This window comes from Podarcis erhardii (genome assembly GCF_964252035.2).
Source record: "Podarcis erhardii genome assembly, chromosome: 7".
NCBI lineage: Eukaryota > Metazoa > Chordata > Lepidosauria > Squamata > Lacertidae > Podarcis > Podarcis erhardii.
The window spans coordinates 86904697-87407787 of record NC_138511.1 but is presented as its reverse complement, the minus strand read 5'-3'; the positions used below and the strand labels follow the sequence as shown (position 1 = coordinate 87407787).

At 48.1% G+C, this 503091-nt stretch overlaps 7 protein-coding genes and 1 long non-coding RNA gene across 26 annotated transcripts; 5 read left to right on the top strand and 3 right to left on the bottom strand.

Moving 5' to 3' along the window:
- The first annotated feature begins 4078 nt into the window (after positions 1-4078).
- SPRED3 (sprouty related EVH1 domain containing 3) lies at positions 4079-45361 on the top strand. 4 transcript variants are annotated; one of them, XM_081869271.1, is made up of 6 exons: positions 4079-4134; positions 34203-34374; positions 36177-36345; positions 37091-37158; positions 41276-41437; positions 44300-45361. In XM_081869271.1, the coding sequence occupies exons 2-6, from the start codon at positions 34207-34209 to the stop codon at positions 45011-45013; spliced, it is 1281 nt and encodes a 426-aa protein (XP_081725397.1). In that variant the 5' UTR covers positions 4079-4134; positions 34203-34206; the 3' UTR covers positions 45014-45361. The 4 variants fall into 4 exon arrangements, with proteins under 4 accessions (XP_081725397.1, XP_081725398.1, XP_081725400.1 ...); XM_081869272.1 differs by lacking the exon at positions 4079-4134 and adding an exon at positions 4142-4493; XM_081869274.1 differs by lacking the exon at positions 4079-4134 and adding an exon at positions 5598-5744.
- Positions 45362-59526: 14165 nt separating this feature from the next.
- On the top strand, positions 59527-74928 carry FAM98C (family with sequence similarity 98 member C). 2 transcript variants are annotated; one of them, XM_081869409.1, is made up of 9 exons: positions 59527-59617; positions 64425-64561; positions 66659-66793; positions 67865-68052; positions 68324-68407; positions 68606-68722; positions 70662-70829; positions 73764-74650; positions 74778-74928. In XM_081869409.1, the coding sequence occupies exons 1-8, from the start codon at positions 59595-59597 to the stop codon at positions 73902-73904; spliced, it is 993 nt and encodes a 330-aa protein (XP_081725535.1). In that variant the 5' UTR covers positions 59527-59594; the 3' UTR covers positions 73905-74650; positions 74778-74928. The 2 variants fall into 2 exon arrangements, with proteins under 2 accessions (XP_081725535.1, XP_081725536.1); XM_081869410.1 differs by having other exon boundaries at positions 74756-74928.
- A 1321-nt stretch (positions 74929-76249) lies between these two features.
- RASGRP4 (RAS guanyl releasing protein 4) lies at positions 76250-128280 on the bottom strand. 2 transcript variants are annotated; one of them, XM_081868908.1, is made up of 17 exons: positions 128227-128280; positions 110659-110861; positions 108072-108176; positions 104917-104980; positions 104677-104808; positions 103021-103174; positions 95880-96053; positions 95065-95181; positions 92497-92772; positions 89694-89774; positions 88801-88905; positions 82180-82289; positions 80257-80401; positions 78206-78242; positions 77727-77861; positions 77150-77346; positions 76250-76649 (listed from the first exon to the last, which is right to left on the bottom strand). In XM_081868908.1, the coding sequence occupies exons 1-17, from the start codon at positions 128247-128249 to the stop codon at positions 76482-76484; spliced, it is 2226 nt and encodes a 741-aa protein (XP_081725034.1). In that variant the 5' UTR covers positions 128250-128280; the 3' UTR covers positions 76250-76481. The 2 variants fall into 2 exon arrangements, with proteins under 2 accessions (XP_081725034.1, XP_081725035.1); XM_081868909.1 differs by lacking the exon at positions 128227-128280 and adding an exon at positions 128026-128068.
- Positions 128281-130635: 2355 nt separating this feature from the next.
- Positions 130636-168095, top strand: LOC309345633 (uncharacterized protein). 5 transcript variants are annotated; one of them, XM_081868861.1, is made up of 14 exons: positions 130636-131155; positions 137819-137895; positions 138128-138219; positions 139653-139749; positions 141831-142084; positions 144064-144224; positions 150478-150627; positions 153236-153313; positions 156134-156230; positions 157604-157692; positions 159378-159516; positions 162022-162127; positions 163481-163625; positions 166104-168095. In XM_081868861.1, the coding sequence occupies exons 2-14, from the start codon at positions 137848-137850 to the stop codon at positions 166985-166987; spliced, it is 2340 nt and encodes a 779-aa protein (XP_081724987.1). In that variant the 5' UTR covers positions 130636-131155; positions 137819-137847; the 3' UTR covers positions 166988-168095. The 5 variants fall into 5 exon arrangements, with proteins under 5 accessions (XP_081724987.1, XP_081724986.1, XP_081724985.1 ...); XM_081868859.1 differs by having other exon boundaries at positions 131069-131155; positions 137468-137895; positions 163481-163616; XM_081868858.1 differs by having other exon boundaries at positions 131069-131155; positions 137468-137895.
- A 10334-nt stretch (positions 168096-178429) lies between these two features.
- On the top strand, positions 178430-401917 carry RYR1 (ryanodine receptor 1). 9 transcript variants are annotated; one of them, XM_081868598.1, is made up of 105 exons: positions 178430-178626; positions 218326-218445; positions 220117-220209; positions 227465-227539; positions 229790-229868; positions 232284-232396; positions 237715-237808; positions 239276-239372; positions 241495-241569; positions 245065-245221; positions 247971-248135; positions 248527-248648; positions 249946-250132; positions 251241-251376; positions 252783-252878; positions 253501-253619; positions 254441-254574; positions 256002-256243; positions 259234-259426; positions 261075-261291; positions 262296-262400; positions 262600-262703; positions 264203-264286; positions 266174-266333; positions 267802-267949; positions 268831-269033; positions 270906-271080; positions 272145-272353; positions 278185-278567; positions 281400-281532; positions 281851-282011; positions 283001-283166; positions 285175-285261; positions 285932-286158; positions 287713-288637; positions 289994-290194; positions 292302-292413; positions 293147-293296; positions 294005-294278; positions 295541-295655; positions 297889-298021; positions 298631-298725; positions 302278-302413; positions 303578-303764; positions 305263-305374; positions 305614-305734; positions 305907-306076; positions 307184-307404; positions 308938-309028; positions 309699-309839; positions 310733-310896; positions 312141-312219; positions 312345-312434; positions 313722-313862; positions 316736-316810; positions 316931-317006; positions 317127-317250; positions 319033-319148; positions 320135-320202; positions 322023-322144; positions 323843-323892; positions 324176-324236; positions 327324-327562; positions 329055-329136; positions 329893-330023; positions 330856-331170; positions 331642-331882; positions 333637-333724; positions 333836-333928; positions 335134-335148; positions 337139-337309; positions 338886-338945; positions 339365-339502; positions 340484-340596; positions 343146-343242; positions 344206-344312; positions 346350-346401; positions 347834-347908; positions 349170-349269; positions 351563-351642; positions 353441-353517; positions 356990-357063; positions 357966-357983; positions 368479-368559; positions 370000-370088; positions 371828-371956; positions 372509-372613; positions 374239-374268; positions 376728-376757; positions 377300-377381; positions 377702-378999; positions 380803-380873; positions 383251-383455; positions 384201-384287; positions 385741-386141; positions 387423-387465; positions 387776-387906; positions 388096-388156; positions 390100-390246; positions 390905-391039; positions 392727-392883; positions 392994-393058; positions 395371-395471; positions 397763-397814; positions 400751-401917. In XM_081868598.1, exons 1-105 carry the CDS (start codon positions 178576-178578, stop codon positions 400844-400846), a joined length of 15222 nt encoding a protein of 5073 aa, XP_081724724.1. In that variant the 5' UTR covers positions 178430-178575; the 3' UTR covers positions 400847-401917. The 9 variants fall into 9 exon arrangements, with proteins under 9 accessions (XP_081724724.1, XP_081724723.1, XP_081724725.1 ...); XM_081868597.1 differs by having other exon boundaries at positions 220117-220221; XM_081868599.1 differs by lacking the exon at positions 335134-335148 and having other exon boundaries at positions 220117-220221.
- LOC309346233 lies at positions 361030-368466 on the bottom strand. The gene is made up of 3 exons (XR_014158505.1): positions 367361-368466; positions 364232-366775; positions 361030-364087 (listed from the first exon to the last, which is right to left on the bottom strand). It is a non-coding gene; the product is annotated as an uncharacterized lncRNA (long non-coding RNA).
- A 1399-nt stretch (positions 401918-403316) lies between the features above and the next one.
- MAP4K1 (mitogen-activated protein kinase kinase kinase kinase 1) lies at positions 403317-471162 on the bottom strand. 2 transcript variants are annotated; one of them, XM_081868837.1, is made up of 32 exons: positions 470824-471160; positions 461027-461084; positions 453807-453897; positions 451850-451914; positions 445304-445359; positions 442431-442478; positions 439987-440029; positions 439448-439520; positions 438211-438342; positions 436753-436815; positions 434291-434372; positions 432690-432809; positions 431950-432031; positions 431691-431749; positions 430493-430557; positions 428938-428982; positions 427909-427932; positions 426855-426897; positions 423747-423915; positions 418632-418708; positions 418209-418293; positions 417027-417103; positions 414315-414375; positions 411642-411747; positions 411366-411424; positions 409709-409812; positions 408263-408437; positions 407711-407779; positions 406992-407075; positions 405695-405765; positions 404343-404398; positions 403318-403519 (listed from the first exon to the last, which is right to left on the bottom strand). In XM_081868837.1, exons 1-32 carry the CDS (start codon positions 470929-470931, stop codon positions 403450-403452), a joined length of 2520 nt encoding a protein of 839 aa, XP_081724963.1. In that variant the 5' UTR covers positions 470932-471160; the 3' UTR covers positions 403318-403449. The 2 variants fall into 2 exon arrangements, with proteins under 2 accessions (XP_081724964.1, XP_081724963.1); XM_081868838.1 differs by lacking the exon at positions 427909-427932 and having other exon boundaries at positions 403317-403519; positions 470824-471162.
- Positions 471163-475615: 4453 nt separating this feature from the next.
- Positions 475616-492582, top strand: EIF3K (eukaryotic translation initiation factor 3 subunit K). Its single transcript, XM_081869896.1, has 8 exons — positions 475616-475766; positions 479829-479927; positions 480427-480547; positions 483701-483775; positions 485405-485471; positions 487488-487565; positions 490600-490725; positions 492453-492582. Exons 1-8 carry the CDS (start codon positions 475708-475710, stop codon positions 492482-492484), a joined length of 657 nt encoding a protein of 218 aa, XP_081726022.1. The 5' UTR covers positions 475616-475707; the 3' UTR covers positions 492485-492582.
- The last annotated feature ends 10509 nt before the right edge of the window (positions 492583-503091 follow it).

Here is a 503091-nt window from a genome sequence, read left to right as displayed (position 1 = left end):
GGATGTAAAATGGGTCTTGTTACTGCATGGGATTGTTGCTGTCTTGAGTCACAAGGTTAACCCCCAACATGCGCCCCGCCAAAAAGCATGCATTGGGCACAATTTAAACAAATGGTCAATTAAAACCACCTTGCTGTACGACCAAACAAATAGCTTAAGTGAATGGGGTAAGTTGGCTACATTGCAATGCATTTTCCAAGCGACCCAAAGCTGGCTGAGACAGGGAACCCGTGGCAACCCAAAAGCTCCAGCTCCCATCAGCCCCAGCCCAGCATCAGTATTGATCGAGCAGTCACGAAATTAAAAGGTGCCTGCTTCTTGGGAGAAAAGTAATGAGAAACCTAGACAGCATCTTAAAAAGCAGAGACATCACCTTGCCAACAAAGGCCTGTATAGTTAAAGCTGTGGTTTTCCCAGTAGTAATGTATGGAAGTGAGAGCTGGACCCTAAAGAAGGCTGATTGCCGAAGAATGGATGCTTTTGAATTCTGGTGCTGGAGGAGACTCATGAGAGTCCCATAGACTGCAAGAAGATCAAACCTCTCCATTCTGAAGGAAATCAGCCCTGCGTGCTCACTGGAAGGACAGATCCTAAAGCTGAGGCTACTTTGGCCACCGCACGAGAAGAGAAGACTCCCTGGAAAAGACCCTGATGTTGGGAAAGATGGAGGGCACAAGGAGAAGGGGACGACAGAGGACGAGATGGTGGGATAGTGTTCTCGAAGCTGCCAGCATGAGTTTGACTAAACTGCGAGAGGCAGTGGAGGACAGGAGTGCCTGGCGTGCTTTGGTCCAGGGGGTCACAAAGAGTCGGACACGACTAAATGACTAAACAACAAGAAGTTCACAGCTGCTGGAGTGCAGTGTTTTCTTGAAATCAGCTAATCAGAGGAAGGAGTCGATTATATTTGCAATCGTGGCTAAGGAGTAAAGTACCATTTTTGTTCTGGAAAAAAATTCCAAAGCCCTTGAATTCCAAAGCCCGGTCAAGAGTCACCAAAATAAAAGCAGCAGGTTTCTGAGTCCACCAGAGTTCTTCACTGAGCAAGATGTTCAGTCAAGGAAAAAGCTGGCTTGGTATTGAAGCCACAACATCTGCATAGAATCGCAGAATTGTAGAGTCCAACCCTCTGCAATGCAGGAATCTCAGCTAAAGTTGGTGGCCATATCGCTACCTCCTGCAGGAGTTGGAGTTCCATAGCTGAACCATGTGCTGCACTGAAGAAGCCAAGCAGCACCAGTAGGAATTGGAGTTCAAACGTCGCAGAAGATAGGATAGGAGCTGTAGTGGATTGCTCAGTGAAGACGCTGAAATAGGCAACTTTCATGCTAGGGATCATTGGGGAAGGAATTGAACAGAAATCTGCCAATAATATAATGTCATTCTTCTGAGAAGGGCAGCCAAAATGGTCAAGGTGGTGGAGCTACTCCGTATGAGGAACATTTGCAGGGTTTGGGACCCTTCAAATAACAGGTGAGGGATGCAGGTGGCGCTGTGAGTTAAACCACAGAGCCTAGGACTTGCTGATCAGAAGGTCGGCGGTTCGAATCCCCACAACAGGGTGAGCTCCTGTTGCTCAGTCCCAGCTCCTGCCAACCTAGCAGTTCAAAAGCACGTCAAAGTGCAAGTAGATTAATAGGTACCGCTCTGGCGGGAAGGTAAACAGCGTTTCCGTGTGCTGCTCTGGTTCACCAGAAGCGGCTTAGTCCTGCTGGCCACATGACCCTGAAGCTGTACGCTGGCTCCCTCGGCCAGTAAAGCGAGATGGGCGCCGCAACCCCAGAGTCAGCCACGACTGGACCTAATGGTCAGGGGTCCCTTTACCTTTACCTAAAACACCTGTTTGTACAAAAAAAACCAGGTAGACACTGGTAACGCTGCAAGTTATGAATATCCGATGGAGCCAAATGTCGGAAGATTCAGGGCAGCAGGGGTGCCAACTAATAAAATATTGAGGGGGGGAGGTACACCCTGCCCCACATAGTCTGTCACAAGACACACCATTTGAATGGCAATGCCCATCAATTTTAGGGCCCTCCTGGCTCAAATATTTTAGGGAGGGGGGAGTCTTGGCCCCTAGGAGTTGGCTCCTATGCAGGGCAGATAAAATAGAGGATTTCTCCATGCAGCACAGAGTTAAACTATGGAACTCCCTCCTCCCACAGGAAGCAGTGATGGCCAGATTCATGGAGGAGAGGGCTATTTATGGCTACTGGCCAAGGTGGCTGAATCCCAGGTTCTGGAAACCAATGGAGGAGAGAGGGCTCTTGGGTTCGAATCTTGCTCGCGGGTTTCCTGCATCTGGTTGGCCACTGCGAGAACAGTGCTAGGTGAGCCATTGGCGTCTTCCAACAGGGCTTTTCTTTCTTTCTTTCTTTCTTTCTTTCTTTCTTTCTTTCTTTCTTTCTTTGCCAACTCTCACACTGTGTTGGCTGAGGCTGATGGAAGTTGTAGCCTCAAACATCTGGAGGGCACCAGGTTGGCGAATGCTTTTACACACACACACACACACACCCCTCATTCATACAGCTCTAGAAATCTACACACAACATTGCATGTCTAAAGCATGTCTAAAGCTGAGAGCCAGTGTGGTGTAGTGGTTCAGAGCAGTGGACTCGTAATCTGGGGAACCGGGTTCGCGTCTCCGCTCCTCCACATGCAGCTGCTGGGTGGCCTTGGGCCAGTCACACTTCTCTGAAGTCTCTCAGCCCCACTCACCTCACAGAGTGTTTGTTGTGGGGGAGGAAGGGAAAGGAGAATGTTAGCCGCTTTGAGACTCCTTAAAGGGAGTGAAAGGCGGGATATCAAATCCAAACTCCTCCTCCTCCTCTTCTTCTTCTTCTTCTTCTTCTTCTTCTTCTTCTTCTTCTGCAGCGAGCCTTCTGTCCTGTGTTACCCCAGAAGCAGATGGGCTGTGCTTGCCGGTCAGCAAGCACAGATAGACCATCACCTTGCCAACAAAGGCCCGTATAGTTAAAGCTCTGGTTTTCCCAGTAGTGATGTATGGAAGTGAGAGCTGGACCATAAAGAAGGCTGATGGCCGAAGAATTGATGCTTTTGAATTCTGGTGCTGGAGGAGACTCTTGAGAGTCCCATGGACTGCTAGAAGATCAAACCTCTCCATTCTGAAGGAAATCAGCCCTGAGTGCTCACTGGAAGGACAGATTCTGAAGCTGAGGCTCCAAGACTTTGGCCACCTCATGAGAAGAGAAGACTCCCTGGAAAAGACCCTGATGTTGGGAAAGATGGAGGGCACATGGAGAAGGGGACGACAGAGGACGAGATGGTGGGACAGTGTTCTCGAAGCTACCAGCATGAGTTTGACCAAACTGCGGGAGGCAGTGGAAGACAGGAGTGCCTGGCGTGCTCTGGTTCATGGGGTCACGAAGAGTCGGACACGACTAAATGACTAAACAACAACAACAAGGCAAACTAAGGCCTGTCTCAATCACCTTCTAAATCCGGCCTGCAGACGGTCCGGGAATCAGCATTTTTTTGTATGAGTAGAATGTGTCCTTTTATTTAAAATGCACCTCTGGGTTATTTGTGGGGCATAGGAATTCGTTCATTATTTTTTTTCAAAATATAGTCTGGCCCCCCACAAGGTCTGCTGAAAAAAAGTTTGCTGACCCCTGAGATTGTTGTTGTCGTTTAGTCGTGTCCGACTCTTTGTGACCCCCTGGACCAGAGCACGCCAGGCACTCCTGTCTCCCACTGCCTCCCACAGTTTGCTCAAACCCATGAGATAGACCAATATATCAGAAACGAACAACAGCAAAGTTTTCTCTTTGTGCATAGGTGTGCTTTGACATCCATCCAGCCACAAACCTTTCTCTTGCACATCTCCCATTGAGGGCAAAGTGAAGCCCTTCCTTACCCCCTCCCCCCCCCCCACAGATGATCGGACGAATAACATTTCTTTCACATTTTCCCTTCTCTCTCTCTCTTCCTCCCCCCCCCCGCCTTTTGATCTCTTCTCAGATTATTCCAGGGCATTAGGACCAGGTGGAAACCGCTGTCTACTTCTTCCTTTCTCATCTTTGGATTCTGTCCCCCCCCCTTCCCGCCCCCACCCCCAGCTCCTGGCCTTCACCATCGGTGTAAGAGACACACAGTCCTTGCACCCAGGTTTTGGTTAGTATCAGCCTTGGACCAGGCAATTCTTAACAGCTGCAGGGAGGAAGGAGGCGAGATGGATTGGGGGGGGGGGAAGGGGGGACAGTAGGCAGAGGTGGGTAGGGGGGGAATGGAGGGGGGGCCGAAATTGTTAGAGACGATGCTAATTTGTCCTAGCTGGGTGGAAGATGGCTGCTAATTTGTCATCCTCTTTATGATGATGAATTGCAACCTATGCATATATATGCATATATCTGGGCATGCATATGAAATTCTAATTGATGGGGGAGGGCGTGGGGGGGGGGAGGAGGAAAGAGAGTCAGTCCCATCAACGTGAATATGCGAAGCTAACGTGCTGTAACGGCCATCGATTCACAGTGAGTCATTCTTCTGCTATATATATATATATTTATATATCTTTTCCCTCTCTCTTTAAATATTTCGCTTTTTTCAAATATACGATTATATGAATATGTGTATTTAGAAATCACAAGGGGGGGCATGTCGTGGGTTGCTTTAACAGCCGCCCACCTTTGCTAAGCAATGGAAGAGGTGGATGGAAAAGATAAGAAAACATCACCCCCATTCATAAAAAAAATCTGTATATTCTTAAAACCTTTTTGCTAGGGTAGCGGGGGGGGGGTTGATTTTATTAATCTTTTTTATCTCTGCTTTTTTATTAAAAAAACAACAACGGGTGCTTGGTAGCTTTAGCTGTGTTTTCCTTCTTTTAAAAAAGGATATTCCTCCATCCATATACGTGGTGGGTTTTGGGTTGTTGTTTTTTCAATGAGTCTTTCGTTTTCTTCAGACGACGAAGGTGGGTCTCTCTCTCTCTTTTTTTATGAATGGGATTCAATCCCACCGGAAAAAAAGAGGGTGGGGGGTCTATTTGTTTGTGAATCGAAGCCATTTGCATCTGGATTCATTCATAAAAAGGCAGGGTGCGGATCTGGAAGATTCATGGCGGTGGGCTTGTCATCTTTTGCCTGTCAGTTTTGGATGCGTGGGGAGGGGGGCTACAAGGGAGGGGGGCTTTTTAGCCGGCTGTGTCATAGTGGAAGGATCTGGGATCGCTTCTGGGTGTTGTTGGGGTTTTTTTTGGCGTTTTTTTACAGCCCTGGAGGTGTTGTTATAGGAGTGGCGTGGGGGGGGGTAGAAATGAGATTTTCCTTGTCTCTCTGTTATTTTTCCTCCTTACAGTTTGATACAAAAAAACCTATATGTCTGTTATACATGTATTAATTTCCCTCTGTTCACCTGTTGTTTATTCAAGAAACAGGGACAAAGAACCGAGTCTAGGTCATGTGACCCTCCATTCACAAAAATCCAGCCCAGGGTTTCCATTGAGATGGGTTGAAGGAATAGGCGGCTGGCCCATAGAGACGCGTACCTTTTTCCTAAGCCCTCCCGTTCCTAGCGCTGTCAGATAGGGGTAGGGGGCTGAGAAACAGGAGAGGTGGTCGGGTGGTCGGGTCTGCAGCTCTCCAGAAAAAAATTGTTGACAGCCCAGAACATACATCTGGCTTGGGAGGGGTGGGGGTGGGGAGGGCACAATTTTATTTTATTTTATTTATTATTATTCCTTCAATATATGCACCAACAACAGACTGCAGCTCTGCAATAAGGTTTGAAACTGGAAGTATGTATTTGAAATGTGAACTGTACTGTATAACCTTCCTTGCCTGGTGGAGGGAGGGGGGTGGAAATCTCTGTATATTTGTCGTAAAAGGGAATTAGCCGTTTGCATACATTTTCTTTCAAATATGTGATTATAAATGGGGGGGGATTTGATTCATACAGAGGGGGCTGCAGGATGTGCTTGTTAATTCGTGGCTGCAGGGGAGGGGGAGAATAGATTAGGATTTATTTTCTACCCCCCACTAGAATAATTTTTTTGCTTACGCCAAGGCCAAAGAGGGATGTGTTTGCATCAAATTTATTTCATGGCATGCTGTGTGTATTTGTGTGTTGGGGCGAGAGGAGAGCATATAATTTTTTTCCTCACCGTCCCCCCCTTTTCATAATAATGGTGTTGTTTTTTTCTCTGAATTTGTCCTTATTACAACTGGACGTGTTTAGGATTTGTTTTTTTTAAAAAAAAACCACAAAACTTTGTATGGAATATATTCATATTTCCCCCCCACCTTCCTTTTGGAAAACAAAAAAAGGGGGGCTATTAGAACATTGTGGGAAAGAAGGGGGGATGTGTTGCGCTGGAAAATGGGGAATTTGCACTGGTTTTGTGCATTTTTCGTGAAAGGGGGATTGTGTATGCTTCAGTTTGGTTTTTTTTAAAAGTCAGTTAAGAAAAACGCACAAATAAATAGACAATTCCTCTGTTTTTCTTCATTTCTTCCCCTTGCCACATAAAAAAACCCGAGGAATACATCTCTCTACTTTGCCTCAACATCTTTGATCTTGTAATACTTAATGTCGTTTTCCATGGCAACGCATTGTGATGTCACCTGTATGTTGAAAACACTGTGTGTGTATGTGTGTGTGTGAGTGTGTGTGAGAGAGAGGTATATATACATTATATTATATGCAGTGAGGATCTGATATTCCTGTCTTTGACTTTCGTTGCAATGACACCCCCCAAAAAATTTTTTTTGGATAGAAAATATACCTTTTGCCTTATCCTGGACAGCTCTGCTACAGATTCTTAGTGATAGAAGTGGGGGAATTGGAGGGGGGGGTTCCTATATGACACAGTGTGGATCCTGGGTTATTTATTCCCTTCACCTTTCTTATCTCTCCCCCCCCCCCTTTTCAACCTACAATGCAAATCCCTCTTTTGTGCCATTTAAGGCAGAAACAGGGTATGGAGTGTAGAAGGGAAGAATCGAGCTGTTGCTTTCTCACCCATCTATTTTCTGTGCCCAAATTTCCATCATTTTGGTCCCCCGCAATAAAAAGTTGGTAGGTTTTGCTCTGGCAAAGGATGAGAAGGGGCTTTCTCTTGCAGTGAAGCATTTTGCAAAAGAAAACAGGTTTTGTGTTTCTTTCTCCCTGCAAGAAATGTTTAGAGCGATCAGGTTACCAGGATGGAAGGTTTCTCGAGTCGGTTTTGAACGCAGGTTTGGAATATGGCTTAATGGTCGGAGTCAGGTCGGGAACTGGAGGCAAATTCAGTCTTGACTCCTGGTGTTGTTGTCTAGTTTTGGGAAGAGCTTGTGTTGGGTATCAGGATTCTTGGAGGAAATCTACACAACTGACTTTAAACTGGATTCCGAGTCGGATCTTTTGCCGCAAGGGACGTTCTGCCATTCTGTGTGATTGGGCCTAAGGGTGTCTTAGAATTCCTGGTCTCTTTGCCGACCGATCGTTCCCAGATTCCCAAGATTCTTAGCAGGGGAGCCATGATGGTTAAAATGGTACAGAACTGGCCCTGTGTTTGCCATGTAGACATGACCTTAGCTTTTGCAATGCTGACTCATTGCGTAACCTTGGCTGGTCCTCCCTTCGCATTTCCTTGGACTGTTCAACATTTGGTCGATCCATTGGTTGGAGGGGGGAAAACCGATTAAAATTATTTGGTTCGTTTTTTAAAAAAATGTTCCTGGTTTAATTGGGCCTTATAATAGTTTTTTAAAAAAACAAAAACAAAAAACTGAATACATGCAGCTCGATACAACATGGATGGCATAGGAAAAACATGGAGGGAACATAAAGCCCGTTTTCTCTGACTCACGCGAGAGGGATTGCCTGTTCTAAGATGGTGTCTGCACAGACATGGAAAGAACATGACTTATCTAAAAGCAGCACATGCCTTAAAAACAAAACAAAAACCTGATCTGTTTTATTTGCATGCAGGTTCATGCAGCTTCCATTCATTGATTGCACAAGTTTAATCCATTAATCAGTAAAGGCTTGCTTCCATCAGGCAGCAACCCTGCCTTTTCCCCACCTGTGAAATGGGTACGATGGTGACGCAGGATAAAATGAGTTCTAATTTGCAGGGCACATAAACCCTCCTTTTAAAAGCCTCTCCTCCAGTGGGGAGAAAGGTGCTTTGAAACCCGGAGTTGTCTTTTCTAAAATGATGCCCTCCTCCCCCCCCCCTTTTCCTTTTTAACAAGAGGTGCAGTTTGAGATTTGCATCCGTGAACTTCCTTGCGGGCCTAGTTCTTCGACGACTGAAGCCCACTGGGGTCTCGTCTTGTATGTGGTCAAGAAAACACCCCGTAAGCCAGCGAATGCTGTAGGGGAGCCATGGAATAAGCTAGAGATTGCTGCATGGACAGAGAGCCTTCCAGTATGGCTTGACTTTTAATTTCCATCGTCTCTGACAATGGACCGTGTTGCCTGGGGCCGAGGGCAACTGCAATCCGAGTCTTCATGACCCCCTGGACCAGAGCACGCCAGGCACTCCTGTCTTCCACTGCCTCCCGCAGTTTGGTCAGACTCATGCTGGTAGCTTCAAGAACACCATCCAACCATCTCGTCCTCTGTCATCCCCTTCTCCTTGTGCCCTCCATCTTTCCCAACACCAGGGTCTTTTCCAGGGAGTCTTCTCTTCTCATGAGGTGGCCAAAGTAGTGGAGCCTCAGCTTCAGGATCTGTCCTTTCAGTGAGCACTCAGGGCTGATTTCCTTCAGAATGGAGAGGTTTGATCTTCTTGCAGTCCATGGGACTCTCAAGAGTCTCCTCCAGCACCATAATTCAAAAGCATCAATTCTTCGGCGATCAGCAATAGACTTGTAGGGTAGTCCAGTCCCCTGTGATGCGGCCCCAACGTGGGGCTCGAACCCATGATCCTAAGGTTCAGAGTCTCCTGCTACTTGCCACAGTCGCTGTGTCCTCCTTCCAACGTCAGAGGCAGTATGTCTCTGAATCCCAGTTGCTGGGAATCATCAAATTATGGGGTTTGAAGGGACCCCACGAGTCATCTAGTCAATCCCTCTGCAATGTAGGAATCTCAGGTAAGGCATCCCTGACAGATGGCCACCGAACCTCTGCTTAGAAACCTCCAAGGAAGGAGAATCCACAGCCTCTTGTGGGAGTCTGTTCCACCGTCTTCACAGCTCTTACTGTCAGAAAATTCTTCCTGGTATTTAGTCGGAATCTCCTTTCTTGCAAGTTGAAGCCGTTGTTTTGGTTCCTACCATAGCTGTCAACCTTCCCTTTTTTTGCGGGAAATTCCCTTATTCCAGCGCCGTTTCCCGCTGCTTCCCACTGCTATCTCGGATTGTTAGATATCCCGTAGACTGTCCCCGGGACAGGTGAGGCTGCTGATCCCTTATTTTCAAATCTGAAAGTTGACAGCTATGTTTCCTACCCACCAGAGCAGGAGAATACAAGCTTGCTCCCTCTTCCATGTTGACAGCCTTTGAGATATTTGAAGGCAGCTATCCTGTCTCCTGTGGGACGCGGGTGGCACTGTGGGTTAAACCACAGAGCCTAGGACTTGCCGATCAGAAGGTCGGCGGTTCGAATCCCCGCGACGGGGTGAGCTCCCGTTGCTCGGTCCCTGCTCCTATCAACCTGGCGGTTCGAAAGCACGTCAAAGTGCAAGTAGATAAATAGGTACCACTCCAGCGGGAAGGTAAATGGCATTTTCATGTGCTGCTCTGGTTCGCCAGAAGTGGCTTAGTCCTGTTGGCCACGACCCGGAAGCTGTACGCCGGCTCCCTCGGCCAATAAAGCGAGATGAGTGCCGCAACCCCAGAGTTGGCCACGACTGGACCTAATGGTAAGGGGTCCCTTTACCTTTAGCTATCCTGTCTCCTCTCAGTCTCCTCTTTTCCAGGCTCAGCATACCCAGCTCCTTCAACCATTCCTCATCAGGCTTGGCTTCTAGACCCTTGATCACCTTGGTTGCCTTCCTCAGCACACGTTCACAAGTGGGAAGGATGCTCTCGCACTGAGGCCTTCCTTCCAGGCTTCCCATTGGGGCATCTGGTTGCCCGCTGTGAGAACAGGACACTGGGCTATAGGGACCTCTGGCCTCATCCAGCAGGGCTCATCTTAGGTTCTTAATAATAATAACAACAAAAACAATAACAAATTTTATTTATACCCCGCCCTCCCCAGCCAAGACCAGGCTCAGGGCGGCTAACAACCAATAATAAAAACAAGTTGGTTGAAAGACAACTTAAAAAAACAAGATTAAAATACAACATTAAAACATTAAGATGCAGCCTCTTCACAGGAGGAGAAAGGAAAAAAGAAAGAGGGGGAGGGAATCAAGTTGATTCCAAGCCAAAGGCCAGGGTGAACAACTCTGTCTGACAGGCCCTGCGGAAAGAAATCAGATCCCGCTGGACCATGGTCTCATGAGACAGAGCATTCCACCAGGCCGGGGCCAGTGTTGAAAAGGCCCTGGCTCTGGTTGAGGCTAATCTGACTTCCTTAGGGCCCGGGACCTCGAGGGTGTTGCTATTTATGGACCTTAAGGTCCTCCGTGGGGCATACCGGGAGAGGTGGTCCCATAGGTACGAGGTACTTAAGAGTCTAATCCAATGGTAGCCAACCTGGTGCCTTTCAGATGTTGCGGGACTACAACTCCCACCATCCATCTCTGCTTTCTACGCTGCCTGGGGCCAATGGGGAATTGTCGCGGGACAATATCCGGAGGCTAGTTACCCCTGGCCTGGGAGCAGAGGCAACCCTACTCTGGAGCAGGCCCTTAAAAAGAGACCCTGCGGGATCCAGACCACAGGTCCATCTGCTGCAATCCTCCATCGGCGTTCTGTCTCCAGCATCAGGTCTTAAGAGCTACACTGGCTCAAAGCACAAGGAGTCCCAGGTGGGCACTTCCGGTGTCATCAAAAACATGTGGAGCCAGAGCCAATGGCAGGGCAGCGGGGTAGCTCAGTCGGTAAGAGACTCTTAATCTCAGGGTCCTGGGTTTGAGCCCCACGTTGGGCAAAGGGTTCCTGCATGACTTTTCTGAATGCCCCCCAAATGCGACATGAGGACTAGAACCCTGTGGAAGCCATTGTGGCAAGGACATCCCACCCGCTTCTCAGCTCTGAGGTCAGGAGAACCTAAGGCAGTGGATGTCATGTGTGAGTGTCTAGAGGCGGTTGGAGGATGGATGGTGGCTAACAGATTGAGGTTGAATCCTGACAAGAGAGAAGTACTGTTTTGGGGGGGGGCAGGGTGGGTGTGGGGGACTCCCTGGTCCTGAATGAGATAACTGTGCCCCTGAAGGACCAGGTGTGCAGCCTGGGAGTCATTTTGGACTCGTGGAGGCCATGGAGGTCAATTCTGTGTCCAGGGCAGCTGTTTACCAGCTCCACCTGGTACGCAGGATGAGACCCTACCTGCCCGCGGACTGTCTCGCCAGAGTGGTGCATGCTCTGGTTATCTCCCGCTTGGACTACTGCAATGCGCTCTACGTGGGGCTACCTTTGAAGGTGACCCAGAAACTGCAATTAATCCAGAATGTGGCAGCTAGACTGGTGACTGGGAGCGGCCACCGAGACCATATAACACTGGTCCTAAAAGACCTACATTGGCTCCCAGCATGTTTTCGAGCACAATTCAAACTGTTGGCACTGACCTTTAAAGCCCTAAATGGCCCTGGTCCAATATATCTGAAGGAGCGTCTCCAGCCCCATCGTTCAGCCCGGACACTGAGATCCAGCGCCGAGGGCCTTCTGGCGGTTTCCTCCCTACGAGAAGTGAGGTTACAGGGAACTAGACAGAGGGCCTTCTCGGTAGTGGCGCCCGCCCTGTGGAACACCCTCCCATCAGATGTCAAGGAAATAAGCAGCTATCCTATTTTTTAAAGACATCTGAAGGCAGCCCTGTTTAGGGAAGTTTTTAATATTTATTGCTGTCTTGTTTTTAACACTCAATTGGGAGCCGCCCAGAGTGGCTGGGGAAACTCAGCCAGATGGGCGGGATAGAAATAATAAGATATTATTATTATTATTAAGAACGTAGGAAGGGGCCAGCAGGATCAGGCCAGTGGCCTCACCAGGCCTCACCAGGCGGGTGTCCTGTTCTCACAGTGGCCAACCTATTGCCTGTGGGGAAACCCACAAGTGGGTTTAGAGCGCAAAAACACTCTTCCCCCACCTGCGCTTTCCAGACACTGGTATTCTGAAGCATCTCTGCCTCCGACTCAGTCGGTGGTACTTGGGGTCGTGGGTTTGAGTCCCCACGTTGGGCAAAAGATTCCCGCATTGCGTGGGGTTGGACTAGATTACACTTGTGCCCCCTTCCAACTCTACAATTCTGCTGTTCTTAAGCCATTGTGGCTAGTAGCCTTTGATAGCCCTGTCCTCCCCAAATTTGCCTAATTCTCTTTTAATGGGCGGCTGAGCCACAGAGATGTACCGTATTTTTTGCTCTATAAGACGCACCTTTTCCCTCCTAAAAAGTAAGGGGAAATGTGTGTGCTTCTTATGGAGCGAATGCAGGCTGCGCAGCTATCCCAGAAGCCAGAACAGCAAGAGGGATTGCTGCTTTCCCTGCGCAGCGATCTCTCTTGCTGTTCTGGCTTCTGAGATTCAGAATATTTTGTTTCTTGTTTTTTTCCTCCAAAAACTAGGTACGTCTTGGGGTCTGGTGCGTCTTATAGAGTGAAAAATACAGTAATTTCCAGAGGGGGTGTGGGTGAGGTGCTTGATGTGGCAACAGTTTGTGGACTCCCCAAGAAAGGGGCAGGTGACGACGGCCTGTCACAGAGTCTGCCGGACCGCAGTTCAACTGGGTAAGCATTGTACACAGCACCAAGGAAAAGAACAGCTTATGAATCCAATCCTGGGTTTCAGTGCGGTGTATATACACCCCTTGCTGGTTTCATAGAGTCCTCTCTAGGACTGTAATTGTGTGCAAGAGAGAGAGATTTGTTTTATTTTATCTTAGCACAAGGGATCCTTGCTAAGCTACGGTTGTTGGCCTTCTTTAGAGGCAGCCATGATACTCAAAACTGTGTGGTGTTGCGTAGGTACAACCCAGCCTCTGCACCTCGAGGCGGCTAAATCAGAAGGCTGTTGGGTATTTTTAAATCGCAAAACTTTCTCTGGTGTCTCGTGTACCTTTGCTCCCTAAAATTGACTCCGGCACAGAAACCGCTTCCTGGAACGTCCTGTGACGCTTCAGAAATATATAAAGGTTTGAGAATGAAGGATGGATCTGGTTGAAATTGCCTGCCCAAAAAAACCTACACATCTGCCTTGGCTGCTCAGGTTTCGGGGGAGTTCCAGTTTGGATTTCCTGAACCACAGACCATGGAGCCAATCCCCCCAAAAAACCCTCCGCAGAAAATATATTGGAGTCAGTGTGCAGTGACACCCCTAATCTTGCAGCTGGAATAAATTGGTTATATTATTATCTGGAACTGGAAGGTCGACAGATTTGGGGGGGGGTGTGGAGAAATTACAAATATCTGTTGCGGTGGGTCAAATGCGATGAGTGGTTTAGGTCGTGTGTTTGTGGAAGGTGCATCATCTCCCCCCCCCCAAAAAAAAAGCTCTCAAAAGCCTCAGTACACCTCCCTGTTTACCTTGTGCCCGTAAAAATATGCATACTATATATGCATTTTTTTTGCATTTTATAATATAACAATAATAATAATTTATTATTTATACCCCGCCCATCTGGCTCGGCCTCCCCAGCCACTCTGGGCGGCTTCCATAAAAACCAAAAATACAGTAAAATATCACACGTTAAAAACTTCCCTAAACAGGGCTGCCTTAAGATGTCTTCTGAATGTCAGGTAGTTGTTTATGTCATTCTTTGACAGAAACTAGCCTCGCTTCCTTTCCTTTCCTTTCCGATGTCTTTGTCAAGCGCTCATAAGGACTAGCGCCTTGTTTCTTAATTTAAAAAACAACAATCCCTAGCTCTGAGAACTAAGATGCTCAGCATCCAGCAAAAGCTGCTACTCTTTTGCTATTGAGGCCGCAGCGTCCTGTTCGTCCCAGGGACAACTTGCGAGCCAGGCGATTCAGCTTGCTACCCCCTTAAGCCTTCCTGCCAGGCCTCTTAACAGAAGTCTGCTCCTTGCTGCCGTTACACTGAAGCAGAAGGAAGTTGCCTCCTCATCCCTCCTTTGCGTTCTGCCTCTTAATGCATTGTTCCTTGGTATCGCTGCATGCAGCAGGCTTCGTGATCTGTGCAGGGGTGTATTTTACCATACATGCAAGCTTCCTCTTCCCAATGGCGTAGCGTGGGTTGTCAGCACCCGGGGCAAGGCAAGTAATTTGCGCCCCCTAACCCGTGGATTTGCGCCCCCTAACCCGTGGATTTGCCCTAACCCCAGATGTTGTGCCCGGTGCGGCCGGCCCCCCCTGCACCCCCCCACGCTACGCCACTGCCTCTTCCAGTAAGCTGGGCTGTTCTTTTCATCAGAGAGAGAGTGTGAGAATGAATATGTGGCACCCCTTTAAAAATGTGGCTAAATATACTTTGGTGCACAGAAATTAGTGGGGGGGGGGAGGAGAGGAGAGGGAGAATTTCAAATCTGTGCAAGAAAATTGTTTCACAGGTTGTGATGAGCGGGGGGGGGGAGGTATCAAAAAGAGGAAAGTGCGAGGGGAGACAACTGGGTGTGCAGAAGGGCACCTTGCCTTTAAAAATAAATAAAAATAAATAAGTGAAATCAAAAATTAATTTAAAAGAGGGCTTGGGGGTGGAGAAGCCTTTGCAAGGCACCTGGCCAGACGGACTTGGCTAGAGCGAAGGAGCCTACACTGCTTTGGTAACTACCGTATTTTTTGCTCCATAACTCACTTTTTCCCTCCTAAAAAGTAAGGGGAAATGTGTGTGCGTCTTATGGAGCGAATGCAGGCTGCGCAGCTATCCCAAAAGCCAGAACAGCAAGAGGGATTGCTGCTTTCACCGCACAGCGATCCCTCTTGCTGTTCTGGCTGCTGGGATTCAGAATATTTTTTCCCTTGTTTTCCTCCTCCAAAAACTAGGTGCGTCTTGTGGCCTGGTGCGTCTTATAGAGCGAAAAATACAGTACTTTGTGTAGTGAACATGGAGTGTGTGTTTGTGTTAAAAAGGGGCAACTTCGGCTGATTATATGAGGAAAGGGAACCTGTAAATTGAAATCCACGCATATATGGTTACTGAGGCTGTATGTCCATTCGAAAGCGTTGCTGTAATGGAAAATGTCGTCCCCTCGCCCCTTAAGCTGGCCTTTCCTTCTAACGGCGTGCAGTTTTCTTCTGTTTATCAAACTGTACATTTTCTCTCTCTCTCTCTCCCGTTTCCTTCAGTATTTCGAAAAGGGCATTTCTCTCGAGGTTCGGGTGGTACGTGGCTGTCTTTGATCGACTAAAATTTGGGTGATTCATCCATGGGCGGCTCCAGGTTTTGATTCGCGTGATAGTGGCAGGTTAGGGCTTTTCAGGGGGGGGCGGTGGAACCTGCCAGCCCCCCCCCTTTGGAACCGATTCGTCAGCTGGTGCAGAATTACTCCAGAACTGCTCTTGAGTCAGGCACATGGCAGTAGCACCAGGAATTTGCCACGCTTGCTGTCTAGGGTCTGCAGATGATGCTTTTCAGTGAAATATTTATTCTCGGCCTCCCAAGCAGGTGAGGGCCACTTCTGCAGGGCGGCTGACTTTTCCGACGTGGAATAAATCTGAACGCAGCCGTTTCCCGACTGCACATTTTGCTGTCTGCAAGTGGCACATGCTTTAAGCCCTGATTTAGGAGCACTGATGTGCAGAGCCAGCCCGCGACCTTCTTGAGGACTAGCCTCTTAGGACTGGATCTCGCCTGGATTAAAGATCTTCTCGGTGTTGCTTTTTGATCCACGGACATCCCGTTGTGGAAGCCGTACACCAGGCCTAAAATTGGTTGAAAGGTTGTTAGAAATGGCCTTGCGCTGCCGGACCAAAACACCATCAAACCCAGTGTTCTGCTCCTGGCAGTGGTCAGCCAGATATTCCTGGGGCCATTATTTTCTAGAAGTCCCTGATACTCTTCTGTCTGAGAATGCAATTTCTCCAGTCTTAGGTTTTTGGAGAAATTGCATTCTCAGATAGATGTTCCTGGAGAGCTGAGGCAAGCCGTAGATGTTTCAACCCAGTGCGCTGTCTCCGGTGTTTTGTTGTTGTCGTCGTCCATGAGCCAAGGAGGATGTCAAAATGGCTCTTCCTGGAAAAGCAGGTTTTCTCTGGGCTCTGATCCGCATCAGTAGCAGAAGCAGGTAGAACGTTTTGAAGGTGGCCCAAGGGTGTTAACAAGCAGAGGACCAGGTATTGGGGCTGACAGAGACCCACTTTAGTCCTCTTGCTAAGGGACCAGGCCAGAGGCAGCAGCTTTTTAAAGGGTACACTGGTGGCTGATTGTGTTACTGTTCACTGCAGGCCTGGAAGCTGCAGTGACCCTGTTCGGCCACCTGCAGGGGTGGCGCTGCAGAGCAGCCGAGGTAAAGCCACGGAGAAATCAAGTACAGTGGTACCTCGGGTTACATACGCTTCAGGTTACATACGCTTCAGGTTACAGACTAACCCAGAAATAGTACCTCGGGTTAAGAACTTTGCTTCAGGATGAGAACAGAAATTGCGCGGCGGCAGCGGGAGGCCCCATTAGCTAAAGTGGTGCTTCAGGTTAAGAACAGTTTCAGGTTAAGAACGGACCTCTGGAACGGATTAAGTACTTAACCCGAGGTACCACTGAACCAGAGTCCTTGGGCGCCGTGCCATTGCGTTGCCGGCAGGTAGATGCTTTGCAAAAGGACGCCCGCTTCGCCAGCCCTAGATACAAACCGAGCGGCATCCTAATCAAGGGCCTGATCCACCACCAGGTAGCCCTTCCAAGCAGGATCCTTTGAGACGAATGGGAGCTGCACAAGAGCACCGCCATGCCAGAAGTTGGCAACCTGTGCTCCGGCTGGGCTGGACGGGCCTTGGCACGTGTTCATGTTTGTGTATCTATTTTTAGTGCACACACTTTGGAACTCCCCGCCGATGGACACCTTGCACGCTTCTTCACTGCAGTCTTTCTTCCTGCCTGCTAAAAACATTTCTGTTTACGCAAGCCTACCCAGACGCGGGTGGCGCTGTAGGTTAAACCACAGAGCCTAGGGCTTGCCTATCAGAAGGTTGGCAGTTCGAATCCCCACGACAGGGTGAGCTCCCATGCTCAGTCCCTGCTCCTGCCAACCTAGCAGTTCGAAAGCACGTCAAAGTGCAAGTAGATGAATAGGTACCGCTCCAGCGGGAAGGTAAACGGCGTTTCCGTGCGCTGCTCTGGTTCTCCAGAAGCGGCTTAGTCCTGCTGGCCACATGACCCGGAAGCTGTACGCCGGCTCCCTTGGCCAATAAAGCGAGATGAGCGCCGCAAACCCAGAGTCGGTCACAACTGGACCTAATGGTCAGGGGTCCCTTTACCTTTACCCAGTCACGTAGGTTTTTTCACCTGGTCTTTAACTCACTGCTGAATTTAATTCTTTTCTGGGATGTTTTAAATAATAATGTTTTAACTGTTTCAATGAGTAATGCGGATGTTCATCATGCATATAGTCATCATCCCTGGCTATTGGTTCTGCTGTCTGGGGGTTGGGATTCCAGCAAGATCTGGCGGGGGGGGGGCACATGTCTCCTTTTCTGGATTTGCAGAATAAAGTCACATGCTAAAAAGTTGCAACGTGACTTGGGAATTCAAAAGATCGTTTGGTGAAATGAATACGATTTGCCTTTGCCTGGCAAGTCAAAAATGTGTGCAAAGTTGCACAGAAATCGTTAAAACGGGATTGCCAAGTGCTTGCAATTCTGTTATATCTTGTCGTTATTTAGCATTACCTGGCATTTTGCAGAAGCTAAAATTAAAACGCTTTCCTTTTCCTGAAGCAGCTTATATGCTTCTTCGCCAGATGCAGACTTTCCAAGCGAAATGTTGTCCAGTCACAAAATAGAAGGGGGATTTGAATTCCTCACACCCCAAAGCATATTTTGAAGACCCTTAAAAAATTTAAGACCCCCCCCCGAAAGGACACACCCTACTGTAGGAAGGCCAATACAGTACCTCAACAGTGACTAGATTATTTCCGGGTTTTGCCGCTTGCAGATGCGTAGACGCTCCAGATGACGTCATGCGCAGTAGCGGCGAATTGCAACACGCACACACGCAGATGCAGGTTGCATTCTGCTCATGCTGCGAACAGGGCTCCGGAATGGAATATTTTAAATTGGTTTTTCCCCCCTATTATGTTTTTACTGTAATTTTACTGGTGTTTACTGTCCTGAGCCTGGCTCTGGCCGGGGAGTGCGGGGTATAAAAATTGTATTATTATTATTATTATTATTATTATTATTATTATTATTATTATTATTAGATGATGCTTTTACAAAACTCTGTGCCGTACTCCACATAGGCTGGGGGTAGGAAAACAAGATATGAATGGAACTCATGGTTGGATTACTGCAATGAGCTCTCTGTGGGGCTGCCCTTGGGGTCTGTCCGGAGGCTTCAGCTGGTGCTGAATGCAGTGTTTAGGTTGCTTGTGGAGGGGAGGGGGATCTGCCTCCGGCATATACCATATTTTTTGCTCTATAAGACTTATTTTTTCCCTCCTAAAAAGTAAGGGGAAATGTGTGTGCATCTTATGGAGCGAATGCAGGCTGCACAGCTATCACAGAAGCCAGAACAGCAAGAGGGATTCCTGCTTTCACTGCGCAGCGATCCCTCTTGCTGTTCTGGCTTCTGAGATTCAGAATATGTTTTTTCTTGTTTTCCTCCTTCAAAAACTAGGTGCGTCTTATGGTCTGGTGCGTCTTATAGAGCGAAAAATACGGTAACACTGTGCACATGTTGTTACTAACATGTGAGTCCCTGTGGAGCCCGAGACCAAATTACTTGCGTGACAACCTTACCCTGTATCAACCATAGAATCATAGAATCCTAGAGTTGGAAGAGACCACAAGGGCCATCGAGTCCAACCCCCTGCCAAGCAGGAAACACCATCAGAGCACTCCTGACATATGGTTGTCAAGCCTCTGCTTAAAGACCTCCAAAGAAGGAGACTCCACCACACTCCTTGGCAGCAAATTCCACTGTCGAACAGCTCTTACTGTCAGGAAGTTCTTCCTAATGTTTAGGCGGAATCTTTTTTCTTGTAGTTTGGAACCATTGCTCCGTGTCCGCTTCTCTGGAGCAGCAGAAAACAACCTTTCTCCCTCCTCTATGTGACATCCTTTTATATATTTGAACATGGCTATCATATCACCCCTTAACCTCCTCTTCTCCAGGCTAAACATGCCCAGCTCCCTTAGCCGTTCCTCATAAGGCATCGTTTCCAGGCCTTTGACCATTTTGGTTGCCCTCCTCTGGACCCGTTCCAGTTTGTCAGTGTCCTTCTTGAACTGTGGTGCCCAGAACTGGACACAGTACTCCAGGTGAGGTCTGACCAGAGCAGAATACAGTGGCACTATTACTTCCCTTGATCTAGATGCTATACTCCTATTGATGCAGCCCAGAATTGCATTGGCTTTTTTAGCTGCCGCGTCACACTGTTGGCTCATGTCAAGTTTGTGGTCAACCAAGACTCCTAGATCCTTTTCACATGTACTGCTCTCAAGCCAGGTGTCACCCATCTTGTATTTGTGCAGATATCTATGGTCTGCAGCACAGTCTCTGCGGCAAGTCCCAAAGAACTCAGTTACTCGGTGCAGGGCTTTTAGTGTGGCAGCCCCTGCCCTGTGGAATACCATCCCTGTTGAGGAGAAACCGCCGACGTCCGTTGCCTGCTCTTCCTGGAAGCAGCCAAAGACGTTTGCTTCCCCACAGCTGGATAAACAGTTCTTGACCCCGTGTCCGCTTCTAAGGCTTCAGTCCCGTCGTCAATGTTATTTGTTTGTCTCTGTGTTTCGAACTGTTTTTAATTATTTTGCCGTGAGACGGTGGTTCAGAAAGCGATCAATAAGTCAGTGTTAAAAATAATAATTACGTATCTTTAGGTGCCGGGAAAAAGCTTTTTCTTTTTTCCCATCAGGACTTTTGCTTTTAATTATCTGTGGCCTTTTGCTGGAAGTGGGGTGTTTCAATCTACTTTTTAATAAACAGAATTCTCTTTTAGATTAGGTTTTTTAAAAAAATGCTGGGTTTAACGTATGTTGGTGTTCGTTTAAAATATTGTAAGTCGCTTTGAGTTGCCATGGCAAAAAAAAATGCGACAATTAAATTTCGTAAATCATAATGATGCCACATTTTTAAAGACCCTTGCAAAAACCCCTCACGCACATCTTCACCTGGGTTCCAAGTGTTGAATGCCACATCTTCTGGGCATAAACAGGTGTACATTTCAACCACTGTGCAAGCCTTGTGCAAGTAGATGAGGACAAACGCTGAATAAACAGTCGTCTGACGGTTTGCCTGCCTATAGGAGCTGTCACTGCTCTGCTTCTGCCTGCCTCCTTTATTTATGCTATTGCACATGTTCAGCTAGTTTTCCACCCTCGTATCTCTCCCTTTTTTATTTATTTTTTTGCTTACACTCTCTTATCAAAGATGTCTCTGGATCTGCTGCGCAGCGACTGCACCCAGAGGCTTCCTTGCACAAGATCGAAACCAGCGTCCTCCGCCTCCTTTTCCTCCCAGTCAAGGCGACATCTCCCCACCCCACCCCCAACCTGCCCCACCCCCAAGCAATTTAATGATTAACTTTGCGAACAAGGTACCGAAAAAACATCTGCTTGCTATAAGAATCAGATTAGATCAGAGTTTGCATGACACTCGGCAGCTGAGGCTGCTGTTCCAGTGACTAGGATAGAGCACACCTAAAGCCAGCTGCCTTTTGCTAACATTTGGCCAAGACACAAGCACGGCACATGCTTAGCATGCAGAACGTCCCAGGTTCAAGCCCTGCCTTCTCCAGATACGTTTTTTAAAAAAAGAGGTCTTAAAAGATGGGTTAGACCAGGGGTCAACAACCTTTTTCAGCCGTGGGCCAGTCCACCGTCCCTCAAAACATGGGGTGGGCCGAACTGTATTTTTTTTTTGGGGGGGGTGAATGAATTCCTATGCCCCACAAATAACCCAGAGATGCATTTTAAATAAAAGCACACATTCTTCTTGTTGTTGTTGTTTAGTCGTTTAGTCGTGTCCGACTCTTTGTGACCCCCTGGACCAGAGCACGCCAGGCACTCCTGTCTTCCACTGTCTCCCGCAGTTTGGGCAAACTCATGATTGTAGCTTCGAGAACACCATCCAGTGGCGTAGCGTGGGGGGTGCAGGGGGGGCCGGCCGCACCGGGCGCAACATCTGGGGGTTAGGGAAATCCACAGGTTAGGGGGTGCAAATCCACGGGTTAGGGGGCGCAAATCCATGGGTTAGGGGGCGCAAATTACTTGCCTTGCCCCGGGTGCTGATAACCCACGCTACGCCACTGACACCATCCAACCATCTCATCCTCTGCCGCCCCCTTCTCCTTGTGCCCTCCATCTTTCCCAACATCAGGGTCTTTTACAGGGAGTCTTCTCTTCTCATGAGGTGGCCAAAGTCTTGGAGCCTCAGCTTCAGGATCTGTCCTTCCAGTGAGCACTCAGGGCTGATTTCCTTCAGAAAGGAGAGGTCTGATCTTGCAGTCCATGGGACTCTCAAGAGTCTCCTCCAGCACCAGAATTCAAAAGCATCCATTCTTTGGCGATCAGCCTTCTTCATGGTCCAGCTCTCACTTCCATACATCACGACTGGGAAAACCAGAGCTTTAACTATACGGACCTTTGTTGGCAAGGTGATGTCTCTGCTTTTTAAGATGTAAAATTGAGAGTGCCATAAGAAAGCTGCAGAGATAGCGCAGGATAGTGCGCACCCCAGAAATTATCTCTTTCAGCTTCTGCCTTCTGGAAGAAGGTACAGGGTTATAAAGACTAGGACTAGCTGCCTGAGAAAGAGTTTCTACCCAAATGCGATTTTGGTTTTAAATGCAGTGTAAAGAGTCTCTATGGGAGTATATTGTACAATGGTACCTCGGGTTAAGTACTTAATTCGTTCTGGAGGTCCATTCTAAACCTGAAACTGTTCTTAACCTGAAGCACATCACTTTAGCTAATGGGGCCTCCTGTTGCTGCCGTGCCGCCGGAGCCTGATTTCTGTTCTTATCCTGAAGCACTATTTTTGGGTTAGTGGAGTCTGTAACCTGAAGCGTATGTAACCTGAGGTACCACTGTATTTAAAAATGGGGAATCAGAGTTTTTAGGAGCTAACCAGGTTGGGATAGCTGGCTTGTTGGGTTTTGAATGTCTTATGTAGATTTTTCAATTCCATTGTTCTGTGTGGGACAATGACAATAAAGATTATCGTATCGTATCGTATCGTATCGTATCGTATCGTATCGTATCGTATCGTATCGTAAAAACACCAGGCAGGCCCCACAAATAACCCAGAGATGCATTTTAAATAAAAGAACACATTCTACTCATGTAAAAACATGCTGATTCCCGGACTGTCCGCAGGCTGGATTGAGAAGGCGATTGGGCTGGATCCGGAGCCCCCGGGCCTTAGGTTGCCTACCCCTGGCTTAGACCCCAGAAAGTTATTAGGCCAGCCTTTGCCAACCTGGTGCCCTCTGAATGTTTTGAACGACAACTCCCATCAGCCCACAGCTGATGTTTTGTAGTGCAATCCTGATGAGGAACGGTTGAAGCAGCTGGGCATGTTTAGCCTGGGAAAGAGGAGACTGAGAGGAGATAAAAGAGCCATCTTCAAATATCTGAAGGGCTGTCTATACTATATCTATACTAGCTATCTATACTATCTATACTATCTATACTATCTATACTATCTATCTATCTATACTATCTATCTATACTATCTATCTATACTATCTATACTATCTATACTAGCATTTGATTGACGTTGGAGTGAGACTGAGTTGAGAAATAAGACTAAGAGCACATATTGATATAGGAATGTATTAGGGAAAATGTAAAGAAATATACAATAATAAGAGTACATTCATTTGTAAGAAAGGAATATACAAGGGGATAGACAGGAAGTCTAGCGTGTTGGTATGTATATGATTTTGGGGGGAAATTTTGTTTTTGTTTTGTTTTTGTTTTTTTCTTTTTTTATTTCTTTTTTGTTCTAGGTATATAAAATTTGTATAGAATTTTTGTACAGTGGTACCTCGGGTTAAGTACTTAATTCGTTCCGGAGGTTCGTTTTTAACCTGAAACTGTTCTTAACCTGAAGCACCACTTTAGCTAATGGGGCCTCCTGCTGCCGCCAGAGCACGATTTCTGTTCTCATCCTGAAGCAAAGTTCTTAATCTGAGGTAATATTTCTGGCTTAGTGGAGTCTGTAACCTGAAGTGTATGTAATCCAAGGTACCACTGTATACATGTTGGAAATTATATTACAGTGGTACCTCAGGTTACATACACTTCAGGTTACATACGCTTCAGGTAACAGACTCTGCTAACCCAGAAATAGTGCTTCAGGTTAAGAACTTTGCTCCAGGTTGAGAACAGAAATTGTGCTCCGGCGGTGCAGCGGCAGCAGGAGGCCCCATTAGCTAAAGTGGTGCTTCAGGTTAAGAACAGCTTCAGGTTAAGTACGGACCTCCAGAACGAATTAAGTACTTAACCCGAGGTACCACTGTATAGTAAGTCCTGTAATGTAATATGATAATGTTTACCGATGTAATATAAGAATGTTAACAAATCAATAAAATGCAAATTCAAACCAAAAAAAAAACCGAAGAGGGAGCAAGCTTGTTTTCTCCTGCTCTGGTGGGTAGGACTCGAACCCAAGGCTTGAAGGAGATTAGGACTAAATATCAGGGAGAGCTTTCTGACAGTAATAGCTGTTCCGACGGTGGAAGGTGGGAGGTTGTGGCAGGGGGTTGGACTAGATGACCACAGAGGTCCCTCCCAACTCTACAATCCTATCATTCTACGATCAGGCTGGCACATCCACTGCACTCTTTTCGGTGCCAGCTCAAAAAGATTTTAGCCTATCCAGACAAGGTAGAAAGTTGACGTGTGTTTTCATCGGGTTGCAGTTTATCGTCCATTTTAATGATTGTTTTTAAATGTTGGAAATGGTTGTTTTTACTGGCAATGTCCTTGTTTCGCTCCTTTGGGTAAACCGCTTTGTATATATATAATTTTTAATTATTTTTTTTAACATATCATTTTCAACAGTAATTAAACATATTTTACATCTTAGTCAATTTTTTGACTTCAATCAATCCTGTCTGAAAATTTTCCAATCTAATCTCTCAGTGTGCATTTCTTATCTTCCCTATTACATTTCAAACTCATAACCAATATCTCTATCTCTTTCTACTTTGTAACACATTGTATATCTCTCCTTACAAAACTTCTTGTAGTCCTACTAGCGTAGTTTGTTGATTACAGTTGCTCTTCAAATAATTCATATACTTCTTCCAATCTTCTGTGAATATCTGGTCCCGCAGGTTTCAAATCCTTCCTGTCATTTTGTCCAATTCTGCATAGTCCATTAATTTCATCTGCCAGTCTTCTTTCGTCAGAATTTCTTCTTGTTTCCATTTCTGGGCTAACAATACTCTTGCTGCTGTTGTTGCATATAAGAAGAATTTAACATTTTGCCTATTATACCAAGTAAAATATACCAAGTATATTTACTTGGTATAATACCAAGTAAAAATGCTTCTTTTTTTTTAAATTTATATTTCAACATCTTTTTCATCTCATTGTATATCATTTCCCTTTACTTTTTTTTAAAAAAATAATTTTTATTAATTTTACAACATAAACAAAATACAAACAAACATAACACGACTTCCCCATACCTCCCCTTCACTGCATCCTTGTTTTAAAATTTTTTAGCAATCCTTCATCCATTTTTATATTTAATTCTCTTTAAAATTTTCTTAAGCTTAAATTTTTACAGCTGTAATTCTTTATATCAAATCCCTTGACATCTTAACATTCCGAAATTTTACAACAATTTTTAAGATAAATTTTAAATTTGTTCCAGTCCTCTTCCACTGTCTCTCTCCTCTGGTCACGAATTCTGCCGGTCATCTCTGCCAGTCCCATAAATTCAGTCACCTTGGTCTGCCATTCTTCCAGAGTAGGTAGTTCTTTAGTCTTCCAATACTTCGCCAAAAGAATTCTTGCTGCTGTTGTTGCGTACATAAAAAATGTTCTATCTTTCTTTGGAATCATTTGGCCTACCATGCCGAAGAGAAAAGCCTCCGGCTTCTTTGCAAATGTCCACTTAAGGATTTTCTTAATTTCATTATAGATCATTTCCCAGTAGGCCTTAATCTTCGGGCAGGTCCACCAAAGATGATAAAAAGTTCCTTCGCATTCATTACACTTCCAACAGTTGTTATTGGGCAAATGATATATCTTTGCAAGCTTGACTGGGGTCATGTACCACCTATAAATCATTTTCATTATATTCTCTTTTAAGGCACTACATGCCGTGAATTTAATACCTGTGGTCCATAACTGCTCCCAGTCAGCAAACATAATATCATGACCAATATCTTGTGCCCACTTAATCATAGCTGATTTGACCGTTTCATCCTGTGTGTTCCATTTTAGCAGCAGATTATACATTCTAGACAAATTCTTAGTATTGGGTTCTAACAATTCTGTTTCTAACTTTGACCTCTCCTTCTGGAATCCTAGTTTCCTGTCCTGCTTAAAGGTCTCATTAATCTGGTAATAATGTAACCAGTCTCGGACTTTAGGTTTTAATTTCTCAAAACTCTGTAGTTTCAACTTTTCACCATCATATTCTATAATTTCACAATATTTTGGCCAGTCTGAATCCATGTTCAGTCTTTTTACCGCCTTAGCTTCCATTGGTGACAACCACCTGGGGGTTTTACTCTCCAACAAATCTTTATATCGATTCCATACATTATACAGTGCTTTCCTGACAATATGGTTTTTAAAGTTTCTATGAACCTTTACCTTGTCGTACCATAAGTATGCATGCCAACCAAAGTTATTGTCGTAGCCTTCCAGATCCAAGATATCTGTATTCTCAAGAAGTAGCCATTATTTCAGCCAGCAAAAAGCTGCTGCTTCATAATAAAGTCTTAAGTCCGGCAGGGCGAAACCCCCTCTATCCTTTGCATCAGTCAAAATCTTAAATTTTATTCTGGGCTTTTTGCCCTGCCAGACAAATTTAGATATATCTTTCTGCCACTTCTTGAAACAGTCCATCTTATCTAAAATTTGCAATGTCTGGAACAAAAATAACAATCTCGGCAATACATTCATCTTGATAACAGCAATTCGGCCTAACAAGGAAAGTCTCAGCCTGGACCATATATCAAGATCTTTCTTCACTTCCAACCAACATTTCTCATAATTATCTTTAAATAGGTTCACATTCTTAGATGTTAAATTCACCCCCAGATATTTCACTCTTTTTGCAATTTCCAAACCGGTTTCCCTTTGGAAACTATCTTTTTCCCCCATCGTTAGATTTTTTTCCAACACCTTTGTCTTATGTTTATTTAATTTAAAACCTGCTACTTGACCAAATATTTCCATTTCCCTTTACTTTTTTACATTCCCACCACATGTAATAAAATGTTCCTTCTTTTTCTTTACATTTCCAACATTTATTATTTGTCTTATACATTTTAGCTAATTTCACTGGTGTAATATACCAGCTATATATCCTTTTCATCATACAGTGGTGCACCGCAAGACGAATGCCTCGCAAGACGAAAAACTCGCTAGACGAAAGGGTTTTCCGTTTTTCAAGGCGCTTCGCAAGACGAATTTCCCTATGGGCTTGCTTCGCAAGACGAAAACGTCTTGCGAGTCTTTCCCCCCCCCTTTTTCTAAGCCGCTAATAGCGCTAAGCCGCTAATAGGGGTGCTTTGCAAGACAAAAAAACCACAAGATGAAGAGACTCGCGGAACGAATTAATTTCGTCTTGCGAGGCACCACTGTATTCTCTTTCAAAAAATTACAGGCTTATCGTCCATTTTAATGATTATTTTTAAACGTTTGAAATCGTTTTTACTGGTAATGTCCTTGTTTCGCTCCTTTGGGTAAACCGCTTTGTGGAATGAATAAATGCTCCTTCCAGGGAGTTTGTTGTGGTGATGAGACCCACAATACAGGTGAAAGGTAGAGTAGCAGAAAGTCTGGAAGGATGCGCAAGAATATATGTGAACTTAGTTGATATATGTTGATTAACTGCCTGATGATAAGATCATTTTGGTGCAAGGTGAGGATATTTAGAGCAAGAGCAAATAAAAAGAAATTGTTATTTAGGGGAACTGAATTTAATTCTAAATTATATTCCGGAAACGTGGGAGATTTCAAGGGGTCAAAATGGATGTACCATGCTACACTAGAAGCAAAAAAACTTGTCTTAATGAATTGGAAGAGCCGCAAAAAGATTCCATAGAGCACATGGATTGATAATATGGACAGATTAGCTACATACGAACAAATTGCATGTCGACGCAAAATAAGAATGAATAAATATGAAGAAATCTGGAACAAATATTTAAGCGATAAGGTGGATAGTGGTGGGAAGTAAGGGGAGGAGAGAGAGGTGGGAAGATATTGTTAAAAAAGGTGTAGTCATAGGTACCGTATTTTTCGCCCTATAGGACGCACTTTTTCCCCTCCAAAAATGAAGGGGAAATGTGTGTGCCTCCTATGGGGTGAATGCAGGCTTTCGCTGAAGCCTGGAGAGCGAGAGGCGTCGGTGCACACCGACACCTCTCGCTCTCCAGGCTCCAGGAAGCTATCCGCAAGCCTTGCGTGCCCGAGGGAAACCCCCCCCACCGGGCGCGCACGGCTTGCGGGTGGCAGCCTGCAGCGCGGAGCAAGGGGCGCCCTTTGGAGGACACCCCGTGCTTCACGCAGCTGTCCGCAAGCCATGCGCGCCCGGGGGGAACTCCCCCCGGGCGCGCACGGCTTGCGGGCGGCAGCCGGCAGCGTGGAGCAAGGGGCGCCCTTTGGAGGACGCCCCGTGCTTCGCGCAGATGTCCGCAGCCTGCCATCCGGCAGGCGGGGCACCCTGAAGCAGAGCGCCCCGCGCGCCGGACAGACATCCGCAGCGTGGGGAGCCCTGCAGGAGTTCCCCGCAGGGCTCCCCACGCTGCGGATAGCAGCTTGCCACCCGGCGCGCATGGCGCCCTGAAGCAGAGCGCCCCGCGCACCGGACAGACATCAGCCAGCCCCACAAGCTCGGGGGACAGCAGGGAGGCGCAGCGCCGCCATCCCACTGTTCCCCGACCTGGTTTTGGGGGGGAAATAAAGGGGGGGGAAATTCCTTTAATTCCCCCCCCAAAAAAGTAGGTGCGTCCCATGGGACGGAGCATCCTATGGGACGAAAAATACCAGTGTATATCAGTGTATTCAAATCTGAATTGTCAGATTGTGTTATTGCTATTATAGTTTTTGTTGTATGTGTCTTTTGCGGTTGATGTTTGTATCGAAAAAATGATTAAACAATTTTTTTTAAAAAAAGAATATATACCTGGGGTGAGGTTTTGAGCCAGGCCGTAGAATTTCCCCATCCCTGATCTCTGGCTGTGGGGACCAGCTGTCAACCAGAGCGGATGACCTGAGAGGTGCACAATGGCCGAACAGAAGCTGAGCTTTGTTGTTGTTTAGTCGTTTAGTTGTGTCCGCCTCTTCGTGACCCCCTGGACCAGAGCATGCCAGGCACTTCTGTCTTCCACTGCCTCCCGCAGTTTGGTCAGACTCATGCTGGTAGCTTCGACAACACTGTCCAACCATCTCGTCCTCTGTCGTCCCCTTCTCCTTGTGCCCTCCATCTTTCCCAACATCAGGGTCTTTTCCAGGGAGTCTTCTCTTCTCATGAGGTGGCCAAAGTATTGGAGCCTCAGCTTCACGATCTGTCCTTCCAGTGAGCACTCGGGGCTGATTTCCTTCAGAAAGGAGAGGTCTGATCTTGCAGTCCATGGGACTCTCAAGAGTCTCCTCCAGCACCATAATTCAAAAGCATCAATTCTTCGGCCATCAGCCTTCTTTATGGTCCAGCTTTCACTTTCATACATCAATAATGGGAAAACCATAGCTTTAACTATACGGACCTTTGTTGGCAAGGTGATGTCTCTGCTTTTTAAGATGCTGTCTAGGTTTGTCATTGCTTTTCTCAGAAGCTGAGCTACGAAGTGCCTAATGCAAATTCTGCCTTTGCCTTCAGCACACTTCGTGGCCTGAGATTGTGCATCAACGCGAGCCAAACTCTCATCCTCAGGGTTCCTCCTCACGACATGCAGCATGGAGGGGAATGATTCTGACCTACATTACAGGGCCGTTCTCACGGTTGCAACCGTTTACTTCAGGCATTTTGAATCATCTAAAACAGGGGCAGCCAACTTTTTCAGCAGGGGGCCGGTACACTGTCCCTCAGGCCTTACGGGGGACCGGACTATATTTTTTTGGGGGGGAGGAATGAACAAACTCCTATGCCCCACAAATAACCCAGAGATGCATTTTAAATAAAAGAACACATTCTGCTCATGTAAAAACACCAGGCAGGCCCCACAAATAACCCACAGGTGTGTTTTAAATAAAAGGACACATTCTACTTGTGTAAAAACATGCTGATTCCCGGACTGTCCGCAGGCCGGATTGAGAAGGCGATTGGGCCGGATCCGGCCCCTGGACCTTAGTTTGCCTACCCCTGATCTAAAAACACGACACTGTCTTTTTATTATTATTAAAGATTTTATTGATTTACAAAAGTGTGTGCAATGTCTCTCTCTCGTATTTTTTTTCCCATGTAACATTTTTATAAATCAGTTTCATTTGTTGAAGGGAAGATAATTCAGGGTGAGAGACAGGAAGAAGAAAGGTTTATCTCACTGGAGAGAGCAGAGTGGATCCACCTATTTCAGTGTGGGAAAAGCTATACATTTAAAGCGGACTCTGCGTTCCCCTTTCTTTTGCTGTTTCTGTTTGTATTTAGATTAGTTTCTTTCGTTATGCTTATTGCATTCCATTGCATTATGAAAAAGCTTTAATGCAGTCTTATGAAATCATCAGCATCATCACACCTCTTTGCCCTGGTTTTTGGCACTTGGAAGGGTATATTTTTCAGACTCAGGTTTCAACCTTCCAACATTTTGTCTTCACCCCCTCCCCCCCCCCATGGGACCCTCTTCCCGAGACAGATGGATGCCAACCAACTATCCTTACAGGGCAGATTTGATTTAAATCAAATCGATTTTAATCACAATTTAAATCACTAGTCGGTAAGACTTGATTTAATTTTTTTTTTTTTTTTTACAGAAAGACTCATTCTTGCTGGTATACTCTTAATATTTACAACCAGATGAAGGTTTCATTTTTAGAATAACAAATTTTTCAGAGTAGTTTTTACAGTTATCTCAAAAATTACTGATTTGGCTATACGATTAGAAATACATAGACAAATAATTATGAAATTATGGTGAGGTTAATAATAAGTTAACTGTTTATATTTGGACAACTTTTCTGCTGTACTTTATTGGAAGGAGAAAAGTAATCATTCCCTTAATAACAATTTAAACAGTTTATTTAACTAAAACAGTAACATTATAGCATATGTATCCATGGTTGTTAACTGAGGTGGTTAAACAATTTTTATTTTTTAAAAAAACTTGGACTGAGTTTTAGCACACATGAAAAACATAAAACAAATCCTTATTTCCTGATGAATAGCTGTTGGACTATAATGTAACTTAAATAGAAAAGTATCTTTAGATTTTTTCCTCCAAAAGCATTTTACATATTTTAAGAATCCAATGTAAATTTTAAAAATCCTATTTTTTTAAAAAAATAATCTGATTTTTTAATTAAAAAAAAACTTTTATTTTTATCCACCCTGCCTTATTTCTGGAGTTGCTCATTTTAAAATATTGCATTGCAAGGTTGTGTTGCGTGCAATGTTGTGTTGCAATGTTGCCACGTACCCTGGAACCTTAGAGTGAAGGGCAGGTAATAGATAAAATCCATCTTTCTCGGGAGACAGTGGAAGTGTGCACCTTTGGTGGTGAAGTCAAACCGTTGGAGAATCACAGCGCCTGCTGTGGCTGTAGAGACCGATACAGGAGAGACATGTTTTGTGTCAGCTGGGGCAGAGGAAGGCGTCCGGTTGCGCTGCTGCAGATACACCTGGGCGTTCCTTCTCTCTGCCCTCCTCCTAGGAGCATAGCTGTCAACTGTCCCTTATTTGGCGGGACAGTCCCTTATCCCAGCGCCATGCCCCTTATTGATGATGTCCCTTAAATTTCCCGGGTTTCAAAGGAAGCAGCTCCTCTCCTCTGCCGGCCAGGGAGGCTCCAACTGTGTTGCTTGGCTGCGTTGCTCACCCAATAAGGAGTCTAAGAACGACTGGGGGGTGGAGCTTGCATGCCTTGTGCCGATCAAATCGGCCGCGTTGCCTGGGGACCCGCCTTTGCTCAGCGCTTCCCAGCGGAGAGGTGAGGGTGGTTTTCCTTGCTGCATCCCCATTGGTGCGTTGCTGCGCTGTGGGAACCACCGCTTGAGGCTTCGCTTGGCTGCTGGCTGGGCTTTCTGCCTTTGGCTCGGAGGGGCTCAGAAGTCGAACATACCTGTGCTGGGAAAATCCCTTATTTTGGCTGATGATCCCTTATTTTCAAGGCTGCGGGTCCCTTATTTTCAAATCTGTAAGTTGACAGCTATGCCTAGGAGTCCTTAAACAACAACAACAAATCATAATAAATTGGTTTGTGTGTGTGAGAGAGAGCGGAGGACCGTTTTCTCCCATGGCACACGATGCTTCTGGGGCCACTTGGGGGGGTTCAAGGCAGCTCCTCCCTGATTGCTCTTCCTCTTTGCCCTCTTCCTCCCCCCCCCTTTTTTCTTTTTAAAAATGCTTTAGATAATTAGAAGTTACTTGGAAGTATCAAATAGGCTTAGGATTAGAATAAGAATGAATTGTAAAGCATTAAGGATTAGAATACTAATAAAAGAGAAGAGGATAGTAAATTGAAGGAGTTAATTTTATTGGAAATATGATTTTGGAGAAGAATTACAAGGTGATTCAATGAAATTCAGTTAGGGGGGATTTGAGGAAGTCAACTAACGATGAAAGTTAAACTAGGTGTTAGAAGTAATAAGTGTTTTTAATTTTTTTCCTCTTTTTTTCCTTTAGTATTGTAATGTGTTTTCTTCTGTGTGTTTTGTATGTTATTTCTGTTATAAATGTGAAAAATTAATAAAAATTTTGAAAAAATAAATAAATATGCTTTATTAATTTACCAGTAAAAAACAATCAACAGTAACAATCCATAATCAAAACAGGTAAAAAAAAGAAAAATAAAAACACAGCAAAAAAGATGAAAAAGAAAAAACACAAAAGCCAAATATTTTTCCAACATACAAACTCATTTCAAGACTACAAACTGTATTTTAAAGAATCTGTACATAACATTCCTGGGAAGAATTTACCTTCGTATTTATAGTTTTCTACTTTTCACATTCTTTCTGTTCCTCTACCTCTTTTCCCAGTTCGTATGCTTCTCTTACTATTACGTAATCTGTATTGAATTATTGAACTGAACGAGCTTTCCCTTATATCTGTGAATTTAATCAAGGAGCAGCCAAGGGTGTTGTTGCTGGAACCATGTTTTGTTTTTGTTTTTTTTATGTAAAATTGTAATTTATTTCCCTCCCAAGTACAGTGGTACCTTGGGTTACATACGCTTCAGGTTACATACGCTTCAGGTTACAGACTCCGCTAACCCAGAAATAGTACCTCGGGTTAAGAACTTTGCTTCAGGATAAAAACAGAAATTGTGCTCCGGTGGCGCGGCGGCGGCAGGAGGCCCCGTTAGCTAAAGTGGTGCGTCAGGTTAAGAACAGTTTCAGGTTAAGAACGGACCTCCGGAACGAATTAAGTACTTAACCCGAGTTACCACTGTATCCAGAATAACCCATCAATAAACAAATTAACAAAATGATGTTCATGTGGAAGTAAAGGATAAGAAGTCCTGTTCATGGGATAGTGTTAACAGCATGTTGCTGGCCTTGTCAACTCCTACATTTGGATTTTTAAAAAAAGTTTTACTTAACCATTTGACGAAGTAAGAACTTTGGAATGATGCTGTCCAAAATGACACTCACGTTTTTACAAACCGCAGGGACCAAAGGGAAAAAAAGATTACAAATTAAAGACACAGAGAATTTATGAAAATATAGGTTTCCTATTTCCACCCCACAGGAGGGAACCATGTTTTGTCAGATACTGTATTTTTCGCTCTATTAGACTCACCAGAAGATTGGATGCACCTAGTTTTTAGGGGAGGAAAACAAGAAATAAGAAGCCTCCTGAGCGAAGAGGGAGCGCTCCTCCCTCTTCGCTCAGGAGGCTTTGCAGGGCTACCCCTGAAGCCAGGAGAGCAAGCGGGATCGGTGCGCACTGAACCCTCTTGCCCTCCTGGCTTCAGCGAAAGCAAGCCTACTGGCTTTCCTCCCGCAAGAGCGCGGCTCTTGGGGGCTTTTCTGGGAGGTGGCTCTGTCCCTTCTCCTACAAAAGCCAGGGATAGCTGCGCGAAGCCTCCGCAGGGCAGCGGGATGAAGGCTCCCCACTCCTCTGCGGAGACTTCATCCCGTGGCTAAGCCAAAAGCTAGAACAGCCAGTGGGATCCTTGATCACTGTCCTGGCTTCTTTAGTCGCTGGCAGCCTCTCCCAGGCAAGGGGAGCCTTCATTCCCTGCCTGGGAGAGACTGCACATGGCTAAGGCTCCCCCAAGAGCCGCGCTCCCTTTAAAGAGCGCACGGAGTGTGTGTGCGGTTCTTGGGGGCTTTTCCCGAGGAGTTAGAAGGGCAGCCCTCTAACACTCCACGCGGCTCTTTAAAGGGAGCACTGAGCAGAGCCTCCCGCCTGCATTCGCTCCATAAGACGCACACACATTTCCCCTTAACAGTGGCGTAGCGTGGGGGGTGCAGGGGGGGGCCGCCCGCACCGGGCGCAACATCTGGGGGTTAGGTTAGGGGGCGCAAATCCACGGGTTAGGGGGCGCAAATTACTTGCCTTGCCCCGAGTGCTGACAACCCACGCTACGCCACTGCCCCTTAATTTTTAGGAGGGGGAAAGTGCGTCTTATAGAGTGGAAAATATGGTAGTTTTCAAAACGGCCCCGTTCTTGTTTAACCTCGTCTCCAGAGTGGTTCCTTCTGAATTCTTCTCTCTCTTTGCCCTCCTTCCTTCCCCAGTTACATGGTTCGGGTGCGGGCTGTGGTGATGACCCGAGACGACTCAAGCGGGGGTTGGGTGCCCATGGGCGGCGGCGGCCTGAGCCACGTCACCATCTGCAAAGTCCGGCGCCCAGAGGAAGGGCGGCGTCGCCAGTACCTGATCAGTGGGGAGCGCCTGCGGGACCAAACGGTGAGATCGACGGGGGTTTTATTCGGGGAGAAGAGGGGGTTCGCGACGTGCAGCTGGCGGGAAGGAAAAGAGGAGCCTGCAAACGGAAGAGCCCACCATTGAAATAAATTCAGCAAAAGGGCTTGGGTGTAACCTTCGATGCCTCCCTTTCCATGGAGGCATAGGTTGCAGACACAGTGTTATGTACTGAGTTCAATAGGATCCAAAAAGCAGCAGTCTGATTGGTCCTAGAACAATAGGATCCAGAATGCAGCAGTCTGATTGGTCCTAGAATAATAGGATCCAGAATGCAGCAGTCTGATTGGTCCTAGAACAATAGGATCCAAAATGCAGCAGCAGTCTGATTGGTCCTAGAACAATAGGATCCAGAATGCAGCAGTCTGATTGGTCCTAGAACAATAGGATTCAGAATGCAGCAGTCTGATTGGTCCTAGAACAATGCAGCAGTCTGATTGGTCCGCAGGAGCCACCCAATCCAGCTCCAGGTGGAAGTGAATCCACAACCTGATTGGCCTACAGGAGAATCCCGGAATTAGCCAATCACGTGCAGCTCATTGTGTAAATAATGTATATAAAGCAGATATTTTGGGGGAGCTTCCATTCCTCCTCACCACTATGAGCTGAATAAAGAGCATGAAATCCACTCTTGACTCAGAGTATATTTCACACAGCAAAGGTGGCATTTTTCCACCTCCGCCGTATTAAGCAGTTGGTTCCTTACCTTTCTCGCCCTGATCCGGCCACAGTGATCCATGCAACAGTCATCCCCAAGCTTGATTACTGTAACTCGCTCTATGCGGGGCTGCCCTTGAAGCTGACCCAGAAACTTCAGCAGGTGCAGAATGTAGCCCATGGACCTCAGCTTGCTGACCCCTGCTCTACAGCATATACAGAAACCTCCTTTTTGACTGTTGAGCCCACTGTTGGTCTCGTCTACCTTTGGATCGCCCTCCCATCAGATGTCAAGGAAATAAACAACTATTGGACTTTTAGAAGACATCTGAAGGCAGCCCATTTTAGGGAAGTTTTTAATGTTTGATGTTTTGTCGTGTTTTTAATATTCTGTTGGGAGTTGCCCAACAGAATAATAATAAATAAATAATAATAAATTAATAAATAATAATAAATTTATTATTATTATTATTATTAATCTGCCAGAGTCTGTCTGCGCATGCAGGGAAGTCCCTAACTCACTGAGGCTTTGAGACCCATTGGCTACCCTCACGTGGTTTAGCCTCCCTGTTGAAGATGTTCCCAGGGTGTGACCGCTGTCGCATGTTGACAGCTTCTAGGAGCCACAGGTGAGACCTGAGTGCAGGGTGGGGACCAAAGTACCCCAGAATGAGCACGACGTGTCCCCCCCCCCTCAGAGGTATTATTCCTCTAACACCCCATACACCCCTCTAGGAACAGTAGCTCTGTGAAACCATCCCACCCACTGAAAGGGGCAAAGCCAAAGGGCTGGCAAAAACCAAATGCTTTTTTGTCCCGTCAAGATCTGGCACCAGGTGAGCCTTCCCAGGGAGATCATTCCACAAGCGAGGTGCCACCACTAAAAAGGCCTGCTGTCGTGTCGCCGCCCTCAGAACCTCCAGCAGAAGTGGCACACAGAATAGGGCCTTCGGTGGCAATTGCGGGTTGCGAGGTGCTGCTATCTTTTGCTTACAGGGTCACAGCCTCCCACTTCAAGGGGCAGGGCAGAGGCAGATTTGGGGTGAATCCAGCCCTTTCTCCCCTCTCTCCCAGCCTTTGACCTCGGGTGGCGGCTGTTTCCCCTTAACCTCCTTCTTTCCCTACGGCAGACCATCTTGGAGTGTGCTCTGAAGAGGGACCTCGTCTACAACAAGGTGAACCCCATTTTCCACCACTGGAAAGTCGGAGACAACAAGTTTGGCCTCACTTTCCAGAGCCCTGCCGACGCCGTGGCCTTCGAGAGAGGGGTGCAAGCTGCCCTGGAGGAGATTGCTGAAGGTGAGGGGACAGTATGGTGGGTGGGCAAGTGACTTGCAGAGTCAGGGGCATCAGTGCTGCTTGCCAGGTTTCTCACACTATGCACTCACCCCGTGCTTTTCAACATCTACATGCAGCCGCTGGGAGAGATTATCAGGGGGTTTGGGCTGGGTGTTCATCAATATGCGGATGATACCCAGCTCTACCTCTCAGAAGTGCTGTTTTGGGGGGACAGGGGGCGGGCGGGTGTGGAGGACTCCCTGGTCCTGAATTGGGTAACAGTGTCCCTGAAGGACCAGGTGCGCAGCCTGGGAGTCATTCTGGACTCACAGCTGTCCATGGAGGCGCAGGTCAATTTTGTATCCAGGGCAGCTATCTACCAGCTCCATCTGATGCGCAAGCTGAGACCCTGCCTGCCTGCGGACTGTCTCGCCAGAGTGGTGCATGCTCTGGTTATCACCCGCTTGGACTACTGCAATGAGCTCTACATGGGGCTACCTTTGAAGGTGACCCGGAAACTACAACTAATCCAGAATGCGGCAGCTAGACTGGTGACTGGGGGCAGCCGTCGAGACCACAAATTTATTTATTTTTTTTAAAAAATTGATTTTTTAAAAATGATTTTTTAAAAATCATTGATTTTTATCCATCCTGCTCTAGAGTGCATAGTACTATTTCCAGCCTAGCTGAAGCTTTGCTGTTTAAAATGGGGGGGGGGTGTTTTTTTGGTGGCGTGACCTTTACCCCTCTGTTTTCATTCTCTCAGGTTCCCTCTCGCCTTCCTCTACCTCCTCCTCTCAGGACGCCGCCGACGGGACAGACGAAGCTCTTGCCGTAAGCAGTTTCCTGACATTTCACGTGCAGCGCCTCTGAGTGTGTGCAGAGCGCCTTACTCCCTTGGCAGGAATTATACAATCACAGAATTGTCAAGTTGCAAGGGACCCTGAGGGTCATCTAGCCCAACCCTGGGCAATGCAGGGATCTTTTGCCCAACGTGGGGCTCGAACCCACAACCCTGAGATTAAGAGCCTCGTGCTCTACCAACCGAACTTATCCCAGCAGCTCTTCCACCAAAAACACCAAAGGGTTGCGTCCCAACGTTCGTCAGGCCCTTTGAAATTAACGGGCAGGGCTAGCTTAGCTCCATTAGTTTCACTGGGTCTACTCTGTATCTAATTTAGTTGGGTGAAACCCAAAATCTGCACAAGGGAGTGCTTGCTGCACAAGATGGACCTGATCCTGCACAGCTCTTCTTATGATCTCATGAACATCCCAGGAAATCCCAGAATGCATGTTTTGGTTTGGCTTTCCAAAATAATAATAATAATAATAATAAATATTTTAATAATAATAATAATAATAATAATAATAATAATAATAATAATAATAATAATAATATTTTTATATCCCGCCCTCCCCAGCCAAGACCGGGCTCAGGGCGGCTAACACCAAATATAAAAGCAATTGATTGAAATACAGCTTAAAAAACAAGTTTAAAATACAACATTAAAGCATTAAAATGCAGCCTCATTTCAGTGGAAACTCAATCAAAAACTTTTTGGGGGATAAAAACGTCTGGCTAACTATCCAGACTGGTCCTACATGGGCCAGAAAAAAGCCAGGGAAGTCCCCAAATAGGAGTTCCAACACAGAAGGAGAAAGGAAAAAAGAGGGGGAGGGAATCAAACTGAATCAAGATTCTTTCCCTCATGATTACCAACAAAGGGTTTGCAGGGCATGTCCGTTGCTTGCTGAAAATTTGGAAAGCCGGGTTTTTTGGGGGGGAGGGTGGGGAAGGGGGCTGACTCTAATGCCCGCTAGGCCAGATGGACAGAAAGCCATGAAACACATTGGGTGCGCTTGGACCACTCACTCACTCTCTCTCAGCCCAACCTTACCTCACAGGGTTGTCAAGACGATAAAATGGGGAACAAGAGAACCCACATCCCCCACCTTGAGTGTCCCAAAGTTGCAGTGTGTGCTGGTCCCAAGGGTTAACCATGGGGCGAGTTCTGAGTCCAGTCCGAGGGTCTGGTATGGAGGCTGTCCGTCAAAGGTGAAGCGGGGTCCAAGGCAGGGAGTCGGGTGAGGTCAGGAACTCTGGCAGAAGAGCAGGACAGGGTTCAGACAGGAACTAGCAACCAACAATGTTGCTCCCACAACCTGGGACTGGGGCTGGCTGGCTTTTATCTGCCCTGAGGCATAGGGCGGCCCCGGTCCACAGGTGATTCGCGTCTCCTGGCCTGGAGGCGAGCACTCCTCCTGCGGGAACTTAGTTCCCTCCACATCTCTTTCCTGAGCCTCTACAGCTCAGGAGAGGCTGGAGGGTTACCAGACCCAGAGGCAACCTCAGCTTCCTCTGACGGGGCTGAGAGTGGAGCACCTGCAGGCAATGGGTCCTCCATCACCTCAGGAGCCAGAGCAGACTCAGCTGGAGCCTGCACCTGAGGATCCAGCACAGGTGAGGACCCTTCAGGATCAGGCCCCAGCCCCGGCTCAGCTGGTTCTGGAGGCGGGGAATCCTGTGCAGGCTGGGATCCCTCAGGTTCAGCCTCCGAGTCCGAATCCCAGGCCATCACACAGTGTAATGCAACGGATTAAAATAAATAACTGAAGTTTTGCACATCCTGCGTGCCTCTTGACGGGGACTGAGCTTTTGGGCTTCAGAAACGGGTGTCTAACCTGAGCCGCAGTTTGGCTGCAAGGCACCTCCATGCCAGTAGGGGCACTGTGGGCCAGGCAGCCGGAAGGAGAAGCCAATGCCTGGACCAGGGGTCAGCAAACTTTTTCAGCAGGGGGCCGGTCCACTGTCCCTCAGACCTTGTGGGGGGCCAGACTATATTTTGAAAGAAAAGAAAAAAACGAATTCCTATGCCCCACAATCAATCAATCAATCAGTCAATCTTTATTACGGTCCAGAGACCCAACAAATCATTGCAAAGCAATACACAATTCATACAGCCTACCTCCAGGTTAAACAAGCATTTTGTTCAGAATATAGGGATCATTGGTTCTTGCAACCACCGATAAAAACTTTGCCACTGCTAACGTTCTAGCATTTGTCCGGTCTTCCAATAGGAACCTGATATAGTGAGCATCTGATTTTCCCGGGAAAGGTACCAGCAAGGGTAATATCAGTTCAGCCCTGGCTTGCTCATATTTTGCACAGTGCAACAAAATATGTTTTAAGGAATCGAAGTCTTGAGCACACGAGTAAAGTCTGTCCTGGTAGGGAACTCCTCTCAACCTGCCATCCAACACTGCAGAAGGAAAGACGTTTAGTCTGGCTTTGGTGAAAAGCCTTTGATAGTTTGGTACTGTCAGGTTTTTAATGTAAGATGTTAACTTAAAAACATGCCCATATTGTACTCCTACTGCCAGCGGACTACAGACTGCGTGTGATCGAGATCGCAAGTCACTGTGTGCATTATCCCATAATCTTTGCTTTAACATCTTTTGGGCGCCTTCATAACCCAAGGTAATATTGGTGAGAGACCAATAGAGGTGGCTTTTTTAGCCATGGTTTTCTGCCATTTGCTGACAAATTCCTCATTGGTCAGGTGTTGGTACAAAACCTTCCCTTGATCAAACACTGAAATCCTGAGCCAATGTTTTAGGGCAGTCCACCACGCTTTAGTTGAAATTGGGCATTCACCAGCTTCTAACAAAAGTATGGAGTTGGGGACACAGTTGGGTACCTGCAGCAGAGATCGTAGAAATTTTGCCTGAAAGCCATCTAGCTTTGGCAGGTCCCCATTATGCCAGACATTTGCAGCATACAGGAGATGGGAAACGGGTTTTGCGTTGAAAACCCTTAAGGGGTTGCCCCACAAATAACCCAGAGATGCATTTTAAATAAAAGGGCAGATTCTGTTGAAATGCGTCCAAGAATATGGGGGCAATTGGCAGGCCCCCAGCTGGTTCCAGCCCACTGGCCGGCAGCCGGGCGATCTCCGGTCCTTGGTTCAGCATGTAACTGCAACTCGAGCTTCAGAAACCTTCAGAAGCTGAGCATGCAAGCCAACAGAGAATCAAACTCTTCGCAACAGAAGGGCAGATAGAGGCTGTGTAAAGCGTATTTACAGGCATTTTATTCAGCATCAGGACAAAGGGCAAAACATGTCTTCTCCCCTTCGTGTCCAAGCAAAAAGCATAAGCAAAAGCTATACACAAACGGAAGTTCCCAGAAAGCTGTGCCGGAATGTAAACAGGCACATGACACACAACAGCCTGTTCCTCTTAAGGTGGAACGGAATATCTTAACACATTCTTCTTCTTGTTGTTGTTGTTGTTGTTTAGTCGTTTAGTTGTGTCTGACTTTTCATGACCCCATGGACCAGAGCACGGCAGGCACTTCTGTCTTCCACTGCCTCCCGCAGTTTGGTCAAACTCATGCTGGTAGCTTCAAGAACACTGTCCAACCATCTCGTCCTCTGTCGTCCCCTTCTCCTTGTGCCCTCCATCTTTCCCAACATCAGGGTCTTTTCCAGGGAGTCTTCTCTTCTCATGAGGTGGCCAAAGTATTGGAGCCTCAGCTTCAGGATCTGTCCTTCCAGTGAGCACTCAGGGCTGATTTCCTTCAGAATGGAGAGGTTTGATCTTCTAGCAGTCCATGGGACTCTCAAGAGTCTCCTCCAGCACCAGAATTCAAAAGCATCCATTCTTTGGCAATCAGCAACTCTCCACTATGATCTGTTCATCTTGGGTGCCCTGCTTGGCATAGTTCATAGCTTCTCTGAGTTATTCAAGCCCCTTCACCATGGCAAGGCAGTGACCCATGAAGGGGTAATACATTCTACTCATGTAAAAACATGCTGATTCCCGGACCGTTCACGGGCCGGATTGAGAAGGTGATTGGGCCGGATCCAGACCCCGGGCCTTAGTTTGCCTATCCATGGCCTGGACCAAGGAGTAGTGTGGGACTCTGCCAACTCTCTTTGTCTCTTTCTAGGTCCACACGGACAGCGAGTCCTCGTCAAACAGCCGCAAGGAAATGCTGCCCAAACCCATCACCATCGTCACCAGTGAGTCCTCCTCCAGCTGCTACTTGCGGTCCCCGGTCTCTGAAGAGTTCTCCTTCAGCACGGCGCAGGGAGCAACGTCGAGCGGACCGGTATGTGTCTGGGGCCGGGGTTGTCTCTGGGGCTTCTGGGTTATCGGATGTGGTTATTTTGAGAAGCCCTTGCTGCTGTGGGGAGTACTCTTCAAACTATTTATTTATGTAATTACAGTGGTACCTCGGGTTAAGATCTTAATTCGCTCTGGAGGTCTGTTCTTAACCTGAAGTACCACTTTATTTATTTTTTTTATAAAATATTTATTTGTTTTTCCAGATACATAAAAAGACATACACCAAAAACAATATGCCAAATAGAAACAAAAAATCCAGTTTTCAAACACGTTTTTACAGAACCTTCTTTCTTGACCTCCTCACGCCTCCCTTTTTTGTGTTCCTCTTTGTCCAATCAGATACAGCAAATCCTTACCCTTCTTCAAAACTCATTTCTAATTATTATAATCACTTCTATTATGTCTCCAATCTTTTCTCCTTATAATTAAACACCTTTAACATATTATTTACTTTGACATAATATAACCTTATTTTTCCACCCTTTTTCTGTTACATTTTTTGCATATTTTTTAACACTGTACCACTGATGCCATATTATTTCATATCCACTTTAAGTACCACTTTAACTAATGGGGCATCCCACTGCCACTGCATGATTTCTGTCCTCATCCTGAAGCAAAGTTCTTAACCCGAGGTACTATTTCTGGGTTAGCGGAGTCTGTAACCTGAAGCGTATGTAACCTGAAGCGTCTGTTAACCCGAGGTACCCCTGTATTCATTCATTCTTATACCCTGCCCATCTAACTGGGCTGGCGTCTTCCAATAAAATTACAGGGAAAACAACCACCACCACCATTAAAACCTTTCTGATTCAAGTGCAGTGCAGTATACAGTGGTACCTTGGGTTACAGATGCTTCAGGTTACATACGCTTCAGGTTACTGTTATGTACTGAAGTTCTCACCCTGGGCCAGCAGGGGGATACTGTAGATAGTTATGCAAATGAAGGATCGAAAGTGACGTTCAGTGATTGGATAGTTTTAGAAAGTTGTTACAGTAACGTTGTACTGGAGCTCTATATAAGCAGGCTGACTGAGCCCTTCAGTTCAGTTCTGTTCTGGCCTCTGAATAAAGAAGAGCTGTTTGAAGAATCGCTGTGTCGTCTGATATGTTCACCCACAACTTAACAGTTACAGACTCCGCTAACCCAGAAATAGTACCTCAGGTTAAGAACTTTGCTTCCGCAGCAGGAGGCCCCATTAGCTAAAGTGGTACCTCAGGTTAAAAACAGTTTCAGGTTAAGAACGGACCTCCGGAACGAATTAAGTACTTTACCCAAGATACCACTGTAGAATAGTATCAAAACGATTTTTTAAATTGCAGAATACGCTTAGATATTCCCAGAGCATTCCACAGTTCTGCACGGCATATTGTCGTGAGCAGAGCTTTTCAACTCTGACAGATATGAAAGATCAGAGAAGAGAAAGGCTTCTCTGTGCTGACGGGGAGATGAGTCTGTCTGCCTCGTTAGAACTAAAATAAATGAGATTGCAAGCAAGCTCGCACTTCTCATTGAGTTTGTATACATACCTAAGGTACGTATGCAAGAGGCTTGTTTATAATTATGTTTGGGTATGATTCCTGTTCTTAGGTGCCTGCACTGTTTTATACTTTCTGTATGTCCCGTTACCATATTATAAAGCAGTTGTGTTCTCTGTTACAAATCAAGCACTCCTGGGAGTGGCTTTCTTTTTTAATTTTTTTTTTAAATCAACCATTATTATACAGAAATATTAAAATACATAAAATATAAAACATTACATTTCAGACAATATACAAAAGAATATAGAAGGAAAAGAAAAAAGAGAAAAGAAATAGAAAAAGAAATAGAAGATGGTTTTATTTACAATTAAAAAAGAACCTTCCAACGATACCCGTTGTATTATTTTGAGATTAGTTTTTTTAGTTTCCTGAAAATATTTTTCTCCGTTTTGATTCTAGTTTCCTCCGATAATACCTTATGTTACAAAACTCATTCAATATCTGCCATAAAGCTTTTGTTATCACAGTAACCTTTGAGATATTCTTTGATTACTATCCATTCTTTATTAACATCTTGTATCAAGTTTCCTTCCACTAACCCAGTTATCCTTGCTAACTGTAGGTATTCTACCAAGTCGGTCTGCCATTTGATTTTGGAGGGGATGGTTTCACTTTTCCAATTTTTCGCAGTTAGAATCCTGGCATCAGTTGTGGCATGCATGAATAGTGGTCTAACCTTCTTCTTGATTTCCGTTGTCATGATTCCTAATAAGAAAGCCTCTGGTCTTTTAATGAATGGGAGCATGAACATTTTTTTTAAAAAAAAACTCATTATAAATGACATCCCAGAATTCTTTAATCTTTTCGCACTCCCACCACATATGCAAGTATGTTCCAATTCCTTTTTTGGGCTTATTTTATGTTTTCCAGTTCTTAATACAGTGGTACCTCGAGTTAAATACTTAATTCGTTCCAGAGGTCCGTACTTAACCTGAAACTGTTCTTAACCTGAAGCACCACTTTAGCTAATGGGGCCTCCCGCTGCCGGAGCACAATTTCTGTTCTCATCCTGAAGCAAAGTTCTTAACCTGAACCACTATTTCTGGGTTAGCGAAGTCTGTAACCTGAAGCGTATGTAACCTGAAGCGTATGTAACCCGAGGTACCACTGTAAAACAAATTTGGTGGGGCACTCACAAATTTTGATCCTGAAAGTGTGGCCCAGGGGGAAACAGTTTGAGAGCCACCTGCTTTTTGGGATTTTGCATTTTAAGTGCTATTGGCGGTACCGCTTTGCTGGCTTTCTCCACCCTGCTTCAGCTGTGCGATGACCACACCTGTGTCCTTTTTGCCCCCTTCTGCAGGTGCAGCCCCAGACCTTGCAGCAGCTGATGCTCCCTGACGAAGAGGAGCTGGAGAGCATCACCCCTTGCAAAGAGCTCTGGGTAACCAAAGGCTACGAGGACTATCGCCGGGCGGTGGTTCAGAAGCGGCAGATGGACCCGGACAAAATCGACATGTGCGTCCACTTCGAGAAGGGAGGCGGCGGCGGCAAGTCTCCGCGGGAGAAAGAGTACTGCTTGCCCCCCGGGGCCGAAGGGCGGCTCAAGGACCCCAAGGCCTCTCCGTCCTGCCACATCCACGGCGCCCCCTCGCCGCCGCGGCACAAGCCCCTGAAGGAGCAGCAGCAGCAGCAGGCGCCCCCCGGCGCTCCAGGCGTGGAGGAGGACACAGTGCCCTCCCGCTGTGTCTACTGCCGGGACGTCTTTAACCACGAGGAGAACGGGCGCGGGCAGTGCCAGGACGCCCCCGACCCCATCGGCCGCTGCGTCTACCAGTTCACCTGCATGTGGTGTGCGGAGAGCATGCTGTACCACTGCATGTCGGACTCCGAAGGAGAGTACTCGGACCCCTGCTCCTGCGACACCGGGCACCCGCACTTCTGCATCCGCTGGATGGCCCTCGTCACCCTCTCCCTCGTCGTCCCCTGCATGTGCTGCTACCTGCCCCTCCACGCCTGCCACACGTGCGGCGAGCACTGCGGCTGCTGCGGCGGCAGGCACAAGGCGGTGCGGTGAGGAAGCCCCCGGAGGGGTTCGGCGCAGGGCGCAAGGGTTTTGGCCGCCGAGGCGGCAGGCAGCTTGCCGATAAATCCGGAGGTTTGCTTAACAGGGGCCTGCTCCTCCCCGATTCCCTCTCCTTTCCCCTGCTCTTCTTAGGACATTTTAGGGGGGAAAGGGGGGGTGTGCGTTGTGTCCCCAGGCTAGCTGGCGGAATCCCGTTTCGTTTGTGCCCTCTCTCTTTTTGGAAACCCTTTTTTTCCCCGCAGCGTGTGGCGTGGTAAAGTAGGGGAAATGGATGGCGACATCTCGCCCGTTCGGTGGTTGGGTACTGTTCTGCAGAAGGTAGCTGATTTGGTGGGACCTCTTTCGGCTGTTAAAACAACAACACATGGGGACTTAAGGAAAGAAAAGGAACTGCTTTAATATGGAAGAGAGAAGTGAATGAAGACCCTGTAAGAAAAGGGACTGCCCCCCATTCTCAGACTGCCCCCCATTTTCGTAGGTGAGTGGTACCTGCAGCTTCCTTGAAATCGGCCCCGTGTTTGCAGAACTGCTACGGATTTTGAGGTGGGAAGAGGCAGGCCTAGGCAGTTTTGATTCCACCAAGCCAGAGGCAGACCACCCCCTGCATATTTGGAGGGGGGGTACTCCCAGCCGCTCAACAACAACACTTCCTTTACCCATTTTCATGTAGGGTTCCATAAACGGCCGGCGAGGCTGGATTCAGCTTGGAGAGGGATGTGGTTTGAGGGCAGCTGAACTTTCGTCTTCTTCTTCGCCACTGTCACCCCCAGAACCCACTCCCAATCACTTAGTATGAGCTAAACACACACACACACACACACACACACACACACAAAATCTATGTCCTTATAGGTTGTTTTGACCTATGATGGTTGAGCTGGTTGAGGCTGATGGAAGCTGTCGTCCAAAACATCTGAAAGGCTCTTCAGGTTAGCAAAGGCTGGCCTATGGCATCAATATTCATAACAACAACAATTTATTATTTACAGTATATGCTGCCCATCTGACTGGATTACCCCAGCCACTCTGGGCAGATTCCAACAAAATATTAAAAACGTAATAAAGCACCAGACATTAAAAACTTCCCGTTACAGGGCTGCCTTCAGGTGTCTTCTAAAAGCCAGGTGTTTATTTCCTTGACATCTGATGGGAGGGTGTTCCACAGGGAGGGCGCCACTACCGAGAAGGCCCTCTGTCTGGTTCCCTGCAACCTCACTTCTCACAGTGAGGGAACTGCCAGAAAACCCTCGGCGCTAGATCTCAGTGTCCGGGCTGAGTGATGGGGTTGGAGACGCTCCTTCAGGTATACAAGGTCGAGGCCGTTTAGGGCTTTAAAGGTCAGCACCAACACTTTGAATTGTGCTCGGAAATGTCCTGGGAGATTTCTCTCCTGTGGGAGAGGTTTGCTTTGCTGGGCCCCAGCTTGCAGTGAAACTCTTTTTTTTCAGGGAGCAGATTTCAGAGGCAGCCCGACTTTCCTGCCTCAGATCTCTTGTTTCTAAAGGAGGAGATGGAAAACCAGGACCCCATTTCCCTTCAGGCTCAGCCAGTGTGGCCAGGAATGATGGGAGTTGTTGTCCAGTAACATCTGGAGGGCTCTGGCCTTTGCCCTTGCTCTAGGCAACATTGGCCAAACTTGCTGCCATTTGACTACAACTCCCATCATCCATGACCTCTGGTACTTCTAGCTAGGGATGATGGGAGTTGTAGTCTAGCAACAGCTGGGGCACCCACATTTGAGAAACACGGCTAGTGCGATTCCTCAAAACAACAGCTCACAACTGAGCCCCAGCCCGGAGTTTGGTCTGACACCCTGGCTTCTCACTTCAGGCTCTGTTTGGCTTGGTGGGTCACGCCGGACGCCGCAAAAGCAGTGCAGAGGGCCGAGGTCAGTGGGAGAGCACCTGTTTGGCAGGCAAAAGATCCCAGGTTCAGTCCCTGGCACCTCCCAAGTATAAAGCCGTTCCCAAAACCCCGGGCAGCCACTGGCAGTCAATGTAAGTGCTAGAGAGATTGATGGTCTGGTGATATAAGATAGCTTCCCTGGAGCCTGTGGAAACTGGTAGGGCAGAAAGCAGGGAGCTCAACAGTAGGGGGCGACAGAGCCAAAGACAGGCAGAGGCAGCTAACTCTAGTTTTGACCTCCCTGCTGTGTTCTACAAGGGCAACCCTGAGGCTGAGGAAATGGTTTTAAGTGATAATTGTAGGAAGCTGGAGGGCAGGCCGAAGTTTGGGGCAGTGCCCATCGCTGCCCTAATTGGCCAGCCTCCAACAGGCAGCTTCCTAGGGTCCCCCTAAGCTGTACCACTCAAGCCAGGGGACAAATGTAAAAGGTAAAGAGACCCCTGACCATTAGGTCCAGTCGCAAACGACTCTGGGGTTGCGGCGCTTATCTCGCTTTATTGGCCGAGGGAGCCGGCGTACAGCTTCCAGGTCATGTGGCCAGCATGACTAAGCTGCTTCTGGTGAACCAGAGTAGCGACGGAAACGCCGTTTACCTTCCCGCCGGAGTGGTACCTATTTATCTACTTGCACTTTGACGTGCTTTCGAACTGCTAGGTGGGCAGGAGCAGGGACTGAGCAACGGGAGCTCACCCCGTTGCAGGGATTCGAACCGCCAACCTCCTGATCGGCAAGCCCTAGGCTCTGTGGTTTAACCCACGGCGCCACCCGCGTCCCAAATAAGCTATAGGCAAAACCCCATTTGCTGAAAGAGTGACTGGGGCAACCAGATGGGCAATGTATAAAAATTAAATTATGATTATCCTAAGCATGGGCGGAGGTGGTAGCCCTGCCTTATGTTTATCCTTGGCTGCCTTGGTTGCTGAGTGTTGACCCAGCCAAGCTGTCCTGGAGCTGCCAGCCTCAGTGTACGTAGTCTGGTTGGCACTTCCGGTATCCATACCAGATAGTAGCTAATGCCTAGCAGAGGGCTGGTACGGTTTGAAGGCAGGAGTAAAAAATAGAGAGAAAAAGGACTCCTGTACCTCCATCACTGCCTTGGTTCTGAAAATTAGGGGTGTTTTCTCAGTGCTTTATCCATTCTCTCCCTTTCCCCAAAGTCACCAGTTTTTCACTGTGCTCTCTGGGCCTTCAGTTCCAGTTTTACAAAGTTTCAGGGGGGGAAACATGGAGTCATATGGACTAGATGTGTGGAACGCCAGCTGCCAGGACAGAACTGATCAGGGCTTTTCAGATGTCCAAAGATATCTCTCTGGCATTTCTCCATCTTTCTCCCTCCATCGCTCGCCTTTTCAGCGTCTCTGCCAAGCCACACCAGTGCCGCCTCCTCCCAATCCTTGCAAAAAGAAAAATGGATTGGCCCAAATTTTAAAACGGATGGGATTATGCAAAATAACCTGGGGTATGCAAATGTCAACCATCTGCGTCATTTCTTTCAAGGGCGAAATTTGGATTTCCTTTGTGCAGAACTTGAGTGTGGGTGGTTGCTTCGAGATTTCAGCCCAGAAACTACATTGCTGTGTTAGAAGCCCAGGCAAAACAAGGATCTGCACTCAGATCTTTTTTAGCTTCTCAACAATCAGATCTAGACCTGGTTGTTGTTGTTTTTTTAAAAAAGAAAATATTTGGGAAAATTCCCCAAATCTGTTAATTGCTGGTTTTCTTCAACTGGAAATTAAAGGGGAGGAATACTGCCATTTTGAAAGCATTGTTAGTTCTCCCGTTTTTACATTTCCACTGCAGAAACTGATGAGGGGAGTCAAAAGAAAGACTTGACCCGAGTAATCTGCATTTCAGGGCTGGACAAGATGAACTTTCTGGGTCCCTTCCAAGCAAGCCCGTCTTACCCATTGAGGCTAGTGGCGCAGGGCGCCAGGGCGCCAAGTTCTGGAGGGCGCCAGGCGAGAGTCCGGGGAACACTGAATGAGCGCGCTGAGTGAGCGAGGCTGCGTGCGCTGCTCCCGCCGAATGTCAGCTCGGTTTTTTCCCTTTTAGCCTGTGTTGTAAACAAAAATCTGCCCTTTTCCCTTATGGGGTATCCAAGAGCCCATTTAGAGTCCTTACATGGGTTCCCTATTGGAAGGAGAGAATAACAGAGGCAAACCAGAGAATATTGAGAAGCAAAGCAGCTAGTAAGCTTGATCTTTATTCATCTGTTGCAACAGGGTGCTCCCCTCACCTGCAGGAGAGAGGAGGGACCCAGAAAAATGGTGTGCAAGGCCTTATAAAGACTTTTGAAATTGCCACCCTGTAGATCAAGACCACCCCCAGGAACATCATACAGACATCACAGAAGGGGTGTAACCTAAGACCACACCCCAGAACCTACGTCACAGAAAAGGTGGTCTAAAACAGAAATTTGAGCGTTGTTTTTCTCCTGTCATTGTTTATCTCCTGTCTGGCAGGTTACTTGATTGGATTGCCTTGGGAGCCTGGCCATTCTTTTGTAGTGGTAAAATACTTATTTCCTGGGCCAGGTCACAGGCTCACACCCTATTCATAGCTTAAATGTGCCCTTAAGACAGGGTTTGTGAGGAAAGAGACAATGGGGAGGTTTCCCACTTTGACCTTGCAGAGAAAACTTTTGCTCAGTTTAGGAATCAAAATGGCTTCAGGTCGGTCTTCCTGTGCTGATCTATGTACGTACGGTTATGAACATTACCATATATCTAAGACCTCAAAATTCCTATCACACCTGCAGGCGCCGAATTCTGCGGGGCACCAGAAGGCTAAAAGGGAAAAAACCGCTTTGCCGGAGCGGCGCACATGCCCTCGCTCACTCAGCGCATGCCCGCTCTCTCGGAGTGCTGCCTGCCGTGGCACGAAGCAGCCAGCTGTGCCAGAAGGCATTGCGTCCAGTCTCCGCCTCTTCCCCACCGGAGGAGCTGCCCTCCAGCCGCTGCCTGCCTCCTCCATCCCTAAAAAAAAGGTCAATTCTGGGAAAGGGGGTGGCGCCGAAAGGATCTTTGCACCACGGCGCTAGATATGCGTAAGACGGCCCTGTTTCTAAGTCTACCATTTGGTAATTCTATGAACCAGATGTTTTTGGAGGGCCAAGGTTAGCTTGAGAGTTTAGGTGGTTTTCTCGGTCACTGCAGAAAAGTACAGAAAGCAAATCAAAGCCAGAGAAGAGACAATTTGAAGCATTTATCCCTTTTCCTTTCGTTCTCGCACACAGAATAAAAACCAATCACCGGTTTAGAGATTCCTTAGGACGCAGGGCTTTCTCTGTAACCCATTAGAAGCTTTAAGGAATGTAAAACGGAAACGCGAATCTATATACTTGCTGGTTTGCTTTTGAGTGGTAACTGTTGGGGGCGTTATGGGATGTGCAATCCATTTTAGGAGTGAATGGGACCGGAACTACATTTCCCAGGATGCACTTGTGTTGGCAGACCACACTACCCTTGATATATAAAGAGTGGCAAAGCTCTCGTTTTTCTTAACGCTGGAAAAGTAACTATGGTTTGGTGCAAGATATAGTAATGCTCTTTTAATAGGGATGCTTACGCAGACAGGGTTCGGTTTACAGGGTACACGGCTGCCTTGCTCCCCATATTTTAAGTTATTTTCCTTTAGTCTGTATGTGTGCGAGTTTGTGTGTGCAAACTTTTTCTAAGGCTTTAATTCTGAGACTGAGCTGGACAAAAGGGAATGACAGCTTATACAAAAAGAAAAAAAAAGGTGCTATGCCAAACTGGGAGGGGGAAAACAGGCATCAGGATTTTCCAATTTAACTGAATTTATAGATCCTTCCCTAGATGTAATGGTGAATAAGTGTATGAGGTTTCTAGATGAGACATATCCCACTTCTAGCACCAATTATGAGAGGTCAGCATGGTTTCATTTCAAATACATTTTATCAGCTACTGCAATTTTCTTGGGGAAATAATTAATTTTGACAGATGCCAAACAAACTTTATTAAACAAGCAAACACGTTCCTGTTTCATCCTGACGATAGCATCAATATTTATTTCTGGACAGGAAATTTATTGCTACAGTCCCATATTTTCATCTCAGTCATTTTGCTATAGGTTCCCATTTTACTGACTGAGAAACTGAGGCAGAGCCACAGAGCAGAAAATTAAAGAGTTGCTAAGAAAACAGGTACTGTGTAATACTAAATAGATACAGATGGGAGGGAGGCAGTTAAATCACTTGGCAGGCCACCTTAGCAGAGGTTTCCTGTTAAAAATAAGAAATAAAAACCCTCTTTGAGCCTCTCGCCCAACCACCAAGGAAGGAAATGCCACCGTCACACCCAAAAATAACACCGTCACTCAAAGAGGAGCCTTAAACCAGAAATCTTGCAGAGGGACCTGTGTGAAGGGAATGCTACCGAATTTCTCAAAATGCGTGAATCGCTTATCAAATTCATGAATGTTGATGCCACATGTATGCATTACAGAAGGTAGAAATCCAAAAGGGTGTTTTGAATTGTGTGAAAAACACCCTAAAAGCACACAACGTGGGCATATAAACCTACAGAGGCACTGTGCATTGCCATAGGGTCAGTTTCACTCCCCGTCAAATACGGAAGACAGACTTCTAAGCATTTTTAATGCTAAATTTTTAAAAATTGCTGCTGCTTCCGGTGTGCTCATGAAAGCGTTGCTAAGCAGTTGCCTGTAAGCAACCCTCACCAAGACAATAGGACAGGGGTCGGCAAAGTTTTTGAAGCTTGGGCCATTTCACGGTCCCGCAGACGCCACGGTAGGCCAGAGTGTGTACGCATGCATGCGCAAATGCTATTTCTTGCACAGTGGAGGCATATATAGCTTCCCATTGGCTGCAGGAATTTCCTGCAGCCAATGGGAAGCCGGCCAGCGTCATTGAAGGCGGTCCCTGCTCCGCTCTGCGCCGGTTTAGCACAGTGCACAGGAGCCAACCTAATAATAATAATAATAATAATAATAATAATAATAATAATAATAATAAATTTATTTATACCCCACGCTCCCCAGCCAAGACCGGGCTCAGGGCGGCTAACAACCAATAATAAAAACAAGTTGATTAAAATACAATTTTTTTAAAAAACAAGATTAAATTACAACAGTAAAACATTAAGATGCAGCCTCTTCACAGGAGGAGAAAGGAAAAAGAAAGAGGGGGAGGGAATCAAATTGAATCCAAGCCCAAGGCCAGGTGGAACAACTCTGTCTTACAGGCCCTGCAGAAAGAAATCAGATCCCACAGGGCCCTGGTCTCATGAGACAGAGCGTTTTGCCAGGCCGGGGCCAGTGTTGAAAAGGCCCCGGCTCTAGTTGAGGCTAATCTGACTTCCTTAGGGCCCGGGACCTCTAGGGTATTGCTATTTATGGACTTTAAGGTCCTCCGCGGGGCATACCAGGAGAGGCAGTCCCGTAGGTACAAGGGTCCTAGGCCGTGAAGGGCATTAAAGGTCAAAACCAGCACCTTAAATCTGGGAGCCAGTGCAGCTGGAAAAGCACTGGGTGAATATGCTCCCGTGGCAGAGACCCCGTGAGGAGCCTCGCCGCAGCATTCTGCACCCGCTAGAGTTTCTGGGACAGCTTCAAGGGCAGCCCCACGTAGAGCGAATTACAGAAGTCAAGCCTGGAGGTGACCATCGCATGGATCGCTGTGGCCAGGTCGGGGCGGGAAAGGTCAGGGACCAACTGCTTGATGCGGCAAAGGTGGAAAAATGTCGCCTAGCAGGTGGCGGGGGTCCTTGGGCCGGTTAAACGACCCCCCCCCCGGGGCCGCTTGTGGCCCATGGGCCTTCGGTTGCCGACCCCTGCAATAGGGTGTGCTTTAAGGCTTGTTGCAGATGAGGAATCCTAAACAGCTGCCTCTGGCCCTGGAGGGTGGAAATATTTGCTGGGGCTCAAATTGCCAGAGCACCACCACCCTCCGTTGGCACAAAGCACCCGGAGGCAGCTGGAGAGAATTCTCTGCTCGCAATCTCTGTAGCGGGTGGTCCTTTGCAGAGAAACCACAAAGGCCCCCTGCCCCAAAGAGCATACAGTCCAAACATTAGGACAGGTTTAAGGGGCCCTCACAGGAAAGGACCCGTCTTCCCAAATCCCAGAATTGGGGCTGCCAGTCCCTCCCATTAATGAACCGTCATTTCAACGACGTTTGCATGGGATGAATTGTGCCCTGTGGATTAGACCTCTCTCTTCTCTTCTCCTCCATCTGCCATCCCAGGGTGTCAAAAGCAACTCATCCCATCCCTTCTCTCAGCTCTGCCTCTTGTTTCATTTTCAAATTTCACACCCGAGTCCGGGGCCAAATGGCTAGTGGCTGGAGTCCTTGCATGTGTGCGTGTGGGTTTTGAAAGTTTGCACTTAGGATTGGGCTTCACAGCTGCGAACGCAAAACCATGGGCAGAGGGAGAATTTGCAAAAAGGAGTATTATATCGTGTTGCCTGGGGTTCTTTTCATTCTGTTTTATATACTTAAAAGGAGGGGTTAATGGAAACCAAAACAGATGAACGTGGGGTGCGGGGCGGGGATTACTATTACAACCATAATCCTAATTACAAGGAATTTTTTGCGGTTGCCAATTCGATTCCCCACCCCCACCCCACCGTTTTAAGTATTTTATCACATTTGTATATTCAATATTGTAATTTCTGTGTATTTAAAAAAAAGATTTTAAAAAAGAGCGGTACTGAGGACACTGGAAGAGAATGCTTTTTATTATTAAAAATATGTATGTTGTAAATTAAAAAAAACACACACAGAGAGACAGAGAGAAACAAAGACTGAAAAACAACCTGGTGTTCGGTTCTTTTCTTGTTCTCATTGGGTAAGGAGGGTGTGGCTGGTTTGTCTAATTCCTTTAAAAAATAAATAACTGGTGGTCATTGTGGGGTATTTACAATGCAGTCACACCAACAATGCGTGTTTGCTAGATAGACACATGATCGGAGCTGAAGCTCAGAGTTTTCCTCTAAGTTTGCTAGAGAGAATACTGTGATAGACTCCCACTGTGTATATCTAACAAATATATCCTCTCATAGCATCTATAAAAAGGTAAAGGTAAAGGGACCCCTGACCATTAGGTCCAGTTGTGGCCGACTCTGGGGTTGCGGCGCACATCTCGCTTTACTGGCCGAGGGAGCCGGGGTACAGCTTCCGGGTCATGTGGCCAGCATGATTGAGCCGCTTCTGGCGAACCAGAGCAGCGCACGGAAACGCCGTTTACCTTCCCGCCGGAGTGGTACCTATTTATCTACTTGCACTTTGACGTGCTTTCGAACTGCTAGGTTGGTAGGAGCAGGGACCGTGCAACGGGAGCTCACCCTGTCGCAGGGATTCGAACCGCCGACCTTCTGATCGGCAAGTCCTAGGCTCTGTGGTTTAACCCACAGCGCCACCCGCATCCTCCATAGCATCTATACACATCCCTATAATAGAGTGCACAAGGAAGAGGAAATGTAATCTCATCCACTGTGTCATATGTATTGGGTTGCAGGTTCCTATCTGTCAAGAGTAGACCCACTGGAATTAATAGCCCTATGTCATGTCCATTAATATCAATGAGTATACAGTGGTACCTTGGTTCTGACTTCCGGGTCAGTGCCATCAGCTAATGGCGGATTCCCTTTGATCTGGAGAGGATCGGCTCCGTGGGAACCGGGTCTTTTCCGCTGCGGCGAAGTGGGGACCCTGTCAAGAGTAGACCCACTGGAATTAATGGCCCTATGTCATGTCCATTAATATCAATGAGTATACAATGGTACCTTGGTTCTCAAACTTAATCCGTTTGACTCCCGAAACAGTTCAAAAACCTGGATGCGGCTTCCGATTGGCTGCAGGAGCTTCCTGCACTCAATCGGAGGCCGTGTCGGACGTTCGGCTTCTGAAAAATGTTCTCAAACTAGAACACTTCCAGGTTTGCGGTGTTTGGGAGCCGATTTGTTCAGGAGCCAAGCCTTTTGAGTACCAAAGTACCACTGTACTCTGTGATTAATGTTGGATACAGCCCAGTTTCACATACAGTGGTACCTCGGGTTAAGTACTTAATTCGTTCTGGAGGTCCGTTCTTAACCTGAAACTGTTCTTAACCTGAAGCACCACTTTAGCTAATGGGGCCTCCCGCTGCCGCCGCGCCGCCAGAGCACAATTTCTGTTCTCATCCTGAAGCAAAGTTCTTAACCCGAGGTACTATTTCTGGGTTAGCGGAGTCTGTAACCTGAAGCGTATGTAACCTGAAGCGTATGTAACCCGAGGTACCACTGTATTTGGCACTTTTAGAGAGTGAGGCTACACCCGGACATTTAACTCTGGAAACTTTTACTTGACCCCTCACATGGCTACAATTCCCATCGCCCGTAACAAACTCCAGTTCCCAGGTTTCTGTTGGGGGTGGAGCAAATGTGCTTTAAAAATATGGTACGTGCACAGACTGTGGCTGCAGTCCTAACTCCACTCACCTGGGATTCAGACCTATGGAATCCGCTAAGTCTTTGCCTCAGAAAGAAGGCAAAGACTGGCTTATCTTTTCTTCTTCTTGTAACATTTAAAACTCTTAAACCTTCCTCCTTCGCCACCCCCCAAACCTGGGTAGAGGGAGTGCAGCTGACATTCCCTTGGTGCAGAGTAGCACAGTGCCACGAAAGACTGTTTAGTGTCAGCCAGCCTTGCAAATAAATCCGTACATGGTACTAGTCCACAAGAAAATGGTGTTTACAGCACTTAGAAGACTAAGAAAGTTTACTGTGGCATAAGCTTCCCCTTTATTGGATGAATGGCAGGCAAAACAGCGGGGGATTGTAAGCAGTGCTGTCAGAAACAACAACTAACCACTCAATTACAGCAGCCTTACGTCAGTTGTGGTTTTTTTTTTGGGGGGGGGGGTTACTACAACTCCCATCAGCCCCAGGTAGCATGGGATCTGTAAAGGTAAAAGGTAAAGGTACCGCTGCCCGTACGGGCCAGTCTTGCCAGACTAGGGTTGTGCGCTCATCTCACGCTATAGGCCAGGAGCCAGCGCTGTCCGCAGACACTTCCGGGTCACGTGGCCAGCGTGACAAGCTGCATCTGGCGAGCCAGCGCAGCACACGGAACGCTGTTTACCTTCCCGCTGGTAAGCGGTCCCTATTTATCTACTTGCACCCGAAGGTGCTTTCGAACTGCTAGGTTGGCAGGCGCTGGGACCAAACGACGGGAGCTCACCCCGCCACGGGGATTCGAACCGCCGACCTGATGATCAGCAAGTCCTAGGCGCTGAGGCTTTAACCCATAGTGCCACCCGCATCCCATACAAAAGCTGGAGAGCACCATGTTGGTCAAGGCTGAACTGTTTATTATTTAATCTGTATACTGCCCTTCATCCAAAGAGCACAACATAAAATATAGCAAGAACGAATGCAGCAACAACAGGTGATTTGGTAATTCTTAGCTAATTAACCTCCATAGTGGGTCGAGGAACACTAGCTGCCCCCCCCCCCGAGTAGACCCATTGAATGGACATTATTAACTTAGGGCAGTGGTTCTCAAATGGTTTTCTCGGGGCCACACATTCAGAATAAATATTTGCGTGCACCGATTTGCCACACTGATTTTTTAATAACATCAAACACAACTACTTTATAATATGATCGTGGGATACGCAGAAACCATGAAACGTTGCAGCTATGTAAGATCAGGAAGCATTCTCAAAATATATAAACAAGCCTTTTAAGTATGTATACAAGCTCAGTGAGAGGTGCGAGCTAGTTTTTGCCAGGTAATCTAATTTATATTAGGTCTAATTTGAGATAAACAAACACTCATCTCCTCATTAACACAAATAAGCCTTTCTCTTTTCTGATCTTTCATATTTGTCAGAGTTGAAAAGCCCTCTTCGCAAAAGTATGCCGTGGAGAACTGTGGAAGAATCTTGAACAGAGGCATGGATACTGTTTCTGGTTGTATAGCCAAAAATAAAAATAAAAATTATTTTGATACTCTGCTATACTAGGTAAAGGTAAGGCACTGAAATGTTTAAATGTAACCTTGATTGTCTTTGGATCTTCCTACCACACCCTCTGAGAACCACTGACTGAGGCTCATGAATTTCAGTGGATCTACTCATGAGTAGTACCTAGTTAGGTACAGCCCATTGTCTCCATGCAGACCCAGATGAATAGAACTTCTCAATGCAGCTTCTCATCATCATCCAGCAGTTTCAGCTTGGGAAGGAAGCCCATTGCCCTATAAATCTTCCCTTTCCTCATGTGTAACCACCTTCATACCCTCCAACATTTCTCTGGCAGAAATAGGGACGTCCCATTCCATAAGGATAATTTTACTATTTATACCCCACCCACCCCGCATCTCATTGGGTTGCCTCAGCTACTCTGGGCAGCTTCCAACATACAGTGGTGCCTCGCAAGACGAAATTAATCCGTTCCGCGAGTCTCTTCGTCTTGCGGTTTTTTCGTCTTGCGAAGCACGGCTATTAGCGGCTTAGCGGCTATTAGCGGCTATTAACGGCTTAGCGGCTTTAAGAAAAAGGAAATAAACTCGCAAGACGTTTCGTCTTGCAAAGCAAGCCCATAGGGAAATTCGTCTTGCGAAGCACCTCAAAAAACGGAAAACTCTTTCGTCTAGCTAGTTTTTCGTCTTGCGAGGCATTCGTCTTGCGGGGCACCACTGTATATAAAAACATAATAAAACATGGAACATTAAAAAACCTTCCCCATACAGGATTGCCTTCAGACAGCTCAGGGGTTAGATAACTCCATACCCTCCCAACATTTCTCCAATGAAAATAGGGACGTCCTAAGGAAAAGTGGGACATTCTGGGATCAAATCAGAAACCAGGACAGCTTCACTACATCAGGGACGTCCCTGGAAAATAGGGACACTTGGAGAGTCTGAACTTCAGATGAGGAGAGGAGCATCCTGGTACAAAATGGGACACAACAGGATTTTGCTGCTGCTTGAAATTATACCCACTAATGCACCGAATCCAACCTAAGCACACTTACACTTGAGGAGTACATATTACTTTTTATGTATGGAATTTGCTTACCGCCCTTCACCCGAAGATTGCAGGGCGGTTCACAACATAAAAATGCAAAATGGAAGCACAAAATACATCATAAAGCAAAACTAACCAGTAATACAGGCTCCCCTCCCCCCGCGCTTGGACTACTGCAATGCGCTCTATGTGGGGCTCCCTTTGAAGGTAACCCGCAAACTACAACTAATCCAGAATGCGGCAGCTAGACTGGTGACTGGGGGCGGCCGCTGAGACCACATAACACCGGTCTTGAAAGACCTGCATTCGCTCCCAGTACGTTTCTGAGAACAATTCAAAGTGTTGGTGCTGACCTTGAAAGCCCTAAACGGCCTCGGTCCTGTATACCTGAAGGAGCGTCTCCACCCCCATCATTCTGCCCGGACACTGAGGTCCAGCGCCGAGGGCCTTCTGGCGGTTCCCTCCCTGCGAGAAGCCAAGTTACAGGGAACCAGGCAGAGGGCCTTCTCGGTGGTGGCGCCCTCCCTGTGGAACGCCCTCCCATCAGATGTCAAAGAGAAAAAAACAACTACCAGACTTTTAGAAGACATCTGAAGGCAGCCCCGTTTAGGGAAGCTTTTAATGTTTGATGTACAGTGGTACCTTGGGTTTAGTACTTAATTTGTTCCGGAGGTCCGTTCCTAACTTGAAACTGCTCTTAACCTGAAGCACCACTTTAGCTAATGGGGCCTCCTGCTGCTGCCGTGCCGCCGGAAGCACAATTTCTGTTCTCATCCTGAAGCAAAGTTCTTAACCCGAGGTACTATTTCTGGGTTAGCGGAGTCTGTAACCTGAAGCGTGTGTAACCTGAAGTGTATGTAACCTGAGGTACCACTGTATTACAATATTTTAATATTTAGTTGGAAGCCGCCCAGAGTGGCTGGGGAAGCCTAGACAGATGGGCGGGATATATATATATATATAAATAAATAAAAATAAATAAAAATAAATAAAAATAAATTAATCCTATGGAATTCAGCAGCAAGGCCTTATAACCGAGGCAAATCCATCTGCACATGTTCAGGGGCATTCTGACCTTGGAGTGTGGGTGTGAGTGCGAGATCTCTGCACGTGCTCAGAGGCAACCAGCCCAGGCTTGCTGGTTGGCTTGCATTGAAAAAGAACCCGCACAGAGAGAGCAGGTGGGCAGCCTTGGCCACGCCCCCTGCTTCTTCGAAAGCAAATCAGATCGGGCGGTGCCGACGCGCCAGGCTCTGATTGGTCGGCGAGTAGGACTTTGATCTCCCCGCGAGTCTGGCGAGTTGCCATAGAGACGGAACGTAACGAGGAGCTTTAACAGGCTGGATACACAGGCGGCCTCCTGATTGGCCGTGCGCGGGACAGGAGGAGGAGGAGGAGGAGGAGGAGGAGGAGGAAAGGGAATGGGCGGGCGCTCGGTGGCTATGAGAGCTGTCAGCCAATGTGGTGAGGCGAGCCTTCGGCGTGGTGGGCGTGTCCGAGTCGCAATAGAGGTGGGGATAAAAGTCTCCTGCTCCAATGGTGGGGCGGAGCTCACCGGCTGGGCGGCTCAGCCAATGAAAAGCGCCGCCTCTGGTTCTGGGCAAGAAGAGGAAGAGCTGGCCGGGCTTCGGATCTGCGCGTGCGCGAGGTGGCAGGTTGGTTCCCGCGGAGGCATGGAGGGAGACGCGGCGCGAGGGTAAGAGGTGGGGGGAGGGGGGAAGAGGGAAGAGGGAGAGCTCCGTCGATAGAGCAGCAGTTTCTTAATTTTCAGGGTCATGGGTTCGAGTCCCAAGTGGGGCAAAAGAATCTTGTATTGCAGGGTTCTAGATTCAGGTAGGTAGCCGCGTTGGTCTGACGCAGTCGAGATATATATATGTATATATACGTATATATATGTATATATATAGGTATATATGTATATATACGTATATATAGGTATATATATAGGTATATATGTATATATGTGTATATATATGTGTATATATATGTGTATATATATGTATATATATATGTGTGTGTGTGTATATATATGTATATATATGCAGGTTTTGGTGTCCTCGGGTGTCTTCCCGTGTAAAAGTTGAGGTGTCCTGGGAACTTCCTCTCTGCCCAGAACATTGGAGGCTATACACCACACCCCCTCTACAGTATTTATAGGAACTCAAACACTGAGATCCTGCTCTGTTCCAGTAACAAGAAGCCGAAAGCACCAGCCTGAAGATGACGAGTGAGACCTCGTCGAAACGTCGCCTAGACACCCCAACTTTTACACGGGAAGACACCCGAGGACACCAAAACCTGCATTCCTGTACCCGTGAAAATCTACGAAAGCAAATGTATATATATGTATATATATTATAATAATAATAATATAATTTATTATTTGTACCCCACCCATCTGGCTGGGCCTCCCCAGCCACTCTGGGCGGCTTCCATAGAAACCAAAAATACAGTAAAATATCACACGTTAAAAACTTCCCTGAACAGGGCTGCCTTAAGATGTCTTCTGAATGTCAGGTAGTTGTTTATCTCTTTGACATCTGCTGGAAGGGTGTTCCACAGGGCGGGCGCCACCACTGAGAAGGCCCTCTGCCTGGTTCCCTGTAGCTTTGCTTCTCGCAGTGAGGGAGAAGGCCCTCGGCGCTGGACCTCAGCGTCCGGGCAGAATGATGGGGGTGGAGACGCTCCTTCAGGTATACTGGGCCTTTGAGGCCGTTTAGGGCTTTCAAGGTCAGCACCAACACTTTGAATTGTGCTCGGAAACGTACTGGGAGCCAATGTAGGTCTTTCAAGACCGGCGTTATATGGTCTCGGCGGCCGCTCCCAGTCACCAGTCTAGCTGCCGCATTCTGGATTAGTTGTAGTTTCCGGGTCACCTTCAAAGGTAGCCCCACGTAGAGCGCATTGCAGTAGTCCAAGCGGGAGATAACCAGAGCATGTACCACTCTGGCAAGGCAGTACGCAGGCAGATAGGGTCTCATCCTGCGTACCAGATGGAGCTGGTAAACAGCTGCCCTGGACACAGATTTGACCTGCACCTCCATGGACAGCTGTGAGTCCAAAATGACTCCCAGGCTGCACACCTGGTCCTTCAGGGACACTGTTACCCCATTCAGGACCAGGGAGTCCCCCACACCTGCCCGCCTCCTGTCCCCCCAAAACAGTACTTCTGTCTTGTCAGGATTCAACCTCATATATGTGTGTGTATATATATATATATATATTTGCTTTCGTAGATTTTCACGGGTACAGGAATGCAGGTTTTGGTGTCCTCGGGTGTCTTCCCGTGTAAAAGTTGGGGTGTCTAGGCGACGTTTAGGCGACCCACCTAAGTGGTACTCAGGATATCACTCAAGAAATCACTCAAGATATCTCTCAAGTAATTAAGGAACAAAAGAAGAAAAGGCACACTAGCCTGGGAACTTCCTCTCTGCCCAGAACATTGGAGGCTATACACCACACCCCCTCTACAGTATTTATAGGAACTCAAACACTGAGATCCTGCTCTGTTCCAGTAACAAGAAGCCGAAAGCACCAGCCTGAAGATGACGAGTGAGACCTCGTCGAAACGTCGCCTAGACACCCCAACTTTTACACGGGAAGACACCCGAGGACACCAAAACCTGCATATATATATATATATATATATATATATATATATAATAAATTGTACAGTAGCACCTTAGAGACCAACTAAGTTTGTTCTTGGTATATCTGAAGAAGTGTGCATGCACGCGAAAGCTTGTACAGTAGTACCTCTGGTTAAGAACTTAATTCGTTCTGGAGGTCCATTCTTAACCTGAAGCACCACTTTAGCTAATGGGGGCCTCCCGCTGCTGCCGTTCTTCCTATTCTCATCCTGAAGCAAAGTACCTGAGGTACTATTTCTGGGTTAGCGGAGTCTGTAACCTGAAGCACCTGTAAAGTGAAGCGTTTGTAACCTGAGGTACCACTGTACCTAGAACAAACTTAGCTGGTCTCTAAGGTGCTACTGGGCAATTTAATTTATGTGATTTTTATATTTCGCATTGCAGGGGTTGGACTAGATGACCCCGGGGTCCCTATCTCAACCCTACAATTCTGTGCTTCTAGTTTTGAGGGCACACCTAGAGAGAGAGGTCCTGGGGCTCTCCCCTCCTCAGCCACACCCCCTCACCAGCTTTGCCCCACTTCCCGCCTCTGATATTTGCATGGCTGGAATGGAGGAAAGAGTCCCAACTCTTTGCCTCCAGGCCCACCAATCACTGGCCAGGCCGGTGCTTGGGGTGGCAGCTAAAGGGAAGGGGGCGAGGGAGGGGTGAACAGTGACTGCTTTACAGCAAAAGAAGAAAGGTCCCTGCCGCAAGGAGCTTGCAGCCAGAATTTGGCACTGGGAGAGATCAGAGAGAGGGAAAATGTCATTCTCTGCGTGTCAGCCAGTGAAGCTCTGTATACAGTGGTGCCTCGCAAGACGAAATTAATCCGTTCCGTGAGGCTCTTCGTATAGCGTTTTTTTCGTCATGCGAAGCAAGCCCATTGACAGCTTAGCGGATTAGCGCTATTAGCGGTTTAGCGGCTTTTAGCGGCTTATCAGCTTAGCGGATCAGCTGATAAGCGGCTTAGCGGCTTAGAAAAAGGGGGGGAAGGGGAAAAAACCCGCAGGAACTCGCAATACATTTTCGTCTTGCGAAGCAAGCCCATAGGGAAATTCGTTTTGCGAAGCGCCTCCAAAATGGAAAACCCTTTCGTCTAGCGGGCTTTCCGTCTTGCGAGGCGTTCGTCTTGTGGGGCACCACTGTAGTTGGTGAACCCGGTTTGCCTGTTTTCTGTGTCATCAGCTGCTAAAGCCATTCAGGAATACAAGGAGCAAGGCTCCCTGTGAGCCTGTTTTCTGGAACCTGAAGCTGGTTTTAGTGTCTACGCACCAAATGTAAGAAGCCAAAACAGTGTCATCTTCCTTCCTTCCTTCCTTCCTTTTCTCCATCTCCATCTCCCCCCCCCCCCACCCATTTCTGTTATTGGTTAAGGACAGTAGTTGTGTTACGGGTGTGTTGACCTGAGGGCTGCCTTCTTTGATGGGCAGCCTTCCACGGACTGTGTGCCAGTCTTGGGCAGGGCAGGAGGCAAAGGCTGTACAGGTGGATGAGTGCGGCTCTCACCTTTACCCAGGTGGCTACATTCCAGACACACCCAAACTGTTTGCTATCCAGGCAAGTTATCGTAATTCAGAGACCCATTCCAACCAGGAAAAAGCAGTCAAGGAGGATATGGAGCAGGTCTTGTGGGGGGGGGCAGCCTGAGGGCCGGTTAGAGAGCCCTGGAGGGCCACATTGCACCTGCAAGCCACTGGGTCCCTATCCTAGCACCAAGGAGTTGCAACATTAGCATATTGCCATGTTCACATACTGCTCAAATCGGCAGTAGATGGTTAGCAGCCAGACACACTGACGTGTCCTCCAACGCAATCGCTCCCCACGTAATGTGTCCATTATTTAATTTCCAAAGTGGGAAGATTTGGGGGCTCAGCCCTGCTGGGATTTGCATTCTCTGTTCCGGAAAACCTGTGTTTGACCCCTTCCGATGTGGGGAAACGGTGTATTACTCGGGTGCAGCTGTGAGAGGATCAGGGAGAGGAACGTGGTGGTTTTGGTTGTTCGGTCTCTTCGAATTAAGAGGCCTTTTAGGAACATATAAAGATTTGAGTCACTTGTGTACAGCCTTTCTGCCAATGCAGAAATTGCAGTTTGACGTAGCAGCTTGCAGCAACCTTCCCTGACCTGGCGCCAATTATCGTGCAAAACACTTGGAGGGCACACCAGGTTGGTTTAGTGGAAGGGTGGGTTCAGTACTAGGGGCTGCTGCCCCTGTGGACATTGCCTGCCAATCCTGCCAATCCCCGCCCCCTGACAGCACCCTCAAGCCCCGCCCCATATCCTCACAGCTCCTCTGTGTGCTTCTATCTCTGCTTTCTTCAACTCTATGCTGTTGTTTAAAACCACCCTTTTACAACCTGCCTTCTCTCTTTTCCCCGTCCCCTCCCATGGCTTCGTGCAAATCCCAGGGTTGTGATGTGGCGCTACCAATTCTCCAATGGGAGCTGCGTGATGACAGCCTTACATTTTATTTATACAGTATAGGAAGAAAGGGGGGGGGGACCAAACGTGTAAATAAAATCTCCTTTCCTCTTTCCTTTTCCCTTTCTCCTTCTGTGATGGAACCCCTATTTGGGGACTTCCCTGGCTTTTTTTCTGGCCCACGTGGTACCAGTCTGGATGGTTGGCCTTGGTGAAGCCTTGACGTTTTCATCCCCCAAAAAGTTTTTGATTTGAGTTCCTACTGAAATGAGGCTTCATTTTAATGTTGTATTTTAATCTTGTTTTTAAGTTGTATTCCAATCTATTGTTTTTATACCTGGTGTTAGCCGTCCTGAGCCCGGTCTTGGCTGGGGAGGGCGGGTTATAAATAAAATTAAATTATAAATTATAAATTATTATTATTATTATTAATTTCTCTCTTGCACCCAGGTGCCTGTCGATGGATGGCTTTGCTCGGGTAGCTGAAGCCGGCGTCTCCAGCCCCGAGTTCACAGCTCTTTGCTCTTGGCTGGTTTCTGAGCTCCGCAGCCTTTGCCCGCTCGAAGAGGATGTGAATCCCACCCGTGGTAGGTAACCTGGCTTTGTGGGGAGAGATGAATGCAGCAAATATTTTCTTTGGCAAGAGCTAAAGGAATCAAGGGGGTGAGGGGTGTGTGAGTCAGCCTAGGGCCCCACAAGGAATCCCCCACTGGGCTGATAACATCTGAGAAGCAAATGTAACATAGCCCAGCGTCTGCGGGGTTTCATTAGCTGGCTTCTGGGTGGTTAACCCATGGAACTGCTTGCTGCAAAGTCCTGTTGCTCCAGCCCATCACTTCAATGAAAAGCGTTAAGATCATCAAGGGAGCTTCTAGCATACCTGAACTGGAGAGGGAGGTTGGGGGGAGGGCAGAGAATGCCTGTAGGGATGGTCGTATTGGCTAGTACCGAGGGCAACCCTTTCATCTGGCTGGGTCGGGATGGTATGGGGATGAGGGACCAACTCCCTTCTCTTGCGGGGGCCCAATTAGTGTCATTGCCTTCCATTACGAGTTTGGGTGTAATCCTTGATGCCTCCCTTTCCATGGAGGCGCAGGTTACAGCAACAGCCAAGGCAACATTTTCCCACCTTCGCCGCATCAAGCAGTTGGTCCCTTACCTTTCCCGCCCCGACCTGGCCACAGTGATACATGTGACGGTCACCTCCAGGCTTGACTACTGTAATTCGCTCTACACGGGGCTGCCCTTGAAGCTGTCCCAGAAACTCTAGCGGGTGCAGAATGCTGCAGCGAGGCTCCTCACGGGGTCTCTGCCATGGGAGCATATTCACCCAGTGCTTTTCCAGCTGCACTGGCTCCCGGTGGAGTACAGGGTCAGGTTCAAGGTGCTGGTTTTGACCTTTAAAGCCCTTCATGGCCTAGGACCCTCATACCTACAGGACCGCCTCTCCTGGTATAATAATAATAATAATAAATTTTATTTATATCCCGCCCTCCCCAGCCGAAGCCGGGCTCAGGGCGGCTAACAATAATCAAATAATCAAACAATCATATAATCACACATTCTAAAAATATCTCATTGTAAAAATTAATTAAAATCAAATTAATGGCAACCGATTAAGCAAAATTCTGTGCAGGTTGCCAGAGGAGGGAGTCAGGCTGTGCCCTGACCAAAGGCCTGGTGGAACAACTCTGTCTTGCAGGCCCTGCGGAAAGATGTCAGGTCCCGCAGGGCCCTAGTCTCTTGTGACAGAGCGTTCCACCAGATTGGAGCCGCAGCCGAGAAGGCCCTGGCTCTAGTTGAGGCCAGCCTAACCTCTCTGAGGCCTGGGACCTTGAGGATGTTATTATTTGCAGACCGTAGGTTTCTCTGTGGGGCATACCAGGAGAGGCGGTCCCGTAGGTACGAGGGTCCTAGGCCGTATAGGGCTTTAAAGGTTAAAACCAGCACCTTAAACGTGATCCTGTACCAGTGCAGCTGGTATAGTACCGGATGAATGTGATCTCGCAGCGAAGACCCCATAAGGAGTCTCGCCGCGGCATTCTGCACCCGCTGGAGTTTCTGGGTCAGTCTCAAGGGCAGCCCCACGTAGAGCGAGTTACAATAATCCAGTCTGGAGGTGACCGTCGCATGGATCACAGTGGCTAGGTCAGGGCGAGAGAGATAAGGGGCCAACTGCTTAGCTTGGTGGAGATGAAGAAATGCCGCCTTTGTTATAGCTGTATGCCCCACGGAGGACCTCAAGGTCCATAAATAGCAGCACCCTAGTGGTCCTGGGCCCTAAGGAAGTCAGATTAGCCTCAACCAGAGCCAGGACCTTTTCAACACTGGCCCCGGCCTGGTGGAATGCTCTGTCTCATGAGACCAGGGCCCTGTGGGATCTGATTTCTTTCCGCAGGGCCTGTAAGACAGAGTTGTTCCGCCTGGCCTTTGGCTTGGAATCAATTTGATTCCCTCTCCCTCTTTCTTTTTTCCTTTCTCCTCCTGTAATGAGACTGCATCTTAATGTTTTAATGTTGTATTTTAATCAACTTGTTTTTATTATTGGTTGTTAGCCGCCCTGAGCCTGGTCTTGGCTGAGGAGGGCAGGGTATAAATAAAATTTATTATTATTATTTATTATCCACTTCTCATTGAGCTGATGTTTTAGATTTCTATCCCCAAGCGGCATTGTGTCCTTTCAGGTCCTGAGGATGCCGAGACTTTCCAGATCGAAGTGAGCGGCCTCCTTGGGGAGCTGCATTGTCCCTACTCCTCACTGACTGCGGGGGACGTCACAGCCAGGCTTAGCACCCCGGATAGGTGCCTCCAGCTCCTGTGTAAGTCCAGGCAGGAAGGGGCTTATTCCTCGGCTCATTCTGTGCAGGTGGGCTCAGAAAACACTTGGCTAAGAACGTCTGCTCCTAGAAAGGGTCTGGGAATCAGTGAGTCGTACGGGTGTGTATTAGCTCATTTTAATTTTTTAAAAAAATCAGTGGGAGGTCCAAAGACGGGAACACAAGAATGAGCCTTTTCAGTGGTGGCTTGCGAGGCGCTTCTGACACCATTGTTGCACATCTTCAGGCGTCGGAAAACATTCATTTTTAAACAGGCCTTTGGCAATGGCCTTTTAGAGTGGGTGGGATGTTTCCATTTGGGTGTTTTTATGTGTGGGGGTTTTTTTGCAAGTTGCTTTTGAGTTGCCATGGCAAAAAAGGGACTAATAAATTTAATAAGAATAATATTTTACTTAATTATATTATAGTATGTCCTGTAATGTAATGTCAGGGAACTGCCATCAGAGCCAAGGGTGAAGGTAAGGCTCCCCAATGACGCTGGAGAGGAAACCAGCAAGGAGAGAGGGGGAGCTTCCGCTGGGGAAGGAAATAGGCATGACGCTAGGAAGAAAGGGGAGGCTGAGGGAGCTTCGGAGGGAGGGCTCCGAGACTGTTCCAGCGAGACCAGTGGGGAGAGCACAGAACCTCCGCTTGGGACCCCCAATCTGCGCAGAAAGCTTCCGCGCAGGGAGGCTAGGCGGAGACTTGGTGTCAAAGAACTTTTATGTTGGAAAAAGTTCAGGAAACGCCCACTGACGGATTCTGCCAGTGATTGAGACAGCCACGGAGGAAGGGCTGTCCAGCCGGGGGAAAGTTTTAACCAAACAACTCAGCTTGGAGCAGTTTGGGGCTTACGCACAAGCAACCCCAACCCCCATTACATGTAATATTACATTTACCGATGTAATATAAGAATGTTAACAAATAAATAAAAAGCAAATTTTTAAAAATTACTTAATTCCCAACCCCCATGTTTTTTCTAAATCACCCTAGAAGCGCTTAGGTCCCCAAGGTTTATGGGATATAAATTTAGGAAGGGGAACTGAATCCAGCTCTTTCTCCTTCCCCCGCAAGATTTTTTGAGCTCAGAACTCCTGGCCGCCCGGCTGCTGGCTCGGAAGACGCCCCGTTCGCCACCGGAAAAAGAAGACCGATCTGGCGAAGCGTTGAACGAGCTCCAACTCATCTGCCAAGCCCTGGGAATGGCAGACCTGGATTTAGGCTGCCCAGTCCATCAAGCCATGGCTGACATAGAAGCCAAGGTGGGGACGCATTTGGGGCAGGACGGGGCGGCTGTTTGACTTGCGCATGCACCAAAGGTGTCGGAGGTGCTAAAGCTGCTGGTCTCTAATGCTCCCTGCAGCTTAATTCTAGCTGTCTTGCTGAATGTTGGAAGCGGAGCGGGCTGTTCAGGGCACTAAAGGAATAGAAGCTTTCCCCCCCCCCCCCCGCCGCTGCTTTGGCTGCACCCCAATATGCAAATAGTCTGTTTCTCTCCCACCTCGACAGCTAAACTTGTGGTCTCCTCCTTAGATTTCGGAGGTGCTTTCTTCACTACCCCCTGAGCACCAGAAGATGGCGCCACTCCTAAAGGCCACGCTGACCTCCGAGGAATGGGTAGGGACAGGCCAGTGGCATTGGGCAACAAACTCCCCATCGCATGGATACTTGCCCCTTCGGTCGGGTCGGGTTGTCCTCCAGACATGTCCCTGGCCAATGCAGGGTTGTTGAGGGTGGTTCCGTGGTGGCTGGAAGGATAGCAAACGGCTTATGTCTCCCGCTTCCTCTTGCCCCTCTCCCAAATGAAAACACTAGGGGGTGCTGGAGGGCATACGGGATTTGCTGTGCACGGAGTATCAGTGCCGCCGACGCATGATGGCTACTCGTCTTGACGTCACCGTCGAGTCCTTTCATTGGTCCGAGAGGGCAAAGGTGAGTGAGCTGGACAAGAGGGGGGGCATGTGATTTTAAAGGGTTGAACGTGTTGGTGTGTGGTGGTTTTCAAGAATAGGGTAGACTTGCTGGTGTTACGATTAAAGGTAAAGGGACCCCTGACCATTAGGTCCACTCGTGGCCAACTCTGGGGTTGCGGCGCTCATCTCACTTTATTGGCCAAGGGAGCCAGCGTACAGCTTCCGGGTCAGGTGGCCAGCATGACTAAGCCGCTTCTGGCGAACCAGAGCAGCGCACGGAAACGCCATTTACCTTCCCGCCAGAGTGGTATCTATTTATCTACTTGCACTTTGACGTGCTTTCGAACTGCTAGGTTGGCAGGAGCAGGGACCGAGCGACGGGAGCTAACCCCGTCGCGGGGATTCAAACTGCCGACCTTCTGATCGGCAAGTCCTAGGCTCTGTGGTTTAACCCACAGCGCCACCCATGTCCCTGGTATTACGATTAGTACATAATAGTCATAATAATAGTAATATTTTATTTATATCCCGCCCTCCCCAGCCAAAGCCGGGCTCAGTGCGGCTAACAACAGTAAAAATAGCAGAGTTTACATAAAATCACAGTCAATTAATTGAAATACATTCTAAAATCAGTTCAGAATCAAATTAATTTAAGTCATGGCAACCATTGGGCTAGATTTCTCTGAAGATTACAGAAGGAGAGAGCGGGTCAGACTGTGCCTTGGCCAAAGGCCTGGTGGAACAGCTCTGTCTTGCAGGCCCTGCGGAAAGATGTCAAGTCCCGCAGGCCCCTAGTCTCTTGCGACAGAGCGTTCCACCAGATTGGGGCCACAACCGAAAAAGCCCTGGCCAGCCTAACCTCCCTGTGGCCCGGGATCTCCAAGATGCTTTTATTTGAAGACCATAAAGTCCTCCGTGGGACATACCAGGAGAGGCGGTCCTGTAGGTACGAGGGTCCTAGGCCGTATAGAGCTTTAAAGGTTAAAACCAGCACCTTGAACCTGATCCTGTACTCCACCGGGAGCCAGTGCAGCTGGTATAGCACCAAGTGAATGTGATCCCTAGAATCGTAGGGTTCAGAGGGACAACCAAGAGTCTTCTAGTCTAACCCCCTGCAATGCAGGAATCTCAACTCAGACACCCATGATGTATGGCCGTTCAATCCTGAGGAAGTCTGTTCCGCTGCTGGATAGCTTTCGCCTCCAGAAAGTCCTTCCCAATGTTTGGGATTCCCAAGAGTTTGGAATCTTCTTCCTTGTTGCTTGCAAGCCATTGGTTCGAGAGCTGGAGGGAGCTTGCTCCAACCTAGCAACTTGGGACCAGTTTATCTGTGAGGCTTCCTTACTCCATTTACGCCCACTTGACAGCTTCAATTGATGGAACTGGCCCTGATACAGGAGCCACATAATACCCCTTGATGTTTTAGTGTGGCAACATGTGCCCTTTGGAACTCTCTGCCAATTGACACCAGGCAGACACTTTCACTGTACTCTTTTTTCCAGCGCCTGCTTTTTGTTTGGATGAGCCTACCCAGACATTTAGAAAGCTGATAAGAGTTTTAATCTGTGCTTAGTGTCTGTGATTATTTCAACTTTCTGAAAGCCTTAAATGATGCTGATGTTTCCTATTGACAATTCTAGTTTTATCTTTTCGCCAACCGCTTTGAGCTGGTTGTTTCTTTGCAACCAAGCAGTGTGTAAATTTTAATAAATGATATTTTTTTAAAAAATAATGATTATATTTTGCGCTTTTTTAGTCGTATTTGTTTTAATTTATGCTGTGGGCCAACCTGGGTCCTGCATGGTGGGGGAAGGCAGGATATAAATAAAAGAAATAACATATAAATAATAGTTTTAATAATAGTTCAGCATCATTGACCCACCCTGAATAGACTTTGGGGAGCAGGGATTGAATGAAAAATGGGCTTCTTCCCTCAAATTTTGCCCCCCGCAACTTAGGACCGCAGCGGAGCTATGTCAGAGGCCTTTAAACCTTTGCGGCAATCTTTGGTGGAGGAGTCCCAGGTCTCCGTTCCTCACCTCCTGGCAGCGCGGGAGGACTTCTCCCGCATCATGAAGACCAGCAGCGGAGCTTCGCGGAACAAGACAAGCTGCGCTGTCAACAAGGTACAGGGCTGGAGAGGGGTGCTGTTCCCCAGATGTTGGGACGGGGTACAGGAAAACCCTATAGCAGGCCTGTGCAGTTGTGCACGGGTGCTCAGCAAGGCTGATACCTGATGACTTGAATAAATGAATCAAACTGACCTGAGCTGTACCTGCGCAGCCTCCCTGTTTTTTATCTCTTATGTTTGCTGGTTGGCAATTTCTCCACCCCAGAAATAAAATGCCAGAGCACCAGTCATTGATAGAGGGAGGGAGGGAGCGAACAGGAAGTTCTATGTCACTTCCTGTCGAGATACAACAGGTGCCCGCCCTCCTCACTTGCTGGAAACAATTGAAGGCATTCTTCTTATTTTTTGAAGTTTTATTCGAGTTCAGGATTTTTGCATACATTATATTAAAAGGTAAAGGGACCCCTGACCATTAGGTCCAGTCGTGGCTGACTCTGGGGTTGCAGCACTCATCTCGCTTTATTGGCCGAGGGAGCCGGCGTACAGCTGCCGGGTCATGTGGCCAGCATGACTAAGCCGCTTCTGGCAAACCAGAACAGCACATGGAAACGCCATTTACCTTCCCGTCAGAGTGGTACCTATTTATCTACTTGCATTTGATGTGCTTTCGAACTGCTAGGTTGACAGGAGCAGGGACCAAGCAACGGGAGCTCACCCCGTCGTGGGGATTTGAACCGCCGACCTTCTGATCGGCAAGTCCTAGGCTCTGTGGTTTAACCCACAGCGTCACTCGCGTCCCAGCATACATTATTGTCAGGGGCTCAGGAGCAGAGGCACAGGAGGGGGAGGAAATGGAGAGCGAGGGGGAGGAATCCGAGGGGAGCGTAGGAGATGACAGTGGTCCGAGGGATTCCATGAGCCTCTCCAGCGAATCGGAAGATTCACAGAAGGGGGTGCCAGTGGCCAGGGGCAGGGGGGTCCCAAGGGGAACGCCCCAGGAGCAAGGGGGCAGCAGGGACTCCCAGAGCAGTAGTTGGAAATCAGGACCAGCTTCCCCACCAGAGCAGAGTGGGGGGGAAGAGTCCCAAGCATCGGGGCCAGTGCATTCCCCACCAGGGAGAGAAGACGAGGCAGAGCTGACCACGCCTCCCTCGGAGAGTCGGACAACGGAGGGGAGGTCAGATCCGGCCAGTGTCACGGAAGAGGGAAGCAGTGATAGAAGTAGTGTAACGGTTAGGAGAAAGGTCACTGGGTTGGCGCGAGAGGCAAGTTCAAATGTACAGGAGCGCGGGACAGCAGAGAGTGAGGATTGGGAACCGGGTCCTAAAGCCCGCCGGAGGCAGGGGGAGGAGCTAAGCGACTCAGCCTCGGAAGAGTCCAGAAAGGGCAATGCCCCAGCGGGCAGGAGGACCCAGAGGAGGAGAGAGCAGCGCAGAAGGTGGAGCAGGGCTAGGATCTTAAACTGGTGTCAGAGGGGAGGAGACTCAGACAGGACTTCGCCGATCTAGAGTTTAAGACGTAGGGCTGCACGCTGCGGCTTTGAAATGGAAACTGGACTTCAATAAAGACTTTTGTACATTACGACAGCCTAGCGTTGGTCCTCTGTGAGCTGGGACCTAGAGGCAGCTCTGACAATTATATTATCTCCTTCCAATTTTAAATTTCCCGTACAATTTTTTTCTTCCCCTCCCTCCCCCCCCCCAATCCATTGGAAGGGTTCAAACAATTATCCTCAGCCATGGGCATAGCCTCTTTAGTTTCCACCGAATGTCTTTTGTGCCAGTAGTTTTTATCCATTGAAGATAGGGGTTCCATCTGTTCCTTATCGTGGTGGACTTGACCTTCCGCGTTGTTTCCTGTGACAATGTCCGACTGAATAAGTTCAGACAAATAACTATCCCATGCCTCTGCTGTCCATTTTTCTCTGTCTTTCCAACCTAAAGCTATTGTTGCCTTTCCCACTAATATCATAGCTTTGAAGGTAAACTGGTCACCTTTCTCTATAGCCGTGTTCCCAAGTATACCCATTGTCATGAAATCAAAGCCTATTGAAAGCTTCACTTTAAAAATTTCATTAATAACCTTTAGGATTTTATTCCAGAATTCCTTTACCTCTGGGCATTCCCAGTACATATGGGAAAACCATCCCTTGGCTTGTTTACTGTGCCAACCATTATAATTCAATCCTGCTACCTATTAGCTAGCTGGGCCAGAGTTCTGTACCATTTTAGAAAGAATTTTAATTCCAGCTCTCTAAATTTGCTTACTTTAATCTCATCTATTCCTTTCATTATCCTTTCAGCCGTTGATTCGCTAACTTGTTCTTCACATCTTTTGAATAAGTTGGGTTGTCTGTTTCTTATTCTCTTACAGATTTTACCTATCATTCCTTGTTTCTTTTTTCCATTTGTTTGTATAGTTCCTCTATTGGCTCTTCTAAAATCATGTTTCCAATCTCTTGGACTTTAGAGATTTTGTTGTATAGTCCTCCAATTTTTATCCAATATTGGTTACCCATGTTCTCTATTACTTCCTGCAATGAATGTAAGGACCTCGGGTTACATACGCTTCAGGTTACATACGCTTCAGGTTACAGACTCCGCTAACCCAGAAATAGTGCTTCAGCTTAAGAACTTTGCTTCAGGATGAGAACAGAAATCGTGCTCTGGCGAGGCCCCATTAGCTAAAGTGATGCTTCAGGTTAAGAACAGTTTCAGGTTAAGAATGGACCTCCGGAACAAATTAAGTACTTAACCCGAGGTACCACTGTACATATCTTTAACTATATGATATCCCTTAGTGTTTAGAAACATCAGCTTCTTATTCTCCCCCCCGCCCCTTGTTTAAAATGTACTTCTAGCCTCTGTTTATCTTATGCATAAATTGCCTTGCACCGGTAGTTTAGAAGGCGTTGAATAAATGGATGATGGCGATCATTAGTAACAGCACTTCCTGTTCCCTCTCACGTCCATTTCTTCCTCCCTCTCAGGTGCTGATGGTTGGTGACGTCCCGGATCGCGGTGGGCGTCCGAATGAGATCGAACCCCCTATGCCCACGTGGGAGAAGAGGCGAGAAGGAGGAGGCGGCCACCAGCGAGGGGGCAAGCGGAGCAGGAAGAAGAAAAAATAGCAAGGAGCTGGATCCTGACCTCCTCCGGCGTGGGGTATAGTCAAAACTACCCTTAACTTTAGGGCAGGGAAGAGGCTTCAGGAAGTTAACCGCAGCAAGGATGAGCGGTGGATACAGACCCAAAGCCCAGTGGTTTCAGTTTTGCTTTTCCCTAGAATGCGAGGAAATGCAGTTTACAAGAAAGGTGCCCATTACGTTGAACCTGAGACAGTGGGCAGGGGCATGTGTGCTAACATCAGACATCTCTCCCCCCTTCTCCCCCCCCCTTTCACTTGCTTTAAAGTTGTTGGACACAGACTTTGTGTTGTCTGCGTTATAGCTCAGTGCCGGATGAATTGCGCCTTTCGAGCAGAGACGGCGAGTCTGTGGTTCCTCCAGATGTCATTGGACTTCATCTCCCAGCACCCCCAGTTAGTGGGGCCAGTGATCAGGTGTGAAGGGACTTGGGGGCCAATGTTCCCCATCCCTGCTCTAGTTAATACCCAACTTGCAAGGATGAAGGAACAAGAGGTGCTGGCGAACGTCTGGATTTCTCAAGGTTTCTTTTTGGGCTTTAGATGCCGAATGTGGGTAGGAAGCAACCTTCCCTTTTGGGCTGGGTGGGCAGCATTTATGAGAAATCCAGCTTTAGAAATGTCCCGTTAGATTTAATCGGACAATGTAGGAAGAGGGAAGATATTATTTTGGGATTTTTAAGCACAAACCCAAACTACTTTGTACTTTTTCCTCCTCTGGATTATGCAGCGGTTCTCAACCTGTTGTTGGACTACAACTCCCATCATCCCTGAGCTCTGGCCTTGCTAGCTAGGGGTGATGGGAGTTGTAGTCCAACGACATCTGGGGACCCACAGGTTGAGAAAGGCTGATCTGCAGGGTGGCTCAATTGCAGCAGCCATTGAGTATGGGGTTTTGTTTGAATGGTGCAAGTTAATTTTTGTCCCTGTTCTGAAGGGACAGGATTGAAAATGGCCAGGGTGGGTTCAGTGTAACACTAAGAGATTAAACATTTTCCTTGTCATTCAAACTCACTGTGCAAGGGAGTATGTGTGTGTTTTAAAAACTCTAGTCGTCGTCTTCTACCTCTCTATTGTGCCAGGAGGGTTAAGAGAGCAGAATACTTTAAAAGTCAGGGACAGTTTGCCATTTGAAGGACATTTTTAAATCTTTTTCTTTTAAGGGGAAATCACATTCCTTCCCCCTGCCCAAAAAGGGGGAGCGGTTACACAAAGCTTGTGGGCGGGGTATAGCTGAAAGTGATCTTTATGGGGAGAGAGTTAGATTTAAACAATATAATTCCTGTATTCAGTATGACGCATTGCATCTACTCTCAGCAACAAATGTCTTCCACCCCACATTCCCCAAACGAACAGAGGGTTAAAGGTAAAGGGACCCCTGACCATTAGGTCCAGTCGTGATCGACTCTGGGGTTGCGGCGCTCATTTCACTTTATTGGCCGAAGGAGCCGGCATACAGCTTCCGGGTCATGTGGCCAGCATGACTAAGCCACTTCTGGCGAGCCAGAGCAGCGCACGGAAACACCGTTTACCTTCTCGCTGGAGCGGTACCTATTTATCTACTTGCACTTTGCCGTGCTTTTGAACTGCTAGGTGGGCAGGAGCAGGGACCGAACAACGGGAGCTCACCCCATCACGGGGATTTGAACCACCGACCTTCTGATCGGCAAGTCCTAGGCTCTGTGGTTTAACCCACAGCGCCACCCGCGTCCCTGGAACAGAGGGTTAGGGAAGTGAATAAAAGATTCAGGGGGGTTTTTGAAAGCAAGGCCGAAGGGGGTCAGTGGAAGAGGTCGCAGTCAGTAGGCGCTTCTGCCTCGCCTCTCGTCCCCCTTTACCTGCCGCCGAACCCCCAGTTTCCACCTTCTAAGGGTTCCTTTCTCCCAGTCTCTACTCTTGACCAGAAGGTCACCCACTTCTCCCCAGCTAGCAAGGCAGGGTCCCTGTTTACGCACTCGCTCAAAAGTTAAATATAGCTTGTTGCAGAGAGCTATTGGCAAGCCACCACATGCACACAAGCCAAAGAGCTGCTTAGGTTCTTGAGCCATCCGGGACTCTTCAGCTAAGAAGAGCTCTGCTGCTAGCAGTCCAGTGGCCCTCTTCGTCCAGCACCCTGCTCTCACGGAGGCCAACCAAATGCGCCAATGGAAAGCCCCCGCAGCGGGACCTGAGCGCAGCAGCACTCTCCCCATTTCCGATGCCCCAGCAGCTGGCCTTCTGCTGCCTCGGACAGCGGAGGTGGAACAGGGCCATTGTGGCTAATAGCAGCAGAACCCAAAACCTGCACCTGCAGCAGCACCAAAAAAACGGAGTAAGCTATCTGGTGGAGCCTCCGTTCAAGAAATAGTCCTTTTATTAGGAACAAAGGAAGCCCCTTAGCTTGAGTCCAGCTGCTTGTTCAGCCATCTCTGTATTATTGGCAAGGAATGGCAGTGGCTTCAGGGCAGCAGCTTCCATTTCCAGCCATATTCTCTACCGTTGAGCGCCTTGTCCCTTCTCTCTGTTCCTTTCCTTGAGAGGTTCCACTTTCCTGCCTGCTGCTCACCGTTCCTGTGCCCTTGGCTCAGTTGGGCTTGGGAGGCAGGTGCGAGTTGTAGGCGGCCAAGGCCTTCCAGCAGGAGAAGGGGGGCAGGCTCGACGAATCTGCCTTCAGCAGCCAGCTATTCTCAGCCTCCAGCTGGGAGTTGCAGCTCTGAAGGCTCTGGTTGACCAGCAGCAGCCTGTCCCGTTCCTGCAAAGGGGAGCAAGATGCATCCAGCTTAAAGTGGGGGTTGCCTGTTCCCCCAGCAACTTTGGGCCTGTCCAGACCAAAGTAAAGGTAAAGGGACCCCTGACCGTTAGGTCCAGTCGTGGACGACTCTGGGGTTGCGGCGCTCATCTCGCTTTACTGGCCAAGGGAACCGGCGTACAGCTTCCGGGTCATGTGGCCAGCATGACTAAGCCGCTTCTGGCGAACCAGAGCAGTGCACGGAAACGCCGTTTACCTTCCCGCCAGAGCGGTGCCTATTTATCTACTTGCACTGGTGTGCTTTTGAACTGCTAGGTTAGCAGGAGCAGGGACCGAGCAACGGGAGCTCACCCTGTCGCGGGGATTTGAACTGCCGACCTTCTGATCGGCAAGTCCTAGGCTCTGTGGTTTAACCCACAGCGCCACCCGCGTCATAAGTAGCTTCCCATTATTGTTCCACAGAAGTCCCAGATGTAGAATCCTGCCCTCCCGAAAACCCTCACCTTCTCCACCTCCTTCAGCTCTTCCAGAAGCTGCTTTAGACTCTTGCTGTGTCCCCGTGGCTCCTGTGGACTGTCTGCGTCTGTCTGGGTGCTGGCATGTTTCATTCGCCGCCTGCCCGCTGGGCTCGACTGCATCAGGTTGGGGCTTTTGCTGTGCTCTCGTCTCGGCGGGAAGAGGAAAGCTTCTTCCTCCGAGCCTGCCGTGTGGAGTAAGGGAAGTGTGGTTAGAAACGTGGCCATCGTATCTAAGAGACTTGTTCCTGCAAGCAGTGTGGTGCAGTAGTTCTACAGTGCTGGGCTAGGACCTGGGAGACTTGGGTTCAAATCCCCACGCAGCCATGAAACGGATGACCTTTGTGAGCAAAACCTGTACTTTCTTGTGCTGGTTTTGAACTGGTGCTTCAAACCACAGTTTATGGTGTCAAGTGGAATTTGCTCTGCGTTCCTACTCTTCTATAGAAGTCGTACCACGGATCGCAAGGCTGGGAAGCGAATAGCCTCCTTGCCACTGTGCATCACTGGAGCTGGTCCAGTTGGCCAGCCCACACCAGGAACCCCAGTCTGGGCACCCCCTTACCCGAGCTAGGGTGATAGGTGGCAGCCGGTGTGGCAGTCCGAGAAAGGGTGCTTTCGGAGCTGCAGGAATGGAAACGCCGCTGGCACTCCACCTCCACTTGGTCCTTGCATTGCTTGTGACAGATCATCCCACAGTCTGCAGGAGAAAAGAGACCATCATCAGCGATGGGAATGTTAATAGCATGGGTAGGCAACCTAAGACCCGGGGGTCAGATCCAGCCCAATCGCCTTCTCAATCCAGCCCACGGACGGTCCGGGAATCAGCATGTTTTTACATGAGTAGAATGTGTCCTTTTATTTAAAATGCATCTCTGGGTTATTTGTGGGGCATAGGAATTCGTTCATTTCCCCCCCAAAAAATATAGTCCGGCCCCCCACAAGGTCTGAGGGACAGTGGACCGGTCCCCTGCTGAAAAAGTTTGCTGACCCCTGGTTAATAGGATCCCCTCTCCTTTAGTGCCCACTAGGGGGCGTGCTTACCCCGACATCTGTATCCTTGCTTCGAGACTCCCCAGAGCTAGAACAGGAGAAGAACAAAACAACAACAAGAGACGTGTTAAGTTGAACTAGACGCCACTTCTTTGCAAAGGCAACATAGGTGGATGAGAGGTGGGGGACTTGCTCTAATCTGTTCCAGGGGTCCCAGCTTTATTGCCCGCTTCAAAAGTGGTGGCAGAGTTCTGGGAATTTCAATTTTTGGGTTTTGAAACTTAGCAAGCTTCTAGACCTCATGGCTGCAGGAGAGAGGCTGCAAAACAAGCTGGTTCGTCTGCAGCAGCCTTCTCCAACTTGGCATAGTCAAGAGCTAGTGTTGGGTAGCATGTCAGACTAGAGCCTGGGGTTCAAATCCACACCTGGCCATGAAGCTCCCTGAGTTGACAGGGTTGTTGTGGGGATTAAACGAGGAGGAGGGGGAGAACCATGCATGGCACTTTGAGCTCCTTGGAGAAAAAGGTGAGATAAATAAAAATAGCCCAAAATATCTGGAAGGCTGTTCTGAAGGGAGCTTGTCTACAGTCTCTCCTACTTCTCTAGCCGTTTCAGTCCCCATCCCACCTGTTGCTGATAGCTGCAACCACTAGGCATGCCAACCCATCATTTGCACTACTACTAACTATAAAAGAAAAGCAGATTCTCCAGTTTGGCAGCTCAGCTCAGCAGCTACTATTTCTGCCAGTAATAGGGACTATTTGGGTGGCTGGCGGGTTTTCTTTTTTTTTTTTTGAGGGGGTGGGGATGAGTGACGTGTATTGGTGCTGCCACCACCAGGGGCTGGCCAAGGGGCGCAGACCCGTGGCAGGGCCTTTTCAGTGGTGGCTGTGGCGATCACACAGGGTCCCTGGACGTTTCACCGTCTATTGATCCCTGTGCCACCACTTTATTTCTCGCTGCCGCCACCCAGGCCCTACCTGGTACAATGCTGAGTCCAGTCAGGGTTAAATTGGAACATAAACTTCTGTTTATTTATTGCAGTTTAACAAGCGTGTGGTTTCCTAAACGGTATCGGTCAATTACAATCATGGGGTGCCTTTCCAGACCTATAACTTCCGCTACCTGCTCTCACTCACTAAACCACTTCTCAGATATTTACTTGTCTTCCTAGCCCCTAACTGTTCCTGACTCAGCTTATTTGGCTACACTAACTCAACCTGGGACATGGGTGGCGCTGTGGGTTAAACCACGGAGCCTAGGACTTGCCGATCAGAAGGCTGGCAGTTTGAATCCCTGCGACGGGGTGAGCTCCTGTTGCTCGGTCCCTGCTTCTGCCAACCTAGCAGTTCGAAAGCATGTCAAAGTGCAAGTAGATAAATAGGTACCGCTCCGGCGGGAAAGTAAACGGCGTTTCCGTGCGCTGCTCTGGTTCGCCAGAAGCGGCTTAGTCATGCTGGCCACCTGACCTGGAAACTGTACGCTGGCTCCCTCAGCCAATAAAGCGAGATGAGCGCCGCAACCCCAGAGTCATTCGCGACTGGACCTAATGGTCAGGGGTCCCTTTACCTTTACTCACTCAACCTACCCACAGACTCTATCCCAATTCACTCCCACCCCAACCAACCACCCAACTCCCAACAAACTCCCCTTTCGCCCCTCCCAGAGCTGGTTTTATAGTCCCTCTGACTCCACCCCCTTGGTTCTTATTGGGTAACCTGTTTAACTATTTCACCTCCAGCACTCTCATATGTCAATGTCACATAGCCGCCCCCCCCCCCCCAGTTGCGGAACGCCTTCCCTAATGAGCTATGCCTGCTTCCACCGTTATTAACCTGCAGGAGAAATTTGATTACATGGCATTTGTTGGCCAAAGGATACTGACAACCCCAAGAACCTTGGATGGAGGAATGTTCTCAGCTGTTGACTGCTTTTAGGGTGTTTTCGGTGGCAGCTACTGTTAGATATTATTCATTGCAATTGGCTTTAGAATACTTTGCTTGAAGGTTTTTGGGATTTTTTGCTTTTAGCATGTCTGCTGCCCTGGGCTACGTGGGGAAGGAAGGGTGGGGTATAAATCCATTGTAATAAATCAAGCTCACAAAGCCATTGCAGCTGTCACAAAAGGAGGGCTTCTTAAAGGTAGCCTCTTGGAAGTTGTGCAGGAACCCAAGGCCTAGTTTGGAGAAAATGGCACAGGCCCTCATTAAATACTCGGACAGCTCTTCCCGGCTCCAGGCGCCTTCCCTGCAGTTGAGGAGAAGAAGAGAAAAACAATCACACAGTGTGAGGCTTCGGCCCTCCTCGCTTGGGTCATTGGCACCTAGTGAATTCCTGCCCCACCTGACACTTAAATAAACCTTAAGTTGGGGGTATGTATTCTGATGGGGCGCTTTTGGTCAGTTCACACACCCCTGAGCCTCGGCTGCCCTTTACCAGGGACTGAGACTTCAATGCGGCAGCCCTTGCCCTGTGGAACTCCTAATAATAATAATAATTTATTATTTATACCCCACCCATCTGGCTGGGTTTCCCCAGCCACTCTGGGCGGCTTCCAACAGAATATTAAAATACAATAATCTATTAAACATTAAAAGCTTCCCTAAACAGGGCTGCTTTTAGATGTCTTCTAAAAGTTTGGTAGTTGTTCTTCTCTCTGACATCTGATGGGAGGGCATTCCACAGGGCGGGTGCCACTACCGAGAAGGCCCTCTGCCTGGTTCCCTATAACTTGGCTTCTCACAGTGAGGGAACCGCCAGAAGGCCCTCGGAGATGGACCTCAGTGTCTGGGCAGAACGATGGGGGTGGAGACGCTCCTTGCCGATTGAGGTCACCCTTACTCACTTTCAGATGCCTCCTGGAAATTCTGTTGTTCAGGCCTTTCGGACCTGAATTTCTCTGTCAACCAGAGAGGATGGGCCTGATGTTCCTACTGCTTCTATTGTTGCGTTTCCAAGTTGCCAACCACCTTGTGATATTTTCTATGAGCATGTGGTTTACAAATGTTTTTTATTTGGCTTTACAAGTAAAAAATTATAGCAATCCAAATATATATCCATATATAGAGATTATTCTGAATCTCGAGACTTCCCCCCCTCCATCTCCTCCGTGGGTCCTATTGTGAACATTTACAACAACATATAATTCCATAATCAATATTTTATATCCATCCATATTTTCCATAGTCTTTGTTACATTGCAAGTGAAATTAGAATCCGGCTAATGTTTTCATCTCCTTCAGTGGTCTCTTAAATAAATTATATTTTTTTCTTGTTTCTGTATATGGATATATATTTGGTTTTTTTAAATAACTTTGTATTGGTAAAATCAAATAAACTTTGTATTGGTAAAATCAAATAAAACGATTTCAAAAAAATGAATAAAGCTTTTGTCTTCTTTGTTCCTGAGCTTTCAAATCAGCATAGTCCATGGGTAGGCAAACTAAGGTCTGGGGGCCGGATCCGGCCCAATCGCCTTCTAAATCCGGCCTGCGGACGGTCTGGGAATCAGCATGTTTTTACAAGAGTAGAATGTGTCCTTTTATTTAAAATGCATCTCAGGGTTATTTGTCGGGCTTGGGAATTTGTTCATTTCACCCCAAAAAATATAGTCCGGCCCCCCACAAGGTCTGAGGGACAGTGGACCGGCCCCCTGCTGAAAAAGTTTGCTGACCCCTGGTTTAGATGTTTCTTTGATTGTCCTTGAATTTTACCATCACACTTGCCATCTTCTCCTGCCACACCAGGGTGGCATGACAAACCCTTTGAGAACCACGGCTTTACAGGGGCGTGGCTTGGGGGGGGCTGCCAAGGCGATGGCCCCAGGCACATTTTTTAAGGGGGCGCTGCCTCACACCACCCTGCCAGCCCTGCACTGCTTTGCGAGATTGGGATCTGATCTGAATGATCCGCTGGGCTTTTCATTTACCATTTCTTTATTTCATTTATCTCTGGGCTAACAGCATTCGGGCAGCTGTTGTCACATCCATAAAGAGTCTTCTCCCCCTAAAATCCTGTTCACTTACCGCTCTCTTTCCAGCCCATAGAAGGAGAAGGGGAAACTTGTGGAGATGATCTCAAAATCCTCCTCCGAGATGTAACCCCGCTGCTCAGGATCGTAATTCTTGAACACCGTCTGTTGGGAAAGGAGTCTGTCAGAACCCATTGGAAGATGAGAAGGCAGCGAACGTGGGCACTGAATCATAGAATCATAGAATCATAGAGTTGGAAGAGACCACAAGGGTCATTGAGTCCAACCCCCTGCCAAGCAGGAAACACCATCAGAGCACTCCTGACATATGGTTGTCAAGCCTCTGCTTAAAGACCTCCAAAGAAGGAGACTCCACCACACTCCTTGGCAGCAAATTCCACTGTCAAACAGCTCTTACTGTCAGGAAGTTCTTCCTAATGTTTAGGTGGAATCTTCTTTCTTGTAGTTTGGAACCATTGCTCCGTGTCCGCTTCTCTGGAGCAGCAGAAAACAACCTTTCTCCCTCCTCTATGTGACATCCTTTTATATATTTGAACATGGCTATCATATCACCCCTTAACCTCCTCTTCTCCAGGCTAAACATGCCCAGCTCCCTTAGCCGTTTCTCATAAGGCATCGTTTCCAGGCCTTTGACCATTTTGGTTGCCCTCTTCTGGACCCGTTCCAGTTTGTCAGTGTCCTTCTTGAACTGTGGTACCCAGAACTGGACACAGTACTCCAGGTGAGGTCTGACCAGAGCAGAATACAGTGGCACTATTACTTCCCTTGATCTAGATGCTATACTCCTATTGATGCAGCCCAGAATTGCCCTCTAAACATACACCTGCTGTATATTTAACACCTCTTCCCAAAGGATGAGATGGCAGGTCCCTGCCCCGAGGGGGTTGAAATCCAGATACACAGACAAGGGAGACAAGGCAGTGGGGTGGGGAGGAGGAGGAGGAGGCTGGGGTAAGCAAGAAGAACGAGTGATTATACAGAGGTACCTCGGCTTAAGAACTTAATTTGTTCCGGAGGTCCATTCTTAACCTGAAACTGTTCTTAACCTGAGGTACCACTTTACCTAATGGGGCCTCCCGCTGTTGTACCACTGCCGTGAGATTTCTGTTCTCATCCTGAAGCAAAGTTCTTAACCCGAGGTACTATTTCTGGGTTAGCGGAGTCTGTAACCTGAAGCGTGTGTAACCTGAAGTGTATGTAACCTGAGGTTCTTAACCCCTATTACCTCTGACTAACCGTTTTGTTTCACTCCAGTGTGTAAAAAGCGTTACTTTTCTACTGTTTCCCCCCGTTTTTTGTTTTTGTTTGTGGGGGGCATAATTTAAAGAAACACATTTTTATTTCTACAGAGTTAAGACTTTATTCCTCAAATGGCATATCTTTGTACTATTCAAAAGGAGCTATGGACACTGTGGCACACTTTTCAGTATTTTTTCATTAAAAATAAACATTTGTGGATCACACAAAAAATAAAATAAAAAATAACCCCAGGTACTATTTCTGGGTTAGGGGAGTCTGTAACCTGAAGCATATGTAACCTGAAGCGCCTGTAACCCGAGGTACCACTGTAAAAGTTGAACGTCCTTCGCTCCCAGCTGCACTACACATTCAAAGCGCTATCATACCACTTTACATAGTCATAGCGTCCTCCAGAGGATCCTGGGAACTGTAGTTTGTTCAGGCTGTTGACAGCTGTTAGGGAACCCCTATTCTCCCCTCAGAAGAACTATAATTCCCAGAGTTTCTCAGGTACAGGGGGTTGTTCGACCACTCTGCGAATCATGGCTCTGGAAGGGGCATGTGTGTGACATTACTGTTGGCATCTGTCTGTCTTGGGGAGACAGTGGAGAAATGCACCTTTGGGAGTGGAGTCAAACTGTTGGAAAGCTCCAGCGCCTGCTGCAGCTGCAGAGACCAATATAGGAGAGACATGTTTTATTGCAGCTGGGGCAGAGGAAGGCATCCGTTTGTGCTGTTGCAAATGTAAAGGTAAAGGGACCCCTGACCATTAGGTCTAGTCGTGACCGACACTGGGGTTGCGGCGCTCATCTCGCTTTACTGGCCGAGGGAGCCGGCGTACAGCTTCCGGGTCATGTGGCCAGCATGACTAAGCCGCTTCTGGCGAACCAGAGCAGCGCACGGAAACGCTGTTTACCGTCCTACCAGAGTGGTACCTATTTATCTACTTGCACCTTGACGTGCTTTCGAACTGCTAGGTTGGCAGGAGCTGGGACCGAGCAACGGGAGCTCACCCCATCGCGGGGATTCGAACCGCCGTCCTTCTGATTGGCAAGTCCTAGGCTCTGTGGTTTAACCCACAGCGCCACCCACGTCCCACATGTACTATGGTGTTTATTCTCTCTGCACTCCTCCCAGCGGTCCTTCCTCTTCTGATCACCGCTACGGATGCACAAACTGCCTGTCTCCGGGCACGGTAGTTGTTACAGTCGTGGCGGCCACCTTTGTTGTAGTAGTAGTACCTTTTTCTTTTTTCCTTTCCCCTCCTGTGATGGAACTCCTTTTTGGGGACTTCCCTGGCTTTTTTCTGACCCATGTAGGACCAGTCTGGATAGTTAGCCTTGGTGAAGACTTGACGTTTTTATCCCCCCAAAAGTTTTTGATTGAGTTTCCGCTGAAATGAGGCTGCATTTTAATGTTTTCATGTTGTCTTTTAATCTTGTTTTTTAAGCTGTATTTCAATCAATGGTTTTTATATTTGGGATTAGCCGCCCTGAGCCCGGTCTTGGCCGGGGAGGGCGGGGTATAAATAAAATTTATTAGTAGTAGTATTAGAGGGTCACAACGCTGGAGTCGCGCATGTCCTGTTTCCTGCACCAAACTACAGTGGTACCTCAGGTTACAGACGCTTCAGGTTACATACGCTTCAGGTTACACACTCCACTAAGCCAGAAATAGTGCTTCAGGTTAAGAACTTCACCGCATGTAATGCTGTGAAGGAAAATGTAATGAAAATGATATATAGATGGTACATGAGCCCAGTTAAACTTGCCAAAATATACCATTCGTCTGATAATAAATGCTGGAAATGTAAAGAAAATGAAGGAACATTCTTTCACCTCTGGTGGACATGCCCTAAGGTGAAGGCCTTCTGGGAAATGATATATAATGAGCTGAAAAAGGTATTTAAATATACCTTCACTAAGAAACCAGAGGCCTTCCTTCTGGGTATTGTCGGCCAGAAGGTGCTAAAGAAGGATCGAACATTTTTTATGTATGCAACAACGGCAGCAAGGATACTCATTGCTAAAAACTGGAAAACTCAAGATCTACCCACACTGGAAGAGTGGCAGATGCAGCTGATGGACTATATGCAACTGGCCGAGATGACTGGCAGAATCCGAGACCTGGGAGAAGAGAGGATTGAGGAAGACTGGAAGAAATTTAAGATGTATTTACAAAAATATTGTAATTTGGTTGAATGTTAAGAAGGATGCTAGATTATAAAAAAAATTGGCCACCACTAAATTAGATTTGAATTTGATGATAAGTGAGACTAAAGAAAACATAAATTTTTTTTTGGAGAATTATATTTAAATGAGTGGATATAAGATCGTAAACAAGTTGATAATTTGCTTGGAAAAACCTTTTAATGATGTAAATGGGAGCGGGAGACGTGAGGGAGTCCAAAGAAATGATGAAACTATGTTGTGTTAGAAGTAAGATTGTTGATTATTTGTGTATTTGTATTCAAAAATCTTAATAAATATTTATAAAAAAAAAAAGAACTTTGCTTCAGGATAAGAACAGAAATCGGGCTCTGGTGGCGCGGCAGCAGCAGGAGGCCCCATTAGCTAAAGTGGTGCTTCAGATTAAGAACAGTTTCAGGTTAAGAACGGACCTCCAGAACGAATTAAGTACTTAACCCGAGGTATCACTGTACACTTTGTTAATGTGAACGTCGCCCTCATTCTAATTTTTCATCCTATCTTCTTCCTGCTGAGTTCTGCAAGGGCAGCGCCGAGACTTAAGGAAGCTGGGAGGCTTTGCAACCTGAACTGGTTGTAAGAAAGAAGTCAGGTGTGCCAGGGGGGTGGCGTGGGGGTGGTGAGAGGGCAGCAGAGCTGGCTATGGAAGCAGAATGAGGTTGGTGGGGCAACCCATGAACCAGCCTCCCCACTGCCTGGCACAGGGCAACGTTGAGCAGTCCACAGTTAAAAGGAAAAGGATCTAGGAGTCTTGGTTGACCACAAACTTGACATGAGCCAACAGTGTGACGCGGCAGCTAAAAAAGCCAATGCAATTCTGGGCTGCATCAATAGGAGTATAGCATCTACATCAAGGGAAGTAATAGTGCCACTGTATACTGCTCTGGTCAGACCTCACCTGGAGTACTGTGTCCAGTTCTGGGCACCACAGTTCAAGAAGGACACTGACAAACTGGAACGTGTCCAGAGGAGGGCAACCAAAATGGTCAAAGGCCTGGAAACAATGCCTTATGAGGAACGGCTAAGGGAGCTGGGCATGTTTAGCCTGGAGAAGAGGAGGTTAAGGGGTGATATGATAGCCATGTTCAAATATATAAAAGGATGTCACATAGAGGAGGGAGAAAGGTTGTTTTCTGCTGCTCCAGAGAAGCGGACACGGAGCAATGGATCCAAACTACAAGAAAGAAGATTCCACCTAAACATTAGGAAGAACTTCCTGACAGTAAGAGCTGTTTGACAGTGGAATTTGCTGCCAAGGAGTGTGGTGGAGTCTCCTTCTATGGAGGTCTTTAAGCAGAGGCTTGACAACCATATGTCAGGAGTGCTCTGATGGTGTTTCCTGCTTGGCAGGGGGTTGGACTCGATGGCCCTTGTGGTCTCTTCCAATTCTATGATTCTACAGTTAGGGGCTTTAGACAGAAATCTTAGACATTATCAGCCTCTTGATGCTTTCCTCTGTCAAATGGGGGAGAGGAGGGTGTCTCTTCCCCCCTCCTCCCCCCACCAAGGCATGCACAGCCTGTTTCTGCAGCAAACTTTAATTTGCAGAAAAGGAAGTGGTTGGAGTGGCCGGATTTGAGCCTCTTCCTTCACTCTGCGTGGAAGGGGGTGGAGTAAAGCGGGAACAGGCACCTCTGAGGGGGCCCTCCTGCACCCATCAGGGTCGCAGAGCAGCAAAACACAACTCCAGGTCATAACAGCACCCGCCCAATGTGTCACAAAGGACAGAACAGACAAGAGGTGGTGATAGGCAGGCAGGCGGCTTAATTTCAACCCAACGCCGGCCGACAACACGGCGCAGAAGAAATTGTGGGGCAGGGACCAAAAATGTCAAGAATGTCAGTGCTTGGCACAAACGCATGCAATGCAATCTCGGAATTGTTCGGTGACAAATGCACCCGTGAAATGCACGTAGATAATTCTGCAATACCCTCTCTCTCTCCAATTAGGTCACCCAAAATGTTCCTGCCATATTCAAGCTAAGCAACCCAAGACGTCAACAAACTTTACCCAGTGCTGCAGAGCTACAGCGGAGAGCTGTGGCAATGTCACACACAAAACCCAGCCTGGAACTCCCGTGGAAATATAATGTGCAGGTCAAACTGCAACGCCTCAGAACACAACACAGCCTGCAAAACGCGACATGCCCCTTTAAAAAGCACACACCATCTGCCTTATTTGCAATTTTGATTTGCTGTTTTATAGCCAGTCGGCATTCTTCTAAGCAACTTTTTGATCCACGCCTATGGGCGGAAAGGGTCGAGTCTGTGGCCACATCGTACATTTAAAGCACTTCTGACGCACATTAACAGCACATGGCTTTCTCCAAGGAATTCTGGGAACTGTAGTTTGTTACAGGTTATAGCAGGCCTAGGCAAACTCGGCCCTCCAGATGTTTTTGGCCTGCAACTCCCATAATCCCTAGCTAACAGGACCAGTGGTCAGGGATGATGGGAATTGTAGTCCCAAAACACCTGGAGGGCCAAGTTTGCCTATGCCTGGGTTATAGGAACTATAGCTCTGTGAGGGGGGAACTACAGTTCCCAGGATTCTTTGAGGCAGGGCAATCATTTCTTTTAAATATGCATTTGATGTGCTCTTTAAAATTCACGGTGCAGAGCTGTCCTTAGAAAGGACACTGGCTGAAAGGAAAGCGTTCAGGTCCATTTGGCTGCATGAGTTTTACTGCCATTCCCCCCCCCCATATTTTTATTAGTTTTCACAGAGAAAAATCAGTCTTTTAACAGAAAAAAACTTAACATATTAAATCTATATACTGAATCACAAAAAAATCCAAAAAATGGGATTTCTTAGATCCTGAGGACTTTCCTCTACTCCCACCCCTGGTTCCTTTACAATATTTTATTTTATGTATGTCCATATTACTTCTTAACTCTCTTAACTTCCCATTTTATACTTTCTTCATAAAATCACAAGTGTTCCCTGAAATCCTGCCAATGTATGTACAGTAGTACCTCGGGTTAAGAACTTAATTCATTCTGGAGGTCCGTTCTTAACCCGAAACTGTTCCTAACCTGAAGCACCATCCTAATTTCTTTTTAAACTTGTTATCTTCTTAGTTTCTAAGGTTTCCAATTAGTTGAACATTTCAGCATAGTCCGTTAACTCATATTTTCAATCTTCTTTGGTGGGAGCATTGGAAAAAGAAGCCAGCTGCCTGTTTGGCCCTGCCATTGGGTTGTTTTTACCTCAATCATTTGTTGGACATGCCTCTTGACGGTGATCCGGTCAGGCTTGGGAGTGACCCCCGGTGCCCACTCCACCACCATGGGGGGCTTGAACTGTGTAGGAGGCTGTGAAGAGGGGGGGGGGCAAACAAAGTGTGAGAGATAGGACTGAGCCGTACCGACAAAAGAAGAACGGCCGACAAAATTAATGGACTACGCAGAATTGGATTAAATGACCGGAAGGATTCGAAACCTGCGGGACCAGAGATTTACAGAAGATTGGAAGAAACGTATGAACTATTTGAAGAGCAACTGTAATCAACAAATTACCGGTACGCAAGAAGTTTTGTAAGGAGAAATATATGAAATATTGCAAAGAAGAGAGACATTAGTTATGATATTTAAATGTAACAGTGAAAGTAAGAAATGTAAATTAAGTGAAAAGGTTGGAAAATTTTCAGGTTCGATTGATGGAAGTAAAAAAAAATTGTATAAGGTATAAAAGTATGTTGAATAATTGTTGAAAATGATAAAACACACACACACACACATTTTTCGCTCTATAAGACGCACCAGACCATAAGATGCACCTAGTTTTTGGAGGAGGAAAACAAGAAAAAAAAACATTCTGAATCCCAGAAGCCAGAACAGCAAGAGGGATCGCTGCGCAGTGAAAGCAGCAATCCCTCTTGCTGTTCTGGCTTCTGGGATAGCTACACAGCCTGCATTCGCTCCATAAGACGCACACACATTTGCCCTTACTTTTTAGGAGGGAAAAAGTGAGTCTTATAGAGCAAAAAATACGGTGGAGAGAGAGAGAGAGAGAGAGAGAGAGAGAGAGAGAGAGAGAGATGGGACTGAGCCAAGGCTCCCCAAAATCTCCTTGGCTCCCTGGTCCTTCTCTGCCCTCTTACCAGTGATTTGGAACCTCTTGGCTCACGGGCGTACGAGAGTGCGTAGATCTCCTCATCCGTGTAGTAGAGGTCTAGGGAGAGCTGGGAGAGGAAAGGAAAGTTATACAAGGGAATTGTCCCATTAAGTCACACCCTTAGTGCCAGGGAATGGCTGTCCTCCAGAAACGGCTGCAATCAAGAGTCCCAAGTCAAGTGTTGAATGGCAAGCACATTCAATCTGTAGGGCTCATCTGTAGGACTAATTTAGCCAGCTAGCCCTGGTGATCATCTAATGTTTATTGGATGCATTTCCCCCCTAAATTGATTTTTGAATTCTGAATTTATTGTTATTCATGTTTTATACTGTATTTTATGCTGTTTTTTGTTGCATCAATTTTTCAAATCTGTTGTTAGCCGCCCTGAGCCCTGTTTTCTGAACTGGGAAGGGCAGTGTATAAATAAAAATTTATTATTATTATTAATAATAATAATAATATCCTCGCTGTTTCTTGTGGATAGACAGCTTCCTGTGCCCTCCACTCATTCTCTGGTGTCTGTACGAGGTTCTCGGAAGAATCGCCGCACCACCGTTCTGACACAACTCCCCATTACATCCCCACGCACAACTGCTTAGGGTTGCCATGTTTCAAAAAGGGAAAATCCGGACACAAAAGTTGTCGAGCTTTTTCTTTGGCTGAGTTGCTGAGCTGCTTGAAGGAAATATGCAAGCGAAACAACACTTCCGATATGGGCATTTTAAAGTGAAATATCTACCCAGATGCCGTTTTTGACAGATGGATCTCAGCTATGCCTGGGAAATCCCAGACATATGGCAGCCCTACAGTTCCCAAATAAACTAGTTCCCAAATAAACTATTATCCCATCTGGGCCTAGGCAACTAGCTAGTTCATCCCTGTTGTCTTTCCAGCGCTGATTGAAATGTCATTTTGTATATTGTAATTTTAGGCTGTGACCTGCCCTAAGATCTATCAGTGAAGGGTGGTCTAACAACAATAACAACAACAGCAATAAAAAATAACAATAACAGTAACAATTAGTAATACTGAAGCACTCCCTCTTCCAACAAGCCTTTTAAACTAGGTATTTTTCCCAGTCTGCATCCATTTTGGATGCTTTCACAGATCCATCGCTTGCTGGCCGGGTCTCCCTTGGAAGGAAGGGCAGAATATAAAATGTAAACAATTTATGGTGCTAATTGTCACGGCTAAAATGGCTGCTGTTTCTTTAATGCTTAAAAAAGCTGGGTCAGCATGAGTCAGCGGCCTGCACCGGGTTATATATACAGAGTGAGAAATGTTAGTTGGGTTGGTTGCTTGGTTAGTGAAAGCTGGTAGTGTTGATGTGTGTACAGTTGGTCAGTCGCTTTTGCAGAAAGACTTTTAAGAATAAAAGCAGAAAATACTCTGCAAGGATAATTTTCTCGTGGACTCTTTTATGCCGACAAGGGTCCGAGGACCAGGCTGAAGGCAACAAAGGGAGGTCAGAACCCTTTCTTTTTTTTACAAACACTGACGCTAATCCCCCCCCCCCCCGTGCTCCCTGGTCCGGTTGCTAAGCAGCACAGAAGTCGGTGGTTGCTAGGCGACGCATTGCATGCAGAGCCAGAGGAGACTACGTGAGGGCAGCTTGTTTACTAGGCCGCAGGGAGGCCTGCTGCTAGGTCCCACATCTGCAACCGGCGTGGCTCAATTTCCCCACAGTCATGGCTGCTAGGCAACCCAGAGGTTGTGGTTACTGAGTCACACGTGAACGTACTCCGAGGGCCACGCACGGCACAGCGCTGGTGGCAGCCAGGCCGCTAGGCAACCACACCACTTCCTGCCTCCGGCTGCGGTTGCTAGGCAACGGTTGCCGTCGTGGCATTCTGCCTTCTCGTCCTAACTGATGCAACATGGTGGCCCATTGATCCTACCACAACAGGATCAAACCCTTAACCTTGGCATTATCAGAACGATGCTCTAACCAATTGAGCTAATGGACTCCCCCCAAAAGAATTTTGGGAGACGTAGTTTAAGGGTGCCGAGCTATCTATCCTGCCTCACAGAGTTCCCTGGAAATAGGGATTGATTGGAAAAATGGAAACAAGAAGAACTACCGATGAAAGAAGAATGGAAGATGAAACTGATGGACTATGCAGAGCTAGATAAACCAACAGGAAGGATTCGAAACCTGCGGGACCAAATATTCTCAGAAGACTGGAGTAAATGTACGAACTATTTGAAAAGTAATTGTAATGAACAGATTGTGCTAGTAGAAGAAGTTTTGTAAGGAGGATTATGTGAAATATTGCAAAAAAGACTATGAAGAGAAATATTAGTTATTGATAAATAAGAGTGATAGGAAAATTAGGAAATGTGGAATAAGTGATAAAAATGGAAAATCACCAGAGGAGCTGACGGAAGTCAAAAACATTGTATAAGATAATAAATTATGTTATATGAATGTTGGAAATGATATGTTAAAAAAACTAATAAAAATATGTATTAAAAACAGAAATAGGGATTGATTGTGGAACCACTTTGGGAATTATAGCGCAGGGTGGGGGGAATTAGCAGCATCTTCTAACAACTCTCGGCACCCTTAAACTACAGCTCCCAGGATTATCGGGGGGAATCCACAACTGTTAAAGAGGCACAAGAGTGCTTTAAATGCATAGGGTGGCTGCATTAGCTATGGCGGGGGGCATTTTGTCCCTTCCTAGCGGGGGCTTCACGAGCATCCCTGGACGTCTGGCACACACGTACATATGTGCCCAACCCCAAAGTTTCTACTTCCTCCTCCTCACGACTTATCCGTTTCTTACTGTGAGTAGGTGCACCAGATCTTTGTTGGCTTCGAACGGAGGGCTGGCTTGTTGCAGAACCCGGAGTTCCCTGGCCGGCTCGTACAAACTCTGCAGCTTGCTTAAGTTAAGCCGCCCACCATCCACGTGGTCGGGCATGGCCTCGTGCAAAGTCACCAGGTCCTTGAGGTGGACGCCGACGATGGGAATCTTGAAGCCATCGCAATCGGCATAAACCCGTCGGTACTTTCTGTAGTTGCCACACGAGGAGAGCAACACCGTCATCTCGGACAGCGTCTGGGGGCAAGAAGGAAGCAATGTCAAAGAGGATGTTGTGGTCAGAGGGTAAGGGCAGGGTCATCCCAAAAGGGTTTTCCACCCATAGCTGTTAACTGTCCCTTATTTGGCGGGAAAGTCCCTTATCCCAGCGCCGTGTCCCGCTGCTGTCCCTTATTGATGATGTCCCTTAAATTTCCCGGGTTTTGAAGGAAGCAGCTCCTCTCCCTCCCTCCCTGCCGGCCAGGGAGGAGGGAGGCTCCAACTGTGTTGCTTGGCTGCGTTGCTCACCCAACAAGGAGTCTAAGAACGACTGGGGGGTGGAGCTTGCATGCCTTGTGCCGATCAAATCGGCCGCGTTGCCTGGGGACTCGCCTTTGCTCAGCGCTTCCCAGCGGAGAGGTGACGGTGGTTTTCCTTGCTGCATCCCCTTTGCCGGGTTGCTGCACTGTGGGAACCACTGCTTGAGGCTTCGTTTGGTTGCTGGCTGGGCTTTCTGCCTTTGGCTCGGAGGGGCTCAGAAGTTGAACATACCTGTGCTCGCAAAATCCCTTATTTTGGCTGCTGATCTCTTATTTTCATGGCTGCGGGTCCCTTATTTTCAAATCTGTAAGTTGACAGCTATGTTTTCCACCCGAGGCGGATTGCAAAATGGTGCCTTCACCATTCGGTGTACAAAAACGAACCAGACCGGCAGGTGAATCTTACTTCAGCACTGGCGATGTGCCTGCCACCACGCCTGAGGTCAACCAGCTATCTTAGCAGGTGCAGGGCAGATCTCATGGCACACACCTCTGTCTGCTCTCTCGGGCCCAGCCCTACCATTGGGCAGTGTGATGGCCTGGGAATCTGATTCAGAAGCTGAACCTGAGGAGTCCCAGCCTGCATAGGAGTCCCCACCTCCAGGGCCGGCTGAGCCGGGGCAGGGGCTTGAATCTGAAGGGTCTGCATCTGTGCCAGATCCTCAAGAGCAGACACCAGATGTATCCACTCTGGCTCCGGAGGTGATGGAGGACCCATTGCCTGCATGTGCGCCTCTCCCAGCCCTGTCAGGGGAAGGTGAGGTTGCCTCTGGGTCCAGTAACCCTCCAGCCTCTCCTGAGCTGCAGAGGCTCAGGGCAGAGAGGCGGAGGGAACTGGGTTCTCTCAGAAGGAGTGCTCGCCTTAAGGCCAGGAGAGGCGGGTCACCTGTGGGCCAGGACCGCCCCTGGCCTCAGAGAAGATAAAGGTCAGTCAGCCCAGTCCCAGGTTGCGGGAGCAATGTCGTTGGAAACCTGTTTCTGCCAGCACCCAGACCTGTTCTTCCGGAGTTCCTGACCACGCGCGGCTTCTTGCTTTGGACCCCGCTTCCCCCTTGGTGGACAGTCTCCAGACCCTCGACCCAGGACCGGACTCCGACCACACCTCATGGTAACCCCCCCCCCCCCCCGGGCCAGCACAGGCTGCCACGCCAGGCAGAAGATTTCAGTTAACACGAAAGGAAAGCAAATAAGCCACAACCACGCCATACCTTTAAAGAGCTTTGATACCACTTTACCTGTTGTGGCTTCACCCAAAAGAGTCCTGGGAGCACTCAACGACTCTCAGCACCCTAAACAAACTATAGTTCCCAGGACTGTTTCTGGAGAAGCCATGTGGTTTCAGGGTGCTTAAAATGTTTGGTGAGAACATTTTTCAATTATCTAGTGGACAATTAGTTTGCAATTATTTTATTTCACTGTCAGAGAAGGGAAGAAGTGTTTTCGGAATTTCCTGCCACGTGTTACAAGATGACTGGGCTGGGGCGGGGAGGATAACGCACCATTCGCTGCTTTGCCTCGGGCAGCAAAACACCTTGGGCCAGTGCTGCACTCTTCTTCCCTTGCACTGCCAGAGGTGGACACTTTGCTCTGCCTAATGGTAGGGCCGGCCCTTGATGAGAGAACTGCTCCCATTTCCTCCTGCCTCTTCTGGTAGATTTTGAAAGTGCCATTCCGGTTGCCGAACCCGAGGGCTTCAGGCAGTTCCAGGCTTGGAAGGAAACAGCACCTGACTCCCTCTCTAGAATACTTCCCAACTCCTGTTCCCAGATGTCAAAGAGACTTTTAGAAGACATCCGAAGGCAGCCCTGTTTAGGGAAGCTTTTAATGTTTGATGTATTACGGTATTTTAATATTTTGTTGGAAGCCGCCCAGAGTGGCTGGGGAAGCCCAGCCAGATGGGTGGGTTATAAATAATAAATTATTATTATTATTATTATTATTATTATTATTATTATTATTATTATTAACTTTTCCCTCTTTCCTCCCCCCCCCCCCGCAACCAAGTTCCTACCTTAGTGATCTCAGAAGGCAGAAGCGCGTGGGTGTCCTTGAGGCGGGCAATGGCGCTGTGACAGAGCCCCCCCACAATGGCCATGAGGGTGCTGAAGTTCTGCAGTTGTCTTAACTTCTGCAAGTAGCGGAGGAAAAAACAGAGGGGTGAGAGAAGGGGCAGGAAGAATCACCAGCATGTCATGGGAGCCATCTTTTAAAAATACAAATGCACATTTCCTCATCCCCCAACCTTAATTTGTCAGGTTTTAAAACTCTCCCAGGGTGGCGCTGTGGGTTAAACCACAGAACCTAGGACTTGCCGATCAGAAGGTCGGCGGTTCGAATCCCCACAATGGGGTGAGCTCCTGTTGCTCGGTCCCTGCTCCTGCCAACCTAGCAGTTCGAAAGCACATCAAAGTAGATAAATAGGTACCGCTCCGGCGGGAAGGTAAACGGCATTTCCGTGTGCTGCTCTGGTTCGCCAGAAGTGGCTTAGTCATGCTGGCCACATGACCCGGAAGCTGTACGCCGGCTCCCTCGGCCAGTAAAGCGAGATGAACGCCGCAACCCCAGAGTCGGTCACGACTGGACCTAATGGTCAGGTGTCCCTTTACCTTTAAAACTCTCCCACTAAGTCACGTTGGATCACTCGGTGCGATGATCGCAGAGGGAGGCTGTGCTCTGAACATGCTCAGAGGAACTCTCTCCTCTAGCCAGCAAGTACATGGGTAGGGATGGTCTCCTCCGATAGGAACGTGAGCTCTGCACCCCTTCAGTTCCCCTTTCTGCTGTCACCCTCCTTCTTGCAGCAAAGCAGGCAGCGAACTTGCTTACCAGAGTCACACGGATGAATTTGGTGAATACTTCCGCCCTCTGCTGGGGCGTGGGTCGGTTGAGGACCATCACCTGCACCCACTGGGAGATGCTGTTGCACAAGGCGATGGCCCGCTCCAGGGCTGGACTGCCCCGCACTGACCCCCGCAGCACGTAATTCTGGAAATCCAAGTACTGCCCAACATATAACAGGGAGAAAGATTTTAAAAAAATAATAATTAAAAAATCTTACTAGAAGAAAAATTGTCTATCTAAATTAGGAATGGCCAAATCTGTTCTGTCCCCTGATTTTCCAGTCTACAGTTCTCTGCATTTTCACATCAGTTTGACATTTTTTTTACCGTATTTTTTGCTCTATAAGACTCACTTTTTCCCTCCTAAAAAGTAAGGGAAAATGTGTGTGCGTCTTATGGAGCGAATGCAGGCTGCGCAGCTATCCCAGAAGCCAGAACAGCAAGAGGGATTGCTGCTTTTGCTGTGCAGCGACCCCTCTTGCTGTTCTGGCTTCCAGGATTCAGAATATTTTTTTCTTGTTTTCCTCCTCCAAAAACTAGGTGCGTCTTGTGGTCTGGTGTGTCTTATAGAGTGAAAAATACTGTAAATGCCGAAAACTCACCAGCATTTTAGCGTCAAGATCTAATGTGCAAATGTTTGCATGCAATAGCTCCTAATGTGTGCATTTTTCCAATGTGATTTTCCTAAAACAATTCATTATTTCAGAGCATTTTTAGGGACGCTTAACCCTAAACGCAGTCTATGCATTGCTGTACGCGTTACTTGACTGAGGACTGCACTAGAAAATTCAGAGAAGCGTGAATTGCAAAAGGAAGGTACTCCCCAAGGTCATCTAGTCTAACCTCTTGCAATGCAGGAATCTTCCCCCCAAAGGATCCATGGAGGGTGGCCATCCAGTGTCCAAGGAAGGAGAGTCCACCCCCCCCCCCCCGAGGGAATCTGGTCCACCTTCAGACCGCTCTTACTGCCAGAAATTTCTTCCTATGTTTGGTTTGCCTTTGAATGAGAACTCAGGCAAATTCTCCCCATCTCTCATCTAAATGCAGGGATCCCTTTTCATCAGTGGCGCATCGGAGAATTAGGCAAAAAGGGGTGCAAAGGGGATACCCACAGCACCCTGTGTGATAGACCGTCTCAGAGGCTTCTGCGAATTTGTCTAAGAAGCCATCGCTACATCTTGTGGGTAGAGAATTCTCTTAGCTACTGATACATGATGTACTTCCTTTGGTTTTCCCCGGTAAGCGAAATCAAGTAGGGGAAAGAGGTGTCTTCTGAGAAGCACGTTGTTAGCGATCTGTCACAGGGCAGACCCTCTTAGGGGTTTCAAGGGGGGCTTACAAGCTCCTGCAGCTTCTCTTCCTAACGCACCTGTATTGGTGCTGCTCTGTAAGAGACCCTCAACCAGGCAGCTTTCCTAACTGCAGGGACCTGAGAGCTGTACCCTCAAATCCCACTTCGGGGAACAGATTAGATGTAGAGACCACAATCCCCTCCTTAGAGATATCAATGAGATCATCTGGGGAAATTATATATGTGGTATTATTATTATTATTATTATTATTATTATTATTATTATTTATGCTGCCCATCTGACTGGATTGCCCCAGCCACTCTGGGCAGCTTTCAACAAATTATAAAACCACAGGAAAACATCAAACATTAAAAACCTCCCTGCCTTCTTATGCCTTCTAAAAGTCAGATACAGTGGTGCCTCGGGTTAAGAACTTAATTCGTTCCAGAGGTCCGTACTTAACCTGAAACTGTTCTTAACCTGAGGTACCACTTTAGCTAAGGGGGCCTCCCACTGCCGCTGCATGATTTCTGTTCTCATCCTGAAGCAAAGTTCTTAACCTGAGGTACTATTTCTGGGTTAGCAGAGTCTGTAACCTGAAGAATCTGTAACCCCAGGTACCACTGTAGTTGTTTATTTCCTTGACATCTGACGGGAGGGTGTTCCACAGGGCGGGCGCCACCACCAAGAAGGCCCTCTGCCTGGTTCCCTGTAACCTCACTTCTCTTAGGGAGGGAACCACCAGAAGGCCCTCGGTGCTGGACCTCAGTGTCCGGGCAGAAGGATGGGGGTGGAGCCGCTCCTTCAGGTATACTGGGCTGAGGCTGCTTAGGGCTTTAAAGGTCAGCACCAACACTTTAAAATTGTGCTAGAAACATGCTGGAAGCCAGTGTAGATCTTTTACACAAGCAAGACCTGCTGCCTTAACAGTTGAGGTTGAGCATAGCCATCAAGGAAAGTCACCTGGTGGCATGGAAGAAGTCCCTGCCTCCTTTGTGGGTAGGACTGAAATTCTAAATGCACCAGGAGACCACCTGGTTCTGCAACTGCAACCTTAAAATAACTGTTTAAGAAAATGTTTTAGAATGCTTTTTAAAATGTGGGTGGTTTTTTTCATGCTAGGGATACGTCTGCCACCCTGGGTTCCATTTGGGAGGAGGGATGGGGGGGCAGAAATGGAACAAATAAATATGTCTGTCAGGGGCTCAGGAGCAGAGGCACAGGGAAGATGGGAGATGGAGAACGAAGGGGAGGAATACGAGGGCAGTGTAGGAGGAGACAGTGGTCCGAGGGATTCCATGAGCCTCTCCAGCGAATCGGAAGATTCACAGAAGGGAGCGCCAGTGGCCAGGGGTAGGGGGGTCCCAAGGGGAACGCCCCAGGAGCAAGGGGGGAGCAGGGACTCCCAGAGTAGTAGTTGGAAATCAGGACCAGCTTCCCCCACCAGGGAGAGAAGACGAGGCAGAGCTGACCACGCCTTCCTCGGAGAGTCGTACAACGGAGGGGAGGTCAGATCCGGCCAGTGTCACGGAAGAGGGAAGCAGTGATAGAAGCAGTGTAACGGTTAGGAGAAAGGTCACTGGGTTGGCGCGAGAAGCAAGTTCAAATGTACAGGAGCGCGGGACAGCAGAGAGTGAGGATTGGGAACCGGGTCCTAAAGCACGCCGGAGGCAAGGGGAGGAGCTAAGCGACTCAGCGTCGGAAGAGTCCAGGAAGGGCAATGCCCCAGCGGGCAGGAGGACCCAGAGGAGGAGAGAACAGCGGAAAAGGTGGAGCAGGGCTAGGATCTTAAACTGGTGCGGAAGGGGAAGTGATTCAGATAGGACTTCGCCGATCTAGAGTCTAGACGTAGGGTTGCACGCTCTGGCTTTAAAATGGAAATTATACTTCAATAAAGACTTTTGTACATAATATCAGCCTGGCGTTGGTCCTCTGTGAGCTGGGACCTAGAGGCAGCCCTGACAATGTCATTATTTTATCTTCCCCCAGACCAGTGGCGGAATTCAACCCCAAGCACCCAAAGAGGTAGAAAGATTAGAGTAAGGCAAGCCCAACTTCTGGTCTGATAGAGAATCTCGCACAATCTCTTGCTGGAGATCTCTATGTGTCTGTCTGCATGAGCCCATCATGAGTTCAATGCCTTTGCAGACAAGCCTGGGACAGAGGGGAGTGACAGGGACGACCATTTCACGAGGTTTGACTTCGCTGCAATCGGAGATGTGCAATTTGGTGTGGGATCTCTGTTGCAGAAACCCAAAAAGGCCACTAACAGAAAGATGGCCAAGCAAGGATGGACAGGGGTGGGCGGAGGAAGCGAACTTCACTGAAACACCCACTATAGCATTTTAATTTCTGTTTTAACAGCCCTGGCTGCCTGCAGTTGCCAATACAGTGGACGCTCGGGTTGCGTGCAGGATGCACATTCGCAATCCATGTCTCTTTTTTTTGCCAATAATATTTATTAATTTTCATCAACAGACATAATAAAACAAAAGAAAAAAATATGACAACACAATAGAAAGGTGAAAAAGAAGGAAAAAAAGGATAACTTAAAATACATAAGCAGGAAAAAAGAAACTCAGTTAATTAATTAAAATCCATTTTCGTAAACATTTTGCTTGACTTCCTCTAATCTCCTCCATCTGAATTTCCTCTTAATTTGAATGTAGCAGCTTCCAATATCATTATTTCGTAAAACAATATTACAGTCGTGTTCCAATTTCTTTACCTTTCTTATAGTACATTTACTTATTTATATATTTAAGTCTAATTTAATCCTAGGCCTGATTGGTTCTTTCAAGTGGTTACATATCTTTAATATTAGAATATTTGTTCAAATAGTCTTTGAATTTCTTCCAGTCTTCTTGGTAGTCCTCTTCTTTCTGGTCGCGACATTCGCAACCCATGTCTGCACATGCACAGGTTGCAATTCAGTGCTTCTGCACATGTGCGACCGCCGAAACTAACCCATTCCGGGACTTCCGGGTTTCGGACCCACAACCCGAAAAAACACAACCTGAAGGGTCTGTAACCTGAGGTATGACTGTATAAAGACAGCCGTAAAACCACATTCACACATTGCATTTAAAGCACTGTGATACCACTTTAAAGAGTCGTGGCTGCTGCCAAAGGATTCTGGGAGCTGTAGTTTCTTAAGGGCACTTAACACATGGTGATCTGCACTGATCATTGTAATAATAATAATAATAATAATAATAATAATTTATTATTTATACCCCTCCCATCTGGCTGGGTTTCCCCAGCCACTCTGGGAAGCTTCCAACAGAACACTAAAATACAATAACCTATTAAACATTAAAAGCTTCCCTAAACAGGGCTGCCTACAGATGTCTTCTAAAAGTTTGGTAGTTGTTTTTCTCTTTGACATCTGGTAGGAGGGCGTTCCACAGGGAGGGCGCCACCACCGAGAAGGCCCTCTGCCTGGTTCCCTGTAACTTGGCTTCTCGCAGCAAGGGAACCGCCAGAAGGCCCTCGGAGCTGGACCTCAGTGTCCGGGTAGAACGATGTAATGCATCCCTAATTGCCCCGAGGGCCTTTGGCGGTTCCCTCCCTGCGAGAAGTGAAATTAGTGTTTCATCTTAGGAGGAGGTGTGGCTGTGTGACTATTTTGAAGGGGGACCCTGCACTTCTGCAACTGCTACTACCCTACTGGTTCCAGGGTTGGGGGCGACGGGAGTCCACAATATCTGGAGGGCAGCTGCTTGGGGAAGGCGAAGGCTCTTTTTAAAGGTCTATGCAGCTGCCTGTCAGGCATCAGGGAATCTGATCCCTCCCCCAGTGGCAGCCAGTAAACAGAAAAACAAGAGGAGTTCTTACCAGGTAATTTATTCCATAGATCACAGAGAGAGACAAAAGAAGGCAGCCTCCCTAAAATAACGGCTTTCGCTCTGAATAAAGTCCAACCCCCTCCGTCTCGCCTGTTGTACCGGCTGATCTGAGCTTTCTGCCTCTGAGCCTTCTGTTCTCCTACTCTCAATGCTTGCCAACAAAGGCCCGCATAGTAAAAGCTCTGGTTTTCCCAGTAGTGATGTATGGAAGTGAGAGCTGGACCATGAAGAAGGCTGATCGCCGAAGAATGGATGCTTTTGAATTATAGTACTGGAGGAGACTCTTGAGAGTCCCATGGACTGCAAGAAGATCAAACCTCTCCATTCTGAAGGAAATCAGCCCTGAGTGCTCACTGGAAGGACAGATCCTGAAGCTGAGGCTCCAGTACTTTGGCCACCTCATGAGAAGAGAAGCCTCCCTGTAAAAGCCCCTGATGTTGGGAAAGATGGAGGGCACAAGGAGAAGGGGACGACAGAGGAGGAGGTGGTTGGACAGTGTTCTCGAAGCTACCAGCATGAGTTTCACCAAACTGCGGGAGGCAGTGGAAGACAGAAGTGCCTGGCGTGCTCTGGTCCTGGGGTCATGAAGAGTCGGACACGACTAAACGACTAAACAACAACAACAACAACTCTCAATGCCCACCTGGTCCTGGGAGGGGGGGTAAGGAATGCTTTCCAAAGACACTGAATCTGTCAGCTGTCTCTCCCCTGGTGTTTCTTCTTCTCCGTCTCCCAATATTTCCCAGCTTCTCCCCTCTGCAGCCTCTGAACTATGACCTTCTGCAAACCACTGTTCTAAGTCTATACTGTCCCTTCTGTTCTCAGGAAGGTTCAGGAGAAGGGGGGAGGGCACCATTCCTCCTCCAGCCGCTGACACGACCCATCTCTGCAACAATTTCTAATCTGGGAATATAAGGGAAGTTCTTTGATCTTGGTCACTGAGAGGTCATATTTGCCCATCGGTTGAGCAGCGTGATGTACCCAGTTTTTTAGGGGTAATCCATTCGAGAGCTCAATCAGGCATTTTTTTGGTAGCCTAGTGTTGTCCATCTGTTGAACTCTAAACCAGATTTTTAGCACCTATAATGACAAGGTTCCCTGCCCAGAACCCCTCTGACATGATTTTACATCTCCTCGCAGACACAGCTAAGTATGTGACCTGGCGTGTAGCACTCTTTGCAACTGCTGCTAGGAACATTAGAGCAAATTATATAGCCAAGGTAGCCACCAACTGTGGAGATGAATTTATTTGACCCTATCTACATCAAGCTATATTCTATCTTTATCATCAAACTCTGAATATAATTGCACACTGTATTAATTAACATTTTTTAATATATCAGTGGTCATGTGATAATTTTAGCTTATAAATTTTATTGTTTCATGTCTTAACTTGTATATTAAGGTACTTTTATGGCTCTGTTTAGAGAAGGTAATGTCTTGATAATATAAATGTTTTATATAAATATAAAAGTTTTTTGTATTAATCCAGTATAAGGTAAAGTTAAAGGGACCCCTGGCCACTAGGTCCAGTCGTGACCGACTCTGGGGTTGCGGCGCTCATCTCGCTTTATTGGCCGAGGGAGCTGGCGTATAGCTTCCGAGTCATGTGACCAGCATGACTAAGCCGCTTCTGGCAAACCAGAGCAGCACACGGAAACGCTGTTTAGCTTCCCGCCAGAGCGGTACCTATTAATCTACTTGCACTTTGACGTGCTTTCGAACTGCTAGGTTGGCAGGAGCTGGGACCGAGCAACGGGAGCTCACCCCGTTGCAGGGATTCGAACCGCCAAACTTCTGATCAGCAAGTCCTAGGCTCTGTGGTTTAACCCACAGCGCCACCCGCATCCCTATTAATCCAGTATACTTTCTTTTAATTGTTGAATGATTCTGTGTACTTTGCGGCAGCCTTTGGCTATATGCAGTAAAACTGACTGAATTTCTAATCTTCCACTATTGCAGAACCTGAGTGTCAGCTGATCCCTACCGAGAGACGGCAGAATGCCTTGAACTCCAGGTAACTGAGGTGGTTGGCCAACTCTCCTGCGTCGAGGTGATCAAACAGCAGGGACACTTTCCTCTTCTTGCCGCAGCCGGGGCTGCTTTGGCAGCTGAGGGATCGGGTCCACGTCCGGGTCATCCTGGAGAAGGAAGCAAGGCCAGAACGCCAAGTTAGATGCTGAATACTTCGCATGCTTAGAGGCAGTAAAGGTAAAAGTAAAGGACCCCTGGACAGTTAAATCTAGTCGAATTTGATTACGGGGTGCAGAACTCATCTCCACTTTCAGGCTGAAGGAGCCGGCGTTTGTCCACAGGTAGCTTTTCCGGGTCATGACTAAACCATTTCTGGCACAATGGAACACCGTGACGGAAACCAGAGCTCACGGAAACGCCGTTTACCTTCCCGCTGCAGTGGTACCTATTCATCTACTTGCCCTGGTGTGCTTTCGAACCGCCAGGTTTGCAGGAGCTGGGACAGAATGACGGGAGCTCATCCTGTCACACGGATTCGAACCGCCAACCTTGCAACTGGCAAGCCCAAGAGGCTCGGTGGTTTGGACCACAGCGCCACCCGCTTCCATGCTTAGCGGAACCCTTGACTGGAAACGCAGGTTGGTCTGAGGAGCATGGTAAATTACCCACAGTGGAGATGTGGAAGACAGGAGAGAGCGGGAGACTGGGAAAATAGACTCCATTTGGAGTCCATTTGCTGTTCTGGGAATTTAAAAATGGGGGTCGGGCGGGCGGGATGGGAGATGCACTTTCTGTCTTTTATTATTGACTTAAGAAAATTATACAGACAGCAAAATGAAGAAGCCTAAATTAACTGCCTTCTACCGATAAGAAATAATAATAACTATTACAATAATGAAAATACTAAAAATACATTTACTTCCCCTTTTGAACTTCTATTCTGGTTACAATATATTACTATTCTATAAGAATCTATTATATCTTTTGCTGTCCCATATATTATTTTATTTCCCAAATTCAACCTAACCCTCCCCTCCTCCCCACTGCTCCTCTTCACCTGTGTGAGATCTTCCCATTACAATATTTTTTTCTAGTTGCTTTAACAAAATAAAACTGTTAAATTATAATTACTTATTTTGTCCTTACACGCTTAACAATTGTTAACTGCTTTAACACCATATTTTATGTATTCCTGCATCAAACAGGGGCTGCTCTAATCAAAAATTCTATACAGAATGGGAATGCATAGGGGAATATAAATGTAAAGGGTAAAGGGACCCCTGACCATTAGGTCCAGTCGCGGACGACTCTGGGGTTGTGGCGCTCATTTCGCTTTTTTGGCCGAGGGAGCCGGCGTACAGCTTCCAGGTCATGTGGTCAGCATGACTAAGCCGCTTCTGGCAAACCAGAGCAGCGCACGGAAACGCCGTTTACCTTCCCGTCGGAGTGGTACCTATTTATCTACTTGCACTTTGACGTGCTTTCGAACTGCTAAGTGGGCAGGAGCAGGGACCGAGCAACGGGAGCTCACCCTGTCGCGGGGATTCGAACCACCGACCTTCTGATTGGCATGTCCTGGGCTCGGTGGTTTAGCCCACAGCGCCACCTGCGTCCATAGGGGAATATAGGGAGAGGCACTTTCATGGCTTTGAGAATCTCTCGAACTCACGTGCCAGAGGTGTTCAGCAGGTCACTGTGTTCCCCCTGGCCCTCTTTCCTCACCACCTCCAAGATCTCCGCGATAGCCTCCTCCAGGTGTGGGTCCAGGTGAAAGGCCTCGGGGTAGTTGAGGAGCCAGTACCTGAAGCCAGAGGGGAGAGGTTCAGTCTGGAGCTACAAGAGACTCAGGGAGACGGGTACCCAGGCAGGATCTGGGGGCGAAGGGGAGGAACTGGGTGGGAATTTATACCGGATGAAGTGGCAGATCCTCAGCTGGCGCTCTGGCTGTTTCTTCTGAGATGCTTCTTGGTAGGTGGCAAACTGAGTTAAGGTTTCACCCCTCTCAGATTGGTGGGCAGTGGCGCCGAGCACAATTCAAAGTGTTGGTGTTGACTTTTAAAGCCCTAAACGGCCTCGGACCTGTATACCTGAAGGAGCGTCTCCATCCCCATCGTTCTGCCCGGACGCTGAGGTCCAGCACCGAGGGCCTTCTGGCGGTTCCCTCATTGCGAGAAGCAAAGCTACAGAGAACCAGGCAGAGGGCCTTCTCGGTGGTGGTGCCCGCCCTGTGGAACGCCCTCCCACCAGATGTCAAAGAGATAAACAACTACCTGACATTCAGAAGACATCTGAAGGCAGCCCTGTTCAGGGGAAACCCAGCAAGATGGGCGGAGTACATAATTTATTATTATTATTATTATTATTATTATTATTATTATTATTATTATTTCCTGCCTCTAAGCCCAGGATTTCCAGCTGTTTTGGGACGACAGTTTCCTTCATCCCTGACCATTAGTCCTGCTAGCTAGGGATGATGGGAGTTGTAGTCCAACAGAAGCTGGAGACAGAAAGTTTGAGAAACCCTGCTCTAGCCTGAGATAGAATCTACTACCTTCTTCCAGAGTTGCTAACCAAAGCCAGTCCAGTTTTGGGCGACCCTCAAGGGACGAACCACTTAAGCTGGCAGAGGTGGAGAGCAGAGAGTAAGAATTCTCTCCTGCAGTCCCAGAACCTCTTGGGGGTTCTGCAAGAGGTTAAGGCAGGCATGGCCAAATTTGGCCCTCCAGATGTTTTGGGACTACAATTCCCATCATCCCTGACCACTGGTCCTGTTAGCTAGGGATGATGGGAGTTGTAGTCCCAAAACATCTGGAGGGCAAAGTTTGACCATGCCTGGACGAAGGCTATGGATAAATTACTCTGGCTCCTGTGTGTTCCCACCGCTGATGCATGAAGCAATGTACACATGACATAATTCATACCAAGCTATATGTATATCCTTTAGCTTCTGGAGAAATACTCCTGTTTGGGTTATTTCCCCTTACATCAGCTTCCATCTGATTAGAAAACAGAAGCTGTAGTTAAACTGAGGTGTGTACATGTCGGGCAGCCATGGCACATGCCCAGATGTTGGAATGATGAGCTATTGAAGAGTCCCCAAACCCCTCTCTGGTGTGAACAGCAACATTAAAAAGTGACTTGAAATTCAACAGGGGCAAAGACTCCACCGTGTTTTGAGCCATTAATGGGTGCCTAGATTTATGAAGTGCACGCACCGTACATTTAAAGCACATTTAAATATACGGCCTAGGACCCTCGTACCTACGGGACCACCTCTCCTGGTATGTCCCAAGGAGGACCTTACGGTCTTCAAACAAAAACATCTTGGAGGTCCCAGGCCACAGAGAGTTTAGGCTGGCCTCAACCAGAGCCAGGGCTTTTTCGGCTGTGGCCCCGATCTGGTGGAACACTCTGTCGCAAGAGACTAGGGCCCTGCGGGACTTGACATCTTTCCACAGGGACTGCAAGACAGAGCTGTTCCACCAGGCCTTTGGCCAAGGCGTAGTCTGACCCCCTCTCTCCTTCTGTAATCCTCATAGCACTCTAGCCCAAAGGTTGCCATTAATCTGATTTGAATTAATTTTATAATGAAATGATTTTAGAATGTTGTATTATTTTACTGTCGTTAGCCGCTCTGAGCCCGGCTTCAGCTGGGGAGGGCAGGATATAAATAAAATTTTATGATTATTTTATTGTTTCCCTCTTCCTCAAGAATCCTGGGAATTATAGTTTGCCCCTCACAGAGCTATACTTCCCAGCACCCTTTAACAAAGGACAGTTCCCATGATTCTGCTGGGGGTGTGCTTCAAATTTGTTTTAATGTGCATGCAGCCTAAGGAACTCTTAACATTCACCGTCTGAATGGAAATAAAAACGGGGGGGAGGGGGAAGCCAGGCTTCTTAGAACAGCATTAAACCCCAGTTCTGGATTGCAGCACAGTTGGACTAGTAAACTAATCCAGAATGCGGCAGCTAGACTGGTGACTGGGAGCGGCCGCCGAGACCATACAACACCAGTCCTGAAAGACCTACCTTGGCTCCCAGCACGTTTCCAAGCACAATTCAAAGTGTTGGTGCTGACCTTGAAAGCCCTAAACGGCCTCAAAGGCCCAGTATACCTGAAGGAGCGTCTCTACCCCCATCCTTCTGCCCGGACACAGAGGTCCAGCTCCGAGGGCCTTCTGGCGTTTCCCTCCCTGCGATAAATGAGGTTACAGGGAACCAGGCAGAGAGCCTTCTTGGTGGTGGCGCCCGTCCTGTTGAACGCCCTCCTGTCAGACGTCAAAGAAATAAACAACTATCTGACTTTTAGAAGACATCTGAAGGCAGCCCTTTATTTTTATTATTATTATTAGTAGTAGTAGTGGTGGTGGTGGTGGTAGCCGGCGTACAGCTTCCGGGTCATGTGGCCAGCATGACTAAGCCGCTTCTGGCGAATCAGAGCAGCGCACGGAAATACTGTTTACCTTCCCGCCGGAGCGGTACCTATTGATCTACTTGCACTGGTGTGCTTTCAAACTGCTAGGTTGGCAGGAGCAGGGACCGAGCAACGGGAGCTCACCCCGTCGCAGGGATTCGAATCACTGACCTTCTGATCGGCAAGCCCTAGGCTCTGTGGTTTACCCCACAGTAGTAGTAGTAGCAGTAGTAGCAGTAATATTAATATTTTGTTGGGAGCCGCCCAGAGTGGCTGGGGAAACCCAGCTAGATGGATGGGGTATAAATAAATTATTATTATTATTATTATTATTATTATTATTATTATTATTATTATTATTGGCTATCTCTTCAATGTAAATCAGAGGGTTTTGTAGGGAACTATCATGGGTTAAGAAGTAAATGCACTGCCTTTGTTCTTGCCAGAGGTTGTTGACTCTGGCAGAGGCTAGCAGGAAGCAGGGGGATACATAGAGCAGTCTAGAGTGTCCCACTCCTGAAACCTTCTCCCTCATTGCAAGAGATGCTCCCGTTCCTTTGAGCATGAGGAGGACCTGGAAGCACAGACAAGGGCACATTTTCTGCGTTGCGGCCGAAGCAGCTCAGCGCTACCTCCGAAAGGATATGAAGCGAGGAGGAGGCGGGCCAACTCTCCAGACGATACCACCCAGCTGTGAGCCGTCAGTGTCATGTTCACCATGAAGTCGCTGGTGCAGAGGTTTCCATCCAAATCTAGAAGGGGAGAGAAAAGGGTGAGGCTGACGTGTTTGAGGGCAGGAGGGGAGAAGAAAAGGACTGGAATTGAAGGGGGTTTGTCAATCTGGAGGATGGTTGATATCGCCCCAAAATACAGTGACCTCACCCCACTGAGTGGTCTGCCTGGATAATACAGTGGTGCCTCGCAAGACAAAATTAATCCGTTCCACGAGTCTCTTCGTCTAGCGGGTTTTTTTGTCTTGCGAAGCACAGCTATTAGCGGCTTAGCGGCTATTAGCGGCTTAGCGGCTATTAACGGCTTAGCGGCTTAGCGGCTATTAACGGCTTAGCGGCTGTAAGAAAAAGGGAAAAAACTCGCAAGAACTCGCAAGACGTTTCGTCTTGCAAAGCAAGCCCATAGGGAAATTCGTCTTGCGGAACGACTCAAAAACCGGAAAACTCTTTCGTCTAGTGAGCTTTTCGTCTTGCGAGGCATTCGTCTTGCGGGGCACCACTGTACTCCTGTTATACAAAAATCTCCGAATGGGTCCGAACTTCAACGTCTAAAACTCCTGGAAAAGGATCTAGAGATCACGCTAAGGGTGGCCAAATTCTGTGCGTCTGCCATAAAACTTAGGAAACAAGCTATACTACCAAAATGATTAAGGTTTTAGGTTATATTTTAGTAATCAAGATTTAATCTATATTTTTAACGGCCGCTATATCTGAATTGTCTCGTGTTATACCCAATTGCAATTCCATGTATTCCCGTTGTGTTTTATGGTTTTCCTGATATTGTAAGTGAGCCAGAACTGGTCTGTGACTGTAATAATAAAATTCATTCATTCACCTGTGGGTATTATCCAAACCTGTGACCCTATGACTACAAGGCTAGCATCTATAACAAGAAACCCACTCAACCAGTCCTATTAGTTCCTTTGCAAGATAATGGCCTTTGCTGGCCAGCTAAGTACTGCCATTTACATGTCCAAAGAGGCTGGCCTGTTGCCGTAGAGACAGGTGAGTAGGCTTTTCCCCACCTCAACTGGCTAGATGCCACACCATCCTAGACTCTAGAGGAAGGCCAAACAGGTGGGAGGGGAGGGGGAGCTGTGTGAAAGTGAGTTTTGGCTGGTGCTGGAGAAACAGAAGCATGTCTTGTTGCAGGAATTTATGTATAGGTTGGGGGGGGGGCTGCCCCTCCAGCAGATATCATGCACATGCAGCCCACTACCAAAAATCAGCACAATCACTTTTGTGACTTTTGTCCCCACAAAACACTTCATCACAGTTTCTTCCTGCCTATTCAAAGGGCCTTTGCTGCACGATACCAAATGTAAGAATTCACTGATCAATGTCTCTGTGTACTGGCTCACTGGGAAAACTTCAGAAATTCATATAGACATGTGAGCTCAGCTGCTCAGCAGCCCCTCTGCCTGAGTGATAATCCCTGGCATCTGGATACCTGAGTGCCAGACAGGTAGCCATTCCAGAAATAACAAACTCAGATGAAGACAAAAGGGTGTGATTAACATGGCTGGGAAACAGGGAAATGTAAATATCTCTTTTGCTTCACTTGATGGGTGTTTGGTGGAGGGCAAGGAGAACCATGGGGCAGGGTCCAGGATGCTCAGATTACTGCCACCAGACCTCCCCTTTCATGATGTAACAGTGATGTAGTTGGGTGTAACATGGGGATTAGCAGCTAATAAAAAATTGGGTTCTCTTTTGTTCTGGGCTTCCATCTTGTTCCACCTGGTGGCAGGTGGGAGTCCTGTCATGACAGTCTTCAATCAAGTCCAAGCCTACTGGCTGCTGTTTTGCTCTGGTATTCCTGGCTGGTGTCCTTGTTTTTTGTCCAAGGGAGCCCTCAGATTTCTCCGCTAACAGTCTTGACCCAAAACTTTTGATGGGGAGGCAAGTCCTGTTGGAGTGTTAATGCCGCGAGGCCCTCCATCCTATGATCAGGTTGCATATATGTGTGTGTGTGTGTGTGTGTGTGTGTGTGTAAATAAAATCATGTATGCTACAAATATCACAGTATATTTGCAAGGAAACCAAACCCTGGGTAAACACTGGCACCCTGGAGTCTTTGGCTGTTGGGGTTCATGCAAAACTATCACAAATGTGTTGTGCGTTAGGTTGTTACTGAAAGTGCAGTACAGTCAATTAAACAACATTAAAGTACCGGTACCCTCTTGTTTGCTTGCTTGCTTAAAAGCAACATTTTTGAAATTTACTCGACTCTGACAGAGGGAATATTCTGGTTAATGGAACCAAGGAAACTGGCTTAGAGGCGGGGGGGGGGGGAGGGAGAGAGAGGTTGCCCAGATATTCTTTTGGTGGTCAGACTGGGAATTAAGCCCAAAGCCTTTTCCCTCTTGGTGGCTGGAACACTACCAGGTTCCTTCGCATCAGGAGACTCCAGAAAAAGCCACAGCAGGCCCACCAAACGCCTGGTCCGGGGGAAAGGCCCCAATTCCTCAACCGCCCCTGCCTTTGCCTCTCTCCGGTTTACCAAAGGAGCGAAGGCATTTTTCGATCAGCTCATCCAGGGTGCAGGATCGGTTCAGATCCCCCAAGGTGATGGAGGCCAAGGCCTGGTTGATCTCCCGAGGGTTCGGACAGGTCATCCGCCGCCGACTCTTCCGTCGGGAAATCCTGCCGGCACCTGGGAGGCTGCCGCCTTCTGTGATGCTGGGGGCTTCGGCTCGGGATTTCCTGCAAAAGAATACTGTTAAGTTGTGGGTGAACATATCAGACGACACAGCGATTCTTCAAACAGCTCTTGTTTATTCACAGGCCCAAAACAGAACTGAACTGAAGGGTTCAGCCAGCCTGCTTATATAGAGCTTCACTAGAACGCAACAGTAACCATTTTCTGTAACTATCCAATCACTGAACGTCACTTTCGATCCCTTATTTGCATATGTGGACCTGAGTGAAAACTATCTACAGTATCCCCCTGCTGGCCCAGGGTGAGAACTTCAGTACAGTGGTGCCTCGCAAGACGAAATTAATCCGTTCCGCGAGTCTCTTCGTCTTGCGGTTTCTTCGTCTTGCGAAGCACAGCTATTAGCGACTTAGTGGATTAGTGCTATTAGCGGCTTAGTGGCTATTAGCGGCTTAGAAAAAGGGGGGGAAAGGGGAAAAAACTCGCAGGAACTTGCAAGATGTTTCGTCTTGCAAAGCAAGCCCATAGGGAAATTCGTCTTGCGAAGCACCTCAAAAGATGGAAAACTCTTTTGTCTAGCGAGTTTTTCGTCTTGCGAGGCATTCGTCTTGCGGGGCACCACTGTACATAACAAATACAATTCCCAAACTGACCAAAGGCACGAGCTTTGGGGACATCAACGGCAGTTGTTTTTCGCTTCCAAGACAGACAACAGCAGGTGCTTTGCGGTGTAAGAGGACTCACACGTCTGAGGTCCACCGCAGCTGGTAAAACGGACAAGCTACCTACTACCCCACTCTCAAAGGAGCCTCTCTGTAATAATAATAATAATAATAATAATAATAATAATAATAATAATAATAATAATAAATTTTTATTTATATCCCGCCCTCCCCAGCCAAAGCCGGGCTCAGAGCGGCTAACATCAAATCTATAATACATTAACATAAAATCAGACAATCAATTAAAATACATCCTTAAATCAGATCAGGATCAGAATAAAATCCAATCGGATGGCAACCCGCAGATTAGGGTTGGGGACCTCCAATGCTCACCAGGCCCAACTGTTTGTGCTGAACTTATATGGGCCTGTGAGGAAAAATTGGGAGGCCACTTTCATGCAAGTTCTTCTGAAAGGGGAGAGGCAGTCAGACTGAACCTTGACCCAGTGGCCTAGCGTGGGTTGTCAGCACCCGGGGCAAGGCAAGTAATTAGTGCCCCTAACCCCTAACCTGCCGCTGCTGCCAGCTTCTTCTTGCTGCTGCCTGGGCTGGGGTATTTACGGTAAGGTAGCCACGGCGGTGGCGGCGGGGGGTCCGTGTCAGGTGATCTGAGGCGAGTTGCCGCTGGCGCTGCCGCCCAAACGACGCCGCTTGCCCGGAGGAGGAGGAGGGCAGAGAGGCGAGGAAAATGCAACATGACCCAGCAGCTGCAGCAGCAGCGGCGGTGGCGGGGCTGTGAGGAGGGGCTGCCTGGCGCGCCCTCCGTGGTCCTGACGTGCGGGGACCGCGGCGAGCGCTGAGAGCCGCTGCCTGCCGGACGCCTTCAGCCCGGACGCGCGCACAGCTCGTCGGTTCTGCGAGACATGGGCTCTGCTGCAGCCTGCGCCCGAGGCTCTTCGGCGACTCTGGAGGCGGCGAGCGCGCCCCCCAGATGTTGCGGCCGGTGCGGCCGGCCCCCCCTGCACCCCCCACGCTACGCCACTGCCTTGACCAAAGGCCTGGCAGAACAGCTCCGTCTTGCAGGCCCTGCGGAAAGATGTCAAGTCCCGCAGGGCCCTAGTCTCTTGGGACAGAGCGTTCCACCAGATCGGGGCCACAGCCGAAAAAGCCCTGGCTCTAGTTTTTTTTTTTTCTATTTATTTATTTATTAAGGATTTTCTTGTTTTACAGAAGGGTAGTGCCTCGTATTTTTTTTTTCCTTCTTCTTCTTCCATGTAACGTTTTTACAAATCCGTTTCATTTGTTGAGGCATTAGGGGGAGAAGAAAACAGAAATAAAAAAGAAAGGGGGGTGGGGAGAGGGGGGGATGGATGGGGGTGGGGTCGGGTGGCGGTGTTTCTATTATGTTTAATGTATGTAGAGTTTGGTGTCAGCGTTGCTTGTGTTGTTCACTTGTGTTCCTTTGGTGGTGAGAGAGGTTGGGGTTGGCTTAGGGTGTGATTGTTTGCTTGTGATTGGCTGTGGTGATCTTTGTTTTCGTGTGTGAGTGAGGTGGGTGGGTGTTTTGGATCAGGTTAGCCATATTGATTTGTATGCTGTTGGTGGATTATTGTCATTGTCCTGTTGGGCTGTGTATGTGATAAAGGGGAGCCATACCGGGGTGAAGGCGTCTTCTTCTGTTTGTCCCCGTGTCAGTTTCAGTTTATTAGTTAATTTTTCTAGTAGGGCTGTTTCCCATACTATTTGGTACCATTGGTCCATGCTTACTCCTGACAGGTCTCTCCAGTGTCTGGTTATGATGCTTCTGGCTGCTGAGAGCAGGTGGGTTATGAGTTCTTTGTGGTGTAAATGGGCATTGTTGTCTTGGAAGATGTTTAGTAGGGCCAATTCTGGGGTGATGTCTATTACTTGCTTAGTTATTTTACATATTTCTCGTATGGCTGTTGTCCAGAATAGTTGAATTTTGGGACACTCCCACCACATGTGGAGGTATGTGCCTGAGGAGGTGCACCCTCTCCAGCATTTTGGTGAGGTTCCTGGGTGTATTAGCGCTAGTTTCCTTGGTGTTAGGTACCACCTGTAGGTGAGTTTCAGTGTGAGTTCTTTTCTTTTTGTTGATATGGATTTAAAGGGGGGTTTAGACCACATTCTGGTCCATTGAGTGGGGTTAATCTCATAGCCTATGTCATTCTCCCATTGTTTTTTGATTGTGTCTAGGGGATTTGCGGGATTTTGGAGTAGTATTTTGTATATTGCGGATACCGTCCCTTTACCGTTTCCCTTTGTTGTTAGGAGGAGGTTTTCGAAGGCTGTCAGGGGCCTAGTTGCTGCTGATTTTACTGTTGGGTTGTTTAAGAAGGCATGTAGTTGGTGTTGTGTTAACCAGGTCATTTGGGTGTCTTCTAGTTTGTCTTGTATTTCTTGTGTTGACAAGGGTTTGTTATTTTTATAAAAGTCTATTAGGCGATATAAGCCTTTGGTTCGCCAGGTTTTTATCTGGAGGTTTTGTGCTGCATGGTGGAATAATGGGTGGTACGCCAGGGGGATTAGTGGGGATGGGGTTGGGGAGAGTTTGCCTATTTGTGTTTTCCATGCTTTGAGCATGGTCTGTGTGTACCTGTTAAGTGTTGTGGGAATTTTCTTTAGTTTGTTTGGGAGGAGTGGGTATGTTGTGGTGCAGGTGTTTTCAATTGTGTCCCTCTCTAGGTGTACCCATTGTTTTGTCTCATCTTCTAGTATATATGGGATTATATGGCGTATTTGGTTGGCATTGTAATATGCTTCTATGTTGGGGATTCCCCATCCTCCTTCTGAGGTGGGGAGGTGCAGGTATTTGGGGCTTATTCTTGGTTTTTTATGTGAGAAGATGAAGGAGTGTAGTTTTCTCTGCCAACTGCGAAGTTGTGTTGAGGGGATCCAGATTGGGAGGGTTTGGAATAGGTAAGTTAGTTTTGGGAGTGTGATCATTTTGATCATGGCTATTTTGTCTGAGAGAGTGAAATTCGTGTTATTCCATCTCTTTAGGTCTTTGTTAATTTGTCGCCACAGGGGCTTGTAGTTGTGGAGGTACAGTTTATTGAGGTTTCTGGTTATTTGTACCCCTAGGTATCTGAACTTGGTGTGGCAAAGTTTTATTTTGGTGACCTTCGTGAGTTCTTTTTGTGTGTGAGGAGGGGTGTTGAAGCACATAGCTTCTGACTTTGTAAAATTTACCTGTAGGCCCGACACCATTGCAAATGTGTTGAGTTCTCTGATTAGGGAGGTTGCTGTGCTTATGGGGTCTGGTGTTGTGACCATTAGGTCATCTGCAAAGAGCCCTAATTTATAGGTTCTGCCTTTTATTTCCACTCCCTTGATGTCTGTGGCTGCTCGGATGCGGATTGCTAAGGGTTCCAGAGCCAGGATAAATAAGAAGGGAGACAGTGGGCATCCTTGTTTTGTGCCTCTTTGGATAGCTATAGTATTAGAATCCATATTGTTAGTTCTGCATTTTGCTGAGGCTTGGGAGTATATTTGTTTGAGGATTTGTAGGAAGTTGGGGCCAAATTTCATGTTAGTTAGTACTGCTAATATGTATTTCCACTCCAAGCAATCAAAGGCTTTGAGGATGTCTAGGGACATGATTGTCAATGGGAGTTTCGTTGCCTTGCTGTGTTCGATCAGGTTCAGTAGTTTCCTGATGGGGTCTGTTATATTGCGGCCAGGGACAAAGCCAGTCTGGTCTGGGGCTATTAACTTGTGTAGGAAGATTTTTAGGCGGTTGGCCAAGATTGATGTGAATATCTTGTAGTCTTGGTTTATTAATGAGATTGGGCGGTATGATTCTACTTTGAGGCTGTCTTTTAGTGGTTTTGGGATGGAGACTATTTTGGAGTGGGTCCAGGTTTTGGGGATGGGGGCCCCTTTTATGATGTCGTTGAATAGGCGGGTCATGTAGGGCATCAAGGGTTCTTTGAATTTCCTATAGAATTCTGCTGTGAAGCCATCTGGGCCTGGGGCTTTGTGTGGTTTCAGGTTTTTGAGGACCGCATCTATTTCCTCTGGGGTGATAGGGCTGTCCATGAATTCCTGTTCCTCATCAGTTAGGGTAGGCATGGTCAGTCCTGCTAGAAATGTTCTGATTTCCTTCTCTGGTGGGTTATGGGAGGTGTATAGGTTGGCGTAGAATTCTGCAAATTCTGAGGTTATTTCTTCGGGGGAGAATGTTATGTTGCCGTCTTTTTTGGTGATGCAGTGTATTCTTGTTTTGAGTGCTTTTTTCCTACATCTATTTGCTAGTAATCTGGAGTTTTTCCCTCCATATTCGTAGAAACGTTGTTTAGAGTATAGAATGTTGATCATTGTTTTGTTAATTTCTAGGGAGTCTAGTTCTCTCCTTTTTTGTTCTATAAGTTTGAGGAGTTTTTTAGATCCTGTTTGTTTGTAGCGTGATGAGAGGGCTGTGATGTCTTGTTCTATTTTGCTAATTTTTGAGGAGGTTTGTTTTTTAAGGAATGTTTTCTCTTTTATGCAAGCTCCTCTGGTGACCGCTTTCATTGCGTCCCATAGGAGGGGGGTTGTTATATTGTCTACATCGTTTTCCTTGAAGTAGTTTTGGAGGGTTTTTGTGAGACTCTCTCTAATTTGTTTGTTTGTAGTTAGGATGGGACTGAAGGACCATGATGGGGTGGTTTGTGTTCCTTCTCCTATTTTAACGATGACTTCTACTGGGGCGTGATCTGTGATTTTAATGTTACCTATGTTTGTTGATTCCACTGAGGGGATCAGACCCTGTGTGAGTAAAATGCTGTCCAGTCTGGACACTGTATCATGGCGTCCTGATTGGAATGTATGGCTGATGTCTCCCGGGTTTTGCTCACCCCAAATGTCGTAGAGACCCCTGTTTTTTAGCATTTTTAGTAACTTGTAAGAGTTCCTAGTTGTTGGGGGTTTCCTTCGGAGGAAGGTTGCCCATGGGGTTGTGGGGTGGATATCTTTCAGGGATAAACCTTTCATATTTAGATTGAGGTCCCCTCCTAGGATTGCTTCCCCTTCAGAGAAGGAGAGGAATTTGTTTAGTGTCTTCTGGAAGAATTCTAATTGTTTGGTGTTTGGGGCATATATGGAGCCGATTGTCAGTTTGATTTTGCCATCTAGTGTCCCTTTAGCGAAAATGAATCTGCCTTTTTTGTCCTTGAGGACTGTTGTGGCAGTGAAGTTCAGGTCTCTACTGAGTATTATGGCTACACCACGAGCTTTCCCTGAGCCTTGTGCGACCCACTGTTGACTGAAGCGGGGGTCGCTCAGGAGTTTGCTGCCTTTGGGTGGGTTGTGTATTTCTTGTAGGAAGGTGATGTGTGGTTTCATGGTGTTTATGTATGAGGTGATGCGTTTTCTTTTGATGGGGTTTCCCAGCCCCCTCACATTTAATGTAATTGCTTTTAGGTTAGCCATCTTGCTTATCTTTTATGTGGGGCGATTCCCTGCCAACCCGTTCGGGTTGTCTTGTGTCTCTCTCTTCGTGTTGTTTAAAGAACCAGTGGGGTTGCGCTGACCTAGGGTGTGGTGGGTGGGGGGCTAGTGGGAGTAGAGTGAGATTTGGGTTAAAGAGTAGGGGGTAAGTTGTAGGGAGTTTCCTATATATAGTCATATAGGTGTTTGTTTGGGGTATTTTGGGCCATCTGGCATTTAGCCGGTTGGTCCTAGGTCTCAGCTGGTGTGGAAGGCCATGTTCAAGGACAGGCCATCTCCCCTGTTGTCTGCGATAGGGGGTGATCAGCGAGACAGTGTGAAGTGACTTTGTAACGTCGCTGTCAGGTATAAGGTTCGTAAGCAATGTTGCCAATGTTATAAGCAACATTGTTGGTGTGTTGGGGTGGGGATGTGGGTGCTGGTACGCTCTGGTGCCACCATATTGCTGGTTGGGTATCAGATTTTAGCCTGATTGTGGGTTGTGTTATTAAGGTTGGAGTTGTTTTTCCTTAGTATGGAGTATGAGGATGTTGAAGGTGTGGGTGATGGGGAATGTGGTTGAGGTCGTCTGGACTGGTGTTGGGGTGGGGGTTTCTGTGGGGGTGCGGGGCTGGGGGGAATGTTGATGGTGTTAACTAAATCTATGTTTTGGGGGGGGAGAGGGGGAAAAGGGGGGGGGAGAAATCACCAGTCCTTCGGTTTGTGGGGTTTTTTCCTGGTTGCTTCATTGAGCTGCAGTTGTTGTTGTTGTTGTTGTTGTTGTAGGGTTGTCCATCTGCGATGAATTGGTTTGGTTAGTCTTGGTCTGGTTTCTTGTGTCGTATGGCCGGCGGGACGGTTCTGAGCGTTGTGCTTGTCTGTATTGGTTTGCGTTGTTCTGCCGCTTCTGTTGTTTCTTTTTGCTCTGTACCGTCGTCCAGTTGCTTGCTGTTGTTTCCTCGTGGTTGGGGCTGTCACTTGGTGGATTTGTCGGTTGCCATTCCGGTGGGAGGTCGAGTTCAAGGTTCTTTAGTAGTTGCAGGGCCTCAGGTATGCTGGTAACCATGTGTTGTGTTGTATTGGTTGTTACAATGAGACGGAAGGGGAAGCCCCATCGGTATTTGATCCCTGCTTGTTGGAGATGCTGGGTGCATGGGCGCAGGCTTTTCCTCCGGTTTAGAGTATCCTGAGATAGGTCCTGTAGGGCCAGAATGGGGGTTTCTCCATATCGAAGGTTGGTTGAGTTTCTGAGGTTGTTCCATACCTCTTCCTTCTTTTTGTAGCGCGTGAAGCATACAATGATGTCTCTTGGGGGGCCGCTGGGTTTTGGCATAGGTTTTAGGGCTCTGTGAGCCCTCTCCAAGTCATCTGCCTCAAGTTTCAGGCCTGGGATTGTGTTTTTCAGCCAGCGTATAATTAGGTCTGTTGGGCTTTTCTCCTCTGCTTTTTCAGGAAAGTTGCGGAAGCGGATGTTACAGCGTCTATTGCGATCTTCAAGGTCGGCTTGCTTAATTTTCATCTCTCTGTGTTCTGTTTCCATTTGGTTTACCAGTTCGTCCAGTTTCTTGTTCACACGTGCGTTCTCCTCCCGGTATTGCTCTATTATTTTTTCTTGCATTTGGTTTTTGTTCTCTAGAGCTTCCACTTTGGAGGTTAGATTGTTGATTAGTACCTGCATGGGAGCCATTGTGGCCTTCAGTGTTTCTTCTAATCTTGCTTCCATTTCCCTCAGATCTCGTTTCGTTATTGGGTGGTCATCATCTTGAAGGGGAGTTACCATCTTAGCATTGTTTGCCATCTCCCTGGTTGGTGTCATCTCAGTCTCCCTGATAGTTTTGGTTTGAGGTTGGCTTGGCGTCCACTTGGGGTAGGGCGTGTGGTGGTTAGGAGTTGTGCCAGTGGTGATTCCTGGGTATTGTTGGGTTGTTGAGCTGATCAGGCTTTGTTGGCTGGTGGCTTTTACAGAGCGTTTGGATTAGGCGGTCATTTGTGTCACTTCTAGCCTGTGTTTTAAGAACTTCTCTTGGGTTTTCTGTAGTTGCCTCAGCGCTGCCGCCGAGGCTGGGGGGGGGAGGGCAGGTAAGCAGAGGTGGGTAGACTAACGGACAGACAGTTCATATAAAGGGAGGGGGGTTAGCAGGTAGAGATGCAAGAGATTAGAGGGGTGGGGCCAGGGGAAATATGTCTTTAGGAGGGGGTTGTATATACCCAAAGGGGTACTGGGGTCCAGTTAAGGTGGAAATTGGGGTTGGGAGTGCGCTTAGAAACAGAGACAGACAAATAGGCTATATGTAAAGGGTGGAGGGAGAAAAGGGAAGAAGAAGAAGAAGAAAGAGAGAAGAAGGGGGAGGCGGGGGGGAGAGGGGAGATTGGAGTAAGAGAGAAGAGAGAGAGAGAGACAAAAAGAGTTGAGAGGAGAGATAGTACAGTAATATCAGAGGTATTAGATTGCAGCAGTAGTTTTAGCTATAGTATGAGGGGGCAAATTATGATAGGGTTATATGAATGTGTGTATGTGTTTCCTTTAGGGGAAGGGGGGGGGATGGAGAGGGAGGAGGGAGAGAGAATGAGGGGAGGAGGGGGAAGGGTGGGGGAGGGAAGGAGAAGAAAAGAGAGGGGGAGAGGGGAGGAGGGAGGGAGGGGGAGCTGCTGCAATGGTATGGGGGAAAGTCTTATTTCAAAAGAGGGGGTGGGGGGGAAAGGGCTCCCCTCTCAAAAACAAACTGACGGACAGGCTAAAAAAGGGGGGGTTGATTTTAAAAAATAAAAGGGATAGAAAAAAAAAATTGGGGGTGGAAAATGAAAGGTGGGATAAGGGGAAAAAATGAGGAGGGGTGAAGAGAGAGAGGGGAGAGCAAAAAGGGAGAGAAAAATAAAAGGGGGGAGTTGAGGGAGAGAGTATCAGTAACAATAGCAGTGATATAGAGGAAATTTTTGTTTTAAAAGAGAGTGGTGGTCGTAGCTGGGGGCGAAAGATTCCCCCCTCAAGAACAAGCCAACAAATAGACAAGAACGGGCTTTAAAAAGAGAGAGGGGAAAAAATGTGTGGTGTTTTTTTTTAAAAAAAAAAATAAAATAAAATAATAATAATAATAATAATATTTTCCCCTAATTATTGTTGTTATTTTTTATTTGTAAAAAAGTAATTAAAAATGTACAGGTAAAAGATAAAAATGAGAATTAAAGGTAAAAAAAAAAGGGGGGGGGTTGTCTTTAGATAGATAGATAGAGCTTTTTATTTAAAAATGAAAATAAAAATGAGTAAAGTATAGGTAAAAGAGGATAGGTAAAAGAGAGTGGAAAGTCTGGGGCGAAGTGGCAGTCCCAGGAAATGGCCTGTGATGGTTCAGGGCTGTTTTCTGGGTACTGCCATTTTAATTCTTAAGAGGGGAGTTTGAGGTGAAAATAAAATGAGGTTTAAATTGAGGGTGTGTGTGTGTGGAAAAGTGTGTCTTTAAATAGTGTGTAGGAAAGATAGAAATAAAAATAGAGATTCAAATAAAGGGTGGCTGCAGCAGCAGTGGCCCCTCTCTTAAAAAGAAAAATGATAAAAGTAGGTATATGGGGGGGGGGGAATAAAAAAGAATTTCTTTTTTAAGAAGGGGGGGAGAGGGGTAGGAAGGAGTTAAAAAAAGGGATTTTGTTTGTTGGCTGTTGTTTTTTATAGAAAAAAGGAGAAAAGAAGGGGGTAGTTTCTTCCTTTCTGTGATCTCCTTTGTCATGCGGCTTTGCATGGAGGGGTAGGCTCCGGTCGGCTCAGCCACGTGTTTTTTTTTTTTCGCAGCGTCCTTTGCCTTCCCGTGTTCACCTACCTCCCCTCTTCCTTGTCGGCAAAGCTAGGGCTCCTCTTTCTTTCTTTCTTTCTTTCTTTCTTTCTTTCTTTCTTTCTTTCTTTCTTTCTTTTTCCCTTCTTCCTTCCTCCTTCTCTTTTTCTCCCTCTCTGCGTTAGCTCCACTGTCTTCCTGGATTTGGAGCTCCTCTCGGCTGTTGGGGGGGGGTCGGGTGCCTTTCCGGCTCAATCAAGGTCGCGGGGGGGGGTGTTTTGGCTCCCTTGAAAGACGCCCCGGGCACCCCCGATTCCTCTCCGTTGGCAGTGCTGGCAGCAGCAGATCTGGGAGCCCGGGAATCGGCCAGACAGAGCCTTTCACTCTGGCTGGCTTCAGGAGCTCTTTTCTGCTGCTGCAGCCGCCATGCTGCCTCCGGAAGTTCAGCCCTGGCTCTAGTTGAGGCCAGCCTAACCTCTCTGTGGCCCAGGACCTTCAAGATGTTTTTATTTGAAGACCGTAAGTTCCTCTGTGGGACATACCAGGAGAGGCGGTCCCGTAGGTACGAGGGTCCTAGGCCTCTGCATGAGTCCCTGTTCTGGGCCTGTATTTTGCAAGCTGCCGTGTGATCGCTTTTGCAAGGAAATGTGGGGTGGAGATGCATATGTGAAGGGCCCATGGCTTTGCGCTGTATGAACTTTGAAAACAACAACACCACCAAACCTTTGCAGGGTGTCAAAACCTAGTTAGACTGGTTTTAAAATTGGCCAGGGGGAACCTTTCCCCAGGTGTGGCAGCATCTGCCTGCAAAATTGGCAGGGAAAAGATCAGTAGCATTATAAGAAAAAAAAAATATCCTTTTTCCTTATGGGTTACCAAAGAGCCCATATAGAGTCCTTATGTAGGTTCTCTATCAGTAGGAGAAAATAACAGAGGCCACCCAGAGAATATTGAGAAGCAAAGCAGCTAGTAAGCCTGATCTTTATTAAAGCTGTTGCAACAGGGCGCTCTCCCCACACACAGGAGCATAGCTGGCAACTTTTTCCTTTTCTTGCGAGGAATCCTATTCGGAATAAGGGAATTTCCCTTTTTAAAAAAGGGAAACATTGACAGCTATGCACAGGAGGGTGGAGGAGACCCAGAACACTGGCGTGCAAACTCTTATATAGACATTTGAAATTGCCTCCCCTGTAGCTCAAGACCACTCCCAATACATCATACATACATCACAGAAGGGGCGGTATACAACAGAAATATGTGTGTATTGTTCTACCAGCAAAAGCTTGCATTGCATTGGGTAAAAGGCAACAAACTTGGTTCGCCAGAGGCACACCAAAGTACCGTATTTTTTGCTCTATAAGACTCACTTTTTCCCTCCTAAAAAGTAAGGGGAATTGTGTGTGCGTCTTATGGAGCGAATGCAGGCTGCACAGCTATCTCTGAAGCCAGAATAGCGAGAGGGATTGCTGCTTTCACTGCGCAGCGATCCCTCTTGCTCTTCTGGCTTCTGAGATTCAGAATATTTTTTTTCTTGTTTTCCTCCTCCAAAAACTAGGTGCGTCTTGTGGTCTGGTGCGTCTTATAGAGCGAAAAATACGGTAAGCGATCTGTATACTTTATTATTTTTAGGGGTCTGGCTTTGCAGCTGACTCAGCTCCTCTCAAAATCAACATTTGACAATTGCTTTTGAATTCTAAAGAAAGCGGGTTCCTGCCGCAGAACGTTGCCGCTTGGGTAACCTCAGCCAGCCATGTTCTTGTCAACATGTGTGAGAAGTCCTCTTATTCCGACTTTAACAGCTGCAGATAAACTGGCCAGCTAAGAACTACCATCTTCATGTCCAAAGAGGTGGGTTCTTTTGCCTCCTCACCTGGATGGAGGACATGAAATCCTAGGATGGAGACGAAAGGGGCCACAGGGTTGTGCGCTCTGTGCGTGAGAGAGTTTGGCTGATGCTGGAAACAGGAGGCACAGATGCGTGTCTTCTTCTGTGCAGGACCCAAAGCTTGCAGCTTCCTTGGGAACCTCTAAGATCTGTTGGGCTAAGATCTGTTGGAGTGTTAACGCTGTGAGCCCTTCCTATGCTCAGGTTGCATATACGTGTAAACAAAACCGTGCATTCTAAAGACATCAGCCAGTGTGGTGTAGTGGTTAAGAGCGGTAGTCACGTAATCTGGGGAACCGGGTTCGCGTCTCCGCTCCCCCACCTGCAGCTGCTGGGTGACCTTGGGCCAGTCACACTTCTCTGAAGTCTCTCAGCCCCACTCACCTCACAGAGTGTTTGTTGTGGGGCAGGAAGGGAAAGGAGAATGTTAGCCGCTTTGAGACTCCTGAAGGGGAGTGAAAGGTGGGATATCAAATCCAAACTCTTCTTCTTCATCACAGTATCTTTCTAAGGAAGGCCACCGACCTTGATGGCTTTAAAAGAGGATTAGACAAATTCTCTGGGGAGAAGCTTAAAAAGGTAAAGCTAAAGGGACCCCTGACCGTTAAGTCCAGTCGCGGACGACTCTGGGGCTGCGGCGCTCATCTCGCTCTATAGGCCGAGGGAGCCAATGTTTGTCCGCAGACAGCTTCTGGGTCATGCGGCCAGCATAACAAAGCCACTTCTGGCTAACCAGAGCAGCGCACGGAAACGCCGTTTACCTTCCCGCCACAGTGGTACCTATTTATCTACTTGCACTGGTGTGCTTTCGAACTGCTAGGTTGGCAGGAGCAGGGACAGAGCAATGGAGCTCACCCCGTCGCGGGGATTCGAACCGCTGACCTTCTGATCGAAGGGAGAAGCTTATCGATGGCTCACTCTAGCCATATAGGCTATGTTCTGCCTCCACAGTAGGAGGCAGCAACGAATGCCAGTTGTCAGAAACCACAGGAGGAGAGAATTGCTCTTGTGCTCAAATCCTGCTTGCTGGTTTCCCACAGGCATCTGATCGGCCACTGTGAGAATCAGGATCCAGCAGGGGTCTTCTTAAACCAAAGCCCAAGTAAGCGCTGGCATCCCTCAAGTCTCTCACTGGTGCATGCAACAATATTCAAACAAATGCAGTACAGTCGTACATTGGGTTGCAGACACTTCAGGTTGCGATTTTTTGGGTTACGAACCCACCGAAACCCGGAAGTACCAGAATGGGTTACTTCCGGGTTTCGGCGGTCTCACATGCACAGAAGTGCTAAATTGCGCTTTGCGCATGCGCAGAAGCACCAAATCGCAACCCGCGCATGCGCAGCGCTGCGGGTTGCGAACGTGCCTCCCGGACGGATCATGAGCATCCACTGTACGATACAAAAGGGGGGAAAGGTATTGCTGCTTCCCGGAACGGGGGTTCAACCTTAACAGTTTTCACTCCACCCTCCTGTATGGTCCTCCTGCCACAGTGGTCCGATCAACTGCTTGCTAAGAATTTCTCATCCTCCTCCCCACCTCGTTCTTGCAATCCTCACTTCCTCAATGAGCAAATGCCTGGACTTCCGCATTTCCCACCTCAGAGCATGCTTTCTCCACCCTGGTCTCTTGCATTTGAAAGTTGACCAGCGACTGTACTTGGAAACCCAAATCTATACCAAGGAACTTCCTCCTCTTGCCCAACTTCCTTGTACGCACAGAGCGTGTGGGTCCCCCACCCGCAAGACCGTTCAGCGCTCCTCTCTGACTTTGTCTGCAATATCTCTCGAGTGGGGAAAGGTCTCTCGCTCTCTCCTGCTTTGCAATCATTCCAAACTCCCCTTTTGTTTTCACCTGCCATGTGTGATCACAGCTCTTCGTTTTCCAATAGCTGAGCGTGCTGGATCAAAGCACCCACACGCCTACTCGGCATGTGGAACTGAAACGACACCATGCAACCCACCGGCTTCCGGATTGCTAGATTCACACAGCACAGGTCTTTTACGAAAGCTAAGCTTCCCCACCCGCTGGTGGCAAACTGAGACACTGCTAAACCTGAGCTGCGAAAGCAGAGCTATGCAAGACCTCGCAGCTTCTGCAAGTCAGGCAAACGTTCAAACATCAGGAGCGGAATAAATATGAGCTGGATGAAAACAAATATTAAAATGCATGTCCTGGTTTTCCCGCAAGTCAAATGGCAGCAACCACAGGGCAGGCAGTGCAAGATTTTTACACACAAATTGCTGTCAACAGTCAGAGGAGCACAGTTGTGGAACCCTCAAACGATCACAGAGGATCAGGGGCCGTCAGTTTCTACAGCCGTTAATAGAGTTTCTGCAATGCTCATAGCAGATTGAACACCATTGGCACCCCAGGAAACATTGGGGTCCAAGCAGGTGGGCTGGTGTACTTTGTAGTTCCAAATCAACTACAGTGGTACCTCGGGTTAAGAACTTAATTCGTTCTGGAGGTCCGTTCTTAACCTGAAACTGTTCTTAACCTGAAGTACCACTGTAGCTAAGGGGGCCTCCCGCTGCCGCTGCGCGATTTCTGTTCTCATCCTGAAGCAAAGTTCTTAACCCGAGGTACTATTTCTGGGTTAGCGGAGTCTGTAACCTGAAGTGTCTGTAACCTGAAGCATATGTAACCCAAGGTACCACTGTACTCTATTCCAAACTTAAAAATGGAGAGCGTAATGCTGGTGGCCAACAAAAGAGGTTTAAAGACTCTCTCAAGGCAAATCTTAAAAAAATGTAGTATTAACACGGACAACTGGGAAATACTGGCCTGTGAGCGCTCCAGTTGGAGAACAGCCTTTACTAAAGGTGTCATGGGCTTTGAAGACACTCAAACTCAGGACGAAAGGGAGAAATGCGCTAAGAGGAAGGCACGCTTGGCAAACCCTCACCGTGATCAACTCCCGCCCGGAAATCTATGTCCTCACTGTGGAAGGACGGGTGGATCCAGAATTGGCCTCCACAATCACTTACGGACTCACTGTTAAGACTGTGTTCATGGAAGACAATATTACTCAGCTATGAATGTTTGCTGAAGAAGAAGAACTTTGTAACACCCCTATTCTCTGTCTCCTAAAGGTAAAGGGGACCCCTGACCATTAGGTCCAGTCGCGGCCGACTCTGGGGTTGCGGTGCTCATCTCGCTTTATTGGCCGGCATACAGCTTCTGGGTCACGCGGCCAGCATGACTAAGCCGCTTCTGGCAAACCAGAGCAGCGCACGGAAACGCCGTTTACCTTCCTGCCAGAGCAGTACCTATTTATCTACTTGCAGTTTGACGTGCTTTGGAACTGCCAAGTTGGCAGGAGCAGGGACCAAGCAACAGGAGCTCACCCCGTCGCGGGGATTCAAACCGCTGACCTTTTGATCGGCAAGTCCTAGGCTCTGTGGTTTAACCCACAGCGCCATCCGCGTCCCCTCTGTCTCCTATCAGGCCCTAATTAATCAGGTTAACTGTCTACAAGGATGCTCAATCTGGTACCTATTGAAGAAGATGCACATGAAGCCTGCAATCCATTCCCCCACACAGTTATTCGTTCCTGAATCTCACCTGAAACTGAATGCCGTTAGGGAGGTATTTTTTATATGCAACGGCTGCAGCTCGGACTTTGGTGGCAAAGGGGCAAAGGGGTGGAAGAAAGAAGAAGTCCTGACAATAACAGATTGGCATAACAAGCTACAAGAATTGGCTGAATTGGCACAGTTGACAAATAGCCTGGGAGACAATTAAAAACCAAAATTTATGGAAAAGTGGGATATAACATATACGGTATGTTCAAAAATACAGTAAAGGTTCGCTATCTATGCTAGCATTCGATTGACGTTGGAGAGAGACTGAGTTGAGAAATAAGACCAAGGGTACATATTGATATAGGAATGTATTAGATAAAATGTAAAGAAATATACAATAAAAAGAGTACATTCATTTGTAAAAAAGGAATATACAACGGGATAGACAGGAAGTTCAAAATGTTGGTATATATATGATTTTGGAATAGTTTTTTGCCCTTGTTTTTTCCTTTTAGTATATACCATATTTTTTGCTCTATAAGACTCACTTTTTCCCTCCTAAAAAGTAAGGGGAAATGTGTGTGCGTCTTATGGAGCGAATGCAGGCTGTGCAGCTATCCCAGAAGCCAGAACAGCAAGAGGGATCGCTGCTTTCGCTGTGCAGCGATCCCTCTTGTTGTTCTGGCTTCTGAGATTCAGAATTTTCCCCCCTTGTTTTCCTCCTCCAGAAACTAGGTGCGTCTTATGGTCCGGTGCATCTTATAGAGCGAAAAATACAGTAGACATTGTATACATGTTGAAAATTATAGTATAATAAGCCTTGTGATGTGATATGATAATGTTTACCGATGTAACATAAGAACTTTAATAAATAAATGCAAATCCTCCTTTTTGGATTTTAAAACTGGACAGCTACATGTGTCCCTGTCCATTTTTTTAAATTTTGCAGATGTGATGGAATACTGCCCCTTCCCGGAATGGAAGATGACAGGGTCCCCAAGGACTTGGTCTGCGGGCAAGACCATGGGCAGCCCAACTCCGTGTTACAAAGGTGTCTGCAAACGTGATCTGAAAGCTGGCAACGTCAACACACCAGATGGGAATCCCTTGCAGATGACCACAGTGCCTAGAGACAGTAAGGCTGTGCATCCGCAGCAATGACCAGAGTAGGAATGACCGCTGGGAGGAGGGCAGAGAGAAGAAAAGGCATGGTACGTTTGCAGTAGCATAACTGGATGCCTTTTGACTTCTGGTGCTGGAGGAGACTCTGGAGAGTCCCATGGACTGCAAGAAGATCAAACCTCTCCATTCTGAAGGAAATCAGCCCTGAGTGCTCACTGGAAGGGCAGATCCTGAAGCTGAGGCTCCAAGACTTTGGCCACCTCATGAGAAGAGAAGACTCCCTGGAAAAGACCCTGATGTTGGGAAAGATGGAGGGCACAAGGAGAAGGGGACGACAGAGGACGAGATGGTGGGACAGTGTTCTCGAAGCTACCAGCATGAGTCTGACCAAACTGCGGGAGGCAGTGGAAGACAGAAGTGCCTGGCATGCCCTGGTCCATGGGGTCAAAAAGAGTCGGACACGACTAAACAACTAAACAACAACAACTGGATGCCTTCCTCTGCCCCAGCTGCAACAAAACATGTCTCTCCTGCATCGGTGTCTTACAGCCACGGCAGGCACTGTAACTCTCCAACAGTTTGGCTTCACCAAAGCACGCTCTTTAGTTGTCTCCCGAGACAGACAGATGCCAATCAATCAATCAATCAATCAATCAATCAAGGAAGGGATGGATGGATGAAAAGTCCCCATAAACCCAGGGCCGCATGCACAGGGACGACTCACCTCCTGCCTCTTTAGCAGCTGCAAGACAGGCAAGAAGTTCAACAGAGATAGCACAGCAGCAGCCCCCCCCCCCCAAAAGTTGGCAACTTGACAATACCTTGGGAACGGCAGCATTTCACCTGACGGCCAGGCGCTTGTGTGGAGTTTCCAGCAGCGGAGATCAAAATTAGAACGAAACACGCCCTCCCCAGGAAATATCAAACTGGCTTAAATTTCCCCAGGTCACCATGACACAAAACAGGAAAATCCCAGTGAGTAAGATGAAGAAGGAGCGGCAGCTCAGTTAAGTTTGACTTACCTCTTGCTCTCTCGTCGGATCATCTTCTTCCAGCCAAGCCACCCTTTTGGGTGGGGGGGGCTGAGGGCCTGGGAATGGGGTCCTTCTTGCTTTCCTAGCTGAAACCTCTCAGCTAGGTGCTTCTGGGCTCAGCCCCAATTGGGGCAAATGCAAGCAATACGGCAGAATGTCTCTTCCAGACCGCAGCACAGCTGAGTCAAACAGAACTGGTTGATTTTATGCTGATGTGCGGTTAAAAGGAACTGAGTTGCACATGTGATTGTGTGTGTGTGCGTGTGTCTGTCTGAGCATGCATGCGAGCAACAGATAGTACAAACAGGACTGAACGGTGTCAATGTTTGCACTGCCACTCAAAATCTTCCTTTTTAAAAAAATTTTTTAAAGCACCTTTGACAGCTCCACAGCAGGCAGGCATTCAACGGGGCTTAGTTTGGCAGGCAAAAGAAGAAGTTGCCCCATGGCTGCTCTTTCATGTTGAGGAAAGCTCCACCTGATGAATTTCTGCCTGCCATGCAGCAAATGAAATCAGCAAATTGGGGAGCGGGCAGGGGAGAATGGCAATTCCCAGTGCTATTCAGAGGTGGGAAGGGGAGATTGGGGGAGTGCAAAGTGTCCCCCCTTATTATCCCAGGAATAGTTGCCAAGAATTCTGTCTTCCATACACAAACACACACTTGTTCCAGATCTGGTTAATGCTTCTGGAAATGTACCTGCTACAGAGGTGGCTACTTGCTTTTTCAGGCCGAGGGCCACATTGGCTGGTGGTCAGCCTTTCAGGGGCCGCATGCGAAAGTGGAACTGGCATTAATGTCAACACGGACTGGCAGCAGCTGTCCAGGTTTCAGGCAGGTGTCTCCTGCAGCCTTGTCATATGGGCAGAGTACAAATAATAGTTGTTGTTGTTGTTGTTGTTGTTATTATTATTATTATTATTATTATTATTATCTGGAGATGCTGGGGGAATAAACCTGGGACCATCTGCAGATGCTCTAAGCACTGAGCTACCATATTTTTTGCTCTATAAGACTCACTTTTTCCCTCCTAAAAAGTAAGGGGAAATGTGTGTGTGTCTTATGGAGCAAATGCAGGCTGCGCACCTATCCCAGAAGCCAGAACAGCAAGAGGAATTGCTGCTTTCACTGCGCAGCGATCCCTCTTGTTGTTCTGGCTTCTGAGATTCAGGATATTTTTCCCCTTGTTTTCCTCCTCCAAAAACTAGGTGCGTCTTATAGGGAGAAAAATACGGTATATCCCTTTGCACTGCGCCAGCGCATTCAGAGACTCAGAAGTGCAAATGGGCCTCTTCCCCTTTTATTTTTTTACATTTTTCAGCCATTAAAAAAAATACAACGCTATGCACCCAACAGAAAATCCAAGCATGCTCCTCCATCAAAATATCTGGTTATTCCAACTCAAAACATAATCAAATCCAGGCAACGTTACGGTTTATTATGAACAGTCAAGAATTATAATTAAAATTATTTAGCAGCAAAGCTTGCCATGTTTCCAGCTGGCCCCTGGGCTTTCTGCAGCAGCCTGATTTGCAGCCCAGAGCAGGTGAGAATGTTTTTCTCAACTCGCCAGGAGAGGTTTCAGCTGGCGATCTTCTGCAGGTTCGAGCTGCTGAGAAAGGGACACGGGGTAGTGTTGGAGCCCCCATGGAATTTAAAATATGAATTTCAGTGGTGGGGGCAGCGAAGAGGGTAGCGCCTCATGAAAAACACTCTGGTTTCTATCCAAGATGTAATCATCTGCTCTTGTTTCTTTCATTTATTACCCACCTTTGCAGTAAAGGGCCCAGGGCTGATCTAAAAAGATAACACAACACACCTTTGCCCCCCAAAGCACACATTACCCCATTCATTCCCCCCCCCCGAACTCCTGATTCCTGTACCCCATTTCCATCACTGTAACACTCTTGCCCAGGATTTGGGACGGGGGAAATCCTCTGTTATTCCAGTTGTGCTTGAACTCCAGTTCCCATCAGCACCATTCAACCTGAGCAATGATCAGGGATGATGGGAGTTGTAGTCCATCAACATCGGGAGGCGTAATTGCAGAAATTCACTTTCACCGATCCACCTTTCCCCTTAAGGATTCATTCAGCTCTGTCTTTGGGAGATGTCTATGTCCCTTTAAATATTGCCTGGCTTCCCAGAGGGAATTAATAAATGGGACAATTTGGTTCCCAAGCCCCTTCTTAACTTTTTCTCTTTCACCAAAGACAGGTTGTTGTTTCCTCCCCACTTAGAGGTGGGGAAAGAGCGTTATTCAGAAGTAAAAGTTTCCATTTGATAATGGAGAGATTTGTTGTGGCTTGGAGAGCAGCGTAGATCAGATCTTGTGACGTGAGTTCAGGCAACGCGTAGATGGAGATTTTAAACTGGGCCTGGAGAGAGAAAAAGGGTGGTTTCTTTTAAAAGGGTTGCGGAGTAAAGATTAGATATCTGGAGGTCTCCGTTGACAAATTTACAAGCAGAAGAATGAGCTCAATATGCAGAGGGGAAACTTGAAAGCAAAAGACATTCAATTTTGGCTTTCCAAAAGCCTGACCCCTATTGGGATTCCCAGACACAATTTGGATGGTCAGTGAACCAGGAAAACAACAGGAAATAATATTTGTAGTGTTGAAGCATTTTGCTAAGGAGTCCGGCCGCTGGGTGTGGCTCTTGCAAATTTGACCTGGCTTAATTTGGGTGGGTTGTTCCGCACCTTTTACCCAGAAAACTGCTTCTGTTCACACACTTTTGCCCCCAAACCTCCCTGCCCCAGAGGTCCCGCAGACTCTTTAGGCCTGAACATGTGAAATTTCGCAATCTGTGTGCGCACCATGCCCAGCCCGGCGAAAGGTGTGCCGTCGCATGCCATCGTTCAGTACCTCACAAGTATCGGCATTCACGTCCGACCTTGGAAGACCAGCCCTAGCCAGGTGAGTGGGGTGAGGGTCTTGTGTGTTAACAGTGGGTGGGGCATTTAAAAATAGATATTCTGTGTCTTGTGCAACCCCTGTTTGCCTTTTGGTGTGCCTTAAATGTTGTTGTTGTGATTAAAATATACTGCCCTTCATCTGAGGATCACAGGCCGGTTTACAAAATAAAAACACAAAAATACACAACACAGGAACATGCAAGCAAAAGCAGTCCTGAGAGATCTGCATTGGCTCCTAGTACGTTTCCGAGCACAATTCGAAGTGTTGGTGCTGACCCTTAAAGTTCTAAACGGTTTCGGTCCAGTATACCTGAAGGAGCGTCTCCACCCCCATCGTCCAGCCCGGACACTGAGATCCAGCGCCGAGGGCCTTCTGGCGGTTCACTCCCTGCAAGAAGTGAGGTTACAGGGAACCAAGCAGAGGGCCTTCTTGGTGGTGGCGCCCGCCCTGCTGAACGCCCTCCAATCAGATGTCAAGGAAATAAGCAGCTATCCTATTTTTAAAAGACATCTGAAGGCAGCCCTGTTTAGGGAAGTTTTTTATATTTAATGCTGTATTGCTTTTAAAACTTGATTGGGAGCCTCCCAGAATCTCTGGGGAAACTCAGCCAGATGGGCGGGGTATAAATAAATTATTATTATTATTATTATTATTATTATTATTATTATTAACCCCCCAGCATTATCAGCTGTGCAAATCAAAGATTCTCATGATTAAATTGTGCAGCGGGTATATTCTTTGCATGGGGGGGGGGGTTTGAATAGGTTTTGGTTTTTTTGTAATAAGAAGCACACACCAAAAACTACCATAATCTCATAGCTAACAAAGAGAAGTCCACAAAAGAGCTGCAAAATATATGTATAATAAACCTGAAAGTATTATTATTTTTATATAAATACATAAACTTTTCGTTCTGGTGGTGTGAGGGACTTTTCTGGAAAGAACCAAGAAGCAAATTGAATTGGCCGCTGAGTCTCTCTTTGTCCACATCCATACATTTAAAGCACACAGCTTCCCGCAAAGAACCATGGGAACTGTAGTTTACCCTTCCCGGCGCCCTGAACAAACTACAGTTCCCAGGATTCTTTTCAGGGGAAGCTGTATTCTCAGCAACCTTTTAACGCTTTCTTGGAATTATATCTCCGAACAAAGAATAAAAGTGTTGCGTCTTGGCCCTCGGGCAGGGCTGGTGTCAACGCCTGCCATTCCCAGGCAAATGGCAGGGCCCTTGCTAATACTTGCCCAGGAGCCCTTTGGAAAACAGTTTCCTGGCTCGGTGCTCGGAGTAGCGTGGGATCCAGACATGTTTTGATCTCCTGCAACACACTGGAACAAAGCTGTATCGAGGGCATTGGAGGTCCATTGAAATGGCTTGCTATGCCTGGCAGTGGGGCTGATGGGAGTTGTAGTCCAAAACGTCTGGAGGGCGCCGGGTTGGGGATTGTCAAACAGGAGGCGTTAAGGCCCACAGCCAGCCAGAATGGCGGGTAGTAAACTGTAGATTGGAGGAACGCCTAGGCCTACCTCGCAAGGTTGTGGAGAAGGCAACATGGGAAGATGATTATCTCAGTTCCCTTCCTTGAAGTGAAATATTTATTATTTTTAGTGGTGGTTTTAATCACTAAGAAGATTGAAATCCTGTACGCTGGAGTACAGCTGCTACTTTATCTTGAACATAACGTGCATTTATTTTATTTCATATATTCACGTACCAAAACAGTGTAATACCAAAGTGATTTACAACAAAGAACACATTCTAAACCCGAAACCGAAGAATCTGTAAGCCTGCTCTTTATTGTTGAATTGGAGCAAACTCTGCAACCGAGAGCAGATTTTTGAGGGGGAAATTGCTCGGACCCAGAGCTCAGAAAGATTCGCCTTCTGAAAGAGCTGCTTCTGGTTTGCATAGACTTATTCCGAGCTGTAACTTATTCCGGCCTGTGATCCTGTGTGACAGCGGTACGTGGCAGGCCGAAATCCAACAGGTGTAACAGGCTCCCGTGTGCAGTGATGATGGAGCAATGCTCTGCTTTCTCTGGTAGCCTGAGTCAGAAATGCCAGGCAGCTGCAGGGCTTACCGGTAACTTCTGCTGAAGCGAAGCCCCAGGACAACTCGTTTTTGTTGCTGGGACTTGCTTGGAGCCTGCCAAGTCCTAATCAAGGTGGCCTCCAGCCCCACGTGGGAAAGAGCGCCTTAGTTTCCGGGTGAGGAGTGAGGAGTAGCTTGTTAGCGGAGAAATCTGAGGGCTCCCTTGGACAAAAAACAAGGACACCAGCCAGGAATACCAGAGCAAAACAGCAGCCAGTAGGCTTGGACTTGATTGAAGACTGTCGCGACAGGACTCCCACCTGCCACCAGGTGGAACAAGATGGAAGCCCCGAACAAAAGAGCCCCCAAACTTTTATTAGCTGCTCATCCCCATGTTACACCCCCCCCCCAAACTACATCATGGTTGCATCATGAAAGGGGAGGTCTGGTGGCCATAATCTGAGCATCCTGGACCGTGCCCCATGGTTCTCCTTGCCTTCCACCAAACACCCATCAAGTGAAGCAATAGAGATATTTACATTTCCCTGTTTCCCAGCCAAGTTAATCCCACCCTTTTGTCTTCATCTGGGTTTGTTATTTCTGGAATGGCTACCTGTCTGGCATTCAGGTATCCAGATGCCAGGGATTATCACTCAGGCAGAGGGGCTGCTGAGCAGCTGAGCTCACAGGTCTATATGAATTTCTGAAGTTTTCCCAGTGAGCCAGTACATAGGTACATTTATCAGTGAATTCTTACATTTGGTATCGTGCAGCAAAGGCCCTTTGAATAGGCAGGAAGAAACTGCGATGAAGTGTTTTGTGGGGACAAATCACAAAAGTCACAAAAGCAATTGTGCTGGTTTTGGTAGTGGGCTGCATGTGCATGATATCTGCTGGAGGGGCAACACCCCCCCCCAACCTATACATAAATTCCTGCAACAAGCTTCATCCTCTCATGGAAGCGGGGAGTCTTTCCTGACTTCTAAGGAGAACCCTGCTGGTCCAGCCCAAAGGCCTACGAGTCTAGCATCTCAGAGTAGCCAGCCAGATGCCCCTGGCAAGCCCCAAAGCAGCCTATGAGTGCAATAGTGTGGTGCAATGGTTAGAGTACCAGACTAGGACCTGGGAGACCAGGGTTCGAATCCTCACTCAGGCGTGAAGCTCACTGGGTGACCTTGGAGTCAGTTGCCATCTCTTAGACTAACCTACCTCACAGGGTTGTTGTGAAATGAGGGACTGAGATCCTTAGAAGATAAAGGTGCTGTATAAATGTAATAAATAAATAAAAGGTAAAGGGATCCCTGACCCTTAGGTCCAGTCGTGGCTGACTCTGGGGTTGCGGCGCTCATCTCGCTTTACTGGCCAAGCGAGCCGACGTACAGCTTCCAGGTCATGTGGCCAGCATGACAAAGCCACTTCTGGCGAACCAGAGCAGTGCACGGAAGCGCCGTTTACCTTCCCGCCAGAGCAGTACCTATTTATCTACTTGCGCTTTGACGTGCTTTCGAACTGCTAGGGTTGGCAAGAGCAGGGACTGAGCAACGGAACCTCACCCCGTCGCGGGGATTCGAACCGCCAACCTTCTGATCGGCAAGTCCTAGGCTCTGTGGTTTAACCCACAGCGCCACCCACGTCCCTAATAAATAAATAGTAATTAAATTAATAATATAGCACTCTCCCACTGCTGCACCTCAGGATCTGGTATTGAGGTTGAATTCACACTGCCAGTTCCTCTGCACTCTCCAAGTTTCCATTGCTGGGATTTTAATCTGTGTCTCCATGACATAAAAAAGCAGTTGATAAGTTTAGATGGTGAGGATGACGACAACAACAACTCAAAATACATCTGCATCTTGTAGCTTATTAGAAAATACCGCGGTTCGATGCGTCGCTTCTCAAACCAGCTTCATGCCAATCAGAGCCTAGAAGCCGGTCCCAATTCCTCTCTAGCCAGTGTGCGGAAACCTCTGCCAGTGCAGCATAGTGGTTAAGAGTGCCGGACAATGACCTGGGAGACAAGGGTTCAAATCCCCGCTGCACAGGCTGTGAGAGATTTCTTTCAGCCTGCTCTACCTCGCAAGGTTGTTGTGAGGATAAAATGGGAAGCAGGAAAAGAACCATGGATGCCACTTTGAACTCATCGGGAGACAGAAAAAGACATGTCCCACCCCCTGTCCACACACAGACACACCCAGTGTGGACACAGACAGAAGTGAATTTCCAGGAAAGTGCACACGCCCTCAGAGTCATGCCAGCTCTGTTCCTGGAAGCAACGTACAGCCAACTTGGCTATGCCTGCTTTCGGCAGGGTTGGGCCTTAAAAATTAAATTCTAGCGAAATGGATTTTGCAAGCAGGTTATTGGAACAAAACCAGACTATCCTTTTGGGGAGTTGCAAGCAGGAAGTTTTTTTTTGTACCCTGGGGTGTGTGTGTGTATGTGTGTCTACAAATTCACACACCCTTTACGGTCGAGTCTCGGATTAAACTGAAACCCCAAAACATGGCTGGACAGGGGAGCAGGGAACTGCCCTTCTTGAACCCACCACCAATTTGGAGATCGAGGCAGAAGTGGGGAAAGGAAGGAAGTGTTTTCCTTTTTGTGGGCAGGCTGCTATGTGTTGTCTCCAAGGGGGAAGCGCCCTTGATTTCCTACCCCTTAAATATAGCACGTGAAATAAGGAAACGCCTCTCTCTCTAAGACTTTTGCTTAGCTCAACAGCGAACGGCTTTTCCTTGATACATGCGCTGACAGTTCGATCTCCAGGAATTCAGAGCACGTCCACTGCAGATCAGAGGCAGAGACTGCCGACTGCACACACTATGCATTTAAAGCACACACACCCCTCTGCAAAAAATAATCCTGGGAGTTGTAGTTTGAGGGTGCTAGGAACTGTAGCTCTGTGAGGGGGTAAGCTGCAGTTCCCAGGATCTTGGGCTGTGGTGGAAGGGATGTGCTGTAAATGCATGCATTTTGCCTGGGTATGTGGTGCACAGTGCCTACAGTCCGTCCCCCCCCCCCCAATTTTTTTTTATTAGTTTTCACAATATTATAAACAAACACACACACACACACACACACAAGACAAACAAACATAAACCATAGCCTTATTGAAAATTACAGTTCTTAACTTTGTTAAGTGACTTCCTCGCTTCACCTTGGTTGAATTTCATTGCATGTCTTTTTAACGGTTTTCCAAATCCTAATTTTTATGAAATTTAACTTAAACATTAACATCCTTAGATCTTCATCTTATGGAATTAAACATATTAATTCATCACTTAACATAAATAAAATCCTAAGCCCATTAAGTATCTGCAAGCTATTTTCAGTTAGTTTAACTTAACAAATTTAACTAAATAATCATTAAATTTATTCCACTCTTCCTGATACTCCTCCTCCTTCTGGTCATGGACTCTTCCGGTCAGGTCGGCTAGCTCCGAAAAATCCATCATCTTCATCTGCCATTCTTCTGTTGTTGGTAATTCTTGGGTTTTCTACTTTTTAGCTAACAAAATACGGGCAGCAGTTGTGGCATACAAAAATAATTTAACATCTTTCTTGGGCAGTTCCAAACCTGTTATTCCAAGAAGACACAGCGCCTACAGTTTTGGATACATCTGGCAGCAGAGAAAACCTGTCTTAACTTTTTGCAGCTTGCTAGCAAGCAGAAGCAGCTCTTGATTCGGAGAGCTGGTGCTGTTTTTGGCTTTCCAGAGCCCAGGAACTCTGCTTTCCTGAGGGAAGATTTAGAACCCAATCTGTTTGGCCAACCTCCAGTGTATTTCTAAAATGGAAAGGTCTGTCCTGAGCCCTTTCCAGATGACTTCAGATCTGTAGTGGAATAGTTGTACTTACTCAGTGGTGAGGAAATTATGATCTGCACAAGCTCAGAGGCACATTTCCCACCCTCCACCCACCATGTGTTTGGCATGGAGGACTGATTTCTTTTTTTAAAATTAATTTTTATTAAATTTTCCATTTTAGCAATCCAGTCAAATCACATTAAGTATTCCAAATTATACAAATACATATCATATAGTCCAAATATTCTGCCAAATTATAAATTTTTGTTGGGGCTTCCCATGCTTCAAGTTCAGCGGGGTTCCAATCATCTTACGTTTCTACTGCCTCGAGTTTCCAATAGTTCCTTCTTTAAATCTCCCTGTTGTTATCCTTCCTTCTTTCGTGGCCTCTGAGCTGTTTCCACAGGCGAGTTGAAATAAACAATAATGTGCTTATGTGTGAAATTTGTATGACTCTCCTTCTTTGTGTGTGTGCAGCTGTCAAGTCTGTTATTTGCAGAATGTCCTCACATGCTGGTGTTTATGCCGAATCAATCCAAAAGTCCTTCTCTGGTGGCAGACGCCATCTTCACTCAGTTCCAATGAAATAAAATCTGGGCGTTTGATCATTAATTTTCTCAGACAGGTTGCATCAAACATTAGTCTTTCTAGGGAAGATTTGCCAAATCCGACTTGAAGTACAGATATAATAACAAATTAAGAGCTCACCTCCCCCAAGACTATTTATCTCTGCAGCACGTCCTTCTCCCATAATGGCGGATCCCAATTAAAAAATGCGTCACCACATCCTTCTCAGAATACATCCAAAGTTTTTGGGTGTCTCGCCAGCGGCTAAGGGGCATGGAAGACTGATTTCAATGTGGCTTTTCCTCCTGCAACGCCATCCGTATGTGACACTTGACAAGGTCAGCTGGTTTCTTAAGAGCTGTGCAACTGAGTTTGCTTCATTCCTCCTCCCTACAAATCCATTTTCCTTTTGTGCTGCGTCTTTTTGATGGGAAGCTTGAGGGTCAGGAAGGCTGTTGTATTAGTAAGCCAATTGGGGAGACTTCTCTTTGGCTGAAGGAGGGACGTTCAAATGCTTCAGATGAATAAACCTTTTTCCGAAAAGCTTGATTCATGTTTGCTTTCTTTCAGGAGAACAGCACTCTGCCTCCTCCGTCCGGTGGTTTGTTCGGCGTTCCATTGCACTTGCTGCCCCTTTCGGAGCATGTAGAAGGGGTGCCACAGTGAGTAATGTGTGACACGCACACCCCAGATCACCAGCTCCCTGTTGCAATGAGTGACAACCTTGTTTGAATCGTGTGAGTCTTAGCCCAAGAGGAGCCCAAACCATCCTCTCCCACAATGCCATGGAGAAAATGCGGCACTCCTGCCTTATGTCAGAGGAGAGAACCCTGGGTAATTTTCCCATACAGTGGTACCTTGGTTTATGAACTTAATACCTTGTTGTTACGAACACAGGAGCCAGTGTGGTGTAGTGGTTAAGAGCGGTGGACTCGTAATCTGGTGAACTGGGTTCGCTTCCCCGCTCCTCCACATGCAGCTGCTGGGTGACCTTGAGATAGGCTTTGGGAAAAACTAAGCACCTCAAAAGGGACGCGGGTGGCGCTGTGGGTTAAACCACAGAGCCTAGGACTTGCCGATCAGAAGGTCGGCAGCAAGAGACTCCAGGGGCACCAGTGCTTACCCAGGGTTCAGTTTTCTTTGGAATGAAGGTCGCTGGAGATGCTGGTATCTTTAGGATGCATGGATTTATTTACACATCAGTACAACCTGGGCATAGGACAGAGGGGCTCAGAGAATTAGCACCCGCCTACAGATCTTTCTTCCCTGTTAGGTTCCATGGCATTATCCCCAAACCATAGATTTGGATCCCACACAGAGCAAACCTCTGTGTCTCCAGCTTCCAGCACCAGACAAAACTCTCACACACAGCCCCCCTCCCAAAATGATGTGGTGGGGAAAGTCCCACCCGTTTGTCTCCATGGCAACAGAGAAGCCTCTTTGGACAGGTAAATGGCTGTACTTAACTGGCTTGCTGGCGAACGCGGGTAGCGCTGTAGGTTAAACCACAGAGCCTAGGACTTGGCGATCAAAAGGTCGGTGGTTTGAATCCCCGCGATGGAGTGAGCTCCCGTTGCTCAGTCCCTGCTCCTGTCAACCTAGCAGTTCGAAAGCACGTCAAAGTGCAAGTAGATAAATAGGTACCGCTCCAGTGGAAAGGTAAACAGCGTTTCCGTGCGCTGCTCTGGTTCGCCAGAAGCGGCTTAGTCATGCTGGCCACATGACCCAGAAGCTGTCTGCGGACAAATGCCGGCTCCCTCAGCCTATAGAGCGAGATGAGCGCTGCAACCCCAGAGTCGGCTACGACTGGACCTAACGATCAAGGGTCCCTTTACCTTTACCTGGCTTGCTAAGGATTTGGTATGGCTGATTCACAAGCTTTCCTCTTGCGCGGTCTAACCTCACAGGTACAGGATCACAGGGACCCACGGATATAATCCAGACTGACCTCACACCAAACCTGTAACAAAATTCCAGCCCCCACTTTTATCTGTTGACTCCCTCTCGTTCCATAAGTAGTTGTGCCCCCTTATAATAACCCATCTCCAAAGATTCCATGCAGCTTCACTGCGGCCTCTTTGCATTTCAACCCAAGGTTCCTAGTGGACGCCTGCGAGCTGCTCCGACCCCATCTTCATGTGGAAGGGCTCTTCCGGAAATGTGGATCCGTGACTCGTATCAAAGCCTTGAAGGTAAAACACAGAGCTGGAGATGTGCAGGACATAGAGCATGGGTAGGCAACCTAAGGCCCGGCCCAATCGCCTTCTAAATCCAGCCTACTCATGTTTTTACATGAGTAATAATAATAATAATAATAATTTATTTATACCCCGCCCATCTGGCTGGGCTTCCCCAGTAGAATGTGTCCTTTGATTTCAAATGCATCTATCGGTTGTTTGTGGGGCCTGCCTGGTGTTTTTACACGAGTAGAATGTGTCCTTTTATTTAAAATGCATCTCTGGGTTACAGCGGTACCTCTGGTTGCGAACGGGATCCGTTCCAGAGGCCCGTTCGCAACATGAAAAGAGCGCAGCCTGAAGTGCCGTATCTGCGCAGATGTGCAGCACGATTTGGCGCATGTGCGCATGCGCGAGCGGCGAAACCCAGAAGTAAACCTTTCTGGTACTTCCTTTGTGGCCGCAGGGCAGAACCTGAAAGAACGTAACATGAAGCAAACATAACATGAGGTATGACTGTATTTGGGGGGGGGCATAGGAATTCGTTCTTTTTTCCCCCTTTCAAAATATAGTCCGCCCCCCCCCCAAGGTCTGAGGGACAGTGGGCCGGCCCCCTGCTGAAAAAGTTTGCTGACCCCTTAGCTAGAGGTTGTGTGTTCCCCCAAATTTACCATTCATCATATTCCCAGCTCCTGGCACCTCCAGAATGCCAGTCTTGCCAGGCCTCTCCTGACGACACTGGCGGTGGGCTGCAGATGTTTTGACATCCCTATCAGGAGAGATTTGCTCAAGGAGAGGGGAACTTGAGAAATCGCCTTGCCAGTAAAACATTTTCGTTTTATTTTTTTGCTCTTGTGAACTTGCTCGCTCTCCTACGTGGGAGGAAAAGGGGAGAGTTTAATCTTAGATGGAGTGGATAGGATCTATTATGCGGTTCTTAACAACAAACCATTTTGGGGTGAGGTGGGGGGTGCAAGGTCAAATAGGTTTGGGGCCAATGTCAGTAAAAGGAAGTAACGATTTCCTTTTACTGTGTTGTGTGCAACGCTAGTCCTGCTCAGAGTAGAACCATTGGAATAAGGGAACATGAGTAAGCCAGGTCCATTAGTTGCAGTAGGTCTGCTACTCTATCCACAAACCCACCGATACCTACAGGGAGGGCCTTTTTAGTTGCCTTTCCTCCTTTTAAAACTCTGGGTTGCTCGGCAAAGCTGGTCGGCAGCTGGATTAGGAGAGGCATTTAAAAAATGCAAACTTTTGGCTAATAGGCAATTTGAAAAAGGACTTTTAGCAGAGGTTGGCACGGGCAAATAATTTGGAGTGCTCAGATATTGTATTTGGGAGCGACTTAAGATGTGCTTTCCATGAAATTATTATTATTTATTAAATTTGAATACCACCCTTCACCCGCAGATCTCAGGGCAGTTCGCAACATTATACATAACAGAACATGCACGCTGTTCCCTTGAAACTGAAGCACCTTGTATTTTCAGGGTACCTAAACGCAGCTAAGGGACGCGGGTGGTGCTGTGGGTTAAACCACAGAGCCTAGGGCTTGCCGATCAGAAGGTCAGCGGTTCGAATCCCTGCGACGGGGTGAGCTCCCGTTGCTTGGTCCCTGCTCCTGCCAACCTAGCAGTTTGAAAGCACGTCAAAGTGCAAGTAGATAAATAGGTACCACTCCGGCGGGAAGGTAAACGGCGTTTTCGTGTGCTGCTCTGGCTCGCCAGAAGTGGCTTAGTCATGCTGGCCACATGACCCAGAAGCTGTACGCTGGCTCCCTCGGCCAGTAAAGCGAGATGAGCGCCGCAACCCCAGAGTCGTCTGCAACTGGACGTAATGGCCAGGGGTCCCTTTACCTTTAAACGCAGCTAAAAGCTCCGCTTTCCTGCTGACTAGGTGGTTGTTGGACGCTGGAGAGAGGGACCCAGCTGCAGAAATAATAGTGGACCTTTGACCCCTTTTGACCCCAGACCATTGTCCACCAGCTACGGAGTGTTTGTTCTTCCAGATCCTCTTGCTGATATTTAGACCAAGGAAGCTGCTTCCCTGAAGGTTCGCCTCCTCCCCTTCTTCACATTTTGCATCCTTTCCAGGCCCGGCTGGAGGCTGGCGAGCGCTGCTTGGCGATGGCTCTCCCGTGTGACGTGGCCACCTTGGTGAAGCAGTTCCTGAGGGACCTGCCTGAGCCCCTGATCCCAGCTGGAATCCAGGGGCCTTTGTGCCAGGTCCAGCAGCAAGAGGACAGCCACCAGGGCCCGCTGATTCTCCTGCTCACCTCCCTGCTGCCCCAAAGAAGCACCGATCTCCTCCGCTATTTCTTCAGGTTCCTGCAGGACGTGGCTTCCAGGTGGGTCAATGGGGAAGGAACAGTTTGTGCCCTTAATTCCTGCCCAGGGTTTGTCCTCATTCTCAGCCGACAACCAGACCACCTAGCCACTCCAAGCTGTACCCTTATCCTGCTCCCCCATTGTTCTGGCTCCTGAGATTTCAGCGCACTTTGATGCATACCTTTTGCAACAAAACAACCCCACCACAAACTGGCTTATAAGGATAAAACCAAGTTTACTAGAATAATAGCTAGAATAGAGACAGACTTATAACCATTTAAACATACTAAGGTGCCATGTGCAAGACAAAGCCTGGAGATACTGTAAACATGGGGTGGATAAATGTACAACTCTATCTTGGCAAGTTACATCTGCAGTAAACGTTATACAGTGGTGCCTCGCAAGACGAAATTAATCCGTTCCGTGAGACTCTTCGTATAGGAGTTTTTTCGTCTTGAGAAGCAAGCCCATTGACAGTTTAGCAGATTAGCGCTATTAGCGGTTTAGCGGCTTTTAGCGGATCAGCTGATAAGCGGCTTAGCGGGGGGGAAAGGGGGGGAGGGGAAAAACCCCCGCAGGAACTTGCAAGACATTTTCATCTTGCGAAGCAAGCCCATAGGGAAATTCGTATTGCGAAGCACCTCCAAAACGGAAAACCCTTTCGTCTACCGGGTTTTCCGTCTTGCGAGGCGTTCGTCTTGGGGGGCACCACTATACAGACTGGATAAATGAACTGTTCAATAAGCAGTGTAAGTCCAGTCACAGAATGGCAACCCCGTGCCGCCACAGCAGCAAGGGTAGCACACTGGAGAATATGAAAAAGTTTTTAAAGCTGTTTTTCAAAGATTAGACTGGATGAGATGTTCTTCAATGGGTCTTGAGTTGGAAACACAAAGCCATGTGCATGGATCAGTCACAGGAAGGCAAATCAAAACCACCACCTTGGTGAGAATAACGCAAGTGGGCAAAAGGAGAGCCAGTGTGGTGTAGTGGTTAAGAGCGGTAGTCTCGTAATCCTGGGGAACCGGGTTCGCGTCTCCACTCCTCCATATGCAGCTGCTGGGTGACCTTGGGCTAGTCACACTTCTCTGAAGTCTCTCAGCCCCACTCACCTCAAGGAGTGTTTGTTGTGGGGGAGGAAGGGAAAGGAGAATGTTAGCCGCTTTGAGACTCCTTCGGGTAGTGATAAAGCGGGATATCAAATCCAAACTCTTCTTCTTCTTCTGTTCTCCAGATATATTACAGGTTTTGCTACACGCTTCATCAGTTCGGAAAGCTGCATGATACAAAATAGCACTCCAATTACAATGTGTGGTAAACCATAAAATTTAGAAAATATCAGTCTCATACTATACCTTGGGACGCGGGTGGTGCTGTGGGTTAAACCACAGAGCCTAGGGCTTGCTGATCTGAAGGTCGGTGGTTCGAATCCCTGCGACGGGGTGAGCTCCCGTTGCTTGGTCCCTGCTCCTGCCCACCTAGCAGTTCGAAAACATGTCAAAGTGCTAGTAGATAAATATGTACCACTCCGGCAGGAAGGTAAACGGCGTTTCCGTGTGCTGCTCTGGTTCGCCAGAGGTGCCTATGTGCCAAAATAGAAACAGAATATTGATTTACTCATAGCTATGTCCTATTTGTTCAATTTTTAAAAATTTTTTGTTGTTATATTCTGGCCACATGACCACATGAAGTTGGCTCCCTTGGCCAATAAAGCGAGATGAGCGCCGCAACCCCAGAGTCGGCCACGACTGGACCTAATGGTCAGGTAGTCCCTTTACCTTTACCTCTGTCCACATACCAGCAAGGCTGCGTATAACACCCACGCACATGCTAATGAAAGATCAAAATATAACCCGGCACGGAGAATCCCAGCTTTAGCGCAAGTTACTAGACCTCAAGGCTAGTAGGTACAGGACAGAGGTACCACCCCCAAATTCCTGGTTGAGGAGACTGCCCTTCTCCCTTGCTAATCTCTTTGTCTCCTCCCTCGCAATCCCAGGTGCGCCCAGAACAAAATGGACTTGGCCAACCTGGCAGTCATCTTCGCCCCCACCCTCTTCCCCAACGAGGTTTGCAGCCAGCTGGACAGCAGAGCTGAGGAGCAGCTGCAGAGGCAGGCAGCTGTGGTCCATGCTTTGATCAGCCACGCGGCGGAGATTGGTAAGTCCGACGGGCTCATCTGCACAGTCCTTTCCCCCCTGTTTTTAAAGGAACCGCATGATGTTTCTGTTAGAATTCCTGCTCCACGATTGCAGTCATGGGATTGTCTTTCACATGACGGTGTATGTTTTGATTCCACAGAGTGGGAAGTGACGAAGACAGGATGTTTCTGTTACTGTATTCCGTGAAGTGGGACTATTGTCCTATGTTCTTTTTCTCTTTGCTGTCTGATGCTAGAGAGAGAGGGAGCCATGTTGCCATGTTCTGTGTGTGTTTATATGCAAATAAAGTAGATTAGCCAAGATGCTGAGTTGCTGAGTTCTGTTACGCAAGCTGCAAAGACTCTGCGGATCCCTAAGTGTGCCAGTGTCAGTTGGCATTGGTCACTGTGATGTTTGGGCTGAAGAAAGCTTTTGAAGCTGCTGAACATTCGACCAGGAGGGAGAGAACATGCCAGTCGGGCATGTGTCTCTGCCAGGGTCCTACTCGAGTGTAGGCTGAGCTCCTAACAGTTTCTACTGATTGTGCAATAGGTTGATGCAATGCTAAAAACCAGCTTAACTGATAGTAACATGGAAAGGTTTTCTAAATACTGTGCCGTGTGACACGTTGTCTGCCGTATGACAGTTTATGGGCTATTCCTTGTCTCTTAACTCCTCGCCTGTGCAGCTGCCCATCTCTCTCCCTCTCTCTCTCTCTCTCTCTCTCCTTATGAGGAACGGCTAAGGGAGCTGGGCATGTTTAGCCTGGAGAAGAGGAGGTTAAGGGGTGATATGATAGCCATGTTCAAATATATAAAAGGATGTCACATAGAGGAGGGAGAAAGGTTGTTTTCTGCTGCTCCAGAGAAGCGGACACGGAGCAATGGTTCCAAACTACAAGAAAGAAGATTCCACCTAAACATTAGGAAGAACTTCCTGACAGTAAGAGCTGTTTGACAGTGGAATTTGCTGCCAAGGAGTGTGGTGGAGTCTCCTTCTTTGGAGGTCTTTAAGCAGAGGCTTGACAACCATATGTCAGGAGTGCTCTGATGGTGTTTCCTGCTTGGCAGGGGGTTGGACTCGATGGCCCTTGTGGCCTCTTCCAACTCTAGGATTCTATGATTCTATGATTCTCTCTCTCTCTCTCTCTCTCTCTCTCTCTCTCTCTCTCTCCCCCTCCCTCCCTCCCTCCCTCCCTCCCCCCATCCTTAACCTTCCTTGCCTCACCTCCTTTTTCCTCCTGTCCATTTCCAGGTGTAGCTTCCTCTTCTTTCTGGGCGAATTTACCTGGGAGGAAGTGCAGACCAGCCCTGATTCTCAGGGATGCAAAGCAAAAGGTGGTGGTAAATCCAGGGGCGCGGAGTCATCTGGAAAAGATGTGGTTGTCATCTTGTGGTCCAAAGGAAGGCAGAGAAAAGGTGTTTGGCACCAGCTGGGCTGCAGAAGTTGCCGGAAGGAGGTGTATAAGGCGCTACCCAACCACCTTAAGGATTCCACTCCAGATTTGTGTAGGGTTTACTCCTAAGCCTTTACCTCTCCTGAAGATATCCCACAAGGCAGCAGAGGTTTGGGAGTTTTTCTCCTCCTAGATGGAGGAGGTTTATGAGCCCCCCTTGCCTCCCCCCTCACTTCCCTCTAAATGGAGCATTAAACTAACCCTATCCTTAATGCTCTTTTTGACTTCTGGGAGAGGAGACACTGATGGGAACCAAACCAATTTTCTCCCCATCCCTAGTATTGTCTACACCAGGGGTCAGCAACCTTTTTAAGCAGGGGGCCAGTCCACCGTCCCTCAGACCTTGTGGGGGGCCGGACTATATTTTGAAGGGGGGGAATGAACGAATTCCTATGCCCCACAAATAACCCAGAGATGCATTTTAAATAAAAGGAAACATTCTACTCATGTAAAAACACGCTGATTCCCAGATAGTCTGTAGGCCGGATTGAGAAGGCGATTGGGCCGGATCTGGCCCCTGGGCCTTAGGTTGCCTACCCCAGGTCTACACTGACTGGCAGCAGTCTTATATGAAAAACAACTACCAGACTTTTAGAAGACATCTGTAAACAGGCCTGTTTAGGGAAGCTTTTAATGTTTAATAGGTTATTGTATTTTAATATTCTGTTAGAAGCCGCCCAGAGTGGCTGGGGAAACCCAGCCAGATGGGCGGGGAATAAATAATAAATTATTATTATTATTATTACTACTACTATACTAATATACAGTGGAGCCTTGGGTGCTAAATCGCATGCGTGGCCGCAGATGCGATGCCTCCGGAAAGGATCCCCGCCGTAACCTGAGGTTCCACTGTAATAATAATAATTTATTATTTATAATAAATTATTATTTATTTATTATTTATACCCACTCTGGGCGGCTCCCAACAGAATATTAAAAACACAACAAAACATCAAACATGAAAACTTCCCTAAATGCCACAGACTGAACTTGGGACCTTCGGAAGCCAAAGTGTGAATCCCAGGGTTGCCATATTTCAAAAACTGAAAATCCAGACACAAAGCTTTTTTTGGCAAAGTTCTTGAGATTATTATTATTATTATTTTGCAATATCTCAAAAAAAAAAAAAAAATGACGTTTTTGAGCTGTTTTAAAAGGGAATTCACCCAAAAAATCAACACTTCTGGCATGGCTTCATACATCCAGATTTTCCTGGCTTTAAAGCAATATCCGCCCGTATACTGTTTCCAACAGTCGAATCCCGGCTATGTCCAGGAAATCCCAGATGTTTGGCAGCCCTAGACGATCAATTTCAGTTTGCCAACAAAATGACTACCCCCTTCCTAATTGTGTGTCCGTGTGTGTATGTAGCTCAAAGTGAATGTTTTGCGTGACCCCTACTGTACAGCATCTAAAATACAGATAGGTAGCCGTGTTGGTCTGCCATAGTCAAAACAAAAAAATTCCTTCCAGTAGCACCTTAAAGACCAACTAAGTCAGTTCTTGGTATGAGCTTTCGTGTGCATGCACACTTCTTCAGATACACTGAAACAGAAGTTTCCAGACCTTTCTATATAGTGAGAAGGTGGGGAGGGGTATTACTCAGAAGGGTGGTAGGAATGGGTGATTGGTTATCACCAAACTTAAAACAATGGAAAAACCTGGCCTGAACAAAGACCTTGGATTCTTATCTCATTATACATGACAAAGCCATTTTTCACCTTTTCACCCCTTGCTTCCTCCTGTAAGACCTATTGCAGTCGTTAAGAGTCGTCAACAGGCTCATCACAGCTATCTGCCAATCACCCATTCCTACCACCCTTCTGAGTAATACCCCTCCCCACCTTCTCACTATATAGAAAGGTCTGGAAACTTCTGTTTCAGTGTATCTGAAGAAGTGTGCATGCACACGAAAGCTCATACCAAGAACTGACTTAGTTGGTCTTTAAGGTGCTACTGGAAGGAATTTTTTTGTTTTAGCATCTAAAATGACAGGCTTGTTGAAAAACAAGCAGTGCTGAGCTTGTGTACTAACTAAAACAGCGATGGCCAAACTTGGGACTAGAAATCTTTTGGGACTACAACTCCCATCATCCCTAGCTAACAGGACCAGTGGTCAGGGATGATGGGAACTGTAGTCCCAAAAACAGCTGGAGGGCCAAGTTTGGCTGCTACTGAACTAAAGTATGCATGCTGCCCTCTGCTGGATGGAGGTGGGACAGCAGAGCCAAGCTGACAACTCCACTAGTGTGAAACGTGCGAGCAGGGAAGTGAATTGCAGTGGCGGGGAACTGATAGCCTTGGCCACTGGGCAGGGCAAGCAAATGGAAACCCAGGGGAGAAAAGAAGCAGGTTCCCTCTGGAACTGCTGCTACGTCCTCACATGGAGAACAGGCGGCATGCCTGTTTCCAGCTCCAGTTGGTCCGCCAGTTGTGACCCCTCTTGTATAGTGTGGGAAAGTTGTGGCTAGTAGGAGAGGATATATGGATTAGATAATATCCTTCCTCACTCACACTAGTGAGCTGGTAGCAGAGTGCAGGAAGCTAGTCGGTAGATTCATTTGAATCTCTTGAGTTAAGCTGTGCTGGTCCCAAGGGTCAACCATGCGGCAAGGTCCGAGTCCAGTCCGAGGTCGAGGGTCCGGTATGGAGGCTGTCCGTCAAAGGTGAAGCGGGGTCCAAGGCAGGGAGTCGGATGAGGTCAGGAACTCTGGCAGGACAGGGTTCAGGCAAGAACAGGCTACCAACAATGTTGCTCCTGCAACCTGGGACTGGGGCTGGCCGGCTTTTATCTGCCCCGAGGCATAGGGCATCCCCAATCCTCTGGTGACTCACCTCTCCTGGCCTGGAGGCAAGCACTCCTCCTGCGGGAACTTAGTTCCCTCCGCCTCTCTGCCCTGAGCCTCTGCAGCTCAGGAGAGGCTGGAGGGTTACCAGACCCAGAGGCAACCTCGGCTTCCTCTGACGGGGCTGAGAGTGGAGCACCTGCAGGCAATGGGTCCTCCATCACCTCCGGAGCCAGAGCAGATTCAGCTGGAGCCTGCACCTGAGGATCCAGCACAGGTGAGGACCCTTCAGGCTTAGGCCCCAGCTGGTTCTGGAGGTGGGGAATCCTCTGCAGGTTGGGATCCCTCAGGTTCAGCATCCACGTCCGAATCCCAGGCCTTCACATAAGCAATCCAGTCTGGCTTGTCCAGATTGGATTAGTTCCCGGAAAATCCCCTTTGTCCCCTCTTAACAAGAATAAAGACACAATAGTCTTCTCTTAAAAGTAATAAGAAGTTTACTCACATTCAGTCCACAGTGTGATCCTGAAGGCAGGCTTTAGCTTGTAGTTACAGAAGAGAGTGTGGGTTTATCCCTTATGGGGACGGAGCCCATGTGCTGCTGGCTGAGAGCCGGCAGACAGCAAAAACATCAAGATGGTATAAAACAAAGAAGTGAGAGAAGGGGGTGGGATGACTGCGTGACTAGTCCCTTTATGGCCAGCAAACTTTTTCAGCAGGGGGCCAGTCCACTGTCCCCCAGATCTTGTGGGGGACCGGACTATCTATCTATCTATCTATCTATCTATCTATCTATCTATCTATCTATCTATCTATCTATATTTAAATGTTTTTATTCAAATTTTAAAGATTACAAAGAGAAAAAACAAAACAAAACAAAATAAAAATAAAGAAAAAAAGACATAAGAAATACATACAATTAAAGAAAGAAAAAGAAAAAAAAACAAATCAAACCTTTACATAGCTTTCTTTCCTTTGCTTATTTCCTTGACCTCACACCTCCCTTTTTTGTATTCTAGTTCAGTTAAATGTTTCAGCAAATCCTTTCCAGCTTTGTTTTTATCCTAATAATTTATCTTAATATACTGTAATTCTCGTCTTTCACCAATTAAAAAATCAATTTTAACCTAATCCTTTATATCATTTCTGCTAAAACCACATTACTTCATTCCAACAACCTTCTAACATTCCTTAAGTTTGCACTGTTTCTGTAAATAAACTTTAAATTTTTTTCAATCTTCTTCCACCAACTCTTCACCTTGGTCTTGGATTCTGCCAGTCATTTCCGTCAGTTCCATATAGTCCATCATTTTCATTTGCCATTCTTCCCGGGTGGGTAAATCTTGTGTCTTCCAATACTTCGCGATGAGTATTCTTGCTGCTGTTGTTGCATAGGGCCGGACTATATTTTGAAGGGGGGGGGATGATTGAATTCCTATGCCTCACAAATAACCCAGAGATGCATTTTAAATAAAAGGACACATTCTACTCATGTAAAAACACGCAGATTCCCAGACCGTCCGCGGGCCGGATTGAGAAGGCAATTGGGCCGGATCTGGACCCCGGGCCTTAGGTTGCCTACCCATGCTTTATGGGGTCTGTCAGGGTCACGCTCATCTACCTGGTCACACGCAGAGGGCAGGATGCTCCAGACCAGGTGTGGCAGGAAGTCCTCCTGGCTGGACCTACATTCCCGTGCTGTTCACTCTGGGGAAACAGGAAATGTTGTATTTGACTGCTTATGTTCCAATTTGATTTGAACTGATTGTAGAATGAATTGATTTTAGAGTGCTTTATTATTTTACTGTTGTTAGCCGCTCTGAGCCCGGCTTTGGCTGGGGAGGGCGGGATATAAATAAATTATTATTATTATTATTATTATTATTATTATTATTATTATTATTATCTCACAGATAAAGATGGCTTGGCCCACATGCTACATGCTCTGGTACTCCATGCTCTGGTAACTTCTGGATTTGATTATTGTAATTCACTCTTGATTTTCCCTCTCCACCTCCCCTTGTGTCCAGGCACAATTCCCGAGCTTCTCCTGGAAAAAGTCCAAGCCGCCTGCTCAGATGCAGAAACCAAGAGACTGTCCCCACCAGGCCCAGAAGACGCTGGAGAAAAGCACGTTGAAGGGAGGAGGAGGAGGAGGAGGCCGCAACGGAGCATGGGCAGTGAGTATGCAAGACCAAACCCAGATCTTCTTGGACAATCGTTTAGCGCTTCCAAATTTCTCTCTGGTTGGTGAAATGCAGACTTACCTGCTTTCGAAGCATTAAGCATTCTCCATGGTTTCTTCTTTTAGTTCAGAATTCTGTTGGGTGATGTCATGGGCACTAGCCAGTAGGCTCCCTCCACAGCCGGACCTTTTATCAGAACTTCACCTGTATTGGAATTGTTTATAAGATGTTTTTATTGTTCTGTCACTTGTTTTGAGTCACAGATAGGTAGCCGTGTTGGTCTGCCATAGTCAAAACAAAATTAAAAAAATCCTTCCAGTAGCTCCTTAAAGACCAACTAAGTTAGTTCTAGGTATTAGCTTTCGTGTGCATGCACACTTCTTCAGATACACTGAAACAGAAGTCACCAGACCCTTCTATATAGTGAGAAGGTGGGGAGGGGTATTACTCAGAAGGGTGGTGGGAATGGGTGATTGGCAGATAGCTGTGATGAGCCTGTTGACGACTCTTAACGACTGCAATAGGTCTTACAGAAAAAAGCAAGGGGTGAGAAGGTGAAAAATGGCTTTGTCATGTATAACGAGATAAGAATCCAATGTCTTTGTTCAGACCAGGTTTCTCCATGGTTTTAAGTTTGGTGATAAGTTGCAATTCAGCAGCTTCTCTTTCCAGTCTATTTCTGAAATTCCTTTGTAATAGAACAGCTACTTTGAGATCTTGTATAGAATGTCCTGGGAGATTGAAGTGTTCTCCTACTGGTTTCTCTGTCTTGTGATTCCTGATGTCCGATTTATGTCCGTTTATTCTTTGGCGTAAGGTTTGGCCTGTTTGTCCAATATAGAGAGCTGAAGGACACTGTTGGCATTTGATGGCATACACAATGTTAGACAATGAGCAATTAAATAGTCCCGAGATGGTATGTGTGATGTTGTTGGGGCCAGTAATGGTGTTGTCCGGGTGTATGTGGCAGCAAAGTTGGCATCTGGGTTTATTGCAGGCTCTGGTGCCAGTGTCCGTGTTAAGTCTGGTTATAGTATTATTGTGGGTTAGGAGTTGTTTAAGACTGGGTGGCTGTCTGTAGGCAATGAAAGGTCTTCCTCCCAGAGCTTGAGAAAGAGAACTGTCATTGTCCAGGAGAGGTTGTAGATCTCTGATGATGCGTTGTACTGTTTTAACTTGGGAGCTGTATGTGATGACTAGAGGTGTTCTGTTATTTTCTTTTTTGGGTCTGTCTTGCAGCAAGTTCTCTCCGGGTATCAGTCTGGCTCTGTTGATTTGTTGTCTAACTTCATCTGCTGGGTATTTTAGTTCTAAAACGGTTTGCTGTAGATCTCTTAGGTGAGAGTCTCTGTCTGTAGAATTGGAACAGATGCGGCTGTAACGTAGTGCCTGGCTATATACAATGGACTGTTTGGTATGTTTGGGATGGTAGCTAGAGGCATGTAGATATGTTTGTCGGTCAGTTGGTTTACGGTATAAGGTGGTGTCTATGTGCCCATCCTGTATTTTTATAGTAGTGTCCAAAAAATGTATTTCTTGCATAGATTGATTCATTGTTAGGTTGATGGTGGGGTGAAAATCATTGAATTTCTGGTGGAAGGTGTCCAGGGTCTGTTGACCATGTGTCCAGATGATAAAAATATCATCAATGTATCGCAGGTACAAGAGAGGTTTGAGTGGGTAGGAGTTTAGGAAACGTTGTTCTAAATCCGCCATGAAGATGTTGGCATACTGTGGGGCCATGCGGGTGCCCATTGCTGTGCCGCTGATCTGAAGGAACAGGTCATCACCGAATTTGAAGTTGTTGTGGGTAAGGACAAATTGGCAGAGTTTGGTAGCAAAGTCCGCTGTGGTTTTATCTGAAATGGTGTTCCTTATAGCTTGTAAACCATCATTGTGTGGGATGTTGGTATACAGAGATTCCACATCCATAGTAGCTAGTATAGTATTGTTGGGAAGATTATTTAAAGATTGTATTTTCCTCAGAAAATCTGTGGTGTCACGTACATAGCTGGGAGCACTGATGGCATATGGTTTCAGAACAGAGTCCATATAACCGGAGACACCCAATGTAATAGTGCCAGTACCTGAAATGATGGGGCGTCCTGGTTTGTGTATTTTAGGTAGAAGATAGAAAGTTCCTGGTCGAGGTTCTGTTGGTGTCTTTGTGAGGATCTGTTCTTGGATGTGTTGGGGTAGCTCCTTAACAATCTTGTTCAGTTCTTTTTTGTATTCTTGTGTGGGGTCTGAGTCCAATTTTATGTAAAAGGCAGTGTTGGAAAGTTGTCTGTGAGCCTCCTGAATGTAGTCAGTTTTGTTCATGATGACGACAGCTCCACCTTTGTCCGCTTCTTTAATTATAATGTCTGGGTTGTTTCTGAGATTATCTATGGCTCTCCTTTCAGCATGGTTTAGATTTTGTTGTAGCTAATAGGGCCTCCTGCTGCTGCCGTGCCGCCGGAGCAAGATTTCTTAAGTTCTTAACCTGAAGCACTATTTCTGGGTTAGCGGAGTCTGTAACCTGAAGCGTATGTAACCTGAGGTACCAATGTATATATAAATAAACTCTTAACTCTTCTCTGCCTCTCTTTCTTCCCGTCAGACATTGTCACCGAAGCCCTGAGCAAGTTCAAGACCGGCCGAGCCCTTTGCGCTGCCCCTTCCCAGGAAATCCGTGAGGGTGAGTGGACAGCCTCTTTAATTTCAGTTTCTTGGGTTTTTTTCTTCTTCTTCTAATCTTGAGCTCAGTTCTCCACATTTCCAACTTAAGAACGCAAGAAGAGGCTGCTGCAGATCAGGCCAAAGACCCATTGAGTCCAGCATGCTGTTTAGTCCAGTGGCCAACCAGATGTTTGTGGAAAGCCAGCAAACTCAACCCAAGCACAAGAGCTCTTTCCCCGCCTGTGGCTTCCAGCAACTTCAGAAGCATTTATTCCTCTCAGTTGTGGAGGCAGAAAAGAAGCCATTTTGGCTACTAGCCATCAATAGCCTTCCCAACCAGTTTGCAATTTTCTGAAGTCCTCGTGAAAATTCATCAGGATTCGATATCATCCAATAGACACATTTCCCCTGAAATAACGCATTCACATGTGTTTTATGTTTGCTCACCTGGACATTTTTATACAGACGCTTTAGTACTGGTTTTTGTACGCATTACTCCACGGGAAACTGTAGTGCAAAATTCAGAGAAGTGCAAATTTCGAAGTGTTTTGGAACCGGTGCGGTGAGCAAGAAGTTGAAAGGCCTTGCAGGCCAGGCATTTATGCTTGCCCTGGGCATGATGCCAAGTGCAGCTACTGGGCACCATGCCCAGGGGAAAGCTCCCTAAATTCCTGTCGCCATTGGTCAATTCGGTGGCAGGAGAACGATCCGGCCTGCAATAGGCCAGTTCACAGATCCGCCTGAGGGAAAACAGTCCTCCAGAAAGTGCAAATTAAGTCAATTCGCCTTTAAATTTCAAATTTATTCCCTATCTGTAGTAGGGGTTAGGATTGGGGAGAAGGGAGTTTCGGCATGAGCCAAATTGAAGGAATAATTTTTCCAGAGCTGAGGGAGAGAACTTTCGAGTCTGCTTCTGGTTGTGGGCACCCAGTTGGTAACAGAATTATTCTTGAAGTTGGGTCACTGTGAAGAAGGCACCTGCTTCTCATAGCTGTCAACTTACAGATTTGAAAATAAGGGACCGGCAGCCAAAATAAGGGACCTGCAGCCTCACCTGTTCCAGGCACTCCAGTCTTCCTGCAGTCTGGTCAAACTCATGCTGGTAGCTTCGAGAACACTGTCCAACCAACTTTGTAACCAGAGGTTCAACTGAATAGAATCTGAATCACATGCACCACAAGGCCTATGCAGCCTCAACTTAAGATGGCTCCCCGGCCTGGCTTTGCATTGCAAAGTTTGCAGCAGCACGTGCAACAAAATGGCGTCCAGCATTCAAAAACCCCCTCAGCTTGCATTAACTAGCCACACACAAGGCATGCAAGCTCCACCCCCCAGTCGTTCTTAGACTTCTTATTGGGTGAGCAACACAGCCAAGCAACACAGTTGGAGCCTCCCTCCTCCCAGGTCGACAGGGAGGGAGGGAGGGAGGGAGAGGAGCTGCTTCCTTTGAAATTTAAGGGGCATCATTTAAGGGACATTTAAGGGACATCCATCAATAAGGGACAGCAGCGGGACATGGCGCTGGAATAAGGGACTGTCCCTTCAAATAAGGGACACTTGACAGCTATGCCTGCTTCTGGAGTGGAGCATTTCTTTTTAACCAACAGCTGCATTTGCTTTCTCACCCCCTGGGAAGATTTAGATCAGCCTTTCTCAAGCTTGGGTCCCCAGATGCTGTTGGACTACAACTCCCATCTCTGCCTTCCTGCAGGGCAGATTCGAGGGTAAACCATACATGGAACGAGTCTGCCCCTGCAGCTTGATGGAGGTAGAAACTGTCTCTCATGCCTTGTTACACCGCCATTTCTATGGGGATATACGCTCGGTATTTACTACCCCTGCTATGCAAAAATCTCCAAATGAATCTGAACTTCAATGTCTAAAATCCCTGGTAGAGGACAAGGATCCTGAGATCACGTTAAGTGTAGCCAAATTCTGTGCGATTGCCATAAAACCTAGGGAACAAGCTGTGCTATCATAATGATTAAAGCCTTAAATGATAATTTTAGGTTATATGTTAGTGACTAAGTTTTAATTTATAATTTTTTTAACTGTTGCTATATCTGTATCGTCCCTAACTGCAAATTCAAATGTATCCCTATCGTGTTTTATGACTTCCTTGATATGTGGGCTGGAGCTGGTCTGTGACCGAAATAATAAAATTCATTCAGTCACAACTCCCATCATCCTTAGCTAACAGGACCGGTGGCCCGAGATGATGGGATTTGTAGTCTAACAACATCTGGGCGACCCAAGTTTAAAAAAGGCTGATTTAGATTCTTGTTAGAGCTGAGTGGGTCTCATGGGAGATTTGGGGAGGCTACTGCGGTGCTGGATAAATAACTTCGTTGATACCGATTTTGAATCAGCTGCTGATTGATTCTCACTTGACTTGCAGAGCATTTGGTAGCCTTGAGATTACTTTTTGTGGCTTGTAAAGAAGGCTAGTTGCACACACACACACACACACACACACACACACACACAAACACACCTGGGTGTGTCTTCCGTGTCCCCATTTTGAACAACAAAAATAAACCGAATTGTCCAAATGCTTGTCCTCTTGAAAAGATTCTCCTTTAAGAGCCAGCGTGGTGTAGTGGTTAAGAGCGGTGGTCTCGTAATCTGGTGAACCGGGTTCGTTTCTCCGCTCCTCCACATGCAGCTGCTGGGTGACCTTGGGCAAGTCACACTTCTCTGAAGTCTCTCAGCCCCACTCACCTCACAGAGTGTTTGTTGTGGGGGAGGAAGGGAAAGGAGAATGTTGGCCGCTTTGAGACTCCTTCGGGTAGTGATAAAGCTGGATATCAAATCCAAACTCTTCTTCTTTAACCCACAGGCTCCCCTGGTGACAGAACTCTGAAAGCATCTTTCAACTCCAAGAGGAAGGCCTCTGATGATGTGGCCGGGGCTGCTGAACTTTCAGCCAAGAAGAGGTACGTAGGAAACTGCCATACGCAAAGCAGGACCACTGGTCCATCTAGTTCAGTGGTGTCAACACTGACTGGTAGCTGCTTTCCAAGTGTTTCAGGCACCTGGAGATCACCTGGAGATGCCAGGATTGAAACATCTGCACCCACAGCGGAAGTCTTTCCCCATATTGGGATTCCCATAACCTCTGGAACCAGCTGGGCTTGTCTAGCCTAGGTAGGGGGTGCCCTCCAGCCTCCCTTGGAGCACCGCCCATTTGGATTGGGACCCAGGGCCAGCTCAAAAGGTTGCAGGAACTTATTGGGGATGACCCCCTCCCTTGGTGTATCCTCACTGCTCTTGTTACATCAGGCAACCCCTTTGCGTGGCGAGTTCCCGCCTCCCCCTTCAGAAATAAAGACACGAGACACAAGAATTCAAGTTAATGGGTCAAATTAGGCCACAACTTTATTGATTACAGGAATTGAGCGGTATTGGCTTAGGCATTGGTCCTATCAACTAACCGGCTTCAGCCTGCTTGCTTGAAGACCAGTAAGGGTTAACCACCAGTAGGGGGAGTCCTGCTGATGCACGTCAACTAGGAGCTCCCCCGGGGTCACCGCTCGGGGGCATGCCATGGGCCCACACCTCCATAGGCTTAGGACAAGGCCACAGACCCCGGAATCCTTTACCGGACTACCCTTTGATTTGGGGGAAGTTGATGGAGCTTCTTTCCCCCCCTTCATCTGCATAACAATAACAGTACCCCTACCAATGCCTAACCGCCAATACCGGGGAGTTGTGACGGTTTGCTACGAGGTAGGCGAAAACCAAGTGGCTGGTGCCAATCTGCCAGTTGGGAAAATTCCTACCAGGCCCCTTGCCGGCGACCAACCGAAGTCCATAGCAACGCCAGAGAGCCTAGCCTAACAGGTGGAAGGGGAGGGAAAACCTGGTCAGCTGCGGCACGGGAAAGAGGGAGACCCTCGGCCGCGCCAGACCTAAGTAAGGCGAGGCCACCCAACCCCACCCCTGATTGGCTGGCCCGGGGAATGATGCGTCCGAGGATTCCCTGGTATCGCGGGGGCTGGAGCCCGCAACCCCACCTCCTCCCTAGCTCGGAAGTGGCTTTTCCATAGCTCAGAGCCCGTTTCTGTGCAGGTTCTGGTGAGCAGCTGCCCCGGGTGTATTGTGTACGGCGGGGGGGGGGGACTGGTCAAATGGAAAGGCCAGCAGGTTTCCCCCACCGCTGCTCCTCTCCCTCCTCATTTCTACCCCCTGCTTGCTTGCCAGGCGAATAGTTTCCCCTGCCTCTTGAAAAGCGGTTTATAAATAAATTAAATCTGAAAACCTGGTAAATCGCTCATCCCATCCTTTTCCTCCCGTTCCCCACTGCCAGGAGGTCATCCTTGGATCCAGCAAACGCTGATCCCTTTGGGGATTCTGCGCCCCTGTTTGATCGACCAGCGGATGTGGGTCCCTCGCAAGGTAATGATATCGTGACCCCCCCCCCCACAAAACACACCTTGCTCAAAGAGGTGCTTGTTGCATGTATTTCACAGCAGGGCTCAGTTACCTGAAATTCTATGGCTCTATGCAAATGTAAACTGGTAGTCGGTGCTGTGTGTTTTTACTACAGCTAGCACGTTGTTGTTTAGTCGTGTCTGACTCTTCGTGACCCCTTGGACCAGAGCACGCCAGGCACTACTGTCTTCCACTGCCTCCCGCAGTTTGGTCAAACTCATGCTGGCAGCTTCGAGAACAGTGTCCCACCATCTCGTCCTCTGTCGTCCCCTTCTCCTTGTGCCCTCCATCTTTCCCAACATCAGGGTCTTTTCCAGGGAGTCTTCTCTTCTCGTGAGGTGGCCAAAGTCTTGGAGCCTCAGCTTCAGGATCTGTCCTTCCAGGGAGCACTCAGGGCTGATTTCCTTCAGAATGGATAGGTTTGATCTTCTTGCAGTCCATGGGACTCTCAAGAGTCTCCTCCAGCACCAGAATTCAAAAGCATCCATTCTTCGGCAATCAGCCTTCTTTGTGGTCCAGCTCTCACTTCCATACATCACGACTGGGAAAACCATAGCTTGAACTATACAGACCTTTGTTGGTAAGGTGATGTCTCTGCTTTTTAAGATGCTGTCACAGCTGCCTGCATTTTTTGATTCCTGGTGTTGCAGCATCCGAGCTTCAAAATTCACTGCTATGCCGCAGCTGGCTGCATGCAGACCTAATCTGTGGATTAATTGTTTAAAAGGCTGGCGACGATGGATCAGCTACAGATTCCTGAATCAGCTCTTTCATTAAATTGTTACATTGGTGTTTGTTTTAAGAAGGAAGGCAATAGGCTTGCCTTTAAGAAGCTGAAGCTCTGTTGTCTCGCCTGTCTTCCTTTGTCAAGTTGTCATCCATCTGTCTTGAGAGGCAATGGAGTGCACCTCCAGGGGTGAACTCAAACTGCTGTGTTAGCATTACACTGAAGTGACTTCCCTGGGGCGCAAAACTGGGCAGTGTGTATTGAGGTCTTGGGGTGCCTAGATGACACTGCTGTGGCCCAAAGGAATTCAGTAAACACAAAAGACGTAACCGGCTGTACGTTTGAAAAATTGATATATCCTATTCATTGTATTGAGTTGTAGATTTCAACAGAAGTAGCTCATAAAGTTCAGCAAAAAAAGCAGAAGACCCGGTATATCAGTTCATTCTCTGATCCGTTTATGCATAAGGTCCATAGCTACTACTATGCTATAAGATCCACTGTCCTGTGATATCATATATGAGTTTATACTACTGATGAAGCCCAAGACGGCGAAACAAGGCTAATATTCTGGAAATCCTTGTCTTAGACTCTGTGAAAGGATTCTGTGGAACTGCAACAACCTTTCGTGTGGATTGTTGGACTTTATGAACAGACAGGTGGAATAGACACTTTCACATATATGGACCTTATGCATAAGTTTGGACTCACCTTGTCCCCAAAAAACCCCACACAAAATCACTCCGAAGTGATATTTTGGTTCACCATCTTGATTCAAAATGGCGCCCAAATGGTCACGAAGACCGTTGCCCTCAATTTGGGGACCTAACACGCTTAATCTGCCTGTTGAGTTGCCCAGAACAGTGTTCATGGGAAGCAACCCATAAATGGAACAAAATACACTTGTGTTCTCCCTACGCAGATCCTACAAGCCCTGCTCCTGTTTCTCCCAAAGGACCTTCCAGTCCGTTCTCCGATCTAGGGCGCCTCCCCGGAGACCCATGGACCCTGGCTGTGAAAACTCAGAGGAGAAGGAGCAGCGGCAGAAAACGCCCCCAAAGGTGGGGTTGCGAGTGGGTCCTTCCGTGGAGGGCGGGAGGGGGGAGCTATGGTGGGGGCGATGTGGATGATAGGAAGACTTTGTTGTATGCAAAGATGAGGAAGTTTCCCTCCCCGCAAGCCCTGAGAAGAGGGGGAGGTGAGAATTTTCCCACCCCATGTTTTGCTATTCTTGTAGTCTGTTGTATTTTTGTAATGTTTTGCTAGTTTTCATGGGTTCTCTTTGGGAGGGCAAGGTACAGAAGTGGACCAATAAATATCAGCTTCAGATAGGAGGTGGGTCACATTTCACACGGGCTAAATGTGCCCCACCAGACCTCCTCATTTTGCCCAGGGGGCCATTTCCCCTAGACCAGTGTTTCCCAACCTTGGGCCTCCAGATGTTTTTGGCCTACAACTCCCATCATCCCTAGCTAGCAAGACCAGTGGTCAGGGATGATGGGAATTGTAGTTCAAAAACAGCTGGAGGCCCAAGGTTGGGAAACACTGCCCTAGACCATGGATAGGCAAACTAAGGTCCAGGTGCCGGATCTGGCCCAATCGCCTTCTCAATCCGGCCCGTGGTCAGTCCGGGAATCAGCGTGTTTTTACATGAGTAGAATGTGTCCTTTTATTTAAAATGCATCTCTGGGTTATTGTGGGGCGCAGGAATTCGTTCATTCCCCCCCCCCAAATAATATAGTCCGGCCCTCCACATGGTCTGAGGGATAGTGGACTGACCCCCTGCTGAAAAAGTTTGCTGCCCTAGACTACACCTACTTGCCCCATCCATGTCTGATGTCCTGTGTGTGTTTTCAAGCAGGGATGCAGATGGATCCTGCTTGGTTTGTGAGCCCAAGCAAGTTCCCTGCAGGGAACAGGCTGACGCATCCAACTCCTGCAGAAAGCAGGATTTGAACTCCCAGCGTATCAACTGATGCAGGAGGAGTTTAATCCTGCCTGGTCATCTGTGGGGTCCTTCATCTGTGGGGTCCATGTGCCAACTTTGAGAGGCGGTTGGGACCACACTGAAAGTGCATGGCTTTCCCCAAAGAATCATAGCTGTCAACCGTCCCTTATTTGGCGGGAAACTCCCTTATCCCAGCACCGTGTCCCGCTGCTGTCCCTTAAATTTCCCGGGCTTCAAAGGAAGCAGCTCCTCATGGCAGATGAAGTTGATGGACTATGTGGAACTGGTGGAAATGACTGGCAGAATCCGAGACCAGGGAGAAGAGTCGGCGGAAGAAGATTGGAAAAAGTTTAAAGATTATTTACAGATATGGCTTTAGCAGAAATGTTATAAGGAACTAGGTACAGATAGATTGTTAATGTATTAAAGGGAAAAAACAAGGTTAGAATATGTTAAGATAAATTACAGGACAGAAAACAGAGGAAGATGGAAAGGAATTGCTGAAACAGCTAATTGAAGTGGAATACAAAAAGGGAGGCGTGAGGAAGTCGATGAAACAAGTGAATGAAAGATAAGATTGAAAATATTGGATGTGTTTTTAATTGTTCTTGTTTTGTTTTGTTAATTAAATGTTTTATGTAGTGTTTTTGTTTTTGTATTGTATTATATTTTTTGTTTAATTCTTTTTCTTTCTTTTTGTAATCCTCTTTTTGTAATCTTTAAACGCTTAATAAATATTATTTTAAAAAGAAAACAAAACAAAGGAAGCAGCTCCTCTCCCTCCCTCCCTCCCTCCTTGCCGGCCATCCTCCTCGCGGCCGCCGAACTGAGCGTCTCTCCCTGGGGCTTCCCCTCTGCCTGTCGCCGCGATGCTGTACTGCAGCTGTGCCGCCAAAGGACCCGGATGAGATGGGCAGCCTGGCGCGGCCTGAGGAGCCTTGACAGGAGAGCGAGGGCAACCATAGAGAAAGCAATTCAGAGAGGAGAGGAGGAGGCGGAGGCGTGGGCAGGTGTTCCAAGGGCTAAGCATAGAGGGGGAAAGCGGAGGAAGGACCGCAAGCGCTTCTCCCATAGATTTGTAGTGGTAGACTAGCATAGATGGTCTGATCTGCGGGTTTACTTTGGGCGCTATTTCCCCCCCCCCTTTCCTCCCGCCCCGCCTGATGGAACTGAGAGCTGCAGATGGAGCACCAGAGAAAAGATACAGAACTGCAGCAGCAGCTTCGTAGCTTGGACTTCGTTTTGTGCGAAAAGTGGTTGCTGCTTGTAGTTATTTAACTGCAGTGTTTCATCAGCTGGTGTCTTGAGCAGCAACCTCTGGAAACGAAGGGTTAAAAACCGGCACTGCTCTCCCAAATTATCTGGTCCCTTTTAACTTCGTATTTCAGCTGGTTGTCTAAAATCCCTTATTTTGGCTGCTGATCCCTTATTTTCGAGGCTGCTGGTCCCTTATTTTCAAATCTGTAAGTTGACAGCTATGCAAAGAATCCTGGGAACTGTAGAGTATCCCCTCCCAGAACTACACTTCCCACGATTCTTTGGGTGAAGTCACGTGCTTTCGATGTACATGTGACCAAAGCGTTGTGACTGCTTCGCTCTCTCTCCCCTTCCCTTTCAGAAAGCATTCTGCTCTTACTCCCCCCGGCCGCTCCCCAGCGCCTTTTGAGCGGAAGGACACAGGGCGCAAATCCTTGCGCATCTTCTCCCGCAACAGCAAGGATCAGGTGAGTCCTCTGGAGAGCTAGAGACCCCCGCATTCTCCAGGGCCCCTCTATCCTCCTGTTTCTGTGCTTTCGTGCTTCTTGTCCCAGCCAGCAGTGGCAGCAAATGGCTAGCAAATTGTGTGTGATAACTGGTTGTTCTCGTGGAGCTTTCCCTGACCTGCTGCTCTCCAGATGTTTCGGGATGCAAAACAATCTGGTTATCGGTCATGCTGGCTAGGACCAATGGGTGTTGCTGTCCAACAACATCTGCAGGGCGCCAGAAAAATGAAATACCGTATTTTTCCGTCTATAAGACGCCCCCATGTATAAGACTGTCTGTATATTTTGGGGGACTCAGATTTAAGAAAATGGGGGGAACATGTATCCGTGTATAAGACGCCCCCTAATTTTTGACATTATTTTTAAGGGGGAAAACCTAGTCTTATACACGGAAAAATACGGTAATTGCAAACTATGGCCAACTGTGCACCATATGTTTAAAACACTATAATGCCTCTTTAAACAGTCATGGTTTCTTAGTGCTCTCCCCTGCAACCATCCCTGCTTTGCACCTCCTTGGGCATCTTTGGCTGGTTCAATTGCATCCTCAGTCTCTGGTAATCATTCTTGCTCGCCTGGACATAGGACAGAGAGGGATGTTTGAGTCCATGTAGAAACGACTCTGCTGTATGAGGGTAAAATTTCACATTACAGTCGGACCTTGGATCTCGAACTCCTTGGCTCCCAAACGACTGAAACCCGGAAGTGACTGTTCCGGTTTTCGAACGTTCTTTTGGAAGCTGAACGTCTGACGAGGCTTCCGCAGCTTCCGATTGGCTGCGGGAGCTTCCTGCAGCCAATCAGAAGCCACGCTTTGGTTTTCGAACGCTTTGGAAGTTGAACGGACTTTCGGAACGGATTCTGTTCGACTTTGTTCTGTGCTGAGTTGAATAGGATCCAAAATGCAGCAGTCTGATTGGTCCTAGAACAATGCAGCAGTCTGATTGGTCCACAGGAGCCACCCAATCCAGCTCCAGGTGGAAGTGAATCCACAACTTGATTGGCCTACAGGAGAATCCTGGAATTAGCCAATCACGTGCAGCCCATTGTGTAAATAATGTATATAAAGCAGATATTTGGGGGGAGCTTTCATTCCTCCTCACCACTATGAGCTGAATAAAGAGCATGAAATCCACTCTCGGCTGAGAATATTTCAGACTTCCTAGGTACGACTGTAGTTGTTTCACCCACTTTCGCCTCTGGACCTTCCTGCCTCTGGCATGTGGCCCCCGAAAGGTTGTCTGCAAGGGAATGTATCCCTGGGGAAGTTTCCCCACCCCAGCCTCTGATTGGATCTTTTGTTTTTTCTCCTAGCAACCACTTCCTGTCTCCGCCAAAGCAGCACAACCAAACAGTGGGCTTCTGACGAAGAAGATGGCGGCCGAGGCCTTGGAAGTTCCAACATCCCAGCAGAGATGGGCCTGGCTGCATTCACACAAGCTCAGAGAAAGTGAGCTAGGTAGGGTCCTGATAATCATTGGCCCGTGGATTTTTTCCGCGCATCTAATAATAATAATAATAATAATAATAATAATAATAATAATAATAATAATTTATTATTTATACCCCGCCCATCTGGCTGAGTTTCCCCAGCCACTCTGGGCGGCTCCCAATCGAGTGTTAAAAACAATACAGCATTACATATTAAAAACTTCCCTAAACAGGGCTGCCTTCAGATGTCTTTTAAAGATAAGATAGCTGCTTATTTCCTTCACATCAGAAGGTAGGGCAAGAAAGAAGATTCCACCTAAACATTAGGAAGAACTTCCTGACAGTAAGAGCTGTTCGACAGTGGAATTTGCTGCCAAGGAGTATGGTGGAGTCTCCTTCTTTGGAGGTCTTTAAGCAGAGGCTTGACAACCATATGTCAGGAGTGCTCTGGTGGTGTTTCCTGCTTGGCAGGGGGTTGGACTTGATGGCCCTTGTGGTCTCTTCCAACTCTATGATTCTATGATTCTAGGGCGTTCCACAGGGCGGGAGCCACTACCGAGAAGGCCCTCTGCCTGGTTCCCTGTAACCTCACTTCTCCAATACTTAACAGGGCAAAGGAGAGCTTCAGCAAGCATCGGAGGTAAATGCCCATTTCTCCCGACCTAGGAAAGGCACAGAGTCACCCTTACAAGAGGGCCTTCTGGCGGTTCCCTCGCTGCGAGAAGCCAAGTTACAGGGAACCAGGCAGAGGGCCTTCTCGGTGGTGGCACCCGCCCTGTGGAACGCCCTCCCATCAGATGTCAAAGAGAAAAACAACTACCAGACTTTTAGAAGACATCTGAAGGCAGCCCTCTTTAGGGAAGCTTTTAATGTTTAACAGACCACTGTATTTTAATACTTTGTTGGAAGCCGCCCAGAGTGGCTGGGGAAACCCAGCCAGATGGGCGGGGTATAAATAAATTATTATTATTATTATTATTATTATTATTATTATTATTATTATTAATATATTTATTAAGATTTTAGAGGAATAAATGGGTTGCAAAATAAATGTCGAAAGAAAAAAATATGACATATGAAGGAAAAATGCAGAAATACAGAAATACAAGGAAAAAAATAAAAAAAAATTAAGGAATACAAAATAGGGGGGGGGGAATTAAAAACAAGTCCATCTTTTCATAGCATAAACTTCATTTACTAGATTCCCTGACCCCCTCACACCTCCCTTTTCTGTATTCCAATTCACATGTTTAGTTCAGCAAATCCTTTCCCTCTTTGTTTTATTCTTAATCCAATATCTTAACATACTGTAACTATATATTTTCATTTATTTTTCAATCTATTTTTGTGAATTCATTCTACCCTTATTGCTAAAACCAGTTCGTTTCAATCCAACATCAATTTAACTTTCATTAATTTTACAATATTTCTGCAAGTAGTCTTTGAATTTTTTCCAATCTTCTTCCACCGACTCTTCTCCCTGGTCTCGGATTCTGCCAGTCATTTCCGCCAATTCCAATTATTTATTTATTTATTTATTTATTTATTTATTACCTCTCTTACTGTCAGAAAGTTCTTTCTGATGTTTAGTTGGAAGCCATTGGTTCGAGTCCTACCCCTCCAGAGTAGGAGAAAACAAGCTTCTTCCCTCGTCAATGTGGCAGCCCTTGAGATATTTGAAGATGGCTACACAGAACCACAATTCCCAGAGTTCCAGGGAAGAGGGATTGATGGTTCTACCATGGGAACCCCAGCCCTAATCTGTCCTTACTAGATAGGCAAAAGAAAACCACCAAGACAGCTATAAGCCTTGTGTGTATGTTGGGGTCAGTATGGTCCTTAGCTAGGCCTTGGGAGGTGATGGCAGTGGCGGTGAGGCCACCTCAGCTGGGCCATTGACAACTCCCAGCCTTTGCCAACCATGTGCCCTCCAGCTTTCGGACTACAACTCCCATCAGCACCAGCCCGGCATGGAATTGTAGTCCAAAACACCCAGAGGTTGGCCAAGGTTGCTGAAGCCCAACCAGTGCTTTTTGCCGTTTGAAAACAACCTCCTTTGTTGGAGGTTTCTAAGCAGAGGTTGGACGGACATCTGCCATGGATGCTTTAGCCGAGATCCCTGCATTGAAGTGGGCTGGACTAGATCAGGCATAGGCAAACTCGGCCCTCCAGATGTTTTGGGACTACAACTCCCATCATCCCTAGCTAACAGGACCAGTGGTCCGGGATGATGGGAATTGTAGTCACAAAAACATCTGGAGGGCCGAGTTTGCCTATGCCTGGACCAGATGAATCTCGGTGGTGCTTTCCAACTCAACAATTCTATGAAAGTCCCGCAGGTAAAGACAACCAAATTCATGCGGTGTGAGATCTTGGGCACTTGAACTCATGTTCAGATGAGCGTGCAGAAGCTCATCTCATATTTACCGGGGGTGCCACAGGACTCTGTACGGCTGCATGGCATTAAACACGACTCCCTCTTCTCTTGGGATGTCTTATTTTTTAGGATCTACAAGCCAGCCACCCAGCGAAAATGCTTGCGGGCCTAGCTGCACAAATCCAGAGGCTAGAGATGCTGCGGCAAGATGTAAACACAGGGCTGGGCGAAATCCCTGTTTGGATGCTGTCAGCTATGTACATCAGGAGCCAGATATGGACACCTTGGTAGCGGTGGCCGAACTGCCAGATCCTCTACCCAGACACCGCCATGTTCTACGGCGGTCGGTGAGCTGGCCCGAAGAGCTTTCGGCGAAGGCTGCCGCAGAATACAGCGAAATGGATTTCTCTCCTGCTGTTGGCCCAGGAGCGCATCATGCCCAGAGCTTCGGCCTAGCCGAGCCAGAGCAGCCTGACATGGAAGTATTAGTGGCGGGCATGAAGCAACTAGGCATCCCCACTGTTTGTGTCACCCTGGCAGACAACTGCCCAGAGAACGGGCTCCAAAGGATGCTTCCCTCGGATCCTGGCTCCCCCAGCACTCTGGCCAACCGCTTCCGCCACCTCCCCGAGGCTCCCAAAACCGGCCTCAAGCGCCTGACCCTTGGCTTCCAGCGGGCATCGCCCCAGCCCGACAAAGGGTCGGAGGCTGCGAAGCTCAGCGTCCCCAAGCGCAAGGCGGGGCGCCGCTTTGGCCGGTCCGTGAGCCACGAGAGCGGCCTGCCCTTGCAGGCCGGACAGGACACTGGGCACGTGGCGACAAAGGGAGCCCCCGGGCTGCCCCCCAGGAGCCCCTTGCTGTCCTTCAAGGCCTACGGGCGGCAGATCTGCATAACCCGAAAGAACATCATGATGTCCCTGGCCGGGCTGCGGGGCAAAAGGGAGGTGGCGAGGTCTCCGGACTCTGGCCTGCCGAGCCAGGATCCCCCAAGTGCCAACTGGAGCACCTGCTAGAGGGAAAGAGGAGCTGGACCTATGGCCTCTCTCCCAAAATTCCCTTGGGTGGTGGCAGGAATAGGCCGCCCATGACTGACCCAAACTCCCTGGACTTGCGGCAAAACGTGGCTGCAGCTGGTGACCCAACGTTAGCTGGTTTTTCACCCTGGTGGGGTTAATCCTCTTCTGTCCGCAGCTACTGCAAACAACCCTGAAGGTGGGTTGTCCCCACCAGAAACTATTTTCCTTTGCTTTCCCCCTCCAGATGTTGTCGGACTACAACTCCCATCATCCCTGCCCCTGCTGGCTGTGGCTGATGGGAGTTGTAGTCCAACAACATCTGGCAGTCAAAGAGGCTTCCTATCCTTGCCTTTAACAAGATCCTGGTTTTAACACCAATTCCTGTTCTCACACGGCCCATTCTGATGTCCCAAACTAATTTCCCCCCCTCACTGTCTCTGTGTGTTGTTTTTGCCTTTTCCCCGGCTAACCTTGTGCAAAGTTTTGTATAAAACCTATTGGTTGTGAGTGTTGGAAGAGTATCTGTTTAGTAACCCCCCCTCCCCAAATCCACACCCTGTGCCCCCTCCAAATTATCTACCACTAGCAGCTCTGACTTTGTATTTTATACCCGTAATTCATATTATTTTTCTCTCCCCACCCCTGGCTGCCCATGGGGATCTGAATATTTGGAGGACTGGTCCTGGCACAGCAAACCGGAGCCTCAAAAATCACCGTTTAGAGTCGTAGAATTATGCTTGTTAAAATCACCGTTTGAAATCGGAAGGGCTTTTCTCCTGCAGCTTATAAGTGAAGGTGAAAGCGGGGAGTTGGGTTTGGTCCATTTTCGCTTCCCTCAAAATTATTGGTGGCTGGCAAAGGGAATAAGACTAAAAAAAGAAAATTCCTCAGTCACATATTATATTAGTTGAGTTTGCTGTCGGATGTTTGCATGTGCAGGTCCCCCAGTCGCCCTCCAGGGGGCAGTCAGGTGCTTCCCTTGTTTCCAAATATACTCTTATTATTTTAAAGAAAATCTTTTCTGATGGGTGTGTCTGCATTGCCTTGTGTACCATTTTTCTTAATTCTAACAAACACGAAATAATTAAAAGCAAGAAATACCACACGGCGGTTGTTTCTCCTAAATGACTTCTTCCTCCGTAACTTTTTTTTTTTTTTTTTTGCTTTTGCTTTTAACTTACTGACTTGCCTTTTTAATTGTCCTGTGCTTTTCATTAGTCTTTATATATATATAAAGGTAAAGGAACCCCTGACCATTAGGTCCAACTCTGGGGTTGCGGCGCTCATCTCGCTTTATTGGCCGAGGGAGCCGGCGTACAGCTTCCGGGTCATGTGGCCAGCAGGACTAAGCCGCTTCTGGCGAACCAGAGCAGCGCACGGAAACGCCGTTTACCTTCCCGCCGGAGTGGTACCTATCTATCTACTTGCCCTTTGACGTGCTTTCGAACTGCTAGGTTGGCAGGAGCAGGGACCGACCAACGGGAGCTCACCCCGTCATGGGGATTCGAACCACCGACCTTCTGATCGGCAAGTCCTAGGCTCTGTGGTTTAACCGACAGCGCCACCCGCGGCCCATATATATATATTTTAAGGGTCTAATCCGTGTGTCAAAACAAAACAAATTCCTTCCAGTAGCACCTTAAAGACCAACTAAGTCAGTTCTTGGTATGAGCTTTTCGTGTGCATGCTGAAGGACACTGCTCTCTATATTGGACAAACAGGCCAGACCTTACGCCAAAGAATAAACGGACATAAATCGGACATCAGGAATCACAAGACAGAGAAACCAGTAGGAGAACATTTCAATCTCCCAGGACATTCTATACAAGATCTCAAAGTAGCTGTTTTACTACAAAGGAATTTCAGAAATAGACTGGAAAGAGAAGCTGCTGAATTACAACTTATCACCAAACTCAAAACCATGGAAAAACCTGGTCTGAACAAAGACCTTGGATTCTTATCTCATTATACATGACAAAGCCATTTTTCACCTTTTCACCCCTTGCTTTTTCCTGTAAGACCTATTGCAGTCGTTAAGAGCCGTCAACAGGCTCATCACAGCTATCTGCCAATCACCCATTCCCACCACCCTTCTGAGTAATACCCCTCCCCACCTTCTCACTATATAGAAGGGTCTGGAAACTTCTGTTTCAGTGTATCTGAAGAAGTGTGCATGCACACGAAAGCTCATACCAAGAACTGACTTAGTTGGTCTTTAAGGTGCTACTGGAAGGAATTTGTTTTGTTTTGACTATGGCAGACCAACACGGCTACCTATCTGTAACTAATCCGTGTGTGTGTGTGTGTGTGTGTGTGTGTGTGTGTGTGTGTTGAGGGTTTAATCCAAGCATTTGGGGAATGGGAACCTGCAAAAAAATATTGTAAAAAAAAACCCAAAACCAACAGGATACAGAAAATTCTGATTCTGTTAATGGCTGGTTAAGCCCCATCATCATTACTTGAAGCAAGGGGCTGAATCCCTTGGCTGCTGCAGTCTCCAAATATTTAAAAAAAAAACAAAAACAAACACTCCTTTTTCTTTTTAGCAGTTTTGCTGGCATCTCTCTTGGCTCAGTGTCTTAAAATCCAGCCTTCCTCGATGCAACGTTAAGATCCAGATTCCATTTGCTCATCAACTTCACTGTCAGAATGAAAAGAGAGGTTAATTTGAGGGATGCCCTCCGGTGGTGTTTGCGGGGGGGTGGGGGGCAAGGTGGAAGGAGGTGAGAATCTAAATTCAGTAAGTCATAAGCATCTAGAAGCAGAAAGCGGTGGAGGTTAAATTAGGTTGATTTCAGCAGAGATGATAGAGCAGAGATGGGGAAATCTGTTGCTTCTCCAAAGAAATCCATTTAACATTCTGGATCTATACAAAGCTTAAGTGTGGGACTGTATCTGCACCATACATTTAAAGCACCCCCCAAAAAAATAATAATCATGGGAACCGTAGTTTGTTAAATGTCCAGGGAACTGTAGTTCTCTGGGGGGGGGAAACTACAATTCCCATGATTTATTTATTTTTTGTGATGAGAGAAAGGTGCTTTTGATGTGTGGTGCGTACACAGCTTGGTACTGTAACTTTCTCCCGCTTTGATCCAATTTATTTGTTTTTTTGCCCTGAAACAAAGGAATGTGTTGTTGGTTTTTTAGGTACTTACGTAACTAGAACTCCTGATCCAAGTGCCGAAGACTGAAAGGTGTTTTTAATATCGACCAAAAAATATTTGAGGAGGATGGGAAATAGCAACCCTGGAAGTTTGCCTTTTTCACGCAAATTCTGCGAGGGTGGCAGAGAAGGTGAAGTCGTAGGTATTCTCAATGAATAATTTGGTGCCAGAGTGGCAAAGACAAATCCAGAATAGCTGTCTTCCTCCTTTAAGGTCTGTACCTGTTGATGCAAGCTTTCCGCTTCCACAGAATGCTTCAGCAGCCAAAGTAGAAACAAGCTTGTTTTCAGCTGGAAAACTTATTTACAAAACCTTCCTCGCCCCCTACCAGTCAGTTGACATCAGCGGCAATTTTTTTTGCTGTTTACAGTATTTGCAAAGCTATTTTTTGTTTTGTTAAGCCAAAGAAAGCAAGCTTCTTTTTTCTTAACTAAAAAGGTTATTTGCTTTTAAGTTTGCAGGAGGGCAAAGCAACCCCTGTGGTCAACAGCACAGAGGCGGTGGTTGATTTCTCGACTTCATACTGTGATTGCCAAGGCTATTAGCTGTACATTTCTATATGGTGGTGCTTTCTGTGCATTCAGAAGCGGTTTGTGTGCATAATCTCAGAATTCCTAACAGGAGCTGCGGGGCTGAAGCTTCAGCCAAGAGGATTAAAGGACCTCATTGGGCTGTCCACCTTCTGCAGCTCGGCCAGAGTAAATAATAATAATTTATAAATAACTTATAAATAATTTATAAATAATTCATTATTTATACCCCGCCCATCTGGCTGGGTTTCCCCAGCCACTCTGGGTGGCTTCCAACAAAAGATTAAGAATACATTAAAATGTCAGACATTAAAAACTTCCCCAAACAGGGCTGCCTTCAGATGTCTTCTAAAAGTCAGATAGTTGTTTATTTCCTTGACATCTGATGGGAGGGTGTTCCACAGGGCGGGCGCCACCACCAAGTAGGCCCTCTGTCTGGTTCCCTGTAACCTCACTTCTTGCAGGGAGAGAACCGCCAGAAGGCCCTCGGAGCTGGACCTCAGTGTCTGGGCTGAATGATGGGGGTGGAGATGCTCCTTCAGGTATATTGGGCCTTTGAGGCCGTTTAGGGCTTTCAAGGTCAGCACCAACACTTTGAATTGTGCTCAGAAATGTACTGGGAACCAATGCAGATCTCTCAGGACTGGTGTTATGTGGTCTCGGCGGCCACCCCCAGTCACCAGTCTAGCTGCCACATTCTGGATTAGTTGCAATTTCCGGGTCACCTTCAAAGGTAGCCCCACGTAGAGCGCATTGCAGTAGTCCAAGCGGGAGATAACCAGAGCATGCACGACTCTGGCGAGACAGTCTGCGGGCAGGTAGGGTCTCAGCCTGCGTACCAGCTGGAGCTGGTAGACAGTTGCCCTGGGCACAGAATTGACCTGCGCCTCCATGGACAGCTGTGAGTCCAAAATGACTCCCAGGCTGCACACCTGGTCCTTCAGGGGCACAGTTGCCCCATTCAGAACCAGAGAGTCCCCCATAAGCAAACAGTTAAGCAATTAAAAAGCAAAACACTCCCAAAACCGATTAGCCCATTCTTAAAAACTACAATTAAAAGCATTTTCCATCCAGTGATCTCGAGGTTGCAAGGGACTGTATTCCTCAGCCGCCAAATGTAAACAGGAGTGCCTTCAGATTCCTCCTGAAAGCTGGAATGACGGAGATATGTGCACCTCACTAGGGAGGGCATTCTGCAACCAGGGAGCCACCACTGAAAAGGCCCTGCTACGGTCAGCGCCAGCTGGGCAGCCGCCGGCGACAGCACCACCACCACCAAGGCCTTGCCTGCCAACTACAGGGTCTGAAATGTTTGGTGCTATGGAAGGCGCTCTTTTAGGCACTTGGGTCCCAAGCATGCTAGTACTAACACTTTGAATTGGGCCCAGTAGCTCCCTGGCAGCCTGTGCAGGGATTTCAAGGATCTGGGCCAGGCACTCCCAAACTCAGCTCTCCAGTTGTTTTGGGACTACAATTCCCATCATCCCTGACCACTGGTCCTGTCAGCTAGGGATGATGGGAGTTGTAGTCCCAAAACATCTGGAGGGCCCAGTTTGGGGGTGCCTGATCTGGGCAATGTTGGTCCTTTACCAACCCAGCAGCCACATCTTGTGCTATTTACATGCTAAGCTTATATACTCTACCACCGACCTACGACCCTCCTCTCCCCACACCCTAGTTGCTGCTGTGGCGAAATAGCTCAGCCAGTAGAGCACAAGACTCTTGATCCCAGGGCTGTGTGTTTGAGACCTACACTGGCTCCCAGTACGTTTCCGAGCACAATTCAAAGTGTTGGTGCTGACCTTTAAAGCCCTAAACGGCCCTAAAGGCCCAGTATACCTGAAGGAGCGTCTCCACCCCCATTGTTCCGCCCAGACACTGAGGTCCAGCTCCGAGGGCCTTCTGGTGGCTCACTCACTGCGAGAAGCCAAGCTATAGGGAACCAGGCAGAGGGCCTTCTCGGTGGTGGCGCCCGCCCTGTGGAACACCCTCCCACCAGATTTCAGAGAGAAAAACAACTACCAGACTTTTTGAAGACATCTGAAGGCAACCCTGTTTAGGGAAACTTTTAATGTTTAATAGGTTATTGTATTTTCGTGTTCTGTTGGAAGCCGCCCAGAGTGGCTGGGGAAACCCAGCCAGATGGGCGGGATAGGAATAATAAATTATTATTATTATTATTATTATTATTATTATTATTAGGCAAAAAGGTTCCGGCATTGCAAGGGGTTAGACTAGTAGCTGACCCTTGTTCTCCCATCCAATTCTATGATTCTCTGATTGCCTAGAATGAATCCTACTGTAAACGGATCTCTCTGTTGCAGATTGCTTCCCCCAAACAATGCCCTGTTGCTTTGGTCTGTGTTTATATCCTGCCACCTGCACTGACTGTGCAGAAATGGAACATTTTTCTTCTGCTTGTCTTTCTGTCTCATCTGGCTTGGCTAGACGGTGTTTGTTACTCATCTTTGCAAACATCTCTCTCTCTTTCTCTCTCTCTCTCTCTCTCTCTCTCTCTTTCTCTCTCTCTGCTTTTTTCACCTCCAGAACTGGTTTCACCTTCAGCCTTTTCCCTGCTTCCCCACAAACACCTTCTTCAGCGGTGAGGAATGAAGAACTGCCGGCTGCTTGGAATTTTAGCAGCCTGTCTGGAATTTTCTCTTCCTGGCGCTGAGCCAGGAACCAGGAGCGTATAAAAAAAAAAGCCAGCTTAGAAAATGTGTGGTCAGTTTTATCTCCTTACTCTCTGAAAGATGCAGACAAGTTAGGGCTTCAAAAATGAAAATACTGTATGTCCCCCCACCCTCTCTACAATGCTGATGGCTGTGTGTCCTTAAGTTAATTATTTAAGGAAGGAGGGGGGATCCTATCCTCTTTCCTTGAAAGTATGAGAAATGCAATTCTTTTACAGACCACAGAATGAAGAATCACAGATCTGTACAGTTGGAAGGGACCCCATGGGCCATCTAGTCCAACCCCCCCTTGCAAAGCAGGATTCATGGCTAAATAATCTCTGACAGATGGCCAGCCCCAACCGCTGTTTAAGGAGTGTGCACCACCTTCTGAGATGGTCCATTCCACCATCAAACAGCTCTTGCTGTCAGAAACTGGGTATCAGCTCAGACCAGTATTAGACAACCTCCGGCATCAGATTCCCAGTTTATTTTGCAAATGAGCCACTGAAATGATAAATCATTTTATTACCTAGTACAGTGGTACCTCGGGTTAAGTACTTAATTTGTTCCGGAGGTCCGTACTTAACCTGAAACTGTTCTTAACCTGAAGCACCACTTTAGCTAATGGGGCCTCCTGCTGCCACCGCGCCACTGGAGCACGATTTCTGTTCTCATCCTGAAGCAAAGTTCTTAACCCGAGGTACTATTTCTGGGTTAGTGGAGTCTGTAACCTGAAGCGTCTGTAACCTGAAGCGTATGTAACCTGAGGTACCACTGTAACACAGACCCAGTAGTGATGTATGGAAGTGAGAGCTGGACCATAAAGAAGGCTGATCGCCGAAGAATGGATGCTTTTGAATTCTGGTGCTGGAGGAGACTCTTGAGAGTCCCATGGACTGCAAGAAGATCAATCCTCTCGATTCTCAAGGAAATCAGCCCTGAGTGCTTACTGGAAGGACAGATCCTGAAGCTGAGACTCCAATACTTTGGCCACCTCATGAGAAGAGAAGACCCTGGAAAAGACCCTGATTTTGGGAAAGATGGAGGGCACAAGGAGAAGGGGACGACAGAGGACGAGATGGTTGGACAGTGTTCTCGAAGGTACCAGCATGAGTTTGACCAAACTGCGGGAGGCAGGGGAAGACAGGAGTGCCTGGAGTGCTCTGGTCTGTGGGGTCACGAAGAGTCGGACACGACTAAACAACTAAACAACAGCAACAACAAATACAGACCCAAGTGTGTCTTTTAATTGTAGGAGAGAGGCTGAGATAGAATTTCACCTCCCCAAGGACTAGAGAGACTCTGTCCACTTTCCAAAGAGGCTTGTAAGAATATTACTTGTAAGAAATATACATGCCAGCCCCTTCAAAGTAGTTGCATGAATAGTGATGTGTCCCAGCCTCCTTCCTTTCCTGGGGAGAGGAGTTTGGATTTGATATCCCGCTTTATCACTACCCAAAGGAGTCTCAAAGCGGCTCACATTCTCCTTTCCCTTCCTCCCCCACAACAAACACTCTGTGAGGTGAGTGGGGCTGAGAGACTTCAGAGAAGTGCGACTGGCCCAGGGTCACCCAGCAGCTGCATGTGGAGAAGCGGAGACGAGAACCCGGTTCACCAGATTACGAATCTGTCGCTCTTAACCACTACACAATCCTCCTCTCCTCCCCAAGATGAAGGTGGGACCCTATTTTCCTCCTCAAAAGTATGTGTGGTACTCACCTTGACCCATGGGAATCATTCAGGCAGATGACTTTCAAAACCTGCTGCAAGGATTATCCCATGACTGCACGTGAACTATACCAAAAGGTTATACTAGTAGTGTAACACTAAGAACATAAAGAAGACCCCTGTCTGCAGGATCAGGCCAATGGCCGATCTAGTCCCGCATCCCTCCTGATGCTTCCATCAACTGGTGATTTATAGTATTATAACCTGCCTTGGGGACGGTTGTGCTGTTGAATGGTTTCTTTAAATGTAAAGGTTCATCATTGTTCCACCTAATGTGTATGTCTTTAAGGGGCCAGAGCAAGAGCAAGGGCCAGAGCAAGATAACGAGACCCAGCTTTACAGCTGTGAAACAGAGCAGGTGCTGCTGAGTTGCATTGATTAAGGTGTGTCAGCATTTGCATGTAGTATATAAGGAGCAGCACCTAGCTCTCCCATTACCCTGGGGGTTGGGTTGGTGGTTGGGTCTGGTTTGTTGTTAATGTATTTAGTGTATAAGGAGTTTTTGTTTTTGTAATTAAAACCTTGTTTAAGTTATTTTTGAGTCCCTTTCTTTTTAATGCATGGTCTCCCCAGCAAGCTCTCTGCAGCACTACCATACTGCAAATAGCCAACATGTGCAAGAAACCCGATAAATGATAGCAACACTTTGAGAAGCTCAATGGAGGTTCGTTTTAGATTCAGATTTAGGTTTTTGTAAAAGCAGGCTGACTACAGTAAATTTAATTTATCACACGTACACCCCCCAAAAGAGAATACCCGATGATGTTTATTGTTTATTTGTAGTAATATTTGAATCCCGCTGTGCCATATCTCAAAGTGGTTTTAGCAATAAAAGCATAGAACCATAATTGGGGGGGGGGACATTCTGGGAAATGATATATAATGAAATGAAAAAAAAATGTTTAAAATAACTTTACAGTGGTACCTCAGGTTACATATGCTTCAGGTTACATATGCTTCAGGTTACAGACTCTGCTAACCCAGAAATAATGCTTCAGGTTAAGAACTTTGCTTCAGGATGAGAACAGAAATCGTGCTCCGGTGGCGCGGTGGCAGCAGGAGGCCCCATTAGCTAAAGTGGTGCTTCAGGTTAAGAACAGTTTCAGGTTAAGAACGGACCTCCGGAACGAATTAAGTACTTAACCCGAGGTACTACTGTATTTTTAAAAAACAACAACAGAAGCTTTCTTATTAGAAATTATAGGTACCGACATCCCAAAGGAGCAGAAAAGGCTTTTAATGTATGGGACAACAACTGCTCAGGTGCTACTAGCCCAGAGATGGAAAGAATAAAAAGTTCCTACCAGAGATGAATGACAAGCTAAGCTGATGGCAAAATTGTCCAGAAAGCTCAGGAACCAAGAAGACTAAAACTTCAAGAAAGAATAGAGAACATTTATAATTTATCTAGGAGACCACTGCAAGCAGATGAAAACATTAGCAGGCTTTTAATAACACTTGTATTGTAGCAAATATCATGGACAATATAAAGGTAAAGGGACCCCTGACCATTAGGTCCAGTCGCGGACGACTCTGGGGTTGCGGCGCTCATCTCGCTTTACTGGCCGAGAGAGCCGGGTCATGTGGCCAGCATGACTAAGCCGCTTCTGGCGAACCAGAGCAGTGCACAGAAACGCCGTTTACCTTCCCGCTGGAGCGGTACCTATTTATCTACTTGCACTTTGATGTGCTTTCGAACTGCTAGGTTGGCAGGAGACAATGGACAATATGGAGAGATATATGGACTATGGAATAAATATGGACTATGAAAGAATGGACCATAAAGAAGGCTGATCGCCGAAGAATTGATGCTTTAGTATTATGGTGCTGGAGGAGACTCTCAAGAGTCCCATGGACTGCAAGAAGATCCAACCTCTCCATTCTGAAGGAAATCAGCCCTGAGTGCTCACTGGAAGGATAGATCGTGAAGCTGAGGTTCCAATACTTTGACCACCTCACGAGAAGAGAAGACTCCCTGGAAAAGACCCTGATGTTGGGAAAGATGGAGGGCACAAGGAGAAGGGGACGACGGAGGATGAGATGGTTGGACAGTGTTCTTGAAGTTATGAACATGAGTTTGACCAAACTGCGGGAGGCAGGGGAAGACAGGAGTGCCTGGTGTGCTCTGGTCCAGGGGGTCACAAAGAGTCGGACATGACTAAACAACAAATGAAATCATATGCAGTTGAAAAGCTTGACAATAGGACCCATGGAGGGGAGGGTGGGAAGTCTGGAGATTCAGATAAATCTCGAAAAATGGATATGTATTTTGTATTGTTATAATTCTACACTTGTACAATCAAAAATCATCAGGAAAAAAGACTAATATATTATTTTAAAAAACCCACCATTAAACAGTTAATAACAGACACCAGTTAACCATTACAGTGGTACCTCGGCTTACGCTTCAGGTTACAGACTCTGCTAACCCAGAAATAGTACCTCGGGTTAGGAACTTTGCTTCAGGATGAGAACAGAAATCGTGCAGTGGTGGCACTGCAGCAGCGGGAGGCCCCATTAGCTAGAGTAGTGCTTCAGGTTAAGAACGGACCTCCAGAACGAATTAAGTATGTAACCAGAGGTACCACTGTACAGAATATAAGAAGAGCCCTTCTGGATCCGGCCAAAGGCCCATGGAGTCCAGGATCCTGTTCTCACAGCAGCCAACCAGATGCCTGCAAGCAGGATCCGAGCCCCAGAGCAACTCCCTTCTGCAGTTTCCAGGATCTGGTATTCAGAAGCTTTGCTGGCTCCGACTGTGGAAGGGGACAATATCCTGGCTCGTAGCTGCTGACAGCCCCCCAGGAATTCCTCCTTTAGAGCCATTGTGGAAGGATGCGTTCCATGCGCTGGATGAATCCCCCTTGAGGTCTGCTGAGCCTGATGCCTCCCTCTCTCCTCCCGATGCTCCGTGGAAGTTGGCAACAGGTAGAAGCCATGCCAGGCTGCGCCTCTCCTTCGAATCGTAGGGTCCCAAGGGGTCATCTAGTCCAACCCCCCTGCGATGCAGGAATCTCCCCTGAAGCATCCCTGACAGATGACCCTCCACCAGGGAAGGAGACCCCGCCACCTCTCCTGGGTTGGGGGAGCTTTTTCCGCAGCGGACAGGTAGACTGCTCCTGGCCAGTGGAGGCTCCACCGACCCCTGGCGACCGCAGCGGGCGAGAGAGATCTCCCTGGTGAAGAAGGAGGGGAGAGATCAGGTGGCGAGAGATCCACGGCGACTTCCTCGCCCCATCCTTCCCTCCCTCCCTCCTTCCCCTGTCCTTCTCCCCGCCCTCCTCCTTTGCCCCTTCTCCATCCCCTCCTAGGGGCGGTCCGGGGGGCGGGGAGCCGGCCGGCTGGCTGGCTGGCGCTGCTGGAGCCGGGACGCTCCGCTAGTGTCTGCGCGGCTCCCGGCAGCTGCGAACGAGCCAGCCGAGCAGGGCGGGCGCCCCACTCCTTCCAGCTGCCCCCCCAGCCCAGCCCCCCAGCCCAGCCCAGCCATGGCCGAAGGAGGCGGCGAAGGAGAGGACGACGTCCAGTTTCTCCGGACCGTGAGTCTTTAATTTTTTTTGGGGGGTGATGGAGGAGGAGAAGGAGGAGGAGAAGGAGGAGGAGGAGGAAGATTTTGGGGAGGGAGGAGGGGAAAAAACACAGGGAAAAAGGGAAAGGGGGAGAGGAGGGGAATTGGGGTGCGTGAAATTAGGGGTGCAGGGAAAAGGCAGCGCAATGCTAGTTAAGTTGGGGGGCGCGCCCTAGAACCCCACTTCCCTGGCAGCGAGCCCCACGGAATTCAAGGAGACTTGCTTTCCTGGGGGGAGGCGTTAGGATTGAGCTGTGGGGCAGGGGCAGGTTGGGGTGGAGGGCTGAAGGACGAGTTGTGGGGTGGAGGCAAGGAGGGCCCTGTATGGAGGGGGCGCAAAGTTTGGAGTACAAGATGGGGATGGAGTTTGAAGGGCAGAGCGAGCCTGGGGGAGAGACCCCTGGCTGGGGAGAGGTGGGGGGCTCGGTTGCATCTGGGGGTGACCCCTCAATGTGCCTACGGAGCTCTGGCTCTTTCCAATATCTTCCGTGACCTTCCTCAGGTCTGATCTTCCGTGCCAGCCTTTCCCAACCTGGTGCCCGCCAGGTGTTTTGGGACCACGCAACATCTGGAGGGCACCAGGTTGGGGACTCCTTCCTGCTCTGTTGCTTGTGTGTTCAGGCAACTAACCTTTAAAAAAGAGGGAATAATACTTATTTTTGGGGAGGGGGAGCTTGGGGAATCCTGCACGCTTCAGAAAAGTCTTCGGAGGGTTGGTTTCCTTCCTTTAAAAATAAAATAAAAACAGGGGCCTTTTGTCAAAGGTGAATTTGGAGCTTGGCAGGGCGCAGGTGTGATTGGCAGGCAGGCGTTCTAAACGGCAGAGATAAATTAATATCGGCGAGCAATATTCAGGCACCGTCCTGAGCAAGTTGGGTGAGGGGATCCTCTCTCCGGGACCCTCAGCCTCTCTGGGGAGGACCTCACGGAGCAGGTTAGGGGCCTTGATCTCCCTCCCTCCCTGCCCCCTCTCTCCCTCAGCGGGGGCTAAATTTAGAGGCAGCCCTGTTGTCCGTGGGACGTCAGCCACCAATCCTCCTCTGAACAGGTGGTGCCCACAGTCGGGTTGGATCCGACCCAGTTCCTCAATTCCCCCTCCTCTGTCCCAAGACAGCCCTGTTGCTCAGAGGTCCATCTGGCCCAACATCTAGCCGATGGGGTGTTCGGCTGCGGGGCAGGAAGGCCGAAGATCCTGCCCAATCTTCCTTTTCCTTTCTCCCCTCTCCCTCCGTCCTGAGTCATTCTCCCTTTGGATCTGGTGGATCTACCGGTTGAGCTGTGGATCTGTTTTGCTCAAGCTCAGGCTGTCCGTTCCCTGTCCCTAAATAATTTAGGCCCAAGAGGTTCTGATCGCTGTGGTTTCCTTGGGGCAGAGCCACCATGCATGGAGGACAAGCCTACTGGCTACTGGCTCTTGGGCTCAGGTGGGCTTCCCAAAGGCATCTGGTCAGTCCTTGTGCGGACAGGATTCTGGATTAGATGTGCTACTGGCCTGATCTGACAGCCAAACTCTCTGTATTTTCTTAATATCATAGCGTGGCCCTGAGAGGCCTCCACGACATGCATAGAAAGCCATGGCTTAGGAGGGAGAATGCAAGGTTGTGCAAAAGAGGGAATTCTCTGTTTTAGCAGGAAACTGTGGCTGCCAATGGGCTCCTGTGTCCTGGGTCCATACGCTCTGGGTGGCATGGGGTTAACGCCGATCCTTTCCTGGCCTCTCCAGTTACTAACCTTTATTTATCCCGGGCTGACAGCTGGGCGCCATTCATCACAGGGTGGCATCTCAGGTTTAGGGCGGGAGTGGTTGGACTTCTGTGGGGGGTCAGGGAAAGGTGCTTTGCTTGGGAGGGTTGCTCCCTCAAAGGGTTAAACCGGGCCTGGGCTGCAAGCCCTATGATCTTTGGTCATAGACTGAGCACATTGGAGGGGCAGGAGACCTCCTTTCTCTTTGATCAGGCCTGGTAGTTGAGTCCCGTACTTTGGAACCACACTGCTTCCCTCTCCTCCACCCCCAATGAATCATGGGAATTGTAGTTTAAGAGTGCTCCCAGGTGTAGTTCTCTGAGGGGTCAACCCCTGTTCCAAGGATTCTTTGGGAGAAACCATGTGTTTTAGCGTGGATATTTCCTGCGATTCATTTGTGGGGTGCGAATGGATGTTGCTTAGATGGTCACAACAGGTAGCAGTAGAAACCTGAGCTTGAAGGCAACGTCAGAAGCTCAGATATCGAAGCTTGGCGCCACACGGATTCTCAAAACCAAGGTTGTGGTTGCCAAAATGGAATGCCCATTTGCCATCTTGGGGGCAAGATGTCTCAAAAGTCTCGTTTTTCAAATGATGGACTGACTCAGATAACATTTGGCTAGTTCAGAGGACTACCTTGAGCTAGGTTCAAGAGTTTTGAGAACTTACAAGAAGAAAAGTCACTTGATCCAACGACCTTCCACATATATATCGGCCAATTTCGACCTCTTTTTCTGAATGGTGACTGCTCAGTCTGCACAGAAAAAATGCATTTTGGTTCCAGAAATTCATTCCGAGGGTGCAGATAAATTAAAAACTGATAGAATTCTACAGGATTGGGTATTACCTATTACAGGAGTGTGTGAAAACAGTCAAGATCCAATGTTCCTGGCATCCAGGCATCTTCACCTGGTCACAAGTGGTCGAAAGCCAGGTGCCAAACGCTCTTGGCGACTGGCTAATTTCTAACACAGGCTGAAGGACAGCATAAACTATGGAACTCACTCCCACTTGAGACAGTGATGGGTGCCAACTTGGATGAACCTGAAAAGAGAATTGGACAAGTTTGTGGAGGAAGGCGGCTATTGGTGGCTTCTAGCCAGGATAGCAGTGTTCTGCCTCCATCGCTACAACAGGCAATGCTTCTGAATCTCAGCAGCTGGAAACCACAGAGTCTTGTGGTCAGATCCTGCTTGCACAGGCATCTGGTCGGCCACTGTATACTAGCCTGGATGGGCCATTGGCCTGATCCAGTAAGGCTGTTATTATGTTCTTAAGGAGGCAGGCATGGATCTGGGTATTTGTCTAGGGAGCATGGAAGGAGGAGGTCAAAGACATTTTTAATATAAGATGCTAAGAAGTGCCTTGTCTCTGAATCAGGCCAAAGGCCCATCTAATCTAGTGGCCAGCCATTAACAAACTACAGTTTGTACCCTTAACAAACTAGTTATTTGAAGTGTGCGTGCACACGAAAGCTCATACCAGTAACAAACTTAGTTGGTCTCTAAGGTGCTACTGGAAGGAATTGGCTTAGGGCCCTCATATTTACAGGACCGCCTCTCCTGGTCTGCCCCACAGAGGACCTTAAGGTCCATGAATAACCATAGTTTAGAGGTCCCGGGCCCTAAGGAAGTCAGACTATCCTCCAGCAGGGCCAGGGCCTTCTCAGTGATGGCTCCGACCTGGTGGAATGCTCTGTCCCAGCAGACCAGGGCCCTGCAAGATTTAACCTCCTTCCGCTGGACCTGTAAGACAGAGCTATTCCGCCTGGCCTTTAATTTGAATTCAGCCTGATCTTCTATTTCCCTTCTCTTCTCTTCCCTACCCCTCTCCTTCTCTGAGACCCACAGCTAATTCTCCCCTGGCCTCCTCGCTGGCCCAAGTAGGACTAATTCAGCCAGCTAGCCCTGGGGATTATCTAATGCTTATTAGATGGATTTCCCCTAAATTGATTTCTGAACTTTGAGTTTTATTGTTCTTCATGTTTTTATACTGTATTTTATGCTGCTTTTACAATCAAGTGTTTTAAATTTGTTGTTAGATGCCCTGAGCCCGGTTTTTGAACCGGGAAGGGTGGGGTATAAATAAAAAAATATTGTTGTTATTATTATTATTATTACAGTTCCCAGAATTCTTTGGGGGAAGTCATGTGCTTTAAACGTGCATTGGGTGTTTTTTTTTTAAATGTATGGTGTGGGTCTGCTCAAAATCTTTGAGTCTCTCCATCCTTTGCCTCCAGTCCAGTTCCCACATGAACTGAGACAAAAATATGTCATTCTCCCTCCGTACCACCAGCAGAAGACCTGGCAGATTCCTAAAATGATCTTCCACGAGCACAGCAGCAGAAACTAATTTAGAACAGTATAAGCTATGTGAGAGTCATTAAGAATTATTCGAAGAAGCCTTTGCAGAATCAAAAGATCTCCACAGCCGACCAAACAAAGAATCTGCTGGCTTTCCCCTAGCATAGCTGTCAACCGTCCCTTATTTGGCGGGAAAGTCCCTTATCCCAGCGCTGTGTCCCGCTGCTGTCCCTTATTGATGATGTCCCTTAAATTTCCCGGGTTTCAAAGGAAGCAGCTCCTCTCCCCCCCTCCCTCCCTGCCGGCCAGGGAAGAGGGAGGCTCCAACTGTGTTGCTTGGCTGCGTTGCTCACCCAATAAGGAGTCTAAGAATGACTGGGGGGTGGACCTTGCATGCCTTGTGCTGATCAAATCGGCCGCATTGCCTGGGGACTCGCCTTTGCTCAGCGCTTCCCAGCGGAGAGGTGACGGTGGTTTTCCTTGCTGCATCCCCATTGGTGCGTTGCTGCGCTGTGGGAACCACCGCTTGAGGCTTCGTTTGGCTGCTGGTTGACTAAAATCCCTTATTTTGGCTGCGGATCCCTTATTTTCGAGGCTGCTGGTCCCTTATTTTCAAATCTGTAAGTTGACAGCTATGTCCCTAGGAGGGCATCCCAGAACCACACATCACAAGGCCCTGTCCCCTGGGTGCAACTACGACTACATTTTCCCAACACATTTAAAGTGTTAGGTTGCCACTTTAAACAGTCATGGTTTCCCCCTAAGAATTCTGGGATCTGTAGTTTGTGAAGGGAGCTGAGAATTGATGGCGGACCCCTTTATTCCCCTTGCAGAACTACAACTCCCAGATTTCCCTGGGAAGAGGGATTAGTTGTTAAACCACTCTGGGACAGAGCTGTCAATTTTTCCCTTTTCTTGCGAGGAATCCTATTCGGAATAAGGGAATTCCCCTTAAAAAAAGGGAAACGTTGACAGCTATGCTCTGGGAACTGTAGCCCTGTAAGGAGAATATTGTGTGTGTGTGTGTGTGTGTAGGGTCTCCTAACAACTCTCAGCACCCTTAACAAACTACAGATCCCAGAATTATTTGGCAGAAGCTGTGATTGCTTCAAGTGGTATCACAGGGCTTTAGATCGATGGTGTGGATGCGTGGCGTATGGTGGGCAGAGAGAGAATGGTCCAAACCTCTGTCGTTTGCACCAGGAAGAAGGGAGCCAAAGATTCCTTTACTTGATTGGAAAAAAAGATGTATACTGTGGGAATTAGATGAAGACTTGTGAGCTGCGCCGGGGGCTGGATTGAACCCTTGTGTGTCTGATTGCCTGTCCCTGTTACAAGGCTGGGACTTCCTCACCTCTCTCTAGAACCACGATGCACAGAACTGCACTTAGCCCACATTCACATTTAATAATAATAATAATAATAATAATAATAATAATAATAATAATAATTATACCCTCCCCAGCCAGAGCTGGGCTCAGGTCGGCTAACACCAGTAAAATTACAGTAAAATCATAATGGGGGGGGGGACAATTTAAAACACAGGTTAAAATGCCATTTAAAATGCAGCCTCGTTTTAAAAGTAGCCCATAGATCAAAACCATAAGGGTCAGACTGAGTCCAAACCAAAGGCAAGGCAGAACAGCTCTGTCTTGCAGGCCCTGCGGAAAGATGTCAAGTCCCTTAGGGCCCTGGTCTCTTGTGATAGAGCGTTCCACCACGTCGGGGCCAGCACTGAAAAGGCCCTGGCCCTAGTTACAACCAATCTAACCACCTTGCGACCTGGGACCTCCAAAATGTTGTCATTTGCGGACATTATGCGTTAGGACACCACTTTAAGCAGTCATGGCTTCCCCCAGAGAATCCTGGGAACTGTGGTTTGTTAAGGGCGCTGAGAGTTGTTAGGAAAGCCCCCTTCTTCCCCTCAAAGAGCTCACAGTTCTCTGAGTGCTTTAACAATCAATCCCTCTTCACAGAGGACTCTGGGAACTGTAGTTCTGGGTGGGGGGGAATAGAGAGGCCCTCTAACAATGCTCAGACCATAGTTCCCAGAATTCTCTTGTGGGACACCATGACAGTTCTAAAGTAGTATCATTGTGATTTAAATGTATGGTACAACTGTGGCCCTAGACACATATGCATGCTTTTTCTTTTTAAGAGAAAATTCTGTGCATGCCACAAGGACTATAAAAGCCATACTCTATGTATTTTTACAGTGCAGGGTTAGACCAGGGTTGTTTAGTTCCCAAAACTGGGGAGAAGCTTCTTCTTAATGCAGCCTGAAAACAGTCATCGTCCTTGGCGGGCTTCACATTGTTGACTCATCCTCAATTTGTTATCCTACTACGGTGGCAGTTCAGATTCTTCATCCAGAAACTGCAGATTCTCCTCCCGGGAAATCCAGAGTCAGCACTTGCAGGATTTAATAATGCAAATTCCAAAAAAAAAGGGCTGGAAAAAGTCCTTTCTCTTTGTCATGTTGCCTCCTCTCTTTTTTGGCATGGAGCTCCCTTTTTCCTTCTCAACCTGAAACCATAGAATTTTTTATTTTATTTTTTATTTTTTTTTGCAAACCGATGGCCACAGCAGGTCTACCAGCCTTCCTAGAGAGGTCTGTCCTTGCTTCCGTTATCCACACACTTGGAACATCCAGGCTGGACTGCTGTAATGCCTGGTCTGTGGGACTGCCTTTGAAGACAGATGGGAAACTTTATTTATTTACTTTATTTTTACTTTTTTAATTAGATTCATATACCGCCCTTTGTTAGAAGATCTAGGTTGGTTAGAGCGTGGTGCTGATAACGCCAAGGTTGCAGGTTCGAGCCCCATATGGGACAGCTAATAATAATAATAATAATAATAATAATAATAATAATAATAATAATAATAATATTTTATTTATAGCCCACCCATCTTGTTCCATCTGCAAATACCTGCATTGCAGGGAATTGGACTAGATGATCCTCAGGTTCTCTTCCAATTCCAAGATTCAATGATTCTGTGGCTGTTTTATTACAAGTTTTCTTTTATTAACCCATTGTGGTTGTTTATGCATCGTACTTTTATTCTATAAATCACCTTGTGAGGTTTTTGTCCTCGGAGGTAGTCTATAATCCCTAAATTTGTAAACAGACCAGACCCTGCTTAGTTTGTAAATGTGCTAGCAGTTTTATTGCTTAGTTATTTATAAAACTAAATATATATATATATACCTCTTGATTGTAAAACAACAACAACAGCCACAACTTCAGAGCGGTTTACGAGAAAAATAAAACAATGAAATTATCTGTTAAAAGCCTTCAAAAATAATTCAAATCATTGACAAGATTTTAAAAGAAAGAACCCAGATCAGAACACATGCCTGTGTCCTGTGTGTCTGGACAGGCTTGCCTAAACAAAAATGTTTTCAGCAAACATCAAAAGGAACACAGCAAAGGGGACTCCCTGATGTCTGTAGTCACAGGGAGTTCCAAAGGGTAACTGGTGCCATTTAAAATGCATTTACAATGAATAAATGATGGCTCTGGAGGACTGAGACTATTGGTAAGGTGGGGAGAGGGGTGAGGGCTAGGATAGATATGGAAGAACTGGAGCTCAGGGTTGGACCTCAATGAAGGTTGTGGGTTCGATTCGTGTCATCTCCAGGTAGGGCTCAGAGTCTCACCTGCCTGGAGAGCTGCAGCTAGTGAGGGTTGTCACCAATGTGAGTCCTGCTCAGAGTAGACCCACTAAAATTAAAGGACATGCATCAGTCCCACCATGCCCTGCTTAGGTCAATTACTTTCAAAGAGTCTACTTTGTGTAGAAGTGAGTTGGCTATGGCACCGTTGGTCTTCAAGGATCATTGTGTTGGGAGCCAGTGTTGGGTCATGCCCTGATCGTTGGTGGCACCATTTGTTGTTGTTGTTGTTTAGTTGTTTAGTCGTGTCCGACTCTTCGTGACCCCATGGACCAGAGCACGCCAGGCACTCCTGTCTTCCACTGCCTCCCGCAGTTTGGTCAAACTCATGCTGGTTTGAGAACACTGTCCAACCATCTCGTCCTCTGTCATCCCCTTCTCCTTGTGCCCTCCATCTTTCCCAACATCAGGGTCTTTTCCAGGGAGTCTTCTCTTCTAATGAGGTGGCCAAAGTACTGGAGCCTCAGCTTCAGGATCTGTCCTTCCAGTGAGCACTCAGGGCTGATTTCCTTCAGAATGGAGAGGTTTGATCTTCCTGCAGTCCATGGGACTCTCAAGAGTCTCCTCCAGCACCATAATTCAAAAGCATCAAGTCTTCAGCGATCAGCCCTCATTATGGTCCAGCTCTCACTTCCATACATCACTACTGGGAAAACCATAGCTTTAACTATACGGACCTTTGTTGGCAAGGTAATGTCTCTGCCCCTTCATGGATCACTGCCTTGTCGTGGCGAAGGGGTTTGAATAACTCAGAGAAGCTATGAGCTATGCTGTGCAGGGCCACCCAAGATGGACAGGTCATCGTGGAGAGTTTTGACCAAACTTGATCCACCTGGAGCAGGAACCGGCAAGCCACTCCAGTATCCCTGCCAAGAAAACTCTATCAACAAAGACAACAGGTGGCACCATTGACACCATACAAATATAGGGCGAAGAAGAAGAAGGAGTGAATTCCCAGGTGTAGGTTTGGGTGCACCCTGGGCTGGAGAAGGTGAAAGACTAATTGGTGTAGACAAGAGATGGGGAGCCTCTGGTTCTCCAAACATCCTTGGACTCCAGGTCCCATCAGCCCCAGCCAACATGGCCTGTGGACAGGGATGATGGGAGTTGGAGTCCAGCAGCGTCCAAAGAGCCACACGTTCCCCATCCCTGGTGTAGACAGTAGATGGACCAGCAGTGACCTGGTTTGGGGTAGGGCAGTGCCCTCTGTTTCTAAGTCCACATGGGCCAGCCATTGGTTCTCAGTACGTTTCTGAGCACAATTCAAAGTGTTGGTGTTGACCTTTAAAGCCCTAAACGGCCTCAAAGGCCCAGTCAGTATACCTGAAGGAGCATCTCCCCCCTATCATTCTGCCCAGGTCCAGCTATGAGGGCCTTCTGGCGGTTCCCTCCCTGCGAGGTTACAGGGAACCAGGCAGAGGGCCTTCTTGGTGGTGGAATGCCCTCCCATCAAATGTCAAGGAAATAAACAACTATATGAAGGCAGCCTTGTTTAGGGAAGTTTTTAATGAATGATGTTTTAATGTATTTTTAATCTTTTGTTGGAAACTGCCCAGAGGTATATTATTATTATTATTATTATTATTATTATTATTACTTCCACCACATGTGGGTTGCCATGAGACATAGCAGAGGGAGAGGTCATCAGCTCTGAGTTTTGGCTCCCAACTCGCTTCTGCAATTTCAAGATGACATTCCAGATTGAAAGGGACTAGAAACTTGTTTAAAATAAATAAGGAACGGGGGAAAATTTGTAATTCTTCTTAAAAACCATTGTAAACAGTTAAAACTGTTAGTAGGATTGGAATAACACTTAATGGTGAATTTTGGACTATTATCAAACATGCAGGAAGAAATGATTTAACAATAGGACCCACAAAGGGGAGGAGGGGAAGTCCGGAAGATTCTTTGGAATCTTGTTTCTATGTTGTACGTTGGATATTTGACTGTAAAATTTTGATGTGAAAAACCAAACAAATAAATTCATAACAACAGAAACTTGTTTAAAATATATGAATAAATCCCACCCCCCATTATATAAATGCAGCTGAGCTCATCTAAATGCTATGAATACTTTCCACCAGTGAGTATGTGGGACAGGCCCAAGTATCTGTGGTAACATGTGCACCAATATTAATTAATTAATTGTAATATTTATATGCCACCTGTCTGATTGGATTGCCCCAGCCACTATGGGATAATAATAATAATAATAATAATGGGGCCGCGGGTGGCGTTGTGGGTTAAACCACAGAGCCTAGGGCTTGCCGATCAGAAGGTTGGCGGTTTGAATCCCTCCACTTGCCTTGCAAATTCTGTGGCTGTCTGGATTGGGACCAGAGGGGGCCAGCAAATGGTCAGTGGCAGCAGGGATGAGGGATGAGGTGGAGCTACTGAAATCGTCTTACTCGGGCTCCTCCCAAAACATGGGAGCCTGTGTCTTCATTATACACAGTTTGCACGTGAAATTAGCCGCTGGCAATATTCGATGGGGATCTCCAGATTTAATCTTCCCACCATCATCCTTAAGAAGAAAACAACATCCAGGATTTTTCCTGAATAATCCTTCGGGGCCCACCCCAAAATCAAAACACAGGGTGTTTTAGTATTTTAGTAGTTAATATTGTTTTGCCAGGGGTGCAGGTCGTGAGACTCTTGCTTTTTTCTTAGGGAAAGACGATATTTCCTTTCTCCCAAGACACAACCATCAATATGTTTTCACTGGGAAAATCCAATTTCACGTAGTGCATCAATTTTTGCTGGCTCGCTCTCTCTCTTTGCCTCATCCCCCACTCAATTACGTGAATGACTCATTTCCTAAGCATGCTTTATTTTTTAAATCGGGCACATGGCCACCCTGAGCCTTTCAGAAGCCGCACGATGGCAGGTGAAAATTCAACAGGCGAGGTTTCTCCCAGCAGGACAGCTCTATCCTTTTTCACTTGTCTCATGCCTTGTTAAAGGTACGGTGCTTTTATTATTATTTTTTTAAGCCCCGTTTCAGATAGCTTTATGGCTCATGTGTAAAACAGAAATAATAGTGAGGTAAAAAACACACACCAAATGCTGACATCATATTTTGAGTAGCCACCTTCTTGAAAGTAGCTCTATCTCCTGAGCCCTCCTAAACAAAAAGGCAAAGCGTTTCCCATCATTTCATCTCCACTATCATGAAACAGGCAACAGTGCCTGCTTGTATATTACCACCTAAAGAAATGCCCAGCTAAAGAGAAGACACAGAATTGCACGTGTTAATTGTTGTTTAGTCGTTTAGTCGTGCCTGACTCTTCGTGACCCCCTGGACCAGAGCACGCCAGGCACTCCTGTCTTCCACTGCCTCCCGCAGTTTGGTCAAACTCATGCTGGTAGCTTCGAGAACACTGTCCAACCATCTCGTCCTCTGTTGTCCCCTTCTCCTTGGGCCCTCCATCTTTCCCAGCATCAGGGTCTTTTCCAGGGAGTCTTCTCTTCTCATGAGGCGGCCAAACTATTGGAGCCTCAGCTTCAGGATCTGTCCTTCCAGTGCGCACTCAGGGCTGATTTCCTTCAGAATCGATAGGTCTGATCTTCTTGCAGTCCATGGGGCTCTCAAGAGTCTCCTCCAGCACCAGAATTCAAAAGCATCCATTCTTCGGCCATCAGCCTTCTTTATGGTCCAGCTCTCACTTCCATACATCACTACTGGGAAAACCATAGCTTTAACTATACGGACCTTGGTTGGCAAGGTGATGTCTCTGCTTTTTAAGATGCTGTCTAGGTTTGTCATTGTCATTAGAAATAATAACTATGGCTTAAACAGAAATACAATACTTCTTCCATAAGTGAGGTCTAGGAACTGAGGCCTGCTAAGCTATGGCTTCATTGGCCTATGAGCCAGAGGTCATAACATCCAGAAAAGGCTTGAACCTTGCTCCCCCCTGCTTCAGATAATAATAATAATAATAATAATAATAATAATAATAATGTATTATTTGTACCCTGCCCATCTGGCTGGATTTCCCCAGCCACTCTGGGCGGCTTCCAGCAAAGATTAAAAATACATCAAAATGTCACACATTAAAAACTTCCCTGAACAGAGAGTTCCCTTCAGAGAGTTCACAACACTTTTTCCCCCCTTTTACTCAAAAGAGGTTTATGGAAAAGAAACAACCTACATTCAGTAGTACGATAGCCGTAATACTATGCATCGTAGCTCACATTTGCCATAGTTGTAGCTCGACCGTTTGAAACCAAAGGCTATGGCTAACTGGAGTCCATTAATTTCAACAGGCCTACGCTTGAGTAGAACTATAACCTTATAATATCCACTGTAACACCTAACCAGTTCAATTGCTTCATACAGCCAAGGTTCCTGAAGCAATTTACAGGGACGATAACGTACAAAACGGTGTGGCTGATAACAAAAATCCCTTCAGACGGACAAAAGATACGTGCCAAATGTGATCTGCCACAAAAAAAATCGCACGCTGAGCCAAAATAACCACCTCACCAGCAAAAGAATGAATAAACGTCAAAAGCCAGTTGGCGAGTGCTTGTTTGCATATTCACCTGGCGCCGGAAGAGTGGCAGAGTTGGCACCTGTCAGTTCATTTAAATGGTTCTTTGCCAATCTAGACCAGATGTTTTCAACTGCAGCTCTTGTCGCTCTTAGCCATATGCTATGGTGGGCGTCCGAGGAGGTGCAAGGGGAAGCAGCAGCCTCCCCGTAGTTGATAGAAGCATAATTCCCAAATTTCCAGCTTCCGTTAAAAAAAAGGAAGTTTTTAGCATTTGTAGAACACTGAGGTCCAGCACCGAGGACCTTCTGGCGGTTCCCAAGCTGCACGAAGCCATGTTACAGGGAACCAGGCAGAGGGCCTTCTCGGTGGTGGCACCTGACCTGTAGAACACCCTCCCATCAGATGTCAAAAGAAAAGAAATACTACCAGACTTTTAGAAGACATCTGAAGGCAGCCCTGTTTAGGGAAGCTTTTAATGTTTAACAGACCACTGTATTTTAATACTTTGTTGGAAGCCACCCAGAGTGGCTGGGGAAACCCAGCCAGGTGGGCGGGGTATAAATAAATTATTCTTATTCTTATTATTATTAAACCTGAGATGTGAGACAAAATGCAGAGGCTATTCTTTTTTTCTTTGTTTGAAGTTAGCCTACTGCTCCCTTTCAGTGTTTTACTCACACACACACCCAAAATCCCCCATATATACCATAATAAATCTGTTACTCTTGCTGGGAATATCAAGTAGGGAAAACACTGTTGTGCCACTGTGAGAATGAGATGCTGGACTGGATTTGCCAATACAGTGGTACCTCGGGTTACATACATTTCAGGTCACAGACTCCGCTAACCCAGAAATAGTGCTTCAGGTTAAGAACTTTGCTTCAGGATGAGAACAGAAATCGTGCTCCGGTGGCGCGGCAGCAGCAGGAGGCCCCATTAGCTAAAGTGGTGCTTCAGGTTAAGAACAGTTTCAGGTTAAGAACAGACCTCCGGAACGAATTAAGTACTTAACCCGAGGTACCACTGTAAAGGTTTGAAAATCTGAGAATCTGAAGATGCTGTCCTGATCCAGTAGCCGGACTCTTAAGGTGCTACAAGATTTTCTTTGGTTTTGGTTCCATGGGTTGATAACCTCTCTGAAAATGTTTCATCTAAAGCAGCCTGTGTCCTTTCCAGATGCTAGGCATGGGTAGGCAAACTAAGGCCCGGGGGCTAGATCCGGCCCATCGCCTTCTAAATCCAGCCTGCGGACAGTCCGGAAATCAGCGTGTTTTTACATGAGTAGAATGTGTCCTTTTATTTAAAATGCATCTCTGGGTTATTTGTGGGGCATAGGAATTTGTTCATTTTTTTTTTCAAAATATAGTCTGGCCCCGCACAAAGTCTGAGGGACAGTGCACCGGCCCACGCCTGAAAAAGTTTGCTGACCCCTCTGCTAGGACTACAACTCCAGCCATCCTGGCGCTGATGGGAGTTGTATTCCGAAACATCTGGAATGTACCAGGCTAGCTGAGTGGAAGAGGGGTTTTTTTAGGCAGCGCAGTTTTTCTCACCCTGGTGTGACGAGTTGCACCGTCCGAAATCATCTCCTTTGTGCAGCTCTGAGCAGCACAATAACCCCGGCACCCCGTACCCCTATATGTGGGTGCTAAGATGTATAGAAGTGAGAGCTGGACCATACAGAAGGCTGATCGCAGAATAGAATGGATGCTTTTGAATTCTGGTGCTGGAGGAGACTCTTGAGAGTCCCATGGACTGCAAGAAGATCAAACCTCTCCATTCTGAAGGAAATCAGCCCTGAGTGCTCCCTGGAAGGACAGATCCTGAAGCTGAGGCTCCACGACTTTGGCCACCTCATGAGAAGAGAAGACTTCCTGGAAAAGACCCTGATGCTGGGAAAGATGGAGGGCACAAGGAGAAGGGGACGACAGAGGACGAGATGGTTGGATAGTGTTCTCGAAGCTACCAGCATGGGTTTGACCAAACTGTGGGAGGCAGTGGAAGACAGGAGTGCCTGGTGTGCTCTGGTCCAGGGGGTCACAAAGAGTTGGACACGACTAAACGACAACAAACAGCAAAAGTTTGTGGACAAAGCTTCATTCCCAGTGGGTCCTCCGGGGCAGCCTGTGTGTGTGTGTGTGTGTGTGTGTGTGTGTGTGTGTGTGTCTTTCACCTAAAAGGCATTCCCGAAGCGTCCTCGAGGCCTGTGTGTCTGTGTGTCAGCAAGTTTCCCTGCCTCCAAGCTATGTGCTTACCCAGAGTTTGCAGGAATGCTTTGAACAGGTGCAGCCTCCAAAAATACTCATCCCCCGCCCTGCCTAAGCCTGTGGGACTGGTGGTCGGAGGAGGAGGGTGACATGGGGTGGGGTTGACCCAGGATGGCAGGGCGACAGGGAAATGGGGAGGAAAGTCCCTCTGTTTCCAGCACAAAAGCCCTGCTGGGAAATTGCCCCTCCTCCGCAAATGTTCTTTCTTTCTCGAGATTGCCTTTCTGCTGTTCCTCAAGGTCAATTTCAGAGGAGGCCTTTTCCCCTCTTCCAAGCCTTCTGCTGCTTTTTGTCCTGGAAACCCGTTCTTTGAGGGTGCTTCCCTTAGGGTGGGGAGCGCTGTAACAAAAAAAGCCATTGCCTACCTAATTGCTTTTTTAGAACCGCGAATAGCTGGCTATTCCTCCTGGAGAGCAGTTTCCTATTTTAAACCATCTGTGTGCCCTTAGCAAGCAAAGTTGTACAGGGAGAGATCGAGGAGGCGGGGGTGTTAGTTTCCCCTCAACCCCCCTTAAAGCTCAATAATCCAGAGGGGGGAGTGGATTTTCTTCATGTATGTGAACCTGGGGCTTTGGTCCTTGCCAGCCCTCTTCCAAATCTCCTTCAGAAAAGCCTTTTGACAAAGTTTGAAGGCTTTCGCACCATACGCAATCTCCTGTTCTTTTGGCTCCTGGCATGCCTGTGCGTCAGCAGATGGGGAGAGAGAGCCAGGCTTAAGCGGGGGCAAAGAACCAGAGGAGGGGAAGAACTGGAGAAGACAACTTATGCCAGCCCTCCTTCCCGACCTGGCAGCATCTAGAGGGCACCAGATTGGGGACGTCTGACTTTCGTGCCAAACCGTTCTCTCCACGCTGCTTCACACATGTTCCGGGCGAAATGTATTGTCTTTGGGTTCTGCTTTGTTTTTTTAAAAAAGATTCCTGTTGCTTTTTTCAGTGAGTTTGGTTCACACATTCAACTGCGACTCCAGGGTTGAGAATTCAAGGGGCTGCGAACTGGAGCTTAGGGGGTACCAGCCAGCTGTGCCGACGCGACGCATTTGCACACTCATCCTTCTCTGTGATGTCATGAAGGTGGTATGGACGGGGTTTCCCCTTCATGCAAATAGGTGATAAACTGACCCACAGTGCAGAATCAACCCCATTTTGCCTGGATATGGGGTGCGGAGCCTGTGTACAGTGGTGCCCCGCAAGACGAAAGGGTTTTCCGTTTTGGAGGCGCTTCGCAAAACGAATTTCCCTATGGGCTTGCTTCGCAAGACGAAAATGTCTTGCGAGTTCCTGCTGGGTTTTTCCCCTCCCCCCCCCTTTTCCTAAGCCCTAAGCCGCTTATCAGCTGATCCGCTGATAAGCCGCTTATCAGCTGATCCACTAAAAGCCGCTAAACCGCTAATAGCGCTAATCCGCTAAGCTGTCAATGGGCTTGCTTTGCAAGACAAAAAAAAAACGCTATACAAAGAGCCTCACGGAACGGATTAATTTCGTCTTGCGAGGCACCACTGTACCTCCAGATGTCGTTGGACTTCAGATCCCATCATCCCCACCGACGGCCATGCGAGCTGAGGCTGATGGATGTTGTAGTCCCATCAATCTCTACAGCAGGCATCCCCAGACTCGGCCCTCCAGCTGTTTTGGGACTATAATTCCCATCATCCCTGACCACTGGTCCTGTTAGCGAGGGATGATGGGAGTTGTAGTCCCAAAAACTATCTGGAGGGCCGAATTTGGGGATGCCTGCTCTGGAGGGTTGGAATGGGTTCCCCCATCTCTGTTTCATAGATTTCCCTTTGTGCCAAATTGTCTTTTCCTCCTCTGTTGGCCATGCTGCTAATTCCTGCTCTTCTAGGTTCCTCAGCTATGCTTTTCCTAAACCGCAGCTTGGGTAAACTTCCTTTGTCTCTGAATCGTTGCCAAGAGTCCAGTGCAGAGAGGTGTGTCAAAACCCTCTTTCTTGCAAAAGAAATGAAAAGGTGGAGGGTGGTGGTGTTTCTGAGCCCAGGATCTGTGTTCGGATTCTGCGTTCAGGGGCAGAGAGCTTTCTGATGTCCTTGAGATTCTGTTTGCATCTGTCTTGGGAAAGCGAGGTTCTGGCAATCGCTGTGTGCCCACCTGGCGCACATCGCCTTTTCCATGGGGCCGCCAGATGCGAGTCAAGACCATACCGTATTTTTCGCTCTATAAGACGCATCAGACCACAAGACGCACCTAGTTTTTGGAGGAGAAAAACAAGAAACAAAATATTCTGAATCTCAGAAGCCAGAACAGCAAGAGGGATCGCTGCCCAGTGAAAGCAGCAATCCCTCTTGCTGTTCTGGCTTCTGGGATAGCTGCGCAGCCTGCATTCGCTCCATAATAATAATAATAATAATAATAATAATAATAATAATAATAATTTATTATTTATACCCCGCCCATCTGGCTGAGTTTCCCCAGCCACTCTGGGCGGCTCCCAATCAGTATTAAAAACAATACAGCATTACATATTAAAAACATCCCTGAACAGGGCTGCCTTAAGATGTCTTCTGAACGTCAGGTAATTCTTTATCTCTTTGACATCTAATGGGAGGGCGTTCCACAGGGCGGGCGCCACTACCGAGAAGGCCCTCTGTCTGGTTCCCTGTAGCCTCACTTCTCGCAATGAGGGAACCGCCAGAAGGCCCTCGGCGCTGGATCTCAGTGTCCGGGCTGAACGATGGGGGTGGAGACGCTCCTTCAGGTATACAGGACCGAGGCCGTTTAGGGCTTTAAAGGTCAGCACCAACACTTTGAATCGTGCTCGGAAACACACACATTTCCCCTTACTTTTTAGGAGGGGAAAAGTGAGTCTTATAGAGCGAAAAATATGGTAATTCTCACGCCTTGGCCAAATCAGTCTCTTGAGCGAGATGGTCTGGCCTGCCGTTAATCGTCCCAAGTTCTCCTGGCCAAAGAAAAGTTCTTTAGAGTGCCAGGAACAAACAACTAATATAAAAAGCAATTGCAACATGATTCTGTGCAGAGCCACAATTACATATACGTTTAAAGCCTATTCAAGGCCAGTTTAAAGGCGCACGACTTCCTCCAAAGAACCCTGGGAACTGTAGTTTGTGAAGGCTGCTGCAAATGGCAGCTCCGTGGAGGGGCAAACTACAGTTCCCATGATTCCTATGTGGGGGAGATGTGTGTTAAATATGCCCAGGATATGAATAGCGCGGATTCGAATTGGGACTCGGCCCACTTTTATTTCCTCCTCCTTGGCAGCCCCCTTCCTCCCCGGGTCGGGGCTGGTTTTTGGGAATGCGTCAACTGCTTGCCTGTGTGGTTGTGGGTTAGTGGGACTGGCTGGGTTAGAGGGGCAGCGGAGAGACTGATCTCTTTGCAAACAGCATAGCCCCCGGCTGATGCTGCACATTCCTTGGGCAGAAATAGGACGGCTGTGAAACGCGATCTCTGGGGAGGAATTCAAGCAGAGCCGGTGGTGGGACATGGCTTGGCTTGGGAGCCCAGTTAGGTGGGATGGAAACAGCAAGAGTGGGGTTGGAGAGGCAGAGAGAGAGAGAGAGAGAGAGAGAGATTGAGGGTGGCCTTTGTTGCTCCTGTTGTTGTTACATGTACAGTGGTTGTTGTTGTTTAGTCGTGTCCGACTCTACGTGACCCCCTGGACCAGAGCATGCCAGGCACTCCTGTCTTCCACTGCCTCCCGCAGTTTGGTCAAACTCATGCTGGTAGCTTCGAGAACACTGTCCAACCATCTCGTCCTCTGTCGTCCCCTTCTCCTTGTGCCCTCCATCTTTCCCAACATCAGGGTTTTCTCTTCTCATGAGGTGGCCAAAGTCTTGGAGCCTCAGCTTCAGGATCTGTCCTTCCAGTGAGCACTCAGGGCTGATTTCCTACAGAATGGAGAGGTTTGATCTTCTTGCAGTCCATGGGACTCTCAAGAGTCTCCTCCAGTACCATAATTCAAAAGCATCAATTATTCGGCGATCAGCTCTCACTTCCATACATCACTACTGGGTACCTCGGGTTAAGAACTTAATTCGTTCTGGAGGTCCGTTCTTAACCTGAAACTGTTCTTAACCTGAGGTACCACTTTAGCTAATGGCGCCACACTGCCACCGCACGATTTCTGTTCTCACCCTGAAGCAAAGTTCTTAACCTGAGGTACTATTTCTGGGTTAGCGGAGTCTGTAACCTGAAGCGTCTGCAACCCACTCTACAGTCGTACCTCGGAAGTCGAATGCCTTGCAAGTCAAATGTTTTGGCTCCTGAACGCCGCAAACCCGGAAGTGAGTGTTCCAGTTTGCGAACGTACTTTGGAACTCGAATGTCCGACACGAGTCAGACATTCTGATTGGTTGCAGGACCTTCCTGCAGCCAATTGGAAGCCACGCCTTGGTTTCCGAACGTTGTGGAAGTTGAACGGACTTCCGGAACGGATTCTGTTCCACTTCCGGGGTGCGTCTGTGTTTGTATCCTGTCTTTCTCCCAAGCTGGGATTCAAGGTGGGAATCAACATTATAACACAGGAAGTACAGTGGTACCTCGGTTTAAGAACAGTCCAGTTTACAAACTCTGCAAAACCGGAAATAGTGTCCTGGTTTGAGAACTTTACCTCGGTCTAAGAACGGAATCCGAACGGTGGAAGGGCACTGGCGGCGGGAGGCCTCATTAGGGAAAGCGCGCTTCGGTTTAAGAACGGTTTTGGTTTAAGAACAGACTTCCGGAACAGATTAAGTTCGTAAACCGAAGTACCACTGTAATACAAAACTCCATGGACAAAGACAACAGGCATATAAAAATACAAACTAGCTAAAAGCAATAATTAAAACAATATTTTTTTCAAATTAAAAAGGGAAAGCTCAGTTGGTTAGAGCATGGTGCTGATCTCCCAGTGGGAAAGCTACGTATTCTTGCAATGCCACGGGTTGAGCTAGATGACCCTGGGGGAGACGGGGTCCCGTCCACCTCTGATTCTTTTATTTGTTTGCAGGGACATCACACAGCATTTTATATTTAATGAGCCCTCACTCTGACTTGTTAGACGATGTTGAGCCAAAGCAAGCATCATTCCGTACTTTCCAGTGCATTATCCCATCGCTTTCCATATCTCAAAAACACAATTGACCCGGGGTGGGGTTTGGGGTTTTGTGGTGGGGGGGGGGAGGACCAGGTTTATTCTGCAAGAGCTTGCAAGCGCTGCCTGCAGTTGCCACGATGTGACTGAATGCCACCCGCATATTGATTCACATCTAGGCTTAATTTAAGTGGTAATGACATGCGCCAGCTCATTAGCTAAATGAAACGTAAATATTGCCGATTACCTTCTTCAGCTATTGGGTGCCAGATCTCAGCAGGGCAGACAATTTTCCCGGGATCTTCCCGAATAATTTTACAAGCTGTCAGTTTCTTGCTATTTTAGTCTTCTCCCAGACCTTGTTTAATTACTCTCTCTTGAAAGGGGTTAATACAGTAGTTTCCTAACCGGGGGCTGGAGCACACTAACACGGCACAAGAAATAAATTAATTTCAAAAATTACAAAGTTCCCAGGTGACCGAGGGGCTCTGCTCACAAAGGAGTCTGCTTGTTGTGTCTCTGCATGCTTCCCCCTTCTGGCCTGGCATTCGTTCTGCTAGCCTTTACTGTAGAGTGGGCACAACTCTGCAACAGGTAGGATTTCGTCAGAGATGCAGCAGAATAACCTGCCCGCAGAAGAGGTTGCCTGTTGTGTCTCTGCCATAGCTGTCAACTTACAGATTTGAAAATAAGGGGCCAGCAGCCTCGAAAATAAGGGATCAGCAGCCAAAATAAGGGATTTTCCTAACACAGGTATGTTCAACTTCTGAGCCCCTCCGAGCCAAAGGCAGAAAGCCCAGCCAGCAGCCAAACAAAGCCTCAAGCGGTGGTTCCCACAGCGCAGTAACCCGGCAAAGGGGATGCAGCAAGGAAAACCACTGTCACCTCTCCGCTGGGAAGTGCTGAGCAAAGGCGAGTCCCCAGGCAACGCGGCCAATTTGATCAGCACAGGGCATGCAAGCTCCACCCCCCCAGTCGTTCTTAGACTCCTTATTGGGTGAGCAACGCAGCCAAGCAACACAGTTGGAGCCTCCCTCCTCCCTGGTAGGGAGGGAGGGAGGGAGGGAGAGGAGCTGCTTCCTTTGAAACCCAGGAAATTTAAAGGACATCATCAATAAGGGACAGCAGTGGGACACAGCGCTGGGAGATAAGGGACTTTCCCACCAAATAAGGGACAGTTGACAGCTAAGGTCTCTGCATGAGTTGTCTGTGAGGAGGAAGACCAACCTAGCAGTTCAAAAGCACGTCAAAGTGCAAGCAGATAAATAGGCACCACTCCGGGGGGAAGGTAAATGGCGTTTCCGTGTGCTGCTCTGGTTCGCCAGAAGCGGCCTAGTCATGCTGGCCACATGACCCGGAAGCTATATGCCGGCTCCCTTGGCCAGTAAAGCGAGATGAGCGCCGTCACCCCAGAATCAGCCACGACTGGACCTAATGGTCAGGGGTCCCTTTACCCTTTACCTAACCACTGAGCCTAGGGTTTGCCAATCAGAAGGTTGGCAGTTCGAATCCCCGCGACGGGGTGAGCTCCCGTTGCTCTGTCCCAGCTCCTGCCAACCCAGCAGTTTGAAAGCACGTCAAAGTGCAAGTAGATAAATAGGTACCGCTGCGGCGGGAAGGTAAATCGCGTTTCTGTGCGCTGCTCTGGTTTCGCCAGAAGCAGCTTAGTCATGCTGGCCACATGACCTAGAAAAACTGTCTGCGGACAAACGCTGGCTCCCTCGGCCAGTAAAGCGAGATGAGCGCCGCAACCCCAGAGTTGTTTGTGACTGTAGCTGTCAGGGGTCCTTGACCTTTACCTTTACCTCTCACTTTCTCTGACCACCAGATATGCTGGCTGGGACTGGTGGGAGTTGGATTGCTGGAATGCTCGGAGGACCACAGGCTGCCCATTTTGTTTATAAATCAATGTTTTAGGACTGCTGCTCCCATCATCTCTAACCATTGGTCCTGCTGACTGAGGAGGATGGGAGTCCAGCAAGGTTGGAACTCTGCCTTTCCTAATAATAATAATAATAATATTTACACCCTGCCCATCTGGCTGGGCTTCCCCAGGAACTCTTGGCGGCTTCGAACAGAATATTAAAATACGGTAATGCATCAAACATTAAAAGCTTCCCTAAACAGGGTTGCCTTCAGATGTCTTCTAAAAGTCTGGTAGTTGTTCTCTTTGACATCTGGTGGGAGGGCGCTCCACAGGGCGGGCGCCACCACCGAGAAGGCCCTCTGCCTGGTTCCCTGTAACTTGGCTTTTCTCAGTGAGGCGGGCACCAGAAGGCCCTTGGAGCTGGACCTCTGTGTCCAGGCTGGACGATGGGGGTGGAGATGCTCCTTCAGGTATACTGGACCGAGGCCGTTTAGGGCTTTAAAGGTCAGCACCAACACTTTGAATTGTGCTCGGTGTTTTCCCCCCACCCCTTGATTCAAAGAACTTCCTTCTGCCCCAGAGATAGCCGCGTTATCAGCAAAGGATTCCCTGTATCATACAGCTGTCTCTTCCCCACAGCCAGCTGCAATCCACATGGCAATTGGTCAGAAATGCGTGGAATGACGAGGACGCAGAACCTTATATTTCCGTGCCCCAGCTATCATCGAGTCCCAGTGTTTCTCGTCCCCTCCCTCCCTCCCCATAGCTAAGAAGGAAGCTCATTAGCGCAGAGAAAGTTCTGGAGGAGAGCAGCTGTTCTTCTAGCAAAGGTCTCCGCTTGGGTTGTGAAGCCCCTGAGAGTGGAAAAGAAAATCCTTAGAATTTGCTGCATTCTCTTCCCAAATGGACCGGGAAAGGGTTGCGGGGGCAGACTTTCAATTGCCCTCCCAGCCTTTTCACCTCTTAGCTTATTTTTCCTGCTGCGATTGAAGAAAGGATTAGGTGGGAAGCGAGTGCAAGGAGCCCGGCGGAGGCCTGCCTAAAGGCCTAAGAGAGCAGGTTCATTTCTGCACAAGATTTGCAAAAGCATTGGATAGGTGGATAAAGTGGGAACAAATAACGCCGTTAATAGCATTTTATTTTATTTTTGCAATGGCTTTTAGTGTTCTCCGAAGCACTTTTGAAATCCACGCACCCGCTGTAATCTGTTTACAGCAATCCATTAGAGCCAGTCGGCCCATGTCATTACCAGCCCATGTTGCAGATGGAGAGACTGAGAATTAAAGGCCTCCTCCAGGCAACTGTTCATTGAGCACTCGTCCTCCTTGCAGAAAGGTTATGTGGTGATTAGACTACATACCGTATTTTTCGCCCCATAGGACACACTTTTCCCCCTCCAAAAATGAAGGGGAAATGTGTGTGTGTCCTATGGGGCGAATGCAGGCTTTCGCTGAAGCCTGGAGAGCGAGAGGCATCGGTGCGCACCAACCCCTCTCGCTCTCCAGGCTTCAGGAAGCTATCCACAAGCCTTGCAAGCCTGGTGGGAGTTCCCGCGGGCTCACAAGGCTTGTGGGCAGCAGCCTGCAGCCCCGGCGAGTGTCCACAAGCCTTGCGCGCCCGGCGGGAGGTCCTGCCGAGCACGCGAGGCTTGGGGCGGCAGCTTGCAGCCCGAAGCACGTGGAGCCCTCCGGAGGGTGCCCCGTGCTTCGGGCAGGTGTGTGCAAGGCTTGGGGTGGCAGCCGCGGCTGGGGGGGGGGAATAATTTTTTTTATTCATTCCCCCACCCAAAAAAACGCAAGCTCCGGGGACAGCTGGGAGGCACAGGGCGTCTTCCCGCTGTCCCCGGACCTGGTCTGCAGGCAGGTGGCAGGGAGAAGAGCGCTTCTCCCCGCTGCCAGCCCCACAAGCGCCTGGGGGGAAATAAATTTTTTTCCCTTTATTCCCCCCCCCAAAAAAACTTGGTGCGTCCTATGGGCCGGTGCGTCCTATGGGGCGAAAAATACGGTAAGTTTTTATGGAGCATTCGTTCCGATTTGTTTGCCAGGTGGTAATATGACGGCGAAGAACAGTTACAGTGGTACCTCAGGTTAAGAACTTAATTCGTTCTGGAAGTCCGTTCTTAACCTGAAACTGTTCTTAACCTGAGATACCACTTTAGCGAATGGGGCCTGCCGTGCCGCCGCCACGCGATTTTTGTTCTCATCATGAAAGCAAAGTTCTTAACCCGAGGTACTATTTCTGGGATAGCGGAGTCTGTAACCTGAAGCGTCTGTAACCAGAGGTACCACTGTACCTTGAAAGGACGCCCAAGGCACACTTAAAGCACATTTGCTCCCGTCCCCCCGGAGAATATTGGGAACTGTAGTTTTCCGAGGGCATTGGTAGCTTGTGGGGGGGCAAACTACAGCTCCCTGGGTTCCTTGAGGGGAAGTCATGTACTTTAAATGATGTGGATCTGCCTGATCCTGCCTTCGTCATGATTTTGCTTTTGGCGCTGATGGGAGTTGTAGTCCAAAACAGCCGGAGGGCTGAAGATTCCCCTGAATGAGGTGTTCTGGCGCCCCAGTCTCAGCCTTTCTTAAATCACCGTGTCCATTTTAGATTTAATTTGGAAGTCCAGGGCCCAACTTGTGGGCTTAGGGGTGAGAACAACTAATGGACATCTAAGCCATGGCTAGGCAAACTAAGACCCAGGGGCTGGATCCGGTCCAATCGCCTTCTCAATCTGCCCCGCGAACGGTCCGGGAATCAGCGTGTTTTTACATGAGTAGAATGTGCCCTTTTATTTAAAATGCACCTCGGGGTTATTTGTGGGGCCTGCCTGGTGTTTTTACATGAGCAGAATGTGTGCTTTTATTTAAAATGCATCTCTGGGTTATTTGTGGGGCACAGGAATTCGTTCACCCCCCCCAAAAAAAAATAGAGTCCAGCCCCCCACAAGGTCTGAGGGACAGTAGACCGGCCCCTGCTGAAAAAGTTTGCTGATACCTCATGTTATGTACTGAGTTGAATAGGATCCAAAATGCAGCAGTCTGATTGGTCCTAGAACAATAGGACCCAGAATGCAGCAGTCTGATTGGTCCTAGAACAATAGGACCCAGAATGCAGCAGTCTGATTGGTCCTAGAACAATAGGATTCACAATGCAGCAGTCTGATTGGTCCTAGAACAATAGGACCCAGAATGCAGCAGTCTGGTTGGTCCACTGGAGCCACCCAATCCAGCTCCAGGTGGAAGTGAATCCTCACCCTGATTGGCCTACAGGAGAATCCCGGAATTAGCCAGTCACGTGGGGCCCATTGTGTAAATAATGTATATAAAGCAGACATTCTGGGGGAACTTCCATTCCTCCTCACCACTCTGAGCTGAATAAAGAGCATGAAATCCACTCTCGACCTGATCTAAGCAAAATGAAGATAAGAGAGAGCTTGTTGGTGAAAGGGAGGCGAAAGCCCAAAGCCCAGTGCCCTAGCCATTGTCACCCTCTTTCCTGCATAGATGACGCTTAGGTTTCCTGAAACCCCAGGCCCAATTTGTGTCCTGTACTGTCAACGTTGCCAAAAAGCAGCTGACAAGCAGTTCACGGATACCGCTCTCTCTTTCCCGGATGATTTCTGACTCACTTTCCCCACATTTGGCGGCGCTCCAAAGCCCCCACCGCCATTGCTCCTCCCTATTCTGTGGCCAATGTGCCCTTTCTTTTGCTGATTTCCGGCATTGGCATTTCTCCGTCATGCTCCCATGCCCTTGATGCATGGCGGCTGCAGGAAATGGCAGCCTTGTGATGATATAATCCCTGCTGGCCTGTGCTTCTCCTGACTCGGTTTATTACAGTTCGCTAACTCAGGCTACTTGGCACCCCAAAATGTGCCACGGTCCCAGTTTGCACGTCATAATGAGCCGTAGTTTAATGCAAGCGGTGGTTTAATGTGAGCAAGCTGCATGCTTGGGCAAGCCGGTCAAAAGCTACCATGCCCCAATTGAAATAAGAATAATAAGTATGCAACAACAGCAGCAAGAATTCTTTTGGCAAAGTATTGGAAGACTAAAGAACTACCTACTCTGGAAGAATGGCAGACCAAGGTGATTGAATTTATAGGACTGGCAGAGATGACTGGCAGAATTCGTGACCAGAGGAGAGAGACAGTGGAAGAGGACTGGAAAAAAATTAAAATTTATCTTAAAAATTGTTGTAAAATTTCGGAATGTTAAGATGTCAAGGGATTTGATATAAAGAATTACAGCTGTAAAAATTTAAGCTTAAGAAAATTTTAAAGAGAATTAAATATAAAAATGGATGAAGGATTGCTAAAAAATTTTAAAACAAGGATGCAGTGAAGGGGAGGTATGGGGAAGTCGTGTTATGTTTGTTTGTATTTTGTTTATGTTGTAAAATTAATAAAAATTATTTTAAAAAAAATGAAATAAGAATAATAAGAATAATGTGGACGCTTGGGTTGCGAATGTGATCCGTGCACCACATCTGCGCACACACAGGTTGCAATTTGTTGCTTCTGTGCATACGCAAAGCACGTTTTACTGGTTCTGCGCATGTGCACGTGCCAAAACCTGGAAGTAACCCGTTCTGGTACTTCCGAGTTCGACACGGTGCGCAACCCAAAAACATGCCTGTAACCTGAGGTATGACTGTAATAATAAATTTATTATTTCTACCCCGCCCATCTGGCTGGGTTTCCCCAGCCACTCTAGGCAGCTTCCACCAAAATATAAAAAACACAACAAAACATCAAACTTTAAAGACTTCCCTAAACAGGGCTGCCTTCAAGTGTCTTCTAAAAGTCAGATGGTTGTTTATTTCCTTGACATCTGATGGGAGGGTGTTCCACAAGGCGGGCACCACTACCAAGAAGGCCCTCTGCCTGATTTCTTGTAACCTCACATCTCTCAGCAAGGGAACCGCCAGAAGGCCCTCGGCGCTGGACCTCGGGGTCCAGGCTGAACGATGGGGGTGGAGATGCTCCTTCAGGTATACGGGACCGAGGTCATTTAGGGCTTTAAAGGTCAGCACCAACACTTTGAATTGTGCTCGGAAACGTACTGAAAGAAGCCAGAACATAAACAAGAAGCGATGGAAAATGCTTTACCTGTTATGTTTCTACATGTAAGGCACGGGAATAGATCTGAGTTATAAGCACGGTGGACATCGACCTTGCTCTCAGTTGTGTGGAAGTTTTAAGAGAGCGGTGCTAAATCACAGAGAAGCAGTTTTCGTTTAATTGCATTATCTTTGTGCAATATAAATAAAAGCTTGAGATCTCTCCATTCCAGGAAAATCACAGTGTTCAATGGGCTCCTGGCCAGAGGACAGGGATGTGAGCTAAGGACAAGTGCATGTCGCTGAGGGAACATGGATTTAAACAGGGCGGTGCATCGGAGCACAGAAATGGATATCGTTTCAGGTGTCAACACTGCAAACCCTCTAGGGATGGTGGATCATAAACCTGAGGTTGCAGGGCCAATCTCTTATATGTTAGCCTCTGTGATAGAAATTTTGAGGTCTTAGATATATGGAAATGTTCATAAATGTACCAACCAAGCACATACGGTACATAGATCCACACAGGAAGACCAACGTGAAACCATTTTGATTCCTAAACTGAGCAAATGTTTTCTCTGCAAGGTCAAAGTGGAAAAGCCTCCCCATTGTCTTTTCCTTCACAAATCCTGTCTTAAGGCAAAACAAAACAAATTCCTTCCAGTAGCACCTTAAAGACCAACTAAGTCAGTTCTTGGTATGAGCTTTCGTGTGCATGCACACTTCTTCTTGGTATCTGAAGAAGTGTGCATGCACACGAAAGCTCATACCAAGAACTGACTTAGTTGGTCTTTAAGGTGCTACTGGAAGGAATTTGTTTTGTGTTGACTATGGCAGACCAACACGGCTACCTACCTGTCTTAAGGGTATGTCTGTGTTTGAATAGGGTGTGAGCCAGTGACCTGGCCCAGGAACTAAGTATTTATCACTACAAAAGAATGGCCAGGCTCCGCAGGAAATCCAATCAAGCAACCTGCCAGACAGGAGATAAACAACGACAGGAGAAAAACAACATTCAAATTTCTGTTGTAGACCACCTTTTCTGTGATGTAGGTATGATGTATCGGAGGGGTGGTCTTAGGTTATACCCCTTCTGTGATGTATGCATGATGTTTCTGGGGGTGGTCTTGATCTACAGGGTGGCAATTTCAAAAGTCTTTATAAGGCCTTGCACACCATTTTTCAGGGTCCCTCCTCTCTCCTGCGGGTGAGGGGAGCACCCTGTTGCAACAGATCAATAAAGATCAGGCTTACTAGCTGCTTTGCTTCTCAATATTCTCTGGTTGGCCTCTGCTATTTTCTCCGGTAATGTCCGGACGTATGGCAATGCTGTAATGTCCGGACGTATGGCAACTCATCTCGGAAGTGTTGCTCTTTTGGCGAATTTCCTTTAAAACAGCTCAAAAACTTTATTTTGGGGGGGAAGATTTTTGCAAAAGAAGCTCAACAGCTTTGTCCCCCCAAAAGCTCAAGAACTTTGGTTCCCCCACCCAGTTTTTGAAATATGGCAACACCTTTAGGATTCCGATGTCCCAGGTCCAGTTTCTGGCGTCTCCAAAAAAGCTCAATGACTTTTGTGTCTGGATTATTTTCACTTTTTGCAGTATGGCAACCCTACACACTCCCCCTGCCCAAAGAAAAGAAAAGAAAAGAAAAGAAAAGGGAAGACGTTTCTCTGTCCTGGTTTCCACATGAGTCAAACCATCGTTAAGAACATCAAACTATGGTTTAACGTGAACCCGCAGAATGCGAAAATCGCCGAAATGTCTGGAGAAATTCAGACGTATGGCATCCCATGTAGATTTGGGCTGTTTCCATTAAAAATAGCTGAAAGACCAACAACAACAACAAAGCTCAACAACGATTTTTGAAATATGGCAACCCTAATTTATAGGAAAAGGGACGCAGGTAGTGCTGTGGGTTAAACCACTGAGCCTAGGGCTTGCCGATCAGAAGGTCGGCAGTTCGAATCCCTGTGGCAGGGTGAGCTCCCTTTGCTCGGTCCCTGCTCCTGCGCACCTAGCAGTTTGAAAGCACATCAAAGTGCAAGTAGATAAATAGGTACCACTCCAGCGGGAAGGTAAACGGCATTTCCGTGTGCTGCTCTGGTTCGCCAGAAGCGGCTTAGTCATGCTGGCCACATGACCCGGAAGCTGTACGCCAGCTCCCTCGGCCAGTAAAGCGAGATGAGCCCCGCAACCCCAGAGTCGGCCACGAATAGACCTAATGGTCACGGGTCCCTTTACCTTTTCTAATTTATAGGAACATCAACCACCAAAGAGAGTTCCAGACTTTTCCGTTAAAAACCTAAGTAGGAAAAAAAGAAAGCAAGACCATGCGTAAACAAAAAACCTCTTTCCCTAGAGCAGGGCAGCTGGCGTCCTGTTCCTTGACATCTCTCTGACAGACAAACCATCTTAGGACACCGGGGACTGGGCCGGATCCGTTTCTGTGCACTGATGTATAACTGGAGTAGCAGCCCTGCTGTGGATGCGTCGCTCCAAAATAAGGGCCCCCTTCCTCCGCTCACAGTCAGTCAGCCTGCTCAGTCGATCCTCCTTGCTTTCTGTCTCTCTGTCTCTCTCTTCTTCCTCTCTCAAGAGCTTGTGGCTCGGTATCAGAAGATGTGCCCAGCATGAAGAAAAGGTCTCGCGCTCAACCTCTGGCGTGGGCCTGTTGAAATAACCAGGGCTGAATACCGGCCATGTCCGGGAAATTCTGGACGTATGGCAACCCAATTAGTCATTGTTGTTGTTGTTTAGTCGTTTAGTCGTGTCCGACCTTTCTTGACCCCCTGGACCAGAGCACGCCAAGCACTCCTGTCTTCCACTGCCTCCCGCAGTTTGGTCAAACTCATGCCGGTAGCTTCAAGAACACTGTCCAACCATCTCGTCCTCTGTCGTCCCCTTCTCCTTGTGCCCTCCATCTTTCCCAACATCAGGGTCTTTTCCAGGGAGTCTTCTCTTCTCATGAGGTGGCCAAAGTCTTGGAGCCTCAGCTTCAGGATCTGTCCTTCCAGGGAGCACTCAGGGCTGATTTCCTTCAGAATGGAGAGGTTTGATCTTCTTGTAGTCCATGGGACTCTCAAAAGTCTCCTCCAGCACCATAATTCAAAAGCATGAATTCTTTGGCAGTCAGCCTTCTTTATGGTCCAGCTCTCACATCCATACATTGCTACTGGGAAAACCATAGCTTTAACTATACAGACCTTTGTTGGCAAGGTGATGTCTCTGCTTTTTAAGATGCTGTCTAGGTTTGTCATTGCTCTTCTCCCAAGAAGAGCAATGGGCGATTTACAGGGATTACGGCCTTGGCCCAGTATACCTGAATGAACATCTCCACCCCCATTGCCCAGCCCGGACACTGAGGTCCAGCGCCGAGGGCCTTCTGGCAGCTCCCTCCCTGCGAGAAGTGTGGTTACAGGGAACCAGACAGAGGGCCTTCTCGGTGGTGGCACCCGCCCTGTGGAACACCCTCCCACCAGATGTCAAAGAGAAGAACAACTACCAAACTTTTAGAAGACATCTGAAGGCAGCCCTGTTTAGGAAAGCTTTTAATGTTTAATAGACTATTGTATTTTAATATTCTGTTGGAAGCCGCCCAGAGTGGCTGCAGGAAACCCAGCCAGATGGGCAGGGTATAAATGAATTATTATTATTATTATTATTATTATTATTATTATTATTATTATCGTCCTTCGACACATGCAAACTGAGCTTAGATTTATGATATACTCATGGCTTCTTAGCTCCAGAGCATGACTCCGGGAGGATTGATTTTTATTCACCCTGCATTGTGGTGACCGCAGCCTAGGTTCAAGGTGTCATTTGGTGATTAGATCATATACCCGAGTTTCTAACAATGCCTCTGAATACCAGTTGCTGGAAACAAGAGAGTGCTCTTGTGTTCAAATCCTGCGGGTTTCCCACTGAGCCACTGTGGGGACACGATTCTAGACTAGGTGGGCCACTGACCTGATAGATAGGTGCAATGGGGTGGGGGTCTTGGGTCTTTCTTCACCCTCCAAAATATACACATTATGGGAGCTCCTCTTCACTTTGACCTACTGGTCCTCCTTAGGTCCGTCTTCCCCTTCCAAATTCAGGAGCTGATACCCCAGAAGATCTTGGGGGGTGCAGCACCATATAAACCCCCAGCTTGGAAGACAGTGGACTTTTAAGCAGAGATTGGATGATAATCTGCCAGGGGTTCTTTAGTTGTGATTTCTGCATTGCGGAGGATCGGGCTAGTCAGCTCTTGGGGTGCCTTCCAACTTCTATGACGTTCCTCCTCCACACTGAGGACAAGTCAAGCCCAGAAGTCGAGGTTTTCCTTTAATAAAGTGACGCCAGGCAGATGGAATAATAGGTTTGTAGAACTGTAGAGTTGGAAGAGACCACAAGGGTGATTTAGTCCAAACTCTAGCAATGCAGGAATCTTTTGCCCGACATGGGGCTCAAACCCATGGCCCTGAGTTTAATGGCCTCGGCCCATTAAACCTGAAGGAGCGTCTCCACCCCCATCGTTCTGCCCAGACACTGAGGTCCAGTGCTGAGGGCCTTCTGGCGGTTCCCTGACTGCGAGAAGCAAAGCTACAGGGAACCAGGCAGAGGGGCTTCTCGGTGGTGGCACCCGCCCTGTGGAACACCCTCCCATCAGATGTCAAAGAGAAAAACAACTACAGTGGTACCTCGGGTTACAGACGCTTCAGGTTATAGATTCCGCTAACCCAGAAATAGTACTTAAGGTCAAGAACTTTGCTTCAGGATGAGAACAGAAATCGTGCAGCAGCGGCACAGCGGCAGCGGGAGGCCCCATTAGCTAAAGTGGTGCTTCAGGTTAAGAACAGTTTCAGAAAACATCTGAAGGCAGCCCTGTTCAGGGAAGTTTTTAACGTGTGACATTTTGATGCATTTTTAATCTTTGTTGGAAGCCGCCCAGAGTGGCTGGGGAAACCCAGCCAGATGGGCGGGGTACAAATAATAAATTATCATTATAATAATATTATTATTAAGAGCCTCGTGTCCTTCCGACTGTTCCAGCTCTCGAGTGAAGACATATATTTTATCCTTGTCGTTTAAAGACGGCGGTTTTTTAAAAAAATAATTGAATTGCAAGACAAAACACAGAAGATAGGGAAAGCTTAGAAGAAAGAGCTTCCCAGGATATTTTCAAAAAATAAAGGTCATGGGCAGCAGTGCCCCCCCCCAACAAAAACTGGACAGGCTATCTCCCTTCCCCCTTCTCCACCTTGGCTAGGACATAAAGAGTCTGCTGGACCACCTACTTCTGCTCATTATGGAAAAGGATCTGTTGTGTCCTGTCTGAGTCTCTTGCTGGCTTGGGGTGGGGGGGGGGAGCATGTTCCAGCAACTGTTTTCTCTGTGGGAGGCATTAAGAAAGCTGCGTTCCTCGGAGTGCCCTTTGAATCAAGAGCAGTTCCTAGGAAGGAAGAATGGAGTCGAGTGTGGCGTGCGGGAGGCGCAGGATTTTGTAGCCGTCCCCAGTGCCACCTCCTGAGAGTTAAAGGTAGTCCTTGCATTACGGACACTCGCCCCAACTTTTGCCTCCCGTCCACAGGGTTCATTTTGGTGTTGCTTCCTGTCAGGGAACTGCCATCGGAGAGACAGGTAGTGGACAGGCTACAGGAGAATAGGAGAGAATCTGCGGTAGAAGAGGGAACCAGCAGGGGGAGTGCAGGAGTCACAGCGGAGGGGAGGCTCTGGGATGCTTCCAGTGAGAGTAGTGGAGAGGTAACGGGACCCCCGTTGGGAACGCCCACCCTTCGCCGGAAACTGTCACGCAGAGAGTCTCGAAAGCGCATGTCTGTCAAAGAGCTTTTATGTTGGCGTAAATTCCGTAGACGCCCACTGTCAGATTCTACCAGCGACTGACGGAGTCATGCTTTGGGGGCTCCGTTAGTGCATCGGTTTGGATGACCAGCCAAACCCCAGAGGGATCAAGCTTTTACGCACAAGCAGCACACTATCCCACCACAGCAATCTGACAGTCTTTGAAAGCAGCTTGTGCAAGCAGAAGGCATCATGAGCGAACCATCCGGAACCGGAGGAGCAGGAGCGGGAGCTGGCGCAGATCCAAGCCTGGAACAAAGGTACAGGGCGTTGGAGGTCCAGCTGGCACTGCAAACGGCGAGGCTCGAGGAGAGGAGGGCTCAAGATGCAGATAAGGGGAAGACCACCCCACTTGCCAGACGGGTGCCTGGACTGGTGCAGAAATTTGGGGGGGATCCCCGGAACTATCAAGCCTTTAGGACAGAGATGCAATATGCACTCAATCTACTGTTTGATGACTTCCCCGACGAGAACTCTAGAGTGGCGTACGTGATTGGCCATCTAGAGGGAGGGGCGAGGGACTGGGTTCGGCCCCTGATGGCAGCCAATAATGAAATCTTAAAGGACACAATGAAGTTTTTCCGCGCCATGGACTTGATGTTTTCCAGCGAGATCGAGCAGGGAGTGGTGCGCAGGCAGTTAATGGCGTGTAAACAGGGGAGCCGATCTGTACGTGAGTACTGGACTGAGTTCACCATGCTGATTCATAGACTTGGGTGGGACCTTGCTAGTGAACCTATTCAAATGCTGTTTGAAGAAGGTCTCTCTCCGGCAGTGAAAGATGAACTTTCCCGGGCGCCTAGGGCGGAGTCTATGGATCAGCTGACTAAATCAGCGCTGTCCATTGGGGCACGCCAGGAAGCTAGAGCTATGGAAAAGCGGGAAGGAAAGGGGGAACGTTGGAAGGACTTCCGCATTCCAGAGATTCCGGAGCAGCCTTTCCCGCCAGCAGAGCCGATGGAACTTGGAACAGCGCGCGCGCGCGCAGTTTCAAACACCAGTGAAGGGCGGAAGAAGGAGGGAAAGAGCGGCAAGAGATGCTATCTCTGCCAACAGCCAGGTCACTTTGCCAGAGTCTGTCCGCAAAGGAAGGAATGGCAAGGGATGGCGGGAACTGTTGGGGGGAAGGAGGAAGAAGAAATCACGGAGCCAGTAAAAGCCAACGCCTGGTTGCCAACATCAGGGCACAGCAGCCAGGCCAGGGAGTAATGAATGTGCCCACGCCGGAACCTCCAAGACCAGCGCTTGTGATAGAGGTGTTGCTGGAACTGGCAAACGGACACCCACTGAAGATAAAGGCGCTATTGGATTCAGGTAGCTCATGTAATTTCATGAGCAAAGAGTTTGCAGCTGCACACCAAATACAGACTATCCCATTGAGTAAGCCTTTGCAGGTTACCACGATTGATGGGAGGGAGCTGTTGGGAGGAGAAGTGAGCCAACAGACTGTACCAATGATAATGAGGGTGGCACGACACACCGAACTGATAGCGTTTAACGTAGCCACCTTGGGAGGAGCTCCTATTATCTTGGGTATGAGCTGGCTGGCGCTACACGATCCGCTAGTAGGCTGGCATCAGAGAGTGGTTTCCTTTGGATCAGCACATTGCCTAGAACACTGCAAGGAGGGAGAGGCTCAGGCAGGCGCCAGGGGCACTCTAGCAGGGATGGAAGTGATGGACAAAGGGAGGGTGCCACCACAATACGCTGACTTGCTTGACGTATTCAGCGAAAAAGAAGCAGATAAACTGCCCCCGCACAGACCCTTTGATTGTCAAATTACCTTACTCCCAGGAGCACAATTGCCAGTGGGCAAGCTGTATGCAATGTCAGACAGTGAGATGCAGGAGTTAAGGGAGTTCATTGACAAGAATCTCAAGCGAGGTTTCATCAGAGAGTCACGAGCGGTGGGGGGCAGCCCAGTGTTCTTTGTGGACAAAAAAAACACAGGCAAGCCCAGGCTTGTATGTGATTTCAGGGCCCTAAATGCAGTGTCAGAACCAGTGACTTTCCCTATGCCCAGAATTGATGACATTCTAACACGGGTGAGAAAAGGGAAAATTTTTACCAAGCTGGACCTTAGGGGGGCATATAACTTGATACGTGTGAGAAAGGGGGATGAGTGGAAGACCACTATGTTCACCCCCTTGGGGGCCTTTGAGTACACCGTTATGCCTTTCGGATTACAAGGGGGCTCCGCCTGTTTTCAATCATTCATGAATCACGTCCTGGGGCCACTGCTCTACAAGAACTGCGTAGCGTTCTTAGATGACGTTCTGGTGTACTCAGACAATGAGGAGCAGCATGTGCGAGATGTAAGAGAGGTACTGAGCAAGCTGCGAGAAAACCGGCTGTGGGTGAAACTGGAGAAGTGTCAGTTTCATACCAAGGAGGTGGAATTCCTGGGGTACCGGTTGTCTGACAAGGGATTGGCCATGGATCCCAGCAAGGTTCAAGCGGTACTGGAATGGAAAACACCAAAGACCAAGAAGGACGTGCAAAGGTTCCTGGGCTTCGGAAACTTCTATAGGAAGTTCATCAAAAACTTTGCCCATTTAACAGCGCCCATCACGGATTGTCTTAGTGGCAAAAAGAAATTTGTTTGGACGGGAGAAGCGCAACAAGCGTTCGAACGCTTAAAGCAGGCGTTTGCGTCGGAAGAGCAACTCTTGCACGTGGATCTACAACAACCAATGAGAGTGGAGACTGACGCGTCAGACCGAGCGGTGGGGGCCGTTCTTCTCCAGCCGGGAAAAGATACGTCTGAATGGAGACCGTGTGCATTCTTCTCGCGGAAGTTGAACAAATCAGAGAGGAACTACACAGTGTACGACCGAGAACTGCTCGCCATTCATGAAGCATTCCGGAAATGGCGGCACTTGCTGATTGGGGCGCAGCACAAGGTTCAAGTCCGAACTGACCACAAAAATCTGGAATACTGGAGAACAGCCCGAGTGCTGAACCAGAGACAAGTGAGATGGGCCCAGGAGTTCTCCAAATTCCACTTTGAGATTCGTTACGTGCCCGGCTCCGAGAACGTGAGGGCGGACGCTCTTTCCAGGAAACCTGAGTACTTAGAGGGGGAGGGAGCGCCTGAGGCAAGGCATGTAATCCCTGAAGACCGCTGGGTGTGTGGGGCGGCATTGGTGGGGCAGAGGGAACTGATAGAGGGTACGGAGAACGATGAATACGCCCAAGAGAAACTCAGAGAGCTCCGGAGGACAGAGGAGAACACAGGGGGGTTCGAAGAAAAGAACGGGGCGTTGTATTACAAAGGGGCACTGTACATACCCGACGGGGAACTGAGGGGCAGAGTACTCAAGCAGTTGCATGACAGCCCCACAGCGGGACATTTTGGACAGCACAAAACCATGTGGTTGGTTACCAGGGAGTTTTGGTGGCCCAAGGTGAGGGAGGACGTACGGGAATATGTCAGGGGTTGCGACAGGTGCCAGCGAGCGAAAGGAGAGAGGGTGGCGCCAGCGGGGCTATTACAACCCTTACCCACGCCCGAAAGGCCATGGGAGGCAGTATCCATAGATTTTATGACGGACCTGCCAAAATCCAAAGGCAAAACAGCTGTCATGGTGGTGGTAGATCAATTAACCAAGATGTGTCATTTTATAGCTTGTTCACATGCAGTCACAGCGGAGGAAACCGCCAAGTTGTTTGTAGAACATATTTTCAAGTTGCATGGCGCCCCCTTGAGGGTGGTCAGCGACAGAGGGAAACAATTTACTTCCAGGTTCTGGAGGAAACTTATGAGCTTACTGCACGTAGAACTCAATTTCTCAACTGCCCGGCACCCAGAAACCAATGGGCAAGCGGAAAGGGCAAATGGGGTTTTACAACAATACCTGAGGTGTTATGTAAAAGACAGAGAAAATGATTGGGTGGATAAGTTACCTCTAGCAGAATTTGCCTACAACAACGCGGAGAACGTGTCCACAGGGATGAGTCCCTTCCTGGCAAATTATGGGTGTCACCCCCGGGCATTCCCAGGAGAGGGAGGGGAGAGGTGGAGCGTGCCGGCGGCGGAATATTTTTTTGAAGAGATGGAGGCGATCCACCGTCAGCTTCAACTTAACTTAGAGAAAGCCAAGGAAGAATATAAGAAGCAAGCAGACAGAAATAGGAGGGAAGGTGAAACTATAAGGGTGGGGGACCGGGTGTGGTTGTCCACCCAAGGGCTACCGTTCAAGGGCGGGAGTAAGAAATTGAGGCCCAAAAGATTGGGACCCTTTGAGGTCATACAGCAGGTCAACCCAGTGGCATTCAAACTCAGGCTGCCCAGTCACATGAAATTACACCCAGTATTTCACAGGTCATTACTGTCGCCGTACCGAGAGGGACGCGAGTGGGGGGAGCGTGAGAGAGAGGCCACCCAAACGCCCGTGATAGAAGAGAGAGAGCGCGACATGAACGTGGCAGGAATCATTGATTCCAGGTGGAAGGGGAATCAGGTGGAATATCTGGTAGAATGGGAGGGGGAAGCAGAGTCGGAAAACACTTGGGTACCAGCAGAGGTAGTCAATGACGAGGTTTTAATAGAAACATTTCATCAGCGTTTCCCAAGAAAACCGCAACCCGTGGCTCGATTTAGAAGGGAACACTTTGGGACCACCGATGAGGAAGGAGAGTTTGAAGGGTTCCCAGAGTCAGGGGTGGGTGAAGAAGCCGACTCCGACGAAGAAGAGGAAGACGGGGAGAGAGACGGTACGCCGTGGCTGGAGGTGTTAGAATCCTCGGACGACGAGGAGAGTTCCTTCAGGGGCTTTCCGCCCTCACCGCCAGTGGGAGAGGAGGCGGGAGGGGGTGAAGGGGGCCCTGGGGGGGAGGTGGATGTCAGGGAACTGCCATCGGAGAGACAGGTAGTGGACAGGCTACAGGAGAATAGGAGAGAATCTGCGGTAGAAGAGGGAACCAGCAGGGGGAGTGCAGGAGTCACAGCGGAGGGGAGGCTCTGGGATGCTTCCAGTGAGAGTAGTGGAGAGGTAACGGGACCCCCGTTGGGAACGCCCACCCTTCGCCGGAAACTGTCACGCAGAGAGTCTCGAAAGCGCATGTCTGTCAAAGAGCTTTTATGTTGGCGTAAATTCCGTAGACGCCCACTGTCAGATTCTACCAGCGACTGACGGAGTCATGCTTTGGGGGCTCCGTTAGTGCATCGGTTTGGATGACCAGCCAAACCCCAGAGGGATCAAGCTTTTACGCACAAGCAGCACACTATCCCACCACACTTCCTAAACATGTTCGGCAAGTAATAATAATAATTCATTATTTATACCCTGCCCATCTACAGGGACGCGGGTGGCGCTGTGGGTTAAACCACAGAGCCTATGACTTGCCGATCAGAAGGTTGGCGGTTCGAATCCCCGCGATGGGGTGAGCTCCCGTTGCTCGGTCCCTGCTCCTGCCAACCTAGCAGTTCGAAAGCACGGCAAAGTGCAAGTAGATAAATAGGTACCGCTCCGGCGGGAAGGTAAACGGCATTTCCGTGTGCTGCTCTGGTTCGCCAGAAGCGGCTTAGTCATGCTGGCCACATGATCTGGAAGCTGTACGCCGGCTCCCTCAGCCAATAAAGCGAGATGAGTACTGCAACCCCAGAGTCGGTCACGACTGGACCTAATGGTCAGGGGTCCCTTTACCTTTAAACTGCCCATCTGGCTGGGCTTCCAACAAAATATTAAAATACAGTAATGCATCAAACATTAAAAGCTTCCCTAAACAGGTCTGCAGATGTTTTCTAAAAGTCTGGTAGTTGTTCTCTTTGACATCTGGTGGGAGGGCGTTCCACAGGGCGGGCGCCACTACCGAGAAGACCCCTGCCTGGTTCCCTGTAACTTGGCTTCTCGCAGTGTGGGAACTGCCAGAAGGCCCTCAGCGCTGGACCTCAGTGTCCGGGCAGAACAATGGAGGTGGAGACGCTCCTTCAGGTATACTGGACGAGGCCGTTTAGGGCTTCAAAGGTCAGCACCAACACTTTGAATTGGGCTCGGAAATCTAGCGGGAGCCAAGAGCAAGAGGCAACAGGAGGACCAAAGAAATGTGCATGCAGAGCAGGAGAGGAGAGGCCTTTCCTAAATCACACCCAGCTCTTTAAACCTTGCTTCCTGGCTCCTGCCCAGGTGTTCTGTAGCTCAGGGGTCCAGGCATCAGTCAGCAAACCCTGTAGCTTTGCCCAGCCTTGTCCACGTAAATTGCTAGCCCACCTGCCCACATGTCTCTGTTTTGGGCATTTGTGGTGTACAACAGGGAGGGTGTGGTAGAAGCATTCAGAAAAGTTCCTGGTGTAGTTTCCTGGAAGCAATTCTTAACTCGCCGCAGGCAATTCTGTGAATGGCTAATTTATGCTTCTGCCAGAATCGCATGAAAAGGTTCCTGTGTCTCACAATAATACTTGATAAAAAAATATATGTTCATTTATGGTAGATAGGTTCTTTTCTGTACACACATTTTCTCAGTAGCTGCGTAGCGTGCAGAGGTTGTGAAACTCTGCAAGCAGTTGAAACAGGTGAGTAGCTAACATCCGTGGGCTTCTCCTCAGTGGATGTTTCTGCATAGAGCTTGATTAAAAAAACATAACTTGAGGCAATTTTAAATGATCTGGTTGGGTGTATCCTAGAGAATATAAAAGCGAGGCATAGGGAGTGGTTTTCAGGTGAGTGGGAGATAGATACAGAGGAAGGAAGACTTTCTTAATCGGAAAATCGGATGCAGGGTGAAAATTGGGAAAACTATAATTAGAAAACCACTTTGCTGTGCTTGCCCTGGAGAGTCCAGAATCTTCTTTTGAGGGACGCGGGTGGCGCTGTGGGTAAAAGCCTCAGCGCCTAGGGCTTGCCGATCGAAAGGTTGGCGGTTCGAATCCCCGCGGCGGGGTGCGCTCCCGCTGCTCGATCCCAGCACCTGCCAACCTAGCAGTTCGAAAGCACCCCCGGGTGCAAGTAGATAAATAGGGACCGCTTACTGGCGGGAAGGTAAACGGTGTTTTCGTGTGCTGCGCTGGCTCGCCAGATGCAGCTTTGTCACGCTGGCCACGTGACCCGGAAGTGTCTGTGGACAGCGCTGGCTCCCGGCCTCTTAAGTGAGATGGGCGCACAACCCTAGAGTCTGTCAAGACTGGCCCGTACGGGCAGGGGTACGTTTACCTTTTTATAATTAGAAAACCACTTTGCTGTGCTTGCCCTGGAGAGTCCAGAATCTTCTTTTGAGGTTTCCAATCATGGCTAGGCATCTTTTAGGAATGCCTTCCGCATAGAGAATATTCTGTTGCTGATCAAGGACTTGGCATCCCCGGGATCTCAGCCTTCTGAGTGTGCATTTCTGAGACGCTCTTCTTTTCTCCCTCAGGATGATGAGGTCGTCCTTCAGTGCTCTGCCACCATCTTGAAGGAACAGCTGAAGTTATGTCTGTCTGCAGAAGGTTTCGGCAACCGGCTGTGTTTCCTAGAACCTACCTCCAACGCTCAGGTACCTTCTGAGGAAAGGGCAGCTGGGTAGGAAATATCTATACTAGTTTATCCCATGGTTGGAACAGTCGATAAGATGATTTGACCGGAGTTTGGTGGTTGCCGTCAGAGTCAGGGAAATTGTTATGTCAGACCTTATGACAGTGGCCTGGTATGATTTGTTTGAGTGTCCGAACCAATGGCTTCACAATACCTCACAGGAAACAATTAGTAAATGAAATAAATAATAAATAATTAACCACGGATTGGTTTTCCAGCAACAAACCGTGATGTGAAACCATGGTCTGTTGAAGGCTTATAAACCATGGCTTTTTTCACTGTTCTCTGGAGTCATGTTCAGACTCAGCAACCTTGCTAAACCTTGCTAGTTTGGCCACTCCAGATTCTTGCAGAGACTTTGGAGAAACAAGCCGCCACTCGCTTGCTTGCTTTTCTGTTAGATTATTTGTGGTTTGTTGAAGAAACCATGATTAGAACTAGGGGCATACCATTATGTGCAAACGTATCTACTGGCTGGTAATAAACTTCAAGAGACAAGAAAACCTTGGCGCAAAACTCTTGTGCTTTGAAGGCCGCCCCAGAATCTGATGTCCATGGGTTAGTGTGGTTCCAGTTAATCATGGTCACTGGGATATGAGTGTGGGGGAATTACAAGGGGGGAGGATACTGGAATTGCCTGTGAGAGCTGCTATGTGGGCGAGACCTGCCTAGTAATCTGACAACCTCATCAAAGTCCCTGGTCTCTCTGCAGCTCTCCAATAGCATAGAACCATAGAATCATAGAGTTGGAAGAGACCACAAGGGCCATCGAGTCCAACCCCCTGCCAAGCAGGAAACACCATCAGAGCACTCCTGACATATGGTTGTCAAGCCTCTGCTTAAAGACCTCCAAAGAAGGAGACTCCACCACACTCCTTGGCAGCAAATTCCACTGTCGAACAGCTCTTACTGTCAGCAAGTTCTTCCTAATGTTTAGGTGGAATCTTCTTTCTTGTAGTTTGGAACCATTGCTCCGTGTCCGCTTCTCTGGAGCAGCAGAAAACAACCTTTCTCCCTCCTCTATGTGACATCCTTTTATATATTTGAACATGGCTATCATATCACCCCTTAACCTCCTCTTCTCCAGGCTAAACATGCCCAGCTCCCTTAGCCGTTCCTCATAAGGCATCGTTTCCAGGCCTTGGACCATTTTGGTTGCCCTCCTCTGGACACGGTCCAGCAGCTGTTTACCCCAGCCATAAAGTACTCTACTTCTGCACTGCCATTAAAGTGGGGTGTGCTTTGCAGTCTCTGACGTGCCCACCAAATTCACTAATTTGATATGGGAACCAAGGATCCAGAGATCTCACTAAGGGTGGCCAAATTCTGTGTGCCTGCCATAAAACTTAGGAGACAAGCTGTGCTACCACAGTGACTAAGGCCACAAATGACCATTTTAGTGATTAAGATTTAAATTATATATTTTTAACTGCTGTTATATCTGTATTGTCCCTGTTATACCCAACTGCAAATTTAAATGTACCCCTATCGTGTTTTATGACTTCCCTGATATTGTATGTGAGCTGGAACTGGTCTGTGACCGAAATAATAAATTTATTATTATGATATGGGAACACTACCCATCCAAGTTGTTTTTTTAAACCAAGCAAACCTGTGTTTTCTACACACACAGAAAGTCCCTCCAGATCTGGCCATATGCTGCTTCAGCCTGGAACAGTCCTTGTCCGTACGAGCGCTTCAGGAAATGCTAGCCAACACTGTGGAGGTGGGTTCTGATGTAAGTACGGCTAACGTTTCTTTGTGAGCACACAAAGACATCATGGCCCCATCAATGTTGGGGCAAGGAACTTTTTTCCAACCTGAGAGCCACATTGCCACCTTCCAGGGTCCACCGCATGCCAGCGGGTGGGCGTGGCCAGAGGCAAAAGGGGGTGGAGCAATGAAAGTAAACCCCGCCTCTGTACAGTAAAGGAGCTTCTGAATGTGCTCACACGCCCTTTTCACCATGCAAGAGTCACAAAGACATATCCCACCTAGGGAAAGACTGCAAAGCAAGACTGGCGGTGTGTGTGGCTTGGAGAGAGTCCCGGGGGCCATGTAGGGAGGTCTGGAGGGCCACGTATGATTCCCCAGGGGCCTGAGGTTCTTTACCCATGCTATACATATTGGACCTGAGTGTTTCCATGGGTGGGAGGGCCTTTGTCCTAGAATCTCCGCACACATTTTAGGATTCTGACTGTGCCGCAGAGTTATGCAGGAGTTCAGCCCAACTTGCAAAGGGTGGCGGTATCCAGGCCGCTAGCAATGCAACGGAGGGGCTGTTAGGTGTGCCCTCATTTCCCACCCACCCTCTTGCGCAATGGGTAACACTCGGGGCAAGAGCAAGGACTATTGTGCCGTCCGCGTGCCAGGCCTCCCAGTTCACCCCACAACAGCCTCCCAACTGCTTTCAAATATTACCTGATTATGTGCTCTGTGGGTATGGTTCAGAAGACCCCTGCATGCATGTTTGGGGGTGAGAGCCGGCCTGAGCCCGTCCGCAATGGGAACACCTGGAGGAGGTATTTGCGGGTGGATGGCGGCGTCTCTGTGATGCTAGCCTAGGAGTGTTGTGCCCGCCTTGGCATGCGGTCTGAGTATCCAGTGTGGTTTATCTTTTCTTCCTCTTCTTTCCTTTGGCTTCTCAATTCTGCTGCCTGACCCTCTAGGGTGTTGACTTGGACAAGTGGGTAGGTGCCGACTTCGCTGCCGTGATCCCACCCACCCACCCATGCCCTTTCCTTTCTAAACCCCTTCTCTGCCTTTTTCTCCCTGACCCTGTTTTGCTGTGTGAGCACACCCGCCTCCTCTCCTCTTCCTGGGGGGGTTCCCACCTCCCCATGCTTAGCCAGAGGCAGATATGTGTGGCAGGACTTAGGAACAACCAAGCGATCTGGGGTTGGGGTTGCAGGGTCCCACAAATCCCACTTCGCAGCCCTTTTTCGGGCTCCCAGGACAAAGACCAGAATCTTCCTCATTTTGACCACATGCAACAAACACCCAGCTCTCCTTTCTGCTCCCCAAAGCAAATGGGTACCTTAAAAAGCAAATGGATATGCCTCTATCCATTTCTATCCATGGGACCAATGCCCAGATACTAGGGTGGGTGATGAGCCAGCTTGCATCTTCTTTTACTAGCTTCAAACCTGTATCTCTAGCGACAGTCTTGACGTGCAGAAATTTAAGAGGCGAAGCTTTTCCCGACATGGCTGTCATGTGAAGGGGAAAAGGATTCATTGCTTAATTTCTGTGGGTCAGGCTGCTGCGAAAGGCACGGAAGTGGGATCAGTAAATCCTTTCGTCGAGCATGAAGATGGAGGCCTCTGGCCAGAAAGGGTTTCTTGCATGAACAATCTGCTTCAAGGGGCTTCAAAACCAAGTCCCAAAAGTCCATGGAATTCTGCTGTCTGGAGAAAGGCTCTAGATCAGCAGTAGAGCTTTGCATGCAGAAGGTGGCAAGTTCAAGGCCCGGGGTCTCCAGGTAGGGCTGGAGGTCCTTGCCTGAAAGCCCAGAGAGACTCTGCCAGTCAGTGTAGACCCTACTGAGCCAGGTTGGTCTGACTCGGTAGAAGACAGCTCCCTGTGTTCCTATGTTACACCCTCTCCCATTCGATAGAGCCCAGGTACCGCTGCATTTGAGGAGCAAGCACTGTCTCCTTGCATAAACAAGCTTCTCTTCTTCTCCAAAGGAACTGTATTGTGTTTCCAGTCCAAAGAGGGTGGCGTTCCCTAGCTAAACTACGGAACTTGCTCCCACTGACTCAGACGGCTTTGAAAGAGGATTAGGCCACAGTCATGGAGGAGACGGCTATTGATGGCTTACTAGCCTTGATGGCCGTGCTCTGCCTCCATAACAATGGCGGCAGCAATGCTTCTGAATACCAGTTGCTGGAAACCACAGAAGGGAAGAGGGCTTTTGTGCTTGCGGTCCCGCTTCCAGGTTTCCCCAAAAACGCATCTGGTTGAGAACAGGATGCTAGATTAGGTAGATCTGATCTAGCAGGCTCTTATTCCGTTCCTGTTAAAGTCTATACAGTCACACCTCATTCTGCGTCTGCTTCATGTTATGTTCTTTCAGGTTACGTCCCGCGGCAACCCAGAAGTACCAGAAAGGGTTACTTCCGGGTTTCACCGCTTGCACATGCGCAGACGTGAAAAATGATGTCATGCGCATGCGCAGAAGCAGTGAATCGCAACCCTGCTGCTGTGGGTTGCGTTCCTTTCATGTTGTGAGCAGGCCTCCGGAATGGATCCCGTTCGCAACCAGAGGTACCACTGTAGTGCTGCGCAAGGTCGGATAGCTCAGTTTTGGGAATCACCTTCTAGGTGAGAGCTTAATGAGAGGCAAGCGGGGGTCTCTTGTCTTTCTCCCATGATGGAAACCAGGTGGAACCCCCTTTCCCTCTAAATAATTGCCCTCTCCCTCTTTCCTTCGAATTCCTCATCCCTTGATCCATCTTCCAAAACACTTCCTCTTCCACTAGACTTTTCCATCCTTGGCTGTGGTTACTCCTTCCTCAACCCAAACTCCTCCATCTTTTTCCTGTTTTCACTTCATTGCATGGTTCCTACATGTGAACAGGGAGAGGCTTGCACACTGGAGCTTATGTTGCAAGCTGGTGATGGAGCACAGTACAGTGGTGCCCCGCAAGACGAACGCCTCGCAAGACGGAAAACCCGCTAGACAAAAGGCTTTTCTGTTTTGGAGGTGCTTCGCAAAACAAATTTCCTATGGGCTTGCTTCGCAAGACGAAAATGTCTTGCGAGTTCCTGCAGGTTTTTTCCCCTCCCCCCCTTTTTCTAAGCCGCTTATCTGCTTATCCGATAAGCCGATAAGCCGCTAAAAGCCGCTAATAGCGCTAAGCCGCTAAGCCGTCAATGGGCTTGCTTCGCAAGACGAAAAAACTGCTAGACAAAGAGCCTCACGGAACGGATTCTTTTCGTCTTGCGAGGCACCACTGTATGTGAAAACCAGTGTGGTTCGCTTCCAGTTGTCCTCGTCCTTCAAGCACTCATCTTGATTTCTGTGCATCCACTGTTTATTGGGTGTTTATTCTGAATTGTTTGGAGGGAGGTTAGAGAGCATCATGCCTAGGGGGTGGGGCGAAATTCTCTTCTCCCTTGAAGGCGGACCTACTTAATTCACACTTTCTGAAACAATGTTTGAAATGAAACACAGCGGTCCTTGGAAATTCACACTTCTCTGAATTTTGCAACGTAGCTCTCGATTTAGGTCAGGGTTTGTCAGCCTGGTCCCTGCCGCCCACTAGTGGGTGTTTCAGGATTCTAGGTGGGCAGTAGGGGGTTCTACGGCACAAGATGAATCCTCCTCCCATCGAGCACTGGTGGGCAGTAAGGAAATTTTTGCCATCGAAAAAGATGCATTAGTGGGTGGTAGGTATAAAAAGGTTGACTACCCCTGATTTAGGTGATGTGTGCAAAAATGCATACTCCGTGCTAGAGTGTGCATAACGCGTACATATATTGGTGAAAATAGTGTGCAAAAATTCACTGTATACTAGGGGAAGTAGTTTTGCCAAAAAATGTGTTAGGCAAAATTGCCTACAAAATTGTGTGTGTTCAGGAAAAGCCACACTAAATTATGGTGAATTTTCGTGTGGACGTTAAAAACAGTTTCAAAAACTGATGTGGAGTGGTGAACTTGGGACTGGAAAAATGAGAACCCAAGAGGAACGAAAACTGACACATTTACCAGTTTCCCCAATCGCATCAAGCAATGGTTGTCCTACACTTCCCGGTGTGTTTTCCTGCCACTTCCCTTACCACAAACCAACCAACCAATCAACCCCGATTCCTTATTTATTTGCTTTTGGAAGTGGCTTTGTTGCCCAGGGGCACCAAATCCACTTTAATCATGCAGCCTGAATTTTGCCGGTGTGCAGTTGAATCCCACCCACAAAATAGCGACACTCTGGAAGCGGCCGAGGTGTTTTGCACTGTGAGATGAACCAAGTTGCTGGGATCTTGTTGTGTTTGATCTTACAAGACAAGATGGAGCCACGATGGGCAGTGGGCCTACTCCCCATCCCACCCTCCTGCGATTGCCTTGTATTCTTTGCCCCCCACCCTTGCTGCGCAAAATGTTGGCCGTGCCCCTCCCTCCCTGGTGAGAGCGCTGCTTGGGAAACAGCGACTGACACCACAGTGGGTTGCAACATTCTTCTACCAGCAACTCGGTTCCCATGATCTCAGAATGCAGACTGCCCTGACGGTGATCTTGTGACCTCCGCAGGGGATTATGGGGTAGCACCCATGAGGCACTGGCTTTGCGCCACCTACACGGGTCGTGCCAAACCATGGGGCATGCTCCCTGCCTGATATATTGGGTTAAAATGGGATAACACCCAGTATTGCTGCTTTGAGCTAACTTTAACAGGAAGTTGGGCTCCCTCTCTTCTGGGGTTGGGTATAGAATCCAAACAAAGCGCTATAGACACATGAACTGCAGTAATTAAAAGTGCTCAGTAACCATTACATGTGCTGTAATCACATGGTTTTTAAGGCCCAGGTCGTTAAAGTCCATGCCACAGCAATGCAGACCTGCTGTAATGATCTCACAGCAGTTGTTCCCAAATTGTGCATGATTTCAGATCCCTGCAGGATGTAAATTGATGAAATAATGAGCGTTTCCTGTAAGGTCCTGGATATGCCTCTCTTTAAATCATTCTATGCGTGAATGTGTGTCTTCATTTGGGGTGAAGAAATGGTTCAGTCCACACCCGTTGCAGAGACACACCAGCACGGTCCGTCCTTGGTTGCTGTCACCTGGTGTGTCCATCTATATATGGGGTGCAGTGAATGACCCTCCTCTGGGAGTTGCCCGTTTCGCTGCATCTTGAAGTTTGCGCTTGGGGAGGCAAGATCGAAGCATCGCAGGCCCTTCCCTGGAAAACCAAGCTGTAACTGTATTTGAGTATGACTTAAAACTGATGGCATTCGCTCTTCTTACAAACCCAAGAGTCAATCTTTTCATCTGCGAGAGAAATTGTGCCTCTGATTTTAATGCGTGCTGGCCATCGGAAACATGGCACACAGTGCCATCCCGAATGCAATGCAGTAACATGGTCCAGTTATTCACGACCTGCTGCAATATGACCTTTGCCCTGATGGTAGCAAATAAATTCAGTGCTTTTTTCTGGGGGGAACGCATACCCCAAAACATTTTGTGAATCTTTGTCCTTTTGTCCATTTCCTGTATTTCCCCCCCGCCCCTGATTTGAACTATAAAGTGGTGATTTTCTTGAGTCAAAATGAGAGTACTCCTAAACATTTATTTTTAGGGAAAAAAGCACTGTATAAATACACATTGCCGCAATGTGAGTCATGCAATAATGACCGTACATATGTGTGTGTACAATATATGTGCAATAATAATATGACCTGTGAACCTAGGGTCATTTATACTGCAGATATATACAACGGCAACTATGGCTATAAATAACATAGCAAAGGGGTCTATGTCATTATTACCATATTTACAGCAGCAAGCAACCTGTAGAAGGGATGAGTGTATATATTATTGTGGGGTGGTCCATTATATATTGATTATGGGCTGCATCCAGCGTTAAGAGCCGATTTGTTGAAGTGGGTGCCCATGCCTAACTTAGATTCATTCCACTCAATGGGTCTGCTCCAAAGAACACTTAATATATAAGGGATGCAACCCTATATAGATATATAGGTATGAACTGCAGTAAGAACGGCTATTGTTTTTTAATCACGACAAAAACAGATGCCAGTGAAATGCCAGATCTGTTGTAATGCCTCACAACGGTGGCGTCAACGCATGTAATGGTGGACGCAAGCCTTTTCCTTGGCTCAGCTGCATATATATATATATATGTGTATATATATATATATATAGTATGAGAAGAGTCTTTGCAAATAGCAGCCATCACCTTTGGGCTTGGCAAGTATGGCTGTGCAAGAGAACCAGGAAGCTGTTCCTTGCTGGACGCTTTTGAGGCCCATAAGCAAATCCTACGGACAGTGGATGCGACTCTGCCTTGTTCCCTGTGCTGGGTCCCTTTGGAAGAAATGTCTTTGAAGAAATTATTCAGTGCTGGAAATCTCTTCAGGAGATAAAACGGGTTCTTCATGTGGGGATAGAATGTGGGGGACGAAGCAGTGTTTTACTATGGTGTGGACAGAGCCGTGTGGTAAGCTGATTGTCGCACTGCCCTGCTGAGGAGAATTTTACCTCACGTCAAGTGCAATGGTGTGGTAAAATTCCTGGTTCAAACAGGTCATCTGTGTCCACCCATTCTCCAGGTCATTCCATAATTTTCCTGGCCTGCTTTTTGCCATCTTCTATGTTGTAATAATAATAATAATAATAATAATAATAATAATAATAATAATAGTTGTGCAGAAAAATTCCTGGTTCAAACAGGTCGTCTGTGTCCACCCATTCTCCAGGTCATTCCATAATTTTCCTGGCCTGCTTTTTGCCATTTTCTAAGTTATAATAATAATAATAATAATAATAATAATAATAATTTTACTGCACAACTGGTTATTATTATTATTATTATTATCATTATTATTATCATTATTATATTGATACGCCACCCATCTGGGTGTAAAAGCTGAGACATGGAGCATGTTTGCTTGGATGAAATGGGAGTTGTTTTCACGACACCGTTTTCAGGAGTTAAGCCTTAGGCAAGACTTCCATTTATTGGTTTCCGTTTTGCCAAGCTCTGGGACCCAGTGAGCCACTTTGGAGTGCATTCCAGTAGGCCCTTCAGGAATCTCTGGCCAACCTGGGGCGCCAGCTGGGGCTGATGGGAATTGTAGTCCAAAACACCTGGGAAGCCCCAGGTTGGTCAAGGCCGCCTTAAGGAAAGGTGTCGTCAACTTGCATTTGCTGTGGGTCGGGGATGAGGGTGCTCTGGGTGGGATTGTCCAATTCATAGACTGACTTGGCTTCCTCTTTTGCCCTCTCACCCCCATCCCAGTCTTCTCAAGGTGGCGGACATCGGACACTCCTGTACGGACACGCTATTCTTCTCCGGCATTCCCACAGCGCCATGGTAAGGAGGAGGAATTGGAGAAAGTTGTGTGTCTTGAAGAAGCGGGAGAGGGAAACCAGGAAAGCTCAAGAGCTCAGTCCAGCATTGGCCGGTGGGGCAGGGAAGACGCAACTGCTCCTCAGCCATTTTGTGTTCCACGTCCCTGTCCCTGAGCCAAGCAGATTTATTTTCAAGCGTGTGTCATGTGTTCGCCTCCCGGGATGCAGAAATCGCGAGGAATCCCGATCGGGGTTTTAGGAGGTGGGCACATTTCTCAGCCAAGAAGGTGTCAAACGTCGAAAAGGCTGAGCCGCGTTCTGGAGGACAGATATAAGTTCTAAGTCAAGAAGCTGAGGTCACCCAGGGTTGGGTGGTGCCGGCTGCGATTTCCTTCTGTGTCAACATTCCTAGGAGAGCTCTGTGTGTGTGTGTGTGTGTGTGTAGAGCTGGGCCTTGAATGGTCATCCTTGAAATCGAGTGTGTATTTGCTTGCCACTGCTGATTTACTGCTGGAATTATTCCTTGAAGTGACCTTACATGCTTGAAGCGAGGGGGAAGATCTTGTTGGACTCTAGCTCCCATCATTCCCCAGTTAATGATCGGGGAATGATGGTTGCAGTTCCCCACCCCCGCTTTGTTATTGCTATGGTTGTTATTAATTAATTAATTAATTAATTAATTAATTAATTAATATACAGTCACGATGTGCCAAAATGACTTCTAAGCTGTTCGCAACCGTAGAACCAACCCGCAATTAAAACACACAATCACCTTGTTGTTGTTTAGTCGTTTAGTCGTGCCTGACTCTTCGTGACCCCCTGGACCAGAGCACGCCAGGCACTCCTGTCTTCCACTGCCTCCCGCAGTTTGGTCAAACTCATGCTGGTAGCTTCGAGAACACTGTCCAACCATCTCATCCTCTCTCGTCCCCTTCTCCTTGTGCCCTCCATCTTTCCCAACACCAGGGTCTTTTCCAGGGAGTCTTCTCTTCTCATGAGGTGGCCAAAGTATTGGAGCCTCAGCTTCAGGATCTGTCCTTCCAGTGAGCACTCAGGGCTGATTTCCTCCAGAATGGAGAGGTTTGATCTTCTTGCAGTCCATGGGACTCTCAAGAGTCTCCTCCAGCACCAGAATTCAAAAGCATCAATTCTTCGGCGATCAGCCTTCTTGATGGTCCAGCTCTCACTTCCATACATCGCTACTGGGAAAACCATAGCTTTAACTATACGGATCTTTGTTAGCAAGGTGATGTCTCTGCTTTTTAAGATGCTACAGTCCCCTTAGAGCATCCTTAATTAAAATATACAGCGAGGCCATATTTGCCTTGTGTTGGTCAGCAGCAAGCAGCACCCCATTGCCTTGGGTGTGACCTCTTGTTTTCAGCAGCCCATGCTCTCTGCACTACAGGAAACTCATACGGGGGTTGTGTTTCTGGTTGCTACGCATGTGCTGATCGCCCACGAGTCGGGAGTTGCCTTTACTTCCTTTGGTTAAATGCAAGAAGGGCTTTTACACTCGCCAGAAGCTCTGCTCTGCTCTGCTCTCGCCAGTCCTGGAAAGATCCTTTTAAAAAGTCCCATATGCTCAGAGACTTTGTGCCTGTTCATTGGGGGATATAGGAAGCCCAGAACACTTGTTCTTTAGATGTCCTTTTTATGAAGAGGCACGTAGTGAGACCATTGGTCCCCTGCTGGTGGGGCTCACTGACCTCCTGGAAAAGCAAAAAATTGACCTTTTCCTGTTAGGCAAAGATCATAAGACGACCCGGACGATCGCCAAATTCTGTGTACAGATCTGTAGGCGCAGACCATCCCCCAACCCAAACTAGTTCATTAAGAAAATCCCCAAACTTGGTTCCATGGGTGACTCTGGGTCATCTCTCTGTGGTAGCTTATCTTAAAGTTTTAAGTGTGTATACGCTTATCACATTTATAAATTTTAAATTTATTGTGGCACATTGTTTTAAATGTTTGCTTTCCTTCTGGGATTGTACCCCCAAGTGTGTTTTATAAGCTGGTCTCCGACCGTAATAAATTATCTATATCTATCTATCTATCTATCTATCTATCTATCTATCTATCTAATCTACTTCCTTTGGTGCAAAAGATTATGGCCACACATCTATCTACGTGCATTTATAAAGTTACATTTTAAAGCTGCAATCTAAGGTGCAGAAACCAGGGTGTCTGATCTCCCCAGCACACACACACACATTTGAGGTTAAGAATTTCAGAGAATGTTTCTTGACCTTCTTTCCTTCCCGATTTGTAGTATTTGAGCTGCCTAACCACATCCCGCTCCCTGACGGATAAACTTGCCTTTGACGTGGGCCTTCAGGAGGATGCAACAGGTATGTGATTTTGCACCCCAAGGAATTGACACCTTGCAGGTGTTTTTGTTTGCAGCGGGGAAGAGGAGGAGAATATTCCCAGCTCATTCTACATTCTAGGGACCGTTCAGCGGCAATGGGACTGTGTTGAGCCTCAGAGGGGAAAAATCCCACTCAGTGCAAACACAGAACAAAACAAATCTGCATGCAAATAACTGAAAGTCTGTGCTGGTGAAGGGGGTGGGGTGGAATAATTCTGTGACCTGGCTACATGATGCAAATTGAGCAGCCTTTAATGAAATGTTATTGGGCCCAAGTGAAACATAAATTATGCAAGCTGCTCAATTTACATATTTTATGCTGCACTTTTGCCCGATGAAATCTCATCAATAAAACAAGTACAAATCAGCAAATAATCTTAATACATCAAAGGGATGCGGATGGCGCTGTGGTCTAAACTACTGAGCCTCTTGGGCTTGCCTATCAGAAGGTTGGCGGTTTGAATCCCCGTGACGGGGTGAGCTCCCGTTGCTCGGTCCCTGCTCCTGCCTGCCTAGCAGTTCAAAAGCACGCCAGTGCAAGTAGATAAATAAGTACTGCTCCGGCGGGAAGGTAAACGGCGTTTCCGTTTGCTGCTCTGGTTTCGCCAGAAGCAGTTCAGTCATGCTGGCCACATGACCCAGAAAAACTGTCTGCAAACAAACGTTGGCTCCTTTGGCCAGTAAAGCGAGATGAGCGCCGCAACCCCAGAGTCGTCCGCGACTGGACTTAACTGTCAGGGGTCCTTTACCTTTACCTTTTTACATCAAATATAGCTGGATCGCCCCCTCAGGGAAAACCTAGATCAGTGGTTCCCAAATTTTTTCTGGCCACCCCACCCTTTCCCCATAAACTCATTCCCTGTGTCCCTTACCCTAGACTATAAAAACATTCAGAACAGCAGTTTGCATGACCCACTTCGGTAGATAATAACACAATCAAATTCAAAGCCGTAACAATTAATTGCACATTTATTCAAAATCCAGTTAAAACTACAGTGGTGCCTCGCAAGACGAAATTAATCCGTTCCGTGAGGCTCTTCGTATAGCGGTTTTTTCGTCTTGCGAAGCAAGCCCATTGACAGCTTAGCGGATTAGCGCTATTAGCGGTTTAGCGGCTTTTAGCGGATCAGCTGATAAGCGGTTTAGTGGCTTAGGAAAAGGGGGGGGAAGGGGGGGAAACCCGCAGGAACTCGCAAGACATTTTCGTGTTGCGAAGCAAGCCCATAGGGAAATTCGTTTTGCGAAGCGCCTCCAAAACGGAAAACCCTTTCGTCTAGCGGGTTTTCCGTCTTGCGAGGCGTTCATCTTGCGGGGCACCACTGTATTCGGTTTAATTGATGAACTTGATCCACGGATGCCAGCTGTACCTAGTAATTTCCCCCTCCAGTGCCCCCCTGCCGCCCCCTTGCCTCTTAGTACCCCCCTAGGTAATGCCACCGCCTCCCAGGGGGCAGTAATGTCCACTTTGGGAACCACTGACTCAGGAGAACAGATGAATCTGAAGCAGCCCATATATATGGCGATACTGTAGGTGCGTGTCTGGTGTGACCCCAGAGCAAATAATGGAATATAGCTAGTTTCTCTTTAAAAAAAAAAAAAAAATTCTTTTTATTGAGTTTCAGTTACAAAAAAAAAAAAACAAAACCCAGAAAAAAAGACAAAAAACGAAACAACAGTTTCAGAAAAAAAGAATGGGAAACAGGAAAGAACAAATATCCATACGTAACACCCCCCAAAAACCACATCAATTTCTGTTAGGTTCTTTGTCTTATACTTCAAAACTTTATGCCTTTAGGTATTTAGATCTTTCTTCTACCCTCCTTTTGACCTCCTTCCCTCCCGATTTCGGGCTTCTTAAAGAGAAAGAAATTTTCTCTGCAGCTAATAAATTTTTGATGGTTTGCGCCACGTAAGGTTTATAATAGACCTGCTATAGTTTTTAAATTCCTATGGTTTCCTTCTATATATACCATAAATTTATTCCAATCACTAATGAACTTTGTATTTTTTTGGTTTCTAATTTTTTGCGTCATTTTTGCTAATTCAACATATTCAAATAATTTTGTTTGCCAGTCTTTAACCGTTGGTGTGTTTGAACTTTTCCAATTTTGTGCAATTAGTATTCTGGCCGCTGCTGTCGAATATTGGAATAGTGTCTTGTCTTCTTTTTAAATTTCATCCCCAATTATTCCTAGTAAGAAGGCTTCTGGTCTTTTAGGGAAGGTATATTTAAATATTTTTTTTTTAGCTCGTTATAAATCTAATCCCAAAATTTCTTCATTTCTTCGCAAGTCCACCACATATGGTAGAAATTGCCTTCTTTAATTTTACACTTCCAGCAGATCTTATAGCTAGTTTCTCGTAGACGTCTACCCACAATCTCTCTCACCACTAGGGGAAGCCTGTTGGTGGACCATCCATCCTGCCTCCAAGCAGCGATCGGAAGGGGAGAAGGTGCGTGTGGGTGATGACCTCATCCTTGTCAGCGTCTCCTCTGAGCGGTACCTGGTGAGTGTATGTGTGTGTGTGTATGTGTGTGTGTGTGTCTCTAAGCCACTGAGCCTCTTGGCCTTGCCGATCAGAAGGTCAGATACCTGAAAGAGCGTCTCCACCCTCATCGTTCTGCCCGGACACTGAGATCCAGTGCCGAGGGCCTTCTGGCTGTTCCCTCGCTGCGAGAAGCCAAGTTACAGGGAACCAGGCAGAGGGCCTTCTCGGTAGCGGCACCCGCCCTGTGGAATGCCCTCCCACCAGATGTCAAAGAGAAAAATAACTACCAGACTTTTAGAAGACATCTGAAGGCAGCCCTGTTTAGGGAAGCTTTTAATGTTTGATATGTTATTGTATTTTAGTGTTTTGTTGGAAGCTGCCCAGAGTGGCTGGGGAAACCCAGCCAGATGGGTGGGGTATAAATAATAATAATAATAATAATAATAATTTATTATTTATACCCCGCCCATCTGGCTGGGCCTCCCCAGCCATTCTGGGCGGCTTCCAAAAGAATATTAAAATACTATGATACATCAAACATTAAAAGCATCCCTAAACAGGGCTGCCTTCAGATGTCTTCTAAAAGTCTGGTAGTTGTTGTTCTCTTTGACATCTGGTGGGAGGGCATTCCACAGGGAGGGCGCCACTACCGAGAAGGCCCTCTGCCTGGTTCCCTGTAACTTGACTTCTCGCAGTGAGGGAACCGCCAGAAGGCCCTCGGTGCTGGACCTCAGTGTCCGGGTAGAACGATGGGGGTGGAGACGCTCCTTCAGGTATACTGGACCGAGGCCGTTTAGGGCTTTAAAGGTCAGCACCAACACTTTGAATTGTGCTCGGAAACGTACTGGGAGCCAATGTAGGTCTTTCAAGACCGGTGTTATATGGTCTCGGCGGCCGCTCCCTGTCACCAGTCTGGCTGCTGCGTTCTGGATTAGTTGTAGTTTCCGGGTCACCTTCAAAGGTAGCCCCACGTAGAGTGCATTGCAGTAGTCCAAGCGGGAGATAACCAGAGCATGCACCACTCTGGCGAGGCAGTCCACAGGCAGATAGGGTCTCAGCCTGCGTACCAGATGGAGCTGGTACACAGCTGCCCTGGACACGGATTTAACTTGTGCCTCCATGGACAGCTGTGAGTCCAAAATGACTCCCAGGCTGCACACCTGGTCCTTCAGGGGCACAGGTACCGCATTCAGGACCAGGGAGTCCTCCACACCTGCCCGCCTCCTGTCCCCCAGAAACAGTACTTCTGTCTTGTCAGGATTCAATCTCAATCTGTTAGCCGCCATCCATCCTCCAACCGCCTCCAGACACTCACACAGGACTGTCACCGCCTTCACTGGTTCTGATTTGAAAGAGAGGTAGAGCTGGGTATCATCCGCATACTGATGAACACCCAGCCCAAACCCCCTGATGATCTCTCCCAGCGGCTGCATGTAGATGTTGAAAAGCATGGGGGAGAGGACAGAACCCTGAGGCACCCCACAAGTGAGAGCCCAGGGGTCTGAACACTCATCCCCCACCACCACTTTCTGAACACGGCCCAGGAGGAAGGAGCGGAACCACTGTATGACAGTGCCCCCAGCTCCCAGCCCCTCAAGACGGTCCAGAAGGATGTTATGGTCGATGGTATCAAACGCCGCTGAGAGATCCAGCAGAACCAGGAAACAGCTCTCACCTTTGTCCCTAGCCCGCCGGAGATCATCAACCAGTGCGACCAAGGCAGTTTCAGTCCCATGATGAGGCCTGAATCCCGACTGGAAGGGATCCAAATGGTCCGCTTCTTCCAGGCGTGCCTGGAGTTGTTCAGCAACCACTCGCTCAATCACCTTGCCCAAGAATGGAAGATTTGAGACTGGGCGATAGTTGGCCATCGTGGCCGCATCTAAAGATGGTTTTTTAAGAAGTGGTTTGATAACCGCCTCTTTCAGTGGGTCTGGGAAGGCTCCCTCACGGAGGGAAGCATTCACCACCCCACGAAGCCCATCACCCAGTCCTTCCCGGCTAGCTTTTATAAGCCAGGATGGGCAAGGATCAAGGAGACAGGTGGTTGGTTTCACTCGTCCAAGCAGCCTGTCCACATCCTCGGAGGTAACAGATTGGAATTGATCCCATGCAATTTGACTAGACAGGACTCTAGCACTCTCCCGCCCCGGCCCTGCTCCCACGGTGGCATCTACCTCTTCCCGAATCTGAGCGACTTTATCTGCAAAAAACTTTGCAAAATCATTGCAGGAGATCATGTGGCCCGTACTGGGCCCCGATGTAGCAGGTGGTTCCGCTAAATTGCGGACCACCTGAAAAAGTCTCCTGCTGCTGTTTTCTGCAGATGCAATAGAGGCGGCGAAGAAAGTTTTCTTCGCCGTCGCTACCGCCACTTGGTAGGCTCGACATTGAGCTCTAACCTGTGTCCGGTCAGCTTCAGAATGAGTTATCCGCCACCGGCGCTCTAGCCGTCTCAACGATTGTTTCATTGCCCTCAGATCCGTGGAAAACCACGGGGCTCTCCGGGCTCCATGCAATCGGAGAGGGCGCTTCGGAGCCAAACAGTCAATAGCCCTGGTTAACTCCACATTCCAGCGGGCCACCAGGGAATCGGCTGAAAGGCCATCAACATGGGATAAAGCATCCCCTACCACTCTCTGGAAACCATTTGGATCCATTAAGTGGCGGGGGCGGACCATCCGAATCGGTCCCACCTCCCTGCAGAGGGGAAGGGTCGCGGAGAAGTCCAGTTGCACCAGGAAGTGATCTGACCATGGCACTTCTTTTGTTTCACTTTTAGTTAGTGTCAGATCACCAACATCCGTAGAGGTAAACACCAGGTCCAAGGCATGTCCGCGGCTATGGGTTGGGCCAAACTTATTCAGGGACAGCCCCATGGAGGCCATGCTTTCCACGAAGTCCCGAGCGGCCCCTTGTAAGGTCGTGTCGGCATGGATATTAAAATCCCCTAGGACAACCAAACTAGGCGTCTCCAGGAGAACATCCGCCACGACCTGAAGCAGCTCGGGCAGGGAATCCTTGGTGCAGCGGGGAGGTCGGTACACCAAAAGGAATCCTGTACTGCCCCTATTGCCCAACTTCCAGAACATGCACTCAGAAAACTGGGTCTTCCCAATAGGACGCCTGGTGCAAACTAATGACTTCCTAAAAATCACTGCAACCCCCCCTCCCCGCCCACATGACCTGGGTTGCTGTGCGTAAGAGAAACCTGGTGGACAAGCAGCGGCAAGAACAGGCCCATCTGCTTCATTCAACCAAGTCTCTGTTACACATGCCAGGTCAAATCCTCCATCCATGATCAGGTCATGGATGGCAGTGGTCTTATGAATCATTGACCTGGCATTGCACAGCAGCACCTTCAGGTCATGTGGGTATCCCTTGCTGATTCTAGTATCCATCTGGTCAGGACCAGACCTGGAGGCAGGGATAGTCCTCAGACAACGACTAAACCTGCCTTCTCTGTAATGACATGGTCTGGTCTTAGCGTAACTCCTCCTCCTACCCGAGATCACTGAGATCGGTTGTCCCAACGCATCCCCCCCTGTGGAACATGCCGCAGCCATTTTGTTGGCTGGGACCCACTCCCCGGCAGCCCTGACCCCTCCCCTTAAAAGCAAAATAAGGCATTAAAACAATGAAAACAAAACAAAAAAGAAACCCCAAAAAACAATACAAATAAAAAACTGTAAAAATTACAATCCATCAAAATCAAACAAATTCCCAACTAAACATCCATCCCACCCCCACCCCACCCCTGCATATACAATAATAATAATCACAATAATAATAATAATAAAGAAATAAAAAGGAAAAGGAAAATTTTAAAACATTTTAAAAAGAACTCTGCACCCCTCCGGATCCCCCTGGGCCGCAGCAGCAGTGACAGCAATCGTCCCTGTGAGGCCTGTCAGGCCCCGCCCCGGGCCAGATGGTGAGTGGCAGGAGGAGCAGGGCCCTCAGACACCCAGCAGGAGAGTCCTCCTGGGCAGCAGAGTCCAGCAGTCCTTATGGGCCTGTCAGGCCCCGCCCCGGGCCAGATGGTGAGTGGCAGGAGGAGCAGGGCCCTCAGACACCCAGCAGGAGAGTCCTCCTGGGCAGCAGAGTCCAGCAGTCCTTATGGGCCTTCAGGCCCCGCCCCGGGCCAGATGGTGAGTGGCAGGAGGAGCAGGGCCCTCAGACACCCAGCAGGAGAGTCCTCCTGTTATTATTATTACTTCCAACTCTACAATTCTATGATTCCATGAATCCGTGGGGACTATTAATAATATAATAATAATTTAAAACAAAATAAAAAAAATCCTTCCAGTAGCACCTTAAAGACCAACTAAGTTAGTTCTTGGTATGAGCTTTCGTGTGCATACACACTTCTTCAGATACACTGAAACAGAAGTCACCAGTGACTTCTGGTGACTTCTGTTTCAGTGTATCTGAAGAAGTGTGCATGCACACAAAAGCTCATACCAAGAACTAACTTAGTTGGTCTTTAAGGTGCTACTGGAAGGATTTTTTAAATTTTGTTTTGACTATGGCAGACCAACACGGCTACCTATCTGTAACTATAATAATAATTTATTATTTGTACCCCGCCCATCTGGCTGGGTTTCCCCAGCCACTCTGGGCGGCTTCCATAAAAACCAGAAATACACTAAAATATCACAGATTAAAAACTTCCCTGAACAGGGCTGCCTTAAGATGTCTTCTGAATGTCAGGTAGTTATTTATCGCTTTAACATCTGATGGGAGGGCGTTCCACAGGGCGGGTGCCACTACCGAGAAGGCCCTCTGCCTGGTTCCCTGTAGCTTTGCTTCTCGTAATGAGGGAACCGCCAGAAGGCCCTCGGCGCTGGACCTCAGCATCCGGGCAGAACGATAGGGGTGGAGATGCTCCTTCAGGTATACTGGGCCGAGGCCATTTAGGGCTTTAAATGTCAACACCAGCACTTTGAATTGTGCTCGGAAACGTACTGGGAGCCAATGTAGGTCTTTCAAGACCGGTGTTATGTGGTCTCGGCGGCCCCCCCCCCAGTCACCAGTCTAGCTGCCGCATTCTGGATTAGTTGTAGTTTCCGAGTCACTTTCAAAGGTAGCCCCACGTAGAGCGCATTGCAGTAGTCCAAGCGGGAGATAACTAGAGCATGCACCACTCTGGCGAGACAGTCCGCGGGCAGGTAGGGTCTCAGCCTGCGTACTAGGTGGAGTTGGTAAACAGCTGCCCTGGATACAGAATTGACCTGCGCCTCCATGGACAGCTGTGAGTCCAAAATGACCCTTGAGCTCATTCCCCGCCCGCTTTGATTCTTCTATGTCTCAACAATGTCCTTGTTCTCCCCCAGCACCTGTCTACAGCCAGTGGAGAGCTCCAGGCAGATGCCTCCTTCATGCAAACACTTTGGAACATGAACCCCATCTGCTCAGGCTGCGAGGAAGGTATTTGATTCCTTGGGGTGTGGTTTGAGGTCACATGATACAGCCCCCTTGCTGAAGCTAAGCAGGTCTCGGTGTGGTCAGTGCCTAGATGGCAGACCACCGAGGAACCCCATTCCTTATTGCATTTGGATGGAGGTGACAAGGCCATTCAAACAAACCTACCACATTCACATCTCTTGGAACAATGCACAGTTGTGCCTTGGAATTCACGCTGCTCCGAATTTTGTGATGCAGTTTTCCAGCCCAGAAAAGGTGCACATGAGGGGGAAATGCGAATGGAATTGCATATATTAGTGAAAATGGCACCCAAAAAGTTATGTTACGTTAGGGAAGATTGCTTATGAAAAGAATGCCTATTAGTAGAAACTGCATACTGGAACGCTGATGAATTTTCACGAGGGCTTTTGAAAAATAAACAAAATTGTAAACTGGTGTGGAAATGCAGAGAACTAAGCACAACATTGGAAAATTGAGAAATGGAGAGAACGGGGTTTATCCAGTCCCTACTTGTGTTACAGGACTATGACAAGACCTACTCAGGCCATATTCACACAATACATGGCTCCCCGCAAAGAATTATGGGAGCTGTATTGTGTTTATCCTCAGAGCACTTAGGAGACCCCTAGCCCCATCACAGAGCTATAAGCACATAGTGGTTTAACAGGGAACTCTGGGAATTTTAGCTCTGGCAGGGGCCTCCTAAAACCTCTCAGCACCCTTAACCAACTACAGCTCCCAGAATTATTTCCGGGAAGCCACAGCGGTTTAAAGGGGCACTGTAGCTCTTCAAATGTATGGAGGGAATGTGGCTTGAGATGACACAAGCAAAGACAATGTACATCATGCATTTTGTTTTCTTTCTTTTTCCCCAATTTTTAAAATTGATTTTCCAGAGTTTCAAACAAACAAACAAACAAACAAACATCTTAACTGTACTTGATTCAATCTTGGTGACATTGTTAAATGACTTCCCCTAGCTGAGTTTAATTGTATATCATTGTAACAGTTTCCCAAAACCAATTTTCTCATAAAATTAACTTGGTCACTTAACATCTTTCTTCCTTTTCATTTTAACTTTAAACATATTATTCTCTAACATCACATATTTTAAATCCTAAGCGTATCTGGTATTTGCAAGTTTTTCCAATTAAGTTATCTTAGCATATTTAACTAAATAGTCTTTGAATTTCAACCAATCGTCCTGGTACTCCTCCTCCTTCTGGTCGCGGAGTCTTCCAGTCAGGTCGGCTAGCTCTGAAAAGTCCATCATCTTCATCTGCCATTCCTCCACTGTTGGGACTTCTTGTATTTTCCAATTCTTAGCTAAGAAAATTCTAGCTGCAGTTGTGGCATACAAAAACAATCTAACACCTTTCTTGGGCAATTCCATGTGCACTCCGATGTATTAGTTTCTCTGCTTGTGATGCCACGCTCTCTAATCCCTATTTTTTGGGGTGGTCCACGCAGGATATGTGACCGGAGGCCATGTTATGCGCCTCTTCCATGGCCATATGGACGAGTGCCTCACCATCTCCACCACGGACCAGAACGAAGAGCAGCGCAGGTGGGCATACTGTGTGGTGGTTGTCAGCATAAAGGTGGCACTTTAAAGAGCAAGGAGGGCAAAAGAAAAGGGGGAGAGAGAGAGAAGTCTCTGCCCCAAATAGTGAACAGAAAGCGGGAGGGGATAACAGAGGGGAAGAACATGCAGACCTTGAGTGCAGCTGTTATTTGGGGAGGGGAGCCCCATTCACAAGTCCGCAGGTGACTCACCTCTCCTGGCCTGGAGGCAAGCACTCCTCCTGCGGGAACTTAGTTCCCTCCGCCTCTCTGCCCTGAGCCTCTGCAGCTCAGGAGAGGCTGGAGGGTTACCAGACCCAGAGGCAACCTCGGCTTCCCCTGACGGGGCTGAGAGTGGAGCACCTGCAGGCAATGGGTCCTCCATCACCTCAGGAGCCAGAGCAGACTCAGCTGGAGCCTGCACCTGAGGATCCAGCACAGGTGAGGACCCTTCAGGCTCATGCCCCAGCCCCGGCTCAGCTGGTTCTGGAGGCGGGGACTCCTGTGCAGGCTGGGATCCCTCTGGTTGAGCATCCGAGTCCAAATCCCAGTCCATCACACTACCCAAAAGTAAATGATCGCACCAAAGAGAGTTCATGCTCTCGCTAACTCAGATTTTAATTCAATACAAGCATTTTGTTATTCCCCTCCTTCCCCTGCTGAGGAGTGTATTAACTTACGGTCTCTGTGTGTGGCTTGGAAGCTGCACTGTTAGAGGAAAAATAATGCTGTCCAAGGTTGTAAAGACTGCGGAGAGAATAATTGGGCGCACTCTTCCCACCTTGGATCAAATCTATGCTTCCAGGCGCCATAAAAAAGCTGCAGAGGTAGCGCAGGATAGTGCGCACCCCAGAAATGATCTCTTTCAGCTTCTGCCTTCTGGAAGAAGGTCCAGGGTTATAAAGACTAGGACTAGCCGCCTGAGAAACAGTTTCCATCCAAATGTGATTTTGGTTTTAAACACAGTGTAAGGTAGTCTCTGGGATGTGAGTGGCGCTGTGGGTTAAACCACAGAACCTAGGACTTGCTGATCAGAAGGTTGGCGGTTCAAATCCCTGCGACGGGGTGAGCTCCAGTTGCTCGGTCCCTGCTCCTGCCAACCTAGCAGTTCGAAAGCACGTCAAAGTGCAAGTAGATAAATAGGTATCACTCCGGCGGGAAGGTAAACAGCATTTCCGTGCGCTGCTCTGGTTCTCCAGAAGTGGCTTAGTCATGCTGGCCACATGACCCGGAAGCTGTACGCCGGCTCCCTCAGCCAATAAAGCGAGGCTGACTCTGGGGTTGTCAAAACAAAACAAATTCCTTCCAGTAGCACCTTAAAGACCAACTAAGTCAGTTCTTGGTATGAGCTTTCGTGTGCATGCACACTTCTTCAGATACACAAAAGAATACACAGATACACAGATACACAGATACACAGAAGAAGAAGTGCATGCACACGAAAGCTCATACCAAGAACTGACTTAGTTGGTCTTTAAGGTGCTACTGGAAGGAATTTGTTTTGTTTTGACTATGGCAGACCAACACGGCTACCTATCTGTATCTGGGGTTGTGGCGCTCATCTTGCTTTATTGGCCAAGGGAGCCGGCGTACAGCTTCCGGGTCATGTGGCGAACCAGAGCAGCGCACGGAAACGCCGTTTACCTTCCCGCCGGAGTGGTACCTATTTATCTACTTGCACTTTGACGTGCTTTCGAACTTCTAGGTTGGCAGGAGCAGGGACCGAGCAACGGGAGCTCACCCCGTCGCGGGGATTCGAACCGCCGACCTTCCGATCGGGAAGTCCTAGGCTCTGTGGTTTAACCCACAGCGCCACCCGCGTCCCACTGAGTTCTTACTCAGACCCTTTATCCCCCAAAGGGTAAAAAAATACCCTATAATGGCAAGACTAGCACAGCTGGATTCAAGGAAGGCAGCGGCAAGCTGGTGTCCTCTGGACTACAGTTCCCATCAGCCTCAGTGTCCTACAGCTGTACTTGCTGGGGGAAGATTGGAATCGCAGCTGGAAGCATCTGGACAGCATCAGGTTGGCGAAGGCGGCTGTAGCAAATAAGAGGCGTTATTGCCATGCCTGGTAATTGAACTGGCTGGTTTTGAACCCTGCTTCTGGAATTCCTTTTCCGCAGGGTGGTGAACTACGAAGGCGGAGCTGTCTGTTCCCAGGCTCGCTCGCTGTGGCGTCTGGAGCCTCTGCGCATCAGGTATGAAATACTAATAACAAATAATGGCGGTGCTGTTGGGGTCGCTTGCGTCCCAGGAGCGCTGGCTCCCTTGTGGATTTTTCTGCCTCAAAAGCCATGAACAACACAAAGGATTCTGGGTTGTGTCGGTTTTCACTGGCTTTTGAACCAACAAGGTATAAAATGTTATTTTAGGACTGTTCCTTTTAAACATGTCCTGAAAAATATATATATATACAGAAAATGTTTTTTAACCCAAGGACTCAGTTAAAAATCAAGAGCTTACATGGTTGTTATGTAGAGTGGGATGCCACGAAATGCCACGATAAGAGACATCACCTCATGACCGGTTCTATTTCTTACCTGAAAGTGAAAAATACAATCTGGCTGCCACTCTGTGGCTCTTTGGCTTTCCACCTCTATGGCTTTATTTGTTGACCCTACCTGGAATATATTCTTTGACCCTTTTTCTACCCTTACTGACCTTCTTATCAGACATGTGAGCAGTCCTAGCATCAGGGTGCTTACACCCTCAAGCACAACTGCCATTTTATTTTATTTTATATTTTATTTTAATGCTGCCCTTCATCCAAAGATCACAGGGCGGTTCACAACAGAAAAATAAAAAAAAATGAAAACATAAAATACACAATAAAGCAAAAACAGCTCCCCTCAAAAAAAAAAAAAAAAAAAAAAAGTCCAGTATGCCAGTGGACAGCTGGGTTTGGGAGCTGCCATTTTAATTTCCCACAATCCTTTGCCCTCAGTGTGGTGTTGTTGTTGTTGTTGTTTTAATAATATTTATTGAACATTTTCAAATATAACAGAAAAAAGAAAAGAAATAAAACATCCATTTTATAACCTTATTTTCATTAGCATCTTGCCAGGACTTCCCCACCCCACCCCCTCTTGTATTCCAATTCCTTCAAATAGATTCAGCAAGTTCTTACCCCAAATTTTAAACTTATTATAGTTAACCCAACGTTAAGAATGTTTTTCCATCCCCTAAAATCGACCCCGCTCCCTTCCACGAGTTCCCCTCTTTAATATGCAGAACAGATTAAAATGAAAGAAAATAGAACAAAGAATAAAATATAATTTAACACCCTTTGGATTCCAAATTTCCATCCCCCCTTTCCCGGTTGCGTTCCCCAATGTCCATCAATGCCTGTTGTCATCCTGGAGATCCCACATCTAGGCCGAAATCCTTCACAAGTCCACTTTGCCGTCTTTTTAATAGTCTTTGCCGTCTTTTTAATCATCTTTAGTTTCAAGCGTCCAATCTTGGAAAAGCTCTATCTCAAAAAGGTCCATTTTTTCCATCCAGATCTCTGTATTTAAGAGTAAAAACTCCAATTTTGTTTCTTTAGACCTTTCAAATCTGGATGTCCCAAATGTTCCCACTCAGCTTTGTCCAATTCTTGTTGTTCATGTTGTTCTTATTATTCTCTCTCCTCACTTTCCTCTAGTTTCTTTTCCTGCTCTCCTGCAAAAATGTTCCAATTCCAAAAGCTTCTAAATCCCCTACAGAGGCTTTGTTATTCAGGAACAAAACTTTACGTCAAGTCCCTTCCATTCTTCAATAGATAAATCTATTGTCTCCTTTAGTGTAGAGACCTCTGTAGACAAAATAGTGTTCCATTTCTGCAGTTTCCCAGGAGATAAAAAGTCCAATTCAAATTCCATGCCAGCAATACTTGTAGTGTCCCACAGCCCCTCTAGAGGGATTATAGTAACTCAGTTTCCTTCCAGATCGCACCCAACAGTCAAAGTAACTTGTTATTCCTTGTTTTAAACAATTTATATCTAATTTGTAACAAATGTAACCGGCAAAGTCCTCATAACAAAGTTCTCTTTTTATTCTTCAGCTTTGACAGCTCCTTTGACAGCTGTCAAAGCCTCTGTTTCTCCTCTCCCGGCGCTCACGTGGATCGCTCCCGGTTCCCGGGGGGGGGTTGCATTTTAGCTCACGTTCTACTTTTCTCCTCCAGCCCAGTCTTATAATTTTCCATCGTGAAATTAGTGACTTTATCAAAATAAGGTAGCACTCGATCTTAGTTGTTAAATCCTTTGCTTTAAATCCTCTACGACAGGGGGGAGACTGACTTCCTTTTTGCACCTCCCCCGCTCGCTCCGAATTTAAATTTTTTCCCTTTTTAAGTCCAGTTTCCAATTACTCACGGGTTGTTCTTTTTAATCCGAATTTTCAATGGAAGAAGTCAGTGCTCTCCGCCAAATGGCATGCGGCTTCACTCAGCAGGGGAAGCGGAGGACTCATAGCACCACCCCCCCCGGCACCTGCTTCGTAGCCTTTAAAAAGGCTCCTTCGCGGGTCGGGGGGGCGCAAACGGTGCCCGCCGAGTCACCATGCCCATGGGTTTCAGCGCCCATGGTTTTTGAGGGTCCCCGCGACGCCGACGCGGTAGAACCCAGCCCCTGCCGAGCAGGCTCCCTCCAGAGCTCGGAGGGAGTCCGCCATTCGGCGATGGCGCCAACCCGGAAGTCCCCAGTGTAGTGTTGTTTTGAGGCATTTTTCCAAACTACAAGAAAGAAGATTCCACCTAAACATTAGGAGGAACTTCCTGACAGTAAGAGCTGTTCAACAGTGGAATTTGCTGCCAAGGAGTGTGGTGGAGTCTCCTTCTTTGGAGGTCTTTAAGCAGAGGCTTGACAACCATATGTCAGGAGTGCTCTGATGGTGTTTCCTGCTTGGCAGGGGGTTGGACTCGATGGCCCTTGTGGTCTCTTCCAACTCTAGGATTCTATGATCAGTCCCCTGGTGCTGCCCAGGAAACTGTGACTGCCACCACCCAATGAATTGTTCAAGGCCCAACCATAGGTGCCACTGACTGCAGAGGAGCCAACAGAGGACATGTGGCAAATTAAACCAGGGGAAGGACCTGCTTGTATGGAAGCCAGGATCCTACGGAGCACTGTCTCCTAGTGACTCCCTTACAGCTTAAAATATCAATTGACAAAGAGTCTGCAATCCAGTATTTGTTGAGGGATGATAGTCCTGAAACTACCTGCATTGTTTCGTGGTATTCAGCCCAGATTTTTAAAGCTAAATCTAAAGTTGCCTGATTTACTCAATTGTGGCTATCTAGACTTTTTATATCTTGTATGTGTTTGGATTGTTAATGTATTTGGATGACTTAGTATGATTTTATTGTTTGAATTCATGCCAATAAAGGCCAACGACAATAAAAACGACTGAGGAAAGAAACTACCTGTGAGAGGAATTGGCCACAACACATCCTTCTTCCATGTGTTCACAGCAGTAAATGGTGGGACTACGCTATAATGTCGTTTATGTATTGCAGGGGCAGCCACTGGGCTGTTTCCCCTGATGTTGTTGGACCACAATTCCTGGCATCCCTACCTATTGGCCTTGCTGGCTGCAGGGGCTGATGGGAGTTGGAGTCCAACAGCATCTGAAGGGCAGCACACTGGCTACCCCTGATGTGTCCTAGTTGCCTGAGAGGGAACCTACAGTATTTCTTCTACCCCCAACAGCTGGAGCGGCAGCCACATGAAGTGGGGGCAGCCCTTCCGCGTCCGCCACGTGACCACGGGCCGCTACCTGGCGCAGACCGACGAGAAGGGGCTGGTTGTGGTCGACGCTGAGAAAGCTCACACCAAAGCCACAGCTTTCTGCTTCAGGATCTCTAAGGTGAGAGGAGTCCCCCATTATTGCCCTCGTTGGAAGTAGGACAGTCTTTGTTGTTGTTTAGTCGTGTCCGACTCTTCGTGACCCCCTGGACCAGAGCACGCCAGGCACTCCTGTCTTCCACTGCCTCCCGCAGTTTGGTCAAACTCATGCTGGTAGCTTCGAGAACACTGTCCAACCATCTCATCCTCTGTCATCCCCTTCTCCTTGTGCCCTCCATCTTTCCCAGCATCAGGGTCTTTTCCAGGGAGTCTTCTCTTCTCATGAGGTGGCCAAAGTCTTGGAGCCTCAGCTTCAGGATCTGTCCTTCCAGTGAGCACTCAGGGCTGATTTCCTTCAGAATGGAGAGGTTTGATCTTCTTGCAGTCCATGGGACTCTCAAGAGTCTCCTCCAGCAAGGTGCTCTGCCTTTAAGAATATAAGTACCCAAGAAGAGCCTTGCTGGACCAAAGGCCCATCTTGTCCAATATCCATTGGCCAACCAGATGCCCTAATGGGAAGCCTAAGTGCAACAGAGCTCTCACCACTTGTGATTCCACTGCAGCTGGGATTCAGAGGCAAACGGCCAACAAGGGCGAACAGAGTTATCATGACTATTGTTGTTATGACCGTTGATTTATCCTTCTAAACCGCTGTCTCAAGGCGAAATACACATAAGATAGGAATGCTGTGTGTCTGGATTTTCCTGGACACAGCCAGGAAATGGGCTTGAAAATGGCGCCCTTGTGGATTTTTGGTTATTATTCAGTTATTATTATTTACTACCCCCACTGTGGAAGGACGTGTGGATCCAGAACTGGCCTCCAAAGTCACTTATGGATTCATTGTTAAAACCATGTGTCAGAGCCACCCGTGGTCCCAGCTCACAAGAAACCAAAGTCCAGTCCGGCTTATGTACAAAAGCTTTTATTGAAGAACATTCTTAGCTTTACATCCGAGCTCCGTGGCTCTACGTCTGTTACGCTTAGACCGCCGAAGTCCCCTCTGAGTCAGTCCCGCCTCTACACCAGTTTAAGAGGCTTGTACTGGTCCACCTCTTCCTCTCCTTCCTTTTCCGCAGGGTCTTTCTGCCCCCCTGTGTTCTCTCCCTTCGGGACTCTCCAGAGGCTGAATCCTCTGGCGCCTCCTCCCCCCTCCTTCGCGCTTTGGGACCAGGCTCCTCCCCAGGACTCTCTTCACTTCCGCGCGCCTCCCATTTTGAACTTGGCGCGCGTACGTTGCTCCTGACCTTCCCTCCGAGTGTTACACTGCTCTCGGCACTACTCTCCACCCCTTCCGGCAGGACATCTTGCCCCGATCTCCTTCCCCTCTCTGCTCCCTGTTCTGCTCCTTCTGACACACTGGTCACTCCACCCCCTTCACTCCGTTCCAGCGGAGCAGCCGGTCCCGATCTCCAACTCCCCCTGGGGGTTCCCCCTTCGTTCCCCTGCTCCTGACTGCTTCCCCCTCTAGCTCCCCTTGGCTTGACCAGGGGGGCTCCCTTTTGGGAGTCCTCCGATTCACTGGATGGACTCATGGACAATCTTGGGTCATTGTCGTCCTCTTCCTCGTCACTCTGGAATCCTTCCCCCTCGCTCTCTGTCTCCTCCCTCATCTGCGCCTCTCTCCCTGAACCCCTGACACCATGTTTATGGAAGACAATCTTATTCGGCTACAAGTGATAGCCAAAGAAGAAGAAGACTACTATGGAAGACTACTGTATTCTGCTCTGGTCAGACCTCACCTGGAGTACTGTGTCCAGTTCTGGGCACCACAGTTCAAGAAGGACACTGACAAACTGGAACGTGTCCAGAGGAGGGCAACCAAAATGGTCCAAGGCCTGGAAACGATGCCTTATGAGGAACGGCTAAGGGAGCTGGGCATGTTTAGCCTGGAGAAGAGGAGGTTAAGGGGTGATATGATAGCCATGTTCAAATATATAAAAGGATGTCACATAGAGGAGGGAGAAAGGTTGTTTTCTGCTGCTCCAGAGAAGCGGACACGGAGCAATGGTTCCAAACTACAAGAAAGAAGATTCCACCTAAACATTAGGAAGAACTTGCTGACAGTAAGAGCTGTTCGACAGTGGAATTTGCTGCCAAGGAGTGTGGTGGAGTCTCCTTCTTTGGAGGTCTTTAAGCAGAGGCTTGACAACCATATGTCAGGAGTGCTCTGATGGTGTTTCCTGCTTGGCAGGGGGTTGGACTCGATGGCCCTTGTGGTCTCTTCCAACTCTATGATTCTATGATTCGACTATTACTGCTACTACTATTAATTCATTTTCTCACCTGCCCTTCACTGTAAGGTCCCTGGATGGGTTACAGCCATTTAAAAATACTAAATGTTGAAAGTGGCATTGAAATGGAGAGAATATTGTTAGTAGGAGCAGCCAAGCGCTTTCAGCAACAGCAAGATATTCTAAAACTGAATAATCAGGTCCAACTGAACAGCAGAACTGAACATTATTCATTTTGGGCGGATTTTCTCAGAATTGGCAAAATGTCAGGGAAAACATAGATGTGTGGCAAATAGGGTGTTATTACACACACACACACACACACACACACACACACACACTCTTTAAAAGAAAAGTCTGAAAATATATGTCTCAATTGCTGCTATGGCATACATGTTCTGATGTTTTGTCTTATTGGTTTGCTTTTGAATAAAATAAACATTGTAGGACAGCCCCTTTGCCAGCCTATGGCCTCAGTGTGCCCCTGCCATCCCTCTGAGCTCATGGCGCCCTCTCTTCTCCCCCTTGCCCTTCTAGGAAAAGCTGGATGTGGCTCCGAAGCGAGACGTGGAGGGGATGGGAGCCCCTGAGATCAAGTACGGAGAGTCCATGTGTTTCGTGCAGCATGTTGACAGCGGCCTCTGGGTGACGTACGCAGCGGCTGATGCCAAGGCTCTCCGCTTGGGGCTGCTCAAGAGAAAGGTGAGGCCTAACCGGCTGGCCTTCCTGGCTTTCTATCAGGGCTGGTGGCCCTGAGCCAAGGAGTCGTGCAGGGGAGGGTGAGCCCATAAGGTGCCCATTCAGCATCTAAAACACGCAAGTTTCTCAGACTGGAGAGCCCAGCCTGAGTACGCAGCTTTATAGGGCCAGGTGGAAGCTGATTGGCTCCCCGTGTCAGCTGGTCTCTTTTGGATTGGTCGCTGCAGCACCACCCTCTGGCTATCTGTGGCACCGCAGCACAGTGCCCTCTGCTGGCCAGCTGTCATAGTGGCGCAGAGAGTAAAGTTTCCTAGGTCCCCCTGTCAAGAATCTCTGGTTCGAGAATTCTCAGAGCGTCCACCATATATACCTGCTTTCTTCGCTCACCCTACAGGCCATCTTGCACCAGGAAGGTCACATGGACGATGCTCTCTCCCTGACCCGCTGCCAGCGTGAGGAGTCGCAAGCTGCCCGGATGATCTACAGCACTTCTGGCCTTTACAACCAGTTCATCAAGTAGGTGCCGGGCAGATTCTGCTCCCGTGGAAACCAAGAAATCGACCGCTTGAGTTATGTTCTGTGCCTGCCTGTCACCTGCCTGCCTGTCATCTTTTTTGTGGTTCCATGCTCCCCTCTGCCATCCCCATTGGCTGATCCATTGTGGTGCCACGGAATGTAAGCAAGCATTCCAATAGATGTGCAAGACTAAGAGTAATTCGTCGCAATGCAAAACAAAACCGAACTGCTCATGGGCATAGCTGTCAACTTTTCCCTTTTCTTGCGAGGAATCCTATTTGGAATAAGGGAATTATCCCTTAAAAAAAGGGAAACGTTGACAGCTATGCTCATAGTGTAGCCTTATTGGAGTTCACCGATTGGGTCTGCATTGCTCCCGGACAGGAGGAAGGAAGTCAAATGACACCGAGGGTTGGTTCAGAGGAAGAGTTCTTTATTTCTGCTCTCCGGAACAGCAGAAAGGCACCTGCGTGGTGTGTCCACAGCAAGTCCAAAGAAATGAGAAATTTCATGCAGTATATATATCCTCCAGGCACCCTCTCCCTCCTTCCCCAGGAGCCCAACCACGTCAGCCTATACACGCAGGTTGACATCACATATGTTCCTGCTCCGGTACTCTTAACCATAAAAGGGTATTCCTTCCTGTACTTCTGACCATAAAAGGGTATTCCTGTTCCTACTCTTATCTTGGATCAGGAGGTCAACCAACTCCAAGAACACACTCTGGCGCTGTTCCCGGACTAGGTCTGTGCATCAGGACGTAAGATAAGACCTAGACATGTCATCCGTACTCCACTGAAACAGCCAAGGTCATCCTTGCCATCACAAACTGATAAAGGAGAGGGCTCTGAGCACTTGTTTATACAGCCGGGTTTTTGTTTATACATTGACTCAGAGCTCAAGTTAATGGATTTTAGCTAAGGAAAAATAGGGATTTTGGTGCCCGTTTCAAACTGCCTGCACAGTCAGTTTTGGGTTTAGGAAACCCATTCCTTCAATAGGAGGGAAGAGAGAGGTCAGTTTGGCGAGAAGAGAAGCAGCGCCTAGTAAGAGGAGGAGCTGCAGTGCTGGGTTTATTTATTGAATTTCTATCCCGCCGTTCCTCTCTTTGATTAAGCAGCCATGAGGTCTAGCAGCTTGCCCTGTTTCAAGACCCAAAGCTGAAGAGGTTTGGCACTAAGGGGAGCATTCCACAAAGTAAATATATTAACTTGCGGCCATCTTAGGGGTGTGATTCCTCCTTCTCTGTGCCATTCATATCCAATGCTAATCTCAGCTTTGGTCGTTCCTTCTCCAGGGGCCTGGACACACTGAGCGGAAAGGTCAAGTCGGGAACCCCAGTGACTCTTCCCATCGATGGGATGATTCTCAGCTTGCAGGACCTGATCAACTACTTCCAGCACCCTGAGGAAGAGCTGCAACATGAGGAGAAGCAGACCAAGCTTCGTTCCCTCAAAAACAGGCAGAACCTCTTCCAGGAAGAGGTGAGCAATTGGGGACTCAGCCTAGGAGGGTGGCCTCAGTGAAGCCATTGCCAAACCGGTGCCCTCAATATGTTGGGTTCCCAGTTCGCAGCAGCCCCGGCCAGCATGGCCAATAGGAATGATGGAAGCTGTAGTCCCAACAGCATTTGGAGAGGCTCACAGCTTCTCCACCTCTGGTGAAGACAGCAGGGGCTTGTGTGGCTTGCTAAGGTCAGACTCCAGGTCCTGTGGGCATTTCAGTCCTGAAAGTTCTTCACTGGCTCCCAGTACATTTCCGAGCACAATTCAAAATGTTGGTGCTGACCTTTAAAGTCCTAAACGGCCTCGGTCCAGTATACCCGAAGGAGCGTCTCCACCCCCATCGTTCTGCCCGGACACTGAGATCCAGCGCCGAGGGCCTTCTGGTGGTTCCCTCCCTGCGAGATGTGAAGTTACAGGGAACCAGGCAGAGGGCCTTCTCGGTGGTGGCACCCGCCCTGTGGAACGCCCTCCCACCAGATGTCAAGACAATAAACAACTATTTTACTTTTAAAAGACACCTCAAGGCGGCCCTGTTTAGGGAAGTTTTTAATGTCTGACGCTGAAACTCAAAACAATGGAGAAACCTGGTCTGAACAAAGACCTTGGATTCTTATCTCATTATACATGACAAAGCCATTTTTCACCTTTTCACCCCTTGCTTTTTCCTGTAAGACCTATTGCAGTCGTTAAGAGTCGTCAACAGGCTCATCACAGCTATCTGCCAATCACCCAATCCCACCACCCTTCTGAGTAATACCCCTCCCCACCTTCTCACTATATAGAAGGGTCTGGTGACTTCTGTTTCAGTGTATCTGAAGAAGTGTGCATGCACACGAAAGCTCATACCTAGAACTGACTTAGTTGGTCTTTAAGGTGCTACTGGAAGGAATTTGTTTTGTTTTGACTATGGCAGACCAACACGGCTACCTATCTGTAACTGACGCTGTATTGTTTTTGATATTTGGTTGGAAGCCGCCCAGAGTGGCTGGGGAGACCCAGTCAGATGTGATGTGCGGGGTATAAATAATAAATTATTATTATTATTATTATTATTATTATTATTATTATTATTCTGTTTCTTTCGCAGGGCATGATCACACTTGTTCTGAACTGCATTGACCGCCTCAACGTGTACAGCACTGCCGCACACTTTGCTGAATACGCTGGCGAGGATGCCGCTGAGTCCTGGAAGGAGATTGTCAACCTGCTGTATGAGCTTCTCGGTATGAACACCAAGGGCAGAGCTCCAGGATGAGAGCTACCTGGGCCCATGTTGACACGACACAGATCTGTAGCTTGCAGGGTGCTCTCGCGTGGCTAGCGAACTTTAGGGAAGGGGGTCAGCATGGATTTCCAGTTCTGATTTGGTCTGGATTTGATTGCACGTTTCACAAGCAACCCTTCCTGGCCCCTGAATTTGCGTGGCAAGTTCCCACCCCCACCCCCAGTGGAAAAAATGACACATGACACAATTATTAAGGTTAATGGGCTAAATAAGGGCCGCCCCCCCCCCCCCGGAATCCTTTATCGGACTACCCTTCAATATGTGGGGCAGGTGCTGGCGCTACCTCCCCTCTTCCATCTACAGAGCAATACCAATGCCTAACCGCCAATACCCAGAAAGTTGTGGCGATTTGCTACGAGGTAGGCAAAAACCAGGGGACGCGGGTGACGCTGTGGGTTAAACCACAGAGCCTAGGACTTGCCGATCAGAAGGTTGGTGGTTCGAATCCCCGCAACGGGGTGAGCTCCCGTTGCTCAGTCCCTGCTCCTGCCAACCTAGCAGTTCAAACGCACGTCAAAGTGCAAGTAGATAAATAGATACCACTCCGGCAGGAAGTTAAACGGCGTTTCCATGTGCTGCTCTGGTTCTCCAGAAGCGGCTTAGTCATGCTGGCCACATGACCCGGAAGCTGTACACCGGCTCCCTCGGCCAATAAAGCGAGATGAGCGCCGCAGCCCCAGAGTTGGCCACAACTAGACCTAATGGTCAGGGGTCCCTTTACCTTTACCTTTTATACCACTTTAAATAGTCATGCCTTGCTCCCAGAGAATCCTGGGGAGTGTGGTTTGTTAAGGGAGCCGAGTTGTTAGGAGATTATTCCCTTTACACTATTCCCTTTACAGATCTTCAGTTTCCAGAGTGGTTTAACGGTTCATCCCTTTTCTTAAGGAACCAGTCACTTAAGAAATGGGATGGACCATTAAACAACTCTGGAAACTGGAGCTCTGTAAGGGGAATAGTGGGGTGGTCTCCTAACAGCTCTCGGCACCCTAAAGAAACCACTGTTCCCAGGATTCTCTGGGGCAAGGCATGACTATTTAAAGTGGTATAACCCTGATGGAAATGTATCATGCAGATGGGGAATCAGTTGCCAGGTTTGCGTGTCACTTTTAAACCATAATTTAAAGTAAAAGGATTTTGAGTGAGTGAGAGAAGGCTGCTCCATCCATCATCTCTGCTTGTGGGCTTCCGGTTAGCCATTGTGAGGACCCAATGCTGGACGAGATAATAGCCCTTTGGTCTGATCTCGCGGTTGCAAAATTAAATTGCCTGACCGTAATGTTGTGGTGGTAACTAGCCGGATAGTAACATGCACGCCCTTTGCCTTGGTGTCCCTCCACGCAGCTTCACTGATCCGTGGGAACCGGGCCAACTGTGCCCTTTTCTCCAACAACCTGGACTGGCTGGTCAGCAAGTTGGATCGACTGGAGGCCTCCTCTGGTGAGCAGATGGGGTGGTCGGGGCTGTCCTATACCGTGATCTTAAAGTCTTCTTCAAGCCACCCGAGCACTGTTGAAGTTTTGGACTACAATACCCATCATCCCCAGGCAGTTGGCAGGGATGATGGGAGTTGTAGTAATCCAAAACTGCAGGCTGAGAAAGGCTAGTGTCTGTCTGTCTATCTATTTATTTGTCTGTCTATCTCTCTCTCTCTCCCTCTCTCTATCTATATCTATCTATCTATCATCTATCTATCTATCTATCTATCTATCTATCTATCTATCTATCATCTATCATGTTAAAACAAAGAAATGGTTGGAGAGGAAACATAACCCAGTGTTGAAAGCAATTTAGACTTGTGTATAGCTATAGTTCCCCTAAAATTCCCCTAAAATTATGGGGAATCAACCATTATCCATTAGCTTGGGGGCCAGTGTGGTGTAATGGCCAGAATGTTGGACTAGGACCTGGAGACCAAGGTTCACATCCCCACTTGGCCATGAAGCTCCCAGGTGAACTTTGACGAGTCCTTCAATCTCAGTCTAGCCTACCTCACAGGGTTGTTGTGAGGATAACATGTATGTGCCTTCTCTCTTTCTCCCATCCTGGTCTTATCTGGCAGGCATCTTGGAGGTTTTATACTGCGTGCTCATTGAAAGCCCTGAAGTTCTGAACATCATCCAGGAGAACCACATAAAGTCCATCATTTCGCTCTTGGACAAACACGGGCGCAACCACAAGGTAAGTCGAGCCACACATGCGCCACTGAGTCCTCTTCTCGCAGACAAGCGTCAGTCGGCAGAAAGCTTTCTTCTCTTCAACATGTTGGACACAGGCCACGGGAAGGGCACTGTCAGGAGCTCGTCCTACACTCGAGTAGGACCCTGGCAGAGACACATACCCGACCGGCATGTTCTCTCTTTCCTGGTCAATCATTCGGGAGCTTCAAAAGCTTTCTTCAGCCTGAACATCACAGCGACCAATGTCAACCGACACCGGCACACTTAGGGATCCGCAGAGTCTTCGCAGCTTGCGTAACAGACCTCAGCAACTCAGCATTTTGGCTAATCTACTTTATTTGCATATAAACACACATGGAGCACGGCAACATGGCTCCCTCTCTCTTTAAGAGAAAAAGAACAAAGGACAAGAGTCCCACTTTACGGAACACAGTAACACAAACATCCTGTCTCCGTCACTTCCCACTCTGTGGAGTCAAAACATACACAGTCATGTGATAGACAAAAATCCCATGACTGCAATCATAGATCAGGAATTCTAACAGGCACATGTAGCACACTTGGATCATGTCCAGTGTTAACTCCTATTCAGAGTAGACCCATTGAAATGGATGAGCCTGGCTCATTAATCTGGTTTTTTTCCTTATCATCAATGTTAATTATTTGTTTGAATGTTTTAAATAGTTGTTTTTAACTGTGGTGGTTTTGTTTTGCTGATAATTCCATTGTTTGTAAGCCACTTTGAGGGTTTTGATTTGTTTTTTACAATCAAGCAGTATGTAAGTTTTATGAAATAAATAAATTTTGGTGCCCCCTTGGCAGGTCCTAGATGTCCTCTGCTCTCTGTGTGTCTGCAATGGTGTGGCCGTCCGCTCTAACCAAAACCTCATCACTGAAAACTTGCTCCCGGGAAGGGACCTACTCTTGCAGACAAAGCTCATCAATTACGTCACCAGGTTGGTGCTTTCCCCGTTTTAATGAGGCATCACATGTGTCACAATTCTTCTGGTGTGGGGTGGGGGTACAGAATGCAAATTTGGAAACGTAACTAGACTTTCCTTTACGTTTCTAGTACTTATCAGTTCCAAAGTTGTGCAGACAACGATTGCTGAAATATCAGGATGATATCCACTGTTAGCCATATTACGGAGTAAAAAGGGACCCCTGACCATTAGGTCCAGTCGTGGCCGACTCTGGGGTTGTGGCGCTCATCTCACTTTATTGGCCGAGGGAGCCGGCGTACAGCTTCCGGGTCATGTGGCCAGCATGACTAAGCCGCTTCTGGCGAACCAGAGCAGTGAACGGAAACACCATTTACCTTCCTGCCGGAGCAGTACCTATTTATCTACTTGCACTTTGACGTGCTTTCGAACTGCTAGGTTGGCAGGAGCAGGGACCGAGCAACGGGAGCTCACTCCGTCGCGGGGATTCGAACCGCCGACCTTCTGATCGGCAAGTCCTAGGCTCTGTGGTTTAACCCACAGCGCCACCCGCGTCCCTATTATGGAGTAGACCCATTGAAATCGGTGCGCTTAAGTAAATCAAGACCAACGATTTCAGGGGATCTGTTTTGAGTTTTCAGTCAGTTCGGCATCGCCCTCAGAAGCTAGAAGGGGGGTGGAATAAGATTTCCCCAGACTTGGGAGCAGCAGAGCTTCAGATTCCTTGCCCTTCTGCATAATCTGACTTGGACACGATAGCAAATGTTTCATAATAAATGGTGCATATAAGAGAAATTGTGTAACTTTAGCCAGTTTGTTATAGCAGGATCATGCTTCCCTTCGCAGAGAATCTGCCTTACGGAACTTTAATTTTTAATTTAACGTACCTAGGATCTAAGGGACGCAGGTGGCGCTGTGGTCTAAACCACAAAGCCTAGGGCTTGCCGATCGGAAGGTCGGCGGTTCAAATCCCCGCAATGGAGTGAGCTCCCATTGCTCGGTCCCTGCTCCTGCCAACCTAGCAGTTCGAAAGCACGTCAAAGTGCAAGTAGATAAATAGGTACCGCTCCGGTGGAAAGGTAAACGGAGCTTCCGTGCGCTGCTCTGGTTCGCCAGAAGCGGCTTAGTCATGCTGGACACACGAACCCAGAAGCTGTACGCCGGCTCCATCGGCCAGTAACGAGAGATGAGCGCCGCAACCCCAGAGGCAGCCACAACTGGACCTAATCGTCAGGAGTCCCTTTACCTTTAAGCTAGGATCTTGGAATTCAACTGGGATCAAACAATTTAAACTCGGAGGAAGGCCATCAGAGAGACCCCCCCAAATCACCATCACGTCCTTTGGTTTTCTCTTCCCTTTGGGTCTGGGTGCTATTTCCTTTTCCTCCTTCCTTTCTTCACCCTCCCTCCTCATTCCCCTGCTCTTCCTCCCTCTTAAACAGCATGCGCCCCAACATCTTTCTGGGCACGCACGATGGCTCCACCCAGTACAAGAAGTGGTACTACGAGATGATTGTGGATTACGTGGAACCCTTCGTGACCTCTCAGGCCACCCATTTGCGGGTTGGCTGGGCCATGGCAGAAGGATACAGCCCTTACCCCGGAGGCGGGGAAGGTTGGGGAGGCAATGGCGTCGGGGACGACCTCTACTCCTTTGGCTTCGACGGCCTGCACCTGTGGTCAGGTAGGGCACCTGCGTGGGGCGGTTCACACACCTTGCACATGCCATTCAGGCTTCAGATGTCAAGGAAATAAATGGCTACCTGGCATTTAGAAGACAAATAGAGGCAGTCCGTATTGGGGAAGTTTTTATGTTTGATGCTTTTACTGCGGCTTTATAATTGTTGGAAGCCGCCCAGTGGTGCTGGGGCAACCCAGTTAGATGGGAGGCATGGAAATAAATTGTTGTTGTTGTTTTGTTGTTGCTGTTGTGGCATCTAAGGCAGAGTTTCCCAAACTTGGGTCTCCAGCTGTTTTTGATCTACTATTCCCATCTTTCTCGATCACTGGTCCTGCTAGCGAGGGATCATGGGAGTTGTAGTTCAAAAACAGCTGGAGACCCAAGTCTGGGAAACCCTGATTCTAAGGAGGAAATGTTTTTGCTGTTATTTATTACTACAGTGGTACCTTGGGTTACATACGCTTCAGGTTACATATGCTTCAGGTTATACATTCTGCTAACCCAGAAATAGTGCTTCAGGTTAAGAACTTTGCTTCAGGATGAGAACAGAAATTGTGCTCTGGCGGTGCGGCGGCAGCTGGAGGCCCCATTAGCTAAAGTGGTGCTTCAGGTTAAGAACAGTTTCAGGTTAAGTACGAACCTCCGGAACGAATTAAGTACTTAACCCGAGGTACCACTGTAAAGGTTTGAAAATCTGAGAATCTGAAGATGCTGTCCTGATCCGAGGTACCACAGTATTACTATTACTATATTTGTCACCTCCCCTTCACCAGCAGGTCCCACGGCAAATCACAACAATATAAAATATAAAACAGTTAAAATGGAGTACAGTCACAAGAATAGTGTGGGTCAGATGTCTCAGGTGTAAACGGCCAGGATAAAGAGGTGTGTCTTTGGCATTTGCTGAAAACTGTATAGCAGACATGCCAGTTGTGCCTCTGTGGGGAGTTTCACAACTTAGGGGCTGCCACAGAGAAGGCCCTCTCCCTAAGCTATACCCCTTAAAACTCTCAAGGAGGTGGAACTACCAAACAGGTTCCCTCTGCTGGTCTTAACACCCGGGAGGGTTTATAGGGGAGGAGATGGCCTTCCAGATGTCATTACTATTGTCAAGATGGACTTCTAAGTATGGTTTGCAAGTACCATATTTTTTGTCCCATAGGACGCTCCGTACCATAGGACGCACCTAGTTTTTTTTTTTGGGGGGGGGGGGAATAAAGGAAAAAATTGTTTCCTTTATTTCCCCCCAAAAACCAGGTCGGGGAAACCGAACCAGGTCGAGGAACAGCGGGATGGCGGCGCTGTGCCTCCCTGCTGTCCCCCGAGCTTGTGGGGCTGGCCGATGTGTGCCCAGCGCGCCCCGCCCCCCGGGCGGCAGGCTGCTATCCGCAGTGTGGGGAGCCCTGCGGGGAACTCCTGTAGGGCTCCCCACGCTGCGGATGTCTGCCCGGCGCGAGGGGCGCTCTGCTTCAGGGCGCCCCTCGCGCCGGGAGGCAGGCTGCTATCCACAGCCTAGACAGCCCTGCGGGAACTTCCGCAGGGCTGCCTAGGCTGCGGATGTCTTCCTGAAGCCTGGAGAGCGAGAGGGGTTGGTGCGCACCGATGACCTTGGTCCATCTGGATGACCTTGGTCCATCTGGCACCCTCTATCACCCTCAGCTGCCTCACAAGGTTGTTGTGAGGGTGAAAATGGTGAGAAGGACGACCTGTGCCACCATGAGCTCCTTGGAGGAAGGTGGGATATAATCGCAACAAAGAATCTCTTGCATTGCAGAACTCGTGAGTTGGTGGCAGCACATGAATAATAATAATAATTATTATTATTATTATTATTATTATTTATTATTTATACCCCACCCATCTGGCTGGGTTTCCCCAGCTACTCTGGGTGGCTTCCAACAGAACACTAAAATACAATAACCTATTAGCGAGGGGACCTTCTCATAGGAGGTGCAGATGGTTGCCAAGGAAAGGACGAGCTTCTGTAGCTTGTCTTAGGAGCAATGTTATATGGCCAAGAGGGTAAAATGTAGCAGGAGGATACTAGTCCTCATTAATTCCACTGAATCCATGGGGTTCAACGTGAAGAGGAGTCCTGGGCTGAAGGCTTGTTGTCGACATGCAGAGGGGCCGGGAGGCCAGCTGGCAAGTCCAGCTCGGATGTCTCCTTCCATCGGCCCATGCTCAGACATAAATCAGCGACCCGAACTTCAAAAGCCAGGGCACGCAATTAGCAGAATGTACTGCGCACACAGAAGTAGGCGTGAGGTGTATGAAGTCATGCTACAGCTACAGATTCATTAAACATAAATCAGAACAAAGAAACATGTCGTCTCTCTCTCTCATGTCGTCTTGGGGAGAACAGCAAAAGCAAAAGCTATACACAAACGGAAGTTCCCAGCAAGCTGTGCTGGAATGTGAACAGACATGTGACACGCAACAATCTCATGCCTGTTCCTTAAAGTGGAATGGAAATGTCAACATTGCCCGCATGTTATGAATTCAATGTATGTTGTCCTGTATGATCTAGTTGAGATTCCCACTGTTCTGTGATTCCTCTCTTCTTTTCACCAAAGCCAGACTAAACATCTTTCCTTCTGCAGTGCTGGATGGCAGGTTGAGAGGAGTTCCCTACCAGGACAGACTTTGCTCGTGTGCTCAAGACATCGATTCCATAAAACATATTTTGTTGCACTGTGCAAAATCTGAGCAAGCCAGGGCTGAACTGATGTTACCCTTCCTGGTACCTTTCCCGGGAAAATCAGAGGCTCACTATGTCAGGTTCCTATTGGAAGACCGGACAAATGCTAGAACATTAGCAGTGGCCAAGTTTTTATCTGTGGTTGCTAGAACCAATGATCCTATATTCTGAATGAAATGTTTGTTTAACCTGGAGGTAGGCTGTATGAATTGTGTATTGCTTTGTAACGATTTGTTGGGTCTCTGGACCGTAATAAAGGTTGATGATGATGATTCCTCTCTCTTTGGCACAGGCCGCGTGGCTCGGGCCGTGACCTCCCCCGGCCAGCACACCTTGGGGGCGGACGATGTGGTGAGCTGCTGCCTCGATCTGAGCGTGCCCAGTATCTCCTTCCGTATCAATGGTTTCCCCGTCCAGGGCATGTTTGAGAACTTCAACCTGGACGGCCTCTTCTTCCCTGTGGTCAGCTTCTCTGCTGGCATCAAGTAAGCACGAAAATGAGGATCAGGCCCAGACCTGTGCTCACCTACTAAGGAAGAGGAATAATTCCCATCGAGTCAACATTCTGTTAGGAGGAGAATTCATTTTAGGGGCTGTCCACACCTTGCCTTGATGCAGATTGCAAACTCTGCGTGCCTCCCTTTTAATTTCCCCCTCACCCCTGTGGCGTTCTTCTCCAACTCCTGTCATCGCACGATTTCTCCTCCCAAAATCGGAAGGTTCCCTGTGCTTTGAAAATCCGAATAGGAGAGCCACATCGCTTTAGATCTAGAGAAGAGAAAATTTGGGGGTAGCAGGAGCCGGACGAGTGAGTGTTTGGACTGGCCCCATTAGGTCCAGTCGTGACCGACTCTGGGGTTGCGGCGCTCATCTTGCTTTATTGGCCGAGGGAGCCGGCGTACAGCTTCCGGGTCATGTGGCCAGCATGACTAAGGCGCTTCTGGCTAACCAGAGCAGTGCACGGAAATGCCGTTTACCTTCCTGCCGGAGCAGTACCTATTTATCTACTTGCACTTTGATGTGCTTTCGAACTGCTAGGTTGGTAGGAGCAGGGACCGAGCAACGGGAGCTCACCCCGTCGCAGGGATTCGAACCGCCAACCTTCTGATCGGCAAGTCCTAGGCTCAGTGGTTTAACCCACAGCACCACCCGCGTCCCTTAGATTACAGTTAGTACTGTCTATATTGCTACTTCATATTCTGTTTAGAATATAATTTTTGAAGAGAAAAGCCATAAACACAACAGCAAAGGAAACCACCAGGAGCGGTAATATCTTCCCAATTGTTGCCTCTGGCCCCCTCCACCACTCCATGCGGCCCCTGGAAAGTTGCTTTGTCAAAGAGCCCATCACGGCCGTTCAGAAAACTGGAGTGAGGTTCTGAGCCAATCAAGGCCTGTGAGAATAGGGGCGGGGCAGCAGGGGCGGAGTTCTGTTGTTCGGCCCATAGGCGGGACAATGCTAATATTTCTAGCCTGCTTTTCCACCCAAAGACCTTTAAACAGTGGGTTCTTTCCTTAAGGGAATTACATTCCAACCAAAGAAGAATGGCTGGATAAATTATGCGAATACTTGGAAATAGCAAAGCTGACTGATTTGATAAGAAAAAACCCCAAAAAATATAATCCAGAAACAATGGAAATGTTTAAATGATTATTTATGTAGACAATGATTAAGTGTAAGGTATTGGTTGTGTTTAGAATAGATTTAGGAAATTAGAATATTTGTATGAGATTGTACAGGGAAAATACGGAATAACAGATACAAATTTGCTTAAAATGTATATAGGAAGTGCAGTGTAAGCAATGGAAGTCAGTCAATGAAATTTTATTATTGAGATATTTGTAGAATAAATTTGGAAGAGATTCTTCCAATTTTTATTTTTCTTCCAATTTCTCTTCTTATTTTTTCGTTTTCCTTTGCTTCCTTTTTTTCTTTTTGGTTCTTTTTTATATATGTGTGTTTATCTGAAAAATATACGTATGTATGTATTTGTATGTATTTTGCTGGTGCTTTGTAATAATGATAAATAAAATTTAATAATAATAATTTATTTTTTTTAAAATTAACAGTAGGTTCTTTCCTTAAGGGGGACAGTGTCCAACTCTCTCTCTTTTGCCCCCCCCCCCCGCCAGGGTGAGGTTCCTCCTGGGGGGACGCCATGGGGACTTCAAGTTCCTGCCCCCACCGGGCTACGCCCCCTGCTACGAGGCCCTCCTGCCACGTGACAAGATGCGCGTGGAGCCCATCAAGGAGTATAAGCATGACTTCAACGGCTTCCGGAACCTTCTGGGACCCACGCAGTCCTTGTCCCACACTTCCTTCACACCATACCCCGTGGATACCATCCAGGTAAAGAGGATCAGGGGAGCAAAGTGTGGGGAGGTGGTGGGGTCAGGTTGAACTTGGCCAGCCCAAAAGCCGAGGGATTTCTGGGCAAGCAGTTGCCAGGTTTGCCAAAGGCTGGGCTATATAGGTAGTTAAAAGGTAAAGGTAAAGGGACCCCTGACTCTTAGGTCCAGTCACAGACGACTCTGGGGTTGCCGCACTCATCTCACTTTATTGGCCGAGGGAGCCGGCGTACAGCTTCCGGGTCATGTGGCCAGCATGACTAAGCCGCTTCTGGTGAACCAGAGCAGCGCCCAGAAACGCCGTTTAGCTTTCTGCCGGAGTGGTACCTATTTATCTACTTGCACTTCGTGCTTTCGAACTGCTAGGTTGGCAGGAGCTGGGACCGAGCAATGGGAGCTCACCCCGTTGTGGGGATTCAAACCGCCGACCTTCTGATCGGCAAGCCCTAGGCTCTGTGGTTTAGCCCACAGTGCCACCCGCATCCCTTTATATAGGTAGTTGTTGTTGTTTAGTCGTTTAGTCATGTCCGACTCTTCGTGATCCCTTGGACCAGAGCACGCCAGGCCCTCCTGTCTTCCACTGCCTCCCGCAGTTTGGTCAAACTCATGCTGGTAGCTTCGAGAACACTGTCCCACCATCTCGTCCTCTGTCGTCCCCTTCTCCTTGTGCCCTCCATCTTTCCCAACATCAGGGTCTTTTCCAGGGAGTCTTCTCTTCTCATGAGGTGGCCAAAGTCTTGGAGCCTCAGCTTCAGGATCTGTCCTTCCAGTGAGCACTCAGGGCTGATTTCCTTCAGAATGGAGAGGTTTGATTTTCTTGCAGTCCATGGGACTCTCAAGAGTCTCCTCCAGCACCATAATTCAAAAGCATCCATTCTTCGGCGATCAGCCTTCTTTATGGTCACGCTCTCACTTCCATACATCACTACTGGGGAAATATAGGTAGTTAGGAATCACACCTGTGCCTCATCTCCATGCTAACTTTCCTCTTTTCCTTTTCTGCAGATTGTACTGCCCCCCCATCTTGAGCGGATTCGGGAGAAACTGGCAGAGAACATCCATGAACTTTGGGCTTTGACTCGCATCGAGCAAGGGTGGACATATGGCCCCGTGAGTGTTCGGTGCCCACCAATGGGACTCCTGTTCCCCACCCCACCCCCAATTAATATATAGGTTGGGAAGCTGCCGTTTCCTTCTCCCCCAACTCACCTGAAACAAGCTTGAGTTGGGCCTCTGAACCTTTAGTCGTGGCAAGTGAGGGAGGACAGGGGTAATTGAATAACATCCCATGCCTCTGCCCCCTTTTCAGATCCGGGATGACAACAAGCGCTTGCACCCATGTTTGCTGGATTTCCACAGCCTGCCCGAACCAGAACGCAATTACAACCTGCAGATGTCGGGAGAGACACTCAAGTGAGTTGGTGGTGGAGAAGCAAGCTCAATTTAAGTGGGTCAGCCTTTTGGGTGGGGTGGGGGGTCGGTATCCATTCTATATGTGTAGGTCAGGGGGCAGGATAAAACAGCAGGCCAGGGGTCAGCAAACTTTTTCAGCAGGGGGCTGGTCCACTGTCCCGCAGACCTTGTGGGGGGCCGGACTATATTTTGAAGGGGAAAATGTGAAGAAATTCCTATGCCCCACAAATTACCCAGAGATGCATTTTAAATAAAAGGACACATTCTACTACAGTGGTACCTCGGGTTACAGATGCTTCATCTACACCTTACCTTTAAAGCACATGACTTCTCTAAAAGAGTCATGGAAATGTAGTTTACCCCTCATGGAGCTACAATTCCCAGCATTATTATTATTATTATTATTATTATTATTATTATTATTATTAGATGCAGTGGTACCTTGGGTTACATACGCTTCAGGTTACAGATGCTTCAGGTTACAGACTCCGCAAACCCAGAAATAGTACCTCGGGTTAAGAACTTTGCTTCAGGATGAGAACAGAAATCGGGCTCCAGTGGTGCGGTGGCAGCGGGAGGCCCCATTAGCTAAAGTGGTGCTTCAGGTTAAGAACAGTTTCAGGTTAAGAACGGACTTCCAGAACGAATTAAGTTCTTAACCCGAGGTACCACTGTATATAAAAACACCAGGCGGCCCACAAATAACCCAGAGATGCATTTTAAATTAAATCACACATTCTACTCATGTAAAAACACGCTGATTCCCGGACTGTCCATGGGCCAGATTTAGAAGGCTATTGGGCTGGATCCGGCCCCCGGGCCTTAGTTTGCCTACCCATGCTGTTGGCAATGGAAAAACGGTCCTGGCAGTGTCAGGGACCAGAAAAGGAAACAGAGAGGAACTGAGAAAAACATAGAAAAACAGAGGATATGTCTTAGAGCAGAGGTGGGAAACCTGTTCTCTGTAGAAGGCTGCAGTCCCTTGGGTTACAAAAATGTGTGCATTAGAGCGTGCATAAAAACAAAGGTGTTGGTGAAAATAACACACAAGGCTGCATTTCATTACGGGAAAACGGCTTGCAGAAATGTGCACCTTAGTCAAGACTGCATATAAGAGCGTGTTTATCAGGTGAAATTTACACTGGAGCGCTGATGAATTTTCATGACTGTGGTTTTTTAAAAGAAATGGCAATGTGGGGAATGGAATTTAAGACTGGGAAAATGAGAAGCTGAGAGAACGAAAGCTGACAGATCATTCTGTCCCTATCACGAACCCAGCTTTCTATACACACACACACACATACCAGCTTCGTATTTGACAGATGGTACGGCCGGTAAATTGAACTCTGATTCAGTAGTCTCTTTCGCTTTGAATTCCCCGTGAAACTGAAAATCAGCCGTCACTGATTCAGGGTTGCTGACTGAGATGAGAGGTGGAAAGGAATGTGGCTGGTAAGGACACAGCAGAGTTTGTTTAACCCTTGCTCTGTCCCCTGCAGGACCTTGCTAGCTCTGGGCTGCCATGTGGGGATGGCAGATGAGAAAGCTGAAGAGAACCTCAAGAAGACAAAGCTCCCCAAAACGTAGGTGGGCTGGTCGCTGCCTCCAGGCAGAGGCCAAAGTATAGCTCTAAATACATGTGTGTGTGTTGGTTTGCTGGCAAGGTTACCTTCGATCGCCCCTCTGACATTTGGAAGGGTCTGTAGCTCAGTGATGAGCACATGTTCTGCTTACATAAGAGAATAACAACAACAACAATGATTTTATCATTTGTACCCCACCCATCTGACTGGAGAAGATTGGGCCAGTCACCCATTTAGTTTAGCAGCCTGTTCCCACAGCGGCCAACCAGTTGCCCATGGAAAGCCCTCTTGTTGGAGGGCGGTTGGAGGATGGATGGCGGCTAACAGATTGAGGTTGAATCCTGACAAGACAGAAGTACTGTTTTGGGGGACAGGGGGTGGGCTGGTGTGGGGGATACCCTGCTCCTGAATGGGGTAACTGTGCCCCTGAGGGACCAGGTGGGAGTCATTTTGGACTCACCGTTGTCCATGGAGGCGCAGGTCAGTTCTGTGTCCAGGGCAGCTGTCTGCCAGCTCCATCTGGTACGCAGGCTAAGACCCTACCTGACCGCGGACTGTCTCGCCAGAGTGGTGCATGCTCTGGTTATCTCCCGCTCGGACTACTGCAATGTGCTCTATGTGGGGCTACCTTTGAAGGTGACCCTAAAACTGCAACTAATCCAGAATGAGGCAGCTAGACTGGTGACTGGGAGCAGCCGCCGAGACCACATAACACCGGTCCTGAGAGATCTACATTGGCTCCCAGTACGTTTCCGAGCACAATTCAAAGTGTTGGTGCTGACCTTTAAATCCCTAAACGGCCTCAGCCCAGTATACCTGAAGGAGCGTCTCCACCCCCATTGTTCTGCCCGGACACTGAGGTCCAGCGCCGAGGGCCTTCTGGCAGTTCCCTCACTGAGAGAAGCCAAGTTACAGGGAACCAGGCAGAGGGCCTTCTCAGTAGTGGCACCTGCCCTGTGGAACGCCCTCCTGTCAGATGTCAAAGAGAAGAACTACCAGACTTTTAGAAGACATCTGAAGGCAGCCCTGTTTAGGGAAGCTGTTAATGTTTAACAGACCACTGTATTTTAATACTTCGTAGGAAGCCGCCCAGAGTGGCTGGGGAAACCCAGCCAGATGGGAGGGGTATAAATAAATTATTATGATGATGATTATGATTCCCAGAAACTTGTATTCAGACATTGCTGCCTCCAACAGTGGCCGTAGAAGATAGCCATTGTGCCTAGATGCCACTTACGCTCTGTGAATTTATCCAATCCTTTTGTAAAACCACCCAACTTCATGTCCACCACCCCATCTTTAGAGGGTCAAGTTATGTACAGTTTTGATCCCTGGCATCTCCAGTTAAAAATTGCTAAGAGACTCCTTCCCAGTACTGTGTTGTTGCCTTTCATTGGCATAAGTTTAAACAATACAAAGTCTTCCAGATACATTAATAATCCCAGCACGTAAAATATATGAAAGACTAGTTCTTGGTGCTACCTGATACCTACAGACAGAGTCTGTTCTGCCTTAATAGTGTTACAAAATGCAGCCTTGCGGCTTTTGCCAGCTGCCCACCCCTTTGCTCTGTTTACCATCCAGGCTGATGAAGAACACAAACGTGCAAAGAACTGGCTTTGGTGGGAGTGCTTGGTGCAGAATTATGAATTGCAGCCCTGGCTACGCAATGTTGGCTTACCATTGGAGACGGGGCAGTTGATTTGCTGGCCTGTTTCCCCACCAAGCAGATACAGAATTGTTTATTTGTCCGGATGGGCAAATGAGCTGGTGAAGGCGAGGGGAATGGTGTCCCAAATAGCTCAGTGTCTGTGAACAGGTGGAAAGAAAGGCTGGGGGGGGGGGCGTTCGCCTTTCTCTAAAGCCCTGCTTTGATCCTCATGACAGGTACATGATGTCCAATGGCTACAAACCAGCGCCGCTGGATCTCAACCACATCAAGTTAACTCCGGCCCAGAACACCCTGGTGGACAAACTAGCAGAGAATGGGCACAATGTCTGGGCAAGAGATCGTGTCCAACAGGGCTGGACCTATAGCGTTGTGCAGGTATGGTATACCAGTTGGCATGAGAGTGATGCTTAGCAAAGGCTACAACCCAGAATATGGCAGGGTTCTAGGTGACGGGGGAGGAAGGAAAGCTTAAAGTTAAACCAGAGGTAGCCAACTCCCATCTCTTGCAGGGGCTCAATTAGTGCCAGTGCCTTCTGTCAAGAGCTTGGGTGTAACCTTCGACGCCTCCCTTTCTATGGAGGAGCAGGTTGCAGCCACAGCAAAGGTGGCATTTTTCCATCTCCGCCGTATTAAGCAGCTGGTCCCTTACCTTTCTCGCCCTGATCTGGCCACAGTGATCCATGCGACGGTCACCTCCAGGCTTGATTATTGTAACTCGCTCTACGCCTTGAAGCTGACCCAGAAACTCTGGCGGGTGCAGAATGCCGCGGGATCACATTCATCCAGTGCTTTACCAACGGCACTGGCTCCCGGTGGAGAACAGGGCCAGGTTTAAGGTGCTGGTTTTGACCTTTAAAGCCCTATGCGGCCTAGGACCCACGTACCTACGGGACCGCCTTTCCTGGTATGCCCCACGGAGGACCTTAAGGTCCACAAATGACAACATTTTGGAGGTCCCAGGTCGCAAGGTGGTTAGATTGGTCTCAACTAGGGCCAGGGCCTTTTCAGTACTGGCCCCAACTTGATGGAACGCTCTGTCCCAAGAGACTAGGGCCCTGCGGGACTTGACATCTTTCCGCAGGGCCTGCAAGACAGAGCTGTTCCGCCTGGCCTTTGGTTTGGACTCAGTCTGACCCTTATGTTTCCCTCCCCTTATGGTATTGATCTATGGGCTATTATTAAAATGAGGCTGCATTTTAAATTTCATTTTTAACCTGAATTTTAAATTGGTTTTCCCCCCTCCCCTATTATGTTTTTATTGTAATTTTACTGGTGTTAGCTGCCCTGAGCCCGGCTCTGGCCAGGGAGGGCGGGGTATAAATTAAAAAGAAAAAAGAAAAAGAAAAATGTAATGGTCATTTTGTCACAGGAGTCAGATGTTCTGACTTAAGCCAGAAAGAGAAGCTGTGAGCCAGGATTCCTGAGTCCTCTGTTTTGCTCCTTCCACTTTTCTAGTCTTGCATACTTTGTTCAACATAAAGGATACCTGTGTTTATGTTGTGTGGAGCATACCAGGGATGGGAAACCTTCTTGGCTCAGTGGGCCAGATGGTTTTCTCCACCCATCCAACTTTCCTGCCTGTCCTCTGACGTCATGGTGACGTCAGGTGACTAATAGGTGTGCGATCCAGTCCACCCATCAAAGTTGACCTGTGGGGTGGGAGAGGGGTCTGTTTCACCAGCAAGTTCCCTGCACCAGCGAAGCAGCACCCGGCAGGATTGAGCCCTGCCTTCACCCACCTGTCAGTTGACATCACCTGCGGATGCCAGCTGATGGACAGGTAGGTGTGGTTTTGGGAAACAGGCCTGTCTTATGGGTGTGTTTTCTGCTGTGGCCTTCTTAGGACATCAAAAACAAACGGAACCCCCGCCTGGTGCCCTACAGCCTGCTAGATGAGAGAACTAAGAAAACGAACCGGGACAGCCTGCGCGAAGCAGTCCGCACCCTCATCGGCTATGGATACAACATCGAACCACCGGACCAGGAAGCCAGTGAGCGTTCTTCTGTTCCCCTGAGTTTGCTCTTCTGCCAGTCTTAGAGGGAGAGCTCATAAGAGCAGGCAGTACAGCTAGGAGAGGCACACAGGCCTGTCTGGCTAATGAGACAGTTATCGAAAGCTGTGCTCTCGGTGCCTTTGGAGCCTAGGTGGTTGGTGGCTGGGGGCAGAGCCTTTTGGGTGGTGGTGCCTCGTTTACCGAAAACCCTTCCAGAATTATTTGTTTGACGCCACCTCTCCTCTATTTTCAATGACAGCTTTAGATGGTTTTAGTTGCCTGGGCCATTGATGAACTAGTATGAAGCTGCTTCTATTTATTTATTGCAGGGATATTATAAGCAATCTCTGGGGGAGGCGCATTTGAGCTGCAAAGGCAAAGGTTTAGAATGTTTTAAGATCGTATTTCAAATAAATAAATGTAGCAGAATGTGCTACCTGAGACTGCAGAAGAGTGGAGTTGCAGGTTTGCTTTCCCTGTATTTCTTTTTAAACCTCCTTATGCACAAAACCCCCAAATTTAAAGAGGAGGAATTCTAACTCGGCTTTCTTCCTGGCATTCTAGTTTTCTACCTGCATTGCCTTTCTGCTTGCAGAAAGCTGGCACGCAAAAACAAGTTTAAGCTAAAATCTTGTCCCTGACATGCTCGTATTCCAAATATGGGGAAGTTCTGATGTCAGGGAGAACAATCTGGACTCCCATCTGCAGCCTGGAGTTGTACAATCTCAGATACTCAGGGCTACGTGATCCATCTGAATGTGTGACCGGGCTCTCTGCCTAGAGGAGAGTGAACAGAACAGGGTGCCAGAGCCTGTAGATCTGTTAGTAGGCAACATCACCATTTTATGTCCTCACTTCTTCCTGGGCCTCCTCAACAGGTCAGGAGCTGACCAAGGGCCGATCAGAGAAGGTCCGCATTTTCCGCGCCGAACAGTTCTACGCAGTGAAATCAGGCAAATGGTACTTTGAATTTGAGGCCGTCACAATGGGAGAGATGCGAGTAGGGTGGGCACGACCCAACGTGCGGCCCGACGTGGAACTGGGAGCGGATGAGCTTTCCTACGTTTTCAACGGACACCGGGTGAGTCAGAGGGGATGAACTACGGCCCCATTTGCACCATACGTCTAAAGCTCTGTGATGCCACTTTAGAATAGAATCGTAGGATTGTAGCGTTGGGAGGGACCCCAGGGGTCCTCTAGTCCACCCCACTGTGGTGCTTTAAACAGTCATATTGGAAGACACATGATCTACCCACCCTGGAAGAATGGCAGATGAAAGTAATGGACTATATGGAATTGGCGGAAATGACTGGCAGAATCCGAGACCAGGGAGAAGAGTTGGTGGAAGAAGATTGGAAGATTATTTACAGAAACACTGTAAAATTATTGAATGCTAAAATGATGTTGGAACGAAACGAAGTGGTCTTAGCAATAAGGTTAAAAGGAATATGTAAAAATGGATTGATATTAGATGAAAATTCGAAATTATAATATGTGAAGACAAAGAACTAAGAGAAAACAGAGAGGGTATGGATTTGCTGAACTAACTATTTGAATTGGAATACAAAAAAGGGAGGTGTGAGGAAGTCATGAAAATAAGTAAATGAACTGTAAGATATAGAAAGAGGGATTTGTTTTTAATTGTTGTTTTTTCTAGTGTTTGTATTTTTTGTGTTTCTTTTTATCATTTTTGTAACTTTTTTCTTGTGGAAACTTTAATAAATATTACTTTTTTAAAAAAAAACAGTCATGACTTCGCCCAAAGAATTATGGGAGCTGTAGTTTGTTAGAGGCGCTGAGAGTTATTAAGAGGCTCCCTATTCTCTCAGAGGTACCGTACGTTTTCTGGAGCTCCTTGGAAGAGCGACTGGTGGTTAAAACGCTCTGGAAATTGTGGCTCTTTGACAAACTAAGGCCCGGGGGCCAGATCTGACCCAACTGCCTTCTAAATCCAGCCCCTGGACAATGCAGGAATCAGTGTGTTTTTACATGAGTAGAATGTGTCCTTTTCTTCAAAATGCATCTCTGGGTTATTTGTAGGGCCTGCCTGGTGTTTTCACATGAGTAGAACGTGTCCTTTTATTTAAAATGCATCTCTGGGTTATTTGTGGGGCATAGGAATTCATTCATTTCCCCCCCAAAAAATATAGTCCGGCCCCCCCACAAGGTCTGAGGGACAGTGGACCAGCCCCCTACTGAAAAAGTTTGCTGACCCCTGCTCTTTGAGGTGAACGGGGTTTTCCAACAACTCTCCACACCCTTAGCTCCCAGAATTCTTTAGGGGGAAGCCATAACTGTTTAAAGTTGTATCATGTGTTTTTTAAATGTGTGTCAGACATGGTCCAAGTAAGACTATTCCCCCATTTAGTTCACTGTTGTCCGCACTGACAGGCAACAGCCCTCCAGAATTTGGGTCTCTCCCAAATGCTACCTTAAGTTGCCGTTCAGGGTCTTAACAAATGGCAGGTCCCAGAATACCTTGGGGGAAGCCGTGACGACTGTTTAAAAGTGCTGTCGGAGCTCTTTAAATGTATGCTATGCCCATAGCTGTCAAGCGTCCCTTATTTGGCGGGACAGTCCTTTATCCCAGTTCCATGTCCCACTGCTGTCCCTTATTGATGATGTCCCTTAAATAAGCTACTGAAGGTAATGGGCCCCTTTCTATGTCCAGCTGTCCTTTGTCAACAACAAATTGTTGCTTTTTTCCCGTGTTGAATATATGCTATATGGTAATTTATGGACCTAATAGGTATCTAAAGCCATTTGCACGCAGCAAAATCCCTTTCTTCGAGGCTGCTGGTCCCTTATTTTTAAATCTGTAAGTTGACAGCTGTGGCTGCACCCCCCCTCATCCTGGGGGGTGGACCCCGCTAGGCACGTCCTGCTTTGTGTCTCCCCTTCCTGCTACCTGTTACCTGATCCTTTCCCCTTTTACCAACCTCCTATCCTTCAGGGCCAGCGCTGGCACGTGGGCAGCGAGCCTTTTGGCCGCCCGTGGCAACCGGGGGACGTGGTGGGCTGCATGATAGACCTCACCGACAACAATATCATGTTCACGCTCAATGGGGAGATGCTGATCAGCGATTCGGGGTCGGAGTTGGCCTTCAAAGATATTGAGATCGGGGACGGTAAGTAGAGGACTCAGGTTCTCTCTCTTTTCTTTTCTTTTTTGCTCATGGGCCACATGAAGAACTTACAGGGTTTCTTTGTCAGCTACAAGGAAAATAGAACACTCCAGTGCAGCGGTTCTCAACCTGTGGGTCCCCAGATGTTGTTGGACTACAACTCCCATCATCCCTGAGCTCTGGCCCTGCTAGCTAGGGGTGATGGGAGTTGTAGTTCAACAACATCTGGGGACCCACAGGTTGAGAAAGGCTGCTCTACTGCATGGGTAGGCAAACTAAGGCCCGGGGGCTGGATCCGGTGGTTTACCAAAAAGTGGTTTACCAAAAGTGGTCAAGATATTAACATGAAATTTCATATATAGCTATATAATCCCTAGCGTAGTAATATAAGACCTTTTGGAGCAGGCATTTTCAAAAAAAGTTTTTTAAGATCTACTCTAGTAGGACGCAGGTGGTTCTGTGGGTTAAACCACAGAGCCTAGGGCTTGCCGATCAGAAGGTTGGCGGTTCGAATCCCCGCGACAGGGTGAGCTCCCGTTACTCGGTCCCTGCTCCTGCCAACCTAGCAGTTCGAAAGCACGTCCAAGTGCATGTAGATAAATAGGTACCGCTCTGGCGGGGAAGGTAAATGGCATTTCCGTGCGCTGCTCTGGTTTCACCAGAAGCGGCTTAGTCATGCTGGCCACATAACCCGGAAGCTGTACGCCGGCTCCCTCAGCCAGTAAAGTGAGATGAGCACCACAACCCCAGAGTCGGCCACAACTGGACCTAATGGTCAGGGGTTCCTTTACCTTTACCAGGGCAGTAATTGTTCCTTGATAATTTGTTACCCCCCCCTCCATGATGGTACCTGGGGTGGATTCCCCCCCCCCGCCGCCCCCCGTTCCTACATCCCTGGATGCAGAACTCAGCACCCAGCCCGGCACCAAATTCTGTGCTTGTGTCTTTCCTTGAGCCGTGTGATAATTAACATTAATCCAAAGCAGCTCTGGACAGACCAATGGGCTCTAGTGATGGGCCCCAAGAAAACTGGGTTTTTAATTCCCTCCCCCCGTGTGGCTTTGCAGGTTTCATCCCGGTGTGCAGCTTGGGCTTGTCCCAGGTGGGGCGCCTCAACCTGGGCCAGGATGTCAGCAGCCTGCGCTACTTCACCATCTGCGGCCTGCAAGAAGGCTTTGAGCCCTTCGCCATCAACATGAAGCGGGACATTACCATGTGGTTCAGCAAGAGCCTGCCCCAGTTCTCCACGGTGCCCACGGAGCACCCGCATTATGAGGTGAGCTTGTTGGAGGGGGATTTCCAGCTGGTGGCAGAGGACAGAGTGACTCCAGGAGACAAAGTGTAAAAACCCAAACTAAACGAAAACTTTATTACTAAACAATAAACACAAACTCCGGTGGGTGTTATTCCTGCAGGCAGGCTACAAAACTCAGCTTTTTCCTTTTTATAGCAACGGCCAGCTGCAGCCAATTAACCCCAGAAACTTCTTAAAGGTATGCACACATGTTTCTGCGCCAAACGTCCCCCAACACCCCCTCTCATTCAAACAGAAACAACAGTACTTTAAACATATACAGAACATATTTACACATCACGCGCAACAATTCCTAATTTTGTCACTAGTTGTGCATGTTTCTCAAAAGTTAGTGCTTTTGTCAATATATCAGCCACATTTTGCATACTCTCAGCATTATCATGTTTTGCTTCACATTTTCAGCCACATTTTGATATTTAATTTCTAAATGTTTGGATTTGTTTCTAAACTGCTCAGACCCAGCCAAAGTTATTACGGCTTGATTGTCTTCCTATATTTGAACTGGATAATCACATTGTATATCTAAATCCTTGAGGATCTGAACAAAAATTTTTATTTCATTACACAACTCTGATAAAGCACATTATTCAGCCTCTGTTGAAGATGTGGCCACAATACCTTGCTTTTTGGACTTCCAACCTATCAAGGAATTCCCAAATTGAAATACCATTCCAGAAATTGATTTTCTATCAGGCAGGTTGGCCCAATCACTGTCAACGTAACACTGCAATTTTGTAGACCCTGAAGATGGTAATCTCAAACAATAATCAAGTGTTTGCTTTAAATACTGGAAAATACATTTTAAACCTTTCCAGGCATTTTCTGTGGGACAGCTTACTAGTCTGCTCAGTATTCCAACTGCATAACTCAAATCTGGTCTGCTCCACAATGAAATGTATAATAAACTTCCAACTATTGAATGGTACATTTCAGGATTTACAGGTTCTGTGCATTCTCCTTCATTCTTGAAAAAACCTATTTCCATTGGGGTTTTTACTCTCTTGCAGTTTTGCATATTGTTTCTTTCAAGTAATTCCATTATTTTGTCTTTTTGACTCAACAAAAAACTTCCATCGTTTGTTCTTTGAATTTCTAGACCGAGATAATTTTTACTGGACCCAAATCTCTTACTTTAAACTCCTTTCTTAGTTGTTCTGCAAACTTTTCCACTTGCTTGTCACTTTTTGTAGAGTAAAGCAAATCATCAACGTAAGACAAACATAATTATCAGCTTGCGCGAACTGAGGCCGGGGGGGGGGGGAGGGACACCCCAGAGAGACGGGATTTGTAGAGCGATGCCTGCAGAGAACATTCTAGAACATTCTAGAGGCCCAGTTTGTGAGGAAAAGAGCGAAAACCTCCTTCGCTTCACTTCAGAGGGCATACTTTGGCAGAATGAAAGCTTGGAGGGTGGGAATGTGAGGGAACTTGAGGAATGATTTTTTTCCCTTTTTTATTTAAATGCTTTATTATTACACACACACACACACATTTTTATTAGTTTTTTAAACATATCATTCCAACAATCATAAAACATAACTTCTTATCTTATACAATATTTTAGGCTTCCGTCAACACCTCTGATGATTTTCCGTTCTTTATCACTTGTTCTGCATTTCTTAATTTCTCTATTACTCTTAATGATCATTAACTAATAATTCTCCTCATAATCTTACTTGTAATATTTCAAATAGTCCTCCTTACCATACCTCTTCCAGTCCTACTAGCGTAATCTGTTCATTACGATTGCTTTTCAAATAGTTCATATATTTACTCCAGTCTTCTAAGAATCTCTGGTCCCGCAGGTTTCAAATCCTTCCTGTTAATTTATCCAATTCTGCATAGTCCATAAATGCTTTATTATTCATTTTTCATTTATACAACATGTTGGCATCTTCATTTCACTCATTCCAGTAAAGATATCACAAAAGATACATACAATTTCAACTTTGTGCTTTCTACACGAACCTTTGACTTCTCCAAATTTTCCTTTATATTAAACATCTTGCTTTAATTTATCATTACTATTTTGTAAAAATTCTCTTTTCTATTTCGATATCACATTCCATCATATGTATTATTTTGATAAAACAAACACATAACCATACAAAGCAATGGCAGAACCACACACGGAGAATATTCAGTTTTTTAAAAAAGCAAATTGCAGAGATGTGGTAACATAGAACCAAAATTATAAGGGGAGCCTATATAGCCCAGTCATGATGATGAGTGAGTTCATGGGGTGGCAAAACCTACTGGAAAAATAAGAAATCAAGATAACAAACTTTTTATAAAAGAATGGAAATGGTTTGTTGAATATTTACAAACAAACTACAAACAGACAAGAACATTGGCAGTATTATTGTAATGACCTGCAGTTTTATAAGAGTATATATTTAAAGCAGATGAATAAATGAAACAAATTAATCTGGATATGCAGAAGATATTAAAAATAAATTTAAGGAACCGCAGAAAGAAGGGGAAGGAAGTCAGGTTTTGAAATGTTAAAATGACTGTGGAATCATTGAAATGTGTAAAACTGAAAATCATAAATAAAATAAAATAATAAAAAAGAGTAAGTCACGGGGGAAGTGCTTATATGGCTGTCCCTATTTATATATATATAATTTAAAAAATGAAGGCCAGTCCACTTCAAAATTTGAGCCCTGTGAGGAAGATAGGAGGGAGGCTGGTTTCTGAGGTTTCTTATACCAAGGGGATAATATTAATATAATAATAATACATTGGTGCCCCGCAAGACGAACGCCTCGCAAGACGGAAAACCCGCTAGACGAAAGGGTTTTCTGTTTTGGAGGCGCTTCGCAAAACGAATTTCCCTATGGGCTTGCTTCGCAAGACAAAAATGTCTTGCGAGTTCCTGCGGGTTTCCCTCCCCTTTCCCCCGCTTTTCCTAAGCCGCTAAGCCGCTTATCAGCTGATCCGCTAAAAGCCGCTAAACCGCTAATAGCGCTAATCCGCTAAGCTGTCAATGGGCTTGCTTCGCAAGACGAAAAAACCGCTAGACGAAGAGCCTCACGGAACGGATTAATTTCGTCTTGCGAGGCACCACTGTACAGTGGTACCTCAGGTTACATACACTTCAGGTTACAGACTCCGCTAACCCAGAAATAGTACCTCGGGTTAAGAACTTTGCTTCAGGATGAGAACAGAAATCGTGCTCCGGCGGCGCAGCAGCAGCAGGAGGCCCCATTAGCTAAAGTGGTGCTTCAGGTTAAGAACAGACCTCCAGAACGAATTAAGTACTTAACCCGAGGTACCACTGTAATAATTTATTATTTGTACCCTGTCCATGTGGCTGGGTTTCCCTAGCCACTCTGGCCGGTATCTGAAGAAGTGTGCATGCACACGAAAGCTCATACCAAGAACTAACTTAGTTGGTCTTTAAGGTGCTACTGGAAGGAATTTTTTTATTTTGTTTTGACTATGGCAGACCAACACAGCTACCTATCTGTAATTAAAATGTCACACATTAAAAACTTCCCTAAACAGGGCTGCCTTCAGATGTCTTCTAAAAGTCTGGTAGTTGTTCTTCTCTTTGACATCTGGTGGGAGGGCGTTCCACAGGGCGGTGCCACTACCGAGAAGGCCCTCTGCCTGGTTCCCTGTAACTTGGCTTCTCTCAGTGAGGGAACTGCCAGAAGGCCCTCAGCGCTGGACCTCAGTGTCCGGGCAGAACTATGGGGGTGGAGAAACCCATGTCTGAGCCACCCATTTTATATATATATATAAAATTTTATTATTATTAATTGACATCCAAGGTTATCATACACAACCTTAAATACACGTACAAAGAAAAAGTAAAACTAACAACAACAACAACAACAACAACAACAGCCTTAAATAATTACAGTGGTACCTCGGGTTAAATACTTAATTCGTTCTGGGGGTCCATTCTTAACCTGAAACTGTTCTTAACCTAAAGCACCACTTTAGCTAATGGGGCCTCCCGCTGCTGCACGATTTCTGTTCTCATCCTGAAGCAATGTTCTTAGCCCGAGGTACTATTTCTGGGTTAGCAGAGTCTGTAACCTGAAGCATCTGTAACCCGAGGTACCACTGTATATAGTTAAATATTGATTTAAACTTGTACTTATACGTGCTCTTTTCTTATGCTTTCTAACTAAACAAAAATAAACCAAAGTAAAAATCGAATAAACTAAATTATGTCAAAATAGACTTCCTGTCATTTCCCGATGTAAGTTACATTTACAACTTTCTTATAACATATCGTACCATTTTTCCTTATTTAATAATATTTAATTTATACCAGGGTCATTCAAATGCAGCCATAGATGTTATGTTGTTGTTATATTTTTGTAGGTATTTTTTTGCGTAAATGATTGTTTTGTATTTCCCCTTAATCTGTTTCCTCAATTGAGCCATTTCTGCATAGTCTAATAACTTATTCTGCCATTCCCTTACAGTTGGTACTTTCTTTTTTCTTTCTTTCTTTCTGCTCCATTTGTTTCCTCTCTCAAATCCTTTATTATTTTATTCACATAATATACATTCTTTACAGCAAACGACTCCAAAATAATCAGACAACTCCAAAATAAAATCATATGTAACAAAACCATAAGTCTCATGTTTTCATTTACACTGATCTCCTCTCCGATACTTTTACTTGATATTTCTTGCTGCTTTCTGCTTTCCTTAAGGAATCTTTATAAAAATTTAAATCTCTTAAATCCTATACCAATCTTTAACAATTTCAATTAATCCCTTCACCTCCCTCCCCCACAACCCAGTACTTCCCTCCACCTTTCTTTACCGACTATTATTTTTGTTATTGTTGCGTTATTCACTTTATTTGTTATTCCATCCTTAATATATTATTATCTCCTTTCGCCTTTTAAACTTTTGCATATTAGTTTTTAAGCTCCAGCACAGACTTTTTTCATGTATTCCTTAACACATTCCCACTCTTTATTTTTTGATTAGAACAGCCTCTAATTGATGATGCTGTTAATTTTGCCATCTCCACGAATTTAAGAAATTTGGTTCTCCATTCTAATAATTCTGATATTTTATCAGTTTTCCAATTTTTTGCCACTATGATTCTGGCTGCCGCGGTTGCATAAAGGAATACATTCCTTTTATCCTTAGGGATACATAGCTGTCAACTGTCCTTTATTTGGCGGGAAAGTCGCTTATCCCAGCGCCGTGTCCCACTGCTGTCCCTTATTGATGATGTCCCTTAAATTTCCCGGGTTTCAAAGGAAGCAGCTCCTCTCCCTCCCTCCCTGCTGGCCAGGGAGGAGGGAGGCTCCAACTGTGTTGCCTGGCTGCGTTGCTCACCCAATAAGGAGTCTAAGAACGGCTGGGGGTGGAGCTTGCATGCCTTGTGCCAGTCAAATCGGCCGCATTGCCTGGGGACTCGCCTTTGCTCAGCGCTTCCCAGCGGAGAGGGGACGGTGGTTTTCCTTGCTGCATCCCCTTTGCCGGGTTGCTGCGCTGTGGGAACCACCGCTTGAGGCTTCGTTTGGCTGCTGGCTGGGCTTTCTGCCTTTGGCTCGGAGGGGCTCAGAACATACCTGTGCTGGGAAAATCTCTTATTTTGGCTGCTGATCCCTTATTTTCAAATCTGTAAGTTGACAGCTATGGGGATGTCACTTTTTTATGGTTGGTATTTTCTGAGGGCTCATCTAGACTTCCTTTTGTGCTGCGTTTCTAGGCACAGGACCAGGTAAGGATGCGGATTTGGTTGCAGGTGACTTGTGCAAAAGAGAAACCGTAAGGTGAACCCGTGCCGCCCTGTGCTCCATTTTCAGGTGTCCCGGATCGACGGCACCGTGGACAACCCTCCGTGCTTGAAGTTGACACACCGGACGTTCGGCTCGCAGAACGCCGTGGTGGAGCTCCTCTTCCTTCGGCTCAGCATGCCCGTGGAGTTCGACGAGAAGTTCAAGGTCACGGCGGGCACCACTCCCCTCACGCACGCCCTCACCATCCCCGAAGACGAGGTCAAAGACGTCGACCTCGACTCGGAATACGAGCAGCTGAAGAAAACCGCCAGCCCCAAGGAGGCCGAAGAGGCCGAGAAGGAGAAGCAAGGCCCCGCTCCGCCAGCCACTCCTAAGGAGCCCCCCAAGGAGGCCTCCAAGGCCGAGAACGAAAAGGATGCTTCGACGGAAAAGGGCAAGACCAAGCGAGGGTGAGGGCTGGGTTGGGGCATGGGGAGAAAAGGCTTCTTGCCTGTTCTTGCGTGGGGTGCGCCCCACTGACCTCAGATGGCTTTCCTTCAGCACCTTCCTGCCTATGTTATTACATTAATAATAATAATAATAATAATAATAATAATAATAATAATAATAATTTTATTTATACCCTGCCCTCCCCAGCCAAGACCGGGCTCAGGGCAGCTAACAACCAATAATAAAAACAAGTTGATTGAAATACAACTTAAAAACAAGATTAAAATACAATATTAAAACATTAAAATGCAGCCTCATCACAGGAGGAGAAAGGAAAAAAGAAAAGAAAGAGGGGGAGGGAGTCAAACTGATTCTAAGCCAAAGGTGGAACAACTCTGGCTTACAGGCCCTGCGGAAAGAAATCAGATCCTGCAGGGCCCTGGTCTCATGAGACAGAGCGTTCCACCAGGCCGGAACCAGTGTTGAAAAGGCCCTGGCTCTAGTTGAGGCTAATCTGACTTCCTTAGGGCCCAGGACCACTAGGGTGTTGCTATTTATGGAACTTAAGGTCCTCCGTGGGGCATACCGGGAAACGCGGTTGTCAGGGGTTCAGAAGGAGAGACACAGGAGGGGGAGCAAATGGAGAGTGAGGAGGAGGAGTCCGAGGGGGGCGCAGGCAGTGACAGTGGAAAGAGTTATTCCACAAGCCTCTCCAGCGAATCGGAGGACTCACAGAAGGGAGCGCCGATGGCCAGAGCGAGGGGGGTTCCAGGGGGGAAGCCCCAGGAGGAAGGGGCCAGCGGGGAGTCCCTGAGCAGCAGTTGGAAATCAGGACCAGCTTCCCCACCAGAGCGCAGTGGGGAGGGGGAGTCCCAGGAATCGGGACCAGTGCTCTCACCACCAGCGGGAGGAGAGGAGTCAGGTTTGGTCACGCCCACATCAGGAAGCGGGGAAACGGTCAGGAGGAAGGCTACCGGCTGGGCGCGCGCGCCAAGTTCAAATGTACAGGCGAGCGGCACAGCAGGGAGCCCGGGTAGGGAGCCAGGTCCTAAAGCCCGCCGGAAGGAAGGGGAAGACCAAGGGGGGTCAGCGTCAGAGGAGTCCAGGAAGGAGGAAACCCCAGAGGGCAGAAGGACCCAGCGAAGGAAAGAACAGCGTAGGAGGTGGAGCCGGGCTAGGATCTTAAACTGGTGTGGGAGGAGCAGTGAGTCAGAGGGGACTTAGCCGGTCTAGCGTCGAGACGTGGGTCTGCGCGCCCAGAGCTTTGAAATGGAAACTAAACTTCAATAAAGACTTTGTATATTATATCCACCGGGTGTTGGTCCTCTGTGAGCTGGGACCTAGAGGCAGACTTGACAGCGGTCCTGTAGGTATATCCCAACTTGGCTCCAAAGAGCATGCAACAGTGTGCTTGGCTTCCCATGAGATTGCCACCTCATCCCCCCCCCATTTAATTCAGATTTAACCTTTATGTGGCACGTTTGTTTTATATATCGGATTTTCTGCAGGAATGGCAAATCTCTATCAAATGGGAAGATAATATAGGATGGCCTTCCAAACCAACTGCTTAAGGCGAATTTTGAAACAGTTAAAAGCACAAAACCGCAGGTCGTTGTTTTACTTTTAAATCACATTTTCTGCAAGTAAATCTGTGCTCGAAGCAGTTCTGAAACTAAACGCAGCGATGCAATAATTATACACCGTGAGCCATATAATGTTGCTGCAACACCACGCTAGAAAATTAATCACCATTAATCAACGGTTCATTTGACATATAAAAACATGTAACTAAACAGTGCAGCTCACTAATAGATCAAGTCAACATTTCCATGAAGCAGCAGTTGTTTTTTGGGCAGCAGCTCCTTTCTGATGGCTCCTAGGGCTGGAGGGTGTGGCAAGCCAGGGGCAGAAAGCCACCCCCTGGTGTCCAGCACAGAGTTACTGACCCCCCCACTGCATTTAAAAGAAGACTAAAACCCTAACAGGTGGACATTGGTGTTTAAGACCCATTTGTCCTACTAGGAAATCCTGTTTGAACAAGCATGTCTTCAGCTGTTTCCGAAAAGTGCAGTTAGTGAGCGCTTGTCGTGTCTGAGGTAAAAGATAAATGGACCCCTGGCCATTAGGTGCAGTTGTGGCCGACTCTGGGGTTGCGGCCCTCATCTCGCTTTATTGGCCGAGGGAGCCGGCGTACAGCTTCCGGGTCATGTGGCCAGCATGACTAAGCCGCTTCTGGCGAACCAGAGCAGCGCACGGAAACGCCGTTTACCTTCCCACCCGAGCGGTACCTATTTATTTACTTGCACTTTGACGTGCTTTTGAACTGCTAGGTTGGCAGGAGCTGGGACTGGACAACGGGAGCTCACCCCGTCACGGGAATTCGAACCGCCGACCTTCTGATCGGCAAGTCCTAGGCTCTGTGGTTTAGACCACAGCGCCACCCACGTCCCTTGTCGCGTCTGAACAGGAATGCTATTCCACAGAACAGGGGGCAGCCATGCTAAAAGCCCTGTTCTGAGCTACTGCAGAGTTCAGTTTATTTATTAAAGTTAGGAATTTTGGGGAGAAACTATGGGACGTGTGAGCATGATGGCATGCGGGTGGTACTGTGCAAAACATTCATGCGTAAGCAGTGACAAGGCCCTAGTGTGCTGCCGTGTGAAAGTGCCCCTTGTGTGTTTAACAGTGTGGTCCAATGTGGATTGATTCAGAAGTAAGTCCCATTCAGGTCAATAATGCACTTTAATCCAAGAAAAGCAAAGATGGCAGCCTTGGAGAGAATGAGGTCTGGTTATTTGGATGCAGCACATGCTTCCGTTTCTGACCATGCTCCCTCTCTCCCACTTCTCCAGTTTCCTGTTCAAAGCCAAGAAAGCCACCACATTCATCAGCCCTCCTCCAGTTGTCCCCACCGTACCTCGGCTGGAAGAGGAGGTGGTTCCAGATAACCGAGATGACCCCGAGATCATCATGAACACCACAACGGTAACAAGGACTTGGCTCTTTGTGAGGCTTGGCATGCAATCTCTTGATAGAAGCACAGATTCCTCCTTTACTTTGGGGTGCTCAGGTGTGCTTTGCTAAAGGTCGAGGGTATCTTTTTTCTGGGTGGAGCTAAAGCACGATTCACGGACCAGTTTCAGAGCATGCGGCCTTCTCCCAGAGATGGGATGCTTGGGGAAATGTTTTGAGTTCAAAAATCCTGCACATAGCTCCTCTCTTCCGCACCAACTTGCACCAAAGGAGGAATTGCTTCCTAGCTTAAGCGAACCACAGTTTGTCATTAGCCCTTTCTTCTTACAGTATTACTACTCGGTTCGGATCTTTGCGGGCCAAGAGCCTACCTGTGTCTGGGTAGGCTGGGTCACACCTGACTACCACCAGCACGACATGAACTTTGACCTCACCAAGGTGCGCAACGTCACTGTCACCATGGGTGATGACAAGGGAAACATCCACGACAGGTGAGATCTAGCCAGGTTCCCTTTGGGTCTGTCATAAACATTTCCTCAGGCCCGTGTCTTAGTTGATTGGGAGTGAAGGTTGAAAGGAGGTCTGACACAGATAAAACAAGGACCTCAAATGCTCATCCATAAATGTTTATAAAAGGACTGATCTGTAGCCTTATTAGACTTTACCGACTGGTGGGGTCTGCATTGTTCCTGGGAGGGAGGGAGGAAGTCAAATGACACCGAGGTTGATTCCGAGAAAGAGTTTATTCTGCTCTCCGGATTGCAGAAGGCACTTGCGTGGTCATTCCACAGCAAGTCCAAAGAAATGAGAAATTTCATGCAGTATATATATCCTCCAGGCACCCTCTCCCTCCTTCCCCAGGAATCCAACCACGTCAGCTTATACATGCAGGTTGACATCACAGATGTTCCTGCTCTGGTACTCTTAACCATAAAAGGGTGTTCCTCTTCCTGTACTCTTGACCATAAAAGGGTGTTTCTGTTCCTGTTCCTATACTCTTATCTTGGAGCAAGAGGTCACCAACTCCTGGCGCCGTTCCCAGGTGGCTGACAAGGTCTGTGCCTCAGTGTAAGATAAGACCCAGATGCGTCATCCCTGCTCCACTTTGGAACGGACAAGGCCATTCATTAGGCGTCACGGACTGATAAAGGAGAGAGCTTTGAGCACTTGTTTATACGGCTGGGCTTTGGCTCAAGAGCTCAAGTTAAAGCATTTTAGAAATGCTCCCTTGGAGAAGGGAAAAATGCGGATTTGGGGGTCCGTTTCAGACTGACTGCCCAGTCAGGTTTTGGGAACCCATTCCTTCACTCCGCCAAAAGGATGAGCACAAAAAGAGGCTACAGACAAGAGGGGTGATGGGAATTGTAGTTCAGCAACATGTGGAGGGCACCAGGTTGGGGAAGCCTTGCTTTCCAGGGCTTAGTGGTACCTAAGAAGGTCTTGGTCAGAAGGACTCTTCAACTGTTTCTCCCATTCGTAGCATCAAGCGAAGCAGCTGCTACATGGTGTGGGGAGGGGACTTCGTCTCCAGTACCCAGCAGACTCGGGTGAGCACCGTGGACCTGGTGATTGGCTGCCTCGTTGACCTGGCAACAGGCCTCATGACCTTTACAGCCAACGGGAAAGAGGTCAACACTTTCTTCCAGGTGAGTGGGGCACCTTCTGGGTGGAAGGGCAGAACACATTTTTCAGGACACTGTGGAGTACAGAGAGGTGGTCATCATACTGTTCATATTTATTTTAAGGAACTTGCCACCACAAGGTGTGGGGATGGGTGCTGGCTTTAGATAGTCTTTAAATGGGATTGTAAAGTAGATGTGAAACTGTTGATAAGGATAACTTAATGCAACCTCCATTTTCAACCTCCAACCACCGACGCTGGAGACACACAAGAGGGGAATTGTTGGCTGGAGCTTCTATATTCTCCTGTGAGGCTTTCAGAAAACAGTCCTCTTTCTAGAGCTTGGTCAAGGGTGCCTGTTATATGCACCTGCCATGTTCTGAACCAATGCAAGCTTCAGCCAGGTTGAAAGTTACCAAACCCTCCAGCAAAGGTTGTGAGTGGACAATATAATCCTCTGTCTCCAGACTACATCCTCCAGGCTTGTGGGGAACTACAGAGCCTTTAAGGGCCAACCCTCTGCTCTAAAGGCGGGCAAGTCTCCTCTCTCCCATACACTGCCAGACTGGTGATGTGCAGTTGGAAGCATCTGGTTCTTCATGGGAAGGTGCCTGTGAGGGTTCAGGCTCTGACTCAATAGAGTCCACCAGCTCCATCTGGTACACAGGCTGAGACCCTACCTGCACGTGGACTGTCTCGCCAGAGTGGTGCATGCTCTGGTTATCTCCGTCATGGACTACTGCAATGCGCTCTACGTGGGGCTACCTTTGAAGGTGACCCGGAAACTACAACTAATCCAGAATGCGGCAACTAGACTGAGGGCGGCCGCCGAGACCACGTAACACCGGTGTTGAAAGACCTACATTGGCTCCCAGTACGTTTCCGAGCACAATTCAAAGTGTTGGTGCTGACCTTTAAAGCCCTAAATGGCCTTGACCCAGTATACCTGAAGGAGCGCCTCCACCCTCATCGTTCTGCCCGGACGCTGAGGTCCAGCGCCAAGGGCCTTCTGGCAGTTCCCTCATTGTGAGAAGCAAAGCTACAGGGAACCAGGCAGAGGGCCTTCTCGGTAGTGGTGCCTGCCCTGTGGAACACCCTCCCATCAGATGTCAAAGAGATAAACAACTACCTGACATTCAGAAGACATCTTAAGGCAGCCCTGTTCAGGGAAGTTTTTAATGTGTGAGACATCTTAGTGTATTTTTGGTCTTTGTGGAAGCTGCCCAGAGTGGCTGGGGAAACCCAGCCAGATGGGCGGGGTACAAATAATAATTTTTTATTATTATTACTATTACTATTATTATTTCTCTGGGGGCTCCTATCCCTCAGCCTGAGGCACAATAGGCTCCCTTTCTTCCACAGTGTTCTCTGAGCCCTAAACTTGACCTGGTTCCCTAACTCCCTTCCAGGTTTCCACCTTGTGTCTGGATAGCTGCTAGATTCAGGGGCTGTGAAACCACCCATGTAAAGGCTCTCCTACACCACAGACTTAAACTACTTTACCTGGTGTGTCTGATTTAGCATAGTGGCCAAAAATGTCAGGTGTATGAGCATGTCAGAAACTGCAGGACCAATACTCTCTGAATTGCTTGAATGTACTTACAAAATAAATAAATAAATAAATAAACTACCCTGAAATAATTGCTAAAAGCCAGTATATATAATTGTTTTAAATACATTAAAAATAAACAAAACAAAACATAACAAAACAAAACAAAAACAAAAACAAAATTCCTTCCAGTAGCACCTTGAAGACTAACTAATTTAGCTGGTCTCTAAGGTACGACTGGAAGGATTTTTTTAAAAAAAAATTTATTTGTTTTATTTTGTTTCGACTATGGCAGACCAACACGGCTACCTACCTGTAACTAAAAATAAACAAAATATTGACCTGACTCAGCGTCCTGGCAAAAGGGTACTGGGCATCCTTGCAATGCCACAATTCCCAGCATTCATTGGGAGAAAAAGTTACCAGTTGAAACCTTTTTCCTATGTGTTTTACTGCATCATCTTATGCACCTGTCGCACTGCAGGTGGAGCCAAACACGAAGCTGTTTCCTGCTGTCGTTGCCCTCCCAACAAGCCAGAACGTAATCCAGTTTGAACTGGGCAAGCTGAAGGTAAGGCCCAAACAGCCAAATAGTGTTTTAGTACACATCCCAATCGCCGAGCCATGAGGGACTTGAGGGGCTCCAACCCTTATCCAGGGTTCGGTTTCCTTGAAATGAAGGTGAATGGAGACTGTGGTTACATTTGCATATCAATACAACCTTAGCATAGAATGGAAGGCCTCACAGCATTAACACCCCAACAGATCTTGCCTCCACATTAAGTTCCCAGACCATAGCTCTGGGTACAGCACAGAGTAAGGCAAGCCTTTGTGTCTCCAGCTTCCAGCATCAGCCCAAACCTTCTCACAAATAGCCTCCCCTTAACCTGCTGTTCTCCATCCTAGGATCACATGGTACCCAGCCAGATGAAGTGGGAGAAGGCCCATCCTTTTGTCTCCATAGCAACCAGGTCAACTTATTTGGACATAGAAACGGAAGTACTTAGCTGGCCAGCTGAGGGCATTACCTTAACAAAGAAACGAGTCTGACTGGTTCAGTTGCTTCTTCTGCCAGATTCTAAACCACACTGCATACTAGGTCACAGGCTTGGAAGGGACCCACAGATATCCAGACTGACCTCCCCTCAAAACTATAACAGTATTTTAGAACAGAGGGAAGCTTGCAGTTGTGACATTCAGAGTGACCACATTCTTCTGTCTCCCTTCTCCTCCCCTGGCAGAACATCATGCCCATCTCAGCTGCCATGTTCCGCAGTGAGCGGAAGAACCCAGAACCCCAGTGCCCACCACGGCTTGCCATTCAGATGCTGACACCGATGACCTGGAGCCGTATGCCCAATGAGTTCCTGCGGGTGGAAGTTGCCCGTTTCAGCGACCGGCATGGGTGGATGGTTGAGTGTACAGAGCCTAACATCATGATGGCCCTCCACATTCCAGAGGAAAGCCGGTGAGTCTCCTATAAGCCCCTGTAGGAATTACAGCTCAGCTCTACCAAGTCCTAAGGCAGATTAGCCATTTCAGCACTGTGGAGAGCTCCTAATGAGCCACTTGCTCCCACAAAGGGCTGGAAGAAAACAAAGGCCTTTTGAACATCTCTCCTCCAGCTCGCCTCTCCAAGGTCACATGCACACCATTTATTTGAAGCAGGGGGCTCTCTTGGTAGTTCCACCACCTTCAGAAGTTTGGGGAAGTGGTGACCCTGGAGAGGACGTTCTCTGTGGCAGCCCTAAGTCGTGGAATTCATTCCCTACAAAGGTGCATCTGGCACCTTAACTATACAACTTTTGGCCTAGGACTTGCCAATCAGAAGGTCGGCGGTTCGAATCCCCGTGACGGGGTGAGCTCCTGTTGCTCGGTCCCTGCTCCTGCCAACCTAGCAGTTCAAAAGCACATCAAAGTGCAAGTACATAAATAGGTACCGCTGGCGAGAAGGTAAACGGCATTTCCATGCGCTGCTCTGGTTCGCCAGAAGCGGCTTAGTCATGCTGGCCACATGACCTGGAAACAGTACGCTGGCTCCCTCGGCCAATAAAGCGAGATGAGCGCCACAACCCCAGAGTCGGCCACAACTGGACCTAATGGTCAGGAGTCCCTTTACTTTTACCTTAAAAATGCACCTCTTTACACTGGCATCGGCCACCTGAAGTATGAGTTTTCAGGACCTACCTATTCCTGTTACTGTAATTTATTTTAACACTGTTTTTAATACTGACTTTTAAGTGGTTGCAACCTGCCCTGGGACCTGCTGGTGAAAAGCAGGTAAACAAGAATAACGATGATGTAAAATGAGGATAATGTGTACACCAAACTACGAGCACTCTGAGTTATTTCCTCATCCGAAAAGCAGGTGAAGAGACGCCCTGTTAAGAAAATATAAAGAGAAAAGAAAGTGTTAAGATTATCATCATGCGTAGTTACAGACCCATGTTAAGCCTATTATATTAATAATTCACCCTTTGCATCTGTTTTGCTCTATTTTGTTTTCAACTTGTATTTCCCTAAAAAAAATCATAGGGAGGTACAGTGGTACCTCGGGTTAAGTACTTAATTTGTTCCGGAGGTCCGTTCTTAACCTGAAACTGTTCTTAACCTGAAGCACCACTTTAGCTAATGGGGCCTCCTGCTGCCGCCGCACTGCTGGAGCACGATTTCTGTTCTCATCCTGAAGCAAAGTTCTTAACCCGAGGTACTATTTCTGGGTTAGTGGAATCTGTAACCTGAAGTGTCTGTAACCTGAAGCGTCTGTAACCCGAGGTACCACTGCATCTAATAATAATAATAATAATAACAACAACAACAACAGTGCTGGGAATTGTAGCTCCATGAGGGGTAAACTACACCTCCCATGACTCTTTTGGAGAAGCCATGAGCTTTAAAGGTCAGGTGTAGATGCAGCCCTAGGCTCAGCTGCCTTGTGGAGAACTGGAGCACTTCCTGGAGGACAGGGCACTTCCTGCCACGCAGTGCTCTCACATTCCTCTCTTCCGACTCCCCTTCACAGGTGCATAGACATCCTGGAGCTTTCAGAACGCCTGGACCTGCTGAAATTCCACTCGCATACCCTGAAGCTGTACTGCGCCGTCTGCGCCTTGGGCAACAACCGGGTGGCGCATGCCCTGTGCAGCCACGTGGACGAGTCTCAGCTGCTGCACACCCTCGAGAGCAACCACCTGCCTGGCCTTCTGCGCAGCGGCTACTACGACCTGCTCATCGGCATGCACCTGGAGTCCGCCAAGCGCTCCCGCCTCATGATGAACAGCGAGTTCATCGTCCCCATGACGGACGAGACCAAGAGCATCACGCTCTTCCCGGCTGGTACCAAGAAGCCCGGCCTGCCCGGAGTGGGCATGAGCACCTGCCTGCGCCCGCCGCTGCACTTTGTGGACACCTGCTTCGTCAGCAACAGCAAGGAGCTGTACCAGCTGAGTCCGTCCATCCCCCTGGACGTGCTGAAGGTGAAGGCCATCAACATGCTGACCGAGGCCGTCCAGGACGGCGGTCAGCACACCCGCGACCCCGTCGGGGGCAGCGTGGAGTTCCAGTTCGTGCCGGTCCTCAAGCTGATCTGCACCCTCCTCATCATGGGCGTCTTTGAAGACGAGGACGTTCGCCACATCCTCAAGATGATCGAGCCGAACGTCTTCGTGGAGCCCAAGGTGGAGGAAGAGGCAGCAGCGGATGCTGAGGAGGGAGGGGAAGAGCAAGTGCCCGCGGAGGAAGAGGAGGAGATGGCGGCAGCAGCGGAGGAAGAAGACGAAGAGGGGGCGGAGAAAGAGGCCGGAGGGGGGAAGAAGGAAGAAGTGGAGGGAGGCGAGAAGAGGGAGCTGAAAGCCATCGAGGCCGGGGAAGCGGAAGCCAAGGAGGATGAGGAAGGGTTGGAGGAAGGCTTGCTGCAGATGAAGCTTCCTGAATCTGTCAAGCTGCAGGTAAAGGGTGTGGCTTTGGTTTGGGGTTTCCTCCCCCCACCCCTGCTCCCTCCAGATCACCCAGCCTCTGTGGTCCTTCAACAGTGGCCATCTTATTCCCACTGTCAGAGTCAGTTAGCTCCATTCCCTGTCCACACACTTGGACCACACACTTTGGACCACACACTTTTAACGGGATCAAGGGCATCTTGTTCTCGACATCTTGGCTGGCTGCTTTAAGAATAGAATGCTGGACTAGATGGGCCATGGGCCTGATTCACAACAGCTCTTCTTATGTTTGCCTCATGAAAAGAGCATGAGGCGAACGCTTGTGTTTGGATGGGCGTGAGGTCTTCATGTGTGAGATTGAATGGATGGTGGCTCTAGCTGTTGTGCTTCTGTGACCATGTGAGAAAGCAAGAGTGTGTTTTGGGTTGTACCCAACTGAGTTTTAACTTGGAGCGGATGCACTGAAATTAATGAACATTCTATTTCATTCCACTGGGTCTAAGCTCAGTTGGAGACAACCCTCGTTGGGTTGGCTCTGGCTCCACTCATGGGCTGTCCACTTTTAATGGGGAAGGGACATCTTGTCCTCGTGGCCACTGTGAGAACAGGATGCTGGACCTGATGGCCATTGGCCTGATCCAGAGCTCTTGTTATGTAACATCCTGAGCCAGCTCTGTGAGCACCGGGTCACCCTAAAAGACCCATCTCTGTGTGGTCCACCTCCTTTGAGGCCACTCCATATCACATCTCCAGTTGGTATGTACAATTGTTGTTGTTTAGTCGTGTCCGACTCTTTGTGACCCCACGGACCAGAGCACGCCAGGCACTCCTGTCTTCCACTGCCTCCCACAGTTTGGTCAAACTCATGATTGTAGCTTGGAGAACACTGTCCCACCATCTCGTCCTCTGTCGTCCCCTTCTCCTTGTGCCCTCCATCTTTCCCAACATCAGGGTCTTTTCCAGGGAGTCTTCTCTTCTCATGAGGTGGCCAAAGTCTTGGAGCCTCAGCTTCAGGATCTGTCCTTCCAGTGAGCACTCAGGGCTGATTTCCTTCAGAATGGATACGTTTGATCTTCTTGCAGTCCATGGGACTCTCCAGAGTCTCCTCCAGCACCATAATTTAAAAGCATCCATTCTTCGGCGATCAGCCTTCTTGATGGTCCAGCTCTCACTTCCATACATCACTACTGGGAAAACCATAGCTTTTACTATACGGACCTTTGTTGGCAAGGCGATGTCTCTGCTTTTTAATATGCTAAGCCCCAAACCTCCTCCTCTCTCCTTCGCAGTCCTTTCCACCCAGCCCTGGTGACTGTGGCTCCTCTCCCCATTGTGCTGACTCCTCTCTCTCCCTCCCTCTTCCCACAGATGTGTAACCTTCTGCAGTTCTTCTGCGACCGCGAGCTGCAGCACCGTGTGGAAGCCATCATCGCTTTCTCGGAGCGCTATGTGGACAACCTGCAGACCAACCAGCGCCAGCGCTACAACACCCTCATGCAGGCCTTCACTATGTCCGCCGCAGAGACGGCCCGGCGCACCCGAGAGTTCCGCTCCCCTCCTCAGGAGCAGGTACTGGGGAAGGGGCAATGGGGAGAGCTAAAGGGGGTGGCTAGGCAGGGCTTCAGCTGGTGAAGAGGTACAACTTCCTGTAATGCCCCTATGTCAAAAGCCGATAATATTCTCACACAGCACTCCAGAATATTATTATTCTTCATTATTTATTGTATAATACTTTTACTGACCACCTCGCTGAGGAAATCCCGGGTAAGTTTGAAAGCCATGGTGCTAGTCTCTGATTGATATAGCAGAAGCAAATTAAGTTTTCATTTTGGGATTCAGAACATAAGCTGGGAGCCTGAAGGGCCCTGCCCTGCTTGTCTCCACCTGGCTTGGACTGGAGCCTGACAGGCTGCATAAAGGAGTGCGGCTGCTGCTGCTTACCAGAGAAGGCTCCATTTTTGTTTTAATTTTTTATCTATGTCATTTTAAATTGTGATTGATATTACAGTGGTATCTCTGGATGCGAACGGGATCCGTTCCGGAGCCCCGTTCGCATCCTGAAGCAAATGCAACCCGTGTCCACATGTCTGCACATGCGCAGGTCACGATTTGCCGCTTCCGCACATGCGCGTAACATCATTTTGAGCATCTGCACATGCGTGAGCGGCGAAACCCGGAAGTAATGTGCGCCATTACTTCCGGGTCGCTGTGGAGCACAACCCGAACATGTTCAACCCAAAGCTACTTCAACTCGAGGTATGACTGTAATTCTGTATTAGATTTAGATTTTATGATTTATGTGCAAATTGTTTTCCATTTGATTGGTACTTTTTTATTTGTTTTGTTTATTGTTTATGACTTTTGTTATGTTGGAAATTATGTAAATCTTGTCATGTTGTAAGCCGCCTTGAGCATTGTTTTTACTATGGAAAGGAGACATACAAATAAAATGGTGAATGATGAATGAATGAAGTTCTCACTGTCAGTGGCCTACAGTGCAGCGCCTGATGTTTTGCTTTTCTGCTAAATTTGTATCCTGAGCAACTATTGGTTTACTGAGAGCAAGGGAAAGGCTCTTCTAATGCACAGCCTTTCCCAACCTGATGCCCTCCAGGTGTGACGAGCTGTAACTCCTATCAGCCCCAGGCAGTTGTAGTGCAAAACATCTGGAGGGCACCAGGTTGGGGAAGACTGACATAGTACATTCAACAGAAAAGGCCTGGATTCTCAGCTTAGCAGCATTCATCACTTAACTCTGGGGACCCACAGGTTGAGAACTGCTGTGCTAGGTGCTTGTGGCGTTTGCCCTCCTAGGTGACATCATGCTGGGTCATAAGGAAAGGGTTAAATGAGTGTGAAGTGATTGGCAAGTGAGAATCCAAGGGGAGGAGTTAGAGTTAGAGTTAGTGTTGTTAAGGAGTCAGTCGGGTGTTAGAGAAGGGAGAGTGAGGATACGTCTGTGGGCTGGGATAGTTGATGTGAGAGAGTGAGAGAATCTGTTACAATGAGTCAGATAGACAGATGGGATAATTACAGTGGTGCCCCGCAAGACGAACGCCTCGCAAGACGGAAAACCCGCTAGACGAAAGGGTTTTCCGTTTTGGAGGCGCTTCGCAAAACGAATTTCCCTATGGGCTTGCTTCGCAAGACGAAAATGTCTTGCAAGTTCCTGCGGGGTTTTTTTCCTCCGCCCCCCCTTTCCTAAGCCCTAAGCCACTTATCAGCTGATCCGCTGATAAGCCGCTTATCAGCTGATCCGCTAAAAGCCGCTAAACCGCTAATAGCGCTAATCCGCTAAGCTGTCAATGGGCTTGCTTCGCAAGACGAAAAAACCGCTATACGAAGAGCCTCACGGAACGGATTAATTTCGTCTTGCGAGGCACCACTGTAGTTAGAAGTTATTAGGAAGGTATAGGACGGTAAGAACCTAAGATTAAGAAACTGACAAGAATGTTTAATGGTTTAATGTTAACAACTGTCTGGACTCCATGTGTACCCGAGAGAAACGGGTTGGTGGCAGCGGGGAAGCAATCACAGTGGTGGCAGAGGGATCAATAGACCGTCAAATGTCCGGGGACCCTGTGTGAACGCCACAGTGCTGTACAGAGCATGGGACAAAAGCTGCCCAGGCTTGCAACCCACATCCAGTGCAAGCTGTGCCTTCTCTCCTCTGCAGATCAACATGCTGCTGCACTTCAAGAATGGGGCTGACGAGGAGGAGTGCCCAGTACCGGAAGACATCCGGGACGAACTGCTGGAATTCCACGCTGATCTGCTGTCTCACTGTGGTAAGGAGTGCCTCTTCATTGCCCCTACCAGCCCTAAGCACACTGAAAGCCGCTCTGCACTCTGCTTGATGCAGAGGAGTGCTGGGAAGCACCAGCTGAGGAACCCCCAAGGGAACCTTGGTCTCACAGAACCAGATGAGGTGTGAAGAGGGCAGAGCAAAAACAGACAAGGCATCAGAGTCTCCGATTGCTTGCGAAGGACCTGGGCGAGGAGGAGCTGTGGGAAGGCGTGGACCTTCAGTCCTCACAACTGCCACTGGGGCAAGGTCTACTGGAAAGAGTTGCTGTGCTCACTAGGACTGAGCTGTTTTGTTTCTTGGAATAAAGAATTGACGTCAGTGACAGTTTCTGAGTTATTGCTGACCTGCTCCCGACACCTGCCCTAACATCAGGACACATTTGCACCATATATTTAAAGCGCTGTGATACCACTTTAAACAGTCAGGGCTTCCCCCCAAGGAATCCTGGGAGTTGTAGTTTCCTAGGGGTGCTGAGAGTTCCATTTTGTAGATGTAAGCCACACCTTCCCCAGCTTATCCCTGTGATGAACGAAAGCTAGAAGCTTGCACTGAAAATCCAAACGGAAAGTGTGGGTTGTGAAGATGCTGCAGATGCCAAGGTCCACACTTGCGCAATGTGTTCTTGTCCACACACCCTGGCTGGCTTGGGCACCAGACCGGTTTCCCCCATTTTTGGACACGTGCGCTCATTAGCTCTGCACGTTCCCCAACAGGTATCCAATCGGAGGGTGAAGAAGAAGAGGAGGAGGAAGACACGTCCTTCTACCGGCGGCTGATGGGCTTAGTGGATAAGGTAACGAGCTTCCGCAAGAAGGAGGAGAAAACGGAGGAAGAGCAGCCTGCAGAAGAGGAGCCAAAACCCAGTAGGTGCAAGAGTGGAGTTGGGGAAGGAAGGGGGTGATTAAGGGGCTACATTGCTGAGAGTTATAGGGACGTGGGTGGTGGTGTGGGCCTAGGACTTGCCGATCAGAAGGTCGGCGGTTCGAATCCCTGCGACGGGGTGAGCTCCCGTTGCTCGGTCCCTGCTCCTGCCAACCTAGCACTTCGAAAGCATGTCAAAGTGCAAGTAGATAAATAGGTACCACTCCGGCGAGAAGGTAAACAGCGTTTCCATGTGCTGCTCTGGTTTGCCAGAAGCAGCTTAGTCATGCTGGCCACATGACCCGGAAGCTGTACCCCGGCTCCCTCGGCCAATAAAGCGAGATGAGCGCCGCAACCCCAGAGTGGGCCACAACTGGACCTAATGGTCAGGGGTCCCTTTACCTTGCTGAGAGTTGAGGATCATGGCCATGAGTCAGGAGGAGCCAGATTTCTTTAATGTTTTAAGAAGTGTCCTTTGCCCACTTGGTGACCTCCAGATGTTTTGCACTACAGCCTCTTGTAGGCTGTCTAGTACAGGCTTCCTCAGCCTCGGCCCTCCAGATGTTTTTGGCCTACAACTCCCATGATCCCCAGCCAGCAGGACCAGTGGTCATGGATGATGGGAATTGTAGTCTCAAAACATCTGGAGGGCCGAGGTTGAGGAACCCTGGTCTAGTAGACCTCAATTCTCCCTCTCCCCAACCATGCAGGCACCCTGCAGGAGCTGATCTCGCACACCATGGTTCACTGGGCCCAAGAGTCCTTCATCCAGAGCCCGGAGCTGGTGCGGGTCATGTTCAGCCTTCTCCATCGGCAGTACGACGGCCTTGGGGAGCTAATCCGTGCCCTCCCCAAGGCCTACACCATCAACGCCAACTCTGTGGAAGACACTATGAGCCTGCTGGAGTGCCTGGGCCAGATCCGCTCACTGCTCATCGTCCAGATGGGGCCTGAGGAGGAGAATCTGATGATACAGAGTATTGGGTATGTGCCTCCATCTCTTCCTGTAGCCTCCTCCTTTATCCCACCCTGAAGCAGCCCCTCCATGCTCCCTGGGTTCCTGGCTCCTGCTCAAATGGAACTGTTCGCTCCAATGAGCTGCAGAAATACATTTCCATATTACTCAGCCATCTTGGTTCATCTTGTTTGGTACTGAGCTCTACACAAGGTCTGAAGCGAGGATCCTTCCCTGCTGCCTGAGGCCCCTTCTCGCTTGAGACTCCTGCGTAACATCCGCTCTGTCCATGAGCTATGACCCCACCCCACTGACTTTTGAATCCTTCCCATTTTGGGGGGGCAGCATCTCTCTCTGAGGCTAAGTCTGCTCCATACATTTAAAGCACTATGATACCACCTTAATACCACTGGAGAGCCAGTGTGGTGTAGTGGTTAAGAGCGGTAGACTCGTAATCTGGTGAACCAGGTTCGCTTCCCCGCTCCTCCACATGCAGCTGCTGGGTGACCTTGGGCCAGTCACACTTCTCTGAAGTCTCTCAGCCCCACTCACCTCACTGAGTGTCTGTTGTCGGGGAAGGGAAAGGAGATTGTTAGCCGCTTTGAGACTCCTTCGGGTAGTGATAAAGCGGGATATCAAATCCAAACTCTTCAACTTCTCTTCTTCTTAAACAGTCATGGCTTCCAAAGCATACCCAGAGTTGTCCCCCTCAATAGATGTTTCTATTTTACTTACTGTATGTAGGGTTTGGTGTCAGCGTTGCTTGTGCAGGTTCTTTGCTGTTCACTTGTGTTCCTTTGGTGGTAAGGGAGGTTGAGGTTGGCCTAGGGTGTGGTTGTTCATTTGTGGTTGGCTGTGGTGGTCTTTGTTTTCATGTGTGAGTGGGGTGGGTGGGTGTTTTGGATCAGGTTAGCCGTATTGATTTGTATGCTGTCGGTGGATTTTTGTTGTTGTCTTGTTGGGCTGTGTATGTGATAAAGGAGAGCCATAACAGGGTGAAGGTGAACAGCGCTGTTCTTAAACCGAGGTACCACTGTATTCAGAAGCATTGACCATGGAGGCAGTGCATGGCTATCATGGCTACTAGCCATTGATAGTCTTACCCTCCTCCACGTATTTGCCCTACCCTCTTTTAATGTCTTCCAGGGTGGTGGCCATTCTCCCAGTCTGAAGCTCTTCCCCTTAAACACTCCCAACTCCCCTCTACTCTCACTTGCTCTGTCCCTTGTGCGTCGTGGGCTTGCATTCCCCGGTACTCAGCACCTTGCACCCTTGTGTCTTCCCCTGGCAGCAACATTATGAACAACAAGGTCTTCTACCAGCACCCCAACCTGATGAGGGCTCTGGGCATGCATGAGACCGTCATGGAGGTGATGGTGAATGTGCTCGGAGGAGGAGATTCGAAGGTAAGGAAGCTTGCTTTCGGCTAGCACAGGCTCACGTTTTCAAGGCTGCTCATCGACAGTGGAATTTGCTGCCCAGGAGTGTGGTGGAGTCTCCTTCTTTGGAGGTCTTTAAGCAGAGGCTTGACAACCATATGTCAGGAGTGCTCTGATGGTGTTTCCTGCTTGGCAGGGGGTTGGACTCGATGGCCCTTGGGGTCTCTTCCAACTCTATGATTCTATGATGATTCTATGATTCATGGCTGCACACACACCCAACAAGTTGATGCAGGAGGAGGTGGTGGTGGTGCGGTCTTCAGTGCAGGAGAGTGAGAGGGTCCATAATTGGATCAAATGCTTTCTGCCATTCTGTGAGGAGGAAGGCATGGTGCTGACCTTTAAAGCCCTAAACGGCCTCAAGGGCCCAGTATACCTGAAGGAGCATCTCCACCCCCATCATTCTGCCCAGACACTGAGGTCCAGCGCTGAGGGCCTTCTGGCGGTTCCCTCATTGCGAGAAGCAAAGCTACAGGGAACCAGGCAGAGGGCCTTCTCGGTGGTGGTGCCCACCCTGTGGAACGCCCTCTCATCAGATGTCAAAGAGATAAACAACTACCTGACATTTACAAGACATCTGCAGGCAGTTCAGGGCAGTTTTTAATGTGTGGCATTTTAAATGTATTTTTAATCTTTGTTGGAAGCTGCCCAGAGTGGCTGGAGAAGCCCAGCCAGATGGGCAGGGTACAAATAATAATAATATATTATTATTATTATTATTATTATTATTATTATTATTATTAACATGTGGAGAGACAGCCTCCATCATGGCTGCTGCTGTTTCCTTCTCTCTTCCTTCTCAATGTGATTTTATATATATAAAAATATATAATATATATATATAAAAAGGTAAAGGTAAAAGTACCCCTGCCCGTACAGGCCAGTCTTGACAGACTCTGGGGTTGGTGCGCCCATCTCACTCAAGAGGCCGGGGGCCAGCGCTGTCCGGAGACACTTCCGGGTCACGTGGCCAGCGCAGCACACGGAAACGCCGTTTACCTTCCCGCCAGTAAGCGGTCCCTATTTATCTACTTGCACCCGGGGGTGCTTTCGAACTGCTAGGTTGGCAGGCACTGGGACCGAGCAGCGGGAGCGCACCCCGCCACGGGGATTCGAACCGCCGACCTTTCGATCGGCAAGCCCTAGGCGCTGAGGCTTTAACCCACAGCGCCACCCGCGTCCATATATATATATATATATATATATATATGCAGGTTTTGGTGTCCTCGGGTGTCTTCCCGTGTAAAAGTTGGGGTGTCTAGGCGACGTTTCGACGAGGTCTCACTCGTCATCTTCAGGCTGGTGCTCATGACGAGTGAGACCTCGTCGAAACGTCGCCTAGACACCCCAACTTTTACACGGGAAGACACCCGAGGACACCAAAACCTGCATTCCTGTACCCGTGAAAATCTACGAAAGCAAATATATATATATATATATATATATATATATATATATATATATATATATACTTCAAAAAACAGAGTGGAAGAACTCACTGCTTCAATACTCTTCCAATGCTGGAGCTTTTGAGGAACTCAGAGCTCTTATGTGATCAAATCCAACGGAAGGGAGAAGCACCGATAGCAGTTTGAAGTGATTCATCTCTCCTCCTTCAGGCCATACACTGGGACTATAAACTGCTTCATGAATGAAAAGAAGGCACTCCCTTTTTTTAAAAAAGCTCCCTCCAAGTGAGCACATGCACACTCAGGGTGTATGTTGTGGCCTTGGTGCACTGCAAGTACAGTGGTGCCCCACAAGACGAACGCCTCGCAAGATGGAAAACCCGCTAGACGAAAGGGTTTTCCGTTTTGGAGGCGCTTCGCAAAACGAATTTCCCTATGGGCTTGCTTCGCAAGACGAAATGTCTTGCGAGTTCCTGTGGATTTCCCCCCCCCCTTTTCCTAAGCCATTAAGCCACTTATCAGCTGATCCGCTAAAAGCCGCTAAACCGCTAATAGCGCTAATCCGCTAAGCTGTCAATGGGCTTGCTTCGTAAGACGAAAAAACCGCTAGACGAAGAGCCTCACGGAACGGATTAATTTCGTCTTGCGAGGCACCACTGTACATGCAACAGCCATGCAATGCCGTCTTCGTCAAAACGTTACCCCATATTTCAGGAGAGGGGTGGGTGAGATGGCAAAGCGGGTGTTTAGCAAAGCTGTTAAAGGAGGCCACCTTGTCCCTTGCTGAGCAGGAGATCCGCTTCCCCAAGATGGTGACCAATTGCTGCCGTTTCCTGTGCTACTTCTGCCGCATCAGCCGCCAGAACCAGCGCTCCATGTTCGACCACCTCAGTTACCTGCTGGAGAACAGTGGCATTGGGCTGGGTGAGCAAGGGTGCTTTGGAGCAGGGTTGGGGGAGTGCAGTGGGGTGCTGGGGTGTGGAGGAACACAGCAGATGTCAGCTGTCCAAAGATGGTGGGAATGGGCTTTTTCTGCTGTGGCTCCCCATTTGTGGAGTCTCGCCTGGCCCCTTCATTATATATCTTTAGGTCCCCAGCAGAAATGTTTCTCTTTAACCAGGTGTTTGGCTGATGAACATAAATATGCTCACACAGGTGAAATTTGCTCCTCCATGTGTGTCTGGTGTCAAAACTGAAGGGCAAACCATTTTTTTGGTCCACTTCCGCTGTTCTGAGAAATTCTGATTTAATGCTAGTTAAAACAAATTGAGAAAGCATAAGATGTCGCCCCGCAAATCCCTCCATGCCTCTTTAGTAGGGGAGGATTAAACCCTGTTTTGAAAAATTAAACGGTTGATTTTTTTCAAAGCTGGATTTTTTGAAATTTTTGCCTCTAACACAGACCTACCCAAGTTGTGCCATTCCAGCTACAACTTCTTAGGGCAGTGACTCCTCTATCCCCTTTTGTCAGGCCATGCTCTCCCCTTGGGCCTTGAGTTCTGCCTGTTCTTACTGTTTGCTTTGCTCCTCTAGGCATGCGCGGATCCACACCCTTGGACGTGGCAGCTGCTTCTGTCATCGACAACAACGAGCTGGCTCTGGCCTTGCAAGAACAAGATTTGGAGAAGGTAACAGGCATGGCCAAAAAGTACCAAACAGGGGTGGGTGGTGGGTGCAAAGTGTGGCTAAGGACCAGCTTTGGGTATTACAGCATACTGGCTACAAGAAGACTGCTCCCTTTCCCCAGGTTTGCCCCTCTCCTTTCTCCCTCCCCAAAACCATGATATTGCTGCCATCCTGTCCATTTCCCTTAGCTCAGGGATCGCCAGCATCCTTGAGGTCTTCCTCTGCTGCCCACAAAGGCTTTCAACCCTGTCTCCATGAGGTGGGGAGGGTGGTTACCTTTTCTCCTGTGACAATATCTGTCAGGGAACTGACATCAGAGAGAAAAGCGGAGGCAGGGCTCCAGAGCGATGCCAGAGAGGGAACCAGTCGGGGGGAAGGAATTCAGTGTGACACCAATAGAGAGGAGAGGGAGATGGAGGAATCGGTGTCAGGGCTCCGAGACCCTTCAACCGAGACCAGCGGAGAGAGCGCTGGCACGCCCTTGCCGTCCCCTTACTTGCGCAGACGCGTTCTGCGCAGGGAACATAGGCGGAGACTTGGGGTCAAACAGCTTTTATGCTGGAAGAGATTCAAGAAACGCCCACTGACGGATTCTGCAAGTGACTAACAGGTCACGGAGGGCGAGCTCTAACCTGGATTTAACTGAAGTGGAGGCAGTTTACACATGAGTAACCCACCCATAACCATCACAATATCATAGAGCTCAAATGGCAAGAGTGGCACTCTTTACCACTTCCTCTTTCCCCTCTATGTGCTTTTCAACGTGAATGTGAATTCATTTTACCCAGACCACTTGGGAAAGTGAAGCGTGTGTGTTCTTTGTTTCTGTCTCTCAGGGGGATAGGGGAGAGAAGAGATGAGAGGTGGTGGCACCCAAGGAAGTGGTGCCGAAATCCAAATGGGGCCTAAAAACATCGCCGACTTCCCCCTTATCGTTTATTATTTTCATCATTTATTAAATTTCTATACTGTACTAAGGGACGTGGGTGGTGCTGTGGGTTAAACCACAGAGCCTAGGACTTGCCGATCAGAAGGTTGGTGGCTCGAATCCCCGTGACGGGGTGAGCTCCCGTTGCTCGGTCCCTGCTCCTGCCAACCTAGCAGTTCGAAAGCACATCAACGTGCAAGTAGATAAATAGGTACCGCTCCGGCAGGAAGGTAAACGGCGTTTCCGTGCACTGCTCTGGTTCTCCAGAAGCAGCTTAGTCATGCTGGCCACATGACCTGGAAGCTGTACGCCGGCTCCTTCGGCCAATAAAGTGAGATGAGTGCCGCAACCCCAGAGTCGGCCACAACTGGACCTAATGGTCAGGGGTCCCTTTACCTTTACCTTTACCAATGTACTGCTCTTCATCCGAGAATGACAGGGCGATTTGCAATAAAAAACACCCAAAAATTGAATGCCAGAATAACAAGCAAAAACAATACCCCTCTCCAGTTTAAAAGGCCATGGATTGTTTAATTAGACAAAGGCCTGGGAGAAGAAGCACATTTTTGCCTGGTGCCTAAAGATCTTGCAATGAAGGCACCTGGCGAGTCTCCTTGGGGAGAACATTCCACAAGTGGGGAGCCACTGCAGAAAAGGCCCTTTCTTGTGTTGCTGCCCTCTGGACCTTTTGCAGAGGAAGCACACAAAGAAGGGTGTGAGATTATGATTGTAGGGTCCAGGTCAGTTCATATGGGGAGCGGCAGTTCCCTTAGCTGTTCCTTGCCTTCACAGCAGCAGCCTAGGCAGCCTTTTTGTCCAGTGGTGAGGGAGTAAACTCCTCTGCGGTTGCTTAGCAACTGCATCCCACCTCTCTTCCTTTCCTGGGCAGCGATGCTGGAGCTAGCTATTTAAAGGTCATAAATGACGCCAGGATCAATACACATCCTGTCCACTGTCGAATGCAGTTTGCCTCTGAATGCCAGAAATAGCAGAAGTATGGAGTGTTGGTCCTGCTTATATGAGCTTCTGGTTTGCCACTGTGAGAATAGGATGCTGGACTGGATGGGATCCAGCTAAAGGAATGGCTAAGGGAGCTGGGCATGTTTAGCCTGGAGAAGAGGAGGTTAAGGGGTGATATGATAGTCATGTTCAAATACATAAAAGGATGTCACATAGAGGAGGGAGAAAGGTTGTTTTCTGCTGCTCCAGAGAAGCGGACACGGAGCAGTGGCTCCAAACTACAAGAAAGAAGATTCCACCTAAACATTAGGAAGAACTTCCTGACAGTAAGAGCTGTTTGACAGTGGAATTTGCTGCCCAGGAGTGTGGTGGAGTCTCCTTCTTTGGAGGTCTTTAAGCAGAGGCTTGACAACCATATGTCAGGAGTGCTCTGATGGTGTTTCCTGCTTGGCAGGGGGTTGGACTCGATGGCCCTTGTGGTCTCTTCCAGCTCTATGATTCTGTGATTCTATGATTCTAAAGGTCTCCTCTTCCGTTCTTCTTGCCTGTTAATTTCATGAATGCAGACCTGTCGCTCATGTGCAGTCACTTATTGTGTGGTTTGTGAGTCTTGTCAGTTAGTTATGAGCGCAGCCTTTTTTTAAGTCCAGGGAAATGAGGGTGAATTATCCCAGTCATGAATCTGGTCCTCCACCATTTTGCTCCATTGGGGTGGATGCCCTGTGGATAAAGGCATGGAAGGACTGAATAATAATAATTATTTATTATTTATACCCCGCCCATCTGGCTGAGTTTCCCCAGCCACTCTGGGCAGCTCCCAATCAAGTGTTAAAAACAATACAGCATTAAATATTAAAAACTTCCCTGAACAGGGCTGCCTTCAGATGTCTTTTGAAGATAGGGTAGCTGCTTATTTCCTTCACATCTGAAGGGAGAGTGTTCCACAGGGTGGGCGCCACTACCGAGAAGGCCCTCTGTCTGGTTCCCTGTAACCTCACTTCTCGGAATGGGGGAACCGCCAGAAGGGCCTCGGCCCTGGATCTCAGTGTTCGGGCTGAACGATGGCTGTGGAGACGCTCCTTCAGGTATACAGGACCAAGGCCGTTTAGGGCTTTAAAGGTCAGCACCAACACTTTGAATTGTGCTCGGAAATCGGCTGGGAGCCAATGCAGATCTCTCAGGACTGGTGTTATGTGGTCCCGGCAGCCACTCCCAGTCACCAGTCTAGCTGCCACATTCTGGATTAATTGCAGTTTCGGGTCACCTTCAAAGGTAGCTCCACGTAGAGCACATTGCAGTAGTCCAAGCGGGAGATAACTAGAGCATGCACCACTCTGGCAAGACAGTCCGCAGGCAGATAGGGTCTCAGCCTGCGTACCAGATGGAGCTGGTAGACAGCCGCCCTGGACACAGAATTAACCTGCGCCTCCATGGACAGCTGTGAGTCCAAAATGACTCCCAGGATGCGCACCTGGTCCTTCAGGGGCACGGTTACCCCATTCAGGACCAGGGAGCCCCACCCACCCACCCACCCCCTGTCCCCCCAAAACAGTACTTCTATCTTGTCAGGATTCAATCTCAATCTGTTAGCCGCCATCCATCCTCCAACCGCCTCCAGGCACTAGAGCTTTGTCATCAAGCCTTACACTCTCCCTTGCTTCCCCAGGTGGTGACGTACCTAGCCGGGGCCGGCCTCCAGAGCTGCCCCATGCTTCTCTCCAAGGGATACCCCGACATTGGCTGGAACCCCTGTGGAGGCGAGCGTTACCTCGACTTCCTGCGCTTCACTGTCTTCGTCAACGGTGAGCTTGGCGGTGGATGGGCTCTTAACACTGGTGGTTACACAGATAATTCAGGGTCCAGAAGAGCAAGTCCACTCTTCATCACTCACTGACCCAGAGAACACAGTGGGCTGTATTATTTCGCTCGCTCTAGCGAGGGTCTGCCTTCCTTTGCCATCAGTGTCTTCAAAATGGCGGGTTCCCAGAATGGAGGAGTCGCTGCTAAATTTGGATTGTGTTGGTGCAGCATCTGGCAACCTGGAGTCCCCACCAGATGTTTTAAACTGATGACAGTTGTCCTCCAAAACATCTGGAAGGCACCAGGTTGGCAAAACCTGCACAGGACGGAGGTTGCTGCAGATTTCATTAGGTGGACCCGGGGTTAATTTTGGGGGGGAACAAGTGATTGACAATAGAGATGAGGCATGTTTATAACGCTTAGAACCCTGGCTAGCCAGTGGGCCACATCAGCCCCAACAGATGTGACAGACCAGCCTTTCTTTCCCCCTCCAATGTCCCTTCCAAGACTTCATCCAGATTCTGAACTGGCACTGGGCACACCCCACATATTTCTAAACCTTGTGCCACAACCATAAGAAATACAGTGGTACCTCAGGTTACATATGCTTCAGGTTACATTCCGCTAACCCAGAAAAATTACTTCAGGTTAAGAATTTTGCTTCAGGATGAGAACAGAAATCGTGCTCTGGCAGCGCAGTGGCAGCAGGAGGCCCCATTAGCTAAAGTGGTGCTTCAGGTTAAGAACGGACCTCCAGAATGAATTTAGTACTTAACCCGAGGTACCACTGTATAATCCTTACTTTGTGGAAGCAAATCAAAGCTGAAATAACAAAGAAAGTAGAGTTTCCATCAGGTGCTTCTGTGGCAAAAATATGGCTGGTGACTGCTTGCTTCGCTTACCAAGCCTACCTGTGCCCTTTGCCAACCCCCCTTCCGTTACGACTGACCAACGCCCCCCATCCCTTTACACCTCCCTTCCAGTTTGTCCAAACCTCCCCTTCCAGCTCTCCCCAACTCCCTCCCCTTCATCTCACCTCTCTAGGTGGCAATGCAAATTGCAACATGACGACAGCCTTACAATTTTATGTGTATATGCAGAAACCTTCCTCCCACCCCCATGCTTCCTGTCCCCGTTCATGCAGCGTTCTCCCTTTTTCCCCGCAGGTGAGAGTGTGGAAGAGAACGCCAACGTGGTGGTTCGCTTGTTGATCCGGCGCCCTGAGTGTTTTGGCCCCGCCCTACGGGGTGAAGGTGGCAATGGGCTGTTGGCCGCCATTGAGGAGGCCATCCAGATCTCGCAGGATCCTGCCCGCGACGGGCCGACGGTCAAGAAAGATCGCCGCCGGGAGCTGTGCGTGAAGGGAGGAGCAAGGGCACTGTGCATGCTGACGGGGAGAGCAGGCTCATTGAGTAATTTGGGTGGGCAGGGCGTAGACACATTCCAGGGACACAGACCCCATCCTTGAACCAAAGGGTATGCAGCCCAGTTCATAGGAACATAGAAGCAGGCCCTATACGGAATCAGACCATTTTTGCATCTACCGTATTTTTCGCTCCATAAGACGCACCTATAAAGTAAGGGGGAATGTGACTGCGTCTTATGGAGTGAATGGCACTGCGCAGAGAGGTAGAGCTGCGCAGCGCCCGTTCAGCGAAGCGGGAGGAGGAATGGAGACCCTTCTGTTCCTCCTCCCGCTTCGCTGAAGGGGCGCTGCACAGCTCTCCTTATCTGCGCAGTGCCCCTTAAGCGACGCACCTGTCCTGCGAAGCCGAAGGAGGAACAGAAGGGTCTCCTTCTGTTCCTTCTCCAGCTTCGCTTGAAGGGGCGCTGCGCAGTTCTCCCTCTCCTGCGAAGGAGAGGCGCTGCGCAAAGAGGGTGAACTGCGCAGCGCCCCTTCAGCGAGGCACCTGTCCTGGCTTCTGCCTTAGCTTCTTCCGGGCAGGGGGAGCCTTCATCCCACCGAGCTGAAGAGGCTTGGCGCTGTTATCCCAGAAGCCAGAACAGCCACACAGTATCCCAGAAGCCAGATCCCTCTTGCTGTTCTGGCTTCTGGGATTCATTTTTTTCCCCCTTGTTTTCCTCCCCCCAAAACTAGGTGCGTCTTATTGTCTGGTGCGTCCTATAGAGCGAAAAATACAGTAGCTCAGTACTGCCTACACTGACTGGCAGTGGCAGTTGGGCCTGGGAACATTCCTAGCCTACCTGGAAATGCTGGAGATTGAGCATGGGACCTTATGCATGCATAGTACATGCTCAGCCACTGAACTAAAGGTCTTAGCCTGGAGGTATATACGAAGCAGCCTTATGCCTGGTCCATCTGGCTCTGTGTTGTCTACACTGCCTGGCAGTGCTTCTCCAGGACATTCCCAGGGACTGAAGATGCCAGGGACAGTCTGCTTGCAAACAGGTGGCGGCAGCACCACTGAGCTGCACCCCTTTCCAATTTAACAGCTCCTGTTAAACTGGGACGGGCTGGAAAGGATGGTGAAGGCGGAGGCAAAATTGTTCTGTTTCTCCAGCAACAGCAGGAGGAGCAGAGGCTCCCTTGTCGCTCAGCGCATTGAGCAGAGGAGCAGCTTGTGGCCGTATTCTGCACTCTGCTGACATGGTGACCACTTGTCCGAGCTTTCTGGCTGCAACTTCATTTTCACACACACTTAGTGACAAGTATTCATTCCTTTTCCCAACTCTCATGTTTGTTTGTTTGTTTGTTTGTTTGGGGGTAGGGCTTCATTATTTTGCCCCTCCCCCCATGCTCCCCACCTTCGCTGCATGGACGGCTGATGCTCCCTCTTCCCTCTTCCCTTTCCCTACTCTCTCTCTTTCTCTCTTTTTCTCTCTCTACCAGATTTGGGGGAGAGGAATCCCACGAAGAGAACCGGGTGCATTTGGGCAACGCAATCATGTCCTTCTATGCCGCCCTCATCGATTTGCTGGGGCGCTGCGCCCCTGAGATGCATGTAAGCAGCACCCCTCCACTCCCTTCACTGTCTGCAATGCTAGAGATAGCCCACTTAACCCTCCCCCCAAACCCACCCCCCACAACATTTCACCTTGCACTGATCCCACCCACCCTCCAGCACAGTCCTCTGCTGGCTCTCAACCCCCCACCCATCATCCTTTCTTCCAAAGTGGGCACTGGATCAGGTCCCTAACCAACTGGCTCCTCCTCATGCCTTGCCTCCTTCTATCCAAACAGCTCATCCAGGCCGGAAAAGGCGAAGCCCTCAGAATCAGGGCCATCTTGCGCTCCTTGGTGCCCCTTGAGGATCTTGTCGGGGTCATCAGTCTACCTCTGCAGATCCCTTCGTTTGGCAAAGGTACGGTGGCCGGGCGGGACCTCTCCTGGTCCCGAGAACCTTCCAGGCCCTTCCGGAACCTTCCATGTGCACTCCTTCCTCTGCCTGCCTTGCTTTCCCCACCCCAACCGGCTTCCGGAAGCCTGGCTTGCTCTCCTCCACCCGCTAATGGTCTTCTCTTGCCCATGCGTAGACGGCAGCGTTGTCGAGCCCAAGATGTCCGCAAGCTTTGTGCCTGACCACAAGGCACCCATGGTGTTGTTCCTGGACCGGGTCTACGGCATTGACAACCAGGACTTCCTTCTCAGCGTGCTGGAGGTGGGCTTCTTGCCTGACATGAGAGCCGCCGCGTCATTGGACACGGTGAGTCCTGGGGTAGGATGGGATGAATACTATTGGCTGGGAATCACATGAGGGGGAGACTGCTGCTTGGAGGCTTCCCATTGGGGAATCTGGCTGGCCACTATGAAATCAGGATGCTTCCGGGTTATATTTCACGTTTGTTCTTGCTCTCCTGAGCTGACTTCCCTCCTTCCTTCTTCTGGCTTTTTTGTGTCCTCTTTGACTTTTCGCATTGTCTTTGTCCATTTTCCATAAGATTGCTCTTCTTCATTTTTTCCATTAAATGTCCGTAAACAAATAAATCTTTCTATATATACAAATTCTTGCTGTCTGTCTATATTAATTTACAAATATTGTTCAATAATAATCCTAATATATATTTTTAATTCATTTTGATATTATTATCCAGTAAATTTCTTGTATTTTCCTATTATGAGATTATTATTATAATTCTACTGGTTTCCCTATTTCACATCATCTTCTCTCTATATAACATAAATTTTTCCCATTCTTTTTGATATGTTTCATCCCCCTGATGTCGATTTTTTGCTGTTAATTTGGCTATTTCTGCGTAATCCATAACCTTGTACTGCCATTTTTCTATTGTAGGCAATTTTTGCTGTTTCCGTACCTGAGCCAGCAATAACCTTGCCGCCATTGTGTATAAGAACAGTTTCTGGTCATTCTTGTCAATGTCTTCTCCCACCATTCCCAACAGGAATGACTCTTGTTTTTTCAAAAACGTATACCGTATCTTTCGCTCTATAAGATGCACCAGACCACAAGACGCACCTAGTTTTTGGAGGAGGAAAACAAGAAAAAATATATTCTGAATCTCAGAAGCCAGAACAGCTAGAGGAATCGCTGCGCAGTGAAAGCAGCAATCCCTCTTGCTGTTCTGGCTTCTGGGATAGCTGCGCAGCCTGCATTCGCTCCATAAGACGCACACACATTTCCCCTTACTTTTTAGGAAGGAAAAAGTGAGTCTTATAGAGCAAAAAATACGGTACTTAAAAATCTTCTTTATATATAACGAAATCAGATCAATATTTTCTGCACTAAGAAATGCAAACTGACAGGCCCTTCTCCTCTCCCACGCTTCTGAGCTTTTCCCTTCTCCCACCGCAGGCTGCCTTCAGCACCACAGAGATGGCGCTGGCCATGAATCGCTACCTGTGCCTGGCAGTGCTGCCCCTCATCACCAAGTGTGCCCCCCTTTTCGCCGGCACCGAGCACCGGGCCATCATGGTGGACTCCATGCTGCACACCATCTACCGGCTGTCACGGGGGCGCTCCCTCACCAAAGCGCAGCGTGACGTCATTGAAGAGTGCCTCATGGCGCTGTGCAGGTATTGAGGAGGGGCCCTAATTTCAGGGTAGACCTTTTACGCCTTGGGTTACCGGAAGCACTGCCTTCACGTCCTTGGGGGTCCTTCTTGAATGCCCGCCCTTAAGAGCAGTTAGGTAAGGTAAAGGTAAAGGGATCCCTGACCATTAGGTCCAGTTGTGGCCGACTCTGGGGTTGCGGCGCTCATCTCACTTTATTGGCCAAGGGAGCCGGCGTACAGCTTCCGGGTCATGTGGCCAGCATGACTAAGCTGCTTCTGGCGAACCAGAGCAGCGCACGGAAACGCCGTTTACCTTCCCACCGGAGTGGTACCTATTTATCTACTTGCACTTTGATGTGCTTTCGAACTGCTAGGTTGGCAAGAGCAGGGACTGAGTAACAGGAGCTCACCCCGTTGTGGGGATTCGAACCACCGACCTTCTGATCGGCAAGTCCCAGGCTCTGTGGTTTAACCCACAGTGCTACCCGCGTCCCAAGATCAGTTAGGTAGGTGAATGCAAATGATGACGGGGACTTCTCAGGGTGGCCCCAAAACTATGGAGCACCATTCCAACAGGTGAACAACTTGCCTCTTCAACTCTGGAAGTTGGGCAGACCTTGAATTCCTTCTTCGTCATGGCTGCTTTGGTATTAATCTGCACTCATGTGTTCTGTTCTCCCACGACCCTGGGGTTAGACTCCCCTTCTTCGGGGAATGAGACTGGGGATTCAGATTGGGAGGAGGAATTCAGAGGAGGAAGCATTTGCACAAGAGGAGCTCACAGAGCTAGTGTGGTGTAGTGGTTAAGAGCGGTGGACTCGTAATCTGGGGAACCGGGTTCGTGTCTCCGCTCCTCCACATGCAGCTGCTGGGTGACCTTGGGCCAGTCACACTTCTCTGAACTCTCTCAGCCCCACTCACCTCACAGAGTGTTTTGAGACTCCTTAAAGGGAGTGAAAGGCGGGATATCAAATCCAAAATCTTCTTCTTCTACCCCTCTGACCCGTTGCATTGCACCAATGCAACCTGAGTCTTCCTTGTTGCACTGGAGTAAACGACGGCTGGAGAAAGCTGTGCCCCTTTAAAAAAGAGAGACAGAAAATTGGGGGGGGGGGGAATGAGACAGAGCTGGTGTATAAAGCTTGGTCTGAGAGTGACTGTTGTTGAAGCAACATCTAAGCTTCGCTCTCACTCATTTTTCAAGGTGAGCCCTGTATGGAGCTGTCCAGGGTACTTTTGTCCTGATTTGCCTCTGCTGAAGTCAACGCTCACATCAGGACCTGTAGTGACTATTTCTCTCTCTCCTTCGCATGCTATAGTTCTGTCTCTTTGTCTCTATATATGCTCTAACTGCATCTGGATCTATATGGCCTTTGTATCTATCTGGCTAGCAACAGTCGATGTTCCTTCTGAGGAAGCTTGTTCCCTCCATACAAATACACTTAAGAGGTTGACCAGGTGTCAGAACCATCATTCCTCTAAGCTGCCCTACCTCTGCTCCTTAATATTTTTGGTCCCCCAAACACGGAATTTCATTGCGGGCTACTTTTCCAGGTATATCAGGCCCTCCATGCTTCAGCACCTGCTGCGCCGGCTGGTATTTGATGTGCCCATCCTCAATGAGTTTGCAAAGATGTCTCTGAAGGTGAGCAGTGTTGGTGTTGACCTTTAAAGCCCTAAACGGCCTCGGTCCTGTATACCTGAAGGAGCGTCTCCACCCCCATCGTTCTGCCCGGACGCTGAGGTCCAGCACCGAGGGCCTTCTGGCAGTTCCCTCATTGCGAGAAGCAAAGCTACAGGGAACCAGGCAGAGGGCCTTCTCAGTGGTGGCACCTGTCCTGTGGAACGCCCTCCCACCAGATAAACAACTACCTGGCATTCAGAAGACATCTTAAGGCAGCCCTGTTAAGGGAAGTTTTTAATGTGTGACATCTTAGTGTATTTTTGGTCTTTGTGGAAGCCGCCCAGAGTGGCTGGGGAAACCAGATAGATGGGCGGGGTACAAATAAATTATTATTATTATTATTATTATTATTATTATTATTATTATTATAGCAGTGCATGTGGGGGGTTGGGGGGGTTGTCATATGGAACACACCAGGCTGTCTGCAGCAGCTTTTGCCAACCTGGTGCCCTCCAGGTGTTTTAGACTACAACTCCCATCTGCCCCAGCTACCCTGGCTGCGCTGGTTTGAACCAATGGGACTTGTAGTCTAAAACTTTGGGAGGGCACCAGGTTGGCAAAGGCTGGTCTGGAGGATGAAGGAAATTGTGTTCTTGACGGGAAGCTGACTCCTTTTCTCCACTCTGCCCAGCTCCTGACCAATCATTACGAGCGTTGCTGGAAGTACTACTGCCTTCCCACTGGCTGGGCCAACTATGGGGTGACCTCTGAGGAGGAGCTTCACCTGACCCGGAAGCTCTTCTGGGGCATTTTTGAGTCTCTGTCCCACAAGGTAAGCAGTTGTACCTTTGATCTTAAGTAGGATCCATTGGGTCAGCCTGGGAATTGGGTGATGTGTGAAGTGTTTTGCAGTAAAATAAGACACAATATAAAATGCAGAAAATTACACACCACACCAAACAAAGCCATTCCTATGATGGTACGATGAAGGTAATGCGGGTGGCACTGTGGTCTAAACCACTGAGCCTTTTGGGCTTGCCGATCAGAAGGTTGGCAGTCCGAATCCATGCAACCATGGTGAGCTCCCATTGCTCTGTTTCAGCTCCTGCCAACCTAGCAGTTCGAAAGCACACCAGTGCAAGTAGATAAATAGGTACCACTGTGGTGGGAAGGTAAACGGTGTTTCTGTGCACTCTGGTTTCCGACACAGTGTTCCGTTGCTCCAAAAGCAGTTTAGTCCTGCTGGCCACATGACCTGGAAAGCTGTCTGTGGACAAACGCTGGCTCCCTTGGCCTGAAAGCAAGATGAGCGCTGCAACCCCATAGTCGCCTTTGACTGGACTTAACCATCCAGGGGTCCTTTACCTTTTTTACCTTACGATGATTATTCCATAAAATGACAGAGGGAGCCTGGTCCCAAGCTGTATAAGGCCTTATGTACCAATAATAACATATTTAAAGTGTCTTCCCATGCCCTACTATGTGACCAGCCTTCAGGCTGACTGGCTCAAGCATTTAGCCTACTTGACTTGGCCTCTGACCTTTGGCTTCCAGCTGATCTGTCTCCCTCTTTCCTGGCTGCCCTTGGCTATGAGTGTCTGTCAGGAGGGGTTACTGCCAAGGGCAACTCAGTTGGGAGGGTGGGGAATGGCCAGGAATGTGGGCCTTCTTCTTTTCTGTCTGCCACTTCACCCTACCGCTGCTTCTCTCCTTCATGGTGCCCAGAAATTTGACCCTGACCTGTACAAGCTTGCCATGCCCTGCCTGTGTGCCATTGCGGGGGCTCTCCCCCCTGACTACGTGGATGCCAGCTACTCATCCAAGACAGAGAAGAAGGCGTCTGTGGATGCTGAAGGCAACTTCGACCCCAAGCCTGTGGAGACCCTCAAGTGAGTGATGTTTAAGTAATAATAATAATTTATTATTTATACTCCATCCATCTGGCTGGGTTTCCCCAGCCACTCTGGGTGGCTTCCAACAGAATATTAAAATACAATAATCTATTAAACATTAAAAGCTTCCCTAAACAGGGCTGCCTTCAGATGTCTTCTAAAAGTCTGGTAGTTGTTCTTCTCTTTGACATCTGGTGGGAGGGCGTTCCACAGGGCGGGTGCCACTACCGAGAAGGCCCTCTGTCTGGTTCCCTGTAACTTAGCTTCTTGCAACGAGGGAACTGCCAGAAGGCCCTTGGCACTGGACCTCAGCATCCGCGCAGAACGATGGGGGTGGAGACTCTCCTTCTCAGTACAGAAGGACGCATGTGGCGTAGTGGTTAGGATGCTGATTCAAATCCCCATTTGGCCGTGAAGCTCATACTAGTCATCATCTCTCAGGCCTAACCTACCTCACAGGGCTGTTGTGAGGAGCAAAACGGGGAGGACGTGTACACCACTTGTAGCTCCTTGAAGGAAAGGCAGGAGATCTGTGGCGTAATAAAGATAAATGTAAACGTTAGCAGGCCTGCTGAGGTAATGCCAGTGCAGGGATAGACAATGAACCTTTAGGGAAAGAGGGGAAGAGGGATTTAGCCTTTCTGTCAGGAGCTCGTTCTACACTCGAGTAGGATCCTGGTAGAGACACATGCCCGACTGACATGTTGTCTCCCTCCTGGTCGATCGTTCGGGAGCTTCAAAAGCTTTCTTCAGCCCAAACATCACAGCGACCAATGCCAACAGACACCAGCACACTTAGGGATCCACAGAGTCTGCGCAGTTCGCGTGACAGACCTCAGCATTTTGGCTAATCTACTTTATTTACATATAAACACAGACGGAGCACTGCAACATGGCTCCCTCTCTCTCTGGCATCAGACAGCAAAGAGAAAAAGAACAAAGGACTATGGTCCCGCTTCATGGAACACAGTAACACAAACATCCTGTCTCCGTCACTTCCCACTTTGTGGAGTCAACCCCATGACTGCAATAATGGAGCAGGAATTCTAACACTTTCTGCTCCCTGCTAAAAACGCCCTCTAACTCTTCCAGTATTTCCTTCCTCCCCTGGATTTATTCCAGGCTGCAGAATCCAGCGCTGAGAGTGGGCGGGAATGATTAAACATTGCAGGGCCGGGTATGGGCACTGCTCCTGCCTGTCGCTTCTCCCTCGCATCTGATGAAAACGTTCTTTCTTGCAGCGTCATCATTCCTGAGAGGCTGGACTCTTTCATCAACAAGTATGCTGAGTATACCCATGAGAAGTGGGCCTTTGACAAGGTAAGGAGCCTCCAAGTTACCCCCCCCACACACACACACCTTCCAGGCACCAGGAAGATGAGGCTGTCTGCCTCACTCTGCTTGGAAAGAAATGGATATGACGCCATTTGATCTCCCACTTGCAGATTCAGAATAACTGGTCGTTTGGGGAGGTGGTCGATGAAGAGGCTAAGACGAACCCCATGCTGCGCCCTTACAAAACGTTCTCGGAAAAGGTAAATATTGCACCCTGTAGAAGCCAGGTAGAACCATTTGACTCCCGAGTCCAGTTGCAAGCTAAAGGCAAATGTCGCAGAATTCTGACGCTTGACAGACCAACTGAATCTGAAATTTAGTATTTCAGACCAAAAGAAAATGCATCTTAAAAATAGGATGTTGGCACTGTCCATCAGACTAAACCTTCTTGGAGGGGGGGGAAAGCATTTTAAAGCAGAAATAATTATTCAGGTAGCAGATGAATATTTTGTATCATTAAAATGTCAGGAATCCAGCTGGTTACAAGATTAGGAATGTTATAACACTTTCAAATGAAGAGATGAAAATTGGATTTCTTGCTTGCAGATATACATTTTTAATGTATTTTTATTAAAGATTTTCTTGGTTTACAAAAGTATGTGCAGTGTCTCTTTTCAAGTTACATTTTTTACAGATCAGTTTCATTTGTTGAGACATTAGTGTTACTTTAGGAAGAAAAGGGGGAAAGAGGTGGAGGGGGGAATGGTGAGTGGGGGTGGAGATTTGACTTAGAAATATTCAGTTGGCTATCAATCACCTTGTTAGAGAGCTCTCCTCTCATGTGGCCAAACGGGACCATAATAGTCTTCTCAGGATGTAATGGGGCACCACAGCTTTACTTGAGTCTAATGCGCCATCGAATCTAACACGCACCTTAATTTTCGCAACCTAATTTGGCCAAAAAAAGGTGAGCATTAGATTTGAGTAAATGCTGACACAAGATCTACCCACTCTGGAAGAATGGCAGATGAAGGTGATGGACTATATGGGACTGGCAGAAATGACTGGCAGAATCCGAGACCAGGGAAAAGAGTCAGCGGAAGAAGATTCGAAGAAATTTAAGGACTATCTACAGAAACATTGTAAAATTAATGAATGTTAGAATGATGTTGCACAGAAATTAAGTGGTTCCCAGCTGTAATGTAAAGGTTGAGAAATAAGTTATAATAAGTTATAATAGGTTATAATAAGTTATAATAAGGATTTGCTGAATTAATAATTTGAATTGGAATACAAAAAGGGGAGCTGTCAGGAGGTCTGGGAAATAAGTTAAAAGAAAATAAGCAATTGAAATTTTATCTGTTTTTAATTGTTTTTAGTTTTGTATTTTTGTACTTTTGTTCTTTTTTGTTTTTGTACTATTTTTGAAATACGAATAAATATTCTTTTAAAAAAAAAGAAGATTTGAGTAAATGCTGTAATTCTTCACCATAGTCATTTCTCTCCTTCTCTGTCCAAAATTTAACATCACGTTTCCCTTTCTGTAGGATAAGGAAATTTACCGCTGGCCCATCAAAGAGTCTCTGAAGGCCATGATCGCTTGGGAGTGGACTGTTGAGAAGGCCCGGGAGGGTGAAGAGGAGAAGACCGAGAAGAAAAAGACCCGCAAGATCTCACAAACAACCCAGGTTTGTCCCGAAGTGTCTTAGGAGGAGAATGAACATCTGGGGGTTGGAACTAAGGGGAAATACTACATGTTTCTTGCCCTAAATGCTTTTTTTTAATGAGAAGCCCCTTGGGAGGCCACAATTTTGAGAGGGTTGTGTGAGTTCTTAACCCCCTTTCCTATTTCCTCCTTCTGTCACGGTCCGGTTCACGGGCGATCAAAGTCCTGGCTGGGGACGTTGAGACTGGGGGCAAGATGGCGGGGTGGGAGCAGGAACGGAAGTCCAGAAGCCAGGAGTCAGGAAGCCAAGAGTCCGAGGGTCCGAGAGCTGGGAGTCATGAAACCAAGGGTCTGAGGATCAAGAAGCAAGGAGTCACAAAGTCAGGAGTCCGAGGATCAAACACAGCAAGGCAGGGAACGTGTTGCTGTGGCAAAGAGCCAAGGGGAAAATGCTGACCTTATATCCCTTCCCGGCTCTTGCCACCAGGTGCTGTGAGTTACTAATTGGCCTCACCTGTGTGGCCGCACCTTGCCTCTTCAGAACAAACTTAGGAAGGCCCTAGTCCTGCAGAGTCCTATTGGTCACAGGGCCTGGATCCTGCACGCACACCTGACACCTTCTCTATTTTTAATCCTGAGAGGTTCACCAGGAGGTTTCTTGTCCTTTTGCTACTGCAAAAGCAGCTGGTGAGGAGAACGATTGTTGTTGTTTAGTCATGTCCGACTCTTCGTGACCCCCTGGACCAGAGCTCGCCAGGCACTCCTATCTTCCACTGCCTCCCGCAGTTTGGTCAAACTCATGCTGGTAGCTTTGAGAACACCGTCCGACCATCTCGTCCTCTGTCGCCCCCTTCTCCTTGTGCCCTCCATCTTTCCCAGCATCAGGGTCTTTTCCAGGGAGTCTTCTCTTCTCATGAGGTGGCCAAAGTCTTGGAGCCTTAGCTTCAGGATCTGTCCTTCCAGTGAGCACTCACTGGAAAACGATACTGAGTGAAAAACAGCCAACAGAGGTTTGAGTAAAAAAAACAGCTAACAAGGATTTGTTATGTGCCTTTGTGTATGATGTGTAGTCAGGGAGGGGCTGGAAGTGGGAGCTTGTGGGTTCTTCCTTTCTCCACCCCAGTTCCCCACATGGAGACCATTCCCTGGTAGAGCAGAGTAAGCTTGAAACCAATAAACTTGGTTTCTTCATCCAGCTCTAGGAAGGGATTTCAGGCTTGTGCATTAAAAGCAGGAAGATTGCTAATTGCTTCTCCTGGGCCCTGTTCCCCCCACTTGCTCTGCATGCAGAAGATCCCAGATGTTTCACCCCTCCCATTGCAAGAATCTGCTGACAATGTTTCAGAAAGGAGGGGGCGGATTTTGCTCATTGCTTCTTCTGCTCCAGCCTGTGGGAGTCTGAGTGTTATCTGTATAGAGATAAGGTGACTTCTCAAGCAGCTGTAACACTCATGCAGTCCAGCGTCTCTGATTAGTCTTTACAGTGGTGCCCCGCAAGACGAATGCCTCGCAAGACGGAAAACCCGCTAGACGAAAGGGTTTTCCGTTTTGGAGGTGCTTCGCAAAACGAATTTCTAATTGGCTTGCTTCGCAAGACGAAAATGTCTTGCGAGTTCCTGCGGGGGTTTTTTTTCCTCCCCCCCTTTTTCTAAGCCGCTAAGCCACTTATCTGCTTATCCACTAAGCCGATAAGCCGCTAAAAGCCGCTAATAGCGCTAATTCACTAAGCCGTCAATGGGCTTGCTTCACAAGACGAAAAAACTGCTAGACGAAGAGACTCGCGGAATGGATTAATTTCGTCTTGCGAGGCACCACTGTAGTTAGTTTATGCAGTAGCTGTAGAGAATAAAAGAAGTTATACTTCAGAGCTGTCGTTCGTGTGGATCATGCTCTGCTGTGCTCCGCTGACTTTTGGAACTGAGTTTGGTGCTCACAGCTCTAAGTTGTGAGTCCACAGCACTTAGACCTGCTCCCGGCAGTGGAAGGTCTCTGGGAGTGCTTTCCCACTCGCCTGGCCCAGTCGGGACTGAAGAGGTTGAGCCCAGTCATTGCCACTGGCTCAGAGGCGAAGCTGACACCCAGCAACATCTCCACGTAAGGCTAGGAGGGATCTCTGGCTGACGCCCCAGAGGGCTGCTGTAAGTCTGTGTTGACAGTGCTGAGCTAGGTGGACCAGTTTAAAACTACATTTTAAATGCATTATAAACCTGCAACAGCAGGTGGTGCTGGAGAGCAAAAGAAATTATTTGCAATTTTCCATAGCGGTTTCCCCCCCCCCCTTTGTTATAACAATTTTCGACTTATGTATAGTGCTTTTTTCTGTGTGTAGATCCACCCACACTTTGAAAAGTTGCAATTTAGGGAGTATAGCTCAGACTTCCTCAACCTCGGGCCCTCCAGATGACAGATAGATAAACTTCATTCGCATCAGCCAACGGCCATAGCAACATAAAACAAGCAATATATACAATTAAAAAGACAACAGTGTGTAAAAAGGACAATCAAATGACCAAGATTATTGTTCAGATAGTGGCCCTTAATCTCATTGCACCCTCGATAAACCTAGTAACCTTTGCTGTTGTCTGACCATTTTGATCTGATAAAAGAAAGAACAATGTGGCCGCAGATGGGCGGCCTGGGATGGTAAGTAAGTGTGGGGTGATGATCTCATTCCTCAGATCTTTATAAAGGGGGCAGGACAGGAGAACATGAGCCACTGTTTCCAGATTGGATGGACCAGTTGTCTAAGGCAGCTTCCAGCATTCATGCGGGAGAGGGAAATCCAGAAAATTTGACCTAGCGCAAGAGAAAGGAGTCAGGGATGGAGGCAGTGGTGCTGTGGGGGAGGCAATGGCGTCCAGTGAGCGGTCTTTGTTCTTATGTGTCCCCCCTTAGACCTATGACCCCAGCCATGGCTACAACCCTCAGCCCATTGATCTGTCTGGAGTAACCCTTTCCAGGGAACTTCAGGTGAGTGAGCACAAAGCAGAGCGGGAAAATTCCTCAGTCATCGTAACTTACCCAAATATATAATTTCTGCCACTTTTGACCACATCTTCTCCTCTCCCCATCGCTGGTCTCTCTCTACAGGCCATGGCAGAGCAGCTGGCTGAGAACTACCACAACACCTGGGGGCGCAAGAAGAAGCTGGAACTGGAAGCCAAAGGTGAGCCTCTCCTTCTTCTTCTTTCTGCCTTTCCTTTTATCGGGGGCTGTTGTTCTCTCCCCTTTCCCCCCTCCCAGCAGGCTTCATGCTTCCTCTTTCTCTCTTTCCTCCCCCCTCAAGGGGGTGGCACCCATCCCCTGCTGGTGCCTTATGATACGCTGACGGCCAAGGAGAAGGCCCGAGACCGAGAAAAGGCCCAGGAGTTGCTCAAATTCCTTCAGCTTAATGGCTATGCAGTGACAAGGTGAGCCTGGAAGGAGATGGGGTGGGGTGGGGTGGGGTTGGAGGGTGGGTGGGTGGGTGGGTGGGCGAGATCACGCGCGCACACACATGCACACTGATGACATGTTCTGTATAAAAAGGAAAGAGATGGGGGAACGTACGCTACATGCTCCAGGGCAGGCACCCCCAAACTCGGCCCTCCAGCTGTTTTGGGACTGCAATTCCCATCATATACAATTGGGAATTCAATTCCAGTATATTCCAGTATTCCAGGAATACAATTCCAGTATATCTGAAGGAGTGTCTTGGAGACATTATTCTACCCGGACACTGAGGTCCAGCGCCGAGGGCCTTCTGGCGGTTCCCTCGCTGCGAGAAGCCAAGTTACAGGGAACCAGGCAGAGGGCCTTCTCGGTGGTGGCACCTGCCCTGTGGAGCACCCTCCCACCAGATGTCAAAGAGAAAAATAACTACCAAACTTTTAGATGACATCTGAAGGCAGCCCTGTTTAGGGAAGCTTTTAATGTTTGAGGCATTACCATATTTTAATATTCTGTTGGAAGCCGCCCAGAGTGGCTGGGGAAACCCAGCCAGATGGGCGGGGTATTATCCCTTACCACTGGCTCTATTAGCTAGGGGTGATGGGAGTTGTAGTCCCAAAAAAGCTGGAGGGCCAAGTTTGGGGACTCCTGCTCTAGGGATAACCATACTGCCTGGGGGATTTGTGCTAGCTGCCAATCTGCTACTGGGTCAAGTTCAAGGTATTGGTGGTAACATTAAAATCCCTATACTTACTAATGTATGATCTGGTTGAAATTATTAAATAACAACAATAATAAAGCCAGTTTAACCCGTTTAGGATTTCACCGCAGACAGTCCCTTTTTGCAACTCATTATAGGGGAGGAGGGTCAGGAAGGATTTCACAGCACCCCTAACAATTATCTGCTTCATTTTATTTAGCAAAATTTATATGCTGCATTGTATTTTTTTAAAAAAAAAATCCCTTAAGTAGTTTACATAAATGGTCTAAAATATCCATTAAGAAAATAGTGACGGAACAGACTTTAATAGCGCCAACATTTTTTAAAAAAAGAAAGCAGAAATATATGCACACCCACACACAAACACATTCTGCTTTGCGTCTTTTGAAAACCTGGCTTCTCTAGGGTCCCCGGATGTTGTTGTGCTACAACTCCTATCATCTGTAGCACATCTGTAGTGAGAAGGGCCACTTCTGGTTAAAAAAACCAGAAGCATTTTCACTTGGTATTATAGGTCAGGACATTAATAGGCAAGATGTTAAATTGTTTTTATATGCAACAACTGCGGCAAGAGTATTGTTAGCCGAGAAATGGAAACAAGAAGAAACTCTGACGAAAGAAGAATGGCAGACGAAATTAATGGACTATGCAGAATTGGACAAAATGACAGGAAGGATTCGAAAGCTGCGGGACCAGAGATTTACAGAAGATTGGAAGAAGTATATGAATTATTTGAAGAGCAACTGTAATCAACAAACTACAAGGACTACAAGAAGTTTTGTAAGGAGAAATATACGAAGTGTTACAAAGTAGGAAAAGACAGAGATAAGTTTGAATAAGATGTAAAAGTATGTTTAATTACTGTTGAAAATGATGTGTTAAAAAAACTAATGAAAAATTATATATATAAAAAAGAGAAGGGCTAGCAGATGATGGGAGTAGTAGTCCAACAACATCTGGGGACCCAAGGTGTAGAGAGGCTGCTTGAGGGTACCAGCAAAAACCTGTCTCACTATCTCTGCATTCTCTTTATTTCTCGCAGGGGGTTGAAGGACATGGAACTGGACACATCATCCATTGAGAAGCGCTTTGCCTATGGGTTCCTGCAGCAGCTGCTGAAGTGGATAGACATTTCTCAGGAGTTTGTCGCCCACCTGGGTAAAGGAGCTGTGAATATGTCCCCCCCTTCCCAGTAGCTTCCTTCGGAACCTGTGAGGAGCTACAAACGGACCCCTGTAGCGCTCCAGACCTCCAGGGACCCTGTGGGTAGGGAAGAAGGGACCTTTAGAATGAGCCATTTCAACTCAATTAGGATGGGAATGGAGACTATTATAGCAAAGCCAGTTGAGCCAGAACTCCAGGGTTCTGTTCTCAGTTCTGGGAAGGGGACAGCGGTTAAAGCATGTTAGTGTATAGGAGGAATAAGGGCACCTGGATTCACTTTGTCAAATGCGGTTGGGAAATGTGAGTCTGCATTGCGTTCTGTTTTGAAGCTTTGGGCTCATCCTCACTGTGTTTTCTAGGCAAAGGTCTATGTCGAAGTGCTTCCCCTGCTTTCCCCAGGGGAAAAAACACACTCTTTAATGCTGAATTGCAACAAATGGCAAATCAGGTCTTCTACGGATTGCTATTTGCTTCGACTCAGCATCAAAGAGCATAAAGCGCTTGGACTCGCGCTTAGAAACATGGCACAGAATGAAGTCTGGATGAGCCCTTTACTGATCGCTGGGCTAAGACAAAACCGTTTTGGAATGCATCCAACCAGTCCTTGTTTTTGGCTGGGATTCAGCACCATACCACCGAATTCGGACTGACCTGTTGCCCTTGTGCAGCAAACTCACTCTCTCACCCCAGAATAGGATTTTTTTGGTGCACTGGGGTAACTGGCTTGACACTATGTCACCTTACTTTGCTGCAAAGGAATCATGATTAATACTCAATAAATAAATAACTCAAACCACCCTGCGAACTTTGTGCTAACCAGGCAGGACGAATGCTCAGTAAGTCAGCTTTCTGGAAGCCAGCTCCTTTTCTCAATTGCTCAGGGTTAGGGACACGTGTGTGTATTTGTTGCATGTGAGTGTGCCTTATCCCTCCTGCTTCTCACACCTTGGTGGAACTCACTGGGATTCTTCCTGCTTCAGACGCCGTGGTAAGCAGTGGCCGGGTGGAGAAATCCCCTCATGAACAAGAGATCAAGTTCTTTGCTAAGGTAAGTCAACCTTTCTCTCTTCCTCTTTGCCTTGGCGCTGGTTGGGATGGGCAGCACTAGGACTGGGGAGGTTTTCCCTCCCTAAACGGAGCATCAGCTGTACGTAGTGATGTTGGTGAATTCCATCGGAACTGAAAACAGGAGCAGAAATTTTTGTGATTTGCACGTTTGCCATGTGGGGACTTTTAGGGAAGCAGGAGAGGATATAATATTTTATGATATCCTTCCTAGCTTGCGTCAGCAAGTTCTGTAACTTAGCAGAGTTGTTAAACAATCCCCCTTTTAAATTACGCAGCGGAAGTGTTCTGGGCCCATAACCCTTTGTGGGGATAAAATAAAAAAAATCCTTCCAGTCGCACCTTAGAGATCAACTAAGTTTGTTATTAGTATGAGCTTTCGTGTGCATGCACACTTCTTCACACGAAAGCTCATACTAATAACAAACTTAGTTGGTCTCTAAGGTGCTACTGGAAGGAATTTTTTAATTTTGTTTCGACTACAGCAGACCAACATGGCTACCTACCTGTAACTAGAACCTTTGTGGGGAAGTTTAGGGAGGCAGGAGAGGGTGTATTATTTTATGATATCCTTCCTAACTTGCATCAGCAAGTTCTATAACTTAGCAGAGTTGTTAAACAACCCCCCTCTTAAATTACACAGCGGTTAGCTAGTTGCAGGCTCATCTGAGCCTCACTATTCAGGATTCCTGGTACGATCCCTTTTTATATCCCTCCTAAAAGAATAGACTCGACCAGCTGATTAAAGTTAGCATAAAACTAGTTTACTTACAATCATCTAGTTCACAATAAGATTCCTGAGGGCAGACTTAATTTACAGAACAACATATAACTATGTGAATTATCCCCTAAGGGAAATAGTCTCAAGTGACTGCCACTCAGCAGTCACTTCTCCTAACTCTTAGGAACACAAAATGGAGAACAAGAAGAGCAGAACATGGAGGCCATGTGCTCCTCTGTCCAAGAACAGAACACACCCTCATTCAGTCACATGCAAAGGAAGTCTGTCCCAGCTCAGGAAGAACTAGCAAGTTTTCTCCTGAGTGATACAAAGCATTCCCCAGCCATGTGCGTTGTAGGAATGTTGCATTTGACTGCAATACGTTTTTACATGCCACACGCCAGAGGTCAGGAACGCAAAGCACAAAAGCGAATACAAATTGCGTCCACTATTGTTTCAATTTAAACCTGCAAACATCACATAAATAATCACATTTATTCACTACGTCGTTTTTGACGTTTCCCTCTTCATATCGTGGCATAAAAACCAACAACGGAATGACCTTTGTACAGCAAGTACAGTGGTACCTCGGGTTACATACGCTTCAGGTTACGTACGCTTCAGGTTACAGACTCCGCTAACCCAGAAATAGTACCTCGGGTTAAGAACTTTGCTTCAGGATGAGAACAGAAATCGCGCAGCAGCGGCACAGCGGCAGCAGGAGGCCCCATTAGCTAAAGTGGTGCTTCAGGTTAAGAACAGTTTCAGGTTAAGAACGGACCTCCGGAACAAATTAAGTTCTTAACCCAAGGTACCACTGTACATGGGGATGAATCCGACGTAATGCTAAGGAGCTGGTTTCATTAGCAGAAGGGTTTCTGCTTGCCCAGTGGAACGATTCCCCTCTCTCCCTCTGCCCCGTGCTGTTCTGGGGGTAATTCCAACCACCACTACCCAAACCAGTGGGAAGGAGAGAGTTGACTGCCTCTTTGTCCTAGCAGATGTTCTTGAGTTTAAACCTGGCCCAAAATACATCACAAACCTGCACGTCATCTTATTTAATATTTATGCTCCCCTTTCAGATCCTGTTGCCCCTCATCAACCAGTACTTCACCAATCACTGCCTCTACTTCTTGTCCACACCGGCCAAAGTCCTAGGCAGCGGGGGCCATGCCTCCAACAAGGAGAAGGAGATGATAACAAGGTGAGTACCTAGGAAACACCAGAAAAGACTGGATGCTTCTCTGTCTGTGTGAGTGTGCACAAAGGGTTACACCAGGCTTCCTCAACCTTGGCCTTCCAGATGTTTTTGGTGTACAACTCCCATGATCCCTAGCTAGCAGGACCAGTGGTCAGGGACGATGGGAGTTGTAGTCTCAAAACATCTGGAGGGCTGAGGTTGAGGAAGCCTGAGCTACACTTTCAAGTTGGTTGTCTTAGGTGTGACCCTGAAGAAGCGCAAGGTGCAAACAACAAGTGGGGACAAACTTGTGTTTGCAAATATGCTTGTTATACAGATATGCAGTGGTTCGCTGTGAGAAGACGTTCAAACCAAGGTTTGCTAGCCAGTAATGTGTGAAAACTGGCTCTTGTTAGAGCTGAGATGAAACTTTTGCAAATGCAAAGTTTGCCAGAATTGGACTCCTTTTTAAATTTCAAATTTTGCAGAGTTCAGCTTTGAAATATATCACTTTGGAGGGGTTTTTGTGTATTAACTATAAGGCAATAATAATTTACAAATAGAATTTCTAAATTTGAACACTGTATTTACCCGTTAACCCTCTCAACAGCCTGGATCCAACGGCATCCATGACTGGGAATTTTGTTGAGGGAAAGGGAGAGGAACCATCAAGCAGAGAGGATATGAAGTCACATTTTTTGCAAATCAAATGTCTCTGCTTGAAAACTCCTAAGCCCTTCTCTCCCAAAATTAATTCCAGGCCACATGTCTTTGTGCACATTTTTTCTTGAGACTTGGAAACACCTGTTTTGGGGGGAAAGGTGTCGTGTGAAGCAACTCGGAGACCTCGTCTGCACTTGTCCCATGCCTAGGAAGCGGTTTTCCATTTGCTCCGTCACTTTCCCAGGGAAAACCAGCTCTTTGCAATCTGCAACCAAATGGTTTTGTGAACAGATCCTTAGCTCTGAATTCTGCCTCTTGCATTCTTCTGCTAGCCGGGGATATAGGTTTTATGTGCATGAATGTAGGAAGGTAGAGGCACGTACACCGTCCTCTCCAAGCTGCCTCACCGAGGCTCCGGGTCCACCCTCCCCTCTTCCCCAATGATGTGAGGAGATTTCACCCCTCCCATATCCAAGAATCTCCTGATGAGTCTGCTGATTCTACAGAGAGGAGGAGCAATGTTCTGCTTTCTACTTATTCAGCTCCAGCACCACATCAGTCAGTCAGTGAGTCAGTCAGTCAGTGTGTCGGAGAGAGAGAGACTGAGTGTTAGAGATCGTGTCTAGAGATAAGGTTGCTGCTAAGAGCAGCTGCAGACACTCAGTGCAGCATTCATTTATGCTTAGACCTTTTGGCTCTGTATATAGTTTTGTATTATAGTTGTAGTTATAGAATAAAAGAAGATATTCTACAGAGCTGCTCTCCGAGTGGTTTATACTCTGCAAGACTCTGCGAAACTCTGCTGCGCAACGACTGTATTATTGTGGAAATGAATCCGGTGCTCACAGCTCTAAGCTGTGAGTTCACAGCACTGTGACCTGTTCCTGTGAGAAAGGTGGTCTCTGGAAGTGCTACCCAGCTCGCCTAGCCCAGTCGGGGTTGAAGTGCATGAGTCCAGTTGGTGCACTGGCTCAAGGGCGTTGCTGACACGATGTGCACTCTTCTTTCCAACAATCTCTTTCATTCTCTCCTTCTACCTCTCTCTTTTCCGCCTTTCAGCCTTTTCTGCAAACTGGCAGCCCTAGTCAGGCACCGGGTCTCTCTCTTCGGTAAGCTTCATCCTTCCTCTGCTCCTGTCTTGGGGTGGGCAGGCGGTCTTAGCCTCCTCTCCTCTTTATTTCTCCCCCCTCTTGTCGGCTCAGTGGGGGTTTTTTTGCAGCCACGAGTCTGCTCTCCCTCCTGGACCCTGACTTCCCTCACCCTGTGCTACCTCAGCCATGAACAAAGCTGCCGCCCTTCTGGTTCTCCCACCACCTTTATTTCTCTAGCCTGTGCATCTAGTCCATTTTCCTGAACCCAGGCCCTAAATCTGTGTCTTCTGTCTCCATCCAGGGACGGACGCTGCTGCTGTGGTTAACTGCCTGCACATCCTTGCCCGTTCTTTGGATGCCAGGTGAGTAGTCAGTCAGTCAGTTTTATTTTATTTTTTTAAAAAAATATTTATTACCTTTTCCAACAATTTAAACACTACAAAAAAGAAAAACCATACAATACAATACAATACAATACAAAAAACACTACATTACACTAACAAAACACTAACATTAAACTAACAAAACAAAACAAACACAATTTAAAACACATCAAATAATTTCAATATCTTATCTTTCATTCACTTATTTCTGCGACCTCCTCACACCTCCCTTTTTGTATTCCACTTCTATTAATTTTTTCAGCAATTCCTTTCCATCTTCCTCTATTTTTAATCCTATAATTATCTTAACACATTCTAACCTTATTTTTCCTTTAATACTCTATTTATCTATTTATCCTTAATTCCTTATAACATTTCTACTAAAGCCATATAACTTCATTCCAACATTTTCCTAGCATTCATTAATTTTACAGTATTTCCGTAAATAGTCTTTAAACTTTTTCCAGTCTTCTTCCCTGGTCTCAGATTCTGCCAGTCATTTCCGCCAATTCCATGTAGTCCATCACAGTCAGTCAGTTTTATTGCACATAGCCAAAGGCTGCCGCAATGTACACAGAATCATTCAACAATTAAAAGAAAATATACTGGATTGATACAAAAAAAACTTAAAACATTTATATTATCAAGACGTTACCAACTCTAAACAGAGCTATAAAAGTACCTTAATATACAAGTTAAGACATTAAACAATAAAATTTATAAGCTAAAATTATCACATGGCCACTAATATATTAAAAAATAATGTTAATTAGTTAATTAATACAATGTGCAATTATATTCAGAGTTTGGTGATAAAGATAGAATATAGCTTGATGTAGATAGGGTCAAATAAATTCATCTCCTTTACAGTTGGTGGCTACCTTGCTATATGCCGTATTTTTCGCTCTATAAGACACACCAGACCATAAGACGCACCTAGTTTTTGGAGGAGGAAAACAAGAAAAAATAATATTCTGAATTTCAGAAGCCAGAACAGCAAGAGGGATCGCTGCGCAGTGAAAGCAGAAATCCCTCTTGCTTTTCTGGCTTCTGGGATAGCTGCGCAGCCTGCATTCGCTCCATAAGACGCACACACATTTCCCCTTACTTTTTGGGAGGGAAAAAGTGAGTCTTATAGAGCAAAAAATACGGTAATTTGCTCTAATGTTCCTAGCAGCAGTTGCAAAGAGTGCTACACGCCAGGTCACATACTTATCTGTGTCTGCGAGGAGATACAAAATCATGTCAGAGGGGTTCTGGCCAGGGGACCTTGTCATTATAGGTCCTAAAAATCTTTCTCTTGCTTCATTATATAAACCAGGTGAGTAATAATCCCAAATAATCCCTCACATGTGCACACCTGCGGAGAAGACCTATAAAGATGCAGGGCTCACAAAAGATTGCCTCCCCTCTCTGTTTTGTGTGAATGAATGAATTTAAATACTGTGTATCTGCATTCACCAAAAATGTTTTCTGCAGAGTTTGCACATAGATGCCTCTTGTTATTTTTGTTTCCAATTATGTTCCGTTGTTTTTGGTCCAGATTTTGTCATATTCTTTCCTCTCCTGTTAAACGTTTGATTGGTTATGTTTCTTATGTAACATAGGAACACAATCAAAAAGTTTTTATATATATATATAAATATTTTTTTAAACTGCAGCTGCTTTAGATGTTTTTAACTAAACCTATTTTTAGAATGTTTTGAGTGTTGTTGTTTTTTAGAATGCTTTTAAAAATTGCTTGTGGTGGATGTGTTTGTTCCTTGAGAGGGAAGGCAGGATGAACTATAATGATAATAAATGTAAAAAGTACTAAGTGCGGCAAACAGTGTTGATGGATAAACTGACCAGGCAAATGTGAGGACAGAGACTGATGGCTTTATTGATGTTTGGCCTTGCTTTGATACATATGTCACACGAAGAGAGCATCATGCAGGCCACCCAGGGAACATGGCCATCTCTGGGAGGACGTACTGGGTGGAGGGGCAAATGATTCTTTTAACGTACGATCTAACCACATTTTTGTGTGCCGGTAACTTCAAGTGCTTCTTCCTGCGATTGTCTGGGAGCTGGGAAGTGTTTACTACACTGCCTGGTTATAGTTGGGGACACATTTGTGTGGGCTTTTTTGTTTTGTTATTTATTTATTTATTTTAATGAATATTTATTAGCATTTTCAAAAAAAAAACCACAAAAACAAAATTAAACAAAAAATAACAGAAATACAAAAATCCAAAACCTAAAAAACAATTAAAAACACATAAAATTTCAATTACTTATTTTCATTTAACTTGTTTCTCAGACCTCCTCACACCTCCCCTTCTTGTATTCCAATTTGAATTATTAATTCAGCAAATCCTTATTAACCTTATTTTCATTTAATTTAAACCATTTTAAAAACCAATTTTAACTTATCCAAATTTTTAAACATCAATACTTATACATTATTACTCATTCTTAAACATTTTTCCTAAAGTCGACCGAAATTTCCCTTCCACGGCTTTCCCCAATTCCATACAGATAGCAAAACAAAATAAAAAACAAAGCAAGTTATAGTTATATACCCTTTGGATGTTATCTATTTATCATATTATTATTGAAGAATAAATGGGAGGCGCTGTGGGTTAAACCACAGAGCCTAGGACTTGCCGATCAGAAGGTCGGCGGTTCGAATCCCCGCGACGGGGTGAGCTCCCGTTGCTCGGTCCCTGCTCCTGCCAACCTAGCAGTTTGAAAGCACGTCAAAGTCCAAGTAGATAAATAGGTACCACTCCAGCGGGAAGATAAACGGCGTTTCCGTGCGCTGCTCTGGTTCGCCAGAAGTGGCTTAGTCATGCTGGCCACATGACCCGGAAGCTGTACACCGGCTCCCTTGGCCAATAAAGCGAGATGAGCGCTGCAACCCCAGAGTCGGTCACAACTGGACCTAATGGTCAGGGCTCCCTTTACCTTTTACCTTATTGAATAATAAACCCAATTAAATGTTGCCACTCTAATGAGGCGGTATGTAGGGCCTCCTCTCTTGTAACCCTGTGCAAATCTGATCCCGGCACCTCCTCCCTGCAGGACGGTGATGAAATCGGGCCCTGAGATTGTGAAGGCCGGCCTGCGCTCTTTCTTTGAAGGGGCCTCGGACGACATTGAGAAGATGGTGGAGAACCTCAAACTGGGCAAAGTGTCGCAGTCCCGTACCCAGGTCAAGGGCGTGGGCCAGAACATCACCTACACCACCGTGGTCCTGCTGCCGGTGCTGACCTCCATCTTCGAGCACATCGCCCAGCACCAGTTTGGGGATGACGTCATCTGTGAGCAAATGTTTGAGGCAGCAGGGGGGATGAGTGGGTGGAGCTGGGCTTTGAGTCATGGATAGGCTTGAATAGGTTGGCTGCTGTTAGCAGTACGACCAGGCCTTGAATGAGCTGCATAGACCAGTGTTTTTCAACCACTGTTCCGCGGCACACTAGTGTGCCGCGAGATGTTGCCTGGTGTGCCGTGGGAAAAATTGGAAAATTCGAAAGATTTAAAAATAAAGTATTTTATAATTTTTCATATTTCTGTTTACTTACTATTTCATAATAAAGTAATTATAAAATACTTTCTTTGTGTTTATTTGATTCCTATTCAAGAGAATTACTTTATTTATAGTCAGTATAGGCACAGAGTTAAATTTTTTAACATTTTCTAATGGTGGTGTCCCTCGTGATTTTTTTCATGAAACAAGTGTGCCTTTGCCCAAAAAAGGTTGAAAAACACTGGCATAGACCACCAGGGCAAGGATGGCGAATTAGGGGTGAGGAAGAAATTTGGTCCGCTCTGCAGTTTAACGGAAACCTAGCTGTTTTGCGCTCCTCAAAACAATACAGTTGTACCTCGGGTTACATACGCTTCAGGTTACATACGCTTCAGGTTACAGACTCCGCTAACCAGAAATATTGCTTCAGGTTAAGAACTTTGCTTCAGGATGAGAACAGAAATCGTGCTCCGGCGGCGCAGTGGCAGCCGGAGGCCCCATTAGCTAAAGTGGTGCTTCAGGTTAAGAACGGACCTCCAGAATGAATTAAGTACTTAACCCGAGGTACCACTGTACACAAAACCGAAACATGGCTATCCTTTGAAATTTGCACTGCTTCGAATTTTGTGAAGCGGCTTCCCAACCAATTATCGTGTGCCCAAATACGTATATGAGGGGAAAGCACGCACAAAGATCCATGTATCGGTGAAAATAACATACAAACGAAGAAGAAGCATTTTATTAGTGGGGAAGTTTAAAAACAAAGAATACACGAAGCCGAACGGCACAGAAAACTGCATATATTAGGAGAAACCAGCACTAATAAAGACTTGGGGAAATACCGTAATAATGGTTGCAAACTGTTGTGGAAATGTGCTTCATCGAAAACTGAGAAATTGAAAAGGACAGGTTTGGCCATCGCTAGTGTAAATGGAGCCTAGTTGTTTTTTTAAAAAAATAAACACTTTATTGAATTGCAGTAACAAAAACCAAACAATATCACAAGCAAAAAAAGAAAAAGAACAAATTACACAAACGGGGGGGGGGGGGAGAACACACCAAAAAATACATAAAAACATTGACTTCCCTCCACCCAGTTTTTGCGGGGTGTAGCAGAGGCGGTGGTGAGGGGCCTGGTGGTCTTGGCCGAACCCCAGGATACATCCGAGGTCATGATGTTGGGGAAACAAGAGCTTTGTATCTCTGACAACAGAGAACTATAAGAAGGAGAAGCTGTATGAATCTGGTCCTGAAACCAACACCCATTTTTCTGTGTGTCCCCACAGTGGATGACGTGCAGGTGTCCTGCTACCGAACTCTATGCAGCATCTATTCCTTGGGCACTACCAAAAACCCTTATGTGGAGAGGTGAGTGCATTGTCACGAGAATCTTGGAGCAAGGGGTCTGTGTGTAACTGGGGGAGGGGGGTCGCTACTTATGCCCAGAGGAGGTAGAGCCCATCACCAAAGTTCACACAATCAGGGTGTGGAGCATAATTCAGAACCCAAATCCCCCGTTGTGGGATGAGCAGGGCTTTGCAATGGAAACAAAGAGAACCTTTTGCTTTTTTTGCTTTCTTTTTTAAAATCATTTTTATTGATTTTCCAATAAAAAACATCCAATTAATATATCCAATCATAAATAAAAACTAAAATTAAAAAGACCAAATTATAGTCCAAATTATAATTATTAATTTTGGGGAGCTCCCCACAGTCTGGATCTCTGAAGCTTATCTCCACATCTCAGTCCTGCGTCTCCTCGTTGTTTCCATATTTCCCACATCTCGATTTTGACGCTTTATAATTCTCCATCCCTGAGTCCACGATTCCCAATCATGTCAGACATCATATACTTTCACCCGTCGAATACAGCTTTATTAGTACATATTTTTCCAACTGCCTTTTTATCAACACAACTTCCTCTGACGACTCCATTCCAATCTGGGATGTTGTCCAAGTCTATTATCTGAAGTTTAATGGCGCAGCAACTCCCAATCATTAATTGTCCAAACCTTCCTTTTGAGCTTTATTGAACCAGTACCTTCCAAGTTAAATTGTTAAGCAGAGCACCTTTCGCTTTCAGTGCCTCTCACTTCTCCTTGTCTGTCTCCTCCAACTCTGCAGGCAGCGTCCGCAACTTGGTGAATGCTTGGCCCGGCTGGCAGCAGCAATGCCTGTGGCCTTCCTGGAGCCTCATCTCAACGAATACAACCCCTTCTCCGTTTACACAACCAAATCACCCAGGGAGCGAGCAAGTGAGTGCCTCTTTCCACCTGCCTTTCAATAATAATAATAATAATAATAATAGTAGTAGTAATAATAAGAATTTATTATTTATATCCTGCCCATCTGGCTGGGTTTCCCCAGCCACTCTGTTGTTGTTTTTTAAATAACTTTTATTCAAAATTAAAACAAAACATATTATCCAGAAACATATCATCCTTATTTCCCCCCCATTTTTCCTCCCTCCCCCCACAGAACCCACCCCCCACCCCCGAATTCCCTCAGTTCCAGTCTTTGATTTCTCTAAAAATGCTGTTTTCTGCATGTTACACAGTTGTATAAATCCTCAAACTATTTAGCTGATTATTATCAATAAAAAGTTTGTGAATGTTTATTCAAAACCAGCCAAGGAGTCCAGTTCGCTTTGTTGTATCTTCAAATACTTTGTAAAGGGTTCCCCTTTTTCTTTAAAGTCACAGTTATCCTTGTCCCATAGCTTGCATAGTCTATCAATTTTTATTGCCATGATTCTTGGGTTGGGGTTTCTTCAGTCTTCCATCCTTGTGCTACCAGAACTCTCGCAGCCGTTGTCTCATACATGAAGATGTTTTTCAGCTTTTGGGGCAGATCTTTCCCTACAATCCCTAATAAAAAAGCTTCAGGTTTTTTAACAAATGTTAAATGGAACATTTTGTTCAATTCGTTGTATATCATTTCGGTTTGCCCAGCCACTCTGGGAGGCTTCCAACAGAATATTAAAATACAATAGTCTATTAAACATTAATAGACTTGAATGTGTGGGTCGTTTTGCACCTCCTCTGTTCCCAATCCAGGGGTTTCATGCCCTCCCTTTTGCACCCCCAGTCCTAGGACTTCCAAACCGCGTGGAGGAAATGTGCCCAGACATTCCTGTCCTGGACAAGCTGATGAAGGACATCAGTGGGCTGGCGGAGTCAGGGGCTCGCTACACCGAGATGCCCCATGTGATCGAGGTCACCCTGCCGATGCTCTGCAACTACTTGCCCCGCTGGTGGGAGCGGGGCCCTGAAACCAACCCCCAGGGGCCCTGGTGCACGGATGTGACCTCCGACCAACTCAACACCCTGCTGGGCAACATCCTGAAGATCATCGTCAACAACCTGGGCATCGATGAAGCTTCCTGGATGAAGCGGTTGGCAGGTACGCAGGGTCAGAGAACAAGGAGGATGTGAATAATAATAATAATAATAATAATAATAATAATAATAATAATTTTATTATTTATACCCTGCCCATCTGGCTGGGCTTCCCCAGCCACTCTGGGCAGCTTCCAAGAAAATATTAAAATACTGTAATACATCAAACATTAAAAGCTTCCCTAAACAGGGCTGCCTTCAGATGTCTTCTAAAAGTCTGGTAGTTGTTGTTCTCTTTGACAGCTCGTGGGAGGGCGTTCCCCAGGGTGGGTGCCACTACCAAGAAGGCCCTCTGCCTACTTCCCTGTAACTTGGCTTCTCGCAGTGAGGGAACCACCAGAAGGCCCTCGGTGTCTGGGCAGAACGATGGGGGTGGAGACGCTCCTTCAGATACACTGGACTGAGGCCATTTATGTGGGATTTGAGGCACTTTTTCTCATCCGAAGCCCCATCTTCTTAATTCTTCCCCACGTAGTCTTCGCTCAGCCCATCGTCAGCAAAGCCAAGCCGGAACTGCTCCGCTCCCATTTCATTCCAACCATGGAGAAACTGAAGAAGCGCTCCGGGAAAGTGGTGGCCGAGGAGGACCAGCTGCGGCTGGAGGCGAAGACCGAGTCGGAGGATGCCGAGCTGCTGATCAGGGATGAGTTCTCTGTGCTCTGCCGCGATCTCTATGCCCTATACCCCCTGCTCATCCGCTACGTTGACAACAGCAGGTACTTCGGATTTTGCACAGGGTGTTAACGCTTTCATGCAACACAGGTTTACAACAGAGGTGGGGAACCTTGGGCCTAGGGGCCAAATGTGGCCTCCAGGTCTCCCTCTCCCTCCCTCTCTGGGCCTCTCCCCAGGCCACACTCCCTCTTCCCGGGCTTTACCCCTCACCACCCTGCTCCACACATCCCTGGGTCCTTGAACTTTACTGCTGCGTTGTTTGAACATCAGTCTAGTCCTCACATAAATTCCACTAGGTTAAATAATAATAATAATAATACCTTTATTGTCAATGTACAACCTGTGTACAATTAAATTAACCGAGCCTCCCTTCCCCCCACACAAACACTCAATCTCATTTCACTCTGTGTGCTTGTCGTACAACACACCAACCCTGAAAGTCAGTTGCACTATATTATTTTCCATTCAGCAGCCTAACAGCCTATGGATAGAAACTGTTTTTTTAGCCTGTTGGTACGACTGATTATACTTCTATATCTCCTGCCCGAGGGTAGAAGATTAAAGAGGTGCTGGCCGGGTGTGAATCGTCCCTGAGAATTTTTCTCGCTCTCCTAAGGCAACGGTCCCTTGCGATGTCATCTAGCGTTCTCAGGGGACAGCCCATGATATCATGGGCTGTGTTCACCACCCTCTGTAGAGACTTTCTGTCCGTGGCTGTCAAGCCAACGTACCACACTGTGATACAATATGAGAGGATGCTTTCTATGGTGGATGGTAGAAGGAGGTCATCAATTGTCACACCAACGGTCAGGTACCAGGTTGGGTAGATGAGAACCACGAGTTCAGAGGCAGGAACATAGTCAAAGATGGGGTCCAGGGCAAGTGGCCTCTGCTGCTGCTCCATATCACAGTTACTCAGACTAAACAGCACAGCTTGGAGCAAGCGAGTTGGCGAGGCTCCTGCTGCTTCCTCCAATCACAGAGTTCCAGCTCTGGCCACCGCAGGGGGTGGCACTGCAGCACAGCAGAGATTGAGCTAATAATGTCTCGGTCTGTCTGAGAAGCACTCCAGCGGTACAAGGAGTAAGGTGCCTGGTGTTTCTGCCTGAGTCCCTCTTTCAGATACCACACTCGCAAGCTGCAGGCAGACTTGTGTGGCGAGTTCCCGACCCCCCCAATCGGAAATAATGGCACATGATGCAATTATTATGGTTATTGGGCTTAAAAAGGCCACAACTTGATTGGTTACAGGTGATGAGTGGTATTGGCTTAGGCATTGGTCCTAAGTGACTATATCCGACTCCAGCCCGTCTGCTTGAAGTCCGGGAAGGGTTAACCACCAGTAGGGGGAGTCCTGCTGATGCACATCAACTAGGAACCCCCCCCCCGAGTCACCAATAGGGGACGTGCCTTAGGCCCTAACCTCCCTAGGCTTCGGTCAGGGCCACACACCCCAGAATCCTTTAACCCTTCAATATGCGGGGCAGGTGATGGCGCTACCTCCCCTCTTCCATCTACAGAACGATACCAATGCCTACCCGCCAAATACCCAGAAAGTTGTGACGATTTGCTACGTTTCCCTTCCAAATGTTTATCTCCAAATGTTTATCTCTGCACCATCCAGTGACGACTTGCATTGTCCAATTACAGAGATGGAATAAAAGGGGGGAGATAATCTAATACCATACCTTAAATCAGTTGTGTTGTGTGTTGTTTATAATGTACCCTGAACACGCCCCATTAGCTATGGAAGTGGGAAAGTGGTATCTACTGACCGTTCTTTTTTAATCTGCAGGGCCAACTGGTTGACGGAACCGAACTCGGATGCCGAGGAGCTGTTCCGGATGGTCGGGGAGGTGTTCATTTACTGGTCCAAGTCACACGTGAGTCACCTTTTTGGCAGAGGGGGTGGTGGTTGCGTGGGTGCTGATGGAGACGCGCGAGAGCATCTCCCACAAAATGTGGCTCACCTTTTCTTCCCTCCCATGCCCCAGAACTTCAAACGGGAAGAGCAGAACTTTGTAGTGCAGAACGAAATCAACAACATGTCCTTCCTGACAGCCGACAGCAAGAGCAAAATGTCCAAGGTGAGAGGAGGGCTGGGGTGTGGAAGAGGGGTGCTTGCCACCAGGGGTGGAGGGTCTATCACCCCCAAAAGGGGAGCCTAGACGAACCTTTGAAGCGACAACCTCTGGGTTCTGTTTTGACCAGAAGTCCCTGATTGGCTGCCCTAGTGCAGTCAACAAGGGTTGACTTCCTGTGGAACAGGAAGTCCCCAACAAAGCCATGAGATTATTAGATGCCCTTAGGCAAACCCTTATTGCTCAGTCCCCGTCCCACCTCCCCCACACATGCCAGTAATCATTCCTGCCAGCCTTGCAGGGCTGTTGTGTGGATTACTGGGATAATCTGCTAGGACAAAAAAGACCTGTGCAAATGATTTTTATGCTGTGATCTTCGGACGCAGGGCCGTATACAAATTTAATAAGCAATGGTGGTAATAGTTGAACAACATTATTAAAACTGTCTTTTCCTTTCCTTTGTGGGGTACCTACTGCATGTTGAAGTGGACCACCACCCCCACCTCAGCCAAATGCATCCCATCACGATCACCACCCCATGTCCAGCTGCACCCCAATCTGCCACCCCACCCTTGAAACTTGGCTGCCACCTGCTCTTTGAACCATCAGTCGTGTGCTTCCTCGCCCACCCCACGCTTGCGCAATTCAGTTCTTCTTTCAGCATACAGGAAGCCTGGGCCCAAGAAGCAGCTTTTGTGTTGGAGATCTAGGAGGGCGGCTTAGGCTGGGGTAAAGTGGGGAGGTAGGACACCATGGGTTGACAAAGGGCATCACGGTTTGGGGGGCATCAGAGAGCCCCTCCACTTAACCATAGGGATGTCCTGCTCAAGGATCCCTCAGCAGACCTGCCTGCTTGCTTTCCTTTCCTTCCTCTTGTGAACAGGGAGGACTAGAAACCTGGTTCTCTTCTTTTGAAAAACAAAAACACAAAAGAGCGGGAAGATTCCATGCCAGCCAAATTCTGCCCAAGGCTCGGGCCTGGGCCTCTTCCTGTACGCAGCGGCTTTCTCGCTCTTCGGATTGCTCGGTTTGGGCAGGGCAGTGGGGAGAAGAAAGATGCCGGTGGACAGCTTTGCACCTTCTTGGACCTTCCCTGAATTCTTTGCCGGGTGTTTGTGTGAGAGGGAGGGGACTTTGCCACTCCGTCTAACCTTCTCTTTCTCCTCTTCTGTCTTGTCTCCCTCTTCTCCCCTCGCCTGTGTTGAGTTTAGTCTGGAGAAGGCCAGGTTAGCGAAATAACGGACGTTCCGCCACCCCTTTTTGTTGTTGTTGTCGGGGGGGTTTTGGGGGGGTGATCCTGTGGAGACAGCATGGTGCATTGCGCATCTCTGCCGCAACCCTCCCCTCCCTCCTCCTGGGAGAGAACCATCTCGATCATAGCTGTCAACGTTTCCCTTTTTTTAAGGGAAATCCCCTTATTCCGAATAGGATTCCTCGCAAGAAAAGGGAAACGTTGACAGCTGTGATCTCGATATAAACAGGGGTGCCGGGAGAGAGGGAAGGGCTCGCGGCTGCATGGAGGATGGCAAGAACGCAGTGGCTTTCTGTGGCTGTGGCAGCAACGCATCATGCATCCGATGGGTTGGCACTGACGAGCCACCAAGTGCCCTCCGTTGGCGGGACCAAACTCCCATCATGCCCTTGGACAAGACGCCATATTTCAGGGCGGGGGGACGACGCACACCTGCTTCCGGAGTTACGTCTTTCGTCTCCCTGGCCAGACTGTCCTGAAGCCTCTGACCTCAAGTGGCCCCTTCCTTTAAAAAAAACCCTCCATTTGCTCGTTTCAGGAAGCCTTCTTCCTCTCCCAGCATGCATTGGGCCATGCACAGATCTCCGTCCCCTAACCTGGACCCATGTACTCCGGGGTTTCCCCTAATTGCCATCTCTTCCCCTCCCCTACCTTCTGGATCCCAGATCCCATAATCCAGCTGTTGTGACATCCTTTGCCACCGCTCTGCTGCCCTGCCACCACGTGGGAGGGAGGGGGTGCCCGCGACGCCACACGTGGTAGATTATGTGTCTTGGCTGCCAACGGTGCTGTGTGTCTCTGTGTGCGGTTTTGTGTAGAGGTTAGAAAGGCTCTTTTGCACAGCGGAATGTAGGAGGACAAAGGCACGGCGGGGAAGGAGACAAGGGTATTTTGGTTCACGTTACCTTTCCAGGGGTCGGGGATGGCGGCTGCTCCATTTCATGCAAGTTCAGTCCTTCTCCCACTCATTTCCAGCCCCGCCTGCCTTCCATCAGTGAGATTCCAAAATCTGTCTCCTGTTTCCTAGGCCATCTTTGCCTTATACACCTGAAACCAGCCTTCCCCAACTTTTCGGACTGCAACTCCCATCATCCCTGTTCTGGGGCTGATGGGAGTTGTAGTCCAAAACATCTGAAGGGCACGAGGTTTGGGAAAGCTGTGTGCGACCCGGTCTCTTGCACCGTTCTCTTCTGGTACTGCCTAGATCCCTTCCACCGAGCCTCTTCTGTGCCTCTAATCACACATTGCTGGATCTCTTACACACTACCCAACTCTCAGCCCTCCTCCCACTCTACACTGCCATGAGCTGGATCCCAGACTCCCACTCCACACCCCACTTCACACCCCAGTGCCTCCTTCTCATTTCCCATAAGGCTGATTTGTACAGGACGTTTTCCATACATGAGGACGGTTCTCATGTAGGGTGAAAACCACGTGCATTGCTGCTTCTGAAGTCACCCGGTGTGAGCATTTTCTTTTATTTTGTCTCCAGTTTATGGATCAAGAAGCCGGTGCATGCTTGCGGGTTTTTGATCCATGCACCCCTGGCAGAACTCCTCAGAAGTAACAATGGGCGTATTTTCCTTCCACCCCCATTTGAAGATTCCATGTAGTAAAGACCTTCCTACATTTGGAGCAGACCGCAGAGGACCTTCTACCCCCAAGGAGTGCCTTTGTGCAAGGAACAACGTTGGCCGTTGCTGGGGGTTCTTCTTCCTCTTCTCTTCTTGCGAAGGAAAACACGCGCCCGTCATTCTCCCACGGGGGGGGGGAGCCTTTAGACCCCACCTCTCACCCCCGCGCCCCAAACCTCATCGAATCCTCAGAGCGGTGCTTGGCCGTTAAGCTTTGGCCCAGCTGATCTCTTGGCATGCCGTAGGATAGCCCGAGTGGCCGGTCCCCCTGCCACAACTCCCCGCACAGTGTTAATTCCCCTTGTCTCCTTCTCCTAACCTTCCTCCCAGTCGGGTGGCTCGGACCAGGAGCGGACCAAGAAGAAGAGGCGCGGGGACCGCTATTCCGTGCAGACATCGCTCATCGTGGCCACGCTCAAGAAGATGCTCCCCATTGGCCTGAACATGTGCTCCCCCACGGACCAGGAGCTGATCAACTTGGCTAAGATACGCTATGCCCTGGTGAGAAGGTTGTGGGGGAGGGCATGGGAATAATTATCTGCCTCTTTCACACAGGGAGGTTTGGAAGTGGGGGTTCCAAGTCTCCCAATGCTAATGGGGTCAATGGTCAGCTTTCTTGCCACTTCTGGAGGAAGAGGACTTAGAATACTTTTTAAAAATTATAATGAAATACAAGTATACAGTCATACCTCAGGTTATAGCCGCTTCAGGTTGCATTTTTTCGGGTTAGTAAAGGTAAAGGGACCCCTGACCATTAGGTCCAGTCACGGCCGACTCTGGGGTTGCGGCGCTCATCTCGCTTTATTGGCCGAAGGAGCCGGTGTACAGCTTCCGGGTCATGAGGCCAGCATGACTAAGCCGCTTCTGGCGAACCAGAGCAGCGCACGGAAACGCCGTTTACCTTCCTGCCGGAGCGGTACCTATTTATCTACTTGCGCTTTGATGTGCTTTCGAACTGCTAGGTTGGCAGGAGCAGGGACCGAGCAACGGGAGCTCACCCCGTTGCGGGGATTTGAACCGCCGACCTCCTGATTGGCAAGTCCTAGGCTCTGTGGTTTAACCCACAGCGCCACCCGTGTCCCTTTTTTGGGTTACGGACCGCCAAAACCCAGAAGTACCGGAACAGGTTACTTCCGGGTTTCAGCGGTCGCACATGCGCAGAAGCGCTGAATCACAACCTTCGTGTGTGCAGACGAGGGTTGCGAATGCTGCAGTTTGCGAACGTGTATCCCACACAAATCACGTTCGCAACCCAAGCGTCCACTGTATTAGTTTCCAAATTTCATCCCGCCCTTCATCCCAAAGGAGCCCAGGGTGGCAAACAGCAAAAGTACAATTTGAAATTGAATAAAAACATACAGTGGTACCTCTGGTTATGAACGCTTCTGGTTACGAATGCTTCAGGTTACGAGCTCTGCTAACCTGGAAGCAGCTGCTCCTGGTTGCAAACTTTGCCCCAGGATACGAACGGAAATCGTGTGCCAGAGGCGTGTGGCGCAGCGGGAGACCCCATTAGTGAAAGCGCGCCTCAGGATAAGAACGGTTTCAGCTTAAGAATGGCCCTCCGGAACAAATTAAGTTCGTAACCAGAGGTACCACTGTACTTGAAAACATCGAAAAACATTCAGACACATTTAGAACATCAAGAAACATTTAAAAACAATCACATATCCTCACAGTTATTAATTTCATGATTGCCGTGGCCAGTATCTCTCAGCCATTAAATGCCTGGGTAAGCAGGAATGTTTTTAACTTTCTTCTGTATTGAGAGAGGCAGGTGCACTTCACCTGGGGCAGCATTCTACAGAAAGGGAGCCACCACCTAGAAGGCTCTGTCTCGGGTCAGTGCCAACTGGGCAGCAGGCAAGAATAACCCTGTTATTTGGACGAACGTTTGGTTATAAATGTAGTCAATAATCATAATCATCACAATCATCATAATAAATATAGTACCATAAGCATGTGTGTACACTACAGCTCACAGGTACTTGTTGCCAAATAATATCAGGCGTGACTGTTGCCACTCTCGTTTGCTCATATGAAGGCCTCCTCTTTCTTTCTTTCAATCTCTCTACAGAAAGACACTGATGAGGAGGTACGTGAATTCCTCAACAACAACCTGCACCTCCAGGGCAAGGTGAGTGTCACAAGGATGCTTGAGGAAGGAGATCTTTGCAAGTTCAAAATACACCTCCCAGACTAGTGAGGGAGCAAGTCAGGCCTCCTTACCCTGAATGAGGGGCAGTGGCGTAGTTTGGGGGGTGCAGGGGGGGCCGTCCGCACCGGGCGCAACATCTGGGGGGGCGCGCTCGCACTCGCAGCTCTCTGCCCCTACCTGGCTCACTCACTCTCTCTCACTGCTGTGCTGGCTGTGCGAATCCGATCCGAGCCGCCGGGTCGCCGCCCACTGTGGAGGGGGGGGTGCCAGGTGTGCGGGTTAGGGGGCGCAAATTACTTGCCTTGCCCCGGGTGCTGACAACCCACGCTACGCCACTGATGAGGGGCGCCCGTCTTTCTCAACTGCAGTGACGCCCATCTTTTTTTTTTCCCTTGCAGTGTGAGAACTCTTCGTCCATGCGCTGGCAGATGGCCCTTTACAAGGAGATGTCTGGCAAAGCCGAGGACAGCAACAATCCAGAGAAGATTGTCAAACGGGTTCAGGAGGTTTCGGCTGTGCTCTACCACCTGGAGCAGGTACAGGCAGAGAAAGCTGGCAAGCTGGGTTTAGCAGGCAGAAGAATGTGGCCAGATTTAACCAGCAGGTGATCTAGGCAACTGTTAAGTGGCTCACCTGGGTAAGGGCCTTCAACTTTTAACGGGTTGCCATCACTTCTGCTGTTCTGTTAAACGGAGAGCTCCCCACAAAGGAGTTCATTAAAACATCTCCAGCTTGAAAGGATAGCTGCAGAAGGCAGTTCAGTTCCCTTTGGGGCTGTCTAGTTAACTCTAGTGCACTTGGAATCCCCTCCTCAGATCTGACATGGATGGAACAGGAGTATAGAAAGCTGCCTCACTCTGAATCTATCCAGTTTGGTAACATCTACACTGACCTGCAGTGACTGTCCCAGGTTTCAGGCATGGGACCTCCCCAGCCTTACCTAGAGATGCCCAGAGATTGAAGTTGGGACCTTCTGCAGGCAGCGCAGGTGTTCTGTCACTGAGCTACAGCTCCTGTGCCCTGGTTGTTGTTGTTGTCGTTTAGTCGTGTCCGATTCTTCGTGATCCCCTGGCCCAGAGCACGCCAGGCACTCCTGTCTTCCACTGCCTCCCGCAGTTTGGTCAGACTCATGCTGGTAGCTTTGAGAACACTGTCCCACCATCTCGTCCTCTGTCTCCCCCTTCTCCTTGTGCCCTCCATCTTTCCCAACATCAGGGTCTTTTCCAGGGAGTCTTCTCCTCTCATGAGGTGGCCAAAGTACTGGAGCCTCAGCTTCAGGATCTGTCCTTCCAATGAGCACTCAGGGCTGATTTCCTTAAGAATGGAGAGGTGCCCTGGTAGACACCTGCAAACGATTTTCTGCCCTGAAGCCTCCAGCCACCTTCATGAGATCCCTCAGAGACAAGGGGTCAGAGGGAGGGAGCATGCTGGAAATGGGAGAGGGAAAAGTAGGTGGGAAATGATTGAAGAAGTCTCCCAGCCCTCCAGCCCCAGTGAGATTTGTACACACCCCACAGACGGAGCACCCTTACAAGTCAAAGAAGGCCGTGTGGCACAAGCTGCTCTCCAAGCAACGGCGGCGAGCCGTGGTGGCCTGCTTCCGCATGACGCCCCTCTACAACCTGCCCAGGTGAGTTGAGGTGATCCGGGGAGGTTTTGAGCTCCGTCTTGTTGAGTTGTATTTCGCTCAAGCCACGCAAACCCTCCGGCATCCCAGCTGTGGGTTCGGGAGGTCTCTGTGACCACACAGACACTTATGGTCTGCCCCGCAGAGGACCTTAAGGCCCATGAATAATCATAGTTTAGAGGTCCCGGGCCCTAAGGAAGTCAGATTATCCTCCACCAGGGCCAGTGATGGCTCTGACCTGGTGGAATGCTCTGTCCCATGAGACCAAGACCCTGAAGGATTTAACATCCTTCCGCAGGGCCTGTAAGACAGAGCTATTCCGCCTGGCTTTCAGTCTGAACTTAGCCTGATCTTTTATTCCCCTTCCTTCCCTCCCCCTCCCCTTTTTATGAAGATTACCTGCTCTGGGATCCCACAGCTAATTCTCCCCTGGTCTCCTCGCTGGCCCAAATAGGACTAATTTAGCCAGCTAGCCCTGGTGATCATCTAATGTATATTGGATAGATTTCCCTCCTAAATTGATTTTTGAATTCTGAATTTATTGTTATTGACATTTTATACTGTATTTTATGCTGTTTTTTGTTGCATCAATTAAGTGTTTTAAATTTGTTGTTAGCCACCCTGAGCCGGGTTTTCTGAACCGGGAAGGGCGGGGTATAAATAAAAAATTATTTATTTAATTGCTGGGACCACTAGCTGGCCGTGCCATGGGGTGGGGAGGGAATTATTTATTTATTCCATAAGATTTATATGCCGCTGTGTTGCAATAAAACCTCAATGCGATTTACGAAAAGAGGAGGACCGTCACCAGTAAACGAAAAGCAATTGAAAACAGCCGTATGAAACATTAAAAAAAAATAATTAAAATCAACGATAAGCTGAAAACCCACGTAGAATTAGAAAACCCACATAGAGTTCAAAAGGATCAATAGGGTCATGTCTTTGCCCAACATGGGACTCAAACCCGTGGCCCTGAGGTTGAGAGTCTCATTCTCTGCTGACTGAGCTATCCCATGTCAGCATTCTACATGCCTGGATAGGCTTGCCTAAACAAAAAAATGTTTTTAGCGGGCACTGAAAGGAGTACAGTGAAAGTACCTACCTGATGCCAATAGGCAGGGAGTTCCGAAGTGTGGGGACTGCCATATCAAAAGATTGATTTCTTACAAGTGTGGCAGGGGTGTTACGTGACACCTGTAGCAGCTCCTGTTCCCCGGATTAAAGTGTTGGAAACTTCCCAAGTCATCAGGGCATCTTTCCGGTGGTCCTCCCTGGCTGTAAATCTCCCTCAGTCCAGAAAGACTGGTGATAAGCGACCCCTCTCTCCTGAGAGGACCACACTCATCTTCTGGCCTATCATAGCAGAAGAAAGAGTCAATCGTAGTTCTAAAACTTCTTTATTTACAGTCTATATATACAGAGAGGGGACGCGGGTGGCGCTGTGGGTTAAACTACTGAGCCTAGGACTTGCCGATCAGAAGGTCGGCGGTTCGATTCCCGCGACGGGGTGAGCTCCCGTTGCTCGGTCCCAACTCTTGCCAACCTAGCAGTTCGAAAGAACGTCAAAAATGCAAGTAGATGAATAGGTACCACTCCGGCGGGAAGGTAAACGGCGTTTCCGTGCGCTGTCCTGGTTCGCCAGAAGCGGCTTAGTCATGCTGGCCACATGACCCGGAAGCTGTATGCTGGCTCCCTCGGCCAATAAAGCGAGATGAGCGCCGCAACCCCAGAGTTGATCACGACTAGACCTAACGGTCAGGGGTCCCTTTACATATATACAGCGAATCCATCAGCATGTCTGTGCTCTCTGAGCACCAGTACAGAAAAACAACGCTTTCAGAAGTGAAACCAACTTCCAACAGTACTGAGACTTCCTGTCTCACGCTCATTCACTCACATGATATACACAAAACATAGTACTACTGCTGGAGCAGCATGGATGGGTAAAATCCTAACATAAAGTTTAAGGAATGTTAGAAAGATGTTGGGGAAAAAAATTATGTGGTTTTAGCAGAAAAGACATAAAGGATTAAGTAAAAAATGAATTGGTGAAAGAGAGAATGTAAAATTATAGTATATTAAGATAAACTATTAGGATAAAAACAAAGTTGGAAGGATTTGCTGGAATATCTAATTGAATTAGAATACAAAAATGGGAGGCGTGAGGAGGTCAAGGAAATAAGTGAATGTAAGTAAGTGATTTAAAGGTTTGACTTGTTTCTTATTTCTGTTTTCTGTTTTTTGATGATGTTTTTCTATATGTATGGTTTTTTCTTTTTCTTCTTTGATTGTTATGTATATTTATATATATATTTTCCTATTTTTTTCTGTGACCTTTAAAATCTTAATAAAAATTTATATATATATATATATATATATATATATATATATATATATATATATAAAATCCTAACATAAAGTATTCAAGGGGGCATCTATGGGGCACAGTGATCTCGCAAGCATGGTACCCAGCTCCTGTGTACCTCTTCACTATGTGAAGCAGGCAGGGCAGAGCTGGGCTAATGGCTGACCTGCTCCCGTCTGTTTTCCAGGCACCGGGCTTGCAACATGTACTTGGAGAGCTACAAGCTGTCCTGGATCCTTACCGAAGAGCACCCCTTTGAAGACAGGATGATTGACGATCTGTCTGTGAGTCCTGGGGAAAGAATGGGAACCAAATGCTATGTGCAGCCTGAAGTTCTAGCATTAAATGGAAAGTTGGACGCCGTAGAATCATAGAGTTGGAAGAGACCACAAGGGCCATCGAGTCCAACCCCCTGCCAAGCAGGAAACACCATCAGAGCACTCCTGACATATGGTTGTCAAGCCTCTGCTTAAAGACCTCCAAAGAAGGAGACTCCACCACACTCCTTGGCAGCAAATTCCACTGTCGAACAGCTCTCACTGTCAGGAAGTTCTTCCTAATGTTTAGGTGGAATCTTCTTTCTTGTAGTTTGGAACCATACTCCGTGTCCGCTTCTCTGGAGCAGCAGAAAACAACCTTTCTCCCTCCCTTCACACACGCACACATGCAGGGGGGCATGTACCACTTGGCAGCTCTGTGGTGGAAATCCTCTATATGCCTGACTTTTTGGCAGCAAAGAGCAGTGTTCTGGCTTCGGTTTAACAGCAGGAATGGAAGAGACATCATTGGGTCTGGAATGCCCTTCCTGGGAGGGAGAACAGGAGAGGTGCTGAGCTGGGTGTGGAATGAGCCACTGAGTTTTCTAGTCCTCCCATATTTCCAACCGATCGATAGATAGATATACATAAATGCACACCAGGTGCTATACCCTGGGGCAGTGGTTCTCAGCCTGTGGGTCCCCAGATGTTGTTGGACTACAACTCCCATCATCCCTGAGCTCTGGCCTTGCTAGCTAGGGGTGATGGGAGTTGTAGTCCAACAACATCTGGGGACCCACAGGTTGAGAAAGACTGCCCTAGGGGTTTTCCTTTTCTGTCATCTCCCAGGAAGAGGCTTTTCTATGGTTTTCTTTCCCCCATCCCATATCATAGCATCAGGGATCCCGTACACTCCAGGGGACAGCTGCCCCATGCCTAACCTCTAACGCTGTTTTCCTTTTGTTCTTGCCGGGGGGGGGTGGGATGTAGAAACCAGGGGAGGAGGAAGAGGAAGAGGAAGAGGAGGCAGAAAAGAAACCGGATCCTTTGCATCAGCTCATCCTGCATTTCAGCAGGACAGCGCTGACCGAGAAGAGGTGAGTCTTCTAACATCTGAGTTCTTTGGAGCACTATTCAAACCATGCATGCAGACCTCAACTGGGTATACTCTTTGCCAGGAGCCATCTATACTCCCTCCACTGCAAGGATTGGTTTGGAACTGAAGCCCTTATCATACACATCTTTTCTGGCCTTGGGCGTGGCCTGACAGGTCCCATAAGGACTGCAGCTGCTGCCTAGCAAGGACTGGGGTATTTGGGGGAAAGTTTTTGCTGTTACTGATATTAACTGGTATTACTGATATTAACTTTTTGTATCTTTATTTTTATGTGGAAATTGTTCAGTTTGGTTATGTAGTTTTTAATGTGTTTTATTTATTTTTATGACTACTTTGCTTTATTTGTAATTACCGTAGTTTTCGCTCTATAAGACGCACCTAGTTTTTGGGAGGAGGAAAACAAGAAAAAAAATATTCTGAATCTCAGAAGCCAGAACAGCAAGAGGGATCGTTGCGGAGTGAAAGCAGAAATCCCTCTTGCTGTTCTGGCTTCTGGGATAGCTGCGCAGCCTGCATTCGCTCCATAAGACGCACACACATTTCCCCTTACTTTTTAGGAGGGAAAAAGTGAGTCTTATAGAGCAAAAAATACGGGATGTAAATCTTTTCATCTTGTAAGCCGCCTTGAACATTGTTTTAACTGTGGAAAGGCGATATACAAATAAAATGATGATGATGAGTAGTCGCAGGCAGGGTGCATGTGTGGGATCGGAGCCAGGTTGGACTTTTTAGCTGGGCATGGGATAAAGAGGCTAGGGACATTGGAAGCTGCCTTGTATTGAGCCAGAGCATTAAGAGCATCAACAGAGCTTTCTGGATCACATCAATGGCCCATTTAAGTCCAGCACCCTTTTCTCATAGCGGCCAACCAGATGCCTGCCAGCAGCTGGCAAACGGGACCCGAGACAGGAACACACTCCTTTTCGGTGGCTTCCAGCAACTGGTATTCAGAATCATTCCTGCCTCCAACCGTGGAAGCAGAGCGTAGCTATCGTAGCTAGGAGACATTGATCCCTCCACAGAAATAGGATCTCTCTCCACCCCGCCCAGTCAGAATGGTTCTTTAGGAGAGAAACTTTAAGAAGGAGTGGGGGAAATTCACAATGTACTTAAGAGAACACTGTAAACAACTAAAACCTTTGGCAGGATTTGAGGAACGCTAAGGTAAAAATGGTAAGGACATGGGTGGCGCTGTGGGTTAAACCACAGAGCCTAGAACTTGCCGATCAGAGCTTGGAGCTCCCATTGCTCAGTCCCTATTCCTGCCAACCTAGCTGTTCGAAAGCACGTCAAAGTGCAAGTAGATAAATAGGTACCGCTCCAGCGGGAAGGTAAACGGCGTTTCCGTGCACTGCTCTGGTTCACCAGAAGTGGCTTAGTCATGCTGGCCACATGAGCCGGAAGCTGTACGCCGGCTCCCTTGGCCAATAAAGCGAGATGAGCGCCACAACCCCAGAGTCGGCCACGACTGGACCTAATGGTCAGGGGTCCCTTTACCTTTACTAAGGTAAAAATGGATGGTTTAAGAAAAATAGAGGAAATGGTTGAAATAGTTTAAAATGGTAACCATGGAAGGGTGGAGGGGAGTCTAAGGATTCAGGGAATCCTAAATGATGATGATGATGTTTAATGTTTGAATTTAAATGTTATTGAATTAAAACTCAATAAAAAAGATTATAACACACACACCCCAAAAAAGGGGGGGAAAAGAATGGTTCTTTAGAATTTGGAATGCAGGAATAATGCCTATGTCCGAAGAAGAGCAAATCTGTTGCAAGGAAGCAAGTTTGTCGAAAGGTAGACAGTCTAATTATGCTGTGGGGACCACATTCATCATTCCCCTTAGTTTATAATGTGAGTCACATCTTTACATTATGATTTTGGGTTAGTAACTGGGAGGTGCTCTTCTCTGCCTGCAATATTATTATTCTTTAAAAGCATGATAAAATAAATACTGGGAGCAAGTGTTATGGAGAGGCCAGTTTCAGCACATAGAACCTCCTCTGTTTTGTTTCAGCAAACTGGACGAAGACTATCTGTATATGGCATATGCTGACATCATGGCAAAGGTGAGAGACAGGCCACTATGCCCCGGGTCACCATTTTCAGCCATTTTAATCTGTTTTTTCTCCAAAAGAAAGATGTAATGCGTGATCATTCCCAGACCACAGCCACACCATTCAGTTAAACCATTACACCACTTTAAACAGCCAAAATTCCTGGAAGAATTCTGGGAGCTGTGGTTTGCTGAGGGTCCTGAGAGCAGGCCCCCTATTTCCCTCACAGAACTGCAATTCCCATAGTTCCCTGGGAAGAAGGGTTGATGGTTAAATCTGCCTGGGAATTGTACCTCTGTAAGGGGAATAGGAGTTTCCAACACCCTTAACAAACTACAATTCCCAGGATTCTTTGAGGGGGAAGCCATGACTATCGAAAATGGTGTGTTTTAATTGCATGGCACGTTAGAGGCCTCAGAAGGAGGACTGAAGCTTGTCGTGATGTTTGCCACCCATTTTTATTGATCCTACTCCTGTGCCTTTAACATGTAATCTGGCATGCAGAAAATGTGGGAGAAAATGTAAGAGCGCTTGCTGGCTGGGACTGATGTGAGTTGTGGCCCAAAACATTTGGAGGGCACTGGGTTGGGGAAGGTTGCTGTGCTAGTACTGTGGTACCTCGCAAGACGAACGCCTCGCAAGACGAAAAACGCGCAAGACGAAAGAGTTTTCCGTTCTTTGAGTCGTTCCGCAAGACGAATTTCCCTATGGGCTTGCTTCACAAGACGAAACATCTTGCGAGTTATTGCGAGTTTGTTTCCTTTTTCTTAAAGCCGCTAAGCCGTTAATAGCCGCTAAGTCGCTAAGCCGTTAATAGCCACTAAGCCGCTAATAGCTGCTAAGCCGTTAATAGCCGTGCTTCGCAAGACGAAAAAACCGCAAGAGGAAGAGACTTGTGGAACGGATTAATTTCATCTTGCGAGGCACCACTGTATCAGTAAACGCCAGCGTGTTACTCAGAGATGACTTTCGCCAAGTCCCCCTGTGGACAAATGGAGGTTAGTGAGCTATGTTTGCCTCTCTGAGAGGCCCGCAGCAGCTGGCTAGGGGGTAGTAGGTTTATTGAATCAAGAGCTGACTCTATAGCAGGGGTGGCCAACTCCCAAGAGACTGTGATCTACTCACAGAGTTAAAAACTGGCAGTGATCTACCCCTTGTTTGGGGGTTCAGGTCAAAGTTTTGGAGCTTTTTATAGGAGGAGAACCCCTGTTTTGTGGGGTTCAGGTCAAAGTTGTAGAGCTTTTTGGGGGGGGAGCCAGCGATCTACCAGTGATCTACCACAGATATTCTGTGATCTACCAGTAGATCACGATCTACCTGTTGGACGTGCCTGCTCTAGAGCAAGCCACAAAGAGCTCTGAGGTTCTGTCGCTAGTTCCGATGCGGGACGGTATTTTGTGTTTATGTGCTCATCCCTCTTATCCTTTGGTCCCCTGGACTCCAGAGTTGCCACATCAACGAAGGAGAAGAAGGTGGAGAAAATGGCGAAGAAGGGGAAGAGGCTGAGGTTCCATTTGAGGTAAAGGATTCCCCCCTGCACCCAGCCGCCCTGAGAGGTTTTTGAACTTTCAGCAAACATTTGCCCGCTCGGTCTCAAACCTCCAGAAACTTGGGCGTACGTTTGCAAAGTCTTGGGCAACTTCCAGGCAACCTATTGATTGACCATCATTCACTCCGATTTGTTTGCACGAAAAGCTTGTGCAGAGGTTATACAATGCCTGCTCTTCCCTGAGCCCCTTTTGCGATTTGTTTGCGGGGAGGTTATACAACTCCCCATCAGTCGACCATTATCCTATGACCTACTGGCCTTTAAAAGATGGTTTCATTTGCAAAATCGCAGTGTGCTTTGTTATTTCGGCCTAATTGCAATGTGGGGCGGGGTGGGGTTGGGGGGAGGAGAGACGAGGAGGAGATGCTGCAGGTACCAAGGGAGACCTGAGTGGGCAAACGTACACCTGCAGTTGCCATCTTGGGTTAGTGGGACAATTGTATCTTCACTGTTCCAATGTATACCTTCCTGGTCCAACCTGGAGTGGGTGAGGTACCTTGAGAAAGAAGGCAGAGAAACAGTGCTAAAACCAAAGGCTGCGGTCAGGACCAAGTTGTTAATCTGGGGATCAACTCAGCGGTTGTGCATACCGTTCCAAAAACTGACCAGTGCACCAACGCTCATTGGATTCCAAACAAGGCTGGCTGTGATGGGCATTTAAGGCCTAGGAGGTGAACACCAGTGACCTTGCTCAGGGAAGGAAAGCAGCCACTTTGAAAGCTTTATATCAGCTGGTGGCACCAGATCGGGTCACCTGACCTCCCGGGCCCGGACCAGTGACATGGATTCTTTGACTGGAGCCATGCGGCCAGCCCTCCAGCCTGCCCTCCCTTGCACAGCAACCCTGGTGGTGCAAGAAGCGGCTGTCCTAAGAAGGAGAAGTGTAGGCACCCCTCAAGGAAATGATGGTTGACACTGACCTCCAGCCTTCAGTTCAGGGCCATCTTACCCATAGGCGCTAGAGGTGCGGGGCACCCAGGCGCCGGGCTCTCAGGGGACCAGGCCGAGAGTCTGGGGCCTGAGAGTTGAGTCCGGGAAAGAACCCACCCATCTGTGTCGTGCGTTCGGGGGCGACCAAGCCAGCAAGATGCTGAGGCGGCCAGCCAGCTCCTCCCTCCTGCGCGCCTGGGACTGGGCAACTGGGGTGGGCTCCGGGCGGATCTTTGCACCCCAGCGCCACCTATTCTTAAGACAGCCCTGCCTCAGTTCACACTGTCTTGCCTCCTTGCAGGAAAAGGAGATGGAGAAGCAGAAGCTCCTTTATCAGCAGTCCCGCCTGCACAACCGTGGGGCGGCCGAGATGGTTCTGCAGATGATTAGCGCCTGCAAAGGTCAGAAGCGGCCCTTCTTCGTCTCCACCCTTCCCCTGGGTCCCTTGGCAGGGTTCCGCTTTCCCATGTTGGGAGGCCTTGGGTGAGGTTGGTGGGGGTGAGGAAGCTTTCCTCCCGTTCTTCAGCTACAAGGCCCAGCTAGAAACCCGCTGTGGGTCCTAGGATGCTACTCAGATTCCATGCTGGCAATCCTGTGGACACAGACAGTGCGAAGCCCCTGCACGGGGCTAGGGAAACATTTGGAGTTCCTAGGCTGCCATATCAAATACCGTACTTTTCTGTCTGTAAGATTCCCCTATCTAGTAGACGACCCCTATTTTGGGGGCCTCAAAATTTAGAAAAGGAGCTTTGGGGGGGGTTATGGGGGGTAAAGGACGCAGGTGGCGCTGTGGGTTAAACCACAGAGCTTAGGACTTGCCGATCAGAAGGTCGGCGGTTCAGATCCCTGCGACGGGGTGAGCTCTCATTGCTCGGTCCCTGCTCCTGCCAACCTAGCAGTTCAAAAGCCTGCCAGTGCAAGTAGATAAATAGGTACCACTCCGGTGGGAAGGTAAACAGCGTTTCCGTGTGCTGCTCTGGTTCGCCAGAAGCAGCTTAGTCATGCTGGCCACATGAACCAGAAACTGTATGCCGGCTCCCTCGGCCAATAAAGTGAGGTGAGCGCTGCAACCTCAGAGTCGGTCACGACTGGACCTAATGGTCAGGGCTCCCTTTACCTTTACCTATGGGGGCGTGAAAATAGCTCACCTGCAGGAACGAAGCATGAGCCCGAGATTGTAAGCGGCAATTGGCCGGTTGATTGCTGGAGCGTGTGTGTGAAAATCGCTCACTGCCAGAATGCAGCACCCAACCGCTCACATTTCAGAAACCACCTATCAGCTGGCCGTTCACCAGCATTAGCCGCCAATTGTCTTCCCGATTGCCGCTGCGGCAGCCAGTAGACAGATGCCCTCGTCGCAGCAATCAGGAGTGCGATTGGCAGCCGCTGGTTGAGATCGGGCAGCTGGTAGGTGGTTTCTGCCATCCGTTTTTTCTGCGTGGCATCTTCGCACAGCAGCATTTGTGTGCGGGTAGCACAACATTACACAGCAGGAGCGCAAAGCGTGATGTTTCACTGATGTGAAAGGCAGAGGGGGGAATATTACTTGCATCGCCACGCTCCACCTGTGTAACATTGCACCGCCTGCACACACATGGAGCTGCGTGAAGATGCCGCGCGCAAAAAACGGACCGCCTACAGACTCCCAGCTGTGGGGCAAGCTGAGTGGGAGGAGGCAAGCAGACTATGGAGGCCCCGCAGCTCGCCACTGCCACGAGCTGCGACTGCTGGAGCAAGTACCGCATTTGTTGATATATTTAATTGCTATACAGTGGTGCCTCGCAAGACGAAATTAATTCGTTCCGCAAGTTTTTTCTTCTTGCGAGTTTTTCGTCTTGCGGAGCACGGTTTCCCATAGGAATGCATTGAAAATCAATCAATGCGTTCCTATGGAGACCGTCCGGGGACAGAGGGGAAGTGCCGCGCGCCTTCCCCTCTGTCCCCGGACCTGTTTAAAGCAAGGGGCGGCGGGGAGAAGATTGCTTCTCCCCGTTGCCTGCCCCGCAATCTCCGGGGACAGAGGGGAAGGCGCGGACCTGTTTTAAAGCAAGGGAAGGGGCAGCGGGGAGAATCGCTTCTCCCCGTTGCCGCCCCTTGGTTCAAAAGGGGTCCGGGGAGAGAGGGGAAGGCGCGCGCACCTTCCCCTCTGTCCCCGGAGATTGCGAGGCTGGCAACGGGGAGAAGCGATCTTCTCCCCGCTGCGCTTCCCCGCTATCCCCGGAGCTTGCGGGGCAAGCTTCGTTTTGCGAAGCAAGCCCATAGGGAGATGCGTCTTGCAAAGCGGCTAAGAAAACGAAAAACTCCTTCGTCTGGCAAGTTTTTCGTCTTCCGAGGCGTTCGTCTTGCGGGGCACCACTGTATTCCGTGGATAAGACGACCCACGTTTTTAAACCTAAAAAACTGGGTAAAAAAAACCTCGTCTTATACACGGAAAAATACAGTAGCTCAGAACATAGATCTTAGAGCATGGGCTGGCGCAGACAAGGAGAGGAGGTGCTCCTTCATGCGCCTGAGCCCCAAGCTATATGGCAGGGATGGGGAACCTCCAGATGTTGCCAGACTCCAACTCCAATCAGCCCCAGGCAGCGTGGCCAGTAGCCAGGATCGGAGTTGTAGCCCCTCCGGAAGGCATTGGAGTTCCCTTTCCCTGCTGCACAGATGCCAGTGTAATAAATCATTTCCCTGTCTCTGCAGGGGAGCCTGGCGCTATGGTATCTTCTACCCTGAAGCTGGGCATCTCCATCCTGAATGGTGGCAATGAGGAAGTGCAGCAGGTAGGAGGGCCAAGGGAGGGAGACGCAAGGCTTCTTGGCAAGTGATTCATTCCCTGCCTATGAACTTTGCCACTGATTTGAGTTTAAATTGCTGCATATTGGTTCCTTTTTTCTAAGTTGTATATTTAACCACTGCCACTTGGCTTTTGTAATTAAAGGTAGATCTGTTTTATGAAACTGCTTTTTTAGCCATTTTTATTGTTTAAGTTGATACTTATTGTAAGGCTTACTCATTACTTACTCTTCCTTTACTTATCTCCCATTTCTTACTCCATATAGAAACATGCTTTGAACTGCGGGCCCATCCATACTTCCACTTGCCCCACCACTTCCCCTCCCTGGCAAACCCACCCTTTACCAATGGATCGGGGCAAATGTCTTTTTCTGTGGGTGGTTGTTTGTTCTGAATTTGCACTAAATACAGTAGACCCTCGCGTTACGTTATGCTCGAGTAACATAAACTTCGGGTTGCAAAACTGGCAAACCCGGAAGTATACTTCCAGGTTTCACCGCTCATGCATGCGTAGAAGCACTCTGCACACATGCACAGAAGCACACTATTGCACAGCACTCATATGCAGAAGCGGCGCCTCTGGGTGCAGATTTTTCAGGGTGTGCACGGACCCCCAGAACGAATTGAATTCATATCCAGAGGGTCCACTGTAGGGAGGTGGGAGAACTGAAAATATTGCCAATGCATATGACATCTGGAAACCAAAGCGCCCCTTTGGTTTCAGATAGTTCATAGGTCGACAAGTCTAAAAAGCCTGGGACACAAATTTTCACAGCCCTCCAGCGGCTACCGTGGCTCATTTACCAGAAGTAATGTATTTAGCATTAACTCTGAAAGTACATAGGGGACGCGGGTGGCGCTTTGGGTTAAACCACAGAGCCTAGGAGGACTTGCCAATGGGTCTCAGGTCCACAATGAGTCAGGGACTTCCCCTGCATGCGAAGACAGGCTCCAGTGGATTGAATGGACAAGACCGATAGTACAGCGGTCAAGAAGGCGGTTCCTGCATGTGCTGTAGAAGGAAGTGAGAGGCAAATAAGGCTCATCTACCTGGGAAGGTGAAAGGACGCGGGTGGCGCTGTGGGTTAAACCACAGAGCCTACGACTTGCCGATCAGAAGGTCAGCGGTTCAAATCCCCGCGACGGGGTGAGCTCCCATTGTTCGGTCCCTGCTGCTGCCAACCTAGCAGTTCGAAAGCACATCAAAGTGCAAGTAGATAAATAGGTACTGCTCCGGCGGGAAGGTAAACGGCGTTTCCGTGTGCTGCTCTGGTTCGCCAGAAGCGGCTTAGTCATGCCGGCTCCCTCGGCCAATAAAGCGAGATGAGCGCCGCAACCCCAGAGTCAGTCACAACTGGACCTAATGGTCAGGGGTCCCTTTACATTTACCCTTTACTGAAAGTACCGTACATGCTCGATTTTGGCCAAACTAAAGCCTCCAAGAGCACAATATGCATTCAGAGATTTCTTAGGTGCCAACTCCCTGGGGCCCTGGGCACCCACAAAATTCCCCATGAAGGGGCCGGGCACCCACAGTCACAGGGCCAAACTGGCACAGCTGGGAGGTTTAGTTTGGTAAGAATTGAGCTGCTCCTATTTTGGGAAGGGGTTTTGTTGTTGTTGTTGGGATCGTGGTGTGGATGGAAAGGGTTCCTGGCCTGGATTTCGCTCTCTTTATGGCTGCCATTAGAAACACACACCTGCTGTAAATACACATCTAATGCAACGTCTTTAACATGTAGTTTTGTGCTCCCCTCCCCATACTGACTTTCTCCCTGTCCTCAGAAAATGCTGGATTATCTGAAGGAGAAACACGAGGTGGGATTCTTCCTGAGCCTCCAGGCCCTGATGCAAACATGCAGGTGTGTAGAAGCATTTTGTTCTTCTTTTTTACCTTTTTTATGCTTCTGCTTATATATTTGAGTGCTTCCAAACCGTAAAACCCTGTAAGAAAATACCACGGCCCTGTAAATGCATTAAAACATCAGGAGGTTATAAAACCCAGAAGAAATGGCTAACGCTGGATCAAATTAATTTTCTAAAGAATGCTTGGCAAAGCTGGAACGTTTTCAGCAGATGGCAAAATGTTAGAATTGTAGGCGTCAGTGTCCAGTGAGTGGAACCGTATTTCAAAGTACTGTCTGGATCTAGCCTACAAACAAGCCTGAGGGTTTTCAGAACACACAGGTAACAACCATAGTAACAACATTAACAGAAAACAGATTCACAGTGCAAGTGGTGTGATAGTGTACAATGTAACGTAAAGTATATTAACTTAAAGTGTCTCTCTGAAAATTGCCATGGGTCCATGGAACAGTTATTATGTGGCTAGATTTATTCTCATAAAAAGTAATGCAGTACCATATATTATCAAAGTCATATTTTTTGCCTGTCAGAGCCTTCAACCTGCAAGCCTGAGTTACAAAGAAACTAAAGAAATATGAGAATGTTTTCATTTGTTTCTTAGCTAAATAAACAGTTTAAAAATAAGGAGACACCACGCACATACGGTGCTGAACATGACAGGCTTGCTGGTCGCGGCTGCGCCACATTTAGTCTGACCCAGAGAAAACAACTTTGAAACTGGGATACATTTGTGCTGTAGTAGTGGCATAGCGTGGGGGGTGCAGGGGGGGGCGGCCGCACCGGGCGCAACATCTGGGGGGGGGGGGCGCTCGCCGCCTCCGGAGTCGCCGAAGAGCCTCGGGCGCAGGCTGTAGCAGAGCCCCATGTCTCGCGGAACCGATGAGCTGTACGTGCATCCGGGCTGAAGGCGTCCGGCAGGCAGCGGCTCTCAGCGCTCGCCGCGGTCCCCGCGTGTCAGGGTCGCGGAGGGCGCGCCAGGCAGCCCCTCCTCACAGCCCCGCCGCCGCTGCAGCTGCTGGGCCATGTTGCATTTTCCTCGCCTCTCTGCCCTCCTCCTCCGGGCAAGCGGCGTCGTTTGGGCAGCAGCGCCAGCGGCAACTCGCCTCAGATCACCTGACACGGACCCACCGCCGCCACCATGGCTACCTTACCGTAAATACCCCAGCCCAGGCAGCAGCAAGAAGAAGCTGGCAGCGGCAGCAGGTTAGGGGTTAGGGGCGCAAATTACTTGCTTTGCCCCGGGTTAGGGGGCGCAAATTACTTGCCTTGCCCCGGGTTAGGGGGCGCAAATTACTTGCCTTGCCCCGGGTGCTGACAACCCACGCTACGCCGCTGCGCTGTAGCCAGAATCCTGTGACGATTCCGTTCCAGCTGTTGCTGCAGTTACTGTCTTTTGGCCCTCTGAATTTTTCTGCTCTCCAGTCATGGACTGGCTGGAGGCAGAGGAAGTAGACGGAGGCACCAGCTGGGGAACCCCAAAGGGAGGAAGGCTCAGAGCCCCGCGAGTGGTGGTGGGATGACAATGAGTAGTCAGAGGGAGAAGACCGGGAGGAGGAGGTATAATGGGGTTTAGTCTCCCAGGACCAGAAGAGGGATGAAGAGAGAGGAGCAAAGACAGGCAAGACAACAAAGCCTCAGATTGTTCCGGAAGGAATCGGAGGAGGTGGCTTAGGGAGTTGTGGGAAGGCAGGGACCTTCAGTCCCCGCAACTGCCTCATAGGGACAGGTTCTGCCAGGAAGGCTTTTATATACGCTCTATACAGCTGACTGTACCCCAAATACCCCAGTAATAAGATCATTAAGTTTGCAGATGATACAACAGTGGTTGGTTTAATCACGGCTGGAGAGGAAGAGTTGGCCTGTAGGAAGGAAGTTGAGCAGTTGGGGGAGTGGTGCAGGAAAAACAACTTACTCCTTAACTTAAAGAAAACAAAAGAGATTATTGTAAATGTAAATTGAATATTCAGCCACTTATTATTGAGGGGAAGTGTGTGGAACAGGTCTCAGTGTTTCGATTTCTGGGAATGAAGTTGAGAGATGACCTAACCTGGGGAGAAAACAGCAAAGACCTGATGAAGAGAGCACAGCAGAGGTTATATTTTATGAGAATCCTCCAGAAAAACAATCTCTCAAAGGACCTGTTGATGGCATTTTACCATTGTACTGTTGAGAGTGTATTAACTTATGGTCTCTGTGTGTGGTTTGGGAGCTGCACAGTCAGGGAAAAAACAATGCTGTCCAGGGTTGTAAAGACTGCGGAGAGAATAGTTGGGTGCACTCTTCCCACCTTGGATCAAATCTACGCTTCCAGGTGCCATAAGAAAGCTGCAGAGATAGCGCAGGATAGTGCACACCCTGGAAATTATCTCTTTCAGCTTCTGCCTTCTGGAAGAAGGTACAGGGTTATAAAGACTAGGACTAGCCGCCTGAGAAACAGCTTCTATCCAAATGCGATTTTGGTTTTAAACGCAGTGTAAAGTAGTCTCTATGGGAGTATATTGTATTTAATTATGGGGTATCAGAGTTTTTAGGGGGCTAAACAGGCTGGGATGGCTGGGATAGCAGGCTTGTTGGTTTCTGAATGTCAGATGCAGATTTTCAGTTTTGTTAAAACAAAAAAAATTCCTTCCAGTAGCACCTTAAAGACCAACTAAGTCAGTTCTTGGTATGAGCTTTCGTGTGCATGCACACTTCTTCAGATACACAGTGTGTATCTGAAGAAGTGTGCATGCACACGAAAGCTCATACCAAGAACTGACTTAGTTGGTCTTTAAGGTGCTACTGGAAGGAATTTTTTTTGTTTTGACTATGGCAGACCAACACGGCTACCTATCTGTAACTTCAGTTTTGTTGTTTCTGTATGGGACAATGATAATAAAGATTATTGTATCAAAGGCTTGCTGTGCTCTCTAGGTCTGGCCTCCTGGGCTGCCTTGTTTCTTTGAAAAAAGAGTTACCGTATTTTTTGCTCCATTGGATGCAGTTTTTCCCCTCCAAAAATTGAGGGGAAATGTGTGTGCGTCCTATGAAGTGAATGCAGGCTTGTGCCATAGCCGCGCGCAACCCCTCCAGCAGGGAGAGGCTGCACGGGGCTATGGCTTCTTTAGCTCCACGCAGCCTCTCCCAGCAGGGAGAGGTTGCGTGGGGCTAAAGAGGAAGCCAAAACAGCCAGCGCGATCCATCCCGCTGGCTGCCTTGGTTTGTGCCATAGCCGCACGCAACCCCTCCAGCAGGGAGAGGTTATGCGCAGCCTGTACGCTGCTCTTTGGGGCCTGGGGGGGGAAAAAATATTTTTAAAAATTGATTTCCCCGTCTAAAAACTAGGTGTGCCCTATGGTCCGGTGCGCCCTATGGTGCGAAAAATATGCTAGCTTTGCTGAAGCCATGTGAGTTATTTCTGACCTGCTTCCTGACATCTCCCGTTGGCTGGCTCTGCTCACCTTCGCCCTCTCTCCTCTTTTTCCACAGTGTGCTCGACCTCAACGCCTTTGAGAGGCAAAACAAAGCTGAAGGCTTGGGAATGGTGACGGAGGACGGAACGAGTAAGTCCCCGCCTGCCCCCTCACTTGGAGGCTCTGCAGCAAGGCTTCCAGGGGACTAGGCCATCCTATTTCTAGCGGCTCTCCTGTCCCACAGGGCGGTTGGGCAGGGCAAACTCCTTCTGCCCCCTCCAAAAGGCAGCCCCCCATCAGTGTTTGCTGCTCACAATGGCTGCTGACACCCCGGTGCCACCCACCAACTTATTTTTTACAATGGCCCAAAAATACTCCATTTCGAAAACCTGCCTCCAGCTTCTGGTTCATTTGCTGGGAAACCCATTTCCTCCTCTTGGCCCCTGAAGCAGAGTGGCCTATGGGTTACTGTGGGGAGGCAGGGAGGGAGCCTGGGGGCTGATTCAAAAGCCTTGCCTCCTGGGCATGGCTAATTCATGCCTCTGCGCAACGGGGGCTTTCTAGCTGGGCTGGCCAACTATGCACTCTGGGTTCTCTCCCCATCCCTCGGAAGGGGTGCAAGTTAAAGGTTTCAGTCCCACAGGAATGCTGGGTGCCAGGATTTGACTGGGCACGATCCTGGCCCAGGGTTGGTTCCCTCTCCCCCCACCCCCACCCCGGTAGCCTCCTCCTTCCCAGTGCTCTGCGCATCTTCTCTTTGTGTTCACAGCTTCCTCCGGGTGAGACGTGGATTAATTGAGATTTCACAAATCAATAATGGACTCTCACCTCCCCGACAACCCACCTGACTCCCTTCACCTCGGGTTCTCTGGTCTCATTCCACATTAATGTCGTTTTAATACACGCTGGGTTTTCTTTTTTACTTTTACTATTTTTAATCATCTCCTTTTCCTTCTTTGCTGTGACGTGTTGCACTCACCTCCTCTCTCCCCCTCCCTCCTTCTCTTCCCTCCCCCTCCCCTCTCCTGGTGTCACTGATGCCCCTCCCTCAGTCATCATTCGTGAAAGTGGTAAATAATCCTTTTGCTTTGGGTTAAGTTTTGCTTTGGGTTAACTTTTCCCCCCTTTCCCTTTTAATGGTCAGTTTGGCCTGGTTTATTTATTTAGTTTTGCCAGTTTCTCTTTCTAACCTGATGGGTTCAAGGCTGAAAACTGATCAGAACCCCCAACCCCCTGCTGCCCTGGCTTAGTGCGTGGTGCTCCGTTAGGTCCTGGGCATCTGGAAGGTGTTGGCTATGATCTGCCTTCACGTTCAGAAGCACTAATATTTCTGAAAGGCCTGTTGATGGAAACCGCTGTAGGGGAGAGGGCTCTTGTGATCAACTGCTGCTTGAGAGCATCCTCACAAGCCATCTGGGTGGCTGCTGCAATATCAACATGCTAGAATAACAATAATAATTTATTATTTGTACCCCGCCCATCTGGCTGGGTTTCTCCAGCCACTCTGGGCGGCTTCCAACAAAGATTAAAAATACATTAAAATGTCACACATTAAAAACTTCCCTGAACAGGGCTGCCTTCAGATGTCTTCTGAATGTCAGGTAGTTGTTTTTCTCTTCGACATCTGATGGGAGAGGGTTCCACAGGGCGGGTGCCACTACCAAGAAGGCCCTCTGCCTGGTTCCCTGTAGCTTTGCTTCTCACAATGAGGGAACCGCCAGAAGGCCCTCAGCGCTGGACCTCAGCGTCCTGGGCAGAATGATGGGGGTGGAGACGCTCCTTCAGGTATACTGGGCCTTTGAGGCCGTTTAGGGCTTTAAAGGTCAGCACCAACACTTCAAATTGTGCTTGGAAACGTACTGGGAGCCAATGTAGGTCTTTCAACACCTGTGTTATGTGGTCTTGTCGGCCACCCCCAGTCACCAGCCACATAGCTAGGCCTGATCCAGCAGCCAGGCTCTTTGTTCTTAAGGGATGTCCAACACATTCTGTGCTGCAAGGCCCAGGGGTATGAAGCGTAGCAAGCAGGAGGTACCATATTTTTCGCTCTATAAGGCGCACTTTTCCCCCTGCAAAAATTAAGGGGAAATGTGTGTGCGTCTTATGGAGCAAATGCAGGCTCCTTGGCTTCAGCGATAGCGATGCAAAGCCTCCGAAGCACAGTAGGAGCGCTCCCGCCATGCTCCGGAGGCTTCGGGTTGCCTTCACTGAAGCCAGAAGAGCCAGAGGGATCAGTGCGCACTGACCCCTCTCATTCTTCTGGCTTCGCTGGAGAGGCGCTGCGCAGCTTTCCCTCTCTGCGCAGCGCCCCTTCAGCGAAGCGGGAGGAGAAATGGAAGGGGCTCCGTTTCTCCTGCCGCTTGGCAAAGGGGCACTGCACAGAGAGGGAGAGAATTTTTTTCCTTGTTCTCCCCCTCTAAAACAAGGTGCGTCCTATGGTCGGGTGCATCCTATAGAGCGAAAAATGTGGTACGTTGTCTGTTGACTAAGCAAGAGCAGAATGCCTGGATAGATAGCCAGGATAGCTCAGCTAGGTAGAGTGTCATGCTGATAACACCAAGGTTGCAGGTTCAGTTCTGGTATGAGACAGCTGCATATTCCTGCATTGCAAGAGATTGGACCAGCCGATCGTCAGGATCTCTTCCAGCTCCACAATTCTATTAATTTATATCTCTAGGATTGGGCAGGCTGGCATTGTTTTGTCCTAGGGTGACATGTCAGACACAGAGGCCTGAGAGGGTAGACGACTTCAGAGCTGTCTCCTTCAAGTGGTGGCACCAGAGAAGCTTTTGCTTTCAAGTCGCAAGCTAGCCAAACAGAGGAAGGACAGGACAGTATCCAACTCCCTCGTCCTGTCAGTGCAGGGAGGTCAGGCTGTTCAACGCGTCTCCTCCCCCTCTCCCACCCTCGGGCTCCATGCCCTCTCCAGTTCTGCTTCAGAGGGTTGGGGGAACCCCAGGACAGATCTAGGGGGGCTTACAGGGGACAAGGCCGTCCTGCGGCACATGCTGGAACGCTTGCACTGACAGGACATGTTAAATCAGCACTGCGTCGGGAACAAGCTGTGGTTTTTGTTCTCTTTTTCCCCATTGTGAGAGGGTGGGGAAATCTCCAATACAGTGGTGCCTCGCAAGACGAAAATAATTCGTTCCGTGAGTCTCTTCGTCTAGCGGTTTTTTCGTCTTGCGATGCACCCCTATTAGTGGATTAGCGCTATTAGCGGCTTAGCGGTTATTAAAGGCTTAGCGGCTAAGCGGCTATTAGCGGCTTAGCGGCTTAGAAAAAGGGTGGGGAGCGGAAAAAATCGCAAGACTTGCAAGATTTTTTCGTCTTGCGAAGCAAGCCCATAGGGAAATTCGTCTTGCGAAGCGCCTCGAAAAACGGAAAACCCTTTCGTCTAGCGGGTTTTTCGTCTCATGAGGCATTCGTCTTGCGGGGCACCACTGTATCTTGGATAGTTTCCTAGCCTTCTTCTGAAGATGCCACCAGGACCAGGGTAAGCAATGCCCTCCATTAAACCTCACGTCAGCCTTTTCTTCCATCCCTCATTGCCCGGCTGGCTGGAGGGGGTTCTGATCAGTCTCGGGTGGGGTGGGGCCAGCCAGGGAAAGTCTCTGTCTCTCAGCTCTTATCTGGCGCATGCCCTCCAACTGCAAAAGAAACCCCCCAACCCTTCCAAAGGCCACCTGTTTCTCACACACACATGCACCATTGGTGCTGAGCACAACTAACTGCACACCCTTCACCCACCCAAATGCTTTCATCGTGGTCTCCAGGCTTGTGCTCTTATAAATACCAACACTCCCCTCCCACCCACCCCCCAAAAAAGAAAAGTATTTGACCTTGTAAAGGTCACCAGGAAGCTACCCTGCTGGGCTTCTGTCAATCTGGAGTAGCCAATAAGATGTTGATTAGAATCCACCAACTCCGCCCCTGAAAACATTGCCCTCCCAGTGGCGTAGCGTGGGGGGTGCAGGGGGGGCCGGCCTCACCGGGCGCAACACCTGGGGTTTAGGGTTAGGGGTAGGGTTAGGGGGCGCAAATCCACAGGTTAGGGTGCGCAAATTACTTGCCTTGCCCCGGGTGCTGACAACCCACGCTACGCCACTGTGCCCTCCCAGCCAATTTTCAGTGGGGTCAGGTGTAGACACACCATTTCTGACCCTTCTCCTGGGCTCCACTCTGCTTGTAGCGAGAGCCTAGTTCAGGGTTTCCCAAACGTGGGTCTCCAGCTGTTTTTTGGACTACAGTTCCCATCATCACTAGTCCTGCTACCCAAGGATGATGGCAGTTATAGCCCAACAACAGCTGCAGACCCAAGTTTAGGAAACCCTGTCCTAGTTACTCAGCAAATGTGACCTCAGTCTGTGTTACCTGTACGTGGAATAGTAACAATTCAAGGTGTAAGCATAACTGTCTGGTTGTGTTGTTGCAACAAGTTCTTCAGTAAGGAATGCGGCATCTTTGTAATAATTTGCTGCAGAAACATGGTTTTTCTTGGTATCTATGTAGGCATGTTCTGTAGTTTCATATATTGAAAGGGTCGTGTGTACCGTGTTTTATATCTGTGGGGTATGTGCGAGTGTCATCATGACATAATAACTGAGCAGTCGCCCTGTGGTGTGGAAACGTTGCTGAGTTGAAGTGTGATATACTTGTTGTGATGCCTTCTTTGGTAACCACGTTGTAACATCTTCATTATCCCAGTAAATGCAGTGTTAGAATGAGCATCCTGGGGTCTACAACAATGACAAGGTGCTAATGATACTTTTAAAAATTAAACCTGTAGTGTTTGTGATGGCTACACATCATCTTTATAGTTTGGGGAGTGTAAACTTTTTTAAAAAATATCTTTTATGTAGTTCACCTTGAGACAGGGGTTTAGAAGGTGATTAATGAATACAGTCGTACCTTGGTTGATGAACACCTTGCGACTCGAACGTTTTGGCTCCCAAACGCCACAAACCCGGAAGTGAGTGTTCCAGTTTGTGAACGTTCTTGGGAACCAGAACATCCGACGCTGCTTCTGCAGCTTCCGATTGGCTGAAGGAGCTTCCTGCTGCCAATTGGAAGCCGCGCCTTGGTTTCTCCGAACGTTTTGGAAGTTGAACGGACTTCTGGAATGGATTCCGTTCGACTTCTGAGGTACGATTGTAGTAGTAGTAATAATAATGTAACCAAGCTATATTGTAATGGTTGAGCATCTTCAGAGTCATATACTTCAAAGTGCACTATAGAATAACCAGCTAGTAGCACCGTAGTAACATCAACCTCTTTGTTAGTAGTGTGGCAATTTTGTAATGACTGCTTTGGTGATTTTTGCTCATAGGATGCTGCAGAATACGTGTGCAATAAAATCATAAAATATTTGTAGGGATGATGTACCGTATTTTTCACCCTATAGGGCGCACCGGCCCATAGGGTGCACCTAGTTTTTTTTGGGGGGGGGAATAAAGAAAAAATAATTCCCCCTCCAGGTGTGGGGCTGGGGCGGGGGAAGCCCAAGCTTCCCTGACCCCAGCCCCCAGAACAGGCTGCTATCCGCAAGCCTAGGGAGCCCGGCGGGAAGTCGCGCCGGTCTCCCCAGGCTTGCGGATATCTGCCCGAAGCCCGTGGCGCGCTCCGCTGCACTCCCCGGGTTTCGGGCTGCAGGCTGCTGTCCTCAAGCCTTGGGAGCCCGGCGGGAACTCCCGTGGGCTCCCAAGGCTTGTGGATAGCTTCCTGAAGCCTGGAGAGTGAGAGGGATCGGTGCGCACCGAGCCCTCTCGCTCTCCAGGCTTCAGCGAAAGCCTGCATTCTCCCCATAGGACGCACACACATTTCCCCTTCATTTTTGGAGGGGGAAAAGTGCGTCCTATAGGGCGAAAAATACGGTACTTCACTCCCAATAACCACATGCTGCCTTTGGGTATGTTAAGATGGAGCTGGATTGTCCTTTTAGTAACTCCAGCCTCATCGAAACGTCCACTTGTCCCTCGCCTAGAAAGCATGGGTCCAAGCCCTTTTCTCCTTGGCCCACTCCTTTCCAAGAGAAAACCCATTATTTAGTACAAGATGGGGAGCAAACATCAAATTGGGGTGGGGTGGGGGTGGGACCAGAATTGCCATTTGCTCCGATTGAGTGCTAAAGAGCAGTTTTCCTCCCGGGGGGGAAGCAGCGGGACGAGAGGAAGTGTGGCTAAGCCCTCTGTTTATACAGTATTTTAAACTCTTGTTTAATGTTGTAAGGTCTGTCTTGACTGTTTCTCTTGGGTGAAAGTGCTTTCCTAGTAGTAGTCTCCTGTTGACTACTGTATATTGTTCTTTTCATTCTTCTGTAAGTCATCCTTGTAGTAACTTGTTTCACTCTTTCAAAAAAAAAACGCTCTAGGGCAGGCATCCCCAATCTTTGGCCCTCCAGATGTTTTGGACTGCATTTCCCATCATCCCTGACCACTGGTCCTGTTAGCTAGGGATCATGGGAGTTGTAGACCCTGAAAAAACCCACTTTTGAGCACTCTATCAGAGCAAACGTCAACGTGAGTCTTCAACAGATCGCCATTTGCTCTGAATGAGATTTAAAGAGCGAGTTTTCACAGAGAAAGCCCGTGGTATCCTTATAGCAGTTGTGGTCACATCAACACCATACATTTGAAGCACAGCACTTCAACAGCCATGGAGAATCCTGGCAACTGTAGTTTGCAGAGGGTGCCGACCTCACAAACCTATAATTACCAGCACTCTTCACATACTATGGTTCCCATGATTTTCTGTGGTGGTTAAAGTGGAATAAGAGTCATTTGATTATATGATGTGCACGTAACCTGTTTCTTTCTTTGGCTGCCTGTGTAACACTTGTGTTCCTTTGTCACTTAATGCTTTGTGATCTCTCATAATAGTTCCTCTGTGTTATACGTGCTGCTGTTTGTGAGCCTCCCCATAGTAACTGAGGGCTCAGCCACACTTCCTTTTGTGTTGCATTTCTAGGCATACGTATGAGATTTGCAGGTTTTGTTTTTTTGCCCCACCTCTTGTCCCAGGAAAGCACGCATCTTACTCCCAAATTGAAGCAGACAGCAACACAAAAGGAAGTGTAGACGAGCCCTTACTGTAGTACATTTGCTTTACTCTTGTTCTGTGCTGTAGAGTCACAGTGTCTCTGCTGTCCTTGTAGCAACTATGTTGTCCTGTTTATCTCCTTTCAGTGCAGTGTTTCCCAACCTTGGGCCTCCAGCTGTTTTTGGACTACAATTCCCATCATCCCTGGCCACTGGTCTTGCTAGTTAGGGATGATGGGAGTTGTAGTTCAAAAACAGCTGGAGGCCCAAGGTTGGGAAACACTGTTTTAGTGCTCCAGGGCACTCTGACCTTCCAGATGTTTTGGATTAAATCTCTCATCAGCCCATGCCAGCTGGTGTGAATTATTCTCCAAAACGTCCAGAGGGTGCCAGCTTTTGGGGGAAGGGTGCCTTGGAGCTTTTTGGATTCTCATTGTGAGCCTCAGATAAAACAAGCCTTATCGGGATGACTTGGGCAACATCTCTTCCTGTCCTTCCAATACCCCCACGCCCAACCCCAGCCCCGTCCCGAGCGCCACGATTGCCCCATCACAAAGGGAAGACAATGCCAGAGGGGGAAGAAATCAGGTGATTGACTTGGCTTCATCCATGAAGTGGAGGAGGCAACTTCATGAAGAAGAAGACAAATGGAAAAGGGGCTGGTCATTAATGCCAGGTGGGCTAATATGAATCCACCCGGAGGAATGGAAGGGGAAGGGGGCGCTTCTTGTGAATGGGAGACCCATCCACCATTCTTGCCCTCCCCGTGCCGTTGGATTCATATCTTCATTAATGACCAATGCCACAGAACGGGTGGTGTGAACTGGTCGCTGACCTTCTGCAACTAATTCTATTAACCCACAAGGATGGGGGCCACATCCTGGGTCTCTTACACTCACTCTCCTCCAACTTTTATTCTTCATTCTTTGTCATCGCAGTTCTGTGTCTGTCCACTGCTCTCACGTTATTCTGGTCCATTGGAATTTATTTCACCTTTGCACCATGCCAAGTCCTTACTTTCTGTTTTACTCAGGTTGTGTTTTCCGCAAAAAAATGGCTTGTCCCAAAACTACACTTCAGAATTTGGCCCTGGGTGCACAGGTTTTTTTAAACAACAACAACAAACAAACAAACCCGGATAGAATAAACCGGTCATTTATGCTAATTGTGTTGAACTGAACTATTCTCATCTGCCTGCATACGGCACTCCCAGTCTCAACACCTGCTCCCCACTAAAATATGTAACCTCCAGCAATAGGCATGCAGGGATTTTGCGAAGGACTTTATCTGTTGACATTGAGCCTTTGCTGGAATGTCACAGATAGCCTAAATAACCCTTTCCCCCCCGAAAGCAATATCCCAGACACAAACTCTACCCTCCCTACACAATGGAGCCACGAGATCCCCTAACCAAATGCATGGCACTTGTGATCCTACTAACTCTTGGTCGGCCGCTGCAGTCCTCACTCTGGTCCAGCTCCCCACCAATAATGGGGGGGGGGGAGCTTTCAAACAAGCACCGCTCTCTTCCAACCCATGTGGATCATTAAGCCGAGAATTATATACCTCTGAGCGCTAGGCAGAAATGTTCCGCTTTAACCAGGCCTTTGGCTGATTGACATTCAATTCAATTTTTAAAACGTGTTGTGGAGGTGGGAAGTTATTGGGTTGTGTTTTTGTTTTTATTTTGATTATGTATTTTGTGGTTTTATATTGTGATTTTTTTTTTATCCTACGAACCGCCCCGAGACCTACAGGTATATAGGTGTTGTTGTTTAGTTGTTTAGTCGTGTCCGACTCTTCGTGACCCCACAGACCAGAGCACTCCAGGCACTCCTGTCTTCCACTGCCTCCCGCAGTTTGGTCAGACTCATGCTGGTACCTTCGAGAACACTGTCCAACCATCTCCTCCTCTGTGTCCCCTTCTCCTTGTGCCCTCCATCTTTCCCAGCATCAGGGTCTTTTCCAGGGAGTCTTCTCTTCTCATGAGGTGGCCAAAGTCTTGGAGCCTCAGCTTCAGGATCTGTCCTTCCAGTGAGCACTCAGGGCTGATTTCCCTAAGAATGGAGAGGTTTGATCTTCTTGCAGTCCATGGGACTCTCCAGAGTCTCCTCCAGCATCATAATGCAAAAGCATCCATTCTTCGGTGATCAGCCTTCTTTATGGTCCAACTCTCACTTCCATACATCACTACAGGGAAATCATGGCTTTAACTATACGGACCTTTGTTGGTAAGGTGATGTCTCTGCTTTTTTAAAAAAAAAAAAAAAGCAGAGACATCACCTTAAAAAGCAGAGATATAGGTATACAAATGCAATTAATTAATAAGTTAATAATACAATCCTACTACCTCTGTTCCTTCCGCATCCTGGGTAGATCAGCTCTCTTGTGCTTATTTGTTTATTTCATAGAATGTATACCCCGCTGGATGGTAATAAAAAACAACAACCTCAAGGCGTTTTGCAAAAAAGATGAAGCAATAAAATAAAGCAAATTTAAAACAGACGGAAGTTTAAATGCTAAGGTTAAAATTACCTCAATTTATAAGCATCCAGGTTTGGCTTGTCTAAACAGGAATGTACAGGACTCCATAGGCAGGGAGTTCCAAAGGCCACACAAATGGTTCTTGCAAATGTGGAACTGGTATTATGCGGCACCTGTAGTAGAGCCAATTCCACCGGTTGAAGCGATTAAGTGGGCCCATGAGGGATAAGACGACCTCATGGGTAAACTGGACCTGAGTTCTTAAAGGTTTTCATACGCTGATGGTAACACATTGAACTTGGCCCAGTAGCAAATCGAAAACCGGTGCAGATCTTTGGCATCTAGCAAACTATCTCAAAGTTCTACACAACGCTAAACACCGATGGGCATTTTCCAGGGCCTGCTTTAACGCTCCACCTTCAGCTCTCCTAGAGGGAAGATACAACAAAATACCGATTGAATAAAGATTATGTCCCTGTAACAGCAACGAAATCGAAACCATCGGGCATGTCATCTTATACTGCCCATTTTATCGAGACTCAAGAAAAGAGCTGATCGAGCCGATTCTGAGGAAAATACCCCATAGTACAGACGACACCTATATCAGACACCTCTTAGCTGACAAAGAGCCCGAAACCATCAGGCCTGTGGCAAAGTACTGTTACATTGCAACAAGAATAAGACGAGCAATGATGTCAGCAACGGAGTTCAAATTGTAAACATCGAAGGAACGATAATAAACAGTAGTGACATTTGAACTGAATTTTTAAAACCTTAAAAGCCGAAACCTGGTTATAAATATAAGCACCAATTCTGTGAATTGGCCATATCTCCACTGCTATTTGTAGCACAATACTACTTATAATGTCATTTTTATAAATTGCTTTCTGGTCGTTGACCGTATGAAAGATGTTTGAATTTGGCACGGGTGTCCTGTGCCGACAAGGCCTCGTTCCTGTCAGCAATCATGCTGCAGCATTTCGCGCTAACTGCAGCTTCCAGGAAAAGCACGAGGGAAGCCCCACATAGAGCGTGTTGCAGCAATCAGGCCTTGAAGTACCCAATGCATGAACTGCTGTGGCAAGGCTTTCCTGGTCCAGGAGCAGCCGTAGCCGTTAAACAAATTGCAGTCGATAAAAGGCACTTCTAGCTACGGAGGCTGCTTGCTCCTTCAGGAGGAGTGCAAACATCCAGGGTAGGCAACAAGTAGTTTTTTTTATTCTGACAAGCATCCCTTGAAACAAGGAATTGGTGTCCCAGGGTTCTTAATTCAGGCTCAGCCGCTCCTTACTGACCATCTTCAGTGCGGGCCTAGCCCCTAACTAGCTATTAATAAATAGTTATTCTGATGACTATTTTATTATGATGACTACAGTCGTACCTTGGTTTTCGAACAGCTTAGTTCTCAAACGTTTTGGCTCCCAAACGCCGCAAACCCAGAAGTGACTGTCCTGGGTTTGTGAACTATTTTTGGAAGCCGAACATCTGACGGGGCTTCCGCGGCTTCCGATTGGCTGCAGCCAATCAGAAGCCACGCATTGTTTTCCAAATGTTTTGGAAGTCAAATAGACTTCCGGAACGGATTCCGTTTGACTTCCAAGGTATGACTGTATTTTATTATTAGGTGGCCTGTCAGTATACTTTTTTATTATGCTTTTATCGTTGGCGTTCTGTAATGCGTTTTTAATGTTGTACTCTGCCCTGGGAGCTCTTGATGAAGGACGGTATATAATTAATAATAATAATAATAATAATAATAATAATAATAATAATAAACATCCAGAGTGAGGCCTGCAGGGCGGCCCCTTGATCTGTGTGTAGCATCCTTGTTTTGCCGTGTTGATTGCCTTGCCCGAAAACCATCTCCCTTTCTCAAGCCCAGCGTTGGAGAACCCCCGGTTTGTACTAACCGCACATTTCTCCCCTGCCCCGTTCACCCCCAACCCCCCCTCACCCTGCCACCATTCCCAACTCCATTGTTTTCCTCCTCTCTCCGTGTTGCTGCTGCTAACGTTGGCCAGTTCTCTCTCTTCCCCTGCTCTAGGAGAGAAGGTGATGGCGGACGATCTGTTTACACAGGACCTCTTCCGGTTCCTGCAGCTCCTGTGCGAAGGACACAACAATGGTAGGTTCCACCTGCCACCCAGAGGGCTTCCAAAACTGGAGCTGATGGAGTCGATAGAGGGAGGGGAATGGGAGAATACACAGGGCAGGGGAGGGCAGGATGGTTGGGGCCTAATGGAAAGGGTGCGTGGAGTGTCAGGGGCAGCGAACTTTTATTTTATTTTAATAATTTTTTGTTGGAAATTTTATTTACAACATAACACTAACCCCCACCCCACCCCGCCAACACAGAAATCCACCCCCATCAGACACAAACATAACAAACAACAAGCATAATATACAACAATACAAACAGCCAAATAAAAGACTTCCTTTATCCTGTTTCTGGCATCCTTATTTACTTCTTATAAGCTGTTTCCTTTATGAATAATTATTAAGATTTTTCTAATTATAACTTAAATATCCACAAAGCCTCCTGCAGACATTAATCGAAACAAGTCCAAGTATGAATTTTAGGGCACTGTTTTGTGAAGTATTCTCTGCATTTTCCCCATGCTTTTTCAAATTCTTGTCTAGTGTGATCTCTAATTGCCTCTGTTAATCTAGCCAGTTCAATATACTCTAACAGTTTGTCTTGCCATTTTCCCGCTTGGCAGACTGACTTTGACAGGTGAGTAAGAGCAGCAGCACCCTGTCAATCATATTGACGCCATATTGACTGATCAGCAGGTGGACTGTCCCACTCACCTGTCAAAGTTGATCCTTGGAGTTTGGGACTTCTCAAGCAGCATTAAACTCTTGCACATCTGCAGGGTTCGGGCTCGCCAGCCAGTTTCCCCCATCCCACTAGCACGCCTGAACCACGCAGAATTGAACTCCCAGCACACCAGTTGAAATGCAGGGGGCTCAATCCTGCTTTCTGCAAGGTTCCAGTGCACCAGCCAGTTCCCGCCCCCCCCCCCAAAAAAAGAACCTTCTAACAAGTCTTAACTGGGCAGGACTGAACTCTCCATGCATCATCTAAAGCATGGGAAATTAAATCCTGCTTTCTGCTGCTGTGTCGCTACCTGTCCAGCACTTGGCATCACACATGATGCATTGGCTTACTGCTAAGGGTTGTTGCAAATATAAAAGTGGGGTTTTGGGGTGGGGGTAGGAGAACCAAAATATTGTCAGCGGAAGGAAGTGTCCCATTCTCACCCTCCTCCCTTTTTATTTTATTTTTTTAAAATGATATTTTATTCAGTTTTCACAATAAAGAGATTATAAGACAATCAATGGAAAAAAAACACTTGAAAAAACACAAAAGAACAAAAATACAAAGATACAAAAATAACAAACAATTAACATAAAAAAAGAAAAAGAAAAATCCCTCTTTTATCTTTTATCCTCTTTAGTTAACTTATTTTCCTGACTTCCTCACGCCTCCCTTTTTTGTATTCCATTTAAAAACTGGTTCAGCAAATTCATATCCTAACACCCTCCTCCCTTTTTACTCCAGACTTCCAGAACTACCTGCGGACACAGACGGGGAACACGACCACCATCAACATTATCATCTGCACTGTTGACTACCTTCTGCGTCTGCAGGTGGGTGTTTTCATGCCAGGCCAAATCCGGCTCAGGAAGTGACAGTTCTGTCAAAGCCCAAGACCCAGATATAGCTGCACTGCAGCTCTTGAGCTGACCAGAATTTCAGCCTGCTTTTGCAAACCTTACAAGTCTGAGAATCTGGTTCGTCACCTGCAAGGCATTTACCTTTTTTTTTTTATTTCAAAGCGTACTTGTGATGGGATAATGAGCTGCTTGTGCGTAAAAGCTGAATCCCTCAGAGCTTGGCATAGGTCTCAAAGCTCTGCCTTTACGGGAGCCCTCAAAGCATGACTCCCTCAATCGCTGGCCGAATCTGTCAGTGGGCGTTTCTGGAATTTGCGCCAACATAAGAGTTCCTTAACGGAAACTCTCCTTCGTGATTCTTGGCGTGACAGTTTCCTGCGATAGTAGGTGTACCCAGAGGAGGTCCTGAGACCTCCCCGCTGTTTTCACTGGAAGTCTCTTGGAGCCATCCCTCCGACTGAGTTTCTCCATGAACTCTCTCTCTCCCCCTGCTGGTTCCTTCCTCCGCATCCGAGGGTCTCCTAGCCTCCTTGAGCCCCTCCACCACCTGACTCTCCGATGGCAGTTCCCTGACAGTACTCTTCATCGGGGGAAAGGTCTTCTTGCGCCCAGAGGCACTCTGCCCTTGGCACCAGAATATGGTATGACCACATCCTATGTGCATTTAACTCGTGGTGTTTCAGCTACACGTGGTTGAAGGCTGCTGGTTGAAATCCCACAAGTTTAAATGGCAAGTGAGGTGGAGAGCTTAAAAGCTCTTTATGTGCTGGCAAAACTCAGTGCAAGAAGAGCTCTCTGTGTGCAAGATCTGGGGTGCTTCACACAAGATCTTGCAGGTATTTAGACGGCCCGGTGAGATCTCATGAGAGCCTCCTGGGACCTTGGAGCATCGGCTGCAGAAGCCCCAAGATGCTTTTGTAGGGGCTGTTCCAAGGTTTTGAGTATACAGTGGTGCCTCGCAAGACGAAATTAATCCGTTCCGTTAGGCTCTTCGTCTAGCGGTTTTTTCGTCTTGCGAAGCAAGCCCATTGACAGCTTAGCAGATTAGCGCTATTAGCGGTTTAGCGGCTTTTAGCGATCAGCTGTTAAGCGGCTTATCAGCGGAACAGCTGATAAGCAGCTTAGCGGCTTAGGAAAAGGGGGGGGGAAGGGGGAAAAACCTGCAGGAACTCGCAAGACATTTCGTCTTGCGAAGCAAGCCCATCGGGAAATTCGTTTTGCGAAGCGCCTCCAAAACGGGAAACCCTTTCGTCTAGCGGGTTTTCTGTCTTGCGAGGCGTTCGTCTTGCGGGGCACCACTGTACATGTTTTTGTGTATACACAGAACCCTTAGCACCAAACCCCATGTGAGATGCGATTGTACTGTACTTGAAACCAGCACAGCTTGTAACAAGTGAGGCCTGCTTAGTGAGGCCTGAACTAAAAGCCCTCCACTAACGGGCAGCCCTTGAGAGTTGGAAGTCCTAGGTGGGGCTTGTGGGAGTTGTAGTCCAGAACATCTGGGGGGGCACCAGGTTGGGGAAAGCTGGATCAGGCCATAAAATTAGGAAGTATTGACAATCAAGTCTGCCGGTAGGATCACGCAAATCATCTCGGATTTAGCATCTTCGTATTCTGGCCACAGACAGCGTTCCTTGGACCCAGCGGATTAGTGGGAAATGGGGCAGGCAAAGTAACCTTTCGATTTCTTTCCCACCCTCGGAAACCGCCAGGAGTCTATTAGTGATTTCTACTGGTATTACTCGGGCAAGGACGTCATTGATGAACAGGGCAAGCGAAACTTCTCCAAAGCCATGGCTGTAGCCAAGCAGGTCTTCAACAGCCTCACTGAGTACATCCAGGTATTATTATTGCCACTGTTGATGTTGTTGTTGTTGTTGTTTGAAAATCAGTTTTAAAAATTGCAACCAGAAGAAGAGAGTGGGTTGTGTTTCGGAGGTATGGGATGTTAGGGAAAGAGGTAGTACCTCTGTGGTAGGGGACCCTTTGCCCACCTTTGGTCCTCGCCACCCTGCACTCATAGAATCATAGAATCATAGAGCTGGAAGAGACCACAAGGGCCATCGAGTCCAACCCCCTGCCAAGCAGGAAACACCATCAGAGCACTCCTGACATTTGGTTGTCAAGCCTCTGCTTAAAGACCTCCAAAGAAGGAGACTCCACCACACTCCTTGGCAGCAAATTCCACTGTCGAACAGCTCTCACTGTCAGGAAGTTCTTCCTAATGTTTAGGTGGAATCTTCTTTCTTTGTGACGATTTACCCCACACTGAGCTGTGTATAAGCTGAGCAGGACGAATGCCCCATGCACAGATCATCTTCAGCAGCCCCATGTTCAGACTACTAGGTATAAATCGGATATCTTCACTCCATTATTTTCCCCTTCCTCGCCAGGGACCGTGCACTGGGAACCAGCAGAGCTTGGCACACAGCAGGCTGTGGGACGCTGTCATTGGCTTCCTCCATGTCTTTGCTCACATGATGATGAAGTTGGCTCAGGTAAAAGCGAAAACGAGCAAGTGCAAGTTTTTGTCTGAACCCTGGCAAGGGGCAGAGGGTAGGGAATATCTTGGAGGTTGTTCATGAGCAGCGCTTGAGGAAGAGTATCCAGAGCAGACCAGGGTCTTAGCACATGGAAGATTTGCAAGGCCACGTGGTCCGCTCCGCGGCCAAGTCCCGCAACTGTGAACCAGCCTTTCTTGGCCAGCTTCGAAGAAAGAGCAAGCCCCAAGGCCCCAGACATCAATGGCTAAGCAGGGAAAACTTAATATTCTGCTCTTTGCCTGCCAAACGTTTGACTTTGGAAGCCACGCAACGGCAGCAGAGGAGCCTGGCTTTCGGATTTGGGTGCCAAACTCTCAAATCGGTAGCCAACTCTTGAATCAAGGAACCAGGCTTTTGCATCCCATCTTTCCTAACCAGTAGCAAAAGTTTGCCAGCTTGATCCTACCCCATGCTCAAGCTTAGGTGCACAAAGCCATCTCTTTCTATATTTTATAGCCAGGCTTGGGGAAATGGAAGTCAAACTGTGAATGCAAAGTGGCTGCGTTTGGGTCGCTGTCTGGTGCATGTCCTCAGAAAGTCAGTTTTTCTCCCCACCTGCCATCACCTTTGCGGTAAAACTCCTTAAAAAAAAAAATCTACCTAGACTCTGCTTACTTCAAATGGGCCTCTGCTAATTTGCACTCCCTGCCACATTGGGGTCTGGACAAGCCCCCATTCTTTTGGCAACATACCTTTGAGGTGGATGGAAAGATGGAGCAGGAGGGGAAAGCCTTGTCAGGAAGTACGAGTATAGGGTAAGATGTGGGGTGGATGGGGGAGGGGAGGTTGCGTGTGGTGCGGTCTCCCTTTTAATCTCTGCACTAACCCCAGGCTCCCCTGCTCTGTGCCTCTCCCCATCCCCACCCCTTCCACTCCTGATCTCTCAGCAACAGCTTTGAGCATCCCTCCTCCTGAAAAGGACCATTTTTGTATTTCACCATCTGGCCTTCCTTCATACCACGATGACACCTTTGCAGACAGATGCACACATTTTCCTGCCCTGTGTCTTGAATGCCTCTCCCTGCCACTGAACTGGAATCCACCTAGGGCTTTTGAAAAAAGAGAGGGGGGGTTCCAGTTCTATTTCCAGCAGCCAGTCCCAATTAGGAATGGGCGAGCAATTCAATTTAAGTTTGCATTTAGAAGGCGATTCTATCAAATCCGCACTTCCTGGAACGATGTGCAAACAGGTGCAAGCATGCTGAAGGCGGGGCTGCATACAGCCACCCTTGATACCACCAAGAGCAGAAATAATCGTGAATGCACAATAGAAAGGGCTCTGGTACAACCCAGAGCCTGGAGCTGCAGAGGCTGTGAAATCTAGTGATTGAAGCCCAGGCTCAGTGTACTTCCCCACGGCATATTCTGACCCCACCACACTGGGAGAATGAAGATATGCGCAGGTGTCCCTTTTCCTCCCTCTCCTCCACCCCACACGCCCACCTTTCCCCAGACAAGGGAGGGCCAGGCTGTTCTGACCCCCAAGCAACAAAGCAACGTGCTGGATGGTAAACCTGGCAAAATACAAAAATGTTCTTAAAAATGTTTCTGAATAACATTTTTATTCTGATGTGTGACAGATGACCCAACCCCCAGGACTTCGAAATGGCGTAAGAACCTTTTATGTAGTAGTATGTGGCCATCTCATGCCCTGCTCACTCTGTCTGCTCCTTCCTTCCTTCCCTCCCTCCCACCCATCCTTCTTGGTTCCTTCCTTTCTTTCTTCCTGTCTTCTTTCACTTCTTTTTCTCTTTTTCTCTCCTTTCCCATCCACTTCTCCTCTCTTTCCCTAGGCTACTTTTCTCTACTCCTCCTTTCGACAGGCCAGACCAATTTAAGTAACACACACATACAGGAAAAACACCCAAAAGGGTCCTGAGGCCTTTAGATTACGTCCTCATCTGCTTCCTCCGGCTGCTGTCAAAGTCAAGCCAGACCTTCTCAAATTTTCCTTCCTTTGAACACATAATGAAGGAGGTGTGAAGACTCTGTGGCCATTGTGCTAAATGATATTAAGATTCTGCAGCCAGGGAATCCATACCCTACCATAGATATTTCAGCCTGTGAAAATTACCGTATTTTTCTGCATATAAGACTAGGGCTTTAAAAAAAAAAAAAATATTCAAAATTTGGGGGCGTCTTATACACAGATAGATCTCCCCCCATTTTCTTAAATCGGAGTCCCCCAGAATCTGGGGCATCTTATAGACAGAAAAATATGATGATTTCATCCAACATATTTGAATACTTTTATCTCATACATTTATGCAAATGTCTGTAATTTGTTTTTCACTTGTTTTATTTACAATTCTGCATAATTATATTATTATTATTAATTAAATTTATATACCTCCCCTATACCCGCAGGTCTCAGGGTGGTTCACAAGGATAAAATCAGAATATAAAACCACAAAATACATGATCTGAACAGAAATAACCCAATAACCCCCTCCCCAAACCACATTTTTAAAGGGCATGTGGTTTTGCTGGTCAGGGAGAGGAGAGGCTACACAATGAAACGGGACTCTGCTGCCTCCCATGCCCCCACCGCTGAAAATCCCATCTCTACATATCTACATGCACACAGACACTCCCGTGGTTTCAGAGAAGACACCTTAGCAAGGTGTCACAGTGAGTGCGCTGCAAGGTTGCCAGAACCCTGACACCTTCCTCATTTGAGAACCCTGACACCTTCCCATTGCACTAACCGGTGAGGCCCAACGCACACACCCAGAGCAGCAGGGAAAGGGCCTGACAGAGGCCTTTTTTGAAAATAAAATAATACTGCGGCCTAGGACCCACGTGCCTACAGGACCGCCTCTCCTGGTATGCCCCGCGGAGGGCCTTAAGGTCCACAAATGACAACATTTTGGAGGTCCCAGGTCTCAAGGTCGTTAGGTTGATCTCAACTAGGGCCAGGGCCTTTTCAGTACTGGCCCCGACTTGGTGGAACGCTCTGTCACAAGAGACCAGGGCCCTGCAGGACTTGACATCTTTCTGCAGGGCTTGCAAGACAGAGCTGTTCCGCCTGGCCTTTGGTTTGGACTCAGCCTGACCCTTATTTTTCCCTCCCCTTATGGTCTTGATTTATTGGCTACTTTTAAAATGAGGCTGCATTTTAAATTGCACTTTAACCTGTATTTTAAATTGTCCCCCCCCCATTATATTTTTTACTGTGATTTTATTGGTGTTAGCCACCCTTAGCCCGGCTCTGGCTGCGGAGGGCGGGGTATAACTAAAATTTATTATTATTATTATTATTATTATTATTATTATTATTATTCAGAATCCCCCAGTTCGCCCTATTCCTTCCCACTTCTCTGCCTGGGAAACCTCACTTCCCCATTCGGTACACACACAGCGTGAATATGGTGGGAATATGGTGGTCTGGCCTGGTCTGCTTTCCTCTCTCGGTCTGCGGCAGCTGGCCCTTGCTCATCACCCCAGCCCTCCTTTCTCTCCTTCTGTCTTTTCTGCTTCTCCATGCTTCTCCAGACCCCCCCCCCTCCAGCCACCACCATTAAACGGGGTCGTCAGGAGCTCCATGGTTGGCCACCGCTTTGGCTTGCTGGCTCACGCCCCATCCTAGCTCATGTTGTCATGCCGCGGGCGTTGAGGGCGAAGGGGAGGGTTTGCGTTGGCGTTGACTGAAGCTGGCAGCCAGCCCTCTTCTCTCGGTTTGACGCCGGCTGGGAGTTGCGGGCGAAGAGGCGAAGCGCCTCTGGAGCGCCGTGGCCTCCGAACCGAAACCAGTGTACTCATCTCCCCGATTCTCGATTCCCAGCCCTAAGCTGGTTTCAGAGTCCGTCCCTCTCCCAGGGAACTGCAGTTCTGGCAGAGAGGCTGCAGATACCAAATATAATCCAGAGAGGCCTCGTCACCAGGGGAAAGTCTTCTTTGCCTGCGGTGTAGATATGCCCGTGATGCCAGTCGCTGGAGGCAGTGGCATGGAAGACATTCACCAGAGGCTAGGAAATGGGGGTGCAGCGGCTGGGGTGGGCGGGGAGACAGCACTGGGGGATATTTTCGCCCCTCACCAAAACTATCTCTTTGTTGCGCTGCCCATGAGGACCAATTTCGGAGCGAATCCTACCCTGAGGTAAGAAGGGCGTCCCTGCCTCTCCAGAGGCACAGCTCTTGGGTGGTCCTTCAGTCAGAGGAGGAGAAGGGGAGGCTTGGGCCTCCTCAGCATGCTCACATTAGAGTAAGGTGTTCTCCTCACGTGTCACAGTGTGACGGCAGTGCCCTGTGGCCGGCTGTGTACCTAACCTGGCTTCAGATATCTGAGTCTCTCTTCTAAGGCTCTGGTTCCAGGTGCCCTGGGACCTCAGGGGGTCATCCTGGGGTGGCACCGTCTGAGGGTCCTGAAGAATGGGCCACAGTGCTCACGGCCCAAGTTGAGACCCGCTCCTCGGTCTCTGTGGGCTCTCCCTCCTTCCTTTCCCACACCTAGTTGGGGCCTGGTTTCCATTGCCCGGTTAGAAGCCAACAGGTGTGACAGGGCCAGGGAAGGTCGGGCCTTAAGAATACAAGTGGGGCGTGGGGGTGAAGGGGATCTGCGTCTGGAGGCCTCCAAGACACGGGAAGAGATGTCTCTGGTTCCGCAGCACTTAATATCTCCCACGTCTCCCTCCCACCCAGGATTCAAGCCAAATTGGGCTTCTGAAGGAGCTGCTTGATCTGCAGAAAGACATGGTGGTGATGTTGCTGTCCCTTCTGGAAGGTAAGACCCCTTAGCCAGGGCAGGGGTAGCCAGTCAGGGCTCCACGACAGCTTCCCTGAGCAGACAGGGGTGTTTTCTGGCTCTCCCTGGAGATGCTAGGGGTTTAACGTGGGATCCTATGTGTGTGTGTGTGTGTGTGTGTGTTTGTGTGTGCAAAACTGCTACAACCCACTGAGATAAGTTGCACATATCTCAACCACCTTGAATCCACCTGACAGTGCTTACATGAGTGCAAAACCCACCCACTCATCACTTGTGTATCCACCCGCAACACACTTCTCAGTCCCACGTCTAACCTTACTTTTTATGTGCCTACCCAGGGAACGTGGTGAATGGCACCATCGCTCGGCAGATGGTGGACATGTTGGTGGAGTCTTCCAGTAACGTGGAGATGATTCTCAAGTTCTTCGATATGTTCTTGAAGCTGAAGGACATTGTAGCATCGGATGCCTTCCGAGACTACATCACGGACCCGCGGGGTCTCATCTCCAAGAAGGATTTCCAGAAAGCCATGGATAGCCAAAAGCAGTACACGCCGTCCGAGATCCAGTTCCTGCTCTCTTGCTCGGAGGCCGATGAGAACGAGATGATCGACTACGAGGAGTTTGCCGATCGATTCCAAGAGCCCGCCAAGGATATCGGCTTCAACATCGCCGTGCTGCTGACCAACCTCTCCGAGCACATGCCGCACGACAACCGCCTGAAGACCTTCCTGGAGTTGGCGGAATGCATCCTCAACTACTTCAGCCCCTACTTGGGCCGCATTGAGATCATGGGCGCCAGCAAGCGCATTGAGAGGATCTACTTTGAGATCAGCGAGACCAACAAGGCCCAGTGGGAGATGCCCCAGGTCAAGGAGTCCAAGCGGCAGTTCATCTTTGACGTGGTCAACGAGGGGGGCGAGTCGGAGAAGATGGAGCTCTTCATCAACTTCTGCGAGGACACCATCTTTGAGATGCAGATAGCGGCACAGATTTCAGAGGAGGAGGGCCAGGAGGAGGAAGAGGAGGAGGAGGAAGGAGAAGGGGCAGAAGGTGGGGAAGCCGAGAAGGTGTCGGCACCATCGGAGTCATCCTCGGTCTTCGGGGAGTTTTTGGACGGCGTGTTGAACTTCTTCCGCATGTTCACCTACCGCAACATCCGCCGGAAGCTCCGCAAGATCAAGCAGATGACGGTCAAGGAGATGGCCGTGGCTGTGGCCACCTTCATCTACACCATTCTGATGAGCATCCTCCTCTTCTTCTACAACATCTCCAGGGGCATCTTCCTCCTCATCTGGAACACGCTCTTCGGGGGCGGCCTGGTGGAGGAAGCCAAGAAGATCACGGTGACGGAGCTGTTGGCCAGCATGCCCGACCCAACGCAGGACGAGGTGCATGGAGACATGGCCCCTTCTGAGGAAGTCGAACAGGAGGCTGAGGAAGGGGAGGAAGCAGAGATAGTGGAGCCCGGCAAGGAGGACGCGCCTGCTGAAGGCGGGGAGGGCTTCGACATGAAGAAAGAGCATTTCCGATCCACAGCTCCTGATGCACCTGGTGGGCTTGGCGATATGGGGGACACGACCCCAGTGGAGCCCCCTACGCCCGAAGGATCGCCCATCCTCAAGAGGAAACTGGGAGTACGTATAGGGCTTCAGGCGGTACCTGAATAGTGGTGGGCATTCTTAGGGTCTCTCTAGGAGGAGATGAGGCTTAGGAGGTGGGGAGGGCACAGAGATTGGGGAGGTACGATGCCTGGAGGAACTGGATCTGTGAGTGATGGGATTTGGAGTCTAACACCACCGCCATGTTGGCTACCCCGATCTAAAGTGAAGGGGTGATGTCAGCAATTAAGTACAGTGGACGCTCAGGTTGCGAACGTGATCCGTGCGGGAAGCACGTTCGCAACCTGCAGCATTCGCAACCCGCAGCGGCTCGTCTGTGCACGAGCAGGTTGCGATTCGGCGCTTCTGCGCATGTGCGACAGCCGAAACCCGGAAGTAACCCTTTCCGGTACTTCCAGGTTTCAGCACGTCCGTAACCTGAAAAAACGGAACCTAAAGCATCTGTAACCCGAGGTTTGACTGTACAGTGGTACCTTGAGTTACAAACGCCTCAGGTTACAAACACTTCAGGTTACAAACTCCGCTAACCTGGAAGAGTTATCTCGAGTTGAGAACTTTGCCCCAGAATGAGAACAGAAATCGTGTGCCAGCAGTGCAGCAGCAGCAAGAGGCCCCATTAGCGAAAGCATGCCTCTAGTTAAGAACAGTTTCGGGTTAAGAACGGACCTCCGGAATGAATTAAGTTCATAACTAGAGGTACCACTGTATAGGAGACGCACTGCAGGAAGATTATTACTTTTTAACATTTGTATACCGCTCTTCATCTGTAATCTCAGAGTGGTTTAAAACAAAGATTCAAAATGAAAACACAAAATACATTACAAAAACGAAACAAGCCAATCACACACACACACACACACACACACACACACACACACCGGTTTCCCCCTTGCTCCACTGCCTTTCAAGAGAAAACCCACTCTTTAGTGATAAATCAGAACAACTGAATTGCTGTTTACTTCGATTGAGCACTAAAGAGCAGTTTTCCCTGGGAGAAGGCAGTGGGGCTAGTGAAAGTGTAGTTAAGCCCCATGTTTGGAGGAGAAATCCGAACAAGGTTGCACCTGAGAACTGAAACTCATCCATCCTTTGAAATTTGAATGTGCCTGAATTTGGAGGTGCAGTTCTCCAACCCACTTTCATTATCGTGTGGGGATTTTAGCTCCGCAGTTCAGAGTTCTTTTGTTCTTTCTCCGGGTCTGGAGGGGATGAGAGGGCAGGCTGGGATTCAGCACTCCTGAATTCCATCCACATTTCTTTGTTTAAACAAAAGGGGGTGTTTGGATCACCTTGTATTATTTGTGTTTGGTATTGCTGTGCCTTAGCAGCTAGATGCTGTTAGTAGTAACTTTTTTAAAGAAAAGGAAAAAAATCCAGCGCTGCTCACAAACCCGTGCATCTTCGTCCGGGTTGCAGTGCAAGTTATTCTGCTTTAGCTCCCTTCTCTGCATTTCAGGTACAGAATTCTTTTCCAGGGCCAAACGTGGCGTTCCATCTGAAGTTAATATTACTTGGAGCTGAGTTGATATCCATCTGTCCTGGGAGGCGATGGAGGACTGCACATTTGTGGGGGGGAAGACAAACTGTTGAAGCGTTCCAGCGCCACTGCAATTAATGGACCTGACTAACTTATGTCCATTAATTTCAATGGGTTTTCTCCAAGTAGGACTTAGCTGGAGATAGCCCTTGGTGCCTTCTGCTCGCTGGCATGCAATAAATTCCCCCCACGTAGCAGCCATGATGCCCACAAACTCGTTTTGCTCCCAGCCATCTTGCGGCACCAACTCATTCACCAACCCATCTTCTTTGACTCTCCAGGTGGAAGGAGAGGAAGGGGAGGCAGAGCCGGAGAAGATTGAGGAGCCTCCTGTGGAACCAGAGAAAGCTGAGTGAGTGCCGTGCTTGGTGGAAGTGGATTGCACACTCTGAATTAAGCTGGGACTTGCAGGGGGAGAAACCAGAGGGGTGCTCCTGAACCTTAGCCTTTTATGTTTACTTTTCAAAGCAACCAGTTGCCATCCCTCAAGGTCTCAAAAATACAGTGGTGCCTCACAAGACGAAAAGAATCCGTTCCGCGAGTCTCTTCGTCTTGCGGTTTTTCGTCTTGCGAAGCAAGCCCATTAGCAGCTTAGCACTATTAGCGGCTTAGCGGATCAGCTATTAAGCAGCTTAGCGGATCAGCTGATAAGCGGCTTAGGGGATCAGCTGATAAGCGGCTTAGGGGATCAGCTGATAAGCGGCTTAGCGGATCAGCTGATAAGCGGCTTAGGGGATCAGCTGATAAGCGGCTTAGGGGTCAGCTGATAAGCGGCTTAGCGGATCAGCTGATAAGCGGCTTAGGGGATCAGCTGATAAGCGGCTTAGCGGATCAGCTGATAAGCGGCTTGGCGGATCAGCTGATAAGCGGCTTAGCGGATCAGCTGATAAGCGGCTTACCGGATCAGCTGATAAGCGGCTTAGTGGCTTAGAAAAAGGGGGGGAAGGGGAAAAAACCCGCAGGAACTCGCAATACATTTTCGTCTTGCGAAGCAAGCCCATAGTAAATTCGTTTTGCGAAGCACCTCCAAAATGGAAAACCCTTTCGTCTAGCGGGTTTTCCGTCTTGCGAGGCGTTCGTCTTGTGGGGCACCACTGTACCGGAACCAGCACTCCAGATGTTGCTGCACTCCAGCTCCCAACATCCTTTGCAGCTGGCCATGTGGATGGGGCTGATGGGAGTTGAAGTACAACAACATTGAGGGGGGCGATGCATTGGCTTCCCATGGTGTATGGGCCATTTCAGCTGGAGAGGGGTTCGAATACAATGTTTGGTTGCCTAGGTGGGGTGAAGGTTCAATATCCTTGTGCTCCCATGGCTAACAAAATACAAATAATAATAATAATAATAATAATAATAATAATAATAATAATAGTAGTAATAATAATAATAATAATAATAATAATAATAATAATTTATTCTTTATACCCCGCCCATCTGTCTGGGTTTCCCCAGCCACTCTGGGCTGCTTCCCTAAAAACTTCCCTAAACAAGATGCAGGATGCAAATTAAAAGGGGGTTCTGCAGTTTTAGCTTTTTTCTCAGTGGGTGGAATTCACAGAGTTGGCCCCTCCCTTCACCTTAAGTAGGGTTGCCACCTTTGTTCTGGCAAAATACAGGACGGGGCAGTTGCGGGGGGCAATTTCTTTTTTGATTTGCAAACCATTACAATCTATTTGCAGCCTAACAGTATGGCCCCTTAGGAATTTCTCTCTCTCTCTCTCTCTCTCTCTCTCTCTCTCTCTCTCTCTCTTTCTCTCTCTCTCTCACACACACACAGAGAGAGAGAGAGAGAGAAATGAATTTGTAAATCAGTCTGTGCTTGGCTACCCATACATGTAAATCAGTCTTTGCTTGACATTGCTATACATGACATTTCATGCACCCTTCTAAACACATGCATTTGGAGACGATCCCTAACATGGCACAGAGAGAGAGAGAAGACCTGAAATACGGGACAAAACTACATCAACTACATTTTACATTGAAATACGGGACAATCCTGTATTATACAAGACAGGTGGCGACCCTAAGCAGAGGAGATGGGTGGATTTGAACTTCTTATCTCATAGATATCTAAGTCTTCCCTGAACTGCTGCGTGGGAAGGAAGGAGAGACGGCTTGAACTTCCTCAATGAGTCCTAGAGAGTTTCAGTTGCCCATTTGCTTCTTTTATTTATTTGAAATAGTCATATCCCATCCTACAACAGGGTTGGTTCCAGCCCGCTTTGCACCATTAAAATACCAAAGCAATAAAATCCACAATATTTTTTTTTAAGCTGTGCAGAATAGAACAAAATGCCCAAAATGCTGGTGGGAAACTTGTGGCCCTTCAAAGGCTGTTGGACTCCAACTCCCATCAGCCCCCAGACTATGGCTGCCTTCTCTACCAATCAGCTTTGCTCTAGATTAATACCCTGGTTGACTGACAAACACCCATCAGTCCCAGAAAGCATGACTGGTGGCTGGGGCTGATGGGAGTTGTAGTCCAACAACCTCTGGAGTTCTCCACCCCCCCCCTTGCTTAATTTTTTTTTAAAAAACGAAGAACCCAGGGAGAATGAGAAAAGTTTTCACCTGGAGCCTAATGAAAACGAGGTGCCTGGGGGCCCTGCCCCACCCTGCTCTCAGGAGGGAAGAGAAAAAGGGGCCTCTGCTGATTATCCCAGGGTGGCAAGCATGGTGTGTCTTTCAAGTTTTTTCTCCACCTCCCCCCTTGTCCCTTCCAGTGCTGAAAATGGGGAGAAGGCAGCAAAGGAGGAGGAAGAAGAAAAGAAGGAGGAGGAGAAGGAAGAGGAGAAGGAGAAGCCCAAAGAGGAGGAAGAGCCACCAGCCAAGCAGAAGAAGAAGGTGGCCCAGAGGGACAAGAAGCAGGCGGAGGAAGGAGGCTCGGAGTTTTGGAACGAGCTGGAGATCCAGAGGACAAAGTTCCTGGTAAGGGAGATGACCGGAGATATTTGGGCTCCACGTTTCCGAATTATGCATCGTGTAGAGAAAGGGGGGGGGCGTTTTCCTCCCTGTGTCATAATTCTAGAACCCAGTGGGACCATCCATTGGAGCTGAACCATGGGAGACAGACAAAGGTATATGATGGACTATTAGGTCCATTCGTGGCCGACTCTGGGGTTGTGGCACTCATCTCGCTTTACTGGCTGAGGGAGCCGGCATACAGCTTCCGGGTCATGTGGCCAGCATGACTAAGCCGCTTCTAGCGAACCAGAGCAGCGCACGGAAACACCGTTTATCTTCCCGCTGGAGCGGTACCTATTTATCTACTTGCACTTTGACGTGCTTTCAACCTGCTAGGTTAGCAGGAGCCGGGACCAAGCAACGGGAGCTCACCCCGTCGCGGGGATTCGAACCGCCGACCTTCTGATTGGCAAGCCCTAGGCTCTGTGGTTTAACCCACCGCACCACAAAGGAGGCGGTTTTTCACCCACTGCAGAGTTGAACTATGGAATCTCCTCCCACAGCCATATGGCAATGGCCATCAACTTGAATGTCTTTAAAGGGCAGTTGGACCAATTAATGGAGACTCTCCGTGGTTGCTAGGCACGGGGACGTTCTTCTGCTTCCGCAGTCAGTCTGCCTCTGACTACCAGCTGCTTGGGGAGGTCTTCGTGGCCCTCTGGCCTGGTCCAGCACATTGTTCTTCTCCTCTTATCCACCCTCTTTGCAGAATTACCTGTCCAGGAATTTCTACAATCTCCGCTTCCTTGCCCTCTTCTTGGCCTTTGCTATCAACTTCATTTTGCTCTTCTATAAGGTAAGTAGGTCTGGAGATCTGCTGAGGGAGAGTTGGGGCACCCTGGAGTAGGGATGGTGGGTGCGGCGGGGAGAGGACAGATTCAAGAGGAGAATCAAAGTCTGACAAGTTAATGCATGCCAGAGGACGAGATCCATGCTGCAGTTTGGGAAGTGCACAAATGGGAGAAAGCAGGTTGTGCGCAATGACATATCCCCCCCCCCACTGTAAGTTTTTTATGCCGTATTTTAAATAGTGGCAACCTTCCCCGAAGGTGAATGGTGCATAATGAATGTTAATAGCCACCACAACAGTAACACAGCATCCTGGGAGCCAAAACAACCGGGCACAGCTTGTGGGAGGGCAAATGGTTGGAAACCAAGAACTCTTGCCAGGGTAGGGACCCTCAGACCTGCAGGGCAGGTGTGCCCCCTACAGACCTCTCTCTTTCTCTGGCCCTTGGCACATTCCCCATCCCACACACCCCGCTGGCCCTGCTTTGTACCCCAAGTGCTCCCCACCCCCCTGGCTGGATCGTGTCCTTGGCTTGTGCCTCTTGATTGCCTGGGTGTCTGTGCTGGTCCCGTGGGTTACCCAAGAGGCGAGGTCCAAGTCCGGTCCGTGGTCAAAGGTGCAGTGTGGAGGCTGTCCGTAGTAGCTGAATCTAGGTGCAGGGCAGGGAGTTGGGTGAAGTCAGGAACAGGCTTGCAAGCAGGGAGCCAGGGCGGGTCAGGAGCTCAGGCAGGAAAGCAGGACAGGGTTCAGGCAGGAACCAACAATGTTGCTCCCGCAACTTGGAACTGGGGCTGGCCGGCTTTTATCTTCCCCGAGGCATAGGGCGGCCCCTATCCTCAGGTGACTCGCCTCTCCTGGCCTGGAGGTGAGCCGTCCTCCTGCGGGAACTTAGTTCCCTCCACCTCTCTGCCCTGAGCCTCTGCAGCTCAGGAGAGGCTGGAGGGTTACAGGACCCAGAGGCAACCTCAGCTTCCTCTGACGGGGCTGAGAGTGGAGCACCTGCAGGCAATGGGTCCTCCATCACCTCAGGAGCCAGAGTAGGCTCAGCTGGTGCCTGCACCTGAGGATCCAGCACAGGGGAGGACCCTTCAGGCTCAGGCCCCAGCCCCGGCTCAGCTGGTTCTGGAGGCGGGGAATCCTGTGCAGGCTGGGATCCCTCAGGTTCAGCATCCGAGTCTGAATCCCAGGCCATCACAGTGCCAGAGAGGGGCATTTGACAATGTGTGCAGAAACTAGCCTGTCGCATGAAGGCAAAGCTCGCATCCTTTGCTCCACCAACTTTTGCCTCTGACCCTGCCCACCACTGGAAGGTGGACCCAGAAGGGAACATGACCTTCAGGCTGAAGAGAGGTCCCCCAGCCATGACCTGGTGGCTAAGCAGTAAGGCTGAAACCTTCCGGGCTCAAGGGTTGCAACTTTCCATCCCAACCTCCTCCTTCTCCTCTCTTGCCATTCCCAGGTTTCCGACACCCCTCCCGGAGAGGAGGAGTTTGAGGGCTCTGGGTTCGATGGGGATCTGGAGTCTGGCTCTGGAGGTGGCTCTGGCTTTGGTGGCGGGGACGACGACGGCGGGGACGGGAACGGCAACGGGGATGAGGACGATGAAGACAGCGTGGTCTACTTCTTCCTGGAGGAAAGCACGGGCTACATGCAGCCAGCCTTACAGTTCCTGGCCATCTTCCACACGCTGGTGGCCTTCCTCTGCATCATCGGCTACAACTGCCTGAAGGTGCCGCTGGTCATCTTCAAGCGCGAGAAGGAGCTGGCGCGGAAGCTGGAGTTTGACGGCCTCTACATCACGGAGCAGCCGGAGGACGACGACATCAAGGGGCAGTGGGACCGCCTGGTGCTCAATGCTCCGTGAGTCCATCTGTGGGGAGGGGAGGGGCTAAGCGGCGGCTCCTCCCCCTCTGGGCAACAGCCCCACCTCCTAAAGGTTCAGAAAGAGGGGAGAGGGCTTCCCAGAGTGCAGCTGGGCTAAACCCTTCTCGGGGCAATAGGGCAAAACCAACTGGCAAGGAGGTTCAGGACAGGCCAGCTCCACTTGGCACAGTGCACCTGTCATTCAGCTCGGACACTGAGGTCCAGCTCCGAGGGCCTTCTGGCAGTTCCCTCCCTGCGAGAAGTGAGGTTACAGGGAACCAGGCAAAGGGCCTTCTCGGCAGTGGCACCCTGCCTGTGGAACACCTTTCCGTCAAACGTCAAGGAAATACAGTGGTACCTTGGGTTAAGTACTTAATTCGTTCCGGAGGTCCATTCTTAACCTGAAACTGTTCTTAACCTGAAGCACCACTTTAGCTAATGGGGCCTCCTGCTGCCGCTGTGCCGCTGCTGCGCGATTTCTGTTCTCATCCTGAAGCAAAGTTCTTAACCCGAGGTACTATTTCTGGGTTAGCGGAGTCTGTAACCTGAAGCGTATGTAACCCGAGGTACCACTGTAAATAACTACCTGACTTTTAGAAGACATCTGAAGGCAGCCCTGTTTAGGGAAGTTTTTAATGTTTGATGTTTTATTGTGCTTTTAATATTCTGTTGAGAGATGCCCAGAGTGGCTGAGGAAACCCAGCCAGATGGGCAGGGTATAAATAATAAATTATTTATTTATTTATTTATTTATTTGCCATCACAAGATACGGCGGTGGCCAAACACGTTTGCAGAGGAGAAAAGGGGCCAGGCAAAAACTCATGGAGGGATATTGCCTGTTGATGGCTCTTATGCCATGATAGCGAAAAGGAAGCCTCCTTGTTCGGAGAGGGCACTGTGGATAAGAGCAGGGGAAGGCCAGCCCTTGCGCCCATGCTTGAGAGCTTCCTACTTAAGCTGACCACTCACAGAAACAGAAAGCTGGGCTGAGCAGGCCTTTGAGCGGACGCAGCAGGTTGGAAGGCTGAGAGTCTGTACTAAACAGACAGGATGCTGATGAGCGAGGAGGAAGGTCCAGGGTTGCCAGTTAAACAGTGGGGAGGGGAAGAAGATTGGCTGAGTGAAGAGGATCAGGTGGAAGGGCTTTTGGGGAGAAGTGGGTTTTGCGGTGGGAGGGAGGGAGAGAAATGGCCCTGGCAGGTCAGGGAGCCTTCATGGGAGCAGGAGGAATGAATGGTATTCTTAATGCCCCCCCCCCACTTCTCTCCCCTTGCCAGGTCATTCCCAAGCAACTACTGGGACAAATTCATCAAGAGAAAGGTGAGATCTTCCACCATTGGGAAACAAGGCTAGGGAAACAAAGGCCTCGGGCTCTCCTGATCTAAGGCAGGGGTGGTTAACAAGATGGAGAGCTCATCTTTTCTTAACCACATCCCAGTGGCGTAGCGTGGGGAGTGCGGGGGGGGCCGGCCGCACCGGGCGCAACATCTGGGGGTTATGGTTAGGGGGCACAAATCCACGGGTTAGGGGGCGCAAATCCACGGGTTAGGAGGCACAAATTACTTGCCTTGCCCCGGGTGCTGACAACCCACGCTACGCCACTGCCACATCCCTCCCCCCCATCCTCCAGGTGCTAAACAAATACGGTGACATCTACGGGCGAGAGAGAATTGCAGAACTGCTGGGAATAGATCTGGCCAGTCTGGAAATCACAGCGCAGAACGAGAAAAAAACTGAGCCAGACACATCTCTCATAACATGGTGAGGAGGGTGGGCAGAGCTGGCAGTGGGGCGGGTGGGGCAAAGGCAGAGCTGCTTGGGCCTATGCTTCCTAAGCGTGGGAGAAGGGGAAGTGTGGACAGGCCCTTTGGGATGCACGCAGCAAAACCGAACGTATGAATTTACATGCACACTTGCATTCCTCCTTATCCTTCCTTTCTCTTCTGCCAGGATTACCTCTATTGACATCAAGTACAAGGTCTGGAAATTCGGAGTGATCTTCACTGACAACGTGAGTGAGAAGATGCAGTTAGAGGGCTGGGGGGGGGCAGGAGGTTCAACTGTTCAATATTTATGCCAATTGGTGCCACAGCCTGGCAAACACTGGCTAAAGGGGAGGGAGGCCATTCAGACCAGCAGAATCTCCACTGTAAGCAGGGGGAGATGCGAGGGCTTCACCTGCTAGGGGAATGCCAAATCTCTACATGTTTTCTAAGAGAGTTCAACTTACAGTGGTGCCCTGCAAGACGAATGCCTCACAAGATGGAAAACCCGCTAGACGAAAGGGTTTTCCGTTTTGGAGGCGCTTCGCAAAACGAATTTCCTATGGGCTTGCTTCGCAAGATGAAAATGTCTTGCGAGTTCCTGCGGGTTTTTTTTCCTCCCCCCCCCCTTTTCTAAGCCGCTAAGCCGCTTATCTGCTTATGCGCTAATCCACTAAGCCGCTAAAAGCGCTAATAGCGCTAATCCGCTAATCCGTCAATGGGCTTGCTTCGCAAGACGGAAAAACCGCTAGACGAAGAGACTCGCAGAACGGATTATTTTCATCTTGCGAAGCACCACTGTAATTCAGTGCCCAGAGAATCATAGGTAAAGGGGACCCCTGACCATTAGGTCCAGTCGTGGCCGACTCTGGGGTTGCGGCGCTCATCTCGCTTTATTGGCCGAGGGAGCCGGCATACAGCTTCCAGGTCATGTGGCCAGCATGGCTAAGCCACTTCTGGTGAGCCAGAGCAGTGCACGGAAACGCCGTTTACCTTCCCGCCAGAGCGGTACCTATTTATCTACTTGCACCTTGACATGCTTTCAAACTGCTAGGTTGGGAGCAATGGGAGCTCACCCCGTCGCGGGGATTCAAACCGCCAACCTTCCGATTGGCAAGTCCTAGGCTCTGCGGTTTAACCCACAGCGCCACCCGCGTCCCACCAGAGAATCGTAGTTATCCCCTAGAAAGACAGAAGCAGAGATTCTAGACCTCATATTTGCAATGAAAAGGCTGCATATGCTTCTCTATCCTGCGCTCATCTACTCAGCAGTGGAGCAAGCTGATTGGGTGCCTGGAGTGGCGTGCATGCCCTGCACCAAGGGGCGTGGCCAGCTGCCTGCGGGGGTGTGGCCAGCCACCCTACAGCTGAGGGGGAGGCTTTGAGTGGACCGTTTGGGGCAGCACGGAGCCTGAGGGCACCCAAGCCACTTTGTCACTCCCAGGAGAGATGCGCGGCTTGGGTGCACTGCAGGCCCCATGGTGAGTGCTGCCTGCCATTTTGTCACTCCCCTCAGTGGTGACACCCGGGGCGACCCGCCCCCAACACACCCCCTTCCTCCGCCCCTGCATCTACTGCCCGTTTCTTTCTGTAGAAACGAAAAGTGCCCGGATGTCTAAATTGCTTGAAAACCAGAATAACTGAATCAGAATAAAACTAATGAATTATCTAGTTGACTCAGATACCGATGTTGTGGAGTTCTGCACGTGTATTTGGCTGGGCAGGATCGACCGTTTGTTTGTTTGTTTGTTTATGATCCTTCATCCAAAGATCACAGGGCAGTTTACAATATAAAAACACAAAAATGCGTACCATTGTAACGAACAAAAACAATACCCCCCACCCAACCAAGTAAAGTCCTGGTCAGCGGTAGGTCAGAGATTAGCAAGTGGGGAGAAAACAGGCCAAATTCCACCTTCAGTGGGGCATCCTTCCAGGCCCTATTCTTAGTGGATGGTACTCATCTGTGATCATCTTTTGCCTCATGAGCTGGCAGTAGAGTAAGAGCAGCCGGTGGGGTGGCCCGTGGGCTGGGGGGGGGGCGGCATCTGATGCTGCAGCCCTGCATCTGCTAAGCTGAGAGGACGGCATCAAAACCTTCCACCCCTTTCTCCCAATGTGGGCATCCCACTGTGCCCTTGCTCTCCATCCTGCCTCTGTCTCAACCCATCCATATCTCTCCCCCGTGCAGTCCTTCCTGTACCTCTTCTGGTACATGGTGATGTCCGTTCTCGGCCACTACAACAACTTCTTCTTCGCCTCCCACCTCCTGGACATCGCCATGGGCGTCAAGACCCTAAGGACCATCCTCTCGTCCGTCACCCACAACGGCAAACAGGTAGCGGGGCTGTGGGGCGCATAGATCAAATGTGGGGGCCACCCTGGCTCATGGTATACACCCCTCCCACACCTTCACCTTCTTCACTGTTATTCATTTATATACTGTGTAATGCCTAGATTAGGGTTTCACATCTGGGAAAGCCGATTACACAACCATTAAGACTGAAAGTCATTCCCCACAGCTACCTAAGTCTCCTCCTCACCTGAGTCCTTCCCAAGCAATCTGAGACTGCACCTGTGTACCTGCCTTTGCTCCTCGCAATTCATGCCTCTCCTGGTTCTGGGAGAGTAGCGGGGAGCAGAGCTGATCACGGCAGGAGAGGGAGACTCCTTCTTCTTGCCCCTCCCTCCTCTCCAGCCTCCACTTCTGCCTCTACTTCTGGACTGCTCTCTGCCACTGCCTCGTCCCGCTCACTAAGCCCTGTTACCTCTTCCGCTTCCGACACCTCCACCCCCCAGTCTGCTCCCTCTTCTCCCTCTGACCACTCATCCTTACCCCACCACCACTCCCTGGGCTCTGAGCCTTCTTCCCTTGGGGGTCCCCCATCTGGTTCCTCCCCCCAATTCCTCTGTGTCCAACCAGTATGACATCTGCGGCATCATTTGCTGCATGATAATGGACCTCCTCTCACACGTGTGACCTCTCCCCCCCCCAGCTGCTAATGACGGTGGGGCTCCTGGCGGTGGTCGTCTACCTCTACACAGTGGTCGCCTTCAACTTTTTCCGCAAGTTCTACAACAAGAGTGAGGACGAAGATGAGCCTGACATGAAATGTGACGACATGATGACGGTAAGACAAGGACAGAGGCTCCCCGTGCTCTTTTGGCTTTGTTCCCCCCCCCCCCCCACAGGGGCTTAAATCTGTTGGAAAGCGGCTTTGCTTCCTACGGCGACCGCCCACGTTCCCTAGGCTCTGCCATCACTTCTGGTCCAGAAGGTGCAGCAGGCTGCTGATACAATAGGAGAAGCATTTTGACTCCCAACAGACGCCTCCGACTTTTTCCTAAAACCGGCGAAATTTGGGAGGCCAGGAATGTTCAGGGAAGCTCTAGCGGAGGTTGCGAAGAGCGTCTCAGTGTCCACGCATCTCTTGTTCCAAGAGCAGGGTGAACGTCATGTCAGCATCGCCCTTGAGCCAGTGCCACGAACTGGACTCATCCACTTCAGCCCCGACTGGGCTAGGCGAGCTGGGTAGCACTTCCAGAGACCACCTTCTGCACAGGAACAGGTCAAAGTGCTGTGAACTCACAGCTTAGAGTTGTGAGCACCGGATTCACTTCCACAAGAAGACAGTCGTCGCACAGCAGAGTATAGCAGAGCATAAACGACTCGGAGAGCAGCTCTGTAGAATATCTTCTTTATTCTATCTACAACTATTATACAACTATATACAGAGCTGAATGAGGTCTAAGCATAAATGAATGCTGCACTGAGTGTCTGCAGCTGCTCTTAGCAGCAACCTTATCTCTACACACAATCTCTAACACTCAGTCTCTCTCTCTCCGACACACTGACTGACTGACTGATGTGGTGCTGGAGCAGAATAAGTAGAGAGCAGAACACTGCCCCTCCTCTCTGGAGAATCACCAGACTCATCAGGAGATTCCTGGATATGGGAGGGGTGAAATCTCCTCACGTCAGACTGCCACTGTCCCCAAGTGGGGAGGGGCCAGTTCTTAATGTTTAAGAAACAGATCCTGGGGGTTCAAGTCTTTATGGAAATGCCAGATCGGGAGGGGGCAGATTCATATGGGACGACTCCTCCATTAGTACCCAGGAGAGAGGAAAATGTAATATAGTTTTCCAGGTTGCCAAGGTGACACGGTCAGAAATGATGCCTCTTAGGGAACATTCTTTCATATGTGGTGGACTTGTAAAAGAGTATTGGGAAATGATCCATAATGAATTGGGGGGGAGGGTGTTTAAAAGCACTTTCTCAAAAAAACCCCAGAGTCTTTTCTGTTGGAGATAATTCAAACTGAAATCCCCAGGTGTCAAAAAAGGTTATTTTAGCCATGTTCTGTTAGCCCCAAAATGGAAAACGAGCGAGGTCCTAACCAAAGAAGTGTGGCAGCTTAAGTTGACAGAATATGTGCAGCTTGCAGACTTAACATAGAGAACAAGAAGAACATAGGTTTAGAGAAGATTGGACACTATTTATGAAATATATGGGAAATAACAGTGTACGGCTGAAAACACTTTATTAAGATAAATTCAACAGTGTAAATAAGTTATGAAGGATGTTATAATGGAGTGCTGAATGGTATAGTTTCTGTAAAACATGTGGGGATTTATGATATGTAAAATGAACCATGGAAAGAGAAGAAGGGTGTTTTAAGGGTGTTTAAATGAGTGCTTTAAATTGTAAAACAGAAATTTAATAATAAATTATATGTGAAAGCAATGATGCCAAAGAAGCCTTGTGTATGCAATGCCCCCTGAGCCTCTCCCTCCCTCTTCCCTCCTCTCCTCCACAGTGTTACCTGTTTCACATGTACGTGGGGGTGCGTGCTGGCGGGGGCATCGGTGACGAGATCGAGGACCCGGCAGGTGACGAGTACGAGCTTTACCGCGTCATCTTCGACATCACCTTCTTCTTCTTTGTCATCGTCATCCTGCTGGCCATCATCCAAGGTTGGTCCCGTGCGGGTCATGGTTATTATGTCCCATGGGGGTGTGGGGCGGAGTCTGCGCCAGGGCTCCTGAACTCTGTCTTCCTACCTTTCTGACTTCCTGTCCACCAGGTTTGATCATTGACGCCTTTGGGGAGCTGAGAGACCAGCAGGAGCAGGTGAAGGAGGACATGGAGGTAAGCTGGTCTCCTCCTTCTTCTCCTCCAATTCCCAGCCATAGGAGGGTGGGGGGTGGGGCGAGCCGGTGACTTCAATCAGAAAGTTATCACAGAGAAGGTTGTCTATCAGGGAGGCTCCCTGGCCCGTGACCAGGTGTTTTGTGGGGAGGGACTAGGGAATCCATGCCAAACAGCCATGACAAAAATATACGCGCCAAACACCCTGTCTCACTCCGGAGCTCTTTGGGGAGTTCCTTTGCAAAACGGGGGGGGCGCAAAGGGTGCCCGCCGAGTCCCACGGTCGCAGGCTTCACTCGCCTGCAGTTTTCGGAAGGGTCCCCGCTTCGCTGCAGCGGTAAGAGCCGATTTCTGCGGAGCTTCTCCCTCCAATTCAGAGGTATTCCGCCATTGCCGATGGCGCCGCCTCCGGAAGCCGACAAAAATATACTTTACATAAGTACAGTGGTACCTCGGCTTACATACGCTTCAGGTTACAGACTCCGCTAACCCAGAAATAGTACCTTGGGTTAAGAACTTTGCTTCAGGATAAGAACAGAAATCGAGCTCCGGCAGCGCGGCGGCAGGAGGAGGCCCCATTAGCTAAAGTGGTGCTTCAGGTTAAGAACAGTTTCAGGTTAAGAACAGACCTCCGGAACGAATTAAGTACTTAACCCGAGGTACCACTGTATATAAACTGCATATATCTCCAAAAGTAAAATGCCTTTTCTTTTTAGCAAAAGGCGAAAAGGAGGGGCATGCCTTAATTTATTTTAACTTAATTTATTTTAAATTAAGGCAAATTGAATGACAGAATATAGTAGAGAAAGATGGAAGGACTTGCTGAGTTAATTAGCAGGTTAGATTTTTAAGATAAATTATTTAATTGAAAATCGAGTGTTATTAGGTGAAAATGCAAAGTTATAATGTATTAAGATGAATTATCAAGATAAAAGAAAAAATGGAAAGGATTTGCTGAAATTACTAATTGAACTAGAATACAAAAAAGGGAGGTGTGAGGGGGTCAGGCAAACAAGTAAATGAAAGTTAAGATATGGAAAGGATGACGTGTTGTTGTTGTTTTAAATTGTTTTTATATTACTTTTATTTCTTTTTGTGTGTATTTTGTTTTTGTTTTTTTGTTTTTTTTCCTCTTTTATATTTTTGTAACCTTTTCGAAACTTCAATAAATATTATTTAAAAAGAAAAAAAGAAAAGAAAAGGAGGGACATGAGACATCCCCTGGGAGGGAACACAAACATGGTCAACTCTGGGGACTCCTGATAATCTTCACACTGCGGGAGGGAGGGATTTGATGCATGGAAACATAGAAGGACAGCTCAGCTGGTTAGAGCAGGGGTCAACAAACTTTTTCAGCAGGGGGCCAGTCCACCGCCCCTCAGACCTTGGGGGGGCCGGACTATATAATAATGAACGAATTCCTATGCCCCACAAATAACCCAGAGATACATTTTAAATAAAAGGACACATTCTACTCATGTAAAAACACCAGGCAGGCCTCACAAATAACCCAGAGATGCGTTGTAAATAAAAAGACGCATTTTACTTGTGTAAAAACACACTGACCATCCGCGGGCCAGATTTAGAAGGCGATTGGGCTGGATCCAGCCTCCAGGCCTTAGTTTGCCTACCCATGGGTTAGAGCAGGGATCTCCAACAGGTGGGTCGCGATCTACTAGTAGATCCCCACAAGGTTTTGGTAGATCACAGTCGATCTCTGGCTCCCTTTCCTTTGTGTGGCTAAAACTGAGTCCTGCCCCGCCCCCTCGCCCCGCCCTGTTGTGTGATCCCTGGAAGGGTATACACAGTTCCCTCTGCGCTGCTGTTTTGATCCATAGTGATCTTTTTGTGAGTGGCTTTACCCCTTTGTCCCTTGCCTTTGTTCCCCAAAAATGGAACTACCTCCCCTCAAAAAGCCTTTTTTTATCCCCTTAAAAAACGGGGCTATTCTCCTCCCTAAAAAAAACTCAACAAATTTGAGCTGAACCCAAAAAAAACACAGGGGTAGATCACTGCCAGTTTTTAATTCTGAAAGTAGATTGCAGTCTCTTGAGAGTTGGCCACCCCGGGTTAGAGCATGGTGCTGATAACACCAAGGTCACAGGTTTGATCCCCGTAAGGGACAGTTGCACATTCCTGGATTGCAGGGGGTTGGGCTACAGGATCCTCAGGATCCCTTCCAACTCTCGGATTCTATGATTCTATGGCTGCAGTTGGGGTTGGGGTTGGCTTGACCCATTGTGAAGAGACAGAACCCTAGCTCCCTCTTTGCCTTCAACTGTCTTCTCACTCTGTTGCTTCCATCCTGGCAGACCAAATGTTTCATCTGTGGAATCGGCAGTGACTATTTTGACACGACGCCGCACGGCTTTGAGACCCACACGCTGGAGGAGCACAATTTGGCAAATTACATGTGAGCAGCTGGCTGGGGAAGCGGGAATGTTCAGGGGATTCCAACCAAACTGGAAGCAGGAGGGAAAATTCTCTTCACTGTTCACTGATTCATCCCAGAACAGACATTGAGCTAGTTGTTGTTGCCTTCGATCCACAAACATTGTGCAATCGGTTGCATTTCCTGTGCCCCGTTTGTGTTGAGTATCCTACGCATTGTAATTAATGGGGTGGAATAACTGTGGAGAAAATCCCTGTGGACCCAAGTGTGGGGGAACAGCTAAAAGAATTAGCTGGGGGCCTGGATTCAAAATGCAGGGAGCCCCAGGAGCAGAGTATTCAACTCACAAATATACGCAGCACAGAGAAGTGGTATGAATATAAGTTGTTAGACCTTTCTTGTCCCATTTGCAACGCTCCCCTCTTTCTGTCCATTTCACATGGAACAGACCACATACTGCTAAGTAAGTTTTAAATGCTTTACTTACAGATTCATAGGTCTGATACATGCATTGTTCCATGCAGCCGCAAGAAGAAACACAGGCAGAATATTCTTGGGTAGCAAGCTCACATACATCCTTTTCAATTCAAGGGAGGGAGGGAGGGAGGGAGGGAGGGAGGGAGGGAGGGAGGGAGGGAGAGAGAGAGAGAGAGAGAGAGAGAGAGAGAGAGAGAGAAAGGAAGTAGAAAAGTTTCACTTCCTCCCTCTCTGGAGGTGAAGGGATTTGACCTAGCTGCTTCTATCTAGCGATACAATTCTATGGTCCTTTACCCCTTTATGCACAAACTAGCAGTCATGCATACTTATCTTCCACAATTGCAACACAATTTATTATTTCAGTTTCACAAATTGCCTAATTTCACCCCAAGATAAATAACATAGTTTTTGGCATAAGATAAACTGCAGTGGAATTTTTGCTACAGCTGACAAGCACAGGGTTCAATGGAAGATGAAGCCTTCTTGGCTCCCTAGTCAGAGATAGAGGCCCCTCCAAGCTCAGTAGCTGCAGTTCTGGTTCTCCTTGACAGGCATAATGTGATAAGCATGGGGGGCTGGGGGCTGTTTTAAAGGGCGAATTCACACATGCAGGTGTGTCTCATGGAATGCCCTGACCACACACACACACACACACACACACACAGAGAGAGAGAGAGAGAGAGAGAGAGAGATGAGGAACGGCTAAGGGAGCTGGGCATGTTTAGCCTGGAGAAGAGGAGGTTAAGGGGTGATATGATAGCCATGTTCAAATATATAAAAGGATGTCACATAGAGGAGGGAGAAAGGTTGTTTTCTGCTGCTCCAGAGAAGCGGACACGGAGCAATGGCTCCAAACTACAAGAAAGAAGATTCCACCTAAACATTAGGAGGAACTTCCTGACAGTAAGAGCTGTTCAACAGTGGAATTTGCTGCCAAGGAGTGTGGTGGAGTCTCCTTCTTTGGAGGTCTTTAAGCAGAGGCTTGACAACCATATGTCAGGAGTGCTCTGATGGTGTTTCCTGCTTGGCAGGGGGTTGGACTCGATGGCCCTTGTGGTCTTTTCCAACTCTATGATTCTATGAGAGAGAGAGAGAGAGAGAGAGAGACAGACAGAGAGAGAGAGAGACAGAAGAGTTGCGATTGAGATGGTACAGAAGCCACCTGCCACAGGTATTTCGTATGTGCAACACATCCCTTGACGTTGCACTCATCAAGTGATGGCTACGCCTGCGTGAACTTGCACAACGCACATGGGAAGAACCAGGGACGTCTGTTTGGCAAGCAGAATGGGGGCAGGTGTCACACCAGCCAGGAGCTGCCCATGCAAGGGGTGAGGGAAGCTGAAACTGGAAGCACAGGAAGCGTACTGACAAACTATCCTTCCGCCAACATCCCCTTCCCTGTGCTGGTCAAGAAAAGTCTTGCATGCAGACAGCAGCCCTTATCAGCCATGAAGCAGCCTCTCCGGAAACGCCTCCCATTCCCCGGGCGCTGCAGCTGCAAGCGTGGCGAAGGGGCTGCCGATCTCTCAGCTGGGAGCCCAGATTTACTCAACCTGCATTCCTGGCACGGAAGGACAGAGAGATTTGGGGGGCTCTTTTCCTAGCACAGGGCCTGCCACTTCCCCAAAGCAATGGACTAAAGGCAGCCCTTCTCCAACAGACATCATTGGACTACAACTCCCATCATCCCTGGCCGCTGGCCCTGGCAGCTAGGGATGGTGGGATTTGTAGTCCAACTACACTTGGGGACCCAAGGTTGAGAAAAGGCTGCTTGAAGACCTCTGTAGCCCCGCCTCTGACCTCATTGCTTTCTGCCTCTCTTCCCTCTACAGGTTCTTCCTCATGTATCTCATCAACAAGGATGAAACGGAGCACACCGGCCAGGTGAGGGGGGAGCCCTAATCTTACCAGAAGTGGAGGTAGGGGAGAAGTGACAGGCACATGTCACTTTAAGGAAGGGTCGGTGGGAGAACCCAGGCCCTCTCTTTCTGGACCTCAGTACCCTATTTGGACCCCCAGTGTTTCTCCCAACAATTTTTATTGTTTTTTCCAAATATCTTAAACATAATAATAATAATAATAATAATAATAATAATTTTATTATTTATACCCCGCCCATCTGGCTGAGTTTCTCCAGCCACTCTGGGCAGCTCCCAATCAAGTGTTAAAAACAATACAGCATTAAATATTAAAGGGCTGCCTTCAGAGGTCTTTTAAAGATAGCTGCTTATTTCCTTGACATCTGAAGGGAGGGCATTCCACAGGGTGGGTGCCACTACCGAGAAGGCCCTCTGTCTGGTTCCCTGTAACCTCACTTCTCGCAGTGAGGGAACCGCCAGAAGGCCCTCAGTGCTGGATCTCAGTGTCTGGGCTGAACGATGGGGGTGGAGATGCTCCTTCAGGTTTACAGGACCGAGGCCGTTTAGAGCTTTAAAGGTCAGCACCAACACTTTGAATTGTGCTCGGAAACGTACTGGGAGCCAATGCAGGTCTTTCAGGACTGGTGTTATGTGGTCCTGGCAGCCACTCCCAGTCACCAGTCTAGCTGCCGCATTCTCGATTAGTTGTAGTTTCTGGGTCACCTTCAAAGGTAGCCCCACATAGAGTGCATTGCAGTAGTCCAAGCGGGAGATAACTAGAGCATGCACCACTCTGGCGAGACAGTCCGCGGGCAGGTAGGGTCTAATTCTGCGTACCAGATGGAGCTGGTAGACAGCTGCCCTGGACACAGAATTAACCTGCGCCTCTATGGACAGCTGTGAGTCCAAAATGACTTAACAATATTATTCTCCTTTAAATCTATATCTTATCCGAATTAACTTCCCTCCACCCCTCTCCTGGCTTCACTGGGGTGGACCCCCAGTGTTTTTGCCTTGCTGGACTTTGTCCTTGAACTCTGACCATGCCTCTTACTTGCTCGGTGGAGAACAGGGAGGAGTGTGAGCGTGGGTAGAAAACTGTGGTGTACAAGAGGAAAAGTTTTCCATTTGTCCCTCTGTTCACTTTTGCCCCTGGCCCCACCCACTGTTGGCATGTAGCCTTCAGAAAGTTGCCCAGAAGGGAATGCGGGCCTCTCTGAAGTTCTGGGCCAGGGTGTGCTACACCCACCCACCCAAACACCTCCTGATTCATTCCTTAAGGCAGCTCAGTTGCCTGTTCCAGAGGCAAAAGGTTTGGGGTGGAGAACTGGTCGTTGGAGGCAAGATGGAGCAGAGTCTTGCCCCCCCACCCAGCCTAGTCCCAAGAAACTGTAAAGGCAGCTGCAGTAAGTAGGGCACGCTGAATTTTTCAGCTTTTCACATTCCATAAACAAGGGGGGCTAAAAAGCTGTGACGTGGCTTGGAAATTCAAAAGATAAGTTTGGTTAAATTAATATAATTTACTTTTGCGTGATAGGTTAAATGTGTGCGAAATTGCGCAGAAATCATTAAAAATGATTGCCAAGTACTTGCATATTATTATTATTATTATTACAGTGGTGCCTCGCAAGACGAAAAGAATCCGTTCCGCGAGTCTCTTCGTCTAGCGGTTTTTTCGTCTTGCGAAGCAAGCCCATTGACGGCTTAGCGGATTAGCGCTATTAGCGGCTTAGCGGATTAGAAAAAGGGGGGGGAAGGGGGGAAAACCCGCAGGAACTCGCAAGACATTTTCGTCTTGCGAAGCAAGCCCATAGGAAATTCGTTTTGCGAAGCACCTCCAAAACGGAAAACCCTTTCGTCTAGCGAGTTTTCCGTCTTGCGAGGCATTCATCTTGCGGGGCACCACTGTATTTAGCATTACCTGACATGTTCGGAAGGTAAAATTAAAATTCTTTGGTTTTTCCGAAACCAGTTTATATGCTGCTTTTCAAACGTAAACTTTCCAAGCCGAAAATCGTCTGATCGCAAAAATAACGGCAGGTTCAAATTCCTCGCACCCAGAAACATATTTTTAAGACCTGAATATATTTGCAAAAAATGGAAGCTTCACACCCTAAACCTCCCTACCGCTGCAGGCCACATGCATCTGAAGACGTCTTTCGAAACATGAGCGGGAGGCGGGCAATAGTTTCCGAGCACAATTCAAAGTGTTGGTGCTGACCTTTAAAGCCCTAAACGGCCTCAAAGGCCCAGTATACCTGAAGGAGCGTCTCCACCCCCATCGTTCTGCCCGGACACTGAGGTCCAGCACTGGGGGCCTTCTGGCGGTTCCCTCGCTGCGAGAAGTCAAGTTACAGGGAACCAGGCAGAGGGCCTTCTCGGTGGTGGCGCCCACCCTGTGGAACGCCCTCCCACCAGATGTCAAAGAGAAGAACAACTACCAGACATTTAGAAGACATCTGAAGGCAGCCCTGTTTAGGGAAGCTTTTAATGTTTAACAGACCACTGTATTTTAATACTTTGTTGGAAGCCACCCATAGTGGCTGGGGAAACCCAGCCAGATGGGTGGGGTATTATTATTAATAATAATTTATTATTAAATAGCCCCCCTCCCCATTGGTTTTTGGCTGTTTCCCCAGCAGGGCTGCTGCCCTTTCTCTTAGTCCAGGGGTCAGCAAACTTTTTCAGCAGTGGGCCGATACACTGTTCCTCAGACTTTGTGGGGGGGCCAGACTATATTTTTTGGGGGGGGGCGGAATGAACAAATTCCTATACCCCACAAATCACCCAGAGATGCATTTTAAGTAAACGGGCACATTCTACTCATGTAAAAACACGCTGATTCCCGGACCGTCCGTGGGCCGGATTGAGAAGGCCATTGGGCCGGATCCGGTCCCCAGGCCTTAGTTTGCCTGCCCATGTCTTAGTCCATCTCAGCAGCCTCTTCCTCTGTTCCCACAGGAGTCCTACGTCTGGAAGATGTACCAGGAGCGGAGCTGGGACTTCTTTCCGGCCGGCGACTGTTTCCGCAAGCAATATGAAGACCAGCTTGGCTAAAGGCCCCCTTCCACGCCCTGTGCCCCGGAGGAGGCACCCGCTCTGGGCCCACCCACCTTCCCTCGCCCTCTTCCCCCCTGCCCGCGGCGAGGGGGAGGGAGGCAGCAGCGATGGTGCCTCAGAGTGGGGGTGGTGGTGGTGCCACACCTGATCCTTGCCCACCCTGCCACCGCCTTTATATCCCCCCCAACCCCCCTTCCACAGCCAGGCCTGGCTCCCTCCAGACCCGGCGAGGATTCCTGCCCTTTGGAGAAAGAAAGCAATCCGCTGGCTCAGGGTGCGCATGCCGGCTTGCACCTGGGGCCGCCAAGGGTTCCGCACCCGGCCAGTAACTCTTCCCACCCATTTCCCGTCCCGTGGGGGTGTCCATGCAATACTTCCCTTCTAGGGTCAAAGGGCTCCCCCACTTTCAAGTGCCTTTTATGGACTCTTTCCCCAAGCCAAGAGGGGAGGGCCTTTGGGGGGGGGAGCCAAATGCTGTTTTAGATTCACGAGGAGGTTGAGGAGAAGGAGAGTTATTTTGCTGCTGTCTGTCAGTTGTAGCAATCAGGCGGGGGCGCTGCAAGCTTGTGAGTGCAGGAGGGAGAGAGGGAGGTGTGGGCACCCTGTTCCAGGTTCCCAAACATGGGGGGGGGGTTGCCAGCAACGCAGCCCCCTCCTGCTTCAGTGCCCCTTGCTGTGTTGCCCTCCCCTTAAATCTGTGTCTCATTTGTGGGGCTCGTGCTATTTATGGTTTGTGTGGTGCCTGGGCTCCTCTGTGCCAATGGAGCTGGGGGAGGCACCCTAGAAACTCTACCCCAGTGTGTGTGTTGTGTGTGAGTGGGCATTGGGGGGGGGGAAGCCGGGGGGCACCAGGATTTGATTGTGCATCGCACTCCTCTCCTGGAAGCGGTGGCCCCTTTCCCCTCCTGCCCGGATCCATCCTATTACCCTCCATGTCTACTGCCAGTGCCAAAACAAGCCAGGCCTGTTACTGGGGGGTGGGCAGGGGGTTGCCACTCTGTCCCCTCCCCTCCCCCTCACCAGGCCAGCTTGGTTCCCTGCCAATAAAACCATAGATTGCTGCAACTGGCCAACGAGTGCGTGTCTTCCTTGTGTGCAGCCAACGAAATGCCTTTCCAGCAGCACCTGGTTTCTAACACCTGGGTTGCCAGGTCAGGAGCATCCCACGCCCTGAGATCTAGGGGGTAGCCCCCGATGATGCCATGGGGTGAGGAGGCCCTAGAGATAGAGGTGGATTTGGAGAGGAGGGAGGTGGAGGAAGAAAGAAACCCCCAACCCCACCCTGAGTGTCTATGCTATAATTTGCAGCTGGCTCCTGCCCGTCTGAGGGACACAGGTGGTGCTGTGGGTTAAACCACAGAGCCTAGGGCTTGCTGATCAGAAGGTTGGCGGTTCAAATCCCCTCGACTGGGTGAGCTCCCGTTGCTCGGTCCCTACTCCTCGGTCCCTAGGATCTCTCTCCACCCCGCCCAGTCAGAATGGTTCTTTAGGAGAGAAACTTTAAGAAGGAATGGGGAAAATTCACAATGTACTTAAGAGAACACTGTAAACAACTAAAACCTTTGGCAGGATTTGAGTAACGCTAAGGTAAAAATGGTAAGGACATGGGTGGCGCTGTGGGTTAAACCACAGAGCCTAGAACTTGCCGATCAGAGCTTGGAGCTCCCGTTGCTCAGTCCCTATTCCTGCCAACCTAGCTGTTCGAAAGCACGTCAAAGTGCAAGTAGATAAATAGGTACCACTCTGGTGGGAAGGTAAGCGGTGTTTCCGTGCGCTGCTCTGGTTCGCCAGAAGCGGCTTAGTCGTGCTGGCCACATGACCCAGAAGTTGTACGCCAGCTCCCTCGGCCAATAAAGCGAGATGAGTGCCGCAACCCCAGAGTCGGTCACGACTGGACCTAATGGTCAGGGGTCCCCTTTACCTTTACCCTTTACCTGCCCGTCTGACTCTTGCAAGCTGCATGGAGAGGGTTAGGCAAACCTGGAGATTTCAGGTCAGACTTGAGGTCTGGCAACCCCAGGACGGACAGCCACAAAAACACATGCAATCTCTCCCTGTCTTTCCGAGCTGCACAAGGCTGGTGTCAGTTCCTGCTTCTCACTTCCCGATTGGCATTCCCAGTTCCTGATTTGGTTCAGAGGTGCAGCCTGAATCGGCCCTCAAAGGGCAACGCCTGTCACCGACCAGCCCGAATGCAAACTCCCAGTCCCCTCACCCACCCTCAAACGAAGGGCCTCCCCACATAGTTGGCTCATATTTCATGGTACTCCTGGGCTCTCCAGTTGTTTTCCTTGCACTGAGCCCGCTCCGAGGAAAGCAAAAAACGAACGCTTTTTTAAAAAAATTGCTTTTTTACTGGCGTGGCGTGATACGTAAAAGGAAGACCCATGAAACCAGGAGTTTGGTGTGTCGCTCTGTGCCTGTTGGGAACAGCACAATGCTAAGTGGCCCTTGACCAGTGCTGAGATAGGCTGGCTTCTCTTACCCACTCACCCCCTAGCTCCTCTAAGGCTCTCCATGCCTGTGAGGGTCAGGGAGAGGGTGGCAGGGGCCGTTTTGGCGCACATGCTCCACTTGTAGGCAGGTCAGGGGGGCAAGTGTCATTCTGGCACGTAGAGGTTGCTGGCAGAGTTCGGATCGCCCACAGGCCGGGTCTCTAACACGACGGTGCTGGCAGAAGATGGCAGAAGAAGAAGAAGAAGAGTGTGGATTTGATATCCCGCTTTATCACTACCCGAAGGAGTCTCAAAGCGGCTCACAACCTCCTTTCCCTTCCTCCCCCACAACAAACACTCTGTGAGGTGAGTGGGGCTGAGAGACTTCAGAGAAGTGTGACTGGCCCAAGGTCACCCAGCAGCTGCATGTGGAGGAGCGGGGAAGCGAACCCGGTTCACCAGATTACGAGACTACCGCTCTTAACCACTACACCACACTGGCGCACAGGGCACAGGGCACAGGTGAGCGGCTCTTTGGATGGTGGTCTTTTTGAGGGGGCAGGAGGCATCTGCCGTCACAGGGGCTGCAGACTGAGGCTCCCTGCATGAACCTGCCCAAGATCGTGGGGTACACCCTCCCAGATGGGCCGCCACAGCTGCTCACGGAGCCCAGTAAGTCTTGAAGTTTTTCTGAATCGGGGCAGACCTGGATAAAGAGCCCAGAATACCCATGACACAGAATAAACACTGGTGATGCTCAAATTCAATGGACTCCCTACCCCACAACACAACACAAAGCACGGATGGAAAAAAAATGTGGCGGCCCCAACAAAGAGGGGCAATACTCCCAGCCACAAAACCAGCCACATATATATATATTTTTTTAATAAAAAAATTAAATAGAACTGGAAGAGGCATGGGGGCTGTGATGGGTGCCAAGAAGGGTACCAAGCAAAGTGCCAAGATGCCCAAAGGCACATTGGGGTCCCAAACCTAGGTGGTGGTTGTCATTGTATCTCTACTGTATACAGATAAAATTGGATCCTTCTGAAACCTACCTGGAGGTTCCTATTGAACGGAAAGTCCAGCGCTGATCCTGCACCTCCTGTTGTAACTGAGAAGTAATGGGGTTGTGTCAGGATTATTATTATTATTTAATGTATTTGTTTCCCATCTTTCCCCGAAGCTGGGATTCAAGGCGACTTGCACCATTCAAAAACATCATTGCAAAATTTGAAATGTAATAAAAGAAAAACCAGTTTAAAAACAATAATTAAAATTCACCAGAACCCATTTAGAACCAGCAATTAAAATCTAGTGTGCCCTGACAGCAGCCCAGTGGTCGGCACTATCTGCTCTGCTCCTTGGTTTTCCAAAGGCCTGTCTGAGCAGAAAGGTCTCAGCCTGCCAGCAGAAGGATAACAAAGGGAGCCAGTCTAAGTCCGCTTAGGAAGCAGCAACCAGCCCCCAACCCCTTTAGCCTCGTGCCAAGCATCTTAAACAGGGGTTGGCAACCTTTTTCAACTGTGGGCTGATCCACCATCCCTCAGACCATGTGGTGGGTCAGACTATATTTTGGGGGAAAAATAATGAACGAATTCCTATGCCCCACAAATAACCCAGAGATGTATTTTAAATACAAGCACATATTCTACTCATGTAAAGTATTGGAGCTCACATTCACATCTTGGTGAACATAAGTGTGCACAGAACTATTCATTAAGCTGTCTAGAACAGGGGTCAGCACACTTCTCCAGCTGTGGGCTGGTCCACCGTCCCTCAGACCTTGTGGGGGGCCAGACTATATTTTGAAAAAAATAATGAACGAATTCCTATGCCCCACAAATAACCCAGAGATGCATTTTAAATACAAGCACACATTCTACTCATTTAAAAACACACTGATTCCCGGACCGTCCATGGGCCAGATTGAGAAGGCGATTGGGCCGCATCCAGCCCCTGGGCCTTAGGGTGCCTACCCCTGATCTTACACCTCTGGGGTCAAGTGTAGGAAAACGGGGGCACACCCTGGGTGCAGATAAGAGGGCTATTCTGCTGCTACAAGCAGGGTAAAGGGGCTGGGAGAAAGGGGAAGAGCAGCTACTGAGCTGGAAACTGTTCTGCAAGCACACCCTGCAAGGTTGGCGGTTGCTTGGTTGCTTGATTTACTCTCATTTCTGCAAAAAAAATAATAATGTAGAGGGAGCGACAACAGGGGAGGGTGGTAGATGGAGGGTTCCAGAAAGAGGAATTAAGAACCCACTTAGCACCTTGGCCTGACAAGAAAACGGGAAGAAGGGGTTTGAGACTGCGGGAAGTGAGGAATTCTCCGCCCCTCTATGGGCCTTTGGCCTGGTCTCCCAAGAAGCCCAGCTCTGCCACAATGCTGGAAGGAGGGATCCCTCTGTACCTGTCCTGATCCAAGAGGCCACATCTGCACGCCGTGACACCAAAAGGCGTGCACGCAGTTCCGCACCACCGCTGTGAAGAGAAAGAGGCAAAAGTGAATTCAGAGTCTGCCGCAGTCGCCTCCCCCAATTTCACTTGAGATGCCTCACACTGGGCTTGGAGATGCAGCTGTTGCAGGAATTTATGTATAGGCTGGGGGGGGGCGTTGCCCCTCCAGCAGATATCATGCGCATGCAGCCCACTACCAAAACTAGCACAATCGGGTTTGTGACTTTTGTGATTTGTCCCCACAAAACACCTCATCGCAGTTTCTTCCTATCTATTCAAAGGGCCTTTGCTGCACCATACCAAATGTAAGAATTCACTGATAAATGGATCTATGTACTGGCTCACTGGGAAAACTTCAGAAATTCATAGACATGTGAGCTCAGCTACTCAGCAGCCCCTCTGCCTGAGTGATAATCACTGGCATCCTGATACCTGAGTGCCAGACAGGTAGCCATTCCAGAAATAGCAAACCCAGATGAAGACAAAAGGGTGCGATGAACTTGGCTGGGAAACAGGGAAATGTAAATATCTCTTTTGTTACACTTGATGGGTGTTTGGTGGAGGGCAAGGAGAACCATGGGGCAGGGTCCAGGATGCTCAGATTCCGGCCACCAGGCCTCCCCTTTCATGATGTAACCGTGATGTAGTTGGGGGGGGGATGTAACATGGGGATGAGCAGCTAATAAAAGTTTGGGGGCTCTTTTGTTTGGGGCTTCCATCTTGTTCCACCTGGTGGCAGGTGGGAGTCCTGTCGCGACAGTCTTCAATAAAGACCAAGCCTACTGGCTGCTGTTTTGCTCTGGTATTCCTGGCTGGTGTCCTTGTTTTTTGTCCAAGGTAACCCTCAGATTTCTCCATTAATACAGCTTTCTCTGGAGTCGGAAGGAAATTCTTCCGAAGTGGCACTAACATCCGCAAGCTAAAAGGGCCCCCCAAAGCTTAACCTAGCGCAATATCTTGTGCAGCGATCAAGCCACTGCATGACCCAGAACACACACCACCCCAAACAGAGAACAGGAATGATGGGGCAGCAGGTTGGGGGGAAATAAATCGTTTAGCCCTCCAGTTAACAGCTGCCACCAAGACGCTCTGGGGGAAACCAAAGCTGTTGGTATCAGAACGCAGAAACGCAACTTTCTCTGGGACCCACTCAGAAACAACTTGGAAGAGGAGGAGAGGAGAACACAGGCTCCAGGTGTAGCGGAACAAGCAGGGGGGCGGGCTGGAGAGGGCAGGCGGAAGAGACCCACCAACTGACTCCACCGCCACGTCAAAGACGAGTTCTGGGGGGCACGGAAGCAGCTCGCCTCCGAGGCTGACAAACCGGACACTCCCTGGGGAAACAATAAGAATAAGAATAAGAATAAGAATAGGAATAAGAATAAGAATAAGAATAAGAATAAGAATAAGAATAAGAATAAGAATAAGAATAAGAATAATTTATACCACACCCATCTGGCTGGGCTTCCCCAGCCACTCTGGGCAGCTTCCAACACAATATCAAAATACAGTAACGCCTCAAACATTAAAAGCTTCCCTAAACAGGGCTGCCTTCAGATGTCTTCTAAAACTCTGGTAGTTGTTGTTCTCCTAGACATCTGGTGGGAGGGTGTTCCACAGGGTGGGTGCCACCACCGAGAAGGCCCTCTGCCTGGTTCCCTGTAACTTGGCTTCTCACAGCGAGGGAACCGCCAGAAGGCCCTCGGCGCTGGACCTCAGTTTCTGGGCTGAACGATGGGAGTGGAGACGCTCCTTCAGGTATACTGGGCCTTTGAGGCCATTTAGGGCTTTCAAGGTCAGCACCAACACTTTGAATTGTGCTCGGAAACGTACTGGGAGCCAATGTAGGTTTTTCATTGCCGGTGTTATGTGGTCTCGGCGACTGCTCCCAGATCGTTTTGGTGCCTGCAAGAAAGCACGAAGGCGACACTCTGCCGACCCACCAACCGCCTCCTCTCTCTGTACTTACTGTTCATCAGAACCATCACCGTCTTGCTGTCCAGCTGCGTCACCTGGACCGGGCCAGTACACAAAGGTTCTGTTGAGAAACGTGTTTATAACAAAAAAATATATAGGGCATTTTGAGCTCGGTGTTCATGTCTACCTCCTCTAAATCATCAGGTGCTAAGGTTTCCCCCCATTTCAAGGCAGCCAGACCTGCTTTTGCTTGGTCGGCAAAGCACACACACACACACCCCCCGCTCCCAGTTCTTGTTCTCTGGGAATGGGCATAGCCAGAGAGGGGGGCCCTGGATCCACAAATATTATTGAAAAGCATCGAAAATACTCAATTATCTGGGGTTCCGCACCCACCCACTCCGTCCAGCAAAAGCCTGATTCCTGCAATTTCCTATTTATTTCCCCCCGCAATTTCCCAAGGAAAGCTCCACAACTTTGGCTGCCCCCCCCCCAACAAAATTCCTGGCTACACCCATTCTGGATTAGAATACAGCCCCTCCAGCTCTGGATGTCCCTGCAACCTGATGCTTTTGCAAACACACACACTTGCAAGTGTTCTTACTGCTGCCGTCATCGATGAACCAGGAAGTGAGGGAATTGAGGTTGATGATCTGGAACTGGACTGCCTGTCCTGGGGGGCCCTTGGTCACTCCGATACAGACCACCGGGTACTCCTCATTGGGGGACGTCAGCATCTCAAAGACCGGAAGCGGCGAGGGCAGTGGGAAGTCGAAATACTGGCAAAGGAAGGGAAGGGTACTTGGACAAGCCTGCAGACGTAGCCCTGTGTGAATAGTGGCTGCGATCGTAGAAGCCAACTAAGGTTACCAGATTTTTTTCAATGAGTCCGGGGACACTTTAAATAAAATAAATAAATACTATGTTCGGGATGTTGATGCTGCAGCGATGGTGGTGGCACAGGGGCGGCCGCCGCCTTGACCTCAACCACCACGTTTCCCCTTCCTCCAAGGCTTCTGTCTCCTTTCTCCATGATCCTGGGCAGCCCCTGAGTTGTTGGTCCTTCGGTGGTGGTGGGGAAGCGGTGCGCGGTGGGTCAGGCATGGAAGGCGAAGAAGGAGGGCCGAGAGCGGAGGCGGCGGTGAGACTCGGGCAGTGCGATGCCTCCCTTCCCATCAGAGCAGCCCCAATCCCATTCCTACTTCCGTGCAAGCAGGAGGGGGCGGGGATCCCTCTACTGGGAAGGGAGGCTTCCCATTGCCTAACTGAGAGATCCCTGCCCCCTCCTGCTTAGAATCATAGAATCCTAGAGTTGGAAGAGACCACAAGGGCCATCGAGTCCAACCCCCTGCCAAGCAGGAAACACCATCAGAGCACTCCTGACATATGGTTGTCAAGCCTCTGCTTAAAGACCTCCAAAGAAGGAAACTCCACCACACTCCTTGGCAGCAAATTCCACTGTCAAACAGCTCTCACTGTCAGGAAGTTCTTCCTAATGTTTAGGTGGAATCTTCTTTCTTGTAGTTTGGAACCATTGCTTGCTTGCAGGCAAGTAAGAGTTGGGAGGCTGCTCCAATAGGCAGCATGAAGCCTCCCTTCACAGCTTAGTTGCTGCGGTCAGGGAAGGTGGAGGCAGCCCGGAAGCTGCATCTGAGAGCCCCTGCCCCACCATCATATGGGGACTTCCAAGCAGCTCCTGAAGCCAGCCAGAGCCAACTGCTCCAGGCTGCTGAGACTGTGTTTCCTGGGGACTTTAGATGAAATCCGGGGACATTCCAAGGATGGAATTTGTCCGGGGACTGGTTCACAAAACCGGGGACTGTCCCTGGGAAACGGGGACGTCTGGTAACCCTACCATAACACCCTGCTGATCATAATCAGCTTGGGTTTTGGTCCCAAGCTCTCGTAGGAGGCAGCTGATTCGCAGGAGAGCTCAAGACCAAAGAACAGGACATTCTGGGATCCAGTCAGAAGCTGGCATGGCTTCTGCTAGTGCCATAAAGCATTCACTGCGCCTTCTCTTCCCTCTTGTAGAGGCAAAGGCCCTTACCTTGACCAGCATGAACTTCTGCATGGGCTCGTACCATTGCAACAACACCACACCCGCCTCCAGCGCTCCACAGAGGTAGTAGCAGCCGGTCTGTGCGTTCCTGGCTGCAAGAAAAGAGAAACAGGCTGTCTGGGAATGGTGGGATGCAGAGGAATAGTGGGAGGAACCAGCTGGGGAACCCCCAAGGGAAGAAGGCTCAGAGCCAGGGGGTGACAATAATAATAATAATAATAATTTATTATTTTTACCCCGCCCTGGTTTCCCCAGCCACTCTGGGCAGCTTCCAACAAAGATTAAAAATACATTAAAATGTCACACATTAAAAACTTCCCTGAACAGTTTAGACGTCTTCTAAATGTCAGGTAGATTTTTTATCTCTTTGACATCTGGTGGGAGGGCTTTCCACAGGGCGGGTGCCACCACCGAGAAGACCCTCTGCCTGGTTCCCTATAGCTTTGCTTCTCGCAATGAGGGAACCGCCAGAAGGCCCTCAGCACTGGACCTCAGCATCCGGGCAGAACGATGGGGGTGGAGACCACAATGAGTGGTCGGAGGGAGAAGACTGGGAGGAGGAAATGTCGGAAGCTGAAGAAGGGACAGGGCTTAATGAGCAGGGAGAGTCTGTGGCAGAGAGAAGTCTAGAATTGTCTCCCAGAACCAGGAAAGGTATGAAAAGGGAAGAGGAGAGGTTGGCTGGCTGGCTGGCTGAAAGCAGGCACAATCTCCAATTGCTTGGGGAAAGCCCTGGAAAGGAGGAGACTTAGGTGGCTGTGGAGAGGCAGGGACTTACAGACCATCGGCAATGAGCTGCTCTGCTCATTAGGCCTGAAACTCAAATAGGTCCATGGCATAGCTAGCTGTCAACTTACAGATTTGAAAATAAGGGATCAGCAGCCAAAATAAGGGATTTTCAGAGCACAGGTATGTTCGACTTCTGAGCCCCTCCGAGCCAAAGGCAGAAAGCCCAGCCAGCAGCCAAACGAAACCTCAAGCGGTGGTTCCCACAGCGCAGCAACCTGGCAAAGGGGATGCAGCAAGGAAAACCACCGTCCCCTCTCCGCTGGGAAGCGCTGAGCAAAGGCGAGTCCCCAGGCAACGCGGCCGATTTGATCGGGACAAGGCATGCAAGCTCCACCCCCCAGTCGTTCTTAGACTCCTTATTGGGTGAGCAACGCAGCCAAGCAACACAGCTGGAGCCTCCCTCCTCCCTGGCCGGCAGAGAGGGAGGGAGAGGAGCTGCTTCCTTCGAAACCCGGGAAATTTAAGGGACATCATCAATAAGGGACAGCAGCAGGACACAGCGCTGGGAGATAAGGGACTTTCCCGCCAAATAAGGGACGGTTGACAGCTATGGTCTGTGGAGATTGTGTTTTTGCTAATAGAGAGTTAGCTCCAACTTTGAACTCTGCGATTACTGACCAGCATACTCAACAACTTGGATCCCCCCCCCCAAAAAAAAACACACAACTCAGTAAATTTTGTGTCTGGATTTTTCCACTCTCTGTAAATGGTAGCCCTACCTCCAGGCTTATTCTGGATTCGTTCAAAATTCCCATAGGTGTGATTTCGTGAGCCCAGACAATGAACCTGACCATGAAGGGTTGGGGTGTGAGAATGGGAGCTCTGCTTCCCCCTGCAGGTCAGGAATGGCACTCACCTGTGCAACATTTTTGGCACCCCTTTGTATCCGGGATCTTGGTGGTGACGATGTTTTTCCTGAGGAAGGAGGAAAGAAGGATTGATGGTCAGCTGGCCATGATGGGCAGGTGTGGGAAGTGGCAAATGGTGTGAGCCAGAGATGACAACAGGGACTCTTTCGAAATGAAGATTTGCACTGCCAGAAAAAGAACTTGGCACCCCCAAAAGGAGGACTGTTCTCACATGCACTCGCACTCCTCCTTGCCCTTGTCCCACAGTTCTTAGCGTGGGTTACCTGGGGAGTAGCCGGTGGGGGGAAATGTAGATCCCGGGGCGCTGGTCTCGGCGGCTCTGCTCATACAGCCCCGGCAAGTTGTGGGAGAAGAGTTGTGGGGCCTTGCCTGGTTAGAGGGGGAGGAGGAGGGCAAGGAAAGAAAAACGGATCAGTGTCACTGCTGCTTCAAGCGGGCATACCGTATTTTTCGCTCTATAAGAAGCACCTTTTCCCTCCTAAAAAGTAAGGGCAAATGTGTGTGTGGCTTATGGAGCGAATGCAGGCTGCACGGCTATCCCAGAAGCCAGAACGGCTAGAGGGAGCGCTGTGCAGTGCTCCCTCTAGCTGTCCTAGCTTCTGGCTTAGCTGCGCGAAGCCTCCAGGGGCACAGGGAGCCTTCACCCCCGTGCCCGGCAAAGACTTTGCGGGGCTATCCCTGGCTTTTGCGGGAGGTGGGGGAAGGGACAGAGGGAAGGGACAGAGCTCCCCCCACCTCCCAGAAAAGCCCCCAAGAGCCGCACTCCCTTTAAAGAGCCGCATGGAACATGTGTGCGGCTCTTGGGGACTTTTCCCCAAGGAGGGAGAATGGCAGCCTGTCAGAGAATGGCAGCCTTTAATGGCTCCCTTTAAAGGGAGCGCTGAGCAGAGCCTGGGGTGCATACAGGCTCTGCTCAGTGCTCCCTTTAAAGAATTTTTTTTTCTTGCAATCCCCCTTGTCAGGGCTGCCTCTAGGTCCCAGCTCACAGAGGACCAACGCCAGGCTGATATTATGTACAAAAGTCTTTATTGAAGTATAATTTCCATTTTAAAGCCAGAGCGTGCAACCCTACGTCTAGACTCTAGATCGGCGAAGTCCCGTCTGAATCACTTCCCCTTCCGCACCAGTTTAAGATCCTAGCCCTGCTCCACCTTCTGTGCTGCTCTCTTCTCCTCTGGGTCCTCCTGCCCGCTGGGGCATTGCCCTTTCTGGACTCTTCCGAGGCTGAGTCGCTTAGCTCCTCCGCCTGCCTCCGGCGGGCTTTAGGACCCGGTTCCCAGTCCTCATTCTCTGCTGTCCCGCGCTCCTGTACATTTGAACTTGCCTCTCGCGCCAACCCAGTGACCTTTCTCCTAACTGTTACACTACTTCTATCACTGCTTCCCTCTTCCGTGACACTGGCCGGATCTGACCTCCCCTCCGTTGTCCGACTCTCCGAGGGAGGCGTGGTCAGCTCTGCCTCGTCTTCTCTCCCTGGTGGGGGAAGTACTGGTCCCGATGCCTGGGACCCTTCCCCCCCACTCTGCTCTGGTGGGGAAGCTGGTCCTGATCTCCAACTACTACTCTGGGAGTCCCTGCTCCCCCCTTGCTCCTGGGGCGTTCCCCTTGGGACCCCCCTACCCCTGGCCACTGGCGCTCCCTTCTGTGAATCTTCCGATTCGCTGGAGAGGCTTATGGAATCCCTCGGACCACTGTCTCCTCCTACACTGCCCTCTGATTCCTCCCCCTCGCTCTCCATCTCCCATCTTCCCTGTGCCTCTGCTCCTGAGCCCCTGACACCCCTCTAAAAACTAGGTGCGTCTTATGGAGCGAAAAATATGGTAATCCTCCAAGGGTGTGGATAGTTACTCCATTCAGGCCCCACAGATGGTATTCCCAAGAGCAAGCTAACTAGGGGTGGCCTGTCTGCAGCTTTCAGTCAAGGTGGCCCAATAGAGCCTCCAAGCTCAGAGGCAGTTTATCTGAGCAGGAAAGGATTAGAAATCAGGTAGGTGCCCTGCGTCATGAAGTTCAGGCAACCGGCTGATGATTTATTTATTTTTTTGTTCCACAGAGGCATCAGGTAGCCGTTTGTGAAATGTTTAACTGTGCATCTGCAGGGATGACTTGGTTGTTCTTTGAATTTTTATTTCGTGTGTGATTAATTTTTATCCTGTGCACACTGTGTTGGTGGTCTCGGGTTGTAATGCAGTTTTTGCATTTGCAAAATAAGCAAATAAATAAGAAATGATTATTTGCTACATCTAGGTAGCCGCTATGAGAAAACTAGAAAGGTCTCTTTTGGTCTAATCCAGCAAAGTTCTTCAGTTATTAATGGTGCTAAGGATGTTTTACTAGAATTCAGCCAGGCATGGGCCACACTGTCCCTGAGCCCCACCTGAGTTTTATCCTAACACTTTGTTATGTACTGAGTTGAATAGGATCCAAAATGCAGCAGTCTGATTGGTCCTAGAACAATAGGATTCAGAATGCAGCAGTCTGATTGGTCCTAGAACAATAGGATCCAGAATGCAGCAGTCTGATTGGTCCTAGAACAATAGGATCCAGAATGCAGCAGTCTGATTGGTCCGCAGGAGCCACCCAATCCAGCTCCAGATGGAAGTGAATCCGTAACCCGATTGGCCTACAGGAGAATTCCGGAATTAGCCAATCACGCGGGGCCTATTGTGTAAATAATATATATAAAGCAGACATTCTGGGGGAACTTCCATTCCTCCTCACCACTATGAGCTGAATAAAGAACATGAAATCTATTCTCGACTCCGAGTATATTTCACACTTGCAGACATCAAAACTGGTCTTGCCCATCCAGCCCTCTGCCCTGCAAAGCCTTCCTCTCCGCACACCTAGAGCACTTCCCTTATCCCTCTCCATTCCACTCTGACTTGGCTTTCTGCATTATTCACCCACTCTTCATCCTGCAGGGATCAACTCACCAGAAAGCGACATGAGGACATTCCCAATGCAGTAAACCCAAGTTGTGCGGTTGTGATAGAGCTGCGGCAGGGATGGAAGAGGGAGAGAAGAAACAGGAGTCAGGATATGGGAAATGGAACGTGGAAACTATTTAGCAGGGCCTTTTCGGTGGTGGCTCCTCTCACCTGGTTCCCTCTCCCAAGGGAAGTTTGCCAGGCTCGTTTGCTGTTGGTTTTTAGTTCTCTGGTTCAGGCGTTTTCAAGACTGCAGAGTGCCCTTGGGTGGGTTTGTGCAGCTATGCAGTTTTTATCCCACACTGCCAAGTCAATAACCGCATGGCTGATTTTTAAGTGTAGTTTATTCTTAGTGTCTGTTTCGGCGATCGTCTTAAAGAGGTTATAGTTGTATTATAATTTATTCTAAATGAATTTCTACGGTTTTATGGAGATAAAAGTACAGTACAAGGCTGTTTTAACGAAATGTTGGAATGGAATCTTTGTGGCCCTAGGGGAAATGTCTTAAGAGAATAATTTCAGATATATAAGCTTTAAGGAGAAATAAGATTAAATAAAGTAAAAGTGGATGGCTAATTGGCGAATGAGAGAATGGAAAATTACAGTATATTAAGATAAGTTATAAAGATAAAAATAAAGATGAAGGATTTGCTGAAATATCTATTTGAATTAGAATACAAAGAGGGGAGGTGTGAGAAAGGGAGTTATATCAAGGTTTAACTTGTTCATTTGCCGCTTTTTTATTGTATCTTTTTTTTCTTTTTAGCTGTTTTTCCTTTTTTATTTTTATTTTTTTTCTTCTTGGATATGTTTTGTTTTTGTATACTGTGTTCCTTTTTGTAACCTTTTAAAATTTGAATAAATATTATTTGAAAGAAAAAAAAGATTTTTAAGTGTAGTTTATTCTTAGTGTCTGTTTCGGCGATCATCTTAAAAAGGTTATAGTAGTATTATAATTTATTCTAAATGAATTTCTATGGTTTTATGGAGATAAAAGTACAAGGCTGTTTTAACGAAATGTACATCAAGCCCTTCAAATGGTCAGAAAGCCCCATCTAAGTGCTGAGGGTGGCTGGGGAAATCCAGCCAGATGGGCAGGGTATAAATAATAAATTATTATTATTATTATTATTATAAAGAATCTCTGAGTTCTCACTGTTTTGTTATTCTGTGAGAGTGCCTCAACCCACACTTATTCCTAAATTTCAAGGCTTTCACTTGATCCATTCAACCAACATCATGACAACTGACTGCCTACTGTGTCCATTTTACAGATGGAGCAAACTGAGGCCAAGCACTGCTTCTGAAGGCAGACAGAGCAGGTCTATGCTTGCCTCAACTGAGATATGCGAACCCACAATTTTTAATACCTGGATTATTATAATTTTTTTATTGTTATTTTTATTACTGATCTATTAATTGCCTTCTAAACCAGCACTTCAAGGTGGTTTTTAACACATACAATAGTTAAAAACACAAAAACAGCAGATACATTTAAAAAAAAAAAAAATCTAAAGCCCTAGGAATAAGTCAGTTCATCTGGCTGTTAACCGGAAGATTGGTGGTTCGAACCAACCCAAGGATGGCTGTGGGCAAAATTCCTGCATTGCAGTGGGTTGGACTAAATGACCCTCGGGGTCCCTTCCAAACCCAGAATTCTATGAAATGACAGCTCATGGTAAAAACCCATTTATCCAGCTGGGAGACTCTGCCAGAACAAAAGCATCTTCTTCATGTGCCTCCTCCGTGAGAGGTCCAGAGGGTGGCAACACGAGAAAGGGGCCTTCTCTGCAGTGGCTCCCCATCTGTGGAATTCTCTCCCCAGGGAAATTTGCCTGGCGCCTTCATTATACACCTTTAGGCACCAGGCAAAAATGTTCCTTTTTAACCAGGCCTTTGGTTGATTTGACTGACATCCTATGGCAGGGGTCAGCAAACTTTTTCAGCAGGGGGCCAGTCCACTGTCCCTCAGACCTTGTGGGGGGCCGGGCTATATTTTTTGGGGAGGGGGGGGAATGAACGAATTCCTATGTCCCACAAATAACCCAGAGATGCGTTTTAAATAAAAAAACATGCTGATTCCCGGACCATCCACGGGCCGGATTTAGAAAGCGATTGGGCCGAATCCGGCCCTGGGCCTTAGTGATGGTGATTATGATGTGTTTGGGGGGATAACTGATGCACACTAAGGGATTATTGGCTCAGAATTTGGCTTGCATGCTATCAAAGCTTATTGGTCCTTTTTTCCATTTTTCCATTTTGCATCCCTCCACACAAACAAATTCCCTGTCTTTTGGACCCCCGGCCCCCCCACAGCAAAGTTCTTCAGTTATTAATGGTGCTAAGGATGTTTTACTAGAATTCAGCCAGGCATGGGCCACACTGTCCCCGAGCCCCACCTGAGTTTTATCCTAACACTTTGTTATGTACTGAGTTGAATAGGATCCAGAATGCAGCAGTCTGATTGGTCCTAGAACAATAGGATTCAGAATGCAGCAGTCTGATTGGTCCTAGAACAATAGGATTCAGAATGCAGCAGTCTGATTGGTCCTAGAACAATAGGATCCAGAATGCAGCAGTCTGATTGGTCCTAGAACAATAGGATCCAGAATGCAGCAGTCTGATTGGTCCGCAGGAGCCACCCAATCCAGCTCCAGATGGAAGTGAATCCGTAACCCGATTGGCCCGGCCCCCCCACAGCACCTCCTCTTGTCTTACCAGTTCGAGGGTGGGCTCTGCCTCGCTCCGGTTCAAGGCATATATCCCTTCTTCAGCTCCCAGAATTAAGTGCAGCTCTGCAAAAAGGGGGGAGGAAATGCAGCCGGGAGTTAATTGGGGCATGAGCCTCTTGGGCCTTAGTTTGCCCACCCATGGTCTAGCATGTACATATGGCATCTCCTTATGGGCTGTGGGGTGTTAACGCTTGCCCTCCCAGACTCCTTCTCCAAGATCTTGTAGCGGAGCCAGCGTCCTTTGAGTTCAGCCACAAGAGAAGGGATTAATACAGCATGTAGCTAGTTTAAGAGGGACGTGGGGGCGCTGTGGGTTAAACCACAGAGCCTAGGACTTGCCGATCAGAAGGTCGGCGGTTCGAATCCCCGCGACGGGGTGAGCTCCCGTTGCTCGGTCCCTGCTCCTGCCAACCTAGCAGTTTGAAAGCACGTCAAAGTGCAAGTAGATAAATAGGTACCACTCTTGCGGGAAGGTAAACGGTGTTTCCGTGCGCTGCTCTGGTTTGCCAGAAGCGGCTTAGTCATGCTGGCCACATGAGCCGGAAGCTGTACGCCGGCTCCCTTGGCCAATAAAGCGAGATGAGCGCCGCAACCCCAGAGTCGGCCATGACTGGACCTAATGGTCAGGGGTCCCTTTACCTTTACTAGCTAGTTTAAGACGCTGCTCTCTTGTGATTCTCTGCTAGTCTCTCAGCTGACTAGCTTAGCCAGGTGCCTCAGTTCTAAGGCACTAGAACAGCCTTCCCCCAACCTTGTGTCCTCTAGATTTTCAGACTAGAACTCCCACCAAACCCTTCTGACATGACTCTGCTTGACATTTTGCCAAATTTAAAAAAAATCCACCCAGGCAGCAATTTTAATTCTGAAAAAAGAGGACGTGTCCTGGAAAAAGAGGGCTTATGGCAACCCTATCTAGAGGGGGAGTTTGTCAGTGAGCGGATTGGCACAAGTACAAAAGGAAGTGTGAGAGGGCAGGTGGGGTGATGGTATAGTGCACAACAGTGAGAACTAGAACCTTGGTGCCAGTGTGAAACACTGGTGAGCAGACCAGTCTAAAGTCATTCTACGAAATGGCTGTGATTGTTTGAGTTTGGTTCAGCTTTCCTGGTCATGCCCCCACCCACCCAGTAAATGGCCTCAACAGAGACCTCGCCCCTCCATGCCCTACCGTTGCTATTTGGGTGGGTCCAAGCAGTAGCCGAGGTGACGTGTAAGGGGCACTCGTTGAAAACCTTCTTGAAGAGCACCCTCTCCTGGGGAGAGAGGGAGACAACAGTTATCCATAACGGTACCGACAAAAGAATAGCTGTCAACTTACAGATCTGAAAATAAGGGCTCAGCAGCCAAAATAAGGGATTTTCCCAGCACAGGTATGTTTGACTTCTGAGCCCCTCCGAGCCAAAGGCAGAAAGCCCAGCCAGCCGCCAAACGAAGCCTCAAGCGGTGGTTCCCACAGCGCAGCAACCCGGCAAAGGGGATGCAGCAAGGAAAACCACCGTCCCCTCTCCGCTGGGAAGCGCTGAGCAAAGGCGAGTCCCCAGGCAACGCTGCCGATTTGGGGAATACAGGTGTGGATGATCAAGGCACTCACGGGTTTCTGCTTCTTCTCTGCCTTGCGGGGAAGGATGGGAGGTCCGTGGGTCTGGGGAGTCAGCCGCAGTTCAGGAACTGCAAGAGAGAAATGTGAGGATCAGCCCCGACTCCACTGGTTCTGAAAGCAGCAGCGGCCAAGTGTACCATTGCAAGACCCCAGGTGGCTGCTTCAGGTAACACTTGTCCGGGAAGAGGGAGTCTTCCCCGCTTGTCACAGGTTGGGAGGTGCAGAATGTCTGCTACAATCTGAACTATTAACCAAACAATTTAACCCCTGTGTTGACTACATAACTTTATGACCACTGTTCCATAGCAATTGTTGTTAGACTTTTCCATTCACCATATAGATGGGTTTATGAAGCATTTCTGTATCCTTCTGCTGTGCTGAAGAAGAATTCCGCAAAACAGTGGGTATATCTGGAATCACTGTTCACAACGTCTGTTTATGAACTACTTCGGCAGCGCTGGATGCCATAAACAAAGCTTTACAGCCTGTTTTCATAGAATCATAGAGTTGGAAGAGATCACAAGGGCCATCGAGTCCAACCCCCTGCCAAGCAGGAAACACCATCAGAGCACTCCTGACATATGGTTGTCAAGCCTCTGCTTAAAGACCTCCAAAGAAGGAGACTCCACCACACTCCTTGACAGCAAATTCCACTGTCGAACAGCTCTTACTGTCAGGAAGTTCTTCCTAATGTTTAGGTGGAATCTAGATAAGAATAAGACCAGATAAGAATCTAGACCAGATAAGAATCTGATACATTGCTTTTTTCAGAGACTTGCATAGTCTACAAAGACTTTCAGAGACTTATGTCTATTTGGTTTTATATTTTCAAGAGAATCCGTTAAGAGTGCATATTTTGTGACTTTCAGAGATTTATAAGTTTTCTGTTTATGTGATTTCATATATTTCATATTATATAAAGAGTGTATATTGATATTGTATCATTGTATTTGGTCATCTTGCTGCCTTGCAATCTGAGCTATGCCTACTCAGAAGTAAGACCCGCTGAATTCAGCAGGGATTCTTCCCAGGTACGTAAGGTTCAGTGTGCAGTGTTTCTGGAAAACTGTTCCAGAGAATTTATGTTTACTCAGGAATGGAGGCAGGCAGTAAACAGGTAAGAATATGTGATTCTTAACAGCACAAAGGACTGACCTGCTTGTTGAATTAATTGATGGACTAATTGTATAGCCCCGGGGGGGGGGGGGTGAGCCTTTATTATTCTCCTTTGATATATTTGTACTTACAGTTTTACCTGGTAAATTTCCCCTGAAAGGCAACTGTTTGAAATACACAAGCGAGCCTGGAAGAGCATTCTGCTGTCATTGTGGTTTAATTATAATATTAACTGGGTGAGGACTCTGTTGTGTTTTTGCAGCGGAACCAGCATGTTGGGATATGGAGCGAGATGACAGAGGGGCATTTCGGATGTCTGCTAATGGAGTCTCTTTGTTTGGGATGTGGCGTATTATGGCTCCTGTGAGCAGAAACTGAAAATGGAATTATTGGAGTGTGGATAACAACAGGGGGAAATATTTCATACAGAACTACGAAGGTGAAAGTTGAACAGACCAGTGGTTGCAGAAACAAATGAACATTTTTTTAAAAAAGAATATATGATTCTTTCAGTGACATAAAAGGTAAAGGGACCCCTGACCATTTTAGGTCCAGTCACGGACGACTCTGGGGTTGCGGCTCTCATCTCACTCTATAGGCCGAGGGAGCCTGCGTTTGTCCACAGACAGCTTCCAGGTCATGTGGCCAGTATGACTAAGCCACTTCTGGCGAACCAGAGCAGCGCACTGAAATGCCATTTACCTTCCCGCCAGAGCGGTACCTATTTATTTACTTGCACTTGACATGTTTTCGAACTGCTAGGTTGGCAGGAGCAGTGACCGAGCAACAGGAGCTCACCCCGTCGCGGGGATTTGAAGCGCCGACCTTCTGATCAGCAAGTCCTAGGCTCTGTGGTTTAACCCACAGCGCCACCTGCGTCCCATTCAGTGGCATACTTAAGCTAAATTAGGGTTTGGGACTGCTTTGTGGACATGTATACCAAAGGCTTCATGGGGAAATAATACAATTAATGTAGCTCTTTTGAGGGCTCAGGTTACATAATAATAATAATAATAATAATAATAATAATAATAATAATAATAATAATAATAAATTTTATTTATATCCCGCCCTCCCCAGCCGAAGCCGGGCTCAGGGCGGCTAACAACACTAAAGTAGTGCAACATTATAAAAACATTATACTTTGTGTAACTCTAGCCTCGAAAATGTGTTCTACCAGTACACTTTGATTTCCTTCAACAGAATCAAACTCACCCCCGTGGAATGACAACTATCAAATATGTGAACCCGAAGCAGTGGATGACTTGATGAGAAAGGATAACTCCCTCCCCTGCTCCGAGGGAAGCCATTATTATTCTCAGATTTCAGCTAATGGTCTGTTTCTGTACTTCAAAGCAGGTAGTGAAATTATCGCGGGTCATTTGTGGTTTTGCGTCTGTGGAAGACGGCTCAATTGAGGATTCATTGCCTCGTTTGATTGTGCTCTCTCTTGATCTATCAGAGAATACATCTGTTTTGATGCTTGTTGTATTTAAATCATAGGTGCTGGTCAGATCTCCAAAAAGGGACCAGTTGCTCTGTAACAAGCTGCTGCCAAAGGCTTTGAGGGTATTATTTTGCCTCATGTTTTAGGTTAGTGGGCCTGTCCACACTTCCTTTGGGTCCTGCACCTTCTTAGAATTTGCATCAGGTCAGTAGCACCGGTCTAAAAGCTTTTATGTCCCAACGAAAAGCCGCTTTTTACCATTGTATCAGAAAAAAACAAAACTCTTAAAACCTGAACAGAAATTTGTTCACCTCCTGATCCAATCCATTTTTGGGGTCTCCTGAATGAAAAAAACACACACTTTCCCTCATGGTGCATTGTGTGAGCCCATTGTCTTTTAAGTCCATTGCTGTCCAGTTCTGGTTCTCAGCTCCAAGGTATTTTTTTTAAAAAATGTGTTCCCCTTTTGTGCTCATACAAGCCATTTTGATTCCCGTTTGAGGAATACTCTCCCCAGTGAGGCTCACCTGGTGCCTTCCTTATAGGTAAAAGCTAAAGGACTCCTGGATGGTTAAGTCCAGTCAAAGGTGACTATGCGGTTGTGGCGCTCATCTCGCTTTCAGGCCAAGGGGGCCGGTGTTTATCCACCGACAGCTTTCCAGGTCATGTGGCCAGCATGACTAAACAGCTTCTGGTGCAACAGAACACCACCAGAGCGCATGGAAATGCTGTTTACCTTCCCGCCACAGTGGTACCTATTCATCTACTTGCACTGGCGTACTTTCAAACTGCTAGGTAGGCAGGAGCTGGGACAGAGCAACAGGAGCTCACCCCGTTGTGCAGATTTGAACCACCAACCTTCTGATCGGCAAGCCCAAGAGGCTCAGTGGTTTAGACCACAGTGTCACCCGCGTCCCATAGCCTTCATTATACACCTTTAAGTGCTAGGCGAAAACATTCCTCTTCAGCCAGGACTTTGGCTGATTAACAACCAATACCCTTTTAAATTGTGTTTGTGGGAGTGGGGATGATTGGTTTGTTTTCGTTCTTATTTTTATAATAATAATAATAATACAATTGATTATTTATACCCCGCCCATCTGGCTGGGCTTCCCCAGCCACTCTGGGCGGCTTCCAACAAAATATTAAAATACAGTAATGCCTCAAACATTAAAAGCTTCCCTAAACAGGGCTGCCTTCAGATGTTTTCTAAAAGTCTGGTAGTTGTTCTTCTCTTTGACATCTGGTGGGAGGGCGTTCCACAGGGTGGGTGCCACTACCGAGAAGGCCCTCTGCCTGGTTCCCTGTAACTTGGCTTCTCGCAGGGAGGGAACCGCCAGAAGGCCCTCGGTGCTGGACTTCAGTGTCCGGGCATAACAATGGGAGTGGAGACTCTCCTTCAGGTATACTGGACCGAGGCCGTTTAGGACTTCAAAGCAAAAAATTCCTTCCAGTAGCACCTTAAAGACCAACTAAGTGAGTTCTAGGTATGAGCTTTCGTGTCCATGCACACTTGTGTATCTGAAGAAGTGTGCATGCGCATGAAAGCTCATACCTAGAACTTACTTAGTTGGTCTTTAAGGTGCTACTGGAAGGAATTTTTTGTTTTGACTATGGCAGACCAACACGGCTACCTATCTGTAACTAGGACTTCAAAGGTCAGCACCAACACTTTGAATTGTGCTCGGAAACATACTGGGAGCCAATGTAGGTCTTTCAAGACTGGTGTTATATGGTCCTGGCGGCCGCTCCCAGTCACCAGTCTAGCTGCCGCATTCTGGATTAGTTGCAGTTTCCGGGTCACCTTCAAAGGTAGCCCCACGCACAGTGCATTGCAGTAGTCCAAGCAGGAGATAACCAGAGCATGCTCCACTCTGGCAAGACAGTCCGTGGGCAGGTAGGGTCTCAGCCTGCGTACCAGATGGAGCTGGCAGACAGCTGGCCTGGACACAGAATTGATCTGTGCCTCTATGGACAGCTGCAAGTCCAAAATGACTCCCAGGCTGCGCTCCTGGTCCTTCAGGAATTATAAATTTTGTGGGGTTGTTTTTTTTATCTTGTATCTTTACTTGTGAACTGCCCTGAGAGGTATGGATGAAGGTCAGTATACAAATAACAATAACAACAACGATAATGGATTCTGTGCCCAAATGTTGGGGCTCCTGTTTCTTTGCATTTCCTTGGTGTTATGTACTGAGTTGAATAGGATCCAAACTGCAGCAGTCTGATTGGTCCTAGAACAATAGGATCCAAATTGCAGCAGTCTGATTGGTCCTAGAACAATAGGATTCAGAATGCAGCAGTATGATTGGTTGGCAGGAACCACCCAATCATGCTCCAGATATAAGTGAATCCACAACCTGATTGGCTTACAGTAGAATTCCAGAATTAGCCAATCATGTGCAGCCCATTGTGTAAATAATGTATATAAAGCAGATACTTTGAGGGGGACATTCATTCATTCCTCCTCACCACTATGAGCTGAATAAAGAGCATGAAATCACTTTGCGACTCTGAGTATATTTCACTCGGGGAGCTCGTACCTGATCTGGTGCTGAGGTGGCAGGCCTGGGCACCCACTGGAATAGGCTGGTGAGGAGCCCGGCCCGTCACAGGCCCACTGGAGCACCGTCCTCGGAGTATGGGCTTGAGGGAGCACCTTGGCATAGATCGTTCCACCGCCGTCTCATCCGGCGAGACCCGGAGCTTGGGCTGCAGAGGGGGGAGAGAGAGGGCAGAGTTCAGCTAATCTCCAGACTCCTTCCTTCTTTCCCCACATAAACCATCCCTCTCTCAGCCAGCCAAGCCACTGCTCACCCCAAGAGGGAGAAGAGGAGCTTTTGAACGGAAGGATCTCTGTGGATGCCAACAGCCTCAGGGCCTACCCTTTGTTTGTGTCAGGTGTGCGTGCAGGATCCAGGCCCTGTGCCCAATAGGACTCTGCAGGACTGGGGCCTTCCTAAGTTTGTTCTGAAGGGCAAGGCACGGCTACACAGGTGAGGCCGATTGGTAACTCACAGCACCTGGTGGCAAGAGCCGGGAAGGGATATAAGGTCAGCTTTTTCCCCTCGGCTCTTTGCCACGGGAACATGTTCCCTGCCTTGGTGGGTTTGACTCCTTGCTTCTTGACCCTCAGGCCCCTGACTTTGTGACTCCTTGCTTCTTGATCCTCGGACCCCTGACTTCGTGACTCCTTGCGTCTTGATCCTCGGACCCCTGACTTCGTGACTCCTTGCTTCTTGATCCTTGGACCCCTGACTTTGTGACTCCTTGCTTCTTGATCCTTGGACCCCTGACTTTGTGACTCCTTGCTTCTTGACCCTCGGACCCCTGACTTCGTGACTCCTTGCTTCTTGATCCTCGGACCCCTGACTTCGTGACTCCTTGCGTCTTGATCCTCGGACCCCTGACTTCGTGACTCCTTGCTTCTTGATCCTCGGACCCCTGACTTCGTGACTCCTTGCTTCTTGATCCTCGGACCCCTGACTTCGTGACTCCTTGCTTCTTGATCCTCGGACCCCTGACTTTGTGACTCCTTGCTTCTTGATCCTCGGACCCCTGACTTTGTGACTCCTTGCTTCTTGATCCTCGGACCCCTGACTTCGTGACTCCTTGCTTCTTGATCCTCGGACCCCTGACTTCGTGACTCCTTGCTTCTTGATCCTCGGACCCCTGACTTCGTGACTCCTTGCGTCTTGATCCTCGGACCCCTGACTTCGTGACTCCTTGCTTCTTGATCCTCGGACCCCTGACTTCGTGACTCCTTGCTTCTTGATCCTCGGACCCCTGACTTCGTGACTCCTTGCTTCTTGATCCTCGGACCCCTGACTTTGTGACTCCTTGCTTCTTGATCCTCGGACCCCTGACTTCGTGACTCCTTGCTTCTTGACCCTCGGACCCCTGACTTCGTGACTCCTTGCTTCTTGATCCTCGGACCCCTGACTTTGTGACTCCTTGCTTCTTGATCCTCGGACCCCTGACTTTGTGACTCCTTGCGTCTTGATCCTCGGACCCCTGACTTCGTGACTCCTTGCTTCTTGATCCTCGGACCCCTGACTTTGTGACTCCTTGCTTCTTGATCCTCGGACCCCTGACTTCGTGACTCCTTGCTTCTTGATCCTCGGACCCCTGACTTCGTGACTCCTTGCTTCTTGATCCTCGGACCCCTGACTTCGTGACTCCTTGCTTCTTGATCCTCGGACCCCTGACTTCGTGACTCCTTGCTTCTTGATCCTCGGACCCCTGACTTTGTGACTCCTTGCTTCCTGACCTTCGGACCCTTGGCTTCTTGACTCCTGGCTCTCTGACCCTCAGACTCTTGGCTTCCTGACTCTTGGCTTCTGGATTCCAGTTCCTGCTCCCACCCCGCCATTTTGCCCCTGGTCCTGACGTCCCCATCCAGGACTTTGATCACCTGTGAACTGGACCATGAGTTTGCAAAGGACTTTGTTCTCCCAGTTGCTGGAAACCTTGGGAAGGGAGGCTCCTCTTCTGTTCAGGTCCTGTTGCGGGTTTCCCCACTGGTACCTGGTTGGCCCCGGTGAGAGCAAGGTGTTGGACCAGGTGGGCCTAATCCAGCATCCTCCTCTTATATCCTCTGGACCTCAGCAGGGGCAGCCTAAGAAAGCTAGGATGATGCTTGCAAAGCACCATCTTTTCCATAGGGCTTAGTGGTACGTCGCACCAGGGCGCTGGCCTCTCAGGGGCGCCCCAGCGAGTGGGGGAGCTGTGCGGCTTTGCCAGCGGCCTCCCCTTTCCCTGCACGCCTGCCAGCTTTGCCTTGCCACCTGCGGCAGGCGTGCAGCTTGCCTCCCAAGCCTCCGCCGGAGGAGAGCGATCCCCGCACAGGCTTAGGATGGAAGCTGCGCCCCACCAACTATAATAATGATAATAAATTATTATTTATACCCCGCCCATCTGTCTGGGTTTCCCCAGCCACTCTGGGCGGCATCCAACCAAATATTAAAAACAATACAGTGTCAGACTTTAAAAACTTCCCTAAACAGGGCCGCCTTCAGTTGTCTTTTAGAAGTAAAATAGTTGTTTATTGTCTTGACATCCGCTGGGAGGGCATTCCACAGGGCGGGTGCCACTACCGAGAAGGCCCTCTGCCTGGTTTCCTGTAACTTCACTTCTTGCAGCGAGGGAACCGCCAGAAGGCCCTTGGCGCTGGACCGCAGTGTCCAGGCTGGACGATGGGGATGGAGACACTCCTTCAGGTATACTGGACCGAGGCCGTTTAAGGCTTTAAAGGTCAGCACCAACACTTTGAATTGTGCTCAGAAACGTACTATATGGCTGGCAGATGTGCAGCTTCCTTCCCAAGCCTCCTTGGGAGGAGAGCGATCCCCGCAGAGGCTTGGGAAAAGGTTGACAACTCTGGGAAAGGGGGGGGTGGGGCACCGGAAGGATCTTTGCACCACGGCGCCAGATATGTTTAAGACGGCCCTGTGTTTGCGTATGTCAACTGGGCATTTGGTTTCCTTCCAAGGAGTGGCAATGGGTAGAAGCAAATTTTTTGGGGGGCGGGCACATTGTCTTGATCTAACCCTGCCCACTTCAGTCTCAGAATAGAGCTCCGTGCTGGATTTGGCTTAACACGTGCAAGAAAGGGAAAAGGATCGCTCCTTTGGTTTACTCCTGTGACTTACCTTGGGGGGCAGTGGAGGTGGGAGATTGACAGCTGACATGTCACTGAAAGGAAAAAGGAAATAATAATTTATAATGAATGGGGGGAGTTTTAAAAGTACTTTTGCCAAAAAACAAAAAACAAAAACAGAGCCCTTTTTACAGGAAGGTAGCCATGTTGGTCAGGGACACGGGTGGCGCTGTGGGTAAAACCTCAGCGCCTAGGACTTGCCGATCGTCAGGTCGGCGGTTCGAATCCCCGCGGCGGGGTGCGCTCCCGTCACTCGGTCCCAGCGCCTGCCAACCTAGCAGTTCGAAAGCACGTCAAAGTGCAAGTAGATAAATAGGGACCGCTTACCAGCGGGAAGGTAAACAGCGTTCCGTGTGCTGCGCTGGCTCGCTAGATGCAGCTTGTCACGCTGGCCACGTGACCCGGAAGTGTCTTTGGACAGCGCTGGCCCCCGGCCTCTTAAGCGAGATGGGCGCGCAACCCTAGAGTCTGGCAAGACTGGCCCGTACGGGCAGCGGTACCTTTACCTTTACCTTTAGCCATGTTGGTCTGCCATAGTCGAAACGAAACAAAATAAATAAATAAAATAAATAAATAAATTCCTTCCAGTAGCACCTTAGAGACCAACTAAGTTAGTTATTGGTATGAGCTTTCATGTGCATGCACATTTCTTCAGAAATGTGGATACGCACACCTCAGGATCCAACCCGAGCTCTGGAACGGATCCTGTGTGAGACCTGAGGTACCACTGGAATACAGAAAACTTAATAAAATTTACACAAACAAAAAAGAAGGAAGGGTCCATTTCAAGGGGGGGGGGTGTTTCGAGATTCTGCCGCCTGCTTTTATTCCCCTCCAACCCAGCCAAAGTTCTGCTAGCAAGATCCATCCCTGCCATGAAATGTGCAAAGCCAAGGCAGGCTCTCATCTCCAACAAGAAAGCAGCCAAACGGCTCACAGCTGAAGCCCTTTTCCTCCAAACTGTAAGTCACAAATATTTTATGGCATCGTAGCAATCCCGCCAATGCCCACCCTGTATTTTAAAACGCGTTGGGGGAATGAGTTACCTGCTTGCATCGTATCTGCTGGGTCTGGAAGACCAACATGAAGGGGTGCCCCCAAAAGGAAGGAAAACGGAGAGAAGAGTTACGAGGATGGGCTTGGGAGAGCAACAGCAACAAAGGGGTACTTTGTTAAGGCATGGGTAGACAAACTAAGGCCCGGGGGCCGGATCCAGCCCAATCGCCTTCTCGATCTGGCCCGCAGACAGTCCGGGAATCAGCGTGTTTTCACATGAGTAGAATGTGTCCTTTTATTTAAAATGCATCTCTGGGTTATTTGTGGGGCCTGCCTGGTGTTTTAATAATAATAATAATAATAATAATAATAATAATAATTTATTTATACCCGCCCATCTGGCTGAGTTTCCCCAGCCACTCTGGGCGGCTCCCAATCGAGTGTTAAAAACAATACAGCATCAAATATTAAAAACTTCCCTAAACAGGGCTGCCTTCAGATGTCTTTTAAAGATAAGATAACTGCTTATTTCCTTCACATCTGAAGGGAGGGTGTTCCACAGGGCGGGCGCCACTACCGAGAAGGCCCTCTGTCTGGTTCCCTGTAACCTCACTTCTCACAATGAGGGAACCGCCAGAAGGCCCTCGGCGCTGGCTCTCAGTGTCTGGGCTGAACGATGGGGGTGGAGACGCTCCTTCAGGACCGAGGCCGTTTTACATGAGTAGAATGTGTGCTTTTATATAAAATGCATCTCTGGGTTATTTGTGGGGCATAGGAATTCATTCTCCCCCCCCCAAAAAAAAACATAAAGTCTGGCCCCCCCACAAGGTCTGAGGGACAGTGGACCGCTCCCTGCTGAAAATAATTGCTGACCCCTGGGTTAAGGGTTTTGCTAATGGTAGGTTAAAGAAATGCTTGGAGCTCATCTATCCAACTTTTTTGGGAAGCATTTGCCTCAACCCCCTGGTTCCTGAACCCTGCTGGAACTTTTGCCAACCCGACGTGCTCCTAACGCTTTGTAGTACAACTCCAAAAATGGTTGTACCCTCAAAGGGAGACCAAGAGACTCTGCGACTTACATATCCACATCGTCGTAATCGTGGTCTGAGTCTGCCGATTCCTCCCTATAAAGGAAAGGGAAGCAAGATATAAGGCTGTAGAATGTGACTGGCTAGAGCATGGTGGCCCTGCCCGGCATAGCTCATAGCTGAGGAGATTTCACCCCTCCCATATCCAAGAATCTCCTGACGAGTCTGCTGATTCTCCGGAGAGGAGGAGCAGTGTTTTGCTTTCTACTTATTCAGCTCCAGCACCAAGTCAGTCAGTCAGTCAGTGTGTCGGAGAGAGAGAGAGACTGAGTGTTAGAGATCGTGTGTAGAGATAAGGTTGCTGCTAAGAGCAGCTGCAGACACTCAGTGCAGCATTCATTTATGCTTAGACCTTTTGGCTCTGTATATAGTTTTGTATTATAGTTGTGGTTATAGAATAAAAGAAGATATTCTACAGAGCTGCTCTCCGAGTCGTTTATACACTGTCAGACTCTGCTATACTCTGCTGTGCGACGACTGTATTGTGGAAGTGAATCCGGTGCTCACAACTCTAAGCTGTGAGTCCACAGCACTGTGACCTGTTCCTGTGTAAAAGGTGGTCTCTGGAAGTGCCACCCAGCTCGCCTAGCCCAGTCGGGGTTGAAGTGGATGAGTCCAGTTGGTGACACTGGCTCAAGGGCGATGCTGACAATAGCTTCTCTGAGTTATTCAAGCCCCTTCGCCATGGAAAGGCAGTGATCCAGCTGGAGAAACGGGTCTAGATCGCGAGTGTCAGGGTCTCAGCCTCGTTTTTAAATGTATTCGCATTTTTAGCTCTTCTAAATTATTTTTAGGTGGAAATCACCTTGAGACGGTGGTTTAGAAGGCAATTCATAATGCAATGGTAGTAATAATAATAATTGCAGTAGCACCCTTCTTGTTGTTGTTTAGTCGTTTAGTTGTGTCCGACTCTTCGTGACCCCCAGGACCAGAGCACGCCAGGCACTCCTGTCTTCCACTGCCTCCCGCAGTTTGGTCAAACTCATGCTGGTAGCTTCAAGAACACTGTCCCACCATCTCGTCCTCCATCGTCCCCTTCTCCTTGTGCCCTCCATCTTTCCCAACATCAGGGTCTTTTCCAGGGAGCCTTCTCCTCTCATGAGGCGGCCTCAGCTTCAGGATCTATCCTTCCAGTGAGTCTTCAGGGCTGATTTCAGAAGGGAGAGGTTTGATCTTCTTGCAGTCCATGGGACTCTCAAGAGTCTCCTCCAGCACCAGAATTCAAAAGCATCAATTCTTCGGTGATCAGCCTTCTTTATGGTCCAGCTCTCACTTCCATACATCACTACTGGGAATGAAGTGATCCCCCTTCATGGATCACTGCCTCCCCTTCATGGATCACTGCCTTGCCGTGGTGAAGGGGCTTGAATAACTCAGAGAAGCTATGAGCTCTGCCGTGCAGGGCCACCCAAGATGGACAGGTCATAGTGGAGAGTTTTGACCAAACGTGATCCACCTGGAGCAGGAACCGGCAAGCCACTCCAGTATCCCTGCCAAGAAAGCTCCATGGACAAAGACAACAGGAATATAAAAGTAGCACCCTTACCTACTGGCAAATGCAGCGCCATAGAGGTGGCTGCCAGTACAATATCCAGAATCCGCAGAGATTTCCTGCAAACAGAAAGCAAAGACTGGAGGAACCGGTCTTCAAAGGAGGGCCCATGACGGTGGCGGGGGTGGCAGCAGTGTTGATGTTTCAATATTTTGCTGGAAGCTGCCCACAGTGACTGGGTCAACCCAGTCAGATGGGCAGCATATAAATAACATGACTAAACCGCTTCTGGCCCAACGGGACAACGTGATGGAAACCAGAGCGCATGGAAACACTGTTTACCTTCCCACTGCAATGGTACCTATTTATCTACTTGCACTGGGATGCTTTCGAACTGCTAGGTTGGCAGGAGCTGGGACAGAGCAACGGGAGCTCACCCCGTCGCGGGGATTCGAACCGCCAATCTTCTGATCAGCAAGCCCAAAAGGTTCAGTGGTTTAGACCACAGCGCTTCCTGCAAGACAGCACTTATTTCCAGAGGTGGTTCGCAAAGCTCAACCACTGCCATTTGTGTCAGGAGTTCAGAAGCTCCTTTTCAAAGCGCTCTCCCAAATAGTGCTTGGAAGGTGTTTGCAGGAAGACTCACCATTGGGTCACAGGAAGCCACTTTCAAAGCGCTGGCACTTTGAACGGAACTTCGAAGGGGTTTTTCACAGATCAGACCTAACAAATGTGGCCAGCCAGGGGCGATGAGTTCCCCGGTGTATGCCCAGCCCCAAAAAGATAAATCCAGCGACCCTCTGGTACCCGGGTTAGGGGTAAAATAAAAAAGGTAAAGGTAAAGGGAACCCTGACCATTAGGAAATGCCGTTTACCTTCCCACCGGAGCGGAACCTATTTATCTACTTGCACTTTGACGTGCTTTCGAACTGCTAGGTTGGCAGGAGCTGGGACCGAACAATGGGAGCTCACCCCGTCGTGGGGATTCGAACCGCCAACAGGGGTAAAATATGAAGCGGTTAAATAAAGCAGGCATAGGCAAACTCAGCCCTCCAGATGTTTTGGGACTACAACTCCCATCATCCCTAGCTAACAGGACCAGTGGTCAGGGGGGATGGGAGTTGTAGTCCCAAAAACATCTGGAGGGCCGAGTTTGCCTATGCCTGAAATAAAGGAACTGTTTCTTTTGGAGGAGCAAAGGGGACAATAGCTGTGTATCAATTGGAACAGGGAGGGAGGGGTGAGGAGGTACCGTGAAATTCGGGGACTCCGGACTCTGCCTGTTCCTGAGCGTGGGGCTGCAATCATGGGCTGCAATGAGAGGAGAGGAGAGGAAAGGGGTTATTTAGAAGGGTCACTCCGTGCTGGGTGGAGACAGAAAATGGGGCGGAGCTTGCAGGAGGACCCTCTGGAGAGGTGAGGGGGGTGCGAGCCTAGGATGCATAGGGGTGAGAGGGGCAAGGAGAGAAGCAATGGGGCCCCTATGCAGGAGCGCAATGGGGCAGACATACCCCTGGAGTTGGTGCATCCTGGTGAGGTCACGCCTTGCCGTTGGCTGGAGCGAATTCTTCGGGGCACTGGAGGTGGGGGTGTCTGCGGTCGAGAAAACAGATTGTATTGAGGAGGGGTTTGTTAGTGTGTGTTTTTTGCTTTATAACCCCAAGAGCGGGGGTCTTTTTTGGCCTTGGGAGACATTGAGATAAACAAAGAGATAAACAACTACCTGACATTCAGAAGACATCTTAAGGGAAGTTTTTAATGTGTGACATTTTAGTGTATTTTTGGTCTTTATGGAAGCCACCCAGAGTGGCTGGGGAAACCCAGCCAGATGGGCGAGGTACAAATAATAAATTATTATTATTATTATTATTATTATTATTAGCCTTTGCCAACCCATCTTCGTTCCCCATCTCAATGCTGGCTGCCTTGCTATTGCACAACTATTTCACACAGTTCATCCTTCCTGCATTAAGTGGCTTAAAACCAGTTTGCTTTTAGGACGCCTTTCTGCAGTTGCAAATAGAGATGTTTCGCTTCAGAACGGAAACCCTCAGCTGTTTGTCGCATATATAATACAGACAACAGGCTTTATCGTGAAACTGCAACATACATGTGGGGAAAACAGGGGTCTCGTCATGGGCACAACAGAAGAGGCTTTTGGCACCACAAAAAAGGGACAGCAGAGGAGTAAGTGCAACCCCACAATGTTCATTTTTTTGCCCTTCTGCAACCTCATCCCATCCGCTCTCACCTCTTGTTCCTCTTCATCCGGCTCGCCTCTGCAGCTGGAAAGTTTGTCAGGGTTGTGTAGTTTCTCCAGGAGCTCAAGGGTGAGGCTGCGGCTGAGCCTTTCCTGGGAAACTAGCTGGTGCTGGTGAAAGGAAGGGGTCAGTTGGAGATAGCTGGAATCCATCCTAGGGACAGAGCCACGGCAGGTGGAGAGGGAGATAGCCATATTTACAGCTTCCGACATTATGCCGAAGAGGCAAGCCGCTTAGCTTTCGCAAAGTACAGCTTGCCTCTTCCGCAGTGCAAGTGTGATAGGAATTTTGAGGTCTTAGATATATGGCAATGTTCATAACCGCACGTACATAGATCAGCACAGGAAGACCGACCTGAAGCCATTTTGATTCCTAAACTGAGCAAATGTTTTCTCTGCAAGGTCAAAGTGGGAAAGCCCCTCCCCATTGTCTTTTCCTTCACAAATCCTGTCTTAAGGGTATGTCTGTGTTTGAATAGGGTGTGAGCCTGTGACATGGCCCAGGAACTATTTATCACGACAAAAGACTGGCCAGGCTCCCCGGGCAACCCAATCAAGTAGCCTGCCAGACAGGAGATAAACAACGACAGGAGAAAAACAATATTCAAATTTCTGTTTTAGACCACCTTTTCTATGATGTAGGTGTGATGTATCTGAGGGGTGGTCTTAGATTACACCCCTTCTGTGATGTATGTATGATGTTTCTGGGGATGGTCTTGATCTACAGGGTGGCAATTTCAAAAGTCTTTATAAGGCCTTGCACACCATTTTTCAGGGTCCCTCCTCTCTCCTGCAGGTGAGGGGAGCACCCTGTTGCAACAGATCAATAAAGATCAGGCTTACTAGCTGCTTTGCTTCTCAATATTCTCTGGTTGGCCTCTGTTATCTTCTCCTACCAATAGGGAACCTATGTAAGGACTCTATATGGGCTCTTGGATACTCCATAAGGGAAAAGGGCAATTTTTGTTTACAACACAAGAGAAACTTGAAACGAAGACTGTACAGTGGTGCCCCGCAAGACGAATGCCTCGCAAGATGGAAAACCCGCTAGACGAAAGGGTTTTCCGTTTGGAGGTGCTTCACAAAACGAATTTCCTATGGGCTTGCTTCGCAAGACAAAAATGTATTGCGAGTTCCTGCAGGTTTTTTTCCCTCCCCCCCCTTTTTCTAAGCCGCTAAGCCGCTTATCAGCTGATCCGCTAAGCCGCTAAACCGCTTATCAGCTGATCCGCTAAGCCGCTAAGCCGCTTATCAGCTGATCCGCTAAGCCGCTTATCAGCTGATCCGCTAAGCTGCTTATCAGCTGATCCGCTAAGCTGCTTATCAGCTGATCCGCTAAGCCGCTAAGTCGCTAATAGCGCTAATCCGCTAATGGGCTTGCTTCGCAAGACGAAAAAACCGCAAGACGAAGAGACTCGCGGAACGGATTCTTTTCGTCTTGCGAGGCACCACTGTACCTGGTGTGGTTATATAGCAGTGCGCCCCCCCATGCGCATTTGGATGTGTTGTTTTAGTGGGAAATTGATCACAAAAGCCGCCCCTCCCTGGGACTCACGAGCAGAGAAGGGAGGGGTGGCAACTGGGATACTTACGGTCAGCATTTTGGAGGCAGTGGGCCGCTTCTTCGGATTCTTGGTCAGCGTCACCTTGACAAAGTGATGAAAAGCCTGACTCCTGTGGGGACAGGAGCACCCATGGTCAAGGGAAGTTTATGGCTATAAGCTCCGACTCACATCCCCCATTTACTCTATGCATTTAAAGCAATGTCATACCACTTCCTGCAAATAATTCTGGGAAGTGTAGTTTGTTAAGAGCGCTGAGAGTTGTTATGGATTCCCTATTCCCCTCAAGAGAGCTACAGTTCCCAGAACGGTTTGATAATTCTTCAGGGAACGCTGGGAATTGTAGCTCTCTGAGGAGAAGGTCTGTCTCTGCTGAAGTACCTTCCTTGCTTTCTTTTCAGTGCCGTGTAAAGCATGGGTAGGCAAACTAAGGCCCGGGGGCCGGATCTGGCCCAATCACCTTCTAAATCTGGCCCACGGATGGTCCTGGAATCAGCATGTTTTTACAGGAGTAGAATGTGTGCTTTTATTTAAAATGCATCTCTGGGTTATTTGTGGGGCATAGGAATTCGTTCATTTTCCCCCCCTTCAAAATATAGTCCAGGTCCCCACAAGGTCTGAGGGACAGTGGACCGGCCAACAGCTGAAAAAGTTTGCTGACCCCTGAGTAAAGGTTGGTCTGTTTTCCCCAGACTTCTGACAGACTAAGAAGGTGTTGTTGTTTTTCAAGTTTCCTGAGACTGTTATGGTATATTATACAGTGGTACCTCAGGTTAAGTACTTAATTCATTCTGGAGGTCTGTTCTTAACCTGAAAATGTTCTTAACCTGAAGCACCACTTTAGCTAATGGGGTCTCCTGCTGCTGCCTCTACTGCACAATTTCTGTTCTTATCCTGAAGCAAAGTTCTTAACCCGAGGTACTATTTCTGGGTTAGTGGAGTCTGTAACCTGAAGCATCTGTAACCTGAAGCGTCTGTAACCTGAGGTACCACTGTATTATAGAATCATAGAATCATAGAATCATAGAGTTGGAAGAGACCACAAGGGCCATCGAGTCCAACCCCCTGCCAAGCAGGAAACATTGTTTTGGCCTCCTATTGTTAAAGGCCTCCTGGTGCCAGTTTGTGGGTGCAAGCCACCCATAATTCTCTGGGGTCAGGAAAAAGTTAGAATGAATCAAGGGCTGACTAAACATGGAAATCCCCAGGCTCTGCTTATGCTAACGAACCGTGGGTCATTAGGAGGGCAAAAGAAGACGATGGCCCATCATTAACCCATCAGTGAAAGCCTTCTCAGTGTGTGAAGACCCCACCCTAAGCTCTGGGTAATTAGCGAAAGTGAATACAGTGGTGCCTCGCAAGACGGAATTAATTCGTTCCGCGAGTTGTTTCGTCTTGCGATTTTTTCGTGTTGCGGAGCGTGGATTCCCTGGGTATTAACGGTTGTAAGAAAAAGGAAACAAACTCGCAAGACGTTTTCGTCTTGCGAAGCAAGCCCATAGGGAAAATCGTCTTGCGAAGCAACTCAAAAAACGAAAAACCCTTTCGTCGTTTTTCATCTTACGAGGCATTCGTCTTCCGTGGTACCACTGTGCCTGAAGTGGTAGGGGGAAGCTTCCAGAATTGCAGCGGGTGATGAGGTAAGCAAACAGGAAAAAAGTGTCCCTTTTGCAAGCTGGAAAGTGAGGGGGGCAAAGCACAAGAAGGGCCAAGGTTGAATATACAGTGGTACCTCGGTTTAAGAACAGCACTGTTTACAAACTATTCAGTATATGAACTCCGCAGTGGTACCTCTGGTTGCGAATGCGATCCATTCCGGAGGCACATTCGCAACCTGAAAAGCCCACACCCTGAAGCGCAGTATCTGCGTGGCGTGATTTGGTGTTTGTGCGCATGTGCGAAGCGCATTTTGGCGCTTCTGCACATGCGTGAGCGGCGAAACCCGGAAGTAACCCTTTCCAGTACTTCTGGGCCGCTGCGGTTCGCAACCTGAAAAAACGTAACATGAAGCAAACAAAACATGATGTATGACTGTAGTGTTCTGGTTAGCAAACTCTACCTCCGTCTATGAACTGAAGCCGAACAGTGGAAGGGCAGCGGCGGCGGGAGGCCTCATTAGGGAAAGCACGCCTCAGTTTAAGAACGGCTTTGGCTTAAGAACAGTCTTCCGGAACGGATTAAGTTCGTAAACCGAGGTACCACTGTATGTGTAAATAATACCATATATCGTAAGGACACCACTGTCTCTGCTGTGCCTTCTTTCCAGAGGAAACACAGGCACCTGAAATCTCACACTACTGTGGGGATTGGGGTGCTGTGGAACATTTATATTTATGCTTTCCTTGTGCTATAAGTCACTTGGAGACCTTTGGGTGACAAGCAGCTGATAAACTGAATAAATAATCTTAATCATAACGCGAAACGTGCTGCACTCCTCAGGTCGTTCACCCCCGCCGCAATCCTGCGATTGTTGAGCATGTAATTGGACTTACCACCGGGCTTTGTCCTTGAGCTTGGGGGGCTGGTAGCCGCTTTTCGTCATCAGCACCAAGACCCTGTGAGGTGGGACAAGGAAGTAAGCCCACCCTTCTCTGCTCATGAGCAGGCTTCTCCAAACCTTGCCTCGTGCTTCCTTTCTTGAATTCTGCACCCACAAAAGATGGGTTTTGTTGCTGGCATGAATTCTGCACAACCGTCCTTTATTTTGCATAATTTATTCTGCTAGTCACAGGGAGAGGCAAGGACCTAGTTTGAAGCACTGCCCATCCAACATTGTCAGCCACCAATTCTTATTCAGCAGCATCCCCCCCCCCTTGCATTCTGAAGGCGAGGAAGGATTGGACCCTGATTAATAAAATACACATGAGGCTTGGCCAGCAAGTGCAAATAATAATCTGTCACGCCCAGGTCCCTTTAATTAACAAAATAACGTTTAACGCAGCGCTCGTAAGAACCAATCAGATTTCCTCCGAGCATTTCAAAAAAATCTACCACGTGGGTACAAAGTTAGATCAGAGAAATCCTTTCAACTACAAAGACTACTTTGAGCATGCATACATATTTTAGGTAAATAAAACAGGAATCAAGGAGGAATGCATTTAGCAAACCCCCGAGGTCATAAACAGGAACGGAAGGATGGCAATGAAAGACAGTATTTACCATCTCCTTGTGAACTCTTTTCCTGGTCCTTAAAAGGTAAAGGGACCCCTGACCGTTAGGTCCAGTCGTGGCCGACTCTGGGGTTGCGGTGCTCATCTTGCTTTACTGGCCGAGGGAGCTGACGTACAGCTTCCGGGTCATGTGGCCAGCAGGACTAAGCCACTTCTGGTGAACCAGAGCAGCACACAGAAGCGCCGTTTACCTTCCCGCCGGAGCGGTACCTATTTATCTACTTGCACTTTGACGTGCTTTTGAACTGCTAGGTTGGCAGGAGCAGGGACCAAGCAATGGGAGCTCACCCCATGGCGGGGATTCGAACCGCCAACCTCCTGATCGGCAAGTCCTAGGCTCTGTGGTTTAACCTACAGCGCCACCCACATCCCTTTCCTGGCCCTTAAGATCTACCTAAAGATTAACAAAATCAACATCAAAGCTACCTTCTATCTTTATGGCCCAGGATGCCTGGTGAAGCAACTGGTCTGTGTAAAATGCTGTACGTGACTGTCAGGCAGACAGAAAATGGCAGAGGCTTGTGGGATTCGATCAGAAATCATGTCAAATGGCTCAAGCCCAGTCAAAGCAATGTGTTCATTGCTGACACAGTGGCTTGCTACATTTTTCATAATTCCTCATAGCAATCCCACCTGACCACCACACACACCACACCCCCAGGTTTTGGAGATCTCACTTCATGTTCAGACGACTCCCAAATTAAATCATTGGCACCAAGGCGGTTGCCCTGCGCCACCTCCCGCAGCCCCGAGAGAGAAGGGAGGGGATGTTCAACTCACCGCAAAGGGTGTACGTCGAACAGGGGGGGCTGAAGCTCCGCCAGCTCGATAGCGGTGATCCCCACGGACCAAACATCGCACAGTTCGTTGTACCCGCCCTTGAGTTCCACGGCCGCCACCTCTGGGGCCATCCTGGAACACATGCACAAGGCGGGACTCGCCACAACTTCGATTAAAGGCAGCCCCTTCCATTGCATGCCACCCGCAGCCCTCCCTGACTTGGTGCCCTCTAGGTGCTTTTTGAACTACAACTCCCATCGTCCCTTTAAGAAGGAAATCGACAAGCTGGAAGGTGTGCAGAGGAGGGTGACCAAGATGATCAAAGGTCTGGAAACCAAGCCTGATGAGGAACGGTTGAAGGAGCTAGGTATGTGTTATATACTAAGCTTGGATCCTAGAACAGTAGGCAGGTAGGATCCTAAAATGCAACAACTGATTGGCCTGCAGGAAAAGACCAATCAGGCTCCAGGAGGAAGTTAATCAGCCTATTAGGCTGGTAGGATCGTAGAATGCAACAACTGATTGGCTTGCAGGGGAAGACCAATCAGGCTCCAGGAGGGAAGCAGAATCAGCCAATCAGACGCGACTCATTGTGTAAATAATGTATATAAGGGGAGGGGAAAGGAATCACTGTTTTACAAGCTGCAATAAAGAGCATGAAATCACTGCAGGACTCCGGGTATATTTCAGTATGTTTAGTCTGGTAAAGAGAAGACTGAGAGGTGATACGCCAGCCATCTTCAGTTCTCTAAAGGGTTGTCACCTGGAAGAGGGAGCGTGCTTGTTTTCTCGTGCTCCAGAGGGCAGGACTCAAACCTATGGATTCAAATTACCAGGAAGGAGATTCCGACTAAACATCAGAAAGAACTTTCTGACAGTAAGAGCTGTTCGACAGTGGAAATAACCCCCTTGAGGAGGTTGTGGATGCTCCTTCCTTGGAGGCTGGTAAACAGAGGTTGGGTGGCCATCTGTCACGGATGCTTGAGTTGAGATTCTGGCATTGCAAGGGGGTGCCTTCCAACTCTACGATTGACCAGGACGTCTCGGATTGATGGAGGCTGTAGCCCAGTTTTAGAAAAAACTGATGCATCAACAGAGGGAAGGGCTGGTGGGCTGGTTAAGGAATACTCCCCTCTCCCTGCAGCCCATTGCCTTCAAATCTATAGACACCACCCATTTCGAAAAGCCAGTTGGCGACACACCCACCCACCACCACCAAACAGCTGGTCCTTTTTACCAGTAAGGAGTCCCTATGAAGGACATTCTCCGGGCAAAGGTGGCGCTGAGCTGAGCTGAGATTCCGAAATCCGCTGGAATGCAGGATGGAAGAAACAGAAATGGAAGAATGAGGAACAACGTGTGCCAACTAATGTGGGCAGTGCTCAAATTCTGGGGGAAGGTATGTGGGTTTTAAGAAAACCCACAAGGCCCACCTCCCAATCTCCTTCTGGTCATAAATAAATAACTCTAACTGATTTTAATATGTTAGGAGTCTGTCCCACTAAATTTTACTCAGAGTAAACCCACTGCAATGTCTGGACCTGAGTTGTGGCAATTAATTTCAGCGGGTCTACTCCGAGTTGGAACAGTGTTGGAGATGCGACCCCTTTATTTTCATATTGTTATAACACATTCAAAGCACCCCAGGAATCTTGGGAATTATAGTTTACCCCTCGCAGACCTACAATTCCCATCCCCTTTAACACACGACCCTGGCAAATTTAGATTTGACCCTGGGGCAGATCTGGTAATCTTAAAACACATGGTGAGACATACCCAGCTTGACTTCCCCGTGGTCGTTGAGGAGAACATTGGCTCCCTGAAATGTGAAGCGACAGGGGGGGAAATAATTTATTGATATCCCACCTTTTTCATCCAAGGAGCTTAAGGAGAGGGTAAATGGTTCTCCTCCCCCTCCTCATTTAACCCCCACAAGAACCCTGTGAGGTAGGTTAAGCTGAGAGTGAGTGACGCAGCCCAAGGTCCACTGAGCTTCATAGCCGAGTGTGCTGGTCCAGGGGGGAGGTTACCGTGGGGCGAGGTCCAGGACCTGAGTCGAGGGTCGGCAGACAGCCCTCCACGGGCGAAGCGGGGTCTACAGCGAGGAGCCGGGCAAGGACAGGAACTCTGGGGGAACTGGACTGGGTGCTGGCCGAAACAGCTCTTCAACTACGTTGCTCCCGCAACCTGGGACCGGGCTGACTGGCTTTTATCTTCTCTGAAGCCAGGGGCAGTCCCAGCCCCCAGGAGACCCGCCTCTCCTGGCCTTAAGGCGAGCCCTCCTCCTGGGAGAAACCAGTTCCCTTCGCCTCTCTGCCCTGAGCCTCTGCAGTTCAGGAGAGGCTGAAGGGTTACTGGACCCAGGGGGAGACTCACCTGCAGGCACTGAGTCCTCAACCACCTCTGGAGCCAGAGTGGAATCACCTGGTGCCTGCTCCTGAGGATCCGGCACAGGTGCAGGCGCTTCAGAATCAAGGCCCTGCCCCAGTTCAGCCGGCCCTGGAGGCGGGGACTCCTGTGCAGGCTGGGATTCCTCAGGTTCAGCCTCTGAATCGGATTCCCAGGCCATCACACCGAGTGGGGTGATTTGAACCCTGGACTCTCCCAGGTCCTGTTGTTGTTGAGTCTTTTAGTCGTGTCCGACTCTTCATGACCCCCTGGACCAGAGCACGCCAGGCCCTCCTGTCTTCCACTGCCTCCCGCAGTTTGGTCAAACTCATGCTGGTAGCTTCGAGAATGCTATCCAACCATCTCATCCTCTGTCATCCCCTTCTCCTTGTGCCCTCCATCTTTCCCAACATCAGGGTCTTTTCCAGGGAGTCTTCTCTTCTCATGAGGTGGCCAAAGACTTGGAGCCTCAGCTCCCAGGTTCCAGGTCCTAGCCTGATACTAACCACTGCACCACACTGCCTTTATAGGCAGTCACTTGAAGTGGGGTTCCACGCAGTGCTCTTCCCCACACTTTAAGGGTAGGCATTTCCCACATTAAGTTTTTTATTTCCCTAACAACCACCAGGTGAACTTCACCATGCACATTGTATGACCTGGTTTTCCTTCCTATATCAGAGTTTCTCATTGTTCCTCTGAGCTACTTCCTCTTCATGTCATTCTGTTCTACTTGTCAAACCCCCTTCATGTCCTCTCCCTTCTTTCCCTAGATCAGTGTTTCCCAACCTTGGGCCTCCAGCTGTTTTTGAACTACAATTCCCATCATCCCTGACCACTGGTCTTGCTAGCTAGGGATGATGGGAGTTGTAGTCCAAAAACAGCTGGAGGCCCAAGGTTGGGAAACACTGCCCTAGATCCTGTCCCCTTGTTCTTTCAGGACAGACACGGCCAAACTTGGCCCTCCAGGTGTTTTGGGACTACAATTCCCATCATCCCTGACCGCTGGTCCTGTTAGCTAGGGATGATGGGAGTTGTAGTCCCAAAACAGCTGGAGGCCAAACTCAGAGCCTTCCGATTGCCCCGCCCCCTTTGTGGCATCACAGCAGCCCGGCCAATGACAGCCAGGGGACTTTCTGCCTCTCCCGAGAGCCTCTCTGACATCACTGCCAGAGACCTGCCACGACTACCAGCTGCCACTGTTTCTGCTTTTAAAAATCTGACTTTATCCACGTTCCGTCACGGTGGGGTTCATTTTGCAGTTAACGTTTATATGCTTCGAGAATGCAAATGGGAAGGTGGCGCTTCAGTAAACACAGCTGTGGTGATTTAAAGCATGAACAAGTGTGACCACCCCAGGGCCACACTCACAGACCTTGCTTTCAGTCTGTTTCACTTTCAGGAGGGAAACGGTGCCCTTTCTGTGTTCGATGCAGCCTTTGCTGTCTCACGTATTTCCCGGCAAGGAGTGAAAAACAAAAGCTGCAGTAGCGAAGAATCTTGCCCCATGAGCACTGCACAAATACCGTATTTTTCGCTCTATAAGACGCACCAGACCACAAGACGCACCTTGTTTTTGGAGGAGGAGAACAAGAAAAAAAATATTCTGAATCTCAGAAGCCAGAACTGCAAGAGGGATTGCTGCGCAGTGAAAGCAGCGATCCCTCTTGCTGTTCTGGCTTCTGTGATAGCTGTGCAGCCTGCATTCGCTCCATAAGATGCACACACATTTCCCCTTACTTTTTAGGAGGGAAAAAGTGAGTCTTATAGAGCAAAAAATATGCTAAGTGTTTTACTTCGCCTAGACCCTGCCCCAAGTTTTGATCTGTTATTACCTTGATGTCTCTATGGATCTTCCCCTGGTTATGAAGATACGTCAGACCCTAGAGGGTGAAATTAAAGACCCACATTACAGAACCAGCCACCCTTATTGGCAGGGGCAATAAAACTTTGACCCATGAACCAGGAGACTCTCAGGGGCCTCTCCAAGCTGTCCATAGTTTCTGAAGCACACAGTACACCATGGTTTGCCAACCGTTTCGGACCAGTCGATACTCCTGGGGTTTTCAGAAAGGCCCTATCTGCACCATACATTCAAAGCAGCACCATAGCACTCTTACCTCTCTCGCCCTGACCTAGCCACTGTGATCCACGCGACGGTCACCTCCAGACTTGATTATTGTAACTCCGTGGGGCTGCCCTTGAGACTGACCCAGAAACTGCAGCGGGTGCAGAATGCTGTGGCGAGACTCCTTACGGGGTCCTCGCCACAGGATCACATTCACCCGGTGCTATACCAGCTGCACTGGCTCCCGGTGGAGTACAGGATCAGGTTTAAGGTGTTGGTTTTAACCAGCCCTTTACAGCCTAGGATTCTCGTACCTACGGGACGATATGGTATGTCCCACAGAGGACCTTACAGTCTTCAGACATAAACACCTTGGAGGTCCCGGGCCACAGGGAGGTTAGGCTGGCCTCAACCAGAGCCAGGGCTTTTCCGGCCGTGGCCCCGATCTGGTGGAATGCTCTGTCCCAAGAGACTCGGGCCCTGCGGGACTTGACATTTTTCCGCAAGGTCTGCAAGACAGAGCTGTCCCACCAGGCCTTTGGCCAAGGCGCAGTCTGACCCCCTCCTTCGGTAACCCTCACAGAACTCTAGCCCAATGGTTGCCATTAATTTGATTTTGAACTGATTTTAGAATGAACTGATTTTAGAATGCTGTATTACTTTACTGTTAGCTGCTCTGAGCCTGGCTTCGGCTGGGGAGGGCGAGATATAAATAAAAAAAAATATTATTATTACTATTTATTAAACACGGGTGAAACAGCTAAGATTGGTTAGGAGACTCTTATTCTCCCTACGGAGGCACAGCTCCCAAGTGTTCCCTTGGGAGAGGGACTGGCTGTTAAACCACTCAGGAGTCATTGAGTGAAGACATGGAGGCAGTTTAAAGTGGTGTGATACTGTTTAAATGCAAGTGGTGGACAAAGTGCCGTGGGCACCAGCCAGAAAATGGCTGCCAAGGGGGTGTGGCCTAAAACAAAATGGTTGTGCCACTGTTCTTTTAAAGCAGGAAAAGAGACAGGACCACAAAATGCTGCAGCCACGGCCCCCTCCATCAGCCACCCCCATCAAATATAAATTTAGTGGAGAGGACCTATGTTGAAACAGGTCATGTCCTCCCTTTATATACTCCAACCCGGATGAAATAAACAAAAGCATGTACATATCCCAGACCCTTCAAAATCCCTATTTTCCAGGGACGTCCCTGATTTTGAGAAGCCATCCTGGTTTCTGATTTCATCCTAGAATGTCCCACTTTTCCTTAGGATGCCCCTACTTTCATTGCAGAAATGTTGGAGGGGATGGAGTTATCTGACCCCCGAGCTGTCTGAAGGCAATCCTGAATAGGGAAGGTTTTCTTTTTTAAAAAAACGTTTAATGTTTTGTTTTCTTTTTAGATCTGTTGGAAGCTGCCCAGACTGGCTGGGGCAAACCAGTAAGATTTGTGGGGTTATAAATTGTAATGTTATCATCAAGGAATAGGATGTCCCTATTTTCATCGGAGAAATGTCGGAGGGTATGATGTCACCTGGCAGTCACCTGGATAGGCAACTACGCCATTAACCACCATTATGCTTGGTCAGGAGAGAGAAGCTCTTTTCCTGGTTCAACTCCCAGGATCTCCAGGTGAAAATTGTAATAATAAAATTTAAGGTCTTATATATACAGTGGTGCCTCGCAAGACGAAAATAATTCGTTCCGCGAGTCTCTTCGTCTAGCGGATTTTTCGTCTTGCGAAGCAAGCCCATTGACGGCTTGGCGGATTAGCGCTATTAGCGGCTTAGCGGTTTAGCGGCTTAGCAGCTATTAGCGGCTTAGTGGCTTAGAAAAAGGGGGAAAAGGGAAAAAACTTGCAAGACTCGCAAGACATTTTCGTCCTGCGAAGCAAGCCCATAGGGAAATTCGTCTTGCGAAGCACCTCGAAAAACGGAAAACCCTTTCGTCTAGCGAGTTTTTCATCTTTCGAGGCATTCGTCTTGCGGGGCACCACTGTATAATAAATGTTTATAAATGTACCAACCAAGCACGTACATAGATCAGCACAGGAAGACCGACCTGAAACCATTCTGACTCCCAAACTGACCAAATGTTTTCTCTGCAAGGAGGGGGGCGGGTCAGGGAACCTTCCCATTGTCTCAGGAATTGGGAAATCACCATCTCAAAGGGTGACAGACTACCAGGAAAGGCATTATCAGATCACCTGGCAGACAGGAAAAACAAAAACACCTTTTCTGTGACATAGGTATGATGTCTTGAGCTCCAGGACAGGGAATTTAAAATGTCTATATAAGGCCTTGCATGCCATTGTTCTGGGTTCCTCCTCCTTTCCTGCGGGTGAGGGGAGCACCCTGTTGCAACAGATCAATAAAGATCAGGCTTACTAGCTGCTTTGCTTCTCAATATTCTCAATATTCTCAATATTTGCTTCTCAATATTCTCTGGTTGGCCTCTGTTATTTTCTCCTACCAATAGGGAACCCACGTAAGGACTCTATACAGGCTCTTGGATACCCCATAAGGGGAAAAGGGCCAATTTTGTTTATGACAATATCACAGGCCTCCGTCTGAGACTTTGCAGAGCACCCAGAATAGACAATACTCGGGTCTGGTTCAGTGTAGGACTCACCCATAAGTTCATACTCACTTGCAGTGTTTCTCGGCACACATAGGCAATCTGCGGCTCTGTCAGGGGCCCGGTGACTGCAAAAGGAAGGGAAGGTGGTGAGCGCCATCTTTAATCCCAAAGAGAGGACTGAAACCATAGGACTGTTGACGTTCTGAAAGACCAGAGGAGGCTCCGCGGTCATTGAGATGCTTTGCCAATCCCTGACATGTGTCCTCAGGCATTCCCCCTGCCTTCAAAGTTGAGGGCGGGAGAAGATCAGAGCAATGCGCCAAGGCGATAATAAGCACAGGTGATTCTCACTCCAGCTGGGGTCACTTCTGTCGTGAGAATCATACAGGTGGCATTGCAGGGAATGGGGCGGGTGCCCCTCATTGCTAGACCCCTGTGGTTACTCGAAGGAAAGGCGTTTCTTCACGCAAAATTACAATTGAATCATGAACTGGAAATTAAGATAATGCTGCAACGCTAAACACGCCTGGCTGAAAGTCAGAATCGAACTAATATGAGAAAATACAGGAATGTTGGGAGCTGCGGCAGCCCTGTTTAGGGAAGTTTTTAAGGTTTAATTGAAATATACTCGGGAGTCGAGAGTGGATTTCATGCTCTTTATTGAGCTCATAGTGGTGAGGAGGAATGGAAGTTCCCCCAGAATGTCTGCTTTATATACATTATTCACACAATGGGCCCCACGTGATTGGCTAATTTCGGGATTCTCCTGTAGGCCAATCAGGTTGCGGATTCACTTCCACCTGGAGCTGGATTGGGTGGCTCCTGTGAACCAATCAGGCTGCTGCATTGTGGACCCTATTGTTCTAGGACCAATCAGACTGCTGCCTTTTGGATCCTATTCAACTCAGTACATAACATTAATGCTGTACTGTGTTTTTAATATTTGGTTGGGAGCCGCCCAGAGTGGCTGGGGAAATCCAGCCAGTTGGGTGGGGTATAAATAATAATAATAATATGATGATGATGATGATGATGAAGAAGCAGAGCAGATGATCTACCATTGAGCTGCAGCTCTCCCAGAGGAATTTATGCTGGGAACATTAATGCTATCTATACCATTATTTAGCTATCAGACATTTAACATGCAAGGGGGAAAACACCCCCTCTGTAAAATTCACTTTGCCTCTTCTGTTGCCCAACCCTTTGTTTGTTTGTTTGTTTGAGGTGCCACCAGCGTGCAGAAACCCATTTCTTTCTTTCTTTCTTCAGATCCCTGCACCACTTTTGCTGCAAAGCCCGGCCCAGTCCCAGAGGTGCACAAAGCAACTGCCCAGGGTGCCGAAATCTGGATGCCTTGGGGTCAGGGCTGCCGCCTGCCCCCTTTGCAGAAGATGCACAGAGCTGGCTTATCTGCTCATGGGCAGAGCCGAGAGCCCCACAGTGAGCAGCCTCAGTCAATATAATCTTTTGATCTCTCTGCCAGCAACCCAGGAGGACACTTGCGAGGGGGAGAGGAAGTCAAGAGGTGACACCTCTTGAGAATTGGAAGCGCTGTGGTCGGCTTTTGATTGTCTAATGTGCTGCTATGATTGTGCTGGGCCTACTGGGCTAAAATGCAAAGTGTGGGGGAAGGGAGGCAAACATCTCAAATTGCCTAGGATCAAATCCACCCACCACAACACATATTAGGGAGAATACAAGAAAACGCTTAAGAGTTAAACTAGAGGTTCACAAAGTGGGTGGTATTGCCCCCCCGGGAGGCGCTAAGAGGCAAGAGGGCAGCAGGAGGGCAATAGAGATGTAAAAAGGACTATCTGGTATTGCTGCATGGCGTTCTTTAATTATGTTGGATCAATTAAACTGAATGCTTCTAATTGGATTCCGAATAAATGTGCAATTAACTGTTACTGTTTCGAATTTTATTGCGTTATTAAATCCCTTAGTGGGTTGTGAGGACTTTCAGCCTAAGCCTTCCTTTTAAAACAAACATTTAAGTTTCTAGTCCTTAAGGCAATACCTGGGTAACGTATCAGAAGCTGTATTAGAGAGAGGGGCAGGGAGAGCAGGTGAGCAGGGAATATTGAGTTGTGTACATACGCTCCCAGTACGTTTCCAAGCACAATTCAAAGTGTTGGTGCTGACCTTTAAAGCCCTAAACGGCCTCAAAGGCCCAGTATACCTGAAGGAGCGTCTCCACCCCCACCATTCTGCCCGGACGCTGAGGCCCAGCGCCGAGGGCCTTCTGGAGGTTCCCTCACTGCGAGAAGCCAAGTTACAGGGAACCAGGCAGAGGGCCTTATCGGTAGTGGCGCCCGCCCTGTGAAACACCCTCCCATCAGATGTCAAAGAGATAAACAACTACCTGACATTTCGAAGACATCTGAAGGCAGCCCTGGTCAGGGAAGTTTTTAATGTGTGACATTTTAATGTATTTTTAATCTTTGTTGGAAGCCGCCCAGAGTGGCTGGGGAAACCCAGCCAAATGGGTGGGGTACAAATAATAAATTGTTGTTATTATTATTATTATTATTATTATTATTATTATTATTATTATTCCTAGGTAAAGGTAAAGAGACCCCTGATCATTAGGTCGAGTCATGGCCGACTCTGGGGTTGCAGCGCTCATCTCACTTTATTGGCCGAGGGAGCCGGCATACAGCTTCCGGGTCATGTGGCCAGCATGACTAAGCTGCTTCTGGAGAATCAGAGCAGTGCACGGAAACGCCGTTTACCTTCCCGCCGGAGTGGTACCTATTTATCTACTTTGCCGTGCTTTCGAACTGCTAGGTGGGCAGGAGCAGGGACCGAGCAACAGGAGCTCACCCCGTCGTGGGGATTCGACCTTCTGATCGGCAAGTCCTAGGCTCTGTGGTTTAACCCACAGCGCCACCCCATCCCATTATTATACATACCATACATTTAAAGTGCATTCCCACCCACTCCGAAAAGCAAAAGGAATCCTGGGAGCTGTGTTTTACCCACTCCCAGAACTCCAATTCCCAGCGCCCTGAACAGACAATTGCCAATATTATTGTGTGTTTGGGTGCTTTATGTGTGTGGTTTGCGCAGAGCCATAGCATCTTGCTCCTCCTCGTGAGTAACGGAAGCAGACTCAAGGATCCAAAGCAATATAAGCGGAATCAGGGTGTGTGTGTGTAGAAGGGTGCCCATTCTTCCTTAGAGACAGGTGCCGTTTCAAACGGTACAGAGAGTGAATTGACCACACTCAGTTTCACTTCTGCAGTTCAGGACGGAGGCGGCTTGGTATCAAGTCTTACTCCCTGCCTGCCCCATCTCCCCTCACAAGGAGGGCGTGCATGCAAGAATACAGAAATGGGAGGGCTGTGGGTGGCGGGGGGCAGTACTTAACCTAACAGGGCCGCTGTTTTTGTCCTGGCAGTATTGTCAAGAGTTCCACAGGGTCAAAAGAGACAAGATGTGGGAGATCAGTGACGGGACCTCTCTGCAGCCCCCTCAGCTACCTCCTGCAGCTGCTTTCGAATGCAAATGTTTAGTGATCTGGTCAGAAAATGGGAACCTGCCTTGTGTGAATTCAGTCTTCCGCACTGACTTGCAATGGCTGTCAAGAGCAGGGGTTTAAAAGTTTGCATTTCAAGGGAGGATCTATTCCTTATTCACACTTTCGGAATAACACTTTCGGAAACACAACCATACACTGAAATTTGCACTTACCTGAATTTTGCAAGCCAGCCAGCCAAAATGCAAATATTGGAGGGAGGTGTACATAAAAATTGACACGTCCGTGAAGATAACACACACAAAAATGCATTATATGAGGGGAAAGTGCTTGCAAAAACGTGTAAAGTCAAAACTGCATACATAGGAGCTGTTTGCACCCAAATGCTGGTGAATTTTCATGAGGATTCAAATAATAATTCGCCAATTGTGACGGGAATCTAGAGAAATGAATTTAAGAAAATGGGAAATGAAGAAAGCCTAAATGGACAGATCCTCCCATCCCTACTTCAGGGGTTAAAGACACAGATATTTCCCAGCCCTGCCCAGAGAGGCTGGGTCTGAACCTGGGTCCTTCTGCTGTGTCACTAGGCGTCAGGAGCAAGTAATCAATAACTCACAAGGTGTCAGTGAACACTTTATTCAAAGAAACAAACAGTTCAGGCCTAGTGAGCACAGCAACCCTTCCCACAAGATCTTGCCCTGATGAAGCAGTTATGGGGAATGAAGTTCACTAAGTCTCCTCCTCCCCTTGTTCCTTCCCAAGCAATTTGAGGCTCCTTTGTCTTGCTAGCCTTTGCTCCACCCTCTTCACGCCTCTTCTGGTCCTGAGAGACCAGGGATCTGGCTGCAGAAGGAGGGGGAAACTCCCTGGCTTCCTCACCAGCCTGCCTCATCTCTGATTCTTGGCCCCCCCCTCCTCTCCTGCCTCTGATTCTGCACTGCTCTCTGCCACAGACTCTCCCGGCTCACTAAATCCTGTTGCCTCTTCTGCTTCCAACACCACCTCCTCCCAGTCTTCTCCCTCATCGTTGCCCCAACACCAATCCCCTGGCCCTGAGCCTTCTTCCCTTGGGGGCTTCCCAGCTGGTACCACTCCTCTGACTCCAGCCAGTCCATGGCACTAGGGATGATGGAGTCTGTCAGTTTCAACTTCTTTCCGTGTCTCATTTTTTCCAACCTTAAATGCAGTTCTTCACATTTCCACATCAGTTTGCAATTTTCTTTGCAAGTATTTGTGAAAATTCAACAGCAATTTAGTGCAAATTTTCCTAGTATACACATGCTTCTTTGCAAAGTGGTTTCCCCTAATATATTGCATTTTTATATGTTATTTCCAGCAGCAAATGTATGTTGTGCACATTTTACCCTATGTGTTCTTGTACACATCTATGGTTGGAGAGCTGCCCTGCAAATTTCGGAAAAGCGCAAATTTTGAAGGGTGGCTGTGTTTCTATTTGCCTATTTTCCCCCAGAAAGTATAAAATAGAATAGCCATATAAAAATGCAGCCATTCAGAGGACACAACTTAAACTAGTTGTAGAACAACCTATAGCAAGGAAGGCGGAAATTGTGGCCCTTCTGGTGTTGTTGGACTACAACTCCCTGTCAGGAGCTCGTCCTACACTTGAGTAGGACCCTGGCAGAGACACATGCCCGACTGGCATGTTCTCTCCCTCCTGGTCAATCGTTCAGAAGCTTCAAAAGCTTTCTTCAGCCCGAACATCACAGCGACCGATGCCACCAGACATCGGCACACTTAGGTATCAGCAGAGTCTTTGCAGCTTGCGTAACAGACCGCAGCAACTCAGCATTTTGGCTAATCTACTTTATTTACATATAAACACGCACGGAGCACTGCAACATGGCTCCCTCTCTCTCTAGCATCAGACAGCAAAGAGAAAAAGAACAAAGGACAATAGTCCCACTTCACGAACACAGTAACACAAACATCCTGCCTCCGTCACTTCCCACTTTGTGGAGTCAAAACATACATCGTCATGTGAAAGACATCAATCCCATGACTGCAATCATGGAGCAGGAATTCTAACACTCCTATCATTGGCCATGTTGTTTGAAGCTGATGGGAGTTGGAGTCCAACAATGTACAGAGAACGACAGGTCCCCCTTTTCTGGCCTAGAGGAAATGCTTGTTTTCCCCTGCTCTTGAGGGTAGGACTTGAGGCAATGGCTCAAAGATGCAAAAAAGGAGATTCTGACTAAACATTTGGGGAAACTTTCTGACAGCAAGAGCCATTCGGCCGTGGAACAGACTCCCATGAGAGGTGATGGCCTCTCCTTCCTTGGAGGTTTTTAAGCAGAGGTTGGGCGGCCATCTGTCATGGATGTTTTAGCTGAGATTCCTGCATTGGACTAGAGAACCCCAGAGCCCCTTTCAACGCTAAGATTCTACAGTTCTATGAAATATCTGCTCTCACATCCATAACAATATTTTTTGTTAATATGTTGTTAATATGTGGGCAGGTAGGAAGGCTCCATGATCACTGCAGATGGTGACAAGTCACGAAATTAAAAGACGCCTGTTTCTTGGGAGAAAAGCAATGACAGATCTAGACAGCATCTTAAAAAGCAGAGACATCACCTTGCCAACAAAGGTCCGTATAGTTAAAGCCATGGTTTTCCCAGTAGTGATGTATGGAAGTGAGAGCTGGACCATAAAGAGGGCTGATCACTGAAGACTTGATGCTTTTGAATTATGGTGCTGGAGGAGACTCTTGAGAGTCCCATGGACTGCAAGAAGATCAAACCTCTCCATTCTGAAGGAAATCAGCCCTGAGTGCTCACTGGAAGGACAGATCCTGAAGCTGAGGCTCCAATACTTTGGCCACCTCATGAGAAGAGAAGACTCCCTGGAAAAGACCCTGATGTTGGGAAAGATGGAGGGCACAAGGAGAAGGGGGAGACAGAGGACGAGATGGTGGGACAGTGTTCTCGAAGCTACCAGCATGAGTTTGACCAAACTGCAGGAGGCAGTGGAAGACAGGAGTGCCTGGCGTGCTCTGGTTCATGGGGTCACGAGGAGTTGGACATGACTAAACAACTAAACAACAACAACAACAGGAAGGCCTAAATGCCCAATTCCCTCTGGCCACTGGTGGGGCAGGGAATCAGTGTTACCTTGGTAGACATCTTGAAGAGAGCCTCCCCCACAGAACTCCATGCAGATCCACAACTTGTTGAACCTAGTGAGAAAGCAGAGATGGAAAGGTTTGTCATTGAGTGTGAAATGAGGTACAGAGGGGAGGACTGGGATAGTAATCGGGGCCATCTCAACTGAACCTCAGCAATCTTGAAGCTGTCTCCCCCACAGCACGCGCGCACACACACACACACACACACACACACAGCTTTCACCATCCTGGTACCACCGTAAAAGCATAAGAAGAACTCAGGCTAAAGAACTATCTACCTGTGATGGCCTGGGAATCTGATTTAGAAGCTGAACCTGAGGAGTCCCAGCCTGCACAGGAGTCCCCGCCTCCAGGGCCGGCTGAGCCGGGGCAGGGGCTTGAATTTGAAGGGTCTGTACCTGTGCCAGATCCTCAAGAGCAGACACGAGATGTATCCACTCGGGCTCCGGAGGTGATTGAGGACCCATTGCCCTCAGGTGCTCCTCTCCCAGCCCTGTCAGGGGAAGCTGAGGTTGCCTCTGGGTCCAGTAACCCTCCAGCCTCTCCTGAGCTGCAGAGGCTCAGGGCAGAAAGGCAGAGGGAAGTGGGTTCTTCCAGGAGGAGTGCTCGCCTTGAGGCCAGGAGAGGCGGGTCACCTGTGGGCCGGGACCGCCCCTGGCCTCAGAGGAAATAAAGGCCAGTCAGCCCAGTCCCAGGTTGCAGAAGCAACGACGTTGGAAACCTGTTTCTGCCAGCACCCTGACCTGTTTCTCCAGAGTTCCTGTCCACGCCCGGCTTCTTGCTTTGGACCCCACTTCGCCCTTGGTGGACAGTCTCCAGACCCTCGGCCCAGGACGGGACTTTGACCATGCCTCACGGTAATAATAATAATAATAATAATAATAATAATAATAATAATAATAATAATATCTTTATTGTCATTGCCCCCTCTCGGGGACAATGAAATTACTTGGCTGCTCCATCCACCCAGGTAGGGCACTCCACTCAAAATCAGAACAACTATAAAAACACTAATTAAAACAATATAATATAATACAGCAAGGAAGATTAGATGACTTTCAAAGTCCAGGTTTCCCATTCAGGGCCAAGATCGCTCTGGAGAAGAAGCTGTTCTTGAGACGGCTCGTTCTTGTCATCATCGTCCTGTATCTCCATCCCGACGGCAGGAGCTCGAAGAGACAGTGACCAGGATGCGATGGATCTTTTACCACCACCCCCCGGGACCAGCACACTCCCTCACCTTCCTGTTCTCCCAGTGGCCAACCAGATGACTCTATGGGATGTCCACAAGGTACGTAAAAAGGTAAAGGACCCCTGGACGGTTACATCCAGTCAAAGGCAACTATGGGGTTGTGGCGCTCATCTCGCTTTCAGGCCAAGGGAGCCGGCGTTTGTCCACAGACAGCTTTCCGGGTCATGTGGCCAGCAGGACTAAACCACTTCTGGCACAACGGGACACCATGATGGAAACCAGAGCGCACAGAAACGCTGCTTACTTTCCCGCCACAGCGGTACCTATTTATCTACTTGCACTGGTGTGCTTTCGAACTGCTAGGTTGGCAGGAGCTGGGACAGAGCAACGGGAGCTCACCCGTTGCGGGGATTCGAACAGCCAACCTTCAGATCAGCAAGCCCAAGAGGCTCAATGGTTTAGACCACAGCGCCACCTGTGTCCCTTGTCCACAAGGAGGACCTTAGGGCAGCAACACACTCCCCACTTGTGGCTGCTGGTTAAAGGTTTTCAGAGGTGGGGCACCCCTCTGAACTGGGACACCTGGACTGTTAAGTCCAGTCAAAGGCAACTATGGGATGGCGGTGCTATCAGGGCCAGTAGCCATTGAGAGCCCCCTTCTCCAAGAAGGTTATGCTTAGAGCAACGAAATGACATTGGCTGGGGCTCATGGCGGACCTTTCCCAACCATGAGGTCAGAGGGTTTTCTCACCTTATGTAGCTCCCATAATAGGCTACAATGTTGTGATGGCTGCAGGTCTTGACCATCAGAATTTCTTGCTGGATAGTGGCACAGTCGTCATCTGGAATGTAGGGCATTTAAAATGTTTAGTAAATTCAAGAAGTGCTTTTAGGGCCAAACTAGGCTCTGTAGAAGGTAACCTACAGTTGCAAAAATAAAATAAAATTTCAAAATGGAGGGTTTTTTTTTTGCCTTTTTATTTATTTTCTCTTTCAATAGTCTTTATTGAAAGAGGCATGACGGAGAACAGCAACAACTGGGAAAAGACAGACATAACATTTTACAAGGACACCACAGAGAGAATAATTGCCACACGCAGGAAGAACAAGGATAGAATTTGAGTGCCTTACTTGTAGTTCTATACATCACTTGATGTATCGACACGAATAGAAGTTACTCATATTGCCGTTGTATAAGGGATTATTATTGTGACCGGAATGTAATTGAAATTAATAAGATTTTGGGACGCAGAAATAAAGAAAATAATCAAACCAGCAATTCTAGCATGTGGGGAGGCCACCTAAATTATATAATTCGGTATTTGAATGATGGGTATTATAATTTGGTATTGTATAACGAGGCTATCATTGGATTGTAACTGAAAATCAATAAAAATTATTATTAAGAAAGTTGTCTTTATTATTGTTTTTCAGCTTGTCAAAACAAATTGCCCTGTGAGATACGCATATCATCAATTATCCCCTTACAACAAGAGCATCATACGATATACCAACTATTAACTAAAAATGGCCTCTTGTTATACAAGAACTATAATGGTGTAAGAAGGGATGCGGGTGGCGCTGTGAGTGAAACAACAGAGCCTAGGGCTTGCCAGTCAGAAGGTCGGCGGTTCGAATCCCCACGATGGAGTGAGCTCCCGTTGCTCGGTCCCTGCTCCTGCCAACCTAGCAGTTCGAAAGCACGTCAAAGTTCAAGTAGATGAATAGGTACCACTCTGGCGGGAAGGTAAACGGCATTTCCGTGCGCTGCTCTGGTTCGCCAGAAGCGGCTTAGTCATGCTGGCCACATGACCCAGAAGCTGTACGCCGGCTCCCTCGGCCAATAAAGTGAGAAGAGCGCCGCAACCCCAGAGTCGTCCGTGACTGGACCTAATGGTCAGGGGTCCCTTTACCTTTACCTTTATAATGGCGTAAACCTTTCGGACTGGTCCTTTGGTGTATTGGCCTAAGTCAGCGATGGCCAAGCTCGGCCCTCCAGATGTTTTGGGACTACAACTCCCATCATCCCTGACCACTGGTCCTGTTACCTAGGGATGTTGGGAGTTGTAGTCCCAAAACATCTGGAGGGCCATGTTTGGCCTAAGTAATAACGAGCCCCTATTCTCCTGCTTTACATGTCCTTCAGCATCATGAACAGGGACAGTGGAACCGACTCCCTCGGTAAGTGGTGGACTTTTCAATCAGAAGTCAGGGGGCTGTCTGCCAGGAGTTCTTTAGCTGAGATTCCTGCATTGAAGCGGGTTGGACTAGATGAGCCTTGGGGTGCCCTTCCAACTTTACAATTATATGATTCTATGAAACGCATGGTGCACACGCAGCTTAATTGAATGATAGCATGTAACAGGCAGGGCTGTTGTTGTTTTACAGTAAATAGAAGCCACAGCTCTCCACCTCCGCCCCCAAGGAACACAACTGCCGTGGGCGATGGTGACAGCTTGGGGGGATTTTCGCTGGGTCTGCAACCGAGAGAGGAAAGGTTACATTCTTCCCCTTCACTTTGTGCTCCTCTCGTGGCTGCTGGGCTTTATTTTTCCATTTCGTCAAAGCCCTGCATGTTGATTTCAGCCACACATTTAACGTTATGGCTAAAATCCGTTTGATGAGGCCCTAAGCTACTGAAGGTAATGGGGCCCTTTATATGTCCAGCTGTCCTTTGTCAACAACAAATTGTCACTGCTTTTTTGTGTTGAATATATGCTTAATAATAATAATTTATTATTCCTACCCCGCCCATCTGGCTGGGTTTCCCCAGCCACTCTGGGCGGCTTCCAACAAAACACTAAAATACAATAATCTATTAAACATTAAAAGCTTCCCTAAACAGGGTTGCCTTCAGATGTCTTCTAAATGTCAGGTAGTTGTTTTTCTCTTTGACATCTGGTGGGAGTGCGTTCCACAGGGCGGGCGCCACCACCGAGAAGGCCCTCTGCCTGGTTCCCTGTACCCTCACTTCTCGCAATGAGGGAACCGCCAGAAGGCCCTCGGTGCTGGACCTCAGTGTCCGGGCAGAATGATGGGGGTGGAGAGGCTCCTTCAGGTATACTGGACCGAGGCTGTTTAGGGCTTTAAAGGTCAGCACCAACACTTTGAATTGTGCTCAGAAATGTACTGGTAATTTATGGACCTCATAGGTATCTCAAGCCATTTGCGCATGTTGCCATGTAACCAGTCCATGCAGAATGTAGGCACCCTATATATAGAAAGGAGGAAACCCGTGATATTTTAGGGAACAGGCTAGCAAGCGGGGCCCATGTCTTACATCATAGGAACCTACACAATACAAAACACTGTTGCTGTATTTAGGTTTTATTTTATTTCATTTTTATCTTACATTCTGGAAATGTACATCCAGGTTTGTTGTTTTTCGTTTAATTTTGGGGGGGGGGCCTAAGCTATAGCTTGTTTAGCTTATATGTAAATCCGGCACTGGCACGGCGGCTGTGACAAAATAAATTCGCTCTTTTGCAGCATTTCCCAAAGAAATGTGGGTGTGAGCTGCGAACAACAACAATAAAAAGTCGGCAACTGGCAGCCTCTAACCTTAATCTGCCCTCTCCTCTCTTCTGCTGCCACGTGGCTTCCAAATTTCCAAGAAAATCAAACCTCAGCATTGAAGGAGGTGGAAAAGTGCTAAGAAAGCACTTATTTACAGAAGTGATCCAATTTGCCTCACACTTCTGGAGTGTTCTCTCCAAAGGAAGGATGTTCTTGTTTTTATTTATTTAAAGAAAAATAGAATTGAAAAGAGGAAATCCTTGCAAAGCGTGCATGCCCAGAGGGGTGAGGACACACAAAAACAAAAATAGAAATTTCCATCACAGGAAAAGAAAAGAAAAAGAAAGAATACATAAAGGCGGACATGACCTTGCAACTTCTTATTCCAAAATATATTGCTTTTTCTATTCGGCCTTTAAAGCTTCTGATAGCATACATGGTGGGGAATTTTTAAAAAGCTGTTTCCATCTTTTATAGGTTGCGTTCCCCAACAAGAACAGATATAGAGGCTATTCAGAATAAATGCATATCCCACCCAAAATATATGTTACATAAAAGTAACATGGTTCGTCTTGACGTGGGGAAATTACAAGAATTTTCCCTCAGGGAGGGTTGGGATCACAGCGAGGGACGAAAGGGTTTAGCTTCTCTCCGCAATTATTATTATATAATAATATTAAGAATGGATGCAACATATTTAGCACAAGGAAGGCCTGGAGTGGCCTGGAGTGGTCAGCCATTTTGCAGAATACAGCCTGCTTGCTTCTCTGCAAGTAACAAGACTAGAGATTTATTTAATCATTTTTATAAATAAATAAAAAGGAAGCGGAACATTCCAGAAAGGAGATTTGAATCTCCCCTGAGGGAGCCGGCCAGGCTTCTTAACAAAAACTCAGGAAGCCTCACCTGGGCATTCTTGGGCCAACCTGATGGAGTTGGGCCAAAAAGTTGGGCCATACAAATCTGAGTCCATCAAATTTGGTGTTTTCCCCCTCCCCTTGTTTCAGGAATTTATGTATAGGTTGGGGGGGTGTTGCCCCTCCAGCAGATATCATGCACATGCAGCCCACTACCAAAACCAGCACAATCGCTTTTGTGACTTTTACAGATAGGTAGCCGTGTTGGTCTGCCATGGTCAAAACAAAATAAAAAAAATCCTTCCAGTAGCACCTTAAAGACCAACTGAGTTAGTTCTAGGTATGAGCTTTCGTGTGCATGCTCACTTCTTCAGATACCTGAAGAAGTATCTGAAGAAGTGTGCATGCACACGAAAGCTCATACCTAGAACTAACTCAGTTGGTCTTTAAGGTGCTACTGGAAGGATTTTTTTTGATTTTTTTTTTGTGACTTTTGTGATTTGTCCCCACAAAACACTTCATCGCAGTTTCTTCCTCTCTATTCCAAGGGCCTTTGCTGCACGATACCAAATGTAAGAATTCACTGATAAGTGCATCTATGCACTGGCTCACTGGTGTGATAGGAATTTTGAGGTCTTAGATATACGGTAATGTTCAGAAGTGTACCAACCAAGCACATACATGGATCAGCACAGGAAGACCAACCTGGAACCATTTTGATTCCTGAACTGAGCAAATGTTTTCTCTGCAAGGTCAAAGTGGGAAACCTCCCCATTGTCTCTTTCCTCACAAATCCTGTCTTAAGGACACATTTAAGCTATGAATAGGGTGTGAGCCTGTGACCTGGCCCAGGAAATAAGTATTTATCACTACAAAAGACTGGCCAGGCTTCCCAGGCAATCCAATCAAGTAGCCTGCCAGACAGGAGATAAATAACAACAGGAGAAAAACAATATTCAAATTTCTGTTTTAGATCGCCTTTTTTGTGATGTAGGTGTGATGTATCTGAGGGGTGGTCTTAGTTACACCCCTTCTGTGATGTATGTATGATGTTTCTGGGGGTGGTCTTGATCTACAGGGTGGCAATTTCAAAAGTCTTTATAAGGCCTTGCACACCATTTTTCTGGGTCCTCCTCCTTTCCTGCGTGTGAGGGGAGCACCCTGTTGCAACAGATCAATAAAGATCAGGCTTACTAGCTGCTTTGCTTCTCAATATTCTCTGGTTGGCCTCTGTTATTTTCTCCTACCAATAGGGAACCTATGTAAGGACTCTATATGGGCTCTTGGATGCCCCATAAGGGAAAGGGGCAATTTTGGTTTACAACACTGGGAAAACTTCAGAAATTCATATAGACCTGCTCAGCAGCCCCTCTGCCTGAGTGATAATTCCTGGCATCCTGATACCTGAGTGCCAGACAGGTAGCCATTCCAGAAATAGCAAACCCAGATGAAGACAAAAGGGTGCGATGAACTTGGCTGGGAAACAGGGAAATGTAAATATCTCCTTTGCTTCACTTGATGGGTGTTTGGTGGAGGGCAAGGAGAACCATGGGGCAGGGTCCAGGATGCTCAGATTACGGCCACCAGAACTCCCCTTTCATGATGTAACCATGATGTATTAGTGATGTAGTTTGGGGGGGTGTAACATGGGGATGAGCAGCTAATAAAAGTTTGGGGGCTCTTTTGTTTGGGGCTTCCATCTTGTTCCACCTGGTGGCAGGTGGGAGTCCTGTCGCGACAGTCTTCAATCAAGACCAAGCCTACTGGCTGCTGTTTTGCTCTGGTATTCCTGGCTGGTGTCCTTGTTTTTTTGTCCAAGGGATCCCTCAGATTTCTCCGTTAACACACTCGATAATTAAAAATATTTGGTTTCTGAGCATATATACACAGTGAATGAAAGAGCACTCATGCTTCTGCAATGAGCTGGTCAGACTGTGTTTTTTTCCCAAGCCAACTTTATTTTAGAGACTGACTTCCACCCGTCAAACGGTGTCTCGAACCACACTATACATTTCAAGCATCTTCAAAAAACTTAATGTTGGATGCTTTATCGTGTTTTTAATATTCTGTTGGGAGCCGCCCAGAGTGATGGGACAACCCAGTCAGATGAGCAACATATTTTTATTTTTATTATTATTATTATTATTATTAGCACCCAACGTCTCCCACAGAGTCCTGGGAACTGCAGTTTCTTAAGTGTACTGGGAATTGTAGCTCTGTGCGGGGGCAGAACTACAGTTCTCAGGATTATTTGTAGGGGAAGAATGTGCTTCAAACATTGTGCTGAATGTGCTTTAAATAGCCGGTTTTCAGCTGCGAGGTTGCCATGTAAATAAATAGTAATTACAGTGGTGCCCCGCAAGACGAATGCCTCGCAAGACGGAAAACCTGCTAGACGAAAGGGTATTCCGTTTTGGAGGCGCTTCGCAAAACGAATTTCCCTATGGGCTTGCTTCGCAAGACGAAATGTCTTGCGAGTTCCTGCAGGTTTTTCCCCCTTTTCCTAAGCCCTAAGCCGCTTATCAGCTAATCCGCTGATAAGCCGCTTATCAGCTGATCCGCTGAAAGCCACTAAACTGCTAATAGTGCTAATCCGCTAAGCTGTCAATGGGCTTGCTTCGCAAGACGAAAAAACCGCTATACGAAGAGCCTCACGGAATGGATTAATTTCGTCTTGCGAGGCACCACTGTATTGTGATGGGTCGTTCCCCGCTAGTGGGCCCGATCCACGGTCGGTCGCAGCTGGAGCACAACCTCCGTACAAGATATATGGCAAAAGAATTATACACAGCTGAAAACGCTGGCTGTGTTAAGGTAATTTCAACAGTGTAACCTATTTAAAAGGAATGTAAAATGGGGGGGGGGTTGATTCAGATGGATATATAAGAATATGGAGGAATTATGGGTAAATTAAAAGAACATTGGAAGGGGAAGGAGGGAAATCGTTGAATGTATGGGTGTAATGAAAGATGTTAATGTGGAAATGTAAAATCTGAAAACTTATAATAAAAATTATTTTGTGTGCGTGTGTGTTTTAAAAAAGGCAAAAGATTAAGAAATGGGTCCCCAAAGGCATGTTTGGGTTAACAATGCATCTCCTGGGTCTGGAAAAGTTGAATACAGTGGTGCCTTGCAAGATGAAATTAATTCGTTCCGCGAGTCTCTTCGTCTTGCGGTTTTTTCGTCTTGCGAAGCACGGCTATTAGCGGATTAGCGCTATTAGTGGCTTAGCGGCTTAGCGGCTATTAGCAGCTTAGCGGCTATTAGCAGCTTAGCGGCTATTAGCAGTTTAGCGGCTTAGAAAAAGGGGAAAAAAGGAAAAAACTCGCAAGAACTCGCAAGATGTTTCGTCTTGCGAAGCAAGCCCATAGGGAAATTCGTCTTGCGAAGCACCTCAAAAAACGGAAAACTCTTTCGTCTAGCGAGTTTTTCGTCTTGCGAGGCATTCGTCTTGCGAGGCACCACTGTACTGCTTTAAATGCATACAGCGGCTCTTCCCCTTAGTTTTGGCACTCCTCAGCGAGAAAGGATTTCAGGGCTCATTCGGTTTACGATACGGCGGCGCACCGAAAAGTAGCTGGTCGTTTTCCCCGCCTACCTGCTTCCATCTTTACGATTTTGATAGCAGCCAGTTTCCCTGTCTCCTTGTTCCTTGCCTGAGGAGATACAGAAAGGAGAATGTGTTTAAAAGATGGGCAAAGCCCTAAACATGGCTGGAGACCAGGGTCTCGGCTATACAGTTGCAAACAAAATGTTTTAAATGTGTTGCAAAGTGCAATACGTGAACGTGGCACCAGATGGCGAAAGTGAGCTATGCCAAATTTGATGTATTTTTCAAAACTTTTTTTTAAAGCATTTCCGCAGTGTTTTTTTATATGCAACAAGTGGGAAACACTGGCCTGCGGGCGCTCCAATTGGAGAACAGCCTTTACCAAAGGTGTCACCAGTTTTGAAGACGCTCGAACTGAGGGCGAAAGGGAGAAACGTGCTAAGAGGAAGGCACGCTTGGCAAATCCACACCATGATCAGCTCCCGTCCAGAAACCTATGTCCCCACTGTGGAAGGACGTGTAGATCCAGAATTGGCCTCCACAGTCACTTACAGAATCAGAAACTTTGTTTATGGAGAGACAATCTTACTTGGCTACGAGGGATCACCAAAGAAGAAGAAGAAGAAAGATTTCCACATTTTGAAGAATGAAGGATTGGTTTTCTATGGAGTGTGTGCACTTAAAATTCGTGTAACAGCAGCAAACACACAAGCCAGGCTTTTTCCTATACTTCTCTTTAGGGAAGAGGCAGTTTGCAAAAAGAACGGCACAAAATTATCAATGACAAGTACAAAACGGCTATTTGAAGGTTTAAAAAAATGATTAAAATCAATAATACGCTGGAACCACATATCAACACGCTACATACCTGGGTAGGCCTACCTAAACAAAATATTTTTTAGCAGTAGCCGAAAAGGGTGTAATGAAGACATCTGCCTGATGTCAATATGCAGGGAGTTATTATTATTAAAATCAGTTTTGAGCCTTCCTGGATATTTTAGTGGCCCTATTATCTCCTGTATTTGTTATAGTGTCTGCTGGATTTTATTGTGGGGTTTTTTTATTTCACGCCATTCTGATCTACATCTGAGGAAGGTATAAATGGTTTTCTTAAAAAAAAGAAAGATAAAAATAATGTGTTCAACCAAGCAGTGGTTGTGAAATTATCAGGACAACAAGCTTGTTTCTGGGTATAGCTGCTCACCGCAGCACTGATTTGTATCATGTCAGGAGCGGAAATGGCTGCCAGGAACCTATAGCCTATAGCCTCTCCAACAAGCAAATAGTAAGAACTCTATTTTGGGGGCAGACCCCAGCAGCGTTGATTACAAGTTTGCTCCTTGAAAAGTTCCAGCCGCTTTTATTGCTTCCTTTTTTAAAAAAAAGAATATTTATTAGCATTTCCAAAATAGTACAAAAACAAAAAAGAACAAAAAAGAACAAAAGTACAAAAATATAAAACTAAAAACAATTAAAAACAGATAAAATTTCCATTACTTATTTTCTTTTAACTTTTTGTATTCCAATTCAAATTATTAGCTCAGCAAATCCTTATTGTAACTTATTATAACTTATTTCTCAACCTTTACATTACAGCTGGTAACCACTTAATTTCTGTCCAACATCATTCTAACATTCGTTAGTTTTACAATGTTTCTATATGCTTTATTGCTTCCTGTTCAGCGTGGCTGGAGGGTGAATTGTCCCTTGATTGCCCTCTCAATTAGTCAGGTTCTATTGACATCGATTGACATGCTGTTTTCCTTTCCTTCCTCTTCTTCTTCTGCTCCCAAAATTGTCGCTACAAATCAGGAAGGGTGGCCAGGTGGGCATATTTGGAATGCAAGGGTTCGGCAATGATATCATCCAGAACCAGCGAAGGTGGTGAAGGTCCTGTGTGAGTGCCTGGAGGCGGTTGGAGGATGGATGGTGGCTAACAGATTGAGGTTGAATCCTGACAAGACAGAAGTACTGTTTTGGGGGGACAGGAGGCGGGCAGGTGTGGAGGACCCCCTGGTCCTGAATGAGGTAACTGTGCCCCTGAAGGACCAGGTGCGCAGCCTGGGACTCATTTTGGACTCACAGCTGTCCATGGAGGCGCAGGTCAATTCTGTGTCCAGGGCAGCTGTCTGCCAGCTCCATCTGCTTCGCAGGATGAGACCCTATCTGCCTGCAGACTGTCTCGCCAGAGTGGTACATGCTCTAGTTATCTCCCGCTTGGGCTACTGCAGTGCGCTCTACGTGGGGCTACCTTTGAAGGTGACCTGGAAACTGCAATTAAGCAGTGACTGGGAGTGGCCGCCGGGACCATATAACACCAGTCCTGAGAGATCTGCATTGGCTCCTACGTTTCCAAGCACAATTCAAAGTGTTGGTGCTGACCTTTAAAGCCCTAACCAGCCTTGGCCCAGTATACCTGAAGGAGCGTCTCCACCCCCATCATTCACCCCGGACACTGAGATCCAGCACCAAGGGCCTTCTGGTGGTTCCCTCATTGCAAAAAGTGAGGTTACAGGGATCCAGACAGAGGGCCTTCTCGGTAGTGGCGCCCACCCTGTGGAACGCCCTCCCATCAGCTTTTAATGTTTAATAGACTATTGTATTTTAGTATTTTGTTAGAAGCTGCCAAGAGTGACTGTGGAAACCCTTACAGATGGGCGGGGTATGTATGTATGTATGTATGTATGTATAAATAAATAAATAAATAAACAAACACAGTGGTACCTCGGGTTAAGTACTTAATTCGTTCCGGAGGTCCATTCTTAACCTGAAACTGTTCTTAACCTGAAGCACCACTTTAGCTAATGGGGCCTCCCGCTGCCGCCGCGCTGCCGGAGCATGATTCCTGTTCTCATCCCGAAGGAAAGTTCTTAACCTGAGGTACTATTTCTGGGTTAGCGGAGTCTGTAACCTGAAGCGTCTGTAACCCGAGGTACCACCATATTAGGAAATAAGCAGCTATCCTATTTTTAAAAGACATCTGGAAGGCAGCCCTGTTTTGGGAAGTTTTTAATATTTAATGCTCTTTTGGTTTTTGCACTTGAATGGGAGCTGCCCAGAGCGGCTGGGGTAACTCAGCCAGATGGTTGGGGTATAAATAATAAATTATTATTATTATTATTATTATTATTAAGCAAACAAAGCATAGCAATTACAGACAAAGGAACAACTACAGCAGTCTCCAGGGTATAGGCGCCAACTCGGGGAACGGGACCTGGGTGCTGAGGCACCCACAAAATTCTGACTGTGGGTGCCTGACCGGTTGACCCTAACGTGGAGTGGAGTGTGCATGACGTCTCATGGTGTGCCGAGACCCAAGAGGACCCTCCGAAAGACCCGTCGGCTTTGCGCAAGGCCCGCCGGGATTCGTCGCAGTTGCAGGAGGCTCCAACAGGGTGCGACAAAGGTATGCGCATGGGAGAGAGGCATGCATGCCACCTGAAGCTCTTTGGAAGAGAAGTGCAATGTAAACGCAGTTATAAACAGGCAGGAGACTCGATTGTGGATTCCAGTGGCCTCACCTTGCTTGGGCCCTGCATCCCGCAGCTCGAAGCGGGAGACTAAAAATTAAGGAATGTTAGAATGATGTTGGATAGAAATTAAGTGGTTTTCAGCTGTAATGCTTAAGAGATATGAAAAATAAGGTTCTGAAATAAGTAAAAGAACTAATGGTGAGGATTTGCTGAACCAACAATCTGAATTGGAATATAAGAAAGGGAGGTATGAGGAGGTCTGGAAAATAAGTTAAAAGAAAATAAGTAAATGGAAACTCTATGTGTTTTTAAATTGTTTGTCTGTATTTTTGTATTTTTGTTTTTTCTTTTCTTTTTGTTTTACAATGTATTATTTTTGAAAACTTTAATAAATATCTTATAAAAAAAAATCAAAGCGGGAGACTGGTTAGAGAGGAAGGAGAGCACAAGCTGAAACATTTTGGCAGAGGATACAGCTGCAGCGCTCAGCTCCTTTGATAGCATCAAGCAGGATGTGAGCCGTTAAGCTAAGTGGGTAGGTGGGCTTGCAACACAGACTGCCCTTCCTCCAAGAGCCTTGGAGGGAGAAACTGGCAAACCAGAGGAGAAAGGGGTGTTGTAGGGCATGTTGTAGGGAAACTTAAAGCTGTGTACAGTGGTACCTCGGGTTATGGACGCTTCAGGTTACAGGCGCTTCAGCTTACAGATGCTTCAGCTTACAGACTCCACTAACCCAGAAATAGTACCTCGGGTTAAGAACTTTGCTTCAGGATGAGAACAGAAACCGCATGGTGGCGGCACGGCAGCAGCGGGAGGCCCCATTAGCTAAAGTGGTGCTTCAGGTTAAGAACAGTTTCAGGTTAAGAACGGACCTCCGGAACGTATTAAGTTCTTAACCCCAGGTACCACTGTACAAAAATGCTTTGTGCACCTGCATCGAATCTTGCCCCTTTCTAAAATTTATGTACAGTGGTACCTCAGGTTACAGATGCTTCAGGTTACAGACGCTTCAGGTTACAGACTCCGCTAACCCAGAAATAGTACCTCGGGTTAAGAACTTTGCTTCAGGATGAGAACAGAAATTGTGCTCCGGCAGCGGTGCGGCAGCAGGAGGCCCCATTAGCTAAAGTGGTGCTTCAGGTTAAGAACAGACCTCTGGAATGAATCAAGTCCTTAACCCGAGGTACCACTGTACACATGTGCCAGATTCACCCATTCCCCTCCTCAAAGAAACTTGTGAACTGCAGTAAGTAACTGCAATAAACACATAAGAATTAGTTGGGTAAGGGTGCTGGGAGCTGTAGCTTGTGAGGGGGTAAACTACAATTCCTTTTTTGAGGTGGGGTTTAAAGGTCTAGTATGTACATGGAAGCCATTCTTACTCACAAATTAATTAACAACAATATTGTTTGGGACGAAAGTAAGTACAAAGTGATCTCTGTCCATTTCATTCCCCCCCCCCCAGTTTCTAATTTTTTCCCTGATCTTACATTCATCTCATTCTGCATCAGTTTCCAAATTTTAATCAAGAGCCAAATTTTAATCAATTTTAATCATGAAAAATCCACCATCTTTTTAGTGCCAATTTCTCCTAATAAACACTTATATGATTTTAGCCACTCTGAGCCCAGCTCAAGCCGGGGAGGGGAGGGTACAAATAATAATATTTATTACTATTAATATTATTTTTATTATTGCCACCAGTTGTGTCCCCCCCGCCAACACAATGTCTTTTCCTATGTTCTTTTCACTAATGTCTTCAATTCTTGGCACACTTTCCCCTGGTGCGTGAACATTTTTGTAACATGCAAATTTTGAAGGATAGTCGAGTTTCAGTTTGCATATTGTTTCGGGAACTGAACCAGGAAATGTGATCCGAAACCAATTTCTCCCCTATGCCTGTACAATTTGCAGAAGTTGCTGCCATTCTGAGCATTCCCTGGGAACACCTCCCAGTAAGAACAGCTTTTGTAGATGCCACAGAAAAGCTATGGGGTTCGTCCACGTACGAACACACCCCAGTTATTCACTCTCCATTATACCGTATTTTTTGCTCTATAAGACTCACTTTTTCCCTCCTAAAAAGTAAGGGGGAATGTGTGTGCGTCTTATGGAGCGAATGCAAGCTGCGCAGCTATCCCAGAAGCCAGAACAGCAAGAGGGATTGCTGCTTTCACTGCACATCGATCCCTCTTGCTGTTCTGGCTTCTGAGATTCAGAATATTTTTTTTCTTGTTTTCCTCCTCCAAAAACTAGGTGCGTCTTGTGGTCTGGTGCGTCTTATAGAGCGAAAAATACGGTATCTTTCTCTGCCCCCCACCCTTTCTGTGTTGAATTCTGTCCTACATGGTGGGCATTATACGGTAAAAATACAGTAATTCTTCTCAGACCAGTAGTTTCAGAAGGCAGGCATTCTCCTTTTAAGAAGGAGTAGATGGTGGGGCTTAGATGGGGATCGGGCCCAGGCTACCTGGAGTATCGTATCTCCCTATACAAACCTGCCCGCATGCCAAGATCCTGGGCTGAGCACCTTCTTTGCCTCCCATCAACACCAAAAGCGTGGTTCGTGGTGACACAAGAGAGAGCCTTTTCTGTGGTGGCTCCCATATTGTGAAATTCGCTCCCAAGAGAGGTTAGATTGGCTCCCTCTTTGTTATCCTTCCCCCAACAGGCTGAGGCCTTTGTGCTCAGACAGGCCTTTGGAAACTAAGGTGCAGATTATGCTGATCGTTGGGTCCCTATCAAGGCAAATTGGATTTTAATTGCTGGTACTAAATGTGTTCTGCAGAATCTCAATTAATGTTTTAACTAGCTTGTTTCTATTACTTTGGATTTTATGATGTTGTCTTTAAGTGCTCTAAGCCTCTGTGAATCCCAACTTGGGACAAATATATGAACGCAGATAATTTAAAAATAACAACAATAACCACCCAGTAAAACCAGATGTGCAGGGGAAACCTGTGTCAGGAAGGGGTCGGGAAAGTATGTGTTCCGAAGCATTCTCTTCAACAGCAATACTTTGTTCTTCCGCTAACGCTGTTAATTTTCACATTTTATGTCTGTGCACATGGAGATAAGTTGCAAGGTATCTTGAACAGTCTATTGCGGCCAAAGCCAACCAAAATTCAATTTCCATTTGCTAGCAATAGAAATAGATAATTATAGAAGCATCCCAGGTGCTTATTCTGCATTGATACTTGTCATGGTGGCTTAAAAGGTCAAAGGACCCCTGACCATTAGGTCCAGTCGTGGCCGACTCTGGGGTTGCGGCGCTCATCTCGCTTTACTGGCCGAGGGAGCCGGCGTACAGCTTCCGGGTCATGTGGCCAGCATGACTAAGCCGCTTCTCGCGAACCAGAGCAGCGCACGGAAACACCGTTTACCTTCCCACCGGAGTGGTACCTATTTATCTACTTGCACTGGCGTGCTTTCCAACTGCTAGGTTGGCAGGAGCAGGGACCGAGCAACGGGAGCTCACCCTGTCGTGGGGATTCGAACTGCCGACTTTCTGATCAGCAAGTCCTAGGCTCTGTGGTTTAACCCACAGCGTCACCCGTATCCCGTCATGGCGGCTTATGGCCCAAGAAATAAATGTACCCATCCTGTTTTCCAACCACTGAAGAGTTTCTAAGGCGGAGCCTTGAGCTGGAAATGGGGAGGTAAAGGTGAAGAGGAGAGGTCAGGAACTAGAGTCCCTAAGGGCCAAATCTGGCCTCTTGAGAGGACCAGATGGTCCTTCATTTGGAGCCTGCCGAATTGCAATGGCCCATCTTACAACATTCAGCTTCACTGAACATCCACGAATTCTAGTGTGACAACAGGAGAGAAAAAACTACCTCTGTCCACTTTTTCCATGCTGCGCCGAATTTTATACACTCCTATCGCATCGCCGCCTCCTTGACTTTTTGTCCCCTACACTGAAAAGTCCCAAATGCTTCAGCCTTGCCTCATGGGGTAGTGCGACTCATGCAACACGTTGGCAATTAATATGCACAAAACAATAATTATACATACTTTATCAACCTTCAGAGAAAAACACAAAACATAAACAAAGCCACAGAGACTTGCAAACTACCCAACCTAAGATGAACTTATAATGTCTGGTTTCAATAGGTTTTTCAAATGCTTAACTCAGTCTTTTAGATAAGTTCATGAAGATACCAACAAAAGGTAGGTTAGGGATTATTCACGATACCAAGAAATGCCAGTGGAGTTGTAGATAGATGTTAATGAAGTTGTAGACAATAAAGTTCTAGACGACAGGGTGCCGGCGTTTTGTACCTGTTTCGCCCTGGCAGTCCAAGTAATTAAGAGCATAGCTGTCAACTTTTCCCTTTTCTTGCGAGGAATCCTATTTGGAATAAGGGAATTTCCCTTTAAAAAAGGGAAACGTTGACAGCTATGATCAAGAGGCCGCTGTTCACCCCTAATGGGGCCCTTTTACTGGGGCTTGCAGGTAGCACACTCCCGATATAGTTTTCCGGGCTTCTTCAATGGTCTAATCTCAAAGTCTTGATACGTATATTGAGTCTTATAAAGAATACTCTTTCTTGGCTTAAGCTTAAGAGGCTGATTTGCTTAGCCTCATAGGGGAGCTGCTCTACCCCTTGAACATTTTGCCTGCCCTTTTCTGATTTCGCATTGACAGGGGAGAAGGGGGGAAATGCTTCTGGGAGATGATATATAATGAGATGAAAAAAATGTTGAAATATACATTTAAAAAGAAACCAGAAGTATTCTTATTGGGCATTGTTGGGAGTGATATAAATAGAAAGGAATATAAGCTCGTTTTATATGCAATAACAGCAGCAACAAAAATGGAAGCAAGAAGAATTACCGACGATTGAAGAATGGAGGATGAAGTTAATGGACTATGCAGAACTGGATAAACTAACAGGAAGGATTCGAAACCAGAGAGACCAGAAATTCACGGAAGACTGGAGTAAATTTACGGACTATTTGAAAAGTATTTGTGAAGATCAGACGACGTTTGTAGGTTTGCAAGGAGTTTTGTGAGGAGTATTATTAGAAGTATTGTAAAAATGGAGAAGGGGGAGGATGATTTGTCAAGAGATATAAAGGCAATATAAAGTTAAGAAATGCATAAGAAGTGGTTAAAACGGTGGATCATCAGAGGTGCTGATGGAAGTCTAAAAAGATTGTATAAGTGATAAGTTTTGTGGTACATTTTATAATTTATATGTTAAAATCAATAAAAATTATTTTTATATATATAAAAAAAAGACAGGGGAGAGGAAGCCTCCATCTCTTACTTAAAGTGGCCATCCCATAAATGTCCCTCGCATTTACCTCTCTTATATTCCATGGAGAGAATTACCAAGGCAGACAGAAGGACTGTTGCCACGCGCTTTCTCTCCCAGTCACAGTTCCTGTGCCTTTAACTACAACACGGCAGGTGGAAATGCAGCTGGTGCAGCTTTTCCCAACATAGTAGTGAGGCAGAAAGCTGAACCTGTGAAGTGCAGCCTGTCTCGCAGCTTTAAAAAGCTTTAGGCAGTGCGTTGGGCACAGAGACCAGCATTGTGTGACGGATGAAGCGCTCAACAGAGCAACGAATTCATACTCAGCTATGACACACACTAGGACGGCAATGGCGCACTTATTGGGAGGAACGCATAAGAGAATTGAGCACAGTTGTCGTTACTTCTAAAGATTCATAGGACTGCGCTAAACTACACCACAATGTTGCTGTGAAGATAAAAGGAGGGAGTGATCAAGGTTTCCCCAAGGTCTTTAGGGGAGTTGTGGGATGAAATTGTGGCCGACAACCCACTTCTCAGCTTTTCCAATATCATGCAGCTATGAGTTCCACAGGCGAACCCTACTTCATATTTATTTCTTTTGTCCTCAAACCCAGTTCAATTAGTATGTGGCTGTATTGCCGAAGATGCTTTTTCTATTTCAAACAGCTCCAGTGATTGGCAACGCAGGATGTTTCAAAGAGTGGCAGAGAGAGATATCACAAAATATACCTGGCAGGGGACGAAACCAAGAATAAAATAGAGCATTTTAATTGATGCAAAAGGAAGAGGTGGGTTTTCCCTGCCAGATCTAAGATTATATTATGAGGAATCCTGTTTTTGCTGGTCAATTAGTGTGAAGAAGAAGAAGAAGAAGAAGAAGAGGAGGAGGAGGAGTTTGGATTTGATATCCCGCTTTATCCCTACCCGAAGGAGTCTCAAAGCGGCTAACATTCTCCTTTCCCTTCCTCCCCCACAACAAACACCCTGTGAGGTCAGTGGGGCTGAGAGACTTCAGAGAAGTGTGCAGCTGTGGAAGTCATAGCCCCAAATGTGTGATGCCCTCAGCCATTCAGTCTCTCCAGGAAGGAGCAGCGGTTTGGTTGCTTACCTTATAGACTTCTCCATAGGTCCCTCCGCCAACTCGCAGCAGAAGTTCAAAGTCCTCTTGGGGGTTTCGGGTAGAAATATCTAGGGCAGCTCTTTCCTGGGCATCCATTGTTCAGTGAATCCCACCCCCTGCCACCCCAAGGCGGAGGTTTGCAAAGTCTGCGACTCTCTCACTGCGTGTGGGCGTCAGAGCAGCAATGTGGTCAGGGCACTTTATAAATTTCTCAGGGTTCTGCTTCCTGATTTGATGCACGATTGGTTTGTGCGAGCTCCACCGTGGCCTTTAAAGCCCTGTGGCGGGTATACAGAGATCACGTCGGTTCCTCTATTGCATGGGTAGGCAACCTAAGGCCTGGGGGCCGGTTCCGGCCCAATCACCTTCTAAATCCGGCCTGCGGACGGTCCGGGAATCAGTGTGCTTTTACTGTGCCCTTTTATTTAAAATGCATGAGTAGAATGTGCCCTTTTATTTAAAATGCATCTCTGGGTTATTTGTGGGGCCTAGGAATTCATTAATTCCCCCCCCCCAAGATAGTCCGCCCCCCCCCCAAGGTCTGAGGGACAGTGGACTAGCCCCCTGCTGAAAAAATTTGCTGACCCCTGCTCTATCTCCTCCTTTTCGCTGGCCCTTTTGCAGGATCGGTTTCCCCCGGGGAAGGGGCTGGGGCTGGCGCACCGGCGGGGAACTCCGCACCAGGGGCCACAATGCGGCCCTTGGGACTCTCACTGGTCACCCCCTGGCTGCACAGGCCTGGCTGCAAATCTTCCTTGAATGCTTTTGCATGCCCACAATGTGTATAACGCTTCTTGGTGATGAAGGAGAGTGAAGGCTCTGTGAGTGTTTGCAGGAACTGGCCTACTGTACGAAGGTAAAATGTACATTCATTGCTCCGCCCACTTTTGCCTCTGGCCACGCCCACCACTGACATGTGGCTCTCAGATGGCTACCCAGAAAGGAATGTGGCCCCTGGCCAGCATCCTCTTCGCAGTGCGTCAGTGGAAAACCCACAAGCAAGACCCAAAGCACTACAGCACTCCAGGCACTTGAATTCAAAATCATGCTGCCTCCCACCTTTGAGCCTTAATAATAATAATAATAATTATTATTATTATTATTATTATTATTTATACCCCGCTCACCTGGCTGGGTTTCGCCAGCCACTCTGGGCGGCTCACAACAGAGTATTAAAAGCACAATACAGCATTAAACATTAAAAACTTCCCTAAACAGGGCTGCCTTCAGATGTCTTCTAAAAGTCGGATAGTTGCTTATTTCCTTGTCATCTGATGGGAGGGCGTTCCACAGGGCGGGCACCACCACCGAGAAGGCCCTCTGCCTAGTTCCCTGTAACTTGGCTTCTCGCAGTGAGGGAATCGCCAGAAGGCCCTCGGCGCTGGACCCCAGTGTCTGGGGGTGGAGATGCTCCTTCAGATCTACAGGGCCGAGGCCTTTGAGGGCTTTAAAGGTCAGCACCAACACTTTGAATTGTGCTTGGAAATGTACTGTGAGTCAATGCAGGTCTCTCAGGACCGGTGTTATGTGGTCTTGGCGGCTGCTCCCAGTCAGCAGTCTAGGTGCCACATTCTGGATAAACTGCAGTTTCTGGGTCACCTTCAAAGGTAGCCCCACATAGAGCGCATTGCAGTAGTCCAAGCGGGAGATAACCAGAGCATGCACCACTCTGGCAAGACAGTCTGCGGGCAGGGAGGGTCTCATCCTGTGTACCAGATGGATCTGGTAGACAGCTGCCCTGGACACAGAATTGACCTGCGCCTCCATGGACAGCTCTCAGCCACGGAGAGCTGCCCATGAATTTGTCCAATCTTCTTTTTAAACTGTCCAAGTAGGCGGCCAAAAGCTTATTGCGGAAGTGAGTTCCATTGTTTAACTATGTGCTTATGATGCCTGCAGGAGTGCAAAGGTCAACGGAAGCTCCCTCATTAGTGGTATAGTCCGGGGGTCACTAGAAGTTGAAGATCCCTTATTATTTCTGCAGCTGGGTCTCAGTCTCCAGCATCCTAGAGCCATCTGACCAGCAAGAAAGGGGAGCTTTCTGTCCATTGTACGCTCCAAAACTAAGCATGCAGGAATACTGAAAATGCAAGGTGCTCCAAATCATTTGCTTATGTATTATTATTTTTTATAGAATGTTTATTAAAGTTTTCCAAAAATAATACAATGTGAAATAAAAAAAAGAAAAAATAACATAAATACAAAAATATAAAAATACAAAAATAATTAAAAACACATAGAATTTCCATTACTTATTTTCTTGTAATTTATTTTCCAGACCTCCTCATACCTCCCTTTCTTGTATTCCAATTCAAATTGTTAGTTCACAAATCTTCACCATTTATTTTTTACTTATTTCTAAACCTTATTTTTCATATCTCTTAAGCATTACAGCTGGAAACCCCTTAACTTCTGTCCAACATCGTTCTAACATTCATTAATTTTGCAATATTTCTGTAAATAGTCTTTAAATCTTCACCAGTTAGTTTTTACTTATTTCTAAACCTTATTTTTCATATCTCTTAAGCATTACAGCTGGAAACCTCTTAACTTCTGTCCAACATCGTTCTAACATTCATTAATTTTGCAATATTTCTGTAAATAGTCTTTAAACTTCTTCCAGTCTTCTTCCGCCAACTCTTTTCCCTGGTCTCGGATTCTGCCGGTCATTTCTGCCAGTCCCATATAGTCCATCATCTTCATCTGCCATTCTTCCAGAGTGGGTAGATCTTGTGTCTTCCAATATTTTGCGATGAGTATTCTTGCTGCTGTTGTCGCATGCATAAAAAAAGTTCTGTCCTTCTTTGGCACCAATTGGCCGACCATGCCCAGAAGAAAGGCCTCTGGTTTCTTCAGCTTATGTATGTGCACAGAACACAGTATGATCTAGCAGAAAGGCAACAGCTGGAGATTTGCACCGGTTGTTGCAATACATCCACAATTACAAATCATTGTGTAATTGTGCAATTTTAGAAAGGGGCATGGCTGTGACTATCACTTCGCTTCTGATTTTGCCACTACGCTACCGTTCCTTGTTACCACTGGGTCAGACTATATGCCCACGATGCAGCCTTGTCTTGCCTGACGCCGGCTCTCCAGGGTCTCAGCCAGAGACCCGTGTTCCCCTTCCCCCACTCCTTGAACCTTTTCACTGGAGATGGTGCAAAAATGAACCAGGTGCCTTCCCGCAGGTGTTCTGCCACCGAGCGAAGGTTCCATCCCTGAAGAAACCGCAGCTCAGCGAACTGGTACAATGGTACCTCGGGTTAAGTACTTAATTCGTTCCGGAGGTCCGTTCTTAACCTGAAACTGTTCTTAACCTGAAGCACCACTTTAGCTAATGGGGCCTCCTGCTGCGCCGCCGGAGCACGATTTCTGTTCTCATCCTGAAGCAAAGATCTTAACCTGAAGCACTATTTCTGGGTTAGTGGAGTCTGTAACCTGAAGTATATGTAACCCGAGGTACCACTGTATAGCCCAATCAATAGATCCCTTGCTGATCCTGGTAGAGCGCAGGATCCTTATCGCGTCCAAAACGTTAGGGGGGGGTGGAGCTAAAAAATGGCCCAGCTGCGTCCTAAAGGAGATTAGGAAGGGTGGCCAGAATCATGCAGCCGGCAGCCTTTCTCAACCTGTGGGTCCCCAGATGTTGTTGAACTACAACTCCCATCACCCCTAGCTAGCAAGGCCAGAGCTCAGGGATGATGGGAGTTGTAGTTCAGCAACATCTGGGGACCCCCCCAGGTTGAGAACCGCTGTAACCCATGTTACAGGAACTGCATGCATGGCTGCTGCTCAGGCGCTGGTCCCAGTCAGCAGCATCTCTGCTTGGTGCAATTTAAGTCCAGTGCAGTTTAAATCAGCGCCCAAGAAAAGTTCCGATTTCAGGCAGATGCAAGTAATAGACTATATGGAATTAGCAGAAATGACTGGCAGAATCCGAGACCTGGGAGAAGAATCGGTGGAAGAGGACTGGAAGAAGTTTAAAGACTATCTGCAGAAACACTGCAAAGTTTATGAATGCTAAAAGGATGTTGGACATGAAAATAATATGGCATTAGTGAAAAAACATGCAAAAATGTAATAGAAAAAAGGTGAATGACAAAAGTTTTATTATGTCAAAGGTAAATATTATGTTAAGGGCATTTAAATATAAGGAGGAAAGATTGGAGATATAATAGAGTGATGTTAATAATTAGAAATGATTTCTGAAAGAGGGTTAGAATCTGCTGTATTTGATTGGGCAAAGAGGAACACAAAAAAGGGAGGCGTGAGGAAGTCAGAAAAAAACAAAAAAAAATCCTTCCAGGAGCACCTTAAAGACCAACTAAGTCAGTTCTAGGTATGAGCTTTCGTGTGCATGCACACTTCTTCAGGAAAAAAAGTTATTCAAGTATGAATTTAAAAGCTGGAGTTTTTATTTCTTTTTTATTATTGTTAATTTTACTTTTTCTGTATGTTGTCTTTTTTCTTTGGTTCTGCTGTATGTGTATAAAAAACTTAATAGATATATTTTTTTACAAAAAGAAGAAAAGTTCCGATTTCAAAAACCAAGCACAAGTTTCTAGTCCTCGCACAAAAGAGCTGCATAGAATCTTCGAAGGGAGGGGGAGGAGCCGAAGCGGAAACCCGAAGGGGGCGGGGCCAGGAACGTCACCCCGCCTCTCCTCGGCCCTTTTCTCCGCGACGCATGCGCGTCACGCCCCTCTAGCCTGCGGCGCTCCCTCCGGCGCGCCTCGGCGGAAGCGGAAGTCGGAGGCTGCCCTGCCGGAAGTGCCTCCTGTTCCTGCTCCTTCCGCTTCCGGTGCGGAGGCCGCGGTCCTTTCCCTTCCTCTTCCGCCGCCTCCTTCTGCGCTCCCGGTTCCGCGTGCCATGGCGCTCTTCGAGCAGATGCGGGCGAACGTGGGGAAGCTGCTGAAGGGCATCGACAGGTGATGACCCGGAGGGGGGGGGTTGATTGACAGGGGGTGGGGTGGGAGGGACCTGGTCGCGGTTACCAAGGCAACCACCACCACCACCCTCCTTCGGGGGCGACTTCAGGAACCAAGCGACGCGGGTTGGGGGCTTCCCTTGTTTCCTTGAGGGGAACTCTGCACGTGCTCAGAGGCAGCCTTTCCCGCCTGCGCTACGTCATTTATACCCGTTGTATAGGACTGCAATAGGTCTTACAGGAAAAAGCAAGGGGTGAAAAGGTGAAAAGACCTATTGCAGTCGTTAAGAGTCGTCAACAGGCTCATCACAGCTATCTGCCAATCACCCATTCCCACCACCCTTCTGAGTAATACCCCTCCCCACCTTCTCACTATATAGAAGGGTCTGGAAACTTCTGTTTCAGTGTATCTGAAGAAGTGTGCATGCACACGAAAGCTCATACCAAGAACTGACTTAGTTGGTCTTTAAGGTGCTACTGGAAGGAATTTGTTTTGTTTTGTTTAGTCATGTCCGACCCTTCGTGACCCCCTGGACTAGAGCACGCCAGGCACTCCTGTCTTCCACTGCCTCCTGCAGTTTGGTCAGACTCATGCTGGTAGCTTCGAGAACACTGTCCAACCATCTCATCCTCTGTCATCCCCTTCTCCTTGTGCCCTCCATCTTTCCCAACATCAGGGTCTTTTCCAGGGAGTCTTCTCTTCTCCTGAGGTGGCCAAAGTATTGGAGCCTCAGCTTCAGGATCTGTCCTTCCAGTGAGCACTCAGGGCTGATTTCCTTCAGAATGGAGAGGTTTGATGTCCTTGCAGTCCATGGGACTCTCAAGAGTCTCCTCCAGCACCAGAATTCAAAAGCATCCATTCTGAGGACTGCAAACTTTCACTTGATTGATCAGTACAGCTCCCTTAGACAGACTGACCACAGATTTCAGAACGTCTTGCTTCCACACGAAGCCGGCCCCACCATTAGACAGAGCGAGGCAACTGCCTCAGGTGGCCGCTTTTGGGGAGGGGTGTCATTAAAAGAGCGGCAAATGCTTCTGTTGTTGTTGTTGTTTAGTCGTGTCCAACCCTTCGTGACCCCCTGGACCAGAGCACGCCAGGCACTCCTGTCTTCCACTGCCTCCTGCAGTTTGGTCAGACTCATGTTCATATCTTCGAGAACACTGTCCCACCATCTCTTCCTCTGTCGTCCCCTTCTCCTTGTGCCCTCCATCTTTCCCAACATCAGGGTCTTTTCCAGGGAGTCTTCTCTTCTCCTGAGGTGGCCAACAGGGGCACCGACTTATAAAAAATATTGGGGGGGGGCCATACCGGGATCCTCGCCACAAGATCCTGGCTGCGGGGCGCAATTCGGGAGGGCTCGGCTGGCCGGGCCCAGGCCCGCGGGGCTCCTCCGCGCTCCCCTCCCGCGGCCGGGCGGCGCCTGCAAAGGCTGCGGGTTCCGCTGCACCTCCGTCTCTCTTTCCACTGGTAGCGAGAGCGGGTGGGAGGAGGCCACCCGGGAGCCGGAACCGGGCACCAAATAAGGAGAGCGGGGCGGGCCTGGATCCTGGCCTTGTTTGGCGCTTCCCCTCGGCCGGCGGCCCAGCCAAGCCCGCGGCGGCGGCGAGGCGATGCCCGCGCAGGGGGGCGCCCACCCCTCGGCCCCCGCCCGGCGCTGCCGCCCCAGCACCTGCCCGCTCCTCCCAAGGGGCCTCCTCTCCCTCCCACCTCTTCGCAGCAGTAATATAATTTTCTTAAATTATTGGGGGGGCAGAGCCCCCCCCAAACGAATTTTTGAGGGGGCTCGGGCCCCCTCAGGCCCCATGGAGTCGGCGCCTATGGTGGCCAAAGTCTTGGAGCCTCAGCTTCAGGATCTGTCCTTCCAGTGAGCACTCAGGGCTGATTTCCTTCAGAATGGAGAGGTTTGATGTCCTTGCAGTCCATGGGACTCTCAAGAGTCTCCTCCAGCACCAGAATTCAAAAGCATCCATTCTGAGGACTGCAAACTTTCACTTGGTTGATCAGTACAGCTCCCTTAGACAGACTAACCACAGATTTCAGAACGCCTTGCTTCCACACGAAGCCGGCCCCACCATTAGACAGAGCGAGGCAACTGCCTCAGGTGGCCGCTTTTGGGGAGGGGTGTCATTAAAAGAGCGGCAAATGCTTCTGTTGTTGTTGTTGTTGTTTAGTCGTGTCCAACCCTTCGTGACCCCCTGGACCAGAGCACGCCAGGCACTCCTGTCTTCCACAGCCTCCCGCAGTTTGGTCAAACTCATGCTGGTAGCTTTGAGAACACTGTCCAACCATCTCGTCCTCTGTCGTCCCCTTCTCCTTGTGCCCTCCATCTTTCCCAACATCAGGGTCTTTTCCAGGGAGTCTTCTCTTCTCATGAGGTGGCCAAAGTCTTGGAGCCTCAGCTTCAGGTTCTGTCCTTCCAGTGAGCACTCAGGGCTGATTTTCTTCAGAATGGAGAGGTTTGTTCTTCTTGCAGTCCATGGGACTCTCAAGAGTCTCCTCCAGCACCAGAATTCAAAAGCATCAATTCTTCGGCAATCAGCCTTCTTTATGGTCCAGCTCTCACTTCCAGACATCACTACTGGGAAAACCAGAGCTTTAACTATACAGACTTTTACTAGCCGCTTTTGTCACCCAAACTGTCCCCGAGCGACTTTGCCTTGAGATGTACACCTAGGCAATGTGTTGAAACTATAGTGGTACCCTGGGTTAAGAACTTACCGTAATTCGTTCCGGAGGTCCGTTCTTAACCTGAAGCACCACTTTAGCTAATGGGGCCTCCTGGTGCCGCTGCACCGCCGCAGCACGATTTCTGTTCTCGTCCTGGAGCAGTTCTTAACCCAAGGTACTATTTCTGGTCTGTAACCTGAAGCATCTGTAACCCGAGCTACCACTGTATTGGGTTCTTCCAGGAAATTTTGCATGGGACTGTGGTTATGCCATTCTGAATAAATTGAGTATTCCGCTATGTACGGCTGCTCCTCAGTGTCTATGAATGTATATAAAATAATACACAACACAATCTCTGGATTCTTCATGGGGGCCTGGCTCTGGGGGCTTTAACAATCAGGTCCTGTACTTCGTCATTTACCCTCCTTGGTGCCTTGCTGTAGTGTCCTGAAATGGGTCGTTTGCAGGTAACCCCATGGTTGTCATGGAGGCCTGGAAGTCCTCCCAACAGGGAAGCCTTGGCCAGGATATTAAATCGCTCATTACAACCAGCTTGGGAGTCTCCAATACAGTGGTACCTCTGGTTTAGAACTTAATTCGTTCTGAAGGTCCATTCTTAACCTGAGGTAGCACTTTAGCTAATGTGGCCTCCCGCTGCGGCCACCCCACCGGAGCACAATTTTTGTTCTCATCCTGAAGCAAAGTTCTTACTATTTCTGGGTTAGCGGAGTCTGTAACCTGAAGCGTCTGTAACCTGAGGTACCACCGTACAGTGGTGCCCCGCAAGACGAATGCCTCGCAAGACGGAAAACCCGCTAGACGAAAGGGTTTTCCGTTTTGGAGGCGCTTCGCAAAATGAATTTCCTATGGGCTTGCTTCACAAGACGAAAATGTCTTGTGAGTTGCTGCGGGGGTTTTTTTTCTTTCCCCCCTTTTTCTAAGCCGCTTATCAGCTTATCCGATAAGCCGCTAATAGCGCTAATCCGCTAAGCCGTCAATGGGCTTGCTTCGCAAGACGAAAAAACCGCTAGACAAAGAGACTCGCGGAACGGATTAATTTCGTCTTGCGAGGCACCACTGTATAGGAAAATTGTTGGGAGGCTTCCCTCCCCCCCCCCCCCCCCCCGCTTCCTGGAGCGATGATCCCCAGAGTTCCTCTGTGAAGGAGGCATCGGCTGTCAAACCACTCTGGGAATTGTAGTTCTGTGAAATGGCGGGAGGAGGTCTCCCAACAACTCTCAGTGCCCTAAACAAACCACAGCTCCCAGGATTGTTTTGGGGGGTGGAGGGTAAGCCACGAGTGCTAAATGTAGCACCGTGGTGCTGCCAGCGTATGGTTTGGATGAGTCCTTAGCCTGGCGGTCCTCACCCCCAACCTTTTCTGGGTTTCAGGTACAACCCGGAGAATCTGGCCACGCTAGAGCGCTACGTGGAGACGCAAGCCAAGGAGAATGCCTATGACCTGGAGGCCAACCTGGCTGTGCTCAAACTGTGAGTGGCTGCTTGCTTGACCTTTTTTGGGGGTGAGGGGGTGAGTCCGCTATTGAAAGCAGTTCCAAGAAGTGAGGACAAACTAGGTGTGTTTGGGGGCCCAACTTGACCCAGGGAATCAAATTGGCTCCAAGCCAAAGGCCAGGCAGAACAACCCTGTCTTACAGGCCCTGCGGAAAGAAATCAGATCCTGCAGGGCCCTGGTCTCATGAGGCAGAGCGTTCCACCAGGCCGGGGCCAGTGTTGAAAAGGCCCTGCCTCTGGTTGAGGCTAATCTGACTTCCTTAGGGCCCAGGACCTCTAGGGTGTTGCTATTTATGGACCTTAAGGTCCTCCACGGGGCATACCGGGAGAGGCGGTCCCGTAGGTACGATGGTCCTAGGCACACCGGGTAGACCTAATTCAGTCTTGGCCATTAATTTCTAGTACCAATGCATACATGCTGATCTTCTTTCTGTCTGAGGCCCCAATATATTCTTTCTTTTTATCTCATATCCAGGTATCAGTTTAACCCTGCCTTCTTCCAAACCACAGTCACTGCCCAGATCCTCCTGAAAGCTCTGACCAACCTGCCCCACACAGATTTCACGCTCTGCAAGTGCATGATTGACCAGGCTCATGTATCCTTTATCCGAGGGGGAGTGCTGCACAGGAGCAAAGACTTGAGCAATGAACCAAGAGGTCCCAGATTCAACTTCCATTCCATTCCAACTCACAGATGCCTTGCTCCTCCACTTACAACAGGGGGACAACACTATTGTTCTTTTCTTAACAAAGTTGTTGAGTTCCTGGGAAAATGTGTGTGAAGTGCAATGGGTGCTCTAAAATTGATAAGAAAATGTGAAATATTACCATCCTAAGGCAGTAAACCTTCAGTTTTTTGGACCTCAGTGCCACCCGTAGCCCCAAGCTGCATTGCAACCGCTGCCAGCTAGGCTAAAGTTGTGTTTCTTTCCCACTGAAATTGTCAGGACATATAAGATACTTCATCTCACCCAGCTTATGTCAGTTGCAAGAGCCATTCTGGTCCATTTCGTTTTTAAAAATCCAGAAATTAACAGCAACTAAGCAGTTCGAAAGCACGTCAATGTGCAAGTAGATTAATAATAATAATAATAATAATAATAATAATAATAATAATAATAATAAATTTTATTTATATCCCGCCCTCCCCAGCCGAAGCCGAGCTCAGGGCGGCTAACAACACTAAAACAGTACAACATTATAAAAACATTATAAAAATTAATTAAAATCAAAATTGATGGCAACCATAAACTAAAGTTTTGTAAAGATTGCCAAAGGAGGGAGTCAGGCTGCGCCCTGACCAAAGGCCAGGTGGTGGTCTTGCAGGCCCTGCGGAAAGATGTCAAGTCCTGCAGGGCCCTAGTCTCTTGTGACAGAGCGTTCCACCAGGTTGGAGCCGCAGCCGAAAAAGCCCTGGCTCTAGTTGAGGCCAGCCTAACCTCTCTGTGGCCTGGGACCTTCAAGGTGTTTTTATTTGAAGACCGTAAGTTCCTCTGTGGGGCATACCAGGAGAGGCGGTCCCGTAGGTACGAGGGTCCTAGGCCGTATAGGGCTTTGAAGGTTAAAACCAGCACCTTAAACCTGATCCTGTACTCCACCGGGAGCCAGTGCAGCTGGTATAGCACCGGATGAATGTGATCTCTAAGCGAAGACCCCGTAAGGAGTCTCGCTGCGGCATTCTGCACCCGCTGGAGTTTCTGGGTCAGTCTCAAGGGCAGCCCCACGTAGAGCGAGTTACAATAATCCAGTCTGGAGGTGACCGTCGCGTGGATCACAGTGGCTAGGTCAGGGCAAGAGAGGTAAGGAGCCAACTGCTTAGCTTGGCGGAGATGGAAAAATGCTGCCTTTGTTATAGCTGCAATCTGCGCCTCCATGGAGAGGGAGGTATCGAAGATTACACCCAAACTCTTAACGGACGGTGCTGGCACTAATTGCACCCCCGCAAGAGATGGGAGTTGCCCCCTCAGTCCCATGTCGTCCCGTCCCAGCCAGAGGACCTCTATCTTCGAAGGATTTAACTTCAACCGGCTCCCACGTAACCATCCAGCCACAGCCTCCAAGCATCTGATCAGTGTATCTGGGGCCGAGTCAGGGTGGCCATCCATCAACAGATAGAGTTGGGTGTCATCAGCATACTGATGGCAGCCCAGCCCAAAACTCCGGACAAGCTGGGCGAGGGGGCGCATAAAGATGTTAAAAAGCATCGGGGAGAGTATTGCACCCTGGGGCACACCACACACCAAGGAGTGGCGGGATGACAATTCCCCCCCAAGCGCCACCCTCTGTCCCCGACCAGAGAGAAATGAGCGCAGCCATTGAAGGACTGTGCCCTGGATCCCCACGTTGGCAAGGCGGTGGTCCAGGAGTTCGTGATCGACCATGGCGAAGGCTGCTGACAGGTCTAGAAGAATCAGCAGCCCAGACCCGCCTCGATCCAGCTGCCTGCGGAGATAAATAGGTACCACTCTGGCGGGAAGGTAAATGGCGTTTCCGTGCGCTGCTCTGGTTCGCCAGAAGCGGCTTAGTCATGCTGGCCACATGACCCGGAAGCTGTACGCCGGCTCCCTCGGCCAATAAAGCGAGATGAGTGCTGCAACCCCAGAGTCGGCCACGACTGGACCTAATGGTCAGGGGTCCCTTTACCTTAACCTAAGATGCCACAAAGTAGTGAGCAAGTTTTCAGGTTCCTTGAAGCTCTTCTTGGGAATGAGCGTTAAGTGAGAAAAAATGTAACCAAAGACCAGGGATTGGGGGTGGGGGGGGTAGGAGATGTTTCCCTGCAGTCTGCACTTCGTAAGGAGGAGGTATCACAAAAACAAAATGGGAGCCTGCTGGTGGTCCATCTAGTCCAGCATCATAGAATCATAGAGTTGGAAGAGACCACAAGGGCCATCGAGTCTAACCCCCTGCCAAGCCGGAAACAGGACTGGCGCATCCTGTTCTCACAGATTCCTGTGGGAAACCTTCAAGGAGGACTGGCGCGCAAAAGTCCTCCTGCAGTTTCCAGCAAGTGGCGCAATGTATAATGCATAACTTGCAGAATGGAGGTGTTATGATTGTGCTGGCTGCATAAAAAGATACTGGGTTTTACCAAAGAATACTGGGGAGAGAGTCTGCAACTGCTCTCACTTTTAAATATGAAAGCAAACGTCTATTAGATTCTCTCCAGCAAGAAATAAAGTTGGTGCTAGTAATAATAATAATAATAGTAATAATTATAATAATTTTATTTATACCCCGCCCTCCCCAGCCAAGACTGGGATCAGGGCGGCTGACACCAAATATAAAATGATTGATTGAAATGCAGCTTAAAAAACAAGATTAAAATACAACATAATAACATTAAAGTGCAGCCTCATTTCAGTGGAAACTCAAATCAAAAACTTTTTTGAGGGATGAAAACGTCAAGTCTTCACCAAGGCTAACTATCCAGACTGGTCCTACATGGGCCAGAAAAGAGCTAGGGAAGTCCCCAAATATGAGTTCCAACACAGAAGGAGTGGGAGGGGTGAATTAATCTGTGGAATTACTGTCCTTGTGATGACCCTGCAACAGTATTTAAGAAAGGATGCCCTTCTGCTTACATTAACGGGTAATAGTGTCTTTCCTGTAGCTGCGTAAAGACCTCTGTTCTGACTATACAGTGGGCTGTTAATATCTCGTAGCCTGCCCCATCCCTAAGATTTGGGGCAAGAAACCTCACACCTTGCCCCCTGTGCCATTTGCCGCCTTAATGCCATTTCTCCCAGCAAGAGGAGAGACCCATCCGTCAGATCTTATACCTGGGTGAGCTGCTGGAGACCTGTCACTTCCAGGCTTTCTGGGTAAGCCAAGCTCATCTCTTACTCAACAATCCTTTGTGATTTGCAAAAAAAAAATTTGAATTTTTTTTTTGCTTTTGAATGACATACGAGCCCAAGAGATGATTGCCAGGTTGAAACTTGTCTTGTCTTCGCTTTTCTTTTGTTTGTTTCAAAAACAATCAGAACAATCAGGACATGTCGACAGGAGCATAGAGGCAAAACACCTTGAGTGGTTGGTGATCTTCAGGGTCACATTGATGGTGAGGCTGGTGTTTGTGTCTGCTACCAGAGTTGGTTGATTCTTTAACGGATGTTGAGGGTGTGTAGCATGTACTGTATTTTTCGCTCTATAGGACGCACCAGACCATAGGAGGGGGAGAACAGGGGGGAAAAAAATCTCCCCCTCTCTGCTCAGCTCCCCTTCAGCGAAGCGGCAGGAGAAACGGAGCCCCTTCCATTTCACCTCCCGCTTCGCCGAAGGGGCGCTGCGCAGCTCTCCCTCTCTGCTGAAGCCAGGAGAGTCTTGCTCTCCCGGCTTCAGCAAAAGGAACCCGAAGGCTTCGGAGCACAGCGCGAGGTCCCGCTGCGCTCCAAAGTCTTCAGGCGGCTATCCCTGAAGCCTGGAAAGTGAGAGGGGTCGGTGCGCACCCCTCTCGCTCTCAAGGCTTCGGCGAAAGCAATGCGAAGCCTCCGGAACGTGGAGGGAGCTCTCCCTCTGCGCTTCGGAGGCTTCACATTGCTATCGCTGAAGCCAAGGAGCCTGCATTCGCTCCATAGGATGCACACACATTTCCCCTTAATTTCTGGAGGGGAAAAAGTGCGTCCTATAGAGCGAAAAATACAGCACTTTAAGCTATGATTCTGTCCTTTGGAGTGAGTGGATGGAACGAGTTAGATACTCTCCAGGGCAAGAGCCTTCCCTAGTATAGATCTGGGCCCCTGTCCGGTGAGAGATGGAAGAGGAGTATTAGATAGTCCAGTGGGGCTCAGGCATTTGTGTACACTTGGCAGTGACCCTTTGCATATGGGTTGTAATACTGGTGAATATGAGTGGTTTATTTATGAGTGGCTGATCAAGGTAATGCTTGCACCTAGGGAATAGTTATAGTGATTGTGTGAAGTGGATGGTGAGTGAGAATGGATGAATAAGTGCATGCATGTTGTGTTGTTTGAAATATTCTATTATCAATTACCCCGCCTCTTTGATTTTATTTCCTTTGTATAAAATTGATGGATATAGATACTGTTTGTGGATTTGTTGCGCAAATCATTTGAAGTGGTTCTTCTTTAACTTATTGTGTATGTAAACAGCTGTGAGATCTTTTTGATAGGAGTTGAAATTAAAAAGAAAAGAAAACATAAGCATATCCATTAGTATTGAAAGCATACACAGAGCTTTTTTAAGTGCGCTGCATTTGATAAGTGTACTGATGTGGCTGCCTTAAATTTTTTATTTCTGATGTTCTGCAATTCCTTTTTTTTTTTCTCTTTGCAGCTCTTTAAATGTACTTTTGTTTGGGTGTATTTTTAGCTTCATTAAACTTCAAAAGCAAGTTTAGCTTCTCCTTGCTAATATCGGGGTGGGATGTGAAGGGTGTATGGCTCAGCTGCTTTGATTCAAAGTGATATCTTTGTGTGTTTCCTTCCTAGCAAGCCCTAGATGAGAACATGGATCTCCTGGATGGGATCACTGGCTTTGAGGACTCCGTTAGGAAATGTAAGTGTGCTGCTCTACTCTCCTTCCTTCCCCTTCAGACGCTAAAATCCAGTCTACTATATTTCTTTTTTTTTTAATCAATATTTATTAGCTTTTTTAAAAACAAGACAAAAACAAAAATAAGCTAAAAATAACAAAAATCCAAAACTTACAAACAATTAAAAACACATAAAATTTCAATTACTTATTTTCTTTTAACTTGTTTCTCAGACCTCCTCACACCTCCCCTTCTTGTATTCCAATTTAAATTATTAGCTCAGCAAGTCCTTATTACTTATTTCTCAACTTTAACTTAATACAGTCTACTATATTTCTTTTAGGACTGTGTTCAATGTTGCACCTCTGCCTCCTGCACCCCCTCAAAATTGGAGTTGGGGGTCCCCCCCAGAGCAGATTATGGGAGCAGGGAAGAGTGGGAAAGGAAGGCCTGTTATGCCAGCAGGATTCTCCCATTGCAGCACTGAATACAGCCCTTAACGATACGTAACTCCTTTTGGTTAAACCGAAAAGTTGTTGGTTGTGCGGAAAATCAGCCCTTCAGATAAATGATGCCCTGGCTGAGGACCCTGAAATATTGGATCTTCCTTCATTATAGAGCCCTATCCCCTAATTCTCTACTTTACGATCTTCTAAGTGATAGTCCAATCTACAATCTATCATTCATTTGCAGGAGAAAACTGGATTTGATAGGGCTCACTCTAACTGACTTTGAAATCTCTGATCCCAAAGATATATGGGAAACTATCAGGAAGACTCTCACAGAAAAAAGTGTTCTCACCATGCTTGAGGTTGCAAAGCTCAGCACCTGCTCTCCTATCCACTTAAATCTCCCTTTGTGTAGAGATTTCCAAAAGGGATACATGACAAATCTGAAGAAGCATGATTCATGTAGGCTGTTTATGTTGGCCAGATTTAACATGTTTCCCTCGGTGGTAGTGAGAGGAAGATACTTAGCTATTCCAGAATTAGAGCGTCTCTGCAAATATAGAAAACAGGAACCCGATACTTTAGAGCATATATTCTTTTCCTGTGATTTTGGCAGTTATGCCAGAAGACAATTATTTGAGGCCCTAAAATTTAATAGACAGATGATTACACAACCAACTGTTCAAGACCTGTTGGCGGACAGCGATGATCAAATTACTTTAATAGCGGTTGAATTTTTAAGTGCTGTCCATGAAGAAAGAATGGGCCATGATAAAGAGACTTAGTGGTTTTTAATGGTAGGTGATGTTGCTATGCTGTATTATATTATCTATATTCATTGATTTATCTCTTGGTGTTAAGAATAAGACTGGAATAAACTGTGTCCGTTGAGCCCTTATTTTATACAGTCTGTATATGATGCTTGTTAGTTAATGTGTGGTGTATTATGCCTAATAAAGGATTATGAATGAATAAATGATGCCAGATTGATTAAAGGAAGAAGTGTGCTTGCTTTGCCTACCATCTTGCACATTCTTCCCTTTCCCTGAGGAGCTGAGCACTCTCTTCTGAGCTCCATGTTTGTTTATGTGCTCTCCTCAGCCTCCTTAAGAGGAGTGGTCGTTACAAGGCTATGGTTTTACCAATGGGTACAGTGGTACCTCGGATTAAGAACTTAATTCATTCCGGAGGTCCGTTCTTAACCTGAAACTGTTCTTAACCTGAGGTACCACTTTAGCTAATGGGGCCTCCCACTGCCACTGCACGATTTCTGTCCTCATCCTGAAGCAAAGTTCTTGACCCAAGGTACTATTTCTGGGTTAGCGGAGTCTGTAACCTGAAGCGTCTGTAACCTGAAGCGTATTTAACCCGAGGTACCACTGTACTTTCTGGCCTTCCACAGCCCCTTCCCAGAGCAAGTTCCCCCCTCACTTAAAGCACAGGGATTCAACTTGATATTTACTTCCTTGGTTAAAGGAAACCTTGGCTAGCATTAACCATGGTTTCCCTTAACTGAGGAATGGCAACCTGTGTTCATTCAGAGCCCATGTTGAACCACAATTCTAAGCCTCTTGTCCTGTCTCTCTGCAGTTATCTGTCATGTGGTGGGGATCACGTACCAGCACATTGACCGCTGGCTTCTGGCAAAGATGCTGGGCGACCTCACAGGTGAGTAATTATTAGGGTGTGTATCCTGCACACATTCTCAGAAGCTCAGGAACATATAACATCAGCGATGTGCACATATCACAGTGAGCCATCAACCAGGGTTTTCCATGTACAAGTGACTTGCGTGTGCTTTGCTCTTCCTCACATTATTATTATTATTATTATTATTATTATTATTATTATTATTATTTATATGGGACGCGGGTGGCACTGTGGGTTAAACCACAGAGCCTAGGACTTGCTGATCAGAAGGTCAGCGGTTCGAATCCCCGTGACGGGGTGAGCTCCCGTTGCTCAGTCCCTGCTCCTGCCAACCTAGCAGTTCAAAATAAAGTGAGATGAGCGCCGCAACCCCAGAGTTGGTCACGACTGGACGTAATGGTCAGGGGTCACTTTACCTTTACCGTACTATTATTTATACCCCGCCCATCTGGCTGGGTTTCCCCAGCCACTCTGGGCAGCTTCCAACTGAATATTAAAAACAATACAGCATCAAACATTTAAAATACAATATAAGACATTAAAAACTTCCCTAAACAGGGCCACCTTCAGTTGTCTTTTAAAAGTAAAAGAGTTGTTTATTGCCTTGACATCTGATAGGAGGGCATTCCACAGGGTGGGCGCCACTACTGAGAAGGCCCTCTGTCTGATTCCCTGTAACCTCACTTCTCACAGCGAGGGAACCACCAGAAAGCCCTTGGCACTGGACCTCAGTGTCTGGCAAAACCATGGGGGTGGAGACACTCCTTCAGGTATACAGGACCGAGGCCGTTTAGGGCTTTAAAGGTCAGTACCAACACTTTGAATTGTGCTCAGAAACGTACTGGGAGCCAATGAAGATCTTTCCGGACCGGTGTTATATGGTCTCGGCGGCCACTCCCAGTCACCAGTCTAGCTGCCACATTCTGAATTAATTGCAGTTTACGAGTCACCTTCAAAGGTAACCCCAGGTAGAGCGCATTGCAGTAGTGTTGAGGAAATGTATTACGATCCCTTGTACAGTGGTGCCTCGCAAGACGAAAAGAATCCGTTCCGCGAGTCTCTTCGTCTAGCGGTTTTTTCGTCTTGCGAAGCAAGCCCATTGACGGCTTAGCAGATTAGCGCTATTAGCGGTTTAGCGGCTTTTAGCGGCTTATCGACTTAGCGGATAAGCGGCTTAGAAAAGGGGGGGGAAAGGGAAAAAAACCCGCAGGAACTCGCAAGACATTTTCGTCTTGCGAAGCAAGCCCAAAGGAAATTCGTTTTGCGAAGCACCTCCAAAACGGAAAACTCTTTCGTCTAGCGAGTTTTCTGTCTTGCGAGGCATTCGTCTTGCGGGGCACCACTGTATACTGTTGCAAACCTGGAATATAGGCTCTCCACTTCCCACTCCAAACAAACTACAGTGATGATTCGCTTGCCAGACAAACAATGGTCCTTGTTTTGGGTGCAATGGTGAGCCAGGGTACATGGTTTATTCTAGCTGTACACTAGCAGGGAGGAGCAAAGCAGACAGGATTTGCTTTTGTGCAGCAAGACATGATTTGCAGGGATGTGTGAAGATGCCCAGGGTCTTGCTATCCCTTTTTTTGATGACTAGCAGATGTTTTAGATATGTGGCCTTGATTTCAGCCATAAACTGGCCCTGCTTTGTTGAGTTTGGGAATTGGCCTCTGGGTTTAGTGATAATTTCGTTGCATCAGTAGCGATCCTCTGACCATCCCTGTCCATGAAGAGTTTCTTGTGGTCCAATATGAGCCAGGAAAAATAATTCAGTTACTTTAGAAATCTTCCTTCTATACATTTGTTGTTGTTGTTTAGTCGTTTAGTCGTGTCCAACTCTTCGTGACCCCCTGGACCAGAGCACGCCAGGCACTCCTGTCTTCCACTGCCTCCCGCAGTTTGGTCAAACTCATGCTGGTAGCTTTGAGAACACTGTCCCACCATCTCGTCCTCTGTCGTCCCCTTCTCCTTGTGCCCTCCATCTTTCCCAACATCAGGGTCTTTTCCAGGGAGTCTTCTCTTCTCATGAGGTGAACAAAGTCTTGGAGCCTCAGCTTCAGGATCTGTCCTTCCAGGGAGCACTCAGGGCTGATTTCCTTCAGAATGGAGAGGTTTGATCTTCTTGCAGTCCATGGGACTCTCAAGAGTCTCCTCCAGCACCAGAATTCAAAAGCATCCATTCTTCGGCAATCAGCCTTCTTCATGGTCCAGCTCTCACTTCCATACATCACTACTGGGAAAACCATAGCTTTAACTATACGGACCTTTGGCAGCAAAGTGATGTCTCTGCTTTTTAAGATACATTTACCTCTTTTTAAAGCTAGGAACTAGAGAAATATTTTTATACGTGGCAGAGAAGGAACACTGGTTTTTGGGGTGGATGTAAGGAAAGAAATGGGTTGCTGGGCAGCCTTCTGTGTACAGATGAAATTTATTACAGTCAGAGACCAGCTTGAGAAACGCAAATGGAACTACAATCCCAATAGCAAAACAAACACTTAAAACAATATACAACGATAGATTTGAAGTTTAAAAGTGCAATAGGTATATAAACACATAAAAACTTTAAAATAGACTACCTTAGAGAAATGACCCAAAGTTGCCCGTGGATCTGGGTTTGGGAATTTTCTTAACAAGCCAGATTGAATTGGGGGGTGGTCTGCGCCTACAGATCTGTGTATGTTCTTCAGTGGAGAGGTAGGATTCTGTCCTTTTTGCATCAACTGAGGCCAAGTGAAACCTTGGAAGCTGTTTTTGATCTTGGTATGTGATATCACCTTAAGGTTGGGAGTGGGGTTTCCTGACGATGGCACCAGCACTGGCATTTTGATGTCAGACAGATCATTTTGTTTCCCCCCAGGCTTTTTAATTTAATCTGTTTTCTCCTCCTCCATGGTTCTGGGCTGTTATTTAGAATTCTGCTGCTTTTAGCATTTAGTGTTGAGTCATGTCTGCTCCCCCACTGGGATTTGTTTGCTGTGCAGGATGAAACTTATTTTATAGCATGTCCATCCTCTGCCCAGCCCCTTGATGCTTCTCTTGTTTATTGCAGACAACCAGCTGAAGTCTTGGATGAGCAAATACGGCTGGACAGAGACGGAGCCTGGCACAATCTTCATCTGCAACCAGGAGGAGAGCATCAAGCCCAAGAACATTGTGGAGAAGATAGACTTTGACAGTGAGCATCTTCTCGGCTTCTCTAACCAATGAGGCTCTTGTCCTCCTCTTTCTTGAAGCATCTCCTAAGCTAGACGGGGGCTGTGCTGCAAGCAGGGCTGGTGAGCTCTCTGCAATTTGCTAGCAAGAAGCAAAGCTAAGTTCAGTGGCCTGTCGATAAACTGAACAGGTTTGCCTACTCATCTTACTAATGACTTAGGGCATGAAAGATCCTGCTCCCAATCACTGCTGGCATTGCCCACCATATTCAGGCACATATTTATAGCAGAAGTGGGTCATCTCCGAGGGACTACATATGAGTGGAAGGTGTGTTCAGTCACACACTCTCCATCCTCTTGTCTGGATAAGCAAGAGTGGGTGGCGCTGTGGGTTAAACCACAGAGCCTAGGACTTGCTGATCAGAAGGTTGGCGGTTTGAATCCCTGCAACGGGGTGAGCTCCCGTTGCTCGGTCCCTGCTCCTGCCAACCTAGCAGTTCGAAAGCACGTCAAGGTGCAAGTAGATCAATAGGTACCGCTCCGGCGGGAAGGTAAACGGCGTTTCCGTGCGCTGCTCTGGTTCGCCAGAAGCGGCTTAGTCCTGCTGGCCACATGACCCGGAAGCTGTACGCCGGCTCCCTCGGCCAATAAAGCGAGATGAGCGCCGCAACCCCAGAGTCGGCCACGACTGGACCTAAGGATCAGTGGTCCCTTTACCTTTACCTTATTGTCCCAATGCAAAGACACAACCCAGCCATGAAGAATCACCAGAGGACGACACAGCACAGGGCCAGTAGGGGATGTGGCTGGACAGAGTCTTAAGGGCCAGAGAAAGAGAGTTCACCCATGCCTGCGTGATAGCTGGGGAGGGGGGGGAATATACCGTATTTTTCGCTCCATAAGACACACCTGACCATAAGACGCACCTAGTTTTTAGAGGGGGAATGCAAGAAAAAAGATATTGCTTAAAGGGAGTGCTGAGCGGATCCTGAATGCATCCCAAGCACTGCTCAGTGCTCCCTTTCACAAGCCACGTGGAGCGTGTGTGCGGCGCTTGGGGGCTTTTTCCCGAGGAGGGAGAAGGGCAGCCCATCTCCTCGGGGAAAAGCCCCCAAGAGCCACACACATGCTCCACGCGGTTCTTGGGGGCTTTTCCGCCAGCTGATGAAGGCTCCCCACTGCCCTGAAGAGGCTGCGGGCGGCTAAGCCAGAAGCTAGAACAGCGAGAGGGAGTGCTGCACAGCGATCCCTCTTGCTGTTCTGGCTTCTGGGATAGCTGCGCAGCCTGCATTCGCACCATAAGACACACACACACATTTCCCCTTACTTTTTAGGAGGGAAAAGGTGCATCTTATAGAGCGAAAAATACTGTGTGTGTGTGTGTGTGTGTGTGTGTATCTATATGGAAACATGGAATTCTATTGAATTTCTGTCTTTGTGCAGAATTACAGTGTCTGTACAGACTCTGCAAGTATCCCATTTAAGTGTGTGAACCTTCTTCTTTACAATATTCCTGGGGGGGGGGGTTGGCAAATGCCTGTGGTTGACAAATCAGTGTGAGTACTGTGCCCCCTGCTGTAGAAGGGAGAACTCAGTTGTAGATCATTGCTTTGCATTAAAAAAAACCCCAAGGTTACTCCTCAGTGAAGCCATTGCTGGTTGGACAGTCCTAGCCTTGATGGGTCGCTGGTCCGACTTGCTCAAAGGCATCTCCACCTTTTAAGTCTCCCTCTTTCTGCTTCCCTTTCAGGTGTCTCCAGCATCATGGCTTCTTCACAGTGAGGGAGGCCTCTTCAGGCAGTTCTCCCGTTTCCTGTTACGTATTTAATTTTAACACCCCGTTGTAAAAAAGACCATAGCCAATAAATGATTCTGTCCAACCTCTGCCTCTTGTGTTGATGCAGCCTCTACATCAGTCTCTGGGGGCTGAAAGGGGAGCAGCGAAAGCATTGCCCCCATGGAAAGATCTGAAGGACTTGGTGTGTTCCTGGACTGGGCTGTTTACTAAAGGTGTCAAATATCTGGAGAGAAGGTGGATAGAAACAAATGAGGGGTTAAATTCAGTTGCAGGACTTTGATGTTTCTCTCATCAATGGTCAGCCACTAACTTCCTGGAAAGGGGCAATAGCTCAGTTGGTAGAGCATGAGTTTCTTAATTTCAGGGTCATGGGTTCGAGCCCCGTGTTGGACAAAAGATTTCTGCAGTGCAGGGAGTTGGACTAGATGACCCATGTAGTCCCTTCTTTTTTTTCTTTTTAATGATATTTTATTAAGTTTTAACAAGAAAAAAGTTATAAAACAATAAATAGGAAAAAACCACAAAAGAAATACAACAACACAAAAATACAAACATTTAACATAGAAAGAAAAAGAAAGAAGAAAAAATATAAATCCCTCTTTTTAATTTCTCACCGTTCATTAACTTATTTTCCTGACTTCCTCACACCTCCCTTTTTTGTATTCCATTTAAAAATTGCTTCAGCAAATTCATACCCTGTTGATTTATCCTTAATTTTTTTTCTCACATATTATAGCTTCAAATTTTCATCTAGTATCAATTCATTCTTACATATTCTTATTTTGCCTTATTACTAGAACCCCTTCATTTCATTTCAACGTCATCAACTTTCAAAAATTTTGCAATGTTTCTGTAAATAAATTTAAAATTTCTTCCAGTCTTCTTCCACCAACTCTTCTCCCTGGTCTCGGATTCTGCCAGTCCCTTACAACTCTATAAGTTTTATTATTCTTATTTAAGGGAGTGAGCCAGGTCCCCCATGGTATCATCCCAGATTCCTTGCTTTCGAATCTCATTGCCTCAGCTGCTGTCCACAACACCCTTCTTCTGCCTTTGAGATCAGAATAAAGGCTAGAAAGCAGCAGCTTGGGTTTGGTCCAAGGGCTGACAACTTCTTCTAGGCCAGAGACGGGGAATCTCTGGGCCACTGGCTGAACTCAGCCTGCGGGTCAATTTTTCTACACCTGCCACTCCACACCTGATGTCATACGTGACAGAGCAGGTAGAGTTGGTGCTTCTAGCACAGAATTGGGATCCTTAATACGTGCTTTCAGCATGTTTCCAAGCAGAGAAGTGGCAAGGGGAAGCTGATGGCCGGTGGAACCAAAGACTGCTGGGTCAGCAGCACACGGAGCTTTGCAGGCCCAACTTTGGGACTTCAAAGCACCAAATCAAAGTGTCCTGGTGATGTCAGGTGATGGGCAGGTGGTCAAACCTGGCCCATGAGGCTAGATCCTAACAAAGATCCGGCCTGCGTAGGCAAAAAAAGGTTCCTCATCCCTGATCACCACCATAAATAGCGAAAGTAAATAAATCGGGGGCATAGCTGGATCTTAATGGGCTTGACTAGTGTAATTCGCTGTATGCAGGGCTGCCCTTGAAGCTATCCCAGAAACTCCAGCGGGTGCAGAATGCTGCAGCGAAGCTCCTCACAGGGTCTCTGCCATCGGAGCATATTCACCCAGTGCTTTTCCAGCTGCATTGGCTCCCGGTGGAGTACAGGGTCAGATTTAAGGTGCTGGTTTTGACTTTTAAAGCCCTTCACGGCCTAGGACCCTCGTACCTACGGGATCGCCTCTCCTGGTAGGCCCCACAGAGGACCTAAAGGTCCACGTATAGCAACACCCTAGAAGTCCCGGGCCCTAAGGAAGTTAGATTAGCCTCAACCAGGGCCTTTTCAACACTGGCTCCGGCCTGGTGGAACGCTCTGTCTCTTGAGACCAGGGCCCTGCGGGATCTGATTTCTTTCCGCAAGGCTTGTAAGACAGGGTTGTTCCGCCTGGCCTTAGGCTTGGAGCCAATTTGATTCCCTCCCCCTCTTTCTTTTTCCTTTCTCCTCCTATGATGAGATTGCTCCCTAATTGTTTTAATGTTGTATCTTAATCTTTTAAATTGTATTTTAATCAACTTGTTTTTATTATTGGTTGTTAGCCGCCCTGAGCCCGGTCTTGGCTGGGGAGGGCGGGGTATAAATAAAAATTTATTATCAGTAGTATTATTATTAATGCTATGCTTGGAGTGGGTGGGGCGAGCTCTTCAAGCTGGCAAGTGTACACATTTTAGCTGCCCTGTTGCACATGGGCACGGAAGCATACCTGGTTCAGGAGCCGATCTGATTCATCATGCCAAATACTCTCTCCCTCGAGGTGCTGAAAATACAGAGCAAAACCCCTCACTTGGATCACTGCCCAAACTGAATGGAGCATTGTGGCCTCGTCTTCCCTGCCAAGCGATGTCAAAGTCCAACTTGTGTGTGTGTGTTCATTTGGGGCTTTGTCAAATCTTCTGGAACTTGCTTCTGTCTTCTGTTGACCCGCTGTTCGCATTATTGCCATCAGATGGAGCTGGAAACCCAAAATAGAGAAAGGATCCTTGGCTCTGTGATCTTTCCGCAGCTAATGGAAGCAAAAAGCTGTTGTGGGTATCATCTGTCCTGACCTTTCAGAAATTCTGCTTTTCCTTTTGTTTGGAGAGCGGCCGGATGATGCCCACACCTTTCGAAATCCAGTGCTGCAATCTTCAGGACTAGAAGCTTGCGTTCGTTTTGGAACAGCACTGCAGCTTCCTGGATTCTCAGAAACAAATTTCTGTCTTTGCGCGTTGCAGTTTCAGAAGCCCCATGCAGTGTTGGTGCTGACTTTCAAAGCCCTAAATGGCCTCGGTCCAGTATACCTGAAGCGTCTCCACCCCCATTGTTCTGCCCAGACACTGAGGTCCAGTGCTGAGGACCTTCTGGCGGTTCCCTCACTGCAAGAAGCCAAGTTACAGGGAACCAGGGCCTTCTCGGTAGTGGCACCCACCCTGTGGAACGCCCTCCCATCAGATGTTAAAGAGAAAAACTACCAGACTTTTAGAAGGCATCTGAAGGCAGCCCTGTTTAGGGAAGCTTTTAATGTTTAATAGGTTATTGTATTTTAGTGTTCTGTTGGAAGCCGCCCAGAGTGGCTGGGGAAACCCAGCCAGATGGGTGGGGTATAAATAAATTATTATTATTATTATTATTATTATTATTATTATTATTATTACTTCCAACAGTGTGGCAGGCACAGTTTATGAGAGTGTCCGCAGGTCACAGGAACAAGTGGTGGTCTTTGCATGGGCTTATAATCAGTTAACCCAACTGAGAAAATGGGAGCAGCAGAAAAGGGGTGTTTACACCACACGCCGTTGGCGTCCGGTCTTCGGATGCTGTTGGGATTCCCAGTCCCATCATCCTCAACCGTCGGCCATTCTAGCTGGGTTTTGGAGTCCAACAGTGTCTTGAGGATCCCATCCTTGGCTGCCTCTGGTCCAGAGACTTCTTGCGAGTAGGGGCAGTCTGGGCGAGAGATATTATTGGTGATGGAGGCACAGGTGGGACTAACTTGGTTCTCAAACACTGAAGCAAGTGAGCTTGGTAAGGGAAATAGGTGCATAAATCAGATGAGAATTGACCTGCCTGGCTTTTATTTATTTATTCATTCATTCATTCATTCATTCAAAATATAACAAGACATATTATCCAAAAACATATCATCCTTGCCCCCCCCCCATTTTTCCTCCCTCCCCCCCACAACCCCACCCCACCCACCCCCACCCCACCCCCCCGACTTCCCTCAGTTCCAGTCTTTGATTTTTCTAAAAATGCTGTTTTCTGCATGTTACACAGTTGTATAGATCCTCAAACTATTTAGCTAATTATTATCAATAAAAAGTTTGTGAATGTTTATTCAAAACCTGCCAAGGAGTCCAGTTCGCTTTGTTGCGCCTTCAGATACTTTATAAAGGGTTCCCATTCATCTTTAAAGTGACAGTTATCCTTGTCCCGTAGCTTGTATGTCAGTTTTGCCAGTTCTGCATAGTCCATCAATTTTTCTTGCCGTGATTCTTTAGTTGGGGTTTCTTCAGTCTTCCATCCTTGTGCTACCAGAACTCTCGCGGCCGTTGTCGCATACATGAAGATGTTTTTCAGCTTTTTTGGCAGGTCTTTCCCTACAATCCCCAACAAAAATGCCTTGGGTATTTTAACAAATGTTAAATGGAACATTTTCTTCCATTCTTTGTAAATCATTTCCCAAAATTTTTTAATTACCTTACAATCCCACCACATAGGTAAAATGTCCCCTCCTTTTCCTTACACTTCCAACATATATTTGAGCCAGTTTTGTACATTTTCCCTAACTGCACTGGTGTTGTGTACCATCTGTACATCATCTTCATGTAATTCTCCTTCAATAGGGAACAATCTATAAATTTTAAGTCAGTTTTCCATGACTTGCTTTTATCCGAAATTTTCCAGCATTGAATTTCATTGGATGCCCATGAGTTCTAGTGTTAGGAAAGAGGGAGAGAGAAAAAAACCTTTCTCTATCTGCTGTCTCCATGCCAGGTGTAATTTTATAAATGATCATGTGGCCTCTTAAATTTAATCTAAACTAAAAAGTGCTGCAAGAAAACTGCTGCTCCAAGTAAACCTGCGATTCCCCAAAAAATTATGGGATGCCCCCCTTAGGCAGCTTCAAGTCCTTCCCCAGAGGGTGAAGTTCGGGGGGGGGGGGCGGAAAGTGTCGAGGAATCTCTGGGTGACGAATAGTAGGCAGGAGACAAAAATGTTCCTAGCACGTTTAATGGGAAATGTTCCTAACTCGTTTAACGTTAGCAACAGCTAAAAGGATCACAAGCTTAACACGAGTCAACAGTGTGATGCAGCGGCGAAACAAAAAGCAAAAACCCTAACGCAATTCTAGGCTGCATCAGCATAAGTACAGTGTCCAGAAAATAAGGGAAGTAAGAGTTTAATTTTATTCTGCCTTCCATCACAGCTCTCCTGGAGCCCTGTGTCCAATTCTGGTCTCCACAGTTTAAGAAGGAGGTTGACAAGCGAGTGTGTGTAGAAGAGGTGATCAAGGGTCTGGAATCAAAGCCTTATGAGGAACAGTTGAGGGAGTTGGGCATCTTTAGCCTGGAGAAGAGGAGACCGAAAGGTGAAATGATAGCCATCTTCAAAAATCTGAAGGGGTGTCTTTGTGGAAAATGGAGCAAGCTTGTTTTCTCCTGCTTCAGAGGGTAGGACCCGAAACAATGGATTTAAATGACAAGAAAGGATATTCCAGCCCCGCGGAGGACCTTAAGGTCCACAAATGACAACACCTTGGAGGTCCCAAGTTGCAAGGTGGTTAGATTGGTTTCAACTAGGGCCAGGGCCTTTTCAGTACTGGCCCCAACTTGGTGGAACGCTCTGTCCCAAGAGACCAGGGCCCTGCAGAACTTGACATCTTTCCGCAGGGCCTGCAAGACAGAGCAGTTCCGCCTGGCCTTTGGTTTGGACTCAGTCTGACCCTCAGTCTGATCCCCTTACGGTTTGATCTATGGGCTACTTTTAAAACGAGGCTGCATTTTAAATTGCATTTTAACCTGTATTTTAAATTGGGTTTTCTCCCCCCCCCTTTATTATGTTTCTATTTTAATTTTACTGGTGTTAGCCGCCTTGAACTCGGCTCTGGAAGGGGAGGGCAGGGTATAAATAAAAATTATTATTATTATTATTATTATTATTATTATTATTATTATTAAACTAAATGAAAGGAGATTCTGACTAAACATTAGGAAGATCTTTCTGACAGTAAAGTAAGCATAAGGTAAAGGTAAAGGACCCCTGGACGGTTAAGTCCAGTCAAAGGCCACTATGGGGTATAGCGCTCATTTTGCTTTTCAGGCCGAGGGAACCGGCGTTTGTCTGTAGACAGCTTTCCGGGTTGCGTGGCCAGCATGACTAAACCGCTTCTGGCTCAAAGGAACACTGTGAACAGAAGCAGGAAAAGGAAATGCCGTTTACCTTCCCGCCGGAGCGGTACCTATTTATCTACTTGCACTGGCGTGCTTTTGAACTGCTAGGTTGGCAGGAGCTGGGACAAAGCAACGAGAGCTCACCCCGTTGCGGGGATTCAAACAGCCGACCTTACAATCAGCTCAGTGATTTAGACCACAGCACCACCCGCATTCCTGTTCCATTTGACAGTGGAACGGATTCAGAACGTAGTGGACTCTTCTTCATGGGAAGTTTCCAAGCAGAGGTTCGATGGCCAGCTGTCAGGGATTTCCCCCCCCCCCCAATACTTTTATTGCTTTTTTGTAACAACAACAAATAAAATAAATACTCTTACATTCAAAAATTTGGGTGTCTTCTTATTTACCCTGTGCCTTATTGCGCCCGGACTTCCTTCCATCCCTTCAACGGTTTTCATGTCTCAAATCTTTTCTTAGAATTTCTTATTTGCACTCCATCCGCATCACAAGATTTACATTGATCCTGCTACAGTTTTTAAATTCTTACAATTACTCCCTATATATTCAACAAATTTACTCCAATCCTTTTCGAACTTTGCTTCTTTTTGGTTCCGAATCTTATAAGTCAATTTCGCCAGTTCTGTGTATTCAAACATTTTTGCCTGCCACTCCATTAAAGTTGGGATTTCTTGGGATTTCCATTTCTGAGCCACTGAGATTCTAGCGGTGGTCGTTGCATACATGAATAGTTTGTAATCTTCCTTTTTTTAATTCATCCCCTGTCATCCCTAGCAAAAATGCTTCTGGTTTCTTTGGGAAAGTGTATTTAAATAGTTATTTCATTTCGTTATATATCATGTCAGGGATTCTTTAGCTGTGATTCCTGCACATAGCTGTCAAGTGTCCCTTATTTGAAGGGACAGTCCCTTATTCCAGCACCATGTCCCTTATTGATGGATGTCCCTTAAATGATGTCCCTTAAATTTCAAAGGAAGCAGCTCCTCTCCCTCCCTCCCTGCCAGCCAGGGAGGAGGGAGGCTCCAACTGTGTTGCTTGGCTGTGTTGCTCACCCAATAAGAAGTCTAAGAACGACTGGGGGGTGGAGCTTGCATGCCTTGTGTGTGGCTAGTTAATACAAGCTGAGGAGGTTTTTGAATGCTGGATGCCATTTTGTTGCACGTGCTGCTGCAAACTTTGCAGTGCAAAGCCAGGCCAGGGAGCCATCTTAAGTTGAGGCTGCATAGGCCTTGTGGTGCATGTGATTCAGATTCTCTTCAGTTGAACCTCTGGTTACAAAGTTGGTTGGACAGTGTTCTCGAAGCTACCCAGCATGAGTTTGAACAGACTGCAGGAAGACCGGAGTGCCTGGAACAGGTGAGGCTGCAGGTCCCTTATTTTGGCTGCTGGTCCCTTATTTTCAAATCTGTAAGTTGACAGCTATGTTCCTACATCGCAGGGTTGTGCTAGATGGCTCTTTGGGCTCGTTCCATGTCTGTGATGCCTCAAATTGGGCTGAATCCCTAAACTGTCCTCACTCAGCTGACTTTTTCAGGTTTCTCCAATGCGTGACTCACGGGGTGCAGTAGGTAATTGGCACTGCTATTTCGCTAGTCTGTCAGTGTGCTGGTTGTTGCATTCAATTTATTTATATACTGCATTTTCCAGAAATGCATCTGTGCTAAAAGCAGTTCTCATTTTTTTGTTTTTTTAAGTAACCCAGTCTAAACACAAGTATGTAGTACCATAATGATACACAATGAAGTCCAAGATCACTGGAACACCACCCTGAAGACAACCGAAAATTAACAGCTCACTGAATATTGCATCAGAATTTTAAGTGAGCCTAAAGTTCATTAGTAGGTCAAACTGAAAATATCCAGTAACTTCAACCTCCAAAAGCAGCCCCCAAGCTAGATAGCACTCTTGCTAGGTACATTAAAGGTAAAGGTAAAGGGACCCCTGACCATTAGGTCCAGTCGTGATCGACTCTGGGGTTGCGGTGCTCATCTCACTTTACTGGCCGAGGGAGCCGGCGTACAGCTTTTGGGTCATGTGGCCAGCATGACTAAGCCGCTTCTGGCGAACCAGAGCAGCACACAGAAACGCCGTTTATCTTCCCGCCGGAGCGATACCTATTTACCGTATTTTTTGCTGCGCAGCAATCCCTCTTGCTGTTCTGGCTTTTGGGATTCAGAATATTTTTTTTCTTGTTTTCCTTCTCCAAAAATTAGGTGCATCTTATGATCTGGTGCGTCTTATAGAGCGAAAAATACGGTATCTACTTGCACTTTGACGTGCTTTCGAACTGCTAGGTGGGCAGGAGCTGGGACCGAGCAACGGGAGCTCACCCTGTCACGGGGATTTGAACCGCCGACTTTCTGATCGGCAAGTCCTAGGCTCTGTGGTTTAACCCACAGCACCACCTGCGTCCCTAGGTACATTAGTAACTAGCAAAATGTCTACCCCATCTGCAATATTTTATGTATCACCCTAAAAGTCCAGAAAGCCGTATTGGAATTATTCTGGAAGCAGCAGCATGATAAAGTTTCTCTGGATTTGGGGGGGGGGGTGGAGGGGACAAGGCAGGGGAAACCCAGTCATCCCCTGATTGCAACTACAGAGTCATTCCTGACCTCTGGCTACAACTTTTTTATCTCCTTCCATTCTCCCCTCCTCTCCCCCTGGAAGGAAATCAGAGGTGCTTATCCTGTTTGCTTTTATTTAGATCATTTGCACCCTTGTCTTCAACCCAAAAGGCTCCCAGAGTGTCTAATGTACCATCAGAACAAAGCAATCTCTGCCTGCAGACTTGGAATCTAAAATACGCAGCATGAAAGGAAAAGGGGACAGGGCAGGAAGAGGTGGAGGGGAACCATATGTGCCAATTCTTTAATGATGGTTCTATAAAATGACCAACCGGAATGAAAATAATTCCGGGAAAGGAAGCCTCTGCTTGTCAAGGTGCGGGTTGGGAAAAGGTCAGCAACAACTCAAAGTGAACTCTTTAGTCAAAGAAAGAAATCAGCTCAGGCCTAGTGAACACAGCAACTCTTCCCAGTAGCTCTTGCCTCAATGAGACAGTTGTGGGGACTGAAGGTCCCCAACTTCCCACTGCTGTCTAAGGCTCCTCCTTCTCCAGTTCCATCCCAAGCAATCTGAGACTCTGCCATCTTGTCTCTCTCTACTCCACCCTCTTCACACCCCTTCTGGTTCTGGGGGACCGGGGGGAAGGGAGCTGGTTGCAGGAGGAGAGGACCTCCTGGCTTCCTCACCAGCCTGCCTCATCTCGGCCTCTCGGCCCCCCTCCTCTCCAGCTTCTACTTCTGCCTCTGATTCTGAGCTGCTCTCTGCCACAGACTCTCCCAGCTCATGAAACCCTGTTACTTCTTCCACTTCCAACACATCTTCCTCCCAATCTGCCCTCTCTCCTCCTTCTGACCACTCATCGTTCCCTGGCACCAATGCCCTAGCTCTGAGTGTTAAGTTGTGGGTGAACATGTCAGACGACACAGCGATTCTTCAAACAGCTCTTTTTTATTCACAGGCCCAGAACAGAACTGGGCTGAAGGGTTCGGCCAGCCTGCTTATACAGAGCTCCACTACAACGCAACAGTAACAACTTTCTGTAACTATCCAATCACTGAGCGTGACTTTCAGTCCCTTATTTGCATATGTGGACCTGAGTGAAAACTATCTACAGTATCCCCCTGCTGGCCCAGGGTGAGAACTTCAGTACATAACATGCACATTTGTATTTTACAAGCATCAATTTAATTCCACAAGGAGATTGTTATTTGGACAGTATGTTTTTAGGTAGTCTTTGAATGTTTTCTATTCTTTGTATACTTTCTGGTTTGAGAGCCCTCTTACTTTCCCCGTCATCTTTGCCAGTTCAAGGTATTCAATCATAAGAGTCTGCCATTCTATTATAGTGGGTGGTGTTTCATTTTTCCAATTTCTTGCCACTAATATTCTGGCTGCTATTGTTCCTGAAATAAAAAAATTAAGGTGATATATATATATATATATATATATATATATATATATATCTGTGTGTGTGTATCTAATGTTCATAACTGTATATATAAACCACATGTCTGAAACCCCACAGAAAAAGTCCTGAAACCAATTTTGTCCCTCCCAAATTGATCTCAAAGGAAATGGAAAAGCCTCCCCATTGTCTTTTTGCTCACAAATCCTGTCTTAAGGGTACGTCTGTGTATGAATAGGGTGAGCCTGTGACATGGCCCAGGAACTAATTATTTATCACTACAAAAGACTGGCCAGGCTACCCAGGAAATCCAATCAAGTGACCATTACCAGGTAACCTGCCAGACCGGAGATAAACAACGCACTCAGATTTCTGTTGTAGACCGCCTCTTCTGTGATGTAGGTATGATGTTTCTGGGGGTGGTCTTCAACTCCAGGGCAGGCAATTTAAAATGTCTATATAAGGGCGGGCACACCTTTGTTCTGGGTCCTCATCCTTTTCCTGCGTGTGAGGGGAGCACCCTGTTGCAACAGTTCAATAAAGATCAGGCTTACGAGCTACTTTGCTTCTCAATATTCTCTGGTTGGCCTCTGTTATTTTCTCCGACCGATGGAG

Coding starts and splice junctions, on each gene's coding strand:
- LOC309345633 (XM_081868858.1), top strand. CDS start 137,764: ATGCGTCACCACATCCTTCTCAGAATACATCCAAAGTTTTTGGGTGTC. Junction 144,225..150,477: donor CAGCCACGCGGCGGAGATTG/GTAAGTCCGACG, acceptor CCTTGTGTCCAG/GCACAATTCCCGAGCTTCTC. Junction 156,231..157,603: donor GAACTTTCAGCCAAGAAGAG/GTACGTAGGAAA, acceptor CCCCACTGCCAG/GAGGTCATCCTTGGATCCAG.
- EIF3K (XM_081869896.1), top strand. CDS start 475,708: ATGGCGCTCTTCGAGCAGATGCGGGCGAACGTGGGGAAGCTGCTGAAG. Junction 483,776..485,404: donor GTCACTTCCAGGCTTTCTGG/GTAAGCCAAGCT, acceptor TTTCCTTCCTAG/CAAGCCCTAGATGAGAACAT. Junction 485,472..487,487: donor TGAGGACTCCGTTAGGAAAT/GTAAGTGTGCTG, acceptor GTCTCTCTGCAG/TTATCTGTCATGTGGTGGGG.
- MAP4K1 (XM_081868837.1), bottom strand. CDS start 470,931: ATGGATGCCCAGGAAAGAGCTGCCCTAGATATTTCTACCCGAAACCCC. Junction 423,916..426,854: donor CACCTCCACTGCCCCCCAAG/GTAAGTCACAGG, acceptor CCCCCTCTGCAG/CCCAAGCTCCGGGTCTCGCC. Junction 408,438..409,708: donor AGAAGTTCATGCTGGTCAAG/GTAAGGGCCTTT, acceptor TTCCTTTGCCAG/TATTTCGACTTCCCACTGCC.
- RYR1 (XM_081868597.1), top strand. CDS start 178,576: ATGGCCGAAGGAGGCGGCGAAGGAGAGGACGACGTCCAGTTTCTCCGG. Junction 286,159..287,712: donor CACATTCCAGAGGAAAGCCG/GTGAGTCTCCTA, acceptor TCCCCTTCACAG/GTGCATAGACATCCTGGAGC. Junction 380,874..383,250: donor GTGGAACCAGAGAAAGCTGA/GTGAGTGCCGTG, acceptor TGTCCCTTCCAG/TGCTGAAAATGGGGAGAAGG.
- RASGRP4 (XM_081868908.1), bottom strand. CDS start 128,249: ATGATCCGACGAGAGAGCAAGAG. Junction 104,809..104,916: donor AGGATCTGCCACTTCATCCG/GTATAAATTCCC, acceptor CTCTGGCTTCAG/GTACTGGCTCCTCAACTACC. Junction 96,054..103,020: donor AGGCATTCTGCCGTCTCTCG/GTAGGGATCAGC, acceptor TATGTTGGGCAG/TACTTGGATTTCCAGAATTA.
- FAM98C (XM_081869409.1), top strand. CDS start 59,595: ATGGAGGGAGACGCGGCGCGAGG. Junction 64,562..66,658: donor GGATGTGAATCCCACCCGTG/GTAGGTAACCTG, acceptor GTGTCCTTTCAG/GTCCTGAGGATGCCGAGACT. Junction 68,408..68,605: donor CGCTGACCTCCGAGGAATGG/GTAGGGACAGGC, acceptor TGAAAACACTAG/GGGGTGCTGGAGGGCATACG.
- SPRED3 (XM_081869271.1), top strand. CDS start 34,207: ATGGTTCGGGTGCGGGCTGTGGTGATGACCCGAGACGACTCAAGCGGG. Junction 37,159..41,275: donor GGACAGACGAAGCTCTTGCC/GTAAGCAGTTTC, acceptor GTCTCTTTCTAG/GTCCACACGGACAGCGAGTC. Junction 41,438..44,299: donor GAGCAACGTCGAGCGGACCG/GTATGTGTCTGG, acceptor CCCCTTCTGCAG/GTGCAGCCCCAGACCTTGCA.